Source organism: Lithobates pipiens, unplaced genomic scaffold, assembly GCF_037356315.1.
Source record: "Lithobates pipiens isolate NorthernLeopardFrog02 unplaced genomic scaffold, aLitPip1_a1.2 Scaffold_22, whole genome shotgun sequence".
In the NCBI taxonomy this organism is placed as follows: Eukaryota; Metazoa; Chordata; class Amphibia; order Anura; family Ranidae; genus Lithobates; species Lithobates pipiens.
In genome coordinates, this window is record NW_027507784.1 from 166,443,188 (window position 1) to 166,945,895 (window position 502,708).

The 502,708-nt window shown below is 43.0% G+C and overlaps 2 protein-coding genes, 1 long non-coding RNA gene and 1 other non-coding gene across 5 annotated transcripts in view; 2 read left to right on the forward strand and 2 right to left on the reverse strand.

Moving 5' to 3' along the window:
• LOC143924326 (alpha-aspartyl dipeptidase-like) overlaps positions 1–65,756 on the forward strand; it is a 78,664-nt gene extending 12,908 nt beyond the window's left edge. For both annotated transcript variants that reach the window (XM_077448576.1, XM_077448577.1), the window contains exons 2-9: positions 14,396–14,543; positions 14,892–14,980; positions 39,764–39,838; positions 48,440–48,519; positions 54,519–54,692; positions 60,242–60,301; positions 62,472–62,554; positions 65,599–65,756. In XM_077448576.1, coding sequence (XP_077304702.1) covers positions 14,440–14,543; positions 14,892–14,980; positions 39,764–39,838; positions 48,440–48,519; positions 54,519–54,692; positions 60,242–60,301; positions 62,472–62,554; positions 65,599–65,656 — 723 coding nt within the window. In that variant the 5' untranslated portion in view covers positions 14,396–14,439 and the 3' untranslated portion in view covers positions 65,657–65,756. The remainder of the gene's footprint in view (positions 1–14,395; positions 14,544–14,891; positions 14,981–39,763; positions 39,839–48,439; positions 48,520–54,518; positions 54,693–60,241; positions 60,302–62,471; positions 62,555–65,598) is intronic.
• A 13,771-nt stretch (positions 65,757–79,527) lies between these two features.
• On the reverse strand, positions 79,528–384,888 carry LOC143924327 (neurobeachin-like protein 1). Its single transcript, XM_077448578.1, has 56 exons — positions 384,743–384,888; positions 371,622–372,121; positions 290,362–290,453; positions 276,992–277,153; positions 272,534–272,615; positions 257,033–257,160; positions 252,169–252,251; positions 251,975–252,060; positions 245,461–245,767; positions 238,688–238,794; positions 232,349–232,435; positions 229,685–229,768; positions 226,177–226,275; positions 224,059–224,639; positions 221,890–222,022; positions 212,725–212,853; positions 206,425–206,725; positions 206,168–206,253; positions 204,573–204,662; positions 196,378–196,546; positions 194,779–194,912; positions 182,942–183,101; positions 182,393–182,495; positions 175,675–175,822; positions 175,425–175,583; positions 171,975–172,134; positions 159,834–159,922; positions 155,088–155,672; positions 145,127–145,302; positions 143,667–143,817; positions 143,437–143,565; positions 135,626–135,931; positions 134,203–134,352; positions 129,212–129,369; positions 126,019–126,143; positions 124,315–124,435; positions 123,146–123,294; positions 120,506–120,639; positions 120,259–120,360; positions 115,940–116,035; positions 115,669–115,793; positions 111,285–111,425; positions 109,275–109,405; positions 106,971–107,080; positions 106,777–106,894; positions 106,354–106,451; positions 99,939–100,055; positions 99,679–99,768; positions 96,667–96,776; positions 96,334–96,506; positions 94,825–94,919; positions 93,514–93,630; positions 91,990–92,151; positions 87,803–87,951; positions 86,511–86,646; positions 79,528–80,873 (listed from the first exon to the last, which is right to left on the reverse strand). Exons 2-56 carry the CDS (start codon positions 371,670–371,672, stop codon positions 80,775–80,777), a joined length of 8,163 nt encoding a protein of 2,720 aa, XP_077304704.1. The 5' UTR covers positions 371,673–372,121; positions 384,743–384,888; the 3' UTR covers positions 79,528–80,774.
• On the reverse strand, positions 117,566–117,754 carry LOC143925776 (U2 spliceosomal RNA). The gene has a single exon (XR_013262049.1). It is a non-coding gene; the product is annotated as a U2 spliceosomal RNA (small nuclear RNA).
• A 46,805-nt stretch (positions 384,889–431,693) lies between the features above and the next one.
• LOC143925460 (uncharacterized) lies at positions 431,694–438,314 on the forward strand. The gene is made up of 3 exons (XR_013261988.1): positions 431,694–431,818; positions 435,219–435,308; positions 438,171–438,314. It is a non-coding gene; the product is annotated as an uncharacterized LOC143925460 (long non-coding RNA).
• Positions 438,315–502,708: the final 64,394 nt, after the last annotated feature.

A 502,708-nucleotide genomic window follows, 5' to 3' on the forward strand; every position in this document is an offset into this window, starting at 1 on the left:
TTCAGCAAGTTACACCTTCCAAACTAGGAGCGAGTCCCTTTGTGCCAGGAGTCTAAGGCTGGATTCACACCTATGCATTTTTAGTGCTTTTTGCATTTTGCAGATTTGTGCAAAGGTGTGAATCCAGCATAAGGCTCGACATCTATGCATGTTGCTTTTGAGCGTTTTTGCGGTGCTTGTCACGTTTTTGGACATGTGTTTTTACCGTGATTTTGCCGCGTTTTGCGTTTTTTTTTTTTTTTTTACACTGTGGTTGCTTAGCAACCAGATATATACAGTGGAAAAAAAAAATCGCGTCAAAAAAGCGGTAAAAAAGCGGTACTTGCGTTTTTGATGCAGGCCCATTGACTTCTATTACATGCAAAACGCTGCATTTTGCATGAAAAAAAGTCCCCAACCCTTTCCAAAAAAAAGGCACAAAAATGCATTGACGTGAACATGTTCCATAGGAACCCATGTTAAAAAAATTTCCTTGCATTTCTGCAAAATGCATCAAAAAACGCACTAGTGTGAATTGAGCCTAAGAGTAGCTTTTCCTTTGCTAACAGAGGGGGAAAATTTTGCTCATATAAACAGGAAAGATCGGGTGGGATGCTAGTTCCTAGATAAGTCAGGGTGGCGGATGTCCACCAGAACTGGAAATTTGATTGTATGGTATGAAGCATATGCGGTGGTATTGATATTCCCATTGCCTCTGATTTAGAGAAATTTATCTTTAGGTTAGACAATTTCTTATAACTCTCCAAATTCCTTAAGCAAGTTCGGCAGGGACACTCCCGGGTTGGTTAGCGAAAAGAGCATGTCATCGGCATAAGCCGATGTCTTGTGTTGTGATTGGAGGTCGACCGATATATCGGCCGATATTTGGCGTTTTTAATTCATCGGCATTGGCAGATTGTGCTGATAAAAAATCCGATGTTATCTTCAGCGCAATTTGCAAATGACTTCAGTAATAGAAGTTAATGCAAGTTGCCTGAAGACAGCAGTGAAGTGACTTTCCTCCCCTCTGGGCAGTCTGCCAAGAAAAGATCAAAAAGATACAATGTTCCCACTTCTGAATGACTTCAGCTCTGTGTGTAGAAGTTCTCAGTTTAACCATTTAAAGACTAAATCTTTTCTGCCACTTGATGCTTACAAATAAAAATCCTGTATTTTCTGCTAGAAAATCACGTAGAACCCCCAAAACTTATATATATTTTTTAGCAGAGATCCTAGGGAATAAAATAGCGGTTGTTGCAATATTTTATGTCACATGGTATTTGCACAGCGGTCTTTCAAATGCAATTTTTTTGGAAAAAATACACTGATTTAAAAAAAATATAAAACAGTATAAAGTTAGCCAATTTTTTCATCCAAAAGTTTTGATTACCTGTTTTTGTGTGTTTAATATAATATATATATAATTTTTTAATCTAAATTATACATACAAGTGAACTAATTGGATGTTTGTTTTGTTTAATAAATGTTTAAATGTAAGAAAATTTTCTGTATCACTTAAGGCTGCTTTCACACTGGAGCGGGCAGCCGTTGACGGTAAAACGCTGCCAGTTTTAGCGGCGCTTTACCATCATTTTAGCGGCGCTATTCGGCTGCTAGCGGGGCACTTATAATCCAGCTAGCAGCCGAGGAAGGGGTTAAATGTGCCCGTGAAGTGCAACTGCCAAATCGCATTGCAGGTGCTTCGGCAGCGTTGTCCATTCATTTCAATGGGCAGGAGTGGTGGAGGAGCGGTATACACCACTCCAAAGATGCTGCTTGCAGGACTTTTTTTTTTAACGTCCAGCCAGCACACAGGCTTCCACACAGACTGCAGGGGAGCCGTTTTGCAGGCACTTTACAGGTGCTATTTTTAGCCCAAAAGCGCCTGAAAAACGCCCAGTGTGAAAGGTGTCTAACTGTTAGATTTTATGAGATGAAGGGGAAAAAAAATGTAAAAAATCGGCCTAACATATCGGCCCAAAAAAAAAAAAAAATCGGCATCATATATCGGCCATCGGCCACGGCAATTTCTAAATATCGGTATCGGCATTTGCCAGAGAAAACCCCATATCGGTCAACCTCTAGTTGAGATCGCCCCACAGTCACCCCCTGTATATCGGGGTTCAGTCTGATTGTGGCTAAGAAGGGTTCTAGGGACAGTGCAAACAGGAGAGGGGATAGTGGGCATCCCTGTCTTGTCCCATTTGTTATTGGGAAGGAATCCGATAGGACTCCATTGGCTTTCACTTGGGCTGGAATATATTCCAGCTATCCTATTGATCATTATTTCTCCTAGACCTATGTGTCTAAGTACCTACGTGTCTAAGTACTGCAAACATGAACGACCAGCTCACTCGATCGAAGGCCTTTTTGGCATCGATATTCAACAATACACACTAGGTGTTAGCGGTTCTCAACACATGAATCAGATTCAGCACCTTAGTGGTACCGTCTCTTGCCTCCCTAGAGGCGATAAAGCCTACCTGGTCGAGGTGTATGAGGTGTTGAAGGTGACCTGCCAGCATGGTAGCTATGATCTTAGTATAGATTTTTAAGTCTACATTCAGAAGCGATATCGGTCTATAGCTACCGCAAGACGCCGGGTCTTTCCCTTCCTTATGGATTACTGTGACATGCGCACGGGAGCCGACATCAGCGTCATATCGCCGTGATCTGCGCCGTGCTCAGTGCGCCTGCACGCCGATGTCTACGGCGCATGCGCCGTAGACAGTGGTGCCTGTCTTTTTATATATACCTCCTAAACCGTATAGGTTTAGGAGATATTTCTTGGACCTACAGGTAAGCCTTTATCTAGGCTTACCTGTAGGTCAAAGTGGTTTGTAAGGGTTTACAACCACTTTAAGGATTCTCTGGCAAACACCTTGCCGGCCCCTAGTGCATTAAACAACATAAGCATGCGTGGTCCTAGTATCGTAATACGGTTTTTATAATATTGCAGTGTATACCCGTCATGACCCAGGGCCTTCCCTGGTTTCATCATTCCTATGGTCTTTTGGAGTTCCACCAAGTCGGGTCTCTCTGGCTGCCCCAGCGTGTAGGAAAAACGGGGGGGGGGGAGCTGTCCAGGCCAGTATCGCCGGGAGGCGGAGAGGGGGGACAAACAACCAAACTTACAAGTCATACAGGCGTAATTACCAGGGTTCCGTTGTTGGCCAGCAATTCGATCGGAGAGACATGTAGCCACCAGCTACCCTTCCTGGCTCACGTGTATCTTCCTGCGATGGCGCTCTAGGTCTTCAGCGGCTCCATTGTTGCCTGGGCGGTAGATCTCCTCGTGGCCCTGTACATTTCCAAAACCATGAGCTTGGGGCAAAAGGGCGAGCCAGTTTGGTACTACAATGGGGTCTGCACCCAGGAAGGCAAAAAGATCTGCTAGCGATTCCTGCTTGCGTAGAGTGAAGGACCTCTGGTCCTTTCGGAACGTGATGGACAGCGGGTATCCCCAGTGGTAAGTTGCACTTCTGCCACGGGCTAATTCCAATAGCAGCTTCAGTAATGCTCGTCTCTGCAGAGTGGCACGGGAGAGGTCCGGGAGTATTTTAATCGCTACTCCATCAAATTCCAGGTCATTAGCTTCTCAGGATTTCTGAATAATTTCCTCCTTATGGATGTAATTTAGTAGTCTGCAGACGACATCCCTCGGTCTGGCAGGGTCAGTTTACTTTGTTCCCAGTGCCCTATGGATTCTGTCAAATTCCAGACGGGGTGGTAGATCAACCCCCGTTATGCCTCGGAATATAGCTGCTCCCGTGTCCGCCAGGTCTTCCGGGCCAGTCGCCTACGGTAGTCCCCTTATACGCAGGTTATTCCTGCGGTTGCTGTTCTATCATCGATTTCTCCTGTGTACCCTGGGTATCTTCCATTGCCACTACCCGGCGTTCTAGGGCTGACAGGGAGGACTCACCTCTTGTGATTCTGGTGGTAAGGTCCTTCACTTCCATTCTTACTAGAGCTAGTTCTTTGCGGTGGGCAGCCTCCACCGTTCCTATGAGGGCTGCAATGTCTGCCTTAGTGGGGAGAGCTTGCAGCAGAGATCGCAGTTCAGCATCTACCTGTAATGGCTGGGAGGGTGTTTGTGTGTACTCAGTGGCATCTGGGTGTATATCCGGTGGGGTGCCGAGGTACGGGTCAGTGAGAGGAGCCTCCAAGCTTAAGACCGGTGAGTGGCAGGCAGCCCGGTCTCTTTCCATGTCCCCACGTGCAGCCGCCATCTTAGCTCCCGGCGAGTGTTGTTGGGAGAGCTGGAAAAGTCTTTCAGTCTCTCCCGGTTATGGAGTTTGAGCCATGGGTCTGGTGGGTCTGTTATTCCTCTTTGTGGATCTCTTTCTCGAAGCATACATATTGTGCTAAATCAGCCAGAGTCGTCAGATTAGGTGGGAGACAGCCGGGAGCTCTAGGAATGCACGTCTTTATCTCTCCATGTTCAGGCCACCCTCCTCCCTCTCTTGGTCCCTGGTTTTCTCACCCTCTCATTCCTTGGTCCTCAGTACCCCATGGTCCCTGGCGTCTACCGCCCCCCCTTTCTTGGTCCCCTCTTAGGCCCTTATCCCCCTCTCTGTCCTTGTCTCCTCTTTCTTTGTCCTTGGTCTCTTCTATTGGTCCCAAGTCTCTCCCCCTCTCTCACGTTCCCCGCTTTCTCAGTCTCCATCCCTCTCTCTCTGGCTCTCAAGTCTCCTCTATTGATCCTGGTCCCCTCTTTTAGTCCCCATCTCTCTCAGTACCCTCTCTTTCACTAGTTTACTCTTTTCTCTCTTTCGCCAGTCTCCCCTATCTCTGTCCTTGTCTCCTCTTTCCTGGTCCTTCCTCTTGGTCCCTGGTTTCCTCCCTCTCTCTCTCGGTACCTGGTTTCTATATAGGATGCCCAATTAGTATGAAACAAGTGGAATTTGGGTAAGCCAAGATGCTTTTCATATAGGAAATGCTTGGCTTCTTATTCAAAATTTCCCATTGAAATGCGTGGTTGTCATGGTGCCAATGTGGTGCCATATTTTACAATTTATATCACTTGGCACAGGCCAAATAGAATTTTTCTACATAGAAGGATGTGTGTGCATGTATATTATATTGGACTTTTTGTTTCTAGTTCTAAGGGCAGGGACTGATGTCATTGAATAGCGTGGCCATAATATGTTTGTATGTACAGTGCCTTGCGAAAGTATTTGGCCCCCTTGAACTTTTCAACCTTTTGCCACATTTCAGGCTTCATACATAAAGATATAACATTTTTATTTTTTGTGAAGAATCACCAACAAGTGGGACACAATTGTGAAGTGGAACGAAATCTATTGGATTTTTGAAACTTTTTAACTAATAAAAAAAATGAAAAGTGGGGCGTGCAAAATTATTCGGCCCCCTTGCGTTAATACTTTGTAGAGCCACCTTTACCTTTTGCTGCGATTACAGCTGCAAGTCACTTGGGGTATGTCTCTATCAGTTTTGCACATCGAGAGACTGAAATTCTTGCCCATTCTTCCTTGCAAAACAGCTCGAGCTCAGTGAGGTTGGATGGAGAGCGTTTGTGAACTGCAGTTTTTAGCTCTTTCCACAGATTCTCGATTGGATTCAGGTCTGGACTTTGACTTGGCCATTCTAACACCTGGATACGTTTATTTGTGAACCATTCCTTTGTAGATTTTGCTGTATGTTTGGGATCATTGTCTGGTTGGAAGATAAATCTCCGTCCCAGTTTCAGGTCTTTTGCAGACTCCAACAGGTTTTCATCCAGAATGGTCCTGTATTTGGCTGCATCCATCTTCCCCTCAATTTTAACCATCTTCCCTGTCCCTGCTGAAGAAAAGTAGGCTCAAACCATGATGCTGCCACCACCATGTTTGACAGTGGGGATGGTGTGTTGAGGGTGATGAGCTGTGTTGCTTTTACGCCAAACATATCGTTTTGAATTGTGGGCAAAAAGTTTGATTTTGGTTTCATCTGACCAGAGCACCTTCTTCCACATGTTTGGTGTGTCTCCCAGGTGGCTTGTGGCAAACTTTAGATGAGACTTTTTATGGATATCTTTGAGAAATGGCTTTCTTCTTGCCACTCTTCCATAAAGGCCAGATTTATGCAGTGTACGACTGATTGTTGTCCTATGGACAGACTCTCCCACCTCAGCTGTAGTTCTCTGCAGTTCATCCAGAGTGATCACGGGCTTCTTGGCTGCATCTCTGATCAGTCTTCTCCTTGTCTGAGCTGAAAGTTTAGAGGGACGGCCAGGTCTTGGTAGATTTGCAGTGGTCTGATACTCCTTCCATTTCAAAATGATCGCTTGCACAGTGCTCCTTGGGATGTTTAAAGCTTGGGAAATCTTTTTGTATCCAAATCCGGCTTTAAACTTCTCCACAACAGTATTACGGACCTGCCTGGTGTGTTCCTTGGTCTTCATGATGCTCTCTGCGCTTTCAACAGAACCCTGAGACTATCACAGAGTAGGTGCATTTATACAGAGACTTGATTACACACAGGTGGATTCTATTTATCACCATCAGTCATTTAGGACAACATTGGATCATTCAGAGATCCTCGCTGAACTTCTGGACTGAGTTTGCTGAACTGAAAGTAAAGGGGCCGAATAATTTTGCACGCACCACTTTTCAGTTTTTTATTTGCTAAAAAAGTTTAAAATATCCAATAGATTTCGTTCCACTTCACAATTGTGTCCCACTTGTTGGTGATTCTTCACAAAAAATTTAAATTTTATATCTTTATGTTTGAAGCCTGAAATGTGGCAAAAGTTTGAAAAGTTCAAGGGGGCCGAATACTTTCACAAGGCACTGTATATGATATTGGGCCTTTAAGTTGTAAGCTTTTTAAGGACAGGACATGATGTCTATGAGTAATTTGGCCCTAAAGTGTGTGTATATGTATATATTGGGCCTTTAGATTGCAGGGAATGAAGTCAATAGTTGGTATAGTCCTAATGTGTGTGTGTGTGTGGGCATGTGTATGATATCGGTTCTTTAGGCTAAGGGCAGGGAAGAAGTATGGCCCATTTTTGTGTGCATGTAGATGTAGATCTCCTTTCTATAGTGTTATCACATATCATTATCCAAATAAGAAAATATAATTAAAACAAAATCTAATAGAATTAACCCTCTCTTTTGCTTGCAAAATCTCTAGATGTGTATTATATCCTATCTTGCAATATTTGTATTTTCTTATTTGGATAATGATATGTGATAACACCATAGAAAGAAGATCTTCAGATGGCAGTTGTGATCAGTATTTTATTGTAATAGATATCATCTTCTCCCACTAGGGGTCTTTGTCACCGCTAAAGATCAGTATATAAACTATTCACAGTCTATCAAATGCAGCAACATAATAGTAAGAATATGATGTCTATGGAGAGGGATTTTATAGATTGTTTTAAAACATCAGATTCTGTGGATTAAGAAGTCACCTAATATAAATACATCCGAGCGCCGACATAGTGCTAATACAACAGATGGACTAAGGCAAAATGGCGGTGATCGACTTGATAATAGAATTATAAGCTGGGGCTACAGTAAAATGGCAGTGGACGCTGCAATATAAAGCAATGCTACACATCTGCCAGTCAGATATCCCAGAGGAAGTCACAAAGATAGTGACGAAACCGGTCGGATTTTGACTGCCTGATGTACAGAAAGAAGGAAGTAGCGCGGGGAGGCGGTGAATGGGTGATCCTACCCCCCTTACCACTACAGCACTATAAACACCTTATACAGCGGTTTTTATTTATTAAAATGTGAGTGTGAAGGATTAAATGTTTTAACGTGAATTAAATATTACTTAAGCGGTATTACACTATTGTGTGCCTTTATTACTCTCCCTATGGGATATGTGAGGAGGCTAGGTGGAGATATCTTGGAGGAAGGTGTACAGCCAGTGTGTGGAGGAGGCTTGCAGTCAGAGGTGTCTATAGCAGCCACTACAGGAAAAAAGAAAGAATCAAGATCCCCGGCTGATGCCAATCAATTCAGGCTTAAAACTTAAGCCCTTAAAGGTGAGGGCACACCTGACGGGGGAGGAGAGCACAATTTTGCACAAAGTCACTTGGCACTTTAAAGAAGGACTGTTTGCTTTTATTGTCATTTTTATTTTTATTATTTTATAATTTTCACATTTTTGATGGACTTGATGTCATTGTATTGATCTATTCACGTTATATTCACTGAGCACGAGCACTTTATTATTGGAAATTGAGCACTGGAGATATATATAGATGCTATATCATCAGGCACTGGATATTTATGTATTTCACATGATTATATATTATTAGATTTTTTCATGTATTTATACTTATACTCATATATGGATTTGTAACCTAATTGATTAGCACTTTATGGGGATAGGAATATTTTCATAACAATATTAGGAGGTTGCATCGCATTCAGTTATTCTGTGGTACATAGCGTGACACATTTATATATGCCAATGCATGTGCATAAGACATATATGACAGCATATAGATTTATGTCAGAAGTCCAGCTCCCTCCTCCTCCGCCACTATGCCAGTAAGAGAGCGCAGCGCACAACGCATATGTGCAATAGGGACCCAGCCGTGAAGCCCTTTACTGGCAATGGCAGCAGCTACACCCGGCAGCTGATGGAAACATCAGCATTCCCCAGGCTTTATTGTTGCCTGTTTTAGTCTTCTAATGCTGCTTACTGCGATAGCCAGCTATAGATGAGGGTGGTGGCAAGTTTGTTATCACGTTGGTGTTTGTATTGGTCCAGCAACGCACCAACACATTTGCAGCCATTGTGGTACTTGCTGGGTGTTTTGTGTGCTCCTGTACCTTTAAGAAGGGGTGGGCTCTCCTTCAGTCCACCTGCCCTCATTTATCCATCAGAATGCATGTACCTTCACTGCCGTGACATGGCTCTGTGGCTCACGCATGTTTTTACAAATGCGTGCGGACTAAACCCCTGTTTTTAACACATACTGCTAGACAGTTTAATTCAGTTGTCTGTGAGCGGGTTTCTAAGTAGCCTTTTTTTTTTTTTTTTTTTACCTGGGCATTCCCCAGGCTTTGTTACCTGTTTTAACCTTCCAATGCTGCTTACTGCGATAGCCAGCTATAGATGAGGACGGTGGCAAGTTTTTTGTTATCACGTAAGTGTCCTAATATTAAAAGTATGGGCAGGGAATGATATCAATGATTTGTATAGTCCTAATGTGTGTGTGCATGTGTATGATATTGGGTCTTTAGACAGTAAGCTCTTTAAGAGCAATGACTGAGTATGGCCCATTTTTGTGTGCAAGTGAGATAGGGCCTGTAGCTTGTAAGGTCTTTATGGGCAAGGAGGGCTGGCCATTTACTAGTAGATGTTGAATAGGAAGGGGGCGGTGTCAACGGCTGACATCCCTGGGTGGCCCTGCCCCTTGCCTATATAAGAGCTGTCAAAGCGAAACGAAGGCAGACGGTGGGTAGCCTCTCAGGAGGCAAAGTGTTTTTTTGCAATTTTCTTCTATTTTTCAGGTCGACGGGCGTTGTGATTGAAGATGGGTGACATCAAGGGATACAATTTTTTATTTACATTTTTTTAAATAAAGGACTCGTCAAAAAATGTTTCCTGCGGCTTTTACTTTTTGACCTTTTTTTGGTGTATGGGACAGGTATGATGTACCCGATACACATAGAGGGGTGGGATCTGGGGGCCCCCTTGTTAAAGTGGGCTTCCAGATTCCGATAAGTCCCCCACCCGCAGATCCTGGCAACCACAGTCTAGGGTTGTCAGGAAGAGGTCATTACCCCCAACAATATGGGGCAAGGTGCTTTGGTCGGGGGGCACAGAGCCTCATCCCCCATGTTGAGGGACTGCATGCTCAGAGAAGGGTTTGGTATGGATTGGGGGGGCCCTACGCCATTTTTTATTTTTTTTTTACATTTTGGCGTGGGGTTCCCCTTAAAATCCATACCAAACCTGAAGGGCTTGGTATGGACTGGGGAGACCCCATGCTGTTTTTTTAACATTTTTCTATTGCCGGCATTCTTTATCTTTACATTCATCTATCAGTGGGGATGACTCGTGGTTGTTAAGGATGCGGGCGGCTGTCTTCCTGTCCTGCAGTTTAACAACCAGTAGGGGTGCAACAGATCTAAAAACTCAGGGATCGGATTGTTGCTCGTATCAGAGTCACGGATCGGATCATTTTTCAGATCAGCAAATAACTGAATTTGCAAAAACCTGTGAAAATTCCACCCACATATAGTCCCCACTGTAATATCCACGTCATCTCCCCCACTGTAATATCCACCTCATCTCCCCCATTATAATATTGGCTGAGCATGGCTGGGTACAGCTGAGCATGGCTGGGTATTACAGAGTAAGGCTGGGTATGGCTGGGTATGGCAGGGTATTGGCAGGGATGGCTGTGACTGCAATTGTCACAGAGCAGTGCTGTGGGCACTACAGATCCTAGCCCACAGCGCTGCTGCCATCCGATCTCTCCCCTCCACTGTACAGATCAGTACACAGAGGGGAGAGAGGAACCAGCGTCATGACATTTGACGGAGCGATTGCATTGTAAATGGCCACCGGGTGTATAAAGATGGCCACCACTCCGGAGCTAGGCCAAAGCCGAGGCCACAGAGTGCTCCGTGGATCGTGTCGTGTGCCGATCCGAACAGGGTGACCCATTCAGATCATGGATCGGTGACAATACATTGCACCCCTAACAACCAGCTATTTCTTTACACAGAATTTGAATTGGACGACAGTTTTTTGTCCGATCTGAATTCTAATCATTCTAAAAAGTTGGCATTCATTAAACAATTAATAAATTAAACAAATTTTAATGAAAACAAAACAAAATTTTGCAAAAACAAATTCCGAAACCAAACTAAACTAAATTAATAACATAGCGAATCTATCCGAACCGAAACAAAACAAAATGTTTCAGTATGCATATGTCTAGTAATTTTTGTTTACAAAGGTTTATTTGAAAAATAAGTCTCAATACAGTTTGATATTACAATACATACATAGCATTGGGTGCACAAGGTATCAAAATATATGTAACAAAGGCATAAAAGAGAGAGGTACAAATCGAAAAATGTATATTTAAGGCACAGAAATTGCGTCATGTAGTTACAGAACACTTTCAGGTATGCAAGATGATGAATAGATTTGCAGAACCAAGCGTTAAATCATTGTTTCAATCCCATGGTTTTCATTTTTTTTCATATGTGATCATAGTATCAAATGTGTGATGGATGTGCTCTGATAGTTTGATAGAAAGCATACGGTTCATAATTTGGGACCATGGTACAGTAGCGAAACGCCAGTTAAGAGCTATAGCCCAGTGTATTGCGCTAAATAAGGAATAGATAAGTCTGGCCTGTGCTACAGGAATATCTGGAATTGGGAAGAACAGGAGGCACATTTTTTGGGTGTTAGTATAATTTTCTTCCCTGTAATTTCTTCTATCTTACTTTGTCCAAGTTGCCAGGTAGTAATAAGCTGTGTGCAGTCCCAAAAAGTGTGCATAATAGAGCCCTGGAACGGGCAACCTCTAAAGCAGCCTTTCTCAACCTTTTCAACACAGAGGAACCCTTTGAAATCGTTCTCCGGTCTCGAGGAACACCTGCTAAAAATTAGAAATCTACAACTCATGATACATTAGTGTGACGGTCAGAGAGAGGAATGGTCCTTACACTTGTGGTCATTGGGAAGAATTGCCTCCTTACAGATAGCTAAAAAGATCAATGGTGTCAGTGGGAACTTATCTGAGAGGCAGAAATTGCCCAATGCTGAAGGAACCCCTAGCATCCTCTGGAGGAACCCTAGGGTTCCAGGGATCCCTGGTTGAGAATCACTGCTCTAAAGCATAGGGGAGAGATTGATGGGTGAGATACCATCAGTAGTGTAATTTGATCGCCGATTCTCTGATGGAAGCTGTTTTAGTGCATTTACGTAGATTGGTAACTATGACATCCCATTGTTCCAAATCGAAAGATTCTTTTAAATCTGCTTCCCATTGAGACATTTGTCGTGTTTTGTCAGACATGTTTTGTTCGTTGAGGTTTTTGTAGATTCTGGATATTAACCCCCTATCATGTGGTGAAGAAAGACAAATTAGTTCAAATACCATGAAGGGTGTTTGAAGAATGAGGAAAAAGTATTTTTGGTATAAATGTTTTATATTATTATAATCTGTGCGTTTGGCTTCTGCAAGTTTATATTCTGATTTTAGGTCTGAGAATGAACAAAAAGTATTGTTTTTAGTGAATGATTTTAGGTTTGAGGGTTTGCCATATAGTGTAAAGCCCCATACACACTATCAGTTTTTCTGCTGAGTTTTTCCTTCAGGTTTACCAAAACCATGTAGTTCAAGGGCCTGCCTGATTGCATACAAATTGAAACTCCTAAGGTGTTTTTATTTTATTTTTATTTTTTAATAAAATTCTGTTTATTAAAATTTTTCCTTTTCAAAGAACACATACAACAAGAGCTGAGCCCTGTTAACATAACAGCAGCCCAACCAACTGGCCATGCAGGGCCTAACATCCTAGTACTAACAATCCCTCTACTATCTACCACCCTCCAACCCCTCACCCCATTTTGTCACAGCTCAGCCCCTCTACTATGCGGATTACTACCTCGGATCTAGGTTCCCTCAGTCTCTGGTTGAATAATACTGGTATGCATACAATTTCAGTATCCTCGGCTCCAGTATCTGTAGTTACTTATTACAATTTGTTACAATTCGTTTATTCCCCGCTTTGTCTGCACTCTACCATCTCATTGGCATCCTCGGTTCTGTATTCCCATGCTTTCCACCTCCAATGTATGGCCCAAGAAGCTCAGGAATTCCTCACTCAGCCTACTGTATTGTCCGATTCGTACCAGGCCCTCCAGACCTTATCAAATTTTTTCCCACTTCGCCTCGCCCTGTATGTTGTTTTATAATACGGTAACATAGAGTTAATCAGGTGCTTCCAATAAACAATGTCCGGGGCCTGTTTATTCTTCCACTTAAGTAATATGGCCTTTTTACCATAAAATAACAGGATGTTGAGCAGTGTTCTCAACGCCCTGGAAGGAACCACCTCCTCCACCAGCCCTAGCAAGCATACCCTCACCGTCGGGGGAATCAGCACCGCCAATACGTCTGAGATACAAGTTGTGACCTCTTGTGTGCGCAGCACCAGAATACATGGTCAGCATCAGCCGGAGAGAAAGCACATCTCCAACACTCTGCCACTGCCAGTCCATATATCCTGGCTATTCTGGCCGGCATGTAGTAGCTTCTATGCAGGAATTTAAATTGGATCAGGCGGTCCCTGGCCGATACCAAATGCTGTAAGGGCTGAGTCCATAGATCATCCCAGTCCTCTGCCTGAATATCAGGGACTTCCACTTCCCACCTAGTCCTGCACTTAGTAAGCGTTTAAAAAGTTCCTTATACGTTATGAAGAGCGTTTTAGGCAGGTCCTCCCAGGACAGCAACGATTCGAGTGTCGAGGGTAGAGATTCCACCCTCAACTCCCCAAATTGAGCCTGGTATGCATGTCGAATTTGAAAAAAACTGAAAAAATAGGAGTTGGGAAAGTCATGTCTAGTCTGCAACTGTGAGAAGGTTTGCAAATCCCCCATATGAGTAACGTCCCTGAGCGTCTTTATCCCCTTAGTTGCCAAGATCATAGCTGTCTAGCAAACATAGTGGATGATGTATTACTATATAATAAGAATCTAGCCTTGGACCACCTGAGAGCCTTTTCTGTTTCAGATGTTAATAAAGTGTCTAGGGTCATAAGTTTTTCTTGGATTTGTTTAAGTATATCGCTTGTGGGGGATTGATTGTATGTATGGTATAATTTATCTAAATCTCTAGTTAGTGTTTTTATGTCATTTAGTTTTGTTCTATTTATAGTGGAGGCCAATTTGATTAAATGGCCTCTCATGACGGCCTTGTGGGCCATCCATCGTGTTGTGGGAAGAATGTCTGGGGAAGAATTTAGTGTAAAATACTCTTCCATATTGGATGATAGTTGCTGTAGGTTCAAGTGGTCTGTTAATAGAGCGTCATTAATGCGCCATTTATATGATGTATGTGCGAGACCAATGTTAGAGGTAGTAAAAGAAGTGATCAGGTGATCTGACCAGGGGCATGTATGAAACAGGTGCTCAGCATAGATTTATGGGTGATAATTATGCTACAAATATTGTATATTTCAAGGCTATGAATATATATTTTTTTGCAGTGCAGTGTTAAAATGCATAGCAGTATGTAACCTTTAGACTGTGAGACATAGTTGTTAGGTCAGCATTATCTGTGGAGAAAGCAGTACAATAAAGTAAGGAAGAAACTTTGTTCTTGTAGTACAGATGATAGGACATGCTGATCTCAGCAGTTGCTATGAAATGAGTCACAAAACTTTTTTTTCTCTAACTCCTCTCTCAGCAGCTTATACCCTCTGCAACTGTTCTGGCTGAAAACCATCATTAATGATGACGCTCAAACGGCATCTGCTGCTTATTTCCAACTCAACGCTTCATGGCGGGGGATATCTGGAACACTGCCAAGAACATATACAAAAGTTTTTAGGGGCGTAAGTGAATGCATTAATGGCTTGTGATTGTTACTACTGGATTTTGTTGGTTTTATATCTTTATTAACCAATCTAATCACTCATTCTGAAATTTTTCTGTAAGGAATCATCACCAGAATTATTGCTACCAAGTCTGGGAATGATTTGGCAGACCAGACATTTGATATTGAACTGATAAATATATTATATATACAATTCTACTTCTCATGCAGCATATCAGTAGGGCTCTCCGTACCATGAATTGTGACACAGAGAGCTATTTATTTACTGAGTAATCTCACATTTTAAACCAAATTTGTTCTAGATGTGCACAGCTTCTGATGGTTTATATTTTTTTCTTCTTTTTAGACAAGTGAAACGTGTCCTGTTTGTGCCTTATGCGCTTCATGACAGAGATGACTATGCCAGGGCTGCCAGGCAGAAATTTGAGAGTCTGGGTAAGTTTGAGTGACAGTGTTTTATCCCCAGTTATTTGCCTGCAAAACTGTAACAAATCACAAGTTTTCTACATTCTCTCTGCCAACTGAAAAAAACAGGAAGTGCGTTCCCAGCAGTAACTTCAGCAAGTGAAAGATCTCAAATGCTTCCCTTTACAAGTTCTTACTGCAATCTAATAAAAGACAAAGCACAACGCTGGCGATATCTATTCTATGTTAATTAATCGTTTTAAAATGATCCTGTTTATGTTTTGATTACATTCAATGTGATATTTCTGTACAAGAGGCATTTTCCAAATCCTTTTATGCTATGTCTGCCTTGCTTTTTTTTTTTTTTTAATCCGAAAGGTTTTTATTGTGTCACGAAAACATATGTACAATATTAGCAGATATAGCAATATAACTTCAGGGTGTAGATCAAAATGCACATAAAGAAAAAATGGACTTTGTAGGCACCACTTCTAAAAATGACATAATCGTTTATTAAACACATAGTACAAAAAAGAATTTTCATTAAAGTGGTTGTATAGCCCTTTTTGGGACTTTTACCTACAGGAAAGCCTATAATAAGGCTTACCTGTAGGTAAAAAAAATATCTCCTAAACCTGTACGGTTTAGGAGATATTCCCCTCGCAATGCGCCACTGACTGCAGCGGCGCATGCGCACAGGGGATTGCCGGCTGAAGGCCCGGCAGACTACGGACGCTGCCGGGAAGAAATCCCCCGCGCACATGCGCGTGAGTGACGATATCGCGGCTCCGGTCACTCACAGCGCTACCCGATACCCGGAAGAAACGTCGAGCTCCCTCGGCGTGTATCGGACCAGATGTCGGGCCTCGTTCTAAGGTAAGTATTTCATAATGAGTTAGTATACGGTGTATACTAGCTCATTATGCCTTTTCCTTTGCAGGTAGAAAAAAACCCCCAAAAAAACACATCAGCGGGGTTACTCCCGCTTTAAAAAGGTTATTTTGAAAAATAAACACATGCAAAAATATGTTGTTACTTTTCTTTCTAAAAAAGCAGAAAAATTATACAAAACATCATATCAACAATGTATGGTGTGCAGTAACATGCTTGCTCAAACTTCAGGGTGTACATTAGTAACAGTATAGTATTCAGGTATTGGCCTAAAGCATAGAACTGAAACATAACATTGCTAACAAAATACTTTTATCAGGAGTGTTTCGTCTCTGTGTTTAGGACCATACATTTCACTAGTAAGTTGATAACAATGTAAGTGACACACTAGTAGTCATAAACAAAAGGAAACTGTGGTTGAACTAACTACCCTCCAATGGGAAGGTGAAATGAACTGGAGCTTACCATCACAATCAAGACCCCATTGGGTAGCAGCGGTCTATACCGCTGGCTGGTCAATGAGGAAGGGGCTATTGATACTGATTCCTTTAATCATACTCAAGGCTTTATACTATCGTGATACGGTGCACATAATTGCCTAATAGTTTAAGGATCTAGAAGGTTACATTTGGAGCAGTCTATTGAGGACTAGCTGAGAGGGTGCCAAGCCCGGGGTGTCTAGCCAAGGTTGTAAGATTTTATAGAACTTATTAACTGCATTTCTGTGTTGATATGTCAGCTTTTCTTTTATTCGAGTACTATTTACCTGTTCAATCCACTGCTTCGTTGTTGGGCTATGCGGTGATAGCCATAAACAAGCTACCTGCTTGCAGGCAATGTACAGTAATCTCAAAACTGCTACATTAGTTGGGGGGGGGGGGGGTGAAAAATTCCTCATCCACCACACCCAGCAAGCATGTGAGAGGGTGTAGCGGAACAGTGGATTGAGAGACAGATGAAATGGTAGTAGCTACTGCTCTCCAATATCTGAATAGTTTGTGGTAGCGCCACATCAGGTGTATAAGATCCCCGTTAGCCCCCCTACATCTGGGGCACAGAAGGGATCCCCTCCTGCCCCATCTGTGGTGCAGCACCGAGGTATGGTTTGTTCTGTGTAAAATGAATAGCTGGGAGAGCCTGTACGATGGAGACAATGAGCCAATTGGCAGGGACTGTAAGCACAGTTCCCAGTCCTCGCCCCAATCTCTCCCAGGTCCTGCTCCCACCTGTGTCTACACGGAAGCTTAGCTGCATCCTGCGTTCTAGATGAGTGTATTATATATTGAGATGCCTTTTTTATTCTGTGTGCCACAGTGGAGTGTGTACCGTGAAGCCCTTCATACCTAGGCTATCTTTAATGTGGCCCCATATCTTGCATAGTAAGTTAATGGTAAGTATCGATTTGGGGTGCTGGGGGATGTTTGCCTCAAGATGGGGAGCGGCGGGAAGGCCCAATGCGCCATGAAATAGTATGTTACAGATAGGGTCTGCCATATCAACTCCTCCCCAAGCACCCAGGTGCTGAAGCTGTGAGGCCAGGAAACAGTCTATGTCCGCCTTGCTTAGTTAATGGTTGGTAAAAATGTATAGCTGTGTTATGCAAGGGAAAATAAAAGAGCAGTAGGGTCAAAGCTTGTTTTGCCATACTTCTCTTGTGGGTCAGTAGTACACTTACTTTTGTTCACCCAGAGTAAGTTTATAGCAGGATTTTGCCTGCTGTCAGCTGATGGAGTAGAGCCACTCCAGGCTATGTAAGGATCCTGGCAGCTGGCTGTGCCTTTCAGCGAGCTTTTTTCCATGGTCTTGCTTCCTCCTCTCACCTTTGGACTGTCAACTGTTGGCATGCTTACCCATTGCTCTTACAACTTTTTTTTTTGTAACATAAAGTTTATTTATCCAGCAAAAACAAAAAAACAGTAAGCAGTGGTTACATTCACAACAATCATAAAGATCAATGTAGATGGTACAAAAAGAAATGGTAATCCATTTAAAAAGGGGATTAAGACAGTGGTCAGTATTAAATTTTCCTGTTACAATTGAAAATGGCATTCGCTCTACTCAGGGAAAGATACAGACATTTAAATCAACATGTATAGCAAACGGGAAACGAGGAGAGTGTAAGGATTCCCAACTTCCATGGAGGCATCATATACTTAGAATTGTGCAGATAGGTATCAAGCAAGAAGATGGAGGGGGCATCAATACCAGGGCACAGGGAACCGGCAAGAGCATCAGTTGTGAGTAATCTATGGTGTGCATTCATCTAAGTGAATAGTATTCAACATAGTGCAAGGGTGGTGGTCTCTTGGCTCCAATCCCTACTGCAGAGGCAGCCGCTCCTTACAGTAAACCCAGGTCACCCAGACCTTAATAAATTGTTTGGGGCGTCCCAGATAGGCCAGCTTCTACAAAGGCAGGGCCGCATTTATCAGGGTTCTCTACTGCTGTATAGTTGGAGAGGAGGGTCCCTTCCATTGTAGCAAAATCTCCTTCCTGGCATAGAAGGCTGTGTAAAAACAAATAAATTCTTGGTTGTGAGGCTTCCAATGTGTCCACTATACCAAGCAATAACGGTATCGGGTCACAGGGTACTCTTATGCCATGTACACATGTATCAGACTATCCGGCGGACTTAGTCTGGCGGACAAACCGACGAACTGTCCGCCGGACTGTCCGAATGAGCTACCTGCCCACACACGGTACTTTTGCGGCGGACTAGGTCCGGCGGACTTAGTCCGCCAGAGTATCCGCCGTACTTTTTAAATGAAGGGACTCGCCCACACACGCGGAGGAAAGTCTGTTAATTTTGAACGCGGCTCCAGGTAGCCAGAACTAGCGAAGGAAGCGTCTCTGGCCCCGTCACCTGGTATGGAGTTAAAGGGGAAGCCTTACACCGAAAAAACGGCGTGGGGGTCCCCCTCTAGGTCCATATCAGACCCTTACCTGAGCACGCTACCCAGCCGGTCAGGAAAGGGGGTGGGGATGAGTGAGTGGCCCCCTCTCCTGAGCTGTACCAGGCTGCGTGCCCTCATCATGGGGGGGTGCTTTGGGGAAGGGGGGCCGCACGCCCCCCCCCCCCCCACTCCAAAGCACCTTGTCTCCATGTTGATGAGGACAAGGGCCTCTTCTTTTGGTTGTCGGGGTCTACGGGTGGGGAATTATCGGAATCCGGGAATCCGGGAGCCCCCTTTAATAAGGGGGCCCCCGGATACCGGCCCCCCACCCTATGTGAATGAGTATGGGGTACAATGTACCCCTACCCATTCACTTGTGAAAAAAAAAGTAAAAAAAAAACACAACACACAAGGTTTAAAAATAATTTATTGCACTGCTTCCGTCTTGGGGGGGTCTTCTCGCCGGATTCCTCCGCTATTTTCTGCTAGCTCTTTTACTAGCGGAGGAGCCCGGCTTCCTTCTTCGTCGCCGCCCAGGGGTCTTCTTCCGACTTCGGGGGTCTTGTCCCCCTCTTCGGTTCTTCTTGCCGGGCCTCCACGCCTTCTAGCTCTTTTACAAGCGGTGGCCCGGTCTTCTGTCGCCGCCTTCTCTTCTTCTCTTCTGTTCTTCTCTTCTTGAGCTGTTGCCTCATCACTGTCTCTGGCCACAATGACAGGCACGCGGCGTGCGGCGACTTATATAGGGACATCGCCGAATGATGTCCCGCCCATTATGAAGTCACAGTCCCAGCATCCTCCCGGATTCCGATAAGCCCCCCGTCCGCAGACCCCGACAACCAACGGCCAGGGTCGTCAGGAAGAGGCCCTTGTCCTCATCAACATGGCGACGAGGTGCTTTGGGGTGTGGGGGGGGCCCCATGCCCCCCCTTTCCCAAAGCACCCCCCTTGTTGAGGGCACGCGGTCTGGTATGGCTCAGGAGGGGGGGGGCGCTCGCTCGTCCCCACCCCCTTTCCTGGCCGGCAGGGTAGCATGCTCGGATAAGGGTCTGATATGGACCTAGATGGGGACCCCACGCCGTTTTTTCGGCGTAGGGATTCCCCTTTAAATCCATACCAGGTGTCAGCGACGCTTCCTTCGTTGGTCCTGGCTACCTGGAGCCACGCTCAAAATGAGCAGACTTTTCTCCGGGCGGGAAAAGTCAGTTCATTTCAAAAGTACGGCGGACTAGCACACACATGGCCGTATTGTCCGCTGGACTAGCACACACACGGCCGTATTGTCCTGCGAGTCCGGTGGACATATTTTGGTGCAAAACTACTTTCTTAGTCCGCCGGACTTTTGGGTAAAAAAAAAAAGTCAGCCGGAGCCCACACACGGGGGGATTGTCCGGTGGACTTGAGTCTGCCGGACTTTTCCACCAGATTGTTTGATCGTGTGTACGCGCCATTAGTTTACTTACAGAATTAATGACATTGACAACTCTCCTCCAGAAAGTTTGTATATGCTGACAGGACCAAACATGAAAGAAAGAACCCTCCTCCAAGGCACATTTGGGACAGATCGAGCCTCTATTGGGATATATTCTAGCTAGTTGTTGGGGGGAGAAATACGCCCTATGCAAAAACGTAATTCGAGTGAATCTGATATCACCAGAGAGAGGTATTGCTGAATGCTTTCTTCCCAGTCATTGTTGGCTAGTGTGGGTATATCTGCCTGCCACACCGAGAACAGCTGAGAAACTTTGGAAGTGTCCAGTCCCTCCTGGACGGAGTATAGCGTAGAGAAGGGTTTAGTTTCATCCGCTGCATTCAATAACCGTTTGACACCAGTGATTTCCAGCACAATGGATAGAGGGAACTGGGACCGGAAAGCATGGTGGAGCTGTAAATACCTGAAAAACAGAAATGGAAGATGCGCACACCTAGTGCATTACCAAAGATAATTTTAATAATAATAATGTTTTATATAAAAGTGAGTACTCACACAATGCAGCTGACAAAAGGCCATAAAAACAATGCATGGACATGCACAGAACACGGGGTACAGCTAATGTGTTTCGGGCTAGCTCTGAGGAAGGGGGATACAATGTCTGCCAAAGTCTTAATTTCAAAGCGGGCCCACAGCACAGGATCCAGGATAGATTGGAAATGTGGCAACTGCAAATTTCCCCACAGCAGAGTGCGGGGAGACCAGCCGTTGGGCTTCTGGACCTTTGCCTGAACAATTTCCCAGACCCTTACAGTGGTCCACATCGAGTGAGTAATATTTGGATTGGACCTAGGCCCACAATGCATTTGATTCTGTAGTTCAGAATAGGACCCAAGCAACGCCGCCTCCAGTGTGGACGTAGGGTTGGCTGGCTCCTGTGACAACCACCATCTGAGCGTGTCAAGGACAGCAGCCCAATAGTATTTGAGAAAGCAGGGTAGTGCAAGGCCTCCCAAGGTTATAGGCAGTTGCAGAGTGGATTTGGCTATTCTAGGGATGCTACCATTTTAAATGAATTAGATAATCAAGCTGTCCAGTTTTTTAAAGAATGCGTTTGGAATACGGACCAAGGTCTGTCTAAAGATGTACAAAAGTTTGGGTAGCACGGACATTTTAACGAGGTTGACCCTTCCGACTGGGGTAGAGGGCAGCGTTTTCCAAGCAGCGCAGCTCTGAGTCCGGAGGGACTTTACCTGGATCAGGTTGAGCGGGATGAACTGTGATAGGTTCCTATGAATCACTACGCCCAAATAACTTAATTGTGAAACCAGTTGCAATGGGGTATCCACTGGTATCGAGGCATCTGAGGAGTGCAGTGCAAAGATAACAACAGATTTTCCCCAGTTAATGCATATGCCGGAATATCTACCAAAGGTGTTGATAAGTGATAGGGCAGCCCCCAGTGAGTTTGAGGTGTTCCTAAGGTATAGCATGGTATCGTCTGCGTAGAGCGATATTTTCTCCTGGACAGAACCCATAGATATACCGCTGACTAAGGGTGAGGAACGCATGAGAATCGCCATCGACTCTATAGCCAATGTGAAAAGCACAGGGTACAGCAGGCAGCCCTGTCTGGTATCCCTGTGGAGACAGAAGGGTGGAGAGTCGATCCAGTGCAAACTCTAGCCCTTGGTGACTTGTAGAGAGTCTGCACCCAGGATAAAATGTTAAGGGCCAATGCGATGCAAAACCTCCTACAGGTAATTCCATTCTACCAAATCAAATGTTTTCTCTGCGTCCAGGGAGGCCACTGCATCAAATTAGGTGAGAGAATCCTTAGCGCCCAGAACTGTATACAGTCTGCAGAGATTTATATCCATCCCCTTACCCGGCATGAATCCGGTTTGGTCTTTATGTATTAGGGTAAGAATAACCTCATTAAGTCTCCTAGCTAAACTTTAGTAAGAATCTTGGCATTCGCATGGAGCAAAGATATGGGGCAATAGGAGGTGCAGAGTTCAGGGTCTTTAACCTGTTTGGGGATAACAAAAATGATTGTTTCTGTCATAGAACCTGGGAGAGTGGTTTCTTTCAGGGTTTTGACTATCATCTCATGCAATCTGGGTGATAACTGTTCCCCATTTTGCCTATAGAATTCTGAGGAGAGGCTGCCCTCACCCAGATTTTTCCCCGTCTGTAATTCGCATAGGGCCTGCTGTACCTCTTCAAGGATAATTGTACTACCCAGATGGGTACGGGCCTCGTCAGTAAGAGTAAGGAAGGTGATTTGCCCAAGTAAGGAATCCAGTTCTTCTCCTGAGTAATCCGCCCTAGAACAGTAAAGGACACTATAATACGAGGCAAAACGGGCGTTGATGGCTACCGGATCTACTACTGGCACTCCTTTGGCATCCTGTATATGAGCAATGGTGGTTTTGGGCTGTTGCTCCTTAGCTAGCCAAGCCAGGAGATGTCCAGTTTTTTCTCCCTCCTCAAAGATGCGCTGCGTTTGTGCCAGTTGCTGCTTTTTAGCCCTTGCCACCCGTAGAAGCATTAGTTCTCAGTAGGCCGCTTGCATATCTTCTGTGTTAGAACACACTGAGATTCCAGACCCTGTACCTCCTCAATAGAAATTTTGGGATTATGACAGGTTCGTGAGATGATTGGTAGCACCCTCTGATATATGCCTTGAAGGCATCCCACATATTGTGTAGGGGAGTAGATCCAGCATTTGACAACCAGAAATCAGAGATACACTTGGAGGTCTCAATTCCTATTGTTTTATCAGAAATCCAGTAGCGTAGTTGGTTTTTTGAGAGGAAGTGGCCATGGAATGGACGTAATGCGAGCGGATGGACGTAGCTCCAAGCCAAAGATGCACCGAGACCATCCTGCTTAATGCCGACATTTCCTGGAACCAGGCCCTGTGAGCCGACATCCCGCTATTCCAGTACATTGTGGACCCCGGCTGACCCCTGATGTCAGTTCGCTAAAGCCCACAGCTATCGAAACCTTGATACCTTGCCACCCTGCTGATGTTCTGCTGGCTGGCCGATCTCTTAAGCTGTTCCAGTGAGTTACACTATAGCAGCCGCTACTACAGCCATCAACCAGCCATTACCACGCTTCAGTTTTCAAACCTGATACAACCGCTTACCATTTGTTCTGCTCCAGCTGCCTGCTGGCCTCGTCTCACCACTCTGCTTTCCTGTTTTGGTTGCCTACTTCAGCTTCCCTTTGTTCTTCACCTCGTTCTGGACGTTAGGGCTGTGGATCGGTGGTGACTCTGTTCCATCTGTTATCTGGCTGCCACTCAGTTTCAGCTGTCAGATGGCACTACTCAGCTTCAGCCGCTAAGTAAACGTCACCACTCGGCTTTAGCCATCAAACAGATCCCGTCACTCGGCTCCAGCTGCCAAGCAGACGCCGCCACTTGGCTCCAGCCGCCAATTGGACCCCACCACTTGGCTCCAGCCGCCAATTGGACCCCGCCACTTGGCTCTAGCCGTCAATTGGACGACGCTACACGGATCCAGCCATCAAGCAGACGCCGCCACTCGGCTCCAGCCACCAGTTAGACACCAACAATTGCCTCTTGCCGTCAATTGGACACTGACAATCGGCTTTGGCCGCCCATCAGACGCCACCTCGTTCTAAGCTGGTGATCATCCGCCAATTCGCTCTTGCCCTCCACCAGCTGCCAACCGTCTATCGGTTCTACTGTCCATAGGGCTTACTCAGCAGGGCTAAAGGCTGATTCATTACTTACTACTTGGTTACTGTGTCTATCATTCGGCTGATAACTGGCAGGCCTCTTGTTCTCCTCCACTGATTCTATTATACCATAGGCTGAAGGACTGAAGGACTTCTCAATTTGTCATTCAGTTGACCCAGTAATCTGTTTAAACTGGCAACCAGACGTTACCATGTGTTAGTCATTTACCAGCATTCAGTCTGCATTAGATGTCTACTACTTACCAACTTGCTCCAGGCAAGTATAAAAGCAAGTATATAAGCATACACAAGTATGTAAGTTACTTATTATACTCTATAATTGCGGCTTTAACTTGGGGAGCAAAAAGCCATTATACCTGAGTGGAGAAATAAAGAGTGGATAAGAGAGGAGCCCTGTTTTTCTTACCCAATTAATTAATTGGTGGTGTGGAAATTTATAGCATTAGTGACCTGATATACATGGGGACTCTAGTATTATTATACTATATTACTATCAGAAACTTCCCGGTAGAGGAAGTAAAATGGTGGCCCAAGAAATCAAAGTTCTGTTTGTGTTTGATATCCGATAACACTTTAACATACCAACATCCTAGTGTGTTTTTTTTTCTATAATACACAATTATACATAAGTGATCTGTCTGCTACAGGGAAAGTGCTGTGGGTTATGACCCATCAAAAGGAGAAGGGAGCAGGAAATGGAGGAATTGCAGAAGGCATTAAAGGACACTGAAGAACCCGGTGTGGAAGGTGCTCCCAATACTTTCCATGGTAAAACCCAGGCAGCTTCTAAAAAAGGGTCTAGAGAAAATGTTGTTAAACGGGGCTTGAATTTAATAAATTTTCTAAATCGAGCTTTATGGAGACCAATGACACACAGGACAAGCAGGACATACAGGACATCTCTCAAAGAGCCTCCTATCGACTCAAGACTGTTCACAATTTGGTAGATTCTGATTTAACACAGGTGTCTTGGATTCCTCGGGTCTCATGGGGTTTGGAGGGGAGATCAATATCTAGTATGTCTTTAATGTCAAAATTGGACTCTAAAATATATGCAGAGTCAGTGGGCCATCCGCCACATGACCAGGAGGCAAAAGGCGGTGGGTAAGCAAACAAACTGCAGAATGACCCATCCTCTTCTCTATTAACTGCGGAACCCACCTTAAGTGACTTCTTAATGGCCGCACAGGCCTGTAATAACTTGTTATTATCATTAACAAATCAGATGTTGGAATTAAAGACTGATATTGCAGTTATGAAGCAGGAGAATCCAAAAATATGTGAATGTACAACTGCTGTAGAAGAAGGGGTGGGTGTGTTGGTGGATGTTTTATCCCTAATTAAACAGGACTTGCAGCCAATCAAAACACAGATAAAATCCTATGGACAGAAACTGGAAGGATTGGAAAATAGACAGAGACGTAATAATTTTCGCATTTTAGGCCTCCCGGAGCAGGAAGAAGGCCAATCCCCTGTTGCTTTTTTTGAGAAATGGTTAATGGATATATTGGGGGTGGAGGGTTTTTCAAGGCTTTTTTCAATTGAGCATGCCCATCGTATACCCAGTCAGTCCCCGCCACCCAAAGGCATGCCCAGACCAGTTATCATCAAGTTATTAAATTCTGGAGACAGAGATCTTATATTATATCAGGCACACTGTTGTGGAAATTTTATTATATGGACTCATGTGGACATTTTATTCTAGGATGTGTGTTTTATAGATTGTCATCTGTCTCTCTGTAAATAAAACCTAAAAAACTGGGGTATCTGGAGCTACCTCTTATTAAAAAATAATAATTAATAATTACAAACACCTAAAAGGAGAGTATATTTTGGTGGGAAACCACCCTAATAATGCCAGCAAGTCCAATAATGGCAAAAGATAAATAAGATTGCGCTATGGACAAATTCCACCCGTTCGCCACACAGGCAAGGGGAAAAAAGAATATATATATAATGTAATATAGTGAAATAAAGATAAATTAAAGATAAATTAAAGAATGAACTTAAGGGGTTAAAGCTGCCTGTGCTTGAGACCTGTCCCTAAGAATAGGAATAGGTTAGAAATCTAAAATATAAATTAAGCTTTGGCGCTAAAACCTTTTTGTGCACTGTGAATACTAAAATCATATATAAGTGTGAGATGATCTATTATCTCTGCTGGTGCTCTGGAGAATATTAAAACAAATTGCGGTGGAAACCTCTTAAAACCACTGTATACGTGATATTAAAATGCGTGAAAAAAGAAAAGAGGATGTATGTCTGTTGATTTACACCTCAAAGAATGCACATATATATTGGAAAAGTGGTGAATCAATCACATAAAAACAATTTAGAATACTACTGTGCTCGATAAACATACATAAACCAATATCTGAAAAATCCTATGCAAATATGTTCAAAGTGATAATCAAAAAGCGTTTTGTGAAAGTACCCAAAAAAAAAATAATAATAATAGTGACAAAAAATCTTATAATGTCCAACGGAAATTTTCAAAGTCGCATCAACTAGTTGCTGGAAAAACGCATGGAACTTTCATCAAATGAGGAAGGTAGAGTAAAGTGACTAGTGCAGAAGGGTTAAATACATTCCTCTCCGGTGCGCCACTCTGTTAGGCAAAAGGTATGTATATGTGCTCACCAGACAAAAAACCCTCAATGGGTTAATCGAGCAGCCACAGTATGAGCCACTGTGCAGCTTTCTTTGGGCTCTGCTTCTGCTATGCTGGGGAGATTCTTTACACTTTTCCTTCCACAAGTAGTCCGTTTAGCAATTATGCATGAAGGGAAACAGAAGTACAAACATAGTGCAATACTGTTGTTTGAACGTTTTTTTGTTTATTAAGAAGTCAGGTTACTCACAATATCCAAAGAGACAAAATCGCTTTCAAATTAGCCGCGCCGGCGTTGCTGCTTGTATGCCAGTGTAAGGTGCACGTTCTAGGCCACGCCCTACGCGTTTCGTCAGATAGTCCAATAATGCACCAACTTATTCTAAGAACTATCCTGTCTCTCAAATAATAATCTTATATATCCAGTTACCACCACATGAAGATATTGACTCCCTTTCAAAGGAGATAAAATACAATACTTAAGAACCCACTAGCTCTAATTCTGTACAAAATTAGACAGAATGGTACCCTCTGCTATTGACATCTAAAAATCGCATAGATTGACCCTTTGCGATTCGGACAAAAATATAGTAAGTGCGACCTTATCTAGTGTATTTTTTACATCCGTGTTGAAAGAATTATAATTTACCAAGAAAATATATAAATTATGTGAAAAAAAATCTAAATAACAACAGTGATACTCTATGCGACCATGACCTTAAAGTCGCATGAGTATTAATAATGTGACTTATCCAACAACTCATCAGCTAAATTTGTAAACAAGTCTAATTTTAAAGTGCATATATATGAAAAAAGTGTATGAAATGCAATTAGATACAAGTAAGACAATTCAAATTAAAATTCTAAAGTGCAAAATACTGTAAACATATATCACAAACAAATATTCCTAAAAAAATACCCAACAAAGTGAATCACAAAAAATAGTAAAAAATAGAAATAAATAAATAAAACCCAAGAATGAAAAATTAAAAATAAAATAAAAACCCAAGTAAAAAAACACAAAGCAAAAAACAAGCAAAAAAAGGGGTTATTCTAAAAAGAAAAAAAAGAGGGAAAAACCAAAAAACCCCCCAAAAAGTCTATAGTGTCCACTGTCAAAAATCTTCAATTGTGCAAATCCAACAGTAGATGTTCATAAGGTGACTTTAGTGCTTGTTGTAAATTCTTCAAAGTGACTTCCGTGCTCCCCCACAAGGTGCCCCACTCACCTACAGGGGTACTTCGCCTTTAAACCAGCTTTGAGGAAATCCAGCTCCTTGGTCCATATGCTGTATGGTCATTCGTATCCAGAAGAAAATTCCATTTTGCCCTCATAGGAAAAAAATTATAGTCTCCATAGTGTAATATGTATAAAAATTATTTTAAAGGAGATGCTGATAAAAAATTTAAAAAACGTTTATTTCCACAAAAAACAAAAAACAAAATTCATATAATCTTGATAAAGGGTCTATAAAAGAGAATGGTAATCAATATGGAACACAGTCCAAAACTTCCACTTAACATAGACTCCGTGGGTTATTAAACCATTTCTTATATATCAACCCCAAAAAATAAAATGAAAGAATCAAGATAATGTGTGTAAGAAATATAAAAAAATTAATAAAAAACACAGATAAAATATACGCTAATGGCTATCTGGCCCAAAGGGGACAGGAACAATCCTGAGTAGTATAAATTGCTCCAATAAGAGTGAGCAATATTCCCAGATTAGTTCCGTTTGCAAAAATATATTATTTGTAAATTCCCCTAGGGTAGAGCCCTTATTACCGAATCTCCTAAACACACTGCGGGTTCCGCTCGGTGGATGCGCAGCGTGCGCTCCAACTGCGTTCCAACCACCGTAGGCGACCCGGAAGTGACGTAGTAAGCTTAACTCCGTCAAACGCGTTTCGTCATTGACGTCTTCAGCGGCGGTGTCACGCCACTACACACTACGCATTAAATAAGGAAGTAAGAAAACGAAAAAACGCCATAATGATTATGCCTTATTTAATGCGTAGTGTGTAGTGGCGTGACACCGCCGCTGAAGACGTCAATGATGAAACGCGTCATTCACTTTGTTGGGTATTTTTTAGGAATATTTGTTTGTGATATATGTTTACAGTATTTTGCACTTTAGAATTTTAATTTGAATTTGAATTGTCTTACTTGTATCTAATTGCATTTCATACACTTTTTCATATATCTGCACTTTCAAATTAGACTTGTTTACAAATTTAGCTGATGAGTTGTTGGATAAGTCACATTATTACTACTCATGCGACTTTAAGGTCATGGTCGCATAGAGTATCACTGTTATTTAGATTTTTTTTCACATAATTTATATATTTTCTTGGTAAATTATAATTCTTTCAACACGGATGTAAAAAATACACTAGATAAGGTCACACTTACTATATTTTTGTCCGAATCGCAAAGGGTCAATCTATGTGATTTTAGATGTCAATAGCAGAGGTTACCATTCTGTCTAATTTTGTACAGAATTAGAGCTAGTGGGTTCTTAACCACTACAATACAGGGCACTTTCACCCCCTTCCTTCCCAGCCCAATTTTCAGCTTTCATCGCTCTAGCGCTTTCAGTGACAATTGCGCGGTCATGCTACACTGTACCCAAATGAAATTGTTATCATTTTGTTCGCACAAATAGAGCTTTATTTTGGTGTTATTTATTCACGACTCCGTTTTTTTTTTTTGCGATATAAGCGCAAAAATAGCGGAAATTTGGAAAAAAAAACAATATTTTCTTTTTTCTATTTGAAAAGAAATCCAATAAAATCAAATTTTGTCATAAATTTAAGCCAAAATGTATTCTGCTACATGTTTTTGGTAAAAAAAATTCCGTTAAGTGTATAATAATTGGTTTGTGTGATCACGGATATATGTACGCAAATGATCATGTACATATGTGTGCAGGTGATCACGTACATATGTGTGCAGATAATCATTGGGACATGTGATTTTAGTGGGACATATGTGGGGGACATGTTTTTATTATTAGGGACATGTGTTTTTATTATTTGGGGACATGTATGTTTTGGGGACATGTGTGTTTTGGGGACATGTGTGGGGACTGTGTTTGTACTGTGTGGTGTGTTGTGTGTTTACACTACACTGATGATCAGTGAGTAAAAAGCTGTAAAAAGCAGCCCATACTCACTGATCATCAGCCGGCTGCAGCGTTCTGCTCTCCTCTCCTCAGCGGTGACTTCCGTGTGAGGAGAGGAGAGCCGATTGCCTAGCAACCGGCTGTTTGTTTACATCACATGACGGCCGTGATTGGACACGGCCGTCATGTGATCAGGAGGGCCAATCACAGAGCCCTCCTGCCGATCTGAGATGTGCCGTGTCCGGGTGACACGAGCACATCGGGATCGCGCCGCTGCGCGGGCGCGATCCCGCTACTCCTGAATGACGTTCCTGAACGTCCTATCAGGAGTAGACGGCTCCCACCCGGCCGTATATATGCATCGGCCGGGTGGGAAGTGGTTAAGTATTGCATTGTATCTCCTTTGACAGGGAGTCAATATCTTCATGTGGTGGTAACTGGATATATAAGATTATTATTTGAGAGACAGGATAGTTCTTAGAATAAGTTGGTGCATTATTGGACTTGCTGGCATTATTAGGGTTTCCCACCAAAATATACTCTCCTTTTAGGTGTTTGTAATTATTAATTATTATTTTTTAGTAAGAGGTAGATACCCCAGTTTTTTAGGTTTTATTTATTGTTGTGGAAACCCCGTGTGGGGATTTTCTTCGTTTGGGGGGGCTGCAACCTAAAAAATATATATATTTTTTTTTGAGTTCAATTTCTGGTTTTGTCAATCCTACACCTAGAACGCATTAGCGCGGTTTCCCCAATATTTATAAATCTGTCTCTCTGTGTCTGCTTTAACTGAGGCGCGCTCTAGCAGAACGCACTTGGGTTGAATTGGGACCAGCGGTAAAACCATCAGTATGAAATCCTTCTCATGGGCTTGGAGACGTGTTCTCAGTGTGTGTGGGCGTTCGCTGGTTTGTAACTATCAAGCGCAATACGCTGGGCTTCTTCAAATATCTAAGCACATTAGAGAAGAGAAGTCCGCAAAACGAGAGAAACTAATTTATATATATATATATATATATATATATATATATATATATATATAGTATCTCTATTGTGGTTATGCTATCTCTTTTGGATATATATCTTCTTTTATAAGAGAACATTTATATCTGCCTTGTTGGTATACTTGTACCGTATATTGACAAGAGCAATGTCCCCGCAGATCGTCTCAAGCCTGTAAGAATATGATCTTACTAGATACTGGTTACTCTGAGCAGTATTGAATAGGCTCCATGCTGACCAAGATGGTGGATGTGCATGCATGTAGTAGGCAGGGGTCAGTGTACATGTCTCAAGTGGATGAGACATGCACTTCTCCCCCCCACTCCTGTGGATGCTCTCCCCTTTACTGTTGTAATTTCCTATGTTGTCATTTCCTGTGATGTCATTTTGCATAGGGGAAGCAATTGGCTGTTGGGGTCATGGTTTCCTGTTTGTCATTCCTTTTGTTGCCCATAAATAAACAAAGTGCCTGTGCTCGTGAGGACAGACACATTGAGACTCCAGCTTGAAGCAGCATATTTTCTGATTCTATCTGTACTTAAATTTCCTTATACCGAAGAGCTTGATACAAACATGCTTTTAAGCACGAAGGAATTGTTTTGTGCTTTGTGTGCATTTTGATGCTGGAAGTGCACATTTTGGCACGGTGTGGATTTGTGTACAAAGCCCAAGAGAGTTTCCATGACAACGCCAATGGGGTAATATTGAATGTAATGGTAACAACGTGTCTTTTTCCCCAGATTATTCAGCCAAAGTGCAGAAACAAAGGGCGAAATTTGTTGAAGTTAAACGTAGATTACGATTGCTGAAAATTACTTATTCAATGTTTTTCCCAGCTAGATTGTGCATCAATGATGGAGATATAGTACAGTTTTTTTGATACTCCAGGAGCAGTAAATACTTGACTAGATAAGAGGCGGTAATCTCGCTTCAAATTTATGGGGGGGGGGGGGTTCTGGGGGTGTTTATCCCTTTTTTGTTTTTTGGGGTGGCGGGTGTCAAAATGGGGCCAGGGAAAGGAGGTTGGGAGGAGAGGAAGGGGTGATGGGTTGCTGGATTATCCCGGGGTCGTCACTCCTCGCTCTCCAATTTTCTTAAGGTACTAATGAGACTCCGTGACCAGCTACTAATGGCTCCTCTGTATGTGTCCCGTGAAGACCAGGTTTGCAGAGCTGAAATCTCCCATATTGTTTTTTTTTAGGGGAGAATTTTCAGCTGGTTTGGATTGCTCTCAGGCACAGGTTGTATGAGGGTTGAGGGATGGTTGTATACTACAGAAGGTAAAATACATCAAAATCATGTTTGTTTTTTGTTTTTTTTTGGGGGGAGGGGGCTTTATCCTGTTTTTTTTTTTTTTCATTTGATAGAAGATGTTGATGATGTTGAGTAAAATAAAGTTGATGTCCTGGAATGCGGAGGTTTGGGGGATAGGAATAAATGACAAACAGTGCTGGAATCATTTGAATTTTATAAACCTGAAATAGTGTGTTTGCAGGAGACTCATTTGGGAGGGGAAGATATTACATTGTTTGGAACTTCTAGATATAGGTGTCAGTATTATGCCACCTATTCTACCTATTCATGTGGAGTAAGTGCCTTAAGTTCTAGTTCTCTCCTTTTTTCATGTACACAGAGCATCAAAGACCCCAATGGTCGTTATTTGATGCTTATTTGTACTTTGGAGGGAAAAGTACCAGTTACTTACCGGTAACTGTCTTTCTGGGAAATCTTCCAGGACGGCACACCTGAGAGATGAGAGGCTCCTCCCTACAGGAAACACAATCAATCGACAGCTGTTTTAAGTCCCCACCCTTCCCCTTGATCCTCAGTTTGTAGAGAAGTAACTCCTGAACCAGGTTCACAAGGGAAATCATTCCTCATAGGTACTCACCTTCTAGTGTTCTAGAATTTTCCCTCCTCCAACGGGCGGGAAGTAGGCCTGCCGTCCTGGAAGATTTCCCAGGTAGACAGTTACCGGTAAGTAACTGGTACTTTTCTCAAGTCATCTTCCAGGACGGCACACCTGAGAGGATAAACAAGTACCTCAGGCCTACCTTAGGGTGGGGCCACTGCAAAACCCTCTTGGCGAACCTTGGCTCTGCAGTGAGCTTTACCTCCACTCCATACGCTCATATGCTTGATGAAGGCATCTTAGCTGGATCATGCGGCTGATCTGCAGGTCTGCTCCACAGATGTTCCTGCCTTTTCCGCTTCGGATGCAGTATCTAGGTGAAATGGGCTCTTAAAAATGGAATCAGAAAACATGTTAAACTTGTAGGTTAGCAATGTTGCCTATCTCACACATCTAACAACCATGGCCTATTATGCCTGTAGGTGCTACTTAGAACCACTAAAAAGATAAATAAGAGACCTGTGTAAGACAAGGACACTACATTAATCAATAAGAGGGCCTGTCTTAACACTATCCTGTTGAGGGAAATAAAACTGCTTCCTTTTTATCTTTATGTCAGCAAAAGACTAAAGGGAAGCCTACTTAAGGGAAATAGATTAACAGAAGCTTGAACCCTGGGTTTAAGGCACGCCCCAATCTATGTCCTTACTTACGCCTGAGAGCCTTCTTCAGGAGATTAAAGTCCCTAGCAGGAGTAGACTACCCATATTGCTATGTCTAGTTTTGCTAAAAGGGCAAAATGAAGGCCATGCACCGAGCCGAAACCTATTCGATCGGGTATACATCTTTATACTTCATCCTTAGGCCCTAATACTCCTCTGAACAGAACTCTCCAAGTTCTTACTAAACAGGGCGATTCATTATCCCCTTCCTCCAGTGTCCCATAACCCTACAGGGCTTCAACCCTAGGAAATGGTTCTGGCATCCCTGAATGCAAGTGGTCAAGGTTTTCTGACATGTGGCAGCTGCAGCCCGAACTCCTGGCCCCTCCATGGAAAAGAAGGCTGAAATACAAAAAGGTGATACATGCATTATTAATATCACAAATAAAATGATCATAGATTGTGGGCACGGCACAATAGATTTAGACAGAAAGGACACAAGCATAGACAACAATGTTGTGTGCCTGAGTGTGACTAGCTAAACCAATATATCAAATATGGGAAGAGACCCAAATCTGAACCTCAACGTAGACAAACAGTCCTCATAGTCTGGTTTTCTGATGTGCTGCCAAGACGTAAAAACATTAAGACTCAAGCAAACCCTAAATGCTGCGTATTTCTTTAGTGCAGCTAGCTAGGTCATAACTGATATATAAATACGGAAAGGACAGGAACCCCCTTTACTGTTGTGCTTTACCTATGTACAGCAAAACAAGGCTATAAAGACAGAAAGACCCAAACTTCTATGTTGTGTATTTCTGACAAACCACCACAGTTATAAGATTAATATGAACACAAACTCCCGTGTTGTGCATTTTTGCTATGCCACAGGGAAAAATATGGAACACAAGACAATCCTTTCTGTCATGCACTTCTGTAGTGTAGTTCAGATAGAACCAACACTGAGAAAGGACACAAGCAACCTGCAGCATTGTGTTTTTCTGAAACAGAAAGCACCAACAAGCTTCAATCTTGAGTATTTCTGCTGTGCAACAACATAAAAGCAGACACTGAGGAAAAAGACAGACAGCCTTTACAGCTGCAATCTTTCTGGTCTGCTGCAAAATAAAACAATAACGTCATGATGAGTATTCCTGCTGTGTAGCAAAACCTCAATCAGAAGGGACAGATAAGTTTAGGGTTCCCACACCCGTGCGACCCAACCTGCGACTTGGGACTGCAAGACGCATGAGAAGTCATATACTATGGCTTCCAATGGGTACCATTTGTGTCTGTGCGACACCAGCAGTCCCTGATTCCTGGATCCACAGACCTCAAGATTACACAGGTCGCAGGGAAAAAAAACAAATAGCAATTTTCAGGTCGAACAAGTAAGGGGTCCCCAATGCTGTGACTCCCTGGAGGATTGCAGCCAACAAACCCCTGCTGTGTATCCCCAAGATGCAGAAAGGTAGATCCATGAGAAACACTGCTTAGCCTGATATACAAACGATAAGGCAGTAAATATAGGACATACAGGACACAAACATTCAATCTTTGTGTATGTCTGATGTGTAGTAATATACCAATACTGAGCAGAGAGGCCACCATCCTCAATGTGTCTCTCAGCTGAGCAGCAAAAACAAAATCAGAAAAAGACAAGCAACCTTCACTGCTGTGTCCTTTCTGATATGCAGCCAATAAGGCAGTATATGCAAGACATAAAAGGACAGACAACCTTCAATCTTGTATATGTCTGATGTGCAACAATATAACAATTCTGAATAGAGATAGCACATCCATATTGAAGCGATTTGGCCTTGCGACTCAACATGTCAAATCGCATTGGCTAAAATCAGCACAACACCACTTTGTGGTGCTACATGGATTACCAAAGGCAGTATATGTACTACACCTGGCAGGGGTTCAATTTGTATTTCTACTATGTAGCCCAACAAATTCGAACCATCAATTTTCACTGCTGCCTTTCTGATAAGGCAGTAATACAGGACACAAAACCTCACAGACCTTAATGCTGTATAAATCTGATGTGCAACAATAAAACACTATGAATAGAGATAGCACATCCATATTGAAATGATTTGTCATGCGACTCAACATGTCAAATCGCATGTTTAAACTCGGCAGCCATTGCTGTTAATTGCACTGTCTGAATCAGCACAGCGCCACGCAAATCAGGACCATCAGACTTCACTGCTGCCTTTCTGATAAGTAACCAACAAGGCAGTAAAACAGGACACAAAGCCCCACAGACAGACCTCAATCTTGTGTATGTCTGATGTGCAGCAATATAACCATTATGAGCAGAGATGTCACCAGACTCAATGATGTGCATTTCTGCTGTGCAACACAAAACCAGAAAGTACAGACCACCTTCACTGTTGTATTTTTCTGATCTGTAGCCAAACAAAGCAGTACCTTTAGGATATAAAGGACAGCAAACAAGCTTCAGTGCAGTGCATTTCTGATGTACAGCAATATAGTCCTTATTAAGCAGAGATGTCACAAATCTCAATGTGTATTTCTGCTGTGCCACAAAAACATCCCAGCAAGCACAAACCTTCACTACTGAGGTCTACTGGTGTGCAGCCAATGAGGAGTCATGGTCTATCCCTTTATGAAATAACCAACAGGCAATTTATTTCATAGGCATAGCCTGGGCTGTAGATACTAAACCTTCACCACCAGTGAAGGAACAGATCCTAAAATGGTTGGACACCCTACTATTAGTAGTAGTTGTTGTCCTACCTTACCTCCATAGACTGAGCAAACGCTAGCCAGCACAAATCCAGGTGGTGCTGATTAGCAACTAAAGTCTCAATGAGCCCAGCCCTAGAGACCAATTTAAGACCTCTCTAGAAGAGGTGGTTACCAGTTTAGCCTGGGAGGTAAATAGCTATTTGCAGGCTTCAAACAATCAATTATGTAGCTCTTGCATAGGTTTGCACAGAAAATCCTCAATTAAAAGGATGTAGGGAGCGATCTATGGTGAATCGCCTTTAGATCTGCCACTGAGTGGATTGTAGCCCAAACCAATAAAAAAAGTTTCTTCTTACCTCCTACATTATAATATAAACACAGTGTAAAGGTGGAGTGGGAGGTTGGAGCTTATGAAAGTTAACTATAGCAGGCAACCCCCAAAAGGAGGATCTGTGACAAGGGAACCCCTACTGTGCCACACAGTAGCTTGGTCTCTGCCCATCCTTGAATGTTAGGTCAGCTTTTAAACATTGTGAAGCAACTTCAGATTCCTAGCAGCTGGGCTAATAGGGCCGGTAACCTAGTGCACCTGCTGACCAGGGGAGCTTCTGAATCCACCAACCACTGCCCAATTAATAACCTGTTCAGTGGTATACCTGGCCTGTAAGTAACTTTGTATCTACCAGGTCCCCTCTGTACGCTATATTCATCCCTACTAAATGTACCACAACTGGGCATGTAGGGAGAGGCTGGCAACCTACTGCTGCGATAACCACAGTGTCTCTGCTGTAAGAGGGAGCTGTGGCTGGTGGTTTTAGCAGTGGCGTCTGCGCTATTTGTATCCCGACCCCAAGTTCTGCACTGCACCAGTCAGTATATACACGGGGAAGGGGGAGCAATGGCCTACCTACCTCTTTCTCATCTGAGGTGGTTTAGGCACACTCGTTCCTCTGCACCACCTGTCCACCATACAGCTTCTCTGATGTAAGAGGGAGCTGCGGCTGGTGTTTTTAGCAGAAGCTTAAGGGCTATTTGAATCCAGACCCCAGGTGAGATCTCAAATGCCCAGAAACCCTCTGGCTGGAATTGGGGATTTTGCAGATAATTTCCCACGGCAAAAGGAAAGTAAAGTACTCACCGTTGTCGTCTTCCTCTTTTTGCCACAGCCAGCGGGCTTGCTTTTCCATCCTTATGGTCCACACGCAAGGAGGATAGCCGCCAACGTGCTCCCCCCCCAACTGCTGTCCCCATAGGGAGGTGCTAGGTTAGGCTGTGTCCTGCACTGTACCAGTCAGTCAGTCTATATACATGGGGGGGGGGGGGGCAATGCCTTCCATTCCTCATTCCCATCTTCATATCTGAGGTGGTTAAGGCAGACATCCACCGTAGTAAACTGGTGCCTCCTCGCTCTAGAGAAAGGAGGATGTGGGCGCCTGCTCCTACTGACTCTCAGCCTTCCCTCCTGGGTAAGAACGCCGCTGCCATTTTCCCGAAGTTTGAAAATGACGCGGGTGCTTGTTGCCACGCCCTCTCCGGCAGCCCACGCGAGCTACCGGGGACCCAGGAGTCGGGGACAAGATCCCCCTGGAAAGAACCGATGGCCAGCACCCCCGTCTGAACAGCCACCTGTACAGGTAAGGAGGGGGAGACAGGATAATGGCCCCTGAAGTTCTGGGTACACCACTGTACCCAGGGTCCTTCAGCTCTCAGGGCGGCTCTTCCAATTTCTGCTGCCCGCCCTGAGGAAAAGATAGGGGAACCCCCCAGGAAGGACAAGAATATCCTACCAGACCCAGAGGCTTCCCAGGCTTGTGGTCCGGCTCCCAGGGGGAGACCACCAGCCCCAGGCTTCGGGTCATTTGGAAAAAAACAAACAGTTTCGCTGTGTAGGGAGAAACACAATCAAAAACTGAGGATCAAGGGGAAGGGTGGGGACTTAAAACAGCTGTCGATTGATTGTGTTTCCTGTAGGGAGGAGCCTCTCATCTCAGGTGTGCCGTCCTGGAAGATGACTTGAGAAAACATTTTTTACTGGTAAACATTTATATTCCTCCTCCTTATAAAGATGATGCATTGAAAATAGAGTTTAATAAAATAGCACAATGCCTGGATATCCCAACGCCCAACGCTTTTGATGGGAGATTTTAATAATCTATTAAATAAGGAAGAAGATAGTATTAATAAGATTAATAGGAGGGGACATGTAACAGTCTTTTCTAGTCAATTACAGGAAATGGGGCTGGTAGATATGTGGAGATTTAGACATCCATTAAGTAGAGAATATTCACGTTGTTCCAGCACCTACGGATTGTTAACAAGAATTTATCTGGCCCTGGGGAATGGTTCTTTTTCTCCGTGGCTAGATTCAATTCAGTACGGCCCGATTGGTCTCTCAGACCATTCTTCTATGATCTTATCCTTGAGGACCGGGGTGCAACTACCCAGATTACTGTGGAAAGTCAATCCACAGTGGTTATCCTTGATACCAGAGGGGAATAGAATTGAGTATTTGCTATCAGCCTTTTTTTGCAAGAGTAAGAACTCAACCTCATTGTCAGTAGTGTGGGACACTATGAAAGCTTATTTGCAAGGACTGATAATCAAAGTAAGTTCTACCTCTCCTTGCCTTGTTGATCTCTTAATTTTAGAAGTAGTGCAAAAAGTGAACCAAGTAGAGCAGGATTTTATACTGGATCTTACGGAAGATATATGTTTAGCTTGGCAGGAAGCCCAAAAAAGTATAGAACATTCTTTATCAAAATCAGAGAATAGTAGATTTTTTTTTTAAAACAAGAACATTATGAAATGGGGGAGCAGGTAGGTCATATTTTAGAAGCAATAGCCCGTAATCAAGATTGCCCGCCAGGTATAGGCACTATTAAAAATATAAATGGAACAATTGTATACGATACAACGAATATTCAGAGTATTAAAGTGAAAATATTTTTAGGGACTTTAAATGAAGACATGGCCTGGTAAGGTCAATTGTCCATCCCTTGGGACTTTAAGTGAAAGTATGGCCCGGTAAGCTTATACATTTCCATCCCTAACATCAGCATAAAGAGGGGAGGGAGCAAGGGGAAATGGGATTTTAAATGAGACACGCGGTTGCAAAAAAGTAAATAAGTAAACAATTTGTAATTTTATTGATTGCCATAGGATATAAACAAACAGGTAAGGTAAAACACTTTACAATGGTAATACAGTACAAGTAATCATGGCATAGATATCACAAAGTATAGCAAGCAATAACTTTCCGAGGTTCACTGAGAACAGGATTAAATAAAACCGTAGTGCACAATAATGTCTGCATTGCCTATGGGCTCATTGATCCTATGGATCTCTTGATCTTATCGTTGTGTCCCCGGACATTCCGGGAGATGAATCGAATGGGGGTCATGTCGGTAATAGAGTATGACCATCAGATTTTATTGTATTGCAACTTTACTGTCTCCCTGTGCAAACTGTTGGTGCTATATAAATCCTGTATAATAGTGTAATAGACAGTTCATTAGTCCTGTAGGGGGTATTGGCGAAGGTTGTTGCCTGATCCCCTCCTGCTGTCACTGTGGGAAGTGTTTACCTGGTGGAATGGGAGCGCCTGAAATCCACTGCCAGGTGCTGCCAACTGGGGCACACCTTCAAAAATCCCTAAGCTGGCTTTAAAAATCAATAGCAAGCTCACGGCTTGCAACATTATCCTTAAGCTTAATTTAACCCCTTGTATACGCTGATGTTTATAAACATACATTGGTAGATAAGAGATTAAAAATGCAAACAGTTGGTTCTCTTAACATAATGCTCACATTTGTGAACATTACATAGTCACCGTTGTGAGATTTCTTGACCTTATTCACATATTTCATACAACCTCTTAATATTTTTTCAGGTTATGGCCTAGACAGCATACATGAGGCAGTGGATCCTGTAGAGGCGGTGCAGAAATCGGAAGCCATATTTATTGGTAAGTACCATTTGCAGCAAAGTACAGTTACAGTACATAATGCATTCATTCAGTAAGGGAAAAAAAACACCAGAAATTATAAGTGATACATATTGGTAAATTTAATTTGCAGTACAGTACTCCTATGGTATATAATTTTAATACAGTGTAGCACCCACTCCTGCAGGAGCTCCTGGTAAATGATAGGTTCTCCTACTGTTTCCAGAAATGACCCACCATGTAACTGGACCTGAAAACCCACTAACACATCAATGGCAATAAATAAGCTTTATTAAAGCTGGAGTCCACACGGTAAAAGTATCTTTGAAAAGCATCCCAAACAATTACCAGTCATAGGGTGCAGAAGTCCCTTTTAAGAAATTTGAATCATAAGCAATAGTGTCTCCAATATGTAGAAGCAAAGTTTTATATACCAAAGGATTATCGCTATTCTGGCACCTGACAGATGTCCTCACAGATGCAGACTGTTAATAGTCCCTACAACTTGGATAGAGGCAGATAAGAAGAAAGCAGTGGTCTTCCCTGCAATATGAAGGCGGATGAGGGATGTAGTACGCACTGTCTCTAGCAGAATCTTACATCTTTGTTGGAGGAGGGAGCAGGGGCGTGCTTTTTACTACACACACAGCTCTAGCTAGGAGCTTGCATATACAGGTGTCTGCTTATCAACCGGCTAGCTGAAGGGGATACATGTGAACAGGGAGGCAGGAGCAGTGGTTAAGCATCTGGCCAAGCAACAAAGAGAGGCACATTTTCCAACAAGAAGACTGTACATTTTATGTGTAGCACCCTGGAGTTTAGGCAGGGTTGCTCCTCACAAATTTACTTGCCAGGAGTATTTATCTTGGTTGATGGTTAGAGATCTATTGATTTCTCCCTAAGTTTGGCCTTGTTGCACTTTTCTCTTCCACCACTAGGTGGTCAGGTACTTGGTGGTACTAGACATGAGAAGGGCACCCAAGGTCAGATCATGGGTATGTGGGGTGTCTCAGCCAATGAGCAGGGGTTTTCTAGGATCCCTTGGCCTGCTGGGAGAGCCTATATATTCATATGGAGTCAGGTGATCTGTGTTCTGTGCCACCTGGGTGGCTGTTTGGGTGGACTTGTGTTGTACTGCCTGGGCTGCTAGGACAGAGATTGGGCCTATCCCAGGCACATCTGGCTGCTAGGCTGTCTGAGGGCCTGTCCAGAAGCAGGAGAGCAGCGAAGGGTTGGGATTGCGGCTTGCAGTCCAACCAACATTGTCGGTTCTGCCGGCCGGAGAAGTTAGAAGGGGAAGTCGTTGCCAGTAAGGGACTATCTCCCTAATTACCAGGGACCACAGTGAGTAACTGAAGCAAGTACCGGAGCAGCATTCTCACCAACCGGGGACAGGGAAGTGACCCAGCCAGTGGTGGTGACGCTTGCAGAGCAGCCTTGTGTGTCAAGCCAGGGACCAAGCAGGCTGGGAGGTGAAGCTTGAGAGGAATCTATAGTGCCAAGCTAGGGACCCAGCAGAGACGCTTGAGGAAGATACCACCCTGAAGATTGGAGGAGCCCAAGGGATTCAGTGGCAGTGAATCAGTGGATCTAGTGAGAGACCGGGAGCTCAGTGTGCTGAAGAACTACAAGGAGTGATTGTAGTGAAAGGGAAGGAACTTTTAAGATTTGTGTTTAGAACTGTTAAAGACTGTAGGAGGACATAGGAGACATCATTCCTACACATGCAGATGTGGCATCTTGCTGGATGCCTTCCCCTGCATTGCTGTCCTTCTAATGAAGTCTCAGATTCTGCCAATTAATCTTGCAACTACCTAAGGGTGTCCTGGCCCTAACCCTCTCTCCCCCAAAACATTTTTTAAGACAAATAAACCTTTTTTTTTATCCAAGAAGTGTCTGGTGCCCCAATAACTTTAACTACTCCACACCCACTATGTCTCACAACCCACTACATACATAATGATGTCAGCTATCCCTGGCCCTGGAGGTTCTCATTAGATCAATGGAGGCCTGGGATAGCTGTACATATGTATGTCTGGGCTTCCTCAACTAAAATATAGAAAGGGTTTAATGAACGACCAGCCATGCCGTTCTTTCAGAGACCTGCGCTGTGAATGTCGGCTCCCGCATGGAAGCTACAGTCAGAGCTGGATTCCGCAAACCCCGGAAGCAAGATGGGTGAAAATGGGAGCGCCTGCAGCTCTGACATCTCTGCGCTGGAACAGCTTTGTTTTAAGGTAAGTTTAATATAATGTGCTATACACAAGTAAATGCGCAAAAACAGGGTCAAAGATTTTCCCAATGTCCACCAGTCTCTCACCAATTGAAACCAAAGATCCAATTAAATGAATGAGAGTCCATATTATGAAAAGATCCGTATGGTTATAAATATAAAAGCTACTGTCCAGTAGAACAAAGGAAAGCATTTAAAACCAGGAGCTCCATATCCAGGGCTGCCATCAGTGAAGGACAGAAACCATGTTCCAAAGTCTGTGAAAAAAAGCAAAGGAAGAGGCGCCTCTGGGTGTAGAGATAACAAACACTTTAATTAAAAAAACGCATTTATTTCAGGCAACTCACATTTTGGATGTGGTCTATGAGCATTCAGTCACTTTAAAAGCTGAGCATGGATGTGGTCATCTAGTAGTCCATCAAGCTGAGGCACTGTAGCCGCTAGTGGCCAGGAAGTGGCACAGACGCGGAGAGAGATGACATCATGAGGTGGGTGCGACCGGTTTCGTGAGCGTACAGGCTGAGGTTGTTTGACAGCCGCGCTCCTTCATCAAGCAAGTGGGACAAGAAAAAAGACTGGTATATATAGGCCATGCACAGGAGGAAGGGGAGGAGGCACTTAAAATGCAGGTGCAGAGGATTACAAATCTTAGTTGCAAAAAAAAAAAAAAAAGGGGGGGGTGTCAGCGAGAACATGAAATAAGATATAAATGGATTGGAAATGGAAGATGAATAAATAAAATAATAAAGATGATGAATGTAAAAATAAAATTAAAAATAAAATAAATATAACAATAGTACTGAAAAAAAAAAAAAAATATATACAAGACTCATGGGTCAATACAAAGACAGCAATAGATAAATGATATACACACTATATCATAAATAAATTAAAGTTAAACCGACATGATATGGAGAAAAGGGAGGGAGAGAAAAGGAACAATATAAAAATAACTGGCATGAGGAATAAAAACTAGTTGTATAAAAATCATGTATTAAGAACTTACTGCTGATGCAAAAATATAGATATGTATATAGGTCAAAAAATGTACACATATAAACATATATGTACATATGCACATAAAACATAGGAACTATAAAGTATGTACGAGGCGCATGGCTACACAGAGGTGGATGCATCTAGAGCTTTGCGCACACATATTACATGTATATATATATATATATACACACGCACACACATACACATATGCACATGTTTTTGTATATGTATGTGCATATGTGTATGTGTGTGCGTGTGTATATATATATATATATACATGTAATATGTGTGCGCAAAGCTCTAGATGCATCCACCTCTGTGTAGCCATGCGCCTCGTACATACTTTATAGTTCCTATGTTTTATGTGCATATGTACATATATGTTTATATGTGTACATTTTTTGACCTATATACATATCTATATTTTTGCATCAGCAGTAAGTTCTTAATACATGATTTTTATACAACTAGTTTTTATTCCTCATGCCAGTTATTTTTATATTGTTCCTTTTCTCTCCCTCCCTTTTCTCCATATCATGTCGGTTTAACTTTAATTTATTTATGATATAGTGTGTATATCATTTATCTATTGCTGTCTTTGTATTGACCCATGAGTCTTGTATATTTTTTTTTTTTTTTTTTTTCAGTACTATTGTTATATTTATTTTATTTTTAATTTTATTTTTACATTCATCATCTTTATTATTTTATTTATTCATCTTCCATTTCCAATCCATTTATATCTTATTTCATGTTCTCGCTGACACCCCCCCCTTTTTTTTTTTTTTTTTGCAACTAAGATTTGTAATCCTCTGCACCTGCATTTTAAGTGCCTCCTCCCCTTCCTCCTGTGCATGGCCTATATATACCAGTCTTTTTTCTTGTCCCACTTGCTTGATGAAGGAGCGCGGCTGTCAAACAACCTCAGCCTGTACGCTCACGAAACCGGTCGCACCCACCTCATGATGTCATCTCTCTCCGCGTCTGTGCCACTTCCTGGCCACTAGCGGCTACAGTGCCTCAGCTTGATGGACTACTAGATGACCACATCCATGCTCAGCTTTTAAAGTGACTGAATGCTCATAGACCACATCCAAAATGTGAGTTGCCTGAAATAAATGCGTTTTTTTAATTAAAGTGTTTGTTATCTCTACACCCAGAGGCGCCTCTTCCTTTGCTTTTTTTTAATATAATGTGCTAGTATGTGATGCATACTAGCACATTATGGCTTTACCTTGCAGGGTACAAAAAAATACAAAATACAAACACTTTAAAGCCAAAAGCAAATATTTATTATATTGCAGCTTACCAGTTCCTAGGTGTGGTGGCTGTATTCATTTTCTTCTTTAGGCTTTCTTTTTTTTATTTTAACCTGTGATCCAGCCAGTAAGTGTGGTGTTTTTCTTACAGAACAAGCTCTTCCACAATTGTAGCAGTTCAGGCTGGGTTCGCATACACTATATTACCAAAAGTATTGGGACACCTGCCTTTACACAGAGTGGCATCCCAGTCTTAAAGGGTTTGTAAACTCTCATTTATTTTAATTAACAAACATGCCATACTTACCTCCACTGTGCAGTTCATTTTGCACAGTGTGGTCTGGATCACTGTCTTCTGGGGTCCCCCGGCGCCCGCATAATTGGATTTGATTGACAGCAGTGGGAGCCAATGGCTGTGCTGCTATCAATTTATCCAATCAAGAGCCGAGAACCCCCGGGCAGAGAGGAAGAGTGCGTCTCCATCGAGGGATTGAAGGGCTCAGGTGAGTAAAAACGGGGGGCTAGGGGGCCGGTCAGTGTCAGAAGTTTTTTCACCTTAATGCATAGGATGCATCAAGGTGAAAAAAAACACAAGGGTTTACAACTCCTTTAACCACTTGAGACCCGCGCTATAGCCGAATGACGGCTACAACGCGGATCTCCTTTGCCGGGACTACGTCTATTGACATAGTCCTGTGCACGAGCGGCCTGCGCGCCCCCTGAGGGGTGCGCGCGGCGCGCTCTGTGATCGGCGAGTCTACGAGACTCGCCTGATCACCGATCCGTGTAAGGGGTCGATCCCGACCCCTTATCACGTGATCAGCTGTCAGCCAATGACAGCTGATCATGTGATATAACGGAGCCGGTAATCGGCTATTATTCCTCCTCACGCTGACAGCGCGAGGAGAAAAATAAAAAGCCGATCACCGGCGCCCGTGATCGGGACATTAGTCCCGATCACGGCCAGCCCTGCCAGTGCCCACCTGCCCCCTGCTTTGCCACATTAATAAAAAATGTGTCCCCCCTGTCAGTGCCACCCAGCAGTGCCCACAGTGCCACCCAGCAGTGCCCACAGTGCCACCCAGCAGTGCCCACAGTGCCACCCAGCAGTGCCCACAGTGCCACCCAGCAGTGCCCACAATCTGCCTCAACAAAGGTGCTGCACCCCAGTGCCACATATCCGTGCCCAGCAGTGCCACCTATCAGAGCCACCTATCAGTGCCCATCAGTCCCATCTATCAGTGGTACCTATCAGTGCCCCTTAGTGCCACCCATCTGTGCCATCTTATCTGTGCCCGTCTTTGCCCATCAGTGCCGCCTTATCTGTGCCCATCGGTGTCACCTTATCTGTGCCTATTAGTGCCGCCTTAACTATGCCTATCAGTGCCCACCAGTGCAGCCTATCAGTGCCCACCAGTTCAGCCTATCAGTGCCGCCTCATCAGCGCACTTCAATGAAGGAGAAAAATGACCTGTTTGCAAAATTTTATAACAAACTATTAAACATGATTTTTTTTTTTTCCATCTTTTTTGTTTGTTTAGCAAAAAATAAAACTCCCAGCTGTAATTAAATACCACCAAAAGAAAGCTCTATTTGTGGGAAAAAAATGATAAAAATTTCATTTGGGTACAGTGTTGTATGCCCGCGCAATTGTCATTCAAAGTGCATCAGCGCTGAAAGCTGAAAATTGGTCTAGGACTGAGGGGGGTTTAAGTGCCCAGTAAGCAAGTGGTTAAGGCCCGTACACATGGAAGTAGTGAAAGTCGGAAGTAAAATTTCATCCGATGGACGATCTTGATGATTATCTGATCGTTAGTATGGTGCTTTCAACAGCCGATTATAAAGTTTCGGACAACAAAAACGGGATGTGTAGGCTCTAAAATTTAGTCATAGCAAGACTATGCATGCTCAGAAACAAAACACATACAAAACAATTCAACACATTATGTCACTTCTGACATTGAATTCTGTCGTACGAAAATTTTCGTATGGTGAGTAACCTCTTCACTTTCGATATGAGACTAGCAGCATACAAAAAATGGACGAAAATTCATCCGCTAATCGGATCGTGTTTACCCAGTCTTAGTCCATAGGGGTCAATATTGAGTTGGTCCACCCTTTGCAGCTATAACAGCATCAACTCTTCTGGGAAGGCTGTCCACAAGGTTTGATGGTAGTAGTGTTGTCTATGGTAATGTTTGACCATTCTTCCAGAAGCGCATTTGTGAGATCAGGCACTGATGTTGAATGAGAAGGCCTAGACCTCAGTCTCCACTCTAATTCATCCCAAAGGTGTTCTATTGGATTGAGGTCAGGACTCTGTGGAGGCCAGTCAAGTTCCTCCACCCAAAACTTGCTCATCCATGTCTTTATGGACCTTTCTTTACGCCCAAACTGTTCCCACAAAGTTGGGAGCATGAAATTGTCCAAAATGTCATTGCATTCTGACGCCTTAAGAGTTCCCTTCACTGGAACTAACGGGCCAAGCCCAACCCCTGAAAAACAAACCCACACCATAATCCCCCTTTACAAAATAATTTGAACCGGTGCACAAAGCAAGATCCCTAAAGACATGGATGCCCTAATTTGGGGTGGAGGAATTTGACTGGCCTGCACAGAGTCCTGAACACCTTTGGGATGAATTAGAGCGGAGACTGCGAGCCAGGCCTTCTCATCCAACATCAGTGCATGACCTCACAAATGCGCTTCTGGAAGAACGGTCAAACATTCCCATAGGCACACCCCTATACCTTGTGGACAGCCTTCCTGGAAGAGTTGAAGCTGTTATAGCCGCAAAGGGTGGGCCAACTCAATATTGAACCCTACAGACTAAGACTGGGATGCCATAAAAGTTTATGTGCGCATAAAGGCAGGCGTCCCAATACTGTTGGTAATATAGTGTACTGTATGTACAAATTAGATGTGGGCTTCACCGCTTCCAATTCACATGACAGGCGAGTGTGACTGGCTTTCAATGGAATCGGTTCACACAGGTCCTGGGTGGCCGCAGAGCAGATTGCAAAAGTACCCTGTGCGTATTTAAGTCCGGTCCAGGTGCAAATTCAGTCCCAAATTCGGACTTGAATCGCACCTGAAACGGTGAACAGACATGCACTGAACCCCAGGCATGAACCCACAGTTGCACATATGTGAAGCCCTTGTATGCACGGTCGGAGATTCCGATGGAATGTGTCCTATTGGATCGTTTTGTCGGATAATCTGACTTCGATCATGTGTAGCCTACTCCGACGGACAAAGTGCCACGCATGCTCAGATCAAATTCCTAGACCAAAGCTATTGGCTACTAGCCTGAACGTAACAAAATAACGTCATCACGTTATGTACAACCGGATTTTCCGACAACTTTGTCCGACCGTGTGTATGCAACAGTTTCGGACAAAATCCGTCGGATAAAATCCAACGGATTTGGTTGTCAGAATGTCCGACCGTGTGTACAAGGGCCAAGAGTATTGTGACAAATCATTTACCACTGCTGTCCAAGGTGTTCCTGTGTGCCAGATTGGGGGCACTCTATTACAGTAAGTATGATACTGACCAGATCACCAGGTAAAAATAGAGGGGGGGAGGGGGGGAGGGGGGGGGTGAATGCAGAAGATACTAAATATAACATTTTTGGTTTGGGGATTAATACAGGTTTAAACATGTTATGTGTAATTCCAAAAGTTGTTCTGGGTCTTTTTCATGAAAAGAATAATTGGTGATCCTGCAATTAAGTTACATTTTCAGGCACTTCCTGTGATGAGGTGACAACTGTCTGCCAGTTATAATCCTGTCACACACATCTTTGGTGGAAAGTACAAGCAGCCATGTCACCACACATAGCACAAGTTTGGGCTACCTCCGTTACTATCAGAAAGCCAAAACAGAGCTTCTGATGCTGAAGCAAATGCTTGAAGGCAAGAAGTGCCAGAAAATGTTGGAAGAGATGCAAAAAGCAGCACTGAGATGCAAAATAAAATTAACAGTTTTTTATTTATTTTTTTAACGTGCAAATTGTTTATAACACACATTGCTTTGCCAAACTAAATGTCATCCATGGTTCGTACACAAATAAAAAAACTACTGTATAACCCACTGTATTTGAACTGAATGTCTGTAATTTGTGTCCAGGTGGTGGGAACACTTTCCGACTTCTGAAAGCCTTGTATGATAATGGCTTGATACCAGCCATCAGAAAAAGAGTACTTGAGGTAATGTGTGCTCATCATACAGGCTTGTACACTACATACATTTTATAGTATAATTACAGTATCTCACAAAAGTGAGTACACCCCTCACATTTTTGTAAATATTTTATGATCTCTTTTCATGTGACAACACTGAAGAAATGACACTTTGCTACAATGTAAAGTAGTGAGTGTACAGCTTGTATAACAGTGTAAATTTGCTGTCCCCTCAAAATGACTCAAAACACAGCCATTAATGTCTAAACGCTGGCAACAAAAGTGAGTACACCCCTAAGTGAAAATGTCCAAATTGGGCTCAAAGTGTCAATATTTTGTGTGGCCACCATTATTTGCCAGCACTGCCTTAACCTTCTTGAGCATGGAGTTCACCAGAGCTTCACAGGTTGCCACTGGAGTCCTCTTCTACTCCTCCATGACAATATCACAAAGATGGTGGATGTTGGAGACCTTGCGCTCCTCCACCTTCCGCTTGAGGATGCCCCACAGATGCTCAATAGGGTTTAGGTCTGGAGACATGCTTGGCCAGTCCATCACCTTTACCCTCAGCTTCTTCAGCAAGGCAGTGGTCATCCTGGAAGTGTGTTTGGGGTCGTTATCACATTGGAATACTGCCCTGTGGCCCAGTCTCTGAAGGGAGGGGATCATGCTCTGCTTCAGTATGTCTCAGTACATGTTGGCAATTATGGTTCCCTCAATGAACTGTAGCTCCCCAGTGTCAGTAGCACTCATGCAGCCCCAGACCATGACACTCCCACCACCATGCTTGACTGCAGGCAAGACACACTTGTCTTTGTACTCCTCACCTGGTTTTTCGTGTCACACGTTTGACATCATCTGAACCAAATAAGTTTATGTTGGTCTTATCAGACCACAGGACACGGTTCCAGTAATCCATGTCCTTAGCCTGCTTGTCTTCAGTAAACTGTTTGCAGGCGTTTTTGTGCATCATCTTTTAGAAGAGGCTTCCTTCTGGGACGACAGCCATGCAGACCAATTTGATGCAGTGTGCGGCGTATGGTCTGAGCACTGACAGGCTGACCCCACCACCCCTTCAACCTCTGCAGCAAAGCTGGCAGCACTTATACATCTATTTTCCAAAGACAACCTCTGGATTTGACGCTGAGCACATGCACTCAACTCCTTTGGTCAACCATGGCAAGGCCTGCTCTGAGTGGAACCTGTCCTGTTAAATAGCTGTATGGTCTTGGCCATCGTGCTGCAGCTCAGTTTCAGGGTCGTGGCAATCTTCTTATAGCCTAGGCCATCTTTATGAAGAGCAACAATTCTTTTTTTCAGATCCTCAGAGAGTTCTTTGCCATGAGGTGCCATGTTGAATTTTTGGTGACCAGTATGAGAGAGTAATAGTGATAACACCAAATTTAACACACCTGCTCCCCATTCACACCTGAGACCTTGTAACACTAACGAGTCACATGAAACTGTGGAGGAAAAATGGCATTTTGGGCCCAATTTGGACATTTTCACTTAGGGGTGTACTCACTTTTGTTGCCACCAGTTTCAACATTAATGGCTGTGTGTTGAGTTATTTTGAGAGGACAGCAAATTTACACTGTTATACAAGCCGTACACTCACTACTTTACATTGTAGAAAAGTGTAATTTCTTCAGTGTTGTCACATCACAAAAATGTGAGGGGTGTACTCACTTTTATGAGATACTGTATTTCTTCTGCTTATAAGTCATGCATAGTCATTTTGTATGTGCAAGTTGTACTGATCTGTATATTGCTTTATGGTGCAGAAGGAATGACGCTAGGTAAGACAACCATATCTCTCCTAAAGGCCCTTCATACCATATCACCCAAGACCATATGTAACACTAATCTAGTTCTAAAGGAAGATTAATGTTAAACAGTTATGTCTAGAGGTGGCTGCAGATATTTACATGTACCTTTTCTTCAGCACAGCTCCGTGCAAGTCAATCCACCACCTCTCACTGCGCGATGGCAAATAGAACCAAATAAAAAAGTTAACAATGAGATGTGATGCAATTGGCGCACTGGCATTGCAGTCACCCCACTACACATCGGCCGCTGTGTTGTAAAGGAGTGACTGGTGTGATTAGACCCTAAAGCCCCATACAGATGGGCAAAATGTCAGGAGAAATTTGCTGGTTCAAAAAAAAAAAAAAAGCGGCTGCCATTCTGTGTGTATGTCAGTCTGTCTGACATACCACACTGTGTAGGTCCAGTCTGTAATGTTCACTGTAGACACTGGATCCTGCTCATCTTGACACAAAGGGCTGTGTGTGTGGTTAGCTACATTGATCTAGGATCATGGTCCATTTCTATGGTTTCCAGACCCTGAAGATCCCTTTAGGGATATGCCCACTGTGACGGGCAAAGCAGAGACTCCTAATGGGCCTGGTGACATGGTTAAAGTATTAAACTCAAAAACACTAATGTATTAAATTGCAGGTACCAATTCTTAGATGTGGTGGCTGCATTAAAGTGGTTAAGCCACCATGTTTATACCATCCCCTCTGTTAGATAACAACATGTGTCCTAGTGTCTGTGCTTTATATAAAAAAAATGTGGATTTCTACCTGATTTCACAGTGCCTCCCGGCTCACGTGACTGCTCTGCTCTCTCCTCTCCCCATCTGACAGCTCCAGTGAGAGGGGCCGAGAACTTATGTAGGCCGAATTTAGTTGGCACAAGTAATGTTCAAATTTAGTTTACAACTGATATTTAAAGCGGAGTTCCACCCATTTAAGATTGAGCAGCTACAAAAAGTGTACCTGCTGACTTTTAATAATCACACTTACCTGTCCCACTGTCCAGCGATGGGGGTGCAGGAAGCCTCGCTTCGCTTAAAGCTTCTTAACTGTGGGCACCCAGCTGTGCCTTCACTGCCGGGCACGCACTGCGTGCTGTGAATGGCCGGGCAATCTTCTGGGACCTGTGACATGTCCCAGAAGATTGCAGGGTTGGAGGGGAGAGGTGATCTTCCATCTGGCGGAGCCAGGGGAGGAAGTGGGAGCTGGGTGCCCTGTAAAAACAGGGTACCCGCTCCTTCCCCCCAAAAAAATGACATGCCAAATGTGGCATGTCAGGGGGTCACCTGCACTTAAAGCGGAAGTTAAATTTTTGGGTGGAACTCCGCTTTAAGATCTGCCTGCACAGTACAGACAGGGTAAATTATGACAAACAGAGCTGTCCAGCCCCTTCATAAAGAGAACTCGTAGAATTTTTAGTTTGGGCTTTCCAGAACAGAACATATAAAAAAAAAATGAATTTTTTTTTAAGCTTTGACATGTGAATGAGAAAGCTTAAAAAATATACAGTAGGTGTTATCCCAATTTGGCTGCAAAAGTGGAAATACACCTTAGCGAAATGTTTCCTCCCTTCCCCATACACATTCTACTGGGGCTGTTGGTATTTCTTGACCTTTTCAGCATCAAGCATCTGTATCCCACATTTGCAAGGCTGCCACATGGTCCTCTGTTCACACACTCTCCAAGTTCAACCAGGTAGATGTTTAGGCCTTAGCCTATTGCAAGCTTCAATCACGATTTTTTTGCCAGTGTCCAGTCAACTGGATAGATAGTCTTCATATAACCCATGAAAGGAGGAAAGGAAAAATCACTGGTGCTAGCCTTGGCTCCCACTAGGCCATGGCCCCAACGCATTTTTCTCTGCACCCCGGAGCTTAGTCATGTAACCCATGGTCTGTTATTAGTCCTGGGTCCTATACTGTACTCCAAGATAAGCAATTTATAGGAATATCAAAATTCCTATGTAGCACCCTTTACCTTTTAGGTAGGTGCTAGAGTAGGGTTTTTTTGTGTATGCTGACAGTGCAGGTAAATTTAGGCAGGCCTAGTTGTGAGCTAGGCCTGTTTGTTTTAATCTGGGGGCAGGGGAGTGTTTTTTTAGTGTAGCAGCAGGTGACTGACATGTGCCTCAGCTCTTAAGTCCCTCCTCCGTTTCCTGGGAGAAGGTTCTGGAAAAGAGGCAGGGCAGAGAGCTGGGAGTGCTGACCAATGCCCAACTAGGATTGGCAGAGGGCAGGCCTCCTATATATACCCATGGTCAGCCTGCTGTGGGGGGAGTTGTTGGGTGGATGAACTGAATGAGGGAGTGTAAGCCCACGTACACACGGTCAGAGATTTTGCCAACCAAATCCGTTGGATTTTGCCCGCCAGATTTAGTCCGACGGATTGTGTCCAAAACTGTTGCATACACACGGTTGGGCCAAGTTGGCGAAAAATCCGATCTTTCAGAACGTGATGACGTAATTTCGTTATGATGGGACTACATTCAGGCTAGTAGCCAATAGCTTTGATGTAGGAATTTGATCTGAGCATGCGTGGCACTTGGTCCGATCAAAATGCTCTACACATGATCGGATTAGGTCCGTCCAGCCCAGTTGGTCGGGAAATATTTCCAACATGTTGGAAAATTGGGTCGGGCGGAGATTCGGACGGAATCAGTCCGATGCATACCACACACAGTCGGATTATCTGACGACACAGTCCAATAAGACTCATTCCGACAGATTCTCCGACCGTGTGTACAAGGGCTTAGACTGTCATGGTCTGAGGGGGCCCCCTTTCTGGGAGGGGGGTGTACCTCAGGCCTGGGGCTCGGAGCTGGGAGGGGAGCCACTCTCTGCTTGGTCATTGAGAGGTGTCCTGGAACAGGAGTGGGAAAGAGGACAGTTGGGAGCACTGCCAGGCAAGTTATTCAGGAGGTCTCCATGCCGGGGTCAGTGAGTGAAAAGCACAGTGGAAAGCTCTGGAAGAGACATGCCAGGAATTAGAGCCAAAGGGAGAGACTGTGGGTTGTTTTGGTGTCATTGCAGCCAGGAGGGCTGGCAGGATTTGCTTTGGACATGCTGGGATCAGTAGTCCACCAAGTGTCAGCACGTTTATTCTTCTCTTCTAAAATGGTTGCTACCACAAAGGGGACTGCAAACCCCTGCCTGTAATGGGCTATAAGGAAAACGTTAGGCCTTATTCAGAGTGAGGCCTAGTCATGTGCTAATGGTGACAGTCAGGAACCTAGATTTGGACAGTGAAGTGAAGCAAGTGATCTCAAGTAGTGTGCAGGAGGAGATGTGCAGAGGAAGAAACTTTCAGATTTTGGATTCAAACTACTGTACATTTATTTCCATTGCTAAGGATTCATTATCTGGGCATCCCATGTCCATTTTTCATCCAAGTTTAATCCCCTAATTAAAAACAAAAAAACAAGCAAGAGACTATTCATTGTCTGGGAAAGAGTGCCACAATGAATGTCTGACCAGCAGGGTGAGGGCACCACACCTATTTTTCCACATTTATTTTGTAAAGTGCTGTGCAACAGTGGGTGCACTGTGGATGTGCGCTGTAGAATAAAAGTAAAATGTAATCGTGTGAAGCCATCACATGATCAAAATAACCACTCACAAGGGGGTGACTGATGCAACTATACCCGCTTCTCCTAGGTTCTTGGCTATGTAAGTGAATAGGCCGGGTGACAATAGTGGTTGCCAAGGATGTGATGAGTGCAGGCACCTACTGCTTATATAGCAACAATTGACAACAGAAAGCTGTAATGTTCAGTCATCCCTATTCAACATCACTTGAAGACCATATTTGGATATAGTTTTCATGTGCTCCTCATGTTTGCATGGTAGCCTAATTGGCTTCCACCCAAATAATGTTCCTAGTCTGAATGTCTGATGAAGTGATATTAGATATTGAGAACATATAGTGAATAGTGTTGGGTGTAGTGTATAAAGCATCAGTTAGCTTGTTAATGCTATAAAATAAGAACAATAATAGAATCTGACCTAGGTAGGTTTATTGGTAATTAAAGTACAGACTGTTGTTATGCTATTGAAGTGTTGGATGTTTAAAATGTGAAATGTGTTGAAGATAGTGATTGATGTGGGTGATTATACATATACACTGCAAATTTGAATTTCTGGCATGTACATCTCCCTGTAAATTTTTGCAAACATATGATTTTTCATGTATTCCTGTATCTGATTCCAGGATGGGATCCCTTATATAGGTTCCAGTGCTGGTACTAATGTGGCTACTGTTAGCATCAACACAACTAATGATATGCCAATTGTGTACCCACCATCTCTACTGGCTCTTGGATTAGTAACATTCAACATAAACCCTCACTACCTGGATGCAGATGTCAACAGCAGGCACATGGGGGTATGTTTTTATTTATTTATATTGTCAGTTTAATTGAGGCTGTCAGTCCCCTTTCACGACTATGCGTTTGGCTTACGTAATGTGATGTGTTGCATGGCACCGCAACCCACCACATTAGCTGAATGAAAGCTGTCAACCAACAATATCTTAAAATGAAAGTATGACTTTATTGCTATACAAAGTAAGCATCAGGGTAGCACTTGTTTACGCGTTTCCGCCTACATAGACTTAAACATACCTGGCTACACAGAAACACAATCATGATTTTTTTTAACAGAGAACTCCACCCAAAACAAGCAAGTCAATTAAAACCAATAACAAGGTAGTATAAAACAAATAAGAAAAAAAAATCACACAACGCTGGACATACTGTATGTGGAACAAAACATTGGTTGCTTAATTCATTAAGCAATATTGTGCATTTGTCATTATGAACTCTTTAATAAAATACATTTTATAGAAAGGTTCAGATCCCATCTTTGATTTAAAGTGTTACTAAACCCAGGGCCCTGCATTCACTATATCTGGTCTCCCACAGTACACTGAAATGCAATTATTTTAGTAAATGTAAACTGCTAAATACATTTTCTTATCAGCAGTATATAGCAGTCTTATGACTTCTATCAGTGTCTAGTTAAAGGTTGTAGGATGAGTTTTTATTCTACTCTAACTGTCCTATGAGGCTGCAGGATCTCTGACCCTCTGTCTGGACAGTGCTGATTGGCCCTGTGCCAATCACATGCACACTCTCAAGAAAAAAAAAAAAACCTCTAGCAATACACACCAAACTTGGCATGTGCAGAGTGTGGCACTGTCCTATCAATAGATGGATTGAGGAAAGTGGAAGGGGAGAATCACAGAAGACCGGATCTAACAGCCTTTTTACACAATGCGCAGGATCAAACCCTTAGGTTCCACAGTGTGTATACAGTGCCTTGAAAAAGTATCCATACCCCTTGAAATTTTCCAAATTTTGTCATGTTACAACCAAAAACGAAAATATATTTTATTGGGATATTATTTTGATAGACCAACACAAAGTGGCACATAGTTGTGAAGTGGAAGGAATTTTTTTACAAATAAATATCTGAAAAGTGTGGCGTGCATTTATATTCAGCCCCCTTTACTCTGATATCCCTAACTAAAATCTAGTGCAGGGGTCAGCAACCTCTTTCCACTTAAGGGCCAGATTCAATGTATGTGAATGCATGGAGGGCTGCAGTCACCTGATAATAAATGAAGGTATTCAAAATGCTAACATAGTAATAATAACAGTACAGGTTTACATCACTTTAAGGTGCTTCACTAATACAAAACCAGGTCACCCTGAGGGAGTATGTGGCTGGGGATTCAGATTTTACTGCCCCCCTCCCCATTCTGGCACCCACCAGCATGGTCTGGAGATGGGGTTCCTGTCCCTAGGGAAAATGGGGTTTCTGCCGTTAGGGGAGATGGGGTCCCTGTCCCCAGGGGAGAAGGGTTTCTTGTCCCCAGGGGGAATGGGGCCCCTAATAGGGTCCCCCCTATAGCAGTGTCCTTTGTCCCCTGCACCCCACCCCACAAAGACAAACTGTGTAGGTAGAACTCTCCTACAGGTGTACAGAAAGCAGAGCAGCAGAGATCGGCATAACAGGGCTGGATGGGGGCAGGAACTGCTGAAGTTAACTTTTCACCTTAACAGGCTGGTGATTGATTGGTAGGATCGCCTGGCAACCAATCACGCGCTTTTTAATGAAAAAGTTAACTCCCGCCCCCATTCAACCCTGTGAGGCCGCTGTCCAATGAAGAGGACAGCAGCAAAAATGTCCAGGGGCCAGGTTTCTGGGAATTATAAACGGGCAGGGACGGGCCGGACATACAGTGGTGGCGGGCCGGGTGCGGCCTGTGGGTTGCCCTGATCTAGTGGAACCAATTGCCTTCAGAAGTCACCTAATTGGTAAACAGAGTCAACCTGTGTGTAATTTAATCTCAGTATACAGTAAATCAAGGGTTGTTAGAGAACAAACAGCATCATGAAGGCCAAGGAACACACCAGACAGGTCAGGGATAACGTTGTGAAAACATTTAAAGCAGGGTTAGGCTATAAAAAAAAATATCCCAAGCTTTAAACATCTGACGGAGCACTGTTCAATCCATCATCCGAAAATACAAAGAGTATGGCACAACTGAAAATTTACCAAGACCTAGTCATCCACCTAAACAGACAGGCAAGGAGAGCATTAATCAGAGAAGCAGTCAAGAGGCCCATGGTAACTCTGGAGGAGCCGCAGAGATCCACAACTCAGGTGGGAGAATCTGTCCACAGGACAACTATTAGTCGTGCACTCCACAAATCTGGTCTTTATGGAACAGTGACAAGAAGAAAGCCATTGTTGAAAGAAAGCCATAAGAAGTCCTGTTTGTGAGAAGCCATGTGGGGGACACAGCAAACATGTGGATGAAGGTGCTCTGGTCAGATGAGACTAAAATTTAACCTTTTTGGCCTAAGAGCAAAATGCTATGTGTGGCGGAAAACTAACACTGCACATCACCCTGAACACATCATCCACACCGTGAAACATGGTGGTGGCAGCATCATGTTCTGGGGATGCTTTTCTTCAGCAGGGACAGGGAAGCTGGTCAGAGTTAATGGGAAGATGGATGGAGCCAAACACATGGCAATGGCAATCTTAGAAGAAAACATGTTTGAGTCTGCAAAATAATTGAGACTGGGGTGGGTTCACCTTCCAGCAGGACAATGACCCTAAACATACAGCCAGAGCTACAAAGCATATATCAAAGCATAGTCATGTGTTAGAATGGCCCAGTCAAATTCAAGACCTAAATCCAAATGAGGATCTGTGGCAAGACTTGAAAAGTGCTGTTCACAGATGCTCTCCATCCAATCTGACAGAGCTTGAGCTGTTTTGAGTTCAGTAACACTTTAAGCCCTGTAGTAAATGGGTGGCCAATTTAGGATCTACAAAACTTGCTGTCCCAAAAGACATCTGTCCCCAGTAACCACAGATTGTGTCACCAGTTTTTAAGGGGACCGACAATACCGGCAAGTATAGTTGCCACATCTGTATGATCGATTATTAGTAAGCCATGTTTTCACCATAGATGATGATGAAAATAGGCTAGGTGACGAGAGGGAAACCAAAGTTGGGCCTTTCCTGGAGAATCTACAACACTCCTTGAGGAAATCACATAACTTGCTGTAAGAAAAAAGGTAATATCTGTGATTTTTCAATATTTGACTGAATATGTGGTGACAATTATTACTACCAGGGTGAGTATCCAGAAGAGTGTTTGCTTTCCAAAAAATTCTAAAATATCTCTCTATGACTCTGAAACTCTACCTTCTATCTTATATTGAAAGCAATAATATCAATAGAAAAACACACCAAAGTTTAAAAGCTCCTATATAGAAATACAACTATTTTATTCACATCAAACTCAACATTACAAATGGCTAAAAAACTAGGCCAGGCATAAAGTTAAAATAACCACCTGCATTGCCCCTAATATAATTATATAATGCAAGAGAACAATAGATCGACAAATGTCCATAAAAAGGTCACTCCAGTCAAGTTATATCTCCAATGAGATCACTTGTAGTTCCTTGTTTTGATCTCATGACAGTGGCATATGTAAGTGGGTGGGATTTATTAAGCAGCAAGTTGTGAGGGAATCAGGCTGGACTTCTAAGTTCAGTAGCCACCCCAGGTCTGTAAGGACCCTTTTTGTTAGGTTGAGATCTTTGGCTAACTGTATTGGGGGCTCTGAAAATAAGAGCAGGTCGTCCAGGTAGGCTACTATTGATATCCCCTGGAGCCGGAGAAAGGCCATGGCCTCTGCCAGGACTTTGGTAAAAATGTGGGGTGAAGATGATAGCCCAAATGGTAGGTGTACTCTTTCTCCACCTAGGTCTACAGCAAGGCGTAGAAACTTCTGCAAGGCCTCTGTTATAGGGACGTGTAAATACGCATCCCTTAGGTCCAACTATACCATGAAACAGTTGTGGTGTAGTAGAGCCCTTACTGTAAAGATTGACTCCATACGGAATCTTCTGTAAGTTACTGACCTAATGTTGTCCCTTAAGTTATGTTGTAAAAAAAAAAAGTGGTCAAGGGTAAGGATTTGAATGACTTTGACAAAGACCAAATTGTAATGGCTAGGTCAGAGTATCTCTAAATCTGCAGCTCTTGGGGGATGATCCTGGGTTGCAGTGGTCAGGACCTGAGTGCTGGATCTATCCTGTCTGATGTGGGGGTGCAGTAAAAAATTTCAGGGGGCAGAGTATGGAAGGTCCGCAGGGAAGTACAGGGGGTCAGCAGGGCACATGGTAGCAGCAGCAGTTTGTAGGCAAGTGTATTGGGGCTATTAGTTTTTAGGACAGCATACAGGGATCAGCTGGGCAGTGTACAGGAGTTGGTAAGGCAGTGTACTGGGAATCGGAACGGCAGAGGACAGGGGTCACTGTGGCCACTGTGGCAGGGCAAAGGAAAGAATTGCACATGCCTGTAGTCACCAGCTACTCGCAGTGCAGATCTTCAGTAAGTCCAATCCATGGAGGCTCCACATCACAACTTATCAAAAGGATCTACTGAAAGCTTGATGCCAGATACCACAGCATACCTTCAGAGGTCTAGCAGAGTTCATGCCTTAATAGCTCAAGGCTGTTTTGGTGGCAAAAGGGGGTCTACTTAATATTACGCGAGTGGGCATAATGTTATGGCTGATTTGTTTATAAGGTTCATTGCTTTATACACCAATCAATATAAAGTGCTTGTTCTTTTGTGTCAGTCCACAATCAGAAAACCAATCCTATATAAAGTGTCCAAAGAAATATATCTTCTAGATCCAAATCAAAAAAATCCAAAGGGCTTGTGCCATTGTGACTCCACTCTTGTGTTGTCATCAAATGAGTAGATTACTTGTCTTGCATGCTTCTTTCCACAAGAGGTCTCCCTTTTTCACATCTTCCATGTTTGCCCAGGGAGCCATAAACCAGAAGCAGAAAGAACAATCAGTTTTAATCGGTTTAAAAAATGCACTGAATACTTGTTTTGCACACACATTCAGGAGCATCAACTGTTTGAGGGTTAATAGATTCCATTTGCCAGAATATTCATTTATTACTGGCCATTGGTATGAATGAACGCTCAAGCACTAAACCATGTCTAAGCGCATTTACACAAGTTGTTTTACTGCTTAAGCACTGCTCTCCTGAAAGCGCTGGTGATGAGTTTTTTTTTTTAAGACTGTAAATGCTCCTCATCTAATATGTCTGTAAACCCCCTTGTGTACATGGCCAAATAGGCTAACATAGAGGTGCTTTTGTAGGCTCAAAAAAAAAAAATGTCAGAAGCCTTTAAAAGTGGTGTTTTTGAAAGCAATTGACCATTGTCTTCCCATCGTGTGAACTATTTTCATAGATGTTTAGATCAGCTTCTGACAAGCCGAAATCAGTAAGAATTTTAGTCAATTATGTCCATTTATTGCTCACTGTGATGTTACTTAAATATGTTATCTGTACGTACTAATGTACTGCTTTGTCTGTTCAGGAGACACGAGAGCAACGGATATCTCAGTACCACGAAGAACCAGACACTCCTCCTGTCCTTGTATGTATGAACTGAATTTAAAGGGTTACTAAACCCTCGTTTTTTTTTTTTGTTTTCTTTTTAAATAACCAAGATATCATACTTGCCTCCTCTGTGCAGTTGGTTTTTCACAGAGTGGCCCTGATACTCCTCTTCTGAGGTTTCCCCAGTGGCACTGGTGGCTTCTCCTCATCATGTACCCCGTCTGAGAAGCACGCTCCTTCGGGACACCCGTGCGGGCATGCTCCCAAGTCCTGCTGTGTCCATTGACACAGACAGCGGGACTCAGCCCCGCCCCCTTGTGTCTGCGTCATTGGATATGATTGACAGCAGCCGGAGCCAATGGCTGCACTGCTATCAATCTATCCAATCAGGACATGAAACACCGGCTGGAGCTGGTGTGCGCGTTCCTGTAGCGGGAATTATGGGGCTCAAGTAAAAGGGGGGCTGCTGCATGACAGGAGGTTTTTCACCTTAACGCATAGAATGCATTAAGATGAAGAACCTCAAGGGTTTACAACCCCTTTAAGCATATCTTGCATTTATGAGATGCCATAAGCAGGTTTTACATTAACATTAACTATTAAGCTTCTAAATTGTTTTTTCAACTTCAGTTTTTCTCTTAATCATAGAGGAATAGTTATTTATTGTCATGGCTACTAGTCATGGAGAAAACAAATGCTGATGCATCATGTCTCCAGAACCAAATGTTTTTGTTCTTCGGAAAGTCTGTCTAATGTGACCCTGTCTCTGCATTTCACTCAATTATGCATGGATTAAAGTTTGGCTGAGTCGATCCATGTATGGGCACTGAAGTTGTACAGACGCCGATCTTCCAATCAATTTCTGTACAACTGCTCTGTTGGATTTTCTTTGCTCGATCATTCTCCACTGTCAAAAGACAATAGCTCGGTGGGGAGGATTTCCTTATCCACAGTATGTGGATGGGGGAATCGAGTCAGTTTTTCTGTTCAACCCGCTGGATGAACTAAACAAAATTGACCCATCTCTGGCAAGCAAAACTGCCTCATAGTTGGTACTGTTGGGCACCATTTTTTTTTTTAAAAGACCCCGCATCCACCATCTTTACAACGGTAAGCGTTAACGCCAAGATTGGTGTGATCAGATATTTTCCAAATATAAAAATGGTGCTGTTTACATCAGGGGAAAAAAGAAGCGATGACAATATTCGTCGATTCCAGTTTCCTATACCATGGAGTTCATTTGGAACCTATCCGGTCCTCGGTGAGCTCTATGGCAAGCCGATAGAACCGCCTTCTTCAGTGCCGGGCTCGCTGGTGGGACGGTAGAGCCACTGGCGGGGGGGGGTGACCCCTCCTGCTGCCTGTAAAAAACACTCATCTGCTGGTTAAAAAAAAGCAATACTTGGATAATGCCTGTAGCTGCAGGCATCATCCTGGTAATAACCACTTAAAGTCAATCACATACATGTAATTTGCTTTTAATCTCTCAACCACGAGACTAAGTTCTAAGTCACCATTTGTAAATAAATAAATAAATCCACATTATTTTGCTAGTAAAAACCTGTTCATTTATTGATTTTTAAATGGAATTTGCACAGCGCTTCACCCACAAGCAATGGATCACAGGTGCAATGTCAGGTTCCTGCAGACACTCACTACAGCCACCTGCCCTTACCTCCGTATGATCAGACAACTACTTGGCTGCAGGAAGAGCCCATAAACTACAAGGGCTGTAATAATATTGGATCCTAAACTAAAAAGCAGCAACTAATACATGAAATACACAAATATGTTATCAAGAAAGGAGAAACCACCACTTCACTGAAGGAAGACTGCACTTATATCATTTTTATCAGTTATCACAGGCGTTCATATCACTAATAAGAGATTGCTTGGACGTTATTTTTAAGATTTTGATTCATTTACTTTTTGCAATCTTTTTTGATTTTTATTTTTCAATTTGCACATTCACTTATATTTTGTCACCATATGTTTAGAATTAATTAATGTTGTGTTGTGTTATTAATTTTTTGTGTTACATTCATGTACATATATTCAAATTTTTTATTTTTTTTGATCACTGGTGGTTTCATTGTTAGCGCAACTATTTCTTCCTCCTTTCCTGTAGTAATATATATGTGTACAGAAGTATATGTATTTGGTTATGAAAGGTGTGAAATTTTCTTCACCAGAAATTCTGTTTTCAGGGTCTTCGAGAGGGTTGTATGCTTCTAGTTGAAGGGAATAAAGCAACACTTCTTGGCAAAACCAAAGCTCGACTCTTTCTAAGGTAAGAGCTGACCTGATCTGAGAGGGCAGTTTATGATTACAAATGTAAAAACACAATAATTGTTGCATTAAGGTATTTCCAGCAGGCAAAGCTGTGTCATCTGGGGTGATGAGGGAATGGTTATAATGTCAGGATACTGAACATATAGTCCAAAGTTCTGACCATTGAACAGCAGACAGCCAATAAATGAATACAATTATGTTAAGAATGACTCATGGTAGGGGTACAGGGTTTTTTAAGAAAAGTCCATAGCCTGGGTGATTACCACAGGGAATGTAGCTTGCACAGGGAAGGCAGCACGCTGAAGAGTAGAAGAACCTATGGGAAGAATACAAGAAAAACAGACAAGCAGCACCAATCTAAGTGCAGCAATATTGTAACATATTTAATTTAGTAGTAATGCACTCACTTGAAACAGGATAAAAGCAGGCACATCTTAGTGAATGTCAGATGAACAACAGGGTCCAAAACGATCATCCAGGCAGCATGGCGACACCAGTGCAGCCTACAGCACCTGTCAATGTGCGTTCAATGGTTTGTACCAAATATACCATGTAGCAAGCGTGTTTCATTTCAAATGTCCTTCACAAAGCATTGCTCATACCTACTTTTTTCTTTAAGTACATTCTCAGACTTCTTGTTAAAAAAAAAAGTACACTCTCAGTGAAAAATAAAGCATTACTAAAACCAGTGTTCAGACCTAATGTAGAATTCCACCCACAAATCAAACTCTAAAAATGTATGCTACTTTGACTATAGTCACCACAATTTAAAGTGTCTTGAATATCCCCCTTTAGTTTGGATTATTTACATGTCGATTTTGCCATTGCTTCTGGGAATCCTGCATTTCATATGGTAGGCCATCAAAGATAATGCTGTGTTCCTAAATTCACAGCTATGTTATTGTCCTTCCAGTGTGAGTCTCAAAACCACTCACAGCTCTGACATTATCACCTTCTGGCCTCACTCCAGCAGACTCCGCCAACTACCTATAGAGGAAGAGCTCAAAGTATTGGTGGTCCCAGGACCACCACAATACAATTTTTATAAACTATGGCTATAGAATGATTTTTTTAAACATGCTTTTACTTCTTTGAAGAGGCTGTCATTACTGCATTCAGCATACGTTTGAGTGCATAACTTGCCGTCTACTTTAAAGTATATGTGTAGATTCTGTAACCAGAATCAGAACAAGAAAAATTCTGATTTTTTTGACAAGTTTACCTTTGAGAGGACAATTGGTAATCTTTTACAAAACGAATTTACTGAAAGCTGAGCTCCCCTCCGGCCACTGACAGCTTTAATCCAACGGCTTCCATATCAATCCTCAGGCATTTTAATTGCCCAGACCACGAATAGTTTTCTTTTGGTGGTTTTAATCACTTTTGTGTTTTTTATATTTCCCTTAATAAAAATAGCTTTTCTTAGTTTCTGTCAGTAAATTTTGTAAATAAGTAATTTTTCTCCTTCACTGATGGGGCGGCCCTTATGGGCACTCATAATGAGGCACGAATATGCTGCACTTATGGGTACTGATATATGGCACTGATAGGTGGGATTGATGGATAGCACTGGTAGCCAGCACTGACTGACATCACTAATGTACACTTATTGCTGGCACTGTGGGGGATTTATTGTAATCAGGGCACTGATGATCAGTGCCCTGATTACATATCTAGATGTTCCCTGAGGAGATGCCGCTCATCGGCTCACCTCGCCACACATTCTGTCCGTGTGAGGCAAGGAGTGCCAATTACCGGCACCTCCATGTTTACATGTGACCGGCTGCGATTGGACACAGCCGATCACATGGTTAAAGAGCTGCGGCTCTTTACAGAGATCGGGGGAGCAACAAGAGCGGTCGTTCCGGGGCACCGTCATATGACGACATCCCAGAACGAGAGCCACACCTCCCCGCCATAATTTGGCGGTGGGTGGGCGACAAGTGGTTAACCACTTCAATATTGGACACACTCACCCTCTTTCTGGCCAGGCTAATTTTTACCTTTCATTATTCAGTCACTTTACCCAAATAAAATTATCATTTTTTTTTTACACAAATAGAGCTTTTTTTTGATGGTATTTAATGAATACTGTTTTTTTTTTTGCTTTATAAATGAAAAAAATACCCCAAAATGTTGAAAAGAACACGCTTTTCTTAATTTCGTTCATATGGATTTTTGCAAGTTAATAATCTTTCTTCATAAATCTTTCTTCATAAATTGAAAACCATAGTGATTCTGTACTGCTCTGGGGAGGTGGTGAGGATTTTATTTTCACTATGATTTCTTATTACAGTGATGATCTGATCACTTATTAGCGATAAATTTTATGAATGGCGTCCGTTTATATGCCATTGTGTACTATTGTGATAGCTGTAATTGACGACATGGTACAGATTCACTGTGATTGGGCCCTGTGATCACTGTGACCAATCACAGAGATCACAATAGTACACAGTGAATGGCTATGAATGAAAATGTGTACTATTGACATGTGATTGCTGTGACTGGTCACATGGTACCAGGGCCAGACCTGTACAACAATTTGTCAACATGCGAAAGATTGTGCTGCTGTGTGACCCTAGGCCTAGGGCTTGTATGCAGCACGCACCCAGAGGTTGCATATGACATTCTCCCAGAATAATAGTGCTCCTGTCTGGCCATAATTTTACATTGGGCAGGGTGGGAAGTGGTTAAAGAGACATGGCATGTCTGTTTTGAGGTAAAAAATCCTGCCTGTCCACAGTTTGTTTTCATTAAAACTCCACTTTAATCTAAGGTTTATCACAGCATTTCTGGCAGAATCAACAGGTATTTATTACACACTTTGGTATATTTCACAGAAAAATAGGGAGCAAATAGGTTTCATTTTAGGGTTTACATACACTTTAACAGACCATACCAGAACCCAGTGCAGGTTAGAAACAGGATTATAATCTGACTGGTTGCTGTCAGTGGTATGGATATACCTCCACACAATAGCGTGGATATAACAGTTGTTATGAAATGTAACAACACACTCTCTTTATTTTCTTGCTGCAGAGACAAAGACCCTACAGAACATGAGCCAGGACAAGACTTCAGCTTCCTCTTGGATTAGTGATGAACAAAATATATAGTAAAACAAACATTTTGTGCAGTCTTGTGTGTTTTTAATAAACTACAGGTTAAAACTGAAAATACAATTATATAAAATATTATACAGACTTTTCATTTTTTTTTCTTACTTTTTTAATCAGGAGCTGCAGGTCAAATGCAAAGGGTTAGTGACATTATTGGTAATAGATGGGTGGACTTTATGGAGTTGATTTACTAAAACTGGCACATGCAAAATCTGGTGCAGCTGTGCATGGTAGCCAGTCAGCAGATTTTAGTTGCTCAGCGGGGGATCGCTCCACTGATCCTTGCTGAGCAGGCAGATGACAAGTCTGCGTGCAGGACACAGTCCCACTCTCTTCTATAGCTAAATCGGATGGAAGCGAATTGCTTGTCCGTTTCCATCCAATCCAATCTGCCGGACGGATGGAAAATAGGACCATCTGTCTGATTTTTGCGGGCACGATCGGATCAGATGGCAGCAGGTGTAAGCGGACACGTGTCATGTCCACCTGAAAAACTGGCAGGCAGACCTGATTGGAAAGCCCATGTGAAAGGGCCCTAAAGCTGGTCATAACGTAATAAATTTTGCAAACAAATGTTCTTATGAAAGATGCTTAGTACAATCTAAGGCTTGATAAATGTCATTAAAAAGTACTTAAAAAATGTTATTTACTTGAAATCAATTGAACAGAGATGAAAAAAATAAAATAATTGACATTCCTTGCCACAACCAAGAAATACAAATGTTGGTTTTGGGTATACTTTAACCACTTATGGACCAGGCCATTTTTTGCAATATGGCACTGCGGCGCTGTACCCAAATAAAATTGATGTCCTTTTTTCCCACAAATAGAGCTTTCTTTTGGTGCTATTTGATCAACTCTGCGGCTTTTATTTTTTGCGCTTTAAACAAAAAAAGACCGACAAGTTTGAAAAAAAAAGAATGTTATTTTGCTATAATAAATATCCCCAATAAAAAAAAAATGTCTTCCTCAGTTTAGACCTATATGCATTCTTCTACATATTTTTGGTAAAAAAAAAAAAAAAAAAAACTAAGCATCCATTGATTTGCGAAAAAGTTATAGTGGCTACAAAATAGGGGATAGATTTATGGGATTTTTATTATTATTTTTTTTTTCTAGTAATGGCGGTGATCTGCGATTTTTAGCGGGACTGCTACATTGCGGTGTACACATCGGACACTTTTTTGGGACCATTGACATTTATACAGCGTTTAGAGCTAAAAAATAGCCACCGATTACTGTATAAATGTCACTGGCTGGGAAGGGGGAGGGGGAGATCAAGGGGTTAAATGTGTGTCCCTAACTTGGGGGGAAGGGGTGGGACTACCTGGAGGAGACCGATTGCTGTTCATAATCAGTATGAACAGCAAATCTGTCTCCTCTCTCCTGACAGAACAGAGATCTGTCTGTTTACATTGACAGATCTCCGTTCTTTTTCTCTCAGAAGCGGACATAGTGGCCGCCGGGCACATGCATTGGCTCCGTTGTCATGCAGAGGGCGTGCGCCCGTGCCCCCTAGTGGTCTTAAAGCACCTGGCGTACAGCAACAGCGATTCGCCTCGGGGAGCCAACCTGCCGCATTAACATACATCTTTTGCAGAAAAGAAAAAAGATTTCTGTTGGTCCTATGAAAGACTTTAGTATCCAGTTAGCCTCCTGGTAACAATTACATCCTGGTATCTGTCTTTTGGGTTGGGAAAACCATGGAGACACAGGAAGGAGTTCAGCAGCTAACCTCATTGACAAACACCCTGCACCTGCCCTCCCCCTCCAGCCCTCTTCTGTACTCACATACAATTAATGTCTATGACCACCTTTCTCACTGAATGCTTTTTTGAAAGAAAAAAAATGGATCTTTTGCGTAAAGCGGAGTTCAACCCAAAAGTGGAACTTCCGATCATTCATCTCCTCTCCCCCTCTGGTGCTTTTGGGGGGGGGGGGGGGGAGGAGGAGAGGATACCTGTCTTTGACAGGTATCCTGTTCCCACTTCCAGGAGTCCGGGCTGCGGCTCATGACATCTCCACAGGGCTCCCTCCTCCCCCCCCTGTGGCCGGGCCAGTAGGGGAGAGGAATGGGGCCTCGTTCGTGCGCAGTAGGGTTCCCGGTGTGAAGCTGTAAGGCTACACTGCCTGGTACCCTTACCTGAAATGGTAGTGCCAGCACCCAACAGCTGATAGAAACATCAGCTGCAGTGCTGGTAAGTGTCCTATTGTTAAAAGCCAGCAGAAGCAGTATGTGTAGCTGCTGGCTTTTAAGAAAAAAAAAAAATGATGTCGCCCTGGCTCTCTCAGATCATAACCCATCTGGTCTCTGTCCACCTCTGTGACTAGCCATGCAAACCACTGGATTTTTTCCCCAGGCTTGACGGTAAGAATGGTAAGCCCGAAAAACACTGGCGCGTGGGGGTAAGCCTGAAAAACACCCGCTGCTTCAAATAGCAATCCAGTGGCTAGGATCGCTTTTATGAGAAACAGAATAATCGCCAGCTGAAGAAAAAAAAAGAAGCTTCAGTCATAACCCCAAAAATAGACCACCTAAAAGCTGCAACATATATATACTTATTGCGGTCGGCAAGTGGTTCAGAAAGGTAAGCACGTCCTAATCTGTGATGCACAAGGCAGTGAATGATGGGATATGAAGATTCCTGGATGGTCATCACATGATCTACATACAGGAAGTGATGGAGGCAGAAAACATGAGGTAAAATAGGTGAGCACATTGGGATGGCCTGGGCAGAAAGGACATTAGAAAAGGCTTCTATTTATTATGAAAAGTGAAATTCTGCCTGAAAAAGGTGAACTTGGCCTTAATCTTCCTTACTGTGTGTACATTATATATTTTGCAGAAATGTAGAGACAATACTTTGTGTTGGTATCCTGGTTAAATACAAAATAAAGGACACAGAAATGTAAGGCATTCCATTTTATTCTGCTGCCAAAAGTTACACTATATACAACAATGAATTCAAATGTATTCTGTACAAAATACTAACTTATTACAGTTTACAAATCTTAAGTTTCTAGAAAAGTGCAAAACATTTTAAAATCCACAATCACCCTGTACACAAAATAGAGCAGATATACAGAGTCCTTTCAATGGCAGAGATGTCTTTGGTTCATTGCCGCGCAAATGGCTGGGACATTCTTTGCCACTTAAAGGAGTAAAATAATTATTAAAATGTCATGTCACAAAAGGTCAGTCTTTAGAAGAAAGGCTGTACACTTCAAACTAAAAACAAAATATGTTGCACAAAAGACACCAGGGAACTTCAGTACAAACTATTAAAGATATTATTCAAAGATGTAAAGTAAAAACCTAAGGACTTGCCAACCAGAAATATAGGGGAATGTGCAAGAACACTGACCACATTTTCAGGGGTTGTTCAGGTCAAATGCCATATACCAAAAGACAAAATCAGTAAGAAAATGAGCAGGTTTGAGTGAGTAAGTTAAAGAGGAAGTAAACACTGCCTCTTTTTTTTTTATGTTTCATGACCTGCAAAGTAAAAGCATAATGTGCTAGTATGCAATGCATACTAGCACATTATGTGAAACCTACTTGCAAATGAAGCCCTCGTCGTCACCGCTTAAGCCCGCATCCATCTTCGCCCATCTTCCTTCCGGATCCTGTGTGACTAGCCGGAGCCGCATGCCAGTCAAGCATGTTTAGGAGATATTTCCACTACCTATAGGTACAAACAATCCATGGAAGTTTACTTCCTCCCACTGCATATATGCTGCAGCAGGGTGAGCACTGCCTAAGCCCTGCTCCCGCTATGGTTTGACACACTGGGAGCCAATTATTGGGTCCTGCGGCCGGGACCCACCGATCGCTTTCCGAGGAGAGGCAGAACAGCGGTCTGTATATGAAAGACAAGGCAGACCGCTGTTCTGTCAGAGAGTAAAATGGAGATCTTGTGTTTCTGCTAATCAGAAACACGGGTCTCCGTTTTCCTCTAGTGCATCCACCCCCCGTTAGACATCACTCCCTAGGAGCGCACGTAACTCTTTGATCACCCCTGATGTTAGCCTCTTTCCTGCCAGTGTCATTTATACAGCGAGTGCATTTTTTATTTATTTTTTTAGCACTGACTACTGTATTGCTGTCACTGGTCCCCAAAAAGTGTCACTTAGTGTCAGATTTGTCTGCAGCAATGTCGCAGTCCCGCTAAAAATCACTGATCGCCGCCATTAACCACTTCAGCCCGGAAGGTTTTACCCCCTTTCTGATTGCGTCGCTTTAGCTGGTAATTGCGCAGTCATGCAATACTGTACTCAAACTAAATTTGCATCCTTTTTTTTCCCCACAAATAGAGATTTCTTTTGGTGCTATTTGATCACCTCTGTGTTTTTTGCGCTATACGCAACCATTTTGAAAAAAACAATGTTTTACCTTTTGCTATAATAAATATCCCCAAAAAATGTTTTTAAAAATAAATCTACTTTCTTCATCAGTTTAGGCCAATATATGTTCTTCTACATATTTTTGGTAAAAAAAAAAATCGCAATACGCGTATATTCATTGGTTTGCACAAAAGTTATAGCGTCTACATACTATGGGAAAGATTTATCTCATTTTTATTATTATTTTTTACTAGTGATTTTTTAATGTGATTTTTAGCAGTATTGTGACATTGCGGTGGACAAATCGGACATTTTGGGGACCATTGACATTTATACAGCGATCGGTGCTATAAAAACGCACTGATTACTGTGTAAATGATACTGGTAGGGAAGGGGTTAACACTAAGAGGTGATCAAGGGGTTAAATGTGTGTTCCCTAGGTGTGTTCTAACTGTATGGGGATAGGACTGAGTAGGAGAGGAGACATTTCGCTGTTCCTACTTACTAGGGACAAACGACATGTCTACTAAAAAAAAGAAAAAAAAAAAAAAGATAAAAAGTCCATAAATCTATCCCATAGTTTGTAGACGCTATAACTTTTGCGCAAACCAATCAATATACTCTTATTGGGATTTATTTTTATTTTTTTTACCAAAAACATGTAGCAGAATACTTATAGGCCTAAATTGATGAAGAAATTCGATTTTTTTTATTGGATGTTACATAGGTACATAGTAGGTGAGGTTAAAAAAAGACCAGTCCATCAAGTCCAACCTATCTGTGTCTTTATGTGTTTTATAGCAGAAAGCTATATGTTTTTTTTTCAAAATTGTCTGTCTTTTTTTGTTAATAGCGCAAAAAAAAAAAAAACGCAGAGGTGATCAAGTACCACCAAAAGAAAGATCTATTTGTGGGGAAAAAAGGACATTCATTTTCTTTGGGTACAGTGTCGCATGACCGCATAATTCTCAGTTCAACAAACACAGCGCCGTTTTGCAGAAAATGGCCTAGTGAGGAAGAGGGTAAAACCTTCCAGAGCTGAAGTGGTTAAACACAAACTGTTTATTCAACAGTGTGGTGCTCTCTGCTAGGGAATCTCAAATAACAATTTAAAGGGGGTCATTAAAAACTAAGAGCTGTTCTGTTTGATGGGAGCAATAGGTTTGTCTCTGCTGCTTATTCAACTCCCTTTGACCTCCCCCTAAGCCTGCCACAATCCTAGGTCAAGAGTATATGATAAACATTTGCGCAAGCAAACGTTACCATCATAGCATATTCACATCAATTAGAAATCCCCTTCTTCTAATACATAAAACTGTTCACTGCCATATGCTCTTCATCTTAAAATGGAAATTTATCTTCAAATTTTAAATATTATACAGTACAAGGTGCACGCTTCACATCAACTATTAGGATTAGATTGAAGCAATTTAAGCACACATGAGAAACATGGTATTAAATATTACCTTAATAAACTAAAGTCCCACTTTTAAAAACTGCAAGCAGGCAGGCTCTTTGTTGCAGGAGAGATATGCAACATTTCTTGTACAATAAAAGGAAACCAAACTGCCTGCTTGCAATTTTCTTTGGAATGTACACTGAGCTGCGCAAGTGCACAGCGCTTGTGTGCCAGGATGACTGCACCCCCACAAATGCGCAGAAGTGACTTAATCCAGCTTCGGTCTAAGAGAAGGCTGCAGTCTAGCACCCAGGAGAAGCTGGGTAGAAGATGCTGGTGCCTGCAAGGGATGTCACACTGTTGAAGGGAGGTAAGTACTGTGGAGTTTAGCTCCACTTTAAATACACAGCTTCATATAAAAAACTCAACTTTTTCAGTAATAGTTAAAGCAGTGTTCCACCCAAACGTTGAACTCCTGCCCATTTGTCTCCCCCCCAGTGCCAAATGTCTTTGACAGGTATCCTGTCCCAACTTCCAGGAGTCCGGGCCATGGCAAATTACATCATAGCTCAGCTCCCTCCTCCTTCCCCCGCCGTCAGGTCAGTAGGAGAGCGCAGCGGTGCATTGCACATGCGCAGTGCGGACCCGGCGTGAAGCCATAAGGCTACACTGCCAGGTTTCTTTACCCGCAGTGGTGGCGGCATCACCCGACAGCTGATAGAAACATCAGCTGCAGTGCCGACATCGCTGGACTCCAGGACAGGTAAGTGTCCTATTATTAAAAGTCAGCAGCTGCATTATGTGTAGCTGCTGGCTTTTAATTTTTGCATGGGTGGGAGGACCTCCTCTTTAAACTTGGCCACCACCCAGGCTTTCTGCAGGCTTAATAGAAGAATAGAATAAAAGAAGGCACAGAAGGAGGTAGGACCAAACTCCACTCTTATAGGAAACAGATGTGCATACAATTTCAGTATTCTCTAGCTCTAGATCTTCGGATCATTTTTACAAGGTGCTCTGTCCTTTTACATTTTTATGCTCAGTTTGAATTTCCCAGGTTTAATACTAAGCTTCATATCTGATTTTAATCTCTTGCTACTAAGAGTAATAAATTGTTGGTAGCTCAGTCATGCTACTATAACTCACTAGCGATTATTTACGAAGCATAGCATAAGTTCACCTCCCCCCAGTCTTATGGGTGCCCACAGTTGAAATGCCAGCACCGGGGAGAGAGGCCCATGGGAAAGAATGGCTCGGGTGAGCATATCGCTGGATCTTGGGACAGGTGAGTGTCTGTTTATTAAAAGTCAGCAGCTACAGTTTTTGTAAGCTGCTGACTTTTAATAAACACAAAAATGACTGGAGCGCCTCTTTAAGAACTAGCAATTTTAGTAGTCGGGCTGAGCTACTGAAAATCTCTGTTGTAGCTCTATCTTTGTGAGGCGACTACAAGCAAATTGTTAAATCTCTCATTAGCAATAAGATAAAATGATCTGTGTAGCGATAACCTTATCATCGCTCTATTCCAGAAGAGTCAAATAACAGAGCGCAAGAAAGGACGCCTATAAGAAAAATAGACACTAAGGGGTTGATTTACTAAAACTGGAGCATGCAAAATCTTATGCAGCTCCGCATGGTAGCCAATAAACTAACTTCAACTTGTTCAATTAAGCTTTGACAAAAAAACAAAACAGTTTTCTATACAGAGCTGCCCCAGCCTTTGCACTCTTCAGTTTTGGTAAATCAATCCTTAAGAAACCACAAAGCTCAAATTATTATGCAAGTCCTAAACCTACTAAGATTTTTTTTTTTCACCTGTACAACCCCTTTAATCTGATCTTGATCCTTTACGTTAATCTGCTCCCATTATGTAAATGAAAGCACCTCCAATTTGGGAGTCACTTTGTAATAAAACAATAAGGCATAGCATCTTGCTGAATTTTGTGGTTTAAAAAATAGAGATGCTATTATATTGTACCAGAATAAAAAAACACAAGAAGCAACAATATGATGAATCACTGAATAATATTGCTCTTTCAATAAATCATGATTGTAACAAAAACACAAATATAATTATATTGCACTCAGTAAAATCTTAACTTAAATCTGCTGAGAGAGTTTAGAAATCCATTGTGCTCCCAGATTTGCTTAAAAAAGAAAGGCCACAGCGATAATTTTATAAATCGATAACATATATGATATAAATATGAAGCTTACATCAAAATAAGCACTTAGTAGTTTAAGAAAAATAAGTTAAAGGCAGACCTATCATCTACTTTTTTAAAACCTCTAGACTCTTCATTGGTTTAAAATTACCAGCTGCAGTTTAGTGTAATAGTGCTTTCGCCATGGTATCTCCTAAAGCAATAGCCTGGCTAGATTTATAGCAGATACTTCTTATACTAAATTTCTTATAATTGTTTATTGTGATTCAACTTTTACTTTGGTTTAAAGTGATCCTGTCATAACTTCACATGTTTTAGGCTGAACTTATCACTTAAATGCATACAATTATCACTTAGGCTGTATTCACACCTATGTATTTTTAGTGCTTTTTGCATTTTGCAAATTTGTACTACAGAACGTGTTCCATAGGAAACCATGTTAAATGGACTGTAGTGCAAATCTGCAAAATGCACTAAAACTGCATAGGTGTGAATCCAGCCTTACTGATAGGTGTCCCCTGAAATTGTCAGAAAATTGAGAAAGCTGCAGCAATCTTTGCTGAAAATAGAGGAATCATATTGACATACTAAAGGTACCACCAGTACTTCCAGTGCTGACGGCATACATTTAAGTGTGTGAAGTGGTGACAGTTACTTTAAAGGAAACATGCCACAAAATAAATGTGGCTGCCGTTACTTGACCTTTATCTGGAAATGCCAGTTGTCTGTCTGCATTGCTGACCCTCTGGCTTCAGAACATTTAATCACTGAGAAAAAAATAAGCAGATGAGGAAAGTTGAAAAAAGTCCTTATCTGTCTGCTTATTGCAGGTCAGTGACTTGCATTATTCAACCAAGAAGGTCAGAGTGACAGCCAGGCATCTAGCATTTCCAGAGAGGTCAGCCTACATGATGCTCTTGTGACAGGTGTACTTTAAGTAGTTCAGTGTTGCATGATGGGTCAGCTTTAAATAAATAAATACCTCTTACCCCTTAAATACTGGAAGACCTTACATTTTGATCCCATTAGGTGTATAGAAAACAACAACATTATTACATGATTCCTAATTAATACAAAAAACAAAATTGCTTTCAGAAAATGGGGTTCAATAATGCATACATGTCAGTTAGCTGTACAAGTAATGAGAAGGGTCCCAGGTCAATGTATATAAGGACAACATGATGTAGCGTACACATACTATAAAGATTTCGTTTATTGGTAAAGTCATTTGAAATTGTACAAAACCTCTGCAGTTTACACATATGTAACTAAATATTTGGTGTAGTGTGACAAATGTAGCTTTAGAATTAAGTGAAAGTAAAATAATTAAAAAATCTTTCTAATCTTGTACCAAATACAAGAGGAAGGCATACCTCTGCAGCAGCAAAGAATTATTAAACATATGTACATATAAAGCCAATGCTAGAAAGTAGGAAATCCGTTTTAAAACTGTAGACATATCAATAACCAAGAAATGTAAAGTTTTGTATGCGTTTTAGAAAAAAAGAAAACTATGTATAAACTTTACACATTTGTGCTTTCAAACAGAATAGAGATCCTCTCTTCATTTCTGTAAAGAATGTATATAAATAGAAATAGACAGTTTAAATTAGATAGAATTTTTCAGGATAAAATAAAGATATACAATAATTAAAGTTAAAATGATCTATATACAGGCGGTAGATAGGATCTTAAATACAACAAATTATAAGCCACATATCTCCTATTCCCAACAGTGTTTGAGCAAATGGTAAAGAAATCTGGACAATGGAAAATAATGAATGGCTTTGTTATCATGTCTGGATAGAATTCTAAAATTTAAAGCCTCTGGACCCATGTGTGATTTTGTACCCACTAGCAAAATAAAAAAAAATATATTTATTTATTAGGACAAATATAATTAAAAAAAAAAAGTCTGCCTGGAAAAATATGTTTGCCATATTGTTACATGAACCAAAACACACAAGCTTACTAACCTCTTATAAATAGGTAAATAACATATAGCAGTCTGCATGTACAAGAAATATGGTATGTAAAGGGCTCATTTAAAAAGTGTGTGATGCTGGAATGACAGCTACACTGATATACGGTACTCAATGGAAAATATGGAAGAGAAATGAAACCATGCAGAGCAGACTGACAAACACGGAAAATACGTAATGTTCGGAAATGTAACAGCACACAGTAATCACATTATAAATAGATTAGTAAATTGCACAATCAGAGTGCTACATTGGCAAAGCATGACAGACTGCTTGATCACCTCCAACTGAATGCATCTTTTATACAACTACTTCAAGTAAATAGAATACTACAGTATTGATTAAATCACAGTTTAAAGATGTGTTACATTTGGCAAACACATCTTTACATATAAATCAATACAGAAAAACATTTTTGTGAGAGGAAAAACAACCAGTGTTGATTATTTTTCATTTTTTTTTTTTGTAAAGAATTATACCTATCCTCCTATTATCAGCAGAATGTATTTATGATTAAAATTACGCTATGACAGTACAAAGGAAGGTTATTAAAAGTCCTTTAACTTCTATAGATCTTAAAGATCCCACAATGCTCCTGTGAAAATTTATAATGGCCTTAACTAAAAAAAGATAGGGGTAGGATGTAGAAATGGAAGTAACACAGAGCAAGCAATAAAAGTACAATATATGCATTACAGGCCTGACTACAGCAAACTAGATTGCAACAGGCTCCTATAGATCACCAAATATTGCCTCCTGCTCTATTATATAACCCCCATTGTTTTAGAAAGCTGGCAACACACATCTAGCAAAAGTTTAAGGCCTCGTGCACACTAAGCACTATAAATGCTGATTTAGGGACCTCTGGCATTTTATTCTGCCTCTAAACATGCCTCCATATAAGTCTATGTGTCCATGCACACATAGGAGTTTAGAGGTAAAAAAATCCCACTGGCAGCGTGCCCAGGAGCAGCAGCAATTTGGCAGAAAAATGTTTTTTATACGTGTAAACATGTCTAAATGCATGTTAACGCTAGGGGCGTCAAGGGCTTGCTCGTTAAAGAGGAGCGCCAGTCTCCCCTCAAAAAATTTAGTATCTACAAATACTGTAGATGCTGACTTTTGCTATAAGGACACTTGGCTGTCCAAGGATCCAGCATTGTCCTCATCCGAACCAATTCTTTAATCGACTTCAGGTCCAGGCGCTGGCATCTTGACTAAGGGAAATCAGCAGTGAAGCCTTGAGGCTTCACAGCCAGTTTCTCATTGTGCATGTACAAGCCGCGCTGTGCTTTGTGAATGGTCCCTCAGTCCTCTGGCGCATGTGATGTGATCTAACAGGAAGTGGGAGCGGGTACCTGTCAAAACCAGGTATCCGCTCTCCCCTTTCCCCCTAAAAAGTGCCAAATGTGGCAGAGGATGGGGAGGTAAATAAGTGGCACTCCCCCTTTTGGGTGAAGTTCCGTTTTAATGAATTTCAGTGGCCAGAATTATTACTCTGGCCTCTGTGCCATTTTTGTAATTTTGGGGATTTTGTATTTTACCTCCTCACAAGGTTAAATAATATTCTTCTGTATTGTAACATTCTACTGTACTGCATTGGTACCACTGTTTGAAAACATACTAAAAACAGTGGAAATGGAAATCGTTGATTCTGGCCAATTAAATGAATGCACGCCCAAGCGCTTGGCGCGCCTAAATGCATCTAGACGTGTTTACACATATCATATCCTGCCAAAATGCTGCTGCTGCTAGGAGGTAAGATGTTTAGGAGAGTTCGGCAAACACCCTGTGTGCATGGGGCCCAAGATATGCTTGGATCAGAAAGCCCTGCTCTAAAGGGGTAAATGCTTGTTAGGCAGCCAGATGCAGGGAGTAACATGGAAATAGAAACTGAATTACTAATGAAGAGGCAAACACCACCAGTCATCCATATACAGCCTATTACTTGAACAGTGAGTTAAAAAAATTACATTACTTATACAGGCTATTAACCACTTAATAACCGGCCTATAGCCGATTAACGGCTATAGGTCGGTTTGCTATCTCTAAGAGGCCGTTAATTAACGGCCTCCCGGAGAATCGTTCGTGCGCGCCCCCCTGGGGCGCGCACGCCGGAACATCCGTGCTCGCCGAGTTCACGGGACCCGGCGCAACACGGATCGCGGTAAAGGACCAATGGCAGCGGTCCTTTACCACGTGATCGCTCCGTCCAATGACGGAGCGATCACAAATGTAAACAATTCGGCTTGCCGGGTCAAGCTAAGGTCATCAGTCTCCTCTCCTCACACCGATGCAGCGTGAGAGGAGAGGAGAACATCCCAGTGAAAATAAAAGATAACCGTGAGTGCCCAGCAGTGCCCAGCAGTGCCCAAATAGTGCCACAACAGTGCCAGAACAGTGCCAGACCAGTGACAGACCAGTGCCATCTATCACCTGTGCCACATCTGTGCCACCTGTGCGACCTGTGCCACCTTTGCCACCTCTGTGCCACCTCTGTGCCACCTCTGTGCCACCTCTGTGCCAGCAGAGCCACCCCAGTGCCACCCCAGTGCATACCAGTGCATACCAGTGCCACTACAGTGCATACCAGTGCCATACCAGTGCCACACCAGTGCCACACCAGTGCCACCTGTGCCCATCAGTGCCACCTGTGCCCATCAGTGCCACCTGTGCCCATCAGTGCCACCTGTGCCCATCAGTGCCATCTGTGCCCATCAGTGCTCATCTGCGCCACTGCAGTGCCACATCAGTGCCGTCTGTGCCCACCAGTGCCGCCTGTGCCCACCAGTGCCGCCTGTGCCCACCAGTGCCGCCTGTGCCCACCAGTGCCATCTGTGTGCTAATCAGTGCCACCAGAGCCACACCAGTGTCACCAAAGTCACTATAGTGCCCATCAGTGCCACCTGTGCCCATCAGTGCCACCTGCGCCCATCAGTGCCACCTGCGCCCATCAGTGCCACCTGTGCCACTGCAGTGCCCCATCAGTGCCGCCTGTGTCCATCAGTGCCGCCTGTGTCCATCAGTGGCGCCTGTGTCCATCAGTGCCCACCTGTGCCCATCAGTGCCCACCTGGGTGTTAGCTTTCCAAAATGGGGTCACTTTGTGGGCGTTTCTATTGTCCTGGTGCTCCAGGGCCTTCATAAGTGTAATAGGTGGTTGAGGTATTAGATGTGTAATTTATGCTCCTAGAACGCCTGAAGTTGCTACTTCAATGTTGGACTTGTGTATGTGGCCAGGCTGTGTAAAAGTCTAACACATGTGGTATCACCGTACTCAGGAGGAGCAGCAGAATGTATTTTGGGGTTTCATTTGTGGAATGTATATGCCGTGTGAGAGAAATAGCCTGGTAAAATGACAATTTGGTGTGAAAAAAAATTAAAATAAAAAAAATCTTTATTTTGCAAAGAATTGTGGGAAAAAATTACAACTTCAAAAAACTAACCGTGCCACGTACTAAATACCTTGGAATGTCTACTTTCCAAAAAGGGGTCATTTGGGGGGTTTTTGTACATTACTGGCTTGTTAGGGTCTCCAGAAATGAGATAGACTGTCAGTACATCAGCTGTGATCAAATTGATACATTTTCAGTGATTGGCACCATAGCTTGTAGACCCTATAACTTTCACGCAGAATAAATAATATCCACTAATTTGGGTTATTTTTACTAAAGACATTTAGCAGTATACATTTTTGGCCAAATTTATGAAGAAAAATTACTTATTTGCAAAAAATTTTAATAGAAATGAAGAAAAATGCTTTTTTTTACAAAATTTTCGGTATTTTTTCATTAATAGCACAAAAAATAAAAAACGCAGAGGTGATCAAATACCACCAAAAGAAAGCTCTATTTGTGGGAAAAAAAGGACGAAAATTTCAGATGGGTACAGTGTTGCATGACCGAGTAATTGTCATTCAAATTGTGAGAGCACTGAAAGCTGAAAATTGGTCTGGTTATTAAGGGTGTTTAAGTGCCCAGTGGTCAAGTGGTTAATTACATGAATCCTAAAACAGTCCTGAACCAAGGTTAAGCTTGATTAGATGCAAACTTATCCCCCTTTGGAAATACTTGCAGGTAGACCTTTTTACCTACCAAATGATTTTAATTCTTTAAATACTGATGGTCAGATTTGTGAACTAGACACCACTGCTAATACAGCCAGGTCCTCGACCACAACTGCAGCAGTTGCACAACTTCTCATGAATGGATTACCTCTAGCCTGCTGGTCAGTGAAAGATGCACCAACAATGCTGATGACATTATTCTTCTCTTCTCCTTTAGTGCTGCCCCCTCTCAATACCAACTTGAGTGCTGCTGCACTTCCATAAAGGTACTTACACTTAATGCCATTAAAAATAAATTTAATGCACTAACTGGTGATGCTTATGATCTACCTAGAGTTTAATTTTAAAGTAGGGGGTTAAGCTATTGGCCACCTGCTTCTTCAATTCAGAAGACTGATTTTCTTTATGGTAAATTTCTCCATATGGACAAGAAGAGAGAATTGCCATGAAATAAATGAATATCAGCATCATGGTAAAGCAAAGCTGTCGAAAACAATCAAAAACGCAGATAATGATATACAATTCTGTGGTATCTTACATAAACATTTATAAAAAAAAAAAAGTCAAATGAAACGTGCATTTGAAAAAAAAAATATATAAAACACTTGATTGATTATGTTACAATCCAGTTACACATAAATAAACCTTTAACTGCATCTGCAGATTCTTATAGAACCGCTTATAATAAAAACTATAAATTAAATTTGTGAGTGCTTTGTTGCGATTCTGCTGAAGAAGGAATGTAGCCCCACTTCCCTGTAGTGTTTGGAAACCCTCTACAATAAAACGAGAAATATTACAGAGCATAGAAAGATGTAGTGCAATGAACAAAAGGAAGATATGGTGATTAGATGTTATCTGAGATTCATTCAGTGGGTTACTGTTCCGCTGCGAGACTTGCGTAAATTCCTGGCAGCAAAAGAGTTAAGCAGCAATTTAGTGTCGAAAATAATACGCTTGAATGTAGAGCCTCTGAAATCGGTGGTTTATACAAGCCAGCACTGTGTACAGTACAGGTAACATCAATGCAGCCGGAGGACTTCATTTCATTTTAAATAGAAGCATGTACCCTTGAAATTCACTTTGTGAAACCTCCATAAGGCATTGCGAAGAGGCTTGTCATTAAATTACTATCAGAGTGAAGTTAAGAATCTTGCGTGTTATATTCCGTCTCTCCAGAAGAAATCTGGCTAAGTCGTCTGCTAGAACCAAAAAGCTTTCGGGATATTTGACCTGACTTTGCCTAAAAAAAGAAAGCAAATTTGCTATTATATAGAACATATTATGTTATATAACATACAAGTCTTGCTAATTAATGCCAAATCTCACCACTTGAACTATTGAGTTTATATAATTTGTTTCTAGAGGTTTATACACATGATAATACAGGAACCTGTTGCAAGACAGATAGACACTTTAAAAAAAAATTTTTTTACAAATATTCAGTGCATGTTCACGTGTGTATGGTGACAATGGATAGTAAGCAACAAAAATACACATCATATGTTATGTATTTTTGAAGGAAAACTTGAAGGCTTTGGGCAAGTATTTTTTTAGTTAAGGATTTTAAATAAATATGTTTAATATAAAAAACTCACACATTTAGGGCTCATTCACACTAGAATGCAATGTGGGAGAGCATTTCAATCACACTGCCCTTGCAATTTGCTGCGGGGGTCAGTTCATAGTTACCAACACCCAAGCCCAGACTGGACATAGGGAACACCGGGCATCTGCCCAGTGGGCCACATGTTTTAAATTTGATCCGATGTTGAAACCATGCCACCACTCCATTCCATTCTGCCATCTTCTTCCAACTCCTAGGGGGCATGGCAATGCTGAGCGAGCGCCATTCAGCGCCAGCCATGGTTGCTCGGTGGCAGCTGCAAGGACCGCCCCCAGGGGCGGACTGACCATTTAGGCTCTCTGGCTGGCTGACCGCCCGAGGGCCAGAGCCAGTAGGAGGACCTATGAGAGGTTCCTAGGTGGATGGGGCAGGGTGCAGTCAGCCACGGGATGGATGGTGTCAACGCCTCCTGGTCCTGAGAGGAAAGCGAGGAACCGAGAGAGGCCGAGGAGGAGGAGGACACTTCCTGAACTAGGTAAGTGTTACTGGCTGTGACAGAGGGAGGAGGGGAGGGAGAGAGACTGGCAAGCATCTGAGAACCGGAGTGTGACAGCCTGCCTTCTACACAGACAGGGGAGAGACCACTCTGAGAGGAGACCTGTGTATGTGGGTGGTGGATGTACTGTACTTCATACAGTATAATGGTGGGACATAGCAGACACACTGATCAACCTCTTTCTCTCAAACCCCCCCTTCTCCCTACCCTCCCCTCTCTCACCCCCTCTTTCCCCTCCCTCTAACTCCCCTTCTCTCTCACACCCCTCTCTCTTACCCCCCCTCTCTTCCCTTCCTCCATCTCTCTCCTACTTTGCCTCCCCACCTCTCTCTCTCCCTCCTAGACATAGATATACGGCGGAACAAGATGATGTACCTAGTATGTGATCTGACACTTGCGTGTAGACAGTGCACACCACCGGCAACCCAGTCATGCTGTGAGTAAACACAGACATGAATTTACACCGGACAGAGCCCTGCCTGTGTAATAAGGCAGAGCTCTGTCCTGTCAGCGGGGAAGTAATAGATTTTCTTTACCTGCAAAGCAGGGCATAAAATCCACGACTTCCCTTAGTAAAAGCACCAATCACAGTACACACAAGCACTAGCTAGGCGCACATTTAACCCTTTGATTGCCCATGATGTTTAACCTCTTCCCAGCCAATGTCATATGGTGCATGTTTTTAGCACTGATCACTGTATTAGTGTCACTGGTTCCCACAAAGTGTCAGCTAGTGTCCAAATGTCTGCCGCAATATCACAGTCGCTGATCACCATCATTACTAGTAAAAATAACTAACAATTTCAGTATATATCCCATTTATATCCCATATTCCCGTTTGTAGACACTAATACTTTTACGCAAACCGATCAATATACACTTATTGGGATTTTTTTTTGCCAAAAACGTAGCAGAATGAATTTTTTACATATGCTTTTTAACAGAAAGTAAAAAATTATTTTATTTTTTGTTTATAACCCGAAAAAAAAAAAATCAGAGGTGATCAAATACCACCAAAAGAAAGCTCTATTTGAAAAAAAACCCATACATTTTATTTGGGAACAGCGGTGCATTACAGCGCAATTGTCAGTTAAAATAATGCAGTGCTATATCGCAAAAAAATGGCCTGGTCATGAATGGGGGTAAGTCTTCCAGAGGTCAAGTGGTTAAACTTGGAAGTGCCCAACAGCTTCTATAGAAAAAAAGCCTAATGGAAACTTCCATCAGGCTATGTCCGGTCTATGCAGCTTAGCTGCAATATGTAGGTGGGGTTTGTGTAGCTGTAGCTTGAGTGTGGGCAGTGACACAGGGGGCCCCTGTGATCTCCTACTGCCCCGGGGCTCCATGAGTTGTCAGTCCGTGCCTGATATGGCCTGCTTAATCTAAAATGCCTGGGCCTATTATTTGTCCCAGTCCGAGCCTGCCAACACCCCAAATACAAGTTACAAACACAGTCTGTTTGCCCACACTGGATTGCACTGTATAAAAGTACCATGCAATGCTCTTATCATGCGTTTAAAAAAGTATGGCATGCACTACTTTTGGTGTGGTGCAATTTCAGCCCATTCAAAATAAATGAGCTGAAATCACACTGCACAGGACTGCATGTGAATTGCACAGGAACTGCACAGCGGTTAAGATTAGGCTGCTAAATGTACAATACATTTGGGATAAAACTTTATAAATTCCCATTTTCACATAATTAAATAAAGTTAAAATTCACCCTTTTTCAGTTAAAGTTGAAATCCAGGTATGGGGTTTCATGCATGGTTACCTTTTTTCCAGCCTGGGCAATCTAAGTATACATATTCCATACCTGTGAAAGCAAAGATTTACTGTAGTAACCGCTGCTACTACAGTGATCCTTGCTATTTTCCGGATCCAGTGCTGAGCGGCTACCTTGCTTTAAATAACCTCAGGAGGTAACTCACTTAATACAGACGCCATTCAGAGAACACCTTGTATTTTTCTCAATAAATACAAAGTGTTCTTTGATTGGACAAGGTGAAGATTGGGATGCCACTGTCATACCACTCCACTTCATCCAATCAGAGAATGCTCTGCATTATTGAGAAAAATGCAAGCTGTCCTCTGAATGGCCCCTGTGGCCGACCCCTTGAGGTAACTATGCAGCAGGGCACACAGAAGACAGTAAGGATAACTCTAGTACACTGGATGTTATAAAAATGCCAGTAGCGTTAGCTGTAGAATGCGTTCTTCAGTTTTGTTGCAAAACTATACTCCCACAAAAGCTTATGGCTCAAAAATGCTGAAACAGTGCCTTGAAAAAGTATTCACACTGCTTGAAAATTTTCCACATTTTGTCATGTTACACCTTAAAAACGTAAATGTATTTTATGTGATAGACCAACACAAAGTGGCACATAATTGTGAAGTTGAAGAAAAATAATAAAGAGTCAATACTTTGTAGAACCACCTTTCACTGCAATTACAGCTGCAACGTCTTTTTGGGGATGTCTCTACCAGCTTTGCACATCTATAGAGTGAAATTTTTGCCCATTCTTCTTCGCAAAATAGCTCAACCTCTGTCAGATTGGATGGAGAGCATTTGTGAACAGCAATTTTCAAGTCTTGACGCAGATTCTCAATTGGGTTTAGATCTGGACTTTGACTGGGCCATTCTAACACATGAATATGCCTTGATCTAAATTCTAAACCATTCCATTGTAGCTCTGGCTATATGTTTAGGGTGATTGTCCTGCTGAAAGGTGAACTCCCGCCCCAGTCTCAGGTCTTTTGCAGACAGGTTTTCTTCTAAGATGGCTCCAGCAACTCTGACCAGCTTCCCTATCCATGCTGAAGAAAAGCATCCCCACATCATGATGCTGCCACCACAATGTTTCACGGTGGGGATGGCGTTTTCAGGGTAATGTGCAGTGCAGTGCAGTTTTCCGTCATACATTGCATTTTTCTTTTAGGCTAAAAAGTAAAATTTTGGTCTCATCAGATCAAACACACTTTCTTCTACATGCTTGCTGTGTCCCCCACATGGCTTCTCGCAAACTGCAAATGGGAATTTTATGGCTTTCTTTCAACAATGGCTTTCTTCTTGCCACTCTTCTATTAAGGCCAGATTTGTGAAGTACATGACTAAAGCCGTGTACACACGGGCGGACTGTCTGGCCAACTAAGTCCGTCAGACAATCCGACAGACAGTCCGTCCTACTTTTGAATGAACGGACTTGACCACACACGATGAACAGACAGTCCGTTGAAAGCTTGCGCGATGACGTGTACAGCACGTACGACGGGACTGGAAATACGACGTCCAATACACTGCAATGCAACCTTCGGCCGTGTAAATCCTTTCTGAGCATGCGCCATACTTAGTCCGTCCAACTTGCCTACTCACGAGCGGACTGTCCGCTGAAACCAAAGTTGGACGGACAATATTACGGAAATTCCGAAAGACTTAGTCCGCCAGACTGTCCGCTGAAAAAGTCCGCTGAAGCCCACACACGAGCGGACTGTCCGCTGAAATGTGTTTCAGCGGACTAAGTTGGACAGACAGTCCGCCCGTGTGTACGCGGCCTAATAGTTGTCCCGTGGACAGATTCTCCCACCTGAGCTGTGGATCTCTGTAGATCCAAGAGTCACCATTGGCTGCCTCTCTGATTAATGCTCTCCTTGCCCAGCCTGTCAGTTTAGGTGGATGGCGATGTCTTGGTAGGTTTGCAGTTGTGCCATACTCTTTCCATTTTGGAATGATGGATTGAACAGTGCTCCGTGACATGTTTAAAGCTTGGGATATTTTTTTATAACCTAACCCTGCTTTAAACTTCTCCACAACTTTATCCGTGACCTGTCTGGTGTGTCCCTTGGTCATCATGGTGCTGTGTGTTCACTAAGGTTCTCTAACAAACCTCTGAGGGATTCACCGAACAGCTGTATTCATACTGAGATTAAATTAAACACTGGAGGATTCTAATAATTAGGTGACTTCTGAAGGCAATTGGTTACACTAAATGTTAGTTAGGGGTCTCACAGGAAAGGAGGCTGAATACAAATGCATGCCACAGTTTTCAGATATTTGTAAAAAAAAAAATGTAATACCATTTATCATTTTCCTTCCTCTTGACAATTATGTGCCATTTTGTGTTGGTGTATCATATAAAATCCCATTAATCTACCATTTACGTTTTTGGTTGTAACACAACAAAATGCAGAAAATTTCAATGGGTATGAATACTTTTTCAAGGCACTGTAAATGCCGAATAGCCATGTTTTCCAACTTTTATCAGAGTTAGAACGTTTTTACAGTAGAAAAACTCCTCTCAAAACCCACTAGTTCTGGAGGGGGGTTTCCAGACAGAAAATGCCCCTGCTAAAAACTGCTGATAACAGCCTATGTGTGCATGGATACATGGGATAACATGTTGGGGAATTTATTGGCTGTAGAAAAAATATCTGCAGCCAAAAACAGCAGCTGTAAAAACGTCCAATGTGCATGAGGCCTTACACTGGACATATGCAAAATAAAAAAATAAAACACACACACACTTGGAGTTCAGCTTTAAGAATCTCAACTATCGCAGTAAAAATGCCTCATTGTCTGAGCTGGACACTACTGACCTTAATGGATTTTGTGCACTGGAAGGTATTTATGCATTGCCTTAGATCACCGTTTCTGAATAGATTCCATTTGGTTCAGACATGTCTTTGGATTATGACTCAAAATAAACAAAAAACCCCAGTACATTTTGTTCTTAGCCGGGTTCACATACAAATATACATACCTCTGCTGGTTTACCAACACCAACAATGATGAGTTTACCATCCTCCAGTCCGACCAGAATGTGGCTATTCTCCTTTGTCACAGAAACACAGTGGATAGGAACTCGCATGGTGAGAGGTGCGACACTGAGACTCAAGCTGTGAACAAAATAAAGTCAACTTAAGTAACTCACGCAGCTAAACGGATAATAACGTCTTTTTTTTTTTTTTTCTAAAAAACATGTCATACTTACCTGCTCTGTGCAATGGTTTTACACAGAGCAGCCTGGATCCTCCTCTTTTAGGGTCCCACGCCGACGCTCCTGGTCCCTCCCTCCTGCTGGATGCCCCCACAGCAAGCAGCTTGCTGTGGGGGCACCCAAGCAGACGTCCTCCCGACCCAAGGTCCTGTGAGCCCATTCACACACAGAGCCGCGACTTGGCCTCGCCCCCTCTGTCTCCCGATTGGCTCATTGGCAGTGATTGACAGCCAATGGCTCCCGCTGCTGCCAAAAGCCAATCAGGAGTGAGAGTCCCTGAAGAGACAAGGCTCTGATGGACATCACTGGGTCAAGAGAGGGCTTAGGTAAGTATTAGGGAAGGCTGCTGCACACAGGTTTTCTACCTTCATGCATAGAATGCATGAAGGTAAAAAACCTTCACCATTTACATCCACCTAACGTGACACCAGAGCTGATGGGAGAAGGACAGGGGAGGGGAAAACAGGAATGCTGTGCACTTGCCCTAGCTGCTCCTTATGTTATCAGTTGTTAGGAAGCAGACAGCTGGCCTGCATGTGCTCATGGTTGTAATGCTGTACAATAAAACCTGTGGCTTTCTGTAACAAAAAAGGGCAGGCTTGATCCACCCACCAGTTTGACAATTTTTGGGCAACTTGGGGAATTTTTTTAGGCGTTTTTCCACTCCTGAAGAACTCAAATGGCACCTCAGTTGAAAAAGGCTGATCAAGTGATATAGTAGGAATGGGTCTCGTGCATTGAAGAGAATTTTTTTTCCAACTGTAGAGGCTCGGATCTGTTCAGGTTCTTCTCAGAAGTCTTTTGTTTATATAATCAGATCACTTAATTGTTGATAAAAACAAAAACAAAAACAAAAAAAACAAAACATATGGGCCCTCTCAGAGTACATTCTATACTATAGATTTCCTTTACACACATGTGCAATATTATTTGCCATTATCACAAAAAAGAACCCTTATCTCTATTCCAGATAAACATCATTCCCACAAACACTTGTAAATTATCACAACTTTTATTTTATGACTGAAATTACTTTGCATGGAAAATCAGAATACCTGTATAGATCACGTATTGAAAGAAGTCCCTGGCGACTGCCAGTCACAATGTTCTCCACAGTCACACACATGTCCAGTATCTGCTCCTTCAGACTCTCAGAGCCTAGGTACTTTCCATTTACACTGTACAGATGTAAGGCATTCCTGTTCTGTAATCAGAAATACACACAAATATTAAACCACAGCCCACTGCCATTAAGCAAGAACAAAGTAAAATTGTGCTCCAATATATTGATGAGGCTGTGTAGGAAATTGTCAAAATAATGGATTTAAATTGTGTCACTGAAAATTGAAGCAGCCATATGAACTCCAAATGTACCTTACAGCTATGCTTCTAGTTTGGGATGGATGCAAAAAGAATATTACAGGGACTCACATTCTTATTTTTTCTGGCAAAAACAGTTTCTCTCCAGATCCTCTACAGTGCTTACCATATGGCTGAAGCCCTCGGCAACTGGTTATATAAACTATGTTAAAGGCAGGGTCAAGGTTCCAAGTGGATGATCCTTCCTTCCAGCAGACATCATGTGACCAAGCGTCTAGGTCCTCAGACTTATGGAAAACACCGAAGGGAGAGCTTGGTAGAGACTTTTCTCAAGTCATCATAGTGGAGTGTCGCCTGCAGTCGCGTTTCATTGTCTTTCCCTCCATATAGCATTGAGGAAGCATTTCCCTACTGCTGCTTCTTGCTTGCATAGTTGTAAAGTATCTGGGTCTACTCATGGACACAGCTCAGGCTAGAGCGCATCTTCCACAAGAGAAAATTTAGAGTCTATAGTCTTAAGAGTCATCCAACTCTGTGCAGGAGAGTCCTGGGTGAGATGGTAGCCTCTTTCAAGACAGTTCCATGTGCCCAGTTTCACTCCAGGCCTCTACAACACAACATTCTGTTGACATAGGGCAAGTTAATTCAATCTCTGTACAGACCAATTTGTTTTTCACCGAGTACTAGGTTGTCCCTTGCTTGGTGGCTCAGAAATCTTGCTCTGGATTTGGGAAGTCTTTCCTTCCCATCTTTTGGATGGCACATGACATATGCCAGCACAGGGGTTGTGAAGTAATCCTCAAGGAGTCCCAGCTCCCAATCAGCTTTCCGTCTCCAGTTTGACTGTCTCTACAGCATTGAGCCATTCCACTGGAGGGCCACCTGATCCAAATTTAGTCAGACAACACCACACCATTGTCATACATCAATCATCAGTGAGGTACCATAGGTCTTCCCACAGCACAGGAGGTAGACTAGATGCTGTTCTGGTCAGCCATGTACATTCCAGATAATTATCAGGCAGATTTCCTTAGCCAGTAAAGCCTTGACCCAGGGGAGTGGTCCCAAAGGTGTTCCATGACCTGTGTCATAGGTTGGGGACACTGGATGTGGACCTTCTGGCTTCCAAGTTCAATGACAAAATGGACAGCATCAGAGGCGAACAGCACTCTTCCAGACTTGAGCCTCTACTCCACTGCAGACACTCTGGGTGCCGGCATAAGAGCCTGTCTGTGCTCATCATCCATGGCACTAGTCATTATTATTATTATTCAGGATTTATATAGCGCCAACAGTTTGCGCAGCGCTTTACAATATGAGGGCAGACAGTACACTTACAATACAAATCAATACAGTAGGGATCAGAGGGCCCTGCTCGTTAGAGCTTACAATCTAGAAGGGAGGGTCAAGTCATCAGGAACTGCACACCAGTATCCACTTCTTGATACTCTTATTAATCCATGAACAGCGTTACCACATACAAAATGCCCTCCTCCCCTCAACACGTTTTTCCCTAATAGGCTTATTTATAGGGATAAAGATGGCCAGGGAGGGGATGTGACTTACTAGAAGTTCTATTAAAGCAACAGAAATGTGAGTGTTCTAAAGAGTGTCATGACATTTGTTGCACTATGTTGCCCCCTACTGGGCATTCCAATTGCAGCTATATCATACCTGATCTAAGGTGGAACCTTAAGAAGAATATATAGATAGATGTGCGGGCACTTTTCAATTCAAACTTCATATTCCAAACATGAATAATCTGATGTTTAAATATGCTTATTCATAATGAACAAATTATACCACAGTAAGAGATGTGGCCCTAAACATTAAACTGCTGCCACTCAAGATAATACTGAATCAATTTCCTCAACTATATCATATTCATATATTATCTAGTATTTCAAACATCATAATTACCGTATTCATCAGCGGATAACTCGCAATTTTCCCCCCTGAAAACGGGTTAAACCGTGCCTACGTGTTATACGCCGATATTTTTATTTTATTTTTTTACCAATTGGGGAGGGGATTGGGTGGTCTGCCCCGGATGTCACCCATTGGGAGGGTGTCGGACCGCCTGGCCCTGGGACAGCGCTTCCATACTTTAAAAAGTTAGGAAAATATTACTGACAGCCCTTTCTCATATACCGCTCCTCCTGTGTCATTCTCAATGTAAATGGGAGCCTGTAATACCTCAAGTAACGCCACTCGTTCTGGCCGCTCTCCTCCACCTGCTCTGCCTTCTCCTCGAGTATAGCGTTTCATTGGAGGAGAGCAGCAATGTGACTATTAATAAAACAGCAGAGGAGAGTCACATGACTGTGTCCACAAGACAGCGGCATTAATTGAGGTATATAGAAGCTTTTATTTACAATAAGAGTGACACAGGAGGAGCGGAATATGAGAAAGTGCTGTCAGTAATATTTTCTTAATTTTTTAAAGTATGCTGGCAGCGCTGTCCCAGGAGACTGGGGGTCGCCTGGGAGTTCAGAGGGTCTTTATAATGAAAGGAGTCTATGTAGTGTGCTGGGAAAGGGGTCTGTGTGCTGTGCAGGGGACCCGTGTGCTGTGAAATTTTTTTTTCCTGAAACTTGCCTCCCAAAATTAGAGTGGGTGTTAGACGCCTATGCTTATTATACGCCTGTTCTTATTATATGCAGATGAATATGGTAATTGTCTTTTTTGTATTGGGATGTTTGTAATAATGGATAAGTACATGAATAGGATATACATGAAGAGAAGGCATTGAGTTCAGTATAGTGATTTCATGTTTAGGGGTATAAGTGCTACTATGGTATTTGTTCATTAAATGAACAGATTACTCAGGAAAAATTTTGATGGTTCAGCATCACACAACACCTAACAAAGATGGCACCTCATCCCTGAAAATTTGAAACATAAATCAAAGGACAGGAAGGGAAATTAGGGATTTTCGCGGTGCAAGTTAACAAAGTACAATTAATTAAAGTACAAAATTTGTAGTACAAAAATTTATTAAGTTTGAAGTTAAAATCAGTAGCAATATATGCTTAAAAGATACAGAATAATGCAATACAGTAGTTGTTCTCGTCAAGCACACATAGTCCCGACATGTTTCGCATTGGATTGCTTCTTCAGGGGATGTGTGAATGTTTGAACAAAGTCTAAACCAAAAATAGACCTGGGCTATTGTCCATGTTTCTTTTTGTATGTCTGCATTGAATTCTATGCTTTGGGATGCTAATGTGTAATTCTTAGTGTATGCCTATATGCTTGAGTGTTTGTGTTTTTATAACACTCAGTTTTTGATGTACACACCACCCTTTTGAGATATACTTTCTTACTACAAATTTTGTACTTTAATTAATTGTACTTTGTTAACTTGCACCGCGAAAATCCCTAATTTCCCTTCCTGTCCTTTGATTTATGTAACAGATTACTCAGGTTTAGAATATGAAGGTCAAATTGAAACATGCTTACAGATCTATACATTTCTCTTAAGGTTTCACCTTAGATTGGGTATGTTAAACTGACCAAAGATTGTTTGAAATCCAGCCAGTCCCTATTGAACCGGCTGAATTTTGATCCATCTACGGCCACTCCCATTTGAAAGGAGCTAGTCTAGTAAGAACTAAAAAATATGTGTTTGATCGGCACATGCAGCGAATCGGCTGCAGCACTGATCAGTGTATTTTGGCAGCAGAGGTGTTCCGCTATCAGAATACAATAACAGCAGAGAGGATTCTTTCATCCATGCGTGTCCCTCAAGAACTCCAGTAAAAGTATTTTACGATAAGTGCGAAAATCCTATTTTTTAGGTGCTAGCGTGAATTTAGGAAATAACTTTATTGGTTTTATAATCAATACATAACTGCATTAATTGGCGTTTTTTATATCTGCCTGAAAGTTCAGCTTTAATTAGTAATACGTAATAACGTACCTTAAGGGTTCCTTTGCCTTCCAGGCTGCTGTGGATGACAATATGTCCATCCCAGGACACAGCTAAATTGGGAATAGTCATGACAAGGGAACTATCGCTTGGTGGCTTCAGTGTCCTCATGTACTGGCCTCGTCGGATTGTATGGATAATCACTATTCCATCCTGTCACAAAGGCAAAATTAATTCAATTTTCTTTTAGTACACCAGGGTGTGAAAATGGATCATGCTCTTAGTAAAATATCTAAATGAATGATTTATTAAAACCCAAGTGAATGGTGACTTTTTCAGCTAAAAACATTTCAGATGCATTAGAGCAAAAGATGCTCAAAGTGTTAAGCCGCATACACATGATCGGAATTCCGGCCAGAAAAAGACCGATGGGAGCTTTTCATCTGAAAATGCGACCGTGTGTATGCTCCATCGGAATTTAGCTGTCCGAATTTCCGCCAGCCAAAAATTTATAGCATGTTCTCAATTTTCCCGATGGAAAAAATTTCTATAGGTAATTCTGATCGTGTGTATGCAATTCTGACACGCCAAAAATCACGCATGCTCAGATTCAACTACGAGACAGAAGCTATTGGCTACTGGCTATTGAACTTCCTTTTTCTAGTCACGTCGTAAGTATTGTACGTCACCGCGTTATAAATGATCGGAATTTGATGTGACGTGTGTAGGCAAGACAACTTGAGCCAAATTCCGGCGGAATTCCGTCGGGAAAACCATCAGAGCTTTTTCCGACGAGAATTCCGATCGTGTGTATGCGGCATTAGAGTTCATTTCCTTTGGAAAGCATCTGTAAGAGCTAGAGCTAACCAGTAAGCAGGGAATGTGAACCTCACTGATTGCAGAACTTTAGGAGCAGATGCGTGTCATACCTGCAGAGAGACCACTGCTTCCACATAGAGAGCAAGGGTCTATTTCTGCAGCATACTGGCGGGGAGAGGCTTTCTTTTTCAGACTGTAAAACTTTGGGCACCTTTTGTTTTGATGCTGCTAAACGTGTTAAGCAAAATTTAAAGGATAAGTTCACCTTTCGACAAAAAAAATAATAAAGGCACTGTTTTTGCAGGTAAAAAATGTGCGTTTATAATTTTTTGTTACAGGAGACTGTGAAGCACTGCGCCAGCAACCAGCAGATCACTGATGCCATGCATGTCTCCTGCAGACCTGTCACCTCGTACGAGCAAGCGAAAACATGCTGACAGGAAGAATCAATGAACTACCACAGCGTCATGATAGTTCATTAGAAACTACAAGCCAACAGCTGCTAAGGTTGTCGGGCATTGTAATTTTCCATTCACAGAGAACTGTTAATGAGTAATTTCGGCCAGATGGACCGAATTTTTTCACAAATTTGATAGCATTGAAGATCCCCTACTAGTTGTTATAGCGGGGGGCTGGTCCTTTCATAACATGTTACACCCTGAATATGGGTGTAACATGCTATAAAAGGTGGACTTATCTTTTAAGCTAAAAGTTAATTTGAGTTTTAAACAACTATTAAAAAAAAAAAAATCTTACTCTGGCACCAGAAACAGCCATGTCTAGCTCAGTGCTAATGGCAACACTAGAGATTTCATCTGTGTGTCCGTACAAGATCTGCAAAGGTTTGGCCGACAGGTCACCAGAAACAGCACCCTGAAGAAAGAAAAAAATAACAATTAGCAGGTACAGAGATTGTCTATATCAGTGATGGGGAACCTCGGCACCCCAGATGTTTTGGAACTACATTTCCCATGATGCTCAACTACACTGCAGAGTGCACGAACATCATGGGAAATGTAGTTCCAAAACATCTGGGGTGCCAAGGTTCGCCATCACTGGTCTATATGATCAATTCTCACCATACAGAAGCAAAAAAATGTCAAGACGTGATTGAGACCATTTTCACATCTGTTCTACCTGTCAATTTTTCAGGTGGACCTGATCAGATGGTCTGCTCATCCCCATGGACAGGTTAGTGTAAAAGGACTTGTGTCTGATTACACCCACCTATCTCCAGGTCCAATCCGGTCCGCAAAAAAAAAAAAAAAAAAAAAAAAAAAAATGAAAGAGGATCTGTCCTCTTCCATTTAGGTGGATCAGAGGGTAGTTGTCTATTTACATCCAGACACCCATTGAGCAGAGTAGGCTCTGTCCATGTCCACTCTGTAGAAACTGAGTGGACATGGATGTGTCATCCACTCGCTCGAACGGATCCCCTGCTGATCAGGAAAGTGTCCATCCTGTCTCAAAGGGCCTTACAGGTATCTGTACAGGACGTTTTCCCATGTGTTCTACTCCTAACACATTGGTTTTCATGCCATCTACAATGTAGTGCCCAAACCTCTCTTACAGACAATTAATGTACAATACATCTATGGAGTTACTAAAACATTTTTGAAACATCATCTGGACATTTTTTCCCCATTAATCATTTGGTCATTTCACTTAAACTGACCATAAACCTTACAATCGGATTTGTTGTATGTCTTATAGCTACCAGATTTTTATGGAAGTCTACCAAAACAATCCCTTGAATTTTACATGTGTGGCCAACTTCAGAGGAGGGGAATGGGCAGGCTACACATTTTCACATTCTAACTACATAAGTGCCTGAGGAACTCTTCCTAGGTTACACGGTTTCAGATTTTAACTACAGTAAGTGCCTGAGGGTCTCTAGCTCTACACCCTTTAAGTGGTGAATCTATACCCAGATTTAGCAGAGGAATTTCTGGACTGTGGCACAATTTGGATTTTTTTTAGCCAGCCTTTATTAGATGATTTCTAAACTGAGCAAAATAGAAATCCAGTGACAAAAACAACTAAATAGAAAGGAAAGTTAATACTCACTTGCTGCGAGATTTGCCAGATCATACACGTTGTATCTCGAGACCCAGATATGAGATGTATACCACAGTAATCCGTAGCAAGGCAGGTCACAATGTCTATCAGACAGATAAAACAAAGGCAAACTTTAAGCTAAGAAAACACTAAATAGGCATTGTATGTCCTTAAAGTGGTATATAACTCAAAACCAAAAATGCAATATACTGCAGATTACAAATACTTAGATGTGGTGGCTGCATTATTTTTTCAAGGCCTTTTTCCCATCTGTTTTCACCTGGTGATCTGGCCAGTAACACACCTCCTGTATTAGAGTGTCCCCACTCTGGATGAAGGAGACTTGGGTGCACAGCAGACAGCAGCATTGTCAGTCTGGGAGGAGGGGAGTGTTAGATGTACTGGAAGATTTAAATATACTAACAAATTGAAACCAAACTGCAGTTACAGCAACCATTTTTTTCTTTTGGGATAAAGGTTTTACATGAATAAATAAAAGTTTACCATTAGAAGTACCCTGGTCAGTGGTAAATGGTTTGTCTACACTCTAATTGCTACATCTGCAAGAAAGTGTGTTCTGTTGAAAAACAACATGCTTACTGGTTGGATAACCAGAGGAAAATAAAGCAAAGAAAGCCTAAAAAAAACAAAACAAATACAGCCATCATAGCTAAGATTTAGTAATATAAAAAATATATATATATATAAAAAAAAAAAATGTTTGCTTTTGGGTTTATTACCGCTTTAAAGAGGTTGTAGACTTCCAACCCCCCCCCCCCCCCCAAAAAAAACATTACTTCCAGGCTCGCGGACTCCGGTGTTGTGATTGGCCAGAGCCACGATTACATCACTCCCACGCATGCGCAATGGGTGCAGTTGTTTTCTGCCCTCCCCCCCTAAACAAAAAAACACAGCCACCACTGTTCTCCAGTTACCGTCCAAAGTTCTAGAGCCCTTTCACACGGGTGGACTGATTACATCCGACCACTCAGAGGAGAGCGGGCTGTGTATGTCTGCTCTGCATAGGCGGAGCGGACATGGATCAGCCATGCGCCTGCACAGCGGGGATCAGATTCCCCACTGAGCAGGCGGACTCCAAAGGTACCCGCACCGTCTGTAAGGGGCTTTAGGCTCTATTCACATCGGTGCAACTTGTCATGTGACTTTGGACATCGAAGTCACATGACAAGTCACAGCCCATTCTTTTCAATTGCATGCATTCAAATTGGTGCGACTTAAAGTGATTTTGAAAAGGTGACTGCGCAACTTTGGTGTGACTTTTGTCCAGAAAAATGTAAAGTCGGATGAAAGCTGCACCAAAAGTCACATTAAAGTAGCACTGGAAATAATGCGACTTTGGAGACGTGCAAATGTGAATTGAGCCTTATGGAAAATGTTTTCTAACACAAGAATGTGAAAAGAGTAACTGAAAAATGATAGCCTTTATGGCTGACTGGAGTGGTGTTTTTTTTTGTTTGTTTTTTTAACAAGCATATTAACCTGGCTGCTAACTCTCACCCATGTGACGAATATGTTGTCCAATCACTTTGCCCTTTGTCAGTGATGTCACTCTAATACTGTTATCCCAGTGGCCTCCACTGAACAGCACTTTTCCATCATGTGACACCACAAACAGCTTGGAGGTAACCTCAAGGCCAGGGGCGAATGGACCGGACACAAAGCGCTGGGTTCTGTCATTAGGAAGAAATAACAGGTAAAATTGATGCCATTTTTAATGTGTTGTTACTTTAGAATCATTAAAGAGGCAACATTTATTATTTGTATAATTGTTCATAAACAGCAATGGCCAGGTAATTCTGCCATAATCAAATGGTCGCATAGTTCACTTACTTTTGATTAGTCACAGTCTGATCCTTGGTAAAGGTGAAATAATTGGAAATACTTTTGTCATAAGGCAACCATCCATGAGTTCCAATAATCAAATTTTGATTTATTGTCACCTTAACAAAAAAACAAAGAAAACCAGATATGTTAAAAAAACAGCAACTGTAAAACATTTTGGAGGTTCTTTTAGTTTTAAACTGAAGAGACACTTTAGCACCCTTTAGCGAGTGTGCTCTAAAAGTGTTTACTAAGGAATTATGGGGTCTGCCATTGCTGATCAGTGTAACATGACATCCCCCCCCCCCCCATACATGGAAGTACTGGATATTTTCCAGACTCCCAGTGGCAAACTGCACACAGGGAAAAGTGTAATAAATTAATGTGTGTAAATGCAAGTATCCTAAACCGATAAACATTCAAAAATAACAAGAAACGGTAATCAGGGTTAAATGTAAAAATATCCAAAGTTTATAGAAACACACAATGGTCTACTTGCATGACACCCTCAACCTAAAAAAAATCCCATTTAGTGGTTAAACTGATGACTGGGTTGTCAACACCTCTTGGAAATTCCCATGAAGCCCGTGTCTGGAAACACTTAAACACATGATCAGTGTGTAACATAATGAAAATCAAATGCAAGTATGATCATAAAGCATCAAGCTTTTCAAGGGAACCTCCTCCACTGATACCAAGTAGAAGGATAGCAGATACATGAACATCCATATATGTGACAATACCAGCATGCTATGAAGTAAAAGCAAAAACAGTCAGACCAATGGAAAATACAATACTGGGCACACCTTTGATGCAGATAAGGCATGCCAAGACCACAGGTTAAAATTTATCCAGTGCTGAGCAATATGATCCTGTGTTTTCACGTGAAGATCTTATACCTCCCCTTTATTTTCACAAGTCCTTTTAACCCATGCTTTACATCATTGCTGTACATTGGGCGGCCCCCTGATGAAATGGGTGCCCACCCATTCACATACCCTCCAGCATGAAGACTGACACCTGTCTTGCTGCCTGTCTATGTAATTCTCTGTTCGAAACAGCAACCAGGGATATCAGGGAACACGATTCTCATGTTTACTGATACATTTCTGTGTGTAAATAGTTGAAATTGCAAAGTCATTAGTACTTCCAGATCCACCATCACTGAGTGCTGGGAGATGGGAAAAAAAGCAGATTCCTCCATCCACACAAACAAGGTGGATGGAGGAATGGAACAGGATATTCTGACAGCTGCACCTGGGGCTGTCAGAATACACTGATCAGCAGCTGCAGCTACTGATAGTTTAACTTGTACATTTGACAATTTGATTATAATGAACTACTTCTGTTGAAGAGTGATGGCCACATACTGATCGAAATTCATCTGGTCCCTGCTCAGCCAGCTAAATTTCGATCCTTCTATGACCAGCTTATGTCTCCATAAAATGAACCTCTAAAATCATTTCACTTCTGTAGAAAATAAATGTTCACAGTTTCCAACAATATAACATTTTAAATTGATATACTGTATATTTGTTATGTATTTTGATATGAATTTGTGCAGCTATCATAGACTCTACAAAATCAATAGGATCATTTATTATTTCTCTGAGGCTTGTGATTTCTAAAAACATAGGCTAGGCTTTGGGAGAGAGTTTTAAAACTTTCTAGGCTGTAATGTGTATGTGAATAATAGCAGGACTGCTTTGTTCCATCTGAGGTGTAATCAGAGGTAGGTTCTGTAGACAAAGAAGGATGGACTACCAAGGAGGTTTGATTTAACCGCTCCTCCTGCACTTCTGACAGCTGGCATTTCCATAAACAAGACCTCTTTGCTCAGCTGAGCATTTGTTTTTATGCATATAGAGACAGGATGAGAAAAAGGAGTGTGCTGCAGGAAAAGCTACTAGTGTTGCTTATATCAAGAAGGATAGAGGCTGTAACAGTTTTTCCAATCCATTCAATTACAGTTTCTGTTTCAGGTAGGTTGACCAGCAGATATCTGCCTGACCTCACACACACAGCTCCACTATCTTCTTCTATTTTTTTTATACCAGCCTTTCTCATCTGGGGTGCCGCCTGAGGTCCTCAGGTGTGCTGCGGCATTCTGGTTGAGAAAGACTGTCAGACCAGACCGAGCTCCCACTCCTCTGTCGAACTGTACATTGGCACAGAATCTCGGTCAGGACAGTGAATTCACTTCAGCAGTGGAATGGGAAGGTGATTTCCTGAGTCCTGGGTCCTCCGCCTCCCCCTACAGGGCAGTGCAGTACTGTAGTGTACAGTACAGGATGTGTATGTATATACTGTATGTGTATGTATATACACGTTTGTATGTATGCTTATTTAGGGCTCGTTCATAATAGTGGCAAGGATTGTCACGCCTCTGAAAACGATCCCTGCTCGGACCATTTTCAGAGGCATTTGACAGGCGCTGAAGAGGTGATATATGTTGCCTCCTAATGCCTGTTTTAACCCCCTAAATGTAGCATCACCATGTCGCAACTGCAGTTGCAGTGCAGTCCAAGTCACCTGGAGGTATACTTCCAGCCGTGCCCACAGTATATATATGACCCCCACTGCAGCTAAAGAGGGAGCAGTTGGGAGTTGTAAAAAATGCCCCAATACCCCCCCCCCCCCACTGCACATGTGAAAAAGCCCTTGGTCCACATCTGTGCAACTGCATGCTGTGTGTAGGGCATTTCAAGGGGCTTCCCTACCCATAGAAAAAAAGGAGAAAAAAAAGAAGTTCCTGACCCATAATTTAAAATCACACCACACTGAAAATGCACTGCATTTACCAATGCATGGGGGTGCCATTAAGAATAATGACACCCCTGCCCGTCTGCTAAAGCAGCACATTCCCTGACCTAGTAACGTGAACCAATCTTTAGACTGGGGTGCCTTGAGACTGAACATACTTTTCAAAGGTGCCCTGACTGCAAAAAGGTTGAGAAACACTTTTTTAGACTAAGATAGTCAAATCAAATGTTAAAATCGCAAATCAAAGGAAAAACTCACCAGCGTTTCTGAACTTCCCTGAGTTATGAAGGAACGCATTTGGTTCTTTGGGACAATGGCTTTAACAACTGGGATGTCATCGCTAATTCCCTGGAAAATAAAAACAAACCCTGTGCAGTTTTTCAGCTGACAAAGACTATATTCAGACAGTAAGGAAGGGAAACATAACAAATAATAAAAGCAAGACAAACATTTGTTCATATATGACCCTAAATTCAGCTTTAAAGTGGATGCATTTCTCTTTTTCATTATTAAGTTACCTTTATGAAAAATGATTTCATCTCTGTGAGGTTCTGGAATAAATTCAGTGGTGCGTTGTCCAGTTTAGTCTGTCTCATTAGCACTTCCTCTGCAGATAACCGAGGAGGATGAGGCTCCTTTTTCATAAAAAAAAAAATGAATATCCATTCAGTATCATAGATTACTGCAATAAGAATTTAAGCCTACATAAAAACTATAGTCTTTTTTGGTGTGGGCATGGGTTCTGTACTAATTACAGTACGGGCATGATGACATTCAGTAGAGTAACAACAAAAATGGTAGGCAACTGGCATGCAGAGCAGCTTCAGTAGACTGGTCTTCACAATTGGAAGTGTTTGAGTGGAAGATCAAGATCATTTTTAAATTTTTCCTAAAAGTTTTATTGTCCGGAATGCAACAATCAATTCACACAAATATTGCATAGGTTTCTGCTTTCATTACCCTTTTTTGTGGCATTAACAGTGGGGTTCTATAGAGTAACTATCAAGGGTGCACATTTTGTGTATAGTATATGCCCACTGATTTTGTTTTAAAATATAAAAATATTAGTAGTCAATTTGTGAGTTAGAGCAGCTAAAATTTAAGAACTAAAAAAGTATTTAGATGTGGTGGCTGCATTTTTTTAAGCTTTGCTTCCTCATTTTCAGCCGGTGAACCTGCTAGTAACAAACTTTCTGTCCTAGGGTGACAACACTCGCTAACTGTACTTTATCTATGGAAAAGCAGAGTTGTCACTCTAAGCAAGAAAATGTGACAGGACTATAGGACCCCTCCTTATCTGAATAATATGGACTGAGGGAGACAGACAGCTAGGAACAATGTTACTAATAACAGTGCGGCAGACGTAAACAATACAGAATGTTTTAGCTGACAAGATTTAGGATCAACAGGTTATTTTTGTACTTATTAAAAAGCTATAATAACATTTTTCAATGGTATATTTAACTGTAAATTACCAAATAACAGAACCTAATTTTTAGGATTTAAAATGGATGTAAAGACTGAAGTTTTTTATCTTAATGCATTCTATGCATTAAAATAAAAAAAACTTTCTGCATGGAACCGCTGGCTCCCACTGCTGTCAATGACAGCCAGTGACGAAGGAGCGGGGCAGGCCGCACTTTGTATGTCTAGGGACACATAGAGCTGGCTCTGGAGCAAGCCTGCACGAGTGCCCCCATAGCAAGTGGCTTACTATGGTGGACACTCAGAGAGGGGAAGGAGCCAGGAGCGCAGGCAGGAGACCAAAAAAGAAAGGGATACCACTGACATAATTGAGTAGTACACATGGCAGTTCAGAGGCTGCATTTGACCTGCTTTGCAATGTGCTTTGTTTCTTTGGAATCAGCATATCCAAATAAGGTGCGTTTGATCTGGATGCAAATAAGGTCACATGCAGCCTTTTCTTGTCTGCAGCATTTGCAAGAACACACATTGACACGAGTCCTTAACAATTGCAACATGTTGTTTATCCATCTCCTCCCCCCCTCTGTTGCCATATTTGGCAGCTTTCAAGGGGAGGGGGGAAGGGGTACCTGTTTTTTGACAGGTACCATTCCCCACTTCCGGAGACGGCTCAGTCTCTCGGAAGTTTGGCCCCCTTCTCCGCTGCCAGGCCAATTAGAAAGTGCAGTGTGCTTCCTGCATGCGCAGTAGGGAACCAGCTGTGAAGCCGAAAGTCTTCACTGCCGGGTTCCCTTACCAGGAATATCAGAGGCTGCACCCGACACAGGATCTAAAGATCAGCTGGGGTGCCGACATCGTTCATTTCTCAGCACTGCTCTTTATATCACATTCACTTATGCAATAAGTTCTATTGTAGTGTCAGCAGCTTAATATTTTTTGAGTGCTGGCGCAGTATCATTTTTTATTGTTATTGACAATCTTGTTTGGTTTGTCTCAACTATTGAGCATGTGCCCGGGAGATAACTATCCTCGCACCGATTACACTTAGCTGCGCATGCAATCAGAAAAAAATTGCTAGTAGATAGATAAGAAGCATTCATCACAGAAGGGATATAAAGAGTCTCTTCTGCATTATAACATTGTTAGCATTGTTTACATTAGAAATTCACTTTAACCACTTCAACTCCAGAAGGATTTACCCACTTCCTGACCAGGCCATTTTTTGTGATACGGCACTGCGTTACTTTATCTGACAATCGTGCAATGCTGTACCCAAATAAAATGTATGTCCTTTTTTCCCCACAAATAGAGCTTTCTTTTGGTGAAATTTGATCACCTCCGCGTTTTTTATTTTTTGAGCTATAAACCAATAAATCCTGACAATTTGGAAAAAAATATATATTTTTTTTTACTTTCTGCTATAAAACACACCCAATACATTTAAAAAAAAAATCTAATTTCTTCATCAATTTTTATTCTAATACATATTTTTGGTTAACCCCCCCCCCCCCCCCAATAAGCGTATATTGAATGATTTGCACAAAAGTTATAGCGTCTACAAAATAGGGGATAGATTTTTGGCATTTTTATTATTTTTTTTAACTAATAATGGCCATGATCTGCATTCTGTCTCTGTGGGGAATGATCGCGGGCGCTGATTGGCACCCCCGCTGATCAACTGTGTCGAATCACAGCCCAGAGCTTTATTTTGACAATCAACACAGGGCTCTGTACAGAGGGAACAATTGCTTTATTTTTTCACTTTATAAATCAATCTGTAGTAATAAGCAGCACATATTACACACTGTTAGACACGATTAAACCCTTGATTGCCCCTAGAGATCAACCCCTTCCCAGCCAGTTTCATTAGTACAGTGACAGTGTATATTATTAGCAATGATCACTGTATTAGTGTCACTGGAGGTCAGTGGCAGTTAGTGGCAGACTGCCTGCTCACTGCACTATCACAATCTCACTATAAATTGCTGCCATTACTAGTATATAAAAAAAAAATAAAAAAAATTCCAGTGTATAACCACAGTTTGTAGACGCTATAACTTTCAAGCAAACCAATATACACTTATTGGGATTTTTCTTTTTACCAAAGACATGTAGCAGAATATATTTTGGCCTAAGTTTATGAAGAATTTTTTTTTCAAAGCAGAAAGTAAAAAAAAAATATTGTTTTTTTTTTCCTTCAAAATTTACGATCTTTTTTGTTTATATAATAAAAAAAAAAAAACACAGTGGTGATCAAATACCACGAAAAGAAAGCTCTATTTGTGTGAAAAGAATGATATAAATGTCATATGGGTACAGCATTGCATGACCGCGCAATTGCCAGTTAAAGCAGTTAGTTAGTAGTTAGGTTGAAAAAAAGACACAAGTCCCTCTAGCTCAACCAATAGAAAAAAAAAAAAAAACACAACATACAATCCCATATGCCTGTACACAAGTATACCCACAGTTGATTCAGAGGAAGGTGAAAAATCCCAGCAAAGCATGATCCAATTTGCTACAGCAGAGGAAAAAATTCCTTCCTGATCCCCCAGAAAGGCAATCGGATATTCCCTGGATCAACTTTACCTATAAAGGTTAATACCCAGTTATATTATGTACACCTAGGAAAGAATCCAGGCCTTTTTTTTGAAGCAATCTACTGAGCTGGCCAGAACCACCTCTGCAGGGAGTCTATTCCACATTTTCCCAGCTCTTACTGTGCAGAAACCTTTCCGTATTTGGAGATAAAATCTCTTTTCCTCTAGACGTAAAGAGTGCCCCCTTATTCTCTGTGATGACCTTAAACTGAATAACTCAACATCAAGTTCACTATATGGATCTCTTATGCATTTGTACATGTTGATCAAATCCCCCCTTAATCTCCTCTTCTCAAGAGAGAATAAAATCAATTCCCCTCATTGTTCCTCATAGCTGAGTTCCTCCATGCCTCTTAGCAGTTTGGCTGCCCTTCTCTGCACTTTCTCCAGTTCCCCGATATTCTTTTTGAGAACTGGTGCCCAAAACTAAACTGCATATTCCAGATGAGGTCTTACTACTGATTTGTACAGGAACAAAATGATATCTTTCTCTCTGGAGTCCATACCTCTCTTAATATAAGATAGGACTTTGCTTGCTTTGGAAATCGCAGCTTGGCATTGCATGCTATTATTAAGCTTATGATCTACCAAAACCCCCAGATCCTTCTCCATTATGGATTCCCCTAGTTGTACTCCCCCTAGTATGTATGATGTATGCATAACTTTACATTTATCAACATTAAACCTAATTTGCCATATAGTTGCCCAATGAAACAGTGCATTGAGGTTGGCTTGTACGTTGGAAACATCCTGCAATTTATAAATATTTTAAAAATTAAGGGTCCCCACAATGAACCTTGGGATACACTACTGATAACCTTAGACCAGGGATCTGCAATTAGCGGACCTCCAGCTGTTGCAAAACTACAAGTCCCATCATGCCTCTGCCTTTGGGTGTCATGCTTGTGGCTGTCAGAGTCTTGCTATGCCTCATGGGATTTGTAGTTCTGCAACAGCTGGAGGTCCGCTGATTGCATATCCCTGCCTTAGACCATTCAGAGTATGAATCATTAACCACTACTCTCTGAATTCTGTCTTTTAACCAGTTTTCTATCCATATACAAACTGATTTTTCCAAGCCTGTAGACTTTACCTTACACATTTGCCATGTGTGGGGAACTGTGTTAAACTCTTTTGCAAAATCCAAGTATACCACGTCCACCGCCACCCCTTTGTCTAAGGTTTTACTTACCTCATAAAAATAAAATTAGATTTGTCTGACAACTTCTGTCTTTCATGAATCCATGGTGTCTGTTGCTTAAAATATTTTTTTACAGCAAGAATTTGTCTATGTGGTCTTTTATTAAACTCTTCAGTACCTTCCCGACTATAGAAGTTAAAACTAATGCTGCGTACACACAACTGGACTTTCCGGCAGACTAGGTCCAAAGGGATTAGTCCGTCGGACAATCCGATCATGTGTGGGCTAGTCCAATCTTTTTTCAAATAAAAAAAATCAGACGGACCTAGAATTAGAACATGTTTCATATCTACCCGACGGACTCAATTCCGACGGACTAAAATCGGGAAAACCGTTTGTCTGTGTGCTGGTCCGACGGACCAAATACGACGCAAGGGAAGGTATTGGCTACTGGCTATTGAACTTCCTTGTTTAGTCCCGTTTACGTCATCACCTTCAAAATGAACGGGCTTTCGAACAGACTTAGTCCATTCATGTGTGGCCAAGTCTGTTCGTTCAGAAAGTCCGTCAGAACTCAGCCGAAAGTCTGTCGGGAAGACCGTCTGACCTAGTCTGCCGGAAAGTCCGGTCGTGTGTACGCGGCATTACAGGTTTATAGTTACTTGGTAAAGACTTTGATCCCTTTTTAAATATAGGCACCACATGGGCCTTACATCAATCCAGTAGTACTATTCCAGTCATTAATGAGTCCCTAAAAATGATAAACAATGGCTTTGAAGTGACAGAGCTCAATTCTTTTAGGCTCCATGGGTGTATGCCATCTGGTCCAGGTGCTTTATCCACCTTTATTCTGTGTAAATATTTCTGGAACATATCAATTTTGAGCCATTGTGGACCATTTGGGGCTGTGTCAATATCATCCCCATTATGGACATGAGCTCCCCCATGCTCCTTTTTATACACAGAGCTGAAGAAAGTATTTAATAAAGATTAAAAAGATAGTAATGGGTCTACATGCTCAAAGCTGACCTTTTTACCTTTAATATATAAAAAAAAAATTGAGGTTTGTCCTACTATCTTTTGCAATCTGTCTTTCATTTTGATTTTTTGCGCCCTTGATTTCCTTTTTACATATTCTGTTATATTCTTTGTAACATTTAAAGAATGATAGTGTTCCTTCATTTTTATATTTTTTAAAAGCTCTTTTCTTATTATTTATACCGTATTTATCGGCGTATAACACGCACAAGTGTATAACACGCGCATTCATTTTAAGAGGGAGAGTTCAGGAAAAAATTTACATTTTTGTATTGGCGTATAACACGCACACGCTATTTGCACCCAATTTTCATGGTGAAAAAGTGAGTGTTATACGCCAATAAATACAGTAGCTTGTTTAACTTTGGCCGTGAGCCACATAGGTTTTATTTTTAGCCTTTTAAATGAATTGATCACGGGAATATACTTTGCAGTGAGTTTGCATGCAGTCTTTTTAAAGAATTCCCATTTCTGTTCTGTTTTCACCTATGGCAATATTCCCTCCAAGTCCTGGAGAGCAGCGCTCATCCTTGGAAGATTTGCTCTCTTAAAGGTAAGTGTTTTTATATTTCCCATGTGTTTGTTGCTTACAGCTAACATTAAATGAAATCATGTTATGGCCAATGTTACCCAGAACAGCAGAAAATGGCCTTGCCACAAAGGGGGTAAAATCTTCCAGAGCTGAAATGGATATACTTTATGCAACTTAACAGGCAACAGAAAAATAAAAACCTTTAACAACTGGCAAGGTGTTTGGCCAAAGTTATTAATCATTCCTTCTATTGCTTTTCTTTCTTTCTCATCAGCGATGGCATCTAGATCCACAGCACCTGATTTGGTATGAAAAACAGGGGAAAGATCAGAATTTGCAATAAAGAGGTGAACTTATACAGTATTTACAGGAACAATACACACAGCGGTGCCAATAATGTCTAAAGGCACCCCCATGCATCTACTAACGTGCGTGCCAAAACCACATGAACTCACATCACCTTGAGGTTCAATGCAGCTCAATAGGGACTTCTTTTTCGCATTTCTCGCAAGTAGAGCAGCCTTAAAATGAATGAGCTGCCCTACATGCAACACAATAGAACGCACAGAAAACATGCACACTCATTATTCTTGATAAAATATAGGTTTGGTTTGTATCTGTACCTTCATAGCTACAGTAGTAGAAAACATTGAGAGCTTCTACAGCTGCCGGTCCTCTCTGCTTGTAACCAAAGATCAAGTCTATCCATTCATGAAGATGAGCAGAAACATACTCTGACTCCTGCGAGAGAAGGCTGAATTAGTGAATACATAAATTATTCCTATGTCAGCCAAAGCGTGAAATATCAAACACGTACCAGTGCTTTCCTGTGCTTGTGGATAAAATCTTCAGGACTTTTGGCCCATTTCGGGAGAATCACCTCATCTACCCTCTCTTTAGATATCTGCAGCTTTCCCAAATCAAATCCTACAATACAAAATGAAAATAAAATTGGCCAATGAAATAAAAAAATATACACCCCTGTCACTGAGTGTGATTGCTTCTCCCCACTAATACATACCTTGCCCTTATCACTTTGTCACCCAAACCGGCTGTTATAGCTTTGAGTTAAAAGCCCTGTGTTTACAAATGGTAATGCCCTTACCCTATGCCCACGCGACAACACTGCATCATGGTAGGAAGGCTAGGACACCAGCTCTCCCATACTTAGAAGTGATGGGTATTTTGCATGTCTGCGGCAGTCAAATGTGGCAAATGGAGAGTGTGACAAAGTAGACAACCAGGGGAAAGGGGTATTAAAAATACCTGTTACTTTGCCCATTTACATCATAGTTAAAGCTGTACTTTAACCAGTTCCCACCCAGGCCAATTCTGACATTTCTCTCCTACATGTAAAAATCTATTTTTTGGCTAGAAAATGACTTAGAATCCCCAAACATATATTTTTATTTTTTTTTAGCAGAGACCCTAGAGAATAGAAAGGTGGTCGTTGCAATTTTTATATCACACAGTATTTGCACAGTAATTTATCAAAAGCAATTTTTTTTGGAAAAAATACACTTTAGTGAATTTAAATGCAAGAAAAAAACAACATATAAGCCAATTTTTTGGTAAAATATAAAAGATGATGTTATGCCGAGTAAATAGATAGTGAACATGTCAAAATTTTAAATTGTGAACGCTCATGGAATGGTGCCAAACTACGATACTTAAAAATCTCCATAGGCAACACTTTACATTTTTTTAGTTTACCAGTTTAGAGTTATAGAGGAGGTCTAGTGCTAGAATTATTGCTCTCACTATAATGTTTGCGGCTATACCTCACATGCGTTGTGCGAACACCGATTACATATGTGCCCACGACCTAAATATGCATTTTCTTCTGCATGCGAGCACGAGGGGATGGGGGTGCTTTAAACAAAAATGTTTTATTATTTATATTATTTTTTATACTTTTTTTTAATCACTTTCATTACTATCACAAGAAATGTAAACAATCCTTATCATAGAAATAAGGCATAACAGGTTCTCTTTATGGAGACATCTGGGGTCTATAAGTCCTCAGATACCTCCTCCACCCTGAAAAGCATGAGAGCAAAAAAAATTGATCTTTGCTTTCCAGGAAAAAAAAACATGGCAGTATTCACATCTGCCAGAGAAAAAAAGTGAGGTTGCTTCAAGCCTTCTATGATCATAGAGATGGCCGTGGACCAGTTGATAACCTGCCAGCTTAGGGTTGGGATCACAAGCTCTCCGATCACATAGGAGAGCCCGGAGACGTGTCGGTTGGTGGTGGGTCGTCCCCACCTGCTGCCTGCAAAAACAATCCAGCTGTTAATCAGCCGCTAGAATGGATTTTACATTATAGGGAATCGAAGACTGAAAAGAAAGATATCTGGAGGAAGCAAGTAACTGCAGGCATCATCCAGATATTGCCACTTCCAAGTCCAGGACATCATATTACATCATACAGGCAGGAAGTGGTTAAAGACTAAAGCCGGGTATACACGTACCGAAAGCCAGCTTGTTCTGCAGAAACCGGACGACTTTCAGTAGGTGTGTAACGCTGTTTGTTACAAAACGGTCATGCTAGAAAACCGCTATTTGATCAGCTCTTGCAAACAATGGCTACAATGCTGATTTGTATATTCCGAGGGGGGAGTACCTCCTGTCAACTATAAAGACACAGTGGGAGAGATTCCTACATCAATATCGTTTGCGTTTTTGTTCTTTTGTTTTTTGCTAAACACGCTGGTTATAGAGAAAAAACTCAGTGTGTATACCCCGCTACAGTGAACTTTCATTAAAAAAGAAAAAAAAAAGGGTACATTTTGCCCAATTCCCAGAGTTCAGCTTTATGGTTGACTATAAACTACTTTATCTTACCCCACATTTGACACCCTGGTGTTACTTACACAAGGACCTGATTGCTTAAAAAACCATAGGCGGAATAAGTGGTCCTTCCAGCGGCTGGAAATGCATTTTCCAACTTCCTTTATTATATAAAAAATTGTCTGTATCCACTGCTTAACTCCTAAGGTGTACACCTGCACTGCGTGATATTTATTTTCAATGAAACCAGCAGCCATAGACCCTTGGTATAGGGGATCTGTGTATCTTGTATTGACATGTCACTCTATTCATATCTTCTTTGTATTACCATTTTTGTTTTCCAAAAACTCAGGAAAGTAGAAGAACTCTGGAATGAGTTCCTTCACATCATTTGGATTATCCACAAGAGCTTGCCAAGTGCCAGGAATGGAGTGAAACTGCCGGTCAGCACAGTCAAATCTGCAACAGAAGAAATCAAGTTTGTAAGAGGGTAGTTGCTCTGCTCTTTCTTTTATTGAGATGCAGGCAAGCAGTCTCTCCATGCCGAAGTATAATGCCACTGTTATGTTACCTCTTCAACATGCATTGCTTGAGTAAGGTAATGTAGCTTTGATGTTTTACTCATGGAATTCCATGAGAGGCCACTATAATTGATGTATAAGTGATTTTATTGCTTTATATTAGAGCCCTTTCACACTGTAAGCATGGAGGCATCGGCGGTAAAGCGCCGCTAATTTTAGCAGAGCTTTACCGTGGTTTTCAAGGCTCTTTTCGGCCGCCAGTGGGGTGCTTTAAAACCCCCCTAGTGGCCGAATAAAGGTTTAAAAGCGCCCGCAAAGTGACGCTGCCGAGGCGCTTTGCAGTTGCTTTGGCTGCGCTGCCCATTGATTTAAATGGGCAGGGGCACTTTAGGAGCGGTGTATACACCACTCCTAAAGCACCTCAAAAGAAGCTGCTTGCAGGACTTTTTGTGACGTCCTGCTAGGGCATCGCCCCAGTGTGAAAGCACTCGATTGCAGATGAGGCAATTTTTAGGCGTTTTACCGATGCGATTTTTAGCACTAAAGCACCTGAAAAACGCCTCCAGTGTGAAAGGGGTCTTAAAGCAGACCTTGAAAAACTACCCTTGCAGTGGGTGCAATGGTTAAATGCAAATTTTTTCCTAGGGTCCCATTAAAAAGTAGTGCTCTCCTCTTCCCTCCGACACTCCAGTTGTAGGCAGCCCCTCAACATGCTCAGTTATAATGCAGGTTTTCTGGTCCTGCATTGTACATGGTGATGTCAGAGTGCAACTGCTGGATGGAGCGCTGAAGAAAAGTGACTTCGGAGCCCAGTCGCATAAAGAGGAGGAAGTCTGCGGGAGTGAAGAATAAGGTAAGTAAAAGTTATTTTTAATGGTACCTTAGGCAAAAATGACCACTCAAAACTTGAAAAATCCAAGGATAGTATTTTCATTTCCAAGGAGTTCAGCTTTAAATGAGTGCCAGAGCACTTTTTGGTGTTTGTGTGCAGAACGAAACCATGCATTTCATTGCCGGCATTCTTTTTTTTTACTTTCAGCTGTCATTGGGGAAACTCACTGACAGCTGATGATTCATTGGTTGTTAAGGACGCGGCAGCCAGCTTTCCAGCCCCCTTTTTAACAATCAGCTATTCTTCACACAGAATTGGAATTGATCAATTTTTGACTGATGCGAACAAACCAAAACAGACTTTGTAGGGCACAAACAAAATGATCATATTGGTCAAAGCCAAAGTCGTAAAAATTCACTATTACTTAAAGTCGCATCAAGTCGCAAGGTAAAGTCGCACAAGTGTGAATTGACTCCAAGAGTAAATCTGGCTATACACTAGTATCTGGTGGGGTCCAATCAGCATTCCTTTTTTTCTGTAGTGATGTGATTAGAAAGAACAGGATGGAAAATACTTAGAAAGTACGAATTTCTAATAGTCTAACAGTGAACATGTTTTTCGTTCAGGAAATTACATTCGCTCTATAATTGAATGTTAAAAGCAATTGAAATCTTGAATTACTTTTGAACAACATTTGTCATGTTATTGAATGTGCTGACAGGAATTTTCCTATGAATGTTCGTTCCAAAATCTACTAGTGTATGACCACCTTTACTGCCTTATCCCATACATTGAAAAGTACTGAAAAGCTAGAAGACGGCATGCAAGGTCAGATAGCACCTCTGACCCCTGACAAAAGCTGAAAAATCAAACTCAGCATAAGTAAAAGAATATAAATCTTTCATAGGTAATCATTCACAATTGTATAACAATTCAGGAAATAAAATATTCAGATTCTTGTATAAGTCCAGTATAATAAAATCACCTTCCACTTTGAAGCTGGATGTGAAGTGTAGTGAAAGGTTCCACCCGAATCAGATAATGCATGACGCCAGCAGCATTGGAATAATGTGTACCATAGTGGAAACTGTCAATCTTCCCAGAAGGATCTTCAAAATTTTCATATCTGCAAATTTAAATTTTAGAGACTGAGATACTGAAAAATATATATACCGTATATACTCGAGTATAGGCCGACCCGAATATAAGCCGAGGCCCCCAATTTACCCCCAAAAAAACTGGCAAACTTATTGACTCGTGTATAAGCCGAGGGTGAGACATGCCTGTCCATCCCTGTGTGTGTGTCCGTCCATCCCTGTGTGTCCGTCCATCCCTGTGTGTCCGTCCATCCCTGTGTGTCCGTCCATCCCTGTGTGTCCGTCCATCCATCCCTGTGTGTGTGTGTGTCCATCCATCCATCCATCCATCCCTGTGTGTGTGTGTCTCCATCCATCCATCCATCCATCCCTGTGTGTGTGTGTCTCCATCCATCCATCCATCCATCCCTGTGTGTGTGTGTGTCTCCATCCATCCATCCATCCATCCATCCCTGTGTGTGTCTCCATCCGTGTGTGTGTGTGTGTGTGTGTGTGTGTGTGTGTGTGTGTGTGTGTGTGTGTGTGTGTGTGTGTGTGTGTGTCCAGCCTACCTTTGTCCCGAGCCTCCGTCCCGTGCCTTGCCTCCTTGCCTCCGTCCCGTGCCGTGACTTGCCTCCTTGCATCCGTCCCGTGTCGTGCCGTGCCTTGCCGCCGCCGTCCCGTCCCGTCCCGTGCCTTCCCTTGCCTCCGTCCCGTGCCCTCTTCGTCGGCGGCCATTGTAAAGTTCAAAAGCTGCGCCGCCGCCTTCGCCTGTGATAGGCGGAACACTGAATTTCCCAGCAGCCTGTGTTCCGCCTATCACAGACGTCGTATCATCCTCGTCCGTAGTACGAGGATGATACGATGTCCGTGATAGGCGGAACACAGGCTGCTGGGAAATTCAGTGTTCCGCCTATCACAGGCGAAGGCGGAGCCGGAGGCGCGGCTTTTGAATAGAATGGCCGCTGTCTGTCTGCTCGACACGCTGATCGAGCGGGCAGACAGCGATGACTCGAGTATAAGCCGAGGGGGGCACTTTCAGCCTCAAAAAAGAGGCTGAAAATCTCGGCTTATACTCGAGTATATACGGTATCTGTAAAGTATACAAGTATTTCTAAAGATTTTGCTTCAGACAGGTTTTCTGAAGTGCCGTGTACGCTCTATTAAGCTAGCCTATTTGTCTTAAAGTGGTTGTAAAGGTTTTTTTTTCTCAAAATAACAAACATGATATACTTATATACTTACCTTCTCTCTGCAATGGTATTGCACAGAGCAGTCTCTTACCTCCTCTTCCAGGGTCCCCCAATAACGATCTACACTCCTTCTCTTTTCAGGAGTGTCCCCATAACTCCTGCTGCTCTCAGTGAAGCTTGTGAGAGAAGGGAGAGGAGAGAGAAGACCTGCAGCCAAGCACAGCACTGGTTCGATTGAGGATTCAGGTAAGTGTTTTAGGGTAAGCTGGGGGGTGCTGTTACTGGAAGTTTTTTTTTTACTTTAATGCAGAGAATGCATTTAGGTAAAAGACATTTTGCCCTTAGAAGCACTTTAGGGTACCATAATTAAATTCAAAGTGGATTACGTTATGTTCATATTGTTAGACAAGTTTTTCAAATCAATTCTATGTAATAGACTCCAGATATCTCCAAAAAGAGCACATGTCACGGTCCCTGTTATCACAAGAAGTATTGTTATTCCTTGTGATATCAATAAAGTTGAAAAAAAAAAATGGTACAGTGTAAAATGAATAAATAAAATAAAAAATTCAAGCCCCCTCATGGGGGATGCTTATGTGCAAATAATTCACATGTAGGGAAGCAGGAAAGGTTTCATGCTGTATAATTTATATGGTTCAGTGCTGCTTGCATTGGTATGCAAAAGAGGCCAAAGTTTCATATTATTTGCATCTCATGGACTGATACTGTCAAAAAGTATTTTTATTTAATTTTTTACAGAGTGAGGTCCATTTCTCTAAAATAGCAAATGGATGTTGCTATAAGGTACAGTTCAGATGCAAAAGTTACTTCTAGGAGTTCTTCTTTAATCATTTGACTCCCAAGCCTATTCTGAGACTTCTCATATACTTGTAAAAATTAGCATTTTTTTTTTTTACTAGATAACAACTTAGAACCCCCAAACATTATATATTTTTTAAACGCAAAGGCCCAGGAGAAAAAAATGTTAGTTGTTGCAATTTTTTATGTCACATGATATTTGCACAGCCATTTTTAAAATGCAATTTTCTGGGGAAAAAAACACTTTGATGAATTTTAATGCACACAAACACAACAAAATACCCCATTGTTTGGTAAAATCGAAAAAATAATGTTATACTGAGTAAATAGATGCCAAACAAGTCATGCTTTAAAATTTGCGCATGCCCTTGGAATGGTGACCAACTACAGTACTTAAAAATCTCCATAGGAGACACGTTTAAAGTCTTTACATGTTACCAGTTTTGCGTTACACAGGAGGTCTGGTGCTAGAATTATTGCTCTCGCTCAGACGTTCACGACTTAATGGTGTTTAAGTCTGGACTCTGACTAAGCCATGTAAGGGCATTCAGCTTTTTCTTCTTCAACCACTGTGTGGTCATTTTTGCTGTGTGCTTTGGCATGTTGGCAGGTAAACCTTCTTCCCATTGACAACTTTCTGGCAGAGGGCAGTCGATTTTCCTCAAGAATTTGGTGGTATTTTGCCCCATCCATTTTTATTCTACCCGGACAAGTGTTCCAGTCCATGCTGCAGAGAAACTCCCCCATAACAGGCTATTACCACCTCTATGCTTTACTGTAGGAATGGTGTTATTTGGATAGTGAGCTGTAGTGGATTTCTGCCAGACATAATTCAATTGTAGTCTCATATGACCACATTAAACACACCTCGAAGATTCTAAGGCCACATGGAAAAGTGTGTAATGGTCAGATGAGACTAAAAAAAATGTATTTGGCCTCAACGCCAAACTATATGTCTGGCATAAATCCAATACAGCCCGCCATCCAAATAACACCATTCCTATATTATAGCATGGAGGTGGTAATATCCTGTTATGGGAGTGTTTCTCTGCAGCAGGGACTGGAGCACTTGTCAGGATAGAAGGAAAAATCGATGGGGCAAAATACCATCAAATTCTTTGGGAAAATCGGGACTTGAACCAGAAAGTTGTCAGTGGGAAGTAGGTTTACCTTCCAACATGACAATGACCCAAAGCACACATCACAAATGATCACACAGTGGTTGAAGGAGAAAAAGGTGAATGTCCTTGCATGGCTTAGTCAGAGCCCAGACTTAAACTCCATTGAAAATCTGTGGAATAACTTGAAGACTGCAATCCACAAATGCTCACCATCAAATTTAACAGAACATGAGCAGTTCTGAATAGAAGAGTGGGCAAATATTGCAAAGTGTTGATGTGCAGATTTAGTAGAGACTTATGCCGCGTACACACGATCGGACATTCCGACAACGAAATCCTGGGATTTATTTCCGAAGGATGTTGGCTCAAACTTGTCTTGCATACACGCGGTCGCACAAATTTTGTCGGAAATTCCGATCGTCAAGAACGCAGTGACATACAACTCGTAATGCGAGCCGAGAAAAATTAAGTTCAATAACCAATGCGGCTCTTCTGCTTGATTCCAAGCATGCGTGGAATTTTGTGCGTCTGATTTTTGTACAGGCGATTGGAATTTCCGACAGCGGATTTTGTTGTCGGAAAAATTGAAAACCAGCTTTCAAATTTTTGTTGTCGGAAATTCCGACAATAAATGTCGGATGGAGCCTACACACGGTCGGAATTTCCAACAAGCTGCCATCGAACATTTGTTGTCGGAAAATCCGATCGTGTGTACGTGGCATTATTCCAACAGGCTAAATACTGACATAAGAGGAGTGATCCAACTCCATGACTCAGTTTTTGATTTTTTTTTTTCCTGACATGTTGAAGTTATATCCTTCACTTGAATGTTATAAGTTGCACTAGTAATTACAGCTGGATAAGACGAAAGCTGACCGTCTTCATTTCAGGCTAGGCAAAGCAACAAAATTTGATTATTTTAAACCGGGGGGGGTGATTATTTTCTTTACCCACTGTGTATGGTAATAGATCTAAGAATATCACATCAGAAGAAAGGCAGCACAGATTATGGGTCACAACCACTGACTGGAGATCTCATTCTGAGGATGGAGATGACCACTTAACAAATTACCTAAAAACAAGCAGCAAAACAAGTCCCACGGCATCTTTTTGCTCTAAAAACCTGCTACATTCTGTTTAAATTGATGAAAACAACTTACTTCTCTTGTACACTTGCTGCATTTTTCTCATTCACCACACCAATGGGCTTAGACAGGTCCCTGAACACAGTTGGGTTGTTTAGGTCCAGCTCTTCTGATGTATAATCCTGCAGCACCCACGGGAACTGAAACAGAAAATCATCTTAAATTCTAACAATTTTACATAAAACCTCATTGTTTTATATGTAATATTATTTATATGTTTAAGGCTTCTTAAAAATAAGAAAAATTGGTCAATTTTAAACATTAAATATTTATATTAGAAACTTACAACTGGGTACTGTGCAAGATCATTGTACGTTCTCCCAGCTATTGTGTTCACTTGAATGAGGTAGTCAAAATTTGAAATCTCTCTGTTCACCCATTTCTAAAGAGTAAAACAAATGAAAAAACAACTTAAGCACAAAAGTCAGAAGTTTAGAAATTATTTTTTTCTTTTCCCATGTTCTTGGAGTTCATTAAAGGGGTTGTAAACCTTCAAGGTTTTTTTTTTTAATCTCATTGCATTCTATGCATTGAGGTGAAAAACCTCCTTTAATGCTGCAGCCCCCCCCCCCCCCACGAGCCCCCGTTTTACTTACCTGTACCCCCTCAATCCCGTCCCGGGGACAAGCACACCAGCAAAAACCGGTGTCTCGGGTCCTGATTGGATGGATTGATAGCAGCGCAGTCACTGGCTCCTGCTGCTGTCAATCAAATCTAATGACCCAGGCGCCGGGGGGCGGGGCCGAGTCATACATTCGGCTTCTATGGAAGCCAAATGAATGAGTCGGTAGTGTGCCCGCAAGGTATCCCCCAGGAGAGCGCTTCTCCCAGGGGGTTATCTAATGCGGGGAGGAGCCGCAAGCGCCACGGGGGACCTGCGAAAAAGGAAGTTCAGGGCCACTCTGTGCAAACGAGCTGCACAGTGGAGGCAAGTATGACATGTTTGTTATTTTTTTAAACAAACCTTTAGTGTCACTTTAAGGCCTTATATGTACACTGTTGCTACAAAACGGATGTTTAGGAGCAGTTGGACATTTTTTTCAACTGCTCCTGAACTCTCCTCTGTTATCTTATCAGTACATGTACACAGGGTCATTTATAGTCATTTCTAGGCAGAGTATAGAGGCCTTTTTTGGAAAGCAAAAGAGAGTTCAGACGCTGAGTTTAGAGGCATTTCAAGCGCCAACCACTTCTAAACACGGTAACTCGAGTTTAGCCACGTTTCGTTTATAGGTGTTTTCCTTTTTAGCTATTTTGAAAAAAATATATATATTTTTTTCAAACGCTTTTAAACGTGGGTTACTATCTGTTAAATCGTTTAGGAGAGGTTGTAAAAACGTCCCGTGTACATTAAGCCTAAGGAATTCAGGGTCAGTATGAGTTCTCAGTCTACTGGTGCCTACAGGAGAATTGGACACTGGTAAACAGAAAACTGTATGTCAGCCAATTATATCCAATCCCACTCCCATAATACTTCAGTTTTGTGGAAAAGCAGTAGTAAGAATGGACCATAAATACAAAGCTAAATCAGATACCCCAACAAAACAATTCCAAACCTTTTGATTTTACTCTTTATTACGTCAAGATGTATTTTTCTAATCCTCCTGCATAATTCAGTTTATTGAATTACCTTGAGATCTGCCAGATTTAGCCTTAGGCAGCCAATAGATTATTGTATTTTCTTTCCTTCCTCCATGGGTGTTGGGTGGTGTCGGGGTGGTGAGGAGAGCTTTTCCAGCAAGGATTACTGCTAGCGGCAGTAAACACATGCCAAAAATCCAACAGGCTGGTTGTACCTAAATTAATTGATGGATCGACTTGGGTACACTCAGCCTGCCCATACATGGATCAAAATTCAGCTGGTCCCTGCTGAAACAACTAAATTTCCATCCATATGGCTGACTTTTATTTTTTTGCTTTCTTCGGTCCTGGAGGTACTGCAAGACCAGGTTGAGTGAAGTGAACAGAGCAAGCTCTTCTTCCATTTCCCTGTTCTAAAAATACATTTCATATATGGTCCCCAGATAGGGGACGTATCAGATATTAAACTAATAAGAACAGATACTAAACTTGATCTTAGCCAAAAGGCTGAAAGTGATATATATATATAGCCAGCTTTACTTTTGACCAAAGGGGAATATAGTTCAGGACTTAATTCAGCTTGGACATGTCACACATTCATTTCAACAATGGCGTTTTCTTAAACAAAAAATATTTGCACGTCTCACTTCCATCCTTATTACTTTTATTTTTTGCATAGTTTATAGAGCCATGACATCCAAAACTGCTGGTTTATAGTACAGATACAGCCTAATACAGTGGCTCCTAATTGGCGCCTGTCAAAATCGTTCATAGCAGCCCTCAAAAAAATCCATTCGCCTGCTCGCATTTGGCGAGCTATATGGCTGCCTGGGAGCGGGGGGTGAGCACGGCTGGAAGCTTGGGTGGAATGGGAGTCCTTCTCCCAGTGATCACCGAGGGGAAGAGCGAGAGAGAGCCGGCCAGGTGATCAGTGCGCAGAGCATGGAACACAGCGAGAACAGTTTTCATTTAATTTGCCGTGTTCCCCACCGCTCGCTGTTAGATTCAGCCCCTCCTCCTGGTCCCAGGACTTTGATAGACAGATCATCTGTCCAATCCCGGTGATGGATGATCTGTCAATCAAAGTTGCCCAGCCAGGGGGCGGGCTGTATATGACGTTGAGTGTTGGGAACACGGCAACTGAAATGAAAGCAGTTATCGCCGTGTTCCCTGAGCTGCACAGTTCTCCTGTTCCTCTCCCTCTCCTCTCCTGCACAGATAGGCTGCATAGTGGACACAGACTGAACGGTGGGCACAAGGCTGCATGGTGGGCACAAGGCTGCAGTGGTGGGAGCAAGGCAGCATGGTAGGCACGTGGCTGCATTGGTGAGCACGCGGCTGCATTGGTGAGCACAAGAGTGCATAGGTGAGCACAAGGCTGCATAGGTGAGCACAAGGCTGCATAGGTGAGCACAAGGCTGCATAGGTGAGCACAAGGCTGCATAGGTTAGCACAAGGCTGCATAGGTTAGCACAAGGCTGCATAGGTGAGCACAAGGCTGCATTGGTGAGCACAAGGCTGCATTGGTGAGCACAAGGCTGCATTGGTGAGCACAAGGCTGCATTGGTGGGCACAGATAAAGTTGTTGTTGTTGTTAATATTTATAACTTAATTCTGCATAAAACATTTAAGTGTCATTTCATGAGAATTTATGAGGGCGTGTTTAGGGGCGGGCGGGATGGGGCAAGACGGGGCAGGCGGGCTGGGGCAACTGGTGGTGAGTAACCCTTGAGGCCTGGCTAGTAGCTCAGGACCTGACATTTTGAGCCCTGTTCATAGTATGTGGATGTATGATTGTGAGTTAGGGACTTTAGATTGTAAACTTCTTGAGGGCAGGGACTGATGTGAATGTACAATATATATGTAAAGTGTGGCGTAAATTGACGGCACTATATAGGTACCTGTAATAAATAAAAATATCATGGAGCCATTTATTTCAAACTGCATACAACTGTTTAAAGATATCTGTACTATAAACCAGTGGGTTCAAGATATACATTTTAGAGCATAAAGGAATCATTTCCATGGCTCTTCTCACTGTCCTAAAATGAAAAATAAAACCCTTATCTTTGGATCTGTGATGGAAGACATGCAAATACCCTCTGTTTTAAGAAGGCTCTACTGTGTTTCTTAATAGGTAAGTGGGGGCTTTTTGGTTCCTTTTAGCCTACCTTCACTGAAACCGGTATAGCTGTATAATTATTTAAAACATATGAAACTGAGGGCATGTAAGGCTGACAATTCGTAAAGCTGGATAAAAACTATTGGAACAATTCTATTGACTAGTGTTTAGCATTAGCTATTAGATCCACCCATAACCTGACCAACTGACATCTATCTGCTGTGTAAAATTAATTAAAAAAAACATAAAAAAGCCATTCCCCTTATCTAAGGCACACAAAGAATCTGTCAAGATAGCTGTTACCTAAAACAAACAAGGATCCCACCACTTGACACCTAAAAGGAGGCAGGTATGTGGCTGTGTGTGGTGCTGCATAGGTTTTGGCTGCCCCAGAACTAGCAACAATTTTAGGAGTTGGGCTCTGACAACCTTTGGTGCTCAGTGGGACTCTTGGCTGTAATAGGTATCATCAGCTCAGGTGGTTCCATTTAAATAAACTGCCAAACATTGCACAAGCAGAAGGGGAGTGTAACACAGTACCTTTCTGTAAATGCAAATAAGTAATTATTCCTAGCATTAGTCTTAAGGGCCATACACACATGTCGAATATTGGGCGTACAGCAGCCGGTTCGGCTTCTGTCGAAGGGGTGCGATTGAAAAAGGTCTGCCGATTGGCATCTGATCAGCGCTCCCAGCCAATGTCTGAGAGCGCTGATCAGTGTTCTGGCGAGGGGCCAACCCCCTGTTAGAACACAATAGATTAGCAGGGTAGATAGCTGTACTAATGTCAGATTGTTAATAGGATCTTCTTCTGAGCTCCTTAGGTTTTTTTTTCGTTCAGCCTGTTGGGCTGAGCTAAAAAAAATTCAGTGTGTACCAGGCTTTAGGCAAATTATTCTTACCTGTGTCAGGCCAGAAGCCTTAAGCAGCTCCTGCGGTGACCGAGTCCCATATATATTTGGAAGACGTAATGAAAGAATGCGGCTGTATACCTTATTCCTGACCTGAATAAGAAAAAAAAATGGTGAGCGGGAGCCAAATATTAACAGCTCCCAATGAAAGGGGCAGACCTCTCACATATGAGCTCTCACAACAGAATTTAAAAAATCCAATGAAAAGCTTAAAAACCAAAAACCTCAAATAACTCACCTCTTTTTTGAAATTCAAGAAGTAATTTGTTTGATCAATAAGAAAGATTTCCAAGGCTGATCTTCTTAAGTTGTATCTACGCAAGTGAATCTCTCTGATCTGAGAAAGGAGCCACTTAAAATCATAACCAACACCTATTCGCCGAAGATTGGAAACAAATCAGATTAAGCACAGACCTTCTACACAATTAAACACGTTTTTTGCAAAACTAGATCAAAAACATCAAAAAGTCAAAGTGTTACTAAACAAAGTAATATGAAAATAGTTAATCTGCCCCCCCACCCACACATACAATGACCATAGCTTATAAATCTTCTTTTTACAATAAAATATTACCACTATATAACTTTTTGGCTGATCTGTCAGTGAGTATAACTAGCATGCTATGCTGCATATATGTGTGCTTGTTTGCTTCAGAACCGCATTTCTCTCTATGCAAGTCATCAGAAATGCAAAAGCAGCTTGAAGCATATCGGAACAAGGCCTACTGCAGGTGAGATTAAAATTTTCCAAGTTTTTTCATGTTACAACCAAAAACTTAAATGTATTTTATTGGGATTTCATGTGATAGACCAACACAAAGTGGCACATAATTGTGAAGTGGAATGAAAATGATAAATGGTTTTCAATTTTTTTACAAATAAATATGTGAAAAGTGTGGCATGCATTTGTATTCAGCCCCCCTGAGTAAATACTTTGTAGAACTGCAATTTCAGCTGCAGGTCTTTTTGGGGATGTCTCTACCAGCTTTGCACATCTAGAGAGTGACATTTTTCCCCATTCTTCTTTGCAAAAAAGCTCAAGTTCTGTCATATTAGATAAAGAGTGTGTGAACAGCGATTATCAAGTCTTGCCACAGATTCTCAATTGGATTTAGGTCTGAACTTTGGTTGGGCCATTCTAACACATGAATATGCTTTGACCTAAACCATTCCATTATAGCTCTGGCTGTTGAACCTCCAGCCCAGTCTCAAGTCTTTTGCAGACTAACAGGTTTTCTTCTAAGTGCCAAACTTCAGTAAAAATCCCCATAGGCGACGTTTCTAAAAAAAATTACAGGTTCAATTTTTTGAGTTACAGAGGAGGTCTAGTGCTAGAATTATTGCTCTCACTCTAATGTTTGTGGCAATACCTCACGTAGGGTTTGAATGCCGTTTACATGTGTGTGCGTGACTTACGTATGCTTCACTTCTGCGAGTGAGCACGCGGGGATAGGGGCACTTTTTTTTTACTTTTTTTTTTTCTGTTATGACACTTTTTAAAAAATTTTTCGTTTTTTTGATCACTTTTATGCCTATTACAAGTAAACATACATTGTAATAGGAAAAGTGCTTGATAGGTTCTCTTTACAGTGAGATCTGGGGTCAATAAGTCTCCAGATCTCACCTCTTTCTTCCATTCGCCTATGGCAGGGACGAGCCCGGAGAAGGACCTGGAGCGGCGGGGGGGGGGGGGGGGGGTTGTCCCCTCTTGCCGCCTATAAGAACAGCCGCTACGATCATTCTTATGGTGATGGGAATTGCCGGCTCTAAAAGACGATATCTGAATAATGCCTGTAGCTGCAGGCATCATTCAGATATCACTGCTCAAAGTCCACAATGTCATAGGATGTTACACGGGCGGCAAGCAGTTAAACTTCTCCACAACTTTATCCCTAACCTGTCTGGTGTGTTCCCTTGGCCTTCATGATGATGTCTGTTCACTAACGTTCTCTAACAAACCTCTGAGGGCTTCACAGCTGTATTTATACTGAGATTAAATTACACACAGGTGGACTTTATTTACTAATTATGTAACTTCTGAAGGCAATTGCTTCCACTAGATTTTAGTTAGGGGTATCAGAGTAAAGGGGGCTGAATAAAAATACACACCACACTTTTCAGATATTTATTTGTTAAAAATTTTAAAAATCATTTATCACTTTCCTTCCACATCACAATTATGTGCTACTTTGTATTGGTCTATCACATAAAATCACAATAAAATACATGTTTTTGGTTGTAATGTGACAAAATATGGGAAATTTCAAGGGGTATGAAAACTTTTTTCAAGTCACTGTAGCTGTGAAAGTACTTAGATGAACTCAAACTGATTTGAAATGCAAGTCAAGTGCACCTGGAAGTATGCTACATATGCCCGTTGACACAGGCCCTTATAAATTTTAGTTAAGGACATGATGTAACCCTGAATCTCTCTTTAAAAGCATTTAACACATTTATACTCATAAAGTAGAAATTAAGGCAACGTCCTATTAGGGAGATTACACTTTAGTTTCTGTCCTATAACCAAAACAGGAAGTGAGAGGAAATTCCTCCAAAGTGAGGGAAATCCCCTGTAGTCATTAGCAGAGCTAATGTCCCGAATGGAAGATAACTGTTGTGGTGACCATTAAAAAGTTTGGATTTTCTTTTACTTTGGTGATAAAAGTTACTGCCACAAAAAAAGCAGGAGAATCTCTGTAACAGGAACAAAGGCAGCAATAAAAACCTGACAGATGTTGTAATCCCTTTAATTACTCTCATTTAAAAAAAAAGTTTTGCCTTCAGTTTAATTTAATGCTACTGTAATATAACATGCATAATATTGGTGCATGTATAAGTATGTGAATATAAAAAAAAAAAAGTATACTGAAACAATAACCTTCTTCTTTTTCCGTGCTGCCATCATAGAAATATATATGTTGAGTGGTGACCTCTAATCGACCAGAAATCACATCCATTATAGTGATGAGTTCACACTCCTCGGACAACACTGTTTTCTCCTTTTGACTCTGCTCTTCTTTCTCACTTCTAGATTAAAAGATATTTGATGTCAGTACATTTCATCTTAACATACAATTGAAATGTTATACTGCACAGAACACATCCATGGTAATTCTCCACACTTACTATTCTTCAACACAAACTGACTGAGCAGGATGCATGTATATCTGTGATTTCCCATGATTCTGAAGAGAGCGTTTGATCCCAAAACAGGATTTGAACTTCAAAAGCATTCTGCTGTTAAAGTGATTGTAGCCCTAACAAAAAAAACTAAGATTCTGTTCTTTAAAGGCATGCTCTATAGGACAGTGCTTGTGCTATGTAATTTTTCCCTTCCTAACTTGTAAAAAACCTGGTTGAGCCTGCCAGTTCCCGTGTCCCCCTGCCTCTGCTGACCATGGTAATCAGGGCTGCTGAGCCCTGATTACCATGGTCAGTTTACATGTCGCCGGCATCTGCTGATCACTTCTGACAGTCTCTCCTGCATAATGCAGCTAATATACAATTATCCCCTCCGGGCATGGTGCCATCCACTACAGTGGGTTTGTTTTTTACAAATGAAAAGTCTAAATAACTTTTGTCACACCGCACCTATGCGGTCACATGATCCCCCTGTGCTGGCCGGCCCCTATCTAAGGAGAGAAGCGGGAGAGGCCGAGATTCCCCTGTGCTGGTCGGCTGATGTCACAGGAGAATCTCAGTGTCTCCCACTTCTCTCCATAGATTGAGGCCAGCCAGCACAGCACAGGGGGATCATGTGACAGTTGCAGCGTGACAAAAGGTCATTCAGCCTTTACATTTAAAAAAAACAAATCCACTGTAGTGAATGGTAGCATGCCCAGAGATGATACATGTAAAATCACATAGTGACTTTACAATCACTTGAAAAGTATGGTGGCGGGGATTTCCTGTTTAGAGGATTGTCAAACACTCTGCATACATTAAGGCTTGGATTGCACACAAGTCAAAGAAGCAAAACTTTTATAAAAAATAACAACATGAGTGTGAATGTAGCATGAAAATGATATTAATTAACTTTAACCATACACTGTAGCTGTGTTGTCCTCCTCGGGAAGCTCAAGTCCATCATCTTCTAGGTCACTAACTTTCACCTGCTTTACCGCTTCCAGCAGAAGTGACTCACTTGACGGTTCTGTTTGCTGAACTCCTGTATAATATGAATAACTACACATGAGTGACAATTTAAATTAGGTCATATTTACCATTCATACTGTCCTAGACACATGTGTATGGTGACACCCTTTTGTAAAAGGTCCATCACTAAAATGACATAAGTATTTATGAGAAAATAAAACTATTATTTGCAGATGTTGGTTTGTATATGTGTAAATAGCATTGGTCTGTATAGACCACCAATGAAAGGTCTACAGATAAAAAGGGGATAACTAATTGTAAACTGAAAACTTGTGTAATGCCCCGTACACACGACCAGACTTTTCAACATCAAAAGTCCGACGGAATGATTCCGGCAGACCATTCGAACGTGTGTGGGCTGCAGCGGACTTTTGATTTGCAAAAGTCTGACAGACTTTAGAAATGGAACATGTTTCAAATTTTTCCGCCAGAACTCTGCCGGACCCAGAAATCCGCTCGTGTGTGTGCTAGTCTGACGGACTAAAACCGACGCTAGGGCAGCTATTGGCTACTGGCTATGAACTTCCTTATTCTAGTCCAGTCATACGTCATCACGTTCGAATCTGTCGGACTTTGGTGTGATTGTGTGTGGCCAAGTCCGTTAATTCGGAAAGTCCGTCAGAACTCTGTCAGAACTCCGTCAGAACTCCGTCAGAACTCCGTCAGAACTCCGTCAAAAGTCTGCCGGACTTAAGTCCTGTCGTGTGTACGCGGCATAAGTCTCTGTACCCACAGTTGGTTAGAGGTCTTTAGACAAGACAACAAAAGTAAAAATGTAAATACAACTGGAATATCTAGTGCATCATGGTAATTGTAGCCATGTACTGTACAGATAGATGGCCATACATCATAGAATGTTCTTATTCAATTCTCTTTAGATTTACCTTCAACTCTGTCGTGCAAGGGCCTGCCTGATTGCATACAAATTTAAAGTGTTTAGGTTTTACCTCATATTATATGGGTTTGGTAAATATACAAGAAAATTGTATAATGGGTAGCCAGCCTAAAGCTCTGTACACACGGGCCGAATGTCGGAAGACATCGGATGGTTAAAAAAACAAAAACAAACATTCGGCCTGTGTGTATGCCAGCCGGGTCAGCTTCTGTCGAATGTGCATGCTGGAAAACCCATCAGCCGACCAGCTCCCAATCAGCACTCTCAGCCAATAGCTGAGAGCGCTGATCGCAATGTTCTGGTGGGAGGCCGTCCTCCTGTCAGAACACAACGCTTAGTGGGGGAGACCGCTGTACTAACGTCGAATTGTTAGTACAGTGGCTCCGACCGCAGCTGACAGTTTTTTTACGTTCAACCCGCTGGGTTGAATGAAAAAAACAAAAAACGATATTGGGTGTCAGGCTTTACTATCACCTTGATCTAACAATCAATGGAACTCAACAGTCTGATAACACTAATACATGCACACCACCCTCCACTTTTTTTTTTTTTTTTTACCATGTGTATAGGGAATTAAATTACATATTATTCTGCAGAAAGATTCCAAGTGAAACTCTTGTAGATACAAACTCATTTAATGAATTCCTAGTCACCTAACGGGTACATCAATAAAGCGCACTACCTTATTAGTGTAAACTTACCAAGGTTATCACGCAAATTACTTGCTTCAGAATGGGGATCAAAATTTATGTTTTGGACCAGTTTGAGCCTCATTCGGGAGTAATTCTCAACATTGGAAAGTTTCCAATGTTCCAAGTTGTCTTTCCTGTCAACAGGAAATGTAGCACTAAATAACAACAAATGAAATTATTCAACACCTTAAAATATGGTCACTAAAATAAAATAAAAAAGAAAGACTTCTCTTATTTTAGATATTGACTTACCTTAATTTTTTATTTTTTTTAAGTACATATTGGGTAGGTGAACACAGAGACAAATGATGAAATTAGGGCACTAATAAAGTTAAGAACTGCTCCTCTTCCTTGCCTACCTCTCCTAGCATATTCCAGTTTAATGGAAACAAAGCAAAGATGCCAACGCTGGACCCAGCTAAAAGACTAACGTGCGACATAAGATGACCACTTATACACAAGGACAAGAACAAACAAGCCCTAGACAACTGGTACAAGTGGTTTAAGCATAAAATATACCAATTGTACTAAAATGAAAATACATGCCTCTCATTTCCCGAACTAGATGAGAACCAGATGGAACCACTCGAAGGGAATCATGTAGAAACCAGGTGTAGCTAGCCATGTTAAAACATGAATATGCAGACTGCAATGGCCACAATAATACAAGACAAACAGAAAAAATCCCAACTTAAAGCGGGAGTAAACTTGTTTTTCTTTTTAAAGAAAGTTTACAGCTTTAAGGATTGTTAAAAAAAAGGTGGTTGCCCTTTGTCAGCCAATCACAAGCACCTGAAGTGTAGCAAATACTAACATGTATACAGCATGTTATGTATCCAGGACTGTGGTTATGACCTGTGCCAAATTGGGGGCAATATCTGTATAGCCACAGTCCAAGCAGTAAAATGAAAATGTTCTGCACTGTATGTGTTACAGTGTATGTATAGCTACAACTTTTTTTTCTTAGAAGCCCTATTAGGCTAAAGAAATCCATCTTCTATTTGTCTTTGTGGTCATTGTCATCAATACAAAAGTAAAGCTGGCCATACATTATACAATTTTCTTATTCAATTTCCTTTAGATTTGCCTTCAACTATGTAGTGCAAGGGCCTTCCTGATTGCATACAAATTGAAAGTGTTTAGGTTTGACCTCATAATATATGGTTTTGGTAAATGTAATGGAACATTGTACAAAAGAATTGTATAATATATGGCCAGCCTAAAGGGAAATCTAAAAATTTGGAGTAGCCACCAGAACAAAAAGTGATGGTAAATCTTCAAAAAGGGAGACCTGTTCCAGTTGCAACTAAGAGGGGGAGTTTCCCATGATTTCTTCTCACTTTCTATTGCGTCTCTAGGACAGAAAGTGAAGGACATGAACGTGGTGTGGGAAACCCATGCTTCATGCGTGTCTCCCACACCATCTTCAAAATGCACTGTGTGTGCAATCTGCTGTGGTTGTCGTAATTCTAACAACACCTCAATCGCAGATCACAAACGCAGTGCATTTGCCTATGCCAGATTACAGTACCATGTGATATGGTTACAGGGCATTGTTAAAAGTAGTGCATGCACTACATTTGATGGAATCCAGTGTGATTTCAGCTCATTCAAATGAATGGGTTGAAAATCGCATTGCACTGAATGGAACAGGAATCTCACAGCAACACTGACCATGTTCCTGTGCGATTCCATGTGGGAACTGGCACTAACAGTTGATTTCCAAGTATGTACTGTATACATTGATCCAGACTGGAGCAATGTAAGTATGCATAGTCTTCATCTGTGGGAACCCTGCGAAAGCTGTAAATCACTGCAGTAGGCTCTGCTACCTCAGTGATCACAACAGTCTTCCAGGTCCATACCAAACAGCTGCCCTGCTGCACAGTACCCAAAGGGAGTCCTGCTCTACATGGGCATCAAAGAACGCCTTGCACTTTTCTTAATAAATGCAAGGCATTCTCTGATTGGACATGGTGGAGGGGGAGCGGTGGATCGGATTCACCTAATCCATCAGGGAACACCTTGCTTTCAATTGAAGGAAATGCAAGGGGTTCTCTAAATGGTGCCTGTGGCCAAGCGAACAATCCCCTGTGTTCACTAAGCAGTAGGGCAGCTGCTCACCATGGGACCTGGAAAGCAATGGCAATTACTATAGTAGCAGAAAATACTACAATAATTTCCAGCTTTCACAAGGATCCCAAAGGTTTGGCAAGCTGGAGCAATGTAACTCTGCTATAAAATCCATACCTGGAATTCAGCTTTAAGGCTGTTCCAGGAGGTTTAGACAGTGAGATTAAATAGATTTAGAAATGAGCTATCCTGCTGTATCCTCCTAACACCATGCTGGAACCACATATTCCAACTGATAACTGCAATGTTTTGCAGAGAATCAGAGGTAATGTATATTGGTTTCGGTATAGATTTTCATTTGCTATATGCATCTCAGAAATTCAGATTTTTTTTCCTTTAGGGCTCTTTTACACTGGTGGACGCCGTCAGCAGATCTGCCTTCTCGATGGGGAATCGGTCTGCTGATCCCCCCCTAAGCAGGTGAACAACAGGTCTGTGTCCATCCTGCTGATGCAGAGCAGACACAGACACAGCCTGCTTTCTTCTATAGGTGTTTGGATGTAAACGGACCACCTATTCATTTACATCTGAATGTCATCCGATCCAATCTGCCAGACTGATGGGGAAAGGATCCCCCATCCGTTTTTAGCGGATAGAACTGGATTTCGGTGAATGTAAACAGACACATGTTCGTTTACATCCACTGCTTTATAGAAGGGAACGAATGGTCCGATCGGGCCTGCTGAAAAACTGACAGGTGGACCCGATTGGTCTGCCTGTGTAAAAGTGGCTTTAAACAAAAGGTGTGTAACATTTTGAGAGTCATGAAATGCTGCTGCATAGAGAATAACGCCTGTGGTTGTATGGATCTGGTAAAGAAAATAATGGTAATTACACAATGACCAAGCAAAGCCACCTGACACTGCTTCCTAAACCAGTCTTGAGGGATTGGTTATAGGTCATAATTTCCAGATCTCCTCACGGAATCATATATGACATTACTAGTGTGCTGCTTCATACACACTGATGATCACAGCTGTGTATGTTTTCGGAAGTTTAGAACACATGATCTCTGTGTGGTTGAGAACCAAAGTTGGGAAACATTGTAAACAAATGGCATAAAACTGACCTTTCTTTCCAGGGGCCTCGCTCACAGGTGAAGTATCTTTGAGCAGCTTTCCACTGTCTTAAAGTGGCTGTACACTGGCTGTTCATTTGTTTCAGCATATTGTTGTAGCGCAAGTTCTCCTGACGGGCCTTCCTGTTAAATGGCTCCAGAAAAAACTCCTGAGTAGTAAAACAGCAGTGTTAAGACAAAATTGTTCTTAAAGAAGAACTATGGTCAAAATGAAAACAATCAATATATTGTGTAACTATACAGTCTGTTATACAGTCCGTTTTGCAAAAAAAACTGTAAGGATTTTGAGATCTCTGTTAAAAAATATCTCATCTCAAAAATATCTTTTGAGATATCTACCTTGTCCCCTGCAGCTCAAAGCTCTCATGTTCACTTCCTTTATCCTTGTGCGATGTGGGAACCAGCGCGATTACAGCGCCGTTTCTCGCTTCGCATCTCTCTCGCAGGCAGTTCGCATTGTCCTCTGTGAACCGCTGCGGGTGTCAATACATTGTTAATGACACCCTCAGATCTGTTCACAGATCACAGTGCGAACAGTGAATTTGCACAGGAATCAGATCACATAGGTGAGAACACCTATGCGATCCGATTTCAGTATGGGGGAAAAAAAGTCCCTGCACCTTTTTTGTGCAAATTCAATGCGAGTTCAGCCATACAACTGTATGGCTGAACTCGCATTGCACAAACATTGCATGCAATCGGCCCTGCAGTGCAGGTGCGAATCACATGCTATGTCTGTGTTCGCACAAATGTGAACCTAGGCTTAATGAGGAGACAACGGTGCTTCCTCTGTTTCTAACCTTGCGTGCTGCCTCTCTGAAGAGACTACAGCGTGCCGTCCTGAGGGGGAGGTGCTCCTCCAGTCCATGGAAAGCTCTGGCATTTCATTCTCCCCAGAAGTCCTGAAGATGCTCCGCCAACTGCCCCCTCATGTTCAGCCAGTGAAGCCCCGCCTACTCCTGCCTATGTCTCGCCTTTGCCCGCCCACTGCTCTGTGTATATAGGCTGCTCCCAGCTTTGCTTCTGTTAGTTTACCAATTAACAGACGAGAAAATAGAATTAATATAAAAATATTTGTGCAAACTAACATGCAGGTAAAAACAGGCCTCATGCCCACGGGTGTTTTTACTGCCGCTTTTAAGAGCGTTTTTTGAAGCTTAAAAATGCCTCTCCATGTTAGCCTAGGGCCACATGCCCACCGAGGCATTATTGAGCTGTAAATGGCATAGGCGTTTTTAAGCTCTAAAACAAAACCCAGGACCAGCACATTCCGAGGCTGCAGCGCCAGAGCTGTAAAAACGCCAGACATTGCTAAAAGCTGTTAAATGTGGCTTAACGCTGTATACAGAGCATTAAGCCTCGTCAGGCTTCTTTACTTCTATTCAAAATCAATGGTTCCCTAAGGGATCCCACTGATTTGAATAGACGTTACACCAGAAATCGGATCAAGATGATCCGACTTGCGGCACGACTTTGTGTGCTGAGGATTTTGAAGGGAAACCCCGCCAAAAACCCCGCCAAAAACGAAAAAAATAATTGGTGTGGGGTTCTCCCCCAGGACGATACCAGATCCTTATCCAAGCACGTAGCCCTGTAGGTCAGGAAAGGGGGAAGTTAGGTGGCCCCCCACATCCCTGGACCATACCAGGCCACATGCCCTCAACAAGGGGGAGTGGGTACTTTGGGGCAGGGGGGGCCCTGCGCCCCGCCACCCCAAAGCACCTTGTCCCCATGTTGATGAGGACAAGGGCCGCTTCCTGACAACCCCTGGCCGTTGGTTGTCGGTGTCTGCAGGCGGGGGGCTTATTGGAATCTGGATCCTGGCCCCCCACTCTATGTGAATGACTATGGGGTACATTGTACCCTTACCCATTTACCTAAAAAAAAGTGTTAAAAATAAACACAGTACACAGATTTTTAAAGTATTTTTTTAAGGAAGCTCCAGCGTCTCCTCCGATTTCTTCTCCCCTATCTGGTGATGTCTTCTCCCTCTTCTGGCGTCATCTTTTTCCTCTTCTGGCGACGTCCTTCACCCTCTCCGGTTCTTCTCCTCTCTGTGTCTTTTCACTCTTTTGCCGGGTCTTCTCCCTATGTTGACTTGACGTGATCTCCCGGTGTAATGCTGGGTCCGCCGTGTGCAATGATTTATATTGGCATGGGGTGGGGCCACCCGCTGATGTCAACAGGAGGCCCCATCCATTGTGACGTCATTGCCCGGTGCATTTTGGGGCGATGACGTCACAAGGGGGCGGGGGCTTATGGATGAGGTCAGTAGGTCATTGCACACGGCGGACCCAGCATTACACCGGGAGATCACGTCAAGTCAACATTGGAAGAAGAGCAGAGGGAGAAGACCCGGCGAAAAAGCAAGAAGACAGTGCAGAGAGGAGAAGGACCGACAGAGGGAGAAGACGTTGCCAGAAGAGGGAAAAGAGCCGGAGAGGTGAGAAGAAATTGGAAGAGACAACAGAGCTGCCTAAATAAAATACTTTAAAAACCTGTGTTTATTTTTGACATTTTTATTTTAGGTAAATTTGTAGGGGCACAATTTACCCCATACACATTCACATAGGGTAGGGGGCCAAGATCTGGGGGCCCCCTTGTTAAAGGGGGCTTACAGATTCCGATAAGCCCCCATGCCTGCAGACCCCAACAACCAATGGCTAGGGTTGTCGGGAAGAGGCCCTTATCCTCATCAACATGGGGACAAGGTGCTTTGGGGTGGGGGAGGCGCAGGGTCCCCCGTGCCCCAAAGCACCCACCCCCTGTGTTGAGGGCATGTGGCCTGGTATGGTCCAGGAGGGGGGGGGGGGGCGCTCGCTTGTTCTCCCCCTTTCCTGACCTACCAGGCTGCGTGCTTGGTTTAGGGTCTGGTATGGATCTTGGGGGGACACCTATGCCATTTTTTGGGCATAGGTGAAACGCGGCTGAAAGCTAGTGTGGCTAAACATGCATTGACGTCAATGCAAGACACTGATAAAAATCAAGTTTTTAACGCCGCTTTTTTCCTTGTGACGGTACTAGCTTTATATATATATATATATAGATATATATAGATATATATATATCTTTTTATATCATCTGTGGGCATGAGGCCTTATAATGAAGATATTTTTAAAAAATATAGAACACAGATTTTTATTTAAAAAAAATATATAAGATATTACAGTTAAAAAACCTTGTACTGTTTTACACAGCACACACCCAGCTATTGATTGGCAGATGGGTGTGTGTTATATAAAATTGACTGAGCATGATAAAAGGCATGAGGACTCATGGGAATTGTAGTTCCCTGTGAGAGATGCAGATTCTAGCACAGTGGAAGGAAAGGACATGCTAGCTCTGCTGAACTCCTCCCACCATCACTAGCATTATACAGCAGAGGAGGACTTTTGGAAGGAAAATAATAGTTTTAGTTATTATGTTTATTACCACGTGTAACTTTCAGGTATTTATATGAGGATTTACTAAAATGTGTATGTTGCCTGCAAAGATGTCTTTTCTTTACAACAACCACTATGTAACTATGTTTTACAAATATTAATCCAAAGTAAAAAAACAAAAACAAAAAAATAGGTTCAAGTCAAAATAATCTAGCAGAACTTAAATATCAGTTATGGGTGCACTGACCCTTTAAACAAAATACCTTAAAGTGATTGTAAAGTCTTGTTTTTTTTTTTTTTATAAAATACCAAACAAGTTATACTTACCTGCTTACCTGCCCTGTGAAGTGGTTTTGCACAGGGGAGCCCAAATCCTCCTTTTCTGGGGTCCCTGGCTGGAGCTCCTGGTCCCTCCTTCCTGTTGAGTACCCCCACAACAAGTAGCTTGCTATGGGGGCACCTGAGCCAAGCTGCAGCTCTGTGTATTCTTTCAGACAAGGAGCTGTGGTTCGCTCCTGCCCATCTCTCTCCTGATTGACTGAGTTTGATTGACAGAAGCAGGAGCTAACCAAGAGGGAAAGTCTCAGATACCTGTGGTACTCATGGACATCACTGGATAGAGAGGGGGAGCTGGTGGGGGCTGCTACACACAGAAGGTTTTTTATCTTAATCCATAGAATGCAACAGAATAAAAAACCTTCTGACTTTACAATAACTTTAGAAAGCTCAGTAGAGAGGGAGCCCAGACATTCATGTTGCAGTAATAATCAAGGTACATTATCTAAATAGTCAGAGAAAGGTTTTGCAAACTCTGCCACAAAAAGGGGTTGATTTACGAACTGAAAATAGGCTGATCACTTTGCAAGGGTAGTTGCAGTTTGCAAGAGAATTCTTAGCAGAGCCTAATGAACAAGGTGAAGCTCAGCTGATTTTAATCACCCATATTGTGCAAGCAATGTTATTATTTTTTTCCTTGCACGTGATTGGGTATTTTTTGCAAAGTGAAACTTCACCACATTCATTAGGCTCTGAGGCAAATTATTTTGCAAGTGCAACTTCCCTTGCAAAGTGAGCTGCCTATTTGCCTTTAGTAAATCAGCTCCAAAATATTTTAGAGCTAGAAAGAAAATAAAGGATAGAAATTGTTATATAATTGTATATCCCACCCTAGGGCTTTCGATATCTCACCCTAGAGCCTCCAATTATTTAAAAGAATGCAAATTCTAACTTACCCCACAGTCTGAAACAATCTGTTCAATTAACTAAGTAATAGGCGGACGTAGAACACTATCTATGTTATCCTCTACTCTCTGAATTTCCTATATTGTTACCCTTCCCTTCCCAATGTTATTCCCTTACTTATAGTTGTACAGGCCAACTAGTGGCTCAATGTGGTGACCTCCCAGACCTACAGCGTGAACCCATTTGGGGTAGGCTGGATTGGGCCATCAAGATTTGAATGAAGCCTATTTTATATACCTTTACAATGTTTTTTCATCACAATGATATGTACCATTTGCAACAATCTTAATTGTTATGCTCTCTTTTGATAAAATAAAAACATTATGGATAAAAAATGTTTTTTTATATAAAAGCTACCTGAAATTTCAGCTTGCTTTCACCACGCTCCCTTTCCCGTTTGTGCATATTCACCATGAGAGCCTCATGACATTCTTTCCAGTAAAGTGCCATCTGCTCATGACTTTTGCTGAATGTATCCACTTCATATTGTTTCATGTATGGTATAATCTATTGAGAGAAAACACAATCAGACCTCTGGAATATACTCTATGTTTAGCCTACAGGAGGAGGCCAGTTAATAACAACATTCTTCCACAACCTGTACCTGTTCTCTTTTACACGCAGGGTGTCTGTACCTGTTCTCTGTCACACGCAGGCTGTCTGTACCTGTTCTCTGTCACACGCAGGGTGTCTGTACCTGTTCTCTGTCACACGCAGGGTGTCTGTACCTGTTCTCTGTCACACGCAGGGTGTCTGTACCTGTTCTCTGTCACACGCAGGGTGTCTGTACCTGTTCTCTGTCACACGCAGGGTGTCTGTACCTGTTCTCTGTCACACGCAGGGTGTCTGTACCTGTTCTTTGTCACACACAGGGTGTCTGTCCCTGTTCTCTGTCCTACACAGGGTGTCTGTACCTGTTCTCTGTCATACACAGAGTGGCTGAACTCTCTCTCATACATAGGGTATCTGTACATGCTATGGATGATGAAGTAGCAAGTTCAGATGTATTTTGGGGAATTCAATAAGGCAAAGACATGCTTGCACTTGCATCACTGTATGCCAGCTTACAGTTGATCTAAATTACCACCAGCTTCCTAGTCTGTGAACTGCTGACAAAGAAAGCAAAGATCCACCACTCCAGGTCAGTCCACCGGTAGACTGCTTGCTCTCCAGGCAGGTGGGGGTTCCAGGTGCAGGCTGATTGCACAAACCAAATACATAAAAAACGAACTCTGGACAGCCGCACTCCGGATTAGATGAAAAGTGCCTTTTGTAGTGCAAAATTCTGACACGTTTCAGCGTGAAACGCGTCAGGATTTTGTTCTACGTTTTCTCCCTTTGCTGTGGTGATTCGTGTGATGTGGAGTTTTTTCATTTGAAGGAATAAAGGCACTTTTATTTTTCATCTAATCCAGAGTGCGGCTGTCCAGAGTTTGTTCGTTTTTTATGTATTCTGTGAACTGCTGACAATTGTTTATGAATCTGTTACAGCCATAGCAAGTGTTGGTTGTAAGGATGACTTGATTGTTTTACATGTGTTGGTACAGTTACCAAAACTGTTGCAAATGCTTGTTTGTAATAGGTCCAGGTAAATTTAAAGAAAGTTGTTGGGAATGCTTTGTTGAATACCTCAGAATATGTCTGTATCTGCTCCTCATTATACACAGCATGAATGTGCCTGTTCTGTTATACACAGAGTCAGATGCAGCTTACCTACACATTCTGCAATATGAACATGTTAGTAGGAAAATCAATGGCAATATAAAAAAAAAATACTTACATATTTATCTATAAAGATTCTCCATTCCTCAGAACTACAATATTCCTGGAAGTCTTCAAATAAGGAAGGGCTGCCATTAGTTATTGGAAGTGAAGGTAGATGGAGATTCATGAAAAGCAAGTAATAGATTTTAGACACCAAAGTCCTGACAATGGGAACAAGGAATGAATAGGTTTCTGATTTCTCTCGGATAGATTTGCTGAGAATCCCTTCCAGTTTCCCCAACAGAAAACAAGCCTCTTCTTGGTTCTCGATCACTTTGGTCTGCAGTAAGGTATTCAGCTTCGCTGTAGCCATAGCACATACCTATGCAAAGACATTAAAGCGTATGCATTTGCTGTCACAATTTTATGAAGTAAAAATAATAAAATAGCAAACATCATATTTCTACTAGTAAAAGGAGTGGCTAAAAAATTAAATTAAAACAAATGTTACAAACTTCAGAATAGATCCAGTATATGGTATACACATTACAAAAGTAACAAAATAGACACTGGGCAGTTTATTTATACATTTTCCTACAAGGTTCACACAACTTTCACCACAGAATAATGCATCTTGGCTGAAAGTTGTGTGAAAATAGCCCCCTAATGCTCCATACACACGATTGGAAATTCCGCCAGCAAAAGTCCGAAGAGAGCTTTTGGTCGGAGAATGCGATTGTGTGTATGCTCCATCGGACTTTTGCTGGTGGAATTTCGGCCAGCAAAAGATTGAGAACATGATTGAGCCAACAAAAGATTGAGAAATCATAAGTTTGAATTATAACTTGCCGAATCCACTTAGCAACAGTGGATTTCGAGGCTGCCTGTCCTTTTTTAGGACCTTCTGGCAGAATAAATAAGACATCAGTCTTACGAATCTGAGCAATTTTCTTTAAATAGATTTTCACTGCTCTCACTACATCAAGATAATGTAGTGATTTTTCTTCCCTGGAACATGGTTTTGGGAAAAATGATAGCCGGCAGGACAAGATCTTCATTCAGATGAAAGCCTGAAACCACTTTTGGCAAAAAGCCTGGACGAGGGAGTAACCCCACTCTGTCCTCATGAATAATCAAATATGGATCTTTACAAGAAAGAGCAGCCAATGCTGAAACCCCCCTTGCTGAGGATATAGCAACCAAAAATATCAGAAGGACTAAGGGAACATACTGTAATGGTTCAAATGGCGGTTTTTGTAACACTGACAAAACTAAATTCAAGTTCCAAGGGGTTAAAGGTGATTTAACTGGCGGATTAATCCACATCACCCCTTGCATAAAACCTCAGACTCAAGAATGCGTAGCAAGCGGTCTTTGAAATAAAACCAAAAAGGCTGAGACTTGGCCCTTAATAGTACTTAGGGCCAACTTCATCTCTACGCCCAATTGTAGAAAGGCAAGGATTCTGCCTATAATATATCTCAGAGGGTGACAACCCTTGGATTCACACCAAGAAACATAAGCTTTCCAAACTCTATAATATACAGCTCTGGAAACTGGTTCCTTGCATTGATTAAAGTTGGGATAACAGACCTGGAAAGCCCACGCTTCTTCAGAATGTGAGTTTCAATAGCCAAGCCGTTAAATTTAGGATGGAATACTGGCCCCTGCGATAGCAGGTCTGGCCTTAGTGGGAGAGGCCAAGAACTCTCCACTGCCATCTTTTCGATCTCTGCATACCATGACCTTCTGGGCCATGCTGGTGCTACCAGAATTACCGGCTTTCTTTCCAGCTTGATCCTGCAAAGAAGTTGAGGTAGCAACTGAATCAGGGGAAAAGCGTAGATAAGTGAAAACTGATCCCATGGGGTTACCAGCGCATCTGTTCCGTATGTGAGTGGATCCCTTGTTCTGGACACAAAGTTGACTAACTTCACATTGAATCTGGACGCTAGAAGATCTATGTCCAGAGTCCCCCATCTTTGGCAAACAACCGAAAACACTTCAGGGTGAAGAGACCATTCCCCTGGGAATAACTGCTGGCAACTTAGATAGTCCGCCTGCCAAATTTCTACTCCCGAAATGAAAACTGCCGATAGGGATGGGACATTCCTTTCTGCCCAAGTTAGGATATGGTTCACCTCTCTCTGAGCTGAGCTACTCTTGGTGCCCCCTTGGTGATTGATATAGGTTACAGCCATGGCATTGTCGGATTGAATCCGGACTGGACAATTCTTTAACCTGGAGTTCCAGGTTTTCAGAGCCAGATACACCACCTGAATTTCTAGGATGTTGATGGGCAGGGCTCTTTCAAGTTTTGACCCCTGTCCCTGCACAGTCGTCTCCTCTAGTACAGCTCCCCAGAGGCTGGCATCTGTCGTTACTACTTTCCAGATTATTGGTCTGAAGGATTTCCCCTTCAGCCAATTCTGGCTTAGTAACCACCAATTGAGGCTTTGAGACACTCTTGGGGACAGCCGCATTGGCAAGTGCAAAGCTTGGATTGTCTTGTTCCAAGCAGAGAGGATTCTGATTTTGCAACAGTCTTGAATGGAACTGGGCATAGGGGACTGCTTTCAAATGAAGCTACCATCTTTGCTAACAACCTCATGCAAAGGCGAATTGAAGGAAGTTCTCTGCCTTGTAAGATGGAGACCACTGACCTGATCGACTCCATTAGAAATTAGCAAATTTTTAGGAACCGATTTAAATTTTTTTAGATCCAGAATGGGCCTGACATCTCCATTCGGTTTTGGTACCGTAAACACGTTTAAATAGAAACCTTGTTCTTCTGTGGGGATCTGTATGATTACCCCTTGAGTCAATAATCGTGATAAGAGGGTTGGAGTGGCAGAGAGGTATCCAGCGCGCTTCTTATCCCCTTTAACGGAGAATGAAATTAAAGCTACTAATCTTCCTTTTAAGTAGGGATGCACCGAAATTTCGGCCACAAAACATATTGTCTGAAAATGGCCCTTTCGGCAAAAAGCCGAAAGAGAATTTCCACCGATACTGGTGCCGAAAATGGAGCGGGGCTTGTGGGGCTTGGCCCCGCCCCCTGTGCCATCCATCACGGGGGTGTCATTCTGTCTTCAGCTCTCCTCCTCCCCTCCCTCCTCACCCATGCTGCAGTCAGCCTGTGGGGTCTCGCTCTAAAGTCCCCCTCTCCACAGCAGTGGCTGCATATGTCTCCTCAGCCGATGTGTAAATCGGCTGTGCAGGAGCTGGGCACGATGTTTACTGTGAAAGTGAAAGCAAAGGAGAGGCGTCTAGCAGTGTGTTCTGTGCTCTCTGCCTCCCCCTAGAGTGCAGTACCCAGCATGGAGATTAATGTACAGAGCTGCAGCTGCCATGTGTATGTTTCTATGTGTGTGTACGCGCATGTATGTGTTATATGTGTGTTGTATGTTTATATGTGTGTATGTTTATATATGTGTGTGTGTGTGTGTGCGCGCGTTTTTATATGTGTATGTTTATATGCACTGGTGAGGCACAGGCAGGCTACATGGCGGGCACTGGTAGGCTGCTGGGCACAGTGAGGCTGCATTGATCTCCTGCAGCATGTCCGCAGTCTCTGACCAGCTCCTGTAGCATGCCTGCAGTCTCTGACCAGCTCCTGTACCATGCCTGCAGTCTCTGACCAGCTCCTGTACCATGCCTGCAGTCTCTGACCAGCTCCTGTAGCATGCCTGCAGTCTCTGACCAGCTCCTGTAGCATGCCTGCAGTCTCTGACCAGCTCCTGTAGCATGCCTGCAGTCTCTGACCAGCTCCTGTAGCATGCCTGCAGTCTCTGACCAGCTCCTGTAGCATGCCTGCAGTCTCTGACCAGCTCTTGTAGCATGCCTGCAGTCTCTGACCAGCTCCTGTAGCATGCCTGCAGTCTCTGACCAGCTCCTGTAGCATGCCTGCAGTCTCTGACCAGCTCCTGTAGCATGCCTGCAGTCTCTGACCAGCTCCTGTACCATGCCTGCAGTCTCTGACCAGCTCCTGTACCATGCCTGCAGTCTCTGACCAGCTCCTGTACCATGCCTGCAGTCTCTGACCAGCTCCTGTACCATGCCTGCAGTCTCTGACCAGCTCCTGTACCATGCCTGCAGTCTCTGACCAGCTCCTGTACCATGCCTGCAGTCTCTGACCAGCTCCTGTAGCATGCCTGCAGTCTCTGACCATCTCATGTAGCATGCCTGCAGTCTCTGACCATCTCCTGTAGCATGCCTGCCGTCTCTGACCATCTCCTGTAGCATGCCTGCAGTCTCTGACCATCTCCTGTAGCATGCCTGCAGTCTCTGACCATCTCCTGTAGCATGTCCCCAGTCTCTGACCATCTCCTGTATAAAAATATTTTTTAAAAATAGTCAATTTCGGTATCGGTTTCGGTTTTCGGGATCAAGGAAGACTTATTTTCGGTATCGGTTTCGGCACCAAAAAACCCATTCGGTGCATCCCTACTTTTAAGCCCTGCAGGGCAGAGGAAAATGCATCTTCAGTCACGTATACAGGGGCTGAAGTGTGAAAAGCAGTTGCACCACCAATTGCTTCCAATGACTCACCCTGGCTTGTCATGTCAGGTATCTCTGGAGAGGATGACAATGTGGAGGCATGGCTGGAGTTCCCAGAGCCTGGGGGTGGTTTTGGTGCCTTAGTAGTAAGCCTTGAAGCCATAGTGCAAAGCACAAAAAGCAAAGGTACCCTAAGAACTGTTCTATTTATTTGAACAATAGTAGGAAAAACAGTGGTAGCTTAGAATGATCTAATGCTAAACAATAAGTTTTATCCTGTACTGCAAATGCCTGTGTAAACCCCTCACGTGCAACAGCGCTTCTGTGTACTGTGGCAGCCTTGCTTCAGCTGCTCTGACAGACACTGTCTGTTTCCCAGAGTATCATCTTTAAAGCGGAGGTCCACCCTAAAGTGGACCTCCGCTCATCGGAACCCTCCCCCCCTCCGGCACCACAATTGGCACCTTTCAGGGGGGAGGGGGGTGCAGATACCTGTACAGTACAGGTATTCTGCACCCACTTCCGGGATAGCTCTCTGCGGAAAGGGGCGTAGATTACGCCCCTTTCCGCAAGTGCCCGCCCCTTTCCGCAAGTGCCCCGCTGCCTGCTGGGAAACACACAGATCCCAGAGGCAGCGGGGACCATCCTTATTGCGCAGCGCGATTCGCGCATGCGCAGTAGGGAACCGGGAAATGAAGCCGAAAGGCTCCATTTCCTGATTCCCATACCCAAGATGGCGGCGGCAGCACCCGACAAGACGATCTAGAGATCGGCTTCGGGTGCCGACATCGCGGGCGCGCTGGACAGGTAAGTGTCACTATTTTAAAAGTCAGCAGCTGCAGTATTTGTAGCTGCTGGCTTTTAAAAAAAAAAAAAAACGCGGAGTCCCGGCGGACTCCCGCTTTAAGCTTTTTCAGGTGAGAGCCCCTCCAGCTGCTGAGACACACGCTGTATTAGCACAGATTTAAATGGGGTTTATACACTATTACTCCCGCTAGAGGAGTTTTTAAGGCATTTTACAATATAATTAAAAGAAAAGTCATAGGTGGACTTTGCAGTTCCTATGCTTTCCTCTTACCTTTTCCTTGCTGCAGGATACTGCTGTAAACAGACAGATCCAAACTTCACCCATCACGACGGGCAGCGTGGTTAAACCTTCAAAGACCGGATCCCTTTTTAATAGGGGTTCCACTCCTTTGGACCATGTATAGCACCCCTCAGGACAGCTTTAGGTAATGTAGCAAGACCAAAAAGAGTCCTGGTTCCTAGGGTCCAGCCCTCAAAGAGGAGAATTACAGGCAAAACCTTATTCTTCTATGCGAGCCCCAGGTACCATCCTGGAACCGCAGTGGTGGGATGGATCCGGTTGTAGAGGCTTTTTAAATCCAGCATGGATCTCTCCTGGAGCTCCGCAGAGCACATCTTCACTCGTGCCTTTAGACACTGGGGAAGGTACTCCTGGAAAGAGGAGGGGTTAAATAGGGGAGTCAACTTCCTCTATTGGGTGTGCCAGTGTCAACACCTGAAGGTAGCTATAACCCACTAAGTTAATACTTAAGGCCCTGTGTCCTATGATGTACGATAAAGAAACACATTGGCTTTTCGAATGTACCCTGCCATTAAGAGTGAATATTAAAATTATGGGATTTTTGTACTCACTATAAAATCCCTTTCTTGGAGTCCACTCTGAGGCACAGGAAGTCCTTAACCTTTGTGCCATACTGACACCTACACTGGCAAACAAAAATACGAACTGTAGGCTACCCTAAGATAACCCCTCTTGCTATCAGCATGTTTAAGTTCTGTAGCAGTACTGGGAGCATGATTATATACGAAGATGGGTGGGACCTGTGTCTTTCAATTGACTCCAAGAAAATAATTTTCTAGTGAATGGCAAAATCTTCTTTCTCGTCCATTGAGGAACACTCACTCTCAAAACAAAATCAAGTCGGGCTGAGTGTGGATTGGATAAATCTTCTAGTTGTAGTTTCAGAGTGGTTCACACTGCATTGATAAGAGCTGAACCAGTCTCTGTTAATTTGGCAGTAATAGCAGTATGCTATGCTTCTTCTCAGAGGTTAGCTCATCAGTCAAGGGCTTGAGTGACTCAGAAGCAGACAACATTCTCTGTAGCAGATGGCTTGGAAGCCACCAAGGCCACAGGCAAATCAGAAATAGCATCTGCAGGAAAGAGTGCAAGACAGTGTTTGTGGCCTCTGCAATTAGAGTTAGTAACTGCATGAGTTGTCCCATAAATTAACTGTCCCCTCATGTACTCATGTACTCAGGCACTCATGAAACCTGGACAGCTAGTGAGGATCATACTAAAGCCACTGAAGGCAGGGAGCAGGAAATTATCAAAGATCAAAATTCCACAATTCTTTGCAAAGCAAAAGCAGCAGCGGAGATGCTTACTTGACCCTGTATGGCGGACAAGAGAGCACAGAGCACACACATGAATCTATAGATTACGTTATCACTTAGTATCACAGTATTAACCCCTTTTGTAGCAAAAAAGGCAGGAAAAGGGAATAAAGGCACCCAGTTCCCTATGCAAACCAGACAGCTTCAGTTCAGCCAGACCTGCCCACTTACTGAGTCTTTAAAGGCAAGTTCTCTGGCAATGCCAGCGAGTCTGGACTTAGAAGGTGCTCCGCAGCTAACTTTTACCATTTTTATGTTACAGTTTCAAACCCTGCACAGAATAACATTAAACACTTTGCATGACTCCTGATCATGTGATCACCATTATTAGCCCAGTCACAGCAATCAAGCTCAAAACATGAAAATGCATGCTTACTATTGTGGAGTGTTAAGTACTCTGTAAAAAAAAATATTACCTGTGGCACATTGTAAGGGTAAACAATTACTATACATACACCTTGGGGGGAAAAGGTAGTGCAATTTATTATTATTATTTTTTTATAATTTGCCAATAAACTGGAAAAATAAGGAAGTGGCAGCTCCACAATACATCATTTTTAGGGGGCCACTGCTCTCAATCAAATGTTGTGCCGAGTGAGCGGGGGTGGGGCCGAGCCGCCCGCTCTGTATCAGTAGATGCAGACAGGGTGGCTCAGGAGTGAGCATGCAGGGGTGCCCCCATGGAAAGCGGCTTTCCATGGGGGCACTTGCCGAAAAGGAGGAGTGTGGAGAGCCAGCGGGGAACCCCAGAAGAAAAGGATTGGGGGCTGCTCTGTCCAAAACCATTGCACAGAGCAGGCAAGTATGACATGTTTGCTCTTTCAATTAGAAAAAAACCTGAAGCTTTTAGGTCGCTTTCAATGTTCTACAGACCATTCTTTCATGTAACTCATCAAATCTTTTAAATAATTTCCACGATTCCCATTCAAAATTTTACATGAAAAATTATTTAGTTCAACCAACCTGTAAATTATCCTGGGCAATGAAGCCAAGCAGAAGACGGAACTCTACTTGGGAAAGCGTCTCCGATTCAAGCCCAGCAGGGTACCACACTGACAGGCTATCCATAAGAGTCACTATCTCTTCCAACAGCTGTAAAAGACAAAATAGGAACAAAAAAAGGTAAATTTGTCTGAAATACTTTAAAAATAAATCATTCACCTATTTAAAGCAAAAAATAAAAAATTACAGACCTTCTCTGTCCACAAAGAGGGGTTTACGTAGCCCTCAGACTGCAAGAAGTCTTGTACAATATGCAACAATCGGTTAGCATTTTCAGCATGAATCTGAGATTTGGGGTCTCTGTTTTCAGTTACAGCCCATTCTGGCATTTTTTCCAGTAAACTGTGCATAATAGGAAGAAAATACAAAATAGATTACATAAGCACAATCACACAAGTCATTGGGAACTAAACTTCTGAATTATAATGCGGAATGTTATGGGGAACATTTACCAAGCAAAACACCTGTGTCAGTAGTTTCTGATGGAAACACCCATTTCCCAAATCAAAAACTACATACTAGATGCTGCCCAGAGACTTTACTCACATTGAAGCTAAACAGGTTAAGTTGCATTGTTTTAGAACTAGTATGTAGCTCAGATTTTGGAATTGGCATTTTCGATCAGAGAAATTCCACACAAGAGCTAGGCTTCATGACAGATTCCCGTCATTTGATTCTTTAAAGTGGTTGTAAGACATGAAATATGAACACAGCATATTCCTCTATAGTGTCTACTTGTCTCAATCCAGAGCACTAAGTGTAATTTCCTTTCACTACCTCATTCGTCTGCTATTAACATGAGTTTCTTCTGACAAGTTTTCCTGACACCAAGAGAAAAATAGTGACAGGGGAAGGAGCTCCAGCTGATTTAATGGAGTGTCCATTCCCTCCAATCAGCTCTCAGGGCTCTTTTGGCTGATGTAATTTCAGCTCTCTGCCTCATTTTCAGAGCTGAGAAATCCTGTGTAAATTGTGCACTTTGAATTGATGTAGAGAAGAGAAGACTGCAGATAAACAGGTACAATTTATGGATTAAGATTTGTTTAATCTCTGTGTATCAAGTGAGGCTAGTCACTTCACTGGGTATATGGAAGGGTTTACAACCACTTTAAAATAAAAGATGCATTTACCAAAGGACATACGTTCTTTGCAGTGAGACATATCCCTCTATTATCAGGATTTTAGACCCTTTGGCTCTACATCACTCAGGTCACTGGTTTTAAACCCAGTGCCACAAATCAGATGTGCAGTGTTCAGAGAAATATAGAAGCTGCCATTGCTAAAGTCGCCTTCTAATTATTCTAGTAGCCCAGCTGTCATGCTGACCCTCTGACTTACCGGACCCTATGTGCAGATAAGGCCTGTTGACTTTCATGATCTGAAAATTTGTTCCAGGACAACAGACAGTCATGTATTGTTTTGTAAAGGAGTTCAACAATGGAAGTCTCTATTTTTTTAATGGTATTTTTATACATGAAATCAATCCTATACTCTGTATCTTTACACCCCTGCCCACACCCCAGTCTTTTTTTCACTCAAAGTCCCATTCTAACCAAGCTTTGTACAAAATTGCAGCGTGGTGATGCAAAAGAAATCTCTCTGGGCCTCCAATTCTCAGGAATTCCGAAAAAAACGTGGACAATGCACATACTTAAGCTTAATTTCATCTGAAGGCCGCAGCAGTTCATTGGACATCCCAAGGTTGGTGAGTGCTGAGAATACTTGTCCTCGTTCTATCCACGTCATATGGTCAGATTTGTCAAGGCCTTTCCACATCAGGCAGAGCAGAATATCTGTAAGCAGCTGAACGAGCTCCTCTTCACAGTCCTGCAAAGAGTGAGAAGGATTTTTATGTTAATGTTAGGTGGTTTACAAAGAAAGACATGATTTAATTTCACCTGATGTTACCAGTGAGCGATCCAATACTTGGACCCATTGATCAATTGTTTCAAGCTCCTATATGTTCCCGGGAAAAATCACGGGAAACTGGCTTTGTCCCGGAATACGGTAGGCAACTGAAGCAGATTAGCTGCCCGGGTCGGAGGCCCCTCCCCTCTCCACTCTCTGACTGTCTCCTGTATGATGTCCAAACCCTCTCTGACCGTCTTCTGTACCATGTCCACACACTCTCTGACCGTCTTTGGTACCATGCCTGAACCCTCTCTATGTCCTGTACCATGCCTGAACCCTCCCTGACCATCTCCTGTACCATGTCCGCACTCTCTCTGACTGTCTTCTGTAGCATGTCCGCACCCTCTCTGACTGTCTCATTAAGCATGTCCCCACCTTCTCTGACCGTCACCTGTACCATGTCCACACCCTCTCTGACTGTCTCTTGTATCATGTCCACACACTCTCTGACCATCACTTGTATCATTTCTGCACACTCTCTGACCGTATCTTGTATCATGTCCGCACACTCCCTGACTGTCTCTTGTACCATGTCTGCACCCTCTTCTGTACCATGTCCTCTCCCTTTCTGACCATCTTCTGTACCATGTCCTCACCCTTTCTGACCATCTTCTGTACCATGTCCTCACACTCTCTGAACGTCTCTTGTATCATGTCCGCACACTCTCTGACCCGCTCTTGTATAATGTCTGCAGTCTCTGACCATCTCTTGTATCTGTTTGATGGGATCAGCCTGGGGGGGTGGTGTTTGGAGTATCTTTATCTGCTGATTGTTAAACTTTCTTGAATACACATATTTCTATTGTGGTGTAGGATCTGGGCCTTCCGTCCCTCCATTTTTTCTTTCCTTCCTTCTCTCTCCTTCCCTTTGTATGTCTTTCTTTCTCTCTCCCTCTCTGTTTCTCCCTTTCTTTTTCTCTCTCCCTCCCTTTCTCTTTGTTCTCTCTCCCTCTTTTTCCCATTATCTTACTTTCTCTCTCCCTTTCTTTCTTCCTCCATCCCTCCTCTCTCCATCCCTCTTTTTCACCTCAGACTCCAACCACAGCCCCTTTAAGCCACACCCGATATTTAGTTTAAATCATGCCACCTTTTTTCTCAGTGATAAATCACTCCAATAAATGAATGTCCCTCCCCTAATTAAAATAACACTCTACCTACACACAAAAAAGTGTCCCTATTTATTTTTTCAAAATGTTGGCAACTATGGTTCTATAGCCTAACACACAAGTATAGATTACTGTACGTAATGAGCATTTCCAGCACGCTCATGTTATAATATTTTGGTGTGTGAAGTTCAATATGTTTGTGGAACAGAATAATGAATTTCATTAGCTTTTGGGTGACTTTTTTTGTCTGATATTTACAGTTATTGTAAAGGCAGGTTGTTTATCTTTTTTTTTTTTTTTTTTGAAACTCCGTTTTTTATTAATAATATTTGGCACAGACATATATAATAAGCAGACTGTATACATCTTTGTGGGATATAAACATAACTTGATAAACAATGACAAGCCGTACAACAATAATTGCCCTGTACCTCAGTTATATCAAAATCATATTCCACTTGTATTTTTTTTTATTTCCACCCTCTCCCCCCACCCTCCCAACAACAACAAACAACCCAACAAAGAACAGATGCACTCATAAGGATACCAAGTAGGTGGGTATGAGGTCTAGAACCTCAAATCATTGTGTCAAGGGCCTAGAAATCCCATGGCAGCGCTAATTACCGCACAACAGATCATAGAGGAGCAGAATTACATGTATCTATCCCATCCACCCAGTCTCCCCATATTTTGAGGAATTTCCCTGGCTTACCCCTTGTTTCATACGTTATTTTATATATTGGCAAGTCTTGGTTAATCAAAGCTTTCCATTTGTTCAGGGAGACCAATGATGTGCGCGTCCAATGTAATAGGACCGTCTTCCTAGCATAATAAAGGAGAAAACGCAAAAATTGTTTCTGATGGTTACTAATGCCAACCTCCTCAAAAACTGAGAGGAGGCACCATTTAGGGCTACAAATATTGGGGAGGTCAAAGGTAGTCGCCACAAAGTGGGTCACCTGAGACCAAAATGGTCTTATCCGCTCACAGTCCCACAACATATGTAGTAGGTTACCTTCCTCCCTACCACATTTATGACACAGAGGAGAAGGCAGTTTCCGCATACGGAAAAGGCGTAGAGGAGTATAGTATATCCTATGAAAAATGCGTATCTGGATCATTTTATCTCTGGCGGAAATAGCAGTGCTAAAATAAGTATCTAGAAGTTCCTCCCAATTATCGTCCGACAGGTCAGGTACATCCCTCGTCCATTGTTGTCTCAGGATTTGCAATCTAGAAATTTTAGGCTCATTCAATAATTTGTAATAGTTGGAAACCAGTTTAGTATGTTCTGGTTGGGCAAGCGCCCCTTCCAAAGTAGAATTCTGAAAGGTAACAGCCCGGAGCCCAAGTTGAGACTCGGCCGCATGCTGCAACTGTAAATATCTAAACCTCCAGGATTCAGGTATACCCAACTCTTGTCGGAACGCCGGAAAGGTTTTAAATCTACCCTCCTCGTATAATTGGTGGACATATTTCAAACCCCTTTCGGCCCAATTGCCAGCGAAAGGGAGATCTCTAAAATGTGGGAACACCGGATTATTCCATATGGGTTGATTAGGAGAAATCGTGGAGTGGGGTTCAGGCACCAGTGTCTTACATATCTTAAAGATTTTGAGAGAGTTTGCAATCATATCTGTACCCCTCCTCTCAGAAATCGCTCCTCTAAAGATCACATTTGACAGTGTTTCATAGGAGGAGAGCAACGCTGCCTCTGTTGCAGTAGCAGCATTGTTCAACTGTGGAAATAGCCACCAATGAACATATACCAACTGTGATGCATAGTAGTACAATCGCAGATTCGGTATTGCTAGCCCCCCTTTGTGTATAGGTAATTGTAAAGTAGCCAATGCAATCCGTGGATTCTTGGGAGACCATAAAAATGTAGATATCAAAGAGTCAATCTCTTGAAAGATCTTCTTTGGTACATACACTGGGCAATTCGCCAAGACATACAGCAACTTAGGGAAAAACACCATTTTAAATAAATTAGCCCTCCCCATCAATGTAAGAGGTAAACCCACCCAGTTATTGAGTTTAGCCTTAAGCGAAGCTATACAAGGAAGAAGGTTATCCTGGATGTATGCCGAAATCGGTAGCCTAACCACCACCCCCAAGTATTTAAACGATGTTGTGAATTGAAGCGGACAATGTTGTGGTAAGTGGGCAGGGGACTCTGAGTCTAACGAAAATACAGTGGACTTAGTCCAGTTAATCTTCAGGCCTGAATATACGCCAAAATCAGTGATCAACCTCAGCATTTTGGGAATCGTGTATTTAGGGTTTGACAAGTAGAGCAACATATCATCAGCATAGAGCAAGATACGTTCTTCCAAGGAGCCAATCCACATGCCCTGAAGTTCCGGAGAACTCCTCAATAACCTCGCTAGAGGTTCCACTGCCAGAGCATACAACAGGGGTGACAGAGGACAACCCTGTCTGGTGCCCCTGTGGATTCTGAAGGGTCTAGAAATAATCCCATTAAGCCTAAGACGGGCAATAGGTTGATCATACAATATCCTAATCCAGGTGATAACATTCTGTCCAAAACCGAATTTTTCCATAATATATATAAGGTACGGCCACTCCACGGAATCAAATGCCTTGTGGGCATCTAAAGATACAATAGCTCGGGGGACAGACAATTTATTGGGGGCTTGTAAATTAGTGTATAATCTGCGAATATTACTATAAGTGGACCTACCAGGGATAAAGCCAGTTTGGTCTGGATTAATAAGAGCAGTAATGATGGTATTTAGACGGGTGGCCAAAATCTTAGATAAAATTTTTAAGTCCGTATTAATTAACGAGATGGGTCTGTAGGATTCACAGTATTGTGGGTCTTTATTGGGCTTGGGAATTAATACAATTAGGGCCTCCTTCATAGATGATGGTAAGCAGCCTTGCTCAAAAATAGTCGAGTAAAGCTTTCTTAGTCTAGGGATTAGGACATCTTGATATTCTAAATACCACTCTATAGGGAAGCCATCTGGGCCTGGAGTTTTATGTTTAGCAAAACTTTTAATGGTAAGCAGTATCTCCTCGGCGGAGATAGGTGATTCTAGAGACATCTTTTGTTCTAAGGGTAGTACCGGGAAGTCAATTCTATCCACATATTCATATAATTCCGGGATGGTATAATGGGCTTGGGAGCGGTACAATTCCGTGTAAAATTTGTAAAAAGTTTCCACAATCTCCTCCTGAGTATCCCTGAGAGTGTTTGAGGTATCATAAACACAGGGGATGAAAATAGGGTCCGGGAGCGGAGCGGCCAAAAACGCCAGCAATTTCCCGCTTCTGTCCCCCATCTCAAAAATCCGTTGACGTTGGTATAGATTTTTCTTTTGTGTTTTCGAGAGCAGTGCAAGTTCATACTCCCTACTAACACTTTGCAGGGTTTGATAATGAGGAGGAGAGGGATCTCTAACGTAAGAGTCTTCTGCCCCCTGTAACTGATTGGCCAGAGTTCTCAAACAATCCCCAGTCGCTCTCTTGAAATCCGATACTCCTTGCATATACGCCCCCCTAGAGACCGCTTTGAAAGCATCCCAGGTGATTAGTTCGGGGACCTCTTCCCTATTTTCCTTCCAAAAGTGTGTCACTGCGTCCCTACAAATTGATGCTACCATGGTCTCCTGCAACCAATATGGGCTCATCCTCCACACACGCTCCCCCAGGACAATGCCCGCTCTCATAGTCAGTTGTAGAGGTGAGTGATCCGATATAGCCCTGGGTAGATAGGAGATAGCCTCCACCTCTGGCAATGCAGCCCCAGGGAGGAAAAACATGTCCAATCTAGAAAGCGATCTATAGGATGCCGATGCACAAGAGAATTCTCGGGTATCCGGGTGCTTCCATCGCCAGACCTCCTTGAGGTCATAGGACGCAGCCCAGTCACTTAACACCGTAGATGATGGTCTAGTGCAGCGTAGCCTATCCTGATCAGCATTCATGACCTGGTTAAAATCCCCTCCCATAATAAGGTGACCACGCAACATAGGGAGAACCACCGCCATGCAGGCTCCCAATCTTTGTAAATCAAATGGTGGGGGCATGTAAAGGTTTACCAATGTATATAACACACCCAGGTATTGCAGTATGACCACTACATAGCACCCCTGCGGGTCAGTCCTAACCTCTAGTATCTGGACAGGTAGGGACCGTAATATGAGTATAGATACCCCTCTAGAATAGGTCGAGTAAGTGGCATGGAAAGCATGAGCAATATGCCTCTTTTTCAGGGCCATAACCTTTGAACCCATCAGGTGAGTTTCCTGAAGCATAATTATTTGCGCCTTAGTGCGTTTCAAATAGTCAAAGACCAGTGATCTCTTAATCTTCGAGTTCAGCCCCCTGACATTCCAAGTAAGACAGTTAAAGCTCATTCGTATAACGCAGTAGTCATATGAAGGGGGGAAAGGAGAGAGGGCAGGACAGCAAAAGGGTCCCACTCCCCCCCCCCTCCCCCCCGACACATTATAGACAATAAACCTAAAATGAAAAAGTTGAAACTCCCACCAATATTTTCGTTGTCGTTGCGTGCGTGCATCAGGTATACCAAGGAAATAAAACAGGAGCAAACATCTCCAGGCTAACCTTCCCCATTCCCCCCTCCCCCCTCCCTGCTCATTACCCCCAACCATAACGAGCTTTAGCCCAAAAAGAAAACCAAAAAGGGAAGAAAAACAGAAAAACTGTTTAGTCCAGGGAGTGACCAGTCGTTGCTCCCAGTGTCAGTTTAGTAAGAAAAACTATGTCAGATCAGAAAAGAGGAAGCTTGTGCCTCCTCCGGCAAAACATATCACAAATAAGGCACCTGATACAGTAGCCAAAGAAAGATATGCGCATCCCAGTGTAATTGTAGACGCCAGGTCCTCCAGCAGGGCAAAATGGCGGTTCAGTGTCAATTCCGGTGCTATGGGTAGGACAACCGCAAAGAGGAACAAGAACAGAATAAAGTCAACCAGAAAGTACCGTATAGAGTGGTCGTCCTCCGCCATGTGTATAGAATTCCATCATAACCTGTAGGGAAGGCACACAACGTGACGGCCATGAGAAAACAGGCAGGGACCAGAATGTTACAGTCCATCCAACCAATCCGAGGCTTCATTGGGTGAAAGGAAAAATTGTACCTTGCCGTCATTAACAACTCGTAATTTGGCCGGGTACATCATACTATATGGAAGATTTTTCTCTCAGAGGCGTTTCTTAACATGGAGGAAGGCCGCTCTTTGCTTTTGAGTAGTAGCAGAAAAATCCGGGAAAATGGAGATCTTTTTTCCGTTGTATTGTATATCTTGTAAGTTCCGCGCGGTACGCATAATGCATTCTTTATCCCGAAAATGAAGGATCTTGGCTAAAATGGGTCGCGGAGGGGCTCCAGGGGGCATAGGGCGCATGGGCACCCTATGAGCCCGTTCGATTGCAAACAGAGGCGACAGTGCCTCCCGTCCCAACAGAGCACTCAGCCATTGCTCCAGGAACTGCTCCGCGTCCTTACCCTCCGCACCCTCAGGGAATCCCACGAAACGTAAATTATTCCTGCGCATTCGGTCCTCAAGGTCTCCCAATTTAGCAGCATGTTCAGTAATCTCTTGTTGATGTGTGCGGAGAGTAGCAGACATAGGTTGCATATTGTCCTCCACCTCACTGATTCTTTGCTCCGCGGTGGAAATCCTAGAGCGAATCTTTTGCATGTCATGCTTAACAATAGAGAGATCCAGCCTAACCGTTTCGATCTGCGTGGTCAGAGTGGTTTGGCATTGATGGATAGCGTCCATAACATGCTTCAAAGTAAGTTCCTCCTCACCCTCTGCCGTTCTCTCCCCCTCCGACCCCCTGTCCACCTGTGGAGTGGGATCCCCCGGATCGCCGTCTCTCTCCCAGGCCTCACCCTCCTCCCAGGGGTCTACGGCCTGCTCTGCTCTCGGGGACGCTGGGGGGGGGGGGGGTATGCTGTCCATGCGGAGAGTCCGCAAAATGTTCCCTGATAGTTGTCGGTGGTTTCGGCTTACCCGGAATACCGGAGGGCACATGTGAGTTCGCCGAGGGGCCGGAGTCAGCCTTCGCCTGTGCCTTGCCTTTAGAGGATTTCCCCGCGGCGGAGGACGCGCCGGCGCCATCTTTGGCCTTGCTGCCCGTCAGCGTGGCCGCCCGGTCCGCGGCGGATTTCTGGCTCGCAGGACCGTTCCGACCCATTCCAGCGGGTGCCCGTGAAGGTAGTGGGCAGTGCGGTGGTGGCTACAAGGTCTGTATCTAGGTAGGGATAACGGATGCTGTTCAGGATGAATCGGTGCCGGAGGAGCTCCGTAAGCTTGCTGCTCACATGTCCGCCGCTGGCCACGCCCCCCCAGGTTGTTTATCTTAATGCATTTTATGCATTAAGATAAAAAGCCTTCTGTGTGCAGCAGCCCCCCCCCCCCCCAACACTTACCTGAGGTCCCTCTAGATCCAGCGATGTTGCAGGAGTTGCTCAGCTGCCCGGGACTCCCCTCCTCATTGGCTTAGACAGTCAGCCAATGAGGAGAGAAAGGGGGTGGGGGGCGGGTCCAAGTCACAGCTCCGTGTCTGAATAGACACAGGTAGCTGTGGCTCGGCTTGGGTGCCCCCATAGCAAGCTGCTTGCTGTGGGGTCATTCAACAGGAGGGTGGGGCCAGGAGCACCGTCAAAGGACCTGATCGGGGCTAATCTGAGCAAAAGCACTATACAGGGCAGGTAAGTATGACATATAATATATAACTATTAGATTTCCAGTGTGTGGTTTTCATGTATAAGATATAGACACTGCATGACTCCCAATTATTTTTAAAGCAGCACATTCTTGTGGGATAAGGGACACTCAGCTTTCCCTAAATTTTACAAGAAGGCCAAGTGGTGTTACCCTTATCGAACACACCAGAATCCAGGTGTAAGGAAGGTAATTTTTTGTTTTATTATAAATATTATCTTTAAGTTTAAACTAGCTTTATTAATTATTGGGGGAAGGGGGGGTGCTAAGAAATAAGCAGACCTTGTATTGTCATGCCAGGCCCACTGAAATAGGTGACGGCATAGACCAAGCCTTAACAAATTTGCTTTGAAACTAGAAACCAGCTAAAAAAAGTTAGAAGCCAGTGTTTTTTATCTAACAAAGCTTATAGGTAGAAGAACATGTAACATGTTCCGGAAGGTGAACTTATCCTTTAACCCTTTTTTGAACCATTTTTGCGTTTTTGCACACGTTTAAAAAAATCATTTTAGGTCTAAAGATAAAATAAAACCCCCAAAACATTATATATTTTCTGAAAGCAGACATGCTAGGAAATAAAATATTGTTAGTTCCAATTTTTATATATCCCATGATATTACTGCAAAAGTAATAACAGTTCAGTAAAAAAACAAAACATTAAAGTTGATTTTAGGGGGCACAAAAACACAATAAACTGCTCAATTTTTTGGTAAACGATAATAGCCAAGGTTGCACCAAGTAAATAGATACCAAACATGTCAAATCTTAAATTTGCAAGCGTTTGTGAAATGGCGACAAACTTCAGTACCCTATAATTTCTATAGGCGACACTTTAAAAGCCCCCTATAGGTAATCAGTTTAGCGTTACAAAGGAGGTCTGGTGTTAACATTACTGCTCTCATTCTGGCGTGTCTCCCCTGTGCTCCACTGAATGTACATCGCACTGCATTACATTCCTTCCCAACCTTGAAGCCGGGGAAACTGTCAACTGAGACATGGAAGTGACATCATGCACGTCACTTCTGGGTCAGCAACAAGGAGAGGGACGCACGCATGTCCGCTTTCCTTTCTCCTCTCTTCCCGATGCAACCCGCTATGCCGGTCCCAGGCCTGCAGATGGTGCAGATGGTGGGCAAGCGAAGCCTGGGATACATAGCATGGGCAGGGTGCGCGGCAGCTCAGGTGCCAGAATAATATTTCATACCAAAAATTAGACCACAATTTATTTTGTCTGTTTAGGAAACCAGTTAATTGGCATACCCTCCCAACTTTAGAAACTGAGATAAAATGTCAACAGGCTACATTTGGAGATCTAAAGCATTCCAGAATAGGAAAGGATTCAAGAGTTATGTAGATTGGAGTACTTTTTGAAAATTTTCTTTTTTTCTCAGTATTCTTCTTCTACCTCTACCAGTCTCAGACCTGCCTTTATTGTAAAGAAGCTTTACCAAAGTGCCAATGGTATCTGTACCATATACACAGAGCAATTATCAAACTGAAACTGCTGGCACTTAATGTCAATTATTATCTAAGCATACTTGCCAAGGATACCGTAGCAAGGTCTATTGTAGACCAGCAGACAGATGGATGTTTTTTACACATTTTACACATGACTGCAATATTTCTGCAGTACATTTGAGCACATACATGAACTTCTGCTTCTATTCCTGCTGGCAGGAACAAACTTCCCCCAGATGTCCTGTACATCAGGGAATCTTTCTGCAGAAAGGCGGTGAGACAAAAGCTTGGGACAACAATTTCTGCTCTCTTTCTTACATAAGAGCCAGTTTTACAATAGTTGTAAACAATACATTTTCAGATTTATAAAATTAGCCCCATGTTGTAATAGCCCTAAATTAAGTCTCACCTCTTTGCTTTCTAAGTTCACAGTGAGGGATAGGTCATCCCTGAAAAGCTGATTAGTAGAACTGATAGACTCTTTGTCCATTCGATCAGTAGGGAAGGATTTAGAAGACTCTATTGGTGAAGGAGTACTGGTTTGGCTTCCAGGTGTTGGATTTTCAGTGTCCCCCAAGTCAAAACAAGCCAGTTCCAGGGTTAGATGGGAATGATCACTGGGCCACATGTCTGGGTCTTCCACTCTAAGCTGGGCCTCACTGAAAGAAGGGTCATCACCATCCAGCAGTGTGCAAGTAGACTGGATACTTGAATTCAAGGATCTGGGTTCTTCAGAGCACCAGCTGTGATTAATATTATTTGAATTGATGCTATCCATTTTATCCACAGTCACCCTTCCCGAATAACTTCTCTGAGACTCCTCAGTTGTGCTGTTTTTATCTTCCTCTTTAATACTGTCAGGACAATTTACTTTAGAATTGCTCTTGAATTCAGAATTTTCCTTCAAGAAGAATCTAATAAAAGTGTCTTGCCAGCTAACTTGTTGGGCAATCTGATAAGCTGCATCTGGTTGGAACTGTAGGAGCTGCAAAACCTACACAAAAGGAAAGAAAACAAAATAGAGAAATTACACAATTAAAGCAGTTGTTACCTGCTTTTACATACACATTATATATATATATATATATATATATATATATATATATATATATACACACACACACACACACACAGTGCCTTGAAAAAGTATTCATACCCCTTGCAATTTTCTACATTTCGTCATGTTACAACCAAAATGTAAATGTAATTTATTGGGATTGTATGTGATAGACCAACACAAAGTGCCACATAATTGTGAAATGAAAGGAACATTATAAATGTGTTTTATTTTTATTTTTACAAATAAATAACTAAAAAGTGTGACGTGCATTTGTGTTCAGACCCCTTTACTCTGATACCCCTAACCAAAATATAGTGGAATCAACTGCCTTCAGTAGTCACCTAATTAGTAATAGTGTCCACCTGTGTGTAATTTAATCTCAGTATAAATACTGCTGTTCTGTGAAGCCCTCAGAAGTGTGCTAGAGAAGCTTAGTGAACAAACAGCATCATGAATGCCAAGGAATACACTAGACAGGTCTGGGATAAAGTTGTGGAGAAGTTTAAAGCAGGGATAGGTTATAAAAACTATCCAAAGCTTTGAACATCTCACAGAGCACTGTTCGATCCATCATCTGAAAATGGAAAGAGTATGGCACAACTGCAAACCTACCAAGACATGGCCATCCACCTAAACTGACAGCCTGGGCAAGGAGAACATTAATCAGAGAAGCAGTCAAGAGGCCCATAGTAATTCTGGAGGAGCTGCAGAGAATCTATCCACATAACAAATATTAGTCTTGCACTCCACAACTCTGGCTTTTATGGAAGAGTGGCAAGAAGAAAGCCATTGTTGAAAGCCACATGGCTTATGGCCATATGAAAGCCATAAGCCATACTCCTGTTTGCAGTTTACAAAAAGCCATGTGGGGGACACAGCAAACATGTGGAAGAAATTGCTCGGGTCAGATAAGACCAAAATTTTACTCTTTGGCCTAAAAGCAAAACAATATGTGTGGCAAAAAACTAACACTGCACATCACCCTGAACACACCATCCCTATTGTGAAACATGGTGGTGGCAGCATCATGTTGTGTGGATGCTTTTCTTCAGCAGGGACAGGGAAGATGGTCAGAGTTGATGGGATAATGTATGGAGCCAAATACAGAGAAATCTTAGAAGAAAACCTGTTAGAGTCTGTAAAAGACTTGAGACTGGGACGGGGATTCACCTTCCAGCAGGACAATAACTTTAACCATACAGCCAGAGCTACAATGGAATGGTTTAGATTAACGCATATTTATGTGTTAGAGTGGCCCAGACAAAGTCCAGATCTAAATCCAATTGAGAATCTGTGGCAAGACTTGAAAATTTCAGACAATCTCCATCCAATCTGACAGAGCTTGAGCTATTTTGCAAAGAAGAATGAACAAAAATGTCACTCTAGAAGTGCAAAGCTGGTAGAGATATAAACAAAATGACTTGCAGGTGTAATTGCAGTGAAAGGTGGCTCCACAAAGTATTGATTCGGGGGGCTGAATACAAATGCATGACACACTTTTCACATATTTATTTGTAAAACAAATATCGCAAACCATTTATCACTTGTCTTCCACTTCACATTTATCATAAAATCCCAGTAAAATACATTTCTGTTTTTGGTTGGAACATGGCAAAATGTGGAAAATTTCAAGAGGTATGAATACCTTAGAGGTATATATACACACACACACACAATAAATATATATATATATATATATATATATATATATATATACACACACACACACACACACACACACACACACACACACATACTCTTTCTATTTAACAACTGTCAAAGAGATCAGCTCTGCGAACACCGATTGTGGGTAACACCACAAGCATAAAGTCGATAATATCACAGAGCTGAACCTAGTCCCTAAAACCATAGTTACAAAATTAGAAAGTTTAAAATGTAGATTCCCCTGATGAGGTCACATGACCTGTGATGCACCGCATAGGGCAGAGCCTGAGAGAGTCCTGTGGCACCCTTGTGGATAGGAGGAGTGTGACACCATATGGCAAGCATACAGAAGAAGCTCTGTGGCCTCGGGTGCTGGCGTCGCCGTCTCATCTAAGGGAAACCAGCAGTGAAGCCTTGCGGCTTTACAGCCGGTTTCCTACTGCACATGTGCGAAGCGCGCTGTGCTTTGTGAATGGCCTGATGGTGGGAGGAGGAGGGAGGCCGACCTTCTGATTGAGTTCACCGCTGAGAGCTCAGCCGGAAGTGGGAGTGGGTAGCTTTCTAAACCAGGTACCTGCTCCCCTGCCGAAAGGTGCCAAATGTGACAGGGGGGGGGGGGGGGTGTTAGGGCAAACAAGGGGAGCTTCCCCTTTCACAAGGATGATATGAACCCAAATTATATTTTACACTATCGCAGAAGCATTTATAAAATGTTATTAGTTGGAAAAAGAGACAGACTATTTCTTAGACAATTTTCTTGTATTTTCTCTTTTATTGCATTTTTAGCATACAGATTAAGTTAGGTGATATTTTGCATTTGTACTGAGGATTATTTGCTACGAGACTGATTATGGCATATTGGTTATACATTGAGACTTATTAATACATTTTTAGTCAGCAGATATGTCTATAAGACGTGTGATTGTGGTTCTTTAACACATTTTATGTGTCCAGCATAATCACATCCTCTTATTTGCTGCTAAAGACAGATCACTCTATAGGTCACTGAATATAATTCAATGTCATTACGGGCTTTCTTCTGATCGGTGTGGATTGAGAAAAAAAATCTCTGGCATCGAATGAACAAATTTAAGTTAAAGTGGATGTAAACCCCATGTTAAACAATTAGAGATAAACACACTGTGTTAGCCCTTTCTTTAAAGAGGTACATTAATTGTACCTGCATTTTCTCATCCCTGTGCCTGTGTCACAGCCCTCCGAAAAATGGCAATCTGTGGGCGTGTCTACAGGCTGGAGCTCAGTAGGTCGAGGGACCATCACAGGACTCCCCTCCCATCTGTACACGCCCCCTTCCCCCAGCAATCACACTAGTTCAGCTTAAATGCTGAGCTGAAATCTGTAAAATTAGTTCTCATAAACAAGGCAGCATTTGGGGCACAGGGGGGTGCAAACTTTTATAGCAGGAGAGCAAATGTCAGTAATCAGTACATGGACACTGCTTATCTGTGCTTCTCTCTGCTAACAGAGGAGGAAGGGGGGCTAGACATCACTATGGACATCAATATGGACAGAGCGAACAGCTTCACACAGATTTAACCCTACAACTGCCAGGGAGAGAGCCAAGGACACAATTAACCCCTCAATGGTGGGGCACTTTTACTGTAATGCCCTACTTTCAAGTAAAAGTGCCCAGCCATTGAGGGGTTAATTGTATCCTCCTGCTCGGCTGTGTGAAGCTGTTCGGCTCTGTTGATAATGACAGTGATGTCTCCCTCTCCCTCTCTCCTGGGGCTGGAGCTCTTTCAGGAGCGATCTGAGATTGGCTGTGGGAGACATGCCCCTTCTTTCATGCCCATGCATAAGTCTCCTAATTAGTCTGTCGGTCACAGGAGACAGGAGGTAGCGACCCAAAATTTTTTGTGTGTCCGTTTCCTTCACTGTAGGAAATTGGAGAGGATTGTAGATGACTGGCTGGTCCTTTCCTGACCAGACTGGGGGCAGATGGCTTCTATTGCTTTGCTGTGTGAGGTAGACTGCTTATTTCAATTTTGAGATTTCAGGTTTACTTCCACTTTAATTAATTCTTACCTGGTAATTTTGTGAATAACACATTTGCCGTCCCTGGGTGGCTATGCGCACTCCTTAACTACATCTAGTGAGGAAGCCATGGTTGTCAATGGTGCCTGCCTTTTCTCCACTCCACTACATGGGGGGGGGGGGGGGGGGGGGTTTGATGGAATTAGTAGTTTATTTAAGATATAGAACATTGTTTTTGCTTCCAATTCACCTCACAAAAAGTGACTGGCATGATTAACAGAAATGTTCTGTACTTGTTGAAAAACAAATGCAGCCGCCACACCTAAGGAGGACTAATAAGCTGCAATATATTACATTTTTATTCTATGGTTTAGTTATACGCATGTGTGTGGTCATCAAATTGTTTTTGTTTAAATAAACCTTTTTACTTACCTTTCTACAGATGGCCACACGTACAGATAGGTCAGATTTGTGGGACATATGCACAACTGCTAACAGATCTTTATAGTTTACAACTGGGTCTGTAAGTCAGGGGGAAAAAAACAGCAAATTACTGAAGCCATCGTTTTTAAGTCTGCATGAAAAAAAAAAAAAGGTGTCACAGGCAAACCTCATTTATAGAACCAAGGGCCGGTGTCTTGTCAAATAGCGTCCTCCATCAGATAGTGTCCCCTGCATACTGCGCATGTGCAGTACACAGGAACACAGATTCCGAAAATTGCCGAGGATGAACGGTCCAGGTTCTATCCCCACTATCCAAGTGGACATAGAGTTAGAATAAAAAAGAGCCGAGCGGAGCAAGGCCGAGCCCGAAGCGTGGCGAGCGAAGCTCGCCCGCGAGGGGCCCTCTAAAATTCACAACCCTATGTCTGCTTGGATGGTGGGGCTACCACCTCCACTCACGGCGCAGGCGCCGTTCAGCTTCGGAGATTTTCCGAAGCTTCGTCTGCTCCGTACTGCGCATGCGCAGTACGGAGCGGACACCATTTGATGGGCGGACACTATTAGGCAGAACACCGGTAACCAGCCAAATGCAATGAAACACAGAAATTCAACACAATGCTTATTCTGTGCTCTGGACCAATGACCTCAAAACCTACAATAGGGCTAGATTACATTTCTGCACCTGGTAACAGTTTATTTACATTACTGAGATAAAAAAAATTACTTGTCTTAAAGATTCAACTTGACTTTTAACCACTTCCTGCCCAGCTTATTGTTAAATGACAGTTGGGCTGGACCTTCTTCATTCGGGGTTGTCATATGACGTCCTCCCAGAACACGACTTGCATGATCTGTCATCGGCTGTGTCCACTGGATCACATGATGGTGACATGACAATTGTAAACAATAGATGGCTTTTGTTTATGCCATTCATTATGTACAATTGTGTTGCTAGCTGTGATTGGTCAAAGTGATCACATGGTACAGACAGGGCCAATCACAGCCCATCTGTACAATAGACACTGAATGAATCAATTTAATTTAGTAAAAAATTTGGTAATAAACAGTGAAATTCACTGGTATAAGCAATCATGTTGTGTAAAAAAAACCGGAGTTAGACTTACCGGTAACTCTTTTTCTAGGAGTCTTCCAGGACAGCCTTTGAGATATAGGGCTCCTCCCTCCGGGACAGGAAACACGTCAAGCCAATTAAATAAAAGGTGTGGTCCTCCAGGCCCTCCTCAGTTTTACTCCAAGAACCGCCGGGAGGCTCTGAAAGACATAACACACTAACAATCATGTTAATACACATCCTCACCACTTAGTCCAATTTAAACAACTTTGGGTGGGAAGCCAGGCTGTCCTGGAAGACTCCTAGAAAAAGAGTTACCGGTAAGTCTAACTCCGGTTTTCTCATATCGTCTTCCAGGACAGCCTTTGAGATGATAAGCAAGGAGCTCACCTTGTCAGGGCGGGACCACTGCCTGGAGGACCTTACGTCCAAAAGTCTGCTCTTTATCAGACCATAAATCCAGACGGTAATGTCTTGCGAACGTTGAGTAGCTGGACCACGTTGCTGCTTTGCAGATCTCCTCCGGAGAGGCTCCAGCCCTCTCTGCCCATGATGCGGAAACCGCCCTTGTAGAGTGTGCCTTAACTAAGGGTGCCTGCTTCCCCTCTAACTCATAGGCTTTAACTATCGCCATTCGTATCCACCTGGCGATAGACGCTTTGGACGCCTTGCAGCCCTTGCGGGCGCCCGAAAAATTAACAAAAAGTGAGTCTGACTTCCTGAAGACCTTAGTGGCTTCTAAAAAAATCAATAGACTTCTCCTGACGTCTAACAAACTTAAAGATCTCGCCTCATCCTTGTCTGAGGTTGAGAAAAAAGTTGGCAAAATAATATCCTGTGTCCTATGAAAAGTGGACACCACTTTAGGAAGAAAACTAGGATCAGTCTTAAGTACTACCCTGTCCTCTAAGATTAACAGAAATGGCTCTCTGACCGAGAGCGCTTGTAGATCACTGACCCTTCTAGCTGACGTGATCGCTATCAAAAATACAGTCTTTAGTACAATCCACTTAAGTGAAGCCCCCTCTAATGGTTCAAATGGATCTTGGGTCAGAGCTCTAAGAACCAAGGCCAAATCCCAAGTAGGACAGGACTTCATTCTCACAGGCCTGGATCTAGATAGAGCCTTGAAGAAGTTCCTGACAAATGGATTCTGCTGAAGGGAGGACTGAAGGAAAACACTTAAGGCCGCCACCTGTACCTTTAGAGTGCTGATAGATAGGCCCAGTTCTACCCCTGCCTGTAGAAAATCTAGGACTGCCGGGACCCCGGGACTTGCAATCCCCTGTTCTCGCAACCAGGAATTAAACCTCTTTCCTACCTTGGCGTAAATTGCCCTAGTAACAGGTTTACGGCATTCTAACAAGGTCCTAATCACTCTCTCTGAGAAACCCTGTGACCTTAAGATTTGTTCCTCAGATACCAGGCCGCAAGCTTGAGCCTCTCTATCTGAGGGCACAGGATCGGCCCCTGGGAAAGTAAGTCCTCCCTGACTGGTAGAAACAGCGGAGGATGTACGGCCAATCTCTTTATGCTGGCAAACCAGGGTCTCCTTGGCCAAAAAGGAGCTACTAAAATGAGGTCCGTAGTTTCCGAACGGAACTTCTGCAGAACCTCCGCCACCATCCTTACGGGAGGAAAGGCGTAACACAGGCCAAACATCCATGGATTGGCAAGGGCGTCTATCCCCCTGGCCCGATCCTGTGGGTGAACCGAAAAAAATTGTGTCACCTTCCTGTTGCCTTCTGTTGCAAATAGGTCTATTTCTGGCCTTCCCCAGCATGACACGATCTCCTCGAACACTTCCTTGTTGAGGGCCCACTCGTCCTGACCTATCTTCTGGCGACTGAGAAAGTCGGCCAGGAAATTCTGGGTTCCCTTTAGGTGAATGGCTGATATTGAGGACAAATTCTTCTCTGCCCAGCAGAAGATTTTGTCCGCAATTACCTGCAGTGCAGGGCTTCTGGTTCCCCCTTGCTTGTTCAGGTAGGCTACTGCTGTCACATTGTCTGAGCGAACTTGCAGATCCCTGCCATGTAACCGGGACTGGAATGTTTCTATAGCTTTCCAGACTGCCAGAAGTTCCTTCTGGTTTGAGGAACGACCTGTCTCTAGGTTCGACCAGGAACCCTGGGCTAAGGTTCCCTCTAGGTGGGCACCCCAACCCAGCGCACTGGCATCAGTCGTGACCACCACCGTAGCTTGTGGGGACCAGGGAAGACCCCTGTCTAGGTTGACCTGGGCCCGCCACCACCAAAGAGACCTCCTGACTGCCGAGGATAGGGGCATAACCTGATCCAGGCTCTCCTGCCTGCCATCCCAATAACGGAGCATGAGTCTTTGTAAAGGACGCTGATGATGTCTTGCCCAGGCCACCGCTGGAAAGCATGATGTCATCAACCCTAGGACTCTCATCACCTCCCTGATCTGGGCTTCCCGACCAGATTGAAGCTGGGCTACCGCCTGCTCTAGCTTGCCGATCTTCTCCTCCGGAAGAAATACTCTCATTTCCACTGAAGAAATCCTGTATCCTAAATACAGGACCTCCTGTGAGGGGGTCAGCTGGGATTTTTCCTGGTTTATCAGCCACCCCAGTGAGCGCAGGAAAACCAAGGCCTCCTGTATGTCCCTCTGCAGCTGTTGGGCCGACTGGGCTATGAACAGTAGATCGTCCAGATATGGGATCACTGTTATAGCCTTGAGCCTTAATGGGGCCAGTGCCTCTGCCAGAACTTTTGTAAAGACTCTTGGTGAGGCTGAAAGCCCGAAGGGGAGAGCTCGAAACTGGAGGTGTAACACCCCCGTGTTCAACCTCACCGCCAACCTGAGAAATCTCTGAGATTCCGGATGAATCGGGATATGCAAATATGCATCCCTGAGATCCACTGTGGCCATGTGACAGCCCTGAAACAGGAATTTGGTTACCGAGAAGATTGACTCCATCCGGAACCGCTTGTATTTTATAAATCTGTTCAGGGGACGGAGATTCAGTATTAACCTGAACTTCCCCGAAGGTTTCTTTACCACGAATACGTGGGAGTAAACCCCCAAGCCTCGCTCCTCCTGAGGTACCTGCACCATTACTTCTTGGTCCACCAGATCCCCCAGAAGAAGAGCCAAAGCCTCTGCTTTCTCTTGGTCCCTTGGTAACCTTGTTACTTGAAAGTTCGGGAGGGGAACTGAACCAAACTCCAACCTGTAGCCGTTCCTTACAAGATCTCGAATGAACGGACTTTCGGTTGAAGCTTCCCACTGTGGGAGGAACTTCCCCAGTCTTCCTCCCACCGGGACGCAGGAGTCACTGGGTTTTAGGGGAGGGTTGAGGAGGATTGAATAAGATACCTCCTCTGCCTCTTCCCTTGTGACCCGTCCAATGCTTTTTGGGGCGAACCTCCCTTTCCTGCAGGTTTTGCTGCCTGGGGCTTCGAAAAAGGCGTTTCCCTTCAGGTCTCTTTTTCCTTTCTGGGAAAGCTTTCTTTCTATCCTGCGTGCGCTCTAACGCCTCTTGCAGGCCGGGCCCAAACAAATGGTCCCCTGAAAAGGGTAATCCACACAACTTTAGTTTTGAAGCTGTGTCTCCTGACCAGGTCTTAAGCCAAACGGCCCTTCTGGCAGCGTTCACTAGTGCTGCTGATCTAGCAGCCAGTTTGACTGATTCTGCCGAGGCATCCGCTAAAAAGCCCACCGCTTTAAACAGTAGCGGAAAGGACTTCAACAGCTGTTGCCTAGAAGTACCTGCAGAAATATGTGATTGTAACTGTGTAAGCCAACACTCCAAGTTTCTGGCCACACAGGTAGCTGCTAGGGCCGGTTTAAGCCCGATGGAAGAGGCATCCCAGGCTCTCTTGAGCAGCAGATCTCCCCTCTTATCCATAGGGTCCCTGAGTGAACCCATATCATCAAAGGCCAAATCTGTCTTCTTAGAGACCTTAGCCAAGGGAGCGTCTAATTTGGGAACCTTGTTCCAGGGATGCACCGCATCCGATTCAAAAGGGAACCTCCTTCTAAGGCTACCTGAAAAAATGGCCTTTTTTCCGGTTGTTCCCACTCCAGCAGAATCGCCTCCACTAGCGACTTATGGACGGGGAATACCCTGTCTTTCATTACACTCGACCCTTGATACATCATGTCGTGTTTTGAAAGCTGGACCTGTTCTTCTCTGATCTCTAAGGTGTCATATATAGCCTTGAGGAGGTCACCCACATCATCCAAAGACAGCTTGTATCTGGCTGATCTAATGGCCTCTTCCTCCCCCTCAGATTCTGAAGTAGACTCTGTCCTAGAGGAGGCTAATGACCTGGATAACCTCTCCCTATCCACCTCCTCCTACTTGGTTCGGATAAGGAAGGCATACTCACGGCTCTGGGTAAAGAGACAGAAGTACCCTGCATCCTATCCATCATGTTTTTAAAAGATTGGAAGGTGGATGCAATCTCATCCTTTACGGATGTTAAAACATTGTGACAAGTTGCCACCGAGTCCTCTTTTACCAGGCTACTGACACAATCTGGGCAAAGCGGCTTCTCCCAACCGGTGCCTAACTTAGCCCCACACACGGCACATTTCCTTCTGGGTAAAGGTATCTGGGCTCTGTCCTGTTTAACCTAAAAACAAAGAAAAACAGGGTCCCATTAAAATACCACCCCTGACCACACCACTGTGCTTCTAGGGTCTGTTTAGGAAGTGCCCCCCTTCACCAGCAGGTTCTCCACCCCGGGAAGGTGCTACGGGTCAGAGTGACCCCCCACCCCCCAGTGTAAGTCCTGGTCTGCCCTCACCAAGCTTACCTGAGAGGTACTGGAGCCTGTTGAACCGGAGTCCACCTGCACAACCGCACTCTCCATGGTTCCTGTGTATCACTCAGTCTCTCTGAGCCTTCACACTGCTCCAGGCAACCCTGTAGTCACACCGCCGCGCCCAAAGGACTGGAACGGGTCCTGCGGCGCCCCCTGATGACGCGAATCCGGCGGAAGTGCGTCTCTCCCACTTCCGTACGCCAGAGCGCAAAAACTCCGCCCCGACGCCGTGCGTTCTTACGAACGTACCGCTCACAGTACCCGAACGCCGGTCGGTAGAGCGAACGTCTCCCGCCGCCTCCGACCGACAGGTACGAGCGGTTAGCGCTCCGAGGGGGAGATTGCCGCGTATCGGGGTCCCGTTCTCTCCGAACGTTTAAATGGCAGCGGGGACTGAAAGCTACCCTCTCCTCCCTTCGTTCGGACCGAGGGGTGCTAAGGGCCAGGTCCATCAAGGCGCTCTCCCCAGGTAAAACCCCTGAGAAGGAGCTCCCCTTACCAGTTCCAAGACGTGCTCCTTCCCGTCCGGCAGGAAACACAAAAACTGAGGAGGGCCTGGAGGACCACACCTTTTATTTAATTGGCTTGACGTGTTTCCTGTCCCGGAGGGAGGAGCCCTATATCTCAAAGGCTGTCCTGGAAGACGATATGAGAAAAAATCCTAATCACTTCCACGGAGCAGTACAATGTTACTGTGGTAACACTATATTGCTCTGGTCACAGTGTGTTAATAAAAATAAATGTAGCACTGATATCCTTGTCTTCTGATGTGTATTAGCATTATAATGAAAGTCTATGGACGGTTCTATAGCTTAGTGTTTTTAGCGCCATCTAGCAGCCAAATACTGAAAGTGAACTTAAATGATATTTGGCTTTCAAGCATTGAACTATTTACAGGAAGTGACTGTTATTTACATTGGAGAGTTGACCCCTTTACCCAGGATGCTGAGTGACCTACCCATGGACACCTTCTCTTGCATTGCATGCTGGGTAGGACATAAAAGGACCCTGAGCGGCCATTTTAGGTCTCTTGGGAACGCATGGCCTGCCTGTGAGGACTTGTGCAGAGGCCTCCTGGAGGAAGTGACCTATTGCCTGTGCGGAGCGCAACCCTGCTTGGTTGTGTTAGTGACCTGAAGTGCCAGCGACTCAGAGATCAGATTGAGAGGATCCAGAGACACTTGTTTGAGCATCGGAAGGCCAGGTCCACCTGTCGGAACGGGACGGAGTGACTGACACAGAAGCCAGCTGCAACTACCAGACCAAAGTTACCATACCAAGGTTCTGATCCAGTTGGTGAGCGGGTTGCTACCCACAGTTTTCTAAACCATTGCACCTAGTCAGACTTATATACAGGCCTCGCTGGGATACCTAGTCCCATGGAGAAGGAGTATAGCAACTGACGCTAGGCAGGCATAAGGCCTACTTACCATCATACTTCAAGCACTGTATTATATTTGTGGAAGCAATAGTAGGATCATCCTTAATTCAATTTTAACTGCTTTAACCTTGGATTACAAATTTATATGGTGTTACGCTTGCTAGCGAAGATCCGAAGATAAAGACTGAGCACTTTAAGTGAGATCTCACGCATAGCTACAAAAGTAGGGGGGGCTCCCATACAGGGCTGGTGCAAGGATTTTTGACACCCTAGGCGAAACCTCATTTTGCTGCCCCCATTGGCTCCACCCCTAACTCCACCCACTTTGCCCTGCCCATTTCAGAGGAGGCGGCGCTATACAGGAAGCCTCGGCTCTGCTTCCTCTAGCACTGGCTCTAGTGCTGCGCTGCGCTTCTAATTACACTACCGGCCAGACGGAGCAGCTGCCTGAGACTGAGTTAGATACATGCTGCAGCCTGTAGACCATGCAGGCACGGAGGGAAATCAGTGGTCCTAGGCAGCAGTGTGCCCTAGACAGCTGCCTAGTTTGCCGAGTGGTAGCACCGGCCCTGCTCCTATATATATATATATATATATATATATATATATATTGTTTGTAACTGTTTTACCAAAGTTCATTGTCCTGTCAATCTATGTTGGATGACAGTACAATTGTTGTAATCACCTATTTACAAATATATATATATATATATATATATATATATATATATATATATATATATATATATATATTAAAATATACTTTGGTTAAGTATCTCGTTGTGTGGAGTATTGTTTTCTCCCAGCAGGTAGAGCCAGTGGATCCTGAGAGGACAATACAGGTATATTGTGATATATTATATTGTATTGTATTGCACCACAGCTGTGTCAAGGGGACTGAGGCAAGTCAGTGGGATTTTGTTACTAGAGTGCAGGCCCAAATCAAATCAGCCGCTCCTTCGGGAGACAGTGCTACATAAAAAATAAAAAAAACACAAAAGAAAACAAAAACGTAATAAAAAATAAAAAAAATGAAAAAACGATTAATATTATCTTTTTTTCTTTTTGTATGTATTGTCACCAGTCAGTGCCCATGATCACCACCACACCAGTTATATGATGATGCTGTACTACACTAGTAACAGCATGTCATTTTTTCGCCTTAAGAGATAGGCCATCAATACATCAGGATTGATCAATTTTCATATATATATATATATATATATATGTGGATGTAAAAAGTCTACATACCCCTGTTAAAATGTCAGGTTTTTGTGAAGGAAAAAAATAAGACAGATAAATCATTTCAGAACTTTTTCCACTTTTAATATGACCTAGTTTAATAACAAACTGAAATCTTTTGGGTGGAGGGAAGTAAAAATCAAAAACTAAAATAACATGGTTGCATAAGCGTGCACACCCTTAAATTAATACGTTGAAGCGCCTTTTGATTTTATTATAGTACTCAGTCTTTTTTGGCTAAAAATCTTTAAAGGAGGTCTAGTGCTATAATTGTTGCACGCGCTCTAACGCACGTGGCGATACCTCACATGTGTGGTTTGAGCGGCGTTTACATATGTGGGCGGGACTTACGTCGCCATTCGCTTCTGAGCGTGAGCTAGCGGGGACAGGGGCGTTTAATTATTTTTTTTTTTTTTGCACTTTTTTTTACATTTTCTTTTTTTTGATCACTTTTATTCCTATTATAAGGAATGTAAACATCCCTTGTAATAGGAATCTATGTGACAGGTCCTCTTTATGGAGAGATATGGGGTCAGTAAGACCCCAGATCTCTCCTCCAGTCTGGAAAGCATGAGATCGGGAAAAAAACATTCACCGATCTCATGCTGACAGCCGCGATCACGGCTTGGTTTACTTCCGGGTCATAACGTCGAGCCTGGGCCTCCGACGGTCATAGAGATGACTGGTGACCATCTGGTCATCGGAAATCTCTATGCTCGTCATCCGGCGGCGGGCGAATCTTTCACCAAATGGCAGCGGGAGGGGGGGGGACATCTCCTCCCGTTGCCTATAAGTAGGGATGAGCTCAGGTGTGTTCACATGGAACACGTTCAGAGCCCGCCAAGAAGTCGGCGCAGCACTGCGCTAATCATAGGCAGTGAGACATTGCCCGATCTCTGCAGCCACGCATCGGGGCAATGTCTCACTGCCTGTGATTAGCGCAGCGCCGACTTCCTGGTGGGCTCTGCACGTGTTCCATGCGAACACACCTGAGCTCATCCCTACCTATAAGAACGATGAAGCGGCGGAACTGCCGCTATGATTGTTCTTATCGTGCACAGAATCACCGGCCGGAAAGATTGATATCTGAATAATGCCTGTAGCTATTGGCATCATTCAGATATCCCCTCACAAACTAGAGGACGTAATTTTACTATGGACGGGTATTGAAGTGGTTAAGGTGGAAGGAAGAACCACAGTGTGGAGAAAAAAAGGCATTAGGTCTCAAGACAACCTTGTCTCTGTAAACACACTCCATGGTACTGCACTTACTAATTTACAATCCCCTCTCCTAAACAAGCACCTGTATTAATATCCTATTTGAACTAAAAAAATACAAAGCTAGAAGCAAAATTAGATTAAAGGCCAAGTTCACCTTTTCCAAAAAAGAAATAAATGCACATGTTCTGGTGAGAGACCTTGAGCCACTGGAGGTGCACTTATTTGAGATCTCATAAAGTAACGAATGAAAGTTGAGGGATACAATGTGCCAATCCCCTGTAGAATTTCACTAGGCATTGAAATACCAGCAGCATTTAATAGAGACTCACATGGGCTGAAATTTGACTGTTGATGGTACTCAAAGCCAGATGTTGCTCCAGTCCAGACTTGAGGAAAAGACAGAAGTCATCCAATGGAGTACTTACGTGGCTAGAAGATGGGTCCCTATCCCTCAGGGCTTGGGCTTCAACAGCCAGACCATTAAAGCCAGTAATTAAGAAGCAGGATGGTAAAACAGTGCTTGGGATAGAATATCCAGATGATCAAGGAAAGACACTTTCTCTTTGAGCTGTGGGACTTCTGGTTCCCCTCTGGTGGTGGATGCAAGTCACTGCCAAGGCACTCTTCAACATATTCCTGGTTATACGACCTTGAGGTCCAGTGTTGAAAGAATAACCAAATCACTCTAAATTCTAGTTTGGTGATCGGGAAACAAGCTTCCTCGAACAACCAAGTTCTATGCATCAAAAAGGTGTCCAGGACTCCCATGTCCAAAAGACTGGCATTTATCATAAGAACCTTATCATAAGAACCTTCCGGACCAGCGGTAGGAAGGATTAACAGACTCCAGGGCAGGACTTGGGAGTCAACCAGCCAGAGAAAGTGTGGTTTTAGATGTTGGGTGTATGTGATGATCCAGAGACTGGTCATTTTGTCCCACACAGCCAGAATCTTGAGCTGCAATGGTCTGAAATGGAATTTGCCATATGGAACTGCTTTGAAAAAGGCTACCATTAAGCCCAGAACATTCATGCAAAAACAGAGTGTTTGTTATCACCTGGACTCTAGTGTCTGAACTTGGGAGCAGAGAGTTTGGACTTTGCCCGATAGGAGGAAGACCGTAGAAAGAGCAGTATCTAGGAGAAGAACTAGGTACTACGAGTGGTAAGTTGGTTTTAGCCAACCTTTAGGTCCAAATGGAGTAAATACCCCCTTTCCCTTTGGGGACTGTACAAAGGTTTGAGTAAAAACCTTGGAAACTCTCCTTTTGCTGAACAATGAATACTGGAGACAGGAGCTGTGTGCAGTGTAAAGGTTCCTCTGTTCTTTATAAAGACATTGGCAGGTTCGAAACATAAAGCGGAGTGGAGGAAGAGAATAAAATTCTAGCTTGTAGCTCCTGAATGGATGGCCAACCATTTAGGGAACCTCATTAGGATATTGTTGGGCAAAATGCTTGGAAAGAGAGATTTTTTTCAGGATTAGGCCAATCACCACCAGATTGTAAAAGTGAGGTTATGGGATAGGTTTTAACAGGCTGAGGATTCTTTAAGAGTATCCAGGCTGGTGGCCTTAGCACAGCAGGGGTACTTAGGGCCCTTGCAGTCTCCAAGTAGATTGGTGAGATAAGAAGTTAACGGGGATATGATTTCACCCTCCCAGTGGGCATACTTCCCTTAAGGAGTCTTTAGAAACAGAGTTCAACTAGACAGATGGATCATGACCTTGGCCCTGTAAAGCCCTAACACCAACATTACACCAAGTGTCTAGGAGAGAGCCTTCAGCAGATTCCGGTGCTCTGGAAGAGACATTACAGACCTGCCCCACTTATTACTCATGGTGGGATTTGGGTATAGCCTCCAAGGTTATGCTGTGGATCAACCAATCCAGATAACTGCAAAATGAGCCCCAAAGGCTCTGCAGCAACTATGAATCTTTCTGGACGAAAAATGTATCTTGATAAAATAGCAGAAAAAAAAAAGCAAGAATTAATTTGCTTCTCACAGTGGAGAGAAGACATTTGTTCTAGGACATTAGCAAAAAAAAATAAAAAAAATAAAAAAAGGAAAAACTTGAAGATGACGCAAGTAGCAGGAGTTATACTAGACTCTCTGCTTTGCTAGCGTCCAATCTCTTGAAGGCAGAAGCATAGCCCTATGCCTTTGAATTACCACATTGTGTACCCTAATGTACTATTAAGAAACGTTTTGTCGAAAATTATGTTCTTTATTTCTGTTGTGAATGTATGCTGAATTTCTGTTGCATTAGCCTGCATTTTCTAGGGAAGTGAATGAATGGGCCTTTCAAAATGAGTGCATTTTATGATGTATCTGATGTACACTGGCAAGTTGTAAACTGCAAGCCCTTAGGATGTAGTAATTAAAAAAGACACATAAAAGTAAAGCAAAAAAACTTACCTGCCCTAAGGATCTGATTAAGAAGTCCTTTTATCAGTAATGTAGAGACATGGGCTTCATTAAGTAGCAATCCTAGCCCTGAATATCCTACTTCTCTCAGCCGAATTCGTTGTTTGCTTTTCTCATACACCTTATTGCAGTTCAGCATCTGTTCTAATATCTGCACAGATAAAATGTTTGAATAAATCACACCATAGGTTGAAAGAGATTGCTGAGATATATATAGTGTATACACAGACACAAAAATATTAGGAGATGCTAATTATCTACTGACTTGAATCAAGTGTTTAATTTGTGCCAGCCTACTGGGACTCTAAACCAAGATCAGGCTGACTGGACCTAGAAGGTTTATGATTCTGCCAGTCCCCAACACTTTTCAGGAATGATTTAAGAGCAAATATAAGCAGAGCAAAAATGTAATAGTGAGGTGCAGAGAGGTTCATGTATCAATGTCATGCATCTTCAGGGCCTGTTTCAGCATTGGCACACTTTGAGGTCCTAGTAGAAGTACTTTCTCCTGCAGTCACTGCAGCATCCACTGTCATCACTATATTTGTATTCAGGAGATTCTCCATGCACATCTCAAAATAAGTAACAAATCTCCTCAATAGGGTCAGAGACAGCAAAAAAAAAAGGAGAGAGAAAGCCTCTAAGAATTCACTATTCTATCCAGTAAAATCTTACAGCAGAACATCGCCCAAAAGGGAACGTTTCACTTCTTTGCATCCTTTCCTCCCCCTCCTTTTTAATTATTGGAAGTTTCTGGGAGACTGGGGGGAGCGGGTACCTGGTTTTGAGAGGTAACTGCTCCCATTTCTGCTTGGATTACCTTGGCAATCCAAGCAGAAGTACTTCTTACCCCCTCTCGTCACAGGTCCCGGAAGACTGCAGGACTATTCATAAAGTGCAGCGCAGCTTACACATGCGCAGCCGGCTGTGAAGCCCAAAGCTACATAGCCAGTTTCCTTTACGTAAGGTGCCGGTACCTGGACTGGATGTTGATTGAAAAGGCAAGTGTCTCCGGTGGGGGGGGGGGGCAGCGGTCTTCCTCTCGCTGGACGCCGAAAAAGCATTCGACAGGGTCCATTGGGGGTACCTCTCAGCGGTTCTGTCGAGGTTTGGCTTTTCGGGCCCGGTCCTCTCTGCCATTTCTGCACTGTACTCTAAACCGTCAGCACATGTATTCACAGAAGGCCTTTTTTCTGAACAGTTCTCTATTACCAATGGCACAAGACAGGGGTGCCCTTTGTCACCCCTGATCTTTGCCCTGGTGATGGAGCCATTGGCGGAGAGGATTAGGACTCATCTGAATATAAGAGGTATTAGCTCTGGTTTGACAAGGCACCCTATCACTCTATACGCAGACGATGTGATTCTGTCTCTTGCTGACCCGGAGGAATCCCTGAAAGAGGTGTACGAAGTCTTGGAGAATTTTAATGAGATTTCTTATTACAAGATTAATGCCACTAAGTCCAGCATATTGGGTATTAATATTCCTTCGGATATGCAGAACCGAATTATGCTCTCTCTACCTTACACGTGGGCATCTGCATCCATCCAATACTTAGGTATAAGACTAACCAGCTCCCTGTCTCAACTTTATAGATGCAACTTTGCATCTATCCCGTCAAGCTTTGAGGGGGAATTGTCTAGATTTAAAAAGTTTTACCTTTCCTGGTCCGGCAGGTTAGCCGCGTATAAGATGTTTTTACTACCAAAACTCTTGTATCTTTTCAGAACACTTCCAATTGTGCTGCCAGTTTCTTTTTATACAACATTACAACGCCAACTAAGTAGATATCTATGGGAAGGGAAGCCTGCCCGATGTAGCTTCAAAATTCTAGTCAAGCACAGACAGGTGGGAGGAATGGGAGTTCCGGAGCTAAGAGACTATCATATGGCGGCTATTTTGGACCAACTTAGAGTCTGGTTCCATGCACCTGAACAGAAACGGTGGCATATATGTGAACTAGAACAAACTCAACAGAAGGATCTCCCAGGGCTCTTATATGCCTCACTGATAGGTGACCCTAGAGCACATAGACACCACCCCATCATAAATGCGACACTGCAGGCCTGGGCTTATTTACGTAAACACCAACCATCCAATATCGACCTTAAACATCTCCCTATTCCCCTTTCGGCCATGTCCTTCCTTACCCCTGACTTACAAGTCACACATTGGGCAAACTATGAACTTCGTTTTCTGCACCAACTTTTTACGCAGGGTGGCATACGGTCATTTGGACATTTGATGGCTACTCAGGGCATTCCTAAAACTGAATATCTGACTTTCGCCAGACTGACTAGCATGATTCCTAAAGAACATACACAGTACTTTAGCCTCCCGGAGTGTATTTGGGAGCTGTGGCAACCTGCATCCGCACAAAAAAAAGGTATTACGGCTATATACAATCTCTTACACGGTTAACTGCATTTTGATGTGTATAATCAGCTGGCCAAATGGGAAGAGGAATTACATATCACTATATCCCCGGACCAATGGGTAAGAGCTATTAAAGGCAGTTACAACTCCACCCGTTGCTCCAATTTTAGGGAAGGCGCACATAAGTTACGATTTAGATGGTACAGGACTCCTTACATAATAGCGAAATATGCAGGAGAGGGTTCGACCACGTGCTGGAGAGGATGCGGCCAGGTAGGAAACCTGGCACATATATTTTGGTTCTGCATATCCTTACGAAGCTTCTGGGGAGAAATAAGTAAGATGATAGCTAAACTGACAGGAATTTTAAATCCCCTTAGAGTAGAACAAGCTCTCCTAGGGGTGGATCTGGATATTTACCCCATCCCAGAGCGCACATTAGTGACACATGTACTATTCGCTGCTCGGCTAAGCATTACAAGAAAATGGAAATCAAATGCATCTCCTTTGGTTTCAGAAGTTGTGACCCTAGTTGACCACTCATTTGAATATGAAAGAACGGTAGCGTATCAGGAAGATAGATTAAAATCCTTTCTTCGAAAATGGGCATTATGGGACAAATTTAGAAAACGTCATTACACTGTTTTTTGAATCTATCTGCTAGCTTTGTTGTGAATTGTTTGAAATTCTGCCATTGTCTCATCCATATGTTGAAATTATATGATCGTTTATCGACCCGCCCATTAAGGTAAAACATTGCTATAGGAAAAGGTATTACTGCTTTCTTTTTTATAATTCATACATTCACGTTACTGTAAGAGATATGTACTCTTTTTTTATGTTTGTTCCACTGTGCATGTACATGTATCTGTGGAATGTTAATTTGTGAAACTTTTAATAAAAAGATTGTTAAAAAAAAAAAAGAAAAGGCAAGTGTCCTTATATTAAAAGTCAGCAGGTAACGGATTATAGCTGCTGACTTTTAATTATTTTTATTCATTAAGCCAAAATATTGTATTCCTTCATGTAAACATGCACTTTTCAGTAACAAATAGAAAGCATACCTTGAACACAAGTTCTTTAAGTCGATCAGAGTATCTTTGATTCAACAGCAAAGCATAAAGCATATCAGCGCTTCCTGGTTCAAACAAAATCAGAAAAAGTTGATCTATCATGGGAGTGGTCATTAGGAGGTGGTAGATAATCTCCAAGATGCCATTCAGCTAAAATAAAATAAAACCAATAACTGTCTTTTGTGTAACATTTTCAGAATATAAAACTTCTCCAAACTAGAATTATGAAACATGGTCTTACCTGTTGTTCATCACTAGTGGCTGCTATGTAACCAATAATACTTTGAATCTCCTCCTGAGTTCCACCTTTGCTCAGAAAATATTTAATGAGTCCAAACAGAGATGTTCTAATGGTTATTAGATCTTCTGATGCCAATGAAGTTTCTTTGCTGGAGGTTTTAGATAAAGAAAATATTAAAAGTTACAAAGCCTGCAGGTTTGACCAGTCTGTGGAGAATCAAAACATTTATTAATCCAGGCAATGAGGATTTATGAATTCTGTGATACTTATTCAACATTCAAAATCAACATATACATATTCAAAAGAACTGAAGAACTCTTCATGAGTAAGAAACGACAACAGCTTTATGACTGCTTCATAAATGTGGACTTTGCGACAGCGTATGTGTCAAGCAAAGATTGAGCTACCTGTTGCTAGCTAGAATACAACTACTATCCACGTTGCAGTATAGCAAGGATCAAGGTGGATTAGCCGTACCCAATCCCAGATATTTTCTGGCCTCCCAGCTCCAGCATCTAGGGGGATATGGGCTTCTCAACTATTCTGATCCGACTCACAACCTGTTGCTTTTTGGGGCTTCGAATTATACAGCAATGTTTCCATCTATCTCAGCTTCAGGGTCTGTTGTGTTTTTTTTGAAAAGGCTCTGATCTGTAGTTATGCATAGCTTGGGACTGTTGGATTTCCTGCAAGAAACACTATGGCACAATCTCATGTACACTGAGCTACATAAATTGGAGGGGTTTTAGATCTGGGTGGCTGTGGGTATCCGTTCTGTATCTCAACTATACAGCCAAAATATATTAAATTTTTTCTCTAATCTACATACAAGGGGAATTTGCTTTGCCTAGACAACAGTTTTTCAGGTATCTTCACCTGCAACATGCCCTGCAGATCCAACCTCGCCACTCCAATTTGGTGCTAACTGACCACCCTTTACTGTGTGATAAACGGAGCACAATGTAAAAGGCATGATTTCACAAATTTACTCTACACAAGAAACACATCATGCTAGTTTTATGTATGCGATTTAGGCTTTAAGTCATAGGGGCTGATTTACTAAAAGCAAATTGGTTGTTCACTTTGCAAGGACATTTTCTGGCTGAATTTCGAACCATGTATGGGCAGGGTGGTTGCACAAAAGTTGATCTACTGATCAACTTCTGTACAAGCAGCCTGTTGGGTTTTAGCTGGCAATAATGATGAGTGTGTTCTGAAGGCAGGGAACTCTCCCCATTGTTAGAACACAATAGCAATCTCCCATCCACCTCAAATTGTGGATGGGGGAATTTGGATCATTTTTTTTTCGTTCAACCAGCAAATATGAGCAAAGCTTAAAGATCATGGTTAAAAATTTACTTTGCAAAGAATGGCCAATCATATAAAAAGGAAAAAAAAACACATTACTTTCACGTGGTCATGATTGGACGATGGAAGTGAGTAGAGCTTTACCCTATTCACTAGGTTAAAGCCTAATACACATGGGCCAAATGTTGGGCGACAATAAAAAACATCCAACATGCGGCCTGTGTGGCAGCCGAGCCGACTGGCTGTTTGGAAAACCAACATGCTGAAAAACCAACAGCTGACCAGCTTCCAATCAGTGCTCTCGGCCAAAGTCGCCTCCCTGTCAGAACACAATAGAACAGCAGGGGAGAACGCTGCACTAACTTCGGATCGTTAGTATAACAGCTCCGAGCCAGCAGGTTGAACGAAAAAAAAAAATTGTGGTGTATACCATGCTTAAGGGTAAAATTTCCTTGCAAAATGAACAGTCAATTTGTCTTTAGTAACTCAGCCCTTCGTGTATACCCTTTTTGTTTGATGTGTAAATATTTTCATTTTTTCTTGCCCCTTGCTTTGTAATGAAGTTGGCTTTTATGAGAAATCACTGGTCATATTTTTCAATGGGTATTACATGTGCTGTCAGAGAGGCAAATACTTAGCTGTCTGGCTATCTCTGGTCTTAATACTTTCAGTCACTATGGACCCAAAATGTAGATATTTTGTTCCCCAAGGCTCTTAGTTATCAATTTTGCTTATGGCAAGGTGCTTTATAATGCTGAAAACGACATTGTTTGTCACCAAACTGTTCTTTTATGTTTGTGGTGGATGTTTTTGTATCCATTCTTTATTCATGGCTGAGTTCTTAGGCAAAATTGTAATTGAGCCAACTCTCTTGGCTGAGAAGCGACCCCACACATGAATGGTCTCAGGATGCTTTACTGTCGGCACGACACAGGACTGATGGTAACGCTCACCTTTTCTTCTCTGGACAAGGTTTTTTCCGGATGCCCCAAACAATCGGAAAGGGTATTCATCAGAGAAAATGACTTTACCCCAGTCCTCAGCAGTCCAATCCCTGTACCTTTTTCAGAATATCAGTATGACAAAACATCCCACACGCCGCTTGAGTGCTTTCATCATATACCGCTTCCTCCCAGCCTGAATATAGCTATCAGATATTCCAACTGCTAACAACCACAAAACAATACTCGTTTGGTTGCTGAACATGGTCTGATTTATTTGAGATGACACACAAATATATACAGCAGGCCGACAATACAAACTGTAACCAAAAACCCAATTAACATGAGCTAGTTATCGAATAATTTAACCAGAATAAGTGACTCAGAGATATGACCTTTCATGGTAGACTTGCCGTCTCCTCACTCACAACTTACAATACACATCAGTATAAACACATGCTTCAATAGTTTGCTAGGAGACAAAGGTGTGTTAACAAACATAATAAACTATTGGGTGAAAGACTCAGGCTTTCCAGATCTCATTAATCTGCATTCCTTTCATATATATCTGTCCATGAGTCCAGGCTGGCAGAGACCATCGTGGCCTCCTTAATAATGTCCTTTTGCATTACTTAACAGAGTATCTTCCTAAATGATTGTAGCTCCCTCAAATGCCAGTGCCCATAGTCGGTATGCAAGAGGCTAGCACACAGTCCCCTCCAAAAACCTCTGTCCTGGGTGAGTCTATCACAATCATTTTTTTCCCCAAAGTTTTCCTGGCGAGAAGTGGCTTCTCTGCTGCCCTTCTTGACACCAGGTCATCCTCCAAAATTCTTCGCCTCACTGTGCGTGCAGATGCACTCATACCTGCCTGCTGTCATTCCTGAGCAAGCTCTGCACTGGTGGTGCACCGATCCTGCAGCTGAATCAATGATCCTGGCTCTTGCTGGCCTTTCTTGGGTACCCCGATGTCTACTTCACAACAATTGAACGTCTCTTCTTGAAGCTATTTATGATCCGATAAATGGTTGATTTAGGTGCAGTCTTAGTAGCGGTAATATCCTTGTCCGTAAATCCCTTTTTGTAAACAGCAATGATGATTGCACATGTTTCCTTGCAGGTAATCGTGGTTAAAAGAGAAAGAACAATGATTTTAAGCACTACCCTCCTTTAAAGTTTTCAGTCTGTTATTCTAACTCAATCAGCATTACAGAGTGATTTCCAGCCTTGTGTTAACAAGAAAATCACTGACATGATATCAGCTGGTCCTTTTGTGGCAGGGCTGAAATGCAGTGGAATTTTTTTTTTGGGATTAAGTTAATTTTCATGGCAAAGAGGGACTTTGCAATTAGTTGCAATTCATCTGATCACTCTTCAAACATTCTGGAGTATATGCAAATTACCATCATAAAAACGGAGGAAGCAGACTTTGTGAAAATTTATAATGTGTCATTCTCAAAACACCCACAGGATACACACAGGATAAGCCAAACTCCCAGTCTGTCTAATGGTCTGCAATATTGTTTTTAAATATAGAGATGACTAGTATAGTTTAAGAAATTATATATTTTTCTGTGCCCATCATGTTACTATACTTTTTAGAGAATATATTTGTTCTTGCTTTGGCTTGTTCCACTCAGTATGCCTCCAGTTAAAATGTTTAATATATACAATAGGATGCATACCCTTTAAGCACAAGCTTCTGTAGGTGGGATATGGACTTGATGAAGTGGGTTTAACCTTGAAATTCTGAAGATATCCAGGGGCTACACCTTTCTGCGATCTAGTATCTGGTATTAGTAAGTTTGTTATATATTGCTTTATTTTATTTCACTATTACGTTGGTATTTATAGCACAATATATTCATTCTACCATATCTTAAAATACTTTGGTTAGCTGTTAGCTTCAAACATATGCTGTTTATCATGGTGCTGAGATCTTTGTGCTTTTGTAAAACCCTGTATAGTATAAATTTTTGCATGGCTCTATACTAACATTTTCATGCTAAAAATTGAATAATATAATATATGTGTATTAAACCACACATTTCCACTTAAAATTACCTCAGGCAGCTGGTACTACATAAAGATTCAATCTGCACTTTAAAATTTAGTCCACCAGATAAATGAGGAGAACCAAATCCAAGGATACTTGTTCACCATTACATATGTGTACTTAAATATAGAAAAAAAAATTACACAATGGACTGAATGGTGCATTAGGTCCCGTTCACACTGGGGCTCTAACTTTGGGAGATCATGTTGCATGACGTGTATAAATCAATGATTTCCTATGAGAGCCATCATAACTGGTCCTACACAAGTTGGTTGGTACTACTTTGAAAAAGGTTCCTGCACTACTTTGGTCTGAATCGGGCACAATTTCAGCCCATTAATTGAAGCCGCATAAAAGTCGGATCGTCTTAACTGATTCAACTGCGTCATGTCCCTCACAAGACCATACCAGACCCTTCGTTCTGGTATGGATTGTAAGTGGAACCCTCCACGCAAAAACATAAAGGTGTTGGGTCCCCCCAAAATCCAGGCCAGACCCTTATCCGAGCATGCAGCCTGGCAGGTCAGGAAAGGGGGAGCGCCCACCTCCCACCCAGACCACATACCCTCAACATGGGGGGGTGGGTGCTTTGGGGCAAGGGGGGCTCTGCACTCCCCCACCCCAAAGCACCTTGTTCCCATGTTGTGGGCAGGGAGCTTATAGGAATCTGGAAGCTTGGGGGCCCCCCAGATCCCTACCCTCCCATGTGAATGAGTTGAGGTACACTGTACCCCAACTCATTCACACAAAAAAAGTGTCAAAAACAAAAAAACAGTACACAGGTTTTTGACAAAGTCCTTTATTAAATATGTCCCATCAAAGCTCCAACATGTCTTCTTTCTCCAGTGAGCTCTTCTCCCTCCAGTTCGTATTGTGAGCAGAAGTCTTCCTCCGGTTCTTCTCACTGCGCTGAAGTCTTCTTCCTCTGTTTCTTCCTCCGGTTCTTCTCCTGACGCTGTCTCCTACTGTTGTGTTGGCTCCCGCTGTCTGCCATTTCTTATATAGGCATGGGGCGTGGCCATACAGTGACATCATCTGGAGATCACACCCCTTGTGATTTTACCGCCCGGGGCCCCGCTTAGGTGCTTCCGCCAAGCAAACCCTTCCACCAGACTGAGAGCTAATACCAGCCTTTTTACCCCAAACATTGTACACAGACATTGATGTTGAGTTAGAACCCAAAAGAATGACTGTTTATTTAACAGAAAAAGTAGGTCAGTCACCACATTAACAATAAAATCAAATATTTACCCAAAACATCACACAATGGTTAGATAATGAGCTAAAGCTGATGCAAGGCCAATCCCACCATAAGAACCTCCAAGAGTTAGATATAATTAGCCAACAGACAGAAACAATAGGTGACTCAATTAACAATGGGAATTCACACCTAGGAAACACACATTTATATAGCAGAATTAATTTACCACTGATCATTCAGTTCTTTATTTTTTTATTCAAAGATGCACAAATGACGACAATCAAAAGTAAACATCAAGTGGCTAGTGTGCCAAGAAACAATACAGTCAACAGGGTAATAACACTTAACGAAACAACCACAGTTCAACAGTACCTGCAAATTGGACTGGAAAAGGGCAGTCATGTGAATTCAATAAAGATTACAAAACATCTGTCAAGATGGAATCTAACAATGACTGAATATAATGAACGGCACAGTGACAATGTGCATCAATTTTTAAGCTTAAAAAAAAGATTATGAAAGAGAGGAGAGGGATGAATGGGGGATAGGAAGGAAAGGAAAAAGTAGTGGGAAGAGAAAAAAAAAGGGGAAAAAAAGGGGGGAGGGGGCAAATGGAGAGGATGGCCACACACCATTCAGTTCAAGATAGGCATAAATAAGATGGTTCATAAGTATTGAGAATATTCATAAGAGAAACTAAACTGATCCCAGTAAAACCATCTGCTCTTACGTTCTTCCAATGTGTCCCGGAAAGCAGAGGTCAGATGCTCCATGCTTTCTATGTGATTCAATCTGGCAAACCATTGGGCAAAAGTAGGAGGAGAGATTGTTGTTTCTACAAGGCTGGGATACATGCTCTAGCTGCGTTAAGTAAATGCTTAAGCAAAGATTTATGGTACTTTTTACAGGAAAGAGGGGTCAGGTTAAGAAGAACAATCAGATACTACTAAAGTCAGGATCTTTCCTGAGCCTGGACTGGCTGAGTGACATCAGCCGACGACAGGTTGAAGCCAAATGTCTGGTGACATCAACGTGTTACAGAATTGCAGAATTAACTGCACTCCTGTGATCCATAGAAGAAGCATAGCCAAAATATCTTTGAGTATACTTTTCCCCTTAAGAAGAAATGCTGTGTTGAACAGTTTCTTTAGTGGAGGGAATTTCGAATTACCGTTGTCCCACATGACAATAATACAACTATTTTATTCCTACCTGTAGTATATCCTGATTGTGTCAAGGAGAAACTGAACACCGTACTTTTTGCGGAAGAGTTTTCTGCTGTCTTTTATAATGGTGGACAAGTACTGTATGTGCCCTACAAAGAAAGAAAAGACATTGTTCAAAACGGATGATCTATTCAAATTACAATTTGCATGAATAATTATAAAGATGCTAGCTATTTGGTTTTTCTGAAATTTTTGGTGTTACATTATTGGCTGTGGTAAAACATCTAAAGTTCTTTTTAGGCAACTCAATTATTAAATGGGAACAAAATACAGATTTAGCAGAGTTGAGAGGGGTGTTTAGAACTTCGGACAATGGTTGTATTGTTACAAGTTCCAGTGACACAGCCTCTGCCATTTCTTGTACAGCATCATAAGGACAGGAAGTGAGGTCTCGCCAATGGTGTCAGACAACTAAAAACCCAAAATACATTTTTAATTCATTCCCATTCTATCCCAAACGAAACTGGACTGTACTGTAAACGAAAGGTCATTGCATGATATTGGACCTTAATATGTGACCATATTTGAAACTCACCAATTCGAAAGGGAAAATCTCCACGATTCCAGATACGGAAGTCAAAAAGAAGATACTGGTACATCTGCTGTAGCAGGGGGGTATTCTTTTCTACCGACACTTGCTCTATTAGTAACTGGACTGACATGAGCACATTCACATCCATTAGGTGCCCTGGTACCTGAGAAGACACATGAGGATAACTTAACTAATTTACAAAAAATAAATCTTACTTTTAAAGTAAACCAGTCACTGATCCTTTTATAGACAATATTAGTGCCACAAACCAAAATACTATTTAATACATTTTTAATATTCAAATCAAACTCATACAACCATCCATATATCCATGCTTTTGTCTGAGAAAAAAAGACCAGAGCATTTCTGGCAGTGGCCATCTTAAGTAAAGGCAGATGATTCATGTTGCATTTACTTCTTGGAATCCATCTGCCCCTTGTTCCACTTCACGTTCTTGACACAGAAGCAGTAAAGGAAAGTAAAAAGTTCTGTTGGAAGGCAACATGGCTTAATGTCTTTTATTTCTGGAGTTGTACCGCCTGGTTGATAAAGCCATTTGGCCCATGTTGGAAATTGCCTCTTAGAATGCCAGTACAGCAAGTTTACCCAGCAGGGTGTTTGAAACAAGAAGTCATAAATGGGAATTAATATCCTAACAGCATGTTCCCGTATAGGCCTCTTGATGTGAGGTATGGGGGTAGAGGAACACCAGATAAGACCTCCTGGGGAGGTTACACCAACATCAAAGGCCAGCTGTTACTGAAGAATGACCTGGGTCAAATAGCGGTGATTCACGAACGAATGCTGCCCCTAGTGGAGACTACAGCATGCTTCCTGGAGGATGGGCAGAAGAAGAATATACTTCCTATTCATTAAGAAGGACTGCCTCTTATGGATTTTTGATTGGACAGAGGGCTTTACAGGGTGTTTGTGTGGGTGGTGTCTGAGTGAGCTTTAAAAGTAGTGGCCAGCTAGAGTTATTTCCTCTTTTCCAGTGAGCTCAGTCAAGATAGCATCTCTAGGATGACCTTACATTATTATATATGTTCTTTTGTTTTATATGCTCTGTAATATTCTGTTAGTGTTTTATGTTAGCGTTTCTACTTTCTTTATAATAAATTAGATCCTTGCTTATATAAGCAGTGTGTTTATTTTATAGCTAGCATTGTTGTTTTACTATCACCATAAACTTTATCAGAGCTTTCATAGACTAGCTAACTATAGGAATAGACACAAGTTAATACACATTTATAATAAATAGAAGGAATCCATAACCGTTGAAGCCGACATCCTTGTACCACTTCACCATGGCTTGCATACAACTGCTTTAAGTTGTGTCAAGTCGCCTTAAAGTAGTGCAGGAACCTGTTTCTACGTCGGAGTGACCGATTAGAATGATTCCACTGCCATTAATGGGGTGCGACTTGTCATGTGACTTTGATGCATGACAAGTCGCAGCAGTGTGAACCAGGGCTTATAGTCCAAAGCATGCATAATTATTTTGTACCAAACAGGTGCTAAATGATCAACAAGAGAACACGTAGGTTAAAAAAAACAAATCATTAACCACTTAAGCCCCGGACTATTTTGCTGGCCAAAGACCAAAGCGCTTTTTGCGATTCGGCACTGTGTCGCTTTAACTGACAATTGCACAGTCATGCGACATGTCGCCCAAACTAAATTGGCGTTTTTTCCCCTCACAAATAGAGCTTTCTGTTGGTGATATTTGATCACCTCTGCGGTTTTTATTTTTTGCACTATAAACAAAAAAATAGTGTCAATTTTGAAAAAAAAAACATTATTTTTTGCTTTTTGCTATAATAAATATCCCCCAAAAATATATAAAAAACATTTTTTTACACATATTTTGGTAAAAATAAAAATCTCAATACGCGTTTATTGATTGGTTTGCGCAAAAGTTATAGAGTCTACAAAACATGGGATAGTTTTATGACATTTTTATTAATATATTTGTTTTTTTAATAGTAATGGTGGCGATCAGCGATTTTTATTGTGACTGCGACATTATGGTGGACACTAGAAAAAGCAAAAAGGGCGACTTATGGACTTTATGGTGGACATGTCGGACAATTTTGGGACCATTCACATTTATACAGCAATCAGTGCAATTAAAATTGCATGGATTACTGTGTAAATGTGACTGGCAGTGAAGGGGTTAACACTAGGTGGCGCTGTAGGGGTTAAGTGTGTCCTAGAGATGTGTTCTAACTGTAGGGGGGATGGGCTAGCTGTGACACATCATTGATCATAGCTCCCGACAACAGGGAGCAGAGATCAGTGACACTGTGGCAGGCAGAACAGGGAGATGCTGGTTTACATTAGCATCTCCCCGTTCTTCCTCTCCGTGAGACGATCACGCGTATCCCTGCAGATATCGAGTCCGCGGAACCAGAGATCCTACTCACGGAGCACCCAGCGGGCGCGCACGCAATGGCAGAAAATTCAAAGGGACATACAGGTACGCCCATTTGCCCAGCCGTGCCATTCTGCAGAAGTACATCGGCGTGCGCCAGTCGGGAACTGGTTAAAGTGTATATCTAGGAAAACTTTTTTTTCATAGAGTGGGGAAAGTGTGTCCCCACTGGGGAGATTTGCCCCTTTAACCGAGACCATTGTTGCAGAGGAAGGAAGGAGAAATCCAAAATGTTTGCGTTATCCCCAGAATAAGAGACAATGGGATATCTGCCAATGGGGATGCATTTTCTGGGGGCAATTGTCTAAGTCAGGAAGTAAGAAAGCCTAAAAATGAAAAAGAATGCAGCCATCACATTGAAGAATTTGTAAACTGTAAAATAATAAATTTTTGGTTTTGGGTTTAATACCATTTTAAACCATGTTTTATTTGTTTTTGACTTGGAAATTGCCCTGTTCTTGCAGTGCCCAAGGCTGATAATGTAAATGAGCCCTAACAAATCTGGGTAAAGATATCACTGAAGAAAATTCTATGTAAAAAATCTTACACAATGGCAAGACTGAACATGGTAATGAGACACAGGATTGTCTTGTATTAATATTGCGAAAAAGAGAATTGAAAGGGAGTCAGTGGTCAGTCAAGCAAACCTAGTGTGGCAGATGAAAGACTTATCATACTGACTTCCATTTACAACTGGAAGGTATCCTGAGGAACAGACTTGTGGAACCCAAATACACTCATCTACAGTCTGGAGAAGTCTTCTCAGAATTACTTGTGGTCAAAGAGCCACATCCCTTCTATGGAAACAATGCCAAGCAATAGCCTATGTATCAAGGAAAAGACCCACGCTTAGAAAAATGCCAGAGGGTGCTTTGGGCTGATGTCCCAATTTAAGAAATGTTTCTGTAACTTAAAGCAGATTGTTTCCCAAAGGAACAGAGCAATATAAAGATGATTTTCTTGCAGGTTTTGGGCTGTAATTTTGCACATGGATTGGGGAATGTGGTCAGAATTATTGGTCTCCACAGTGCTGAAAAGTGCAGTCAGATACGTGTCCATAATGCATCCCTAAAGTGTCTGATGAGTCCCAAATTAATTTTGCAGCAGGACAATGACCCCCAAACATACAGCCAATGTTGTAAAGTACTGATGAAGATGGGTTGGTCACCACAAAGCCCTGATCTCAACATCTTTGAGTCTGTCTGGGATTACATACAGACAGAGGAAAATGAGAATCCAAAGAAGCTCTGTAGTTCTCCCAGATGGCTACAATAGCCATGTTGATCTGTTGAGTTCCTTAAAAGAAAAAAAAATCTGTGTGCATGTATATCTAGAAGAATTGATGCTGTTTTAAAGACAAAGAGTGGATGCACCAAATACTGATTTAATATAGATTTTATTTTCCCATTATTTTCATTCTGCAGCATTTCTCCACAAGTTCCGACCACTTTTGCACAGCACTGTATACTGTTCAAGGCAATGTGTAGGCACAATTAACATTTCTAAATCTTCCTGAAATTATAGACAATCGTCCCTTTTATAATTCAAGTCAGCTTTAGGCCCCTTTCACACTTGTATGACTTGTTCTGTGAATTGAGACTGCAAAGTCGCATGACAAGTCGTTCCCCATGATTTCCAATGACAACCATTCATATTAGTACGACTTCAAAGTAGTCCCTGCACTACTTTGGTCCGACTTTGATGTGAGTTACACAGGAATTCCCTGAAATCGCGGCAAAAATTGTGCGACTCTGAAGTTGCGGGAGTGTGAAAGGGACCTTAATGAGATCTCATACATAGATTGACACAGTTGACCACCTGCTCCTCTTCAGCAAATTACGCTCCCTTGGCCTCTGCGATTCTACTTTATCCTGGTTTTCCTCCTACCTATCTCAGCGCACTTTTAGTGTCACTTACAACTCCATCTCCTCTGCTCCCTTTCCTCTTTCTGTTGGGGTACCCCAAGGTTCTGTCCTTGGGCCCCTCCTATTCTCGCTCTATACCTCTTCCCTGGGCCAGTTGATAAACTCCCATGGTTTCCAATACCACCTCTATGCCAACGACACCCAGATCTATCTCTCCACTCCTCAACTAACCCCCTCAATCTCCTCACAGATCTCCAACTTACTGAATGACATATCAGTATGGATGTCACACCACTTCCTCAAACTCAATCTTTCTAAAACTGAGCTTGTTATATTTCCTCCTTCACGATCCCCCCCCCCCCCATGACTTCACCATTAATATCAACACAGCCATTGGTCCCTCCACACATGCCAGGGTCCTGGGTGTAATCCTCGACTCTGACCTCTCCTTCAGCCCCCATATCCAATCACTGGCTAAATCCTGCCACCTTCATCTCCGCAACATCTCCAGAATTCGACCCTTCCTGACTAATGACACCACAAAGCAACTCGTTCACTCCTTGATTATTTCCCGCCTTGACTACTGCAACTCTCTCCTTAATGGCCTACCCTTAAGCAGGCTATCCCCCCTTCAGTCTATTATGAATGCTGCTGCTAGACTAATACACCTCACTAATCGTTCCGTGACTGCTGCCCCTCTCTGCCAATCGCTTCACTGGCTTCCCCTACACCACCGTGTAAAATTCAAAATGCTAACCATAACATACAAAGCCATCCACAACATCGCCCCCATCTACATCACCAACCTCATCTGCAGATATCGTCCAAATCATCCCCTCCTCCTCCCAGGACCTTCTGCTTTCTAGCTCCCTTGTTACCTCCTCTCATGCTCGCCTTCGCCTTCCAGAGCCTCTCCCATCCTCTGGAACTCCCAGCCCCAGTCTGTCCGATCAGCCCCTACCCTGTCCACCTTTAGGAGTTCCCTGAAAACTCATTTATTCAGGGAAGCCTATCCCACACCAACCTAACTGTCCCAGAGCCACCCCCATCAAATCATTCTCTGCAGCTATTACCTTTTGTACCACCACCCTCTCCCTTTAGAATGTAAGCTCTACAAGCAGGGCCCTCCTGTACCTTTTGTATTGTACTGTAATTGTGTTGTCCCCCCTATACATTGTAAAGCACTGCATAAACTGTTGGCGCTATATAAATCGTGAATAATAATAATAATAATATTCTCAGAAAAGTCTCAGGTTCTGAGATAATGCAGTGTAGCTGATAGAAGAAGGTATTGCAGGACCACAGTGGGAAGCATGACTAGTGCTCTCTAAGCACAATTATATGAGGGAACATGAAACGGTATGGAAGTATAAATCAAAGGGGATCTACACAAAGGAATAATATATTTTTGACCAGTAAAATAGTAAAAGGGTTTACTTAAAACCTGTGTCTTTTTGAACAGTGAAACTTTCTTTCATTCTCCTTATGAAGGCATTTAAGAAAATAAGTGACATATATCCTGTCATTTTTAGGATAAATTCAACCACCAATAATCCATTATACTATACTGATATATACAATTACATATTATTCATTTACAATAGTCAGTTAGAGATCCCACACAGCTTATTATACAAGTGCAGAAAAACATTTGGCAGGAAAATTACTTTTTGCTTACTTACCTACTACAGGAGTCATGGGTTTACTCGATCATTCAATGCGTGTGCCATTAAAGTGGTTGTAAACCCTTACATATACTCAGTGAAGTGACTGGCTTTAGGTGGTACACAGGGATGAAAAATCTCCCTACACAAGATGTACATGCAATACAGTTGTCTTTCCCCTATATCCATTCAAAGCGCAGAATTTACTCTGGATATTTCAGCTCTGAAAAGCAGGTGGCGGGGAGCTGAAGTGTCATCAGTGAACAGAGCTGATTGGAGGAAAGGGACACACCTCCTTTCAGAAAGCAAACAAAGAACAGAGTTTAGGCTGTCAATATGCTGGAGCTCCCTCCCTTGTCACCATTTTTCTCTTGGTGTCAGGAAAACTTGTCAGAAGTGATTCATGCTGATAGTAGAAGACTGGGGCAGCAGACAGAAATTACTCTTAGTGCTCTGGATTGAGACAAGTACACACTAGAGGGATATGCTTTGTTCATATGTCATGTCTGAGGTTTACAACCACTTTAAGGCTTTTTGATTTTAGAACATAATCACCTCAAACAGACTTTTTGATGAAATCCACACATTTCATGCTTTTAAAAATAAGTTTTCAGGATTACAGCAGCTAAAAGAGAAGTTTTTTTTTTTTTTGTAGAATCATACTTACCTAGATTAACCACTTAATAACCGCCCTATAGCCGAATGACGGCTTCAGGGCGGTTTCTTAACTGTGGGAGGCCGTCATATGACGTCCTCCCAGAATTCCGCTGTCGCGCGCCCCCTGGGGCGCGCACTCGAGAGCATCCGTGACCGCCGGGTCCACAGGACCCGGCGCATCACGGATCACGGTAAACGGCCGCTCGTCGCAGCCGTTTACCACGTGATCGCTCCGTCAAATGACGGAGTGATCACTTGTAAACAAACCGGCGTCATGTTATGACGCCGGTTCCTCCCCCCCCCCCCTCTCTGTACCGATCGGAACAGGGGAGGGGGAAGAGATCGGTGTCAGCAGCGATGTGGGCTGCATCTGCAGTGCCCACATCGCTGCTCACCGAAAATGACCCCTCAATTCCCTGCAAATACCCTGCCATTACTCTGCAATACCCTGCATTACCCTGCATTACCCTGCATTACCCTGCAATACCCTGCAATACCCTGCATTACCCTGCAATACCCTGCAATACCCTGCAATAGTCTGCAATAGTCTGCAATAGTCTGCAATAGTCTGCATTACCCTTCCATTACTCTGCAATACCCTGCATTACCCTGCATTACCCTGCATTACCCTGCATTACCCTGCATTACCCTGCAATACCCTGCAATACCCTGCAATACCCTGCATTACCCTGCAATACCCTGCAATACTCTGCAATACCCTGCAACGCTCTGCAACACCCGCCAATACCCTGCAACACTCTGCAACGCTCTGCAACACTCTGCAATGCTCTGCAACACCCACCAATACCCTGCAACACTCTGCAATGCTCTGAAACACCTGCCAATACCGTGCAACACTCTGCAATGCTCTGCAACACCCTCCAATATCCTGCAATGCTCTGCAACGCAATACTCTGCAACGCCATACTCTGAGATACCCAGCCATACTCTGATATACCCAGCCATACCCAGCCATAGTCGGTGATACCCTGCAATACCCAGCCATAGACACCCCCCCCCCTCCCGCCGCCCTCCGGTGCTTCTACCAACTCGCCAATACTATCAAATCCAGAATCTTTTTTTTTTTTTTTCAGGCTTCCCAGCTTAGAGGTGAGATGCGGGGTCTTATTGACCCCACATCTCACTGTAAAGAGGACCTGTCATGCCATATTCCTATTACAAGGGATGTTTACATTCCTTGTAATAGGAATAAAAGCGATCAAAAATTTTATTTTTGGAGAAAAAAATGTCAAACTAAAATAAATAAAGTAAAATGAACAATAAATTTTTTTTTTTTTTTTAAAGCGCCCCTGTCCCCATGTGCTCGCATGCAGAAGCGAACGCATACGTAAGTCCCGCCCACATATGAAAACGGTGTTCAAACCACACATGTGAGGTATCGCTGCATACGTTGGAGCGAGAGCAATAATTCTAGCCCTAGACCTCCTCTGTAACTCAAAACATATAACCAGTAAAAAAAAAATTAAATCGTCGCCTATGGGGATTTTTAAGTAGCGACGTTTGGCGCCATTCCACGAGCCTGTGCAATTTTGAAGAGTGACATGTTAGGTATCGATTTACTCGGTGTAACTTCATCTTTCACATTATGCAAAAATTGGGCTAACTTTACTGTGTTTTTTTAAGCACAAAAAAAAGCATTCGAAAAATTGCTGCGCAAATACCGTGCGAGATAAAAAGTTGCAACGACCACCATTGTATTCTCCAGGGTGTTTGCTAAAAAAACATATATAATGTTTTGGGATTCGATGTAATTTTCTAGCAAATAAATGATGATTTTTACATGTAGGAGAGAAATGTCAGAATTGTCCTGGGTGCTCCAGAACGCCTGATGGCGCTCCCTGCATGTTGGGCCTCTGTATGTGGCCGCACTGTGTAAAAGTCTCACACATGTGGTATCGCCGTACACGGGAGTAATAGCAGAATGTGTTTTGGGGTGTCATTTGTGGTATGCATATGCTGTGTGAGAAATAAACTGATAATATGACAATTTTGTGAAAAAAAAAAAAAAAAGTAAAAAAAATCTTGATTTTGCAAAGAATTGTGGGAAAAAATGACAACTTCAAAAAACTCATCATGCCTCTTACTAAATACCTTGGAATGTCTTCTTTCCAAAAAAGGGGTCATTTGGGGGGTATTTGTAATTTTATGACATGTTAGGGTCTCAAGAATTGAAATAGGCCGTCAGTACTTCAGGTGTGATCAATTTTCAGATATTGGCACCACAGCTTGTGGACTCTAACTTTCACAAAGACCAAATAATATCCACCAATTTGTACTTATTTTTACCAAAGATATGTAGTGGTATAAATTTTGGCCAAAATTTATGAAGAAAAAATTACTAATCTGCTAAATTTTATAACAGAAATGAAGAAAAATTCATTTTTTTTACAGAATTTTCTGTATTTTTTCTTTTATAGCACAAAAAATAAAAAACCCAGCGGTGATTAAATACCACCAAAAGAAAGCTCCATTTGTGTGAAAAAAAGGACAAAAATTTCATATAGGTCCAGTGTTGCATGACTGAGTAATTGTCATTCAAAATGTGAGAGCACCGAAAGCTGAAAATTGGTCTGGTTATTAAGGATGTTTAAGTGCCCAGTGGTCAAGTGGTTAAAGCTGCTTTGGTCCAATGCTGCATCCATCCCCTGCCAGCTCTAAGACTGAGAACCGAGCGATCAAACTCTACTGCTTGCTTGGTTCTCAGGGCTCTCTAGGCAAAAAGCTGGCGACGGTCAGTCACCAGCTCTCTGCCCTGCACCCTTTGGCTGCACAAGCTTTGGCTGTACGTCTCCTTTCATAATCCTATTATACCTATACAGTATATACAAATCCAGAGGTACACTCCCACTTCCCCACACAATCTGAAGTAGGATTAAATAATCCCCCCACCTTCCTCTGCCTAAATATTAAGCTTCAACTGCTACCAGGTTTACGATTGGAAATCTGTTTTTATGATTATTCTTGTCATTTTCTAAACTTTTTGCCAAAAAGTATACCTTATGGTCATTATGTTTTTCTTTTCATTCTTGGAACATATACCTCCAAGAACATGGCACTGACATGGGAATGAGGTCTGCACTTAGTTGTAGATCTATGTATATTTGTGTGTAGATCCACTCTTCTTCATACTGCCATATTCTCAAACTCTTATTGATTGTCCTGAACACTGCAGCCATTCAGATGGCTTCTACTATTACCAGCTCTGCCCCCTAAGCTTGATTGAAATAACTGGCACACAGTTCCCAGGTTCCCATAGCATACTCATGCTTAGCAGAGATTTTCATAAAGTGGTTCTCTGCCAATAATGAGGAAGATCCACATCCACATCAAATAAACAATAGACACAGTTAAAACAATTACAGTGGAAGTCTCCCATTATAACATTTGATATCCTTAATGGATAAGTTCACCTAAAGAAAAAAAACGCACATCAGCTAAGGCAGAGATTCAGGAATCCCACACCTTATTAGAAAACCTAGGGTGTCCCTAATCTCGTATGTCATGTTATATAAAGCAAGACTGGTATTGATCAACTGTATCCACACAGTTAAGGTTGAACAGTACGGAGTCGTCCATCTCAGATACATTGCTTTTAGAAAAAATAAAAAAATAAAACATTTTCACTAGTGAGTGGACAAGCACAGGTCCTCCAGAAGTCCTAAGCAAATTTTAAGACTATAAATGTTAGGAAAGGCATAGGAATTTGCAATGCATTCTGTGATTTGGTGCCAGAATTCACAAAATATATTTACAATACCATATTGTATGAAGAAAGTCAGCTACTGTATCTCTTACAGCAGGTATTTGGTGATTAAAAGCCTAGTGCATACAATCTAAATGGGGTATACTATATTTGATGAAAAAGCTTGAGTTAATCTACATTTGGTAGATACATGAGGACATGTCTGCCAATCCTCTTCCTTCAGCATTTCCAGTATTAGTATCTGGTTTTTGGGTTGCTATGGATGACTACCAAATTACAGCCGCATCTGCCATCTATTTTCTTTTTTCATTTCTGGCTTTCTGTAACATGGACCTGATGAGATTTTTATTTGATAAATGTGCACACAGACATACAGCACATTTATTTAATCAACATGATGTGCACCATAGGTAACCCAGCTTCACTTATCTAGGGAGAACAATAATCTCCTTTTAAAGCAATCCAACCTAATCAACAGACTTTTTTGGCCAAGATCCACCGGCCAGGGATATCTGCTGATGACACTCAAAGATATCGGAGTCTATGGGGGATCCAGCAAAAAATGGACAGGATGTGTACCTTCACTTTGCACTTTCCATAAAGGAAAAAATAGGCACATTAAAACTTTTCCAAAGCCTAAATAGGCCAGGAAAATATTAAAGAAATACTCCTAGTGAATGACATTGAACAAATGGAAGAACCGGCTTCTGCTCTTCAGGATAAATCTGCAGAACAGACTTGATGGTTTTACTGCGATCACTTATACTTCTCTGATGAATTCCTCCAATATGCATAAGCTGCGCCACTCACCGGTTATACTGCCCAATTGGAGATGGTAATTTCTGCTCCCCGGGGGTGATTCCCCTTTTTCCCTTCCAGTTTTCTTCCCCTTCCTTCCTCATTCTTTCCTTTCTCTCCTCCCTCCTAAAGAGGTTGTATACTCTCCTGTATACTTAGTACCTATAGGTAAGCCTAGAATAAGGCTTACCTGCAGGTACTGTAAATATCTCCTAAACGTGTGCCATTTAGGAGATATTTACTGTAAATGCTTGTGCCATTTAGGAGATATTTACTATAAACCTATGTGCCATTTCTTCTGGATCGTATGCCGTGACCGGCGGCTCCTGTGCCCATGCATGCGAGGGACGTCACACAACTCCGGCAGTTACACTGTCAAAGATGACGGGCGAAGATGGATGTGGTCAGCAGCGGGGACGACACAGGCTTTGTTTGCAGGTAAGTGTCACATAATGTGCTAGTATGTGATGCGTCAGCACACAAGTTGATTTGCTCCTTATACTGCTTTTTCTCATAATCCATTAATCTTCTGCACAGAGACTGCAACAGGCTGATGATGCCTGGTCATTGTCAGATCCGTACACTGCTTGTATTTAAAAAATGTATTTATTGACATATTAATGATCACAGAGCTGAATTATTGAGTCTTTTATAGCTGCCTAGAATTCAGCTTTTAATAGTACACAGCTCAGTGTTACCTTCTGTAGCAAAGCCCCCAGTGTAGCTACTCCATGGGAATGAATAAGATTATCCTGGTTGATTGGATGTCTCTGAATAAAGTGTTTGAGCATCAAAATGAAAGTAGCAACAATATTCTTCTCCAGACGGGCCTCTGTAAAGTTAAAAACAGTGCATGAAACAAAAAACTGCATAAAGTGACCAGGTATCATCCTATTTAGTGAGGCCACAATACCAATTACACAGGTTTCATCATTAACTTTCATCATTAACTTCATAATTAGTTCTTCTTTTTTGATAAAACACAAACATTTGCAGATTACTGCTAGCGGCTATAACCACCGGCAGTAATCGTATGTAAAAAATCCAACAGGCTGGCTTACCCAAGTCGACTGATGGATCGACTTGGGTACAATCAGCCTGCCCATAGATTGATCAAATCTTGGCCAGTCCCTGCTCTACCGGCTGAATTTCAATCCATGTATCTCATTATACATACCTTTTTTTCTTATTTATTTTTATAAATGGTCACATAATCTCTGTTCTCCTCTGCATAAAGGGCTTAGAGAGTTGGGGGTGGAGAAGCAACACTGCCCTGATCTTCCCAGCAAATGGCTGTGGAGTGGGGCATGTCAGCAGAAGTCTTGTCCATCGGAGGACAGGAAGGCTGTTCCCCCAGCACAGCGAGAAAACTGACCACACTGGGAAGGATATGCTTCTATGCCTAGTGTGATCAGTTTGAAATAAGAAAGTAGGGGTACTTTGTTGGGGTAACATAATCTTTAAGTTATGGAAATGGGAAGAACATGCAACAAATATAAACTAGGTGTTATCACAATATGGTTGCAAAAATAGATATACATATCTCATTCTAGAGTTGTACCTCTTTCAAAGGTCAAATACACCATCACAGTATACAAATGTAATCCTAGGACTTTCTATGATTCTATTAAAGTACTGGCATCATCAGCTTATTTTTTTATTTGCTAAGTAAAAACAATAAACTTCTGGAACTTCATACAATCAACAGTGAAGTGGAGTACATCATTTATTTTATCCAATACATGATATTTCAGAGAATATAATTAGAACATTGCATTCAGCAGTGAACACATAACTAATGTTAATCAATCCTTTTACAGGGCAAGTTGAAACTTTGAAAGCCCGAAATCAGGTGACTTCTCTATTAGAGCCTACAAGGAAATGGCTGGAATATGCAGTACGTTGGCTCAGAGCAAGCATAGTCTGTAATGGGGCATGTCTATGAAATGGGGAGAGTGAAGGGGGCAAGTCAATTTAATCCAACTTGTTTTAAAATCAGAGTTGTACTTTTAAATGTACTTTAGGAAACTGTAAATGTATAGTTTAGGGCAAAGTGCAAACTGTGGCAAAGTTTAGTCTCCTAAACTGACTTAAGGGGATTAAAGTAAATCTAGATAGATTGTGTGCAGTTGCCAAGAATAGTAACCAGTGATGAGGTTATTGCTGTGCTTTACTGAAATAAACCTGATAAATTGTATATATATATATATATATATATATATATATATATATATATATATATATATACACATACATACACACACACATACACACACACACTATCTGTGTATTTATACCTGAAGCTTTTGTAGAAGACAGAACTACAAAATCTCCTTCTGTTGGGGTTATTAGTTCTGGGGGCAGCATGACAGGCTCTGATTTTTCACAGGCTGATTCATTTAATAAGCTGATCTGTTCCAACAGTGGAAATAATATATTTAGTCCACCAACGCAGTTAATCATGTCCTAAAAAAGAAATAAAAGGAAGTCAGTAAAATAATTCATTTGCACTCCTGGTGTCTACTTTTAATAGCACAATAATCTCAGGTATAATGATACAGCCATAAAACTGAGAGCACACCTGTTTCCTGTACAACAATACCTCTTTGTTCCGATTCTCTGTATCACTTTTTGATGTAGATCAAGAGATTTCTTTCCCTGTAAATTTCTTAATGGTACTAGAGAGTCTTTATCTGAACACTGCTGTACATAAAATTGCTATAAAGTGAGCTTAGTGGCAGCACAATGGCTTAGCTGATAGCACTTCTGCCTTACAACACTGGGGTCCTTAGTTTTAGTCTCAGAACACACTGATGGGGTGCAGGATTTGCAGCGATTTCTATGCATTTCCCACACCACATCACAATCATACTCCATTCATATGAACTGCTGAGGGTGTCAATGTTAAGTTAACGTCACCCCAAAAACAGGTCATAAAACGCAGTGCGATTGGCTGAATCGGATCATATGTTTCATAGTTAGTAAGGTTGAATAAAGACACCAGTCCATCCAGTTCAACCTGAGTGAGTGTCTACAATTGTCCCTATCCCTGTACATTGCACACTCACATCAGTCCCCACAATCCAAGGTCCCCATTCATATACTAGGGCCAATTTTGGACAGAGGCCAATTAACCTACCTGCATGTCTTTGGATTGTGGGAGGAAACCCACGCGGCATAGGGAGAACATGCAAACTCCAGCAGGTAGTGTATTGGTTGGGATTCGAACCAGTGACGCTTCTTACTGCTAGGTGAGAGTGCTAACCGCTACACCACTGTGTGGACACCCAATGTGATCTGATTCCAGTGCAGGTGAATGCACCTTTTATGTGTGGGTGCAGTGTAATTTGAGCCATTCAAAATGAATGACCTGAACAAGAATGCGGTGTGATTCCTGTCCAAATCACATGTGGTTTCTCATACTGCATTAGTGTGAACCAGTACTTAATCTCAGCCAGGCTGCAATCTGCATTGAGTTTTTGTGTTCTCCCTGACAGTGTTCCAATGTCAAAATACAACTCAGCAGGGAAGATTCCCCAATCTACTTTGGTTGTGTGGATGGAATAATCCATCCTGCTGGCTGAACGAAAAATAAAAAATAAACCCTTTAAGGTTAGCTGTAGACTGTAAGCTCCTTGAGGGCATGGAACGTACAATATGTAAGGCACTGCTTAACCACTTTCAGACTGGACCATTTTGCTGGTCAAAGACCAGAGGTCTTTTTACAATTTGGCACTGCGCTGCTTTAACTGGTAATTGCGCGGTCATGCAATGTTGTACCCAAACAAAATTTGCGTCCTTTTTTTCCCACAAATAGAGCTTTCTTTTAAAGGTATTTGACTGACTCTGCGATTTTTATTTTTTGCGATATAAACGTAAAAAGACCGCAAATTTTGAAAAAAAAAGATATTTTCTACTTTTTGTTATTAGAAAAATCCAATAAACTCAATTTAAGTCATACATTTAGGCCAAAATGTATTCAGCCACATGTCTTTGGTAAAAAAAAAGTCAATAACTGTATATTTATTGGTTTGCGCAAAAGTTGTCACATCTACAAACTAAGGTACGTTTTCTGGAATTTACGCAGCTTTTAGTTTATGACTGCCTATCTCATTTCTGGAGGTGCTAAAATGGCAGGGCAGTACAAACCCCCCCCCAAATGACCCCATTTTGGAAAGTATATACCCTAAGAAAATTGATAAGAGGCATGTTGAGCCCATTGAATATTTTATTTTTTTGCCTCAAGAGATTGAATAATTTTTTTTGTTTTACACAAAGTTGTCACTAAATGATATATTGCTCACACATGCCATGGTTATATGTGGAATTGTACCCCAAAATACATTCTGCTGCTTCTCCTGAGTACGGAGATACCACATGTGGTTGACTTTTTGGAAGCCTAGCCGCGTACGGGGCCCCGAAAGCCAAGCACCGCCTTCAGGATTTCTAAGGGCATACATTTGTAATTTCACTCCTCACTACCTATCACAGTTTTGAAGGCCATAAAATGCCAATATGGCACAAAACCCCCACAAATGACCCCATTTTAGAAAGTAGACACCCCAAGCTATTTGCTGAGAGGCATGTTGAGTCCATGGAATATTTAATATTTGGCACAAGTTGCGGGAAAATTACAAACTTTTATTTTTTTTTATTTTTTTTTCACAAAGTTGTCACTAAATGATATATTGCTCACACATGCTATGGGCATATGTGAAATGACACCCCAAAATAAGTTCTGCTGCTTCTCCTGAGTACGGGGATACCACATATGTGGGACTTTTTGGGAGCCTAGCCGCGTACGGGGCCCCGAAAACCAAGCACTGCCTTCAGGCTTTCTAAGGGCGTAAATTTTTGACTTCACTCCTCACTACCTATTACAGTTTTGAAGGCCATAAAATGCCAAGATGGCACAAAACCCCCACAAATGACCCCATTTTAGAAAGTAGATACCCCAAGCTATTTGCTGAGAGGCATGTTGAGTCCATGGAATATTTTATATTTTGCCACAAGTTGCGGGAAAATTACAAACTTTTTTTTTTTTTCACAAAGTTGTCACTAAATGATATATTGCTCACGCATGCCATGGGCATATGTGAAATGACACCCCAAACTAAATTCTGCTGCTTCTCCTGAGTACGGGGATACCACATATGTGGGACTTTTTGGGAGCCTAGCCGCGTACGGGGCCCCGAAAACCAAGCACCGCCTTCAGGCTTTCTAAGGGCGTTACAGTTTTGAAGGCCATAAAATGCCAAGATGGCACAAACCCCCCCCAAATGACCCCATTTTGGAAAGTAGACACCCCTAAATTTAGGGGTACACTAGTGAGACTAGGTAATAAATGGCGGGTGCCCTGAAACTATAAAAAAATAACTAACCAACCAGCGTCACCTGTAACAGTTATATGGTGATCACTGGTGAAAGGGTTAACTAGGGGGCAATCAGGGGGCTTTATGCGGTAGTATATGGGGGTCCCTGGCGCTATAAAAAGCTGCGGCGAACCTAAATACCTACCTGCCTAACTAGCGTCACCTGTGACACTAATACAGCGATCAGAAAAACGATCGCTTATTAGGCTGGGTTCACACTGGAGCGATGCGGGAACGCCACGAATCCGCGGCGGGTTCCCGCATCGCATGCCTCCCGGCGGCAGTTCACACTGCCCTATGCGAACTGCTGGGAGTGTCAGTGAAATGTTAATGACACCCCCAGATCAGTTTGCACATCGCAGTGCGATCTGCAAACTCAGATCGCATGGTGTGAACACCCATGCGATCCGATTCTGCTGCGGACCAAAAAAAGGGTCCCGTGCGAGTTTGCGGCGGGTGCGGCGCGAATTCAGCCATACTATCTGTATGGCTGAACTCGAATCGCACAGAGATCGGATGTGATTTGCACTGCAGTGCGGTGCGAATCACATCCGTTCTCATAAACCGCTGCAATGTGAACCCAGCCTTAGTGACACTGGCGACGGGGGGTGATCACGGGGTTAAACCTTTATTGGGGGGGTTAGGGGGGTACCTTAGAACTAAAGGGGGCTAACCCTAACTGCCCTAACAGTTATTACAGTCACAAATGACACCCGCCGGGTGATCACGGGGTTAAACCTTTATTGGGGGGGTTAGGGGGGTACATTAGAACTAAAGGGGGCTAACCCTAACTGCCCTAACAGTTATTACAGTCACAAATGACACCAATGCAAAAAAAAAAATGCAATTGGTGTCACTGTGACTGGGGGGGCAGGGGTAATTGGGGGGGTGATCGGGGGGTGAAGGGGGGTGTGAGTGTGCCTGGCATGTTCTACTGTGTAGTGTCGTGTTGGTGCAACTCACCGATCCTCTCTCCTCGGTGCCGGAACGAAAAATACCGAAACGGAGGAGAGATTACATCACTTCCTCTGCCTGTGTTTACATTACAGGAGAGGAAGTGATGCAATGCTTCACTTCCATTCATCAGGAGCGATCGCGAGGGGGTGGCCATGAATGAATGGCCGCCCCCTCATCCCGGATCGCTCCTGCACGGATACAGACCGCCGCTGGCACCGATCGGGCCCCCACCCGCGGGAAGGCAGGGACGTACAGGTACGCCCATATGCCTGCCCGTGCCATTCTGTCTACGTATATCGTCGTGCGGCGGTCGGCAAGTGGTTAAATTGTTGGTACTATATACATGTCTGTACTGCCCCTAGAATGTATGCATGTACAGTGCCTTGCAAAAGTATTCACCCCCTTGGCTTTTTACCTATTTTGTTACATTACAGCCTTTAGTTCAATGTTTTTTTTTTAATCTGAATTATATGTGATGGCTCAGAACACAATAGTCTATGTTGATAAAAAATATCATAAAACTATTTTTCAGAAATAAAAAAATGAAAATTGGCATGTACATATGTATTCACCCCCTTTGTTATGAAGCCCATAAAAAGCTCTGTGCAACCAATTACCTTCAGAAGTCACAAAATTAGTGAAAGGATGTCCACCTGTGCAATCTAATGCCGCGTACACACGATTGGACTATCCGGTGGACAACCCGCCAGACTTTGAACGAGCGGACCTGCCCACACACGACCGGACTTTAAGGGGCGGGGTCGCCGGGTGATGTCACATGGTGACCCCACCCCTTATGAAGTCACAGCCCCAGAGGATGCTGGGACTGTGACATCATAAGAGGCGGGGTCGCCATGTGACATCGCCCGGTAACCACGCCCCTTGTCCCTTTATAAGTTCGCCACACAACGTGTCCCTGCCATTACGGCCAGAGAGAGCGTCATGTCAACATCGGAAGAAGAAGAAGAAGAGAAGAAGAAGCAGAAGGTGACAGCGACAGCGGTCTGATGAGACTAAAATTTAACTTTTTACCCAAAGAAAATGCTATGTCTGGTGCAAACCCAACACATCACATCACATCACCCAAAGAACCTCATCCCCACAGTGAAACATGGTGGTGGCAGCATCATGCTGTGGGGATTTTTTCAGCAGTCGGGACTGGGAAACTGGTCAGAGTTTGGTGCTAAATACAGGGATATTCTTGAGCAAAACCTGTACCACTCTGTGTGTGATTTGAGGATAGGACGGAGGTTCACCTTCCAGCAGGACAATGACCACAAACATACTGCTAAAGCAACACTTGAGTGGTTTAAGGGGAAACATGTAAATGTGTTAAAATGGATCCAATCCAATAGTGGTCAGACTTAAAGATTGCTGTTTACAAGCACAAACCATCCAACTTGAAGGCGCTGGAGCAGTTCTGCGAGGAGGAATGGGCAAAAATCCCAGTGGTAAGATGTGTCAAGCTCATAGAGACTTATCCAAAGCGACTTGTAGCTGTGATAGCTGCAAAAGGTGGCTCTACAAAGTATTGACTTTAGGGGGGTGAATAGTTATGCACATTTACTTTTTATGCTATTTTGTCCTTTTTTGTTGTTTGCTTTACAATAAAAAACAAAGCTGTGGGCCTGTTCTGTAAATTAAATTATGCAATACCTCAAATCCAGGTTGTGAGGCAACAAAAAATTAAAAATGCCAAGGGGGTGAATACATTTGCAAGACACTGTATGTATGAATGCATATGTGTTAGGGACCTTAAACTGGCCATGGATAAATCACAATTCAGCTTTTTCAGCAGTGATTAGCCGAATTTCGATGCATGTGTGGCTGCCCCTGTGTAGAAGTCGATCGTTAACTTGACAGATCAGTGTATTTTGACAGAGGCAAGTCCCACTGTCAGAATACAATCTGAGGGAAACTCCTACATTCACCTCGCAAGTGTGGATGAAGGAATCAATCCTGCTGTCAAAAAATAAATAAATAAACCCCTCAAAAAAACAATAAAAAATGTCTATGGCCAGCTTTAGACTAAGTTTCTAAACCACTTCCCATGCAGGCTAATTCTGGCACTTCACTCCTACATGTAAAAAAATCTGAATTATTTTTCTAGAAAATTACTCAGAACCCCCAAACATTATGTATGTTATTTTTTTTTGCAGAGACCCTGGGATTTTTTCTTTATAATGTGAAAGATGATGTCACGCTGAGCAAAATAGATACTAAACATGTCCCACTTTAAAATTACACACACTCATGGAATGGCGCCAAACTTCAATACTTAAAAATCTCCATAAGCGACACTTTACATTTTTTTTTTTACAGGTTACATGTTTAGAGTTACAGAGGAGGTCTTGGGCTAAAATTGTTGCCTTTGCTCAAACGCACATGGCAATATACCACATGTGTAATCTGAATGACGTTTACATATACGGGCGCGACTTATATATGCGTTTGATTCTGTGAGTGAGCATGCAGGGAATGCTGTTTTATTTTATTTTTTTATAACTTTTTTTTTTTTTTTTACACTTTCTCTTTTAAAAAAAAAAATATTGATCACTTTTATTTCTATAACAAGGAATGTAAACATCCCTTGTAATAGAAATAATGCGTGACAGGTACTTTTTATGGAGAGATGTGGAAACAATAAGATTCCACATCACTCCTTCAGGCAGGAAAGGCTGAGATCAAAAAATAAAGAAAAACTCTTGGCCTTTCCAGTGGTGTCCTCAGCTTTCTTTACTTCCACTGGCCCAGACGTGACATCATAACGTCGCGCCCTGTCCTCAGAGGGTCATAGAGATGACTGGGGACCATTTGGTCACCAGAAATCTCTAAGGTAAACTTCCGGCGGCGAACGATTCATTCTCCAGCTCGCCAAGCGCAGGGCCGAGTTGGGAGAAGCACTGGAGGGCGGCATCACTCAGATATCCCTACTAAAAGTCCAGAACATCATATGACGTACCTTGGGCAGGGAGTGGTTAAGGGTAGGGAATGTATCGTATGTAAGGTACTGTTTAAATTGTTGGCACTGTATACATGTAAAAAGAATATATCATTTTACTGTGTGTTTCATGCTCATCACACTTTATTTCCTGTGTGGTCATTAAGGCAGGAAGTGAGGAAAATATCTCCAACAAAAACCAGAGACAGCAACAAATTTTTTTATAAAGTCTTAACCCACCTCCATTGTATCCAAAATAAAAACTTCATTGAAGTTGAGCTTAAGGCTGGGTTCACACCTATGCAAATTGGATGCGGCTTTTCCCCCATCCAATTCGCATAGCAGGAGAAGGTGACCGGCTCTCTATGGAGCCGGTTGACATGTCTACGGGGCAGCTACGGAACGTACTTCACAGAAACACTGTATGTCTTTGCCTCCGTTTCCTTTAGTTATAATCCAGGCAAAAACAAGTTGATAGCAAAGGGGTCTGGCGAGCTGGCAAGATAAGATTCTAGTTTATGAACACACAATTGACGGAGTACAGGGACAAGTATGCACTCATTAGCTTATTTTAGGAAACTAAACACTTTAAGTAAATTACTTAATTTTATAATGGTAGAAGTTGCCCTACATAATATGGAAAACAGTAATTCATAATGACCAAATAAAGAGATGGGGTTACCACCGCTCCAGGTAGGTCTGCTAAAAACAAAAAGGTTTTTCTTCCAGCAAATGAAGAGCCCCAAGTGCCAGCTAATGCATAAAGCAAATCAAGGTGAGTAGAAAATTCTGGACAGCCGCACTTCAAATGAAATTTCTCGTGCCTCCTGATGTTCTAATAAAGGCACAAGAAATTTAATTTGGAGTTTAGTTTGCATTTTACTAAATTTCCACAGCAGGCTGCAGTATGTTAAATTGTGAATCTTCATGCTTTCCTAATATTATGCATGCAGATGCTTACTTTTATTTTTAATTATATGTAGCTAATCTAATGCAACAGTTAAATATTGTATATCGTCTGGAAAATAGTCAAGTTACACTAAGGGGTCTGTTTAAAAATGTTTTCACACAAGATTTACATATTTGTTTACATATTTTCTAATTTAATTTGATTGAACAAATGTTTAAATAATTTGTTAAAAGGTTTAAAAATAGACCCCTAGATATAAGTTATTATGATATATGATGACTTGTTATCTGAGGAAAGCATAAAACCAGATACCTTAATGTCCCAGTTCACAACTTTGTTCCCCGTTAATCGTCCATGCAATAGATTTTGCGATAAATCGAGACAGATGGGATTTCCACAAGCCTGTGCAAACAGATTAAACAAAATGCATTATACTGACCATCAGATCATAAACCAACACAAATATTAGCATACGGCTGTATGAACGAGTCAGCTGACCTCTTTGACTTTGACCTAAGCACTGCAAAGTTGATACTGTTATCCATCACACTCATTCACCTGTTAAAGCGTCTTGCTCTTTATGTTTCTATTTTAACTCTGTTAAGAAGCCTTGTGTAATAAGATAACTCAATGTATGTTTTCAGCAAATTTAAGTATATTCATAACTGCAAGATTAGCTTTTGAAGGACTGACCCTCTGCAGGCATGCTTACAGTGGAAAATTTGTACCATACTCACGTCCTGTCCATGCACAAATACATGTATACTTATGTCAACTTCAATACATTTTAGTCTCTTGTATGCATCCTAGTAAGAATGAATTCATAAAACTTGTTGATGTTGATGTGCAGTTTTTTTTCACAACAGGAGCCAAACTACCTTTTTTTTTTTCTTTGTGAGTGCGACGTGTTGTAATGCATTGCACTGTTTAAATACAGCATGTTCTATTTCCCCCCAGTGAACACTAACAAAGTGCAGAGGTGTAAGGTGGGCCTACTGCAAACAACAGATATCTGCTTGTCATTGCACTGGGCCATCACTGAGCAGCACAGTATGAATAGACAGTGAAACAGTATAGTCTGTTATAACAATATGATGTTGCATGCATCTCTAATTTAATGTAATTTGTATAAATGAGATGCCATGTGCACATGGTGACGCTAGCTTTCATAATGCATTCATATTATTACCGTCATGCAAGAATTTTGAAATATTCATATTAGTCCCACTTAATTGATTTGGCTTTACTAACTGAGCGATTCTTCAGCTTCATAGTCAAAAGTGAGTGGTCACTTGAGGTATGCTAGTTGGGGACAGGTCTTTCTCACTTTTTTCAGGTAGTGCAAAACAGTGCCATATAATATCATCCAGTAGTTGCTTATATTCCTAACAAATAAGGATGAGCTACGGTGTGTTCGCATACTCAACGTGCAGACTCCAGGAAGTCAGCGCAGCGCTAATCACAGGCAGTGAGACATTGCTCCAATGTGCGGCTGCAGAGATCAGCCAATGTCTCACTGCCTGATTGTCGCAGCGCTACGCCGACTTCCTGGCGGGCTCTGCCCGTGGAGTATGTGAACACGCGGGAGCTCATCCCTACAAGGCTCTTTTATTTGACACTGCTATGCTCACTATAAAGTTTATGTAGTTTGCTGGTTCAGGGAGGAGACAAAGGCAACAATACTACCTCAGGAGACTACTCAAGTTGAACAGCCAGACTAAGACAAGATACATTAAGTAAATATAAATCTTTCATATGCAAGATTGCAATAATATTTGAATTTAGTATCTTGCCTAGTCATGATTGGTTCTGAGAAAATAAAACAGAGCAGAAGGAGTCACATACAATAATGTAAGATACTTGTCATACGTTTTTTACACACAAATGAAAAAAAAGTTTCAGCTAACCTTTGGTGTGTAATAAAGGAGAAGTTTGTTAGGTAAATCTGCTAATTCTGAGTCTCCTGATTTCCAAGGATTCAAGCTATTAGGACCTGAAAAATGAAATGAAAAGATATAAAAATACCAATATTATTATTATACAGGATTTATATAGCGCCAACAGTTTATGCAGCGCTTTCGTCTGCAATCTTCTGCATGCAATAGTTTTGGCTTCATATAAAATACGAATGATAATTATAAAAAATGAAGCTGATGGCACTTACCTGCCAAATACAGTCCCTTCACATGTGTAGCTTGCAATACATCATGAAATATGAGAACTGATGCAAGCTGACCCTCAAGTGATGTCGGCGTTCCCCATTCACTATCCTGAGTACCTGCAGAAATTACTTTCAAAGAATCGGTTTTTCCTTGAGAGCCACTTCTGGAGGGTGAAGATAAAATACCACCCAGTGATGACCGGCTTGTGTTGGATGGTGGTGAAACAGGTGGGTCTGGAATCTGAGAAGGGGGTGGCGTGTTGGTCTTTTGGCCTGCAGATCCAATGCAGCAAAAAGTAAATGGCTGAAAGACAAAATGAGACAAAGGTTAAGTGGCGAACAAGACCAAAAAAAAGATACAAATATTACCCATAATTAATTCAAAATTTGAATAATGATGATCCAATTTTGCAATATTCTGAAGGATAATTCACTCTATGGTATGTATTATGCAAGCCGTTTTTTGTATTTACAATGAAAAACAACATTCTATCAACTCACTCAAAAATTACAATTACAAGTAAAAAAATAAAAAAATAAAAAAAGGTGTTTGTCTTGGAAATAATTTACTTATTATCAACCTTGTCTAAAGCACAATGATTAATAGCTTCCAACATTTTAACACTAAAGATTATTGCAGGCCTAGACACAGAAAAATATGCTTTATCTCATTTACCTGGGCAGCTCACTGCTCTTTCGCATGCTAGCCTTGCTCGACTTGAACTTCAGCTGATCCTTGTTAAATCGCTCAAAATTCGCTGTGGGTGTCCCTGGCAGCACCACCAGGATGTAAAGAAATCCCTCTGAAAAATTTGAAGGAATCAGCAGCCATGGGTGTGCGGATGTCTGATTAAAACAGCTGGAAGTGGTTCCTCCATGCTGTTTGGTGTGGATGGGAGATTCAAGTGAGAAATCTAGACCTGTATGGCTAACCTAAATAAACTTTTTTTTTGTTTAACTTCGGTCAGCCAGTGGGCTGTGTTTTGTTTAACCTGGGACATTGTATTCTGACAGATGGATCCACCTTCTGTCGAGCGGCACTGACCACATATTGATCAGATTTTGGCCAGTTCCTCTTGAATGGGGCAGATTTAATGAAACTAGAGAGTGCAAAAATTAGAGTTACTTACTGGTAACGTCTTTTCCGGGAGTCTTTCAGGACAGCAACCTATGAGAGACCTTGGCTCCTCCCTTCTTGGGAAACACAGCCCAGCCTAGATTTAAAAAGGCATACTTCCCCGCCGGCTCTTCAGTAATTCAAGAGCAACTCCGGCCAGCTGGGGAGACACAAGAACGCATCATACACCTTAAACTGCTTTTTTGATGGTTCCCGAGCCAGGAACCCAAAATGATAACCCAACAAGGGTGGGTATATGGTGCTGTCCTGAAAGACTCCCGGAAAAGAGGTTACCAGTAAGTAACTAATTTTCCCACATTGTCTTTCAGGACAGCAACCTATGAGAGGATAAGCGAGCACTTACCCTTAGGGTGGGACTACGGCTTACAGGACTCTGTGTCCAAAGAGCCTGATCACTTTGCTGACAACAAGATCAGCTTCTAGTGTCAGGTAAAAGGAAGGAGAGCTGAATCACGTTGCTGCTGCACAGATCTGGCATGGAGTAGCATCAGCTTCTCTGAGATTTCCCTACATATAGGCTCGTCCGATTGTTAGCTAATGTCATCTTGCCCAGGTACTACTAGAGATTTTAACCCTTACTTTTTAGGAAGGAAACCCCTTATTGACACATGAAAGTTCAAAGAAAGATCCCACAAGGGCCTACAATGAGTAAAGTTTGGTCCTACATGGAAAAATGTACACCTAACACTGGTCCAGCTGCCGTAATGCCTCAAAATCTCAGGTAAGTGGAGAATAAAATATAATCTTAAGGGATCCCTCTTAGTAGCCAGACCACCTGGTTCCCAGAACCTTCAAGACAGAGAACCGTGGTCCTTTAAGCCAGTGTGATACAATGAGAAAAACCAAAGTGTTCTATGCCCACCAGTAAGACTGTGGGTGGGCGAGATGGCATAGCACCTGGGGAAAATGCCAGCTCTGAGTGACAGCATCTACCCAGGAGCACCAACCCTTTACTGGCTTAGGCCCAAAGAGGAGGTTTTATGGGAGGAAACCAGAGTTCCTGGGGGAAACTAGAGATCCCAGGGTTAACCGCCCTATAGACGGTTCCTATGGAAGTGCCTGCAACTGCAAGAAGAGGACTCCACTGAGTTTAATCATAACTTCCGTCGCAGATGTGATCGGGTGCATTCAGGGTGCTGTGGCCATAGCCCAGCCTTCCCACCTGGGTCCCCCTTTAATTTCACAGAAAGGGCTCTGCTCCTGTCTGTTATGCGATTCAAAAATGGAATCCAACAATACCCCTCCGTCTCCCAGTACTAGGCTGGTAAGTCTGGATCTGTGGAAAAAAACTGCATCTGGAGGGAGTAGATTGTACTGAACCAAAGCCTTCAGAGAAGCTGGACCCTAGACTTTCCTGGCTTCCAACGGACCCAATGAACAGGAACGCTCTCTTTTCCACTGCTCTATCCCTGGTCGTGGAGCAGGAGTGTTTTTCTTGTCCTCCTGCAACCAACTCCTCCAGATAAATTTTGTAATGAAGGGGTCTACTGGATTCACCATCCAGGCCTTCTCCCACTTCTTAACAAGTGTTCTAAAAACTTGTGCATCTTACTAGGTTCTGGTCACCTGAAGGTCTTTAACCCTCCATGATGCCATACAGGGGGCCACCCCCTGATATAGGGCCCTGGTCACCAGAGATCCCTTGTTTAGTTTCCTATATCAGGTGCATACAGTTGATATAGCCATCAGGCACCATCCGGCCAGCAACCCTGTAACAAAACACTAGTGAAACATGCAGGGTGCTAGCTTGGTTGGGATTCAAACTCATGATTTCAGTATTTAAGGCACAGTTTAGGTGCAATACCTTCAATGCAAGCTCTTTTTCCTCACGGTTTGTGAGTTGACCAGGAGAACCTGAAGACCCCTGCTTTAAAATTTTAGGCAAGCTGGTTTGCTGGTCCTAAACAGGCAAAATTTTCTCTGCAGTGTCTATAGTGCAGACTTGGTATGAACTGACCCTTTTGGTCATGAGTACATTCTACCCAGCCAATGTGTCAAGTATATCAAATGCCAGCCTGAGTTTGGGACATGTAAGATACCCCACACAAACACAGGGAGAACCCACAACTTGATGCAAGCACTAGAATGTTGGGGGATCTAAACTAACCACCCCAGTGTTGCCAAGTAGAAGTAACAGCCACCCAGGCCTTTTCCCCTAGCTAGACACGCCCGAGTCACCAGGAGACTGCTTAGGGAACTTACTCTCAGCCCCATCAAATCAGTGACCCAGAGCTGAAATGTTAACCGTTGAGCCACTTCATTAAGTGACTTGTCAAAGGTCAGTAGGAGCTGACATGAGGACAAGATCCTATGTCTCCAGGCAGACTTCCATGGCTGCACTAATTGTGAGCCATGACTTGCCTTTCAGCGCCAGCCTCGTGTTTTCCCACACAGTGCGATTTCAGCCATACCCACTCTATACACCTCATGCAGGAGGGAGAAAAAATCTTCCCCTTCACCCAGTCCTTACTGGTTACAAGGGGGAAAAAACATTCAAAGGATGTGCATGGAAAGTACAAACACTTCAGGCTTAATGATGCTGAGGTCTGCTTCCGCTGCCTGTGCAGGTGTCGCAGAAAAGTCCATCCCACCCCTTTGCTGGTGCGCAGCTGCTGCTGGGTCTTCCTCTTTTGAAAACAAGAGCAGCAGGGATGCCAGGCCAAAGTTCTCACCTCTAGGCCACAGGGCCGCCACATGTCCAGCAGAAGGTGCAGGTGCTTTGCAGTACCTAGCATACAAACGGCTTTCCCTCATTGGGATTTGAACTTAGGTCCCAGCAGACCAATCAGAGCCCTTAGCCTCTAAGCTACCATCCATGCTCCCTGTTTGCACCACATGTAGACTGCAACCAGTGTCTCCGGTGCCCGCTGATGACGTCATACGCCCCGGAAGCGACCTCGCTAGATGCTTCCTGTGGGCCAGCTTGGAGCGCAATAGCTCCGCCCCCTCGCTCACTGCTGCTTCCTTCTTTCCCCTGGACATACCAGCCATGCTGTCGGAAGGGAAAATTATGCCACCATGTCACCTATGCGATCGCGTTAATGGGGCCGACTTGTATGCAACAAAGAATGGAAACCTCCTGCCCCCCTTTCCTCCCCCAGAGGGGGTGACCTGAAGAAAAGGGTACGGTACCCTACTACCGCTGGTGAGGTACAGTCTTGGGCTGTGGGATTTACCACCCACCCCTTGTTTCTGTGAGGCAGTCCAGAACCCTGGGACCTTCCTCCCTCCACCAGCCAGACCTGTAGGGACAACCACCAGGAGAGCACATCATAGAACCACCAACCCCTGGGTCCCATGTGCCTCCTCCCCTCCGACCACCAAGAGGGAACCCCACCTGTGGAGCTACAGGTGATAGGTAAGGGATGCAACCCCCTGGTCCTCCTTACCTTAAGATGGCTGATGTCGGCAATGGCAGAAGCCGCCCGGATGGCCCCTGCCTCTGACATGCTCCCGCTGTGAAAAGGAAGGTCTTGCCTCTGGGCCCTCCAACCGCCTATGCGACCTTTCCAGGTCCCCATAAGCCCAAGGAACGGCCCACCTTCAGCTTCCGCGGCTGGAACCGGAAGCCACGAATCAAGGAGAGGTGAACACTCCCTGCCAAAATGGACGTCACCCTCCACCTGGCCCCGCTGTAAGCTCCATCGAGGCTCGCACCAGAGTTCAAGGGGGGAACAGCGACTCCTCCTAAGTCTCCACTGAGAACCTGAAGGTAGGCCCCCAAGCATCCCATGACACAACTTTCGGAGAGCTGGGGTGGCAACAGAAACAACAGTGTGGCTGCCAAGTTACCCCTCTCCAAGGCATAGCACCACTAGTCCTCAGAGACCTCTGTTTCCTTCCTGGACATACAGGCTTCAGCCTCCCTGGCTGTCTTTAGCCATGGCTCCTCACAGTGTCTCTTTGCCAGAGGAAACACCAAAACTGAGGAGCCGGCGGGGAAGCATGCCTTTTAAATCTAGGCTGGGCAGTGTTTCCTAAGAAGGGAGGAGCCGAGGTCTCTCATAGGTTGCTGTCCTGAAAGACAATATCAGAAATATAGTTCAGCTCTGCAGAGAAACTAATCAGCTTCCAGGTTTCATTGTCAAAGTTTAGCTGAACAAGCTAAAGTTAGAAGCTGATTTGCTACCATGCTCAGCTGCACCAGATTCTGAGTGCTCCAGCTTTAGTAAATCTCTCTACCTCGCTTTCAAGAGGGGAGGGATGACCAAGTTTGAAGGGCTCCTGTCCCTCAGGATCATGGTTTCAAGAGCCATGCTGGTAAAGCCTGCAACTGAGAAGCAGGATTGAACAATGGACCTTGGGACAGAAGGTCTGGACGATACAGGTGGAAGCATCTGCCAGGAGACTAAAAATGTCTGGGTACTACGTCTTTCTGCATCAATTTGGTGCAAAAAGAATCACAAGAATCCATCTTGATTCTGTGGAGCAGAAGAGGGGAAATCTGGCATATTATCATTGGAAAAAGATAGAGCGAAGGTAGCCATCTCTTAGTAGAAAGAAGAGGTCCAATACCTAGGGACACTAGCAGAAAACTGAGGTTAGCTGGAAGTGGGAGGGGTTTTATACGGGAATATCCTTTTATGGCTGGTTCGCACAGAAGCAATTTGAGTGCAGTGGATTTTCAACCCATGCTGAAATTGCACTGCACCAAAAGTAGTGCTTGCACTACTTAAAAAAACGCACTGCAACCAGATCACATGGTATTTCTGTACCATGCAATCCAGTGCAGGCAAACCCACTGTGTTTACATCCTGCATTTGGGGTGTCATTAGCTTTACATCGACACCCGCATTTGAACACAGTGCAGAAAACATATACGGAATGGGGGTTTTCTGTATTGCATTCTGATGTGAGTAGGCCCTCAGCCTTCTTTTTTTTCCTGACTGTCCAATCACCTGAAAGTAGCTGCATAACATCCTGCTATAATGATTAAAAAGTCCGTGTTCTGTATGTATTGTACACTTAAATTAATCTGCCACAACCCAAATTTCTTCTGTGTAAAGCTACAGGTAGAAGCAGCTTCACTAGCTCACACTTAGAATCCAGTTCTGTATGAGTAGCATGACTACAAAATCCTGCAGCCCAAGTGTTGGGAAAGTGGCCTCTGGATTCTTAAATGGGTATTATATTTTCCAAAAAGATTCCTTTTAAGCTTTACTTACTTCACTCATTGAGGGAAACTTGAGAGGGGACGATAATTTTAGCTGTCCGTTAACATATATGTACACGTTGCTTTGGCCAAAGAATCCCAAGGACCTTTTTGCTGGTACATGGACAACTGTGACACTGTGCTGTTGAAAGAAAATACAAAGCCCATTAAAATGTCAATCCAATACACATGTCAGAAACATACAAGACTCAAAAATTAAATTTTTTTGCAACTGTTACAATTTGAAAACCTTCTAATGAATATATTTGTTAAGCATGTCTTTATCTATAATATATGTTTTTTGTAAGCACCAACAAGGATTGATTAGTTTGAAGCAAGTTAAGTTACTACTAAAGTCTCTGACAGTCCAAATAAATCCCAAATGTTGGTACTAAGTGATGCACAAACCTCATAATGTAAACAAAGAACTTCCTCTCCCTTTCCTGACTGAGCAAAATTCTTCATTTGTTTTATACATGAGACCGAACCCCCCCCCCCCCCCCCCAACCCGTCACTGCAGCTCCCAGCAAGAGGGTTCCAAGAGCAGAGGCAGTGCTGTCAATGCCCTGAATTCCGGAGCAGTGTAGCATTGTTGCCACCACATTACAGGAATTGAATTAGGTGGACTGGTAGGCTCAACAAATATTTGTAGGACTTTACAGTGGTATAAAATGACAGAACATAGTTATACTTTAACATTTTGGTTAGACTTTTATATTTTAGGTTATTCCTGCAATGCTAAGCTAAAAATAATCTAATGACACTTTCACATGTTTTACAAGCTTAGGCTTGCATATTTTAATGTTGTATTAAATATAGAGATGTATTGATTTGCTACTAAAGGGAATTCAATGATGCTCTGTCCAAATATTCTGTGCCTCATTTAACAGCTGTTGAGATAAGATATCAGCCAAGTAAGAGATGCGTTGTTTAGAAGTCAGCCAACTTATAGGCTTGTATTGCAAGGAGGAGTGTAAAGTGCATCCATTATTCAGCACTTAAAAGTGGGATGCAGAACCTGTATATATACACTGAGCAAAATTATAAATGCAACACTTTTGTGTTTGCCCCTATTTATCATGTGCAGTTTTATCACACAGTACAATGCCCAGATGTCGCAAGTTTTGAGGGAGCATGCAATTGGCATGCTGACTGCAGGAATCAGGAATCTCTACCAGAGCTGTTGCCCTTGAATTGAATGTTAATTTCTCTACCTCAAGCCATCTCCAAAGGTGTTTCAGAGAATTTGGCAGTACATCCAACCGGCCTCACAACCGCAGACCACGTGGAACCACACCAGCCCAGAACTTCCACATCCAGCATCTTCACCTCCAAGATCGTCTGAGACCAGCCACTCGGACAGCTGCTGCAACAATCTGTTTGCAGAATCAAAGAATTTCTGCACAAACTGTCAGAAACAGTCTCAGGGAAGCTCATCTGCATTCTTGTTGTCCTCATAGGGGTCCTGACCTGACTGCAGTTCATCGTCGTAACCGACTTGAGTGGGCAAATGCTCACATTCTATGGCGTCTGGCACTTTGGAGAGGTGTTCTCTTCATGGATGAATCCCGTTTTCACTGTACAGGGCAGATGGCAGATAGCGTTTATGAAGTCGCGTGGGTGAGCGGTTTGCTGATGTCAATGTTGTGGAATCGAGTGGCCCATGGTGGTGGTGGGGTTATGGTATGGGCAAACGTATGCTATGGACAAAGAGCACAGGTGCATTTTATTAATGGCATTTTGAATGCACAGAGATACCGTGACAAGATCCTGAGGCCTATTGGTGTGCCATTCACGACCATCACTTCATGTTGCAGCATGATAACGCACGGCCCCATGTTGCAAGGATCAGTACACAATTCCTGGAAGTTGAAAATATCCCAGTTCTTGCATGGCCAGTATACTCACCGGATATGTCACCCATTGAGCATGTTTGGGATGCTCTGGATCGGCGTATACGACAGCGTGTTCCAGTTCCTGTCTATATCCAGCAACTTCGCACATCCATTGAAAAAGAATGGACCAACATTCCACGGGCCACAATCAACAACCTGATCAACTCTATGCGATAGAGATGTGCTGCACTGCGTGAGGCAAATGGTGTTCACACCAGATACTGATTGGTTTTTGGACCCCCCAATGCAGTAAAATTGCACATTTTAGGGTGGACTTTTATTGTGGCCAGCCTAAGACACACCTGTGCAATAATCATGCTGTCTAATAAGCATCTTGATATACCACACCTGTGAGGTGGATGGATTATCTTGGCAAAGGACAAGTGCACAATAATACAGATTTAGACAGATTTGTGAATAATATTTGAGAGAAATAGGCCTTATGTGTACATAGAAAAAGTCGTAGATCTCTGAGTTCAGCTCATGATAAATAGGGGCAAACACAAAAGTGTTGTGTTTAAAATTTTGCTCAGTGTGTGTGTGTGTGTGTGTGTGTGTGTGTGTGTGTGTGTGTGTGTGTGTGTGTGTGTGTGTGTGTGTGTGTATATATATATATATACACACACATATATATATATATACACACACATACATACATATACACACACACACACACAAATATGGCTGTCCCATCCCATGTGCATATATATATTATCTCACAAAAGTAAGTACTCCCCTCACATTTTTGCTGATATTTTATTATATCTTTTCATGTGACAAAACTGAAGAAATTACATTTTAAGTGTACAGCTTCTATAACAGTGTAAATTTGCTGTCTACTCTAAATAACTCAACACATGCTTGGCCAGTCCTTCACCTTTACCCTTAGCTTTTTTTTTTAGCAAGGCAGTGGTCATCTTGGACGTGTGTTTGGGGTCGTTATGTTGGAATTAGAGCTGCCACGACGCGTCGACGTAATCGAGTACGTCAACTAATAAAATTCGTCGACGTGCATAAATGGCGTCGACGCGTCACGCACGTGTCATCTCGCGGGTAAATGGCCGTAATGGCGGAGGCGGCGGCGGCAGCTGCTGCTCCGGCTCCTGCTCCCGGGAATGGGGAAAAAAGTTCCAGTGCAGCACGAAAATCCAGACCACGACTTTCAAAGGTATGGGAATTCTTTAAAGTGAGGCCAGATAAAATGGTCCTTTGTTCCCTCTGCAAAACCGAACTGGCGTACCACGGCAGCACTACTGCGATGCACGAGCACCTCAGAAGAAAACATCCTGGCGCACTACGGCCTCAAACGGACGAGCCATCTTTGTAAGTACTTACTACTTACTTACTAGTATTTTGTTCATTTTGGGAGTAATTTGTGGTCAATATTTATTAATATATTTTATATGCTCATGCTGCTACTGCTAGTAAGTAAGATACATCATTATTAGTGCATGCTCAGGGGCCAGGGGTACATATTTGTTGCTGTGCTGCTTTGCTAATTTCTTTTTTTTAGTGGCCATCTCATGTTTTTTTTTTGTTTCACAATCACATTTACAAGGCACTTTTTGCACTGCAGCCCTCTTGCTGATCTGGGGATCCCTCAGGGCATGGTTTGACAACTTCCTGCAATGTATGAGCTGAGAGAAGAGATGCCATGCTTTTCTTCCAATACACAGAGCAGCAACAATATAATATTAATTTAATTGCAGACAGACATTTACTACACTACCCATACCCTCTTTTAAATATGCAGTACGAGTACATTATTAGCAGCATTGAGCATTCATGTTGGTTAAACTTGGTTCAGGTTCCTAAATGTTAATTATTATTGTGTGTCTTTTTTCTTTTCTCAGGAAGAGGCAAAGCTGTGCACAGGAGTTCTTCTTCCATAAAAAGGATGTCACTGTTTGCTCACCCCAAATGGCCATGGCATATACCAATAGCATACTCCACATGATTGTAAAAGATATGAGACCTCTTTCTATTGTAGACGGTCAAGGATTTCGTGAGATGATCAACACGTTTTACCCAGGATACACACTTCCCTCCAGGTCCCATTTCACTAAGCTGATGGAGAAGAAATATGAGGAGAATTTTGAAAGATTGAAAGCATCACTCAAAGATGTAAAATCAAAAATAGCTCTCACCACAGATGCATGGACCAGCATTGCCACAGAGGCATACTTGGGTGTCACATGCCACTTCATCAACGAAGACTGGAATCTTACATCGTACAATCTGACCACTATGCCACTTGAAGATCGGCACAGAGCTGAAAACATTGCTAACTGGGTGGAAAAAGCAGCTGAAAAGTTTGAGATATCCATGGCCAATGTAAATGTAGTTGTCCATGATAACGCTGCAAATGTTGTCGCTGCTCTGCGTATTTTGGAAGATAAGCATGGCATCTCTTCTCTCAGGTGTGCTGGTCATACATTGCAGTTAGTTGTCAACCATGCCCTGAGGGATCCCCAGATCAGCAAGACCCTGAGGGCTGCAAAGTGCCTTGTGGAACATTTAAAAAAAAGTGAGCTGGCCACTACAAAGCTTAAAGCAAAGCAGCAACAAATGGGTACCCCTGAGCATGCACTAATAAATGATGTATCCGTAAGATGGAACAGTACTTTACACATGATCAGCCGCCTGCTTGAACAGAGGTGGCCTGTGACTGCAACTCTTTCCGATCCTGATGTCACACCACAAGGGAAGCGCTTCCTAGATTTAAAACATGATCAGTGGAGCTTACTTGAGGAACTGGAACAAGTCCTGAAGCCATTTGAGTGTGCTACTGTTCTCTTGAGTGGAGAGTCCTATGTGACTGCTTCCGCTCTACCTCCTCTGGTAAAGGGCCTCCAGAAATCCATACAGAGCACAATTTGCGAGACAGCAGCAGTCAAAGCTTTCCAAAGTGTTGCTGCACAGGAGATGACATCAAGATGGGAGCGGGAAACTAAATTCAGAGATGATGGTGGAGAAAATATATGTCTTATTGCAGCAGCCCTGGACCCCAGATTCTGCAAACTAAAATTCCTGCCAGCAGAGGACAGTTTAAAAGTTCACCTCAAGGTCCAAGCTCTTGCTCTTGAAGTGAAAAGAAGATACGAGGAAGAGCAAACGCAACATCGATGTGAGGAACAACGGTCAACCAGTGCAGACATGAAATTTTCTGAGAAGAGGCAAGTGTCTCTGTTAGACACTTTGCTCGGTTCTTCAGATTCAGATGACCACCACAGTAATGGCGAGGATGACACTGGTCACATCTAGGATCAAGAAACCCACAGTGAAGTTGTGCGGAATGAGATACACATGTATTTCAGTGAGCAGGCTATTCTAAAGGAAGAAAATCCGCTGAAATGGTGGAAGGAAAATGAAAAGAGGTTTCCCATCTTGGCCATGCTGGCAAAGAGTTACTTGTCTGTGCCTGCAACATCAACCCCATCTGAAAGGCTTTTCTCAGTTGCTGGTAACATTTTGACTAAAAAAAGAGCAAGCCTAACAGCAGAGCATGTTGATATGCTAACCTTCCTCCATTGCAATGCTAAAATATAGCATTGTAATGGAGGAAGAAACACAGGGCCCCAACCTTTTGCACTTGTCATGACTGTGTTGTGTTCTTGTTGGGCTGTATTAGTGTATTTATGTTGAGATGGCTCATGGCTGCCTTCAGTGTTGTATTGGCCATATTTTTGCACAGCCAAACAGTGTTGAGCAGTGCTTTTGGTGGGCTTTGTTCCTCCTTGCTTCCTTCCTTGAAAACTGTTACCTCCTCAGTTATGTTTTACATTACAATTAAAGTAACACACCACAAAAATACTGCTCAATCAGCACTCTGACTCTACAATAACACTATATATTCAATCATCAATAATTACAATTACATAGTGTTATTGTATGTTGACCAGCATTTTTGTGGTGTTAAACAACAACACTTTAGGTCAAGAGGCATAATGCCATATAAATTCTGCCTAACACTTTGCAAAAGATGCATTCTGAAGGCATTATGTGTGGCTGAGGAGTAGCAAGGTTACCCAGCACAATGCCTTCTGAATTCATCTTTTGCAAAGTGTTAGGCAGAATTTATATGGCATTTTCATGACTCATGCCCTAAAGAGTTACGTTTTTTGGGGGAACTTGTGTTTTTGCACAGTGTTGAGCAGCAGTTCAGACTTCAGATTCAGAGCAGCAGTGCTTTTGTTGGATATGGCTCCTTCTTGAAAACTATGTTACCTCCTCAGGTATGTTTTACATTACAATTAAAGTAAGGCCGCGTACACACGGGCGGATTGTCTGCCCAACTAAGTTCGGCAGACAATCCGACAGACAGTCCATTCAAAATTAGCATGAACGGACTTGACCACACACGATGAGCAGACAGTCCGCTGAAAGCGTGCGTGATGACGTGTACAGCACGTACGACGGGACTAGAAAAACGACGTCCTATACACTGCAATGCAACCTTCGGCCGTGTAAACCCTTTCTGAGCATGCGCCATACTTAGTCCGTCCAACTTGCCTACACACGAGCGGACTGTCCACTGAAACCAAGTTTGGACGGACAAAACCAAGTTTGAACGGACTGTCTTACGGAAATTCCGTAAGACTTTGTTCGTCAGACTGTCCGCTGAAAAAGTCTGCTGAAGCCCACACACGAGCGGATTGTCCGCTGAAACACTGTTCAGCGGACTAAGTTGGGCAGACAGCCCGCCCGTGTGTACGCGGCCTAACACACCACAAAAATACTGCTCAATCAGCACTCTGACTCTACAATAACACTATGTATTCAATCATCAATGATTACAATTACATAGTGTTATTGTATGTTGACCAGCATTTTTGTGGTGTTAAACAACAACACTTTAGGTCAAGAGGCATAATGCCATATAAATTCTGCCTAACACTTTGCAAAAGATGCATTCTGATCTGAAGGCATTATGTGTGGTTGAGTAGTAAGGTAAGGTTAGTTACGTTAGTACCACACATTGTTGCACAATGCCTTCTGAATGCATCTTTTCCAAAGTTTTAGGCAGAATTTATATGGCATTTTCATGCCTCATGCCCTAAAGCGTTACCTTGTATTTTTTGGCACTTGTGTTTTTGCACACACAGTGTTGAGCAGCAGTTCAGACTCGAGCAGCAGTGCTTTTGTGGATATGGCTCCGCCTCCTTCTTGAAAACTATGTTACCTCCTCGGGTATGTTTTACATTACAATTAAAGTAACACACCACATAAATACTGCTCAATCAGCACTCTCTACAATAATGTATTTAATTCAATCAATGATGATTTCAATTACAATACATAGTGTTATTGTATGTTGACCAGCATTTTTGTGGTGTTAAACAACAACACTTTAGGTCAAGAGGCATAATGCCATATAAATTCTGCCTAACACTTTGCAAAAGATGCATTCTGAAGGCATTATGTGTGGTTGAGTAGTAAGGTAACACACAATGCCTTCAGAATGCATCTTTTGCAAAGTGTTAGGCAGAATTTATATGGAATTTTCATGCCTCATGCCCTAAAGCTTTTTATTTTTGGGCACTTTATTTTGGTATATTATTATTATTGGTATATTATGTCTTTCATGTGTTTTGTACACACTACACAGTGTTGAGCATGAGCAGCAGTGCAGAGCAGCAGTGCAGAGCAGCAGTGCTTTTGTAGCATTTTTATATGGCATTTTTTTTAATGCTTCAGGCTCTGAATTAATGGCAATGGCATAACCATTATTCGTGCCTGATGCTAAAGTGTTGTTTACATTTTATTTTTGGCACTTTTTTATACTGTAACGACTTTACCACATTGAAGTACTTTTTGGAAACAATTTAATAAAAGTTGAAATATTATATTTAGAAGTTGTACGTATCATTTTTTTGTAAAGTTATCCAAAGGATTATTATCTAATCACAAAAAGAACACACTAGATTAATTTAAAAATAAAATAAAAAAATAATCGGATAGTCGTTGACTAATCGAAAAAATAATCGATAGATTAGTCGACAGACAAATTAATCGTTAGTTGCAGCTCTAGTTGGAATACTGCCCTGTAGTCCAGTCTCCGAAGGAAAGAGATCATGCTCTGCTTCAGTATGTCACAGTACATGTTGGCATTCATGGTTCCCTCAATGAACTGTAGCTCCTCAGCGCCGGCAGCACTCATGCAGCCCCAGACATGACACTCCCACCACCATGCCTGACTGTAGGCAGGACACTTGGCTTTGTACTCCTCACCTGGTTGCCGCCACACAGGCTTGACACCATATGAACCAAATAAGTTTATCTTGGTCTCATCACACCACAGAATATGGTTCTTGTAATCCATGTCCTTAGTCTGCTTGTCTTCAGCAAACTGTTTGCAGGCTTTCTTGTGCATCATCTTTAGAAGAGGCTTCCTGCTTGGACGACAGCCATGCAGACCAATTTGATGCAGTGTGCAGTGTATGGTCTGAGCACTGATAGAATGACCCCTCATCCCCCCTTCAACCTCTGGAACAATGCTGGCAACATTTATACATCTATTTTTCAAAGACAACCTCTGGATAAGACTCTGAGCATGTGCACTCAACTTGTTTGGTTGACCATGGCGAGCCCTGTTCTGAGTGGAACCTGTCCTGTTAAACCGCTGTATGGTCTTGGCCACCGTGCTGCAGCTCAGTTTCAGGGTCTTGGCAATCTTTATTACCTAGGCCATCTTTATGTAGAGCAACAATTCTTTTTTTTAGATCCTCAGAGAGTTCTTTGCCATGAGATGCCATGTTGAACTTCCAGTGACCAGTAAGAGTGATAACACCAAATTTAACACACCTGCTCCCCATTCACACCTGAGACCTTGTAACACTAACGAGTCACAAATGGCTAATAGGGCCCATGGAAATTTTCACTTAGGGGTGTACTCGCTTTTGTTACCAGCCGTTTAGACATTACTGGCTGTGTTTTGCGATATTTTGAGGCGACAGCAAATTTACACTGTTTTGTACACTCACTACTTTACACTGTAGCAAAGTATAATTTCTTCAGTGTTGTCACATGAAAAGATAGAATAAAATATTTACAAAGATGTTAGGGGTGTACACACTTTTGTAAGATACTGTAACTTCCTATGATACATAGAAACAAGGTTTTAAAAAGCACTGATATTTTTACATTAAGCTAATCTCTTTTATTGTACACGTATACCTAAAAATGCTATGAAATTACTATACATTCTGTTTAAACAAATGAATGTAATGTAGGCTCTATGTTGACCTTTTATCTACAGCTGATGTGTAGTAAACTGTACTTACCCACAAAGAATCACAGAAGCAGTGATCAGGCAATATAACAGTTGTGTACTCCTTTTTAGTGCATACTGCAACAACCAGGAATCCAGAGGATGTGATAAAGGCTTCAAACCCCATACCACTGCTGGTAAAGAAGCTGCAATCAAAGAAAATCAGTCAATGAAAGAGAGACTAGCTGTAAAGCAAAATCTTATTGCAAGTATTCATTAACTGAATTCTGAAACCAAAAACACTGCTTTTGAGTGTCACTTGGTAACACTGAAGGTCACTAGTCAAATGATGCTCATAGACAAGAAAATAAAATCTTAAAACCCCAGCTTCATCATCTATTACCAAAATGAATGTCAGCTACCATAGCACATTCTAATAAAATAAGTATAAGTAATGAGTATGTGAAGAAAAAAGTTTGATTTTTAATTGTGAACAGAGTGAGGGGATTAGACCCCCTGCCAAGTTTTTATTGCTGTCTGTATCCCCACTGGGGAAATTTGCCTATGCTTTTGTCCTATTAACCACGGTCACCGAGACAAAAAGGGAAAATTCTAAAATATTTGACTTGGTATGACAGCAAGTGGTGGGGGCAAATCTTATAATAGGGACAAACGTTCTCGTGACGGCTGTCTAAGGTGGAGGTTCCCCTAAATTTGGGAAGATTTCCTCTCACTTCCAGTTTGCGTCCCTAGGAAAATTGGCAGGGGATTTAACCACTCAGTAAAATAGTTTTGGAAACACTATACTCGCCTATCCTTTACACCCATGAAAGGTGCCATCTTGGCCTCTAGATCTGCAGTGGCCATGGTGTTGCACATGTGACCAGCTATGACACCATCCATGTAAAGGCCTGAAGGTTCAGTTGATACAAGAACACTGGCAAACCTTGAGGCTTCGCGCACACTGGGGCTTTTAAAAAAATCTATTCTCCTTGCAGAAGAAAAGCAGCTTAAAAAAACATGCATAAGAAGATGCATTTAGGAGCATCAAGAGCTTGGGCATTTCTTTCATAGGGCAGAATATTAACTTATTTTGGGAATTAAAATGAAAAAAAGCACAAGCGCTAAACGCACTTAGTGCTTCGGAGTGTTTAGAAGCATCAGTCTATTTATGCTCAAAACTCCTCTCTTGAATGTGACTTTGGTGGGGGGGGGGGGGGGGGGGGGTTCTTACATGTAAACAACTATAGTGTGTATGGACTCATAGGCCAAAATGGAGGCAGAGAAATAAAAAGTTCATACGCCAGTAAAAGCAGCATTTTTCAGCTCAAGTGTGCATGAGGCTTTACAGCCATCACTAGTGGCATGCTTTGAATGTAACATGCTATCAGAAACTGTTACATCAGTGGGTTTCGTTTTACTTTTAAGTTGTTACATTTTAAGGCTAAACAGTTCATAGGCATAGTAACCTCAAATGTATAATTTGTCTACTTGTTTTAATAGGTCACTCTACCCAAAACTGATATTTCAATACTGATGTTATCTTTGCATTTGAATTCCCAGGCATACATACCTTCTTCTCTACCTGATGTTTGCTACAGGAGGAGCTGAAGCAGACAAAAATCAGTGGAGATGTCCACATCTTGCAGTCAGAAACAACAAGAGCATTTAACTTTTAGAGTATGCAAACTATCAAAGTAGCCAGTGTCTGACTTCAGCATAAAACTAAAATATCACTTTTGGTGGATAAAGCTAGTCAATAAGAAGGATTTATCTGATCATGCCGTAAAATGTATCTACAAGTTCAGGGAATAGTGACCTTCTTTAATTCCACCAACTTCCAACCATATTAATAATTACACCATGATCTAAAACAAACATGTATGTCCATATATGTTTACTATGTGCCACTAATATTTCATATTATAAATGTAAGTTACATGCACTCTACATCCTGTGTGTCAATAATATTTTATATTAAAAATGTTAGTTAAATGAATTCTACATCTTGTGTGTCGCTAATATTTTATATTATCCATGTTCGTTACATGCCCTCTACATTTTAGAATATGGCAATTCTTTCATAAGCAATGTCCTTTTTACCTACTCTATTCCAGGCTGCTTTGTTTGTAATCATTCATTCTTTACAAAAATCAGGAAGAATAACACCATGTAACATTTGTCATAGAAAGTAATGCAAAGTTTTGACTGACTTTGTGTTTATATTGTCCAGATACACTACCTATATAGCTGCTTTCTTTTCATGCCACTGCTGGAAATTCCAAAGGTGGATTGGTCTTGGTCTAAACAAAACCAGGCAGTAAAAGTGAATGCAGAGCCAGGCCATTTCTGAATGGTGGGTATAGCAATTCCCGATGAACTATGGGACAAATTAAAGTACTGCAAGGCACTCTCAAGTCCCTGTTTACGGGCAATAGTGAGCATGGCTCGGGTGACAGGAACAACATAAGGGTGGCCCTTTTTGGGTTCACTTGTCCTCAGCATAGCAGTAAGATGAAACAGTTCCTCCGAGCTCATTGACTGGCTGCCCAATGACCCCAAAAGACTGATTAAGTTTTCCGCACAGATTCGGTGCAAGGAATAGTGAGCAGTGAGTGTCTCAATAATCCGAATGACCATGCTGGCATTGACACACATAGTCCGACTCTGCTTATTTATACAGCAAATCCTTTTTAACCAGTCTGAGATGAAGTTCTGTAGATCATGAGACCCAATTTCTGGTAGCCACTGTATAAGAAGGAGCAAAGGCTGGACATTGCTGATGCCAAAAATCCCAACGGAAGCATGTTCACCTTCCACAGCCTGAAGATTGAGAAAGAACAAACAGGTCAGCAGAGTGGAAGATTAATAAACGCATGCAGTATAGACCTAACATCATCTGTTTGAAGAGGACATAGAAGTGGAAAAGGGTAGCAAGCATATATTAACCTGTGTTACAAGATGCCTCTTATATGAAATGCAGTTTAAATTTTCTTCGGCCAAATGGAATTCTTCATTTTTCACTATTTAATAAATACACAGCTAAATACACATGTGGTACAAGGTGGTTTTGGCAACATTAATACCAAGCACCAGTGCACTAGAACCAAATCCTCTTAGGCAATCACAACAGCTGGAAACAATCTGCCACCCCAAGTAGAAGAGAATCATTTATGTGTTAAAACCAGCACTTAGACAAATGGTATTCTCAGATTTGTCCATGAAGTGTGCCCTCATTGATCTGTATGTCCAATAAAACAAATTTCTCTGAATCCTAAATGTCTCTCGTTGTCTTGAATTTTATTATGGAATTCCAATCTCCAGGATAACCAATCTCCAAAAGAAAAATCAAAAAAACTATATAGTGCAGTATGTTCCACTCCAAAAATGATCAAAATACCAATAAATGTGCTCACATTTAAAGAAGTGTGTTACAATAACCGTTTGGTCTGCTCATATGACACCTTTGTATGTACTCTTAGGCTGGGTTCACACATATGAGGCCACGGTTTCATTTCAGGAGTCTGGTGTGGTTCTGTTCACTGGTTCAGGTGCGATTCAGATGCAAATTTTTACCTGCAAGCACAGGACCCTTTTTAAAACCACACCACGGCAGCCCCACAGCTGCATTGTGAAGGCTGCCGGTTCACATAGTATGCGATTTGGATGCAGTTTAAAATGCATTAAATTTGCATCTATGTGGACCGAGCCTAACCCTCCAACTTTAAAAGCGAGCTTTCTATTTAACGCTACTGAATTATCTTTACTCCCTTGTGACCTCTCAATATTGTGCCCTTAGAAAAAATCCCCCTCACTCACTCCAAAGTGGGTATTGGAGGATACCAAAAAAGCAAAATACTCATAGGGGGTTATTTACGAAAGGCAAATCCACTTTGCACTGCAAGTGCACTTGAAAGTGCAGTCACTCTAAATCTAAGGGGTAGATCTGAAATGAGTGGAAGCTCTGCTGATTTTATCATCCAATCATGTGCAAGCTAAAATGCTGTTTTTTATTTTTCTTGCATTACCCCCTCGGATCTACAGCGACTTTACTTCCAAGTGCACTTGCAGTGCAAAGCAAATTTTCCTTTAGTAAATAACCCCCATAGTGTTATACCGCAAGAGATGCTCCAAATAAAAAAGAAAGGGGGTTATAGCTGGCTTGTCGATGACTCTTTTGCTTGCTGATGCAGAGTTTCTCCTGAAGGCAGCAGTATAACCTATTGTCTATGAAATACTGCTGACCCTGTGTCCCTACGCACAATAAAGAATAAACCTTTATGTATTTTTTATTTTGTTACAAAAAGCACTTGCTTAACAAAAAGACATGTCCAAGAAAGAAAAAAACGAATTCGATTACCATGTTAAGAAGCTCTTCAAGTAGCATTCGAGATGGATGTCCAAGAGATTTCAGCACCTCAAGTAAATGAGTGTAACCAATTCTTTCCTTAAATACTTCCTAAAACAAAAAGCATTCAATAAAACAATAATACACATTTTGTACTAAAACACATACATATATAAGTAGGTTACAGCATTAACACATGTGTTAAACTATTTTTTCTTTGTTTTGGATAGAATGTCAAAGAATTGGGACCTTTTACTGTTGTGACTTCCACAGATTTTCTCTCATTTCCTGTCTGGTAAAATGATTGCCAGCAGGACAGGAAGTGATGATAACCTACTCTTATCAGAGCACTGAATAGCAGTAAAATTCAAACAAGGTTCTAATCTTTTCCCACTCTAACCAAGACTAGAAAACACTTTTTGGTTTGAAATATACTTTAAGAGACTTTAAGTAACCCCTTCCAATTTGCAAAGTTTTAGACTTTTTTGAATTATATAATTAATACACAATATAGTGACCATAATGATAAAGGAGAGTTTCACTAGAAACATGCAAATTGAAAAAAAAAAGCACTTTTGAAATCTGTGTGTCTTTACCCTCTTAATGCCTGAAGGTAGAACAAATCCTAATACATTTTGCAGCTTTGTCATGTGTTAGAACTGTTCATATCACTTCTCAAGATAAATTGGACCTTCATTTGGTGGTAAATGTAACTAGATATTTTGCTGACTTTTTCTAATCAAAGAAAAACACCCCATGTTAGTATAGCATATTTCTTGCCATTACCCAATACCAAGGAAAAAACCCTAATACATTCTCTTGATGTTCATGGGGATACCATATATGTGTACATTAGTTGATGTTTGTTCCCAAGAAATAATAGTTTGCGTTTTGCTTATTTTAAAAATCCTACATAAAACACACTGTCACTAAATATTAAAAAGTTCTTATTATCCTACATAATAAACATATTCTGCATTTGAACCAGACCCTCCCACTAACCTGGATTAAGCCATAATCTAGCTATTTTTTATTATTAAATCGGGAGTAAACCCAGTTTAAAAAAACACTTACATTCCCGGCATGCCGGAAATGCTAACTTTCACATTGGTTGTGCTCTCAACCAAACTTTCAAACCATCCAATGTCTGGTTTCATAACTGATCACATGTGCAGCATTATGGCAGTTGAAGAATCATTAGAGGCCAAGATGGCAGCTTCCTTGACTGAAAACGATAGAAGGGTTTACTTCCACTTTAAGTATTATTTTTTTTACAGACGTTTATGTTTACATTCTTCTGCCCTTGATTAGAATGTATCTTTTTCTCCATTCAGAAGGAGAACGAGTACAGGGACAGGTATTACTGACTCCTTATTGTGATAGCTAATCACAAGCAATCACAGCAAATTACAGCAGGTCCTTCCAGTTAAATTATTAGTATGAGACCTGGAGCTGTTGAAAACAAATTGGTCTCTGTGTGCTATGAAGTATAAGTCCACCGTAAAAACGCCAGTGCTCAAATAAGTGGCACCTCGACAGAAGGCTAATTTCCACAAAGCCGTGTGTATGTGTTACAATGGCGGCAACAGGTTAATAATCAAGCAAGCATGAACATATTGAATATAAAATATGATCCTTATATAGCTCTTCCTCCTCTGAATGTCATAGCGGAGCAGAACTGAACCCGGTAAAAAAAAAGATAAAAAATAATAATCTTAACTCCCTGTGTGGAGTAGGGACTTATTTTTGTAAATTCTACATAAACTGTACAAACCAAAATGATGTGAGAGATCCTGGACTGCAAATAAATGTTTTTCACATCAAAAGGAAATAAAAGGTTTTCGAGCCCCAGCTTTTTACTCTGTTAAATCAGAGGTTTTTTTTATTTATTTTTTTTAACATACACAATCTTTGTTTTACTATGGTACTACTGTACAACACCAAAAAAAATTCCAATTGTTGCTTAAAGTGTACTATACATACACAATCATTTGGCAGTAATTATTTCACAAGCAGCATTATTAAATATTGCCTTGTCATAAAAATCGGCCTCCCTATACTCTAGCCAGGGGGGTAGAAAATGGGGCTAACTTCACTGTTCCAACAAGCTATGCAGCATTTCAGAAAGAAAAAAAAAAAGCTGACTAGAATCATTCTGATTAAAATGGATAAATAACCTCAGGTCGTATCAGAGCTGAGAACTCTGAAATTATAAACCTTCTTTTAGGGGGAGGGTGTAAGACATGATCCTATGTAAAATTCTACTCATATTTGCTTCCTAAATGTAGTTTAATATCATCAACATGATTCCCCTAAGTTCTGCCTAAAAACTCCTCTCCACTGCAGATGTTGCTGGTTGTCTCGCTTGTCGTTGCAGGATTCCTCATTTACAATATGTCCATATGGCCAAAAGTTGACAGGCAGTGCCAGAAGGATCAGCAAGAGGAGGTGGTCATCAGAGGAAATTTACAGTCATAATTGTTTACAATAAGGCGTCAAAGATGTGTCTGTGTATATTAGTGGACTCCAAACTGCAGCCCAGGGGCTGGATGTGGCCCTCTGCTTGCCTTTATTTGGCCCTTGAGGCACTATTCCTCCCACTGACACCAACAATCCTTCCACAGACCCCAACAACGGGGCAATATTTCTCTCACAGACACCATTCCTCCAACTGACACCAACGATCAGGCATTATTCCTCCAACTGATACCAATGATAGGGCACGATTCTTACCACTGACACTAATGATGGGGCACTATTCATCCCACTGACACCAATGATAGGGCACTATTCCTCCCACTGACACCAATGACGGGGCATTCTCCCTCCCACTGACACGAATGATGGGGCACTATTCCTCCCACTGACACAGGGATAGGTTCTACTCCCAAAGGCCAAAGTGTGCCCCCCCCCCCCCAAAGTCTGAAGAACAGTAAACTGACGCTTTGTTAGAAAGTTTTGAGACCCCAGGTGTATTTGAAAGACAACATTTTAATACGCATACTGATGATTTCAATTATAATGGGATGGTGCTAAGTTGACCCAATGATTTTTTTTTTTTTTTTTTATATACATATTCATAAAGGATTGCAACAGTGGATCCCTGCTGGCAATATGGCGCTTCCCCCTCACTGCCTACTGCACAAGCAATATTATAAAATATTGGTCTGTTATTAAAAGAAAAACAATTGAATGAGTGGATGGTAATGAGCTGAACCACTGTAATCATTTTTTTTATTATCTATCAAGGAGAGTGTACAGCTGGGGATTGTAGTTCTTCTCCCACAGCTCCTGCCGTGGTCTCAAGAACACAACATGAAAGAAAAATCATTGCCCTTGTTTGCATTTTTATTCATTTCAAGTGCCCTTCGCTGATCATGTTAAAGTGCTAAATCTTATTCATAAATACATACTGGCACAACAGTAACCTAACCAAGATGCGAAACCAAGAAACACTGATAAAGTTGTAAAAATTAAAATAGAATTTGCAGCAAAGCGGACATAGCTTCACATGCTTTACCTTTGCTGCAGGAGATTTGTGCTTCACAGCTGTAAGTGCTTTAAGTGTTGAGACACACAAACAGTCTAACTGTTCCTGAAACACCTAAAATGGTAGAAAAACAAATACTGAACTAGAGATCATTTCAAATAAGGCATTTGGACCTTTCAGCTGGAATCAAAAGAAAAAAAAGTGTGATTCATTTAAAAGTTTTAGCTTTTTTTTTTTTTTTTTTTTTATTATCACTAATAAACACAATCCCACCACCAGTACTTCTAAAAATAAAACAGCCTGTAAAGCAATAAAAGAAAAGCAAGACAGAACACGCACTCAGAAATTCATGTAGGCAAACAGGAAAACAAATCTATCACACCCGCTTAAATAAAAATATTAAATTAAATTTTTATTGTTGATTTGGTGTTTCCAGAATTCTAGGGGCTAACCAATAGCTGAAGGATCTGATTTTGTGTCTCTATAAATAATTTTTTATTTTTTTTTTATAAAAGTGGTTACTACTAATTTGTTTGGTAATAATTGGGCTTTCTTTGGGAGGTGATAATTACCAGTGTAAAATCCACAAGCTGACAAACTATAGGGTTAAACATAAGGAAAACTGTCATGTAAATGGTTTTTTTTAGAGTAGGAATGCACGCGCGCACACAGATGTCCACACATACACAGAAAGCCCAGAATACCAGTCCACCGAAAGGCTAAAATTATAACTGTACTTTAAATATGGAAATATTTCACTGCATCACTATGTCTACAATAAAAAAAACATTGCCAGCACATTGCTCCAATTCAGCCAAAATGGCAGATTAATAAATACCAAGCAAAGATTATGAAGAAGGAATTTGTGTTGGTGGTCAGCTTTCATATCCCTCTCATAAGTTAAATTCATAACATTTTTACAGGCAGTTAAGCAACTACCGTCAGACAAATCCCAATGACTTTGTATATACTTAGGGGAATGTGGGCAGGAGAAAGTTACTTGCCTTACGATTTTTTTTACATGAAAACTGGGTATAGTTTACCATTATTGCATACAGCTTTATCTACTATCTGAAGATAAGAGAACTGATTGAAGCAATATCTCAATCAGGAACATGGAGCCCACCGCCAATCCACTTTGAAGTCTGTAGAAATGGAACAAGCAAACTCTGCAGCCATGCTATAGTTGCTTCTAGTGCTTTTCAATTAACAGCAACAGCACTTCATAAAGTGGCCACTAAACCTACAGCAGATAATGTAAAAACATAAAATAAGTGAGCTACAGCACTGACTTTGATCATTCAAATAACTTTGAAGGAAAATTCCTCTAGCTAAAAATCTAATTTTTAATGCCACTTGGGCATGAGTTAAAATTTCAGGTATGCCAGTTCCACGTGTATTTTTTTTTCTTTATTTTGTCTTGTTTTACATGATTTTATAAGCAGTGTCTCAATAAAATTGTTATAATCTTTTTTTTAACAAAGATTGTTGAATTTTTTTGTCACCCAAGTCCTGCTTCCTTACCTTTGTATAATTTATGATATTGGGATGTGGTTCTTGCTGGTTGTTTGCCTCAATTTTTTTTTATTTTAGGGGTTCTGTGCAGTCTCATAGTTTTCACTCCTAAAGCATAATGGGACTGTTTTTTTTTTTTTACTTGAGATTGTTCATGTGATAGTACTAAAGGTAGACTCTCCTACTTTGAGGTCTGTTCCAGAACAGTGTTATACGACTTACTGCAATAAGGTTTTCTAGAATCCTTGCAGTATCTAAAGATTACTTGGACAGTATTGTTTTCAATCAGTGTTCTTAGGTTATTATACTAGTGGTGTTAAAGATGATGTTCATCCTAATATATTTTAATACGTAACCATACTGTTGCTTTAAATTTTTTATTTCATAAAAGTTCCAATTTAACATTAATGCTCTTTGCAATGTGTGTTAATGTTTCATAAATATGCTTTTGTGTTTAGTATGACATTTTTGTGTAGAAAATGTCGTCTTTTTTTTTTTTTTTTCAAATGGGGGTAGATCTATGAGCTTTTAGATATACAAAGTGACTTTTCTGCTTAGTAGTATCAAAAAAATGACAGATACACCTGTACTTTACCTGAAGGCCAACCATAAGCGGATCAAAATATAGCCAGCTTGGAACTGGACGAATTTCAATCCCCCTATGGCCAGGCTGGTTGTACTGAAGTCGATCCACTGATCAACTTCAGTACAACCAGCCTGTCTGCATTTTTTTTTTCAGTTGATTACTGCCAGAGGCTATAGCTACTGGCAGTGATCATTGTATTCTGACAGCTGGGAATCTCCTGCTGTCAGAATACACAAGCACAGCGATAGGAACTCCCCCATCAACAATGACTGTGATGATGCGTAATTGAGCAATTTTCTTACCTTCAACCTGCGGTTGAAGAAAAGAAAGTTGTATATGGCTTGTTTAGGAAGTACACTACAAAATATTACTGCTTTACATGGTGATATATTGTACTGCCTTGTCTTTCTAAATCTTCTTTCACAAATCTCAGTAAGCCTTATAATTGTGCTCATTTCTATTTCTCAAATAAAACATGTTGGTAAGAACAGGACAAATAAAGCAGATGAACAAGCTGGGTTGAAGTAAGGTGGTGGCAATGTTATTCTGGGGAGTCTTCAGTCTAGTTTTGCTGTGTTGTCAGCTATGTGTACCTGATTTTCATTCATTTCTGTCAGTAATTTGTTGGCAAGGTCTTTCTCACTCTTGTCTGCCCCTCTAGGGTTAGCGTTTAACAAGAGCTGCAGGATGGAGACAAGAACATTGCAGAGAGGTGGATTATCAGTTAGCAGCAGCCAAGGGGCAAGGGGGGACAGGTTTCAACAGGAACATGCACATTAACACCTTTGGCACATTGCACATAATGCATATAAAGAAAACAGCTTTATTAAAGGTTTAAACATGGCACATAAACGTGTTATAGAGATGAGTTCAGGCGTCCTCCAAACGTAGCTATGTCCCAACATCAAGTTAGTCCAATCAACTGCGAGATGGGTCATTCATTGCCCTATAGCTCACTTAAACAAAGGGGTGAGATGCTGGTGACATCAGGGACATTATGTGCCCATATTTAGTCAATGACACGGTGTCATGTGTCCACATAAGGGCACCGATGTCACCAGCATCCCCTCACTTTGCATGTGCTTTGGCCAATGACGGACACAGCCTTTGATGATCAGATAGAGGTGAGTTTTAAAAACTCCCAAGCTCATCCAACAGTTAAAATCCTTGGACAGTTAATACACTCATTAATGAGAGCCAGCAGTAAAACTTCTGTGCTGGGTCTCTCAGCTGCCATAGTTAAAGTCAACTAAAATGCAGCTGTCACAATCTTGCCACCCAACTCAAATAAAATTAATGGAGAAATCAGATGGGGTAGCTGTAACACGTGTATTTTGTGTTACTTAGAATGCAATTGGAAATGCAGCAGCTGAGAAGACAGAATGGGAATTTTATCAGCAGCTGGTGTCTCATCAGGAACCACCATGTTAGGTCACAAGACACTGTGTGGTTTGCAAACCAAAATGCTGTGGAAGTCTGACTTCTCAGTGTTGGGTGGAATTGTTCATTAAAGTATATTTAGGGAAAGTGTGAAATCCCTTCCACTTACAAAGGGCTGCCTTTGAGAGATTTACAACCTAGAGTGCATAACCTCTACAGGAAACATGAAGTCTGTTTGAGATCTGAACTCTTGGTTATCCATATACACATAGATTTCTTCCTCCATGCTAAACAATATATTGTGTGAAGTCTCACTAAAATTATCAAATCATGTAAAAAGAAAACCCCTGTTTACCTATTTAATCTGTACAAATATTGTGTGAACAATCTCAAATCTTTTGGTAAACCCCCTTTATATTTCAATTAAGTACTAAAACCTCCCTACACATTTCATCTTACCACTGTGCCCGCACCCCCCGTATCCCACATCTAACTACCATGTCTACCCCCCTGTACCCGCTGCTACTGCACCACGCACACTTTGGTATTCATCTATTCAACAAACGGGCACCATTTTGCTAGTCTGACATAAAACAAATCTTTATTTGGTTATCTAATATATTTACAATATGTACATGACTACAAAAAAAGTTATTTGTGCACTCTTTGCAGGCAGCTTTTCCCTGCGTTTTCAGCAGATACAGCAGACTATTCAAATGAATGGGCTGCTGTGTCCGCTCAAATGTGGCCATGGGGAAATTGCACTAGTGGTAACCTAGCCTGAAGGAATTTTAGCAGACTTTGTAGCAGATTCCTACTTTTCATTGCGCTAAAGAATTAGCTGTTTCTTTCACCAGACTTATTACAGACTGATTCTGAATGTGGGGGAGGAGCTGGTTCATTATAATCAGCTGGTGCGCTCTCAGTATTCTAATGAGAAAAGCTGCAGGGTCAACATCCCTGTAAAAGTATCTAACCCTTGGGAAGTATCTTACAAAAACTGAAATTTCTATTGCAGATGGTGTCTAAAATTTGACTTGTATCTTTGTGCAGACTTCTGGAAAAATAAGTAAGCAAATTACACAAGCAGGAAATTACAGTGGCTGAAGATTGGAAAAGGTCATTTTTAAAAACGTTAAATTACAAAATAGGCTTGTGTAGCAATTGCATATACTATATTATTTTTAATTTGTTTTATGCTTTTCTAAAACAGTAGAGATACTCTTTAAAGCTGAACTGCAGGTAAACAGCTTAAAGGGCAACTGAATTAATTATGCATAACGGTCTTGCCTGCCAAAGCAAAGTGAAAATGAGCACAGGGAATGTTTTGTAAAAACACTTATAAAATATATGGCCATAACCGTGTATACAGTGCCTTGAAAAAGTATTCATACCTCTTGAAATTGTCCACATTTTGTCACGTTACAACCAAAAACGTAAAATGTATTTTGATTGGGATTTTATGTGATAGACTAACTCAAAGTGGCACATAATTGTGAAGTGGAAGGAAAATGATAAATGGTTTGCAAAAATGTTTACAAATAAATATCTGAAAAGTGTGGCGTGCATTTGTATTCAGTCCCCTTTACTCTGATACCCCTAACTAAAATCTAGTGGAACCAATTGCCTTCAGAAGTCACCTGATTAGTAAATAGAGTCCACCTGTGTGTAATGTAATCTCAGTATAAATAAAGCTGTTCTGTGAAGCCCTCTGAAGTTTGTTAGAGAACTTTAATGAACAAACAGCACCATGAAGGCCAAGGAACACACCAAACAGGTCAGGGATAAAGTTGTGGAGAAGTTAAAAGCAGGTTAAGTTATAAATAAATATCCCAAGCTTTGGACAGCGCACTGTTCAATCCACCATGCGAAAATGGAAAGAGTATGGCACAACTGTAAACCTACTAAGACATGGTTGGCCACCTAAACTGACAGGCCAGACAAGGAGAGCATTAATCAGAGAAGCAGCCAAGAGGCCCATGGTAACTCCAAGGAGATGCAGAGATCCACAGCTCAGGTGGGAGAATCTGTCCACAGGACAACTATTAGTCACGCACTCCCCAAACCTGACCTTTATGGAAGAGAGGCAAAAAAAAAAGCCATTGTTGAAAGAAAGCCATAAGAAATCCTGTTTGCAGTTTGCGAGAAGCCATGTGGGAGACACAGCAAACACGTGGAAGAAGGTGCTCTGGTCAGAGGAGACCAAAATTTTTACTTTTTGGCCTAAAAGCAAAATACTATGTTTGGTACAAAACTAACATTGCACATCACCCTGAAAACACCATCCCCACCGTGAAACATGAAGATGGATGGAGCCAAATACAGGGCAATCGTAGAAGAAAACCTGTTGGTCTGCAAAAGACTTGAGACTGTGGCAGAGGTCCACCTTCCAGCAGGACAACGACCCTAAACATACAGGCAAAGATACAATGGAATGGTTTAGATCAGGGGTCTCAAACTGGTGGCCCTCCAGCTATTACGGAACTACAAGTCCCATGAGGCATTGCAAGGCTGACAGTTACAAGCATGACTCGTGACTTGTAGTTTCGCAACAGCTGGAGGGCCGCCAGTTTGAGACCCCTGGTTTAGATCAAAGCATATTCATGTGTTAGAATGGCCCAGTCAAAGTCCTGAACTGAGAATCTGTGGCAAGACTTGAAAATTGCTGTTCACAGATGTTTTCCATCCAATCGGACAGAGTTTGAGACATTTTGCAAAGAAGAATGGGCAAAATTTTCACTTTCTAGATGTGCAAAGCTGGTAGAGACATCCCCAAAAAAACTTGCAGCTGTAATTGCAGTGAAAGGTGGTTCTACAAAGTATTGACGGGGGGGCTGAATACAAATGCACACAAAACTTTTCAGATATTTGTAAAAAAAATTGAAAACCCTTTATCATTTTCCTTCCACTTCACAATTATATGCCACTTTGTGTTGGTCTATCCCCAAAAAAATCCCAATAAAATACATTTACGCTTTTGGTTGCAACTTGACAAAATGTGTAAAATGTCAAGGCACTATAAACTCTTTTGCAATACAAGCCACTTTGCCCAGTTTTATGATGCTTTTTCTGCCAGAGGTTCAAGGCATTTTTTCAGCTGCCTAGTGTGCATGGATCCTTAACAGCTATTTAAAGTTAATCTCAACGGAATTACATTTAGTTCACTATAGCATATTTCATCATAAACTGTGTTTTTTTTTTTAAATAAAATACTTTTTTCATTCCTTGTTACATATGAGAACCACTGATCACTTGCAACCTCTCTCTATCTACATACATGCATTCCAGCAACTTCTGCACATCATTTCTTAAGGCAGGCTTGCTGGTGGTGACAGTGTACCATGCCTGTTCAATGTGCATTGACTATGTGACAAGGGGACAATACAAAAGGACACTTAAATGGCAAAGACAAAAGCATTGTTATCCTTTAACAGGGCTGCACAATGTTCTTTATGATAGAATCGCCAAGGTTTTTCTTACAGGTAAATTTTTCACGTACATCAATTTTTACAGGAGGGAGGGAGCCCAGATCTAATAAACAGACCATGCATTTTATTGCAGTGCCTGCGCTAACAAGTTAACGCTTATATGAGATGTAAGCCATTTAGTTAACTCATAATGTAAAATGTTTATTTGAGAGTAAATTTCGTTTTACCAGAAAAACAATTGCCACATTAGCCATTTTGTAAAAAAGGTTATTAAAAAAAAAAAGACATTTCAATATTCAGCTTGCTAGGATTTTCTAAAATTCAGATGTTGTTCACATAAAGATGTAACCACTGCAGCACGAACAAGGTACGTGTACTAAAGCCCTACCCTCGAAATGCCTTCTTGTAAGCTTGGGACTGAACTACTTCGTACACTGAAAACAGGAAGTAAGTGGGATGCAGGTGTGAAATTCTAACCAAACAGGAGGATATAATTGCAATGTTCCATATATGATTGACATGGAAAGAAGCACCCCTAAAAGGTTTTTCACCAAGTAGGTCAGACTTATATTAAAGTGATAATAAACCCTTGTTTTATTTAAAGCAATTGGTTTAATTTAATTCCAACTTGGCAGCAACTTATGCTCACCTTTCTTTCACTCCCCTGCCAATATATTTGCTCTGGGGAAGAAGCAAAAGCAATGTGTGAGCTCTAAAACCTAGTATACATGGACGAATTTTCAGGGGGCATTGGCCAGTTTGATAGAAACCGGCCGACATAGGCATAATGAGCTTTGGACATCTTTCCCAGAGTTATGGCATGGCGTGGGCTCGGGCCCTGAAGAAACGGCACAAGCAAGCCGTTCCTTCAGTGTACATGTGCCAATGACTTTGGCGGCAGCGTATATAGTAAATATCTCCTAAACGTTGCAGGTTTAGGAGATATTTACAGTACCTACAGGTAAGCCTTACTATAGGCTTACCTGTAGGTACAATTAAAAAGGAAGACTACTTCCTCTTTAATTTATGACTTGAAGATCTAAAGACTCTCCGAGTGCCTGATAAACTAATTGCCAAGCACTAGGAATGTCACATGTGAGGAAGAGGAGACAAAGACATGCCCCTCAAACTCAGAACTACCAATTATTTTTCTTCCCTTCCAGTGGCCAAAAGGAAGACAGATTGCTACAGGAACCAGAATGGTCAGCTGCTGCTTTGCCCTGCATGGGCAAAGTACACGTTCACTATAATTCTGAGCAATATATCATAAAGCAAATGAGGTCATGTGTCATTAAAAAAGATAACAATATTCTAGTCTCTATTTAAATCAGAGATTCACCATAAAAGGGAAGTTAAAGCGTTTTTAATTCTGCCCCTCCCCTTATTATATTTTGCACTTTTATTTTTTTGAGGAGCAGGCTCTGACCATCAAAGCAATTGAAATGTAAGTTGGTGCCCCCACTCCCCTGCAACGGGTCCATTCACAATGCGAAGTACGACTCGCGCATTCGCAGTGGGAAGCAGGATGTGAAACCACAGGATTACTGGACAGGTAAGTGCCCTTTCACTAAAAGTCAGAAGTTACAGTATTTGTAACTGCTGACTGTTATTATTTTTACTGGCTGAAGAGCTTATACTTTAGGAAAACTAATTTTGGAGAAAAAGTTTTGATGGGCCAAGAAAAGCAAAACAATAAACACAACCTCATAATGCTGCTTTCAATGATGGATTAGTCTTCTTAGCATCATGCACTGTAAGTTCCAGGCACTGGTTAAAATGGTTAAGTAATGTAGAAAAGACAAAGATCTTTCTGTGATCTTAACAGAACTCAAGTTACGAACTGCACATGCATGTTAAATGAAATAGGATGGTATGCTGCAGAGTCTGGGTTTATATTAAAGGACATGCTAACTAGCCTGAGAAACAGAAGTTACTAATTGTCTTTCTAGAAATACTGTAACTAGTACAATGTTTTAGTTCAAACACAAAGGTCACATTCTGTTTAAAAACATCATTTTACTACAATAGTGATGAGAGAAGCTGCAAATAGTTTCCCATGTGGCAATTCACACTTGTGTACATTGACAAAAATACAAAATTAGATTGCTGTCTAAAGCGACTTACCCTACAATTCTGCAGCAATCTGATAAGGTGTTCAAAGCAGTTGCTGTTTAAGAAAATAGTTTGCAGTACCGGCCTGTCTGTACAGTTTAACATATCAGTCATACAGTCTGTGCAGAAAAAAAAAATACAAAATATAATAAAAGTCATTATAATAATCCCAAAATAAGTTCTTAAGAGACAACTCAAAATGCCCAACCTTCCAGTACCACTACTTAAAATGCCCCTACTTATTTTAAGTGTGTCTACTTTTGCAGTCGAATTTGCGAAAACCCCACTATATGGTTGTTAGATGTTACCTTTCACACAGTGTGCCTAAAAAAAAAGAAAAAAAATTATATTTCTTATCTTTTGGATGTTTTTTCAGAAGGAGGTGTGTCATGGTTGGTTCTTTGAACAATGTTAGAGTGAATCTGTCCCAAGTCTGTTCTCATTAACATACAATGCAAAAAAGGCCAGCCTCTACACCTTCAACTCTTTGTTAGGACAGGGAGTGTTCAAATCTAGTGACAACTGATAATGAAGATCTGCCTACACAATACAGACAGGGTTAATTATGACAAATACAGCCTGCCACCCCCTTATAAACAAAGAACTACCTAGGATTTTTTTTATTTTATTTTTTTGCAAGAGGGCCCAGAATAGATAATCCCAAAAAGTTAAACTGTAATTTTTACTTTTCTTTTTTTTTTTTTTTTTTTTTTTTTAGTCTATGCTATGTTAATGGGGATATGTAACAAATATAAAGTAGGTGTTATCCCAGCCTGGCTGCAAAAGTGAAAATACACTTTAACCGCTTTATATCAGAAGCAAGCGGTTATACCAGGATCATGGCTACAGCTGCAAACATGATCCTGTTATTGTCTCTTAGCCCTTGTACATACGGTCGGACATTCCGACAACAAAATCCGTCTGATTTTTTCAGACGGATTTTTTCGGAAACTGGTATTGCATACACACGGTCGGACAAAGTTGTCGGAAAATCTGATCGTTCAGAACGTGATGACGTTCGTTCGTTACGACGGGACTATGTTCAGGCTAGTAGCCAATAGCTTTGGTCTCGTAATTTGATCTGAGCATGCGTGGCACTTTGTCCGATCGGAATTCTCTACAAACGATCGGACAAAGTCTGATTGGATCATGTTGTCTGACAATTTTATATCCAGGTCTCAAACTTTGTTGGTCGGACATTCCGACGGAAAAAGTCAGATGGAGCCCACACACGGTCGGATTATCCGACAAAACGGTCCGATCGGACGTTTTCCGTCTGAATTTCCGACCGTGTGTACAAGGGCTTAGACCCCTTTAACACTGAGGCGGTTTTAGGCGTTTTAGGAATAGGCTCGAAATAATGCCAGAAAACCACCTCCCATTCGTTTCAGTGTGTCTTTTCACACTGGGGCGTGGCGCTTGTGGGACGTTATGAAAAGTCTTTGGGGTGGTTTGGGAGCGTTGTATACAGCACTCCCAAAACACCCTGCCCATTTAAATGAAAAGCACTTTAGAAGCGCTGCAATATGGGCGTTTTGACCCCTTCTTTGGGGTTAAAAGGGAGCAGAAGTTTAGCGCTAACGCGGCCGCAGCTCCATCAGGAAGAGTGAGCCTGTAAAGGTGACAGCTGCCCAGTCACAGGCTCACTCTTCCTGATGGAGGCAGCATCCTTCAATGTTTACAGCAGGTTTTCTCAACCAGAGTTTACAGCAGGGTTAGGGGTTCCTTGAGCAATTTCTGCCTCTCAAATAAGTTCCCATTGACACTATTGATCTTTTTTAGCCATCTGTAAGGGGGTAATCCTTACCAATGATCACAAGCGTTAGGAATATTCTTTCCAATGGCCATCACACTAATGCCTGTGGCCCTCCAGCTGTTGCGGAACTACAAGTCCCATGAGGAATTGCAAGCCACTGACAGTTACAAGCTTGACTCCCGAAGGCAGAGGCATGATGGGAATTGTAGTTTCGTGACAGGAGGGCTGTCATGAGTTGTAGATATTGTCATTTTATCAGGGGTTCCTTGAGACCAGAACATTATTTAGAGGGCTCCTCTTTGTTGAAAAAGCTGAGAAAGGCTGGTTTACAGCCTCAGTGCCGAAGCCTGCTTTAGCACTGTACACACGGTAAATCACCATTTACAGTACTTAAATAAGGCTACACTCCCAGTGACTCTACTGTAGGGTCTGTTAAAGGCAATGTTGTACCTGTAATTTTATTCTGTTACAATTTTTTTAATAAACAATATAAATCTAGGCTAGGCTCCTGATCTCCAGTCAAGTATGCAAGAAAAGCTTTGTTCCAACATTAACTGGAAAAAAAAAAAAGTATTTTCTGTGTGCAATAATAGTAAAAATCTATTTTAAAGCGATAGTAAACCGCAGCCTTTAAAAAAAAAATCTTCTCTGTAAATGAATGTCATAATGTGCTAGTCTGCATCACATACTAGCACATTTTGAAATGCTTACCTTAGAATGAAACCCTCCAGCGGTGCGCTGTCACCCATACAGGGCTTCCATCTTCCCCTTCTTCTTCCTTCCGGGTTTGCATGCTCCGGCCATCTAAATGTCCGCGCTGCAATGACAGTCACAGCTGCGGCACAGAGCTCTGGAGATGGCGCAGATATGCTGTCCCTTGATGAGTGTGAATATATCTTAAACAGTGCAAGTTTAGGAGATATTCACAGTACTTACAGGTAAGCCTTATTACAGGGCTCGACAAACCCCAGGCGCCAGGTCGCCAATGCGACCAGAAATCGCGACCTGGCGCCTAAGCTGCCACCAGCCCACTCACTATCGATGCCCCAGACATGCAGCAGCATTAACACTGACTGCCGTCCTCCTCCCTTCTCCACACTCAGCAGCGCCGCGCTGAGCGTGTGAAAATGACACGCAATGGAGAGAGGAGGAACTGTCAGCCCAATGTCGGGGTGGGCGGGACCCGGTCGGGGTGGGGGCGGGACCCAGCAGCTATCAAACACCAGCCAATGGGATCTGGGCGGGCCGCTACGTGTATGTGGCCCGCCCCTTTTCTTAAGCAGCACAATCGTTGGCTGGTGTTTGATAGCTGCTGAGTTCCGCCCACCCCGGCCGGGTCCCGCCCACCCTGACATCAGGCTGGAATCTGACATATCCACCTCTCTGTTACTTGTCAGTTTCACACCCCGGCAGGGTCCCGCCCTTTCCGACATTAAGCTCAATTCTGACAGCTCCTCTGTTACATTTCAGTAACAGAGTGCTCTGTGTGAAACCTGCCAGTGCCAACCAGTGCCACCGCCAATCAGTGCCACCTGCCACCGCCAATCAGTGCCACCTGCCAGTGTCAGTGCCACCTGCCACCGCCAATCAGTGCCACCTGCGACCAATCAGTGCCACATGCTAGTGCCAACCAGTGCCACCTCCAATCAATACCACCTACAACCACCAACCAGTGCCCCCTGCCAGCGCCAACCAGTGCTAGCGCCAACCAGTGCCACCTGCCAGTGCCAACCAGTGCCACCAATCAATAGCACCTGCCACCAACCAGTGCCACCGCCAATCAGTGCCACCTGCCAGTGCCAATCAGTGCCACCTGCCAGTGCCACCGTCAGTCAGTGCCACCTGCCACCGCCAATCAGTGCCACCTGCCAGTGCCACCACCAATCAGTGCCACCTGCCAGCGGCAACCAGTGCCACCTGGCACCGCCAATCAGTGCCACCGCCAATCAGTGCCACCTGCTAGTGCCAACCAGTGCCATCGCCAATCAATACCACCTGCAACCACCACCCAGTGCCACCTGCCACCTGCCAGTGCCAATCAGTGCCACCCACCAGTGCCACCATCAGTCAGTGCCACCTGCCAGTGCCGAGTGTCACCGTCAATCAGTGCCACCTGCCAGTGCCATCTGCCACCGCCAATCAGTGCCACCTGCCACTACCAATCAGTGCCACCTGCCACTACCAATCAGTGCCACCTGCCACCTGCCAGTGCCAATCAGTGCCACCCGCCAGTGCCACCGTCAGTCAGTGCCACCTGCCAGTGCCGAGTGTCACCGTCAATCAGTGCCACCTGCCACCTGCCAGTGCCAATCAGTGCCACCCGCCAGTGCCATCGTCAGTCAGTGCCACCTGCCAGTGCCGAGTGTCACCGTCAATCAGTGCCACCTGCCAGTGCCATCTGCCACCGCCAATCAGTGCCACCTGCCACTACCAATCAGTGCCACCTGCCACTACCAATCAGTGCCACCTGCCAGTGCCACTGCCAATCAGTGCCACCGCCAATCAGTGCCAGTGCCAACTAGTGCCACAGCCAACCAGTGCCATCTGCCAACACCAACCAGTGCCACAGCCAATCAGTGCCATCTGCCAGTGACAACTAGTGCCACCGCCAACCAGGGCCACCTGCCATCACCAACCAGGGCCACCTGCCACTTCCAAACCAGTGCCACCTGCCAGTGCCAATAGTGCCACCTGCCAGTTCCAAACCAGTGTCACCTGCCAGTTCCAACTAGTGTCACCTGCCAGTTCCAACTAGTGTCACCTGCCAGTTCCAACTAGTGTCACCTGCCAGTTCCAACTAGTGTCACCTGTCAATGCCAACCAGTGTCACCTGCCGGTGCCATCTGGCAGTTCCACGTGCCTTTCAGTGGCAACCAGTGCCACCTGCCAGTGCCAGCCAGTTCCATCTGTTGCCAGCCTTACTCTTTCTGGTCAGCCCATACCCCTGATGTAACAGCGTTTCAATGGAGTTATTGACTGGGTGCTCCATTGTGAGTTAGGGATAGGGGGTGAAAATGAGTGGCCTTACCCCCGGAGCTGAAAAAAAAAAAACTGGCTCCTAACTTTTTTAACTGGCTCCTTAATTCAAAGCAAATTTGTCAAGCCCTGCCTTATTATATAGGCTAACCTGTAGGTACAAGTTAAAAAAAAAAAAGACTTTACTACCACTTTAATACTAATGTAACATTCATCCTGACTGGACTATTAGGGTCCTTTCACACGGGGCAGATCAGTGATGATCCGCCCCGTGGATATCCGCTTGCTCAGCGGGGATCGCCGGAGCGATCTGCTCTGAGCAAGAAGATGACAGGTCCGTCTCTGCACACTGTGCGGGGATGGACCTGTCACAGCGCCGCTCTCCCCTATGGGAGATCGGGTGACGATGGACCGCAGTGTCCGTCGTCATCCGATCCAATCCGATGATGGATGGAAAAATAGCTTTTGGGGTCAGAGCGGCTCGGATGTCGGCGGACATGTCACCACTGACATCCGACGCTCCACAGAGCTCTATGAAGCATCCATCCGGGTCCGCCTGAAAAACTGACAGGCGGACCTGAACGGATCGTTCTTGTGAAAGGGGCCTAAATGTAAGTTTTGTTAGAAGATTAATAACAATATTTTCATAGCCAACAAAAAACACATCAGATTCAATGAACCAAACTTTTATCCTGGATGGGGTATTCTGTGGAAGGCGGAGAAAACCTTTGCACTATTATGAAGTATATGTTGTATCACAATATACTGTATGTGCAGCCTAGCTATATACATGTAATTTATTAGGAGCCCATATTTCTTCTTACGCTAATGTACAGTTTAACCACTTCCCGACCAGCGCACAACGATGTACGTCGACAGCATGGCACGGGCAGGCATATTGGCGTACATGTACTAACTGTGGGGGGGTTGGGCTTTCATTTAGTGTACACTGATCTCTGCTCCAATCACATGGAGCAGAGATCAGCGTCACTAGTTGCTAGGCAGAATGGGAAAATTTTGTTTATACAGCATTTCCTCCATTCGGCCGCTCCGTGAGACGATCGCGGGGATGCCCGCGGCGATCGAGTCCGCGGGCCCCGCGACCGGACTCACGGACTCGATCGCCGCGGGCATCCCCGCGATCGTCTCACGGAGCGGCCGAATGGAGGAAATGCTGTATAAACAACATTTTCCCATTCTGCCTAGCAACTAGTGACGCTGATCTCTGCTCCATGTGATTGGAGCAGAGATCAGTGTACACTAAATGAAAGCCCAACCCCCCCACAGTTAGTAACACACCCCTAGGAACACTTAACCCCTACACTGCCACCCACTGGTTAACCCTTTCACTGCCAGTGTCATTTACACAGGAATCACTGCATTTATATAGCAGTGATTACTGTATAAATGACAATGGTCCCAAAAATGTGTCAAAAATGTCCGATGGGTCCCCGACAATGTCGCAGTCACAATAAAAATCGCAGATCGCCGCCATTACTAGTAAAAAAAAAAATAATAAAAAATTATTAATAAAAATGCTATAAAACTATCCCTATTTTGTAAAGGCTATAACTTTTGCGCAAACCAATCAATAATCGCTTATTGCGATTTTTTTTTTACCAAAAATATGTAGAAGAATACGTATCGGCCTAAATTGAGGGAAAAAAATTTTTTTTTATATATTTTTGGGGGATATTTATTATAACAAAAAGTAAAAAATAATGCGTTTTTTTCAAAATTGTCGCTCTATTTTTGTTTATAGCGCAAAAAATAAAAACCGCAGGGGTGATCAAATACCACCAAAAGAAAGCTCTATTTGTGGGAAAAAAAGGATGTCAATTGTGTTTGGGAGCCACGTCGCACGACCGCGCAATTGTCAGTTAAAGCGACGCAGTGGCGAATCGCAAAAAGTGGTCTGGTCTTTGACCAGCAAATTGGTCCGGTCTGAAAGTGGTTAAGTAATTACATTTTAGTTAAATTCATAAAACTTATAGAAAAAAAAACATTGTCTTGAGAAAATAAAAACATCTGTAAACCTGGTGAGTAAACTTACTTAGCATCTTTATTTGTAGTGTGATGAACCTGCTCTCCCATTGTCTGGACCTTCTCAGTCCTGGTAAGGCTGAATGATCAGAATTAAGCAGCTTGAAGTAGTTCTCTAAGATGGTCCCGATTTCCACTTGTCTCTGGTCAGAGCTGCTCACTAGTAGGATGTGTACAACTTCTGTCAGGCACTTAAGGGTTAGCTCTGCTTTACGACTCACTTCATCCGGGTCCCGCTCATCCCATGTGTCACAATCTGCTAATACACGCATCAGAACTTCCATTGTGGCAGGAGAAATGACTTGAAGGGCGTTTCTCTAGAGGAACAAAATAGATCAGATATTCTGATAAATTAGAATTGATATGTGGCCTTTAGTGAAAGTGAATTTGCTATGTATAGCTCTCACTATACATACTACGGTAAGTAAATGCCTACAAATAATCATTTTCTCCTGGAGACCATTCAAGTTTTTTCTGTTTACTGATTAGTCTGTGCCTTTTACTTAGCAGTACATTATAATAGTACTTTTCTACTTTTTCCAGTTTACTTGTCCCTTAAGTCTATGTTTTTCTTACACTCCTAACGATTAACTGACCACACTACAATCTATAGAAACATATCCTGTAATAGCTTTCTCTTAGCAGTTGTCAAAGATATAGATTCCTTTTCTTGATATATTAATACTTCAATAAACAGAGAACCTTTAACCACTTCAGCCCCGGAAGAATTTGTCCCCTTCCCGACTAGGCCATTCTTTACAATACGGCACTGCGTCGCTTTAACCGACAATTGCGCGGTCATGTGACGCTGTACCCAAACAAAATTGCCATCCTTTTTTGGTACCATTTGATCACGTCTGCGTTTTTTTGTTCTTTTTTTTGCTATAAACAAAAAAAAGTGACAATTTAAAAAAAAATTTTTTTTAACTTTTTGATAAATATCCTCAAAAATGTTTTTAAAAAAAATTTTCTTCATCAGTTTAGGCCGATATATATTCTTCTACATATTTTTGGTAAAAAAAAAAATCGCAATAGGCGTATATTGATTGGCGTGTGCAAAAGTTATAGCATCTACAAACTATGGGAAAGATTTATGCCCTTTTTATTATTATTATTTTACTAGCAATGGCGGTGATCTGCGATTTTTAGCAGTACTGCGACATTGCGGAGGACAGATCGGACACTTTTGGCACATTTTTGGGACCACTGACATTTATACAGCGATCAGTGCTATAAAATGCACTGATTACTGTATAAATGTCACTGGTAGGGAATGGGTTAACACTAGTGGGCGATCAAGGGGTTAAAAGTGCTCCCTCTGTGTGTGTTCTAACTGTATGGGGATGTGACATATCGCTGTTCCTACTTAGTAGGAGCAGATGATCTGTCTCTCCTCGCCTGACAGAACAGGGATTTGTGTGTTTACACACACAAATCCCCTTTCTGTCTCTCATGCTCGCGATTGGCTGGCGGTCATCGTGACCGCATGCCACGTGCATCAGAGCCCTCGCCGTGCAGCGCATGAGCCTGCTATAGCTGTTTAAAGGGCTGACATACAGCTATGGCAATTTGCAGGAGAGAGCCAACCTGCTACAGTATAATGACGGTGTCTGGTGGGCTAGTGGTTAAAGCATTTGTTAACCCAAAGAAATAAATAAAGATCCTGTTCCTATAAAGCATGTTATGAAGCACAGTGCTTGTGCTGTGTAATTTGGCCCCCTGTATCACCTGTAATACCAGGCTGATCCTGCCAGTTTCTACCCTCCCCCTGTACGCTGACCACAATATATCAGGGCTGCTGAGCCGTCAGCTGCAGCCTTCTCTATGTCTCCTGTGTCCTTTCCCTCCTCCTCTCCTTCCCCCCTCTCCTCTCTGCCTGTCAGCTTCGTGTCTGCGCCGCCCCCTCCCATCCTGCTGCTCAAGTTACTTTTTTCTACTGTAATGGCCCCCTGTGACAGTCTTTTATAAAAAATAATGCTGTATATACCTTGTATACAGAGCGCTGATCTGCGCTCACTGACCTGCCGCCTATCTCCTCCCTCGGCCTGATAGATGCAGCAGGTGGGGCCAACTCTCTCCTCCTCCACCCGGCCCCGCCCGCAGCATCTGTCGGGCTGAGAGAGGAGATAGGTGGCAGGTCAATGAGCGCAGATCAGTGCTCTGTACTCAAGGTGTATACAGCATTATTTTTATAAAGCACAGTCACACGGGGCCATTACAGTAAAAAACTGAGAGGAAAATGTAGAGTTACATTGGTGGGTTAACAACCACTAAATATGTACATGTAATGCATTTATTAAAATATGGTGCAAAAAAAAAAAAAAAAAATCTAAAAATCTAAAACTCACATAAAGTACCTTTAAAGGAGATGTATGGGGTTAATAAAAAACAAAACAAAACACATACCCACCTCTATGCTACACCATCCGTTTAATGCTGCAGATGCCCCCTGCCCGCTCTAAGACCGAGAACTAAGCAATCACATGACCATTGATTACTCAATTTTTGGTCTTCTTGAAGTGAAGAGAAGTGACTGTCAGCCCTCGTTCACACTGAACACAGCTTTGAAATAGTGTGAGTTCTTCTGAACTGGCTTCGATTCTCAGCTGTGCAATGAGAGCAAGACCCTGGAAGGCAGCTGGGTGGATCCTGACAATATGGTCAGGATCCTTCTAGAGTCTGGAGCGGCTCTGTGTCGTCAGCTGACATCGTGAGGAGAAAAAAAGCCGATCACCGGCTTATGTTCAAGGGACATTGGTCCCAAAGAGCAAGGAGGCACATCTGCCTCCTCCTCTATGCCACCTATCAATGCCCACGAGTGCCACCTATCAATGCCCATAAGTGCCACTTATCAATGCCCACCAGTGGTGACAATCAGTGCCTCATCAGTGCCACCTCTAGCAGTGCTGACTTTCAGTGTAACCTACCAGTGCCCATCACTGCCACCCATCAGTGCCCATCACTGTGACCTATCAGTGCCCATCACTGCCAGCTATCAGTGCCACCAATTAGTGCCACCTATCAGTGCCACTTCTCAGTGCCCACCAATGCCACCTATCAATGCCCTTCAGTGCCACCTCTGTGTCGCCTATCAGTGCCCACCAGTGCCGCCTATCAGTGTCCACCAATGCCACCCTATTGGTGCCCACCAATGCAGCCCATCAGTGCCCATCAGTGCAGCCTCATCAGCGTACATCAATGAAGGAGAAAAATTACCTGTTTGCAAAATTTTATAAAAAAATATATATTTTTTTTTTTATTCGGTCTTTTAAAAAAAATTTAACAAAAAATAAAAACCGCAGAGGTGATCAAATACCACTAAAAGAAAGCTCTATTTGTGGGGAAAAAAATTATAAAAATTTCATTTTGGTACAGTGTTGTATGACCACACAATTGTCAAAGTACGACAGCGCTGAAAGCTGAAAATTGGTCTGGACAGAGGGGGGTTTAAGTGCCCAGTAAGCAAGTAGTTAAAGACTTGCCTTGCTGTCATCCCTTCTGGCTTCAGATCCTGCGTGCTGTTTCTCTACGTTGATCCCTGACTTATGGCTTGGCTGACTATCCATTCCAGTTACTGAACTTTGGCTATGTTTTGACTAAGTTCTTTTTACTTTTATTATTAAACAAGTGTGATTTAACTGTACTTCTGTCTCGGTCTGATTTCATGGTTTCTGACACTTTACAATCCCTTTAAGTATAAACAAAAGTCATAGCCACTGACCAACCCCTCCAGCTAATACACATTTTGGAGGGAAGTGGGGAACAGTAAGAATGTATTATTTTATTTTATTATTATTAGCAGGTTATTTGTGACTCTGACACCAGAGGGAAATTTTCCCTCACTCCGTCTCTGTGATGCCTATACAAGAAGATGTATCACTGAGACAGAAAGGCACAGACAACAATAAAAACATTGCTTATGTCCCTGTTTCCAATTGCTTCTGATAGGAATGAAATATACTCAATAGGGACACAGACAGCAATGAAACATATAGAGCCTCTAATCAGCCTTCCCCACCATCCCAATCTAGAAAAAGTCTTGGGTTAGGGTTATGCTTTATATTGTTGCATTGCTATTAAAAAAATCAATGTATGTCACCTTTAGGCAAACAATGTAAGGTCAAAACAGGTAGAGCACATTTTTTCTGGAAATTGAAAACACTTTCAAGGACACACCTAAAGGAACTGATTTCGTAAATGATAGTAGTTGAATTTTAACTCCAATTTCTAGCACTGTCACGTCATAATGATTTCTCAACAGTACACATGATTCGTACAAAGATTATTTCATTTTTACTCTTATGAAGCACAGGAATTCGGCGAACACAAAGGCATATTTATAAAGCAGTGAATGTGACCTTCACCAAACATTCAATGTTGGTGAATGATTTGTGAATGTTAGATCACTATTGGAGGTAACCTGATGACACACATAAATAGTTATCTAGTATTTAAAGTGGCTCTACAACAAACAAAAAAAAACACATGGTGACAGGTGGAATGTGCTTGCTATTTTTATGCACTTTTATTTATTTTTTGGGGATCTACAACCAGAAAAAGCAAAACCTGTCAAATAATGCAAAGAGGTATCTAAACATAGAAAAGTGAGGGCAGTATAAGTATATACTTTATGTCTGAGCGTAGATCTATTGTCCTATGTATAAATTCACTTTTTGTCGACTGACTCATTACCCCTGATTGTAGTCTGTTCCAAGCATCAACTACTCCAGTTAAAAAATACTTTTAAAACAAAGTACAGATAACATTCTTTATTATTGCTCTAACATTATAAAAATATGGAGCTAAAGACATACCAAGTGTACCACATCAACCTCCAAGAATGAGTGAAATAAAAGAGGGGGGGGGGGGGGGGGGCTTCTAGGTTGGTTAATGTGGTTTCAAAGCTTAAAGTGGATGCAATCCCACTCTCATCCTTTCTAAATTACTGCCATAGTGGTTATCTATAAGGATATACATGACTCCTTCATGTCCTGTCAAATGTCTCCCCTCTGTCTGTTATGAGACCCGAAAAACTGCAGATTTTGTGGGTGGGTTTGTTGTCCAGAGCTCGGTGGGTGGAGTCGTGATGTCAGTAGACTCCCTGCCAACCTCTACACTCCTCTTGGCCAGGCATTGATATTTCTTACACTGAACTTCTGCTGGTCTTGTGGATTATGCCCCATGATCACTAACATCCAGTCAAAACCCAGGAAAGTCACCACATGACTTCAGAATGCCCAATCATGCTGAGGTGTGATGCAGCCAATCCTGGGAGAGCTGGGGATCTGAAGTACACAGAATGTACATAGAATGCCTCTCTCACCCTCGTGCATGAGACATGTAAATCACAGCAAGGGGAAGAAACTGACATCTATTTCTCTGTCCATTTCATCTCACTGAAAAATTATAGGACTGCTCAGAGCTGGATTAACTCTTCATGGCAAGACTGGGCACTGATGACATTAAATTCTATACTGTAGTGTACAAGGTGCAAGCCTTAATCAAATATTTTTTTTTTTGTCAGGTTTACATCCACTTTAAACTTTAATGCATTAGGATAAAAAATGTTTATGCACAAGTTTTACCCCCTCACCCCCCTTACACTTACCTGCCCCTCATTCAATCCAGTGTTGCTCCCATCTGCAGCTCTTCTTTCCCTTCATATTCTGGTCTCTCTGGCTTTGCTGAAGCAGTTGGAGCCATTGGCTCCCACTGCTGTCAATCAAAGCCAGTGATTAAGGAGCGGGGGGGGCGGGGCTTGTCTGTGTTAGCAGGGACGTCATAATGTGCAATATCAAAAACAGCACAGCTGCTCAGATTGGTAGGCCTACATGTTTAACATGAGCAGAATTGGCCATACAAACTACAAATGATCTTAAAGTGATATTAAAGTCTTGTTTTTATTGTTTGGGGGGTTTAAAATAACAAACATATTATACGTACCTGCTCTGTGCAGTGGTTTTGCACAGAGCAGCCCAGATCTTCCTGTTGTCAGGTCCCCTGACAGTGTTCTTGTCCCCTCCCTCCTGCAGAGTGCACCCACAGCAAGCATCTTGCTATGGGGGAACCCAAGCCAAGCTGCTACTCTGTGTGTCTATTCAGACACGGAGCTGTGGCTCAGCCCGGCCCCCATGCTCTCCCCTCATTAGCTCATTGACTCAGCCAATCAGGAGGGAAAGTCCCAGGCAGCCGAGGTTCTCGAGCAACGTTGGATCAAGGGGAGGTCAAGTATTAGGGGGGCTGATGCACACTGAAGGCTTGTTATCCCAATGCATAGAATGCATTAAGATAAAAAAAACTTCTGATTTTAGAACCACTTTAAAGAATAGTCCATCAAAATTATTATAGGCTGATTAGATTTAAAAGGTTCTAACTTGTAATATTAATCTAACCTATCAACAATATAGACAGGAGGACAGCAGAGATGACCACCACAAAAAAAATATTTGTATCACGTAATAAGAAAATAGCAGTGGGCTTTGCCAACATCCCTACACAAAGAGAACAGTATAAATGATTCTTACTTGGCCTCCAGACAAAACCGCTCCAAAAAGATGTAACAAGCAACATTTTAAACTTTCTTTAAGATGTTCACTTTCTTGAAAGCATTCTGCAATAGAGAAAGTTATTATATAATTAAGTTATTACATAATTACATTTTTACATAAATAAAACAATGGAGCAATGCTATTAGCAGTCATACAATGGCTGTACTCACGGTAAAAGAAGGGTATAAATTCCACTGTAAGGGGGGCCGCTTTGTACTTCTGTCTGCTCTTCTCTACTGGGCTAATGATTCTTCTACAAAACAAAAAAAAATATCTTTAGGCTGGCCATATATTATACAATTTTTTTATTTAATTTCCTTTAGATTTACCTTCAACTATGTAGTGAAAGTGTCTGCCTGATTGCATACAAAGTGTTTATATTTGACCTCATATTATATTTTTGGTAAATCTAAAGAAATATTGTACCATAGGATTGTATACTGTATGGCCAGCCTTAGAGGATCTATTCACAATTAGACAAACAAAAAGGTGAGGCTACAACATTTGGCTGTGCCCATTGGATAGCACATAGCAACAACTACAAATAATGAAGACTAAATTAGACATAACATTAGATATCATATTTAGCGTGTGTGTTCTAAGTAATATGAAAGTACAATTACAGGTATCTATTACCTCTCAAAGACCACAGTACTCTCACTTGCAATACCTCAGTCTATTTTTCTCTCAAGAACGACAGTCATGTTTATTCAGGCACTATTAAGGGTCAGCATCAAACTCCTGGACTGAGATGCTGGCTCCAAAACAACAATCATGTAAATCCTTTCATTTGTGCAGTTCTTGGCTGTGTTCACAAATTTCTAACACAGATCAGCCTATGCCTCTCACTTGGTACCAAGTCACAATATTGTAATCCAATCAATAAACAATAGGAAATGGTTATTTCTGCCTGTATCTGACATATATATAAATGCTAAATAAAGGAATAATGGACTTTGTAGGCATATATAAAATATAAAACAATTTTTAATAATTCACATAAAATTCATACATATAAAGTATCTCACAATAGTGAGTACACCCCTCACATTTTTTGTCAATATTTTATTATATCTTTTAATGTGACAGCACTGAAGAAATGACACTTTGCTACAATGTAAACCAGTGAGTGTACAGCTTGTATAACAGCATGGATGCTTGGGCATGGAGTTCACCAGAGCTTCACAGGTTGCCACTGCTCTTCCACGCCTCCATGATGACATCACAAAGCTGGTGGATGTTAGAGACCTTGCGCTCCTCCACCTTCCATTTGAGGATGCACTACAGATACTTAATAGGGTCTAGGTCTGGAGACATGCTTGGCCAGTCCATCACCTTTACCCTCAGGTTCTTCAGCAAGACAGTGGTCGTCTTTGAGGTGTGTATGGGATCGTTAGCATGTTGGAATACTGCCCTGCGGCCCAGTCTCCAAAGGGAGGGGATCGTGTTCTGTTTCAGTATGTCACAGTACATGTTGCATTCATGGTTCCTTCAATGAACTGTAGCTCCCAAGGACCGGCAGGACTCATGTAGCCCCAGACCATGACACTCCCACCACCATGCTTGACTATAGGCAAGACACACTTGTCTTTGTACTGCTCACTTGGTTGCCGCCACACAGGCTTGACATCATCTGAACCAAATAAGATTATCTTGGTCTCATCAGACCACAGGACATGGTTCCAGTAACCCATGTCCTTAGTCTGCTTGTCTTCAGAAAACTGTTTGCGGCCTTTCTTATGCATCTTTAGAAGAGGCTTTCTTCTGGGATGACAGCCATGCAGACCAATTTGGTGCAGTGTGCGGCGTAAGGTCTGAGCAATGACAGACTGACCCCCCACCCCTTCAACCTCTGCACCAATGCTGGCAGCACTCATACGTCTATTTCCCAAAGACAAACTCTAGATTTGATGCTGCGCACGTGCACTCAACTTCAAACATGGCAAGGCCTGTTCTCAGTGGAACCTGTCCTGTTAAACCGCTGTATGGTCTTTGCTACTGTGCTGCAGCTCAGTTTCAGGGTCTTGGCAATCTTCTTATAGCCTAGGCTATCTTTATGTAAAGCAACAATTCTTTTTTTCAGATCCTCAGAGAGTTCTTTGCCATGAGGTGCCATGTTGCACTTCCAGTGAGCAGTATGAGAGACTGAGTGCGATAACACCAAATTTAACACACCCGCGCCCCATTCACACCTGAGACCTTGGAACACTGACGAGTCACATGACACTGGGGAGGGAAAATGGCTAATTGGGCTGAATTTTCACTTAGGGTTGTACTCATTTTTGTTGTCAGCGGTTTAGACATTAATGGCTGTGTGTTGAGTTATTTTGAGGAGACAGCAAATTTACACTGTTATACAAACTGTACACTCACTACTTTACATTGTAGCAAAGTGTAATTTCTTCAGCGTTGTCACATGAAAAGATATAATAACATATTTACAAAAATGTGAGGGATGTAATCACTTTTGTGAGACACATAATATATGTGGTAGAGAAATATGGAACACAATGGTTTATCCTAGAGGTTACACTTGACTAATACTTCCTGTGTTGCAATATTGAAGAAATGCCCACACTAAGATGTATGCATTCCAGTTGGTAGTTCCCATAGTCCTCAGATTACCGCTTCCCGCTCGTTGGCCGTCAAATGAAGGCTAGGCGGTGCGGCTCTCGTTCTGGGAGGCAGTCATATGACAGCCACCCAGAACGACTGCTCTCGCGTGCCCTCCGGGCATCGCGGTGATCAGTGGTGTGGTGTATAAGTCTTGATAAAGAGCCTCTGACTGAGACTATTTACCACGTGATCAGCCGTGTCCAATCATGGCTGATCACGGTGTAAACAGGAAGAGCCGTTGATCGGCTTTTCCTCACTCACGTCTGACAGACGCTAGCAGAGGCTACTCTCCTGACAGGGAGGGGTCTGTGCTGAAAGTTTATCAGTGCAGCCCCCCCTTGGATGCCAACCCAGGATGCCATCCTAGACCACCAGGGAAATGTCAATTGGTGCCCAGGTAGCTGCCAATCAGTGCCCATCCCCAATGCCTGCTAGTGCCATCAGTGATGCCTAACAATACCATCTATCAGTGCCGCATATCAGTGCCCATCAGTGCCACCCATAAGTACCCATCAGTGTTTTCAAAATTGTAGGCATTTTTTTATTTGTTTATCAAAAAATAATAAACGCAGAGATGATCAAATACCACCAAAAGAAAGCTCTATTTGTGGGAACAAAATGATAAAATGTCTGTTTGGGTACAGTGTAGCATGACTGCGCAATTGTCATTTAAACAGCGACAGTGCTGAAAGCTTAAAATTGGCTTGGGCAGGAAGGGGGTGTAAGGTCCCTGTATTGAGGTGGTTAAAAAGAAGTGCTCACTCTACATGTTTCATGACCTAAAATGTCGCTTCTTCAGGAGCTTCAATAATTCGGTTGGAGTGCACATATAGAGAAGTCAGGACGATGTTCCCTGGGCGCGCTGAGGGAAGCTGACATCCATTCAACCACTGGAACCAGCAAACTTGCAGCCTCACACCTGGAACCTAGAACCCATACCCAGGTATTTAACCCAGCACTTTTTGGTTTGCATAATTTTATTTTCTTAGTATGTGTTCTGCTCCCCAGACAGTGAATGTTTAAACCTGCCTGTACTGGGTGCCTGTATACTCCTTGTGACTGTGCACACATGATTCTGATCTAATTTTTCTATCCAGGACCAGACAGACAATCAAGGTATTTTGAGCCTTGCTAGTTCCCTTACTTTCCATTTATATGTTTTTTTTCCATAGATTGAAAAGCATCAGGTTTAAGGCGACATGCATAGTAGTGGAGGTATACTGTCTGATATGTGAGTATGGGACCTAATACTATAGTATATCCCAATCCTAATTGAAGTAGCTTACACTAATATTTATTGCCATATGCTTTATACCCAGTTTACGTGTACATCCCCATATCCCGACCCCTGTGCCTTTATTGTAGCTACCACTTGGCCCTGGTGTCCCTGGTTGTCATATCCATTTGGAGGGGGTTGTTTGGTGTTCACGGCATTCCCGGCATAGATGAGTGTTGAGACCATTTGTTTGAGCACCACAACCTCATTATTGGCGAGTTCATGTACATACACACACACCTGTATCTTCATGTCAATAAAATGTACTGTATTTTAATTTGAGTAGGTTTCTCCAACTAGAATTATTGAAGCTCCTGAATAAGCAATGTTTTAGGTCGCAAAACATGTAGAGCGAGCAATTATTTTTAATCTATGAGGACTGTCGGAACTACCAAGAGGAATGCATACATCTCATTGTGGGCATTTCTTCAATATTGCCACATAGGAAGTATTAGTCAAGTGTAACCTCTAGGATAAACCACTGTGTTCCATATTTCTAATTATTAAAAATTGTTATATATTTTTATACGTGCCTACAAAGTCCATTATTCCTTTATTCAGCATTTATAGATTACATAGGATGTGGCACATTTATACCTAGGTGTTTGATTGCCACCTGAGGGCGATGCAATCAATTCAATTTCATGTATCTGACAGATAACAGTAATATCATCTGCATAAAGCTCAAGGACTTTTAATAATAAAAGATGTGGTTTTTGGTTTAAAATTATACATATTGTGATGCCAGGACTTTATTTATCCAGACTTGTAAACAACTGAATTTTAAAGAATCGATTAAAGCAGGACTCCAATAAACCTAGTAAAATGGAATGAGTGCCACAAATGACTAAACTACCACATAAGCAAAAAACAATAAAAAAAAAAAAAGCAGGTGTTTCAGCAAGTTATAAAACATTATTATTGTCCCTTTTAGGCATAGGCATATCTAAACATGGCCTAAGTGGAAAATGTGTTTATTTGTAAGGCAGATAAGTAGTAATCATATATTCCATAAACTTTTACACAAGTAGTCACATTACTTAACCAACTGAAAAGGACACATCTTTAAATGGCATATTTCAAGTGTCTAATTAGCAGACCAGTAAGCCTGGAATGCTTTGTACATTCTTCAGGTAACATACCCTGACACAACATGCCGCCAATTCCGATATGGGTCATAGAGGCTTTCACAAAACACCAAAGCATGTCTTACAAATTCTTCAATAGGGGCTTGGTCTGTGACTTCTTTTTCTTTAGTTTTACTCTTCAACTGCAGACATAACAATTCAAAATGGTTAGTAAACTGTAAGTAGTATTACAATCTCAGACCTGCTTGACAAAGTACTGCAGATTTTGGGTCTTTAAGCCCAACTTTGGGAAACTTGAAAACTCTCACTTGCAGTGGAGGGGGGGGGGGGGGGTGGGGTGACCACATCAAGGTTTAACTGCTTGTTTATTATAAGGGAGAGTAAAACTATTTTCACTTACCTGATCCATCACTCCCCCAGCAAATGTCACTCCCCTTCATGCTCTGGTGTTGTACTGTGCCCTGGTGTCATCATATCCAAAGCAGGACCCTACATTAGCCTAGATGAAGTTATGACCATAGACTGCTAGAGCAGGCGGGGGTGAAGATGCTACTGGGACCAATCTAGCAGCACAGAGGAGCAGAGGATTGAGGTAGGTAAATCTTTTTCTATGCCTCCTAAACCTAAATGAGCCGTTAAGAATTCTCATGTTTCCCAGAGTTCAATTTTTTTACAAAAAAAATGTCAAACATGTCATATTTACCTTCTCTGTATACAGTGGTGTGAAAAAGTGTTTGCCCCCTTCCTCATTTCCTGTTCCTTTGCATGTTTGTCACACTTAAGTGTTTCGGAACATCAAACCAATTTAAACAATAGTCAAGGACAACACAAGTAAACACAAGTAAACACAAAATGCAATTTGTAAATGAAGGTGTTTATTATTAAAGGTGAAAAAAAATCCAAACCATTATGGCCCTTTGTGAAAAAGTGATTGCCCCCCTTGTTAAAACATACTATAACTGTGGTTGTCCACACCTGAGTTCAATTTCTCTAGCCACACCCAGGCCTGATTATTGCCACACCTGTTCACAATCAAGGCATCACTTAAATAGGAGCTGCTTGACACAGTAAGGTCCACCAGAAGATCCTTAAAAGCTACACATCATGCCGAGACCCAAAGAAATTCAGGAACAATTGAGAAAGAAAGTAATTGAGATCTATCAGTCTGGAAAGGGTTATAAAGCCATTTCCAAAGCTTTGGGAATCCAGCGAACCACAGTGAGAGCCATTATCCACAAATGGCGAAGACATGGAACAGTGGTGAACCTTCCCAGGAGTGGCCGGCTGCCCAAAATTACCCCAAGAGCGCAGCGACGACTCATCCAAGAGGTCACAAAAGACCCCACAACAACGTCCAAGGAACTGCAGGCCTCACTTGCCTCAGTTAAGGTCAGCGTTCATGCCTCCACCATCAGGAAAAGACTGGGCAAAAATGGCCTGCATGGCAGAGTTCCAAGGAGAAAACCACTGCTGAGCAAAAAGAACATCAAAGCTCGTCTCAATTTCTCCACAACACATCTTGATGATCCCCAAGACTTTTGGGACAACATTCTGTGGACCGATGAGACAAAAGTGGAACTCTTTGGAAGGTGTGTGTCCAAGTATATCTGGCGTAGAAGGAACACTGCATTTCATAAAAAGAACATTATACCAACAGTAAAATATGGTGGTGGTAGTGTGATGGTCTGGGGCTGTTTTGCTGCCTCAGGACCTGGAAGACTTGCCGTGATAAAAGGAACTATGAATTCTGCTGTCTACCAAGAGATCCTGAAGGAGAATGTCCGACCATCTGTTCGTGTACTCAAGCTGAAACGAACTTGGGTTCTGCAGCAGGACAATGATCCTAAACACACCAGCAAGTCCACCACCGAATGGCTGAAGAAAAACAAAATGAAGACTTTGGAGTGGCCTAGCCAAAGTCCTGACCTGAATCCTATTGAAATGTTGTGGTATGACCTTAAAAAGGCCGTTCATGCTCGAAAACCCTCTAATGTAACTGAATTAGGACAATTCTGCAAAGATGAGTGGGCCAAAATTCCTCCAGGACGCTGTAAAAGCCTCATTGCACGTTATCGCAAACGCTTGGTTGCAGTTGTTGCTGCTAAGGGTGGCCCAACCAGTTATTAGGTTTAGGGGGGCAATCACTTTTTCACACAGGGCCATGATGGTTTGGATTTTTTTTCACCTTTAATAATAAACACCTTCATTTACAAATTGCATTTTGTGTTTACTTGTGTTGTCCTTGACTATTGTTTAAATTGGTTTGATGTTCCGAAACACTTAAGTGTGACAAACATGCAAAGGAACAGGAAATGAGGAAGGGGGCAAACACTTTTTCACACCACTGTAATTGTTTTGCAGCCCAATCTTTTTCTTCTGAGGTCCCCAGGAGGTGCTCCTGGCTCCTCCTCTTCATCCAGTGCCCCCCATAGGAAGCTGCTACCTATGGGAGCACTCGTGCGAGCACGGTCCCAAGCACCACTTCCTGTGTCCACCATAAACATACACAGTGGGACATGGCCTAGTCCCTGATCCCTTGTCATAGAGTTTGATTGACAGCAGCAGGAGCTGCTGTCATGCACATCATGATGGGGATTAGGTAAGTATAAGTGGGGCTTTGGAGGGAGCTGCACACAGAAGTTTTTTTCCCTTCATGCAAAGAATGCATGAAGGTAAAAAAAAATCAGGTCTTTAAAACCACACTATTTTTCAAACAATAACATTATGTTTACAATCTAGACCATTTAGATTGATATACTGTATAGTTAGGAGAGTCATTCACCTACATACAGGTATTATAATAATAAAGGTACAGCAAACTTTTTTTTTTTATATATTATAAAATAGTAAAAAGAAATAAAGGCTGACCAGACTAACAGTTACAAGCATGATCTGGTCATCTCACAATGGGGTTGATTTACTAATGCCCCGTACACACGATACGAAAATCGTACGGAAAATACCGCTTTCGATGCGATCGTACGATAATCGGATCGTTAGTACAGAGCTTTCGAGAGCTGATTCGAACAGTACATCCGATATTATTCTATCGGACGTGCACGGAAATTTTTTTCGTACGATGCCAGATCGTACGATTTTCGTGTAATCAGTACAGCTATCGTTCGAAAATGCAATACAAATGCATTACAACACATGACATCACGTACGAATTTTTTTTATGTCGTGCGGGAATTTTCGTGACTTTAGTAAACTCATCAGATTCGATCTGAGATTAGCATGCAATAAAAAACGGACGTTCATTCGTCCGATAATCTCATCGTGTGTATGGGGCATTAAACTGGAAAATGCAAATCTGGTGCAGCTGTGCATGGTAGCCAATCAGCATCTAATTTCAGCTTGTTCATGCTATATTTTGCACTCCCCAGTCTTATAAAAATAAAACGCTCACACAGACAATTCCAAGACTTCTCCAGTCTCCAAAAACAACAAGCAGGGAAAAATTTCTAACTTGTCCCAAGAGGTCAAGACCTACAGACATCAGATCTTCCACCAATCCTAAAAAAAAATCATCAGGCTTGGGAGAACATCATTACCTTTAAATGGAATGCAGTGTGGTTTTGGGTACATTTTCTTTCTTTATTATCGTGAAAACTTAAATAAAAAATAAATAAGGTGATCCTAAAACATTACAGTTTGACTTTAAAGTAGCACTATAGGCTAAAATAGTTTTTTTCAATATTTTTTCACAAAATCTTTTTTTTTTTAAATACATCACGGGACACAGTTAGGTTATTATTCATTACTCACTGGGTTATATGCCATCTTTAGGTGAATGGACACTGGTATCAAAGTCTTAGACACCCCTATATAATCCCTCCCATTCAAATTGGTGTGGAATATAGTACCTTGAGACAGTAGATAGGGGTGGTGTAGAAGCGTCCATGGTCCGTCTACTGCCAATCTCACAATCTCTGGGAACCAGGGCCTTCTAGGCCAGACTAGTGCCACCAGAACGACTGGAACCCCCTCTCTCAGAATCCTGCACAACAAATGTGAAAGGAGAGGGATCAGGGGGGAAAGCATAAACCAGGGAGTACTGGGTCCATGGAACTAACAGAGCATCTGCTCCGACTGCCTTGTTCGGGACACAAACTGATGTAGCTTGTTGAAACTGGATGCCAACAGATAGACATCTAGCCATCCCCAGCACTGACAAATTTCCTGGAATCTGCTGGCGGTTGAGATAATCTGCCCTTCAGTTCTGTACCAGACGTACTGCCAGCAACTCCAGGATTTTAACGGGCAGGCTTTCCTCTGCCCTTGACCATCTTCCCCTGAGCTGTAACGCCCCTCTAGGGTCGCTCCTCGCAGCCGGAGAGACTGGCGTCTGTGGTCAGTACTCTCCAAGACAACGGGAGGAAGGATCTTCCCCTTCGCAGGTTCTGATATTGCAAGCACCAGTTTAGGCTTAAGCTATCAAGGGCTGGCCCTCTCCTGTTACAAGTCGACAAGATGTCCTGTTGTATAGGCTTGGAATGGAACTGGGTGTAGGGAACTGCCTCGGAGGACACCATCCTTCCCAGAAAACTCGTACAGAGCTGAATGGAGGGCTGCCTGGTGCCCCTTATCTGATTCCTCCGGAAATCTTTTGGATATATTTGTCCAAGTCATCACCAAACATTCCCCATGGAAGGGGAACCCTGCCAATAACTTCTTACAAGGAAGATCAGCTGACCAGTTCTTAAACCATAGAAGTCTGCATGTGCACAGACAGAAGAGTCATACGAGAGACTTGCTGTAGCGAGTCCTTTAAAGGCATCTACAGCAAAACACAGTGCTCAAGGTATATCTACTCTGCTTTCAGCTGGATCCTCCTCTTGGTTAGGCCTATCAGGCCGTCTGATCTGATCCTTTAAGGACTGGCAAACTCCAATTGCTGTGACAGCTGGCTGAATAGCTGAACTGGCCAAAGAAAAGGAAGCCTTTAATAGTGACTCCAGTTTCTTGTCAACAGGGTCCTTCAAGCCCTGTGCGTTATCCACCTGACAAGTTAAGTTCTTGTTTAAGGAACAGACTGCCACATCTACGGCTGGCATGCTCCACTTCTGAACAAACTTTTCCTCCATGGGATATAGAAGGGAAAACCTCATGGAGAGAATGAAAATTCTGTCAGGATGTTCCCACTCAGCATACGCCACCTGTTCCAACAGTCAGCGCAAGGGAAAGCCTGTGCAGCTTGAGAAGGCCTTAAGGACCCCAAAGAGCACCAGGGGATCTCAGAAACCTCTGTGGGAGGTAACTTAAAGTGTATGTAAAACCACTTTCATCCTTTCTAAGCTACTGCAATATTGGTTATCTAGAAGGATATACATGCCTCCTGCATGTATACCCATCTGTCAAATGTCTCCCCTCTGTCTGTTATGAGATCCAAAAAACTGCAGGTTTTGTGGGTGTGTCTGTTTTCCAGGGCTCAATGTTTGAAGTCGTAGACTCCCCACCCACCTCTACACTCCCCTTATCAACATGCATTTTCTTCTGTGTATTCTTTACACTGAACTTCTGCTATAATCACTAACATCCAGTCAAAACCCAGAAAGTCCCCACATGACTTCAGCATGTCAAATCATGCTGAGGTGTGGAACAGCCAATCCTTGCAGAGCAGCAGAAGAAAGGAGTTGGAGGGAATTATAAAATAATGCATTTCTCTTAGGCTAGTGCACGAGATATGTAAATCACCTGTCACTCACAGCAAGGGGGAGGATTTGACAAAGTTTTTCTCTGTTTGTCAAGATTTATCTCAAAAAAATAAAAGAGGATTGCTCAAAGCTGGATTAACTCTTTGTGGCAAGACTGGGCGCAAATGATAGGAAATCTTATACTCTACCTTATGACATAAAAAAAAAAAAAAAAAAAAAATTATTTTGGGTTTACATCCACTTTAAGGGCAGAATGAACCATCTCGGTAAGAGTTTAGATCAAAAGCCTCTGCGACTAAGGCTGATACCAGCTGAACATCTTCTGGCCCAGATTGTTTAGAAGTAGACTCATCTGCCAGGCCCAGAATCCTTGGCATTTAGCTCTTTCCCATCAACACATTCCTGCTCCAATTTAAGAGGATCAGGGGAGGTCGATCAGTCACGCTTCTTGCCACCCTGCGAGATGGAGACAATCATGCCAACAATTATGTCCTCTAATCCGGATAGATCTGAGGACAGCTCATCCCTGGTGATAAAGGCTGAAGCAGCAACGTTGACAGTAGGCACCATACTAGACAGGCCCAGTGGCTCAGATTGCCCGGAAGCCTCTGGTCTTTTACGGGATACAACACTAGGGTTCCGACTAGACTCCTCAGGAGCTACTGACGATACACATATATGTGCAAAAATCCTACCAAGCCATGTAGAATGAGTGTTGCTAAAAACTCATATACGTCTATAAAAAAAATGTGCAGCAGGAGGAGTGTCCGAGATGGCAGCCTGAACTCGGAGCTCCATCACACTCCGGCCTACCCATCACCACCTCAGCTACCAGCCGGCCCTACAATTTACCCCCCTGGCTAAACTAGCGGCGAACCAGCCAGAGAGGGTACCCGGACACGGGGGAGCATCCGAGAGGGGACAGAAGAGCCCCGTCTAGGTTCAGACATCCCGGCTTCATGATCTTCACTCCAGTACGGCCTACACAATCCCGCGGATGCAGGAGGCCAGACTCCTGGTCCTCTCCTCGGGGTTAGCGAAGCCAGAGACTGCATCCTAGAAGCCAGGATCGCTCGAGATTGACGGAGCTTACCCGGCCTGACACCGGCCTACTTAGCCTTGTCACCATTCCGGCCTACTAGGCCTCGCCATGATTCTGGCCTTCCCAGCTCCACAGCCACAGTCAGCTGGACATTTCCCCTCTTCACTGGAGCCCAGTATCTAGGAAACTAGCTGGGCATAATGCCCATATGCTCAGGGTCAGCTAGGAGAAACTTGTCCCTCCAACCCGGATTCCTTTACTCAGCCCCAGTAGCTGGCAAGATGGCATCAGGAGCACAGTGTGAGGAGGACAGGGAGGAGGACATGGAGGCAGGAGCAGATGGAGGACCACAGCTATCTTCTCAGTCAGGGCTGGATACTGTAAGTAATCTGCTTCCCCATTTGCTATCACCTGCTTCCACTGTGTCCCTCCTTGAGAGGACACTGGAGAACATTTCCTGCCTTCAAGATCTGCAGGACCAACTAGACACTGCCCTCTCTAAAATCAACGACTTGGAAAATCGCTCTAGGCGTTAGAATTTCTGAATCTGTCACGGATGTTCAGCAGGCAGTTCTTTATAAAAGATATTATTCCTGATATCTCGAAGTACCACTTAGAACTGGACAGGGCTCACAAACCCCTGCATCCCCCTCACTCAGATGGCCTGCCCAGGGACATAGTGTTCAAACTCCACTACTACGGAGTGAAGGAAGAAGTTAAGCGCACCTCTAGAAATGCATCGCAGCTTTCTATCAAAGGTCACCCTATCCAAGTCTTTGCAGATCTATCCCTTTACACAATCCAAAGGAGGAGATTCTTGAAACCTCTTCTCGAAGTTTTAACCCAAAAGTCCATCAAATATCGGTGGTCATTCCCTTTTCGCCTGTCCTTGGTTTATAAAGACAAGACTCATGGATTGTCCACATTCCAAGAGGGCGTGCGTCTACTAAATCATCTTGGCCTCATCTCCCAAGACCCTGCATCTTCCGCAGGCCACAAGAATTCTGGATCGGCAAAGCAACCTTCGCCACACAGTCCAATAGCTCCGATGTGGCAGAAGCAACAGCCGAAGAGATCAAAGGACTCTCACCCGCCTTGAACTTCCATATTCATGCCTTCCCTTTTTTCGATTTACAGGAGTTGGCTTGTGACTTCTCCGCTTAGGGCTTTATACTCCTCCTTTTGGTAGTCTATTGGTTCTCCTTTGAATTAATGGTTCCTCTGTTGTAGAGCTGCACGATTCTGGCCAAAATGAGAATCACAATTTTTTTGCTTAGAATAAAAAGATCACGATTCTCTCACGATTCTCGTGACGTAAAATCTTTCACATTATACAAAAAAAATTAAAAATGGGCTAACTTTACTGTTTTTTAATTAAATGAAAGTAATTGAAATGAAATGAAAGTAATTGTATTAAAATCGCTGCGCAAATACATTGACATCAAATATTGCAACAACCACCATAAATATGTGTATGTGTGTGTGTGTGTGTATATATATATATATATATATATATATATATATATATATATATATATATATATATATATATATATATATATATATATAGTTTGGGGGTTCTAAGTAATTTCCTAGCTAAAAAAAATTATTTTAACTTGAAACCAACAAATGTCAGAAAAAGGTTTAGGGTTTAAGTGGTTAAACTTTTTTCACTTACACACAAATTCTATTCCTTTGACAAATTGTTACAATGTTTATACTTAAGTTCAACTGATAAAGAATGTTTTGATTCTTGGCAGACTGCCCAGTTCTTTTGTCTCTTTTGAGGGCTGTGGCTTCAGAAGAGCAGAGAGAATTCTTTGCATAGAAAGAATTGTGAAACACTTTAGTTAAGATCACAATAACGATTCTTGATGATTAATTGTGCAGCTCTACTCTGTTGGGATGTTTAGTCAATTATACAGTGTTACTATTTTCACTGTTTGATTTATGTTTCGTTTATGTTTGGTTTAACATTTAACTTCCCAGGCCCATTCTTGCCTTTTCTTGCTGCGATTCTTCTTCTATTCCTCATTTCCTGGCTCTCCTTACCTTCTCTTTCTTCTTTCAGGCACTATGGAAGCAATATATTTAAACTTCCAAAGCAGGTATGCCTCCTCTATTCTCCTACAAGGTTCTTGATGGACTTCTCTTGGAGGAAGGTAGGTCTCTATAAAGCAATGCATGTCCCTTCCTTTTTGATCCATGGCTTTATCTAACAAAACATCTACCCCCATTAACGTAGCTTCTCACAACGTCCAAGGGCTGAATTGAAGCATCAGAAATATTTTCAGCTCTCCCACCCACAACATCTCAAGGTACTCCTCTTGCAGGAAACACATTTCCTAAAACAACATAACTCTAAATTTCTACATGCCAAGTTCCCCAATTCTACTTGGCTAATGCAGCACACAAGACTAAGGGGGTGGGAATATTTTTTGCCAAAAAAACTGCCTTCTCTCCCCATAAAGAAATCAGAGATATATTCTCTTGGTAGGAGCATTGGAAGGCTGGCCCGGTTCTTCCACTCAATAAACACCCTCTCCCCTTATTTTACGTGCACTATAATTTTCGGAGGCGGCTCCAATATTGCATTGGATAACATAGACAAATCGGGAAATGGTCGCGCTCACTCACTGCGTCCTCCCAAGCAAAGTCTTAAGATCACCAAACTTCTACACTCCCAAGGGCTAGTAGATATTTGGAGGGAATTTAACCCAGCTACGAAAGACTATACTTACTATTCTGCTCCCCACTCAACTATAGCAAGAATAGACCATATCTTGACAGCAAGTTCAACAATCCCATTCATCGCCAAGTCGATAATTAGGGATTCCCCACTGTCAGATCACTCGATGGTAATGTGTTCTCTTATGACACCACATGGTCCCAAGGGATCATTTTGATGGTGCTTGAACAAATCTCTTTTATGCAACCCAGTCCACTGCACCATGCTAGATAATGATTATGGGGAATACTTCCGAGTTAATGAAAATGGGGAAGTCACCTCCTAAACTCTTTGGGCAGCACACAAAGTAGTGATGAGGGGTAAGATTATTCAACTCTCCACAAAACTTAAACAAGAAAGACAGGTTGATATAGCAAAACTTAGAACGGGAATTTTTTAAATCTAAAAAACCTTAAAAAAATATCCGACTCCTCATTCTAAAACATTATTGGTATCAGGGAGGGCAACCCTAAATCTTGCATTAACCACCCAGGCAGAGAGGTATATACAGTAGAAGAATGCCCATTCCTACCTACAAAAAAGGCAGAATAGGGCCCAAACTGCCTGCCAAGCTGACCCCCAGGCCCCACTCTCTCTTTTCCTAAAATTTGTGATTCTGCGGGAACTCTCACACAAACTCCTTAACGGATTATGGCCGCGTTTCACGATTTCCACACCAAAATATATCGGAGGGAGAAGAGACCCCATCCTTCCAATCTCACAGATTTTTTGGATGAGAGTCCGCTCCCCAAGCTGGAATGCAGACATAGACTAGCCCTAGATCATCCAATAGCAGACTCAGAAGTACTGGAAGTGATCAAAAACCTAAAGAAGGGCTCGGCCCCTGGACGGGTTCTCTATTGGATACTATAAGGTTTTTGCCCCTACTCTTACCCCATTCTTAACAAGGTTTTTTAACTCCCTCTGTGACAGATCCTCCCTGGACAACGAGGCTAATCTAGCGTTTGTTTAGGTCATCCCCAAACCAGGTAAGGACCACTTGGATATCAGTAATTATAGGCCTATTTCTTTGATTAACAATGATCTAAAAGTACTACCAAAATTTTGGCCAACAGATTGTCTGCATTCATAGGAAGATATGTCCACAAAGATCAGGTGGGATTTATCCCAGAGAGACAAGGCCCAGATCAGATACGTAAGGCCGTGGATACAGTATCCCTTTTACAGTCAAACTGGAACGGGGATCCTCATCAGGAGGGGTTCTTACTTTCAGTGGACTTACAGAAAGCTTTGGACATGGTCAACTGGTCATATCTATTCGAGGCCCTCAATAGGTGGGTATTTGGCACAAAGTTTGTGAAAATTTTACTGGTTCTATATGACCATCCGAGAACCCAGGTCAAGCTTCAAAGCTGTTACTTGGATTCTTTCCCAATCTCAAAAGGAACTTGACAGGGCCCAGGTCAAGCTTCAAAGCTGTTACTCAGATCCTTTCCCAATCTCAAAAAGAACTTGACAGGGGTGCCCTCTCTCCCCTTTAATTTTTGCCATTATAAATAAAACCCTGGCAATTGCAATTAGGGATAACCCTGACATTCATGAGGTGAGATGTGGCCAACGTACACATAAATGTGCCCTGTTTGCAAACGACCTGCTATTATTCATCACTTCCCCCTTATCTCTACTCCAAATATTGTTAAACTCTTAAAGGAATATGGGAGGGCCTCGGGACTTTGAGTAAATGTGACCAAATTGGCAGAGTCAAACGTCACCACTCCATCGGCACTGGTATAAAGGCTAATAACATTTTGAATTTGACTGGAATTCGTCACACATACCGAAATAAGGAATCAACTTGGCAGCCAATATAGATCAAATATATAATAGTAATTACCCTCACGTGTTTAAGAAATTGAGTGCGGATAGGTCTAGCTGGGGACAGGGAAACCTGTCCTGGTTAGGGTGCATTCGATCAAAATTACCCTCTTTCCCAGGATCGTATATATTTTTTGCTCCCTTCCCATACCGGTAAAGAAACAACAATTAGAGAAGTTTCAATCCCAGATAATGAAATTTGTTTGGGGTAACAAAGGCTATTGATGCCCTAAGAGTGTTCTGTATAGAAGATACACACGGGGAGGTCTAAGGCTACCAAACCTATGGAAATATTATATATTATCAGGCGGCTCAACTAGCACAGTTTTCTACTGTCTATGCTCTTGGTAATAAACCAGATTGGGTATGATATGGAGAGACAGGCAGTTACATTACACACTATTGACTTTTTGATATGGGCTCCCCCCAAACAGAGACCTCCAATTTTAGCCCCTACCTTTTCACACTTAATTGCTCTATGTGACGTTTTATACAAATCGCCTTACAAGATCTTGGGTACCCACCCGTTAAATCATCTTTTTAATGACCCCTAGTTCCCTCTTGGACAAGATATTAGAGTGTTTAAATGGTGAACGTATAAGGGCTTATATATACGTTAGGCCACTGTGTCAGTAACCTGGATATGGCCCCTTCCAAAAGGTTTTGCCTACACCAAATTCGTCACTTTCTATCCTCCATTTGGGCCTCAAAACCCGACCCACCGAAAATTACCATGTATGAGAGATGGTGTTCTGAAGCCATGGACCAGAGAGGAGGTATATCATTAATCTATGCATCGCTGGTGGAGAACCTGGATAAACCCCATACGCCCTGAACTGGGAAAGGGATGTGGATGTCAATTGGAAAGTGGAATCTTTTAAAGGAATGGTAAAAATCTCTTTGATGGAAGCCAATCTAAAAGGTTATCACCCGCTGATATGTTTCCCTCCCGACTGGCCTCCCTACTGGGTTCATTCTTTCACACCTGGTGGGAATGTTCTTGGATTCGGGTGTTCTGGAATAAAATTTTCTGTTTGCTACGCAAAGTAACCGGTCAAGCTCTGCAAAAAACACTCAAATTGGCTTTATTAAATAGTGGGCCGGTCGGTTGTAATGAATCTTTACGGAAACGTATTCACTTTATGTTACTGGGGGCCAAGATAACGATCACCTGAGCCTAGAAACGACCCTCAGTTTCCTTTGCAGCTGCTAAACAGAAAATATCATGGATAACCCTGGAAGAATTATCTTAAAGTGCCTTTGTGATTTTCAGCTGTGAACTATTGCTCAAAGATGTTCCATAGTGCCCTCTTACCCTTCCTTCCTATTTGCCTTTCTTCTTCGCTTTTCCATCTCTTTCACTCATCCTGTCCAATGATAAAGCTTTATGTGCTCTCATTTCAGTACTGGGAACTAGTCCTCTTGGTAGTTATTGTTGGTAATATAACAATGGACAAGTTGTTAGATTAAAATTTCAATCGTTCAATGATTCTTATTACATATAATTATAGTTCAGACCTCTTGTCTCCTCCTATTGTTCATATGCATGGGTACTGGGCAAAGCAGTCTCTTTGAGTAGAGTTGTTATTGATTTTTGGTGTATTGTCTATCCCCTTCAACACAGTGAGATCCCATATGGGGTGTCAGGGAGGGAGGGATGGTACCCAATCTCTTGTACTTCTCTACATTTTTCTTTTTATTATTTTTTCTGGTCTCACCGAGCAGTACTCACTTCATGGGGGTTCTGAGCTGTAAATTGTGAATGAGATGCTCATCATACTATGACATTCATAGGACAGACAATGTTCTTATTCTGTGTGGATTTATTATTGGTAAGACTCAATAAAAACTTTGAGATGAAAATAATGGGCAACACTCAGAAATGTATATGCAAAAGTAGTAAAGTAAAATGTGAATGACCACAAAAAAAATGAATACAAATAAAATAAAATGATGTGCTTCTACACATTCTGAGTGATGTAAATAGCCATATACAATACATTAAATAGTGGTGTGAAAAGATAATATTGAAACATCTATAATTACAAACAGTAAGTATAATTATATAAACTACCAACATGGAAAAAAACATCCAGTGTTCAATGAGTCCATATGTAATCATACAAAAATGTGTATGATGTAAAAAAAAGTCCATAAAGGAGTGATGAAAAAAAGAATAACTTCTAAACCAAAAAAGAAATATCCACATGACAGCAGTATTATGTTAAACAACTGTGACAAAACCACCACCAGTTGTAATAAGGCTTACCCGAGAAATAGGACTCCAATGGGCTTACGCTCAATGAGTCGATAAAGCTTGTGGTGTAAGACACCAATACATGAAGCATCTAGGTATGTAGCCAGGATCAGAGTGGAAGATGGTCCCTCCATCCAGAAATCAACACAAAGCAGAAATGTGCCAGCATGATGTACTGCAGGGATATGCAATTAGCGGACCTCCAGCTGTTGCAGAACTACAATTCTCATGTTGTTTAGCAACAGCTGGATGTCCGCTAATTGCATATCAATGATGTACTGGATCCTCTCATGCAGTCAAACAGTATAGCCAAAAAAAGAACTCCATATAGTGTGAACCAGTAAAAAAAGATAATACGTTTATTAAAAGATAAATGGAACACTCACATTTAGTAGGTGTATAAAAAGCGCTTAAAAATGTACAACATGGTCAATGCAGTGGCATCCGCAGGGCTTGTCCCGAAGCGTTTCATCTAAGTAGACATCATTTGGGGTCAACAGATGTACACAGATGTGTTCTTCCCTGTAGCGTTCATTCCACTCTCTTTGTTTAAGACATTGCAAGCCACAAAAAGGGAGTACGGTACCTGGGTTTAGTATTTACACACCGCAGAAGGGAGACCCTTAAATAGAACTCACTAAGCCCCTATGCAACAATCCTGCTAAGCACCTTAGCCTGCCAACCAACACCTGGTGACTCACGTGACCCGGGTAAGGAGAAATGAACTGCTGAAGTGAATGGTTCAAAGCCTGTTCTCTGTCCCACAGCTTTCTCCTGGAAGCACCGTATGTCAGCTATTCTCTGTTTAAATGTTCACTGAACACGATGCGCATACATGAGCGGTCCCGGCAAACGCACTCAGCTGTATTCGCACAAGACACAAATCTTCACGCGCCAAGATCAGGCTACGGCGTATGCACGACTGCATGAGTGTGCACATCTGTGGTGAAGCCTCGTGCGCCATGGCCACCAAAGAGCCGCGAACACTCGTGCACTCTGGCAAACAGAGATGCACAATGGTGCCCCCTCGTGTGCGGACCAACCATAAGAAAAAACAGCCAAGACAACAAGGTAAAGGTACTCAAAAGGTCGTGTTACAGGCAAAAGCTTGCAGGATCGTTGCGTCTTCTTTGCAAGGCTCGATTACCATTTATTTAAGCATATAAGCTTTTCTTCAAATGGATCTGATTGGTCAATCCCTTGATTCATTATAAGAACTACTTAGGGACTCAAGACCTGGAGCTATAGAGAGCTCAATAAAACAAGCCCATCCACCTTGCAGACCCTGGTAAAAAATGTAAGTACTTCCTGTACGGGAGGGGTTATATAGGGGTGGACTTCCTGTCTAAGACTTTGTCTACCAGTGTCCATTCACCTGAAGATGGTGTATAACCCAGTAAGTAACGAATAATAGTCTAACTCTGTGTCCCATGATGTATGAGAAAGAAACGTATTTTTTCCATTTTGGATAGCGCAAGGGAGGGTTATAACCCCTGTCATAATTTTTCTTACCATTTGTATCCCATTTTGGAGATTTTCCTTCACTTCTTGTCTCACTGCCAAAACTGGAAGCGAGAGGAAATCCCTGCAAATTAAGAGAATCCCTTGGGGACCCCAAGGTCACCAAAACTAGTGTCCTCATTGGAAGATTTCTCCTAAATTACTTTTCTGGGAATAACCCAAAATGTGGGATTTTCTTTTACTTTCACTTTCAATGATAATGGTAAACAGGACAAAAAGAGAGGGTAAATCTCTTTAACAGGGAGCACTGACAGCAATAAAAACTGACAGGTGTTCTAATCCCTCTCCCCTCTATCCAAAACTAAACAAAAAACGAAAAAAAACATAAAAAAAACTCTGCTTTTAGTTACACTTTAATACTAATTAATACCAATTCAGATGATATGGGCAACTTTCCAAATCTGCTCCACCTTTACTAAACAATCTTCATAGCATTTACATGATATTTTAAATAATCACCATTGCTAAAGGAATGGAAAACAACCATATTGGTAAAAGGGAAAATAGGCATCACCTGTTGGACATAAAGTGTTGTCATTGTGATGACATGGTTAATGTATGAGCAGCATCCAATCTCCTCTACGTTGGAAAGATTTCTGAGAAAAGAAAAAAAAATATATTGGAAAAATGTCTTGTTATTTACCATCTATGTCCACAAAGAGAAAGACCAAAGCTCACAGCAACATGTAATTTAGTTTCAGAGGTATGCTTAAAGTAGAATTCCAGCCTAAACCTAACTAGTCTTAAAAATGTCCCCTCTGCCCCCCTAACGCCTATCCTGACTAACCTGTGTTAAAAAAAAAAAAAAAAAAAAGGATGTATGTATTTACCTATTTCCAGCCCGCTCCAGTCTGGTCATGTGATCTGACCCCCCTGTGCGGTAGCTGCAGGGCAGTGGAGGGTACGAGGACAATGGCTGAGACATGGTAGCCCATAGGTGACATCAATGCCCCATAGCATTCCCAGTCATTGATGAGTACTCACTCCTGTCCCCTGCAGCTGCTGCTGGCTGGCACATGGGATCACGTGACTGGACCAGAGAGGGTTGCGAATAGGTATTTACTTTTTTTTTTTTCCCATAGCCTAGGTGTTAGTAGGAGGAGAGGACATTTTTAATACTAGTTAGGTTGAGGCTGGAATTCTACTTTAAGTTGTCTACACAATGATAGATTCTCAAATTAATGTTTTATATGAAAATTCTTTGTATATTTGAAGACTGAATAAAAGTTGTTTGAAGTACTTCAAAATTGTTTTTTTAACATTGGATTTTGGACATAATGTAATTTCCCAGAGGAAAACGACAAACTTTTAGGAATTAATTTCTTAGTGAAAAATTTCCCCATCTGCTCCATTAAAAAATGTTATCACTACGGTCAAACATCCATTTAACGCTACTAAGGTTTAGAAAATCAAACAAGCTTTTTTTTTTTTATAATGAAATTAGACTGTTGTATAGCAATTTTTAGATTGCAGTCGGGTGAGCAAATCCCTCCCTGAGACAGATAGGAGGGAAGATATCTGCCCATCCTTCAACGTGCTATTGGAGAATCAAGACCCAATTCAATATTCAGCCAAACCTACCATGCAGAGTACTTTAATTCTTCCCTTGTGAGATATGACCCTTTAGATATCAATGTGTAGCAAGTCTAAACCTGACCAAAAAGGTCCTTGGGTACAGGGGGGTCAACCTGCAACATATTTAGCCATCCACTGTAACTGATGCGGTCAGGGACAATTTTTCTCACTTCTTGTTGCATCTGCAAGTAAGGAAGTATAGGGATCACCTTATTGGGACACAGATGTCCAAAAAAAAGGGGATTTTAATAAATATCTTCTTTATCCAAAATACAAAAAAATGTTTTGGCTTTAGGTGTAGTTTAAATTAAAAATATCATTCTGCTTGCCTGCTAGACATAGGCCAGTGTTTATTTGTCCGTTATATAGTTTATTTGTTGGACTTGGAGTATTTGACGCTTCATACAATTTCTCATTCCAAATATTCAATTGAGTTAACTTTCATTTAATGCTTTATAAAACTGAGCGATAGTGATAATGAAAACATACTCTTGAATATTATGGCTGATATCCCATCAGAGTATAAACTAGAGCTTTAGGCCTCTTTCACACTGACGTCCCGTTCAGGCCCGCCTGTCAGTTTTTCAGGCGGACCTGAACGGGTGCTCCATAGAGCTCTATGTAGCGTCGGATGTCAGCGGTGACATGTCCGCTGACATCCGACCCGCTCTGATCCGAAAAAGTGTAACGGAGGAAAAAGCTATTTTTCCATCCGTCTGCGGATCGGATCGGGTGACGACGGGCACTGCGGTCCGTCGTCATCCGATCTCCCATAGGGGAGAGCGGCGCTGTGACAGGTCCGTCCCTGCGGAGTGTGCAGAGACGGAGCTGTCATCTCCCTGCTCAGTGGGGATCGGCGGAGTGATCCCCGCTGAGCAAACGGATATCCACGGGGCGGATCAGAACTGATCCGCCCCGTGTGAAAGGACCCTTACACTTACAAAAAACTTAAAGCAGAGTTCCAGTCATTTGTATGTTTATTAAAATTCAGCAGCTACAAAAAGTGTAGATGCTGACTTTTATTAAACAGCCACTTACCTGTCCTATGGCCCAGTGTGTACTCACCACAGTGGTGTTCTCCCTGTGTCCTCCCTCGGCAGCACCGGCATCTATACAATGGACACAGAGCACAGCACAGCTCAGGGATGCGCAGTGGGCACCCGGCTGTCAAGCCGCAAGCTGTCACAGCCGGGTGCCCACTGCGCATCAGCGAGCTGCGCTGTGCTCTGTGACTAGCCCCAAAGTCTTCTAGGACCTGTCATATGTCCAAAAAGACTTTGGGAGCGAGAGCTTCGTTATCCATTCGCCTAGGCGACCGGAACAGAAGTGGGAACAGGTACCTGTCAAATTTGTGTACCTGCTCCCCCCCCCCTCCTCCCCAAAAGCCCCGTTTCGCAAACAGGAGTCAGGGAGGAGGCCTTAAAGCGGAAGTTCCACTTTTGGGTGGAACGCTGCTTTAAATGTAAAGGATTGTTTTCTTTTAGAGCAAATGTGCTGTACCCCCCTCTCAAAACAGTATTAAGTCATCATAGCATAAGGTATCATTTGATTTCTTACTAGGGCATTAATGGAACTCGAGCAGGGGACATTACACCAAACTTACTGGTCCTACACCGATAGTCATAACTCTTCCATGAGCGTACATATTCGCCAGCACACCATGGATAGACAATTTTTCGTCCAAAAGGTTTAATGGAAAGAATCACATCACACAAAAAAGTGCCACGTTTCGGAGCCACGCAGGACCCCTTCGTCAGGAATGTGATACAGTGTAAAAGTGTCAAAGACAGAATTTATATACACATCAATAACCAATCAAAACATGTGAAAAAGATAAAAAAAAATAGTTACACCTCCTCACTGTGACGTCAAATGACGTCAGTATCCTGCTAGAAAACTTTAAAAACTACTATGTATAAAGGTAACTTACTGCAGACAGGGATACTGGCTGATAAAATCTCATAATGCAAACCACATGTAATATGTCAGTATAATCACGCTGGATCAGGTACACTAGCGAACAATGTCCGAGCGGTACACAATACCACTAAGACCCAGTCATCCTGCTTTCAGTCAGCAGCTCTGGCCACCAATCACGGCGCGCCACGTAGCTGCGCATGTGTAGTAGCCATGGCAACCGGGGATCGGGAGGACGCCTAGCCGCGGAGCCGCTGTCTTCATGGAAACCAGTGACGTATAGCCGCCACGGCATCAGGCGTCAGAGGAATGCAAAAAATGTGAAAGGAATATGTGAGAGTGCAGGAGCATATCAGCAAAGAGCGAGCAAGGCGCAAGAGAAGAGCAACAAGGATAGAACAGAGAAGCCGAATAAGGAAGACCCATTAGTAGAGAATAAAGGAGAAAGAGAGCCAGGGGGAGGAAAACCAAATACACAAACGTTATAGATAGAAAAGAAGGAAAGAAGAAAGGAGAAAACTGCTGAAAGTAAGAAAAGAAGGGGGTGAATGAACAAAAAATAAATAGAAAAAAAAAACAAAAAAAAAAAAAACAAAAAACAAAAAACAAAGATGAAAATAAATGAAAAAAAATAATAAAAATAAATATAAATAAAAATAAAAATAAATATAAATATAAATATAAATAAAAAGAAATAAAAGGTAAATAAAAATATTCGAAGGAAAATATGAATGCAAAAAGAAAAAAAGGGAAAAAAAGAAAAGAAAAAGAAAGGAAAATAAATATTAATAAATGAAAAATAAAAATAAACATAAAAAGAAATAAAATATGAAAAGAAAAAAAAAAAAGATGAAAAAGAAAAAAAAGAGGAAGAAAAAGAAAAAAGAAAAAAAAAAAAGAGGAAGAAAAAGAAAAAAGAAAAACAGGAAAGTAAAAAGGCAAAAGGAGGGAAAAAAGGAAAGGAAAAGATGAAAAAAGAAAGGAAAGGAGGAAAAGGAAAAAGGAGGAAAAAAGTGTGAAGCCAGAAAAAATTAGGGAGAAAAGGAAGGAAGGGGGGGACATGAATGTGTAAAAGTAAAGAAACTAATACAAAAAGACAAAGAAACCCTAAAAAGGAAAGAGAGAAAGAAAGAAAGAAAGAAAGAAAGAAAGAAAGAAAGAAAGAAAGAAAGAAAGAAAGAAAGAAAGAAAAACAGAAATGCAGACGCATGGCTCCTGTGTGAGAACACTGGATGTAGGGGACATTACACCAAACTTACTGGTCCTACACTGATAGCCATAACTCTTCCATGGGCCGATGTTTCTGGGTACTCTCAATGGACTGCATTCTTATGGCAAATCCATCATAGGACCAACAAGATCACAATCCATCTGAATCAAAATTACCCTCTTGTATTCCTAGTAGTATACAGGAAACATTCTTTATTCAATCAAAAGACTGCAACAACATAATTTGCAAAAATATTTTAACCATATCTACCTGCAAATGATTATGAAGAATTTGACGAGCAAAAGTGAAAGTGTCTGCTGTTCCTCTTCCAGCCCATCAGCGGTCTTCTGCACACAATACAGCAGCTGGAGCCTGAGCACTTGCAGTATATGATCTGGAAGCAGCGATAAACCTGGAGGTTCATCATCAATCCTACAAGACAATAATAATAAGAAATAGGATAAAATGGTAATAGAAAAAGCTAGCCAGATATGGCCAGGTTAGTCACACAGGGGCCCATTTAAAACTGCGGCCATATTATTGCTTTTCAAATAAAACTTCCTATAGCACATTTATAAAGCACTGCCAGCACAGTGTTAGGGTAAGTCCATGGATGTCCTGGATTGTGCAGAGAGTGGAAACATTTCTCTTCTATTAATGGACCACCTGTTTGTCATTATTTATGTGCATATTTTTCTTTGCACCCAGATAATAAAACTTTGGTGGACACTTCCAAGCTATAAAAACACGATTTAAAAAAAATTCTCAGCGTCATCTTTCTTGGGCTCACCTGGAACTACAAGGCAGAAATCTCAATACCAATACAAAACTATCCCTTTCATTTTAACTTTGTTTCCTTTTTTCATATATGATACTTTGAGCGAGGCAACATTAAAATGATAAAGCAAAATGTCACCAAGTACACTAGTGGGTCAAGTTATAAAGTCACATTAAATGTGAAAATTCAGCGGCTGCAGATTGAAAATAACATTCAACTATAATATGACTTGTTGCAATTTTATGTGCTATATTATAATTTTTTTTTTTAATATATTCTTTTTTTTTTTTCAATGAAGGTGGAGTTGCCCTTTAAAGCAAAAGAAAGTCACAAAATAGACACTATATCACAATACCACTATTCTATATAATTTATAAACCACTGTACACCTTCCTGACCACGACTAAACTTGTGGTTTAAGAAATGTGAACCAATAGTGCTCTAGTGTGTACTTTCCTCTTGTTTCTGTGGAACTTACTTTGGAACCCTAAATAAAGTGGATGATGTTCACAACAGGTAAGCTTTTTTAAATAACAGCGGTAAGAAAAGTATGTACTGTTGTAATTATATTGAGAAGTGTTTTCTCAACCGAAGGCACAAAATGATACACTGCCATGCAGCCCTCACTCTATTCAATGAGTTGCACCATTATTGTGTCCCAGGCTTTTAATGCATTACAGCTGCTTTCCCATAGGCGAAAATAGACTTTGAGTTTAAAATGCATATGTGGCAGATTTGACTTAAATTATTTCGCAGAAGCACAACAAGAAGTAGGAAGAAATGTCTCCAAAATAAGGAGGAAATCCCCTCTTAGGGCTCTTTCACATGGGCAGTCTACACCAGCAAATCCGCCTGCTCAGTGGAGGAGCTAATGCCCGCTGAGCAGGCACATGACAGGTCCATGACCACCCACTTTCCTCTACAGGCGGTCGGATGTAAACGGACGGCCTGTCCGGGTAAACATCTTTCTTCCGATCTGCCAGACAGATGGATCCCCCATCTATTTTTAATGGATAGGATCTGATTGGATGTCAGCGGCTGTAAACAGACACAGAGGGCAATGGATGGTCCAATCAAGTCCACTTGTCAATTTTTTAGGCGGACCAGACTGGATCGGTTCGCCCATGTGAAAAAGGGGCCTTAGACAGTTGTAACCAGAACAGGTTTATCCATTGGAAGGCTTCTGTTCCTGTGACAAATCTGAAATTTCCGAAGTGCCATCACTTTCTGTACCAGAGGCAATGGACACAAGGACAAATAAAAAGTGTAAATATCTCCAGTGGAGAGACAGACAGAAAAAAAAGAAAAAAATTGAAGAAAAAAGTTTAGGCTTTACATAAACTTTAATTTAAGATGTGATTTAGGGGCTTTAGCTTAAAGTAGAAGTTCAGCCAAAACCTAACACTAAATCTATTCTAAGCCAAATTTTAAAACTAATCTATCTAACCATATCAAGCAAAAATCTGTATACATACCCTTTCTGCAGCAGATTCTGCCCAGTCCCCAGCAGCGGATGCTGTGTGCAGGAGAGAACCGACAAGACTGGGAAATGCTTGGGAAGTCACACAGAGTTACTATGGGGCTTCTGTTGTCAGCTGCCTCTCCTGCACACTCCGACACACTGAAGCAGCCACTGACAGCTCAGCGTGGGACCGCAGCGGCTGCAGAACAAGCAAGTATAAGGATTCCTTCTTTAACCACCTGCCGCCCGCCATATAGCAAAATGACATTGGCAAAGTGGTTGCAATATCCTGACCGGACGTCATATGACATTATCATGACATCAAGCCGCTGCATGCCCCCGGGAATGTGCATTAAGGTGCTCATTGTTGCGACGTGTCAGTCTGACACACCGCAACTCCGATCTAGGTAAAGAGTCTCTGACAGAGACTCTTTACCACTTGATCAGCCGTGTCCAATCACAGCTGATCACGATGTAAACAGGAAGAGATGTTGATTGGCTTTTCCTCACTCGGCTGCTCTCCTGACGGGGGGCCTGGCTGATTTTTTATCAGTGAAGCCCCCCTCGGATGCCCGCCCAGGACCACCAGGGATGCACCGCACTGGACCACCAGGTATGCCACCATAGACCACCAGGGAAATGCCAATCAGTGCCCAGGCATCTGCCAATCAGTGCCAATGAAAAATGCCTGCCAGTGCCACCAGTGATGCCTATCAGTGAAACAGTGCCAGCCATCAGTGCCACCTTTCAGTGCCTGTCAGTGCCGCCTATCAGTGCCACCTATAATTATCAATCAGTGCAGCCTTTCAGTGCCCAGTGTTGCCTATCAGTGCCACCTCATCAGTGGCACCTTATTAGTACCCATCAGTGCCCATCAGTGAAGGAGAAAATGTACTTATTTACAAAATTTTATAACAAAAACAAAGAAAACCCTTTTTTTTTTTTTTTAATTTTCAGTCTTTTTTTATTCCTTTAGCATAAAATAAAAACTGCAGAGGTGATCTCATACCACCAAAAGAAAGCTCTATTTGTGGGAACAAAATGATAAAAAATGTTGTCTGGGTATATAGTGTGGCATGACCGCGCAATTGTCATATAAAAAGTGACAGCACTGAAAGCTGAAAATGGTCCTGGGCAGGAAGATGCGAAAGTGTCCTGTATTGAAGTGGTTAAAGGGCTAGATAGATTAGGTTTAGAATGTGGCAGAGAGTAGGATTAGTTTTAGATTTTTTTAGGCTCAACTTTTACTTTAAGAGAACAATACTACTAAATAGAATGACCAACAAGAGGATTATTACTGACTAAATATCATGGCTATGCAGTTCTCCTCCTGGGCATGCTGGATAGTTTGAAGCTCATTAGAGCCACTTTGATCTTTGTATGCTACACTGCTTTTTAGGCATGTAAAACTATACTTCTGAATTGGAAGCTGCCTGATCCACCCACATTCTCAAGAAGGAAATCAATGGCTGTCTTGGCATTATCTAACCTTACTTATCTTCGTTGATTATGTCCTAAGAAGATGAAGAAAATTAGGTCTAGTTGGCCCACATGTTCTCAGATGACTTCCAGGGTAACTGTCCCCAATCAACTCACAAATACACTTTTTTCTATTATTTACATCATTCTACATCATTCATCATTATATCATTTACACACACACATTTTATATATTATATATATATATATATATATATATATATATATATATATATATATATATATATATATATATATATATACATACACACATACATACACACACATACACACACATATTTATAATTATATATATATATATATATTATATATACACACACAGAGTGGAGCAAAAAAGTATTAGTCAGCCACCAATTGTGAATGTTCTCCCACTTGTTCTCCCACTTAAAAAGATGAGAGAGGCCTGTAATTGTCATCATAGGTATACCTCAACTATGACAGACAAAATGAGGAAACAAATCCAGACAATCACATTGTCTAATTTTTTAAAGAATTTATTTGCAATAATTTATTTGGATAAAATCTCTTTGCATCCAGGGTCAGAAATTTGTCCCTAACAGCAGGTAAACACTGTGACCCACGGTTTGTTATGCCGCGTACACACGACCAGACTTATGTCCGACAGACTTTCGAAGGAGTTCTGCCGGAGTTCTGACAGAGTTCTGACGGACTTTCCGAATGAGCGGACTTGGCCACACACAATCACACCAAACTCCGACGGATTCGAACGTGATGACGTACGACTGGACTCGAATAAGGAAGTTCATAGCCAGTAGCCAATAGCTGCCCTAGCGTCGGTTTTAGTCCGTCGGAATAGCATACACACGAGCAAATTTTTCGGTAGGAACTGGGTCCGGCAGAGTTCTGGCAGAAAAATTTGAAGCATGTTCTATTTCTAAAGTCTGTCAGACTTTTGCGAATCAAAAGTCCGTTGCAGCCCACACACGATCGAATAGTCTGCCGGAATCATTCCGTCAGACTTTGGATGTTGAAAAGTCCGCTCGTGTTTCGCTCAGGCTCAATCGATGTTGGGAGTAATGTAGATGATACCGAATGTGCTGCAGGAGTGCCGGCGAGGTCATCCCAGCTCCTGTAGTCACTAAAGGGAAGAGAGAAAAAACATCCATGGTGCTGCACATGCACAATGTCCTAAGGTAATGTAGTAGTGATGGTAGAGACCTCAGCCGGGATCCCGCCAGGCCACACTCCAACGTGTTTTGCTTTGTCCCCCGGAGCTTAAACATGGGGACCACTGGATGTGCAGATACATGTTAACATCAGTGGCTCTTTTCAGCCCATCACTCAGGTGAACAGGCTGAGCAGTTGCCAAAAATTGGAACAACTGGGATCCTGGCCGTAGGTATTTATGGTTAGGGATGAGCTTCGTGTTCGAGTCGAACGTACGTTCGACTCGAACATTGGCTGTTCGGCCGTTCGGCGAATTCGAACGTTTGGGCCGTTCGCGTCAAAATTCGAGTGACGCGCGCGTGGACCACAATGCACTGCGGTGGCGCAGTGGAAACAAACCGGCGTCATGTTATGACGCCTGTTCCTCCCTCCCCTCTCTGTACCGATCGGTACAGCGGAGGGGAAAGAGATCGGTGTCAGCAGCGATGTGGGCTGCATCTGCAGTGCCCACATCGCTGCTCACCGAATTTAACCCCTCAATTCCCTGCCAATACTCTGCAATACCAGTGCATACTCTGCAGTACCCTGCCATTACTCTGCAGTACCCCGCCATTACTCTGCAGTGCAGTACCCTGCCATTACTCTGCAGTGCAGTACCCTGCCATTACTCTGCAGTAACCCCCATTACTCTGCAGTAACCCCCAATACTCTGCAGTAACCCCCAATACTCTGCAGTAACCCCCAATACTCTGCAGTACCCGCCAATACTCTGCAGTACCCGCCAATACTCTGCAGTACCCGCCAATACTCTGCAGTACCCGCCAATACTCTGCAGTACCCGCCAATACTTTGCAGTACCCGCCAATACTCTGCAGTACCCTGCCATTACTCTGCAGTGCAGTACCCTGCCATTACTCTGCAGTACCCCCCATTACTCTGCAGTAACCCCCAATACTCTGCAGTACCCGCCAATACTCTGCAGTACCCGCCATTACTCTGCAGTACCCCCAATACTCTGCAGTACCCTGCCATTACTCTGTAGTACCCCCCAATACTCTGCAGTACCCTGCTATTACTCTGTAGTACCCCGCCAATACTCTGTAATACCCTGCCATAAATTGCCATACCCAGCCATACTCGGTGATACCCTGAAATACCCAGCCATAGACGCCCCCCACCCCTCACCGCCCTCCGGTGCTTCTACCAACTCGCCAGTACGATCAAAGCTAGAATCTTTTTTTTATTTTTTATTTCAGGCTTCCCAGCCTAGAGGTGAGATGTGGGGTCATATTGACCCCCCAGATTTCACTGTAAAGAGGACCTGTCACCCCATATTCCTATTACAAGGGATGTTTACATTTCTTGTAATAGGAATAAAAGTGATCAAAAATATATTTTTGGGGAAAAAAATGTCAAACTAACATAAATAAAGTAAAATTAACAATAAAAATATAAAATAAAAATTAAAGCGCCCATGTCCCCATGTGCTCGCATGTGCCACACATGTGAGGTATCGCCGAGAATGTTAGAGCGAGAGCAATAATTCTAGTCCTAGACCTCCTCTGCAACTCAAAACATGTAACCAGTAAAAAAAAAATTAAAGCGTCGCCTATGGGGATTTTTTAAGTAGCGACGTTTGGCGCCATTCCACGGGCATGTGCAATTTTGAAGAGTGACATGTTTGATATCTATTTACTCAGCATAACTTCATCTTTCACTTTATGCAAACATTGGGCTAACAAGTGGTTAATAATAGAGCTTGCAGTCAGTAATGTTAGGAGATAGTGCGTGCTGTCTGCGTGCTCTGTACCCAGTACATACCGCTATAATATAGGGCAGGCCCCTACTTTCAAACATCCAACTTACAAACATCTCCTACTTGCAAACGCAAGGAGACAGCAGCAAGTGAGATGAAAAAAGATGGACGACAAAACAAATTATACAGGGGTGATAACCCTTCCCTATGTTTTCCAAAAAGCTTAAAGATAGTTTTTTTGACTGGAGCTACACTTTAAAAATGTACCGGTTGAAAATATTCAACTTAACACAACAAACCTACACAGTCCCTGTCTTGTTTGCACCGCCTGTATACTGCTGTTCTGAGTATATAGGGCCTGGGGGCCACACGCATTTCCTTTTTTTAATATGGGTACGGGGTTCCCCTTAATATGCGTACAAGACCCAAATAGGCTGGTAATGGGCAGGGAGGGCTACCCATGCCATTTTTCTCAATGATTTTCAACCATATTGCAGGAACCAGATATAACATTAAAACCGCAAGCAGTTTTAAATGGTGTTATTTCCGTTTAATGTCATTTTGTGCAGGGACTGTTCTAAACACGGGAAACACGTGGCACTTCACAGGCATACTACAGACACCCCCCAGGCACCATATTTAAAGGAATATTTCACTTTTTTTTTTTCACTTTAATCGTCATTAAAATCAGTGCTCCCGCCAAAACGGCAGTTTTTAAAACTTTTTTTTGCAGTGACCCATGTCCCCTGAGGCAGGAGGCAGGTCCCCAAACCCTTTTTAGGACACTATCTTTCATATTAGCCATTAAAATTAGCACTTTCCAATTCGAACGTTCGAGTCCCATAGACTTCAATGGGGTTCTAACGTTCGTACCGAACGCGGGGGTCGTTCGCAAGTTCTGGTGCGAACCGAACCGGGGGGTGTTCGGCTCATCCCTATTCATGGTATAGTTGTCATTCCATGGCCATTTAGAGCATATGAATGAGATCTAAAGCCTGGTTCACACTAAGTTTTTTTTTAGTTCAACCCAACGTGCTGAAGGAAAAAAAAATACTAGGGAGCTTAGGAGGAGTTTGCTGTACAAATGAGTACACTACCGCACCACAACTGCGTGCATTGCGTTCTATTCACTTGAATGGGGATATTATTTGCTGCGCTGCATTGCAAAGCCTCATGGTCCCACTCTGCTGTCACATGTTTTTACTGTACCTCCCCCAACATTAACCACTTCCCACCCGGCCAATGCACATATACGGCCGGGTGGGAGCCGTCTACTCCTGATAGGACGTTCAGGAACGTCCATCAGGAGGAGCAGGATCGCGCGCGTGCCCGCGCAGTGGCGCGATCCCGATGCGCCCGTGTCACCGGGACACGGCGCATCTCAGATCGGCAGGAGGGCTCTGTGATTGGCCCTCCTGATCACATGACGGCCGTGTCCAATCACAGCCGCCATGTGATGTAAACAAACAGCCGGTTGCTTGGCAATCGGCTCCTCCTCTCCTCACACAGAAGTCATCGCTAAGGAGAGGAGAGCAGATTGCTGCAGCCGGCTGATGATCAGTGAGTATGGGCTGTTTTTTACAGCTTTTTACTCACTGATCTTCAGTCTAGTGTAAACACACAACACACAACACACCACACAGTGTAAACACAGTCCCCACATATGTCCCCATAACACACATGTCCCCAAAACATACATGTCCCCAAAAAATAAAAACACATGTCCCTAATAATAAAAACATGTCTCCCACATATGTCCCACTAAAATCACATGTCCCAATGATTATGTGCACACATATGTACGTGATCACCTGCACACATATGTACATGATCATTTGCGTACATATGTCCGTGATCACACAAACCAATTATTATACACTTAACGGAATTTTTTTTACCAAAAACATGTAGCAGAATACATTTTGGCTTAAATTTATGACAAAATTAGATTTTATTGGATTTCTTTTAAAATAGAAAAAAGAAAATATTGTTTTTTTTCCAAATTTCTTCTTTTTTGCGCTTATATCGCAAAAAATAAAAAACTGAGTCGTGAATAAATACCACCAAAATAAAGCTCTATTTGTGCAAACAAAATGATAAAAATTTAATTTGGGTACAGTGTAGCATGACTGCGCAATTGTCACTGAAAGCGCTAGAGCAATGAAAGCTGAAAATTGGGCTGTGAAGGAAGAGGGCGAAAGTGCCCTGTATTGTAGTGGTTAAAGTGTAAATGATGCCTTTAAGTTTGAAAGACCAGAGACCCCCCCCCCTCCCCCCCAAGGAAAAAAAAAATATCTACGACCCTGTCCACAGAAAGAGTCATTGCCAGTTATCGCAAACGCTTGATTGTAGTTGTTACCACCAAGGGTGGCGCAACCAGTTATTAGGTTTAGGGGTCAATTACTTTTTCACATATAGCCAGGCAGGTTTTGACAGCTTTCTTGCCTTAATAAATGAAACCATCATTTGAAAACTGCATTATGTATTTACTCAGGTTATCTATGTGTAATAATAAAATTAGTTTGATAATCTGAGTCATTTAAGTGTGACAAACATGCAAAAAAATAAATGTATGTATGTATGTATGTATGTATGTATGTATGTATGTATGTATATATATATATATATATATATATATATATATATATACACACACACATATATATATATATACACACATATATATATATACACACATATACACACACACACACACACACACACTATCTTAACCAGGAAAGATCGCTTTAAGGCTGGGTTCACACCGCTGCGGGTGAGAGATCCGGATGTGATTCGCACCGCACTGCAGTGCAAATCACATCCGATCTGTCTGTGCGATGCGAGTTCAGCCATACAGATAGTATGGCTGAATTCGCATCGCACCCGCCGCAAACTCGCACAGGACCCTTTTTTTGGTTCGCAGCAGAATCGGATCGCATGGGTGTTCACACCATGCGATCCGATTCCTGTCCGAGTTTGCAGATCGCACTGCGATATGCGGACTGGTCTGGGGGTGTCATTAAGATTTCATTGACACTCCCAGCAGTCCGCATAGGGCAGTGTGAACTGCCGGCAGGAGGCATGCGATGCGGGAAAACGCCGCGGATTCGCGGCGTTGCCGCATCACTATGGTGTGAACCTAGCCTGAGAAACAATAATAGTTCTTATCCATATTTGGTAAGCGACAAAGAAAAAAATGCCTCCAGCTTTTATTTAGCTAGCTATACCCATTACAGGATGCAAATATCTGTATTCTTTCAGGTTTGGGTAACAAATAATGTGTTTAAACAAAACGAGTCCCCATATATCGTAAACTGGCTGCCATGTAAGTAGTGTTGTAAATGACCTTCACATAGTGACTTCTTCAGAAAGGGATTAGAAAATTTATAAACTTTCTGTTGAACAACCCTGAATCAGATCCAAAATAAACAGAAATAAAACATTTATAACCATAGTTTCTGCATGTAATAGGATACAGCCACATGCTGAATAGTGATCAAACAACTGACAGAGCAGAAGACATCTCCCTAATGGCTTTTCATCTGCCATAAACACATCAGTGCTGGGATTTTATCTGTCCTTAGGAAAAGGGCAACACTGAAAAGAAGAACACATGAGATTTGGAATTTGGCTTGTTTGGAGGATGCCAGAGCACATTTCTACCAGCTGAAGGCGTAAACCTTGAATTCACTTGTTTTTCTGTAATTTCATGTGCAGTTCCACTCAATCATTTTTTTTATTATTATTTTTTTTATTTTTTTATATAAATTTAAATGAAGATTCACTTAAAGTGTTACTAAATCCAGGACACTGCTTTTACTATATCTGGTCTCCCACAGTACACAGAACATGGAAATGCAATTATTTTAGTAAATATAAACTGATAAATACCTCTTCTCATCAGCAGTATATAGCAGTCTTGTGACTTCTATCAGTGTCTGGTTAAAGCTTGCAGCAGGAGCTTTCATTCTCCTCTGACAGTCCTATAGGGCTGCAACGATTATTCGATATTATCGATAATGAAAATCATTGTCAACGATTTTCATCATCGATTAGTTGGTCCGCACCTTCCGCCTGTCTGTTAGTTGAAAAAAAACGGAAACAAATCCTCTCCTCCTATGTCATCCGTCCTCGGCGGCGCTCTCTGTGACCAGGCATGCACTCGCCACTGCATGTCCGCGGCGCGCCTCTCCTCTTCGCTGATGTCACGTGACATGCACACAGATCTCAGCCCCGCCCGCTGCTGCCTCGAGGGAACAGAGAAGGCGAGAATCTGTGAGGAGGACACAGCCGAGCTGCACACAGAGTGTGAAAAAAGGTAGCAGCTATCGGATAAAAGTTGTACCCAGCGCGCGCGCATGCACGCACATACACACACGGGGGCACCAATGATGGGGCACTATCCCCCCCCCGGCTGAAACACCAATGTGGCACTATTATTCCCCCCCCCCAAAACACCAATGTGGCTCTATTATCCCCCCCCCCCCCCCAGAAACACCAATGTGGGAGGAATAACGCCCCATCATTGGTGTCAGTGGGGGGAATAGTGCCCCATCATTGGTGTCAGTGGGGGGGGGGGGATAGTGCCCCATCATTGGTGTCAGTGGGGGGGGAATAGTGCCCCATCATTGGTGTCAGTGGGGGGGGGGGGAATAGTGCCCCATCATTGGTGTCAGTGGGGGGGGGGGGGAATAGTGCCCCATCATTGGTGTCAGTGGGGGGGGGGGGGGATAGTGCCCCGTTATTGGTGTCAGTGGGGGGGGAATAGTGCCCCGTTATTGGTGTCAGTGGGGGGGGGGGAATAGTGACCCGTCATTGGTGTCAGGGGGGGGGAATAGTGCCCCGTCATTGGTGTCAGTGGGGGGGGGGAATAGTGCCCCGTCATTGGTGTCAGTGGGGGGGGGGGAATAGTGCCCCGTCATTGGTGTCAGTGGGGGGGGAATAGTGCCCCGTCATTGGTGTCAGTGGGGGGGAATAGTGCCCTGTCATTGGTGTCAGTGGGGGGGAATAGTGCCCCGTCATTGGTGTCAGTGGGGGGGAATAGTGCCCCGTCATTGGTGTCAGTGGGGGGGAATAGCGCCCCGTCATTGGTGTCAGTGGGGGGGGGAATAGCGCCCCATCATTGGTGTCAGTGGGGGGGGGGAATAGCGCCCCGTCATTGGTGTCAGTGGGAGGAATAGCGCCCCGTCATTGGTGTCAGTGGGAGGAATAGCGCCCCGTCATTGGTGTCAGTGGGAGGAATAGCGCCCCGTCATTGGTGTCAGTGGGAGGAATAGCGCCCCGTCATTGGTGTCAGTGGGAGGAATAGCGCCCCGTCATTGGTGTCAGTGGGAGGAATAGCGCCCCGTCATTGGTGTCAGTGGGAGGAATAGCGCCCCGTCATTGGTGTCAGTGGGAGGAATAGCGCCCCGTCATTGGTGTCAGTGGGAGGAATAGCGCCCCGTCATTGGTGTCAGTGGGAGGAATAGCGCCCGTCATTGGTGTCAGTGGGAGGAATAGCGCCCCGTCATTGGTGTCAGTGGGAGGAATAGCGCCCCGTCATTGGTGTCAGTGGGAGGAATAGCGCCCCGTCATTGGTGTCAGTGGGAGGAATAGCGCCCCGTCATTGGTGTCAGTGGGAGGAATAGCGCCCCGTCATTGGTGTCAGTGGGAGGAATAGCGCCCCGTCATTGGTGTCAGTGGGAGGAATAGCGCCCCGTCATTGGTGTCAGTGGGAGGAATAGCGCCCCGTCATTGGTGTCCGTGGGAGGAATAGCGCCCCATCCATGGTGTCCATGGTAGGAATAGCGCCCCGTCATTGGTGTCCGTGGTAGGAATAGCGCCCCGTCATTGGTGTCCGTGGTAGGAATATAGAGCCCCATCCATGGTGTCCATGGTAGGAATAGCACCCCGTCATTGGTGTCCATGGTAGGGATAGCGCCCCATCCATGGTGTCCATGGTAGGAATAGCACCCCGTCATTGGTGTCAGTGGGAGGAATAGTGCCCCGTCATTGGTGTCCCTGGGAGGAATAGTGCCCCATCATTGGTGTCCCAGTTTTTTCATTATTACTTTTAAATAAACGGAAAAATTTAACATTACGTTTTTTTGTGATTTTATCCGATTAATCGATTAATCGAAAAAATAATCGGCCGATTAATCGATTATGAAAATAATCGTTAGTTGCAGCCCTACAGTCCTATGAGGCTGGATGACCCCTGTCCCTCTGTCTGGACAGTGCAGCGTGACCCTGTGCGGATCACATGCACCCCCGAACAAAAATATCTCTAGCAATATACAAACATCTTGGGCTCTGTTCTATCAACAGATAGCTTGGGGACAATAAAAAGGGAGGCCAGAGAAGACAGGATCAAACAGCCTTTTTACACAATGCGGAGGATTAACCCCTTAGGTTTCCCAGCGAGTATAACAAGCGTGCTTTAATGCATAGAAAGACTGAATTTTCTGTTGTAGGTTTAGTAACACTTTAAAATTCAAATATAGACTCGTGTTGGTTATATTAATATTATAAGTTATATTAGAATATAAACTTACAGAAAGATTTTCTGTTATAAGGCTCTATTTACATCCGAGTGTACTGGAAGGCATGCAGAATCACACCATTCTGCGTGAAATTCCAGAATCGTGGCAAAAGACAGGACGAGTTTTCGAATCCATTATTTTTTAATGGCACCCCAAGCATGGTGTGATTTTGCCATGATTGGCAAGAGTCAAAACGGGAGTAAAATTATGGCAAAAATCTCAGTGGTAAATGCGCCAGGCTCTGTGCCAAAATGTGGCACATTAAATTCTTTGGCGTGTTTTTGGAGTGGAGGCAGACTTATTCAAATGAATGGTGCCGCTCCAAAACAGGCCTCAAAAACACACAGAAAAGCTAAAAAAAAAAAGAAGAAAAAGAAAAAAGCTTGTTGCAGTATGCGCAGGTGTGAATGGAGCCTAAAGGTTTGCATCCCATCATATCAAAGCATAAAGTTTTCAACAGCACACAATCATTTTGTTGTGATTTTTCTTAGGTACCTGGTCGGAAGCTCATCAAAGTCAACATCGAGAAACTGTTCATAGCTGGAAACAAAGCTGTCTAACCACAGTCGCAGGTAGTCAGGGTCTTTCTGTAAAACAAAGGTAAAGAAGAAGCGTCAGCTCCTAAGATGTCAAAGTGCTCATTATCATCAACAGTGACAAGCTAACAAAGTTCATTACATTTGAAATGAAACCCAAAAGGAGGTGTGTGTAGCCAGCAAAAATTTGAAATCTGTGAAAAAGGGCAATATTCTACAACATACATAATATAACAGACTCACAGGATATCTTCAGTTTGAGATATAAGACACTGCTGACCCGGACAGCTACTCCCACCAGTGTTGCATACAGGCAATATAACTGCCTAGTCATTTGCCATCTGCCTACTTTAGTAGGGCACATCTTCCAGAAGTTCAGTTCCTCTTTAAAAACACCAAAAAATAATTGACGTACAGTTGTGCTCAAAAGTATGCATACCCTGGCAGAAATCATAACATTTTGGCATGGATATTGAAATTATGACTGATCATGCCAACTCTCTTTTACTTAAGGATAGTGATCATTTGAAGCAATGTATTATCACATAGTTGTTTAACTCCTTTGTAAATCATAACAGAAATCACCCAAATGGCCCTGATCAAAAGTTTACATACCCTGTAATGTTTGGCCTTGGCACAGACACACAAGGTGACACACACATGTTAAAATGGCATTAAAGTTTAATTTCCTACATCTGTTGTTTTTTAAATTGCAATTTGTGTCTGTGTATGAATAGTCAGTGAGTTTGTTTTGTTTTGCTGTCATATAGAAGGCTAGATACTGTGCCATGGGGAGCAGAAAAGAACTGCCAAAAGACCTGCATAACAAGGTAATGGAACTTTATAAAAATGGAAGAGAATATAAAGATATCCAAAGACTTGAATATGCCAGTTAGTTCTATTCAATTACTTATTAAGAAGTGGAAAATTCAGGGATCTCTTCATACGAAGCCAAGTTCAGATAGACCAAGAAAGATTGCAGCCACAATGGCCAGAAGAATTGTTTGGGATACAAAGAAAAACCCACAGGTAACCTCAGGAGAAACATAGGCTGCTCTGGAAAAAGACACTGTGGTTGTTTCAAGGAGCACAAAACAATACTTGAACAAAAATGAGCTACATGGTCGAGTTGCCAGAAAGAAGCCTTTACTGCGCTAATGCCACAAAAAAAGCCCGGTAACAATATTCCCAACAAACACCTTGTCACGCATCACAGCTTCTGGCTGTCAGAAACCATGAACCAGACTGAGACAGAAGTATAGTAAAATCACACTTGTTTATTAATAAATATAAAAAGGTAAATAGTGTAAGTGTAGTCAAAGCATAGCCAGAGTCCAGTAACCGGATCGGGTAGTCAGTAGGGCTGCAACTAACGATTATTTTCATAATCGATTAATCGGCCGATAATTTTTTCGATTAATCGGATAAAAAAAAAAACTAAAAAAAGGGGAGAAATATATATACACACACACACACACACACACACACACACGTGTCCCCCCAGTATAGATGACACATTCCTCCCCTCCTCTCAGTGCTCCCCTCCCCCCTCCGGTGTCTCGGGTTTTCTCACCCCTTCATGGTGACAGCGGCTCCTCCTCGGTGTGCCGGGGTGGTGTGGGGCAGAGTCTCAGTCCGGACCCGCCACACGTGACTCGGCCGACTCCTCAAAATGGAGCGAAGGGCACCCCGAAGCCGGGAGATGGATGCACACATGTGCAGAGCACAACCTCCAATGACAGCAGTGCTCGAAAGCGGCCCTGGCGAGGGCTTAACACTCCTGCGCTCTGCGGCGGGTCTATCGGAAGGCTGCTGGGTAGAGGGGGGAGGAGGAGCCGAAAGCAGCGCAGGCGCGTTGCTGGCGGGACGTCAGCTGGGTGGAGAATGCAAGCAGGCGTAGCTGCGTGGTCATGGACGTGGTGCATGCGTAGGACACGGGAGGATAAACAGGATTCTAACGGACCGGCAGGGGGGAAGGTGCAGACTAGGGGTGCAACGGATCAAAAAACTCACGGATTGGATCGTTCCTCGGATCAGATCAATTTTCGGATCAGCAAAAAAAATAACACTATCCCCGCCCTCCACAGCCACATTGTTTATTTAAATAAAATGTATAACACTATCTCCCCCCAATAAAATGCAGCTTATTACAAGCATAAAAACATAGTCAGCATATCACTGATTATTTGCGCCAAGCTCACCACCGATCAAAGTTCCTACAAACAGACCGCCGTGAGGAGTCCCGGGATGCCTATTGGCGCAAATCGTCAGTGATATGCTATGTTTTTATGCTTGTAATAAGCTGAATTTTATTGGGGGGGAGAGATAGTGTTGTACCTTTTATTTAAATCAACTGTGGCTGTGCCGAGCAAGTGGAAAGGCTTAGATAGGATTAGATAATAACTAACTACTATCTAATAAATAGTAGTTAGTTATTAGGTTAGATTAGGTAATAATTAACGTAGTTGTACCTGCATAAAATAAGTTTTGAATGAGGGCAGGCAAGGCATCCAGCGTGACCCCTCCAGAATTCCTTCACTTGGGCTGACACAGGCTGAACGCCGCACTGGAGGTGACGTCAGCGCGCAGCTCGCCGCCGCTGGGTGTACCAAGATGGCCGCCAGCTCCAGAGCTAGGCCGAAGCCGCGGCCTTTCCTAAGGCCGTGGCCCGCTCCGCGGATCACATGGTGCGGACCAACTAATCGATAATGAAAATCGTTGACAACGATTTTCATTATCGATTATGACTGATGAGCGGATCCAGAACAGCTGGTAAACTGTGGAAAGAGATGAGAGCTGGCAATTAGCTGACAGCTGAGCGGCCAGCTCAGGGAAGGAAGGGCTGAGTCAGCCCTGACACTGGCACACTGTCATCTGGAGTGACCAGACCAAAATAGAGCTTTATGTTCACAACTGTAAGCACCATGTTGAAAAGGGATCAATGGCAACAAGGGTATCATACCCACTGTGAAGCACAGTGGTGGCTCACTGATGTTTTGTGGGTGTGTGAGCTCTAAAGGAATGAAGAATCTTGTGAAAATGGATGAGAATATGAATGCAGCATGTTATCAGAAAGTACTGGTAGACAATTTGCATTCTTCTGCATGAAAGCTGCACGTGGCATGCTCTTGGACTTTCCAGCATGACAACGACAGTAAGCACAAGGCCAAAGTTAACAATCCAATGGTTGCAGCAGAAAAGGTGAAAGTTATGGAGTGGCCATCGCAGTCTTCTGATCTTAATATCATCGAGCCATTCTGAGGAGATCTCAAACGTGTGGCTCATTCAAGACGACCAAAGACTTTACAATAAAAAAAAATCTAAAGTAATGTGGTTGCATAGGTGTGCACACAGTTTTAAAACTGTGATGTAGCTGTGTTCAGAATTAAGCAATCACATTTAAACTCATGTTAAATAGGAGTCAGAACACGCCCGCCATATAGCAATATGACGTTGGGAAAGTGGTCCTGACAGGACATCATATGACGTGATCAGCATAACAAGCCGGCGCGTGCGGCGATTGGTGGTGCTGTGTGTCAGTCTGAGACACCCCAACACAGATCTCGGTAAAGAGTCTCTGAGAAAGACTCTTTACAACGTGACCATCTGTGTCCAATCACAGCTGATACCTCTGTAAACAGGAAGAGCCGTGTATTGGCTTTTCCTCACTCGTGTCTGACAGACACGAGTAGAGGAGAGCTGACTGGCTGCTCTCCTGACAAGGGGGGTCTGTACAGATTATCAGCACAGCCCTCCCCCCCCCCAAGGATGCCCATGCAGGACCACCAGGGATGGCCACCCATGGCCACCAGGGATGACAATCAATGGCCACATATGATGCCAATGTATGCTCACATATGATGCCAATTAGTGCCCAGCAGCAATACCTGCCAGTGCCTCCATAGCAGTGATGCCCATCAGTGCGATCTATCAGTGCCCATCATTGCCACCCATAAGTACCCATCAGTGCCACCTATCATCAGTGCTGCATATCAGTGCCTGTTAGTGCAGCCTCATCAGTGCCCATCAGTGAAGGAGAAAAACTTACTTATTTACAACATTTTTTAACAGAAACAAAGAAAACCTTTTTTTTTTTTTTTTTTTTTTTTTTCGGTCTTTGTGATCAAATACCACTAAAAGAAATTTGTGGGAAAAAAATGATAAAAATGTTGTTTGGGTACAGTGTAGCATGACCATGCAATTGTCATTTACACAATGTTGAAAGCAGTGTTGAAAGCTGAAAAAGTGCCTCTGATTAACCCCAAATAAAGTTCATCTGTTCTAGTAGGTCTTTCCTGACATTTTTGTAGTCGCATACTATGGCAAAAGCCATGGTACACAGAGAGCTTTAAAAGCATCAGAGGGACCTCATTGTTAAAAGGTCAGTCAGGTAAGGGTACAAAAGATTTTCCAAGGCATTAACTATACCAAGGAACACAGTGGAGAAAGTATGGCACAACAGTGATATTACCAAGAACTGGACGTCCCTGCAAAATTGATGAAAAGATGAGAAGAAAACTGGTCAGGGAGGCTGCCAAGAGGCCTACAGCAACATTAAAGGAGCTGCAGGAATATCTGGCAAGTACTGGCTGTGTGGTACATATGACAACTATTTCACGTATTGTTCATATGTCTGGGCTATGCGGTAGAGTGGCAAGACAAAAGTATTTTCTTACGAAGAAAAACATCCAAGCCCGGCTAAATTTTTTCAAAAACACATGTGAAGTCTCCCAAAAGCATATGGGAAAATGCGTTAGGGTCTGATGAAACCAAGGTTGAACTTTTTGGCCACAATTCCAAAAGATATGTTTGGCGTAAAAACAACGTTGCACATCACCAAAAGAACACCAAAGTGAAGCATGGTGGTGGCATGGTCATGCTTCGCAGCTGTTTTTCTTCAGCTGGAAAAGGGTCAAGGTAGAGACAATTATGAACAGTTCCAAATACCAGTCAATATTGGCACAAAACCTTCAGGCTTCTGCTAGAAAGCTGAACATGAAGAGGAACTTCATCTTTCAGCATAAACATGACCCAAATCGTACATCCAAATCAACAAAGGAAGGGCTTCGCCAAAAGATTAACGTTTTGGAATGGCCCAGTCAGAGTCCAGACCTGAATCCTATTGAAAATATGTGGGGTGATTGGAAGAGGGCTGTGCATAGGCGATGCCCTCACAATCTGACAGATTTGGAGTGTTTTTGCAAAGAGTGGGCAAATATTGGCAAGTTAAGATGAGCCATGCTGATAGAATCATACCCAAAAAAGACTGAGAATTGTAATAAAATCATAAGACTCTTCAACAAGGGTTTACACACTTGCAACCAGATTATTTTGTTGTTGTATTTTGTATATTTGTGACATGACAGAGATCACTGCTTCCTGTCATCGGGAGCAGTGATCGCTGTCATGTGAGTGGAAGCCAACCCCCCCACAGTTAGAATCACTGCCTAGGACACACTTAACCCCTTGACTGCCTGACTGCCTCTTAGTGTTTAACCCCTTCCCTGCCAGTGTCATTTACACAGTAATCAGTGCATTTTTATAGCACTGATCACTGTATAAATGACAATGGTCCCAAAATAGCATCAAAAGTGTCCGATGTGTCCACCATGTCGCAGCCACAATAAAAATCGCAGATCACCGCCATTACTAGAAAAATTTATAATAAAAATGCCATAAAAATATCCCCTATTTTGTAGATGCTATAACCTTTGCGCAAACCAATCAATATACGCTTATTGCAATTTTTTTTTTGCCAAAAATATTTAGAAGAATACATATAGGCCTAAACTGAGGAAAAAAATTGGTGTTTTTTTTTTTATATATTTTTTGGGGGTTATTTATTATAGCAAAAAGTAAAATATGTTGCTTTTTAAAAAATAAATTGAAGCTTTTTTTGTTAATAGCACAAAATATAAAAACCGCGGAGGTGATCAAATACCACCAAAAGTAAGCGCTATTTGTGGGGGGGGGAAAGGACGTCAAATTTGTTTGGGTGCAACGGCGCATGACTGCGCAATTGTCAGTTAAAGTGACGCAGTGCCGGATCGCAAAAAGTGCTCTGGTTAGGAAGGCGGTAAAATCTTCCGGGGCTGAAGTGGTTAAAAAGCACCAGAAAATCTCTCTCTTCTCTATTTATAGTGTGGACCGCATCCCAAGAAAACAGTAAACCTATTTAGAGAAAACCATACAAGTATCACTGGATCCAGAATACAAATATAAAATGAACTAGAAGGAAAATTACAATTCTTGAGCAATGAAATGTGGTCAGCTTTAGGCTGGAGACAGGATCCAGAGCCAGTTTTCCAGTGCTTCACAATAACTTCTATCATTGTATGTAGTGGTAGCATTGTGTTGACTACGGTAACTTATATGTACAAGTGAACAAATGGACTGCGACATCTTATGTTATGCAATAACTGCAGTTTTCAGTACATTTCAGCATACAATGAGGCTCATGGCAGGATTCTGTTTGCCCGGAATTCCTTCGATTAAATCCTGATTGACATATCTTACAATTCTGCAGCAGCTTGCGTTACTTGCTTAAAGTGGAATTAAAAGTAAAAAAAATGTTCTCCCACCGCCCCCTCTTCTTTTACAACAGATACCACAAAATCAAACAAAAGTTCCCAGCAACTATTGGTGATGTGCCATATAATGTCCAGAGGCTGCATTTATGTTTGGTGGTCTGGGCGCTGATTCTATCTCATTCTTTTGTTCTGTGGTTAGTTTTTGTTGTACTTCATCAAAGTTCTTTTCCAGGTCTAATGCTGGCCCATACACTATACAAAAAAACGGCCGAACCCATTTTCAAAAAATGAACATTCAGCCGTGAGCACAAACGATAGCGCCATCGTGTAATGACCGATAAATCGTTCGTTAGACATAAATTAATGCATTTTTTGTTTTTTACATATACCTAGTGCAGACAATACGAACGGGAAACACAATTTCAATTTATCGTTCGTTCGGCAGAAAATTTCCAAAATTTGTACTCCGTTTTTTCGGCTCAGAAATGTCCCAACGATTATCGAATTTGCGCCCATTAACTGGCCGAAAACCAAATGTCTTAATGACCGAGTTTCAGCCGATTTTTTGTATAGTGTATGGCCAGCATTAGACAATTCACAAGGCGTAAGGGGACACTATAGGTACAGTGAAGCCAACTCCCTCAGGAAAAACCTGATAACAAAATAAATAATAAGCTGTATAGATGTATAGCATTCAAGAAGAGGCGTTGTACAGCAGCTCACCCTTTCTATGTTGTAATATATTTATCTGAAGCCAATTTATGTGATAGTTTTGGATAAAGTGGCAAATGATTATAAACCTTACCAGGTTTTATTGCCGTCAGTGTCCCTGCTGGAAAGATTTATGCTCTATGAGCAAAGAGAGCGGGACTTTAAATGAAGTACGCAAGCGTAATAAACATATCTATATTATTGAGAATATATACAATCTCTCACTCTATATATATATATATATATATATCTATACACATAAACATACACACACACACACACACACACAGATATATATACATACACGTAGGAATAAATACCTGCATGATCTAAAATTACTCTAATCCCTAACATTGAAGATGGATGAGAAAATATAATAAATAAAAACTTTATTATACATCAATACATACATAATTCCTAAACAATCCATAAGACATTGGCAACCACATGATATATAATGGAACCCAATGTCTTTTGGCTATAAATTGGTACAGTAGAAAATACACTAATATAACACATGGCGAGAACTCCATATAGTACTTACCATGTAATATTCAGGTGATTTAAATAGCTTTGCAGGAGTTAAATGTCATTTCTGTATGTGTGCACTGTAATGTTTTGTTCTGTTTGTATGGTCTTATAGCTGCACCATCTTTAATGCATTTTTTAGGGTGTGTCCCCTCAAGTATTTGTCTATTAGAGCTTTCTTTTGGTGCTATTTGATCATCTCTGCGGTTTTTATTTTTTGCGTTATAAACAAAAGAAGCGCGACAATTTCGAGAAAAAAAAACACAATATTTTGTACTTTTTGCTGTAAAATATAGCCCCAATTTATTTATTTTTTTAAAAAGCTAATTGTTTCCTCAGTTTAGGCCAATATGTATTCTTCTACATATTTTTGGTAATAAAAAAACAAAACGCAAATGGCGTATATTGTTTGGTTTGCGCAAAAGTTGTCTACAAAATAGGGGATAGATTTATGGCATTTTTGTTATTTATTTTTTACTAGTAATGGCGGCGATCCGTAATTTTTATCGAGACTGCAACATTATGGCAGACACATCGGACACTTTTGACACATTTTTGGGTTGACTGACAATTAGGCTCAATTCACATCTATGCATGTTGCTTTTGAGCGTTTTTGCAGTGCTTTTTGCGGTGCTTGCCACGTTTTTGGACACGCGTTTTTACCTAGATTTTGGGGGGGGTTTCATTTTTTTTTTTTACACTGTGGTTGCTTAGCAACCAGATATATACAGTGAAAAAAAAGGAAAAAACGCAAAATGCAAATCGCGGTACTTGCGTTTTTGATGCAGGTCCACTGACTTCTATTACATGCAAAACGCTGCATTTTGCATGAAAAAAAGTCCCTGACCCTTTCCAAAAATGCAGAGGCACAAAAATGCATTGATGTGAACATGTTCCATAGGAACCCATGTTAAAAAATGTCCTTGCATTTCTGCAAAATGCATCAAAAAACGCGCTAGTGTGAATCGAGCCTTAAGCAGCGATCAGTGCTATAAAAATGAACTGGATTACTGTAAAAAAAAAGTCACTGGCAGGGAAGGGGTTAACACTAGAGGCGATCAAGGGGGTTAACTGTGTTGTCTAGGTGTGTGTTCTAACTGAGGAGGGTGGGACTGACTATAGCAGATGAGAGATCGTGGTTCCCAGCTTGTAGGAAATCACGATTTCTCGCTCCACACAGAACTGGGATGTGTGTGTTTACACACACACATGTTCCTGTTCTACCTCACGTGCCCACGATCGCTCATGGCTGGCAGTCATGAGCACCGGCATCCTCCCTGTACAGCCGATGCACTGTGCGCCTGCTAACCCGCTTAAAGGGACCGACGTATAGCTACGATGGTTCATGGGATTGTGCCAACCTGCTGCCGTATAATGACGGTGGCTGGTCGGGAAGCGGTTAAACAGCTATGAAGAGAGTGAGGTAAGACTGAGAAGTAGAATTAATGGAAAGCTAAAGCTGTTTTATTTTTGCTAAATAAGTACATTAATGCTACATAGGGCAGCTGGAATTTAGGGAAAAAAAAAGTAGCTTGAATGCTCGGGAGTCAAAGGCTGCGGGGTAGAAGCTGGAGTGGGAGCTACTGAGTCGGCAGCACTGAGAGCCTGCATGCAGAAGTGGCATTGTGGATGGTGTCATGGTGAGCCCAGCTGTCCAGCACTGTTTGCACTGAAGGGCTTAAAATGCCCAGAGGGATGCTCCCGTCCAGTGCTGGAGATGGACACAGCCAAAAGTTCACATTCACTGTATCTCCACTGGAAAACGGGGTACTACATGGATAGAATAATGGTGCTGGGGGGATATTGAGGGTGTATGGGGGAAAACAATGCTGAGGGGGGATCTGGGTGTATAGGGGGTAGCAATGCTTGAGGTATCTTGGGTGGCTATAGTGCTAGAGGTATCAAGGATGTAGAGAGGCCACAGTGTAGGGGGTATCAGGGATGTAGTGGGGTCATAATACAAGGGGTATCTTATGGTATATGGTAACAGTGCGGGGGGATATCTAAGGTATAGAGGGGTCAGAGTGCTGGGAGGATATCTGGGATGTAGTGGGGTCAGAGTGCTGGGGGGATATCTGGGGTGTAGAGGGGTCAGAATGCTGGGTTGATATTTGGGATGTAGAGGGGTCAGAGTGCTGGGGGGATATCTGGGGTGTAGAGGGGTCAGAGTGCTGGGTTGATATTTGGGATGTAGAGGGGTCAGAGTGCTGGGGGGATATCTGGGGTGTAGAGGGGTCAGAGTGCTGACCATTCTAGCAGATATATTATATGCACAGGACAGCTTTGTTACTTTATGTATGTAGTATTTTCCCACGGTTTCTTTGCTGTAGAATGATTGATCATGTAGTTAATGCAGAGCTCCACCCAAAAGGGGAAGCTCCACTTGTCTGCCTCCTACCTACTTGATATCTGTTTACCTGCGCTATTTCCATTGTAGGGGCCTCAGAGCATTACTTTGCCCAGGGGCCCATGATGCTATTAAGACAGCCCAGCTCTCAGTACAACTGTCTGCCCGTATCTCCGCTATTAGCAGATGGTTACTAAAGAGCAAGAAGAATCAATGAACTATGAGGGTGCTCACAAGCACCCTCGCAGTACACCGAAAACTACAAACCGTCTGTTACCATGGAAGATGAGACTTGTAGTTCATTCATTCTCAGATTACATTATGACAGCGGTTGTGAGAAGAGGATCCCCCGCTGCCACAATGAGGGATTGGAGGTGCGAGGCTGCCACAATAGTAAAATGTTACATGTTACACCCTGAATACGGGTATACATGTAACATGTTACTAAAGGTGAACTTATCCTTTAAGTCCAACAATGTTAATTCCATCTCGTGGACTTATCTGTTAAATTTACAATTTACATTTTTACTGCACTCTGAAAGCATAGCTATCACTATACTCGCTGCAATCTGATGCTGGGCCCACTGGTCTTAGCCCCTGCAGCTGCAGGGTCATATGTACTTCATTCCTTCTTCAGCCCACTGAGGCGCTTTGCAGGCGCTAAAGTGCTAAAAATAGCGCCTGCAAAGCGGCCTGAAAGAGCTGCTCAGTGCACTCCAATGTGAAAGTCCTGAGGGCTTTCACACTGGAGCAGTGCGCTTGCAGGACAGTCAAAAAAGTCCTGCGAGCCGCATCTTTGGAGCGGTGTATTTACTGCTCCTAAAGCGCCCCTTCCCATTGAAAACAAAGGGGCAGCGCTCCAAACCCGCCTGCAGTGACGCTTTGCGGGCGGTTTTAACCCTTTTTCGGCCTCTAGCGGGGGTTAAAACTGCACCGCTAGCTGCCAATCAGCGCCGCTAAAACAACGGTGGCGCTTTACCGCCAGCGCGCTGAGTGCCCCAGTGTGAAAGGGGCCATCTTCTGTCATGTTTTTGCATACAGCTTAAAGCTGAAGTGTATTGTACCCACAAAATACCTTCCCTTGTTCACTTCTGCAACATGCACATACAATTTTTCAATCAAATTATTTTGTTTTCAGAAACAGCTTTTTAGAAACCCAATGATTCTATTCTTGGGTCTTTCTGTTGGCCTTTGGTGGGATGGGTCAGCAGGCTCCTGTAAATCTTACAACATTTTGGATCTTCTTTCAAAGCATTAAATGAAGGAACACATCTCTGGGATCCCTTTGATTGTGCATGTTCCTTCCTGCTGGCCATTGGGTGCTGCAAACGTCTGCTGATTGGTTGCATTATCATGCACATCTATAGGGTTGCTGGGAATGTAGTCTTTCATGATGCTTGGGAATAAAAAGATTGATAGCAGAGGAAAAAAATAGCAGTGAAGGGGGGTCCCAAAAGGGTTATAATTTTGGAGATGGACATTTGCAAGGAATTGAGTGTAATCAAGGAGAGAACACAAGTGTGGGGAAAATGGTAAGGCTGGAGTTCAGTTTTAAAGAGTACTGTGAATGAATATTTCAAACTGTAAATACATAGTGCTACTTTTTAATAATCAAATTTGTGCCACTTTACTATTTTCCTGTCTAAACTAGTTGTTTCATGGTTATAATTAATCTGCATGGTCCCATTACAAATCATTTTAAATTCTCCTGAGGAAAAGTGAGCTGGGAGGAATGCCAAAACAGGGAGTGCAAGAAGGGCAGGGCAAAACATTCCTTCCACGTTATAGTTCTACATTAATCTCAAGTACGCAATTCTCTCCGTAAATCCACAGTCTGTACTTCCTTCACAATGAGATCACCTAACTGAGACATTACTAAAAAGAATCTAAACTTTAAAAAACTGAAATTCATAAACAAAAAGGCTCATCAGAAGAGCAAGCTATGGGATAAGTGAATGCATGCCATTATGTAATGCTTTACAAATTTTTCCCATGAAGTTCTTGGCAATGGCAGCACAATATGTGATTTTATGAAAATCTCCAGGCAAGGACCAGACTGGAAGTTCAAATGCAATGCAAACAAAAGCAGCTGTTCCCCATACTGTTAGCTGTACAGTACATACAAGCATCATTAATTCACCAGGTGGAGGACGTGTCAGTAGAAGGGAAGCCTAAAGACATCATTAACTGGGGGGCGGACTATGTAATCACCGCAGCCAGGAATAATCAATTATAAAAAAATAAAAAAAAATAAAAACAGGAAACATATGAAATATTCGAATTCAGATGTGTTTAAAAAAAATAAATCTGGCCTAGTGTGTGAGCTCACCTCCTTTAGCTCTGGGCCGGAGTAACATTCAAAAAGTAAGCTGGCCATAGATGGATCAAATTTGGCCAGTTCAGCAGGAGCCGGATGAATTTCCATCCATCTATGGCCATTCCTGCTGAACAGTATTGTTGGAAATCTTTTGTCCTTCAGCAAGCTGCAGTCACTGATCAGTGTATTTTGACAGCAGAGGAGTCCGGGTATCAGAATGAAATGGCACAGCAAGGTTTCCTCCAGCCACCTCCCTTGTGTGGATGGGGGGGGGGGGGGGGGGGGATCTGTTTTTATTTCGTTCTGCCCACTGGCTGATCGAGAAACACGAACAGAGTACAGCCAGCCTAAAAATTCATCTACTGTAATAAATAAATTTAACTGGAGTTCCAATTTTATTTTTTGGTGCATTAGTTGCCACTTTCAAGAATATCCAGATTCTGATGCATGGAGAGACTCAAATGATGACCTCACCAAAATAGATGGAAAATCTGCACAGCTCTAAATGTATTTTTATTATCATTTAACATGTGTGTAAACATTAAAGTGTTATTAAACCTAAAAACGTTTTTTTACCTTAATGCATCGTATGCTTTGTAATACAATGCAGTGTACACTCAGTCGTTTATAGTAGTTTAGAGGCAGTTGAAGTTACAGGCATTTTTTTGGATGCAGAAAAATTTAATTCAGAACTGTCGTTTACTGGCATTTCAAACGCCAAATGCTTGCAACCGCAGCTAACCTTGTGTAACTGAGGTAAACCGCGTTTATAAGCGTTAGCGGTTCTAAGCAATTTTTAAAGGGGAAAACATTTCTGATCATTTCTTAGCATGTGGTGAAATATAAAATTTCACCACATGCTGTTACCTGCATCAATGGATGAGTCCGGGATTGACAAACTCTGCTCGACTCACAATTTTCTAAATTTTCCAAACCTTAGCAACATCAGGAGCATTTGTTCACACATGCTCATGATGGGATTCATAGTGAAAACACAACAAATAAGACAGCTATCTACAAGTGCACGGCTCTCTCTATCGCTGCTCTCTCTCTCTTTTCTCACAGAATGGCGGAGATCGTTAATAATTTACATTTTTCATGCATTGCGGACATTTGGGAGGGTCTCCTGAGGTTATCTTTAACCACTTGCCGACCGGCGATATACGTCGGCACAATGGCAGTGGTGGGCAAATGGACGTACCTGTACGCCCCCTTTAATTTACGAAACTAGTGGGCTAATTGACAGTTAAAGCGACGCAGTGCAGAATCACAGAAAAAGTGCTCTGGTCAGGAAGGGGGTAAAATCTTCCGGGGCTGAAGCAGTTAAAAAATATTCTACGATTCTAACCTCAAATGCTCATAGCTGCTGCTAAACTCACATAAACTCAGTATGTAAAACTAACATTTTTCACTGTCGGTTTCCAGCTGTCAAGTTTCCAGCACTCGGAAAAGGTTTTCAACTGCCCTGTGTACATGAGATCAAATTCAGAGCTGTACTGTATCTTGTGTACACACCCTATCTGATGCTGAGCAATTCATTTTAATTGTTCTTTCTTGGACTAAGAATGGTAGTGGTTAAATAGTTTAGCAAATGAAAACTGGGCAGGGCTGACACCGCTTAGGAGGAAGTAGTGGGATATTTTGCAGGGAATGCATTACAGTATAAAACATTTAAACTTTAGAACCACTTAAAGACCTTATTCACATAGGTGGCAGTCTCTACTAGCTTTACAGAGGGTAGTAGAGCAGCAGCTTCAGACACCTGGATGCCAGTTTTTTTTTTTTATACCATATATATATATATATATATTATATGGCGCTACTGTACTGCAACTATGTGCCATGAGTTTGGTGTGCAGTTGTGGTAAAGTCCAGTTCACCAGAATGGTCGCTTTTGGCAGCCAAGCGCAACATGTATATATTTGGCAAGCTGACAATAATGGCATTGCAGACAATATACATATAAATGCATACAGCACTGTCCGGCTACAATAACTTGGCAGCAGGCCTCCCTAAAAATGCAGATCAACCATCTATTCTTCTCTCCCCCCCCCCCCCCCAGGCAGTTCATGTGAATAGGGCCTAAAAGGCGTTATTTAGCTTTCTATGTTACACTATACACATTACTTATAGGGATGCACCGAATGGGTTTTTTGGTGCCAAAACCGATACCGAAAATGAAAAATACACTAGGCCGAAAACCAAAACCGATACCGAAACAGCACCGATACCGAAAATGACTGTTTTTAAAAAATATTTTTATACAGGAGATGGTCAGAGACTGGGGACATGGTACAGGAGGTGGTCAGAGACTGGGGACATGGTACAGGAGGTGGTCAGGGACTGGGACTGGCGACATGGTACAGGAGGCGGTCAGAGACTGGCGGCATGGTACAGGAGGTGGTCCGAGACTGGCGGCATGGTACAGGAGGTGGTCCGAGACTGGCGGCATGGTACAGGAGGTGGTCCGAGACTGGCGGCATGGTACAGGAGGTGGTCCGAGACTGGCGGCATGGTATAGGAGGTGGTCATAGACTGGCGGCATGGTATAGGAGGTGGTCAGAGACTGGCGGCATGGTACAGGAGAGGGTCAGAGACTAGCGGCATGGTACAGGAGGTGGTCAGAGACTGGCGGCATGGTACAGGAGGTGGTCAGAGACTGGCGGCATAGTATAGGAGGTGGTCAGAGACTGGCGGCATTGGTACAGGAGGTGGTCAGAGACTGGCGACATGATAAAAGAGATCAGTGTGTTGTCCCCTGTACAGCCAGTGTGTTTGTCCCCCGTGAAGCCAGTGTGTTTGTCCCCCGTGCAGCCAGTGTGTTTGTCCCCCGTGCAGCCAGTGTGTTTGTCCCCCGTGCAGCCAGTGTGTTTGTCCCCCGTGCAGCCAGTGATGCAGCGAAGAGAGGAGAGCCGCCCCGCCGTCTGGTTCAATAGAGCGCCGGGAACATTACAGCTTTAATTTCAATAGCTGTGTGTTCCCCCGTCGTGCACCGTCGCATACAGCTCCTCCCCCTTGTCCAGGCAACTGTGATAGACAGATCACCCGTCCAATCTGGAAGGGTAATCGGTCTACCACAGTTCACCGGACAGGGGGGGGGGGCTGTATGCGACGGTGGGCGACGGGGGAACACACAGCTATTGAAATTAAAGCTGTGATGTTCCCGGCGCTCTACTGAGCTAGGCGGCGGAGGTGGCTCTCCTGCGTTATAGATCTCCCATGATGGGCGGCACCAGGGGCGGGGGCGGTGCTCCGCCCTGCCCAGACCCCGCCCCATTTTCAGCTCAATTATCGGCCGTTTTTTCCTTTCGGCAAATTGCATTTTTAGCCGATATGTTTCGGCGGCCGAAATTTCGGTGCATCCCTACTTATTAGTGTAAAATGCAGCCCACTCACCAAAACAGAGTCATAAATATTAGCCATACATACTGTACGTATCTGGCCAAGGCACTGGCAATTAAAGCGGAACCTTACCTGAAAAGGAATTTCCGCTGATCCTCCTCCTTCCCCCTCCTCTGCCTATATTGTCAAATTTTTTTTTTTTCTGGGAGCATGTACCTTATTCTAGCAGGTACCTGCACCCACTTCCGTTCAGCTCACACCATCCCCACCTCCCTCCCTCCCACCCACCAGGGTCAGAACAAGGGGGGGTGGGTGGGAGGCATGCCTACCCTGGGCACAATGGTTTACTATAGGGGTGGGGGCTTCTTCCTTCTGTTACAAGGCTGAAAGGAGTAGAGGAGTAGTGACAGCGGCAATGACTTTGACAAGCAAGTGACTGCTGGGCATATGGGGGGGGCAAAGTTTGGCATCGTTGCTCAGGGGGTTGGATGACATTCTCCTGGCACTGCCACCTACAACCTCCTGGGATACATCACACGTCCCAGAAGACTGCAGAACCATTCAGAAAGCACAGGGCATTTTGTGCAGGTACAGTGGGAAGCCAGCTGCAAAACACCAGGAGTCACAGCTGGCCTTCCCCAAGCAAGATGGTGGCATCTGTGATGCGGTGGATACTGGTGAAGAATTGATCCGGGTGAGGACAGCGTTAGATCCCTGGACTAGTAAGTGTCTGGATAATAAAAGTCGGCAGCTACAGTATTTGGATTTCTGGCTATGATAAAACAAACTTTCTGCACACAGCTGGCTAGGATGCTCTAAATGACATCATAAACGCATTGAGATCGTGCTCAACAGGAATGACCGTAAAAAAAAATTGATCTAGTTTAGAACTTCCTCTTCTTTATCTCCGCACTTTGAACTGAGCAGTGGTGTCAGTTTCCAGTTCGTGGTGTCATGATACCTCTAGACAAGAGTACAGAGTGAGCACAATGTCATTGTGCCAATGTGAATGAATGACTTCCCCTATCATGGGCCGAGCTCCGGATTCAGACAGAACAGGTTTTCAGAGATGACAAAAGTTTACAGCAGGCCACAGCCATATTTACAAAGCAGTTTTGTTGGTGGCATAACTTCATTCCACTTGCAGATAAATGAGGCAGTCAGATCTAAAGGTCAGGAAACAGTCAGTTACGGATTTGTATCGCTCAGCACCAAGGGGAGGCATTAACTGTTCCGTCACCGCAAATGATGCTCTGTTAAAACAGATTCCCATAATTGACATACTAACATCATCGCCAATATATTACAGAAGCCTAAAGAAAGCCATTGAAAGAAAAACATTCTATATGCATAATATATGAAGCAGTGGAAGCTCCTCGTCCAGCGTGCTCTATGATAGATATATAAACAGAGATATAGAGTAAAAGAAGGACATGAATGGGCCCACAAGTATTGACAATTTTGATGCAATGGCTGATAAACTTCTAACGTTTTTTTTTTTTTTTTTTTAATCCTGCTTGCTGCATCTCTGGAGGGAATGGCCATGCATGTAAAATGTCTAAAAATCATTGATAACACATTGCACTGTAACAGCACGTAGAACACAAAGGGCCTCAATGCACTGTGAATGTATCAGGTGCATTTGTCCTGATTTTTCACAACGTATTATTTTGCATACTTCTATTCGTTTTTTATCACAAGTATACAAACAGGAATCAAGTGTGACCTACTGATGGTGTAAATGGTGCAGACTTGGATACACAAGCAGAAATAAAGGTTATTTTGATTTGAAACATTTGTCAAGAATGTAAAGTAATTGAACTAAACCAACGCCTTGTATGAGGCACATGCTAAAGATTCTCACATACCTGTGCAAGGGGGAATAACATATACATGTCAAAGAAACATGTAAGGTCATTATTTAAGATCACACAATATTCACTATGTGAATGTACAATATATGTGTAAAGCACTGCGTAAATAGACAGCGCTATATTAGTAATTGTAATAATAACAATAGAACTGTAGTGTCACATACCCAGATAGGACCATCAAACATTTGACAATAAGGACCACTGCTGTTTTATTATGTCTTTATTTGAAACTTGTGGATAAAATGTTCTATGAAAATATATATATATTTTTTTTTTTAAACAATAATGTTTTTAAGAAAAAAAACAACTAAATACAAGATATCATATACACCAAAGTCAGAAAGGACAAAGCGGTCCTATTTGTTCAAATGAGAAAGGGATGGTGTCTACACCACAAAGCGATCAACATATAAGAGATTCGGTAAGGCAGTACATATCGGGGGATAGTAATAGAAGTTTGACCAAATCTCATATGAACAGAAAAAAAAAATTATAATAATGAGTGGTAATATAGCTAAATAAATAGTGTATGGTTAGGAATTAGAACTCTATTCCATTGAGAAAATAGACTCAATAAGTGAATAATAAGCATAAACATTAGGTGTCGATAGTTAACAGAAGGAAATTGTGCAAAAATTGTTTCATTCGCAACTTATCATAACCATACTCCTCGACTGAAGGGGAAAAATATAAAAAATCCAATTCAAGTTTGGCAATGGCAAAAAAAAACGGATGTTAAACTCAGAAGGGAGTTATCCTGTAATCATACATCCAGAACAAGAAAAATCTTGCAAGTTATAAAACAGGTATTATGCTAAAGGATTACCCCATTTTTAGAGACCGGTTACTCAGGAAACCATTAATGATTTATATTCATCATAGAAAATAAAATTAAACCAAGCATTCCAGGTGTTGTGGTAACTGGCTAAACAGTCAACAGCAGTGTAAATTTTGTTGACAAAAATATTTTCATCATAAATTTTTGTCAGCGGCATGTTTTCGGTGATAAAAACTACTCTAAACTCAATTCGAATTTTCGTCAAATTGATGAAAACTATACGGAAAATCAATTCTAATCTAAAGCGTAACGAAAATGGGGGAAGGACGTTTACCCACATAAATTTCCGCTTTATATAACAGCTAAATCTGTGTCTATATCCAAGAGTATATAACAGGGGTACTGAATTAAAATTCACGGGGGTCCGGTCAGTAAAATTTTCTTCCCGCGGAGGTCCGAATGTCATATTGGTCATGACTCCGATCCTTCACATTACAGCCTCCCGTGCACATCACAATTGTTTTCTATTGCCCTTGTAGATACCTGGGTTTTTCTAGGGCAGAAAAACAGATCTCTGCACAAGTGTGGACAAGCCCCTACATCAGTGCCCTCAGTCCCCCCTTCACAGCACATTTCTCACTTTTACATCACAGTCCCCCCATCAGAAACCCCGCAACCCATTACAGACTCATCACAATGTGTCCTTTTAAAGACCCCATCACAGAGCCCCCCACCTCATTACAGACCCCCCCCACAAACACAGATCCCCCATTACAGATCCTCTTCACCACAGACCCCCCCCCCTCAGCACAGATCCTCACTCCATCACATATCCCCCCCCCCATCACAGACCCCACTCCATAACAGATCCCCCCCTAATACAGACCCCACTCCATCATAGATCCCTCGATCACATATCCCCCCATTACAGACCCCACTCCATCACAAATATCCCCTCCGATACAGATCCCCCTCCATCACAGACCCCCCCCCCGATACAGATCCCCCCTCGATACAGATCCCCTTCCATCACAGACCCCCCCGATACAGATCCCCCTCCATCACAGACCCCCCGATACAGATCCCCCTCCATCACAGACCCCCCCGATACAGATCCCCCTCCATCACAGACCCCCCCGATACAGATCCCCCTCCATCACAGACCCCCCCGATACAGATCCCCCTCCATCACAGACCCCCCCTGATACAGATCCCCCTCCATCACAGACCCCCCCGATACAGATCCCCCTCCATCACAGACCCCCCCGATACAGATCCCCCTCCATCACAGACTCCCCCCGATACAGATCCCCCTCCATCACAGACTTCCCCCCGATACAGATCCCCCTCCATCACAGACTCCCCCCCCGATACAGATCCCCCCCGATACAGATCCCCCTCGATACAGATCCCCCTCCATCACAGACCCCCCCCCGATACAGATCCCCCTCCATCACAGACCCCCCCGATACAGATCCCCCTCCATCACAGACCCCCCCGATACAGATCCCCCTCCATCACAGACCCCCCCCCGATACAGATCCCCCTCCATCACAGACCCCCCCGATACAGATCCCCCTCCATCACAGATCCCCCATTAACGGCCCCACTCCATCACAGGCCCCCCGTTACAGACCCCATTCCATCACAGACCTCACTCCATCACAGACCCCTCTAATACAGATCCCACTCCATCACAGACCCCATTCCATCACAGATTCCCCCCCAATGCAGACCCCATTCCATCACAGATCCCCCCCAATGCAGACCCCACTCCATCACAGACCCCCGTAATACAGACCCCCCATTACAGATCCCACTCCATCAGTCCTCCCTCAACATTACAGCGTCCGAATGTCCCTTTCATCATCGCAGCATTCCCCCTTCCTCCCCCTCCCCACACTGCCCTACCTTATTCACACAAGCCGGGAAGCACGCATGGCAGGTCCGGACAAAGGGCGGGACTTTTCAAGTTAAAAGGGGGTGATTGGTTGCTGGGACCGCCCCACTGCCTAGCAACCAATCACCCACTTCGTAACTTGATAAGTCCCGCCCTTTGTCCGGACCTGCAGCGCTTCCAGGCTTGTGTGAATAAGGAAGGGGAGTGATGCAATGATGAAAGGGAGACACCTGCCAAGCCTCACGTGTAAATCAAGGATTTTAGTGGCAGCGGTGGGCTGGCAATCCGGCAGGGGATAGAAAACACACAGGCAACTATTTGCGAGTCTGCGGGCCGGATATGGCTGCTACTGGGTCCGGATTCGGCCCGCGGTCCGCCATTTAGTGATGCCTGGTATATAATGAGTTAGGAAATTGGCGAGAAATGCTTAAATAATGCATTACAATTTAAATAAACCCATTCGATTTTAGTTGATTAAAATGTACTGGGAATTTTAGTTGACTAAAATACCACTAAAACTAAAACAATTCAGATGACTAAAATACAACTGAAACTAAAATGGCATTTAAGTGAAAGGACTGACTAAAACTAAAACAAAATTTTACATCAAAATGAACACTGGTCATTAGTTATTGCTAGAGGTCCAATTTCTCGGGATTAAAAATCTAGCAGCATTAACCAAATGTTTTACCAAAGATCATTTGTACCTCTTGAGGGAATAAGAGGAGATGTGAAGTAAGCAACAGGCTACATCTAAAGCCTCATACACACGGTTGGACTTTGTACAAACTTTTCCGTGGACTTTTGTACAAAGGGCGTGGTTCACAAGTTTGTATTGCATACACACGGTCGGACTTTTTGACAACAAACACGAACGTAATGACGTCACAACGTACTGACGCCGCTTCAAAAGAGGACGTTCAATGACTCCAGCGCCACCTTTGGTGAACTTCTGTATTGTAGTCTGATCTTTTGCATTGGTTCTGAGCATGCGTGTTTGTACCTTGTACAAAAGTCAGATGCTTTTGCGTACACACGGTCGGACTTAGCTCCATCGGACTTTTGTTGCCAGAAAGTTTGTCCGTTCGCACAGCCAACAAAAGTCCGATGAAAACAGAAAAAGTTTGTCCGATGGAGCGTACACACAGTCGGATGTTGCTCCAAAACAGCTAATTTTCATGTTTGTTGTCAAAAAGTCAGACCGTGTGTACGGGCCTTAACATCAACTCTGTGATTTTGTAAATACGGCCACATATTAGGTTCCAAAATGTAGCAGTCAGGGGGAAAACGAATTCTATACATTCAGTACTTACAGCCAATGACCTCCATGTCCTCTTCATGTAGTGCTTTGCACTCTTACATAAGTTTTATTAGCTGGTCACAAACGGCATGGCGCTAGAAAATTGGCAAAGGTGGCCACATAGATTGTGCAGTGGTCCGATATTGAATTATTATTTTTTTACAGACATTCACATTCGTATCATGCAACAGTGTCTGTTTGCAGGGGCAACCAGCCTGGAACAACTGCTCTAAATATTAATAGTTTATCAATCTAAATATCCCACCATGCCAAAAGACTTTAACCCTACTATTTACTGACAAGAGTGTATCTACTGCATCCTGAGGTTACCAGCAGACTTCCTATGATAATGTTATTATAAAAACATAGGCTGACCACTAAATATAATGAATAGGTCATACCATCCATATTTAGGCAGCACTAGCGTTCTGCACAACACAGCTGAGCCTGGCACCTTCAAAACAACACTCCCGCCAATTCAAGAAATTGTTGGCGGTACCCAGTCTGGAAATTCGTGACTGCCCAACTTCTAAAAACAGTACAATGACAAATAAAGAAAGAATGCCTTGGCTATGCACACTGGAGACACAGAGCAAGATGTCTGTACTTGGATTAAAATAGAGCTATGACCAAGCAAACAGACAAAGCAACCTGATGCATTCCAGGGGGAACTAAAATATTCTGATAATTTCTACCGTATTATAAAAACAAGTATTACCAAAAGATTTCCAATTTAAAGTGGAACTTTAGTGAGAAGATTAACCACTTTAAGACCGGACCATTTTGCTGGTAAATGACCAGAGGTCTTTTTACACTTTGGCACTGCGCTGCTTTAACTGGTAATTGCGCGGTCATGCAATGTTGTACCCAAACAAAATTTGCGTCCTTTTCTTCCCACAAATAGAGCTTTCTTTTGATGGTATTTGATTGCCTCTGCGATTTTTATTTTTTGCGATATAAACGTAAAAAGACCGCAAATTTTGAAAAAAAATGATATTTTCTACTTTTTGTTATTAGAAAAATCCAATAAACTCAATTTTAGTCATACATTTAGGCCAAAATGTATTCAGCCACATGTCTTTGGTAAAAAAAAAGTCAATAATTGTATATTTATTGGTTTGCGCAAAAGTTGTCACATCTACAAACTAAGGTACGTTTTCTGGAATTTACGCAGCTTTTAGTTTACGACTGCCTATCTCATTTCTTGAGGTGCTAAAATGGCAGGGCAGTACAAAACCCCCCCAAATGACCCCATTTTGGAAAGTAGACCCCCTAAGGAAATTGATAAGAGGCATGTTGAGCCCATTGAATATTTTATTTTTTTGCCTCAAGCGATTGAATAATGACAAAAAAAAAAATTTTTTTTTTTTTTTACACAAAGTTGTCACTAAATGATATATTGCTCACACATGCTATGGGCGTATGTGAAATGACACCCCAAAATAAATTCTGCTGCTTCTCCTGAGTACGGGGATACCACATATGTGGGACTTTTTGGGAGCCTAGCCGCGTACGGGGCCCCGAAAACCAAGCACCGCCTTCAGGCTTTCTAAGGGCGTAAATTTTTGAGTTCACTTCTCACTACCTATTACAGTTTTGAAGGCCATAAAATGCCAAGATGGCACAAAACCCCCACAAATGACCCCATTTTAGAAAGTAGACACCCCAAGCTATTTGCTGAGAGGCATGTTGAGTTCATGGAATATTTTATATTTTGCCACAAGTTGCGGGAAAATTACAAACTTTTTTTTTTTTTTTTTTTTTTTCACAAAGTTGTCACTAAATGATATATTGCTCACACATGCCATGGGCATATGTGAAATGACACCCCAAAATAAATTCTGCTGCTTCTCCTGAGTACGGGGATACCACATATGTGGGACTTTTTGGGAGCCTAGCCGCGTACGGGGCCCCGAAAACCAAGCACCGCCTTCAGGCTTTCTAAGGGCGTTACAGTTTTGAAGGCCATAAAATGCCAAGATGGCACAAACCCCCCCCAAATGACCCCATTTTGGAAAGTAGACACCCCTAAATTTAGGGGTACACTAGTGAGACTAGGTAATAAATGGCGGGTGCCCTGAAACTATAAAAAAATAACTAACCAACCAGCGTCACCTGTAACAGTTATATGGTGATCACTGGTGAAAGGGTTAACTAGGGGGCAATCAGGGGGCTTTATGCGGTAGTATATGGGGGTCCCTGGCGCTATAAAAAGCTGCGGCGAACCTAAATACCTACTTGCCTAACTAGCGTCACCTGTGACACTAATACAGCGATCAGAAAAACGATCGCTTATTAGGCTGGGTTCACACTGGAGCGATGCGGGAACGCCACGAATGCGCGGCGGGTTCCCGCATCGCATGCCTCCCGGCGGCAGTTCACACTGCCCTATGCGAACTGCTGGGAGTGTCAGTGAAATGTTACTGACACCCCCAGATCAGTTCGCATATCGCAGTGCGATCTGAAAACTCGGATCGCATGGTGTGAACACCCATGCGATCCGATTCTGCTGCGGGCCAAAAAAAGGGTCCCGTGCGAATTTGCGGCGGGTGTGGCGGGTGCGGCGAATGGCTGAACTCGAATCGCACAGAGATCGGATGTGATTTGCACTGCAGTGCGGTGCGAATCACATCCGTTCTCAAACCGCTGCAATCTGAACCCAGCCTTAGTGACACTGGCGACGGGGGGTGATCACGGGGTTAAACCTTTATTGGGGGGGTTAGGGGGGTACCTTAGAACTAAAGGGGGCTAACCCTAACTGCCCTAACAGTTATTAGTCACAAATGACACCCGCCGGGTGATCAGGGGGTTAAACCTTTATTAGGTAATAAATGGCGGGTGCCCTGAAACTATAAAAAAATAACTAACCAACCAGCGTCACCTGTAACAGTTATATGGTGATCACTGGTGAAAGGGTTAACTAGGGGGCAATCAGGGGGCTTTATGCGGTAGTATATGGGGGTCCCTGGCGCTATAAAAAGCTGCGGCGAACCTAAATACCTACCTGCCTAACTAGCGTCACCTGTGACACTAATACGGCGATCAGAAAAATGATCGCTTATTAGGCTGGGTTCACACTGGAGCGATGCGGAAACGCCGCGAATCCGCGGCGGGTTCCCGCATCGCATGCCTCCCGGCGGCAGTTCACACTGCCCTATGCGAACTGCTGGGAGTGTCAGTGAAATGTTACTGACACCCCCAGATCAGTTCGCATATCGCAGTGCGATCTGCAAACTCGGATCGCATGGTGTGAACACCCATGCGATCCGATTCTGCTGCGGGCCAAAAAAAGGGTCCCGTGCGAATTTGCGGCGGGTGCGGCGGGTGTGGCGGGTGCGGCGGGTGCGGCGAATGGCTGAACTCGAATCGCACAGAGATCGGATGTGATTTGCACTGCAGTGCGGTGCGAATCACATTCGTTCTCATAAACCGCTGCAATGTGAACCCAGCCTTAGTGACACTGGCGACGGGGGGTGATCACGGGGTTAAACCTTTATTGGGGGGGTTAGGGGGGTACATTAGAACTAAAGGGGGCTAACTCTAACTGCCCTAACAGTTATTACAGTCACAAATGACACCAATGCAAAAAAAAAAAAAAAAAAAAAAAAAAAAATGACATTGGTGTCACTGTGACTGGGGGGCAGGGGTAATTGGGGGGGTGATCGGGGGGTAAAGGGGGGGTGTGAGTGTGCCTGGCATGTTCTACTGTGTGTGTAGAGTGTTGGTGCAACTCACCGATCCGCTCTCCTCCGTGTCGGAACGGAAAATACCGACACGGAGGAGAGAATACATCACTTCCTCTCCTGTGTTTACATTACAGGAGAGGAAGTGATGTCACGGGGGATTTCCATTCGTCGAGAGAGATCGCGAGGGGGTGGCCATGAATGAATGGCCGTCCCCTCATCCCTGATCTCTCCCGAACGAATGCCGACCGCCGCAGGCACCGGGGGGGGGCCCGATCGGGCCCCCCACCCGCGGGCAGGCATGGACTTATATATACGCCAATATGCCTGCCCGTGCCATTCTGCCGACGTATATCGTCGTGCGGCGGTCGGCAAGTGGTTAAAGAGGAAGTAAACTCTGATGGGTTTTACTTCCTCTTTATTTACCTGCAAAGGTAAAGCATAATGGGCTTCTATGCATCGCATAGTAGCCCATTACGTATCACTTAACTGAAACCGAAGCCTGCGATATCCCTGCTGTCCCCACTAGCAGCGAGCTTCCATCTTCACCCCTCTTCCTTCCGGGGTCATGAACTCTGTATCTGTGACTGGCTGGAGTCAAGTGCCATCACTCCCACACATGCGCATGGAAACCGTAAGTCACGGCATGACACCCTTTAGAAACGGCACAATCTGCCCTTTCTAAAGTGTGCATGTGCCGTAGACATCAGCACACGGCTTTATTGTAATTATCTCCTAAACCAGGGGTATGCAATTAGCGGACCTCCAGCTGTTGCAAAACTACAAGTCCCATCATGCCTCTGCCTCTGGGTGTCATGTTTGTGGCTGTCAGTGTATTGCTAGGCCTCATGGGACTTGTAGTTCTGCAACAGCTGGAGGTCCGCTAATTACATATGCCTGTCCTAAACCGTGGAGGTTTTGGAGATATTTCCAGCACCTACAGGTAAGCCTTAACCACTTCCCACCCGGCCAATGTACATACACGGCCGGATGGGAGCTCTCTACTTCTGATAGGACGTTCAGGAACGTCCTTCAGAAGGAGGGGGATTGCGCGCGCGCGCGTGTGACCGTGCAGCGGCGCAATCCCGATGTGCTTGTGTCACCCGGACACGGCGCATCTCGGATCGGCAGGAGGGCTCTGTGATTGGCCCTCCTGATCACATGACGGCTGTGTCCAATCACGGCCGTCATTTGATGTAAACAAACAGCCGGTTGCTAGGCAATCGGCTCCTCCTCTCCTCACACAGAAGTCATCGCTGAGGAGAGCAGATCGCTGCAGCCGGCTGGTGATCAGTGAGTATGAGCTGTTTTTACAGCTTTTTACTAACTGATCACCAGTCTAGTGTAAACACACATCACCACACACATGTCACCACAATACACATGTCACCACACGTCCCCAAATAATAAAAAGACATGTCCCCCACATATGTCCCACTAAAATCACATGTTCCAATGATTATCTGCACACATATGTACGTGATCACCTGCACACATCTGTACATGATCATTTGCGTACATATATCCGTGATCACACAAACTAATTATTATACACTTAACGGAATTTTTTTTACCAAAAACATGTAGCAGAATACATGTTGCCTTAAATTTATGACAAAAATTGATTTTATTGGATTTCTTTTAAAATAGAAAAAAAGAAAATATTGTTTTTTTTCCAAATTTCTGCTTTTTTTGCGCTTATATCGCAAAAAAAAAAAAACGGAGTCGTGAATAAATACCACCAAAATAAAGCTCTATTTGTGCGAACAAAATAATAAAAATTTCATTTGGGTACAGTGTAGCATGACCGCGCAATTGTCATTGAAAGTGCGAGAACGATGAAAGCTGAAAATTGGGCTGGGAAGGAAGGGGGCGAAAGTGCCCTGTATTGTAGTGGTTAATATAGGCTTACCTGTAGGTAAAAGTGGTTGTACAGAGTGTACAACCCCTTTAAGTCCTGCTAGATCACTTCAGGCTGGTGCCTTTTGCAGGTATAGCTATGTAAAACATTAAAAATAAGTGCCTATACTGTTTAAAATCCAGTAATACACTGTCTCACCCTGTTCTGCACATTCTCAGTTGATCTTCATTTTTAGGCACTACCGAATTTGTAGAGTCCGATCTGCTGACGGCCTTAAAGTGGAATTAAACACTCCTATCCTATTACAGCCAAAGAAGCTGCTTCTGTTTAATCTGCAACTACCATGGTGCTGCCCATGTGATCAGTTATGACACCAGTCCTTTGATGGTTTGACAGTTTGGTTGAGGACACACTCAAATGTGACAGTTAGTAATCTTGGCATTCCAGCATTGTAGCTTTTTTGAAAATGTTAAATTGATGGGTTTAGTTCATAATTTACTGCTGTTCAGGGCTTCAGTAAAATGTCAGCCCACAGCAAGAAGAAATAGCATTTTTAAAACAGCTTACCTGTAAAATCCTTTTCTTTGAAGTACATCACGGGACACAGCACCATGGTAGATACTATGTGGGTTATAGGCCACCTCCAGGTGATGGACACTGGCACAGCCTAAGCCCTTGTACACACGATCGGAAATTCCGACCACAAAATCCGTCAGATTTTTTCCGACGGATTTTGTCCAAAACTGGTGCTGCATACACATACACGGTCGGACAAATTTGTTGGAAAATCCGATCGTTCTTTCGTTCCGACGGGACCACGTTCAGCCTAGTAGCCAATAGCTTTGCTCTCGTACTTTGATCTGAGCATGCGTGAAACTTTGTCCGATCGGAATTCTCTACAAACGATCAAAGTCCGATCGGATCAGGTTGTCGGAAAATTTTATATCCAGCTCTCAAACTTTGTTGGTCAGACATTCCAACGGAAAAAGTCCGATGGAGCCCACACACGGTCGGATTATCCGACAACAAGGTGCGATCGGACGTTTTCCGTCAGAATGTCCGACCGTGTGTACAAGGGCTAAGACAAGAAGTCCACTCCCTATATAAGCCCTTCCACTACTGGGAGTACCTCAGTGTTGTAGCAAAGCAATACACATGTATACCAAAGAAGGGAGGGACCTCTGTGTACCGTGATGTACTTCAAAGAAAAGGATTTTACAGGTAAGCCGTTTTAAAAATCCTATTTTCTTATTGTACATCACAAGACACAGAGCCATAGTAGTTACTATGTGGGATGTCCTATAGCAATGCCAACTGAAGGGAGGGAGACATGACAAAAGTAGGGCACTAAGACTAGAGGACTTATACTGCTGCCTGCAGTACACTGCGCCCAAAGGCGATATCCTCATGACCTTTTGCATGTACTAAGCACCGCCCCCTCCGTCGCCCTCCTCCTCTTTTTTTTTTTTTTTTCAAAAAAAGAGAGCTTTCCCTACGGGATTGTCTGTGAGGGTAAAAAATGGCAAGGATAGATCCTGGAAGAAGTCACCGAGTAGGGTGGTGGGCTGATCGTTTTTTTGGGTTTTTTTTGGTGAAGAGGTGAAAACCCCTTCAGACTTACCAGAGGTCTGAAACAGGTAAAACAATGAACAATAATACATCAATAAACAATCATGTATTACATGGTGTCGATGAGGAGCATAGCAATACAAGAAATGAGGTCCGGTATACAGAAACATGTATGCTTTGCAATATCATAACTTATCATTCCGCTGCAATGGCAAAACATAGCAAAAAGATGAACCTGCAGCAAACCTGGGGGGTTATCGTCTGTGGTTATATGAGCAGTTTGACGAAAAGGCTACTGCGGAACAGCCGCCTATAGTATCTTAAAAGGGTGAGGGGGGGGGGGGTGAAATGATAGGAATGCTTCACCGACCCAAAGGTTGGTCGCTAGTGCTACCCAGGGATTTGGGGATAGCTTCGGTCTATGCGAAACTATAAGCTAGAGCAAAGGAATAGGCAAGGGAGTCGCGATAAAAGTACTTCTAATGGAACTGATATTACTCATTCTTGAACTTGTCACTGTCCAAGTCTCTTCCACCCACCATTCACCCCTTTCGGGAGCTTGCTGTGAAGGGGGGGTTTCCGTGTAGCTAAATCTAAGAGCGTTGATGTGGACAGTGATATGGGACCCATTTACTGGTCCTTACTGATGAGAGGGGGTAAGGGGGTGGGGGAATCCAGTGACTATGTATGGGAATAAAACCCCTGATGTTCCTCGAGTGGGTAAGGAAGGGCAAAGCGTGCAGGGGTGGTCTAGATCTTCGTAATTCCTTTCTAGGGAGGACTGTTATGTGGAGGGTGCAGAGGAAACTTGTAAGGGAAGCACAGTCGGAGAGTGTGTCGACCTGAAGTGTAACCAGCAAGACCATGTTGCAGAAAATTTAGTAGGATTATCATGCGCTTGGCAGATCAGTTTCTCTATGTCAGAGATTTTGTCTACCCTGCGGATCCAGTCGTCGAGGGGGGGGGGGGGGGCGTGTTTCTCCATAAGGCGGGGATGCAAAGGTTGGCCACGTTAATGCGGTGTAAGGATAAAGATTTGCGATGTGCACGAGATTCAGAGGTGTAGTGTAAAAGGTAGTGCGATGGCGAAAAGGGCGGCGTGTAAGTGGTGATGTGGGATATCTGCCAGTGGATTTCCGTCCAAAAGGGTTGAATCAGAGGACAGTCCCACCATACATGCAGAAAAGTGCCACGGCCTGTGTGACATCTCCAGCATGTCGGCGGGACAGAGGGGTGGAAGCGATGTACTTTGTCAGGGGTCCTGTACCATTTGGAAAAAAGTTTACATCTGTTCTCTTGTGTGGAGACATTACCCGAACCTTTATGCATAAGTGTGAAGATACTTTCCCATTCTGCCGGGGTAAGTGATATGGAAAGGTCAGATTCCCACTGTTGGATTCATTTATAATCCTCAATCTTGTGTTGGGAAAACAGAAGAGAGTAAATAGTGGAGATTAAGTGGCTTTGTGTTTCGGAGCCTGCACATAGCTGCTCAAATGTGGTAAGATCTCTATGCCATGGGGGGAAGGCTTAGAGGCGGGCAAGAAATGTCTAAGCTGGAAATATTTGTAGCGGGGGGATATGGAAAGCTGGCATGGACTTGGTCAACGAGGAGTGTGTCAACAGTGTCCCTTTGCTAAAGAAGTCTCGGGCCCTTGCATGGAGGGAATATTCCCTTGTGCTCGAACCGTGGTGTAACAGGCCCGGCGGGAAATCTGAGTTTTCGTCCAGAGGTGTCATGGGGCCAGGCGAGGGGACTAGGGCTAGTGATTTGCATGCCTGCTTGAAGATTGCAAGAGTGACTCCTATGAGTGGATGGGATGTGAGGGCCATGAGCTGTGACTTTTGAGAAATACAAGGGACGATGGGCAAAGGGAGGGGCGCAAAGGAATTCTCCAGCTGAATCCAAGAACATTATTTTTTATCAAGTTGTTATGGGTAAAGTTTCACTTTCCATGCTTGATACATTACAACATGCAGAACAATAGGAAAGCTATATTCAACATGTTCCCATGACAACAGACCCATCTGTCGGTTATGTCCAGTTTGTTTAATGGGCTGCATTAACATCTATTTATATCCAAATGGCTATATAGTAGAAACCTATTTATGTAAGAAAAATAGCAACTCTTGCTTTGGAAAATTGATTTTATGGTTTCCAAGTTTCCTAAATATTTGAGTAGAGAGCCAATTTTGCTTTTCTGCACATTACTGCTCCAACTCGAAAGTCAGAAAAATGGACAACTGCTATTCACAGAAATACAAATGCTTGTCTAAGCTGAGTGTTTCTATTTACGCCTAAAAAAAAAAAAAAAAAAAAAAGAAGGGGTGTCACTGGGCTCTGGCAACCCCAAATCTGTATACAACTCCAAAACTGGTTTATTGGGGAGGGGTGGACAAAACCCAAGCAGACATAAATTTTTAACATCCTGGCTGCTTTCCCCCTGAGTTTTGTTCACCCTAGTTTGTCTGCCGCTATCCAAAAGAGGGGAAAACAGTTCCTTGCCCGTCTGAAACTAACCGGACAAGTATCAACTTTTAACTATGGCCAATTAAAGCAGCCTATGGATGGTTTTATTTTATTTCTATCCACCAATTGCTTGATTTCCCCCACCAACAGGGAATGCCTCCCGCAGTGCTATTGTGTTCTGCCTGCAAGTAGTGCGGAGAGTGTTCCCGGATGGCAGAGCGCAATGATTGCATATAGCTGCCGGCAGTAATCGCATGTCAAAAATAAAACAGGCCGATTGTACCCAAATCGATCAATGGATCAACTTTGGTACAATCAGCCTGTCCACAGATGGATCAAATCTCAGCCAGTCCCTGCTAAACCAGCTGAATTTCAATCCATGTATGGCCTGCTTAACCACTTGCGGACCGCCCGCCATTATACGACGTCTGCTTGAAAATGGAATATCGTTGTTATGGCAGCGGATAGCTGCCATAACCTTGGCATCCTCTTTAAAAGCAGATGGTCCTCTTTCAGATAAAGGTGGTCTCCATGGTGGGTTCGCCACAAGATCACTTTTATCGGGAGTGGGAGAGGGCCCCCCTCCCGCGACGGTTGTCTTTGCCGCTAACCGCAGCCATTTGTAGTGGCAGAGATGATTGCGTCCTTTCAGCTGGATCACGAGTGAGGGAAAGATGGTCCCCACTTGGCTCCATACCAGTGGATGACAGAAGCGATGTCAAATGTCACTTCTGCCCAATGGTCTTAAAGGGGATTTAACATTTATTTTTATTACTTTTTTTATTGCATTTAAGTGTCTTTTTGACCCCAGATCTCACATTTAAGAGCGCCTGTCATGCTTTTTTTCTATTACAAGGGATGTGTACATTCTTTGTAATAAAAATAAAAGTGACCCAAAAAAAAAGTCAAACAAGAAAAAAAAAATGAAAGAGCCCCATCCCGCTGAGCTCACGTGCAGAAGCGAACTCATATGTAAGTCATGCAAACGGTGTTCAAACCACACATATGAGGTATCGTCATGATTGTTAGAGTGAGAGCAATCATTCTAGCACCAGACCTCCTCTGTAACTCAAAACTGGTAACCTGTAGAAATTTTGTAAACGTCGCCTATGGAGATTTAAAGGGACAAAGTTTGTCCCCATTCCATGAGCAGGCAATATTGAAGCATGAAATGTTGGGTATCAATTTACTGAGGGTAAGATTATCTTTCACAATATAAAAAAATTGGGCTAACTTTGCTGTTATCTTATTTTTTAATTCAGAAAAGTGTATTTTTCTGAAAAAAAAAAATGTATTATAATATATATATATATATATATATATATATAATGTTCTAAGTAATTTTCTAGCAAAAAAAATAAAATGATTTTAACTTGTAAACACCAAGTCTGAAAAACAGTCTTTACCTTGTTAAAACGTATGTAAACCCCATTCATGAAATCTGACCTGGGCACATATATCTATAGTGTTTACTTATCTCTCTCCAAAGCCCTAAGTCTTGTGTATTTCTGCTGCTCCGTTCCTCTGTTATCAGCATAACTTCTGACAAGCTCCGCAACACAGGAGATAAAAGCAGCTGGAAACTTGTGTCAGGTATGGTGCTTAGATATAAATAAGCAGAGAGCTTGTCTATTCACAGCAGGGGGGGGGGGGTGCCTTTCCACCAATCAGCTCACGCACAGTGCCCAGACTCCACTCCCACTGCTGAAACAGGAAGAAGAATTTGTAACACAATGTGCACTTTCTAAAGAGTCTAGAAAGATGAAGACTGCAGATATACGTATAAAACGTATTGAAAGATTACTCTCAATACTTGAGAGATTTGCATAATCTCTGAGTATCATCTGAGGCTGTTCACGTCAATGGGTATATGTCAGGGTTTAAGGTGCATGAAAATCAGTGAACTTGTGCTGCATTCAGATCTTTTAAATAAAAATATAGAAATATCTGTAAATCTGAGGTCCTGCATATAGACTATATAATACGCTGTACACCTGTAAAAACATGTGTGCAAATGTTTACATGCATACAGAGTACGGCACACTCCTTTGGACTTTGTTCTAACAACAGAGGGAGCTAGGCAGCAAAAGCCGCCTGCATCCCAGAAACGAATATACTGCTTTAAAGTGTTTGTAAAGTCACTGTTCCCAATTACTAGAATACTCTCTGGTATAGGAAGCTATGTCGCAGTGTCTTTATTTTTTTTTAAATTATGCAGCTCAATACCTTATTTCTTTTGCAGTTACGTGACCTCCCACCGCTCTCCTTTCCTGGTCTGACAGCCTTAGCTATGTGCGGTGTTAAGCTTTCCAATCAGCTCTCAGAGCTCTCTTCACTGAGCACTGCAGAGTATAATTATAGCTCTCTCCGCCCCGTTTTCTGACAGCTCAGGCAAACTGTATAAATGTTGCGCTTTGAACTAATGTAGAAAAGAGGGCTGCAGAAAGTCAGGTACAACTGATGTGGAAGGAATTGTTTCATCTCCACGTATCACCAGAGGCTAGTCACTTCACTGGGTATAAATAAGGGTTTACAACCACTTTAAGCTGGTAATAGATGATTAGTTGCTTCATTCAGCCAGCAGGTTGAAAGAAAAAAAAAATAGCAGATTCCTTCGTCCACACAAGCGAGGTGGATGGAGGAATTCCCCTGCAGGGACATTGTATTCTGACAGCGGGACTCTCCTGTCAGAATACACTGATCAGCTGCTGTAGTCGTCGATTAACTGGACAAGCTTCGATCCATCTATGGCCAGTTTACATTTTTTGACTCTCATACAGTAGCCTTGTGGTTCCTTGAAAAAGGCAATGAAAATCATTCTGGTTGTTTCATTAATGTTTAATAAATAAATACTTCCAGAATGCCAGTGGTCATAAATGGGCTTATTGAGAAGGAAATGATAATATGATAAGTACAAAAACCAAATAGGTTGCGTTACTGTAATCATAGAGAAGAAATATAAACTCTGATTGGCTGCTTTGTATTAGTCATCATTACTGATTAAACTGCGATTACTACTGAATAAGACCAGTAATTTCACCGGGGAGCTTTCCAATTATAAAATATATATATGCAGAGAGGCTACAATTGCAGCTTGTAACAACATCAAAAAGTAATTGTCACTGAAACTATTACCCAACAAGGGATGGTTGGGAAGTTTCAGGTTCTACCTTTGGTTAACAACCCATATTCTGCTAAACTGAACTGGGCTCAGCCTGTAGATCTACAATGCATGTGTTTTATTCATATCAATAATAGGTAGCTGAGAAAATAGAGGACTGGTGGTTATAAACTAGTCGAACAAACATTTGTACAAAAACCCTTCGTACATTTTATGACTGGACGAATGTTGTTCAAAAGTACGTCAAAATTGAAACATTCAATTTTGGAATGAATGTAATCTCCAGAAAGAAAGCCACATTCACTGCTAGAAATTCATTTGTTAGAGAAAAATTTTCCATCCTGCTCCTTTGAATTTTCCCATCACGTGATCAAAAAAAAACGTCAATTTGACCCCACTAACAACTGGAAAATCGAACAAATGTTAACATTTAAATTTTTTTATGAAAGTCTACTAGTGTATAGTATGTAGACATTGGCATTTCAGTGTCTCATAGATGCAAGTTAAGCTATATTCACACCTAGCCACACGCACCACAGTTTGACATATAACGCATTGCCATTCATTCTGAATTGCACCCTAATGCCGCGTACACACGACCAGACTTTGACGGACTAGGTCCGATAGTCTTTCCGACAGACTTTGCAGCGGAGGTCCGCCGGACTTTCAAACGAATGGACTTGCCCACACGCGATCACTCCAAAAGTCCAACGGATTGAACGTGATGAAGTATGACCAGACTAGAATAAGGAAGTTCATAACCAGTAGCCAATAGCTGCCCTAGTATCGTTTTTCAACCGGACTCGAGTCCGTCGGAAAGATTTGAAACCTGTTTTATTTCTAGGTCCGTCTGACTTTTGGGGGGGAAAAAAAGTCCGCTGGAGCCCATACGCAATTGTAATATCCGACAGATTCATTCCGTTTGACTTAGCCCGTCAAAAAGTGCGGTCGTGTGTACGTGGCATAAGGCACGTATATAGCATGAAGAAATGTACCAGCTCAATAGCCCACCATAACACATAGATGTGAATGATCTGTGCTTTGTGGTGCACTGCGTTGCCCAAAAGTGGTGCAGGTCCACTTCTGGTTCTACTCAAACAGTTCAGATGTGTTGCCATACAGCAACATGGGTCGATGCACAAAAAACTAGCAAGTGCATAGGTATACACAGAGTCTGAAACCATCTAGCAGTCTCTTGTACAACTCAGCGGTTTGAGTAGTTAGAACCCAGCAGTGAAGTTCCTAGGTTCCACATAGTCATTACAAGTACTACTCTCACTCTTCAGTTTTTTTTTGTATTTATATTATGGAGAATTCAATGAGAAAGATGGAACAACCTAGGGTGGGCAGGAAATTCACGGGCCCCAAGATGAGCTAAAACACATGTCGAATCCAGCCCACCAGGTCTTGTCGTGTGGCCCTCGCTCCCGGGTTTCCAGCCCAAATGTGGCGGAACTCCATTTCATCACCTCCGGCTCTCACCCTCCGCTTCTGCGCCCCACTGTCATTTGTAAACACAGAGGTCTTCTGTGTTTACAGCGAACAGATTTGCTCTCAGTGTCTCCCAGATCTAACAGATCCCTACACGCACTTATGGTGGGGACATATGTTCAGAATTTGAGAAAAAGAATGATCTGCCTGCAAGGTGAGGTAGAGCCACCTATACATGGAGGTACTAGAGCAGGTCAGGTAGGAGAGAGAGATGTGAGAAAGCTTTGAGGGGTTGGGTTTGCGCATACCTGAACTCTGTATGAACGACTGAACCATGTACTCTGCATGTAGCACACTCCTAAACCCTGCACTCTGCATCTGTACATAGCACACCCATGAACATTGCACTCTGCATGTAGCATACTCCTAAACCATGAACATTGCACTCTGCATGTAGCACACTCCTGAACCCTGCAATCTGTGCGCAACACACTCCTGAACCCTGCACTCTGTGCGCAACACACTCCTGAACCCTGCACTCTGTGCGCAACACACTCCTGAACCCTGCACTCTGTGCGCAACACACTCCTGAACCCTGCACTCTGTGCGCAACACACTCCTGAACCCTGCACTCTGTGCGCAACACACTCCTGAACCCTGCACTCTGTGCGCAACACACTCCTGAACCCTGCACTCTGTGTGCAACACACTCCTGAACCCTGCACTCTGTATGTAGCATAATTCTAAACCCTGCACTCTGTATGTAGCATAATTCAAAACTCTTCCCTGTACATAATGCACCCCAGATACAACTGGCCCTTTGAGGGCAACCATACTACTGAAGCAGCCCACGATGACATTGAGTTTGACACCCCTGAGCTAGAACATGACACATTATTACTATGGTGGGAAGATCTACTGATTGGATTCTCCAATAGATATAAGCTTACAGATTTTGCAGCCCAAAAGAACCCACATGTAACTAAAGTCTGTTGGATTGAATTACCTGCTGGCTTCTAGAATGTATTTTCTTTTGAATTCTGCTAGCAAGTAACATTGTCTGCAAGCATGAGAAAATGATTTGCAAGTGAAATGTAAATTCAGATTGCAATAAAGCAAAAAAATCCCTAGCATTTATTACACCACTTACTACCCGCCGGTTCATATAGGAGTGCAGATGAAGTTTCAAATGTTTTTCACAGTGAAGATATGAATATGGCTTCTGGCATGCCAACTGAAAATTCTTGGGCCTAACATTTGTGAGCACTTATCGGAAAATTTGAACAACTTGATATGAGCGGAGTTGAAAACAGCTGTTTCATTCTGACAGAAAGATATGAAGATCTTGCTGGCTGTGGGTGGCATAAGAATAGAAAGAACCAAGCCTGCCCTTTATGTTTATGTTTAAAAATAACAACAAAAAAAGCAGATTCAAAAGTTGACATCCGAGATTTAGAATTCACAATTAAGTCTTTTTATAGTACTTACTGGGAGTAAGGCTGGGTTCACACTGCTGCGGCAGCGAGAACCGGATGTGATTCGCACGGCACTGCAGTGCAAATCACATCCGATCTCTGTGCGATGTGAGTTCAGCCATACAGATAGTATGGCTGAATTCGCATCGCACCCGCCGCAAACTCGCACGGGACCCTGTTTTTGGTCCGCAGCAGAATCGGATCACATGGGTGTTCACACCATGCGATCCGATTCCTGTCCGAGTTTGCAGATCGCACTGCGATATGCGAACTGATCTGGGGGTGTCATTAACATTTCACTGACACTCCCAGCAGTCCGCATAGGGCAGTGTGAACTGCCGGCGGGAGGCATGCGATGCGGGAAAACGCTGCGGATTCGCGGCGTTCCCGCATCGCTTCAGTGTGAACCCAGTCTAAAGAAGGTTTTTCCCCACCATGCAGTGAATACAGGTGACATGATAGACTTTGGGGGTGATGGAAGGAACAGTTTATGGAGGGAGACTGCTAGATTGATGATTGGGACAATTATTTAACTGGCCTCTAAGAGACGTAATGTGGAAATTAAAGTGATTCGAAAGTTTTTTTTGTTTTTTTTTAACCACTTGAGGTCCAGGCCTTTTTCTGACACTTTTGTTTACATGTAAAAATCTGTATTTTTTACTAGAAAATTAGTTAGAACCCCCAAACACTAAATATTTGTTTTAAAGTAGGGGCCCTAGTTCCCAATTTATGTCACACAGTATTTGTGCAGAGGTTTTTCAAATGCTAGTGCTAGAATAACTGTCCATGATCTGACATTTGCAGCAGAATTACTGTCCGGGATCTGACATTCGCAGTGACACCTCACATATGTGGGAAAATGAATGTTTATGTGCATGTGGGACCAACGCATGCATTCACCTTTGTGCGCGAGCATAGGGGACGGGAGCACACTACTTTTTAATTTTTTTATTTTACACGGTTGCGGTTTTTTTTTCTCGATCACTTTTATTGCTGTCACAAGGAATGCAAACATCCTTGTGACAGCTATAGGCATGTGACAGGTACTCTTTATGGAGAGATCTGAGGTTTATATTACACCAAATCTCTCCTCTGCCCTTAAAAGCATTTGATCACACAGTTTTTTTTTTATATGGCGCAGTTGACATCTGGGTAAACCGGAAGTGATTACCAGGTCATTGCTTCTAGGTCACCATAGCCGAGAGTCGATCTGGGCGTTGTTTGGCTCCATGATCACCCAGAGGAAGCACTGGCTGATCGTTTGGGTCTCCTGGTGGGACAGGAGAGCCTGAGAAAACTGTGGAAGGTGATAGCAGGGAGGGGGAGGATGTCCCTTCCCACTGCTTGTAAAAGCAATCCTAGATTGCTTTCACAAGAGATCCAACCACCGGCTCTAAAAATGGTACCACGATGATGCATGCAGCTGCAATATAACCACGTGATGACTAGCAACATACGGGTACATCAGCGGGCAGCAAGTGGTTTAATAACATGTTATACTTACCTGCTCTGTGCAAAAGTTTTGTACAGAGCAGCCCCAGTCCTCTTCTTTTTTGGGTCCCCCGATAGCGGTCATGGCTCCTTCCTCCTGTCGAATGTCTCAAATAGTGCCTCTTGCTATGGGGGGCACTCTAGCAGGCACGCTCCTGTGAATTGAAATTATTAATTCACGCAGAGAGCATAGCTTGTCCCCGCACCCCTGCATTCTCCTCATTGGCTCACTAGCAGTGATTGAGCTAATGAGGAGAAAGAGAGACCCGGGAGAGCCGCTGCTCTCGTGTATATCGCTGGATAGAGATGAGGTTCAGGAAAGTACAAGGGCGGGGGAGTTGCACCCAGAAGGTTTTCTTTTACCTTAATGCATAGAATGCATTAAGGTAAAAAAAAGGACTTTGCCTTTAGAAACTCTTTAAACACTGTATGATATATAAAGCATTATACTCTAAGGAGAGGAGTGTTAATTTAAACACTAATTTCAAAGTGCTAATTAACATTAACAAATTACCAAGGTTCTTGGAAAAGAACAAATTAACAAGGAAAACAACAGTTTCAAAGAGGGAAGTCAGTATTCAAGCAAGGTGCATACAGTGCCTTGAAAAAGTGTGATAGACCAACACAAAGTGACACTTAATTGTGCAGAAGAAGAAAAATGAAAAATGGTTTTCAAAATGTTTTGCAAACAAATATCTGAAAAGTGCGACGTGCATTTGTATTCAGTCCCCGAGTCAGTACTTAAAGCGGGGTTCCACCCTAAAGTGGAACTTCCGCCGATCGGAACCCTCCCTCCCTCCGGTGTCACAATTGGCACCTTACAGGGGGGAGGGGGGTGGAGATACCTGTCAAAGACAGGTATTTACACCCACTTCCGGGCATAGACTCCCGTGGGAGTCTATGTCATTTCCTGCCCTGCCGCGCTGTCTGCTGGGACACACACGGGTCCCAGTGACAGCGCAGAGAATTCCTATTGCGCTGCGCGACTCGTGCATGCGCAGTAGGGAACCGGGAAGTGAAGCCGATTCGCTTCACTTCCTGATTCCCTCACCTAGAATGGTGACTGCAGCAGCCGAGAGCCGAGCGATCGATCGGCCTCGGCTGCCGGCAGCGCTGGAACCAGGGACAGGTGAGTGTCCATTTATTAAAAGTCAGCAGCTGTAGTATTTATAGCTGCTGACTTAATTTTTTTTTTTTTTAGGTGGAATCCCTCTTTAATAGAACCACCTTTCTCTTCAATTACAGCTGCAAGTCTTTTTGGGGATGTCTCTACTAGTTTTGCACATCTAGAGAGTGACATTTTTGCCCATTCTTCTTCGCAAAATAGCTCAAGTTCTGTCAGATTTGATGGAGAGCGTCTGTGAACAGCAATTTTCAAGTCTGGCCACAAGTTCTAAATTTAGGTCTGGACTTTGGCTGGGCCATTCTAATACATACATATGCTTTGATCTAAACCATTCCATTGTAGCTCTGGGTATGTTTAGGGTCATTGTCCTGTTGGCAGGTGAACCTCTGCCCCAGTCTCAAGTCTTTTGCACACTCTAGCAGGTTTTCTTCTAAGATTGCCCTGTATTTGGCTCCATCCATCTTCCCAACAATTCTGACCAGCTTCCCTGTCCTTGCTGAAGAAAAGCATCCCCACAACATGATTCTGCCACCACCATGTTTCACGGTGGTGATGAAGTGTTCAGTGTGATGTGCAATTTTCGTTTTCTGCTACACATAGCGTTTTGCTTTTAAGCCAAAAAGTTACATTTTGGTCTCATCTGACCAGAGCACCTTCTTCCATGTGTTTGCTGTGTCCTCCACATGGCTTCTCGCAAACTGCAAATGGGACTTCTTATGGCTTTCTTTCAACAATGGCTTTCTTCTTGCCACTCTTCCACAAAGGCCAGATTTGTGGAGTGCATGACTAGTCCTGTGGACAGATTCTCCCACCTGAGCTGTGGATCTCTGCAGCTCCTCCAGAGTTACCATGAGCCTCTTGACTGCTTCTCTGATTACTGCTGTCCTTGCCCAGCCTGTCGGTTTAGATGGATGGCCATGACTTGAAAAGAGTATTGCACAACTGCAAATCTACCATTTTTGGATGATGGATTGAACAGTGCTCCGTGAGATGTTCAAAGCTTGGGATATTTTTTTTTATAACCTAACCCTGCTTTAAACATCTCCACAACTTTATCCCTGACCTGTCTGGTGTTTTCCTTGGCCTTCATGATGCTGTTTGTTCCCTAAGGTTCCCTAACAAACCAGCTGTATTTATACTAAGATAAAATTACACACAGGTGGACCCTTTTTAATAATTAGGTGACTTCTGAAGGCAATGGGTTCCACTAGCTTTTAGTTAGGGGTATCAGAGTAAAGGGGGCTGAATACAAATGCACGCCACACTTTTCACATATTTGTACAAAAAAAAAAAATGAAAACCATTTATCATTTTTCTTCCACTTCACAATTATGTGCCACTTTGTGTTGGTCTATAACATAAAATCCCATAAAAAATACATTTACGTTTTTGGTTGTAACATGACAAAATGTGCAAAATTTCAAGGGGTGTGAATACTTTTTCAAGGCACTGTATGTACACAAAAAGATGGAAAATATGCAATTTGTCGAGGACAATGGTCCCAATCTTGGGCATAGCGCCAAACTGTAAAATATACTTCCCAAGGAAGACAAGAGTGCAATTCCTAATTTTGTAGATTGTCAAAGGCAGGGTGGTCCCTGAATGTTGCACAGTTAAGAGATATGGACATTTGCAAACACTGGATTACCCAGAAAGATCTTTATAGATAAACTCAATACAGATATAAATAAACAAGTATTTATTGCAGCTCAGTATTCATTAACGCATCATTAAATTTATCTTTTTAAATGCAAGCAATCTACCAAAATGTGGCTTTGTTCCAGCCTTTTGCAGTCCCTATACAATAGAGCTCAGGGAGCATAGGGAGAAGCAGCACAAGAGGCCATTTAGGTGCAGTACAAGATGCATGCTGATCGGAAGAGAGAGCAGAGTGACAGAGATGAGCTCATTGGTGTGCCTCTTCTTCTTTCACTGCCCAGTCACAGGGTTGGGGTAAGGAGAGGAACTAAAAGTGGAATGACAAAATCAGGTCACCTTCTCCTGCTAGACAAGGCTGTGTAAATCTCAGGACTGAATGGACAAAAATACAAACCGTTTGGGAAAAAAACAGCTTTCATATAAGTTTCATCTGTATATTTAGCCGTTTGACAGAAATTCTGCTTTAGTGGAAGCCTTAAAGAGTTCTTTGTTCCAGATAGCAATGTCCCTACTCCCTTCTGACTTCAATGAACCACATGACGAAGTTCGGTCATGAACCCATACATTACCCAATTACCTTGTGTAACAATATCATTTGCATACAGTCACTAATAATTTTGTTTTTGTGACAGGGGGTAATTAGAAGTATATTATGCGTGCATAAAATTACATAACCTAAATTACCATTAATGAAGAATACATTTCACAGAAAAGGCAACTATTGCACCAGTTCAGATGTAAAATATCATTATGCCATCTTGGAGAACCATACAGCACAATACCAGTATCAAACCTCCCCATAAAATAAAAAATAAAATCATCAGATACTAAGTTTACTTCCTCTTTAACCACTTACCGACCGCCTCCTGTACATATATGTCGGCAATTTGAAGAGGGATATCTCGGTAACGGCAGCAGCTGCTGCCACAACCGAGATATCCATCTGTACAAGAGGCGGTCATGTTTACGATAATGGTGGACTCTGTGGCGGGTTCGCCACGAGATCACCCCCCCTCCCCCCGCCACTTACCGGAGCCGTCGGTAGCGGCGGAGGCGATCTGGTCCTGCACACTGCTAGGTATGGAGACGAATGAGGCTAAGATGGCCCCCACTCGTCTCTATACCATAGGAGGGCAGAAGCAACGTCAAAACGTCACTTCCGCCCATACCTCTTAAAAGGAAAAAAATGTTTTATTGCATTTAAGTCCAAATATGAGATCTGAGGACTTTTTGACCCCAGATCTCATATTTAAGAGGACCTCTCGTGCTTTTTTCTATTACCATGGATGTTTACATTCCTTGTAATAGGAATAAAAGTGATCCATTTTTTTTTAAAGAGTGTAAAAATAAATAAAATCAAGTAAAATAAATAAGAAAAAAAAAAAAAAATTTAAAACACCCCGTCCCGACGAGCTTGCGCGCAGAAGCGAATGCATAAGTGAGTAGTGTCCTCATATGAAAATGGTAGTCAAACCACAGATGTGAGATATCGCCGCGATTGGTAGAGCGAGAACAATAATTCTAGCCCTAGATCTCCTCTGTAACGCAAAACATGCAACCTGTAGAATTTTTTAAATGTCGCTTATGGAGATTTTTGAGGGTAAAAGTTTGACGCCATTCCACGAGCGGGCACAATTTTGAAGCATGATATGTTGGGCATCAATTTACTCGGCGTAACATTATCTTTCACAATATAAAAAAAGTGCACTTGAAAGACCGCTGCACAAATACAGTGTGAAAAAAAAGTATTGCAATGACCGCCATTTTATTCTCTAGGGTGTTAGAAAAAAACAATATATAATGTTTAGGGGTTCTAAGTCATTTTCTAGCCAAAAAAAAAAAAAGTTTTAAACATGTAAATACCGAGTCTGAAAAAGAAGCCTGGTCCTTAAGTGGTTAAGCCGGCCATACACAAATCAAAATTTGGGCAGTTCAGCAGGGACCAGCCAAATTTTGATCCATGTATAGGCACTTTGTGCAGAAGTCGATCTACCGATTGACTTCTGTACAACTGCCCTGATGGATTTTCTCTGCTTGATCAGCACCGCAGGCTATAGCCTGGAACGTTCATCAGTGTAGTCTGATGGTGGGGAGGTCAAAATTTAAAGGCTTAGAGCGGAGAACTCCTGCTTATTTAATCAAAAGAAATCTCTCTCTCTCTCTCTCAAGGCGTGCTATTCCTGTATCCACTTCAGGTCCTAGAGTCTCATATGTGCATAGAGGAAGATGGCATATAGTAGGAACCTACTGTTGCTATTCTGAGGAAGTCCACACCGTAGGACGCAACGCGCATAGATGAGAGGAGCCTAAAATCTGACATAATTTTGCACTACAGTGGTAAAGCCAATACGTGTGTACATCAGCCAGCTCTGCTTAAGTGCCTTTTATGTGAGTGTATTACTTTTAGTATATGGATTAAATTGTGTAAAACGGAGAACATGGATACTTTGCACTTTAACTTCTGATTATTAGCAAATTAAATTATATTCGTCTGAAATTTAATTTGTGGCACATTATTTTTGCACTTATGCACTGTTGCATTTTTTATTGTTACACAGTGGTTATATCTATGTATTAATGAATTTAAGTTGTGGTACACTATTTCTGGATGAAGAAATAAAAAAAGTTTGAAAAAAGCTGTTAGATGTGTTTTTTTTTTTTTTTCCTACGAGGAAAATATTCCCAAAAACTACAAAAACTATTTTTTTCTGCTCCTAAATGCTGAAGCTTGAAAAATGCTTCTAGCATAAAATAGCATGCATCAACACAGGAAAACACCATTAGCAGAAAAAAAATGCTCATAATAACTTCTAAAAGCTTAAAAAAAAAGGGGGGGGAGCAGAAAAGATGCCTAAGTGCCCAAAAACGTGCACAAGAACACAATAAAGCTCAAAGAAGCTTGAAAACACACAAAAAAAAATGGAGAACTGAGCTGAGGGGAGGGTGTGTGGGGAAAAAAAAAAAACGCTTATGCTCAGAAAATCTCAATAAAAATGTGCAAAAGAGCCTAAAAAAAGTACAAGCTTCTTCAAGCTGAAAGTAAAGCTTAAATGCCTGAAAAAGCAGCTTTATTTTTATTTTTTTTGAGCTGCAGTGTGCATGATCCCTTAGGGCTACATAGTTGTCTCTTGTGTTTTTTTTTTGTTTTTTTTCACTTGAATGCAAAGAAACTGATCTATCTATCTAGGAAGTAAAACAAACTTTATAAGTCTAAGATCAATTTCTCCTGCATTTCATGCACACCAGCCTCAAAGACAAGGTCAGGTCCGCAAAGAGCACATTCATAAATAGATCTGAATGCATCCTATGGACTTCTATGTGCATTTGTACACTAGACATTCAGAAGAGTTTATAAGCTCAACATTTTGATATGTTTACTAAATCAAGAAAAATATGAATTTGTGTGTTTAGTGTTGGTTTTGCAGATTGAAACATAGCCAAATGAATGTAAATGCAACAAAATGCGTGTAACCCTGCTTTTAAGCATGACATCTAAAAGCAGGAAAAGTTATCTGGGAAGAGCACATTTTTTTCCCCAGATCACTTCTGCATTAAGAAAAGCTAAACACAGGAACATTTAGGCCTCATGAACATGGTGCCAACTAGCTACTGTGCGCCCCTCCTAACCTCTTATGCCGCGTACACACGATAGTTTATAACGCGGTGACGTACAACACGTACAACGGGACTAGAAAAAGGAAGTTCAATAGCCAGTAGCCAATAGCTTCTGTCTCGTAGTTGAATCTGAGCATGCGTGATTTTTGGAATGTTGGAATTGCATACACACGATCGGAATTTCCGATAGAAAGTTTTTCCCTCTGGAAAACTGAGAACACGCTATCAATTTTTGGCTGGCGGAAATTCGGACAGCTAAATTCCGATGAAGTATACACACGGACGCATTTTCCGATGTAAAGCTCTCATCGGTCTTTTTCTGGCCAGAATTCCAACCGCGTGTACGCGGCATTAGTGTGCCAAGGATGCACAAGTGCAGCATCCAGCATTGCTGCTTGTAGCCCAAGTTTACGGCGGGCTTTGGCTGGAAGGGGCCAAACTTTGTACTGACTGGTACTCGTAGTCAGGGCCCTATATGTACAGAGACGAATTCTTGGCATGCCGAAGGCCTGCATTACGGGCATTTGCCCCTGAACGCATAGGGCCTTAAACACAAGTATCGCTCAGTAGAACGTTCAGCCTCTGCACATGTCCCTCCCGGGCACACTAAAAAGCTAGCAGCAGCTAGACCCCTCCTTGGCAGGGGGCCTGACTCATTCTGAGGAGATTATTCTTGCCAAGCTGAACTTTTTTTTGTTTATCTAATAAATGAAAAGACTATACATTCCCTTTAGGAAAAACGTACCTCTCCTGGTTAAATATAACAGCAGAACGCCACTAAAGGAACAACAAAAATAACAAAATGTTTTCTTTTCCAATACCAAAAAAACTATATTTTCCCCATTTCCCAACACACAATAAACTAAAACAGAGAATCACTTTTCTGAAGAGTTTGTTCATACTTTACCTACGGTCTTTATTTTCAGCAGTTGCCATATAGGTGTTGACCCACAAGCCCAATGAATGAGGCTACACATTACTATTCAAGAGGTATAAAAGGCTATAGACGGCCTATAAGTGAGGCATTATTCCCTTGCACAGCACACGCAGATCTGGAGTTTGTTATTTTTCACAGTTTTTCATCCACCCTTATGGCAATGTGTAGAACGGTCCAAAGAATTAAGGATGAATTCCAGCCCGAGTTTTGCAGTGACAACGTTTCCAATTAAGAAGCCGAAAAACAACAGCCTATGTTATGTAAGCCCCACATTCCTGGTATTGAGCCTGATTAAGAAACAAAAATGTCTATAAACGACAGCTCACGTAGCAGAATCAAACTGACACTTAGCTCTGCTAGTTAGCTTAAAAGTGGTAGTAAACTGCACCAATTTGTATTACGGTGCATACTAGATCCTTATGCCTTTGCTTTTTTTTTTTAAACATATGTAGCAGTGACACTTTGGACAAAGTGTCATTCATGTACAAATTTAGTTTTTACCTCAGAACAGTAAAGGGTTCTGAGGGTTAATTGTGTAGGTTTAACCTTGACATCAGTCTGGCTGCGCTGTGTTAAGCCTCATACACACGATAGGACTTTGTACAAACTTTCCCTTGGATTTTTGTACAAAGGGCGTCGGCCCTGAACTTGTATTGCATACACACAGCAGTACTTTTTCAGCCAACTTTCACCAAACCATGTGGTTTTTCTGCTCTTTACCGCCACCTTTGGTCAACTTCTGTATTGTTGTCTGATCTTTTGCATTGGTTCTGAGCATGCCTGTTTGCACTTTGTACAAAAGTCCTATGGTTTTCTGTACACACGATCAGACTTTGCTCCATCAGACTTTTGTTGCCAGAAAGTTTGTCCGTTCGCACAGCCAACAAAAGTCCGATGAAAACCAAAAAAGTTTGTCCGATGGAGCGTACACACAGTCGGATGTTGCTCCAAAACAGCTAATTTGCATGTTTGTTGTCAAAAAGTCTGATCGTGTGTATGGGCCTTTAGAGTTCTGCCTGGTCATGTGTACAGTGAGGCATACATGACAGGCTCAGAACCAGGCCTGGTTGGACGTTTTGGGGATCAGCTTTCCCGGAGCCAATCAGTGGGTGTGCCTGCCCTGCTGAGGAGTCTCGGGAAGGGTACTTAAGATTTTGAAGTCACGTGTTCCGGTTTAGTTCGTGAGGCCCTAGCGGTCTGTTCCTGAACCGGGGTAGCCCCGCGAGGGGTCCCGCTCATGGGAGCACTCGTCGCTCTGCCAAATGCTTCGGTTGGTTAACCCCAATAGACCTGCCTGGTCTGGGGTAAGGATCCGTCTGTTCCCGAGTCTCGGAACCAGCTGTTCCGAGGCGCAGTAACTGAGGGAGGATTCAAGGTGTCCGGGTGTGCTCTCGGCTTGGTGGGGCACCGCAGCTCGTGTAAGTGACCAGGGGAGGACTCTTTGGAGGAGGGCCAACAAGCTGGCATCCTGAGAATTGCCTGGTTGCCGAGTTGAGAAGAACACTAACGAATCAACGCTTTTTTCAGTACCTTCAAGGAGACAGAGAACGTTCCAGGTACTGAGGAAAAAGGTTCCTGTTCACTTTCTGATACAACTTGTTCAAGGTCAGAGGTTTCACAAGTTCTGAGTCAAAGCGCTGATTGCCATAATCTCTGGCTAGAGATTTGTTCGGCCTCGAAGTGCCCAGCTGTGAGTGGCTAGTCTCTGGGTGGTACTAGAGACTTTGTGATATTTGCAGTCCAAGGTGCCTGAGTTCTTTCATCCTTGCCCTCTGCTCCCATACGAGACTGTGTTTGTTGGATGTTACCCCTGCAAATAAAACCCTTTCAAAAAGGACTTTATTGGTGCCAGCGTCCAAGGTTGTTGGGTACTAACTCTGGGAACCCCTAGACGTGGAGGAACAAGCCACTTTTTTTGTCAGCAGTTTAGACATTAATGGCTGTGTGTTGAGTTATTTTGAGGGGTTATTTTTTTATACAAGTTGTACACTCGGTACTTTACATTGTAGCAAAGTGCAATTTCTTCAGTGTTGCCACAGGAAAAGATAAAATATTAACAAAAAAAATAAAACTTTTGTGAGATACTGTATCTGCCATTAAAGGTGCAGACATTATGTCCCCTATTGGCAGACATGGAACAGGGAAACATAACCAGAATCCACATTCTGTCAGATTATTTTCCCTTGAAAGATTACATAGTAATACAGGTGGAGGGGAATGGGATTGGGATCGCCTCATTTTGCAAAGAGAGGCCAGATGGATTCACTCTTTGCAGGCAACTAAAGCACCGGGTCTAAATTACGTGCTTAGCTTTAAACCTTTTTTGTAAAATGTTGGATATAGTAGTTTATTAATGTGTTTTTGTTTTTTTTTGCTGGGCGGGATATTTTTCATGTTTGACATTCATATATACTGTACGTTTTACTGAAGCTGCTGACTTTTAATAATTGGACACTTACCTGTCCGAGGGTCCAGCGATTCGGGGGAAGCCCCGCTCATCTCCCCCTCCTCTCTGCAGTGCCAGTGTTCTGCTGAGAAGTGTCCCCCCCCCCCCCATCGGATAGTGTCTGTCCCGTACTGCGCAAGCGATGCACCTCCCCGGACAACGAGACGCTGAAAGTCCAGTGGGATCAAGCCCCACCATCCAAGTGGACATAGATGATGTAAAACAGCACTTTGTAACAGGGCCCCTTGGGGGCTTGCTTCGCTCGCCATGCTTCGGGCACAGCCTCCCTTCGCTCGGCATTTTTTTATTCTAACTCCATCTCCACTTGGATGGTGGGGCTTGAACCTGGGTAGAAGGTTCTATTAAGTGCCGTTCATCTTCGGAGACTTTCGCCATCTCCTTTTCCTCCATACTGCACAAACGCAGTACAGGGCGGACACTATCCGACGGGGGACAGTTCTCAACAAGACACCAGCTTAGTCACTGTGGATGCCCGGCTATGGCTTCACAGCCAGACACACACTGTGCATGTGCCAACTGCACGGCGCATCGTGACTGGCCGGGCAACCATCTGGGACTTGTGACGTGTACCTTAAAGTGGAAGTTCCATTTTTGGGTGGAACTCCGCTTTAATTTCATTTTTAGGGTTTTTGTGCTGATTTTCTCCTAGGACGTGGTACCAGACACTGTGTGTCGAATATTTAGAAGGACCCTTTGGCTATCCCTTCCTCCTGTCTACTATTTTTTTTAAATACGTCTGCACGTTGAGGCCACAAACATTTCTCTGCTGGCCTGCATGGGCTGTCAAACTTCCAACACAAAGCCATAAGTCAAAGCAAAACTGTGCATAAGAAATATAAATACCATTTTGCTGAGCAAGATACAGATCAATATGGTCAACACTACAGAGGACAATGTAATTTGTTGTTTTTTTGTTTGTTTTTCAGTAAAATCAGTGTTTGATCGTTTAAAGTAATTCAACAATAAAAGTTATGACTGTTAAATCTAAATCAGCACACATCTCAGTCATTATTATGTGTGCACAAATGATAGAACTTGGAGACATCCCTTGTGTAAAGGTAAAGTGCTGTGTCTAGACAAAGTACATCTGACAAGAAAATAGCACCAGGCACTCCCATATGAATCATCTGCTACGTGTACAGTGACTGCAATGGCAATATAAAACAAAGGTAACCAAATGTCCCTCGCTGGCAGGGGCAATCCTGATTTTCATTTAGTCTAAACTTCAAGCATATATTAAAAAGACACAATGAATGCAAATCAATATTCATTAATACATGATTGCAAAGTTAAATATATGCAACATTCAGCGACGCTTGTTAGCTGCATAGGAATTTCTGGGCCTCTGGCAGTGGATTAGGCAGCAGAGGAACACTGGAAAAGGAAAGAGCAGGTCTCTTATGGAGTCAGCAATGACAAGGCAGTGCTACATATTGCCACTTAATATAGTATAAATTATATATTCAGGCTAAAGTATTTAAAGCCAATCACTATGCATCTGCACTTACCCTTATGTGCATGAGAGCCTTCAAATTTTGAGTGCCCAATATGTAAATGCCACGTTTAATAAACTGTGTATTAGAGTAACATGCCCAATTCATTTAATTGAATCCAGTCCGACACAATACAATGATATTCATGCAGTAGCTATGTAATCTGGCACATGAGAATAAATAGACTCCCATAGGTTGGCGTGTAAATTGCCATCATCCTTTTAAACATTGAAAAATAAAAAAAACTCAGAAATTGGATTTTAAAGGCAATTAGAAAAAGAAAATGATATGATAAAGAAATTATATATAAAAAACTGAATTTATTAATACAAAAATACGAGTCAAAAAAAAAACTTTTCTTGTGGAAACAAGCCACAAGAAAAAACATGTACATACAATTATAAACAAGGGTGGTAGACTCCTACTACATAGGCATAAACCAAGATCTTCCTCCTGGCACAGAGGGTGCGGCAGAAGGAAGTGGGAGCTGGAACCCTCTGAAAAGAGGGTACCCGCTTCCCATCCAAAAAAATGACATGGCAAATGTGGCATGTCAGGGTGTCACCTTCTCTTAAAGCGGAAGTTCCATTTTTGGGTGGAACACCGCTTTAAAGTGTTTGTTGCTCCAACATTTCATATTTCTGATATGTGCCTGTTGTACTATGTACTTGAATGAAAAAGTATCTTCTTCTCTTTGTATTGCTTCCTTTGTGTGAAATCCCTGATGTTCCTGCCAGTTCCTCTTCTTTCCTGTTAAAAACTGACCACACTAAGCAGGAGACCACACCGTGCTCAGTTCTCTGGCTGTGCCAAGAACACAGCCTGCTCTCCCCCAAAATGATGCTGGGAACTTAGCCTGTTCTCCTCCAATGATCAAACTTGTCCTTGTCAGTGAACTTCTGCTTCCCCTCCCCCCAGCTCTTAAACAGCTGAGAACAGAGGGAACAAGGGGGATAAGACCACTTATTTAAAAAAAAAAAAAAAAAAAAAAAGGGGAGGGGGGGGGGGTATCAAGAATCTTTTTTATATATCTATACACAAATGTGTCGCCTTTCATTTCCATTTTAAATGGAAAAAGTTGTTTTACAATCACTTTACAAAAAGGTTTACCATCACTTTAAGACTTCGATGGGAAACCTTATTGTGCAATCTATTACACACAGACACGAATGCAGGCCATACTCCTCACCAATATGTTGGTAATTTTGGATCTTTCCATTAGCTTTCAACAACAGCAATCTACCACCCACTGTTTATTTCCCAGCTCCAAGCTACCAGACAACTGAAATTCATGGCAGGATTTCAAAGTATTTTTTCAAAGCTCCAGAATTAAAAAAAATTTGTTTAAAAACGATATTAACATGTTAAGCGTATGAGATGCTTTTGAAATGGGGATGACATTAAATGAATAGTTTGAAAGACTGTTGTCACTTTTGAACACTTGTTATGAGTCTTTAGTGATGACATATCACTTTAAACAGGGCAATATAAACTTTGGTCCTTTGCTGTAGGACTATAATTCCCAACATGCCCTGACACAGATATATGATAAGCACCTGTCAAACGGTGGTATGGCAATAATTCAACTTTTACAGCTGCACGCAGGCATGTACTAACCAACGGGACTACTGGAGTTTCCCGGTGGGCCGATGGCTCAGTGGCCAGTTTCAGCGACAGCCAGTGGCATCGCTAGGGGGTGGCTTTTGGGGCTATAGCCTCGAATCCCAGGAGTGCCCAACCACAGGGGCCCACTACAAGGCCGTGGCCTCTCTGCACTTGTGTGGCAGGCAGCACGGGAGAGTGGGCAGGCAGCAAGTGAGAGTTGGGCGGGCGAGAGAGCAGAGACATGACATAATCTCTCATCACCCGCCCTGCATCACGGCTGTTTCGCCCTCGCTTGGCGGCCTCGGCAGCAGAGAGATTACATCATCTCTACTGCCCCTCCTCTCTCTGGTGACCCTGATGTAAGGAGGGGCTCTCTGGGGACCCTGATGTAAGGAGGAGGCTCTTAGGGGTCCCTTTTGTAAGGGGGAGGCTCTCTGGGGACCCTGATGTAAGGAGGGGTGGTTTTGTCTGGCCGGTATGGGAGAGACCTGTCATCCACACTGCCCATCACCTCACTTCATAGTGTGCAACCTGGCTCAGCCTCACTGCATTGCTGAAAGGTAGCCAATGGCTGTGCAGCAATGCCGGTTTCTGAAATTCCAGCCAATGAGGCTGTAGCAATGTTCCTGCATGATGTTAGCTCTCCCACTTCATGCAGTGATGTGAGAAGGAGGAGAAAAATACAGAGGAGAATAAGTGAAATAATAAAAGAAGAGGTGAGTGAGTTATTTATGACACCTGCCATTGAACAGAGTGTAACTTACACATCATTCTAAAGGCATCTGTAATGTTGTAATGCATCTTTTTCTCTTAATAAAAGTAAAAACGTTTATACCTACAGTGGAATGTTTTTACTTTTTAGTTTTTTTGCACAATTGTGTATAGTTTATATACCGTTTTTGTGCGTGTTTTGCAAAATTAAAGTGGGCCAGTTTGGATGAAGTCCAGGGCCAAATTTTTGTCCCAGTTCAGCCCTGGCTTCACGGGACTTTAATCATGAGGGGGTATGTCCTCTATGCTGCTGGCTTCTTATTCCCCAGAAGCTGGCAGAAAAGACAACAAGACCTTATGTGGTTAAGGTCGTGTTTGGCTGGGGCAGCAAAATAACGAGACAGATCAGCGTTCTTTTCATTGTAATGCTGGGGTGTTCCAGGCAAACACTGAGCTGAAGATGTCCCTTTCTCTGCACTCCTTTGTCAACAAACAGCAGAAGGTCCTGGGTGGCATTCACCAATTATACCAATTATAAATAGGTCCCGTGCTGTGGAAGCCAATGGCCAGCCATGGAGCCTATGCATTAATTGTAGACAGTGAGGCTGCCGGTGAAAATATTGTTTCAATATTAAAAATAAAAGGTGGGAGGGACAGGGCAAGGCACTCAAGTCATCAACCCATCTAACCTGTAAATATCAGGCAACCCAGAGTAACTACAATGAAAGCCAACCTGACATATGGTTGGTTACTGGCAAATATTTCCACAAAGACTTCTATGTAGCCTTTCTGAACAGGCAGAGGAGTGCACCAACACCCAGATTAAGACAGTCATACTCACAGCAGCAAAAATGAGAATAGCTAGAGTGTGGAGAACCTCTACAAAATGATACAATAGCCAAATTCCGTAAAATATGGGAACCATGCATTCAATCCTACGTGCCATTTACCTTTGACCCCAATTCCTTACTGTTGAAGCTGAATTACGACCTTGGTTTAGTTCCTATTTCTATTGAATGCCTTCTCCCCTCTGCCCTTTTCCTTTCTTTTTTTCTCCGCCCCTGTATATCTTTGTCATCCCTTAAATTCTATCTGGCTCTCGGGATGAAAAAAGAACCTGAACCGATGTTTGCTATATGCTCTACTTTCTCATTCTATTATTCCCTATCCATTTTATTTTATACCTGTGGCTCATGTATTAAATTAAGCACATAGGTTAATCTTTTTCTGTAATGTGATATGTACCGCTGCTTGCATTTATTGGTAATGTGTATCTGATGTGATTACACCCTGTATTGTTATTAATATGTGGATTTTCTATGGAAAGGCTTTCTACTTTGGTAACTAATAAGTTCTTGAGCATGAAAACCAAGCTGGTGCGCTTTGCTATGAGCTCACAACACTGAACTAGGCAAGTACTTTATGTTACTGTAACCCAGATTTAGTTACATTTGCAATTTAATTCATTTTTAATATTCAAATCAAACTCCTCCATCCATCCATGTTTGTAGAGAAATCACTTTGAAAAACACCCCTTTGGCATTTTGGCTATGACCATCTTGAGCATGGGCAGATGATTCCTGTAGCATTTACTTCCTGGAATCCATCTGCCATTAACTAAGGCATACAAGCAGGAGGGTGTGCTTAGCTGAGAAAACCCCTCCTGAACACTCCTAGGATGTAGGACCTCATTTTCCTAGGGCTGAAAACCAGGAAGTAACTGAAGAAATGTGTAAAAAAAAAAAGGAAATACAATATCATTTCTGATCTATTTACTAAGTCTAGCAGCATGAAGAATACAAATAGGCAATGTCATTTGAGAGAGTGTGAAGTTCCACTTTAAAGCACAGCAGCAGTCTTTAACCACTTCCCGCCCGGTCAATAGCAAATTGACGTCCGGGAAGTGGTTCCGTTATCCTGACTGGGCGTCATAGGACGTCCTTCAGGATAACATGCCCGCGGCAATTGGTGGAGTGGTGTGTCAGTCTGATACACCGCTACACTGATCTCGGTAAAAAGCCTCCGGCGGAGGCTCTTTACCACGTGATCAGCCATGTCCAATCACGGCTGATCACGATGTAAACAGGAAAAGCCGGTGATGGTCTGACAGACACAAGTGGAAGAGAACCGATCAGCAGCTCTCCTGACAGGGGGGGTCTGTGCTGATTATTTATCAGTGTAGCCCCCCTCAGATGCCCACACTAGACCACCAGGGAAGTGGGCAACATGTGGTTGGCTAGGTATGTACCCCTTGGCCATCCACATGTGCAAATGATGCTCCATCTGTGCCAGTCAGTACCCACAAATGGGCACTAACTGGCACAATCATGTACCAAAATAAAAACCGTAATGCCCAGCAATGCCACCCATCAGTGTCCAGCAGTGCCACCCATCAGTGCCCACCCATGCCCATCAGTGCCCTATCAGTGCCCATCTGTGCCATCAGTGCCACCTCATCAGTACCACCTTATTGGTGCCACCTCAGTGCCCATCAGTGCCACCTTATCAGTGCCCGTCATTGAAGAAAACGTACTTATTTACAAAAAATTTTAACAGAAACAAAAGAAAAACTTATTTTTTTCAAAATTTTCTGTCTTAAAAAAATCACAGAGGTGATCAAATACCATCAAAAGAATGCTCTATTTGTGGGAACAAAATACTAAAAAAAATTATTTGAGTACAATGTTGTATGACCGCGCAATTGTCATTCAAATTGCATCAGCGCTGAAAGCTGAAAATTGGCTCGGGCAGGAAGGTGTCTAAGTGCCTGGTATTGAAGTGGTTAATGGATTATTATTATACATGATTTATATAGTGGCAACATTTTGGGCAGCCCTTCACAATGTAAAAGTAAACAGTACAGTTACAAAACAATTCAATAAAAGAGCAAAGGAAGGCCTTGTTCATGGGAACTTACAAACTAATGGGAGGGGCAAAGGGTACAAAAAGGTAATAACTGTGGGGAGATGATGCGATGGGGGGTGGTAAAGGTAGTTTTTAGGTGGAGCTGAGATAGGCATCCCGGAACTGATGAGTTTTCAGGGATTGCCTAAAGATGGACAGAGTAAGTCATAGCCGGACAGACAGACAGCATAAGTAGCTTGCCAGTTCACCAGTTGCTACAACAGTTCAGATTTCCTGACATGGCAGTGTATACACACAGGAAACAAAAGGACATGTTTTGGCATTGTTGTATCCAGGGTTGCCCCAGGCACAGAGTTTAATTACCACCTTAAATCAGCCACAAAACCTGTATAATTAATATGTGTTAGGTTTTATAGGGATGAGGTGGCAACCCTAGTTGTAAGCACAATTCCTATTGGTGTACAGGTGCGACAATGTTCTTTGATTTGCAAGCCACTGAAAACCACTGAGAAAGACATTCTACTAAAATGTATTTGCTCTGGTGTATCTGTGCTGCCAACATTGTGACATGACTTGGCCATAGAGTTTCCTGAATTTTCCAGTCCTCTTTCAGAGCAGCATATTCACAACAAACTGGATTTTCCAGAATGGATGCAACAAGAATGATATACATAGTAACATTAACAACGGCTTGTTTATCTCTGGAAGGAATGAGGAGCAGCAACAGTGTGCCTTGACTGGTGGCAAGAATTAAAGTGGAACTCCAGGCTAACACTAACTAAGCTTCAAACTGCTCCCAGCCCCCCTTTATAACACTTATACTAACTAACCTGTAGTAGGAAGATGCTTATACTTACCCATTCTCAGGGCGCTCCAGTCCAGTCACGTAATGGGCTCCCAGTAGCCTTCATGGGAGAGGAGGGACAGCTGACAATGGATGCCTTATTGTAAGTCCCTGAGTGACGTCACCATCCAAGCATTCCATCAGTTGTTGGCGCTCTCTCCTGAAGCCAGCCACTGGGAGAAAATCACATGGCCAGACCAGAAGATAGGCAAGTATATGAATCTTCCTTCTACAGCAGGGGTCTCAAACTGGCGGGCCTCAAGCTGTTGTAAAACTACAAATCCCATCATGCTTCTGCCTGTGGGAGTCATGCTTGTAACTATCAGCCTTGCAATGCTTCATGGGACTTATAGTTTCACAACAGCTGGAGGGTTGCCAGTTTGAGACCCCTGTTCTACAGGTTAAGTTAGTATAGGCGTTACAAGGTGGGTGGGAGCCATTTTAAGCTTAGTTAGTACTAGCGCTGAAATCCACTTTAAGATTTTATCAGATTATATTTTGCATATGTAACATTAAGGCTGGGTTCAAACCACAGCACAGAGCTGCTCACAGCAGGGGTCCGATGCATCTCTATTTACCGTTTCAGGACCGATTTTAGCCCCACATTTTTGGCTGATGTCGGACTTGAAATGTACCAGAAGATGCAAAAGACTCCTGTGCAATTCACTCCAGAGCCGCTCCAGAGATGTATGAACCGGCTCCATAGAGAGCCAGTCACAATCTCCTGACATGCATATTGGATGCGGGGAAATCCACATCCAACTTGCATTAGTGTGAACCCAGCCTAAAGCTTTGTCTGAGACCCCTTTCACAGTGAGGTGTTTTTCAGGCGCTTTTGGGCTCCCCTGCAGTCTCAATGTGAAAGCCTGAGTGCTTTCACATTAAGGCGATGCGCTGGCAGGACGTTAAAAAAAAAAAAAAAAAAAAAAAAACTCCTGAAAGCAGCATCTTAACTGCCCCTGCCCGTTGAAATGAATGGGCACTGCTGCCGAACCGCCGTCAAATTGCCGCTGCAGCGGTGCTTTGCGTTTATTTTAACCCTTTTTTGGCTGCTAGTGGAGGTTTAAGGGGGCGCCCCACTAGCGGCCGAAAACCTCTGCAAAACGATGGTGAAGCGTCACTAAAAATAGTGGTGTATAACCGTCAATACCCGCCTGCTCCAGTGTGAAAGCAGCCTAAGGAATCCCCCTTGAAAAATGGTTAACACTCAACTATGGTTAACACTGGAACATTGGAGCTCAAATTGAAAAGCCACAAAAAAGCCCCACGGCTAAGTGGTAGTAGTGGTGAAAAGTAATGGTTGTGATAAAATACTTTTTAACATTTTTGCTTGCTTATGAAAACTGACCACAGACGAACTGACATTTAATCAGTTCAGCAGGGACCTGCTGAATTTCGATCAGAAGCTGATCCTTAGATCGACCATCAGACAAGCTGAAAAACTTATGTCATTCAGCAGCTGCAGCCACTGATCAGTGTATTCTGACAGCACTGGGTCCCACTGTCAGAATACAATGTCCCTCAATCCAATTAGTGTGGTTCATTTTTTTTTTTCCATTCAGCCTGTTAACTGTCCAACTTTAGTTGTAGGGCCAGTCAAATGTGGCAGTTGTTGGGAAATGGGGCATTATGTAGGATGTGTGTTATATAGAAGAAAAACAAATTATCATTTTACACAGAAGAATTGACAGTCCCCAAAATGAACATCTTTTAACTACAGAAATAGAGAAAATGGTAGGAATTTAAAAATTCACAAATTTGGCCCAAACAGAACACTAATGTCTGTACTTGATTTAAAATCTAGGTCAAAAACAAATACCAGATCTGCCTGGCTTGGCTTAGCTATGTAGAACAGGCCATAAATATAACAAGAAGAAAATATTTCTATATTCATATAACTATTTAGGTAGAATTCAAGCCAATAGTTTCTTTCAGTTTGGGATAGAGCTGGGTTATCACTGCTGCCTTTGTCTCCTTTTGTTTCCCTTTGCTTCGTCGGTCAGCGACCACCCGACTCTGGGACAGGAGCCCAGAACTCCAGTAGGAGAGGAGGGGGTAAAGCAGACAGCAGTGACTGACAGTCACCAGCTCTCTGCTCAGGGAGCCCTGAGAACCGAGCGATCAGCAGTGGTTGATCACTCGGTTCTCAGTCTTAGAACCAGCGGGGGACAGATGGAGCTTTGGACTGATGCTACATCCACCTAGGTAAATATGACTCAGAAAAAGAAAAGAAAACATACTTCTCTTTTAATACCGCTTTAAGCAGATTGTGACTTTAAGCAATATTGTGGCTGATCACATTTTAATAGCCATTCATACAAAATACCAAGGAATTCCAAAGAGCTCACATACTGTTTCTTGCAACTGTACCATTATATTACTTTTTACTTGAGCCAAAGTGCAAACAACAACGTTTTCTCTCCAGAGTCTGCTGTAATTTGCTTTCATACATGGCTGTAGGCTTAGCAATTACGTTTTTACATACAGCTCAATGATCTTTTATGTTTATAAGGCTGCGTACACACGGGCGGATTGTCTGGCCAACTAAGTTCGTCAGACAATCCGACAGACAGTCCGTTCAAAATTTGCATGAACGGACTTGACCACACACGATGAACAGACAGTCCGCTGAAAGCGTGCGCGATGACGTGTACAGCACGTACGACGGGACTAGAAAAACGACGTCCTATACACTGCAATGCAACCTTCGGCCGTGTAAATCCTTTCTGAGCATGCGCCATACTTAGTCCATCCAACTTGCCTACACACGAGCGGACTGTCCGCTGAAACCAAGTTTGGACGGACAAAACCAAGTTTGAACGGACTGTCTTACGGAAATTCCGTAAGACTTTGTTCGTCAGATTGTCCGCTGAAAAAGTGCGCTGAAGCCCACACACGAGCGGATTGTCCGCTGAAACACGGTTCAGCGGACTAAGTTGGACAGACAATCCGCCCGTGTGTACGCGGCCTAACTGAGAGATGCGACCTCAGGATCCCGAGCCAATGACTGAAATCAGGAAAATAGATATGACACTGGTTCTATTAAGATTTATTGTGAATTACATCTTTTTGGTGGTCATAAACAAACTGATCAGCAAATAAAATCACATGCCAAAGCTTGGATATAGAAAGAAAACCACGATGCAGCTCTAATGAGTACAACAATATGCAACAAGAAGAAAATAGTTTGAAACAAGAGAAAGGGAAACACTTTAAAGTATAGAAGAGCCACCTCTCTTAGTGTCAAACATCTGACACGTCCCAGGGCTGTCATGTTGGAACTATTAAAAGCAAAACACATGCAAATGTACAGTACGTATTTATAGCACCATAGGATGAAGATAATAAGCCAACCAACCCTTAACCACTTCACCTCTCATATCTGTATCCGCTTTGATCCACAGTTTTTTTTTTTCATTTATGCCATGGACCCGTTTATTCGGCTAAACCTTTGTAATTACATAAGGGGATAATAAAGTGTTTTTTCTAAAAAATTTCCTAAAAATAATAAACATGTTATACTTACCTGCCATGTCTAATGGTTTTGCACAGAGCTGTCCAGATACTCCTCTTCTCGGGTCCCTTGCCAGTGCTCCTGGCCCCTCCCTCCCGCAGAGTGCCCCCACAGTAAGCAGCTTGCTATGGGGGTACCAAAGCCAAGGCTCTGTGTCCATTCAGACATGGAGCCACGACTCAGCCCCGCTCCCCTCTCTCCTTATTTGCTCACTGACTTTGATTGACAGCTGCGAGTGCCAATGTTGCCCCCCTGCTGTCTCAGCCAATGAGGAGGTTGAGTCAGGCAGCTGAGTCTCTGGTGCATCATCACTGGATCAAGACGGGGCTCAGGTAAGTACAATGGGGGGGGGGCAGAAAACAGAAGGGGACAAGAGCAGGACCCGGGGAGCCAGAGGAGGACACAAGAGACAGATCGGGACAATCGGTGCGGGAAGTTACAGGCACTGATCCTACCGTCACTTCTCGTGGCTGTCAGCTGCTTTACTGAAAGGTATACAGGGAGATCAGTGCCTGTAACTGCCTGTACTGATCACCTGTGAGAACACACCAGAGATTAAAGAGGTCCTCTTGTGACACCCATCACCCTGTTAATGGGGGCGCTTACCAGAGAGGATGGATCATCTATCTCTAGAATGGTCAAACACGCCTTGTAGGTAAACCTCTGCAGTAATATAAGCAATGAAACCTTCTCTGGATCACTGAAGCGTATTATTGCTGTGGGAGTGCATCCAAAAGTGACAACCTCCCATAGGGATGTCCAGATCAATCTCACCCACAGATCTGGTCCTCCTCCTCCAGGCTCATCACCCACAATAAGAGCGAACTGCAAAAAAAAAAAAAAAAAAAAAAAAAAAAAAGGAGCGTTCTCATTGTGGCTGATGAGCCCAGGGGAGGAGGATCAGAGCTGTGGGTGAGATTGATCTGGACATCACTGGAAGGTTGTCACTTTTGGATGCACTCCCACAGCAATAATACGCTTCAGTGATCCAGAGAAGGTTTCATCGCTTATATTAAACAGGTTGAAGCTGCCCGCTATTCGGCCCATGTGTAAGGCTCTTAAGCATTAAATAGAGAAAAATGTAAACACACACACACACACACACACACACACACACACACACAGAGCAGTTTTGTCTTCACCTCTAAGCAATGACATTTTGCTTCTAGCATAATGTATGAATTTGCTTTTACCTAAAACCAGATGGTGTGTTCACACTATGGGGTAGAAGATTTACAATACCTCAAGGTAGTAGATCCCTGCAGGAAATTATTTACGGTGACTCACATGGACACTGCTATGAAGAAGTTCTAGGTGGAACAAGTAAGGATTCGGATTTACGAAATATTTTTTTTGAAGAAGTTATGTCCCGAACATACCGATATCAATAATATGCCCAGAAAGTAAAAATGCAAACACTTTGCTGCCCTTCCCAATGCATCCCCACACAAGAAAAGATATATAACAAAAGCAAGAAGCTTGTAAAGAAAATATGCACTATGCCATCACTGATTCTGCTACTTTCGTATGCTTCAAGGGGCACCAAAGTTGGCTATACATAGCTCACAATTCAAGCTGTGAGTGGTCCTGTGGGTACCAAACAAATCCACAAGAATCGATCTAAAAATCAGAGGAGTTGAATGGAAAATTGTCAACTGAACTTTATGTACTGTGTATGTTCAGCAGAGATCACTGCAGGTGCTGTATTCACAGATATCAGCAATCAACGCAGGTAAACTCTGGATGCACGGACAGCAACAATTAACGCCGGTAATCGCCGGATGCGCAGACAGCAGCAATCACTAGTAGCAATCGCTGGAAGCGCAGACAGCAGCAATCACCACAGGTAATCGCTGGATGCACGGACAGCAGCAATCACCAGCAGCAATCACCACAGGTAATCGCTGGATGCACGGACAGCAGCAATCGCTGCAGGTAATCGTTGGATGCACAAAGTTCAGTTGACAATTTTCCATTCAACTCCTCTGATTTTTAGATCGATTTTTGTGGAAGTAATCGCTGGATGCACAGACAACAGCAATCACCACAGGTAATTGCAGGATGCAAAGACTGCAGCAATCACCACCGGTAATCGATGGATGCACAGACAGCAGCAATCACCGCAGGTAATCCTTGGATGTGTGGATACCAGTGAATAGCTGTGGCCTCCAACGACCTGTCATGATACTGAACGGGGCCGGTGGCCGCACCTAGCTGCTCAGAACCACAGCAGGAATTTCTGGTTCCTGCCACTACAATTCACACCGGCCTAAATCGCTGGTGTGCATGTAGCCATAAAGCATATCTTAGTCCAACAACCAAAATTTAATATATAGAAGTTTACCAGTTGTTAGATGTGGTGATTACATTAGTTTCCTTTTTCTGGCCTCATGCACATGGATGCTGAGCAGCATAAAATCCCCAGTGCTTTCTGGAGCCCAGGGAGCCGCGTACTACAACCAATACAAGTAAATGGCTATAGGCAGCCATGCTCGGGTAAAGAATCTGCAGAGGACCAATCTAGGGTGACAACACTTCTCTTCCATTGATATAGTACAGTTAGTAAGCATTGTCACCCTAGTACATAAAGTGTGTTACTGGCAGGATCATTGAGTGAAATAGAAGAAAGACCTCTTGCACACGGATGAAGTTCTTGTGTACCAAGGCATAAAATCCTTGTCGCTTTCTGGTGCCAGGGAGCCACTTGTTCCATGTTCAGCTTCCAAAACAAATTAATGGCTGTGCTTGGGTAAACACCTAGAGTTTCTGCATTTCTATTTACCCAAGCATGTGCGTACGGCGCTTCTTCTCAAATCCAAAAGTGGCGCTGTATGAGCATGCGTGGGTAAACGCCAGTGCAGAAGCCATCACGTTTACCCAACCATTGCAGCAAATACCAATGGCTTCTGCATCAGAATTTACCCATGCTTGTATGTACAGCACCTCGCCCCAAATGTGCCCAATTTGATTTGGGGAGAAGCGACATACACACGTGTGGGTAAACAGCAATGCAGAAATCCTATGCGTTTACCCAAGCACAGCCACTTGTATTGGAGGTTGTATGTGGAACATGTGGTTCCTTAGCAGCAGAAAGCACAGGGATTTAATGCTTCAACACACAGCAATTACATCGATGTGCTAGAGGTCGTTCTGTATTTCAATCCCGATCACGATCCCGCCAGTAACAAACTTTATGTACTAGGGCAGTGATGGCGAACCTTGGCACTCCAGATGTTTTGGAACTACATTTCCCATGATGCTCAACTACACTGCAGAATGCCTGAGCATCATGGGAAATGTAGTTCCAAAACATCTGGAGTGCCAAGGTTCGCCATCACTGTACTAGGGTGACAATTCTCTCTAACTGCACTGCATCAATAAAAGGAGAAGCGTTGTCACCCTAAACTGGTCCCCTGCAGGCTCTGTGAAATCTCTGACACAGCAGTGCCTACCCACAGGACATAATGAATCCCATTTATAATCCCTTTAAGTGTATAATATTACTTTAACTCTATATATAAAAAAAAAAAAATAATATAAATGGAACAAAGTTCCGCCGGGGGGCGAGCTGGAGGCTTAATGACAATCTGCTGCGGGACTCAGTGTGCGTGGCGGATGTCTCCACAGTCATTAAAAATTTCATAGGTGACCACTCCGCAGACACAACCTCCCCTTTGAACCAGTGGGACACACTCAAATGTGTGATCCGGGGTACCCTCATACAACACGGCTCCCGCCTTAAGAAGGCCCGCGCTCATGACATACGCAAACTCCTTTCTACCATAGCGGACCTTGAACCCCTTCATAAAAAAGACCTGGACCCTACGGTTTTTGTCCAGCTTTCCAACGCCCGCAGAGACTTGCTCCAGCTTTTAGACGCGCACTCCCTGATTGCCAGGGATAAAGCACGGAATCGCTTCTACTCCCTGGCGAATAAATGTGGTAAACATCTGGCCAGAACTATTCACCCTAGACCCCCACGACATTCTATCCCCTTTATCGTCCAATCGGACCTTAGGAAAACGTTTAACACCTCCGGGATATCTGAATCCTTCCGGCAATACTATTCAAAGCTTTATAACCTCCCGCGTGCAAACCCCTCCGACCGGTCCCCCCCCTCTCCCGACCCCACACGGGATTATATTATGGAAACTGCTCTACCCACTATTGATGATGCAGACGCTACGTCCCTAGATGAGCCCCTAACTACTTCTGAATTTCTGCAGGCCCTCAAAGCCCTTAAGGTGGGCAAATGCCCGGGTCCTGACGGCTTTACACCCCGGTTCTACAAGACATTTGCCCCACAACTTGCACCCCTTCTGACAAAGGCCTTTAATTCGGTAGACAGTCTTCACCTCCCCTCCAAGGAATCTTTATCTGCCAACATCTCTATTATCCCTAAACCGGGCAAAGACCCATCCCAATGCAGCAGCTATCGACCCATATCCCTGCTCAATATAGATATTAAGCTATTTGCGAAAGTTCTGGCTACCCGTCTGTCCCCTTTATTGCCTAAAATTATTCATAACGATCAAGTGGGTTTTGTCCCTGGCAGAGAAGCGAGGGACAACACCTCCAAGACAATACATCTTATCTCCCTGATCCAACGTAAAGGCCTGAAAGCTTGCCTTTTATCCTTTGACGCTGAAAAGGCCTTCGATAGGGTCAGCTGGAGGTTCCTACAGCTGTCTCTACAACAACTTGGCCTCGGAGCTCCCTTCATCTCTAAAGTTATGTCCCTATATTCACGACCCTCGGCTACGGTCCTGGTCAACGGTACCACATCAGCCCCCTTTGACATTGCAAACGGTACCCGCCAGGGCTGCCCCCTGTCCCCCCTCCTCTTTGTCATTATTATTGAACATTTGGCCTGTGCCATACGACAAAACCCCTCCATTCTAGGTATCCAAACTCCATCTGCGCATCACAAACTTTCCCTGTATGCTGATGACCTCCTCGTGTACCTTCAGAATCCGCACACCTCCCTACCATCCCTACTCAGAGAATTTCAACGTTTTGGTACCCATAGTAATTTCAAGATCAACATTACTAAGACTGAAGCCCTTAACATATCCCTCGCCCCCTCCACACTGTCCCTTCTAAAATCCAATTTCTCATTTAAATGGCAGACCAAGGGGATTTCTTATCTGGGGGTTATTATACCCTCCAACCTAGCTAACTTGTTTTCCCTGAATTATATTCCCCTGCTTAACCGTATACGGAAAGACCTTGAGGAATGGGGGGGGTCTCCCTTGCCCTGGTTCGGAAAGATTAATATCCTAAAGATGGACATCCTGCCCAAGCTCCTGTATTTATTCCAAACCATCCCCATCCAAGTCCCCAAATCATTTTTCATCTCCCTGCGTTCGTTAGCCATCAGATTCATGTGGAACAGGGGCCTCCCCCGAGTTAAATTTAAACTGCTTACACTCCCGAAGACTATGGGGGGAACAGGCCTCCCTGACTTTGAGACTTACCATACGGCTGCTCTTATGACTCGCATCATAGAGTGGTTCCCCCGTCCTCCTTGCAAGGCCTCGGTGGCCGTTGAACAGGACCTTTCTCCTGTGGATCTCCGAGCTCTTCTATGGGGATACACTCAGGACTACTCTAGTATGACCTCCCTATCCCCATTGACCTTGGCCTCCCTGAAATTATGGTATAAGACAGGGCTAAACACCACCCTTTCCTCTGATCCGGGCCCCCTGACGTCCCTCTTTGATCACCCTGCTTTACCACAAAGTACAGGGGCAGCCTCCCTAGGACCCTTTAGGCGTACGGAGTGGCCGCAAGCTTTTACATTTGTACATCCCTCTCAGGGGACCCCGGTCCCCCTGACAGACTCTGGAGATTGGCTCACGGCCCTACAGGTGTCCGCATTTACCAAACGCCTACACTCCTCCTCTCAAATACACCGCAAGCTTACCAACTTTGAGGTATTGTGCTCCCTCCCAGAAACCCCCAAACACCTGCTATCCTCCTTATATAGCTTACTACAGACTTTAGCGCATGATCAGCTCCCACCTTATACTAGGCTGTGGTCTGCGGATTTGGGTGAAGACATCTCTGTGCCGGATTGGCAAACCTCTTTCCACTTCACCCACAAGTCGACCATCTCCTGCTACTCTCAAGAGAAGAACTATAAGCTGCTGTCCAGATGGTACAGAGACCCTGCTACTTTACACAAAATCTTCCCGTCTACGCCAGCCACCTGCTGGCGCTGTGAAGCCTCAGTCGGAACCTATTTACATGTCTGGTGGGACTGTGAGAGGATCCGCCCCTTCTGGACACAGGTTTTTGAATGTTATAATCTTCTAGCTGATACTCCGGTTCCTATCTCTCCGAAAATTGCATTACTCTCCATACTACCCGGGTCTATTAAATCGCAGAGACAAAGATTGCTTCGTTTTTTTATGTCCTCTGCTAGGCAGCTGATACCTGCTTATTGGAAGACGACGACTACCCCCCCATTGTCACGGTGGGTATCCATTATGAATGACACCATGAGAATGGAGGAGATGTTGGCGCTGGACAATGATACTTACTCCAAGTTTATATCTCAATGGTCGATCTGGCTCCGCTTCTCTTCCTCTGACACTTTAATGGAACAAGTATTGAATGCGTAGGGGCGCTGTGGGCTCTCTCCTACCCTTCCCCCCCCCCCCTACCCGTATCCCTTCCCCTTCCCCCCTTTTTTTCCCTCTCCTCTCATCTTGATATCCATTTTTTCCTGTAACACTCTGTTCCTCTTTCTTTTGCTCCTCTCTTCCCTTTCTTTTCTCTCTCTCTCTCTGTCTTCTTCGTAATACTAATTGCACGTTGTCTCATGTAGTAACCCATGAGTATTCTTTCCCTACTGTGGCCTTGTGGATCGGGAACAGGCTGCTTTCCTTGTTTTCCAAACTTTCCGACGGGACCGACTGTGGCTGATAGTCGCTAGCCGTCCATTCACAAATGTAGTCCTGTTACTGTTCCTGCTTGTATTTGCCTCATGTAGGTTACTGTCTTGTTGTTTTTTTTTTTACTTGAAATGTTCAATAAAAATATTTTCAACACTAAATGGAACAAAGTTAATTATAATGAAATAACATAACATGTAGGGTCTAGTCACACCAGTAATCCTCGCTGAATGTATGGTTCGCTGAGAGGAGCTGTGCCCATGACCTGATCCGCAGACACATTGCGCCATTTACTTTTTTTTTTTTGTTCCTCTTTTTGCTAGAACGTTACTTTAAGTTTACTGGTGGCATGTTGTTAATTTCTATGCAATTATCCAATTATTTGTTACAGCACCAAATCCAGAGGCACCAATGAGATTGTTCTCTATTGCAACCATTCATAAACCTCTTTCATTGCCATCTGCTGTTCTTAATATGTTCTATTAGAAAGCTACTACCCACCACACACAATGTGCCGCTACGTCACATAGGTTGCATTTTCTGATGGGTAGCGGCTTTCTAATAGAACACAGGCAGTACTTTTTTTCAAGCACCCACCACAACTCGGTTGCCCTATCTTTGCGTTGGGAATTCGCTGGGCAAACGCAAATGGTGTGAAAGAGCCCTAAAAGCACGCATTTATCCAGTGTCTCTGAAGGAAACAAAACACAAATGAACCACATTCTTTGCTTGCAGTCATGTTTATGGCTCCCACGCTGTATGTTTATACCCACAAAACAGCTTCTTTTCCCTAATCAAAGTAAATGTTCTTCCACATCAGATAAGTTAAAGGGCCTATGGCTAAACAGAGCTGCTATTCATTAGGTCACACATAACATTATTCAACAGCTATAAACAATCATTGGATGCCTAGCACACTTTCAATAGGCGTTTATTAAAACCTCTATATTACCTACCACTGAAGATTAAAGTCTTCCACATTCACATAACTTTAAGGGCCCGTTCACACCAGAAATTGCACATAACTGCGCATTGTTGACTGCATGTTTACATGCATTTAAAGAGCACTTTTTGGGCTTTTTGGGCTGCGTTTGCAGTGCGTTTTTCAGTTTTTTCTGTTTTTGGACATGGCTTCCTGGGCTTAAAGGGGCACAGTGCAGTGCGGGTGCACTGTGTTTGAAGCGCATTTGTAGCATGTCTGTAGCGCGTTCTTTACATTCAAGGTGCAGAAAAATGCAGCATGCTGTACTTTATTTTTTTTTAACTGTTCTCTACTGCACTGATGTGAACTATGCCCATAGGCTTACCTTGATTTTGGGCTATACATGCAGTTGGAGTGCAGTTCAAAATGCATCCAACTGCATCCCACTGCGTTCAGTGTAAAAGGGTCCTTAGGGCTCAGTCACACCATGTCCAGTTATCTGCATTGGAAAAACGCAGGTCACTGCAAGAGCACATAGAAAACCATGGGTTTCTATGTGGATCATTCACACATTAATGCAATGTAACACACATAAAAATGCATGCAACTGCAAATTCACATGCGTTTTCAGTGCATTTTGTAGCATGGTAGAAAGGACCCTCCAAGCTGCAGGTGCTGAATTCTAAGTCCGTTTCACTATAGTCACCTGCTGGTCAGCTGCCACTATTCAGAGCAGATCCAGAGCAGTGTGCTGGTAATTTACAGAAGAGTCACAATTCTCCATCCTTCTGATTGACACAGACTATGAAAGTGTTTGAAATGCCCAAAACATCTATGTAGGGAACCAACAACTCCAGTACTCACTAAAAAAAGGAACACAATTAAGCATTATGCGGACAAAAACTATGTAAAAAGAAATGCAGTGGTGGTGAATCCATTAAGGGAGCACGGGCACCGTGCCCTCTCTCCTGCCACCCCCCTATATGAATAATGGATTGATGCATGCATTGCATGAATCTATTCATGGCCACTGCCCCCACCACCCCCTATTCAGGCGTCCAGCCTCTTTTCAGATGTCGGCGCCTGAATTAATGCGCAGGGTGGGTGTATTTTTGAAGCGCCTGATTAGAGCCATAAGCTCTAATAGGCTTCAAAAAAGGTGTTAGGTGTGCACAGTGGCTGCGTTTGATGGGCACAGTGGCTGCATTTGATGGGTTATTTTCAGAAATTTTTCAGTTTGTTTGCATCCCCCCCACAAATGTTGACTGAAGAAATGTATAGCTTTCCATATACTGTATTGGGAGGCTGCCAATCAGAAGTACAGCAGCATTCAACTCTCCAGCATGTGTTGTAGAGTACTAGAGGGTGGCTTGTGTGGATAGAAGTCGCATGACCTGTACATGTAAATCTGTCCATTGGGGAAAGGGGGGGGGGGGGGTGGAAATGTGTTAACAAGCTCAGTCACAATCTACATATTAAACTGTATATAAAACAATAAAAGTCTAGGTTCGCATCTTTGCGCAGGTACAACAGCCAATGCTATGCCTGCATTTCCAGCTGCGAAAAAGTATATGACCTATGCACCATATTTTCTGATTTGTGGAGCTGCCAATAAAAATGAATGGCGCCTCCGTGCATCTGCTAAAGAGCAGCGCGTTTTGGCTGCAGGTGTGGGAATGCGTCCGATTTACATGCATTCCGGCACCCGCTGCAGTATGAATCTAGACTAACAGAGTAGTTCACTTATTTAAAGTGGTTGTAAACCCTTACAAAGCACTTTGACCTACAGGTAAGCCTAGATTAAGGCTTACCTGTAGGTCCAAGAAATATCTCCTAAACCTACACGGTTTAGGAGATATTTACAAAAAGACAGGCACCGCTGTCTATGGCGCAGGCACCACTGTCTACAGCCCATGCATCGTAGACAGCGGTGCACAGGCGCATTGAGCAGGCCGCAGATCATGGCGATATGCCGCTCGTGTTGGCTCCCGTGCACGTGCGCGGGAGTGACGTCATCACAGCTCCGGAGCAGCAAGACCCGGAAGTCACTCTGGGATACATGGCAGCGCCGAAGATGAAGAAGGAGGACCGCTTCGGGGGCTTCGTTCCCATACTAGCTCATTATGCCTTTGCCTTGCAGGTTGCATTTAAGAAAAAAAAAAAAATAATAATATTTACTTCCTTTACCAGTGGTGGTGAATCCATTAAGGGAGCACGGGGCACCGTGCCCTCTCTCCTGCCACCCCCCTATATGAATAACGGATTGATGCATGCATTGCATGAATCTATTCATGGCCGCTGCCGCCACCACCCCCTATTCAGGCGTCCAGCCTCTTCCTTCTCCTTTACTTCCTCTTTAAGGCAGCTATAGACAGCTCGAATCTTGGCTGGTTCAGCAGGAACTGGATCAGATTTGAACAATGTATAGGCATGCTTAATAAGGATGAGCTCAGGAGTGTTCGCATGCTCCATGTGCAGGGCCCGCCAGGAAGTCGGCGCAGCGATCCGCTAATCACAGGCAGTGAGACATTTCCCGATCTCTGCAGCCGCGCATCGGGGCAATGTCTCACTGCCTGTGATTAGCGCAGCGCTGCACCGACTTCCTGGCGGGCTCTGCACGTGGACCGTGCAAACACACCTGAGCTCATCCCTAATGCTGAATATACTGATTGATCAACTTGGGTAGAACCAGCCTGTCAGATTTTACACGCTATTATTGCTAGCAGCTTTTATAACTGCTACCAATAACCAACATGTTCTCTTGGCTGGGACAGCTTTCCCTGCCAGAAAAAAAAAACACGGGTTCCATCAACACTGAATGTGCTGATGGGGAAATAGAGCAATTTTCTTTCTTGCAACCTATGTCTATGGCTGAAAATGTTTTGTAATACAGTTTGATAAATGCAACATGTACCTGTTAATCCTGCCAAAAATCCAGTTCTGTCCTGCAGGTGGCAGGTTGAGCCGGCCACACAAGTAAACGGCTTGATGCCGCCGTTTCGTATAAATGCCTCTAAACATCCAAGTGCATGAAGCCTCGTGCATCCACCAAATCTAAGGACAGGTAAGCTGCAATATATACAAGTTTTGTTCCTGGGTTTACATACACTTTTATAGCAAGCCGGTAGCACTGGAGGTTTAGCATTCTTTATGAACTATAAAACTAATTTTACAAAGTCAGAGATCCACATGAAGAGACAAAAGAGAGACAAATGTCAAGCAAGCACAGGAACTGTACCCATACAAGTGTGCCCTATGCAATAGTACAGAATACAGCAGAATGACTACTCAGGTGATGAGGCCCATATAGCGTAAATGGGACTTTTTTTCACAGCGTCCCAACTTCCAGGTGCTGCGTGCAGGCATATATCCAATCACATGGGCTTTCTACTAAAGGTGAGCGTACAATCAGATTGCAATGTGTGTGGCCATGTTCAACTCCAATACTGTCTCCAGCTTTCATGAAGTGAAAACATCCATCCTCCCCTCCATTTTAAAGATCCCACTGCAAGGTGCAACCAGACAGCTTTCCAGAAACGTCAGGCTGACAGCAAGCCAGATTCACCGGATCAGAGTGTTTTAAGGGGACAACCGCAGCCAGGTAAGCTCGCACCTCCACTCCCCCCCCCCCCCCCCCCCAGTGATTGTTCCAGGGACTCTGTCCGACCGCCTACGGGGATCAGGAAGGAATTTTTGCCCCACTGGTGCATTTGGCTGCTACTGTCAGGGGGTTTTTTGCCTTCCTCTGGAACAACCATAGGTTAGCATACCCCTACCTCCGGCCTCCTTTCCATTTTTTACGCTATCCTAGGACGACTTTTCCAGATCACAGCCAGACTTCTTTTCTAAGCGGAGACCTCCACCTTAAGTAAAGGCAGCTGGAACAGCCAGCAACCGAATACAACAACTCCTTCCGCATCCATATAGGCATCCCCTGATCAACTTGCGCGCTAATAGCCTCAAGCACGGCGGCAAGTCTGATACCTAGCCCCACCTCAGGATCAATACCCTGATCAGGATCATCATCTTAGGCCCATAGTACCATCAACAGCATCCACAAACCATGTGCTACTTCAAATACTCAGCTGAAGTTCTGCACAGACTAAGGAACATCAACACCACATTGCCATCTTCCATACAAAAAATACTTCAAAGAGAACAACTATTAAAAACCGGACGACAAGCAGCTCCCAACCACAGGAAGACATCTACTCGACCACTACAATTAGATTGCGCCTTGATTAACGCCAGGTCTGCAGTCAAACATAGACTGGAAGTACACGACTTCATCATCGAGAACAATGTAGATTGTCTCTTCATCACCGAAAGCTGGTTAACCTCTGACTGCAACACCATCCTCACCGAATTGGTGCCGGAAAACTACAGGATCCTAACCGAACACCGGATAGGGAAAAAAGGAGGAGGCCTAGCAGTGATCTTTAAAGGTCACCTGGATCTCACTAAACCATCATCTCAGAACCCAGTGTCTTTTATGGAAACCCTGACGCTACATTTTCAACCAACACCCCATGACACCACTCATATTCTACTGTGCTACAGACCACCGGGACCAAAGTCCAATCTTCTTTCACCCCTCACGGAATCCTTTGCAATGCACACCCTAAAATTCAAAAATTTCCTGGCACTCGGAGATTTCAACCTTTGGGCAAATGAGCCTAAAGACCCCATCGCGACTGCCTGCATCAATCAACTAGAAGAACTGGGTCTACAGCAACTGATAAAGACTCCCACGCATGGGTCAGGGCACACCCTGGACCTCATTTTCAAACAGAACATCGACGTCAACATATGCGACAACATAACTCTGCCATGGACGGATCACCACGCCATCAAATTCAAAATCACTACCAACATCACCAACGCAAAACGGAAACCTGTAACAACGCACTGGACCAGATCGCATAAAAAACTGTACTCCGAAGCCTTCAAAACCACTCTGTCCAAAAAAATATCTACAATAACCTTAAACCACTCTACGGAGGAAACACTCAACTCCCTGAACAAGGCATTACTGCAATCAGCAGACTCGGTAGCACCAAAACGCAGGGCTCTCATCAGGAAGAAAAATGCTGGATGGTTTAATAGCTCCCTCTCCGTACTAAAGCAAGAACGCAGAAGAGCGGAAAGAACATGGAGAAGAAATCCCACCGAGGAAAACCTATTTAACTACAAAGGTCTGACAGAGAATTATCGGAAAGCAATCTTCAAAGCCAAAAAGGACCACTTCTCATATACAATCTCAACGGCCGCAAACCAACCACGGGAACTGTTTAAACTGGTTAATCAATCAATGAATCCGGTGTGCCTAGAACCCCCAGAAAGCGAATCCCAGGATTACTGTGACAAACTGTCAGATTTTTTCATCGATAAAGTCAAAACCATCAGGGAAACAAATTTGTCAGAAGAAAACATCCGACCTCAGCCAGCAAATACATAAAGAGGATGTCCGCACCAACATACCGCAACCGCCAAAATTTTCACTATCCCCAATTACCGTAGACACCGCAAAAAACATCATTAATAAACTGCGTGACAGTACCTCACCTATTGACATCATCCCCACAAAACTACTGAAAGAATGCTCCGACATCGTGGCTCCAACCATAACCCACCTCATAAACCGATCATTCCACGAAGGGATTGTTCCCAGCATCCTCAAACAAGGCATCGTCAAACCTCTACTCAAGAAACCAAACCTGGACCCTCAGGATCCAAACAACCGTAGGCCAATTACAAGCCTCAACACCATTTCTAAGATCATGGAGAAAGCTGTAGTACATCAGCTACAACTTCACCTGGATACTCACAAACTCCTGGACCCGCTGCAATCAGGCTTCCGCCCGGGTCATGGAACAGAAACAGCTCTCCTCAAGATTTGGGATGACGCCCTCGAAGCGGCAGATGACGGAGAGCCGTGTCTCCTCGTACTGCTAGACCTAAGTGCAGCGTTTGATACAGTAGATCACAATACTCTACTCGTCCGCCTCACAGAAGTAGCCGGAGTCCAAGACATAGATCTCCATTGGTTCGCGTCCTTCCTAGGAAATCGGTCACAGACAGTGAAACTAGGAAAATTCCTCTCCGAAACTCGGGCAGTCACCTGCGGAGTCCCTCAAGGCTCTCCGTTGTCACCCGTTCTCTTCAACATTTACATTCGCCCACTCCTTCAAATCATCAGATGCTCAGATCTCTGCTTCCACTCTTACGCTGACGACACGCAACTTTATTTCCGGATCAATGGAAAAAAAGATCACCAACAACAACTTGAAAACTGCCTCAAATCAATAGAGGACTGGATGACCACCAACTCCCTCCAGCTGAACCAATCAAAGACAGAGCTTCTTATCTTACACCCAAATCATAAGCCCGCAACCAAAACCTCCTGGTCTCCACCAACCGTCTTTGGGCAGACTATCTCCCCAAAGACCAAAGCCAAGAGTCTCGGGGTTATTTTAGACGCACAAATGTCAATGGATGCGCAAATAGGAGCAGTAGTCAGTCGATCTCACCATCTGCTGCGCATGCTTCGCAGACTCATCCCTTTTATCCCAAAGAATGACAAAGCAGTGGTAGTTGGAACAATCATTAATTCACGACTGGACTACGCAAACTCGCTTTACATAGGATTACCACAATATCAACTTACGCGATTACAACTGATCCAAAACACGGCGGCAAGGCTGATAACAGGAAAAAAACCCTGGGAATCCATTTCTCCTTCACTGAGGAGCTTACATTGGCTAACCGTAAAAAATCGGATCACGTTCAAGACCCTTTGCCTCACCCACAAATGCGTGCATAGAGAAGCTCCGCAATACCTAATGGAGAAAATAAATCATTACACACCAAACCGCAGTCTTCGATCAGCCAACAAAAACCTCCTCCTCGTGCCCAAAGCCCGATATAAATCCAAGGGGGATCGGAGATTCGCTGTCCAAGGGCCTCGGCTATGGAATGCTCTACCAATAAACATCCGCCTGGAAGAAAATCACCTGTCTTTTAGGAAAAAACTCAAGACCTTCCTCTTTTAGCAGATGATCAAAGCTCGCCACAGCGCCTAGAGGCGATTCAGTTCGCATTGTGCGCTATATAAGTATTTCATTCATTCATTCATGAAGTCATTTTACCATCTCATGGAAAAAGGGGTCATTATAGTTAAACAAAGAAATGTGTGTTCTAGTAAAATAGTCAGCATTGCACCTAAGACACCGATGTTCATCACCAGTGCCAGAAAGTAAATGATATATATAAGCTACAAGACAGAGAACATAGTGTGTCCAGGACTCTCACGGTTTGCTGTCAAGCTATGACACCCTTCATCAATGAGTAAAGGTCTTGTTCCTGCACATACCAATAGCCACACTGTTTTCGGAGCTCTGCCCCATCCCTGTAGTGTTGCTGTAGGAACAGTTTTTAAATCTTTTAGTAGCAACATAATAAGCCGAGTATTAAGACTCTGAGCTATTCATTAGCCTGAACCAAAGGGACGTGATTGCGACTTTCCCCAACATTCGCTGGAGGTGAAATAATCATCATTGTCATTTAGCCCGTGGTGGCTGGTGCTCGATTTTTTTTTTTTGGGGGGGGGGGGGGGGGCGGCAAACAAACCTGGCCCCCTCACTAACCCAAAATCCCGCCCCCTTCCCGTTGCTCGATAGATCGTTGAGTCGTTCGCCCGCCTTTCACCCGCCAGCCCCACACTTACCCCATCCAAGTGGCGGCTTCCCCCTGCATCTCCCCCCAAGTCCCGGCAGTTGCTTCTCCCCAAAGGCCAATTGGGTCTTAGGACTCACGGCCAATCAGGTATCAGGACCCGCTTCCTGATTAGCCAGGAGAAGAAGCAGGAAGACATTAGCGATTGACACATAAGTGGGAGGGCTCAGGGCACAGTGCTCTGTGCCCCAGTCCACCCTTTTTGAAACCAATTAGAGCTTCTGGCTCTAATCATGTGCTTAAATTTTTTTTTAAAAAATTAAAAAATGAAAAACAAACAATGAAATCCATGTGTCCGGTGCCCTGCATGGAGATTAGGGGCCAGGCATATGGATTGGGGGAGCGGCATACCCTGCACCCCTTATGAGTGTCCGCCATTGCATTTAGCCCTGGTTTACAGACTCAAGTCGCAGCCATTTTTAAAAAGGTTCCTGCACTACTTTTTGGGGATTTCATTGTGACTTGCATTGACTTCTGTTAAATGAAGTCACAAGCTGCAGTGAATTTGGAGGGCCAAATCACACTGATCTGCGGTTTGAAATTGTGTTGAAGTAGCGACAAAGTCGCACTGGTCTCGTGCACACAGGACGTTTTCAAACCCCTCCTAGAAGTCTTTCTCCTGGTAGCAGTATTTTGACAAATAAAAAGCCTGATGCTTGTAAATGTGTAAAGTATTTAGCTTCATTTCCCCGCGTCAAGTGTTTGAGTGTTAATTCATTAAATTGGCCAGAATACATCATTTAATTCTGGCCATCTAAATGAATTAACACTCAAGCAATAAACGTGTCTAGTATGAACAAGCGCTTTGACATGTTTAGATGCGTTTACAAGCATCAAGTGTGCTGGTAATTTACAGAAGAGTCACAATTCTCCATCCTTCTGATTGACACAGACTATGAAAGTGTTTGAAATGCCCAAAACACAATTAAGCATTATGCGGACAAAAACAATGTAAAAAGAAATGCAGTGGTGGTGAATCCATTAAGGGAGCACGGGGCACCGTGCCCTCTCTCCTGCCACCCCCCTATATGAATAACGGATTGATGCATGCATTGCATGTATCTATTCATGGACGCTGCCACCACCACCCCCTATTCAGGCGTCCAGCCTCTTTTCGGATGTCGGCGCCTGAATTAATGCGCGGGGGGGTGTATTTTTGAAACACCTGATTAGAGCCATAAGCAATGGTAAGAACTCTGAGCAAAGCTTTCCTAGCACAGCTTGATCTTTAGTCTTCAAAAAAATTGAAAATACTGTAGCTGCTGACTTAAAAAAAAAAAAAAAAAAAAAAAAAAAAGACACTTACCTGTCCAAGGATCCAGCATCGGCCTCACCCAGGCTGGTTCTTTGCCAATTTTCAGGTCCCCAGCGTTGGCATGTTTCCTAAGGGAAGCCAGCTGTAAATGTTTGCGGCTTCACAGCCGCAGCCCGCTTCGATTTGTGAACTGTTCCGTAGCCAAATGGTACCTGTGATGTGTCCCAGAAGGTTAAATGTGGGGGTGGATAACTTCTACTTTGATCACTTAGGCGGTCTGAGCAGAAGTGGGAGCGCGTACCTACTAAAACTAGGGTGACTAAAACCTACTAAAACCTTTTAGGGTGAAGTTACACTTTAACCTCTTCACATTGGCACACATATATGCGGTACCACATAGGTGGGATTTAATGCTGGGCAGATGCTTCTCTGAGTCTATTGATCTGTACTCAGAGCTCACTTGGCACTCCCAGTACAGTAACTGAGCTGTCACCGCCAGCTTCTGATCACAGTTCACAATCAGGAAGCAGGGATTGGCTCCTGACTATGTGAGCACCAATGACAGTGATCAGAGAGAGGATGAAGAAGCCGACCCTAATGTTATATACCATTTAACAGACTGACAGCAAAGGATTGATACGTTTCATAGTTCTTTCATCAGCCAAACATTCTCTTCTATTTCCTGTCGTCTCTCTGCTGCATTCAGCAAACAGAGAGACAAGTGTGACATCAGAGCTACAGTATATCAGTGGAGATAATCCATGAATTAGTTATCTGTGGTCAGCAATTATAACCGATTAGCCAATATCTCCTCCTCTGTGAGAGAACTATAGTTGTAGGGAAACGTAAAAGGGAAGCCCAGACCTAGGTCTGTGAGGGTTTGCTGGGCTAGCTGCTCCGAGTTCCAAATGAAAGTTCACTATTCATGTTACAATTTGATTGTGAGCGCTTACACGTTATATGCAGTTCACAGCAGTTGGTAAATTACACATGTTGAAATCAAATTGTACAATCTTTGCATAATCTAATTTAGCCTCACCATACACATTATCAAAATTATGCAATATGAGGATGTGTTAAATACCCAATCAACCTGTCTCCAATCAAGCATATACTTGTTGGTAGATTAAAAGGAGATTGTATAATCAAATTGTAATGAGTATGATGAGCTTTCGATTCACCAACAACTCTGTTATGCAAGATTCACCTAAACAATCCATTCAGGTTACATCCAATCCGATAGGACCTCCCATAATTACTACACAGTCTTTAGTAAATCCAAAGCTGACTAAATACTATACAATTTTGGCTGTACAATCAGACTGAAAAATGTGTGGCCAGCTTTAGAATTGCTAATTACAGTATGCATTACAAGATGTGTGGCTACCTTAAGCCTAGTACACACTACTATTTTTTTTCGTTCAACCCAGCAGGGCTGAGCAAAATTAAAATGGCAGCTTCAGAGGAGCCGCTGTACTATTATTATTATTATTATTATACAGGATTTAGTACAGCAATCTCAACTGCTGTGCTATTGTGTTCTAGCAGGGGGACGCCCCCCGTCAGAACACTCTGATCAGCACTCTCAGGCATTGGCCAAGAGCGCTGATCGGGGGCCAAATGGCAGACCTTTTTCAGTCATGCCCCTTCAGCTTCTGTCAGACTGGCTACAGTACACACGGGACAAATGTGGGCCGGTTTCTATTAAACCTGCCGATGCCGCCCGACACTCAGCATTTGTGTACTAAGCTTGAGGAAGCTTGCTTGTGAGAATTACAACACACAGGACCCCTGCTGTGAATCGCTAGGCACGGCAGTCTGAAGCCAGCCTTAGGCCGCGTACACACGGGCAGACTATCCGTCCAACTAAGTCCGTCAGACAATCCGACAGACAGTCCCGTCCTACTTTTGAATGAACGGACTTGACCACACACGGCGAACAGACAGTCCGCTGAAAGCTTGCACGATGACGTGTTTGGCACGTAAGACGGGACTAGAAATTCGACGTCCAATACACTGCAATGCAACCTTCGGCCGTGTAAATCCTTTCTGAGCATGCGCCATACTTAGTCCATCGAACTAGCCTACTCACGAGCGGACTGTCCGCTGAAACCAAGTTTGGACGGACAATATTACGGAAATTCCGAAAGACTTAATCCGCCAGACTGTCCGCTAAAAAAGTCTGCTGAAGCCCACACACGAGCGGATTGTCCGCTGAAACACGTTTCAGCGGACTAAGTTGGACGGACAATCCTCTCGTGTGTACGCGGCCTTAGAGTCCATTTACATTTATGCAGTGTGTTATGTCACGTGTTAATGTGCAGAGCATTAAAGGCAGTCCACTGAAATCAATGGCCAAGTGACACACAAAAACATCCCAATAATTGGGCATATCGCCAATTTTTTCCTACAACACACTATGGCTTGTTGTCATGCATTGCAGTGCATTGGGGTGCTATTCAAGATAGATGGCACCACAGTGCGTCAGTGCATGTATTATAGCCATAGGCTCCATTCACACTTGTGCAAGTTGTCATGCAACTTTGGACACCAAAGTCACATGACAAGTCGTTCCCCATGGTTTTCCAATGACAACCATTCATATACGTGCGGATTAAAGTTGCAACAACTTCCAAGTAGTTCATGCACTACTTTTCTCCGACGTTCATGCAACTTGAGGGCAATAGACTTCCACATTAACTCTCAAAAACTGCATGAAAGTTGTACCAGAATGTTATACAGTGCAACAGTTGTGCGACAGTTGTCCATTATCAGTGGTTAAAGCCAAAGTCCTATCCAAGTTGCATCCATCCAATAAATTGACATATGAAGCCAGAAGTTGCCATTGTAAGTTTCATAAAATCTGGGACTTGTGGGTGAGTTTAGACTGCACAATACCACCTAATACTCCAGGCATTGACCAGTGCTAGGGACCTATTGTGGATCATTTTTCACTTTTTCTTGACTACTGTATTTGTATGCACCGATATACTGACATTCTACAGTTCATGTTTGTAGCGGTGTTTGGGTTGCACACTTGTTCCTACAATGCTTAATCTACATGTACTGAATGGACATACTATGTATTGCATATGGTGATATCTGAGCACCGTTTGCTATGTTTTCTGTGTACTTTTAGTTTTGTACTCGCGTACAGTATTTTGTGCACAATAAAGTTACCTTTAAAAGCAAAAGTTGTACCCATCCAAAGCTGCACCGAAGTTGGTGCAATTTTGGAGTCGTACAAAAAAGTGAATAGAACCTAAATCTGCAATTAAAGCATCAAATCCAAATAATGGTTGCTGCAAAAGAAGAGGTATGGCACTTTTTGGGAAGGGTTTATTTTATTTCCCATAACATTTTGGCAGCACAGTTAAAAAAATGAAGAAAACCTCTGTAAGCATGCATATAAACATGGAAATATCAAATTTTGCAAGATTTCCCTTTAGCTCTGGTTCACACTGCACACTGTGTGATTTTGCACAGGAATTGCAGCGTTTACACCCATGCGATCCAGTTCAGGCAAATGCACTGCGCTTTGCAACCTGCTTTCGGGGCATCTTTAACCTTTGACCCCAGCAGCAGATCGCATGAACACAGTGCGATTCCTGTGCGTTTACTGCATCGCATTAGTGTGAACCACAGCTCAAAAGTAATCATATTGATACAGAGGCAACCGTTCCTGAACTCACCTTATGAAACTACTGCTTTGGCAGACATATTGATCCTATAACGTCAGTACTTTCACTGACGGAAAACAAGTACAGTAAAACCTTGGATTGTGAGAATAATTTGTTCCAGAAACATGCTTGTAGTCCAAAGCACTTGTATAGCAAAGCGAATTTCCCCATAAGCCCTTGTACACACGGTCAGACATTCCGACGGAAAATGTCCAATCGGACCGTGTTGTCGGATAATCCGACTGTGTGTGGGCTCCATCGGACTGTTTCGTTCAGAATATCCGACGGACAAAGTTTTAGAGCTGGGCTATAAAACTTTCCGACAACATGATCCGATCGGACTTTGTCCGCATGTGTGTAGAGAATTCCGATCGGACAAAGTGCCACGCATGCCCAGATCAAATTCCTAGACCAAAGCTATTGGCTACTAGCCTGAAGGTAGTCCCACCATAACGAAATAACGTCATCACGTTACGTACGATCGGATTTTCCGACAACTTTGTCTGACCGTGTGTATGCAACACAAGTTTCGGACAAAATCTGACGGATTTTGTTGTCGGAATGTCCGACCGTGTGTGTACTAGGGCTAATAAATAATGGAAACTCAAATGATTTGTTCCACAACCATTTATTCAGGTCCTTCAGTTTATAGTCCTTATAAAAAGAATATAGCAATGTGACAGGTTGTGTAACCATAAAATGTCCATCCACAGATGGAAGCCTCCACAAGAGAATTAGAAGCAAAATCCAGCAGGAGCTACAGAGTATAAAAGAGAAGAGAGGTGCCTCTAAGTGTTGTTAAATGTTGTACCATCATTAAATGTAACTATATTGCTGCAGTTAGAGGCGCCTCTCTTCTCTTTTATACTCAGTTGTGACATGACGCTACTTGTATATCAAGACATCACTTGTATTTCAAAGTCAACATTTATTAAAAAATGTTGCTTGTCTTGCAAAACGCTCTCAAACCAAGGTTTTACTGTATACAAGTTTCAGCTTTCCTTGAGATTCCTGATCTACATGCTTGTTCCAGATCAGTAAATTGGAAAGTACCCCAGCCACAGACAATCCTACATGGCTGCCTTCGTATTCCTTTTGGTACAGACTAGACCCTCCCCAATACATCTGCAATATATTACAAAGTCAATAAAAGAGCAATACTTACTTTGCTACAATACAGCATCCATAGCTCATAGAGTCTCTCCCGGGATGCCATCCCGTGACCTCTGCTCCGAGCTTTCTCAGACAAATCTATTTCAGAACCAGTTCCTCCACATTGTTTAGAGAGTTTTATCCTCAGCCCTTCACATGCACTATGTTGCCGATGATTTACTCCCACCAAACAAACAAATAAGCAAGTTGTGCTTAGATCAAAACAGCAGAAAACCAGCTCAGCAGGACCTGGACATGCTTAGCCAAGCTAGCATTCTATTGTAATCCTCGTATGGGTGGGCACAAACAGGTCACTGAAACACAGGTAGTCCAGAGCTACTGAAAATAAAAATTAATTTATTGTCCTTGCCTCGGACTCCAAAAGGTCTTCATAGGACTCAGTGTTAGGTGATGTCACATGCATTGTCCGCTGATAAAACTTTTGGCACACACATCAGGAAGTTCTGTTAGTCTATGTGGGGAGGACTATTAGACACCTGGGTGCTGAGTCACCTAAAAGAAAACAAAACAATTCCATTAAATAAAAAAACAACCAAAGAAAGAAAAAAGGGACAGGAACAAACAACTTTTACTCCTCGAGTTGATTAAGTAAACATCAGTGTCTGCAGATGTATGTTCTTAACACACTTGAGTGTGAGAAAAGGGAAATGTCAGCTACCATCAGTATTTAAAGTGGTGATGCCAACAAAAAATAAAAAAGTGATTAAAAATCTTTAAAAAAATAAAATAATTGGAAAAAAAATTTTTTTTACTCACCTCTAAATACCTGTTGCTAGGGGGTCCCTCGTAGTCTGGCTTCTTCCTTGCCCGGGCTGGTGACGTCACTTCCCCTCGCGCCGCACAGTCATCTGGGACCTGTCACGTGTCCCGGATGACTGTGAGGCGTATCACGGCACCCTGCGCTGCTCGCGCATGCGCAGTGGGTGCCCATCTGTGAAGCCGGGTGCCCACAGTAAGAATGCCGGCGCCGCAAGCGGAGCAGGGAATAAGGGGGGGCTTCGTTCCCCCTGCATCGCTGGACCCTGGTGCAGGTAAGTGTCCGATTATTAAAAGTCAGCAGCTGCAGTATTTGTAGCTGCTGACGTTTAATTTTTTTTTTTTTTTTTTTTTTTTTAGGGGCACCCCACTTTAAATAACCAGTAATTCTGCAATATAATTATTTGGTTAAAAAAAAAAATAAAAAAAATTAATGTAGAACGATAGGTAAAACTTTTTTTTTCATTTTGGATAGAGTAAGGGGGTTATAACCCCTGACAGATTTTTTTTTCCTTCATCCATGTCCCATTGCGGAGATTTCCTTTCACTTCCTGTTCCACAGCCAAAAAGGAAGTGAGAGGAAATCTCTGCAAATTAAAAGGAAATCCTTGGGGACCCCCCAGGTCACCCGAACTAGTGTCCCCCTTGGAAGATTTTCCCCTCTGTTACTTTTCTGAGGAAAACCCAAAATTTGGGATTTTCTTTACTTTTTCTTTTAATGATAATGGTAAACAGGACAAACAGAGAGGGTGAATCTCCTTAACCACTTAAGCCCCGGACCATTTGGCTGGTCAAAGATCAGAGCACTTTTTGCAATTTGGCACTGTGTCACTTTAACCACTTCCCGACCAGCGCACGACGATGTACGTCGACAGAATGGCACGGGCAGGCATATTGGCGTACAGTCCGGTCGCGGGACCCGATCGCCGCGGGCATCCCCGCGATCATCTCACGGAGCGGCCGAATGGAGGAAATGCTGTATAAACAACATTTCTCCATTCTGCCTAGCAACTAGTGATGCTGATCTCTGCTCCATGTGATTGGAGCAGAGATCAGTGTACACTAAATGAAAGCCCAACCCCCCCCACAGTTAGTAACACACCCCTAGGAACACTTAACCCCTACACTGCCACCCACTGGTTAACCCTTTCACTGCCAGTGTCATTTACACAGGAATCACTGCATTTATATAGCAGCGATTACTGTATAAATGACAATGGTCCCAAAAATGTGTCAAAAATGTCCGATGGGTCCCCCACAATGTCGCAGTCACAATAAAAAACGCAGATCGCCGCCATTACTAGTAAAAAAATAAATAATAAAAAATTATTAATAAAAATGCTATAAAACTATCCCTATTTTGTAAACGCTATAACTTTTGCGCAAACCAATCAATAAATCGCTTATTGCGATTTTTTTTACCAAAAATATGTAGAAGAATACGTATCGGCCTAAACTGAGGGAAAAAAATATTTTTTTTTATATATTTTTGGGGGATATTTATTATAACAAAAAGTAAAAAATAATGCGTTTTTTTCAAAATTGACGCTCTATTTTTGTTTATAACGCAAAAAATAAAAACCGCAGGGGTGATCAAATACCACCAAAAGAAAGCTCTATTTGTGGGAAAAAAAGGACGTCAATTTTGTTTGGGAGCCACGTCGCACGACCGCGCAATTGTCAGTTAAAGCGATGCAGTGCCGAATCGCAAAAAGTGGTCTGGTCTTTGACCAGCAAAATGGTCCGGTCTGCAAGTGGTTAACTGACAAATGCGTGGTCGTGCGACGTGGCTCCCAAACAAAATTGACGTCCTTTTTTCCCACAAATAGAGCTTTCTTTTGGTGGTATTTGATCACCTCTGCGGTTTTTATTTTTTGTGTTATAAACAAAAAAAAGAGCGACGATTTTGAAAAAAAAAAAAACGCATTCTTTTTTGCATTTTGCTATAATAAATATCGACATTATGGCGGACACATCGGACAATTTTGATACATTTTTGGGACCATTGGCATTAATACAGCGATAAATGCTATAAAACTGCATTGATTACTGTAAAAATGTGGGTTAACACTAGGGGCGCGATCGAGGGGTTAATTGTGTTCCCTGGGAGGTGATTCTAACGGAGGGGATTGACTGGAGTAAGTGACGGATTGTGGTTCATAGCTAATAGGAACATATGATCTGTCACTCCTGTCAGAACAGAACAGGGAAGTGTGTGTTTGCACACACTCGTCCCTGTTCTGTCTCTCCTGCTCATGATCACTCGTGGCCAGCGGTCATCACGTGCCTGCTATCCCGACCCCGCTACGAGCTACAACGGCTCGCGCAGGGGAGCCAACCTGCCGCAGTATAACTGTGGCGATTGGTCGGGAAGCAGTTAACGTACATAAAACGTGTTGTTTAAAGTGCCATTAAACCCAAATCATCAAAAAAAAAATGTCAATGCATGTTAATACAAACTCACACATTCACTAAAGCCTTTGTTTTCTGTGGACTGCAAAAATACTTGATTCTGCTGTTCACTCTTCCTCCCTCCTTGTCTGTGTCCCTGCTGCTGCCCAAGGTTGTGTAGACCAGCTGTTGACATCTACTGAGCATGCTCCAGTTTCAGTTCCCTTCTAAGCGGTACATTTTCTCTTTTTTCTTATTTGTGCAGCTCGTGTGACTATACTGTACAGTCACATGTGTGGGTGTATACACAGTGGTAAATGACACTCCACCTCCCTCCCTCCTCCTCCTCATATATCTAAACACTATGGGGCGTGATATAAGATGGCGGCTTCATATTTCATATATATAAGTCCTAGCACATAGACAGAGGCTGGAGGTGGCCTGTGATTGGCAGAACCTCTTCCAGATATCTTTACAGTGTGAACAAAATGAAAGCTATTGTCAGTTAATATAAACTCTCCCTACACCATGTTATTGCAAAAAATAAACATTTGCTTTGAAATATAGATTCGTACAAAGCTTTAAAACACTTTGTTGCTATTATTTATTTTAATTCTCAATTCTGAAAGTCCTTATGTCACGTGAGAGACCAACACAACACCAAACAGCATTGTTCAAAAGCAGACAGCACGCCGGCACAGGAAGAGGCATAGACTCCTGTGCGAGTCTTAGACAGGTATGTGCACCCCCCCCCCCCCCCCTGAAAAGGTGTCAAATGTGGCACCAGAGGGGGGGAGGGTTGCGAAAAGCGGAGGTTACATTTTTGTGTGAACCTCTGCTTTAAAATCAATATTTTTTGCTAAATTACTTTGAACCCCCAAACTTATATATATTTTAGCAGCGACCCTATGGAATAAAATGTAAATTGCTGCAATGTTTTATGGCACACTGTATTTGCCCAGCGGTCTTTCAAACGCAATTTTTTGGGAAAAAATACACTTCATTGAATAAAAAAAAATAAAAAAAAAAAAAAGGAAAAGAAAAAGAAACAGTAAAGCCTATTTTTTATTTATTTTTTTTGCTTTAATGTGAAAGATGATGTTACGCCGTGAGAATCGTGATCTATCTTCTAAGCAAAAAAATTGTGATTCTCATTTTAGCGAGAATCGTGCAGCTCTATTTACCATCACTTTAAACATTGTGTGTGGAGTATCACTTTAAGAAACGATTTGGCGGTTTACCACCCTCTCTCCAACAATGCCCGTTCCCCTAATAATCTATTATTCCAAACGTTCTGACTGTATGCTCTTCTATCCAGAGCTCTTGCTGTGTTTTATATATCTGGGTAAGCTATAATGATGTCTGTACAGCCTCATCTGACTTTAACAGTGACTGCTACTAAAACATTTTGCATAGCACTGTACCACTTTCTAATGTTTTACTAGTATTAGAGCTTTCAAATGCAAAGCATACAGCGGTTCTGTTTCCTTGCCTATTTTCAGGATAATAATGGTCAATTAACTTTTTTTTTTTTATTACTTGCCTCTAGTCTTAAATTTGCAGAAAAAAAAAAATAGTTATTTGCGCTCATAAGATGGCACTGATGTTGTTAATGGCAAACTTCCAAGCAGAGGGATATGAAGAATTTGCTGCATCCAGAGAGACAGAGATATGCAACAGGGCAGATTCCTTTGCATCAGCTGTAAGCATGGCAGGCGGGGAACAATCCCAGCAAGTGGCTTTCACCTTTAACTCATTCATGGACAGATGGCACGGCTGTGATAATTATTATTAATATTATTAGAGGTAATTAGAATATCTATGACATGAAAAAAAATGGTCAACAATGCTATTTTCCCCATTCAGATGGCAGTACACAGGTCATACTCAAGAAGGAATTTGGGGAGTAAGCTAAACTACTTCTATTCTTTTATGCATTTTTCCTCAATGTCTAGCAAAAGCTGTCACTCAATGTTTAAGTCATATCTGTATTGGTCAGGAGGGCATGTATTGAGGCTAAAAAGGCAGATTAAGGGCTGTCAGTGAATATCAGTCAGTGGAAAAAGGAAATATGAATAGCCAATCACAGCAAATCAAAACATGGCGAAATCAAGTGAACTGGAATTATACTGTACTGGAAAGAACGGACAAAGCGTGCATTGGGTTTATTATTGATGATAAAGAAGCAATGTTTATAAACATATTAAAAGGAGGTCGTTTGCAAGTGCATAGATGAAGCTGCCCTCCCTTTGATAAGAAAAAGACACTTCATACAAACTGGAAGAACACAATGTAACCTCGATCGTTGCAACATTTTACACTGGTGACCTGCACTTCATATAGTCTTGAAGCCTAGATCAAATGAGCAACAACTTCACTTTTCTATGCTCCAGTCTTTAGGCTCCTTTCACATCTTGGCGTCCCGCATCATGGGCAGAATCACCAAATTGACCCCAAATTACGGCAAATCACAAAACACCAATGCGACCCAAGTCACTTCCAATGGCGCATTTTGACATGTCACCCGGCGAATCGCAAGCTGAATCACGGGATTCAGATCACAGATGTTGCCTAAAAGAATTGCAGGGATTCTGCCAGTGAATCGGGACGCCAAGATGTGAATGGAACCTTACAAAGGAGTCCTCGTTATTTGCCAGATTTTGGTGAACTTTTTCTAAACTGCAGGTGAATCCAAGTACATTTGCCTACAATTCACCCATATTATTTATAAAGAATCTGCAGCTGGAGTGAGGGGCGAATACTAAAGAGTATTTTATACCTAAAGTGGTTCTAAAGCCTCAAGGTTATTTTTACCTTAATGCATTCCACGCTCCCCCCAGCCCCCTTATTCTTACCTAAGCCGGATTCGATCTAGCGACGTGCATGAGAGCAGCGGCTCTTGACGCTGTCTCCCTTCAGACTGGACAGAATAATGCCATTGGCTCCCACTCTATTCAATCAAGTCCAGTTACCAGGGAGTGGGGGGTGGGGCTGAGTGAAAAAAAAATGTATTTCATTTGTGTACAGTGTTGCATGACCATGCAATTGTCCGTTAAAGTAGCGCAGTGTCGAACAGCAAAAAATGTCCTGGTCGTGAAGGGGGTAAAACCTTTCAGTAGGGCAAGTGGTTAAACATGGAATCCTACGTTAACATTCTGCAATCTTCCTTTTTCTTATTTTATTAAAATGTGGAGATTTTGTAAGGCAAGGTAGATAAGCTTCCTAACTGTAACTGTTGCCAACCGTTGAGATATTAGCCACACAGGGAGTGCATTGTTTTCAATGAGTCAGAGGACTCGAGAGAAGTAGCAGCACAAACACTTATGCAGCATCACAAAGAGGGACGTAGAATCAAAATATGTAACAGAATCTGTGGCTACTAACATATACACATACAGTATATCAAGAAAAAATAGATTTTGTGAATTAAAGTCAATGACAGTGCTCTAAAAACTCTAAATACCAGACGCAGGTGCTGGATCTGTAAGTCCATCTCTGCTCCATCACCATCAGTATATTGAAAATAAGGGGCTGGATAAAAGAGATACCCCTACAAATAAGCCTCTACTTTTGGGGTGCAATGTGTCAAGAGTTATTAACCAAGTGGGTAGCGTCATATAATCAAGTTTTAATACAGTGGATAAAATGACATTGGCGTGCAGTGGCTTTGATTGTGAATAGCAAAATCTTTTTAAATGCTGAATAAAGATAAAAAAAAATGTAACGAGAAAAGTAATAAGATTATTTACATCAAGCTTTTCTTACATGCATTATGGAATATTTTTTTTAAAATCCTTATATGTAGCACATTCTGAGTCTGGTGAATATGAACACGTGGTAATGAATTGGAGCATGCATGTCAGCTGCTCCATAGGCGGTAATGGACGAATATTGGATAAAATCAATTCGCCCTCTCCGATTGGTAAATTACTTAAAGAGGATCTTTGGTTACTAACATTTACAGGAACAACCATTAAAAAAAAAAAAAAAAAAATCTAAAGTATTCAACCACAGCCATCTTGGTGTAATCAAATGCTTTTAAGGGTAGAGAAGGGTCTAATAAACCCCAGATCTCTTCCCAAAGAGTAGTTTTATCCACTTCCTGACCAGCGCACGCTGATGTATGTCGGCAGAATGGCACGGACAGGAAAATGGGCGTACCTGTATGTCCCTTTAAATTTGCTGCCATGCCATTTCATGCGCGCCAGTCAGGACCTCTGCGAGTCAGATCGTGAGCCCTGCGGACTTGATCGCCATGCGATCGTCTCACAGGGCGATGCTAATGTAAACAAGCATCTCCACGTTCTGCCTTGTGACAGTGTCACTGATCTCTGCTCCCTGTCATTGGGAGCAGAGATTACTGATGTGTCACACACAGCCACGCTCCCCCACAGTTAGAAACACTCCCCAGGACATACTTAACCCATATACCGTCACCTAGTGGTTAACCCCTTAGCTGCCAGTGTCATTGACACAGGAATCAATGCAGTTGTATAGCACTGATTGCTGTATAAATGACAATGGTCCCAAAAACGTGTCAAAAATGTCTGATGTGTCCGCCATAATGTCACAGTCACGATAAAAAAAAAAAAATCGCTGATTGCCGCCATTACTAGTAAAAAAAAATATTAATAAAAATGCCATAAAACTATCCCTTTTTTGTAAACACTATAACTTTTGCGCAAACCAATCAATAAACGCTTATTGCTGGGTTTTTTTTCAAAAATATGTAGAATACGTATCAGCCTAAACTGAGGGAAAAAAAAGTTTTTTGTAAATTTTTGGGCGATATTTAGTATAGCAAAATGTAAAAAATAATGCTTTTTTTTTTTTTAAATTGTCGCTCTTTTTTTGTTTATAGCGCAAAAAATAAAAACCACAGGGGTGATCAAATACCACCAAAAGAGAGCTCTATTTGTGGGGAAAAAATACATCAATTTTGTTTGGGAGCCATGTCGCACGACCGCACAATTGTCAGTTAAACGGACACAGTGCCGAATCGCAAAAAGTGGTCTGGTCTTTGGCCAGCAAAATGGTCCGGGGCTTAAGTGGTTAAAGTCCTCCTATCGTCCCATGATCGCACGCAGAGGCAAACACACACATCGGTCCTGCATGCATGCAAACAGCAATTGCCCACACATGCGAGATATCCCCGTGAACGTCAGATCATGGACAGTCATTTTAGCACCAGACCCCCTGTATTAATTTAAAGTGGTAACCTGTAAAGGCTTTTAAAATGTCATCTATGGATAGTAAAATTTACATAGTTTGTTGCCATTGCGCAATATTAAAGCATGACATTTTTGGTAACCATTTACTTGGTGCAACATCATCTTTTCTATTGTGTTTAAAAATTGGGTTATATAGTGTGCTTTTTTTGCATCACAATTAAAAAAAAGTGTATTTTTCCCCCCAAAAAAAAAAAAAAAAGCATTTGAAAAACCGCTAAGCAAATAACGCGTGTCAAAAAATAGCAAAAACACAATTTTATTCTAGCGGCTCTGCTTTAAAATACATATAAGATTTGGGGGTTTTAACTAATTTTCTAGCAAAAAAAATTGCTGATTATTACTTGTAAACAAAAAGTGTCAGAAAAAGGCCTGGTCTTCAATTGGATAAGGAATGTACCCTGGCCATTGAAATAATTAATTAGTTCAAGCACTTGATAGGCTTAGCATTAGCATGCATTTAGACGCATTACAGCATTTTTTTTTTTTTTTATGCCAATAAGCTGCTGCTCCTAGACGTGCCAGCAGTGGGTTTTTCTTTTCGAACTCTAAACGCCTATGTGTGCATGGATCCCACAACAAAGGATTAGGGGGTGCCACTTGTTCGTCCAAATCTAGTAACTCCTGCTGAGGGAGAAGGCTAGGGCATAATCGTCATGATTCTGCCCACGATTCCCGAATCGCCGCAAACCGCTCCAAACGATCCCCGCTACTTTCAATGCCACCCACATCGCGGCGCCATTTTGCCACGATTGTCGCCAGATGAAATCGCGGTAAAATCACACAAACAGAATCATGGGACACCGGTCTCCCAAAATAAGTTTTGGGGCGACAAGTGACCTGCGGTTCTGTTTGTGCAATTTTACCATAATTTACTGGGCGACAATCGCAGCAAAATCATGCTGCGATTTGGGTGCCATTGAATAGCGGTAAAATCACACAAACAGAATCGCGGGATGCCAGGCTCCCAAAAGAGGTTTTGAGCGACAAGCGTCCCGCGGGTTCTGTTTGTGTGATTTTATCATGATTTGTTGGGCGACAATCGAAAGTCATGCTGCGATTTGGGTGCCACTGAAAGTAACAGAGAATGGAAGGGCGTCCCGCAATTTGTGGAGATTTGGATTCGCAGGCAGAATTGCAGCGATTCCTCCTGCGACCTGGAATGCCACGTGGTGTGAATGGAGCCTTATGAAGGAGGAACACCCAAGGTGCTGCACTCTGACAAAGCCCAACAGTCTCTGTGGCCTGGATAGAACCTGGGCTGAGGCTGCGTTTACTGTAGAGACTGTTAGGCTTTGTTGAAGTGTGGCACCTGGGGTGTTCCTTCTTCATATGTGTGCATGGACAAATAGGCCAACATGGAGGGGCCTTTGGAGGCAAAAACAAAAAACAGGAGATGCCCCTAAAAGCAACATTTTTAATGCTCAGTGTGCATGGGGCCTAGGGACAATTCTTCAACAGGGTTACCATCACAATAAGCTTGGTTTTGCATCTTGTCGGCTGAACATGTGAAGCTCAGAACTAAGTGACCAGCTCTTCACTGAATGGCAGTTGTTGCTCTATTTAGTATATTGTCATTTTCTGTTGTAACGGACAGGTGTCCTCCTAAATACGACCTCTTTGAGAAAGTCATTACTGTCAACTTACTTACAGTCAACACCATTACACCTGATCTATCAATCAAGTGGACTTATACTAACACTTTAAAGCGTTCCATCCAAAAGAGAAGGTTGCGCTTTAAAGACTCCTGACCACCCTAACGTGCCACTTTTGGCATGTAATTTTTTTTTTTGGGGGGGGGGGGGGGGGGGTGGGTACAGTTCTGCTGCTTGACCATTCTTGCAGGCGGCTCACCTGTGCAATCGGTAAACCGCAGAAGGAATCCAACGCTGGAATTTAGCCATGGAGAAAACCGAGGGCCAGATGGTCCCCAGTCAACTCTATGACTCCAGGAGGCCCAGGCACGACATTATGATGTCACGTCTGAGCTGGTCTAAGTAAACAATGTTCCTACACTGTCCATTTACAGATTGCAGGACAGAAGCAAACAACCTTTTGGGTGGAGCTCCGCTTTAAGAGCCCTTCTTTCACACTGATGATCTCTTGATGCGTTCCCATCGACTTCAAATGGACTTTGCCCTTTTCAGGCTCTTTTAAAAGCACAGCAAATGGCACCAGTGTGAAAGGGGCTGTAAAATAACTAAATGCAAAACTTTTTTTTTTAGTTTAGGATAGAAAGGAGAGGGATTAGAACAACAATCAGATTTTATTAGTGTCTGTGTACCAGTTAAAGGGGTTGTAAACCTCTGAAAATATCCCACCCCCCTGCCCAAAACAAAACACAAAAAAACTGCAAGACAAAGGCAAAATGAGCTAGTATGCATCGCACACTAGCTCATTATGAAATACTTACCTTAAAACAAAGCTGTTGCAGCGGTCCCCGCACACCACTGTCACGGCCGACATCTTTCCTTTTGGGTTGTCCCAAGAAAAGTAATAGAGAGAAAATCTTCCAATGGGGACACTAGCTCTGGTGGCCTGGGGGTCCCCAAGGAATTCCCTCAATTTGCAGGGATTTTCTCTCACTTCCTGTTTGGCTATGAGACAGGAAGGGAAACCTCCTCAATGGGACACAGATGGTGAAAAGAAAATAATAAAAAAAATAAAAATAATTATATAATCTTCCCTTACTTTATTCAAAATGGAAAACGTTTTGCCAATACACCCTACAATGTATCAGGCGTGATGACGGGGTCACCCTACAATGTATCAGGCGTGATGACGGGGTCACCCTACAATGTATCAGGCGTGATGACGGGGTCACCCTACAATGTATCAGGCGTGATGACGGGGTCACCCTACAATGTATCAGGCGTGATGACGGTGTCACCCTACAATGTATCAGGCGTTATGACGGTGTCACCCTACAATGTATCGTGTGTGATTGTTCACCCTACAATGTATCAGGTGTGATGACGGTGTCACCCTACAATGTATCAGGCGTGATGACGGTGTCACCCTACAATGTATCAGGCGTGATGACGGGGTCACCCTACAATGTATCAGGCGTGATGACGGGGTCACCCTACAATGTATCAGGCGTGATGACGGGGTCACCCTACAATGTATCAGGCGTGATGACGGGGTCACCCTACAATGTATCAGGCGTGATGACGGGGTCACCCTACAATGTATCAGGCGTGATGACGGGGTCACCCTACAATGTATCAGGCGTGATGACGGGGTCACCCTACAATGTATCAGGCGTGATGACGGGGTCACCCTACAATGTATCAGGCGTGATGACGGGGTCACCCTACAATGTATCAGGCGTGATGACGGGGTCACCCTACAATGTATCAGGCGTGATGACGGGGTCACCCTACAATGTATCAGGCGTGATGACGGGGTCACCCTACAATGTATCAGGCGTGATGACGGGGTCACCCTACAATGTATCAGGCGTGATGACGGGGTCACCCTACAATGTATCAGGCGTGATGACGGGGTCACCCTACAATGTATCAGGCGTGATGACGGGGTCACCCTACAATGTATCAGGCGTGATGACGGGGTCACCCTACAATGTATCAGGCGTGATGACGGGGTCACCCTACAATGTATCAGGCGTGATGACGGGGTCACCCTACAATGTATCAGGCGTGATGACGGTGTCACCCTACAATGTATCGTGTGTGATTGTTCACCCTACAATGTATCAGGTGTGATGACGGTGTCACCCTACAATGTATCAGGTGTGATGACGGGGTCACCCTACAACGTATCAGGTGTGATGACGGGGTCACCCTACAACGTATCAGGTGTGATGACGGGGTCACCCTACAACGTATCAGGTGTGATGACGGGGTCACCCTACAACGTATCAGGTGTGATGACGGGGTCACCCTACAACGTATCAGGTGTGATGACGGGGTCACCCTACAACGTATCAGGTGTGATGACGGGGTCACCCTACAACGCATCAGGTGTGATGACGGGGTCACCCTACAACGCATCAGGTGTGATGACGGGGTCACCCTACAACGTATCAGGTGTGATGACGGGGTCACCCTACAACGTATCAGGTGTGATGACGGGGTCACCCTACAACGTATCAGGTGTGATGACGGGGTCACCCTACAACGTATCAGGTGTGATGACGGGGTCACCCTACAACGTATCAGGTGTGATGACGGGGTCACCCTACAACGTATCAGGTGTGATGACGGGGTCACCCTACAACGTATCAGGTGTGATGACGGGGTCACCCTACAACGTATCAGGTGTGATGACGGGGTCACCCTACAACGCATCAGGTGTGATGACGGGGTCACCCTACAACGCATCAGGTGTGATGACGGGGTCACCCTACAACGTATCAGGTGTGATGACGGGGTCACCCTACAACGTATCAGGTGTGATGACGGGGTCACCCTACAACGCATCAGGTGTGATGACGGGGTCACCCTACAACGTATCAGGTGTGATGACGGGGTCACCCTACAAAGTATTAGGTGTGATGACAGGGTCACCCTGTAGAAATTCCCATACAGGAGGTCGGTGTGTGAGGAGGAGGCTCTATGGGGCTCCGTACAGTCGGTGTCCCATGTCCCAGTGTAGCTCTCTGTACACAGAGCCTCTGACAGGCACTTCGTGTCCCCTCTTCTCTCCTCTGACAGTCTCTCCTCCCCCTCCACATCAGCACAGGCCGGAAGCCGAGATTCGCCGTACAACTTACATCTGCTGTGTGTGTGCCGGTCCCGGTACGAGTCCCCCGCTGCCAGTCTCCGGTCACTGTGTCCCCGGGGCGGCGCCGAGCCCTGCGCGTTCCCGCACACTCACGACCTGTCACCCTACAAGCGCGTAGCAGGCGGTCCCTCTAGGCTCCGCCCCCATGACTCGTCGGTCTGGACACGCCCCATTGCCCGCCCGCTGTGTGCAGTACTGTGTGGAGCAGGTTGTGCTCTTAGTGTGAGGAGACCTGAGAGTGCAGAGCAATGGGGTGCTGTGTGTGGATCCAGAATACATATATGTGTGTGTATGTATTATATATATATATATATATATATATACACAGTGTCCTTCCTCTCTGCTTCAGGAAATTCTTTGAACGTGAGAAGCCAAATGCATTTGTATTCATGTGAAGGTGTACATAGGCATGCATTGGTTATGGGGCATAACGCAGCACAGGGTTACTTACTTGCTTACTAACACTTACCTTTCCAGCAGCCTGTTTGCTAAAACAATACTTCTTCACTTCTCCTTGACTCCTGCAGGTATTTTTTCTATAGTGCCCACAGTATGTACAGCACTTTACAATATACAGAGAGCGGTGCAGACCCCCCTGCTGATATTTCACCAAAGCCCCCCAAGGGGGCGTCTATAAAAATTGTAAAAAAATGATATAAAATAAAAAACTACTGACACCGTCCACTGCCCTACTGTTAAATAAATATATATATATATATTTATTACACATACATACACACACTGACATGTGATTGAGATTTGGGGTGCACACCCTAATGCAATAGGCTGTCCACACTTATGGAGGCAGCACAGTTACCATATAGGGGTTAACCCTTTAAAGTCCACATTTTTCAATGAGTTAGCGTGACTCAAAATGTGCGCTACCAAATGGTGGAGCAAAAGATTAAAGGGTTAAGAGGGACCTGCTCCTGGGAGCTTACAATCTAAAAGGTAGGTGGGTTGAATACTTGTTTCACCCGCTGCACACTGTTGTTACTCCCACTGGCTTATATGCCCTGCAGTGATGTATGAGGTGGTGGGAGCTCCCGATGGGGGAGGCAGGTAATACACACCCAGATAAGTGGAATAGGTAGAGCATCCGGCAAGCAGTGAAGAGATGGTAAATCTACATAAAATGAAAAACAAATAAAAACATTTTTTTTTTCTTTTTTTAGTTAAATGTAATTGAAAAAAAATGTAAATCGTTTTCATTTATACATATAATTAATCATTTCCTTATCTTTCTTCCTTTTTATTCATTTCTTTATTTTTTTTTTATTTTTTTTTTTATTTATACTTATTTAATATTTTTATTTTATTATATATATATATATATATATATATATATATATATATATATATATATATATATATATATATATATATATATATATATATATATATATATATTTTTTTTTTTTTTTTTTTTTTATTTATTTATTTTCATATATTATGTTTCGCTTCTTTTTTCTTTTACATTTATGATAGGAAGGTATGTATTTTGATAAATTGAGGTTAGCAAAGTGTTTATTTCTGAAATTGTTTACAGATTGATGTCCTTTACATTGATTTTAATTTTGTCCATGGAAATTTTGCCATCAATGCTGCATTTCAATGGGGATTTATTCTAACCCATAAAATGGCCACTACAATCGATTGGTTCAACATGAGGGAGGGGACTTCTCTCTTGTATTTAAACTCAGTTTCATTGACCGGAAATTAAGTCCTTGATGACGCCTTTTGGGAGGGCGAAACGCGTTGACATAATTGCCGGTGCCGTGTCCAAACGACTTCACTTCCAGGTGGAACGCACGCTGGACGCAGCGTTTCCTGGTTGATTCTTGCATTGTGATATGCTTGCTTTGTAAGTACTAACCTAACTTTTGCACAATAAACACCTGTCATCTGTACTTCATTATTAGTCCCATTTTTTCAATTTTTTGGTGTTATTACCTACATATGACCATCACGTTGTGGGAAATCTCCTTTGGACTCTTCTGTGAACTGACGTTTCTGGCCAGCAATTCAGCTTGAATGACCCCTGGACTGAAAAGCTAGGGGTCCATTTCGTTCGGTGAGTGGGGACTCGGGAGGGGTGTGTGTCACACCTTGAAGTTTGGAGCACTACTGCACTTGTAACGATTGGAACACAAAAGCACTTTATACATGGGACGTATTATATGTTTTCACATCCCTATTTGATAGATTTTTTAAATAATTCACACCCCTTTGGTCAATAATTATTCATGACATATATATTTATGTGAGTGTAGTAGTTATTTTACATCTATACAGTGAAGAGATGGAGTTTTAACAAACAGGCCCCCAGACAGGTAAGTATAGGAAGTCTGCTGTGCTGACTGGGTAACTTTAAAGCTGAAATTTAGTTATGGATTTTATTATAAAGGTACAGATTTGCACCAATGTATTGGTGGCCATACACACTTCATTAAATAATTGATACTCTTTAACCACATCAACACCGGGCACTTTCACCCCCTTCCTTCCCAGACCAATCTTCAGCTTTCAGCGCTGTCACACTTTCAATGATAATTGCGCGGTCATGCTACGCTGTACCTAAATTAAATTTTTATAATTTTGTTCGCACAAATAGAGCTTTCTTTTGGTGGTATTTATTCACAACTGCGTTTTTTATTTTTTTGCGATATAAGCGGAAATTTGGAAAAAAAAAACAATATTTTCTTCTTTCTATATTAAAAGAAATCCAATAAAATCTAATTTTGTCATAAATTTAAGCCAAAATGTATTCTGCTACATGTGTTTGGTAAAAAAAAATCCCGTTAAGTGTATAATAATTGGTTCGTGTGATCACGGACATATGTACGCAGATGATCATGTACAGATGTGCGCTTCTTAGTCACTAGGATTACTTTTACATTGAAGGGAATTGCCGGCCCTATATCTCAAACATCATACCTCCCAACATTTTATGATTGGAATGAGGGACACCTACTAACAAATGTATGTAGGCATAGGACACGCCCCCTGCCACACCCCCTTAAAGGAGAATTAACCAAAAAAAAGTTTCATTAAATCCACAAGGACTTTTTTTTTACCACTACTATTCCTTTATATTGGCTTTTAAAATGTACAAATGCAGAAATTTAGAAATCGGATGAAAGGTTTAGCACTGGGAACCACTTTTTGAAAGATAAAAAGTGCATTTTATATACAACTATATAGATCAGGCCAAAATGATGGACAAATGAGGTGGAATGAGGGACAGAGGGACATTGCTCAAAACCAGGGACAGTCCCTCCAAATCAGGGACAGTTGGGAGCTATGAAACATTGCTGCAGCCATAACCAAGATATCACCCTTGCAACCCAGTAATGTACCGGTACTTCGCTGGTTGGCAAGTGGGTAATGCCAATTATTCAGTATGACCCAATTTACTTACATTGAAAACCCACATCCCATATGCATACGTGTAAAAAAAAAAAATTATAATAATTAAAAAGCACTTTAACCAAAATGCTATTATATACAAATATTAGACAAATGGAAAACTTCTGTAAACTTCTGCTATGTCCAATATTTGTTTTGTAAATATCTCCCTCTAGTGGTCAGATGCACTATTGCGCTTATTCCAAGCAAGCCCACGGTATGTTTCTGCTTGAACAAGAACATGAAAATACAATGACCAGATTTGTTGGCAATATTTATATACATACTACAGTAAAGTGTATAGCCAGACACAACTCTTTTTTTAGTTTTGGACAGAGTAGAACTTTTACTTTTAAAGTTACTCAGGACTCATTTGAAAAGATTTTTCCAGACTTTCTGACCCAACAATGAAAAAATTGGGTTTTAGAATACCCCTGCTTTAAGTCCCATTCACACTTGTCTTTAGTCCTTTTTTTGCTTTTGTGCTTGTACAGGCATTTTTGCGTGCATTTCAGATTTGAGTATTTGGGGAGTTTTTTAGGTCTAAAGGCATGACTCTGCCCCAAAGGAAGCTCATGCACTTTGTGATTGATTGGGCCAAATTTATTTTCATTTTCCTTAAAGTGTATTTTAATCCAAACTTTTTTCATTTGGGAAAGAGTAGATGAGGGTTAAAACCACTGTATTTTTTGTTAAATCAGCAAATATGTACAGAACCATACACACTACAATCTAATTGTACAACCTCCTTTAGGTCTACCATCAACTATATAGTGCATGGCCTGTCTGATTGAATAGATGTTGAATGGATTGTTTAGATATGACCTTATATTAGAGGGAGAGAAAAACCACCGCTCCAGGCCAGTCTACCTGAAAAACTGTGAAGTTTCCAGACAAGGGAGTCCCAGGTGCAGGCTAATTGCACAAACCAATGGATAAAGGAAGAAAAAAGCTCTGGACAGCCGCACTCCGGATCGAATCTGGAATAGTTGATGCCTTTATTGTTCAAATAAAAAACACTACATCACACGAACCACAGCAGAAAACGAGGGCATAGAACAAGAAAAACTGACGCGTTTCGCGCTAAATTTAGTGCTTACTCATAGCTATGACCTTATATTAGATAGTTTTGGTAAATCTAAGGGAGATTGTACTGAGACTGTAAAATACGATTGTATAGTGTATGGCCAACTTTACGGTGTAGTGTGAGGGCATACCTTAATAGGTAAAAATGTAATAGATATTTTAGGTAGGCCCCCATCATACACAGTTATTGTTATTGAACAGATCAGCTCTAAATCTGACCATATACATTACAATTTGATTGTAGAATTTTTATTTTACTCTGCTTTAAAGTAACCAACAACTATGAAGTGATATGAACGTGATATTAAAGGCAATGTTTTTTTTTTAATAACAAACATGTTATACTTACCATATATGTGCAGTGGTTTGCACAGAGCAGCCCCAATCCTCCTCTTCTTGGTTCCCCCACTGGTGTTTCTGGCCCTGCCCTATTTCCGAGTGCCCCCAGAGCAAGCAGCTTGCTCTTGGGGCACCTAAGCAGGCTCACTCCCAAGCCGCTGCTCTGCATGTCCATTTATACACAGAGCCGTGGCTCACCCCCCCCCCCCCCCCCCCCACCTCCTCATTGGCACACTGGCTGTCTCAGCCAATGAGGGGGGAGGGTCCGTGGAGAGCTGAGGCTCTCGTGCAAATCGCTGGATTGCGATAGGGCTCAGGTAAGTATTAGGAGGGCTGGTGCACACAGATTATTTTTTTACCTTTCGCATGGAGTGCATTAGGGTAAAAAACCTTCTGCCTTTAGAACAACTTTAAGGGCATACCTAAACAACTTGAATATTTATCCAATCTTAGTATATAGCATTTGGTAAATCTAGGAGATTGTACAATTAGCTAGTAATGTGTAACCATTGTAAGGTCAATCTAATTGTTGTGTAGCTAGATTTATACAGTTCCCTTGCATGTTTTAACATGGAATACATACATGTCAAGCAAATTAGGGCCACAGTTAGATGCAAATCAGGCTGCCTCTCACTTAGCAAAGTCTTTGCAACATGTTTGCAGTGTTTTTTGGGGCAGCCAACTGCTATAGATTTACAAGATCTGCAACAGATTTATTATTTAGGCTTCATGTACACTGCTGCTGGTAAACGGACGTTTAGGAGCAGTTGGGCGTTCTCTTCAGCTGCTCCTGAACTCTCCTCTGTTATCTTATCAGTACATGTACAGTATATGTCTTTTATAGCTGTTTCTAGGCAGTTGAGTTTTTTGGAAAGAAAAGAAATGCGTTTAGGATGGATGTTCAGAGGCATTTAAAATGTAAAATGCCTGAAACAGCTTGTAAATGCGTGTAAACGTGGTAACTCGTGTTTAGCCATGCTTCATTTACAGGCATTTTTATTGGAGATACGTTTTTGACTATTTGAAAAAAAAATGTTTCTAAATGTAAACGCAGCATGTAAACACGGCAAAATGGACCTTTTTAAATGTTGGTTACTATCTGTCAAGTTAAATAGTTCAGGAGAGGTTTTAAAATGTCCCGGGTTCATTAAGCCTTAAGATGAGACAAGGTTTTATTCTAAAGTAACAGACGCATAATTAAGAAGTGATCAGGGTCAGGTTTCACTCCTTCACAGTGTAACTAGAGCAGCCAAGGGAGGTTTATGACTCAAGCTGTAACCTTGTAATAAAGATGTGGCATGATCCGACTCACTGTTCCGGTTTAGCTTTGCCTTGGGGTGTAACAGAATTGATAAATATCCTTCATAGTGTTTTAGGGCTTCTTAACCACTTGCCGACCGCCTAACGCCGATGTACGTCGGCAGAATGGCACGGGCAGGCATAAGCACGTACATGTACGTGATTTGCCTCCCGCGGGTCGGGGGCCCGATCGGGCCCCCGCCCGGTGCCTGCGGCGGTCGGTTTTCGTTCGGGAGCGATCCCGGACGAGGGGACGGCCATTCATTCATGGCCACCCCCTCGCGATCGCTCCCGACGAATAGAAATCCCCGGTGACATCACTTCCTCTCCTGTAATGTAAACACAGGAGAGGAAGTGATGTATTCTCTCCTCCGTGTCGGTATTTTTCGTTCCGACACGGAGGAGAGCGGATCAGTGAGTTGCACCAACACATCCCACACACAGTAGAACATGCCAGGCACACTCACACCCCCCCTTTACCCCCCGATCACCCCCCCAATTACCCCTGCCCCCCAGTCACAGTGACACCAATGTCATTTTTTTTTTTTTTTTTTTTTTTTTTTGCATTGGTGTCATTTGTGACTGTAATAACTGTTAGGGCAGTTAGAGTTAGCCCCCTTTAGTTCTAATGTACCCCCCTAACCCCCCCAATAAAGGTTTAACCCCGTGATCACCCCCCGTCGCCAGTGTCACTAAGGCTGGGTTCACATTGCAGCGGTTTATGAGAACGAATGTGATTCGCACCGCACTGCAGTGCAAATCACATCCGATCTCTGTGCGATTCGAGTTCAGCCATTCGCCGCACCCGCCGCACCCGCCGCACCCGCCACACCCGCCGCACCCGCCGCAAATTCGCACGGGACCCTTTTTTTGGCCCGCAGCAGAATCGGATCGCATGGGTGTTCACACCATGCGATCCGAGTTTGCAGATCGCACTGCGATATGCGAACTGATCTGGGGGTGTCAGTAACATTTCACTGACACTCCCAGCAGTTCGCATAGGGCAGTGTGAACTGCCGCCGGGAGGCATGCGATGCGGGAACCCGCCGCGGATTCGCGGCGTTTCCGCATCGCTCCAGTGTGAACCCAGCCTAATAAGCGATCATTTTTCTGATCGCCGTATTAGTGTCCCAGGTGACGCTAGTTAGGCAGGTAGGTATTTAGGTTCGCCGCAGCTTTTTATAGCGCCAGGGACCCCCATATACTACCGCATAAAGCCCCCTGATTGCCCCCTAGTTAACCCTTTCACCAGTGATCACCATATAACTGTTACAGGTGACGCTGGTTGGTTAGTTATTTTTTTATAGTTTCAGGGCACCCGCCATTTATTACCTAATAAAGGTTTAACCCCCTGATCACCCGGCGGGTGTCATTTGTGACTAATAACTGTTAGGGCAGTTAGGGTTAGCCCCCTTTAGTTCTAAGGTACCCCCCTAACCCCCCCAATAAAGGTTTAACCCCGTGATCACCCCCCGTCGCCAGTGTCACTAAGGCTGGGTTCAGATTGCAGCGGTTTGAGAACGGATGTGATTCGCACTGCAGTGCAAATCACATCCGATCTCTGTGCGATTCGAGTTCAGCCATTCGCCGCACCCGCCACACCCGCCGCACCCGCCGCAAATTCGCACGGGACCCTTTTTTTGGCCCGCAGCAGAATCGGATCGCATGGGTGTTCACACCATGCGATCCGAGTTTGCAGATCGCACTGCGATATGCGAACTGATCTGGGGGTGTCAGTAACATTTCACTGACACTCCCAGCAGTTCGCATAGGGCAGTGTGAACTGCCGCCGGGAGGCATGCGATGCGGGAACCCGCCGCGCATTCGTGGCGTTCCCGCATCGCTCCAGTGTGAACCCAGCCTAATAAGCGATCGTTTTTCTGATCGCTGTATTAGTGTCACAGGTGACGCTAGTTAGGCAAGTAGGTATTTAGGTTCGCCGCAGCTTTTTATAGCGCCAGGGACCCCCATATACTACCGCATAAAGCCCCCTGATTGCCCCCTAGTTAACCCTTTCACCAGTGATCACCATATAACTGTTACAGGTGACGCTGGTTGGTTAGTTATTTTTTTATAGTTTCAGGGCACCCGCCATTTATTACCTAGTCTCACTAGTGTACCCCTAAATTTAGGGGTGTCTACTTTCCAAAATGGGGTCATTTGGGGGGGGTTTGTGCCATCTTGGCATTTTATGGCCTTCAAAACTGTAACGCCCTTAGAAAGCCTGAAGGCGGTGCTTGGTTTTCGGGGCCCCGTACGCGGCTAGGCTCCCAAAAAGTCCCACATATGTGGTATCCCCGTACTCAGGAGAAGCAGCAGAATTTATTTTGGGGTGTCATTTCACATATGCCCATGGCATGCGTGAGCAATATATCATTTAGTGACAACTTTGTGAAAAAAAAAAAAAAAAAAAAAAAAGTTTGTAATTTTCCCGCAACTTGTGGCAAAATATAAAATATTCCATGGACTCAACATGCCTCTCAGCAAATAGCTTGGGGTGTCTACTTTCTAAAATGGGGTCATTTGTGGGGGTTTTGTGCCATCTTGGCATTTTATGGCCTTCAAAACTGTAATAGGTAGTGAGGAGTGAAGTCAAATATTTACGCCCTTAGAAAGCCTGAAGGCGGTGCTTGGTTTTCGGGGCCCCGTACGCGGCTAGGCTCCCAAAAAGTCCCACATATGTGGTATCCCCGTACTCAGGAGAAGCAGCAGAATTTATTTTGGGGTGTCATTTCACATATGCCCATGGCATGTGTGAGCAATATATCATTTAGTGACAACTTTGTGAAAAAAAAAAAAAAAAAAAAAAAGTTTGTAATTTTCCCGCAACTTGTGGCAAAATATAAAATATTCCATGAACTCAACATGCCTCTCAGCAAATAGCTTGGGGTGTCTACTTTCTAAAATGGGGTCATTTGTGGGGGTTTTGTGCCATCTTGGCATTTTATGGCCTTCAAAACTGTAATAGGTAGTGAGAAGTGAACTCAAAAATTTACGCCCTTAGAAAGCCTGAAGGCGGTGCTTGGTTTTCGGGGCCCCGTACGCGGCTAGGCTCCCAAAAAGTCCCACATATGTGGTATCCCCGTACTCAGGAGAAGCAGCAGAATTTATTTTGGGGTGTCATTTCACATACGCCCATAGCATGTGTGAGCAATATATCATTTAGTGACAACTTTGTGTAAAAAAAAAAAAAAAATTTTTTTTTTGTCATTATTCAATCGCTTGAGGCAAAAAAATAAAATATTCAATGGGCTCAACATGCCTCTTATCAATTTCCTTAGGGGGTCTACTTTCCAAAATGGGGTCATTTGGGGGGGTTTTGTACTGCCCTGTCATTTTAGCACCTCAAGAAATGAGATAGGCAGTCGTAAACTAAAAGCTGCGTAAATTCCAGAAAACGTACCTTAGTTTGTAGATGTGACAACTTTTGCGCAAACCAATAAATATACAATTATTGACTTTTTTTTTACCAAAGACATGTGGCTGAATACATTTTGGCCTAAATGTATGACTAAAATTGAGTTTATTGGATTTTTCTAATAACAAAAAGTAGAAAATATCATTTTTTTTCAAAATTTGCGGTCTTTTTACGTTTATATCGCAAAAAATAAAAATCGCAGAGGCAATCAAATACCATCAAAAGAAAGCTCTATTTGTGGGAAGAAAAGGACGCAAATTTTGTTTGGGTACAACATTGCATGACCGCGCAATTACCAGTTAAAGCAGCGCAGTGCCAAAGTGTAAAAAGACCTCTGGTCATTTACCAGCAAAATGGTCCGGTCTGAAAGTGGTTAAAGTGATTGTAGTCTCCTTTTTTTTTTTTTTAAATAACAAACATGTTATACTTACCTGCTCTGTGCAGTGGATTTGCACAGAGCAGCCTGGATTCTTCTTTTCTTCTCTGGTCTCGCTGCTCCTGGCCCTTCCCTCCTGACGAGTGCCCCCAGAGCAAGCAGCTTGCTGTGGGGGCATCCAACCCGAGCTGTAGCTCCCTGTATCCATTCATGGACACAGACGTGGAGCTGCGGTTCGGCCCCACCTCCTCTCGCTCCTGATTGGCTACTAAATTTGACAGCAGCAAGAACCAATGGCGCTGCTGCTGTGTCTCAGCCAATCAGGAGGGAGAGTCCTTGATGGCCAAGGGACTCGTGGACATCGCTAGATAGAGATGGGACTCGGGTTAGTATTAGGGGGGCTGCTGCACACAGAAGGCTTTTATATTAATGCATAGAATGCATTAAGATAAAAAAAAAAACTTCTGCCTTTACAACCACTTTAAAGTTATGATTTGCCATAATGCATCTGCTTTAGAAAGGCACATTTCCCTATGTTAAGGTGCACTGCGTTAAAGAAGCCTATTCATTTTTATTTAGCTGGTAGGGCACATTCATGTACAAAAAAGTACCTGATCCTTTTTGTTTTTTAAAAGTCATCACTACTGTAAGGCTGGTCATACATTTTCTTGTACAATTTTTCTTTAGATTTAACAAAACCATATAATATGAGGTCAAACCTAAACACTTTCAATTTGTATGCAATCAGGCAGGCCCTTGCACTATACTGTATAGTTGAAGATAAATCTAGGAAGGAAATGGAATAAGAAAAATGTATAATGTATGGCCAGCCTAAGAGTGCATGGGGATGCTATTCAAAATCACATTACCAAGCATTGTGGTAATTCACAGTAAATTGTACACCTTACCACGTGTTACCATAATCCATCTGATTAAGCTCTAAGTTAATATTTTATTGCCAAGATGTGCTCTGTAACATGCATATACAATCTTCCCAGTTTCATACTTGTTTTTATTCTGTTAATGATACAATGTGACATTAGGGGACCTGTCCTTCAAAGCCACTGATCAAAGCATTGTTGATGTGAGAATGAGATCCTTTGTGAAACCTGAGTACAGAATGGAATTCAGCTATGCTAAGTAATCAAAGATCAGTGGCTACTTCAGACTGGGTATACATTATTAAAATGTCAGCAAGTGTTTGGTGGCTACAACTACACTTGTAAGCTCCTTCACCACCATCAACTCCTCCACTTATCTAAAGGGTAGACATGATAAAAGCCAAACTATAAGGTATATTGCATGAAAACACATTGGAGGAACTTAATAAAGCTTTTACAACACTTTTTTGGCGATAGTTTCCTTTAGAACTACCTCCACTTAATTTAGGCAAGCATTTGCACAAGTTTTAGTAACTTATAACCAAATAACCAAAGTCATACTATAAAAGTGAGTACACCCCTCACATTTTTGTAAATAGTTTATTATATCTTTTCATGTGACAACACTGAAGAAATTACACTTTTCTACCGCTGTAGTGAGTGTACAGCTTGTATAACAGTGTAAATTTGCTGTCCTCTCAAAATAACTCAACACACAGCCATCAATGTCTAAAACCCTGACTACAAAATAAGTACACCCCTAAGTGAGTATGTCCAAATTGGGCCCAAAGTGTAAATATTTTGTGTGACCACCATTATTTACCAGCACTGCCTTAACCCTCTTGGGCATGGAGTTCCCCAGAGCTTCACAGGTTGCCACTGGAGTCCTCTTCTACTCCTCCATGATGACATCACAGAGCTGGTGGATGTTAGAGACCTTGCACTCCTCCATCTTCCATTTGAGGATGCCCCACAGATGCTCAATAGGGTTTAGGTCTGGAGGCATGCTTGGCCAGTCCATCACCTTTACCCTCAGCTTCTTTAGCAAGGCAGTGGTCCTCTTGGAGGTTTGTTTGGGGCCGTTATCATGTTGGAATACCCCCCTGCGGCCCAGTCTCTGAAGAGAGGGGGTCATGCTCTGCTTCAGTATGTCACAGTACACATTGGTATTCATGGTTCCCTCAATGAAGTGTAGCTCCCCAGTGTTGGCAGCACTTATACAGCCCCAGACCATAACACTCCCACCACCATGCTTGACTGTAGGCAAGACACTGCTCCATCAAAAGCAGCCACTGTGCCATATCAAGTGCTCCCACTGTGCCATCATATGCTGCCACTGTGAACCATCAAATGCTCCCACTCTGCCCCATCAAATGCTCCCACTGTGCCCTATCTAATGCTCCCACTGTGCCCTATCTAATGCTCCCACTGTGATCCATCAAATGCTCCCACTGTGCCATATAAAATGCTCCCACTGTGCCATATAAAATGTTCCTGGCTTCCTGTTCCCCTTGTCTCTTGTCCCTGTCCTGTTTTGCTCATTTGTGTTCCCCCCACTTGTATATAGTTAGTTAGGTTATTATATTGGGTTTTGGCTGTGCTGCATTGCTTGTTTATGATTTACTGGTGTTGGTATTAGAAGTGTGTCATTACTCACCTGGTCCTGATTCCTTTAGGTGCAGCCAACTGGGGTGAATTGCTAACCAGTCCCTGCCTCTGGAAGTGCCATTCTGCCTTTGGGGTGTCAGAGGGTTCTGCATTCTGTATGCATGTATTGCTGCATGTAGCCTGTTCCTATTCACCAGGGGGACAGACAACTTCTTGTTCTGGGACAATGAAGCATCTAGTGGGTGCCATGTTGCATCACAAGTGCTAATGTGATGAAAACACATCTCTTCCAGCATGGTGATCTCTGTTATTTGCTCTACCTATTTTTGTGTCTGTGTCAGTTCTAATTACTGTTTAGCTCTCACTGCACCAATGCCATACCAGGGATTGTGAGATATGCATTTTTTTTATAGCAAATGTCTGTTCTCAGACTACAGACAGCGGACTTGCATTAACCAATGCGGTGCCAAGCTGCATGCCTCAAGTTTGAATACAAACAGAAACTTCTGACACTGGAATATGAAGACTGACTGTACTATAGGATGTGCATACAAAGCAACAAATGACACCACAAAATGACATGATCAATGCAAATCTTTTGCAGATAAAAAAACACAACAAAGGTGCAGGTAGGAGGAATCTGCCCAAATTTGCTCTGTTGGTGGACTTGTTGCCAACCTCTCACCTGAAATCCTTCAATTGAAAAACTGAAGAAGCCTAACAAATAATTGGCTGCCGAACAGCAGCTGCATACAATCATATGCATCCACTGTTTATTGTGACAGCCACTGGTGCCGGCTGCCAAAATATAATAGCCGCAGCAGGAGTTTCATTAATTTGCTCTGTATAGCATGGATGGAGTAATCGGTTAATTATTTTTCATTCAGCCTACAGACTGAAAGAAAATGATCTAGCTGTGTATGGCCAGCTTTACATTAAACTGGTGATATGAACAAACATACCTAAAGCTTTAGTAAAGTACAGAATATATTTCCTAATGCCCCTTTCGCAGAATCATGGGTTCCGCCTGTCAGTTTTTTAGGCAGACCCGATCTAACTATCCATTGCTCTCTATGGAGCAGCAGATGTCAATGGACATGTGTCATTGACACCTGCCAACATCCGATTTGATCCTCTGTACTAAAAACAGACAGATGGGGACCCCTCCCTTATTAGATAATAAACAAGCAGAAGCACACTAATACTGATGCAAACATTACTGTGCTTTTCTTTCTTGTGCAAAGCTCCCAGTGCCTGAAAACATGTGTAGCGCCGGCTCCTGAAGAGCATGCGCTATTAGTTTTAAAAATTAATATTCCTAAAACCACAGTTGGGTTTTAGGGCTAATTTTGCCAAATTATGGTTTCAGTACCAGTCTAGTTCCTTGACCGTGGGTGTCGCTGTCACCGCCGGTGGGTATGAGAATGCAGTTTGGCTGGGTGCATTGAATGCCTTCTTTCTCTCTGAACCAGCCCAGTGGGAGTGTCGTCTTGCTGTGCATTCTGGGAGAGGGTATTTAAGGTACTGACATCACGTGCTTCGGGGTTCCGGTCCAGAAGAGATTTTCCGTCTGTTCAGTCCTGGTCCTCCTGACCAGCCCCCATGGCCCTCCTGCCCTGGGGTGCAGATCCATGCAATTCCGAGTCTCGGGGCTGGATGGCCCGAAGGTGAAGCAACTGCAGGGACAGGCCTGAATGGATATGAGGCCAAAATGATTCAAAGGTGGTCCGGTGCCGTCTCATCTAGGGAGAGGCCCAGCAACTGGATAAGCATCCAGGGGAGGACTCTTCGGGAGAAGGCCATGCGTAAGGCTGGTTTTTCAGAAGGAGCCTGGAGGCTCAGTTGAAGGACACTATTTTCATACGGTATCGCCGGACCGGCTGAGAGATACTGGTACCGTATCATAGTTCCCTAAATGTATTTACGTCCCTCAGTTACATCCAAGTCTGTGGCAGAGACTTTGCTTTACTTAACACCCTACCGGCTGCTAGGCCTAGTGAGAGGAGGTCTATTCGATGGTTGTCAGCATCAAGTTGTGAAACGGTAATTCTCTGGATTTCTATAGTGAGAGACTTCCTATTTTTTTTGCAGTTCCAGAAGTAACTTTCTTCCTAACCCTCTACCCTTCATTAAGAGACTGTGTTATCTTTTAAATAAATATCCCAAAAAGAGGATCTAGCATCAGTTTCTGCAGTTCTTTGGGCTATTTACCACGGGAAACCCCTAGACAGAGGCGAGGTCAAGAAGGTAACAGTAAGCCCAACGAAACCAGCAGCTCCTTTGGGGGTCAGTGCTACACATGCAACTAAATTTTGCAGTTTACAGTTTGCAATTTAAAAGCAGCTATAATCTGTACATACTGCTAAAGCTTAATTCATAAAGTGTTTATTGGCTGCCAAGATGGATGACTGTAGTGATTAAGTGAGAACAGTGACTGAACATTCACTTCTTAGTATAATATCCTATCATGGCTAGAGACAACAATTTCATCAACAAAGTGTACAGTTCTGTCAGATGGATTTGGTCTTTATCTTCTTTCCTGTGTTGACACATACATGCCCTTCGGTTCTGAAGTTGTGCCTGTATCTTGTTTTTCTGAAAAGAAATATTGCAAATCTAGAATACCAAACTGGCTTAGGCTTGGTGGAGGTCCAGCTTGTTTTGTTGTCCTTTCTTTTTTAGGCTGATGGGTGTTAAGAGGCTTAACAAGCAAGTTTACTAAGTCTCTCTTGAACATTTTCCAGTCATTCTCCTGCAGGAAGAGCTTGCAAAGAATGTCGTCACTACAAAGAACAGAAGTATTCCGTTAGTAGCAACTTCCAAATCAGATTTTAAAAATCCGATTATTATTTATGATTCAACTTACAGTGTCAACATCATACTGGAACAAACATTTCCTGTGGTAGCTGGTACAAATATTTCATGAACTGAGCATAAAAGTGAGCCTGGTTATGTTTAAATTGATGTAAAACAAACTTTCTATGAACTTCTACTATGCCCAACTTCATTATGCTCTACAGGCCCAGGGGATACAACAAACTGGTATATGAGCCTCACTCTCATTTTTAATCTCATGCAAAATACTACATCCACCAAAGGCTTTATATCTAATTTGCTGCTCCTAATGGCCTTCCTTAAAGCTTACCCCTGTAAGGGTACGGATGGTAGAGGGATGTGGGACCCATTACAGGAGAACAGTGGTAAAGTGCTCTGAACTCTGTTACCCAATGCTCACTCAACACAACCCAATGATTGTAACAACTTTACATTGCACATGTACACATTATACAGTATACCATTGAAATAAATACTGTAAAATGGGTCACCTCATGTGGCCTACCTACAGCAGGTGTCAGATACCATGGCAACCCGATTCATATGCTGTAGAGATGCCCCAAATTGCAGAGCTACTGGCAATCTGCCCTTGCCGTCTGAATAGCATCTTTAAGCTGACTGTTCCCTCAGGTCCTAAAATCTGTATACCGGGTATTCTAGAGGACTTGATATATACCTGCTATATCCAGAGCTTTATTCCAGGACAGGAAGCTTATCCTCCCCCAATCATATGAATGAAACCTTGAGACTCGAATGCCTTATTTTCCAACACAGTACCACTATATTTGAGAAACTATGAGGTAGGTGGTTGCACAATCCAGGTATTTTTTCCCTTGATTTTTCTAACCTATACACTTCTTCAAGGCTAGAACATGTTTCCCCTCTTTGTACAGAGCATGAAATGCTGTACTGTCATAGTTGAGATGTCGGACAAGCTTGGGGGGTGATGTGATTATGCAGTTTGTATCACATGCATTGTATTGTTATTATGGCAAATTGTGCTTCTACACATACAGTACACACACTATATTGTCAAAAGTATTGGGCCCCTTCTTGTTCCAACATGCCTGCGTACCAGTGCACAAAGCCAGGTCAATAAAGACATGGGTGGGGTAGAGGAACTTGACAGGCCTGCATAGAGACCTGACCTTAACCCGATAGAACACCTTTGGGATAAATTAGAGCAGAGACTGTGAGCCAGGCTTTCTTATCCAACATCAGTGCCTGGCCTCACAAATGCCCTTCTGTAAGAATGGTCAAACATTCCCATAGACACACTTCTAGACCTTGTGGACAGCCTTCCCAGAAGAGTTGAAGCCGTTATAGCTACAAAGGGTGGACTAACTCAATAATGAACCCTATAGGCTAAGAATGGGATGCCATTAACCGATTGCCGACTGCCGCACACAGATGTACGTCGGCAGAATGGTACAGGCAGGCAAATGGTCGTACTTGTAGGACCCTTTGAATTTGCCACCTATCGTGTCGCATGCCACGGGAGTGTGCCCGCGGGTCCCAGGAACTCGATTTTCGCTGGCGGCCAGCGATTGCGGTGTGGAGAGGCAGAACGGGGAGATGCCTTTGTAAACAAGGCATTTCCCTGTTCTGCCTTGTGACATGACAGAGATTTACTGCTCCCTGTCATCAGGAGCAGTGATCGCTGTCATGTCAGTGGTAGCCCCTCCCCTCTACAGTTAGAACACCTCCCTAGGATACACTTAACCCCTTGATCGCCCCCTAGTGTTTAACCAATCCCTGCCAGTGTCATTTACACAGTAATCAGTGCATTTTTATAGCATTGATAGCTGTATAAATGACAATGATCCCAAAATGCTGTCAAAGGTGTCCGCCATAATGTCGCAGTCATGATAAAAATCGCAGATCACCACCATTACTAATAAAAAAAAATGAATTAAAAAATTATATAAATCTATTCCCCATTTTGTAGACACTATAACTTTTGCACAAACCAATCAATATACGCCTATTGCAATTTTTTTTTACAAAAAATATGTAGAAGAATACATATCGGCCTAAAGTGAGAAAGAAATTTATTATAACAAAAAGTAAAAAATATTGCTTTTTTTCCCAAAATTAGTTTATAGCGCAAAAAATAAAACCGCAGAGGTGATTAAATACCACCAAAAGAAAGCTCTATTTGTGGGAAACGTACAACGTCGCACGATCACGCAATTGTCAGCTAAAACGTCGCAGTGCCGAATCACAAAAAATGCTCTGGTCAGGAATCTTCTGGGGCTGAAGTGGTTAAAGTTCATGTGTATGTAAAGGCAGGTGTCACAATACTTTTAACAATATAGTGTGTGTATATACAATGCCTTGAAAAAGTATTTATACCCCTTGGTTTTTTTGTATTTTGTGGAGATTTTATGTGATAGACCAACACAAAGTGGCACAAAATTGTGAAGTGGAAGGAAAATGATAAATGGTTTTCAACATTTTTTACAAATAAATATCTGAAAAGTGTGGCATGCATTTGTATTCAGCCACCCGGAGTCAATACTTTGTAGAACCACCTTTCGCTGCAATTATAGCTGCAAGTCTTTTTGGGTATATCTCTACCAGCTTTACACATCTAGAGAGTGACATTTTTGCCGATTCTACTTTGCAAAATAGTGTAAGCTCTGACAGATTGGATAAAGAGCATCTGTGAACAGCAATTTTCAAGTCTTGCCACAGACTCTCAATTAAATTTAGGTCTGGACTTTGAATGAGCCTTTTTTAACACATGAAGATGCTTTGATCTAAACCATTCCATTGTAGTTCTGGCTGTGTGTTTAGGGTCATTGTCCTGCTGGAAGGTGAACCTTTGCCCCAGCCTCAAGTCTTTTGCAGACTCTAGCAGGTTTTCTTCTAAGATTGCCCTGTATTTGTCTCCATCCATTTATCCATCAACTCTGACCAGCTTCCCTATCCCTGCTGAAGAAAAGCATCCCTACAACATGATGCTGCCACCACCATGTGTCCCCCACATTGCTTCTCGCAAACTGCAAACAGGACTTCTTATGGCTTTCTTTTAACAACGGCTTTCTTCTTGCCACTCTTCAAAAAATGCCAGATTTGTGAAGTGCACGACTAATAGTTGTCCTGTGGACAGATTCTCCCACCTGAGCTGTGGATCGGCCTCTTGGCTGCTTCTCTGACTAATGCTCTCCTTGCTTGGCTTTTCAGTTTAGGTGGAGGGCCATGTCTTGGTAGGTGCTATCCAGACCTGTCTGGTGTGTTCATTGGCCTTCATGATGCTGTTTGTTTACTAAGGTTCTCTAACAAACCTCGGTGGGCTTCACAGAACAGTTGAATATATGCTGAGAATGAATTACGCACAGATGGACTCTATTTACTAATTAGGTGACTTCTGAAGGCAATTGATTCTACCAGATTTTAGTTAGGTGTATCAGAGTAAAGGATTCTAAATACAAATGCACGGCACACTTTTCAGATATTTATTTGTAAAAAAAATGTAAGTAGGTATATTATATATATATATATATATATATATATATATATATATATATTGTATAAATAATCTCCAGATAAGTTGAGGCGTAACATTAAGGCTGGGTGCACACATGTGCAGTGCGAATTGAAGCTCTCTGTTTTCACAGCTAAGTGACAGAGGAATTCTTGATCAGGACAGGTTTACATCAGGGTCAGGTTTACATTGGGTCAGGTCAGGATTTTATCCTGTACACAGTGGAAAACAATGTTCTCTCACATGTCATACAAATTGGATGCAGTTCAAAACGCATCCAATTTGCATATGTGTGAACCTAGCCTTAGAGAGAAAATTAGTATTTAGTGAAAGGTGACCTGGAAATTACTGAAGCCACTTGATTAGCATGCAAATTTTCTCACAACAAGTTTGCCTTCAAGGAATCCTACATTGGGAAGAATGCAAGGGTTGTTGTTGCAAACCTCCTTCTGGGGATAGCAATTGCTGGCAATCTAGCTGATGTTCTTAATTTAATGCTTTCTGAGTTTTTTTTTACCAAGAACACGTGAAATCAGAAATGCTCCCATAGATCAGTGGCACAGATAGTATTAAAGAAGTTACATGCAAATACAGTACATTGACAATGACAGTCTTTGTGTTGCTAATGCTAATATCTATTGACCCACATTTACATGCACTAATGTGCATCTTGACCTGCATTGACATTCAACACAAAGTGCAATGCATCGTACATTAATAACATGTGACAATGCACAATAAGTGCTCATTCACACTACAGCAACTTGGAATCCGACTTGTCAGACCTCAAGTTGCTCTAAGACGATGGACATAAGAAATTCCATTGAAGTGAATGAGAGCTGTCTTAATGTACACTACTGAAGTTGCTCCGACTTCAGAAAAGGTTCCTATACTACTTCAAGGCGACTTGTAGGCAAATTGTACCCATAGGTTTCAAGTTGCTTCCAAGTCGGATCTCCATCTATATTTTAGCGACTTTACAGGAAAAAGAAAATAATTTACACAGGTACTTCCCACGTTTGCCCAGGCAACCCCCTCCCTGCCACAGAGCTGATTATTCTGTAATTGGCCACAGTCAAAGTCACCTGTCCTGGAGGCAACTATAAGTCGCGTTGTAAGTTGTGCAAAGTCACGCTGAAGTTGCCTCCAAATCGCCTTGCAAAGTTGCTATGTAAGTCGGGTTGCCCCTGTGTAAACCAAGCCTTATTCTCATTGATGCATTTCCATTTATTTCAATAGAAAACAGGTGAATGGAAAATGCATAGGTATTAATAGGCACTATTTAAGAGGACTTTTTGAAATTAGTTTTATTGTGATATGAATTGTGTTCAAGATTAATTTAATTGCATTGAAAAATACACTAAACTGGCTAAGTCCTAGATTGAGAATTTTTTTTAATAGGTAGCTAATTTTTGCTCTGTGATAAACATTTTATTTGTGTTCACATATATGAAATATGAAATGTAATTGGCTAATAACAAATGAAATACAAGTAAAAAAAAATGGCCTGCAGCCAAATATATATCCCTGTGTTATTAGTATTATTTTCACAAAATGTTGTACAAACAGAATATGGTGCCATGGTGAGAATTATCTTGAGTCATGTAAGGGTATACATATTAAAGGTAAATCCCCAGTTGTCATCAGAACAGTAATCTCTATTCGGTAATTTTTTCTCTGTATTCCTGTTCCAGTGATACCTATAAAAGGTTGGATTTCTCATCACTTTCTGACTTAGGTGTCCATTTATGAAGCAGTGATCAGCAGTGATCGCGAGGATCGCCGCTGATCACAGCCCATAAACAGTTTCTGAAACAGAGATAATCGGGGGAGAAGTGTTTGAACTTGTTCTCCCGCCGATGATCTCCACACATGGAGAATCCTTATAGACTGACACAGTAATGGCCAGTTTATGAAACTGCTATCTCAGCGCTTCACTGGTGATCGGTGTCAGAATTCACACTCCCCGATTCACCAGCTCAGAGGTGGAGAATCGGGGAATGAAGAGAGAATCCGGGGGGGATCTGAGGGGGGAAAGAGGAAGAAAAGGAACTTCCTTATGCCTCGTTCAGACCCCCCAAGACAGTAACCATGTCCCCCTCTCATATTTATGTGTATACATTATTATAAATATATATATATATATATATATATATATATATATATAAAACTGTAGGGGGACTCTTTATTTTACTAACATTAACCACGCCGTCTGTCAGTGTATTGAGCGGTGATAAATTATCACTGCTTAATAAACTGGCATCTCAGAATTTCTGATACTGTAATCTTGTAAGGTCTCACGAGATTCCAGTATCAGGGGCCGTTCTCCAGTGTTGGAAGCGTTTTTAGATCACTTCACTCCTCAGAAGATGAAGCGATCTACTCCGCTTCATAAACTGGCACAGAGAGGAGAACAATCTCCTCTGAGAATGCCGGAGAATGAAGCAGTGAATAGATTTCACTGCTTCATAAACGGACACTTTAGTGACAATGGTCATCAGGACAAATAGTGATGGTGAATCAGTGTGGAATCAGACAAAAAAACTGATGAGGGTTCTACTCCAAAACAAAAATGAATTGGCTAGGGATACACTTTAATGTACAAAAGACATACATAATGTATGAAATTTACTTCTATTTTTACAATTTCACCTACCTCTGGTAGCTCTTTTGATATTTTTGAAGTTTCTCTAGTGTTTCGAGATCACAGAATTCATTAAACTTTTCCATTTTCAGAAAAATGATTTTACAGCCTTTACTGACCAACACCAGACTTTGCTTGTCTTTCTGGTCATCTTTCAGCTCACGGAGGCCCTGAATCCATAAAGAAGTTCTCATCAATGTGGCAAAGGGATGAAACATTTAAATTCTGCTATGAAACAACAGGGATGCTGTGCTGTAAAAAGACTGCACTCATAGTGGTGAAGATTGTTATATTAAACTGTGCTGAGATTGGTAAATAAAACTGTGCTGACCTTATTGCCAAAAGGGCAAAATTCTGCATTCTGGCATATGTTCCTAAATGTGTACCATGAGTACCACATGGTACAGCATCCAGCCACCACATATATATATCAGGCTTTCATAGATTTTGACAGGCTGCTGGCAGTGGGGCTGGATATTGCACCTGTGTCTCTAGGTTGCCCGAAAATGCCAGCATTTTATACACATGGTCAAAACACCAGTGTGCTATTCTACTTTAGTGATATTATTAGGCCTGTGTTCCTGTTGGAACCAGAAGGCTTTCCTCCACTTATAAATCTGCCCAGTAATACCAGCTATACTTGGTATAACCATTTAGAAACATGCAACTGCTTTTGATTTTGCTGGCTGTTAAGTATGATGATGTGATGCCATTATAGCCACAGTTAGGACATTTTGTTCAAACAATTACAATGATTTACTTAAAGGAATTGAGAATCTTTCGTTAAAAAAATAGTTTAAATATTCACTTCAATTATCCAGCCATGTGAAGAGCAATTTTTTCTTCATAATGAATGCTAAATCACGTGTAGATGCTTTTTACATGATTGGATAATTGAAGTGAGTATGTACACAATTTGTAAATTAAAATTCTAAACTCCTTTTAGTAAATTAGCCCAAATGCCTCTAGCTACATCCAAGTTGTCCTATTTCTAGTAGGCCTAGACTGCTTTACTCTATATCAATACATACTGTACCACATTGGAAATTATACATAATACCGCTTCACAAAAAATTCACCAAGAACTCTCTTTCATGCAATAAATCAATCTTCAGAAAAACCACTGCATCCACATCATGGTGTCCTTTTGATGTGTAGATTTCTTCAGTGTTCTTAAGGCTACAAAAAGGAGAAATGCAGGATGTTCTAATCTAATACAGATTATTGAATCAGTCATTATTAAGGTATCTTAACAGATAATTGTACCTCATCTACCCAACCATATTTTATTTTGTACTGTGCAGTTGTATCACAGTGAGAGCAGAGGCAGCAGCACCATCTGTGTAGACAGTGTAGTTGTACAAGCAGCTGGTGAGATTTAGGGGCCCGAGAACATGAATCAGGAAGAAGCTGGGACCCACTTCCACTGTTACATAGCAAAAGTCACATCTAGAATGGGGAAGAACCAGGGGACATGATGCTCTAACTGTTTTAGTGGTCTGTAATATACAAGGGATGTCAGACATTTTGAATGCCTAATCATGAGCAGGAGAATTAAATGAAAAAATAAAAATAAAAGAATTACCCTTTAAACTTACATTTTGGGTCTTCGCATACTTGACTTCTCCAAAAGGGCAGATAACTACTTGCATACCGCTTCACAGCAATGGGATGGTAAATAACCCTCTAGTGGAAACAAACTTGCCCCCTTCATTGCTTGGCCTCTATGCTACAGTTTTTTTGATGTGAAAACAAACTGAAGTTCGAATCACTGTGACCCTGGCTCATTGTCTGCTCGTTTTTCCATTTCTAGCTTTCTTCACTTGTTTCTTTTGTCTAAACATGCCCTAGTTGTGAAACTATGGTTTAGATCCTCAGTATTGTGAAATAAAAAGAAACTTTAAAGCGGAGCTTCACTGCATCTGAGCACCACAAACCAAAAACATTATTTAATAAATTTTTATTATTCAAAGCATACTCCCCCATCTATCCATGTCTCCATGCTTTATTTTGTTGAGAGATCAATTTGAAAAACAACCCACATTTCTGGCAGTGGCCATCTCTAATAAGGGCAAATGATTCATGTAGCATCTACTTCCTGGAATTTATCTGCGTTAGCTCAAGCAAGCATGTAGAACAGTGTGGTTAGCCGAGAAAACCCTTCCTCTTCTCCTCCTAAAAATTCCTGGGATGTATGACATAATTAGGCAAGAAACCAGGAAGTAACTAATGAAATGTAAATGAAAAAAAGTTTAAAACGAGTAAATATGATATAATTTCCTATCTATTTATTAATGCTAGCAGCATGAGAATTCAAAAATAATCAATGTTGATCCGGAGAGTGAAGTTCTGCTTTAAAGTATAACTAAAAGCAAAACTTTTTTTAGTTTTGGATAGAGTGGAGAGGGATTAGAACACTTGTCAGTTTTAATTTTTTTCTGTGCCCCTGTTAGGTAGATTCACCCTCTCTGCTTTTCCTGATTACCATTATCATTGAAAGTGAAAGTAAAAGAAAATCCAAAATTTTAGGTTGTCCCCAGAAAAGTAATAGAGTTGAAATCTTCCAATGGGGACACTAATTCTGGTGACCTGGGGATCCCCAAAGAATTCACTTAATTTGTAGGATTTCCTCTGGCTTCCTGTTTGGCTATGGGACAGGAAGTGAAGGGGAAATCTCCACAATGGAACACAGATAGTGAAAAACAAATCTGACAGGTTATAACCCTCACTTGTTCTATCCAAAATAAGTAAACAAAAACATTGTCCATAGTTCTACTTTGATTGTCTTATAGAACCTGTACACACAAAGCTGTTTTTATTGAACCTTAACCTATACCTTATGTCTTAATTTCTTTGCATGTATACATGTTTGTGTATATGCGGGCATTTGCGGGTGCGCGTATGTGTACACACATGTATATGTATGTTATCTATGATGTTTTATAATTGTTAGGCTCATGATTTTTATCAGTCACACTTATATTATGTTTTGTTGTAACCCTAATGAAGGGAGAGTTCTTTTGACACCCGAAACACATTGGCTGTCTTTCAACACAATATCAATAAATTCATTTGGAATGTTATATTTTGGTCTGGCGCTCCTTCCATATTTGCATATATTTGGGGGCCTAATTTTTGAGACTGCAAGGTAATTTGACTTTACTCCCCAATTACATATGTAATGATTTGGACTGCAGTCCTACATACAGATATATATGATTTTTTTTCCTTTTTTCTCTATATACCTGGCCACCTGTGGCTACGCTCAGTGGTTCCTAGGAGGAATCCCATTGTGAAACATGTGGGGACCCGGATGTCTGTTTGGGGGCACCTGAGACACCTCAAGCTGTGGCACAGTGAAACTTCTTCATATGCTTTTGATGATCCACATATGCTGCTCATAGGGATGGTATGTTATTATGTATCAATGTAATGTTACCTCCATGCCTTACTCTGATCATCACTATGCTCTATTATAGAACTACATTTTTGTGACCCTTTCTTAAACACCCCTAAAGAAAGAATTAAACCCTTCATGAAACGTGTCAGATAATATAGAGAAGACAGTGTCACCAATATGCTATACATTGCCTTTAAAGCTCCATCAGTACCTTTGGGGGTTATGTATACTTTCCACAATTTAGGGGTGTTGGCAGCAAACATTTATAGCTTTCAGTGATGGTTCATTCTCTTCCATATATGCATGTCTTTTTCTGTTCACCTATACCTAACAGTTACATAGTTACATAGTAGGTGAGGTTGAAAAAAGACACAAGTCCATCAAATCCAACCTATGTGTGTGTGATTGTCAGTATTACATTGTATATCCTTGTATTTTGCGGTCATTCAGGTGCTTATCTTATTTTATTTTTTTTTAACTATTGATGCTCCCCACTGAAACCACTGCCTGTGGAAGGGAATTCCACATCCTTGCCACTCTTACAGTAAAGAACCCACTACGCACTTTAAGGTTAAACCTCTTTTCTTCTAATTTTAGTGAGTGGCCACGTGTCTTATTAAACTCCCTTCTGCGAAAAAGTTTTATCTCTGTTGTGGGGTCACCAGTACGGTATTTGTAAATTGAAATCATATCTCCTCTCAAGCGTCTCTTCTCCAGAGAGAATAAGTTCAGTGCCCGCAACCTTTCTTCACAACTAATATCCTCCAGACCCTTTATTAGCTTTGTTGCCCTTGGTTGTACTCACTCCATTTCCAGTACATCCTTCCTGAGGACTGGTCCCAGAAATGGACAGCATACTCCAGGTGAGGCTGGACAAGAGTCTTGTAGAGTGGGAGAATTATCGTTTTATCTCTGGAGCTAATCCCTTTATAATGCATGCCAATATTCTGTTAACTTTGTTAGTAGCAGCTTGGCATTGCATGCTATTGCTGAGCCTATCGTCTACTAGGACTCCCAGGTCCTTTTCCGTCCTTGATTCCCTTAGACTTTCACCCCCTAGTGTATAGATTGCATTCATATTTTTGACACAAAATGCATTATATTAAATTTTTCTATATTAAACCTCATTTGCCATGTAGTTGCCCACCCCATTCATTTGTTCAGATCTTCTTGCAAGGTTTCCACATCCTGCGGAGAAGTTATTGCCCTACTTATCTTAGTGTCATCCGCAAATACAGAGATTGAGCTGTATTATTTGTGAAGCTGAATTATTTGTGATGAGTATGGTATTTTATTTAGGTGAGTTTATATAATTTTCATAAAGGGGCAGTAATCTTCTTCAATTTAGAAAATAGTTACTCCTTTACAATTCATTCCTAATTATCTCCCATATTCAGCACATATACAGTATGTGAAAAGGTCTGTTATGATAAACCATGTCAACACCCCGCGTTTCCCATGGCCACTAATCATTTCATACATTGGCACACTTTGTGTGATGCACTTTCTTTGGTCCACTGTCCCTACCATGATAGAACCAACTGTTTGTGTTTGCTTCCCATCTCTCCCCTGTTCATGAATTATTGGTTGGGGTTCTTCACCCCTTACCTCTTCTTTTCAGAACAGCAGAACTGCACAGTGTCTTTCAAAATGGCCAACTTATGAGCATGCAGTTTAGCAGTGTCACTGCCTTGTGGCTGCAGAGAAGATGGCTTTATATGATGTGGCTTCAGTGGCTGTTCACTCTTGAGGTGTTTCTGAGTTGTGTGGCCTGTATAAAAAAAAAAAAACAGTGAACATAGTTAAAATGACATACAGTATAAAGCCTTGATATTCAAGCTGGCAACCTGAATTATCTGAACCAAACATGTATTCCCATTAATTATACTTTATAACATAAGAATATTATTTTATAATAACAGATCCTACATACTGTAAAATCAGGGCTCAAGTCCTGCGGGAACGCATGGGAACGGAGTTCCTGTACTTTTTCCACAACAGGAACTCAGTTCCCGTTAGCAGCCATGTTCTGCAAGACTTTGACGTATGCGAGCTGTGTGGCAGGTGTTACACCAGCAGCTGTCGACACAGCTCACAATAGTAAGTGCCGCACACCTGACCATTCAGACATTGCCAGTAGGGGGCCCCATGACAGCTTCCTCTTCAATCTACCTGTCAATCACAGCTAGCTGACGGGTAGATCAGTTCCCTGCTGCTAAGAGATTGTATTTATTCGGACCTCTCGTGATGTGCTCCTCCCCGCCGTGCCCTGCTGATTTTCTGTCTCCTCATCTCCCCCCCCCCCCCAGTCTCCTGCATACTTGCTCTATGTGTGTCCTGCTGAATCCTCCCTCCTCCATCTTCAGGGCCATATGATGAGAGACCCCAGAGGAGGAGCACAGCTATTCTGCTCAGAGGACATGCAGGGAGAGAGGTGAGCTGAGGGAGGAACATCAGTTTGGGGTTGTAAGCTGAGCACAATACCTGGCAAAGTTTAATGCCAGGAGGGAAGTTTATGTGGAAATATGTGAAGGGTTGGAATAGCAGCAAGTGCGTGTTGGAGCCCTGCAGAGTTTGCAGCCCACCCCCCCACCCCCAAGCTAACAATCATCTCCTAAGCAGGAACACATCGCTATCTTCCCAATTATTCTGTCCAGATAATGTGCAGTTCATTTATGACCTTTCCGTTTAACCCTGTGTTATCCAAACTGTTCAATGAAAAGTGTAAACTCACCACATAAACACTCTATATACAAAATAACATTCCCCAATAAAGATCACAACATGAAGTTCACATTTGCATGGAAGCACAATTGAATGAATGCTGATTATTCAGAGAATTACCGTATTTATGTTTATTGAGGATTGTTTATTTTTTATGTACTAACAGTTAAGCTTCAAACACACAATACGAAAATTGGATGAAAAATACCACTTTTGAAGCGTTCATGCATAGGAGCGTATCATTTATTTATTTATTTTGGTGTGGGAGTGGATCTTGGGTGGGAGTTCCCACACTTTATTCCCCAGGACTTGACCCCTGTGTAAAAGGACTGTATTTTTTATATAATACATCTAAAATCCTGTGATTTAGTTGACAAGTTAGTACATAGAAGCCCTGGCAGAAATTTCATTACCTTACATTAGACCCCCTTTCACACTGGGGCGCTTTGCAGGTGTTACAGCGCTAAAAATAGCGCCTGCAAAGCGCCCTGAAACAGCTGCTGCTGTGTCTCCAATGTGAAAGCCCTGAGGGCTTTCACAGTGGATTGGTGCACTAGCAGGACGGTAAAAAAGTCCTGCTAGCAGCATCTTTGGAGCAGTGAAGGAGAGGTGTATATGAAATCAATGGGGCAGTGTGGCTATACCGCCGGCAAAGCGCTGCTGCAGCAGCACTTTGCGGTGGTTTTAACCCTTTCTCGGCCACTAGCAGGGGGGTAAAACCGCCCCACTAGCAACCGAATACCACCGTTAAAACGACGGTAAATCGGCGCTAAAAATAGCGCTGCTTTACCGCCCACGCCCCCCGCAGCTTGGTGTGAATGGGCTCTTAGTCTGATGCCAGGATTTTTTTGTAAGTACTAATTATGTTTTTAAATGTAGCTTTTGTGATAAAGTAGCCTTTAGCCCTGGTGTGAACCAGGGCTTATGCACCATTACAGAGCGTAATTAATACATAGTGCATGTACTTTTTATTTTGTTTCTTTTCAGTCTCATATTTTCTTCATATCCAACTATATAGGTTTTAGTTCAAATTTTCACTTTCTCACTGACTGTTTTAACCCCCTAAATCAGGGGTATTGAATTAAAATTCAAGAAGGTCCAGTCACTAAAATTTTCTTCTGGCCGAGGTTAGAAACTCAAGTCTATGCCATAACTGTTTCCTCCACCCACTCTGGTAATATCAAGCATTCCCTTCAGAGTGCCCCCTTACATTGGATGGATGTCCCCAGTGTGTGCCCTAGCATAACATGTGACCATCAGCGTAACCCTTAATGTAAAATATGGACATATTAAATACATATACACAAAATGGGCATATTAGATACTCCCACGCCAGCAAATGCTCCAGTGATCACGAAGATCTGATCCATTTAATCTAGCGTTGTCCCAAATTACATATTTATTGGGTGGGAGTACTGAATATGATAAATGCTGTATTCCAGACTTCTATCCCGCTTGACTCCCAACTAGATATCCCCATTAGAGAAGCAGTAGCTAGAGCCCTTTTGCAAGCTCGGAGAGTGGTGCTTTGGTATTGTAAGTCTACTGATTCTCCTCCTCATAAAGAATGGATACAATTTATGGGTGAAACCCTTAGCCCTTGTACACACGGTCGGAGAATCCGTCGGAATGTGTCCGATCGGACCGTGTCGTTGGATAATCCGACTGTGTGTGGTATGCATCGGACTGATTCCATCGGAATATCCGTCGGACCCAATTTTCCAACATGTTGGAAATATTTCCCGACCAACTGGGCCGATCGGACATACTCCGATCATGTGTAGAGAATTTTGATCGGACCAAGTGCCACGCATGCTCAGATCAAATTCCTACATCAAAGCTTTTGGCTACTAGCCTGAATCTAGTCCCATCGTAACAAAATTACGTCATCACGTTCTGAAAGATCGGATTTTTTGCCAACTTTGTCCGATCGTGTGTATGCAACAGTTTCGGACAAGATCCGACGGACAAAATCCGACGGGCAAAATCCGACGGATTTGGTTGTGGAAATCTCCGACCGTGTGTACAGGGGCTTAGACTGGAGAAGTATATCTATCAACATTGGGGACACCCTCGCAAATTTCTATGGTTGGATACCCCTGGCCTAAGTCCATTAGAACTGGTGATGGATAGGATACTAGTGGGTTGAGTTGAACTCCTCTAAAGGGTGATTTCTACCATACTTTGGTTAGAAGATGTAGAGATTAGGGGAGTGTGGCCCTATTGTTTATATGTGACCATACTGTATTGTCATTTTGTGTCTGAGGTGAGCTAGATTCATACTATTGTGCTTGTTAAACGTTATATGAGAAGTTTTATGATTACGCTTAAGAAATCTAAGTGACTGTCTTGGAATTGTTGTAAACTTGGATATCTGTGCCTTTATTGTTCTATAAAACATTTCTTGATTAAAAAATAAAAATAAAAAATGTAGTACATACTCTGTTTCTGTGGAAGGGATGTATGCAGAGAAGAACGCAGCCAACTATGATAAGATGGACATTCAATCAATTTCACAAGTCTCAATACTTCACATGTGCCCTGGGAATGGAAACAGAAAAATAGGCAAAAATTTGTAATGAACTCAAAATCAGGAGGTTTATCTTCCATACCCAAAAGCATCTTTTCATTATGATCTGCCATCGTCAATAAACAAGTTTTTCTGAAGGAATTTTTACATTTTTTTTATTATGGTAATGATATCTATAAAAGTTTGTTTGACCAAGAAGTCAGCACCAATTCTGGTGTTGTGTTTAACTGTGAGTGGCCTACACACAGAGATCATCTTATACAGTAAAACCATAATATATGCCAGGAACAGGTACATACCTCCCAACATTTTCAGATGGGAATGAGGGACACCTACTACAAAACGTATGTAGGCATAGGACATGCCCCCTGCCACACACCCTTAAAAGAGAATTAACCAAAAAAAAGTTAATTAAATTCACAAGGGCTTTTTTTACCACTACTATTCCTTCATATTGGCTTCTAAAATTTACAAATGCAGCAATTTAGAATTTGGATGAAAGGTTTAGCACTGGGAAACACCTCTTTGAAAAATAAAAAGTTCATTTTATATACAACTATATAGATCAGACCAAAATGAGGGACAAATGAAGAGGAATGAGGGACATTGCTCCAAATCAGGGACAGTCCCTCGAAATCAGGGACAGTTGGGAGCTATGCAGGTAGAAATGGTTGTTTGGAGTAGATACAAGAACTGCAAAGAATTAATAAGTGGCTAATAGTCCCCCAGGACCAGGAAGAAATCATTTAGTATCTGCCAGCTTTTACAGGGAGTACAGTACAGAGTGCAGACAATGCAACACAATATCAAGGATAAAGCAGAACTCTGGGCAATTAGTTCAGTACAAGGTTTAACTATAGTATGTATAAGGTTACAGATAGTGCTTTATAATTCAGTTCAGCTTGGCATGTGGTTCAAGTGTAGGGATCTGCTGCCCTCTACTTTCTGTCTTTGAAAATACCTGTGCTCCTAATTTTACACAGTTAATTATGTGAGCACTTCCTGTCTCTGTGAGGCTGTGTTGAAAACTCCAGAACCTAAGCCTCACAACCTTAGGAAACAAACACTATTAGGCAGGTATTCCTATGTTCTAATAGTTTAACTGCAGCTGCCCATAGCATCTTAAGTGTGTATCTAAATCCTTGTGACAGGCTTATCTCTGTCTGATTGTAATTATTTCACATGCACAGTGCCAGAAAGCTGGGTCTGTACTACTGTCTGTGTGTAGTGGTCACCTTCCAGTATATTAGTAGGTACTCTGTTTATTGCAATAGAATTTATATAACGCTGTTCTTTTTTAAAATAACCCTGTCGCTTTTGGTCTAGGATTATTGAGCTAGTTTTAGCTTAGGGCAAAGTAATCAGCTAGAGCCAGGTTAGGCATCCAACAGCCACTTCTGATAGTTAAAGGTCCAGTTACATGACAGATTAGAAACTGCTGGGAACGAAGAGGCAGATAAGATAGGCAACTCTGCGTTCCAGCGCCACACCACACCACAGTTTCTCCTGGTGAGAAACTGTGTTCCAGGCTGGTTGGACTAAGGTTGCAGGTTCTTCCCATCACCGCTGAGCTTGTCTTCAGGTCTCTGACACAAGGACTCCTCAGGGTCCCCAGCAACTGAACTTTTTGTACATTGGATGTATGGTTAAAAATATATGCTGATTGCAGCCGTTTCTCAGCTCCCAATTACTTTGATTAGAGTAATAGCTAATTTCCCAGGAAGAGACAGGTTTAGCACAATATCCTGTTTGGTGAGGGCCATATCTCACAACAATTGTAAACCAGCACATCAAAAAAAAAAAAAAAAACCCTACAAGGCAATGGCATAATGAGCTAGTATGCACCCCATACTAGCTCATTATGAAAGATTTACCTTAGATCTAAGCCCCCGTATTGCAGCCTGGTCCATGCTGAGGGACTTGACATCTTGCCCTCTGCGTTTCTTCCAGGTTCGCGGCTCCGGCGCTGTGAATGGCATGCGCGGGAGTCTTCTTCCCGGTAAGGTCCGGCAGTGTCTGTAGCTGCATGTAAAGGGAATATCTGCTAAACCGTACAGGTTTTAGGAGATATTAATGTTACCTACAGTTAAGCCTTATTATAGGCTTACCTGTAGGTAAAAATTACAAATTGGGGTATACAACCACTTTAAGCACACCGTGACATGACTGTGGTGGGAGTGAATGGACCAGTGGTGTCCTGTAGAGAGAGGTTGGGGGTGGGTCGCAACTGTAATCCCTCCATAGCCAACGGAAGTTGCTGCATTCCACTCATTACAGCAGGATAGTTTGTCTATACCTTGTGTATTTGTAGGTGCACATGTTTTTCCTTGAATGTATTTTATTGTAATGCTCAAAAAACAAAACAAAACAAAAACACAAAAAAAACACACAAAAAAAAAAGAATAAATGCCTTTCTATTTGTCTTTTGATTCTTACATTTGTTTGTATGCTCCTTGTTCTTATCTTGTATGTGTTTGTGTTTACATTTTTTTCTCCTGTAGTAGGTATTATTGTCACAGCAAGCGGTGTCTCTTGGCTGACTGAGATGGCAGTAAAAAGACTTTAGAATCGGTGCAAAGACTGGTCGGCTTATCAGTCCCACTAACAGCAATGGAAGAAAAATGGTTGTCTTTGTAGATATGTCAGTTATATTTAATATTTATGGCCTGTTTTCGGAATAGCTGAAGACCTGGTAAATTCCTGAACCAGAATAAGCATTTGGGGGCAGTATTGGCTTCAGGCCTAATTAAGTCTTTATGTTTTTTGGTAAAATCAAGAATTTTGGCTTGTAAATCTCAGATCAGCCAAAAAAGAATTGCTTTGGTATTTGTATGAGGTGGACATCAATGTCTATGGTTTGTTATCTTTTGAAGCTGTGGCCTGAGATATAAATAAATAAATAAATATATATATATATATATATATATATATACATACATACATACACATATATACACACACACACACACACACATACCTTTACATACCCCCCAACTGTCCCAGATTTGCTGGGACTGTCCTGCGATTTGATCTAAGTTCTTTCATCCCGGTGAATTAAGGCTTTGTCCTGGAGTAGAGCCAAGTGCTGGAACTCATTCGCCGTCCCAACTCTCTAGTATGCTGTGCTCCGCCGGCCAGGACTGTCAATAAGTTGTTGAGAGAGCCGAAGTGCAAGAACCAGGAGTGAGGAAATCAATGCTGCTGCCCGTCAATGTACAGATGAGGAACAGAGCGCTGTGTGGATTGGGATCTATGCATACAGTGCATGGTAGAGCCTCCTTGGCTGTGATGCAGACATGGGTGGGGGGGGGGGGGGGGGAGTCATGTAATGCCAGGGTCTATGTCTATGCCTCCTGTCCACTGTGCTGCTGACCCCTGTACCCTTCCCTACTGACCCTGGTCCTCCATCCTGCTGATCCATGTCCTCTGCCTTTGTGACCCTTCTTCTCTGCAATACTGACCCCTGGGCCTTGCCCTGTTGACCCCTGTATAGGTACAAGGAAGCCCATGTTTTGTTTAACCACACTCCTTTAACCCCTCCCACTGTTCAGAGTTTGGCCACACCCATGCTGCAAATCACTTCTTCCGTTGGGTGTCCCTCATTCTGAAGTTCAAAAGTTGGGAGGTATGCATTTACATAACATATATATCATTCCAACGTGTAACTGTGTCAGTGTTATCAATGTGCAAAGTGAATGGGAGGGATTTATGGTTCTTAGGGGAGTAAAGATGACCACTAAACCAGGATTTACCTAAATAAATGAAAGCTGATCATTGTAAGTAGGGATGCACCAACACCCTTTTTTAATCTGTGAGTATGGGTACTCGCCAATACTAAGTACCGATACCATGCGGTGTGATTTCTGTCCAAATCGTATGTGGTTTCCCCCATGGCTTCTGTGTGAACCCAGGCTTGTCATAGTGATTTCATCCTGGGTTCACACAGGAGCAATGTGGGAGACCGCATAGGATTCGGTCAGAATTCACACCACATGCTTGTTAAAAAATTTTCCTTTGCAGTACGATTTGCGCCCATTCATTTTGTATGGGAGTATGAATACTCGTGAAAATACTAGTTATCGGCACTGATACTGATCAGCAACCCCGCTGTCCTGTCATTTTATGGTTTACCTAAAATCCACAAAGGTATGAACCCTTTGAAATTCAGACCCATTGTGTCTGGCACAGGGTCGATCACTCAACCTTTGGCCCTGCCTCTTGACTATCTCCTACAACCTTTGGTAAAAAAAAGTTACCAGTCTACATCAGGGACACAAAGATTTTTGGAGAAACAATTCATTCACAGACTTCGGTGAAGGGTGGAAACTTGCAACCATGGATATAGGATGCCTGTACACATGCATAACCAATGATGCTCGATTAAAGGCCGTCAGACACTTCTTAGGCCGCGTACACACGCGCGGACTGTTGGCCCAACTTTGTCCGTCCAACAGTTTGAGCGAACAGTCCGCTCAAACTTAGCATGGACGGACATGGCCACACACGACGGACGAACAGTTTGCTGAAACCGTGCGCGATGACGTGAACGGCACGTACGACGGGACGAAAAATACGACGTCCTATACACTGCAATGCAACCTTCCGACGTGGAAATCCTTTCTGAGCATGCGCGAGACTTAGTTGGCCGAACAAGCCTACACACGAGCGAACAGTCCGCTGAAACAAGGTTTCAGCGGACAGTTTTTCGGAATTTCCGTAAGACCTTGTTCGGCCAACTGTCCGCTGAAACTGTCCGCTGAAGCCCCACACACGAGCGGACTGTCCGCCCAAACACTGTTCAGCGGACAAGGTTGGGCGAACAGTCCGCGCGTGTGTACGCGGCCTTACCGATACATAATTGATACAAATACCAAAAGAGTTTCTTATCGAATGTCTTGACTTTGTACTTACAAATAACTATTTTTTATTCGGGGGTACCAAGTATGCACAGATTTGAGGCGCAGCCATGGGGAGCTCTGCGGCCCCATCTTTTGTAAATCTCTTTGTAGATTTACTAGAGGAATGCTATATTTATCCCTCTGCTGCCTTCACTAACCATATCAAATGTTGGTTTAGGTACATCAATGGCATTTTTTTTATCTGGATGGGTGAGAACGCTTGATTCTTTGACTTTGTTGACTTTCTGAACAGTATCTTCACAGATGTTGAGTTCACGCCGAAAATCTCACCATGTAACATTTCCTTTTTGGATGTTAAAAGGTTATGCTAAGCATTCATCTTGTTTTGTGTCAGCCATCTTATATTCACAAGATTCCATTTTACACAATATGTACAGTTTGAATACCTCTTTAGCTTTCCAGAAATCTGTATCAGCATGAGTTCTTGTAAATGAACTGTTTCACACGCTTCTTATCTAGGTTTTCAGATCCTCTTGTATTTAGCAGCCGGAGAACAAAGAGCAAAGACTACTTGTTTTAACCAGTTGTAACTGCATATGAAATTAATATCTACTGTGCATGTTTTATTATGAATATTCTGTGTAATTTTATATAAAAGGCGCTAGGATGCGCATCAATGCACATAATTCCCAGAACATAATATCGAGTGCGTGTTATTTGTTCTTGGGACTTGACTCCAGATATATCTGAAATTGCATAATACATCAATCCGAGGTCTGAGAGGTTAAGTGACCATCCTGGACACAGGATTGACCCTTATGCCCCGTACACACGACCGGACTTTTCAACATCAAAAGTCCGACGGAATGATTCCGGCAGACTATTCGATCGTGTGTGGGCTGCAACGGACTTTTGATTCGCAAAAGTCTGACAGACTTTAGAAATGGAACATGCTTCAAATTTTTCCGCCAGAACTCTGCCGGACCCAGAAATCCGCTCGTGTGTGTGCTAGTCTGACGGACTAAAACCGACGCTAGGGCAGCTATTGGCTACTGGCTATGAACTTCCTTATTCTAGTCCAGTCATACGTCATCACGTTCGAATCCGTCGGACTTTGGTGTGATTGTGTGTGGCCAAGTCCGTTCATTCGGAAAGTCCGTCAGAACTCTGTCAGAACTCCGTCAGAACTCCGTCGAAAGTCTGCCGGACTTAAGTCCTGTCGTGTGTACGCGGCATTACAGATGTAATGTTTACTAACGCTCAAGGCTCCCTGGTCACATCTCTCTTTACAAAACCCACTAACAGAAACACACTCCTGCACTATGAAAGTGCACACCCCAAACATCTTCTCAATAGCTTGCCAATATCTCAGTTCATGAGAGTGTCACGTATTTGTTCCAATGAAGATGACAAAACTGCAACAAATTAACAAGATGCATGATAAGTTTATGGAAAGGGGGTACCCTGCAAAAGTACTTGACTATTTATTTTTTCTATATTTATTTTTATTTTTTATTTATATTTATTTTTATATTTGTTTTTATTATTATTATTTTTTTTGTATTTATTTATTTTTATTTTCATTTCGTTGTTTATCATTATTATTTTTGTATTTACCTCTATTTTTATTATTTTCTCTAAACTAATTTATTTAACTTTTTCTGCCTCTCATTTCTTCTTCTTTTCTTATTCTCATTTTTTTTTTCTATCCTTTTTTTAAATATTTTTTTTATTTGTTGCACCTGTACCTTTTCCTTTTTATTTTTTATTTTTCTAAACCCTGTTTTACTTTTCCTTCTTTTTCTATTTCTTTTCTTTTTCTGTGCCCTCCATTAATCCTTGGTCCTGACTTTCTCTTCCACTCGTTTTTTTTTTCTTCTTTGTCTCCTTTCCCTCTATATACTCCTGCTCTGGCGGCTCTGTTTCTTTCTATTCACTCACCCCTCTTCACACTCACTGTTTGACATCGGCTGCCCCCGTCTCTCAGTTATCGCTGGCCGCAGTGGCCGGCATTCGCTGTTTTAATTGGATCCGACCTGCTGGTCTAGACTTGGATCATCAAGTCTAGACTGAGCTTTCGTACAGGCAGTACTTGTGACGTCATACCTGTCAAGGGGTGGGTGGATCTTTGATTCTTGCTCTGTTTTGATTGGTTGATGGTTATTTACAGGGCTCAAGTCCTGGGGGAACACATGGGAACGAGTTCCTGTACTTTGTCCACAATAGGAACTCAGTTCCCATTAGCAGCCACGTACTGCAAGACTTTGAAATATGCGAGCTGTGTGGCAGGTGCTACACCAGCGGTCGCCGACACAGCTCGCAATAGTAAGTGCCGCACACCAGGGGTGGACTGACCACTTAGGCATTGCCAGTAGGGGGCCACATGACAGCTTCCTCTTTAATCTACCTGTCAATCACAGCTAGCTGAGGGGGTGATCAGGTCTCTGCTGCTAAGAGATTGTATTTAGTCAGATCTCTCGTGATACGCTCCTCCCCACCGGCCCCTCCTGATTTTCTGTCTCCTCACCCCCCCCCCCCCCCAGTCTCCTGCATACTTGCTCTGTGCCATATGATGAGAGAACCCAGAGGAGGAGCACAGCTATTCTGCTCACAGGACATGCAGGGAGAGAGGTGAGCTGAGGGAGGAACATCAGTTTGGGGTGGTAAGCTGAGCACAATACCTGGCAAAGTTTAATGCCAGGAGGGAAGTTTATGTGGAAATATGTGAAGGGTTGGAATAGCAGTGAGTGTGTGTTGGAGCGCTGCAGAGTTTGCAGCCCCCCCCCCCCCCCCCCAAGCTAACATACATCTCCTGAGCAGGAACACATCACTATCTCCCCAAGCATTCTGTCCAGATAATGTGCAGTTAATTTATGACCTTTTTGTTTAACCCTGTGTTAGCCAAACTCTGTTCAATGAAAAGTGTAAAGTCACCACATAAACACTCTATATACAAAATAACATTCCCCAATAAAGATCAGAACATGATGTTCACATTTGCATGGAAGCACAATTGAATGAATGCTGATTATTCAGAGAATTACCATATTTATGTTTATTGAGGATTGTTTTGTTTTTTATGTACAGTTTGTTTGTTTGTTTTTTATGTAACAGTTAAGCTTCATACACACAATTCGAAAATTGGATGAAAAATACCACTTTTGAAGTGTTCGTGCATATGAGCGTATCATTTTTATTTTTTTGGTGGGGGAGTGGATCTTGGGTGGGAGTTCCCACACTTTTTTCCCCAGGACTTGACCCCTGGTTATTTAACCACTTGCTTACTGGGCACTTAAACCCCCCTCAGTCCCAGACCAATTTTCAGCTTTCAGCGCTGATGCACTTTGAATGACAATTGCGCGGGCATACAACGCTGTACCCAAATGAAATTTTTATAATTTTTTTCCCACAAATAGAGCTTTCTTTTGGTGGTATTTAATTACAGCTCGGAGTTTTATTTTTTGCTAAACAAAAAAAAAAAAGATGCAAAAAAAAAAAAAAAAATCATGTTTAATAGTTTGTTATAAAATTTTGCAAACAGGTCATTTTTCTCCTTCTTTGAAGTGCGCTGATGAGGCGGCACTGATAGGCTGCACTGGTGGGCACTGATGGGCTGCATTGGTGGGCACTGATAGGCTGCACTGGTGGGCACTGATAGGCTGCACTGGTGGGCACTGATAGGCATAGTTAAGGCGGCACTAATAGGCACAGATAAGGCGGCACCGATGGGCACAGATAAGGCGGCACTGATGGGCAAAGATGGGCACAGATAAGGTGGCACGGATGGGTGGCACAGATGGGTGGCACGGATGGGCACTGATAGGTACCACTGATAGATGGGACTGATGGGCACTGATAGGTGGCACTGATAGGTGGCACTGCTGGGCACTGATGGGCGGCACTGCTAGGCACTGATGGGCGGCACTGCTGGGCACGGATATGTGGCACTGGGGTGCAGCACCTTTGTTGAGGCAGATTGTGGGCACTGCTGGGTGGCACTGTGGGCACTGCTGGGTGGCACTGTGGGCACTGCTGGGTGGCACTGACGGGGGGCACTTTCTTTTTATTAATGTGGCACTGGCAGGGGGCAGGTGGGCACTGGCAGGGGGCAGGTGGGCCCTAGCAGGGCTGGCCATGATCGGGACTGATGTCCCGATCGGGTTTTTTTTTGTCTCCTCGCGCTGACAGCGCGAGGAGGAATAATAGCCGATTACCGACTCCGTTATAGCACATGATCAGCTGTCATTGGCTGACAGCTGATCACGTGATAAGGGGTCGGGATCGACCCCTTGCACGGATCGGTGATCAGGCGAGTCTCATAGACTCGCCGTTGACAGAGCGCGCTGCGCGCCCCTCAGGGGGCGTGCAGGCCGCTCGTGCACGGGACGACGTCAATAGACGTAGTCCCGGAAAAGGAGATCCGCGCTGTAGCCGTCATTTGGCTATAGCGCGGATCTCAAGTGGTTAAATACTTTACACTGTTATCCCACATTCATCACATGCCTGATGAAGGGGTCCTGCGTGACTCCGAAACGTTGCACTGTTCTTGTGATGTGATCATGCAATAAGCAATCTGTTTGTATGCTACTTCGTTGATCCGTGGTGTGCTGGCAAATATCTCCTTTGTGACTTTCTGAACCAGTTTCCAGCTGGCTGTTACTGCAGCACCCAAACTTTTGAGAGCTTATCCAGGGATGTGTGCGATGGGAATATGGAGTATTATTAGTATTCATTCATATATACTGTATGTACATATACAATCTACCCTCTGTTACTATTGAAAGGAAAATTGATAGCCATAGAGCTTGAACTATCAATATTGTAGGACCTTACTAACTTATGCATTCATCCCGGGGGAAAAGATGGTGAGGAAGGGTGGTATAACACTGACCAGTACCACAGGGTTAAGTTAGATCATTTACAAAGAAAATTGTTAGAAAAATGTACATTTATTGAATGCTATTAACCTGCCTGTACTTACCTCAGTAATGAATATAATGCAGTGACTTCCCCTGGTATTCTTAGTAATCAGTTTTCCATAGCGATATTCTCTAACTTGGCAGTTTTCTGAAACGTTTGCAATGTGCTCAGGAAGCCAGTGAGAAAAGATGTCCAGAGATCTGGGTACAGTAGACAAGAAATATAATGCCTGTTTAAAGAATCAGTGGTGAAATAAAAATATAAAAAAATAGTGCTTCCACATTAAATCAATATAAAATCCATACATAATGAATTGAAGTTTCTCTGCAGTGAAATGTGAAAATCCACAATAACTGAAAATCTCTGTATTAATCAAACAGTAAATATCCTCCACTGTGCTTGTGCGTAGATAAAATGAAACATCCTTCAAGTGACACCCAAACTACACACTCCACCACCACTAGATTCGATCTTTCACTCTCTAGTACAGATTACCATTTGCTGCGTCCAAAGAGATAAAATTCCTGCGGAAAAAACAGCATGTGGACAGCGGTCCTCCATCCAGAAGGAGAGCAGCAAACCGCTCCTTCCTGTTAAGGAGTTCCAACCCTCGGTGAGGCTGGTCCCACCTCCACAATCACTTGACTCAGACATGTGCCAGCTGACAAGGGATGCTCTGAAGGTTTCTATGAGAATGCGTTTCAGAGAGTGTGGCCTCCTTCTTCAGGTCTCTTAAGTTTTTTGTTCATTTACTCAATAAAATGTATTGCACAAGGAGCCGCTGCACTCGACCTCTCCTTTTTTCTTCTACAGCTTCCAGTGTCCCACTGGCTGATGGAGCTGCACGGTCCTGTGCACCAGTAGTGTTGTTTAACCCTTGATTGGGCAGAATACAGACTATACTCTTGACCCCATAAACTGGTTTTATTCTCATTTGGGGCACTTAAAGTTTAAAGGTTTGACTGGAAGAAGTCTTGTCCTTTATTTGGTTTACTGCATATTTCATCAAAGTCCTTGTTGGAAAGGATTCAACTCCAATAATAACATATATATATATATATATATATATATATTTTTTTTTTTTTTTTTTTTTTTTTTTTTTTTTTTTACTGACTTTTTCATTTGGGGTCACTCAGAGACTATAGTGCTTCCACTGAAGCTTTTTTGATTTATTTCAAAAGAGATATCATAGAGTGCCTAGGGATGACAGCCACAAACACAGACCAATTCTCCCCAGAGCATGGCTCGCCTCACTTCCAAAGGGCTCTCTATGATATCCCTATTGGATGCAATATATATTGAATATATATATATTGAACTGTATGTGGGAGTGAAAGATAAAGTTTGGGACATTTCTAATAAAGTGCATTTGACCTTTAGCAATAGAGGTATAGCTGTTCTGGTGAGTGTGGTGTTGGAATGTTCACAATGGGTGTCATTTGAAGGCAGTGGCCGCCCGTGGTATTTTTTTTTGGGGGGGGGGGGGTGCCAAACAATGCACAGCCATGTGGATTCACCTAATAGTTTGAAAAGTGGTTTTCGCTGAAGACAACCTATGATAGTGCACTTTTTTTTTATCAAATACTCAGTTTAAAATGCCCCGGGTTTATGACAACTTTGCTTAACTAGAGCATGAAAGCATACACTACATAACAAGTAATCTAATATTAAGTGATCTGGATCTCATATTAAGCGATCTCATATTAAGCGATCTGGATCTCATACTAAGCTTCAGATGTTTGGTAGGTATGGCATGCAGCTTTCAGTGTGAAGCCACCATTTTAAATGTATAGGAAACATATAGTGGAAAAATGCAGGAGCTGCCATTGCTTACCCCATATGAAAAATACGATTTGCCTTGTTGTTTCTGGATTCAGTCAGAATTTCAATACTTTTTCCAAAAAATTTACTTAAAATGTACAATGTATGGAAACCAATGGATCATCATGGTAGACAGGAAACTAGCATTTACAGGAAAGGCCAGGAATGACAGAATCTTTACTACCTCACTACAGGACTACCAGGACTCCCTTAAGATAGGGGTGTCCAACTGCTGGCCCACAGGCCATGCGGAGCCCTCTGATGTGGCCCGCAACCTCCTGCTCTGGGATGGTGAATCAGCAAGTCCAGATCATGGGTTCCTGACTCACTGTCCCAGAGCATCAGTGTTCTGAATGGAGTCAATGCTAGAGGAAGCACAGCTGTGGAGTGAGCAGAGGTGCATAAGCCAATGCCTCCTGTATAGTACTAGCTCCAATCACAGGCGGAGTCATACAAATTGCACTACGCCTGGGACAGCAACAGCCGTTAATACCTGTAGCAAGGGAGATTCCTGAATGGGAGATTATCATTAAAGGTTAGTTTCTAAGATCACAGTGTATATATGGGCATATCTCTTCTGCAGCAAAAGAGAGAGGGTTTAGGACTTTGAATGAGGTAGGTCTAGCATGGCTAAAAGATGAGTCAATGTAAAAAGGCATGTTTTATTTGATCCATAAACCTTAGCCATGCTAGACCTACCTGATTCAAAGTCCCAAACCCTCTCTCTTTTGCATATAGATTTAGGGATGGAGATGTGTGATCTCACACATCTGATTTAAAGTGCCAAACTCCTCTTTTTGTTTCATATCTCTTCTGCAGTGGCTATTGGCTGCTTTCAAACCAATCTGCAGGTGCATCGCAGTGCACCTGAGGGTAACTGCACTGTGCCATAGACCTCTGTTATTACCTGTTATTTTGGTGCGCTTTCAAAATGTGCACCACACCTGCAGGATATAATAGAAGTATATGGCAAAATGCAGCTACCCCAAAGGAAAGCCACCGATGCACTGCACTGCACTCGCGGTGCAGGTAAACCACAGCACATCAGTGTGAAAGCAGCCTTAGGCCTCGTTTTTCAGGTGGACCCAATCAAATCCTCCATTCACCTCTATGAAGCGGCAAATGTAAGCAGACTTGTTTATGTCCATTTAAACCTGCATACTTCAAATCCCATCTGCTAAAAAAAAAAAAAAGGAGGGAGAAGGTGAGACTTTAGATGAGGTGTGTGGGGAAGAGCCAGACAAAACCATATACATATGTAAAAAAATATATTCTTTATTAGACCAAAGGTAGGGCATGGATCAACCCATATAAATGCATAATAGCACACTGGCATATAAAATACAAATTATCAACATATATATTGAGGATAGTCACCAACATAACTCAGAAAGTAAATATTATACATCACAGTCCCCCAAATGGAGTAGACATACTATTATATAATGGTGGTAAAGCAATAAAACCATCTAGAATATGAATATCTAAATATGAAATGGATGCATCAAAATAAGCTTCTTCTATCCGTTCATCAGGAGCAAGAGCATCCATATACTAATAAAGGGATAAAAATCGCCATTATAGTTTGATATAACCACAGACTGAGGGGGTGGAGGGATTAAGGATGATGATGAACAGATAAACAGCCATAACTGAAAGTACTCACATAAGAACTGATACTGAGACCATGCGATACCATCTGCCGGAGGTCAGCCAGATAAATATGTCCAGCGCGAGAGCTGAGGAAAGGACCCAAGCATGAACCAGGAGCACACATGCAGTCCCCCAAAAAGTGTGTATGGAAAAATCTTTTTTTTTAAATCAAATAAGTTTTTATTGCATAATAAAATGGTACAGCCATACATGGACAAAGAGTGTAATAGTACAATAAGGCTGATTCCTCGGCCAAGCATTGTCCTTAAGGCCACTTGGGACGGCTGTACAAAAGATCAAAGCAGGGTTATTGGCAATACAGCCCATATAATATATCCAACATGTGGGGTAACAAAAACCAAAAAGAGTGCAGGCTAAACGAAAAAAAGAAAAAACAAAACAAAAAGAGATAGTAATCCCTCAGAGTACACATCATACGTTACATAGAATATATATGCATAGAATCAGACATATCCCACGACTCTCAAATACCCAACTATGCCAATCTCTGCTCTTCCTATGTTCAGTCATTGGGAGAAGAAAAGAATAAAAATACTTTTTACTTATTACTTTCTATTTTCCTCAGGTGTATAAGACCAGCTACTTATGTTCAACCCTGTAATAATGTGTCTTGTATTAGTTGATGAGGTGCTAGCCCTGGCACATCGAGCCACTTCTGCCACATAGTATGAAATTTGTGTGGTGCATTCCTATGCTGGTAAGTCCGTTTTTCCCTGATTAGCATATGGTTCACTTGATCAATCCACTGCTGCAGGGTGGGGACCCTGTGTGTAATCCATAATCGTGCTATTAGTTTTCTGGCTACATATAATAATGGGATAATTGCCGTGTGAGCAGTTGGCGTCAGCAATTCTTCGTCCAGGGCGCCCAACAGGATGACCAAAGAATTCCTTGGAATGGTAACCGAAAACACAGAAGAAATAGTCTTGAGGATCCCATCCCAGTACCGTATTAGTTTTGGGCGCCTCCAGAACATGTGCAGGAGGTTGCCATGGTCCCTCATGCATTTAGGACACAGGGGTGTATCACGGACACCCCAGTTATGCAACTTTGCTGGTGTCCTATAAACCCTATGTAGTAAATAGAGGTGTGATAGTTTGTGGGAGGCCGAGACTGAGACCAGGGGGGCGGAGGACAGGCAAAGATTCCGTGTCTCCACATTCATCGGTCCCAGGTCCGCCTCCCATTTACGCCGACATGGAAGACTTGCCGAGTCTTGTATTGCATAAAGGAGAATGTCATACCCTCTAGATATTATACCCTTTCTTTCACTTTTCATTAGGATCCCTTGCACCACAGCATGGTCCGTCAGGCGAAGTGGCATACTGCGAGATTGCACCTGTAGCGCAACTGTAAATATTTAAAAAAGTCTCTGCGTGGTATGCCGACTTCAGCCTGCAGTTCCATAAAGGACTTCAGCACCTCTCCACTGTATAATTGTGGAAGGTACCGAAGACCTCTCACCTTCCATGAGCCAAAGCCCCCAAGTTTAAAAAGTTCACCATAATTAGCATTCCTCCAGATAGGGGTGAGCTTTAGAAAACCACATATGTGTAGCAACCGTTTAACATGGGACCACAGGGTATTTAGCATGATGATGGTTGGGGAGCTCCTGTCCATGTGTGTGTAACCTGCTTCCAGCCTAGATAATGCCATGTCCGGATCGTCAAAGTTGTCAAGCATCCTGCGTACTGGATCCAGGGGATCATCCAATCCCCAACCACCCAGTTGCTGTAACTGCGAGGCCAGAAAATACGTTCTGACATGCGGTATTGCCAAACCCCCCTCGTCTTTCTTATATTGCAACGTATGTAGGCTAAGTCTGGCTGTCTTTCTGCACCATATTAATTCCCTAAACTGAGAGTCAATTCTATCAAACCAACGTTTAGGAATCCATATCGGGGAATTATGGCAAATATAAAGTAGTTGCGGAGCCCACACCATTTTTATAAGGTGCGGTAGCTTTCACCATGTTTTACATTTCTCCCTGAATTTAAGTAATAGAGATAGAAGATTCAGGATGGCATAATTTGTGACCTCGGGAGATACCAGCACCCTTAGATATCGAAAGGACGTGACTGTTTGAATCATTGTCGCGCATGCAGGAAGAGGTACTGTCAACAGGGTCAAGGGCAATAGCACCGACTTGTCCCAGTTTATTGAGAAGCCGGATAACATGCCAAACAGTCTAATCAGGTGCATGGTCGCCATCAGGGAGCCCTGAGTATCACCTAAATAGATAAGCGTGTCATCTGCATACAATGACACCCCATCTGCGCCGGTGGGCCTTCTAAATCCAACAATCTCCCGATCCGTTCTCATTCTAGCAGTCAGTGGCTCTAGCGCCAAGGCAAAAAGCAGGGGTGACAAAGGGCACCCCTGCCTTGTGCCCCTAAACAGCAAGAATGACTCGGACAGTTCTGCATTAGCCCGGATTCGGGCCGTTGGTTTAGCGTATAGTAGTTTAACCCAGCGGATAAATGCAGTACCTAGCCCCATTCTCTCCATGACCTTCCACAGGTAAGGCCACTCGACACTGTCGAAGGCCTTAGCTGCGTCCAGCGAGAGGATGGCCTGATTACCGGGGTTTTCCACGGGAACCTGGATATTTAGAAATAAACGTCGAATGATTTGGGCGGTAGAACGTGTGGGTATAAACCCAGATTTATCTCTGTGGATCAATTTTTGTATTACCTGGGACAGTCTCATTGCCAATACTCTCGCAAGCAGCTTAACATCCGTCGTGAGTAAGGAGATGGGCCTATAGGAGTCAGGTGATGTCACTACTTTGCCTGGCTTTAGAAGTACTATTATAACGCTTCATTCATGGAGTCAGGTAGGGCACCTGTTTACAAGGCATTATTAAATACTTTTAAGAGAGTGGGCAGCAAAACGGCAGTGTATCGCTTGTAAACCTTGGATGGAAGACCATCCGCCCCTGGGGCTTTGTTATTATGAGTTTGTTCCAGTGCCGAGGCTAGTTCATCCTCTGTTATTGGGGCATTCAGCATCTCCCCATCCGAGGCAGACAAGCAAGGAAGTTCACATCCGTCTAGGAAGTTTACAATATCCTCGTCACTAGGTTGTACCTTAGAGGAGTATAAGTCTGCATAAAAGGACCTAAAAATCCGTAAAATCTCGGACGTGTCCATATGGGCCACCCCCTGCGAGTCGCATAAGTAAGAGACCATAGGGGCAGATCCCTGAGCCCTTGCCAGCAGGGCCAGCATGTGTCCAGTGAACTCTCCCTCCTCAAAGTGCGTTTGTTGCAAAAAAAAACTCTTATTCTCTGCTAATTGAAGTGCTAATTGTCTAGACAGACTGTGCCCCCAGCCAGGCCCTCTTGGTATCTTCCGAGGGGCTGGCGATATAGGCCATCTCCAACTCTCTAAGTACTCTGCACACCTCGGCTTCCCAGGCTTTAGTGTTCGTTTTAATACCGTTAATGGCAGTGATAAATTGTCCCCTGAGGAATGCCTTAGCTGCATCCCATACCGTACCTATTGGAGCCGAGTCTATGTTATCTTGTAGAAAAAATTTAAGGTTATCAGCTATGGGGTCAGGCTGTGGAAAGAGTGTGAGCCAGAAAGGGTTAAGCTTCCAACTCCTAGGTTTGTATGGAAAAATCTTGATGTAACAGCTACATGCTTGTTCAGTTCAGGCTTGGGTCCTTTCCTCAGCTCTCGCGCTGGACATATTTATCTGGCTGACCTCCGGCAGGTGGTATCGCATGGTCTCAGTATCAGTTCTTATGTGAGTACTTTGAGTTATGGCTTGCTTACTTGCTTACTGTAAGTGGCCCTTGTTCTTCAAAAGGTTGGGAGCCCCAGCCTTAAGACATGCAACAAACACGTTTCACTTTGTAGTAAACGGGAGGGAGGTTTAAAGCTGGTATACAAAAACATTTTGTCTGTGCACTTTTTTTATTTTGTGCTGTTAGGATGTCTAGCATTGTCTGACAGAACCATTCCTTTTTTTTTTTTTAAAGAGATTTTACTAATGTTTTACAGAATTATAGTAATCAAAAGGATAAAGTACATTGGGGGGTTAGGAACGTACATTAATGATAAGCATACATGGCTAACAACAATAGGAGCATTGTAAGTCGACATCCTATCTGTTTCCTGACACATGTAAATGACTTGGCCTGTCATGCTCAGATGTTTCTGCTTCCCTATGTGGGTAAAGTGGTCAGGAAACATGTGGGTTAGAGGTTAGCAATATGTCTCCATATCGGGGGGTATGGGTGTTCGCCTGTATTGGGCTCTGAGTGACAGAACCATTAGTTAGTGCAGGTTCAGACATTGTCACAGTTCTGGAAGCAGACAAAACACAGCATGCAATATTAAAGAGGAGTATTACTCCGAGCAAATTATCAGTGAGTACTGACACCGTTGCCAGCTATTTGATGTTTATTACACAGAACTTTGGTAAAGCTAAAACGGCAATTATAAAGCACTAAGTACATGAATACAGCAGAGATTTGTAATCACGGGTTCTTAGGCTAATACAAATTCTGTGTTTTGTAGGGGACACTATAGAGGCTTTCCTAGTGACCTAAAACTAATGGCCTTCCTCTTATGCTACCTTAATGCCTTGGACATTAGATCACCAAACGTTTTGTGACAAGTGTCTTATTTCCAAAGTGTAGGACATATACTGATGGTGGTACTGATCCTTGCTGTGTTGCAAGGTCTTTGACATGGGTACAAAACAGAAGACAGTCTTGGTAACTAAGCTCTTATGTAATATGTTTATGGAATATTACCTGAAATAGTCAAAACGGTATTTAAATTCTTTGTGTAATTGTTCATCCAGTTTATTTGCAAAGAAATCTTTCTTGTCCACCACTAAAAATTCGGTTTCACATGTGCAGACCATTGTGGCATTCCTTCTCTTGCCTTTTAATAATGAAATATCCTGAAATTTTGGCAAATCTACACTGCATTATTAAAGTCTACTGTAAAAATAGCCTTATTAGCATATCCATACATATACAGTACATCTTCATTTCATATCTTACAATTCAGCATACCCATTGTAACCTTTGCCATCTACCGATTGCTACTCACCTGTTCTCATTATTAACCTTTTCAGTGAGGCCAGAACTTCAAGCCTGCTTAGCAGGTTTGACTGTTTGCTCATGCCCTGGACAGAGGAATATTGTATCTATCTGCCTAGATTTCTGTCTGTTTATGCCTTTGAATTATCCCTGTGTATTGTTTGGGCTGTATTTTTACTTGGCTTGTTTGTGGTTATCCTGACCACTGGCCTGCTACCCCTGCTATTGTCCATCAATGCACTGTTTACATGTCTGGACCTGGACTGTGTCCTCACCTAAGCTGGGCAAAAGTCTGCTGAATCTGCTACTGTCTTTTGCACTGACCATGTATGTGAAGACCTGCACCACTCTAGTATTTATCCCACTCGTTACAGGCTGTTGCCCTTAGCAGCATAGGGTCTACCACATTTTGTGCCATCCATATAATTTGATGTGCAACATAAAAAGTATTATTCCTAATAAAATACATTATCATATTGCATCCTGCAAAAATGACATGCATGGGGCAGAAGAGACGCATGCCCTCTGCGCCAGGTGCAAAATATGTTGACACCATTAACGGAGTGTTTTATACAGCCCTGACTCCTAACCCTAAGTTGTTCTAGGCCTTCAGAATGAGGAAGGTTACATAACAATGATCAAACTCATATTCTTGACCTACAAACTGATTGCTCAAAAGTGGAACTGTCCACTTCCACGCACACAGGAATACTGGATACAAGAAGTCAATAATACCCTACCAAGGGAAATAAATTGTGTACAGTATTCAGCACAGGGGATGCCCTAATAAATTTGTGAGACACTAGGAGAGTTGGTTGGGATTGCATTCGTCTTCCTCCCTATCTAATTCTATTAAAACACTAACAATATTTAAAAACATCAGTATACATTTATGCATGCAACCTATTTTAAATATGCCTTGTATAACTGTTGGGGTTATTTACTAAAATTGCATGGTGCAAAATCTGGCAAGCCTTGCATAGAAACCAATCAGCTTCCAGGTTTTATGGTCAAAGCCTAACTGAACAAGCTGACGTGAGAAGATGATTGGTTACCATGCACAGCTGCAGCAAGTTCTGAGTGAACCAGTTTTAGTAAATGTCCCCCTATGTGTCTGTTTGCAATTAGAGACTTAACAACTGTATTTTTACTTGGATATTGGAACTTTTCTCTATGTGAAAAGTGCAAACGCTGTTACTGGAAACATTTTTTACATAAACATACAGATAGTATGGCTGAATTCGCATCGCACCCGCCCCAAACTCGCACAGGACCCTTTTTTTGGTCCGCAGCAGAATCGGATCGCATGGGTGTTCACACCTTGCAATCCGATTCCTGTCCGAGTTTGCAGATCGCACTGCGATATGCGAACTGATCTGGGGGTGTCATTAACGTTTCACTGACACTCCCAGCAGTTCGCATAGGGCAGCGTGAACTTCCGCCGGGAGGCATGCGATGCGGGAACCCGCAGCGGATTCGCGGCGTTCCCGCACCGCTGCAATGTGAACCTAGCCTTAGGGAGCTTCACGAAAGCAGGTGCTCATGTAAGTAAAACCACTGAACACTAATGGGGACTATTACGATAAGGGTCTCTTATTTCTGGGGAAAGTGGAGGTCGTTTATCGCTGAGGATAGTGGGGATGTATTATTGCTGCAGTGATTTTTTTTTATTGCTGGGGTCTATTATTTCTGCTGGGGTTATTATTGTACTGTGGTTAATTATTGTGCTAGAGGTTGTTATTGAACTGGGGATTGTTTGCCCTGGCATTTGCTGGGTGTTATTGCTTACCCATACATTTGCTGGGAGTTATCACTTGCTGGGAGGTATTGTTGGAGTTATTGCTTGCCTGACACATGCTGGGGCTTAATTTATTCCTAAGCCCTATTTTTTCTAAACTATAGCAAAGCAAAGGAGGGAAGGTGGCACACTAAGTCATACGCTGTGAAGCAACACCCCCTTTATTGACCACACCCACTTTTAGCTTTGCCCACAAGTGTGCATTGAGCACCATATTATGTGCGCCACATTTTTTTTCTCATTTCCTTCAAGGTGGTCCTAACACACTGCATTTTTCCTCTCAATTCTTTTAGTGCGTCACTTGCCTGGATGAAGGGGCGATCATGGACCCCGCGTGGTGTTTCCGCTTTGATTGCTGCTATCTATTGACAGTCTGTAACCTGGTAAGCACCAGCACAAAGCCCATAAACCCTTGCAGGTTGCTTTGGTGAGCACCGTGTTGTTTCTTAGACTATGCATCTCAGCCCTCTTTAAAGCCTACATTCATTTTGCAACATAGAGGGTTCATTACCTCTCTGACAGCATGGAGCTGACTCCCAGCAGCCTTGACTGGACTCCTGGCTCCCTGGGGAAGATTTATTAAAACTGGTGCACACAGAATCTAGTGCAGCTGTGCATAGTAACCAATCAGCTTCTAACTTCAGCTTGTTCAATTAAGCTTTGACAATAAAACCTGGAAGCAATTGGTTACAATCAGGGGTCCAGTACTAAGGAAACAAAAGTGTGAGAACTCACTCAAGGTTCCACCCCCCCCACCTCAAAAACAAAATGTATCTCCATCCCCACCCAGAATTATCCACATACCTTTCCACAATGTATCCCCACCCCCGTCCAGCATCATCCATCCCTCTCCACAATGTATCCCCATCACCACCCAACATCATCCATTCCACTCCACTATGTATCCTCATCCCCACCCAGAATTATCTCCATCCTTCTCCACAATGTATCCACCCCCCCAGAATTATCTCCATCCCTCTCCACAATGTATCCCCATCCCTGCCTAGCATCATCCATCCCTCTCTATAATGTATCCCCATCCCCGCCCAGAATCCTGGAGAGGGATGAGGATACAATGTGGAGAGGGATGGATGAAGCTGGGCGGGGATGGGGATATAATGTGGAGAGGGGTGGATGATGCTGGGCGGGGATGGGGATACATTGTGGAGAGGGATGGATGATGCTAGGCAGGGATAGGGATACATTGTGGAGAGGGATGGATGATTCTGGGTGGGGGATGAGAATGATGGAGTTGCATTATAAAAATGTATACGGATGACTCTGGGTGGGGATGAGAGTTACATAGTGAAGAGGCTCTCTACAATGTAACTCTAATCCCCACCCAGAGTCATCCTCATCCATTTTCACAATTCAGGCATACTACAAGAGAATAGGAGGAGATGGTAAGAAACTGAGGACATGATACAGGAGATGGTCAGAGACTGAGGACACAATACAAGAGATTGTCAGAGACTGTAGACATAGTACATGAGATGGTCAAAGACTGCAGACATTAACAGGAGATGGTCAGAAAGTGTGCAGACATGATACAAGAGATGGTCAGAGAGTGTGTGCGGACATGATACAAGAGATGGTCAGAGAGTGTGTGCGGACATGATACAAGAGATGGTCAGAGAGTGTGTGCGGACATGATACAAGAGATAGTCAGAGACTGCAGACATGATAGAAGATAAAAGACTAGGAAGCCCGGAGAGCATTGGGGATTGGAGAGCACAGGGGGTGGAGAGCATAGAGAGCGGAGAGCACTGGGGAGAAGGAGAGCACTGGAGGAGCCAAAGGGCACTAGGGGAGCTGGAGAGCATTGGGGGGTCTGCAGAGCACTACAAGAACTGGAGAGCACCCCAGGGTTCGGAGAGTGGGGGCAGGGGGTGGAGAGCACGATCACTGGGGGAACTGGATAAATGGGGGGGGGGGACAGGATAGCACGGAGGAAGGAACCACGTGGGGGAGAACACGGGGGAGCGCCGATGATCATTGGGGGAGCCGGAGAGCACTGGTGGAAACTGGAGAGCACTGGGTGGGGACTGGAGAGCACTGGGGGGGAAGGAATGGGGGGCAGAGAGCATGGGGGCGGAGGGCACTGGGGAGAACTGGAAAATACTGGGGGGAACTGGAAAGCACTGGGGAAACGGGATAGCATGGGGGCACTGGATAGCAGGAGGGGACGGGATAACACTGGGGGGAAAGCACTTGGGGAACTGGAAAGCACTGGGGGGGGGGGGGAACTGGAAAGCACTGGGGGGGGGAGGGAGCACAGGGGGGCAGAGAGCACAGGGAGAACTGAAGAGCATAGAGGGGCAGCAAAAGAAGCTGGATAGGAGTGGCAAAGGCAGCAGCATATAGAGGAGTTGACCTTTCCATATTCCTCCTGTAGCCACTGAATGCCTGCAAAAGGGAGAGGAGGAGAAGAGGGCATTCAGTGCTTTGCAGGAGGAATATGAAAAGATAAATTCCTCTATATGCCACTGCCCCCGCCACTCCTCCTAAGCACAGGCACACAGGGAGGCTGCTGCACGGGCGTGCACTCACTTTTTCTGGTCCAGCAGGCAGCAACAGGCGATGGGATTGGGATCCATTGCAGCTCCTTCCCCCTTCATGGTCATAGGGCACCTGGATAGTTTCCACTCCCCATCCTGCCTGCTGAACCGGGGGGTTGAGGCGGGGTGAGCAGCGCAGGCTGAAGGAGCAGCCCAGTTGCTTTCCCCACATGGACGTGTGACTCGGTGGGCACATCGGAGCAGCGCCAGCCTGACACTTACGCAATCTGTGGCATCCCACTGATTGCATCCCTCCTGCAGGACATGGCTGCTAACGGGAACGTTGTTCCTGCTGTGAAAAAAGTACAGGAACGCCGTTCCCACAGGACTCAATGCCTGGTTACAATGCACAGCTGCACCAGATTCTGTGTACACCAGTTTTACTAAATACTCCCCTTGTGTCTGGCATGAAAGCTTGCTGGTTAGGTTGCCTTTTTAAATTTATAGGAAATGCTAACCACTGCCAGCACTGTGCTGACGACATCTCTGTACCTCCTTGTGCCACATCCCTTTGCTCCTACAACCAAACATCCTGGACTGTAAACTGCCCTTTTACTATTAACCCCATAATAGTATAACGATTGCATAATGATATAAAAAGTATAAAATTACAAAAGAAATTTGAAGTATACAAAATGATTGATGTTTCCAGAGTTTTCTCACCCCAAATGTGTCTCCTTTATGCAGCAGGTAAGGTTCTTGATCTAGAAAAAGGCAGCTACCATCCTCATCACTGCAAATGGCAACAGAACCAGAGTAGATGAAGTAGAAGCTACTTGCAATATGACCCTTTTTGATGATCACTCTTCGACGTCCAAACCTGATGGTAAAAAGTGAGTACTAACATTTACATAAAAAAATAAAGAAAACTGTCTGTGATTTGTGCTTGATGTACAGTGCTGTGTTAAATTTTGGGAATTGGGATACAATGGCATAAGGTAAAATTGTTCGGTAAAGAGCAATATGCTCCACACATAAAAGAACAGCCGTTTATAACCTTCACAATCCTGGCTGAGCTCCCTAAATTCACTGTGAGAAAAGCTGAATAAAGTTTTCTAAGGATTTGACACTTCCCATAGTATTGGATTTCTCTCTGTGCTTGCCCTTCTTCTCCCTCCTCTTAAATTGGTGCAATGTGTGTCTGCTTACTGCCCAGTTGGGGGGGGGGGGTTCATGGCAGGTTGGGATGGCATAGAGCAGGGTGGGGTGGTACAGGGCAAGTTAGGGTGGCACAGGGCAGGTTGGGGTGGTACAGGAGAAGCTGGGGTGGTATAGGGCAAGTTAGGGTGATATAGGGCAGGTTGGGGTGGCACAGAGCAAGAGGGTGGCATAGGGCAGGTTGGGGTGGTACAGGCAAGCTGGGGTGGTACAGGGCAGGCTGGGGTGGTACAGAGCAGGTTGTGGTGGTGTGCCCATCAGATGCTGCCAGTGTGCCCTTGAATGCCAGTGTGACCCCCACCTGTTCGCTGTCCTTCATGCTTCTCCTGCTGTCCCATCCTCTCCTCCTGATAGGCATCGAATAGTGGCGCCTGTCGTTTCAGCCAATCAGGTGACAGGTAACAGACCCGAGCACCTGATTGGTGGAGAGGCAGTTTAGTGTTTGAAAAGAGAATAGTCATTCGCTTTTCTAACATAGCTGAGTGACCTGCAAGCGCCCAGCATGGCACTCGCAGGTCACCTTTTTTTACGCCTATTAGAGCCTATGGCTCTAATCAGGTTCCCTGAAAAGGGGCCAGGCGCCTGAATGGGGGGGGGGGGGGGGCAATGGCGGCCATAGATAGATTCATGCGTGCATAATGCACAGAATGCAGGCCTAGGATTGTGAATGGCACAGGATGCAAGGCTCAGAAGTGAGTATTGAACAATGCTCATTGCACAGGGTGCAAGGCTCAGAAGTGAGTATTGTACAGTGCTCATTGCACAGGGTGCAAGGCTCAGGTGTGGGTAAAACAGGCCAGGGAACAAACAAAAGGGACACATGGGGTGGGGTGGGGTGGGGTGTTCTTTGTGTAAGCTTTGACATAGACCAACACCGAGCTTGCTTACTCCAAAAGAATATATGTTAGGGGCAGCAAAGGAAAATGCTTTTAAGAAAGCATGTACATTACACATGAAATGCTCACAAGGCTGAACAGTTTTTAAATATTTTTACCTTTTGTCGCATCTGAAAAAAAAGGCTGCTAGTGCCTTTTTTTCGAGTACATTGAATACAATAATTAAAACATGTGAGCGCGGACACGTACGCTGCAGAGTGACAATACAGTGGGATCTCTTAGGGCAACCTCTCTTAGTGCTATGAAAAAAAGGAAAACTAATTAATTGGACTTTTAAAGGCACATGGGTAGCTGATCTAAAAATAGTTAAATTTATTAATCAAATCTATACAAAAACATAATTACAAATAGAGATTCAATAGAGTTGGTATTGATACACCCTTGCACAACAATTCTGACACCATAGAATAGTAGTAACACAGTAGAAAACAAAAAAAAAAAAAATCCACAAACAGTGGTCAAAGTGGAGTTTTTAGAGGTAGAGGTGAGGATATTGTGAAGATGTTGGATCAGAGGTGTGGATCCGAGCGTAAGTAATTCAGTTATTTGTTTTCTATTGTGTTACTACTATTCTATGGTGTCAGAATTGTTGTGCAAGGGTGTATCAATACCAACTCTATTGAATCTCTATTTGTAATTATGTTTTTTTATATATTTGCTTAATAAATTTAACTATTTTTAGATCAGCTACCCATGTGCCATTAAAAGTCCAATTAATTAGTTTTCCTTTTTTTCATAAATAATATCGGGACGTTGGCACATTATTATCTTGTGCACTCACAGTGTCACAAAGTATAGGAAATCAAGTAATCTATAGACTGCTTTAGACTTGCGTTGTGAGAAAGCAGTAAGGCACAACCATTGTGTAGCACTACAAAGCAAGAAGCAGTGTAAATACGGCTGCCCTCGTGCATAAATAGAACTATTCAATACATACTCATAAGCACATATTGCAAACATGAATTACAAGAAGTTGATCTCTATTACACAAATATTATAAAATATTATAAAAAATCAGTGTATATTCTCTTTAACCAAGCTCATCACACTGATTCATTTCTAAAACCTCATTCAAATATACATTTTCTGGTAAAGTACAGTAAGTGAATATACTATACTAAGTAGACATGTGCAATTTGTTTCGTAACAAGTCGAAATTCGGACAAATTTTGCATCTTCCGAATGTCCGAATAAAAAAAGAAGAACGAATTTCAACTAATACTAAAGAAATTATAGCAAATATAACAAATTAATTAGACATGATTCGGTAATTCGTTAAAGATCTAATGAAACAAAAGGTCAACTCAAAGTAAATCTTACAGTCCAACCAGCTGATTAATTTTGTGCTGGAGATTGGATTACTGGCAAATAGGGATGAGCTTGGTGTTCGAGTCGAACACCGAACGTTATAGGCCGTTCGCGCCAAATTCGTGCAGTGTTCACGGCCCACAATACACTGCGCTATCAAAGTGCATTGCTGGCTCATGATCAGCGCCGGCAGCGAGGAGAGCCATAATTGGCCACAGGCAGGATGCCTGTGGCCAATTATAGCTCAGGGGGTTTAGTACACGCCCCACACTATATTAGGCTGCCAGCACGGCGGCCTTGTGTAGTGTGTTCCGGCTTGCATGGAGAGAAGGATAGGCAGGAACAGTGTGTTATTTTCTCAGGCATCTGCAGGAGTTAAAGTGGGTGTTGTGTGCCTCCAGCACAGTATACACCTGTAGCTACCCTTTTTTGCTGATGTTCTCTAATACAGGCATCTGCAGGAGTTAAAGTGGGTGGTGTGTGCCACCAGCACAGTATACACCTGTAGCTACCCTTTATTGCTGGTGTTCTCTAATACAGGCATCTGCAGGAATTAAAGTGGGTGTTGTGTGCCTCCAGCACAGTATACTCTACCCAATTGCTGTTTTTTCCATCTCCCTGAAGGCCATTACTATGTCTGGAAGGCCAACAAGGAGAGGCAAACAGTCACAAGCCAATAAAAGAGCAAGCAGGCTGGTCGTGGACGCAATGCATCATCATCAGCACGTGGCCATGGGACACGCTTGTCCTTATTTTCGGCAGCTGGGCATGTTGAGCCGCATCATGCCGAAGACTTGGTAGAGTGTATGACCAAGCCCTCCTCATCCTCCTCATCCTCTCTCACCCAGGCTCAGGGTACTAGCAAAGCAGCTGTCAACGCATCCTCTTTCCTTGTCTCAATGTCATCAATCACTCCTTCCCTAGACCCACCATGTCCTCCTGAGGAGTCCCCCAAACTGTTTGAGCACAGTGTTGGGTACATGCTCCAGGAGGATGCCCAGCATTTTGAAGGCTCTGATGATGATACCCAGCTAGAGGAAGGCAGTAGCGTGAGCGCAGAGAGAGGGTATGCTCAAGAAGGACAGCAATCTGGCAGTCATGTTCCACCAGCTGCAGCATGCTGCCAGGTTTGCTCCAGTGATGAAGAGGGAGGGGATGATGAGGTCACTGACTCCACGTGGGTGCCTGATAGGAGATAGGAGGAGGAGGAGGCACATCTCCAATGAGGCAGGATGCCCTCCGGGGGCCAGCTTAGGGGCAGCACACTGACTGAATAACACCGCAGAGCTCCGCCTATGCAGGGCGCTGCCTCTGTGGGTTATTCCAAAAGTTCTTTGGTGTGGGCCTTTTTTTGAGACAAGTGCATCAGATCGCACAGCTGCTATTTGCAAAATATGTCTCAAGCGTATCTCGTGTGGCCAAAACATCAGCCGCTTGGGCACCACATGCTTGACCAGACATATGTTGACCTGCCATGCAGCTCATTGGCAAGCGTACCTTAAAGACCCACACCAAAGAACAAAGTGGACCTCTCCTTGCTCCTCATCAGCTGGGATCTCTAACCCCTCTAGACCTTCAGTCCTCTCTGAAACCTGCACTGAGAGGAATGAAGGTGTAGAATTAGGTGTGTCACAGCCAAGTACTTGCGGACACTCTGCTAGCAGTACACCCACGTCCAATTGTAGCAGGCAAATTTCCCTGCCCAGCTGCTGGACCGTCGAAATAAGTTCACTCCCAGCCATCCACATGCCCAGCGGTTGAATGCTAGCTTGGTTAAATTGCTAGCACTTCAACTGCTGCCTTTTCAGTTGGTAGACTAGGCCCCCTTCTGTGAGTTTGTGCAATGTGCGGTTCCTCAGTGGCAGGTCCCCAAACGCCACTTTTTCTCATGGAAGGCGATTCCGGCTCTCTACCGGCATGTGGAAGGCAATTTACATGCCTCGTTGGATAGGGCGGTCAGCGGTAAGGTGCATATTACCGCTGACTCGTGGTCCAGCCGGCACGGACAGGGATGTTACCCATCCTTCACGGCCCATTGGGTCAATCTTCTGGCAGCTGGGAAGGATGCAGGACAAGATGCAGTAGTGTTGGAGGTTGTTCCGCCACCATGCCTCCAAAATTCTACTACTGGTTGTGGCACACCTCTCTCCTCCACCCCTCTTCTTCCTCCATGGCCTCTTCCAGTGCTTTGTCCTCGGAACCAGCGGTGCTCCGTAGAGGTTCAAGGGGCTACGCAAGTACGCAGGCAAAAAGATGCCATGCCGTGCATGTGCTGGTTTTTTTGTGGGACAGGAGCCACACTGGTGCAGATATTTTGTCAGCTCTGCAGGGGCTGGCCGAGAGGTGATTGACGCCACGCCAGCTTAAGCCAGGAATGGTGGTTTGCGACAATGGCACCAACCTTCTCTCCGCCCTCCGACAGGGACAACTGACCCATGTGCCCTGTGTGGCTCACGTCCTTAACCTGGTGGTGCAACAGTTCTTGGGCAGGTACTCTGGCTTACAGGATGTCCTGAGGCAGGCCAGGAAAGTCTGTGTGCATTTCCGCCAATCATTTAATGCCAGTGCTTGGCTGGCTGATCTCCAAAAGGAGTTGAACCTGCCCAAGAACTGCCTTATATGTGACATGCCCACCAGGTAGAACTCAATGTTAGCCATGCTGCAGCGGCTGCACGTGCAGCAGAGGGCAATCAATGAGTACCTGTATGACTACGGCACCAGGACAGGGTCAGGGGAGATTGTTTTTTTTTCACCACACCAGTGGGGCATGATCAGGGATGCATGCACTGTCCTGTCACTATTTAAGGAGGCCACGAGCATGGCGAGGAGTCACAGTGCATGCATCAGTGACACCGTACCTCTTGTCCACCTGTTGGAGCACACGCTGCGTGGAATAATGGACAGGGCACTTGAGGCAGAACAGAGGCAGGAAGAGGAGGACTTCCTTGCCTCTCAAGGCCCACTTTATCCAGACGGTGTTCCTGCTGTCCCACCCATCACACAGGACGAGGACGAGGAGGAGGAGGCTTGTGTCAGCATGGAGGTGGAGCCTGGCACTCAGCATCAGCAGCAGCAGTCTTTTAGGGATGATTTACAGTCCCAAGAAACCCGTGGACTTGTAAGTGGCTGGGAGGAGGTGGCTGTGGATCATGTTGTCCTTAGTGACCCAGAGGACTCTGGACCAAATGCCTCAGCTAACCTACACTGCATGGCCTCCCTGACCCTGCAAAGCCTGCGGAATGATCCTCTTAGGATCAAGGAGAGGGAGCATTACTGGCTGCCCATTCTCCTTGATCCGCGGTACAAGGGTAAGGTTGCGGACCTTATCTTGCCATCGCAGAGGGAGCAGAGGATGAGACATCTCCGGGAGGCCTTGCAGAAAGGTCTGTGCAACGCGTTCCCAGAGACTGGGAGGTTCCAAAGTCCTGGTCTTGGACAACGTGTTTCTGAGGCTTTGGTTAGTCACAGAAGGAGCGGTGGAGAAGGTGGCCATCTGACCGATGCGTTCAGACAATTTTTTAGTCTGCAGCCCCAAGGTATGATAGATCACAGGGTGCGCCTGTCCACCGACTCAGTTGATCGACTGACCTTCATAAAGATGAATCAGTCTTGGATCACCACCAGCTACCAAGCACCTGATGCTGATGTAACTGAATAATTTTTTTTTTAATGTCACATCCCTGCAAGACTGCCTATGCTGATGCTGAGTGACTGTCCTGTTATGTTGACTGACTAGCCTCTTCCTCCTTAATGATCCTGCTGATAGTTTGGAAGAACATTTTTTAGTTCTGGCTGACTCCACCAGCCTAATTTCTCAGCCCCTGTTTAACAGGGGCATGTAATTACAATTTTGGATGCAATGCTCTGCAGTAGAGCTCATTCCTGCACTCCAACTAGAGTATATGGGAGAGGTTGCAGTGTCGTGGCACCAGCACCAGTGCCTAAGGCCCAATTTTTCAGCCCCTGTTTAACAGAGGCATGTAATACAATTTTTGATGCAATGTTTTGCTGCAGGGCTCATTCCTGCACTCCAACTAGAGTATCAGGGAGAGGTTGCAGTGTGTTGGCACCAGCAAGCAGTGCCTAAGGCCCAATTTTTCAGCCCCTGTTTAACAGGGGCATGTAATTACAGTTCTTGATATAATATTTCATAGCAGGGCCCATTCCTGTGCCCACCGAGAGTAACTGGGAGGACTTATAGTGTTGTGGCACCAGCACCACCACCACAAAAGACCCAATTTTTCTACCACTGTTCAACAATGGCATGTAATTACAATTATTGATATAATCGTTCACAGCAGGGAGCTCCAGCGCCCACCAAGAGTCACTTTGAGGGCTTACAGTGTTGTGGCAACACCAACACCTTAGGCCCACATTTCTGCAGAGCATATAGGGCAGGCCCCTACTTGCAAACAGAAGGAGACAACAGGAAGTGAGATGAAAATCAAAATTACAAACAGATTCTACTTAACACAACAAACTAAACAGTCTTGTTTGCACCGCCTGTATACTGCTGTTCTGAGTATATAGGGCCTGGGGGCCCCACACCTTTCCTTTTTTTAAATTTAGGTACGGGGTTCCCCTTAATATCTGTACAAGACCCAAAGGGGCTGGTAATGGGCAGGGGGGGCTACCCATGCCATTTTTTTCTCAATGATTTTCATCCATATTGCCAGAAACCAGACATGACATTAAAACCGCAAGCAGTTTTAAATGACTTTAGGACAATATCATGCTTATTAGCCATTAAAATTAGCAATTTTTATTTCGAATGTTCGAGTCCCATAGACTTCAATGGGGTTCTAAAGTTTGCACAAATTTTCAGTCCGTTCGAAAGTTCTGGTGCGAACCGAACCAGGGGGTGTTCGGCTCATCCCTACTGGCAAAGTGCATTCCTGGGAACTGAGTGAGAAGGGTGTTGTATTGTATTTGAGCATAGGAGAAGAGATATTGAATAAATATTGTCATTTTGTGTGTTAAAAGATTCAATAAACAGACGACTTTCCAAACTACAAATCATTATCACGAATATATATACCTACATAAATATCGAATTTCAACGAATACAAAAGAAATGATAGCAGATCGACAATCGACAATCAATTCGACATGATTCGAGATTCAGTATAACGTATATCGACACTACAGAAACAATGAATTATCCAAAATGAATTAACGTAACATAACGAATATAACAGAACAAAATTATGTATTTTACGAATGACAACAAACCAAAACTAAACAAAATTTTCCATTGTGCACAAGTCTAATGCCGCGTACACACGATCGGAATTCCAGTCAGAAAAAGACGATGAGAGCTTTTCATCGGAAAATGCGACCGTGTGTAGGCTCCATCGGAATTTAGCTGTCCGAATTTCTGCCAGCCAAAAATTGATAGCATGTTCTCAATTTTCCAGACGGAAAAACTTTCTATCGGTAATTCCGATCGTGCGTATGCAATTCTGACACGCCAAAAATCACGCATGCTCAGATTCAACTACGAGACAGAAGCTATTGGCTACTGGCTATTGAACTTCCTCTTTCTAGTCTTTGTACATCACCACGTTATAAATGATCGGAATTTGATGTGACCGTGTGTAGGCAAGACAGCTTGAGCCGAATTACATTGGAATTCCGTCGGGAAAATCATCAGAGCTTTTTCTGACGAGAATTCTGATCGTGTGTACGAGGCATAATATTAAGACAAGATATTGAGGGCGATTTACTAAAACTGGTGCACATAGAATCTGGTACAGCTGTGCAGAGTAACCAACCAGCTTCTAATTTCAGCTTGTTTAAAGTGGTTGTAAACCCTTACAACCAACTTTGACCTACAGGTAAGCCTAGATTAAGGCTTACCTGTAGGTCCAAGAAATATCTCCTAAACCTACACGTTTAGGAGATATTTGCCGAAAGACAGGCACCGCTGTGTACAGCGCATGCGGGGAATCAAAGAGGAAGTAAACCCATCAGACTTTTTCTGTTTGAATTTCCGACACACAAAGTTTGAGAGCTGGATCTCAAATTTTCCGACAACAAAATCCATTTGCGTAAATTCTGATCGTGTGTAGACAAGTTCAATGCACAAAGTGCCACGCATGCTCAGAATAAATTACAAAACGAAAGCTATTGGCTACTGGCCTCTTTATAGTCCTCTTATACGTGGTTTACGTCACCTCGTTCTGAACAATCGGATTTTCCGACAACTTTGTGCGACCGTGTGCATGCAAGACAAGTTTGGGCCAAAATCTGTCAGAAAAAATCTGTCCAACTGCGTGTACAGGGCATAAGACTTATAAGCTGATTGGTTACTATGCACATCTGCCCCATCTACTGCGTGCACACTATGTAGTAGAGCTTGGAACTATATGAATTAAATCATATGCTATAGCAGACCTTCATCCCCTAGCCTAGCAGCCTCCTCTGACAATTTTAAACTAGATTAGGACAGTATAATCATACAGGTTCTTGTATGAAGGGACTAAAGAAATCAAAAAGCCTTGCAACTCAATTAGCGTAAAGCACGGAAAAGTCTTCTAAGAGAAGAAATTGCTCAAATTTCTCATCCAAAAAATCTTTATAGTTTAATATTATAGATCAATTTACTCCAAACTGCATACAGCTTTTGAAGGTTCTTTTGGCTGTCATCATTGCAATATATGGAAACCATGGCTACTGCGTAGGGCTTGGAAGAGGGCTTGGGAGACAGCATAACCATAAAGGTTATGTTGAAAAGAGCCTAGGTAAACCAAAAAGAACAGAAATCAAATCAGTGTGTAGCACAGTAATAACTCCAATTTTGAGGATATATAATGAAATGAGAATGTAAATACCTTCTGTTCTAAGAAGGATTTGCTGTGCTACAACTGGATTAGAAAAATATGTCAGTTTTGTGACTTCTGTGGCTGCCTAGAGATACCGCAGACTGTTTTTTTGTTTGGGACAAGTTAGAAAACCTGTTCCAAGCACAATTTTCCCTCTATACCAGTGGTCTTCAAACTGTAGCCTGCAGGCCAGATGTAGCCCTTGGCTTGCCTTATCTGTCCCTTGGGGAACTATCCCTCTCATTGACACCAACTATAAGTCACCATTTTTTCCACTGAAGCCAACAATGGGGTATAATTCCTCCCACTAACACCAATGTTGGGGTACTATTCCTTCCACTGACACCAACAGGGGCATAATTCCTCCCACTGATATAAATGATGGAATGCTATTCCTCCCATTTACAACAACGAGGCACTATTTATTAAACTAACACCAACAACGGGGGGGCACAATTCCCCGCTCTGATATAAATGTTGGAACACTATTCCTTTCACTGACACCAAAACGGGGCACTGTTCATTCCACTGATACCTACGATACAAAACAAAAAGAAAAGTTGCCCCTTAACAGTAAGGATGAGCTCCGGCGTGTTAACACAGCCCACATGCAAAGCCCGTCAGGAAGTCGGCGCATCGCTGCGCTAATCACAGGCAGTGAGACATTTCCCAATCTCTGCAGCCGCGCATCGGGGCAATGTCTCACTGCTTGTGATTAGCGCAATGCCGACTTCCTGGAGGGCTCTGCACGTGGGCTGTGCAAACACGCCGGGGCTCATCTTTACTTAATAGTCTTAAATAGTTATTTCACCTTTGACTAAGACTCAGTGACATCTCAAAAGTGCACTCCTATAATGTACACAATGGACTAGACCAAAAAACATTTCACCTCTCAAACCGGAAAACCATGGCCAGAAGCATCTGAAGATGGCAACTATATTGCTGAAAGCTATGTAGTGTCCGCAGTAAACTGCACAGGTACTGGATTTCACCCTGTGTTCTCCACTCAGGCTTTTTCAAAACGATTAACTCAGCTGTCCTAGGAAAGCGATCCTGTTGGTAATTAGAAGACCGAACTAGTTATTTTGCTCTGTTAGTTTTGTGTTTCCCAATGTGATGCTTCTCATGCCAACCCACCCTGGTACTCTCTGACTGATGACTTCCACTTACCTCTCTGACTATGGCCACAAGGCGCAGTGATGCAGCTCATATGACATGTTTCCTCAGTTCAACAAAGACTGTGATTGCTTTCAAACTGATTGGAGACACTAAGAGCAGCAATGTGCCTTTGGGTCCATGCACACTGGCTTAAAAATTGCTTTTGGTTTGTATTTTTGATTGGAGTTTTCTGGCAGAAAAAAAACACACCTAAAAGCGCCTAAACACATGTACAAAAATGCTCTATGGCCTGATTCACACCTCTGCGGGTTGCAGTTTGCATATTGCAGGTGCATTTTGCATTTTTCAATACACATTTTTGATCCATTGAAGTCTATGGGACCAAAGACTAGAGAAAAATCCCTGGCCCTCTCCATAAAATGCACAGATGTGAACTACATCCATCGAAAACCATGTTAAATGGACTTTAGAGTGTTTCTGCAAAACTGAAAACGCACTAAAAAATGCATAAGTTTGAACCAGGCCTTAATGAGTGTTTTTTTTTCTGCCAAGGGAACTGGTGTTTTTTTTAAGCTCAGTGTACATGAAGCCTTAATGAATAAAAATATGCAGTGCAGTGTGGTGCTAGAGAGGTCTGATTCATGCCACCAGGATTCAGCTGCACAAGGCATTTGGCTGTGTTGCCCAATGCAGTCCCAAACCAAGGACAAGGCAAATTGCCTTATTTTTATTGTCTTTGTTCACATCAATGCACCGTGTTGATCAGGGCTGAAAACAAATAGGACAGGCTCGATTTGTTTGCAGCATGATACAACATAATATGATGCAAAGTAAAAAACAAAAACAAATAAAAAAACAAAAGGCAATGCAACCCATGGTAAAAATGAACTACAATGCAATACAATGTTTTGTGAATGTGCCCCAAATCCCAAAGGCTTATAAAGCTGCTTGGAGTTTTTTTTTGCAAAATGCAAATGCCTTTGGAACCCTTTGATTTGACAGTGCTTCCAATACTGGTTTTTGTTTGTACACAGTTGGCAGTCTCAGTACTGTCAAGAAGCCCTAAAATATTTTAATGGTTGTCCAAAACATATACAGTATCTCACATTTTTATAAATATGTTATTATATCTTTTCATGTGACAACACTGAAGAAATGACACTTTGCTACAATGTAAAGTAGTGAGTGTACAGCTTGTATAACAGTGTAAATTTGCTGTCCCTTCAAAATAACTCAAAAACACAGCCATTAATGTCTAAACTGCTGGCAACAAAAGTGAGTACACACCTTACATTTTTGTAAATATTTTATCATATCTTTTCATGTGACAACACTGAAGAAATGACACTTTGCTACAATGTAAAGTAGTGAGTGTACAGCTTGTATAACAGTGTAAATTTGCTGTCCCTTCAAAATAACTCAAAAACACAGCCATTAATGTCTAAACTGCTGGCAACAAAAGTGAGTACACACCTTACATTTTTGTAAATATTTTATTAGCTCTTTTCATGTGACAACACTAAAGAAATTACACTTTGCTACAATGTAAAGTAGTGAGTGTACAGCTTGAATAACAGTATAAATTTGCTGTCCCCTCAAAATTACTCAACATACAGCCATTAATGTCTAAACCGCTGGCAACAAAAGCGAGTATACCCCTTTAGTGAATATGTCCAAATTGGGCCCAAAGTGTCAATATTTTGTGTGGTCACCATTATTTTCCACCACTGCCTTAACCCTCTTGGGCATGGAGTTCATCAGGACATTACGGAGCTGGTGGATGTTAGAGACCATGAGCTTCTCCACCTTCCTTTTGAGGATGCGCCACAGATGCTCAATAGGGTTTAGGCCTGGAGACATGCTTGGCCAGTCCATCACCTTAGCCTCAGCTTCTTTAGCAAGGCAATGGTCATCTTGGAGGTGTGTTTGGGGTTTTTATCATGTTGGAATACTGACCTGCGGCCCAGACTCTGAAAGGGGGGGATCATGCTCTGCTTCAGTATTTTACAATCCACGTTGGCATTCATGGTTCCCTCAATGAACTGTAGCTCCCCAGTTTCAGTAGCACTCATGCAGCCCCAGACCATGACACTCCCATCACCATGCTTGACTGTAGGCAAGACACACTTGTCTTTGTACTCCTCACCTGGTTGCCACCACACATGCTTGATACCATCTGAACCAAATAAGTTTGATCTCATCAGATCACAGTACATGGTTCTAGTAATCCATGTCCTTAGTCTGCTTGTCTTCAGCAAACTGTTTGCAGGCTTTCTTGTGCATAATCTTTAGAAAAATTCTTCCTTCTGAGACGACAGCCATGCAGACCAATTTGATGCAGTGTGCTGCATATGGTCTGAGCATTGACAGACTGACCCCTGACCCCTTAAACCACTGCAGCAATGCTGGCAGCACTCATATGTCTATTTCCCAAAGACAATCTCTGGATATGATGCTGAGCAAGCAACTTTTTTGGTCGACCATGGCAACGCCTGTTCTGAATGGAACCTGTCCTGTTAAACCACTGTATGGTCATGGCCACCATGCTGCAGCTTAGTTTCAGGGTCTTGGCAATCTTTTTATAGCCTATTCCATCTTTATGTAGAGCAACAATTCTTTTCTTCAGGTCCTCAGAGAGTTCTTTGCCATGAGGTGCCATATTGAACTTCCAGTGACCAGTATAAGAGACTGAGAGCGATAACACCAAATTTAACACACCTGCTCCCCATTCACACCTGAGACCTTGTAACACTAACGAGTCACATGACACCAGAGAGGGAAAATGGCCAATTGGGCCCAATTTGGACATTTTCACTTAGGGATGTACTCAATTTTGACATTAATGGCTGTGTGTTGAGTTATTTTGAGGGGACAGCAAATTTACACTGTTATACAATCTGCCCACTCACTACTTTACATTGTAACAAAGTGTAATTTCTTCAGTGTTGTCACATGAATAGAGATAATAAAATAGTTACAAAAATGTGAAGGGTGTACTCTTGTAAGATACTCTAGATTACAATAACTCAGCTCTCCCTTCTCTTGTGCAGAGGACAAGTAAAAGATACTAATAAAAATAGGCTAATATGCAGGCTTTCCTATTTTTGTGGAAGCAACATTTTAATACACTTCCATCATCATAAATAGAACCTTTCAAACACAATGATGTACAAAAAAAGGCAAAAAATCTAGTCATAAGCATTTTTTCCAATTCAAGTCACATAGATGTGAACTAGAACAATTTAAAAGAATGGCTTTACCTGCTTAAATGCATTCATGGCATTAAAATGCGTGCAATCAAATGATAAGTTGTAAATGAGAAAGCGTATTTATACCTATTTGTTTTAATGCACATTAATGCATGTACACAGGTTAGCAATTGTTTTAAATGTTTTTGATGTGCCAGTGAAAATGTGTAGTGATGGCCGAACGGTTCGCCCGGCGGTCGTTTCGCGGCGAATTTCCGACTTTCGCCGTCCGCGGGTTCGAACGCCTTTTTCCGTCGTTCGCCCCGGCGGACTTACGTGTTTAATGTATACAAGAACTTTAACCTTTCGTGACACGTTTATCATGTGTTACAGGACAACCAATTGAGACATGACAGCTCATGGACACTTGGACATTCCCCCTAACCTATAAATACACCCGATCCGGTGGCCATTTTACATTCTTTCTTCTGTCACTGTAGGGAAAGGATCCTGTGTGGAGTAGGGACAGAGAAAACGCTAGCTATTTGGTACACAAAAGTTCTTTTCAGGACTGGTATAGGTGTTAGGTCAGCAGCCTGAGTTTCTTTTGTCAGTTTAGATAAAGGGACAGAGCGCTGTATGCTGCTATTTTAGGGACAGCTCAGCCAGATTAGTCTTTCTTCATCATCATCATCATCATCATCATTAGCTGTTACTATCAGGTCCACAAAAGAGCTGTTCCAGCTAATCGTTCCAGCCTACTCTTTTTTGCCAATTTGTATAGGGACAGGCAGGAAGCAGTGTGTCAGGCAGTGAGGATAATTTTAAAGACTTGCTGTTACTATTAGTTCCACAAAGGTTCTTTTCAGGACTGGTATCAGTGGTACGGTAATAGGCTTGTACACGTATAATATTCTTTCTTCCAAATATAGAAAGAATATTATACTTGACTGCTGCCCTTCTGCTGCAGTCTGCTAATCATTCACAACTCACTTGTTCCACAAAGCTCTTTATCAGGACTGGTAACTTGGTCTGTCTAGGGTGCTACGGTACATAGGCTTGGGTGCGGTACAGTCTGCTGTTCTGTAAGGACCGCTATCGGTCCACAATACATAGGGTTGCCGTGCACTACTGCTGACCGCTGCCCTATACTGCAGCAGTCCTTCATTGGTATAGGGACTGACGTACAGTCTGCTAATCACTAACACACAACCTGCTTGGTCCACAAAAGTTCTTATAAGGACTGGTAACTTGGTATAGGGTGCTACGGTACATAGGCCTGAGTGCGTTACAGTCTGCTGTTCTGTAAGGACCGCTATCGGTCCACAATACATAGGGTTGCCGTGCACTACTGCTGACCGCTGCCCTATACTGCAGCAGTCCTTCAGCGGTATAGGGACTGACGCACAGTCTGCTAAACACTAACACACAACCTGCTTGGTCCACAAAAGTTTTTATAAGGACTGGTAACTTGGTATAGGGTGCTACGGTACATAGGCCTGAGTGCAGTACAGTCTGCTGTTCTGTAAGGACCGCTATCGGTCCACAATACATAGGGTTGCCGTGCACTACTGCTGACCGCTGCCCTATACTGCAGCAGTCCTTCATTGGTATAGGGACTGACGTACAGTCTGCTAATCACTAACACACAACCTGCTTGGTCCACAAAAGTTCTTATAAGGACTGGTAACTTGGTATAGGGTGCTACGGTACATAGGCCTGAGTGCGTTACAGTCTGCTGTTCTGTAAGGACCGCTATCGGTCCACAATACATAGGGTTGACGTGCACCACTGCTGACCGCTGCCCTATACTGCAGCAGTCCTTCAGCGGTATAGGGACTGACGTACAGTCTGCTAAACACTAATACACAACCTGCTTGGTCCACAAAAGTTCTTATAAGGACTGGTAACTTGGTATAGGGTGCTACGGTACATAGGCTTGAGTGCGGTACAGTCTGCTGTTCTGTAAGGACCGCTATCGGTCCACAATAGATAGGGTTGACGTGCACCACTGCTGACCGCTGCCCTATACTGCAGCAGTCCTTCAGCGGTATAGGGACTGACGCACAGTCTGCTAAACACTAACACACAACCTGCTTGGTCCACAAAAGTTTTTATAAGGACTGGTAACTTGGTATAGGGTGCTACGGTACATAGGCCTGAGTGCGTTACAGTCTGCTGTTCTGTAAGGACCGCTATCGGTCCACAATACATAGGGTTGCCGTGCACTACTGCTGACCGCTGCCCTATACTGCAGCAGTCCTTCATTGGTATAGGGACTGACGTACAGTCTGCTAATCACTAACACACAACCTGCTTGGTCCACAAAAGTTCTTATAAGGACTGGTAACTTGGTATAGGGTGCTACGGTACATAGGCCTGAGTGCGTTACAGTCTGCTGTTCTGTAAGGACCGCTATCGGTCCACAATACATAGGGTTGACGTGCACCACTGCTGACCGCTGCCCTATACTGCAGCAGTCCTTCAGCGGTATAGGGACTGACGTACAGTCTGCTAAACACTAATACACAACCTGCTTGGTCCACAAAAGTTCTTATAAGGACTGGTAACTTGGTATAGGGTGCTACGGTACATAGGCTTGAGTGCGGTACAGTCTGCTGTTCTGTAAGGACCGCTATCGGTCCACAATACATAGGGTTGCCGTGCACTACTGCTGACCGCTGCCCTATACTGCAGCAGTCCTTCATTGGTATAGGGACTGACGTACAGTCTGCTAATCACTAACACACAACCTGCTTGTTCCACAAAAGTTCTTATAAGGACTGGTAACTTGGTATAGGGTGCTACGGTACATAGGCTTGAGTGCGGTACAGTCTGCTGTTCTGTAAGGACCGCTATCGGTCCACAATAGATAGGGTTGACGTGCACCACTGCTGACCGCTGCCCTATACTGCAGCAGTCCTTCAGCGGTATAGGGACTGACGTACAGTCTGCTAAACACTAATACACAACCTGCTTGGTCCACAAAAGTTCTTATAAGGACTGGTAACTTGGTATAGGGTGCTACGGTACATAGGCTTGAGTGCGGTACAGTCTGCTGTTCTGTAAGGACCGCTATCGGTCCACAATAGATAGGGTTGACGTGCACCACTGCTGACCGCTGCCCTATACTGCAGCAGTCCTTCAGCGGTATAGGGACTGACGTACAGTCTGCTAAACACTAATACACAACCTGCTTGGTCCACAAAAGTTCTTATAAGGACTGGTAACTTGGTATAGGGTGCTACGGTACATAGGCTTGAGTGCGGTACAGTCTGCTGTTCTGTAAGGACCGCTATCGGTCCACAATACATAGGGTTGCCGTGCACTACTGCTGACCGCTGCCCTATACTGCAGCAGTCCTTCATTGGTATAGGGACTGACGTACAGTCTGCTAATCACTAACACACAACCTGCTTGTTCCACAAAAGTTCTTATAAGGACTGGTAACTTGGTATAGGGTGCTACGGTACATAGGCTTGAGTGCGGTACAGTCTGCTGTTCTGTAAGGACCGCTATCGGTCCACAATAGATAGGGTTGACGTGCACCACTGCTGACCGCTGCCCTATACTGCAGCAGTCCTTCAGCGGTATAGGGACTGACGTACAGTCTGCTAAACACTAATACACAACCTGCTTGGTCCACAAAAGTTCTTATAAGGACTGGTAACTTGGTATAGGGTGCTACGGTACATAGGCTTGAGTGCGGTACAGTCTGCTGTTCTGTAAGGACCGCTATCGGTCCACAATAGATAGGGTTGACGTGCACCACTGCTGACCGCTGCCCTATACTGCAGCAGTCCTTCAGCGGTATAGGGACTGACGTACAGTCTGCTAAACACTAATACACAACCTGCTTGGTCCACAAAAGTTCTTATAAGGACTGGTAACTTGGTATAGGGTGCTACGGTACATAGGCTTGAGTGCGGTACAGTCTGCTGTTCTGTAAGGACCGCTATAGGTCCACAATAGATAGGGTTGACGTGCACCACTGCTGACCGCTCACCTATACTGCAGCAGTCCTTCAGCGGTATAGGGACTAAGAGTTTTGTCACAGGGTCATTTAAAAAATGACATGCAGAGGAAGAGGCAGGCCCTTCCGCAGGGGTGGTAGGGGTAGGGCAGGAGCAACAGGCTTGAGCCAAAGTGGGAAGTTGCAGAAGGTGCGTTCAATTACTTTAAAGGATGCACCAGACTTGGTTGAGTGGCTCGCTCAGCCTTACTCTTCTGCACCCTCCTCATCCTCTCGATCTGCACCCTCTTCTTCACTCTCTGCTATGTGCACCCCCAAAGACACTACCACCAACAACACGACCACCACCACCACCACCACATACCTTCCGCTTGAGTCACTGGAATTATTTTCCGATCCATATCAAGAGGACATTTCTGATGCGCAGCCACTCTTGGTATTGGATCAGGAAGAGGAGGTAGCAACAAGCGCTACTCAGCAGTCTGACGCCAGTACCCAGATCAGCCCAAGGAGGAGGTTGGTCCCCGGTGTTGCTGCCTACTCTACTTATAGCGGTGGGGAAGGTGACGTTGATGATGACGTGTCTAGTGATGTCACGTGGGTGCCCACAAGAGAGGAAGAGGAGGGGAGTTCAGAGGGAGATATGGACCAGCAGATAGGGAGGAGAAGCAGCAATGACTTACATTGCACAGCAGGGACAAAGCAGACTGCAAATGTATCAGGAGCGAGTCATCGACCATGTACGGTCACATCTGGCGCTCCCAGGACACCGGCACATGGCTCCGCAGTGTGGGCTTTTTTTAACGTGTCCGCTGCTGACAATAGCGTTGCCATCTGCAATCTTTGCAGTCAACGCGTTAGTCGCGGTAAGCCCAATACTCACCTAGGGACGACCGCCTTAAGAAGGCACATGAGCAGCCATCACCGAGCCCAGTGGGAGCAACGGAACACACAAAGCCACACTGCAGGCTCTCACCGTCCAGCCTCGTCTTCTACTTCTCCTTCTCCTCTCTCCTCACAATTGTCCTCCACTCCACCTTCCATCACGCCAAGCTCACATTTTTCTGCAAAAAGGCAGGCTTCCGTGGGCCTAATGTTTGAGCGTAAAAAAATGATGACGCCGGATAACCCTCTTGCCCAACGGTTGGCGGCTGGCTTGTCAGAACTCATAGCCCGCCAACTACTGCCATATAAACTGGTGGACTCGGAGGCCTTTCGCAAATTTGTGGCCATTGGAACACCACAATGGAAGGTCCCAGGAAGGAAGTATTTCTCAGAGAAGGGCATCCCAGAGCTATATGGCCATGTTCAGCGGCAAGTGAATGTATCTCTGGCACACAGTGTCGGTGCCAAGATACATCTGACCACAGACACGTGGTCTAGCAAACACGGGCAGGGAAGGTATATCAGTTTTACTGCCCACTGGGTGAACCTTCTGACGGCCGTCAAGCATGTAACCCGTGGCACCCGTGTAGATTTGGTTTTACCGCCACGGATTGCATGCAGGCCTGACTCTTCTTCTCCTCCTCCTACTCCATCCTCCTCCCTCTCCTCCTCAGCTGCCTCCTCCTTTTCCGCTGCTAGCGTCTCTTCCACTGCACCGCCCAAGCTCCCCAGAACCTATTCCACATGCCAGGTGAGACGTTGCCATGCCGTGCTGCGTCTGTTGTGCCTGGAAGCAAAGAGCCACACTGGCCCGGCACTCCTTTCAGCTTTGCGTTCACAGGCAGATGAGTGGCTAACACCGCTCAATTTGACAGTTGGTAAAGTGGTGTGTGACAACGGTGCCAATCTGCTTAGCGCATTGAAACAGGGCAAAATCACGCACGTGCCGTGCATGGCACACGTCTTAAACTTGGTCGTGCAGCGATTCCTTGTCAAATACCCTGGGGTCCAGGACATCTTGCGGCAGGCAAGGAAAATCTCGGCCCATTTCAGAAGATCTTACACGGCCATGGCTCGCCTTGCTGACATTCAGCGGCGACACCATCTGCCGGTCAGACGTCTTATTTGCGATTGCCCGACGCGATGGAACTCAACCTTCTATATGCTTGATAGGCTGCTCCAGCAGAAACGTGCAGTTAACGTCTACCTGTATGAACTCTGCGAAAGAAACGGTTCTGGGGAGCTGGGTTTTTTTTCACCGCGCCAGTGGCTGCTCATGCGCGACACATGCAGACTTCTGCGGCCATTTGAGGAGATCACCAAACTGGTCAGTCGCAGCCATGGCGCCATCAGTGACATGGTACCTTATGCCTTCTTTCTGGAGCGTGCATTGCGTCGTGTCATTGATCAGGCTGTGGAGGAGCAGGAGCGGGAAGATGAGGAAGTCGCAATGCTGGATGAATTCCCAGGGGGGGCTACTCTATCTGAGACAAGTCAACAACAGGAGTCTGATGAGGAGTCAGAGGAGGATGGTGCCGGGGCGGATGAGCAGGAGCAAGAAGAGCATGCTTTAAACCTTTCTGGGATCCCTGTTGTGCGAGGATGGGGAGAGGAGAATGAAGAGGACGACATTATCCTGGATGATGAGCAGGAGCCAGGCCACCACACCGCTTCCACTTTAGTGCAAATGGGGGCCTTCATGCTCCAGTGTTTTAATAGGGACCCCCGTATAAAAAGCATGAGGGTCAAGGACCAGTACTGGGTGGCAACGTACTTAGACCCCCGGTACAAACACAAAATGGCGGAAATGTTACCGCCGTCGCAGAGGGCTGTCAGAATGCAGCACTTCCAGGCCTTGCTTCGAGAAATGCTGCATTCTGCTTTTGCGTGCGCTGGCAGAGGAGCAATTCCCACTCCCAGAGAAGGATTTGCGGGTACCAATCCAACAGCGCCTGCAAGAAGAGGCCGGTTTGAAGATGTGTTGGTGACTTCGGATATGAGGTCATTCTTTCAGCCGACCCATCGACAGGTGTCATCCGGATCCAGCATCAGGGAACGCCTAGACCGTCAGGTGTCCGACTACATTGGGTTAACGGCCGATGTGGACGCTCTGAGGAGTGATGAACCCCTAGACTACTGGGTGGGCAGGCTTGACCTCTGGCCAGAGCTTGCCCAATTTGCAATCGAACTGTTGGCTTGCCCCTCATCCAGTGTCCTGTCCGAAAGGACGTTCAGCGCAGCAGGGGGGATTGTGACCGATAAGCGTACTCGCCTAGCTCACCACAGTGTTAACTACCTCACATTTCTAAAAATGAATGAGGCATGGATCTCGGAGGAATTCAACACATGTGATCAGTAGACCATGTATATGTCTATAAACAATTTTTGGAATCAAGCACACAGACCTTCTTAATTCATTTGGCTCACTTCCCTGACCCAAAAAAGCACACCGTACTATATGCCCCTACCCTCCTCTTTGAAGAGGTTGAGCGGTGTCATATTTCTACTGGGGCTGCTTATTATGAGGGGTTCCCACCATCCCTGTGCTGTGCTGACTTCCTCCTGGGTGTTCTTATTATGAGGGGCTCCCACCATCCCTGTGCTGTGCTGACTTCCTCCTGGGGGTTCTTATTATGAGGGGATCACACCATCCCTGTGCTGTGCTGACTTCCTCCTGGGGCTGCTTACGGTGCTGCTGTCAGCGCTGTATGTCACGGAGCTGCTGTCAGCGCTGTATGTCACGGAGCTGCTGTCAGCGCTGTATGTCACGGAGCTGCTGTCAGCGCTGTATGTCACGGAGCTGCTGTCAGCGCTGTATGTCACGGAGCTGCTGTCAGCGCTGTATGTCACGGAGCTGCTGTCAGCGCTGTATGTCACGGAGCTGCTGTCAGCGCTGTATGTCACGGAGCTGCTGTCAGCGCTGTATGTCACGGAGCTGCTGTCAGCGCTGTATGTCACGGAGCTGCTGTCAGCGCTGTATGTCACGGAGCTGCTGTCAGCGCTGTATGTCACGGAGCTGCTGTCAGCGCTGTATGTCACGGTGCTGCTGTCAGCGCTGTATGTCACGGAGCTGCTGTCAGCGCTGTATGTCACGGAGCTGCTGTCAGTGCTGTATGTCACGGAGCTGCTGTCAGCGCTGTATGTCACGGAGCTGCTGTCAGCGCTGTATGTCACGGAGCTGCTGTCAGCGCTGTATGTCACGGTGCTGCTGTCAGCGCTGTATGTCACGGAGCTGCTGTCAGCGCTGTATGTCACGGAGCTGCTGTCAGCGCTGTATGTCACGGAGCTGCTGTCAGCGCTGTATGTCACGGAGCTGCTGTCAGCGCTGTATGTCACGGAGCTGCTGTCAGCGCTGTATGTCACGGTGCTGCTGTCAGCGCTGTATGTCACGGAGCTGCTGTCAGCGCTGTATGTCACGGAGCTGCTGTCAGTGCTGTATGTCACGGAGCTGCTGTCAGCGCTGTATGTCACGGAGCTGCTGTCAGCGCTGTATGTCACGGAGCTGCTGTCAGCGCTGTATGTCACGGTGCTGCTGTCAGCGCTGTATGTCACGGAGCTGCTGTCAGCGCTGTATGTCACGGAGCTGCTGTCAGCGCTGTATGTCACGGAGCTGCTGTCAGCGCTGTATGTCACGGAGCTGCTGTCAGCGCTGTATGTCACGGAGCTGCTGTCAGCGCTGTATGTCACGGTGCTGATGTCAGTGCTCTGTATTACGGTGCTGCTGTCAGTGCTCTGTATCTCCTGCACCCTCTTGTTTGCCTACCCTGGTCCCTGACCTTCCCTCTCCTCCATTGCCTTCATTAGCTCCATAGTCCTGAATTGTCAGAACAATTTCCCAAATAAAAAAAAAATGCTTGTAGTTATCGATCCCAAATTCACCTCATACATGTATTATGCTATTGTCCAGGTGGTGGGACTACGTGCTACCCCCTAATAATTACCCCGTGGCCGCAAATTCGACCTAAAGGTTTGCGAAATTCGCCTCCCATTGAAGTCAATGGAGCCCGCGGCGAACGGTCGTTTTCGCGAACGTTTGTGTCCGTTCGCGTTTCGCGTTCGCGAAACGTCCCGTCGGAAGTTCGTCCATCACTAAAAATGTGCATGAAAATACATGGTTGAGGATAATACATGTAAAAAGCATAATAATGTGCATGGAACGGTGTTAAAAAAAAATTGTGATAAATACACTTAATAAGAATTTTACCTGTCTGGCCTTAAAAGGTGTAGGATCAAACGTTGGTTTGCCTTGCTTAGTTTCCTGAAATTAACATTAGCAAAATTATGTGTCAGAGGGATTTGTATCCTTGGATAAAAGATACCTTTTTATTGTGCTGTTAATAAGAAAATACATTCCATATTTACATATAATAAGACCACAAAACCAGACAAGTTAACTGAATGAAATCCCTATTGTGATGCAGCACACATCAACGTTTGTCATTAACATTTTGGGCCCATTTAGACTATTGTATTGCAGTAATGAGTATTAAAATGCATGTCAATGTTCAGTTTTGTTTGTAAAATTCATAGTAAATGGCACCCCAAAGCAAAATTACAGTAGCTGCCAATGCATGGCAACACCACACAATGCACATACCATTCTTTGCGGTGTGATTGTTGTCAAAAAAGGTGCATAACTGTTAATTTGTCAGCCCATTCAAAATAATACAAGCTGCACAGACAGCAACCTACTGTAGGAACGTAAAAGGGCCCTTAACCACCTTCAGACCGGACCATTTTGCTGGTCAATGACCAGAGGTCTTTTTACAATTTGGCACTGCGCTGCTTTAACTGGTAATTGCGCGGTCATGCAATGTTGTACCCAAACAAAATTTGCGTCCTTTTCTTCCCACAAATAGAGCTTTCTTTTGATGGTATTTGATTGCCTCTGCGATTTTTATTTTTTGCGATATAAACGTAAAAAGACCGCAAATTTTGAAAAAAAATGATATTTTCTAATTTTTGTTATTAGAAAAATCCAATAAACTCAATTTTAGTCATACATTTAGGCCAAAATGTATTCAGCCACATGTCTTTGGTAAAAAAAAAGTCAATAATTGTATATTTATTGGTTTGCGCAAAAGTTGTCACATCTACAAACTAAGGTATGTTTTCTGGAATTTACGCAGCTTTTAGTTTACGACTGCCTATCTCATTTCTTGAGGTGCTAAAATGGCAGGGCAGTACAAAACCCCCCCAAATGACCCCATTTTGGAAAGTAGACACCCTAAGGAAATTGATAAGTGGCATGTTGAGCCCATTGAATATTTTATTTTTTTGCCTCAAGCGATTGAATAATGACAAAAAAATTTTTTTTTTTTTTTTTTACACAAAATTGTCACTAAATAATAAATTGCTCACACATGCTATGGGCATATGTGAAATGACACCCCAAAATAAATTCTGCTGCTTCTCCTGAGTACGGGGATACCACATATGTGGGACTTTTTGGGAGCCTAGCCGCGTACGGGGCCCCGAAAACCAAGCACCGCCTTCAGGTTTTCTAAGGGCGTAAATTTTTGATTTCACTCCTCACTACCTATTATGCCCCGTACACACGAGCGGACTTTTCAACATCCAAAGTCCGAAGGACCGAGTCCGTCAGACTATCCGATCGTGTGTGGGCTGCAACGGACTTTTGATTCGCCAAAGTCTGACGGACTTTAGAAATGAAGCATGCTTCAAATTTTCCCGAAGGAACTCCGCCGGACCCGGTCCCCTTCGAAAACTCCGCTCGTGTGTGTGCTACTCCGACGGACTAAAACCGACGCTAGGGCAGCTATTGGCTACTGGCTATGAACTTCCTTATTCGAGTCGGGTCGTACGTCATCACGTTCGAATCCGTCGGAGTTTAGTGTGATCGTGTGTGGCCAAGTCCGTTCGGCCGAAAAGTCTGTCAGAACTCCGTCGGAACTCCGGCGGAACTCCTTTGGAAGTCTGTCGGACATAAGTCCTCTCGTGTGTACGGGGCATTACAGTTTTGAAGGCCATAAAATGCCAAGATGGCACAAAACCCCCACAAATGACCCCATTTTAGAAAGTAGACACCCCAAGCTATTTGCTGAGAGGCATGTTGAGTCCATGGAATATTTTATATTTTGCCACAAGTTGCGGGAAAATTACAAACTTTTTTTTTTTTTTTTTTTCACAAAGTTGTCACTAAATGATATATTGCTCACGCATGCCATGGGCATATGTGAAATGACACCCCAAAATAAATTCTGCTGCTTCTCCTGAGTACGGGGATACCACATATGTGGGACTTTTTGGGAGCCTAGCCGCGTACGGGGCCCCGAAAACCAAGCACCGCCTTCAGGCTTTCTAAGGGCGTTACAGTTTTGAAGGCCATAAAATGCCAAGATGGCACAAACCCCCCCCCAAATGACCCCATTTTGGAAAGTAGACACCCCTAAATTTAGGGGTACACTAGTGAGACTAGGTAATAAATGGCGGGTGCCCTGAAACTATAAAAAAAATAACTAACCAACCAGCGTCACCTGTAACAGTTATATGGTGATCACTGGTGAAAGGGTTAACTAGGGGGCAATCAGGGGGCTTTATGCGGTAGTATATGGGGGTCCCTGGCGCTATAAAAAGCTGCGGCGAACCTAAATACCTACCTGCCTAACTAGCGTCACCTGTGACACTAATACAGTGATCAGAAAAACGATCGCTTATTAGGCTGGGTTCACACTGGAGCGAATCCGCGGCGGGTTCCCGCATCACATGCCTCCCGGCGGCAGTTCACACTGCCCTATGCGAACTGCTGGGAGTGTCAGTGAAATGTTAATGACACCCCCAGATCAGTTCGCATATCGCAGTGCGATCTGCAAACTCAGATCGCATGGTGTGAACACCCATGGGATCCGATTCTGCTGCGGACCAAAAAAAGGGTCCCGTGCGAGTTTGCGGCGGGTGCGGCGGGTGTGACACGAATTCAGCCATACTATCTGTATGGCTGAACTCGAATCGCACAGAGATCGGATGTGATTTGCACTGCAGTGCGGTGCGAATCACATCCGTTCTCATAAACCGCTGCAATGTGAACCCAGCCTTAGTGACACTGGCGACGGGGGGTGATCACGGGGTTAAACCTTTATTGGGGGGGTTAGGGGGGTACCTTAGAACTAAAGGGGGCTAACCCTAACTGCCCTAACAGTTATCACAGTCACAAATGACACCCGCCGGGTGATCAGGGGGTTAAACCTTTATTAGGTAATAAATGGCGGGTGCCCTGAAACTATAAAAAAATAACTAACCAACCAGCGTCACCTGTAACAGTTATATGGTGATCACTGGTGAAAGGGTTAACTAGGGGGCAATCAGGGGGCTTTATGCGGTAGTATATGGGGGTCCCTGGCGCTATAAAAAGCTGCGGCGAACCTAAATACCTACCTGCCTAACTAGCGTCACCTGTGACACTAATACAGCGATCAGAAAAACTATCGCTTATTAGGCTGGGTTCACACTGGAGCGATGCGGGAACGCCATGAATCTGCGGCGGGTTCCCGCATTGCATGCCTCCCGGCGGCAGTTCACACTGCCCTATGCGAACTGCTGGGAGTGTCAGTGGAATGTTAATGACACCCCCAGATCAGTTCGCATATCGCAGTGCGATCTGCAAACTCGGATCGCATGGTGTGAACACCCATGCGATCTGATTCTGCTGCGGGCCAAAAAAAGGGTCCCGTGCGAGTTTGCGGCGGGTGCGACACGAATTCAGCCATACTATCTGTATGGCTGAACTCGAATCGCACAGAGATCGGATGTGATTTGCACTGCAGTGCGGTGCGAATCACATTCGTTCTCATAAACCGCTGCAATGTGAACCCAGCCTTAGTGACACTGGCGACGGGGGGTGATCACGGGGTTAAACCTTTATTGGGGGGGTTAGGGGGGCACATTAGAACTAAAGGGGGCTAACCCTAACTGCCCTAACAGTTATTACAGTCACAAATGACACCAATGCAAAAAATAAAATAAAAAAAAGCAATTGGTGTCACTGTGACTGGGGGGGCAGGGGTAATTGGGGGGTGATCGGGGGGTAAAGGGGGGGTGTGAGTGTGCCTGCCATGTTCTACTGTATGTGTGGTGTGTTGGTGCAACTCACCGAACCTCTCTCCTCGGTGCCGGAACGAAAAATACCGACATGGAGGAGAGAATACATCACTTCCTCTCCTGTGTTTACATTACAGGAGAGGAAATGATGTCACGGGACATTTTCATTTGTCGGGAGCGATCGCGAGGGGGTGGCCATGAATGAATGGCCGTCCCCTCGTCCGGGATCGCTCCCGAACGAATACCGACCGCCGCAGGCACCGGGCGGGGGCCCGATCGGGCCCCCGACCGGCAGGCAGGCAGGGTGGTACATGTAAGCCCTTATGCCTGCCCGTGCCATTCTGTCGACGTACATCGTCGTGCGGCGGTCGGCAAGTGGTTAAAGTGCTTTACTGCTAATTACAGAATGATATAATAAAGACAAAACAAAAAATGTCTCCCATGGGACTTTGTTGCATCTAATGACACAGAAAAAATATATGTAAAATCTAAATATTTTATTGCACAAACAGTAAAAGGTTACAAGTTAAAAATGCTGGTCTTTATTCAAGTACAATATGGTATAGATAGAGTGTTACTTTCACTACATGGGCACAGTAAGCATCATTACATATTGAGATGGAGAACTGTTCGAGCCACAAAATCCCACTTCCTTAGGGGATAACTGTGAGAGTACATCCGTATACCAACATCACAGAAGGAAAGTTAACAGCTTGTCTTGGGAGACCACACATATCCAAGATGGTCTGGTCCTAAATTCCCACAAGACACTGGGATGGGTGGTCACATAAGACTGAGAAAAATCAGCCTGCTGGATGTCATATTTGTGATAGCCTTGAGGAAAATATATGAGTAATGGAAGGATCCAGCTGGTACACCTGTTTTGGTCAGGGATCCATTATGCACAAGCTTCAAATCCAGGCAATGGGTGCAAATCTCTATTGAGGATCCTTCCATTACTCATGTATTTTCCTCAAGGCTATCATGAATATGACACCCAGTTGTCTGATTTTTCCCAGCTCTTTGTGACCACCCATCCCAGTCTCCTGTGGAAATTTAGGGCCAGGTCATCTCGGACATGTGGGTCTCACAAGACAAGTTGTTATCATAAATGTCATTCTATGATGTTGGTACAGTGAGGGAAAAAGGTATTTTATCCCCTGCTGATTGTTTTTTTTGTCAGTGGACAAACATACAAAATCAGTCTTTCATTTTAATGGTAAGTTTATTTTAACAGTGAAAGACAGAATAACAACAAAAAAATAAATAAAAAAAAACACATTTCAAAAAAATTATATATTGATTTGCATTTTAATGAGTGAAATAAGTATCTGATCCCTATCAATCACCAATGTTTCTGGCTCCCAAGTGTCTCCTATACAGGTAACGAGCTGAGATAGGGGAGAACTTTCTTAAGGGAAGTGCTCCTAATCTCAGCTTGTTAGCTGTATAAAAGACACCTGTCCACAGAAGCAATCAATCAGATTCCAATCTCTCCACCATGGCCAAGACCAAAGAGCTGTCCAAGGATGTCAGGGACAAGATTATAGATGTACACAAGGCTGGAATGGGCTACGAGACCATCGGCAAGCAGCTTGGTGAGAGGTGAACAACAGATTATTCGCAAATAGAAGAAACACAAAATAACCGTCAATCTTCCTCGGTCTGGGGCTCCATGCAAAATCCCACCTCATGGACTTTTAATCATCATGAGAACTGTGAGGAATCAGCCCAGAACTACAAGGGAGAATCTTGTCAATGATCTCAAGGCAGCTGGGACCAGAGTCACCAAGAAAACAAATGGTAACACACTACGCCATGAAGGACTGAAATCCTGCAGCGTCCGCAAGGTCCCCCTGCTCAAGAAAGCACTTGTACAAGCCTGTTTGAAGCTTGCTAATGAACATCTGAATGATTCAGAGGAGAACTAGGTTAAGGTGTTGTGGTAAAATGAGACCAAAATTGAGCTCTTTGGCATCAACTCAACATGCCCTGTTTGGAGGAGGAAGAATGCTGCCTATGACCCTAAACACCATCCCCACCATCAAATATGCATGTGGAAACATTATGTTTTTGGGGTTGTTTTTCTGTTAAAGGGACAGGACAACTTCACTGCATCAAAGGGACGATGAACGGGACCATGTACCATCAAATCTTGGGTGAGAACCTCCTTCCCTCAGATAGGGCATTGAAAATGGGTCATGGATGGGTATTCCAGCATGACAATGACCCAAACACACAGTCAAGGCAACAAAGGAGTGGTCAAGCAGAAGCAGAATCACATTAAGGTCCTGGAGTGGCCTAGCCCAGTGTTTCTCAAATCCAGTCCTGAAGGTGCCCCAACAGGTCATGTTTTCAGGATTTCCCTCAGATGAAATGGGTGTGGTAATTACTAAGGCAGTGAAACTGATCAAATCGCCTGTGCAAAATAATGCATAGCCTGAAAACATGACCTATTGGGGTGCCTTGAGGACTGGAGTTGAGAAACACTGGCCTAGCCAGTCTCCAGACCTTAGAAAATATGTGGCGGCAGCTTAAAGTTTGAGTCACCCTCAAAACCTTAATGACTTGGAGAGGATCTGCAAAGAGAGTGGGACAAAATCCCTCCTGAGATGTGTGCAAACCTCAACTACAAGAAACGTCTGACCTCTATGATTGCCAACAAGGGTTTTGCCACCAAGTACTATGTCATGTTTTGCGAGGGGGTCAAAAACGTATTTCACTCATTAAAATGCACATCATTTTATAACTGTTTTGAAATGTGTTTTTTCTGGATTTTTTTTTTTTGTTGTTATTCTGTCTCTTACTGTAAAAATCAACCTACTATTAAAATTATAGACTGATCATTTCTTTGTCAGTGGGCAAACGTACAAAATCAGCAGGAGATCAAATACTTTTTTTTCCTCACTGTATATGTATGTACTCTCACAATTATGCCCTGAGGAACATTTCTCCAGTAATCGAAACGCGTCTGAATTTTGTGGTTTAAACAGTTATCCGTCTTAATATGTAATGATGCTTTCTGTGCCCATGTAGTGAGAGTAACACTCTATACCATATTGAATATGTATAAAGACCAGCATTTTTAACTTATAACCTTTTACTGTTGTTTATACAATAAAATATTTATATTTTTACATATTTTTGCTGTGTCATTAGCTGCAACAAAGCCCCATAGGAGACATTTTTTGTTTTGTTCTAATTTAAGGGATGGAGAAGCCTGGAACTCAGGGTTCTTTCCCCATATATCTTGACATAACGAAGGCAAAGCCACAACTTACTTCCACGGATATTGCATTTTTGTCTTCTACAGTCATTGAGATCAGTAAGTCTATGCGTTCTTTCAGCTGCTGGCGAAAAATCTTACATACTCTACATTTAATCCTGATTTCTTCTGCAAGCCTTTTAAACATCTGCAATAAGAAAATTACCTAAAAAGTGAATAACTACACAGATGATATGGATGAGCTTTGTTGCTATACTCCTATTATATGAGAAATGGACATTAGACAGTTAATACAGTATAATATAGGTCAGCTAGGTGTATGCCTAAAACTTTTTTTAAAGCGGGGTTCCACCCTAAAGGGGAACTTCCGCTGACCGGAACCCTCCCCCCCTCCGGTGTCACAATTGGCACCTTACAGGGGGGAGGGGGGTGGAGAAACCTGTCAAAGACAGGTATTTACACCCACTTCCAGGCATAGACTCCCATGGGAGTCTATGTCATTTCCTGTCCTGCCGCGCTGTCTGCTGGGACACACACGGGTCCCAGTGACAGCGCGGAGAATTCCTATTGCGCTGCGCGACTCACGCATGCGCAGTAGGGAACCGGGAAGTGAAGCCGATTCGCTTCACTTCCTGATTCCCTCACCTAGAATGGTGACGGCAGCAGCCGAGAGCCGAGCGATCGATCGGCCTCGGCTGCCGGCATCGCTGGAACCCGGGACAGGTGAGTGTCCATTTATTAAAAGTCAGCAGCTGTAGTATTTATAGCTGCTGGCTTTTAATATTTTTTTTTAGGTGGAATCCCTCTTTAACCAAATGTACCATTTAAAATTGACTTTAAAAAATATCCTTATTCTCCAAAAATAATCCATATACATGTGCCTCCTAATGGCCATGTAATCTATATTTCATTAAATTGTTTCCTTATGGCATTTCTCTACCTCCTTGTACATACAGAGGGACCATGGAGAATGAACGTAGCAATCCTCTAAAACAAAGTTGGGTTGCAGCAGCCAAAAAAAAAAAGTAATCTGGAGATTTGGAGGAGGCTGAGAGCAATATAAGGTACTTTTTGAGTTACCAATACATACCTGAATTGAATTTTATTTTTAAAAACTAGTTTAATTTGGCACCTTTTGGGAGGGAGCGGGTACCTGGTTTTAGGTACCTGCTCCAACTTTGCCTCAGCGAACTGAGCCGGAAGTTCGGCCACCCCCCTCCTTCCCCCCACAGCTGGCCCATTCACAAAGTGCAGCACAATTCGCACAATAGCAGTAGGAAACCAGCTGTGAAGCCGCAAGGTTTCCACTTCCGGTTTCCTTTAGCCAAGATGGCAGTGCCAGCACCTGAGAGCTGATTCAGGAATTGGCTCGGGTGAGGACACCACTGGATCCCTGGACAGGTAAGTGCCCTGATAGTAAAAGTCAGCAGCTACAGTATCTGTAGCTGCTGACTTTTATTTATTTATCTTCTTTTTTTTTTGGGGGGGGGGGGGGTGGTACCCCTCTTTAAGGATTATTGTCTCTGTCACAGGAACCAAGGCATATCATGTTTTCTGTCACAAATTCTCCTTTTACCCCAACCAGCCATAACATTATGACCACTGTCAGTTAAAGTGAATAACATTTATTATCTAGTTATAATGGCATCTGTAAGTGGCTGGTATATGTTAGGCAGCAAGTAAACATGTTGTCCCTGTAGTTAATGTGCTGAAAGCAGTAAAAATGGGCAAGCGTAAGAATCTTAGTGACTTTGACAAGGGCCAAATTATAATGGCTAGACAACTGGATCCGAGCATCTCCAAATTTGCAGCTCTTGTGGAATATTTTGGTCTGCGGTGATCAGGACCTACCAAAAGTGGTCTAAGGAAGGAAAACCGGGGACAAGGTCCTGGCACATGATGCTCGTAGGGAGAGAAGGCTGCCCAGTGTAGTCTGATCCGATAGAAGAGACACTGTAGCTCAAATGGCTGAAAAAGTGAATGTTGGTTCACAGTGCATTGCAGTTTGTTGTGTATGGGGCTGCATAACCAACGACCGGTCAGGTGCCCATGCTGACCCATATCCACAGCCAAAATGGGCATGTAAGCAATGGAACTGAACCAGAAAGCAATGGAAGCAGGTGGCCTGGTTTGGAGAAACACATTTTCTTTTACATTATGTGGATGGCCAGGTGTGTGTGTCACTTGCTCCGAGAAGGGATGGCACAGAGCTAGAATATGGGAAGAAAGCAAGCTGGCAGGGCCAGTGTTATGCTTTGTCTAGTGGAGTTATGTCTTGATGGGTCAGGGCTGTTTTATTGGCAGAAGAGGGATCTATTCATTATTAGGTGGGTGATCATGTTATGACTGATTGGTGTATATACCAGTATTGCACCCATCAGCGGAACAGAAACAATGAAACAGCTCCACTTTTTCCTTCTGGCACACCATTGCCCATTATACCCTCACCCCTGTCCCTGAAAATAAAGAACCCTTATCTCCAGCATAGCGGCACTCCTGTAAATACACCATACTCCCCATCCCCAGGTCATTACCATAGTGTTATATATCACCTACAATGTGCCCAGAAATATTACTCCCTAATATTGCTGCCCCCTTTAAAATGTCACTCTCCTTATATCTAAACTAACACGGCAGTGTCATTAGAAATCACAGGTTTGGGGGCCCCCAAGAAAAACGACTGCTCCCCAACACCTGATCAGTAGCATCCCTGGAAATATATGCCCCCCCCCCCCCCCATCCGTGGATGTATAGAGCCATGTCCCAGGAAATATTACTTTTCTATCCTGCTGAAGAGAGGATGAAGAGCTCAGGAACCATACAGCAATGTAGAGTAGTGATGATGTGCAGTACAGTAATCCATAGCAACCAAAATTCACTTAGCTGACTCCAATAAGCTGAAACCTGATTGATTGATCTGGGATTCCACCCTGTGTACATCCATGTTGGTATTTGCACTGTTTACTGAATAAGGCTGACAATACACCATACAATTCTCTTTACGCTCAACACACACGTTGCAATCTGATTGTAAAATCTCCTTTAGATTTACCAAGAAGTATGTACAGTAGTTCAAGGGCCTGCCTGATTGGATAGTTCAAGTAGGCACTCATACTATGTACACTATATTACCAAAAGGCCCAGGCTGACACACAGACCAGTTCCCTTTTCTTTGTTTTTGGATGACACCTGATGTATATTAGCGAGTCTTTGGAATATCCTATTATTGGTCCACTGGCTGCAGTGTGTTCCTGTGTCTGACGCTCTCCTTGCTTATCCCAGACCTCCCTGGTTAAAGGCCCTGGCTGGGTGTTTAGCCACAAGCTTTTCTTGGGTGTGCCAGATATGCCTGGGCACAGTCTAATCACCCCATGTGCACCCCATGTGCATTAGCATTATCGCTCTGTTTGGTGGCAGGAAGATGGGAAAGATCTCCATCTTACCATATCTGACATAAGAGAAGTGTTTACACACTTTTCTTTCACTGTGCCAGCAGGGAGATCAATGTGTGTGGGTCATATATATGGAGAAACACACACACACACACAAACACACACACACGTGTATGTTTGAGCTTTAGGGTGCACACTCTAATCCAATAGGCTGCGCACACCTATGATGGTCAGATTGTAATGTGTATGGTGAGTTTAGGGTCTGCCATCACCTATGTAGTGCAAAACATTGCCTGATTTCATACTAACTAATTACATTTCTTAGGTTTGCCCTCATATAACATACTCTAAAGTGCACCACACACATTCAAATCTAACTGTACAAACTTCTTTAGATTTAACAACAACTAGTAGTGTAAGAGAAATTGTGCAGTCAGATTGTTTAGTGTATGTCCAGCTGTAAGCTCACCACACTCATTACAATATGATTGTACAATCCCCTTTAGATCTACCAATAAGACTGTAGTACAAGTGTCGGCCTGATTGGATACAAATTGATTGGATAGTGCAGGCAGGTCCTTATATTACATAGCTTTGGTAGATCTAGCAGGAATTTTATGGTCAGACTGTAACATACAGTATATTTAAGCCTAAACTTATATCTGCGGGACTGGAGCTCTTTCCTCATCGGCTGCTTGGTTGCCATGGTGATCTGTATCAAGCCAACGAATGGTAAAGGATGATACCCTTAGGTGTGGGCAGGCTATTGCATTAGAGTGTGCACCCTAAAGCTCAAACCCACATGAGTGTGTTTACATATACAGTATCTCACAAAAGTGAGTACACCCCTCACATTTTTGTAAATATTTTATTATATCTTTTCATGCGACAACACTGAAGATATTACACTTTGCTACAATGTAAAGTAGCGAGTGTACAGCTTGTATAACAGTGAAAATTTGCTGTTCCCTCAAAATAACTCAACACACAGCCATTAATGTCTAAACCGCTGGCAACAAAAGTGAGTACACCCCTAAGTGAAAATGTCCAAATTGGGCCCAATTAGCAATTTTCCCTCCCCAGTGTCATGTGACTCGTTAGTGTTACAAGGTCTCAGGTGTGAATGAGGAGCAGGTGTGTTAAATTTGGTGTTATCCCTCTCACTCTCTCATACTGGTCACTGGCAGTTCAACATGGCACCTCACAGCAAAGAACTCTCTGAGGATCTGAAAAAAAGAATTGTTGCTCTACGTAAAGATGGCCTTTAGGAGAGATATGGTTGTCTTATCTAGCGTCATTCCTTCTGCACCATAAAACAATATACAGATCAGTAAAACTTGCACATACAAAATGACTATGCGTGACTTATAAGCAGAAGAAATACAGTATCTCACAAAAGTGAGTACACCCCTCGCATTTTTGTAAATATTTTATGATATCAAGAAAGTGTAAGAAATTACACTTTTCTATAATGTAAAGTAGTGAGTGTACAGCTTGTATAACAGTGTAAATTTGCTGTCCCCTCAAAATAACTCAACACACAGCCATTCATTTCGAAACAGGTGGCAACAAAAGTGAGTACATCCCTAAGTGAAAATGTCCAAATTGGGCCCAAAATGCAATTTTTCCTCCACAGTGTCATGTGACTCTTTAGTGTTACAAGGTCTCAGGTGAGAATGGGGAGCAGGTGTGTTAAATTTGGTGTTATCACTATGACTCTCTCATACTGGTCACCAGAAATTCAACTTGGCTCCTCATGGCATAGAACTCTCTGAGGATCTGAAAAAAAGAATTGTTGCTCTTCATAAAGATGGCCTAGGCTATAAGAAGATTGCCAAGACCCTGAAACTGAGCTGCAGCCCAGTGGCCATGATCATACAGCGGTTTAACAGGACAGTTTCCACTGAGAACAGGCCTTTCCATGGTAGACCAAAGAAGATGAGTGCACGTGCTCAGTGTTATATCCAGAGGTTGCGCTTGGGAACCAGACTTATGAGTGCTGCCAACATTTCTGCAGAGGTTAAAGGAATGGGGGGTCAGCCTGTCAGTCCTTAGACTATATGTGGCACACTGCATCAAATTAGTCTGCACAGCTGTCGTCACAGAAGGATACGCCTCTTCTTAAAATGATGCACAAGAAAGCCCGCAAACAGTTTACTGAAGACAAGCAGGACATGGATTACTGGAACCATGCCCTGTGGTCTGATGAGACCAAGATAGACTTATTTGGTTCAGATGGTGTCAAGCCTGTGTGGGGGCAACCAGGTGAGGAGTACAAAGACAAGTGTGTCTTGCCAACAGTCAAGCATGGTGGGAGTGTCATGGGCTGGGGCTGTATGAGTGCTGACGGCACTGGGGAACTACAGTTCATTGAGGGAACCATTATTGCAACATGTACTGTGACATACTGAAGCAGAGCATGATCTCCCTTCGGAGATTGGGCAGTATTCCAACATGATAACGCCCACAAACACACCTCCAAAATTATCACTGCCTTGCTAAAGAACCTGAGGGTAAAGGTGAGGGTGCTGGTCAAGAATGTCTCCAGACCTAAACCCTATTGAGCATCTGTGAGACATACTCAAATGGAAGATGGAGGACTCTAACATCCAACAGCTCCGTGATGTCATTATGGAGGAGTGGAAGAGGACGCCAGTGGCAACCTGTGAAGCTCTGGTGAACTCCATGCCCAAGAGGGTTAAGGCAGTGTTGGAAAATAATGGTGGCCACACAAAATATTAATGCTCTGGGCCCAATTTGAACATTTTCACTTAGGGGTGTACTCGCCAGCGGTTTAGACATTAATGACTGTGTGTTGAGTTATTTTGAGGGGACAGCAAATTTATACTTTTATACAAGCTGTACACTCACTACTTTACATAGTAGCAAATTGACATTTCTTCAGTGTTGTCACATGAAAAGTGTGACAGAGCGAGGCTCTGTCCCTGTGAAATTGGAGGAAAGAGGGATCTCCAACCCTGTGTCCAGGTCTTGGTGATAACGAGCAGGGTGTGTGCCCAGCTGCACACAGGCCATAAAACAAAGGGGCTGTTGGGAGTAGAGTGTGAGAGGGATGGTGGAGTAGCTTGCTGTGTGCATGTCCAAAGAGCCCAAAGCTGTGTGCGTTGAAGGGTTGAAGCTGTGTGCGTCCAAGGAGCCTAAGACTGTGTGCGTCCAAGCAGTTTGGTGGACGGAGCAAGTACCTATAGCAGCACTACTGCTGAAGAGTAGCCAGGTGGGCTAGCATTTTCATTTGGATTTTTTGTGTATTTAATGTAAGCTTGGACCCCTGCGTGGGATTTCTGGATGGACTAATATTTTGTTTTATTATAATAAACGTGGGCTACCAGGCCCTTAACCATAAACGCCTGCCTGATGTGAACTAAAAATTGCATCTACCAATTGAGCTAAACGCCCCAATGTTACAAGTGGTGTTCGAATGCAGGCACAAGACGGTGGAATCCGGGTCCTTGCCCTACAGTAAGTTCAAGTCAGGAACTATTGGCTGTGTGTGGAAGTGCAGCCAGGCAAAAGGCATTGCGTGTTGCAGGTGGTGTACCTGTGAATGAAAAGTCAAAAAAACATTTTTCTTGCTATGAACTGTGTTTGTGTGTGAGAGACAGCACAATCAGTGTGTGCAATGTGCAGGTGAGGAAAGCTTGCATGAAGAGAAAAGCAACTTGCTTTTAAAGAGACACTTTCATTTTCCTGGACTGTTTAAAGTTGTTCTGGAGTCTCTAAGTATGGGGCGGTCAAAGCTCCTAAAAGAGGCCAGGTTTGCTGAAATGAGAGACAGAGCTCTGTGGTTGGAGGGGTTGTTACCGCCCGAACGAGCCCCATACATACCCGATCAGAGTTTATCAAGGAGAAAAAGGGCTGGGGTTGTCCCTAGCAACACAGGTGACTGCTGTTATGGAGAGTCCACCAGCATTTGAATCTGCAGTGGATTGGTGCAAGCGGCATTTAGCAGCACTGAAACAAGCTACAGAGGAAAGGAAGCCAACCCTCAGTGCAAGGGGAAAGCTGCTGGATGTCCATAACTGGAAGAGGGCTGTTGTTGCCCCTGGCAAAGCTGATGCAGTTAAAACAGCTATTGTGAAAGATGTGAATGTGTCACAACATGAGACGGGATCCAGCAGAGAGAAGCCCATGCTATATGCAAGGAGCGAGGCTGATCAAAGGCTGAGGATGAGAGTGGTTGCCCATAGCAACGCAGAGGAAGCCAGTCGGGCTATCTCTGTACCATGGGCTATGTCTAATAAGGATCGTGGAAAGTGGCTTCAGGAGGAGCCAATTTATCATGTTGGAGAGAGCCAGCAAAGTTCTGCTGGGAGAGTGCGGTCTCCCATGGCAACCGGAGTGAAATTTATGCCTGAAAGGAGCTGCAGTAGAGGTTTGGTTCAGCGTCCCCACAAAGAGGCCTGTGCATTCCGGCCAGCTGGGAATCACCAGGAGAGAATCGCTTCGGAAAAAAATCGTCCAGTACCATGCCTGGAATGTGGCCAGCTGGGGCATGGCATGTTTTCTTGCCCTAGGTTGTGGAATACGGCTGGAGATAATGTTGCTGAGAAAGTTTTGTCTGTAGGCCCAGATTTCGGTGAAAATATGTTTGCAGTCACCCCTAGCAACAAGAAGTTTCCTGTTGTGCCTGCAGGGGGTGCTAAACGGTGGGAGATGCCTGCTGTAGTTTCATCCCATGGCCACCAGGAGGAGTTGGCCAGTAAAAGTGCAGCAGAGGACTGGTGCATAAGACGACGTACTCAAATGAAGATGGTGATACCAACTACTGCGGTGGGTAAGACTGTCTTGAATGAAAAGATGGCTGGAACTGCTGATTTCATGTGTAAAAGGACTGGTTACGAGACTGTCCATGATGATGTGAGAGTGACCCCAGTTAGTGGGGCCACTGAATGTGCACTTGAGAATGACTTTTCCCTATATAGTGGGAATGCAAGGGTTAAAATCCAAATAGAACCTGTGTTGATGACTAAAAGTGTTGTGTCTAATGACTATCAGGCTCAAGTTGACCATGGGCTAGGACAGCCTACAAATGCGAAAAATGCTATAAGTGTTACTGTTAATGAAAAGTTTAATGCTGTTGGGAAAACTTTTGCTCTGAAAGAACCTGGGGTTATCAAAAATGGGCCGTTGCCTGTAGCAACTGGTGGTAAGACAGCACAGTTGTCCACAGGAATCTCCAGGGAACTTCATGTGTTGGAGTCAGAGGTTGCCCTGGACAACTGCGATGTCACTCTGGTGGGAGAGAATGGAACTGTACTGTGTAATGGTAATGTGTTAGTGCAAGCTGCTAGTACTAAAAATGTGCAGGTAAATGGTGGATTAACACAACCTGTGAAAAATGCAAAAGTGTGTGAGGCTTATGAAATGCAAGCAGAGAAAGGTGGTGAATATGGTGTATTGCAACCTGTGCTACCACAGTCTGACATGATTTACAATGACTGGTATAATGAGTCTGCAACTAAGCCAGTCTGTTTGTATCTCCTTGGGCAGAAGGATCGGTGCTGAGGAGTACAGCAGAAGGGAGCTCACATACAATAGATTGGAATAGTTGGGGTGAAAATCTTATCTCCCTGATAGATGAGGCTTTTATGCACAAAAATAAGGTGGACACGGTTTCTGCTGGGCCAGCAGGAGGGGCTGCAGAACAGCCTGTACCTGAGGGCGCGGTGGCTGCTGCATGGGTTAACCCTGGTGAGCAGGATGAACCAAATAAGGGCACAGCAGAGACATTGTCCGTGACCCACAAAACTGAGGTTGGCATGGAGTGTCAACGTGACGTCACTGGTAATGTTCTGGAGCAGTTCACTGATGCTGAGCCTGAGAAGTTGGGTATGAGTCCAGCACCTGGCAGCACTCTGGTGGAGCACCAGGCCGTGTTTACCTCCAGCTGCGAGAAGGTTCCGTTAACCGTCGCAACTTTTCAAGTCTCAGCAAGTGAGTCTCTCTGCATCCCCAGTGTCATGAAAATCCCCAGGAAGGACTTAGGTCTGGAGTCAAGGGCCTGGTTTATAACCGAAGCATTAAAAGAGATGCTTGAACTTTGGGATGTACAGCCAATCTATACTAGTGTGTCTCCTCCACAGTCTGATGGTCTGGTATTGCGGAGTACCACTAGGTGGAGCACTGTATGGCAGGCTGTACAGAGCAAAGCAAAACAGGACAGGAATGGTTTATTCCTAAATTTGCTACTTTGGTTAAAAGTTGCCGCTACGTATGCTGCTAGATTAGATCCAGAAGAAATATTTGAGACAGATGTTGGAGAAGTTGAAAATAAGCCTAAATTGCCTGTGGTTACACCTCCTAACAGCCAGATGGGAAGCATTTCTGCTGCTATGGTCCAGTGTGGTGCTGGTCAGTTGGTGAGGGGCGTGTATACTGCACCAGTAGAAAAACCACATGAGGTGGAAGGGCCATGTGTGGACCTGAAAGCAGCAGAGATCCTGACCAGGGCTCAAACAAAGGTGGTTAAAGAGACTGGGGTCCCCAGTCCAGTGCTTGGTTTAGGTGACAAACCTAATAAGGTCCCCGGGACAGGGGAATGGGCAAGGAGCGTGGTAAAAATTGTATGTGGATCAGACGAGAGTTTGCCTGTTCCGGTGGATAAAAATACAGATGGCATCAGAACGGGTCAAGTGGTAGGACAGCTGCCTGCAGAGTGGGTGAACCCAGGGGAGGTGGCGTCCTGTGAGGTTCCTGTGGGTGATGGCGGCCCTCTGGTATGTGTGCCCTCTGCAGACTCTGCCCTAGCAAATTTTGAAAAAAAAGGCATTGATGACATGTGCAACATTGAGAGGTCTAATGTTGGTTTGAATATGTCTGTCAATGATGAACCAAATAATGTGTTAATGGTACATGATAATGTGGTGCCCAAAGGTACAGGTAAACCTGGTAATCAATTAGTGACTGCTGAGTCAGGTACCAGAAATAAGAGGTGGGTTTCCATTCTAAACACTATAGAAATAGGCCCCCTACAGTCTCAGAATAGTACTGCTGAGAAAGTTTTGGGGAAACCTGGGAACCTGAAGCGTGGAGGCAGAAGGGTTGGTAGAAAGACCAACGGGAACCTATTAAGATTTCAGGAGAGGAAGTGCTTATGGAAATGCACTCGGAAGAAAAGTTGGGAAGGTTGCATCAAAGCTCATAGCAGAGTGACAGTAAGGCTTAGAGGGAGACACCAAAGGAGGCATTGGGTAGAGTTCCCCGTTAGGAGAAGCGAGGTTGGACAGGAGTGTACTTCTGTAAATGGTATCTGGCACAGAGGTGCCAAAAGTAACTTGGGGTTCCGTCCTCTGGGTGGAAACAAAGGGGGGGGGGAATGTTCCTGGAAGCACACCCGGAAAAAGGTTGGGCCCTACGTGGCTGACAGCCAGCACAGAGGTGTCCCAACCATCATGATGGGTGCTGGTGTTCCTCCCTCCGGATCGAAACAAAGGGGGGGGGGGGGGGATATGTGACAGAGCGAGGCTCTGTCCCTGTGAAATTGGAGGAAAGAGGGATCTCCAACCCTGTGTCCAGGTCTTGGTGATAACGAGCTGGGTGTGTGCCCAGCTGCACACAGGCCATAAAACAAAGGGGCTGTTGGGAGTAGAGTGTGAGAGGGATGGTGGAGTGGAGTAGCTTGCTGTGTGCATGTCCAAAGAGCCCAAAGCTGTGTGCGTTGAAGGGTTGAAGCTGTGTGCGTCCAAGGAGCCTAAGACTGTGTGCGTTCAAGCAGTTTGGTGGACGGAGCAAGTACCTATAGCAGCACTACTGCTGAAGAGTAGCCAGGTGGGCTAGCATTTTCATTTGGATTTTTTGTGTATTTAATGTAAGCTTGGACCCCTGCGTGGGATTTCTGGATGGACTAATATTTTGTTTTCTTATAATAAACGTGGGCTACCAGGCCCTTAACCATAAACGCCTGCCTGATGTGAACTAAAAATTGCATCTACCAATTGAGCTAAACACCCCAATGTTACAAAAGATATAATAAAATATTTACAAAAATGTGAGGGGTGTACTCACTTTTGTGAAATACTGTATATGACCCCGCCACATTAATCTCCCTGCTGGCACAGTGAAAGAGAAGTGTGTAAACATTTCTTATGGCAGAGACAGTAAGAGGAAGATAATTCCTATTTTCCTGCCAGCACACAGAGCAATAATACTAATGCACATGGGGTGATTAGGGTGTGCCCAGGCATATCCAGCACACCCTGTGAGCACGCCTATGTTGATACCAAATCTTGTGGGTGGGGGAGGCTGTTGCACAAGTGAATATTTACCAGTAAATAATTAGAAAAAAAATTTCTAGGCCTGAACAACAAAACTGTTTGGGGTGAATAATTTGGTTGTATCCTCCATTACTGTTCAATAAAATGGTATGAAAATATTAAAGCTGAACTCTGGGAGATGGAAAAATTCTCCCTTGCAGTGGGGCTGTAAACGCGCTTTCTCTACTCCCCTAGCAGATGGGGATGCTCTATCCTTCAGCAGTGCCCTCACATCCAATGTAGGGCTTTGATCTCTGCATTGGTCTCAGTAATGTCAGGACCTTAGACCCCCGAAACATAAGGGAGCACCATGGCAGAAATATGTGGGGTCCTGAAAATGGCGTGATTGGGGAAATTTTAAGGCATATCCACTATGCACTACAAGTGCACTGTAAAAGTGCACCGGAAACTGCACTTGGAGTGCAAAGTGGATTTGCCTTTAGTAAATAACACCCATTGCTGCAGAAAACAACAACTTTACTCCAAATACTGCTTTTGCGCATTGAAAAGGGAAGCCACACATTGTTTATAATTTCCAGGCATGTATCAAAGCATAACATACAGAACACAGGAACTTACAAAGTTCAACTTTGAAAAGTGAAGACAATATCAGACATGAGTATGTACAAACTGGGCTGATATTGCCTTCATCACATGGGGTGTCACCCCTGGAAAAGCCAAATTTGGAAGATGCACACAGTGTGTCAACATGTGCTATCTCCCATCATGGGGGGATCAATGTACATGTTTTTGGGGTGCAACCCCTTCATCTCAGCCACTTTCCACAAAACACGTACATTGATCCCCCATGATGGGAGATACCACATATGTTGGCACACTGTGTGCATCTTCCAAATTTGGCTTTTAATAAAATACAAAAGTTGTTTGAAAAAAAAAAATACCCAAGCTAGTTTGGGGTGTTTCAAACTCTCCCCAAAACATCAATGATGATCTTCATTTTATGTTGAACGTCATTGATGTTTTTCTGTATAATTTCTAAATCGCGATTGCACCACATTATCTCCCCAATCAGGATCTGGGCACTTTTACTGGTAAAATGTGATTCTTCTTCCACATCACCTAAAAAAACAAAAATAAACACACCATGTATTATAAATATGCTGACATACATTGATTAGCTTACCGGAATCTGTGGTCTCCGACACTCACCTGTTGTGGTGACAATTTGTCCAACTTCAACAATCTCTCCTTCCTCCTCCTGCTCCTCTGCTTCTGGTGTTGGAATTTCGCCTTCTTTGGGAGGTGTGGGGTCCCTGGTGTCCTCAGACGTCCCGAGTCTTCTCTCCCCTATGAGAATGTAAAAAAGGAATACTTAGCACACAGAGGGCAGAACTAGGAATATGAAACATTGCTTGGAAGCGTCGTACAATTGTGTTTTTTGGCCGAGTTCAAAGGTGAGAACATTATTTGGGACACTTTCTAAAGCTGGAATACTTGCCTACAGTGTGAACAAATGTAGTGAAGTGTAAGTTGGGAAAACATCGTGTTGGGGGTGGGCTAACGAACGATGTTTATTACGAACGATTCAACCCATGAACTTGAAAGTGGCCATTTTAAACTGTACAACATGAAATCAAAGCACATGGAGCAGTATGCAAGCAATAATAATAATATGAACACACGACAACTACTTACTTTTTTGAAGAACTCGCTTGATCCTTCTGTACTGATCGTGCTCCCTCAGTTTCAGGTCTGACCAGCGTTTTCTCAGTTGATCCTTGGATCTTTGTACCCCAAAATTCTTCTGAAGACTCTTTACAACTTTAGTCATGATCTTGGCCTTTCTGATATTTGGGTTTGGGTAAGGTCCATACTTCCCATCATAGTCGGTCCTCTTCAATATGTCCACCATCTCCAACATCTCTCCAAAAGACATATTTGAGGCCTTAAATCTTCTCCTCCAGGATTGTGACGTTTCAGGCTCCGGGCTTTCCTCGCCCTCCTCCTCGTTAGTGGAACTCTGCACATCTGTGTTGTCTCCGCCGTGTGCTCTCCCCACTGCGCCAAAAGAGAAGGGGCAGGGAATAGTCTAGAAAGAACGTCAGGGGCGGGCGTAGTTTCACGCAATGCGCACTGTATATAAAACGCAACACGCGTGTGTCGGACGTATGATCTGTGAACAGAGGGAGAAGCTGACGCGCCGATCGTGCAAACAAAGGTACAATTTTTAACTTGGTACATCACTAGCCTATACTGCTTCTAGATTGAGGCCTGCATTAGTGGAGTTTAGCCTGACATTAGGGTTTGTCTTGTGTTGTGTCTTGCAGAGATTATGGACGGTTTCAATGATCACAGTTTCCTCCCTCTGTTAATCAATAAATACAGGGAGCTGCCCTGCCTGTGGCAATCTACGCACCCACATTACAGTAACAAACTAAAGAGGCAGGCAGCGATGGAGAAACTGGTTGCGTTTGTAAAGCCGGTGGTCCCCAGGGCAAACATCAACTATTTAAAAGTGAAAATTGGTGGCCTCAGGAGTACATATCTGAGGGAGAGGAAGAAGGTGCTGGAGTCCATGCAATCTGGAGCTGCAGCAGATGAAATTTATGTCCCCAGGCTGTGGTATTATGACAGGATGCAGTTTCTGTCAGACCAGGCTGATGTCAGGGAATCCCTCTCTACCCTTCCTTCCACGCGTCCTTCTATGCTACATTCCACACCTGCTGAGTCTTCCGAAGCCCAACCTGGGCCTTCCACTCAGGAAGAACTGGAGGAGCCCAGCTTGAGCCAGGTATAGTATTGTTCTACATATTTTGGGAGTAAAAATTCATGATGTAAAATAGTTTTTTGCTCTCTAATTGCTGATTTTAGAAAGTGTTTCACATATCAATAGACAGTAGTGGCCAAAACCTTTGGGCCAAGAATGAAAAATGCTGGGCTCAGAATGATAGTCTTTTCTATTGGTTAACAATTTGCAACAGTTTTGAGGTGAAAATTGTGTGTGTTTTAATGAACCAAAAACTAAAACTATGTCCCTTTTTCATACACAGGAAGACATCAGCCAGGAGGAGGGTGTGGAATGCAGCAGCCAGGAGGTGGCTGTGGAAAGTGGCAGCCAGGAGGAGGCAGGGGTAAGCGGCAGCCAAGCGGTGGGCGGAGGAGCCTGATGGAATACCAGGTCCCTCCCCTCCGCCTTCCACGCAAAAGGGCGAGAAAGTGGGGGGAATGTGGAGGAGTCGGCTCTGAAGCCGATTGGGGAGGCTTCAGCGGCCCTCCAAGCCACCCCCACCTATCAAGAGGCCTTTGCCGCCTTGGCTGCCTGCAAACTCCAGCAAATGGAGGAGGGGCAACAGATCTTGTGTGAGGAGCTAATTCTCCACACCCTCAACAAGGGGCTGTTGGGCCAAATCACACAAGCAACACACTTGTGTGATTTAGCCCATGCCCCTCCTCCTTCTGCCACATCTCCAGCACCACAGCCACAGCCTGGAAGGAAGACCAGAGTGTGATAACCTGGGTTCAATCTGGTCTGATGCAGCCTCTTTTAGTACCACAGCCTGGGAACATAGACGTCATCTGCTGCTGTTCCGGGTTTCTTGGACTTCAGGACCAGACTTCTCTCCCTCAGACATGTACTCTTCAGGCCACCAATTTTTGCATTTAAATAGTTGATGTGTGCCCTGGGGGCCAAAGGCTTCACTAATCTCCCCAGTTTCTCCAGTGCTGCCTCCCTCTTTATTTGTTACTGACACCTAAATAAAGGTTTTTTTTGGTTGAAGAAATACAGTGGTGTTTCTTTGCATGTTTGTCACACTTAAGTGTTTCGGAACATCAAACCAATTTAAACAATAGTCAAGGACAACACAAGTAAACACAAAATGCAATTTGTAAATGAAGGTGTTTATTATTAAAGGTGAAAAAAAATCCAAACCATCATGGCCCTGTGTGAAAAAGTGATTGCCTCCTAAACCTAATAACTGGTTGGGCCACCCTTAGCAGCAACAACTGCAACCAAGCGTTTGCGATAACGTGCAATGAGGCTTTTACAGCGTCCTGGAGGAATTTTGGCCCACTCATCTTTGCAGAATTGTCCTAATTCAGTTACATTAGAGGGTTTTCGAGCATGAACTGCCTTTTTAAGGTCATACCACAACATCTCAATAGGATTCAGGTCAGGACTTTGGCTAGGCCACTCCAAAGTCTTCATTTTGTTTTTCTTCAGCCATTTGGTGGTGGACTTGCTGGTGTGTTTAGGATCATTGTCCTGCTGTAGAACCCAAGTTCGTTTCAGCTTGAGTACACGAACAGATGGTCGGACATTCTCCTTCAGGATCTCTTGGTAGACAGCAGAATTCATAGTTCCTTTTATCACGGCAAGTCTTCCAGGTCCTGAAGCAGCAAAACAGCACCAGACCATCACACTACCACCACCATATTTTACTGTTGGTATAATGTTCTTTTTATGAAATGCAGTGTTCCTTCTACGCCAGATATACTTGGACACACACCTTCCAAAGAGTTCCACTTTTGTCTCATCGGTCCACAGAATGTTGTCCCAAAAGTCTTGGGGATCATCAAGATGTGTTGTGGAGAAATTGAGACGAGCTTTGATGTTCTTTTTGCTCAGCAGTGGTTTTCTCCTTGGAACTCTGCCATGCAGGCCATTTTTGCCCAGTCTTTTCCTGATGGTGGAGGCATGAACGCTGACCTTAACTGAGGCAAGTGAGGCCTGCAGTTCCTTGGACGTTGTTGTGGGGTCTTTTGTGACCTCTTGGATGAGTCTTCGCTGCACTCTTGGGGTAATTTTGGGCGGCCGGCCACTCCTGGGAAGGTTCACCACTGTTCCATGTCTTCGCCATTTGTGGATAATGGCTCTCACTGTGGTTCGCTGGATTCCCAAAGCTTTGGAAATGGCTTTATAACCCTTTCCAGACTGATAGATCTCAATTACTTTCTTTCTCAATTGTTCCTGAATTTCTTTGGGTCTCAGCATGATGTGTAGCTTTTAAGGATCTTCTGGTGGACCTTACTGTGTCAAGCAGCTCCTATTTAAGTGATGCCTTGATTGTGAACAGGTGTGGCAATAATCAGGCCTGGGTGTGGCTTGAGAAATAGAACCCGGGTGTGGACAACCACAGTTATAGTATGTTTTAACAAGGGGGGCAATCACTTTTTCACGCAGGGCCATGATGGTTTGGATTTTTTTTCACCTTTAATAATAAACACCTTCATTTACAAATTGCATTTTGTGTTTACTTGTGTTGTTCTTGACTATTGTTTAAATTGGTTTGATGTTTCGAAACACTTAAGTGTGACAAACATGCAAAGGAACAGGAAATGAGGAAGGGGGCAAACACTTTTTCACACCACTGTACTTGCGTATGCGTTTTACTTCAAAAAGGACAGTTTATTTGTGAGTAGGTAGGTACATTTCAAAAATACAAAGTGAAATGAATAACAAGGGGCACCAACACCAAACAACCTCCTGTAGATTAAAAAAGAAAAAGAAAATTAAAAAGATAATAATGGTGTTGTGGTAAGTTGACACACAAAACACACCAACAAAAATGCAAAGATGAGCAAACTGTCAAAATTAAAAAAACAAAACAAAATAAAAATATTGGGTAGATGTGACGATTTAAAATATTGAATTGCTGAAATTAGTAAAAAGAATAAAGAAATACGTTCAGGAGAAGTGTGTGTGACTATGAGCATCAAAACAAATTCATTCTTGCAGCATTGTAAAGAACAAGAGAATGCGCTGCATGAAATAATTTATAACATTGCAGCGTGACGAATGTGCTATATCGATTACGAGCGGTAGTTTTACCTGAACGAGCGCTTCCGTGTCCGAATTTGATTGTGAGCATGCGTGGCACCTTGTCCGTCGGACTAGGCTACACATGATCGGACTATGTCCGATCGAAGCATGTTGTTGGAAAACTTGGTCCGTCGGATACTCCTACGCAAACAGTCCGATGGAGCCCGCACACAGTCGGATTATCCGACAACACGGTCCTATCGGACATTGTCCATCGGAATGTCCAACCGTGTGTACAAGGGCTTAGGCTCAATGCACACTAGGAAAAAAAAAAATGGCATAAAAATGCCAGAACAAAAACACTCTTAATTTGCGTTTTTGTTCCGGCGTTTAGCAGTGACTAGAGGGTTGTTAAAGAGCTGGCAGCCACCACGACCTTAACAGCCGATGACTCATCAACTGTCAGTGGGATTGCCCGCTGACAGCTGAATGTAAACAAAAAAATGTCAGCATAAAAAAAAGTTCTAAACAAACTGCGTGGGGGTCCCCCCCAAATCCATACCAGGCCTTTTGGGTCTGGTATGAATTTTAAGGGGAATCCCATGCCAAAAAACAGCGTGGGATCCCCCTAAAAGCCATACCAGACTCTTATCTGAGCATGCAGCCGGGCAGACCAGAAAAGGGGGGGGGTGAGTGAGCACCCCCACCCCCCTGAACCAGAGTAGTGTAAATAAAGACAGGAGCCAGTTTTTGACAAGTCCTTTATTTAAAAAATTAAGATAAAAAATTGTCCCCTGGGGCATGCTGGGTCGATGTCGGTGGCCCTCCTTTGTTTACTTTGGGGTGGGCAGAGCTGTCATTCAGTGGGAGCCAGGTATGGATTGGGGAGGACCCCACGCTGTTTTAATTGCCGGCAATTCTTTTGTTTACATTCAGCTGTCAGTGGGGAATCCCCCTGAAAGCTGAGTCATCCATTGTTAAGGACGCGGTGGCCGGCTTTCTGGCCTGCTCCTTAACGACCAGCTATTCTCTGGTTGTTAAGGCCGCCTGCTAAGAAAATCAAAGCGCTGGAAACTGGTGGTTAGCAGAATTTAGGAGCTTGTAGCAGCTGTTATGCCGCATACACACAATCGGAATTTTGGTCGGAAAAAAGCTCTGATGGTTTTCCTGACGGAATTCCGACGGGATTTCACTCAAGCTGTTTTGCATTCACGCGGTCCCACCAAGTTCCGACCGTCCAAGAACGTGGTGACGTACAACACATACGACGTGACTAGAAAAAGGAAGTTCAATAGCCAGTAGCCAATAGCTTCCATCTCGTAGTTGAATCTGAGCATGCGTGAGTTTTTGCGCATCAGAATTGCATACACACAATCGGAGATTCCATCGGAAAAATTGAGAACATGCACTCAAATTTTTGCTGGCGGGAATTCGGCCAGCTAAATTCTGATGGAGCATACACACGGTTGCATTTTCAGATGAAAAGCTCTCATCGGTCTTTTGCTGGCCGAAATTCCGATTGTGTGTGCGCGGCATTACAGTTTTTTTTAAATGCCTCTAGACTAAAATCGTGTGCATGGACACATTGGCTAACACTATTTGCTTCTAGAAGCAGAAAAAGAAAAAGCTCAATAGCCTCTGCAGACTTTTATTTTTTTTATGTTTTTACTATTTTACTACTATGGTTGCGATCTGCAATTTTTAGCAGAACTGCGACATTGCGGCAGACAAATCTGACCCTAAGTGACACTTTATGGGGACCAGTGACATTACTACATTGATCAATGCTGCAAAAATGCACTGATCAATGTATAAATGATATTGGCAGGGAAGGGGTTAACACTAGGGGGCAATAACTGTGTTCCCTGGATGTGTTCTAGGGCTGCAACTAATGATTATTTTCATAATCGATTAGTTGGCCGATTATTGTTTTGATTAATCGGATGATAACCCTACAAAAGTGTGGCGTATGACAGGGCCGTCTTTAATTTTGATTGGACCCTCTGGAAAACATTTCTTGCCCCCCCCCCCCCCCCCCATGCAGTTTCACTCTCCACCTGCTCTGAGACATACAATAAATAGCAGCTAGACTCAAAATCCGTTTACTGAATCAGATCAGGCAGCTATTGCAATTGGTTGCTAGAGGTTACAGTGTATCATTACCGCTCACTGACTGGTTGCTAGAGATTACAGCACATGATTTCTGCTTGTTGATTGGTTTCTAGAGATTACTGTGGATATGACCTCACGGGGCCATGATATACATATATATGCCGTTGGCCGCCTCTATTTACATATGAATGCCGGTGATTTACATGTAAACACAGGGTCTGCAGGCGAGTCATCTGTACACAACATTAGGGCAGAGCTGGGCAGTGTTAGTAGCAGCACTTCACACTGAGATATCAGGACACAGTACGGGACTAAAACCTCAAGGAACGAAGGAATTTAAACCAGGATAGTTGGCAAGTATGAGGCAGCTGCTTTGGGCCCCACAAGAATGACAGGGCAGCTGCCCCTTTTGCCCTGCCTTAAAAAGGACCCTGGCATATGATTTAGTTAATATGTAAAGTTTTAAAAAAATATATATTCCTAAGCACTTCATCCCCGTAAGATTTGGCTGCTGAATGACCAGGCCATTTTTTTGCGATTCGGCACTGCGTCGCTTTAACTGACAATTGCGCGGGTGTGCGACACTGCACCCAATCAAAATTGATGGTATTAGACCATCTCTGTGGTTTTTATTTTTTTCGCTATAAACATAAAAAGCGTAAATTTTGAAAAAACACAATATTTTGTAATTTTTGCTGTAATAAATATTCCCATTTTTTTTTTTAAAGCATTTTTTTCCCCTCAGTTTAGGCCGATATGTATTCTTCTACATATTTTTGGTAAAAGAAAAATCACGAGCATATATTGGTTTGTGCAAAAGTTATAGTGTCTACAAAATAGGGGATAGATTTATAGCATTTTTATTATTATTATTTTTTTTAACAGTAATGATGGGGATCTGTGATTTTTATCAGGGCTGTGACATTATGGCAGACACTTATGTCAAATTTTTGGAATCATTGGCATTAATACAGCGATTAGTGCTATAAAAATGCACTAATTGTAAAAATATCAGGCAGGGAAGGGGTTAACACTAGGGGTGAACTGTGTTCCCTGAGTGTGTTTCTAACTGTAGGGGGAGAGGAATGACCTAGAAGAAATGACAGATTGTGATTCCTTGCTATTAGGAACTCACAATCTCTCTCTCCGAAAAAAGAACGGAACAGGGATTTGTGTGTTTACACACACAAGTCCCCAGGCATGTACTGGCCATCGGGACTACCGGGAGTTTCCCGGTGGGCCGATGGCTCAGTGGGCCGGTTTGAGTGACAACCTGTCAAAGTAATGGCTGCACGGCTCGTCATCATCTGGGACGGACAAGAAGAGCATGCATGTGTCCTCCACCCCCCCCCCCCCACGCTGTCCCCCACTGTGTCCTGCACGGTGTCCACCTGTGTCTTCCAACCCTAATTGTGTCCCACTGTGTCCTCCACCCCCCACTGTGTCCTCCAACCCTAATTGTGTCCCACTGTGTCCTCCATCCCCCACGGTGTCCCCGTGTCTTCCGCCTCCCAGTGTCCCACTGTTTCCTACACACCCTACTGTGTCCTCCACCCCCCACGCTGTCCCTCTGTGTCCTCCAACCCCCCCCACTGTGTCACCCTGTGTCCTCCACCCCCCCCCCCACTGTGTCACCCTGTGTCCTCCAACAGTTTATATACTGTTTTTGTGCGTTTGCAAAATTAAAGTGGGCCGGTCTGGATGAAGTCTAGGGCCAAATTTTTGTCCCAGTTCAGCCCTGCACGTCCCTGTTCTGCCTCTCGTGCCTGCGATTGCTCGTGGCTGGCAGTCATCATGACCGCCGGCCACGAGCATCGGCACCCAGTGCAGCGGGCACACGCGCATCTGCTATCCCGCTTACAGGAGCCAACGTATAGGCATGGTGGCTCGCGGGATCGCTTAAATATCTATATGCAGTGGTAAATATAAATAACCAGCTATATGGTTAGGGAGCAAAATCTATAATCCACTCTGAGAATAACAGACAGAAGAGATATATGAAAATGGCCAAGAAATCATACATTCAGCCACAGTATGTAAAATTATGAGCACAACTATATATATATATATAAAAATACACCCAGAAGTAGGATACATGGGCATTTTACATAGGTGTCAGACATAAAGCTATATGAAGGGTGGAAGGGAGAGATAAATCTTTTATATTGAAAAAATATAAACGCTTTCTACTAATTTTCCTTTTGGATGCCAAACTACTCCACCTTACATGGCAAATTGGTTTGCCAAAATTAAAAATTTTGAGGACCTTAACCGGTTTCTGACCAGGATGGCATGGCAAATTGGTTCGTCAATGTACTTTGGCAGAATGGCAAAGCTGGGCAAATGGGCGTACCTGTACGTCCCTTTAAATTTACCGCCGTGCCATCGTGTGTGCGCCGGCCAGGACCTCCATAAGTCGGGTCGTGGGTCCCGCAAACTCGATGTCCGCGGGGATACCTGTGATCGCTTCACGGAGAGGAAGAGTAACACTGCCTAGTAACAGTGTCGCTGATCTCTGCTCCCTGTAATCGGGAGCAGAGATCAGTGACGTTTCACACGCAGCCACGCCCCCCCCCCACAGTTAGAATCACTCCCCAGGACATACTTAACCCCTACACTGCCCCCTAGTGGTTAACCCCTTCACTGCCAGTGTAATTTACACAGGAATCAGTGCATTTGTATAGCACTGATTGCTGTATAAATGACAATGGTCCCAAAAATGTGTCAAAAATGTCCGATGTGTCCGTCATAATGTCACAATAAAAATCGCTGATTGCCACCATTACTAGTAAAAAAAAATTATTAATAAAAATGCCATAAAACGATCACCTATTTTGTAAACGCTATAACTTTTGCGCAAACCAATCAATAAACGCTTATTGCGTTTTTTTGTTTTTTTTATACCAAAAATATGTAGAAAAATACGTATCGGCCTAGACTTAGGAACAAAAAATGTTTTTTTATATATTTTTGGGGAATATATCAAAATGTAAAAAATAATGCGTTTTTTTCAAAATTGTTGCTTTTTTTTTTTTTTTGTTTATAGCGCAAAAAATAAAAACCACAAGGGTGATCAAATACCACCAAAAGAAAAGATGTGAATTTTGTATGGGAGTCACTTTGGACGATCGCGCAATTGTCAGTTAAAGCGACGCAGTGCTGAATCGCAAAAAATGGTCTGGGGCTTAAGTGGTTAAAAATCAAGAAAAAAAAAAAATAGTGGTGCGCTGTACACAAAAATATTAACAGACAGGAAACAGACAATAATCCATAACAGTGGCCTCACTGATACTAGGCAAACGTATCAGGTGACGTAATCAGATAAATATGTATTAATAAAACTTTAAAATGATTTCAGAAATTAGCATAACATAACAATGTGCATTAAAGTGCTTGATTGAAAAAAGCCAAACTGGCTCAGGAATATATGTATCGATAGCCATGATAGAGAGTAAATAAAATCAGAGTAAAATAGTGACAATAAGTGATAATGCACCTATGTGCTGAGAAAATATATATATACTGTGGTGCTTATCTATCGTGAAAAGGCTAGATAAAGCAGATAAATGAAATTGATAATAAATCAGAGCAAAGAAAATAAAATAAAAATTCAAGTGTCCATAAATTCTGAAGTGCACAGTGTAGCAATTCTATCCAAATCATAAAGTGCCAGTGCTTGTAAACAGGATTCAGTATAAAGTGCTGCTGGTGGGTATCCCGTGTGGTCCTTTGTGGTATTTATATGGGTGTCCCCTTACCTCACTGCTGTATTTTTATTTTATTTGCTCTGATTTATTATCAATTTCATTTATCTGCTTTATCTAGTCTACGTGTTTGGCTTTTTTCAATCAAGCACTTTAAAGCACATTATGTTATGTTATGCCAATTTCTGAAATCATTTTTAAGTTTTATTAATACATATTTATCTGGTTACGTCCCCTGATACGTTTGCCTAGTATCAGTGAGGCCACTGCTACGGATTATTGTCTGCTCCCTGTCTGTTAGTTATATTTTTGTGTACAGCGCACCGCTACTTTTTTTTATCCTTGTTTCTCTGTGGGTTCAGATATTTCCCTCAGTGTGTGCAGCAATACGTTAGTTGGCAATCTTTGAACTGGTGCAGGAATACTTCTCTTTACCAAGATAACAAATTTGAGGTACCAGGTTTCCACCCTACCTATTTCCCTTAGCCCCCCTTTTTTCTCTCTTCATCCACCCCTTCCAATTTGAACTTTTCCACAATCTTACACATTTGTTTAGAAATGGATGTTTGTTTTGTGTATCATGATTCACTAGATTATGGAAAGTATTGGGACACCTGCCTTTACCTGCACATGAACTTTAATGGCATCCCAGTCTTAAGCCTCGTACACACGATGCGATTGTTGGCAGGGGATGGTCTGTTGACAGACTGCTGTCCTAAATCTTACCGTTATTTCACTTTCAGCCAATGTTGGATGACAGGCTAGTAAATTTTTAACGGACTATGGTCTGTTTTTCATATGGTCAGTACACAAGTCCGTCACTCTAAAGCCGAAAGTACAAACACACACGATCGGAAGCAAGGAACGACCTGGAAGTGGTTGATCTTGTAAGCTAGCATTTGCAATAGAGAATTAACATTTGTGACGTGACAAATTATGAAATGTCAAAATGCAGCCCACATTCTCTTCTTTTTTTAGTGGGATAATAATGAAGCTGCTTTACTGGTGATTAGGGATGAGCCCAGGCGTGTTTGCATGGTCCACGTGCAGAGTCGGACAGGCAGCGAGACATCGCCCAATCTCTGCAGCTGCGCATCGGAGTAATGTCTCTGTCTGTGATTAGCGCAGCGCCGACTTCCTGGCTCTGCACATGGACCATGCGAACACGCCTGAGCTCATCCTTACTGGTGATACTGATGGAGTTATGGCAAACATATTTTTAAAGGCTTTTGTTTTCTAGTGATATCAAGATTATTATTATAATGCTTGTTTGTTTTTTTGGGCAAGTTACCATTATCCCTGAATTTTTAAGCTCAAAAGATACAACTATGTTGGTGTCCCTTGTTAATTTTACATTGTTTTTTTAAAATGTAACTGCCTACTCCCAAACTGTCATTTGAAGTAAGTATTATTCTACACAATGTTTTTATTGTGCAGAACAAAAAATAAAACAAATTAAATTAGAGATGCTATCTGCCATCCAAATACAAAGAACTTAACCAAAAAGTGCATTCTATGCATACAAAAATAGAAAATGTAACAAAATCATTATAAGAAAAAAAAAAAAAACGTGGGGAAGGGGTTAAAATCCCCAGTCCAGCTGCCTTGATGGCGGTCTTATGGCTGGAATTGCCACTGACCGCCATGCTGCTGCGGCGCGTGGGGTGGCTGTGATGGTGGCGCCACAAAATTCGAAATGGGGGTGCTTTCATAAATTTGACCCCTCGCCCCCCTTGTTAAGGAGCTGCAGGATGAGTTCCTCACACCTGCTTGTTTGCTCACCGACCATCTGCCTTAATTTATTAGCAGTCACACCCCCAAATGCCTCAGCCTCATCTGGGTCTGTACGGAGCGCAGTAGTGGCCTGGCTGAGGAAGGAAGCTGTGGCCTACTCCAGATTCCTGCTCTTCCTGGCCCTTTTCACAGCAGGAGGGCATAGGGGAGGGATCTGGGACTCTGTCTGGCTGCCGGCTTCTCCAGACTGACACTTTCCTGTGTATGAAAATGGGACATAATTAGAATCTTTTCACTGTTGCAAATGTGGAGAAATAGAAAAGACTATCATTTTGACCCCAGCATTTTTCATTCTAGTTCAAATAATTTTTGGTCACTACTGTCTATTGATATGGAAACCACTTTGTTAAGGCAGAAATATTTTACCAATAACGTCTAGTTATCATCACTGTATTTTTGGATACAAATGTGTTCAAAAATGCTATACCTAGGCTTCTCCACATCTTCATCCTGTGCATCAGGACCTTTGCGGACCTCAGGAGCTGTGGCCTCAGCAGATGTCGAAAGGAGCACAGACAGCTATGGCCTGGGTTCTATCTGTTCTGTCAAATACCACATCCTGGGGGATATATAGGTCCACTACTGCTCCTGACCTCTCAAATTCCAGGACCTTGTTCAGCTCCCTTTTAATGTAGTCCTCAGGTTAGACATTTTTTGCTTTACATAGTTGATGCCTGCCCTGAGGTACACTGGTTTGATCAACTGGACCATTTTCTCTGAAGCTGCCTTCCTCAATATTTTATTGGTGTAGGCTCTACTCTTGACCTTCCAGAGACAGGGCAGCTCCTTGGACAGGTCAATGAATTGGGGTAGAAATTCAGGGGAAGTAAATTTAAATGTCATGATAAATGATATGATGCCTGCAAGACAGAACACAAGACAAACCATCATGTCTGGCTTAACCTATAAGCTGGTCCCAATATAGGCCTCAATCTAAGCAGTATAGGCCACTATCCACCATGCCCCAGTTTCCAATTGTACCTTCGTTTTATGCATGCTTGAGTTGGCGATCGTTCATCTTCCACTCTAAGATCATTCCTACGGGCATTCCATTGACCGTACGTCTTGGCTTTATACACACTGCACATGGGTCAAACTCCGCTCTCAGTGCATCATGACGCTGGGGCGTGACCATCTATCTTCTGCATGCGACACAGTCAGCGGAACATTCGAGAGGGACAACATGGTGGATTCCAGTCAGCCCCACGATGGTGAAGCTCATAAGAGGCACAAAGCAACCCCCCATGAGCAAGGGTGAGATGGTGCGCATCCTAGAGAAGCACGATTGCGACTGCAAGCTACGGAATTACAAAAGGCTCAACAGCTGAAAGGGCCTCATTTTGGAAAAGTTCATCGCTGTTTTGCAGTGTGAATTTTCGGTGGAAAAATCAAAGGACCAAATCTGAAAACGATGGTTTGACCTCACACTGTGAACAAGACCAGATGAGTACATACAACAGATCATAAAAAAGTAAGCAATATTTGGATCTAAACTATATTTGTAAATCAGCTGTCTGTATAAGTTTCTCCATGTAGCTCTAGAGAATTCTATATAAGATTTTTAAAAATCGTTGAATGACTTGGGATTCCAAATATGAAGGTAAATATAAAGCATATATAAACATTCTTATTTGGTCATGTTTTGGACATTCCTTTTTTGGAACTTAGTTTTTTTCTTCTTTCAACAGGGAGGCACCTCCATTGTGGTGGCTCCAGCCAAGCCACCACATGGGACAAAGGGAGGCTACCGTCGCTTGTGTCCCAACAGGGGAGGCAACAAGGCCACCTTCCCCCCAAAATTGTAAGTGCCAAATTCAAACACAATCATTGAGCCACCAACAGGGGTGTTTATAGGTGAGCCAAAGGCCATGGGCTTAGGGCAGAACTTAAGGGGTAAAGAACACATTCTGGTTGCTGCCTGACTCATCGTTGCCCATTAATGCAGCCTTACCAGTGTAGACATGGATAAAGGAGAGGCCCCGAGGCTCCCAGTCACACAGTGTCATGCCTGCTAGGATGGTAATCATATAACCCATATCCCATAGGAAACAAGAGGGATGAGGGGCAACTGCAGGACTTTTTCAATGTTTGCACTTGTCAAGTGTTTGCCCTCTGGAAAATGCCATCACCTTCCCCTTTCTATGTATTTTTCACAGTAAAAAAAAACAAAAAACTGAGTGCAGCATGGTGGAGTCCACTAGTCAGGAGCAAACATTGACATCAGACCAAGTGCAAGGTTGGTCAACTAATGTAGCAAAATGGATGCTAGAAAGAGAGGTTACATGGGGTGGCTTAATGAATGGTGTATTGTTTCTTTTTAGAGGAAAGTGAGTGTGGTCAGTGAAGGAAATGTAGATTGTCTAAAGGTGATTTCTTAACCCCTTCATGTCTGTCAAAGTGTGACGTTCAATCCCCACACAGGCCTGGGAGATTAGCCCATTGAGACAATGACATAAAACAACAAAGTCTCTCAGAGCAAATCTAATCTTTATTCTTTGGTGTGAATATTTAAAGGGGGCTTTCAGAAAGTACCACCCTTTGAACGTGTCACACAGATTATCCAAGTACAGCCTACAATAAAAGTGAAACTAGCAATTCCTCAAAATCATGTGCTTTCCAAGAAACGAAACAACTAAATAAGATAACAGTAACATGGGAAACGAAACTAGACTAGCAAAACTTGAGCATACATTTTGTGAGGTGGATGTTAGAGAGAGACACAAAATGGAAACCAAATTTCTTAAAGAATGAAAGCGGTTAAGCTAAATATCCCTTCAATCCCCTCTTAGATCATATAAGATGATCTCTACATTCTATGTTGTGTCTTAATACTTCTTTGGGATTGTGGCATTGATTGCCTGATGACTCTTCATGTATGTCATGTAGGATAGAACCTTATCGGGAGATTGAAGGCGTGCAACTATGCAAGTGCAACACTTAAAGCAGAGGTAAAGAATCAGAGCAAGGATAAATATCATAACAATAACAAGGACAATGTCTTTTAACCATGAAAATATACCTCCAAGCCCAAATCCTGCATTGGCAAATGGGCTCCATGTTTTAGCAATGTCCCTAGCTTCCTGCTGGAGCTGACTTCTAAGGGATGTCCCCTTTTATCATCCCCTACTACTCCCATGACAGGTACCAAGTATGCAAGGTAACACCATCCCTTAATATGAAGGGGCACCCAGGAATAACACACTTTCCCACAACATACATAAATACTTTGTCCTAGTGCAAAAGGTCTCTTAGCGACAATCTCATGAGTGTACTTGTCCTGTGTCGCAATTATTGGTGCAATATTTCACCTACATTTTTAGGGAAAGAAGAAAAGTTATGCAAAGTACAGTTTAGCCCTGGGTCAGATACTTGAAACAGTGAGCAGGCATTCCCACATCTTGATGTTAAATATTGACCTGCTGCAGAAAGAAGGGTTAGTCTGTGTCTCATTCCCTAAATTAAAACACCAATCAGGGGAATGACTTCTACCTGCTATTGGAAAGGTAACAAAGTTGTTTATGTACAGAGTGGATATGTTAGTCAGGAATACCGGAGGAGGAGTCTCCTTGAGAAAGGAGGAAATATTTAAAGGTACAGACAAAAGGGAAATTCAGGCAGTGCTAGGATGTAATTTGTTACATATCCTACATTCTTCATACCCTGATTTTTTCCCGAGCATAAGCATACTTAAATTTTAGCAAAAGCATCTTATCAGTAAAACTATCTCCAGTCTCTCTCTTGATGCTAACTTGTGTCACTGTAATGTTCTCTTGTGTGTTTGTGTGTGTGTTCCAAAAGATACTTTTAATTGCACCCAAATCTTCAGGTGGGTAGGAACACTGTCAGAGAGATCAGGATCAGGAGGCAAAATGCCTTGCCAGAAGTCTGTGGTGAAATAAGCGAGGTCATCTTCTCTGGCCGGACCTGCTTTCCCAGGAACTCCTCCATCGTCTGCTTGGACTTCGGCTTGAGGGTCTCCTGTATCCAAGATCTCCTTCCAGCTCTTGGGGCTTTGGGCAACCTTTTTCACTCTGTTGGCATGGATCCAGGACTGGCAATTTTCCACTGGGATGGCTGTTCTGGTCACTGCGGTAGGAGGTCCATAGGGATACTCTTGCTTCTTACTTCTGTTCAGCTATTGGACCACCACGGTGTCTCCCACCTTAAAGAGGTGAGTAGCTTCCTGTGAAGAAAAAGGAGAGGTGCGAGCAACATTTCTCTCAACTGTATCCAATGTTTCAACCAATTTCCTTACATATTCTTCCTGTATTAAGTCTAAATCTACCTTTTCCATCATTCAAGGTGCTCTGGCCCATGGGGTGGGGAAAGTTAGACCCATCAAGACTTCAAAAGGTGAATACCCTGTTGTCTTGGAAGGGGTCATTCTTATTTCTGCCAGGACTGCTGAGAGGACCTTCTTCCAGTTGGCAAAGATTCCTCCTGTGGCCTTTCTTATTTTGTCTTTTTTTAATTGTTCTGTTCATTCTTTCCCTTATCCCTGAGCTTTGAGGGTGGTAGGGAATGTGAAACTTCCATTCTATCTTGAGAGTTTTTACCAAGTCCTGGCAGACCCTTGATACAAATGTAGGTCCATTGTCTGAGTTTATTTGAAGTGGGCATCCCCATCGAGGAATGATTTCCTGAATGAGGATCCTCACTACTGTTTGTGCATCTTCTTTTGTGGTTACAAAAAGTTCAACTCATCTTGAGAAAATGTTCACAATTACCAAAAGATATTTATGTCTTTTGCCTAGTTTGGGCATGTGTGTGAAGTCAATCTGCAAATGTGTAAAAGGAGTGTTTGGCCTTGTGTGGGTTGCTTCTGATGCATGTGATGCATATTGATACATAATCTTTAATCCTTCAGGAAAGTTCTGGAAAATAAAAATCTTTCTCCAATAGTTCACAAGTGGCCTTCCAGCCTCTGTGACCTATTCCATGGTACTGAGAAATAAAAAGTGATGCACTAGCTACTGGTATACATGGCTTCCCCTCTTTGCAGAGAAGTCCAGTCTTTGGATCTTTCTGCACACTTATTTTGTCCCAATCCCTGAGATCAGCTTCTTCTGCACATCCCTGCAAATCTAAAAGAACCTGATCAAAGAAGGGCAATTCTGGGGCTAGCATGGGCATTTAGATCTGTGCATTTGCATCTGTGCACTGCCCTAACTAATGTGAATTGTAATGTTTATGTGTTTTTTTTAGAATCTAAAACCCAAATTTTGAAAGTACCCCCAAACATTCCCCCATGATCCCATGCCTAAAATGTGTATAGTTCCATACATCTATTTTTCAAAAAACCCAAAACACAGTGTGTCAACATGTGCTATCTCCCATCACAGGGTATCAATGGATGCATTTTGGGGGTGCAACCCCTTCCTCATAACTCAAGTAGCTCAGAGGAAGGGGTTGAACCCCCAAAACGTGTCCATTGATACCCCGTGATGAGAGATGGCACATGTTGACACACTGTGGGTTTGGAAAATAGATGTTTGTAACTACACACATTTTAGGCATGGGATCATAAGGGACATTTAATTGTTATGCCTCTACGTATACGTGGCTTCAAATTTTGTCTTTTAGGTTGAGATCACGTTTGGCCTTCACTTTACCAAACTTGAATTTGTAAGTTACCGAGTTTGGGATGTGTAGCTAATGTTTTAGAACAAAAAGGAGAAATAATGCAAAACATACATGTTATACACCAAGATGTTGGTTTGTTTTAAAACCTTAAAACGCACATGTGAATGTGTTTTGAGTAAAAGGTTTTTTTACTTAACAATGTGTGGCTTATTATTTCATTGTTCAATACCAGTGTATTTCTTAAGTTGTTGTAGTTACAGTGACAATATGCTCTTAAAATGTGGACAACTGAAATTTTTAGGCTTCAAAAAATAAAATAAAAGTTTTTGAACTTCATGCATTAGATCCATTAAGAACAAAACCATTGTGTGTGTGTGTGGCAGATCCACAGCACACCATAATAGTTGAAGACGATATTGTCACCTCATGTAGCAATTAAGGTAGATTTGCACTATTGGAGCATCTGGGAACATATTAGAAATATACGGAACACAGACAACAGTAATTCAAATGAAATAGGAGTTTATGATCATCCAAAAAAATTATCGGCTACAATTTACTGCCAAGACACTGTCCCTCTACCCACAAAATATTCCAGGTATTTCTGCCGTAAATCTCTGGCAATTTGTGAGGATAATCCAGCATGGACATTTTCAATAGCACTCCCAGAGACGGACGAGCTGCAGCCTCTTTAGCTGGGCCTGCCACTGGCAGTGAGGCTAGGTAGCATTCCTCCTTAAAAAAATATGTAGAATACAGTAGAACAGGTCCACATGATTTATCTTGTAGAGTGACAGGTTGATTGGAGTCAAAAACAGCCTGAAACTACACGATAGGATGCCAAAGGTGTTTTCAACCACCTTTCTGGCACAAGAAAGCCTGTAATTGAAGATTCTCTGCTCTGGGGTGAGGTTCCTCATAGGAAACGGCTTCATCAGATGTTCCCCAAGAGCAAAGGCCTCCGCTGCCATGAAAACAAAATTGAGGCCCTCAACATTCTCCTCAGCAGGTGGCAAGTTTAAAGTGCCATTCGGGAGCCGCTTGTAGATTTCTGTCTGCATAATCACTCCTCCGTCAGAGTTGTGGCCATTCTTTACAACATCCAAATACAAGAACTCGTAGTTGGCAGACACTACAGCTAGCATGACTATGCTGCAAAAGCCCTTATAATTAAAATAATAAGAGCCAGAGTTGGGTGGTGGTACAATCCGAACATGCTTGCCATCAATAGCACCACCACAGTTGGGAAAACCCCACTTATGATGGAACTGGGCTGCAATGTCCTGCGATTGCTCTGGGTTGGAGGAAAACTGGATTAAAAAAAGAAAATAAATTACTACTTGTGCACTAAACATTGGAAGCAGATTTGACACAAACATGCTTAGCCAACATAAGGATACACTTCAAAAGTGGAAGGCCAAGTTATCCGATTCCTCCGCCCTATGGTGGCGATTAGACAAATTTTAGGCGGGGGGAGGTAAAGGGAAGATGTTTTGGACAGGTAACCCTCTCTACTTCCATGAGAGCTATTTGCATAAATAATCATTGATACTTTGGCCAGCCCCTCCTTACTTACACTATTGGCAGCCCAGTGGACAGGTAAGAAGTGTCAATCGAACAATCTGTATACACACTGTCCAAATTGCAGCACATTATGACATTATGATTTAACTTATCAATATAATAGGAGCCAAAAACTTAAGTTTAAATTTGTAGGTAATCAGGCAGGCCCTTGCACTACATGGTTTGGTGAATTTATACAGACATACGAACACAAAAGAGGGATAGTGTTTATGGGTTTTACAAAGTCAGTAGATAGGTTATTTGGATCTGTTGACTTAACATTTTTTGGGGGGAAATGAGGGCTCCCAATGAATTTGGGCCCCAAAAAATGGCCTCTTGCACGCTGCATAAATTTGAGGACAACAATAACATTTGTACACATTTTAGGGGTTGTTTAGGGTAAGCATCAAAATGTAGCCGACAAAAAACATTGTTACGTTACTAGGCTAGGTGTGTATGGGCCCAGGATAGCATGCTGGGGAGGTTATTGATGGGAAATATGCATGTAGGCCAAAAAAGGAGCAGGAAAAGCTTACAACACGCATGAGGACAAAGAGGAAATTTACAGCATATTACAATATTGAGAATTATGTAATCAAATTAAAACAATACATAAATACATAGAATGTGATCTTAAAGGTAAAAACTTACCCTAATATAGTCGTTCTGCAGCACTTGAATAATGGGTGAGCAGGTCTCTGGAATAATGACTCCCAGGGCCTGAGGGGAGATCCCAGTCATAAACTTGAGGTCCTGGAGACTTCTTCCCATCGCCAAGTACCGCAAAGTGGCTATGAGCCTTTGATCTGGAGTGATGGAAAGCCTCATGCATATGTCCTGCTTCTTAATGTGGGAGTCACCAATGCCAAGAGTTGGTGAAAGCAGGGGTCTGTCATCCGGAGATAATTCCAAAAATCATCCGGATTATTCTCCTGGAGCTCCCGCGACAATGGCACATTACATAATTGGTCACGATTAAGCAACCAATTTTTGGTCCAAGAACTCCTCTTCCTGGACTGTGGTCAAAGCAATAACTCCTAGCCCAATAACACATTCTCTCTTCCGATTATGCAACATGGCTGATTGACGAATGGCCATGAAGAAACTAACTGGAAAGTGTGAATCAACACTCACCAAACTTCTACTAACACAAAATTAGCAGGAGCCCAAAGGGTGGCGCTTGAGAAATTAACTTCTTTATAGTTTCGTAGTATGTCTGGTACGTCACTACGTTTTTATTGTCAATTGACAATTTGTGTACCATTAGTATGCAAGACAAGATCCTGGCACATGCCGTTTTGACAAAAATCAGACGCTTGGTTGGCCAATTGCATTGTGTGTGTACGAGGCTTAAGTCCGTAGGGTTCAATATTGAGTTGGTCCACCCTTTTTCAGCTATAACAGCTTCAACTCTTCTGGGAAGGCTGTCCACAAGGTTTAGGAGTGTGTCTGTGGGAATGTTTGACCATTCTTCCAGAAGCGCATTTGTGAGGTCAGACACTGATGTGGATGAGAAGACCTGGCTCGCAGTCTCCGCTCTAATTCAACCCAAAGGTGTTTGATCAGGTTGAGGTGCAGGCCAGTCAAGTTCCTCCACCCCAAACTCACTCATCTATGTCTTTATGGACCTTGCTTAGTGCACTTGTCCAAATCATTTGATGGAGGGGGGATTATAGTGTGGGTTTTATTTATTTATTTTAGGGGTTGTGCTTGTTTAAAGGCAGGCATCCCAATACTTTTGGTAATATAGTGTATCTTTGTGTGCCTTTCCTATGCTAGAGTACTAAAATGCTCCTCTTCAATAAGGAATTGATAAAAAATACACATATTTATTGATATATAATAAAACAAAACAAAATATAAAGACTTACTTTATTTTACATTTTAGCAAGAATATAGTATAGAGCAAATACAAATTAAAAAAATATACAAAATGTTTACATTTTATGTACACAGTTCCCCAGACACAGCAAACTAAATAAACAAAAGTAAGATAGCTTGTTACAATGAAAAAAAAAAAAAACACACACACACTGCATAATTTAAATCCTTGCAAACAAAGAACAATAATAAATAGTAAGTTCAAAATCTTCAAATGTAATGTGTTATACTAGGGCCCATACTGAATTAGGGCAAGAAGCAAAGTGCAGTAAATCACTGACATACCCTTACTGATCTCTCCAAATTACTGGTGGCTGAACCATGCCTGGGTTGTATAAGTAACACCGCTTGAAGACGAAACATCTTTTGTAAATTGGTAAGTTTCTACAACTAGTTGGCAGCTGTAAGGAATTAAAGGAAGCAGAGCTTCATGAAAATGTAGAATAATTAAAGGGTCAGTCAAGGCCAAAGCCAATTTTCACATTTTACAACTGTCAAGCTCTTACCCATTTACATGGTTACAATAAGGCTGGCCATAGAGGGCTTGGATTTTGGCCAATTCCTGC

Coding starts and splice junctions, on each gene's coding strand:
- LOC143924327 (XM_077448578.1), bottom strand. CDS start 371,672: ATGGCATCCCGGGAGAGACTCTATGAGCTATGGATGCTGTATTGTAGC. Junction 194,913..196,377: donor GTCTTCTACAAAAGCTTCAG/GTATAAATACAC, acceptor TTAACTTTACAG/AGGCCCGTCTGGAGAAGAAT. Junction 175,823..182,392: donor ACAATCAGGATATACTACAG/GTAGGAATAAAA, acceptor TAAAACCTCCAG/CAAAGAAACTTCATTGGCAT.